The sequence below is a fragment of the Chiloscyllium punctatum genome, chromosome 8 (genome assembly GCF_047496795.1).
Source record: "Chiloscyllium punctatum isolate Juve2018m chromosome 8, sChiPun1.3, whole genome shotgun sequence".
In the NCBI taxonomy this organism is placed as follows: domain Eukaryota; kingdom Metazoa; phylum Chordata; class Chondrichthyes; order Orectolobiformes; family Hemiscylliidae; genus Chiloscyllium; species Chiloscyllium punctatum.
Window position 1 is genome coordinate 59236563 of NC_092746.1, and position 576716 is coordinate 59813278.

At 40.3% G+C, this 576716-nt stretch overlaps 3 protein-coding genes and 1 pseudogene across 5 annotated transcripts; 1 reads left to right on the forward strand and 3 right to left on the reverse strand.

Annotated features, from left to right (window-relative positions):
* The first annotated feature begins 2266 nt into the window (after nucleotides 1-2266).
* Nucleotides 2267-7354, forward strand: igfbp3 (insulin-like growth factor binding protein 3). The gene is made up of 4 exons (XM_072575639.1): nucleotides 2267-2852; nucleotides 3925-4145; nucleotides 4585-4704; nucleotides 6716-7354. Exons 1-4 carry the CDS (start codon nucleotides 2513-2515, stop codon nucleotides 6833-6835), a joined length of 801 nt encoding a protein of 266 aa, XP_072431740.1. The 5' UTR covers nucleotides 2267-2512; the 3' UTR covers nucleotides 6836-7354.
* A 62-nt stretch (nucleotides 7355-7416) lies between these two features.
* On the reverse strand, nucleotides 7417-100274 carry LOC140480586 (insulin-like growth factor-binding protein 4). The gene is made up of 4 exons (XM_072575638.1): nucleotides 99782-100274; nucleotides 31154-31362; nucleotides 15298-15426; nucleotides 7417-9630 (listed from the first exon to the last, which is right to left on the reverse strand). The coding sequence occupies exons 1-4, from the start codon at nucleotides 100128-100130 to the stop codon at nucleotides 9478-9480; spliced, it is 840 nt and encodes a 279-aa protein (XP_072431739.1). The 5' UTR covers nucleotides 100131-100274; the 3' UTR covers nucleotides 7417-9477.
* Nucleotides 100275-180964: 80690 nt separating this feature from the next.
* LOC140480588 (adenylate cyclase type 1-like) lies at nucleotides 180965-470879 on the reverse strand. 3 transcript variants are annotated; one of them, XM_072575640.1, is made up of 22 exons: nucleotides 470123-470879; nucleotides 468661-469361; nucleotides 466035-466184; nucleotides 464382-464500; nucleotides 437796-437907; nucleotides 387119-387246; nucleotides 319922-320020; nucleotides 286778-286936; nucleotides 278941-279082; nucleotides 272131-272286; nucleotides 265547-265741; nucleotides 255998-256095; nucleotides 255821-255905; nucleotides 251261-251350; nucleotides 247355-247611; nucleotides 246648-246774; nucleotides 216477-216593; nucleotides 213400-213546; nucleotides 213183-213281; nucleotides 191786-191900; nucleotides 189364-189488; nucleotides 180965-182659 (listed from the first exon to the last, which is right to left on the reverse strand). In XM_072575640.1, the coding sequence occupies exons 2-22, from the start codon at nucleotides 469252-469254 to the stop codon at nucleotides 182336-182338; spliced, it is 3438 nt and encodes a 1145-aa protein (XP_072431741.1). In that variant the 5' UTR covers nucleotides 469255-469361; nucleotides 470123-470879; the 3' UTR covers nucleotides 180965-182335. The 3 variants fall into 3 exon arrangements, with proteins under 3 accessions (XP_072431741.1, XP_072431743.1, XP_072431744.1); XM_072575642.1 differs by lacking the exon at nucleotides 319922-320020 and having other exon boundaries at nucleotides 470123-470878; XM_072575643.1 differs by lacking the exons at nucleotides 319922-320020; nucleotides 470123-470879 and adding an exon at nucleotides 469659-469757.
* LOC140480196 (high mobility group protein B3 pseudogene) lies at nucleotides 335572-336158 on the reverse strand (annotated as a pseudogene).
* Nucleotides 470880-576716: the final 105837 nt, after the last annotated feature.

The window sequence follows — 576716 nt, forward strand, 5'->3', positions numbered from 1 at the left end:
GTCAAAATCTAAACAAAAAAAGCCAAATCTCAGTAACTTTCGTTAATTAGAATGGAATCTTGGCTTCTAACCAGGGCACCGAAATATAAATGGGCAGAACTTCGTACAGGAATCTCCAAAGTACGAGTCAAACCTCCATGAACCGCACTTGAAAGACGGGTGTTTGAGTGATTAAAATCTTACCCACAGCAACGAGTAAGAATCAGTAATTCAATTCTAAAACAGTAACTGCTGGAAACAGTCAGTGCATCCGGCAGCATCCGTCGTGGATAAAGTTACGCGGGGAGGTGGACACGGTTCCACAGTAAGGCCCACAGTCAGTCAGTGGTCTCGCAGCGAGAAAAAGGGGCTGGAGACGAGCTGAGGGGGTGAGACTCCAAATACAGATCACAGATTCTGCGTCAACATTGAGAGGGGATTTGCATTTTGGAGGGAGGTTATTTAGCTCTACTCTTATCTACTTTGGTTTAAATGCAGAGGTGCCAGGAGATGAGTTCACCCAGCGAGTGTATAACGACTTCCATACCGAAGTCTGGGGGCGATTCGGGCGGATTGCTGACGGGGTAGTGTGGGATCAATAAGATCAATGAGGAGGGAAATACGTCCAGCCGCAGAATCGCCTCCACCTCCAAACCTTCAACCCCAAAACATCTCTTTCACACCCGTGTTTCACTCCCTTTCCACGCATCCTCCACTTAACACACAATCCAGGTTCAAACCAGTGGGTTCATTTTCGAGCATTAATGCATCCAGACCTGATTCCGCTCCTTTGAGTACGTCGCTCTAGCTGTTGGGGAACATGTGCAGAAAAGAAACAGCCGCTCAAAAGATTGGAGAATAGCTACTTATTTTTCATTGTACAACTATTATTCATGCACTTTAGAATCGACTGCGCTGTGGGCTCCTAAACCCAGGTGCTTTGCTTCATGGGCTGTAGGTTTTGGAGGTTTGGGGGGGAGGTGGGGTGGGATTGAGACAGAGACTGTGAGGGACTTACATACAGGCAGCGTGCAGCAGCTACCACTCGGAATGCCTTTGTATGACTTTCCCCATGTATTCAGGGTGTGCGCGGTTGCTAGGACACGGTTTAAACAATCCCAGGCTCGATGCCTGGCCTGTCCTGCTGGGGTGAAAGCGCATGCCAAGAGGCAGCGGGCAGCTCCAGTCCAGGAGTCCTCCCCAAACTGCAACAAGAACAGCTTTTCCGTCAACGCCTCACTGCCGCCAGCAAACCTCTCCGCCCCCCCCCCCAACCCCGTCTCAATCCACTCTCTTCTCCAGGGTAAAACAAAACAAATGTTTTTTGCGGGTGTGTGTGTGTGGGGGGGGGGGGGGGGGGTGGAACAGCTTTGCATACACCAATGTTGAATCAAACAATTTAAAACCCGAGCACAGTGCCAAATCTGCGAGGTGAAACATTTGCCCATTCATCAAACTCCTTTATAGGTAACCGGAGCACAGAAGGCAGTCAACTCCGTCCAAAAGGCGACATTTCTCACTAATCTCAAAATTCTCACTAAACTTGAATCGAACTTTGGACTTCTTTCTGAACTCTAAGCTGCCAATGGCGACTTTGCTTGTTCACAGAGTGAGAGGGGGAGAAAAAAAAACTAGGTTTGAGTTATCTCCTGAAGCAAAGGAGGCGAACGTGACAATGTCAGAGATTGCATTTCAGCAAGTTCGAATGGGCTGGTTTTGAGGGAGGGAGACGCATCGTGTGGGACTGTGTTCCGACCACTGAACACTGAACAATGGAAACCAGCGGGGTACAGTCATTTCATTCGGCTCAGGTGAACCAAAGTCTAAGTTACATGGAGCCTTTCCGCTTGACTGAGGCCAGTCTCCATCCATCATTTTGCAAAATGATCGACTTTAATCATCAATCTGTGCAGGTTACAGATTAGTCAGCTCGGTGAGACTGTTTTATGGAGAAAGCGAACTATTATTTGAAGAAATGATTTAATCTACGGCAAAGTGACGGTCTCTCGATGGCTAGAAGCTTATGTGGCTTCCTGCAGCTTGAAATCGCCCCAAAATGTTGCCCCAGCCCCGATAGGAGACTGGCATTGCTTCGCTCCGTTCCGGGGTGGCACTCACTTGGACAACTTGTGTCGCATGGGGAGGGAGGAGAGGGGAGACACCAGTTTGCCCCGCCCCGAGACCTGTATCAGCAAATAACCAACTAGGGAAACCCAATGGGAGCCGAGTGAATTATTCATATTCCGGGGGGCGGGATCTCGTCTTTCTTGATATAAGAGAACCTGCATTCGCTCCTGGTTTGTCGGAGTCGAAGAAAGTGCAAGCGGGTGAAGTTAATCTGAAAGAAAGTGAAATAATAATAAAAAAAGGAAACTTTTCTTTCGCTCTGAATTCCGTGGAGCAGCAAACTCGCTTTGTTCCCTTTGATTTTTATTTTGCTGTAATTTTTTTTTGTTGCTGTGTGAGGAGCTCTCTGCAAAGGGGTTGAACCCACTCCCCACCCCTCCGCTCGGCGAGCCTGTGTGAGGAGACCATGGTGTACGCGCTATGTGTGCTGGCCGTGGCGACGCTGAGTGTCAAGTTGGCCGCCTCTCTGGGACCTATCGTCCGCTGCGAGCCGTGCGACGCCCGGGCGCTGGCGCAGTGCAAGCCGCTGCAGGGAGACTGCCAGCCGGTCCGGGAGCCGGGCTGCGGCTGCTGCATGACCTGCGCCCTCCGCCAGGGGCAGCAGTGCGGCGTCTACACCGAGCGCTGCGCCTCCGACTTCACCTGTCTGCCCCGGGCAGGGGAGAGCAGACCCTTGCAGGCGCTGCTGGAGGGCAGGGGTATCTGCACTAACCAGACGGCCAGACTCCGCATCCTGAACGCTGCCGGTAAGGAACTGGGGTACTCTCCGTCCCCACCTGGCAAATCCACGCACTTGCAGAGGGAAAGCTAACTGTATAATTTATTTCAGGTTTGTAGCGGCTGCAGTCACTCACTTTTGTGAATAACTTCGTTTACAAAAGAAGAGGACTGCTTTGGCTTACGGTGCTTGTTGGTGTTAAGACGCGCTACTATCTTAGAAGATGAGCAACTGTACGTGCAGCTTTGACCTTACTTCTGTTCTCTAAACTATGTTAATTTAAGCCCAGGTCCAGGGATTGCATCATCACTGCGATAGAATGATTGCAGTTTACCTGATGCTAAGGTTATATTCTTCACCCGCCCGGAAGCGGCTGTTAACCCGAGGACTCTGTGTGAACAGTAGCCTCACTGTTGGACTTGAGAAAAATGGCAACATTGCCTCTTTATGTGTTTTAAACAAGGGAGCGTTGCCTGGCCTTTTCTCCAGTGAGGGCACGTTTGGCAGTATTTCTTTTTAAATAGTTTCTAACTCGAAAGATTTAAATTGTACTCTTGGTAACAGAGCAGAGCCTTGCAATGTGCACATTTTTTTTTCAGTTTAGATGCTTTTTAACGTCAGGATTGAGAGAAGTCGCTTGCTTATACACGTGGAATACCCCAACTGCACGTATCTCGTACTGGCACTGGGGTTGCTTTCAAGTCTTTAAAGCTTCCTGCCTCCTGGTTGCTGAAATAATATTATTCGTACGAAATGAACTTTTAAAAAAACTTTTAATACTGAAGAGTTAGTAACCAGCATGCTCACTAGGGTACAACTTTGAGGTACTGGTAACAATACTAGCAAGACATCAGTACTTTGGAGTGAGCATGAACATTGGCGATATTAGCTCACCACCGTCTGGTGAAATAGAATATTGCAAAGCTTGCTGCTGAGAGGCTTTCTACTTTAAAAAGCACCACAATAATTGCCTGTTGCCAGCTCTTCCCCGCCCCTCTTTCAGTAAAGTTATCATGCCTTTTATACACTAAATGAGACCTTTGTTCTACCGGAGTTTTGAACCATATTTTACTGGTGTGTCTCTTATTTTTACAATTTAGGAAATACCAACCGTTCAGAGGATGAAAGGAATGCCAGTAACTCTGGGAATGAATGGAGTCCCAACACACACCGAGTGCAAGAGAGTAAAAGTCACCAGCAGCATAATAAACTGCTGCGGAAAGAGGCATCAAGAAAATCTCAGCTGTACAAAATTAACAATGAAGCAGAGAACACAGAAACTACCAACTTTTCTTCAGAAATAAAACATGACACAGAATATGTGAGTGAGCAATGCATCTTCCTATTACATTTATATATGTTTTGAGTTTCTGTTCATCAGGAAGTTCCCTCCAATTGTGAAATGAAATTCTGCACTTGTACCCTCTACCACAGAGAATAAGAATCCCCCTGGTATCCATGGAGTAGTATTATAAATGCACCTAAGTTTTCCATTGCAACATTTTGACTTATTTTAATGTGTTTTCAGTGTGTTCACATTTGCACAGGAAATGTTCCACACAGGAACTCAGCAAAGTGTACTTGAAATGTCACTAAACATAAGGAACCATTGTAATTCTTATCCCAGTGCACCAAAAGTTTGAAAACAATTCAAACATTTTATTTATAGTTTGTTCTGAATAAATTGTTTTAATCTCATTAAAGGAAGCTGATCCTTTTCCATGTACCAAGATCGAGATTATTCTGTCTATATTTATCAGGGTCCTTGTCGTAGAGAAATGGAAGACATCCTAAATAATTTGAAAGCTGTATCCATTCTGAGCCCCAGAGGTGTATACATTCCAAATTGTGACAAGAAAGGCTTCTACAAGAAAAAACAGGTTTGTGTTTCTCTTCCCCATCACTGCTTGCTTTCCCTTTTTCTTTCCATTGGATAAATATTTATTTTCCTAATTATAAGTAGGATGCACCCACTGAAGTTGTCTAGAAACAAAACAACCTTGATCTGTTCTTAACACATGTCCGGCATATAGATCATGTACTAGCTAAAATGCAGAAACACCCTTGTGATTTCTTTGCTGCATTAATAAGGGATCAGTAGCCCATTCTGATGTTTTGTCTGTAACATAGAATTGAAGGTGAATGAAAAGATTTTACAATTAAATTCATTTTGGGGCATGATTCATACATTTTTTAAACACCTTTTTTGTTGTGCATCTGTTAATGTCCAACATTCACCTTTTTACCCAAGATTGGCCTCAAACTTCTGCATATTTTGGTAGTACTTGGAGTGAGGAATTAGAGATAGTGTGACCCTGTCACAACTATTCCATCCCTTCTGCATCTATAAAGTTTAGTGCATTGGCTGACTGAAGGGATGGAATGCAAATTGGCATCATTTCAAGTGACTAAACATCCTGTCACTTGCAATTGATCTGACTTCAATATCTGTGAGCATTGACCCAGTAGGATTTGTGTAAGTCTCATGATAATTTGTGACCAAATTTGAATTAGATGCAACCACACAGCTAATCTGTGTTAGAAAATCCTGACTGTTGCTGAAAACAACTCAGGAACATCAGAACAGGGGCAGGCTTTTCACTGTCTTGAGCCTTTTCTATCATTCTTTTGGGATTATGGTCTATTCCTGTCTGTGCCACTTAATACCCTTGCCCAAAAGAATTGTATCAACCTCAGTTTTGGGATTTTCTTTGCCTCAGTACCTTTCTGGTGGAGAGATTTTGCAGATTTCCAGGTGTAAGCACATTAAGAAGTGGCTAACTCACTGTGAAGCTCCCAATTTCTGAACTATTCTAGCAGGTAGTGGACACCTAACTTTTTTTTAAGATTAGATTACAGTGTGGAAACAAGCCCTTCGGCCCAACAAGTGCACACCAACCCATCGAAGCGCAACCCACCCATACCCCTACATTTACCCCTTACCTAACACTACGGGCAATTTAGCATGGTCAATTCACCTGACCTGCACATCTTTGGACTGTGGGAGGAAACCGGAGCACCCGGAGGAAACCCACGCAGACACGGGGAGAATGTGCAAACTCCACACAGTCAGTCGCCTGAGGCGGGTCTCTGGCGCTGTGAGGCAGCAGTGCCAACCACTGTACCACCATGCCGCCCACTATTTTGTGATAGATGAAATCTTCATTACTGAGAACAATCATCTGCAGACTGCAGCAGTGGGCACCTGCTTTGTTTATATTTCAGCTATGTAGAATTTAAAAACAAAATGCTGCGATGTGAAAAATCTGAATAAAGAATGCCAGAAATAGCTTGTAGGCCTGGAGAGAGAAATGGAGTTAGCATCTCAGATCTGTGATGGAACAACATTTCTGAAATCTGAAACATTAACTCTGTTTCTGTTGTGACACAGGCTGCCAGATCTGCTGGGTATTTCTATTTTAAATTTAGGAATGGATAGCCTTCATCTTAGCTAAGGTGTGAGATAATATTGTCTGTGAAATACACTGCAAATGTACTGAAGATGTAAGAGAAAAATCAAGCAGGGTCCTAACATTCGGTTGGAAGCTGCTAAGCGATTCAGTATGCTGCGATGCTTAACTAATTTTAAGTCCAAAGTCTACCATTACACCACCATGATACATCACCACACTTTAAGGATGTTTCAGTGCAGCACCTGTTGAAGCCATTCAAAATAAGGCTACAATGCTTCACAACCTGCTCCTGTAAGATTCATAATTCATAAATGTAACACAAATTTTGTTAACTGTGAGCATTCCTACCTCTCTCAATGATATGGATCCTTTAACGCTTTTAAGTAGTAATTTTCCTGTTCGTAACTATCATTTAGTTAAAGGGAAAATGACATTACCATTCATTTAAATTGTTGACACTCTCTTCTCTTTACCACAGTGTCGATCATCTAAAGGGAGGAGGCGAGGTTTATGCTGGTGTGTGGACAAATATGGCACTCGGCTGCCGAGCTACGAAAGAAATGGAGAATTGCGTTGTTATAGTTTTGAGAGTAAGTGAGGTATCCTGCTGCTCCCATGGACTCTGTATGTATGTGAGAGAGAGAGAGAAAGAAAGAAAATGAGCAAGAGACACTGATTGATCAGAGACCTCAGAGCAATTGGCAGTAGACATGGATTGCCTGTGTTCTAGAGCTGTGAGTTCTGCTGCCGGTTTAGGTTGAGAAAGGGGGCTTTCTTCAGCCCAGATGTTACAGCTCTATCCTGCCACATATTCTTCCAGCTCCCTGAAAAACTGGGAGTTTTTTTTTAATTCCCAAGAAATCTGCACTACAGTTCCCAAGGAAAAGGCACTTCAGAAAGGAATCAGGGAATCTCCACTTGACTATTTAAAAACTGCCTGTGACCAATTTGATCCTGACAGACTTTGTGCTCTTATGTAAAAAAAAATTAGTGTATGATACTACATATTTTGAAATGTCTTGTTCTGCAGGTCTGAAACAGGAAACTAGCCTTCACGGGTAAAACTTTCTATAAAATTTTAAAAAAGACTTTGTTCTTTTAAAAAAAGCTTTCATGTTACTAAAAAGTCATATGATTATTTTTCCTTAAATGAAATGAATATTCTGTTAGAATATGGTCTGTATTTAATATAATTATGTTTTTTAATAAACATTATTTAAACTGAATAAACATGAAGCATTTTTTTTCCTACAGCAGCAAGTTCATTAGCTAATTTTGTACCACATCATTACAGTAATCAAAAAAAAATTACTCGAGAATCGACTAATTGTGGATCTAAATCATATAAAGGAAGTTGGTGATACAGTTACATTAAAAGAAAATATGTTACCATATAACAATATTGATTCATTAGAAACAATTTGAAACTCGAGAAAATTTGAACAAACATATGAGTGCCATCTAGTGGTTATAGGCTATTAAGACATTGTCCAAAAACTCCACAGGTACAGGAAATCAAATTTACTCCCATATTCTCCAGTCTTTGCTGAGCCAATGTGTTACAAGCAATAATTGATAGGCAACTTCACATACAATCAGTAAAGTAATACTGTTGTTTAATAACTACCCCACTACAAACTTTCTTTACTTATGCATCATGTTTTGTGACTGATTTGAATTCACACATTTGGTACAGAATATCAACACTTAAGGAAAACCCAAACTAGCAATTGTTTTTTGTTTATAACTGCCCAATACATAAAATACATGAAATGATGCATACAGTAGAAAATTAGTTGCATTAGTTTCATTCATTCACAGTAAAATTGCAAAGACAAATTATAACCATTCAATAAGAATTGAGACCTGACAAAGATGACAGACTCTTGTAGCAGAAGGCTGTCCACAACTATAGCAGACATTTTTTTAGAAAAACAATATGCTAACAGAGGATTAAGCAAAGTGTTTGTTCCAGCTTTAGTCACTCCTAATGATAACCCAGGAATTGCTGACCACTTCAGACAGCTTTATGACTTTTCTCATTTAATCCTCTGAAGGTTGACGCTGGATTTTCTACTGCTATCTTACAAGTGCTGAGCACATCAATATTTCTACCTTTTTCTTGGCAGATGCATGACGATTAGACTGAAACAAAGCTGCTTTTGGAGGCAAAGGCTGAAATTCATATCAATCACTACTCATTGTTATAGCAAAAATAAAACCTCTTCATACTCTTTGGGAAAGTGGGCATATGATTTACCTTCAGCTAATGACTAAAAGCGCAACGAGCCAACACTAACCTTGCCATTATTACAAGCTCATGTACAAAGGAGCGGAAAATAGGCCATTCAAACTATCAAGTCTGCTGCACCATTCAACCCTAGACCTGATAATCCTGAACTCCACTTTCTTGTCTTTTTCCAAAAACCCTTGACTCCCTCATATTAAAAATCATCAGTGAAATATGTGATATGTGTACTTTCTCATAAGAATAAATTAATTGTCTTTTGTTTAAAATTAACAACTAAATTTCACAGGTATGAATGCATTTAAACAGACAGAAAACCAGCACCAATGAGTTCATTTTCTCTATGAATACTCTATTGTATATAGGAGTGTGTAAAAGGAAAGAGTACTGATGTCAGTAAGCATAAGGATGAAGTTTGGGCAGTTAACAAAAATTATTTTAACTTGAAGACATGTATCACCTTGAAACACACTACTATGCTTTTAGTTTACAAAATATTGGCCTCTAACATGAGGAATGGATCTATGCCTTGAAAATGTTATAATTCTAATAGAGGCAATGGTTAATTAGCAGTGGCAGCAATTTGTAAGATTTAAGCTTTCTATTATTTTAATGCCATGAGATCCTTTTGTAACATTAATGTGTTATTAACATTGTTTATATGTAGTGACTTGCAGTGTATTCAGTGACTGTTTAGATAATACTTTTCTCAACTCATGCATTTTTCACAATCTAAAATTATTTTCATGCGCATTAATAGTGAACCAAAAGTGCAACTAGCAACAGTAGATTATTTCACTGGACAATTTAGATAGATGCTATTTTAAATGTGATATTCAAAAAGAAATCTTTAAACTAAAAAAAAGCAGGAAATAAATAGCTTACATACATGAAAGATAACTGTAACCTATGGTTATCACCTTCAAATGCTCTGGTGTAACATGTGTGAGAAAAGCAAAGTTGTTATTGCCGCCTCAGTTTTTTAAGATGCTTCAGTTATTTTGTTCGGCTGATGCTGTAACATGTCTCTCATGCCGGTGGCATTGGGGATCACCTCTCACTTCTGGAGAGCCAGGAATTCTCTTTCCATTCCAGCGAAAAACACACCAACACCGTCCATGCTGTCCATCCAGAGCTGACTCACACTTTCAAAACAGAAGTGTAAAAACATTATTGTCCTCTTTGTAAAACAGAGATGAAAGATTGATGAATGAAATTATGTCAAGTGTAGAAATCAACTTTTCCCAATGTATTCATTTCAGACAATCATGCAGAGTGCATAGGCTTGTTCTAAGGGAAACAGAGTAGGCAATCAGGCTCTGAGCAATCACACATCTGATTCGTGACCTCTGTAATTTTCCAGCCGGAATAACCATTCATTGGGAATTGGATCTTGAGCCTGATCTGTATTTATAAGGCAAGCTGCAGATAGTGAATCATGTCTGATCAGCATTAACCTTTAAGTACTTTTTCTTTGCTGGGAGAGGGTGGAGATATCTCTTCTGCCATTGAAACAGCACCAACACTCATAGCTCAAAAGGGCACTGTGTTTTGGGTAAGAAAATACAATGAATTTACTTACATCAGGTGACTACTGGAGCTAACAAAGAATCGTGAGCAGAAGAGGCCCACAACTATCTTACTCATGAGGTGACCAGCTTATCAGTGGATCCCTTTTACATGTATCCCTATGCCTAATGGTTGTTTTCAGTATCTGTCCATGCATAAAAAATCCCCATTCCTATTCTTTTTCCTACGCTGACAATATAATTTTAGGGGATGACACCATGTGAGAAGAAATTGTAGGAGATAGTCTGTTGAAGTGGTAGATTCAGAAAAATGTGAGAAAATGGGGCTTGAGAAAATTGCAATGCAAGTATTCAATGTAACAGTAATGGACAAATGTTGTGATACAAATAAAGAACTTGTATCAGAAATTTGTGGAATCAGGATTCAATTAGAATTTAAGTAATAATATAGGCTGATTCTTAGATGCCATATATCCTCATTGAGAGAATAATACATGTTTGGAGGTTCTATCTTTTAACCTGAAACAATGCCTGCTTGTTTAAGTGGTTGTAAGGCGCTCTGACACCATTTGAAGGGAAAGATAGTTATTTTATCATCTTCATTAGCATCTGTCTTGCACCCAACACAGCCAAAAGCAGATTGACCAGTCACAGATCTCACATCCCAATAAAGTATTAACCCCTCCAGTAAAGCAGTACTCCCTCAATCTTGAAGTTAGATTAAGTACTGAAATCATCGGAGCTTTCTGATGTAGAATTAAGAGTACCACCACTGAGACAATCAAAAGAAAGCACCACTAATATTCCCTGTGCCTTATTCATTAGAGTGCATGGGATTGGTGGTAGTACACTAATATCGGTTTGAGAATTGGTTCACAGACAGAAGATAGTGAGAAGGAATAAATGGATCAGTTTCAGGATGGCAGGCTATCATTTACGGAAAGACCCCAGCTATCCGCAGTTTATACAAAATTTATATAACTGTAATATTTCCAAATTTTTTTGATGTCACAAAACTATTTGTGAAGGCTATGAGGAACATGCAAGGAGGCTTCACGCGGAGTTGGGTGGGTTAAGTGAATAGCCATGATGTGGAGATGCTGTTGTTTGACTGGGGTGGAAAAGGTCAGAAGTCACATGATACCAGATAAAGACACTTGATGAAGGAGCAGCACTCTGAAAACGTGTAATTTCAAATAAACCTGTCGGACTATAACCTGGTGTTGTGTGACTTCTGACCTTAAGTGAATATGTAAGAGCATGGCAGATTGAAAATAATGTGAATAAATGTGCATTTATCCACTTTGGTATGAAAACACAGAGTAAGAAAATTAAGTGAAGAAAATATGGGAAGTGTTGCTGTTCAAAGGCATCTGGGTGCCTTATCGTGAATCATCAAAAACTAGCATGCAGGTGCAACTCTCAGGAAAGGAAGGCAAATGGTATGTTGACTTTCCTCCCAGGCGATTTGATTACAGGAGGAAAGATGACTAGCTACAGTCACGTAGTCTTGGTTGGAGTGCACCTTGGATTACCATTTAGGTCTCTCGATGGATACATTTGTAATTGAGGGAGCACAACTGAGGATCATCCAATTAATCATTGAGATTGCAAGATTTTTTAAAAATCTGGGGCGATTGAGGAAACTGCCTGTGTTAACTAGGGTGATCTCTTTGAAACTTACAAAATTCTTACATGGTATGACAGGATGGCTGTTTCCACTGACTGGTGAATCTAGAACCAGGAAATGTAATCTCAGAATAAGGGGCGGACCATTTAAGGCTGATAGGAGATGGAATTTTTTCATGCAGAGTGAATCTTTGGAATCTTCCATGCCAGAGAGTGATGGGAGCTCAATCAATCATCGAACATGTTCAAATTAGAAATAAGTTTAATGGCATCCACGGATATGGAATGTGTGTAGGATATTAGCATGGATGATCAACCATGGTCTAATTGAATGCTGGAGCAAGCTTGACAGGCCGAATAATGTACTTCTGTTCCTTTGTTCTGGTCCAATTGTTCAGACTTGCTTTTATTTATTGAACTGCACTACATTATTCCACTAGGTGTCATGCTAATACACTGAAGAAGAACAAGCTCCTGAAGTGCTGCTGAAGAGTTGTCAAACAGGTTAAGTCTCTGGTTCTGCCCTGAGTGCAAGCCTCATCCAGCATGGAGGCAGACTGAAAAATCTTATAGATGAATCACCAGGGGCTGCACCTTAATGATTTACTGAAACATACTCGCAATGAACAAAACTCTGCGCTGGGTGAGTTGTAACACTGAGTCCCCTCATGGACGTCAATGTTATTGATTCAGCAGCAGATATTTTATACTGGTGATTTCAGCCAGTTGATAAATTAACTGTCACAACACACTTCATGTATGTTTCCAGTCAGTGGACGAAAGACAAACAAACAAATTACCAAATTCCAAATAGACTGCTTAGGATGTACAGGAAAACATTGCAAGTCATTTTCAGTTCATTGTATTGAAACATTATGGAATTCACCATTCTCAGAACTATAGCCCTTGTTTGTGTTTGGTGGAGGTGATAAAATGTGCTGTAGCATGAAATGTATGAAAACATTTTCTTAAAGTTACTTTTATGCTGCTTCTAAAAAAAATACTTCATATGTTCTCAAATGTTTCTTTGTGATAAACCAAAATATGGGCAACAAGACTTGAAAATAAATCAAGCTTGTAGGGAATGAGACTGGCAACATTCTGCAGAATGGAGGTCAAAGGGATGCTATAAAAGGCATTTGCCATATGGTGCTGATAATTTCTGCTTCTCTGCAACCTATTGATTTCCAGGCATGATGCAGCAATTGGAAAAATAATACCAGGTTTTCCAACTTTATAGCATTGCAAACATCTTAATAAAGCGTTCTGCCTTTCTACACTGTACTACTAGAATACCATAGAGCCTACCTCTGTGAAACAGCAACAAGTATTTACATCGTGGGTTACTCTTTCCTTTTTTTTCATATGAAACTCCCCACTTGCCCTTCTCAGTGGGGGACAGGGATGTGGGAGGATGGTTGGAGATGATCAAAGGTGTATATTGAGACCCTTATGTGTTTCAGGAAGCCAGCAGAATATTCTACCAATGTAAGTATTACTAGAGTTCAGCTCAGTGAAGACCCTGATTGTCTCATGATACAATCCACAGGATAAAGAGTGGAAAAATGAAGGTTTCCCTGAATAATGAAGATTAGTTCCTAGTGGTCATCAGTTGCACATTACACTCATGGGATGCAAGCATCACTGGCAAAGCAGCATCTCCTTGTCTATCCTTAATTGGATTTGAACCAAGTGGCTTGCCAGTCAATTGCAGAGGACAGTTAAGAGTCAGCTATATTACTTTGGGTCTGGAGTCACATGTAGACCAAACTGGATAAGGATGGCAAATTTCCTTCCCTAAAGGACATTAATGAACTGGATAGGTTTTATGACATTTGATGCTCGACTCATGGCATCCTTATTGAGTTTAACATTTCAAATTTATGAATTGAATTCAATTTCCATCCATCGCTGCAGTAGGATGTGAATCCATGCCCTAAACCTCCAGATGATTAGTCAAATAACATTACTACAATACCACCATCTTTCCAATCACTGAAATCTTTTGCTGTAGTCCAGAAACAGAGGAGGCAAAGAATTGTTGGACTGCTGAAGTCTCAGCTTGGACAGGACTGCTGCATTAATTTTGAAAAATTTATTACCATGTCTCTGTGCCTGCTTCCTTTAGAATCACAGCTTCCATCTGAGCTGTTCCTCAGATAATTTTAGATATAATGTCATGCATTCTATTTAAAAGAAAAGGGTCCCTCCACAATATGTGAAAGTGGGAAAACAATGATAGATGAAATGTATGCAGATTAAGGTAATATGCTGCACAAAATTTAGTTCCACACCAATTACTGTGGGAATTATTGTGGAACTGATGAATCTTGTGGAATTGGATTCCTTCCAAATTGCTAGATTTTTTCCCCCCAGAATACCCCAATCATATCTCAAAACAAAACAGGCATCTTAGACGAATATGTTTCCATCTTAGATAAGTATAACAGGGTATCACTAGAAACAACCAAAAATGGGTAGCTCATTAGTAAAGTTGAAACTAAAAGAAGATTTAGTATATCCCAGTTAGTATGCCAGAGGGATGACTGCAGACATTTCCTTTAGCATGTTGTAAGTTAAACAACGCTGCTGCAGAAACCCGTACCAAATCTGAGTGAATCATGCAGGGTCTAAATTAGGGATGAGCTTATGCAAATTGTTAAATAGATAGGCCTCATAATTCTGCAAACTCAGCCTAGTTAATGCTGCCAGGCAGGAGTCTATAGAGACAAATTATTTCCTCTCATGGAGGAGAGGCATTCATCAAACACAGCTTTGCAACTGGGGAAATTGGGAATCCTTTCTCTGAAAAAGCTTTTAGATTCATAGAGTCATAGATTCAAGCATCATAGAAATGGGCTCTTTGGCCTACCATATCTGTTCCGATCAACAAACACCAAACTACACTAATTCCATTTCAATGCACTTGGTCCATAGCCTAGTATGCCCTGACATTTTAAGTGCTCATTTTTGAGTCTATGCCAACTGAAACTTTCAACATTGAGTTTGATAGAGTTTATTACACAAGAAAGTTATGGAGTATGAGTCTAAGATGTTCAATTGGAGTTATGATGTAAATCAACCATCATCTAATTCAATGGGCAATCAATGGAGCTCTATGGCTGTCTATTGTTTTTAGGATTCTCTAGGGGGCTGGTTAACTCAATTAACTAAAAAACTAGCGAGTTGTTCAGAACTGTGTCAACAGCTAATGTCTAATTCCCATTCTGACTGAGGTAGACTTGGGAATGGCCACTTCATCCTGTGCCATGTTTGATGTTGAGTCATACCCCACTAGCGATATCGCCAATCTGCTCGTTCTTTCAGAGAGAGTTGCCAGAAGTCCCTCAAGGACTATGAAATACACAAATACAAAACATGCTGGAGAAACTCAGCAGGCCTGACTATATCTGTGGAGAGAAAACAGAATTAATGTTTTGGATCCAGGTCTGCAAAAGGGTCACTGGACTCAAAGAATTAACTGTGTTTTTTCTCCACAGATGCCATCACAACTTCTGAGTTTTTCCAGCAATTTCTGTTTTTGTGTATTTCAGATCTGCTGCATCAGCAATTCTTTGTTTTATTATCCCTCATAGACCATGGCTAATGGCCTTTTTATTCCTCATTTTCTTTAAACTACAAAAATCTACATACCTGTTTCAGGTTATAAAATCCTCCCTTATCACAGTTTGGAATGTGGAATCTATAAAGTTCTTCATTAGTATGCTGTTGAATCAGAATGATCCTGTCAATGGCTCGTTGCATTTCCTCCTGGCATGGACCCTGTGAAGAATGAATATAGTATGGACATTATACTTTTTTATTAGTTGCACTGTAAACTCCACAAAATTTATGGTAAACCAAACTGTAAACATTCTACATCAGTAGCTCTTAGCTAATTCAAATACAACAACTAAAACTATAATTTTTTACAGATGAAGGTGTCGCTTGCTTGACCAGCATGTAGTGGCCATGCTAATTGCCCACATTGGTTAAGAGTTAACCACATTGCTGCTAATCCAGAGTCACATGTAGACTAGACCAGATAAGGATGGTAGTTTCTTTCCCTAAAGGACATTAATGAACCAGGTGAGTTTTCCCAACAATTGACAATAGAATCATGGTCAGTATTAGCCTCTTAATTGCAGATATTTATTGCATTCAAATTCCCACCATCTCCCACGCTGGGTTTCAAATCCGGGTCCCCAGAACATTACCTGGGTATCTTGATTGACAGTCTAGTGATAATACCACTAGACCGTTGTCTTCCCATGGCATGAACTGATATAAACCATGATAAAAATCCATCATTATAAACTGACTTTATTTATTCTTCTTATGTATGTTACGTCAGATGTGGCTTGGATAGTAGCACTTCCTGTTGTGAATCAGATGTTGTGGGTTTAAATCAATTCCAGGATTTGAGCACAAACTCTAGGCTGACAATCCAATGCTGCATTGTTGGAATTGCTGTCTCTTGAGTGAATATTAAATTTTGGCCTTGCCTGCCTTTTCAGGTGCAAAAGAAATCTCATCATGCTCTATAGAAGAAGAATGAGCAGTTATCGCCAGTGTCTTGGCCAATATTTACCTTTAATTGACATAGCAAACAAATTATATTTTAATTCTTACATTGTTGCTTCTTGGACATAAGTTAGCTGTTATTGTTCTTGCATGACAACAAGGACTACATTTCAAAAGTACTTCATTGTTTGCAAAGCACTTTGGGATGTTCTGAGGTCATGAAAATTGCTGGATAAATGCAAGTTTGTTTTCTTATTTATAAGCATTTCATAAAGGAATAAACATTTAATGATTATATAACAACTATATCAAAATCATTCATCTTTTAGTAAGACAATTATAAGGGCCACTTGCTAAGATATTAGTATCATCAACAGCCATGAGTGTCGGAAGACTGGAAGTTGGCTAATGTGGTGCTATTATTTAAGAAAGGCTGTAAGGAAAAGCCAGGGGAGTATAAACCAGATGTGAACCTTATGTCAGTGGTGGTTAAGTTGTTGGAAGGGATTCTGAGGGTTTACGTGCATTGGACAGGCAAGGATAGATTAGCACAGCAGTTCAGGCAGCATCCAAGTAGCTTCGAAATCAACGTTTCGGGCAAAAGCCCTTCATCAGGAATAAAGGCAGAGAGCCTGAAGCGTGGAGAGATAAGCTAGAGGAGGGTGGGGGTGGGGAGAAAGTAGCATAGAGTACAATAGGCGAATGGGGGAGAGGATGAAGGTGATATGTCAAGGAGGAGAGGGTGGAGTGGATAGGTGGAAAGGATGATAGGCAGAAAGGATGATAGGCAGGTAGGACAAGTCCGGACAAGTTATGGGGACAGTTACTGAGCTGGAAGTTTAGAACTATGGTGAGGTGGGGGAAGGGGAAATGAGGAAACTGTTGAAGTCCACATTGATGCCCTGGGGTTGAAGTGTTCCGAGGCGGAAGATGAGGCGTTCTTCCTCCAGGCGTCTGGTGGTGAGGGAGCGGCGGTGAAGGAGGCCCAGGACCTCCATGTCCTCGGCAGAGTGGGAGGGGGAGTTGAAATGTTGGGCCACGGGGCGGTGTGGTTGATTGGTGCGGGTGTCCTGGAGATGTTCCCTAAAGCGCTCTGCTAGGAGGCGCCCAGTCTCCCCAATGTAGAGGAGACCACATCGGGAGCGACGGATACAATAAATGATATTAATGGATGTGCAAGTAAAACTTTGATAGATGTGGAAGGCTCCTTTAGGGCCTTGGATAGAGTCATACTCTCAACAAACAGTATTTCAATTCCATCTCAAACATCAAAAACTGTAAGTACAACAAACTTTTATCCACCCACCTCCATAACCAGTGCTCCTCAAACATTCCAGAAGATTCCCCCGGCTTCGGAACCTATTCCACTATGAGCCATGCAGCTGATGCAGCTACCACCCCCACGCTGATTGATGATGTCACTTCCACCCCCATCATGGCCACTCCCACAACCACTTCCATCCCTCACAATTCCTCATGCATCACACCTGACATCACTTCTGCCCTTCACATCATCGCTGATGCCACATGCTCAGTGACTTCCACTACCCCTACTGCCATGGTCACCACCACTTCCGCCCCCACCAGCGCCACTCACCTGCATTCTGCTGACATGCCCCCCACAGACCCCACTGTCACTATCCCCACCCCCCAGAACCCCAAGGGGATCACTACCCCTGCTCATGACTCCACCCCCATTCCCCCCACCATCACACCCACTCCAGTTACAGGTTCCACCCACACTCCTAGCTCTACACCCACACCAGATCCCAGCTCCCAGCCCTGCCGAGTTTTCACCATCCCCCCAGACCTCCCCCTCACTGAGGACGAACGATCAGTCCTCAACAAAGGACTCACCTTCATCCCCCTCCGTCTACGCATCAATGAATTTAATACACGCCGTGATGTCGAACAATTCTTCCGTCGCCTCCGCCTCCGAGCTTACTTTCACAATCAGGACTCCCGCCCACCTTCCGAGGACCCCTTCGCCCACCTCCAACACACTGCATCCACCTGGACACCCCGCGCTGGCCTATTACCTGCCCTCGACCGCTTCATTTCCAACTGCCGCCGGGACATTAACCGCCTCAACCTGTCTACCTCCCTCCCCCACTCCAACCTCTCACCCTCACAACGCACAGCCCTCCAATCCCTCTGCTCCAATCCCAACCTCACCATCAAGCCAGTGGATAAAGGGGGCGCAGTGGTAGTCTGGCGCACTGACCTCTACATTGTTGAAGCCAAACGTCAACTCGAGGACACCTCTTCCTACTGCCCCCTCGACCATGATCCCACCCCCCATCATCAAACCATCATCTCCCAGACTATACAGAACCTCATCACCTCAGGAGATCTCCCACCCACAGCTTCCAACCTCATAGTCTGGGAACCCCGCACTGCCCGGTTCTACCTCCTTCCCAAGATCCACAAGCCTGACCACCCTGGCCGACCCATTGTCTCAGCATGCTCCGGCCCCACTGAACTCATCTCTACCTACCTCGACACTGTCCTATCCCCCTAGTCCAGGAACTCCCCACATATGTTCGAGACACCATCCACGCCTCCACCTCCTCCAAGACTTCAGTTTCCCTGGCCCCCAACGCTTCATCTTCACCATGGATATCCAATCCCTCTACACCTCCATCCGCCATGACCAGGGTCTCCAAGCCCTCCGTTTTTTCCTCTCCAGACGTCCCCAACAGTACCCTTCCACCGACACTCTCATTCGTTTGGCCGAACTGGTCCTCACTCTTAACAATTTCTCCTTTGAATCCTCCCACTTCCTCCAGACCAAAGGGGTAGCCATGGGCACACGTATGGGCCCCAGCTATGCCTGTCTCTTTGTTGGCTACGTAGAGCAGTTGATCTTCCGTAATTACACCGGCACCACTCCCCACCTCTTCCTCTGCTACATTGATGACTGCATTGGCGCCACCTCGTGCTCCCGCAAGGAGGTTGAACTTCATCAACTTCACCAACACATTCCACCCTGACCATAAATTTACCTGGACCATCTCTGACACCTCCCTCCCCTTCCTGGACCTCTCCATCTCCATTAATGACGACCGACGTGACACTGACATTTTTTACAAACCCACTGACTCCCACAGCTACCTGGATTACACCTCTTCCCATCCTACCTCTTGCAAAAATGCCATCCCGTATTCCCAATTTCTCCGCCTCCGCCGTATCTGCTTCTAGGAGGACCAGTTCCACCACAGAACACACCAGATGGCCTCCTTCTTTAGAGACCGCAATTTCCCTTCCCATGTAGTTAAAGATGCCCTCCAACACATCTCGTCTACATCCCGCACCTCCACCCTCAGACCCCACCCTTCCAACCATAACAAGGACAGAACGCCCCTGGTGCTCACCTTCCACCCTACCAACCTTCGCATAAACCAAATCATCCGCCGACATTTCCGCCACCTCCATACAGACCCCACTACCAGGGATATATTTCCCTCCCCACCCCTTTCCGCCTTCCGCAAAGACCGTTCCCTCTGCGACTACCTGGTCAGGTCCATGCCCCCAAACAACCCACCCTCCAATCCTGGCACATTCCCCCGCCACCGCAGGAACTGTAAAACCTGCGCCCACACCTCCTCCCTCACCTCTATCCAAGGCCCTAAAGGAGCCTTCCACATCCATCAAAGTTTTACCTGCACATCCACTAATATCATTTATTGTATCCGTTGCTCCCGATGCTGTCTCCTCTACATTGGGGAGACTGGGCGCCACCTAGCAGAGCGCTTTAGGGAACATCTCCGGGACACGCGCACCAAACAACCACACCGCCACGTGGCCCAATATTTCAACTCCCCCTCCCACTCTGCCGAGGACATGGAGGTCCTGGGCCTCCTTCACCACCGCTCCCTCACCACCAGACACCTGGAGGAAGAACGCCTCATCTTCCGCCTCGGAACACTTCAACCCCAGGGCATCAATGTGGACTTCAACAGTTTCCTCATTTCCCCTTCCCTCACCTCACTCTAGTTCTAAACTTCCAGCTCAGTAACTGTCCCCATAACTTGTCTGGACTTGTCCTACCTGCCTATCATCTTTTCCACCTATCCACTCCACCCTCTCCTCCTTGACCTATCACCTTCATCCCCTCCCCCACTCACCCATTGTACTCTATGCTACTTTCTCCCCACCCCCACCCTCCTCTAGCTTATCTCTTCACACTTCAGGCTCACTGCCTTTATTCCTGATGAAGGGCTTTTGCCCGAAACGTCGATTTCGAAGCTCTTTGGATGCTGCCTGAACTGCTGTGCTGTTCCAGCACCACTAATCCAGAATCTGGTTTCCAGCATCTGCAGTCATTTTTTTTTACCTCAAGGATAGATTAGGGCTAGTTAACATGGCTTTATGTGTGGGAAATCATGTCTCACTAACTGGATCGAGTTGGATGTGAATACTGTTTAGGAGGTATAGTTAATAAGTTTGCAGATGACACCAAAGTAGGTGGTGTGGTAGATAGTGAAGAAGATGTACAGCCTTGATCAGGTAACCCAATGGGCTGAGGAGTGGCAGGTGGAGTTTAATTTAGATAAATTTAAGGTGTTGAATTTTGGTAAGGCAAATCAGAGCAGGACTTATGCACTTAATGATAGGGCCCTGGGAACAGTTGCCAACCAAAGACCTAGGGGTGAACGCGCATAGTTCCTTGAAAGCAGAGTCACAGGTAGATAGGGTGGTGAAAAAGGCATTTGGTATGCTTGCCTTCACTGGTCAGAACATTGAGCATAGGAGTTGGGATGTCATGTTGCAGCTGTACAGGACATTGATGGGGCCACGTTTAGAAGACCATGTAGAATTCAAGTTGCCCTTCTATAGGAAAGATGCTGTTAAACTTGAGAGGGTGCGGAAAAGATTTAAAAGGATATTGCCAGGACTGGAAAGTTTGAGCAACAGGGAAAGACTGAATAAGCTGGAGCTTTTATCCCTGTAGCATCAGAGGCTAAGGGTTGAACTTATTAAGCTTTATAAAATTATGAGGGGCATGGATAGGGTGAACAGTCAAGGTTTTTTCCCTCGGGTGGTGGAGTTTAATACTTGAGGTGATTGGTTTAAAGTGAGAGGGAAGACGTTTAAAAAAGGACCTTTGGGATCCTTTTTTCACGCAGAGGGTGGTGCATGTATGGAATGAGCTGTCAAAGAAAGTGGTGGAAGTGGGTACATTTCCAACATTTAAAAAGTATCTGAATGTGTATAACAGTTAGAAGGATTTGAAGTGATATGGGACAAATGAGATAAGGGCAGATTGGGATTTCTGGTTGGTGCGGACGAATTAGACCCAACAGTCTGTTTGTGCTATATGTCTCTGTGATTCTATGACATTAATAACTTGGACAACTTTGGCTACACAAAAACATAGGGTCTATTTAAAAGAAAAGAAAATTACAAGCATCAAGCTTATGAGAAGTAGAACAAATCGATTTCAAGGAAGGAATCTGCATTTTGGTTCAGATCACTATTATAGATCAGTTGAGCAATTTTTTAATGATTGATGATCAACTAATTGTCATAGAATAACAGAATGGTTATAGCATCAGAGAATGTCATTCAGTCAGTTATGTCTGTTTAGATTTTCTGATAGCACAATTTACCTTGTGCTACACAACCACTTTTCCTTCTAGTTTGCAAAATAGTTTGTTTTCATATAATAATTCAATTCTGTTTTGAATACCTTATTTAATTGAAACTGCCTCAATCATACTCTCAGACAGAACATTCCAAACCCGAATTGCTTCCTGTGCCACAAAATTTTCCTTGTGTTGCCATTGTTTCATTTATCAATCAATATAAGTCTGTACCAACTGGTTCCAATTCATTCACCAATGGAAACAGTTTCTCTCCCTCTACTCTATCTAGAACCCCATGATATTGAACACCTTTCCCAAATCCCCTCTCAACCTTCAAATCTCAAAAGAGAGCATCCCCAGCTTCTCCTACCTATCCATGTAATTGATGTCCTTATCACTCAAATCATAGACCATGATGGCCAAAAATGGACGTAGTACTCCAGTTAAGGTCAAATCAGTGTTCTAAGTGGCTTTATCATAACCTCCTTGTTTTTGTATTCCGTGCCAAGGTATGCTTTGCAAACTGCTCTCTCAACCTATCCTACCACCTTCAGTAATGTATATACATATAGTCTCAGGTGGCAGTTCTCTTGCACCACCTTTAGAATTGCACCCTTTAGGTTATGTACTTTTAGATGTTCTTCCTATTGAAATGAATCATTTAGTTTCATCTGCCATTTGTCCATTCACTCCACCTTTTGAAGTTTAACACTACTATGTGTCAATGTAAATTTGAAATTATGCCTTGGACACTGAAGTCTTGGACATCAATGCAGGTCATAATTAAGAAGGGTCCGAATACTGAACCCTCTGGAACTTCACCACAAATCCTCCTCCTGTCTGAAAAACAGCCTCTCACTATTACATTTTGTTGCTCTGTCACTCAGCCAATCTTGTATCCATGTTGCTATTGTCTGTTTTATTACGAAAGTCCTAACTTTGCTCACAATTCTATTGTGTGATAATTTATAAAATGCCTCACCCAAAAAAAACTCTAGCAAACTGTTGAACATGTTTTTCACAAATCCTTGCTGGCTTTCATTAATGATCATATGTTTGACTGAATGGATATTCATTTTGGCCTGACAGTCTCTCCAGCATCAAGATTAAATTGGTCTGGCCTATGGTTACTGGGCTGTCTTCTTGCACTATTTGTGGCAAGTTGTGGTGGTAGGTTTTCTGCCTGAAATCACTGTATTCCTTGATAATGTTAGATAGAATCTAGGATTCTGATCTAGCGATGAATGAAGATATAGTGACATCTCACATTCAGGGAAATTGGAGGTTACAATACTCCTACCACCTTGCTGCTTGAGCAAGACTGGAAACTCTTGTTGAATTAAGTTTGAGAAATTGATGCAGTTTATTCAATAGTTAGTTCATACAATAGGCAGGCAGATGATTTTCGTCTGTGCTGTTATTACTCTCGATCTATAACAGCTAGTGTGCTGGTGATGTCTGAGTTATAAATTGAGTTGGAAGAGGTGTCAATTATGAAAACTCTGTCCTGAATAGTGTCAAGCTTCATGAATGTTATTGCCTTACAGCTGTAATCATTTACTGAGTAGTAAGTAGTCCATCAATGTTCTGACCTGGACATTGTAAATGATGGGGAGACTTTACGAGGTCAGTAGGTGAACCATTTATTGCAGAATATCCAGTTTCTGTTCTTCTATTAATGTTGTTAAAATGACTAGTTCAGTTCAGCTGCTGGCCAATGTTGACCCCAAGACAATGGGATTCTTGGTGAAGGCAATGCCTGAAGGTCCCAGGAGTGATAGGGTCTTTTCTTGTTGCAGATGCCCATTGCCTAGCACTTATTAGTTACAAATGTTCACTTCAATTTGTCAGCCCAAACCTGGATCTGCTCCAGGGTCTGCTTTTATCCCCATTGATATCAAATTTACCGCATGTCTGGTTGAAAGCTGTGATGGGGTTCAGAAATGATTACTAATTAATTGAAAGCTACCAGCTTTATAATCTTTGCTTTCTATAGCTTTGACCAAAATGTAATATGTCTCAGGAAAAGTTTGCAAACGTGGTCTCAATTTAAAGATATCAAATGTTTATCTAAGCAATCAATAAGGGCAATGCTACTTGTGTACTGATGTGACTGATCTCCAGCCTTTAACCCTCAGTTTCTGAGAATAGTGAGGAAGGAAAGGGCATAGACAAACATCAATATTGTTGACATATTACCTACACATTCATGATAATCTATCATTAGAGCAAACGAATTAAAAGAAATAGATCTTCTGCGTAAGTAGCAACATGCTGTATCACATAATTAATATGAGAGGAAAGTGGCAGCACTAAATCCTTAACCCTGAGCTAATAGCTTCTGATCTGAATTTAGTTATTCAAAAGACAATGAGTGGCAGCCAGATACTCAATCAGAATGACTTATCTCAGACCACCATCCTGTATTGCACAGTAAGGAATTGAAGAATGCCCATGACAGAGCTCTCTGGGACCTGAGAGCATATGCTCCATTGGCTCTCTTAGCCATGGAATAATGCTTGTGGGAGGAGAAATTTTGTACAGCAGAAAAAATACTTCAAAAACATGTAAAATAGACAACATTAACAATGGATTGAAATTATCAATGAATATTACTAGTTACTATTGATATACTGAAGGAATTTGCTTATGAAGTACTGAAAACATTTTTCCACATATGAATTTGGTATCTATAAAAGTAAATGATGTTAATGCAAATTCATTTCCTTCTTGCAAGCCACAATGTAAGCTGCAACATTTTGGTTGCTGTGCAAAGATTTGAAATTGCTGTCTGTTTATAAAGCTGACATTGCAGTTCTGCTTTAAAAAGTTACAGCAGATTAACTGATTAACTCTCTGCTTTAAAAAATAATATCCTTTGTTCAGTAGTTCCAGTTATACACCAGGATGACAAGTTAAATGTCTATTCCTCATAGTCTGTGTAAGAGGAGAGAAGAAAATGGTGAACAATGAGTATCCATTTTACTATGATAGGGAGGATATTCTTGGGAATACATTCAGGGAAGTAATTTGGGTGGAACTGAGAAATAAGAAAGTGATGATCACCTTATTGGGATTGCATTATAAACCCCCTAATAGTCAGTGGAGAATTGAGAAACAAATTTGTAAAGAGATTTCACTTACCTGTAAGAATAATAGGGTGGTCAAGGTAGGGGATTTTAAATTTCCAAACATAGACTGGGACTGCCATAGTGTTAAGTGTTTAGGTGGAGAGGAGTTTGTTAAGTGTGTACAAGAAAATTTTCTGATTCAGTATGTGGGTGTACCTACTCGAGAAGATGCAAAACCTGACCTACTCCTGGGAAATAAGGCAGGGCAGGTGACTGAGGTGTCAGTGGGGGAGCACTTGGGGCCAGTGACCATAACTCTATTAGTTTTAAAGTAGTGATGGAAAAGGATAGACCAGATCTAAAAGTTGAAGTCATAAATTGGAGTAAGGCTAATTTTGATTATATTAGGCAGATATTCAGAGGTAAAGGGACGGCTGGAAAATGGGAAGCCATCAAAAATGAGATAACAAGAATCCAATGACAGTATATTCCTGTTCGGGTGAAAGGAAAGTCTGGTAGGTATAGGGATTGCTGGATGACTAGACAAATTGAGAGTTTGGTTAAGAAAAAGAAGGAAGCATATGCCAGGTATAGACAGGATAGATTGGGTGAATTCTTACAAGAGTATAAAGGCAGTAAGAGTATATTTAAGAGGGGGATCAGGAGGGCAAAAAGGGGACATCAGGTATCCAAAGGGAATTTATAAATACATTAAAGACAAAAGGGCAACTGGAGAGAGAATGGGCCCCTCAAAGATCAGCAAGGCAGCTCATGTGTGGAATCGCAGGAGATAGGGTAGCTATTAAATGAGTATTTTGCATCGGTGTTTACTCTGAGAAGGCCATGGAAGATATAGAATGTGGGGAGATAGATGGTGGTGACATCTTGAGGAATGCCTATATTACAGAGGAGGAGGTACTGGACATCTTAAAATGCCTAAAAGTGGATAAATCACTAGGACCTGATCAGGTGTACTCTTGAAGGAAAAGCCAGGGAACTATAGACCGGTGAGCCTGATATCATTGGTGGACAGGCTGTTGGAGGGAATCTTGAGGGACAGGATTTGCATGTATATGGAAAGGCAAGGACTGATTAGGGATAGTCAGCATGGTTTTCTGCATGGGAAAATATGTCTCACAAACTTGACTTGAGTTTTTTTGAAAAAGCAACAAAGAAGATTGATGAGGGCAGAGCTGTGGACATGATCTATATGCACTTCAGTAAGGCATTTGACAAGATTCCTCATGGGAGACTGATTAGCAAGGTTAGATCTCGTGGAATACAGGGAGAACTAGTCATTTGGATACAGTACTGGCTCAAAGGTAGAAGACAGAGGTCGTGGAGTAGGGTTGCTTTTCAGACTGGGGACCTGTGACCAGTGGAGTGTCATAAAGATCAGTGTTGGGTCCACTGTTTTTTGTCATTTATATAAATGAGTTGGATGTGAACATAGGAGGTATCATTAATAATTGGAGGTGAAGTGAAGAGCGAAGAAGGTTACCTCGGAGTACAAACGGATCTTGATCAGATGGGCCAATGGGCTGAGGAATGGCAGATGGAGTTTAATTTAGATAAATCTGAGGTGCTGCATTTTGGAAAGTCAAATCAGTGCAGGACAAATAACTTAATGGTAAGGTCCTCAGGAGTGTTGCTGAACAATGAGACCTTGGAGTGCAGATTCATAGTTCTTTGAAAGTTAAGTCACAGGTATATAGGATAGTGAAGAAGGCATTTGGTATGCTTTCCTTTATTGGTCAGTGTATTGAGTATAGGAACTGTTGTGAAACTTTTAAGGATTCAGAAAAGATTTACAAGGATGTTTGCCAGGGTTGGAGGATTTGAGCTATAGGGAGAGGCTGAATAGGCTGGGGCTGTTTTCCCTGGAGTGTTGAAGGCTGACGGGTGATCTTATAGTGATTTATAAAACCATGAGGGGCTTGGATATGATAAATAGACAAGGTCTTTTCCCTGGGGTGGGAGAGTCCAGAACTAGAGGGCATGGGTTTAGGGTGAGAGTGGAAAGATTTAAAAGGGACCTAAGGGGCAACTTTTTCACACAGAAGGTGGTGCGTGTATGGAATGAGCTGCCAGAGGAAATGATGGAGGCTGATACAACTGGAGCATTTAAAAGGTATCTGGACGGGTTTGTGAATAGGAAGGGTTTAGAGGGATGTGGGCAAAGTGCTGGCAAATGGGACTAGATTAGTTTAGGATATTTAGTCAGCTTGGATGAGTTGGACCGACAGGTCTGTTTCCATGCTGTACATCTCTATGATGTGAAAAAGGATTTCAGCGTTGGTGGAGACATGGTAAGAACTGAAGTATTTTTTATTTCAGGCACCGAGTGTCTGGATGAAGCACTTCAAACTCAACTAATTTGTGCTTCGATATTGAGTATAGACCTTTTGATTCTTCTAGTGAGATGTACCTGAACCTTTCTCAGAAAAACATACTGCTCGACATTTTCCATTTGCCTGACTGAGCAATTAAGTTGTTGCTGCTTTACAGACCATTTTTAGATTGTGTGTTAGTAGATAGAGGAATTTCTACCTATTAGACTGCACCAAATTGAAAATCACATCCCAGTGATGAAACAGTGTCTAATTTTTTAGACTACGAGGCTTGCTGTAGTGAAAGCTTTGACAGTCTGAATGACAACAATGGATCTAAACAGCTAGCTAGTGCATAGAGAGTTCTTTTGTCAAAAATCCCTCCTACAGATCCTGACAAATAACCACTTAATGAAGAAGAAAAAGAGCTTTCTCACTCCACTATATCAAATCACAGCGTGTGGATTAGTAAGTATTTAATTCAGTGATGTTTCTTTAAGAATGGATCAGAAGCTGCACATTTTTAATGTAACAGGATGCAAAAAGTTTAGCAGCGACTACTGATTAGAGAAGGTACTGTGTTTAAATATAGCTCTTTCTCCTGTCATTAATTGAACTAGGCTGTTTCACCCTCTTTTACTGAAATAGTTCTCTCCTGTTCTACAAATTGGAACTCCTCAACTACATAATTAGCTGGAAGGAAAAGAAAAATAACTGCTCAAAAATAAGAAAATATCAGAGTCCCTTCTCTTTTCAATACCACTGCATTTACTGAAAGAAAATAATTAAATATGATTGAGGCATCAAGACCTTTTCGTTCTTTAATTTACAAAACTTTGAGTCTAATAAAGAAAGCAATTCTGCCTCTGTGTGGTCATTTGAAGGCATTGCATGTATAGATTGGTGCATTAAATTAATTTTCTAAATTCAATACTTCCAAAGTTAATCTAACTGGATAACAGAAAACATTTTAAAGAATTAATTAATTTTGGATTTTTGCTTCTTTCTCTCTGTCTCAGTCTTTCTTTTTCTCAACCTGTTTTCTGCATTCTAGTTCACAATATTAAATGTCTGTGCAGCTTTTAGAGTCATTGAGATTTAAAGCACAGAAAGGGGACCTTTGGCCCATCATGTCCATGCCAGTCATCAAGCACTTGTCTACTCTAATTCTACGTTCCAGCACATGGCCATAGCCTTATATGTTGTGCTGTTTCAAGTGTTCACCTGAAAGCTTCTTAAATGTTGTGGGGGTTCCTGCTTTTCCCACCCTTTCAGGTAGTGAGTTACTAATATCCTCCCACTCCAGGGATAAACAAAAACTTCTCAGAGCCTCTCTAAGCTTCCAGCCCTTAAATCTATGTACCCTGCTTATTGAACCCTCCACTAAGAGGAATAGTTACTTCCTATCCACTCTAACTATGATCCTCATAATTTTGTACACTTCAGCCTTCTCTGTTCTAAGGAAAACAACTCGAATCCAGTGAAGTTGCTGGATGACCTTTTCCCTTCTGTCATTTTCCTCATCCTTCAGGTTTTCAAAGAGTGCAAGAGCCAAGGGAACAGAAATGTCCAAAAAATGATTTCAGCAAAGCCTCCTCTTCAAGGAGGTATCAAAGTACACAGAGAGGCAAGTTTGCAAAATATGAAGATGTATAGGTAAGGAAGAGAACAATTCAAATTGTCAATTATAACATGTATACATTTTTGTAGGTTGTATACTCCTTCCATTGTCTCAGAATATGAATAACGGTAGAAGCACAAATACATGCTAAAATTCCAATTATAACTTACAACCAAGTGTACAGGAACTTTATAAAGTTTGTGGTTAGTCAGATTCAGACTGAGTTCACCCATTAACTGCAGGCTAGGAATGACTTGAGGCATTATCAATATTATGAAGAGCTCATTTTAGTGATGGATGATATCTTCATATGAAAAACATCTGATGACACAATGGAATGAATCAAACTGTCAGTCTAGCAAATAAGAAGGGGCATGCCATTGAACAAACCAAAACATTGCAAATACTTCAGTTACTGTTATGAGGCTCATGTGAATCCAATCCTGCCCCACGTATCTGCTGAACTAGAAGCTGAGAGAACACGTGCACAGATTCAATTTTTGCTGATGTGGACAGCACACCATGACTGAGTATGTTGCATGGTAATGGTGTAAATACTGTGCTTTGAAAGTGGGCTTACGGCATTTTAGTTTAATTTTTCACATTTGTTTGCAGATTTTCTGTTGCTTTCTCACAATAATGCAATCAAACAGATATCTAATGCTTAATATTTGAGTCCTAGATTTTTCATTTATGGTACACTGATCCTTTGAGTTTCTGCAGGATCTAGCTAAGATGTAAGAGACAGTGTCTATATACTGTTATGTTATACAGGTAGCAAAAACATAATATGTGACTTACTTATGACATTTATGACACAAAACTAAACACAAGGGGACAACTGACAGCTAGCATTGCTCTCAGTAGCTGAAGCCCCACCTCAATTGAAACTGATCAAGAGAAGGCTGACCAATTAATTATAGAATGATTGCATTAATTTAGCTATTGACTTGATTTATCATTTTCAAAATCATTTATAAATATGACTACAGAGATTACCAGAATATTACACAGCTACAAGTCTGCAAGGCTGTCCACAATGCCAATTACCGTTCACCTGGGGATTGAATCTTAGAAATGTAAAAAGTCCCTCTAAAATTATTTTTTTAGTGTTTAGTACAGACAAAGAAGTATAGAAAGATTTACAGCACCAATGAATGGATGACTGAAAGGTCTAATGAGTCTAAGCTCACTTTCCAGCTCTTGATCCATATACCTCTAGAATACAGCATCTCCCATAGAAATCTGGGTTTTTATGAAATACGATGCACTTTTAGACTGTGAGGACCAGACATCACTAATCTCTCAATGAAAAGATTTCTGCTCAACTCCCCTCTAATCCTTTGATAAGTTTTATGCCCTTGGCTCTTGGTTTCTTTGATAATTGAAACGTTTTTTTTCCCATTTTCCCATTTCAGCTCCTTATACTTTTGTACCATTCAATTCAATCTTCTCTTAACCTTTTCTTTTCTTTGGATGTAAAAACCTCCAGGTAATCTTAGCTTTCCTCATGGGTAAAATTCTTCAGAAAATAAAATTCTCCACACTTGGCAACATCCCTATAAATAACCTTTGCACCTCCTTTAGTGTAATTGCATCCTTTCTATTTATGCAGTGACCCAAACAGGAAGCAATTCTTCAACTGTCATCCAGTGTTTCATATAGATTAAGCATAACCCTCCCTGATCCTCTACTCGTGGTCTTGACCAATAAAGACAAGTATCCTATCTGCTTTCTTAACCACATTTTCTTGTGTGTTGGAATTCTACAAAATTGTACTGACCAATGTGTTCAAATTTGCATCATGTCCTTGAATTCCGTTTACTTCAGAGGTAGCCCCACAATTACTTAGCAAGTTAAAGTAGTGAATGACTGAGCCTTACGGACCAGCAATTTCGAGAATTAATATTAGATTTGTTCTCACTTCCTAATCCAAGCCACAGCAGACTAGAGGACAATAATTGACCTCCCTGCCCTTGGTTTCAGTGTGGAAACATTCCTAGTGTTCTAAGTCATGACTTAACTATCTACTGGAAAATTTCAATAAGGGTAAATAACTGGTGAGGATATGATTGTGTTAGCTGTGTTGTGTGCTGCGACCAAATAGGTCACTGTTTCAGCAAAGTACCATTAGAATCATAACCCGTGTCATTGACAGAAAAGAGAAAATAGAGGGGAAAGTCATTTTTTTAAAGAAAGGAAAATTAGTGCAACCAGAGTCAACATCGTCTAGAAAATTGTTTTGCTTGAATGAGCTGGCGAAGTGTTAAGTTCACCATCATGCAAGGGAAAGAAAAACACATGCTTATTAATGTCCAATCATTAGTAATTTAATCAATAATTTAAATCAAATTCTAAGGAATTTTTGAGCTTTACCTGCTGCTCTCTTGGCTTTGGTTTGTAGTTAGTTCGTGCCCTCATGCCCATCTGTGCATCAGCTGAATTTCGTGTTTCAAACAGTCTGTCTTGTATGACATGCCCAGGAGCTGGTACAAATCTGAAGTTGGTGCCTCCTAACCGATCTTGGGTACCTTCTGTGCCACCTGGACTAGGATTCACAGTTTCCAAATCAGATGCTTGAGTTTCTGAAAATGGCAGTTTTCACAGGACAGTGACTTTTAAAAACAAAACAATAAGAACAAAACTGCAGGTTGAAGATACATTACAAAGATTAGCACTGCTTAAACGGTGAAATGATGGGTCTACCTGAACAGGCAGATAGACCCCCATATAATGCTTCATTCAAGAGGTGGTACATTTAACAATGCAATACTCCTCAGTAACTAAGGAGGAATGAATTGGAATTATACATAGAGTGTTACAAATATACAGAAGTCTTTTGCATATTGAACACAATTTACACTGCAGAAACAGGTTCTTCAGCCCAACTGGGCTGTGCTAAGGTTAGTGCTCCATATAATCCATTGACAATATATTGATTCGAAATACAATAGCTGTGATAGGAGCTTAATGCCTTCAGACCATTGTACCATACAAGATCACACATCACATAATACCTTCAATTAACAGAAACTGTTTTGGATTCATCAAACATCAAAATGCCACAAGATATCAGTCAGTTCATTGAGTTTTTGACGTATTCAGAATTGAAGTTTCTCCTCAGGATATGCATGACAATCCTGATTCAGGACCCAATCTCACAGCAGTCTGATTCAATGTACATGTGTAATCCATTGAGCCTATCGCTGTGCAATGGTCACCTTATAATTGAAATTCAACACCAACACTAAGAATCTGAAGGAAATTCCAGTGAGTGTTATACCTCATTCTTATAAATAGTGATTATCTCCAAAGTAGGGATGATGCATTACTAGAGTTCAAAAATAGTTAACCAAAGGTCTGCTGAAATAAATATAGCTTTATCAAAATTAAGTCCTTCTATTTCATTTTGTCTTAAGCAGTGAAATATGTTGAAAAACGATGAGCCAGTATCGTGTTTCCATTTAGTAACAAATGCAAACAGTATAGAAAATGTAAACAGTGTGGGCAGCACGGTGGCACAGCGGTTAGCACTGCTGCCTCACAGTGCCAGAGACCTGGGTTCAATTCCCATCTCAGGCTACTGACTGTGTGGAGTTTGCACATTCTCCCCGTGTCTGTGTGGGTTTCCTCCCACAGTCCAAAAATGTGTAGGTCATGTGAATTGGCCATGCTAAATTGCCTGTAGTGTTAGTTGCAGGGGTAAATATAGGGGAATGGGTCTGGGTGGGTGCACATTGGTGTGGACTTGTTGGGCCAAAGGGCCTGTTTCCACACTGGAAGTAATCTAATCTAAATGGTATTTGTCTTAGGAAGGTGTCATTTAAAACCACCAGGATTCACATCAAAATGTCTCTTTCAATAATTGTTTGCAATATTCTTCTGCAAAGTTAACCAGCAGTTCACTAATATATTACCATATGTCATGTATGCAATTTTCTTCAACGGCAATACATCAGAAGTTACAATTGTATTTTATTGTGTTGATGATCAGAGAACGAATGTGGAAATTTTGTCATTTCTATGGGGGTGGGGGTCAATTGAATCAAGCGCCCTTCAGGCGCTTACATGGCCATCAGTAGATCTTACACATGACTGAGATCCTCACGCTGTTAGTCCTAGTGACATTGGTGACTACTTGTGGCACAGCACCCAATTGAGGCCCAGGATCATCACAAACTCCAGTTAGGCCAACAATAATTGAGGGCAGGGCGGCATTATCATGGAGGGTAGAGGTATGGGGTTTATAGCCCTGGTGGGGAGCTGGGTCTCAGTGGACATTCCGTATCTGATGCTGGGTCCTTCAATCAGACCTAGAGTGTCCAATTATGAGTGATTCCACTCTTCCAGGGAAGCAGCTGACAAACTCAATGGAGCTTTCTGAGCAGGTCTCCAACGTGTTATGGGAGGAGGATGCATGGTGAAAATGAATTTTTGCTTGCTCCATCCAGCAACAATCCAGAACTCCAATTAAAGTATTTCCATTTCATCATCATCTTTCTAATGCAAATTTTGTGGATGGCTAAGATGCTATTTCCACTCATCAAACTTTGTATTATACAAGTTGTCCATGCAAATGATAAAATCAGCACTTTATTTTCCTCTTTGTCTTCCCCAAGGTTTCTTCCTGACCTTAAAATCATAAGACATTGGAGCAGAAGTAGACCATTTAGTTCATCAAATCCACTTCACCATTCAAAGAGATCATGGCTGATCTGATAATCTTCATCTCCATTTTCCTGCCTTTTTTCCCTGAACCTTTGATTCATTTACTGATTAAAAATCTGTGTTTCTAGCCTTGAATGTATCTTATGACCCAGCCACTACAGTCCTCTGTGGTAAAGAAATCCATAAATGTACTATCCTCTGAGAGAAGAAATTCCTCTTTATCTCTATCTCAAATGTACAACCTCTTATTTTGTGATTATTCCATCTGGTCCTAGACTCTCTCACAAGGGGAAACAACTTCTGCGCATTTAGTCTTGTCAAATCCTCTATGAATCTTTTATGGTTAATATTACTGCCTCTCATTTTTATAAATTCCAATGAGTACTCAACCCAGGATTAGCCTAGTGAACCTTCTTTGATAAAAGGATCTAAATTGTTTGCAGTATTCCAGCTGTACACTGGCTAGAATATTGCACACAACTTTGGTCTCCTTACTTACCAAAGGGGGTTGGTGAGATCAGTTGGCTTGATAGCTGATATTTTGGGTTTCCTTCTCAACCTCTCTCCTTGCCCAAAAATTGGAGACCTTCAGGTCAAACCAATCACCTCTCTTTAATGAATGAGCAGCCATATGGTCTGGTATGTCCACTTTCTTTTTACTTACAAAGGACATAATTGCATTCAAAGTAGCAGGAAAGGTTCATTCAACTGATTCCTGGGATTGTAAGGGTAAAGTGGTAGTGGTCATCTTATCAGGAAGGTTGGACATTTTGGGCCTGTATTAATTGGAGTTTAGAAAAATGAGAGGAGATCTTATTGAAACATAGAACATATAAAATCCTAATGGAACTTGGCAGAATTATAGATCCCAACAGTACAGAAAGAGGCTGGCTATACCATCCCTAATTGCCCAGAGGGCAGCTAAGAATTAAGCACATTGCTGTGGGTCTAGAGTCACATGTAGGCTAGACCAGGTAAGGATGGCTGTTTCCTTCCCTTTAGTGAATCTACTATAACTAATCCAACTGACCTACATATCTTTGGACACTCTGGGCAATTTAATGTGGCCAATCCACCTAACCTGCAGATCTTAGGACTGTGGGAGGAAACTCAAGCACCCAATGGAAACTGGAGCAGATAAGGGGAGAACTGGGAAACTCCACATAGTCTGGAGTTGAACCTAGGTCCCTGGCACTGCGAGGCAGAAGTGTTAACCATTGCTCCACCGTGCTACCCCAAGATAACAATAAACACTCGCTAGAGCTGGAGTTAACTATATGTGAATGCGTGACTAGGAGGATTTAAGGAATAAAATGAAGTTACTACTGAGCTAAAATCGGTGCCATATTTCTCACGATAGGATGGATGCTGAAAGATTGTCTTTCCTTATAGGAGAGACCAGAACAAGAAGGGACCTTTTTTAAAAATAAGTAGTATGCCATTTTAGGCTGAAATGAGGATAGTTTGTTTCTCTCATAGAGTCATGAGCCCTTGCAATTGTTTTCTCCAGAGAGTGGTAGAGTCAGTGTCATTGAATATTTATAAGGCAGAGGTACTCTTGACTAACAAAGAAATCAAAGGGTATTTGGAGTTGAGATCTAGCTGGATGGTGGAACAAGCTTGTGGGGCAGAATGCTCAATTGCTCTTAATTCATAGTTTGGCATGTGCATTTGTATGTTTGTAACAGAAAGATTTCAAAATCTTTACTGTGACAAATTTTTGCAACATTTCCCAGCCCTCTATTTTTGCTTGCATCCTCCACACTTTTGCCTCGATCGTGCAATCTTTCCTTTGCTCTTAATAAAGCTAATGATAAAAATCCCAGGCATCATAATGCTTCATTTTAACTCTTCATCCCATCTTATTCTGGCTCTGACCGCATCCAAATTCCAAATCAAAAATTACTTCTTTCACTCAAATTCCTTAACTAACTTTTTTTGACTGTTCCTTGTAATGTTCTTATCCCTTTGGTTCAAGTTGCTGTAATATCTTAATAATGATTCCCAAATCTTAGAAAGTGGATTTTGGAATACAGACAGTAGCATGGAGACATGCGAGTCAGTTATGGAAGTGGAGTCTAATCTGTGTAGGAACCAAAAAAAAACACTGGAAATATAATCTAATAACTGAAAATGCTGAAAATACCCATCAGTCCATCACCATTTGTGGATCAGATTACGCTTGAAGTGGGAACATGTCTGTTCTCTCCACAGATGCTGCTTTTGTTTAGAAATTTAAGCAAGATTCTTATCTGCTAGCATAAAGTATTATACTGAAGAGAAAATAATAGTCTAATCTCATATACTGGTAACCTTTTCAATATATTGGCAGAATTCTTTTTGTTTACACTAGTATCATCACAGATACTGATTGATAAGTCATTAATCAAGTATCAAATTTTGACTCCAAGACCTGGGTTCAATTCCTGCCTCAGGCAACTGTCTGTGTGGAGTTTGCACATTCTCCCCATGTCTGTGTGGGTTTCCTCCGGGTACTCCGATTTCCTCCCACAGTCCAAAAATGTGCAGATTAGGTGAATTGGCCATGCTAAATTGCCTGTAGTGTTAGATGATGGGGTAAATGTAGGGTTGCTCTTCGGAGGATCGGTGTGGACTTGTTTGACTTTTAACACCTGGTACCTTTCATAGATTAAACGGGCTTAAAAAATGGAAAAACTTAAGATGGCCATAGTAGTCACCTGACTAGATTAAGGAGAAAGTGAGGACTGCAGATGCTGGAGATCAGAGCTGAAAATGTGTTGCTGGAAAAGCGCAGCAGGTCAGGCAGCATCCAAGGAGCAGGAGAATTGACATTTCGGGCATGAGCCCTTCTTCAGGAATGGGGAGCCCTTCTTCCCCATTCCTGAAGAAGGGCTCATGCCCGAAACGTCGATTCTCCTGCTCCTTGGATGCTGCCTGACCTGCTGCGCTTTTCCATCAACACATTTTCAGACCTGACTAGATTTAGCCAAGTTCACAAAAATGTCAAACAACACCCAGTTTGAACTAAAATTAAAATGTTATCATAAAAACTGAAATCAGTCATTCAGCTCTGTAACACCTGTTTGATGTACACATTTCTGGAAGTAGGGTGTATTTTGTATAATAGTTATCTGCCAATTATTCAACTTGGGAAAACAATTAAACATGGGAATAAACAAAGGAATTATAAGGCAACAGATTTTAGGGCAGAAAGATAAGAAAATGGATTTATAACAGCAGAATTGAAAGGCTCACACTGTCTTTCTTCCTCCTTATAATTTGCTTAACCTTTTGTAAAATGGTGCCCAGGAATAAAACAAATTAGAGAAACATCCATTTATCAAGAACACAAGGATACCTACAAAATTTGTCACTGTTGCAAATGTTGAAAGATCAATTAAATATCTGTGGCCTCAGGTTTAAACCTAAAACCTCAAGGACCCTTCAAACTGCCTATTCTTGATTTTCACTCATGGACTATACATTTTCCCTTTTTAAGGTGCTATATCTGTGTTTCTCTAGTGCTTGATATCATATTTTATTATCCTTCCTTGATTGTAGTTAATAAGGTTCCTCTTTCTTTCACCAAAGAAAATCTTGTAATTGACTCCTTAATTTTGTCAGAGACTACATTTTATTTGAAATATGATATATCTGCCCGCTAAAAATAATTCAAAATCTTTGTGGCGGCCAACTAAGGGAGTTTAAAATAATGGAGCTGATTCAGCCTTCATCAGCTGGTTGTAACAACAATCATTGGCAGAACTTTCTTTGCTGTCAGGTTTTGAGTTCTGGCTCAAGAAACAGTAAAATTCTGGGAACACCACCTTCATTAAGTTAAAAGGGATGGGCACACTACTCCTTGTTTAACTGGAGATGTGCAACTGGAAGACACTAGGTGGATTATGTCTACTGTTTCGGGTCTTTGTGCAGCAACCTTCAGTACATCCTTCCTTTGTAAGCAGCTATTCTTCTTACTTGCTGTTTGAGCACCAGCTCCTGCTAATATTGCAATCAAAGGGGAACACCTACTGTCATACCCGTGACTGGTAACACATGGTGTATCCAGAGCCCTTGCAGTCACAATAATACCTGCTCTCATGTACAACACCTCTCCCTGCAGACATCTCCAACTATAACCAATTCCTTCAGGCACCCAGTGTTTTCAAAAACCTCAGTTAAAAATAATAAGCAGCTAACTTGCACATTGTTGAGAATCCCTTTAAATAGTGCTGGCAGGGAGGGCTTTTGCATTGCTGAATTGCGGCTGCTGAATGCATGTTCAGCTGTAAGTGTTTCAGTGAGGGCATTAATTTCAGTGGCAGGATCTAATACTGTAGTGGATCAGCTGAGGGTGTCATACTGTTTGATGCTGCAATTTTGCTGACATTGCATCCTTGCAGAATACACTCAGGATGTCCATACTGAAGCCTCTCCAAAAGCATCTTTGATAAACGTAATAAATGCTGGCCCTGCCAGTATCACCCACATCCCATGAAGATTTTTGGTTTAAAATGCAGTCCTGGTCCATTTTGGTACTAGACTGACATTACTCTCAGAGAGCTAATATGTCTGACTGACAGGAAAGAAATGATCACATATAATAAAGGAAGGCCATAAAACAATAATTGTGTCCGTATAAAAATGCCCAAGAATACTTTTCAAAAAGTTATATCACTTTGAGTCCAAGCAATATTTTAATACCACTCAAAACTATAATTTCATAACAAATATAAATTCAATCATTCAAGAGATGAAACGTTGAAGCTTTCTTTTTGCATTGCTAATTCCACGCAACTAGAATTAGCAAGAGAGATGTTCAGTAGGCAATGTTATAGCAACTGTTTAAACATAAGTGATTTTCTGAAGTACATTATGTAGCAATTAATAGGTACCAGTTATTTCTCACAAATTTTATACTCTGTCATCAAATAGTATCATAGTGTCATAGAGATATACAGCACAGAAACAGACTCTTAGGTCCAACTCGTCCATGCCGACCAGATATCCTAACCTAATCTCGTCCCATTTTCCAACACTTGACCCATAATCTTCTAAACTCTTCCCATTTAGATATCCATCCGATGTCTTTTGAATGCTATAATTTAACCAGCCTCTACCACATCCTCTGGCAGCTCATTCCATACATGCATCACCCTCTGCGTGAAAAAGTTGCCTCTTAGGTCCCTTTTAAATCTTTCGACTCTCACACTAAACCCATGCCCTCTAGTTCTGGACTCCCCCAACCCAAGAAAAATACCTTGTCTATTTATCCTATCCATGGCCCTCATGATTTTATAAACCTCTATAAGGTCATCCCTCAGCCTCCAACGCTCTAGTGAACCTATTCAGCCTCTCCCTGTAGCTCAAATCCTCCAACCCTGGCAACAACCTTGTAAATGTTTTCTGAACTCTTTAGAGTTTCACAACATCCTTCTGATAAGAGGGAGACCAGAATCAGATACAATATTCCAAAAGTGGCCTAACCAATGTCCTGTACAGCTGCAACCTGACCTAACAACTCCTGTACTCAATACTCTGACCAATAAAGGAAAGCATACCAAACGCCTTCTTCACTATCCTATCTACCTGCAACTCCACTTTCAAGGAGCTATGAACCTGCATTCCAGGGTCTCTTTGTTCAGTAACACTCTCCAGGATCTTACTATTAAGTGTATAAATCCTGTTCTGATTTGACTTTCCAAAATGCAGCACCTCTTATTTTTCTAAATTAAACTCCATTTACCATTCCTCATGCACATTGGCCAATCTGATCAAGACCCCATTGTACTCTGAGATAACCTTCTTCGCTGTCCACTACACCTCCTATTTTGGTGTAATCTACAAAATTACTAACTATACCTCCTAGGTTCATATACAACTTGTTTATACAAATGACGAAAAGCAGTGGATACAGTACTGATCCTTGTGGCACACCACTGTTCACAGATGTCCAGTCTGAAAAGTAACCCTCCACCACCACCCTATGTCTTCTACCTTCAAACCAGTTCTGTAGCCAAATGGCTAGTTCTCCCTGCATTCCACAAAATCTAACTTTACTAACTAGTCTATAATGAAGAACCTTGTAGAACACCTTACTGAAATCCATATAGATCACATCCACCACTCTGCCCTCATTAATCCTCTTTGTTACTTTTTCAAAAAATTCAATCAAGTTCGTGAGACATGATTTCCCATACACTACGCCATGTTGACTATCCCTAATCAGTCCTTGCCTTTCCAAATACAAGTAAATCCTGTCCCTCAGGATTCCCTCCAACAACTAATGTTAGGCTCACTGCTCTATAGTTCCCCAGTTTTTCCTTATCACCTTTCTTAAATGGCGGCACCATATTTGCCAACCTCCAGTCTTCCGGCACCTCGCCTGTGACTATTAGTGCAACAAATATCTCAGCAAGGGTCTCAGCAATCACTTCCTTAGTTTCCCACAGAATTTTAGGGTACAGCTGATCAGGTCTTGGGGAATTATCCAGCACCTCCCCCTCTGTAATATGGACATTTTTCAATCTAAGTACATGAATTCATACACATATGGTTTGAAAATGTAATATTTATGGATTGTTTTGTTCTCCATTCATAATCAGAAATTCAAAAATAATAAATTCCTGTTTAATAACATGGCGTGCATAATCTAAGCACATATTTGATATGCAACATTAAACAATACCTTTCAATACCAGTGAAATAAACAAAGCATAAAAAGGTTTAAAAATTAAAGAAATATTTCAAAATTATTGATAGAAAAGATCCAAAGCTTTTTAACAAAATTGTGTTTCCAATCTGTATCAGTTTGTTCCACTTTAAGTCAATGTTATAAGATACAGTTTACACTAATATTTTAATTTTAAAAATGATATTGTTAGAAAATAGCATAGTGTCCATGTTTTCTATCAATTAGACCTCACTGGAAAGAACAATATTTGGGTTTGTTAATACATAGTGTTTCCGATTAACTTATTTTCTCTCTCTTCTCCCTGAAAGGTGAACTGAATGGGATTGACTTTAAAATGAATTCAGACGAGCTTTACGCAGGAAGCTGTTACTGTGTGTAGGTAAAGAAAAACATTTTAGCTTAGTGAGTTGATGGACAAGTAGTTTTACTAGATCTTTATGGCTGTTTTGATCTCATCTTGACTATCTTGCTAACTGCTGTATGTAGTTTGACTTTTCCTTGTATCTATTTGTATGTTACTTTGGCTGAACCTTTTGACCTGAACATAACACTTCCTTTTCCACCTTTTCTTCCATTTCTTTACTTAATTGATTGCTTCTCCTCCTCAACATTTTTCTGCTGTTACCAAGCCTCCATGCATTCTTCCCTCTCAGATACTCCATCTTCCAAATTTCTCAGGTAATTTTTCAGCACTCTTTAAACTACCTATTCTCCTGCTTGACTTTCTCTTAGACATGGTTATAGTTTCCTGCTGAGCCTAACTGGTACTTTCCAAAAGGCACAAAATCGAATTTCATGTTACATCAATGCAAGCACAAATTAACCTGTGAAATTCTACTTTCTTTCTGACCTATCTGGCGCTTGCCATTTAATCTCTGCCATTTTCACTTCAACTCCTTCATGCTGTTGAAGTCAAAATGTTGCCTGATTTCAAGAAGGAATTGGACTTGTTGCTAAAGAGATTACAGAATATGGGGTAAAAACAGGATCAGACTATTGAGTTTGATGATCAGCTATGATCAGAATGAATGGCAGAGCAGGCCTGAAGATCCAAATGGCCTACCATTCCTCCTATCATTGATGCTTTTTATGTTTCTAAAAGGTAATCTTTTGTTTTTATGTTTCCAATCTAGAAAACTGTAATTCCATCTCCAACCTCCCTTTCCTTCCCAAAGTCTTTGAATATGTTGTTAACTCCCAAATCTATGCCCAATCTACCTGTAACTCAGTGTATAAATCGTTCCAATAAGGCTGCTGTTCCTAATATTGTACTGAAATGGTTCTAAGGAATGGCCCAAATCACATCTAGTATGGCTATAAAAAAGTTGAACTACCTCCAATCATCTTTCTTGTCATGTCTGCAACTTTTAACACAATTAATCATTCTATTGTCCAATGGTATTCCACAGCTATCTACTTGGGACCAGGATTTATGTTCCATTCTTATCTATCTAATCAGTTGAAATTACTTTTATTCTCATTCTCATACTCTGTTTTTGTTTCATTCTGGTTTTCTTCAAACATCTATTGTTGGTCACCCTCTATTCCTTGTTAATATTTCCCCCCTTAGAAACGTAATACAAAAAGACAATATCAGTGTCCACATACATGCTGGTGACTCTCAGCTCTCCCTTACTGTCACCTCTCAGAATACATCTATTACCTTGAAATTCAACATCTATTTCCCAAGCAGCAGATGTTTCTCCCAGTAAAATACTGAGAAGACTGAAATAATTTTACTCGATTAGGTTTAGAAGATTTTCTGGGCTAATGCCTAGAATGAGCACATTTCCTTATGGAGAAAGACTAGACAGGCAAGACCAATATTTTGGGAGTTTAGAAGAGTCAGAGGTGACTTAATTGATACATATATGGTCATGAGAGGTCACTTCAAAAGGATATTTTGTCTTTTGGGAGAATCTAGAATTAGGGGGCAGAGTTTAAGAGTAAGATTTTGCCATTTAAAAGAAAGATGTGGAAACATTGTTTTTCTCTCAGATGTTTGTAAGTCTTTGGAATTTCCTTTGTCAAAAGGGATTGGATGCAGAATCTTTAAGAATATTTAAGGCAGAGTGAGATGGGTTCATGATTACCAAGGGAATGAAAGATTATTAAGCATATGCAGGGTTGGAGTTAAAATCAGATCAATTATGCTGCCATTGAGAGGACCAAAATGTGTTGCTGGAAAAGCGCAGCAGGTCAGGCAGCATCCAAGGAGCAGGAGAATCGACGTTTCGGGCATGAGCCCTTCTTCAGGAATTTCCTGAAGAAGGGCTCATGCCCGAAACGTCGATTCTCCTGCTCCTTGGATGCTGCCTGACCTGCTGCGCTTTTCCAGCAACACATTTTCAGCTCTGATCTCCAGCATCTGCAGTCCTCACTTTCCCCCCATTGAGAGGACCAAGTGGACTACTTCGGTTCTTGGATCATATGTTTGCAATTCTCTTACTTGCTGGATAGGCCATTTCCTACTCATCAATTCCATCTGGCAATTGTTTGAAATTACAGGGCTATCCACAGGCTCGACACTCAAAAAGCACCATCACTAAGACTGCGTATTTCAAACAATGTAATATCGCTTGAGTTGACCCTGACTCAGATCATTTGCTCTTAACAATTTCACCCATGCCTTTAATGGATTATTCCAAATAACTCCATGCTTAGTCCCACATTTTATTTGTTGTAACCTCCAGGTCATCCTAAACTCAGCTGGCAGTGTTTTAATTTGCATTAAATCTCATTTCCACATTACCTTGTACTCACTGACCTGTATTGACTTCAGGTTAACAAACACCTACATTATAATATTTGCATTCCTGTAACCACCACTTTCAGCCCCCCCATCCCCCTTGATACCTTCACCCTCCTCTTATAATATTCTTTCGCCCCATAAATACTTGAGGTTCCTACACTTTTCTGATTCCAACTTCCTAAACATTCTTGACACCATTGATGATCATATCTTCAGCTCCCAAGATGCTAAAAACTTGAAATCTCTCCACTTCTCTTTCCTACTTTAACCCATTCTGTAAATGCTACCTCTTTGAACAAATATTTGGTCTTATCAGGTCTCATGTCTTTTTGACATGGCTCAATATCAACTTTTGCTCTTTAATCCTCTTATAAAGCACATTGAATCATTTTGTCATGTGGAGGAAATGTCTCAATTCGGCTTGCTGATGCTGCATGTTGGAAGGAGATTTAATACAGCTAATAAATAGGCAAAATTAAAGTAAAAACATAGCACATATACAGAGAAGAATGTGAAGCCTTTATGAAGTCAAACTTGCAAATCATAAAGGATCAAATAAAAAATAGGAAGGATGGAGTGCCATGTACCTATGGCAGGAAATCTGCCAATAAAGGTTTTGTGCCATGTGGAGAGATGTGACACTGGAGCTGATTGCCAACTCTTTTGTGATATTGTAAACCAGTACCACAAAATGTTCAATAATCTGAGCAGGACAATCAAGGTAACACAGTAAGCTGTATTTACATGTTGTTCTTGGACACCATTGCAGCTTCAACTTTAAAAGTTACAGATGCACAAATAAACCTTTTGAGAAGAGAGCACTGACTTGTAATATTACTATATGGTTACTAATCCCTTTGAGCAGTAATAACTTGTACTCGCAACCTGAAATATCTTCTCTACAATAATGTCACCATCACTCATTTCCAAACCACTTAGTACATTCTGCATAATTGCTAGACTTCATCTAGCATAACAGTTAAAAGAACTTCAGATTGCCCAAACACAAAGGCACTTGATAATAAAGTGAACTAATCACAACTGAGATTAGATCTTGTGTCGCATCATTACTTTCAAAATAAAGGCAATCTGATAACTTTTTAAAACGTCTTTGTACTCTTTTATTTTATCACTCTAGACATATTAATCACTGTTTGATGGCTGGGTAAAATAAACTCACTCCATGGGAAACCCTCTTTTGTCAATTGTCGTTTCAGTATCATAAAATTGAAAGGTGCTTAATGTGCAAATTTACTTTGTTTATAGCAGATACAGATTGTTTGCTGAAAAGGGGAAAAAAAAGTAAGCATGGCAGTAAAACAAGCTTTTGACCTTTCTAACATTTCAAACCTGGTGTTTAATTGCTACAGTTTTAATATACAAAGAGAAGCAGTATCCATAGTTAAAAAAAATATTTAATGTATGTAAGTTTTGAAGACAGGAGACCATACATGTTGTTCCAATGTTGTAGGGAAGGTTAGAAGCAAATTGCTTTGTTACTATGTGCTCATGCAGGTTAAGAAAAGGATGAATCTATAAAAATGAAAAGAAGTATATCTCGTGGTATTCTTGTCTGACATACTAATTGTTGAAATCATTTTCATTTATAATGTAGCTACTCATATTTTCTTTGATTGAAGTTAATGTTGATAGTCCTTACTAGAGACATTAGTCAAAAATATATTATTCTAAATGCTAAGGTTCTTGGAAATTAATCAATTGCATAAAAAGTTCTTGAATAAAGGCCAGGATTAGCCTTGAACTGATTTGTTCTCAAATACAGGGACTCGCTGTATCCTATTGCTGCCAATTTCTATATTTTTAGTTTCTTCATGGGATGTGAACATTGTAGACAAGGCCAACATTTGCTGCCTGTCCATTAATTGCCCTTGAGAATGTTTTGGTGAGACACATTCTTGAACTGTTAAATTCCACGTGATGGAGGAACAACTACATTGTTCTGCCAAGAAGAGAGTTCCAGAGTCATGATCCAGTGAAAGAACAATAATAGTGTTCCAAGACAAGATGGCATGTGGTATGAGGGGATTTGCAGATTGTGTTCCTATGCATCTGCTACACTTATCCTACAAGGTAGGAGAGGTCAAGATTTTGAAATGGTGATGCCAGTGTTGGACTGGGGTGTACAAAGTTAAAAATCACACAACACCAGGTTACAGTCCCTGATGAACCACCTGATGAAGGAGCGGCACTCCGAAATTAACCTGTTGGACTATAACCTGGTGTTGTGTGATTTTTAAGATTTTGAAAGATTCTGTGGAAGGATCTTTGGCTATCTTGCTGATAGTGTACACTGCGGTGTAAGGAAGTGAGTTATTCCCAACAGAATTCCATCCTCTGGCCTGCTCTTGCAACTACAATATTTACATGGTTGAGTTGAGAGTGTGCTGCTGGAAAAGCAAAACGAGTCAGGCAGCACCTGAGAAGCAGGAGAATTGATTTTTTGAGCATAAGCCATTCATCAGGAAGGGCTCCTTGGATGCTGCCTGACCTGCTGCGCTTTTCAAGCACCACACTCTCAACTCCGATCTCCAGCATCTGCAGGCCTCGCTTTCTCCTATTTACATGGTTGACCCAGGGTTCTGGACAATGGCAATCCCAGGATGCTGATTGTGAACATCATGTGCATCAGCATCAAACAACCCCATTTCTGACATTATGGATGGGGGGATGCTTTTAATGAAAAGGCTGAAGATATTGAGTCTGAGATAATATTGATTCAAATAGTACAGAGCAATATCACACCTAGATCATGGCACAATTCCTGTTTTCAAGTGCAAAACATTGGTCACTGTCAAATGTCAGCACATAACTCTGTATCCAACGTAACATCTAGTGTCATTCCTTTAGCTGAACATTGCATTGTCCAAGAACTGGCTAAGTCTGTCTCAATGGATACATAGTTGAAATAGAATCTTGGAAGTATACAGCATGGAAGGAGACCAGCTAGCCTTTTATGTCTAGCCTAGCTCTTTGAAATAACAATCATGCTTAACTTCATAATTCTGTCTTTTGTCTGTATAGAATTAGCTTTCACCACCTTTCCAAGTAGACTGTTCCATGTCTGAGAAATCTGAATGAAAATAACTCCTGACTAATTTTTTATTTCACCAAATCCTTTAATTTTATGGCCTTTGTTAATCTAGTAGAATTTTTTATCTATTTAGTTAGTTAAAACTTGAAAATCTTGATTTAGTGAGCTTTTAATCTCCTGTTCTAAATAGTTCTAAAGTTAACAATCTCTGCTCATAACTAAAAGCTCTAATCCCTAGTAACATTCTGGCAACCCCTCTCCCTGCTCTTTCTGATACATTCCAATGTCTTCTGAAGTGATTCATAAATCTAAATGACACTTATGCTTTTTAAACTACCAGATCAACTTATCCTCGCATTTGTGAGGGTTTGTGCATGTAGACATCAAGATCTCTATTATCTACATTTTCTAGCTATCTGCATAGCAGCCTGTTTTACTATGTCGAATCTCTGAGTGCATCATTTCATACTTCTCCACACTGTATTCCATCTGTAATGTTTCTACCAGACTGCCATGCTGTCAAAGTCACCCTGAATCCTAAGCTACCTTCTTCATGAATAGCTTCAACGCTATTTCGTTGCTACATTTTATTATATCTTCACACTTACTAAGGATGCTTCCAAACCTGATTCTATTCACATGTTACAGTTGCCAAGAGTAAAGACTTAAAACTGATCTTCCTAGAAAACCACAACAAGCCACTTTCCAGTCTAAAGATCAGCCATCCACAAATGTCCTTTTCTTCCTGTTTCTATACTGTTACATTCCATTAATACTTCCTAATACATAATACTTATGATGGGCTTACATCATAATTCTCCTATATGGTACATTGTTGAATTTCTTTCCTTTATACAAATCATTACATACACACACACACACACACATATATATTTATATATATAGAATCATAGAGTCATAGAGACATACAGCACTGAAATAAGTCCTTCAGCCTAACTCATGTGGGACATCTACCTTATTTCCTTGATCAACATTCTTTAGAACCTTATCAAATAATCAAATCAATTTAGTAAAGTATGATTTGTTGTACCATTCATGTTTGCTTTTTTTCCTCCCTGATACTGAATTCCAATATCTTCCCCATTATTTATGTTAGGATGACTGGCCTATAATTTCCTTGTCTGTTCTGTCTTCTTTCTTGCACAGTATTATAGATTAACAAGTCTTACTTTTCTGGGACTATACCTGTATCCAATAAAAATTGAAAGTTTATGATCAATGTCTTTGCAGGTTCTACCTTTGGCCCTTGCAGCAACCTGTGATCCATTCCCTTTGGATCAGTTGGCTTATGACCTGCCACAAATGCTTATTTTAGATTAGATTACATTAGATTAGATTACATTACAGTGTGGAAACAGGCCCTTTGGCCCAACAAGTCCACACCGACCCGCCGAAGCGCAACCCACCCATACCCCTACATTTACCCCTTACCTAACACTACGGGTAATTTAGCATGGCCAATTAAGCTGACCTGCACACCTTTGGACTGTGGGAGGAAACCGGAGCACCCAGAGGAAACCCACGCAGACACGGGGAGAACGTGCAAACACCACACAGTCAGTCACCTGAGGTGGGAATTGAACCCAGATCTCTGGTGCTGTGAGGCAGCAGTGCTAACCATTGTGCCACCGCGCCGCCCACCTGCCACTGTGCCGCCTGCTTATGTTTTTAGTATGTCTTCTTTGTCTATTACTATCCAATTGATAACTTTCCTCATGTTTTAGTATAACTTTCACATCAATTATCTCTTTGCGAAGATCAAGAACACATTTAATATTATAATCCTCCTCAGAACAACTTGAAAATTTATTTTTGTTATAGGTTTATAAAGTATTTCAGGAGATAATATAATAATCCCTGATAATCATTTTATCACAGTTTATAATCAAACATTTTTTCTCATCTGAATGTTTTCATTTCCATTACATTTTTTAATCTCCCTGATTATTAAATTAATCTTGCTTCTGATATAAGAGTGCTAAGTGAATATTTCTCATCTGTTTTCACTCAGGAAAAGGAGAATATTGTCGAGGAGAAGATTGAGATACCGGCTATTAGACTTGAAAGGATTGAGGTTAGTAAGGAGGTGGTGTTATCAATTCTAGAAGGTGTGAAAGTAGATAAGTCCGCTGGGCCAGATGGGATTTTTCTGAGAATTCTCTGGGCAGCTAGGAAGGAGATGACTGAGCTGTTAGCCTTGATCTTTGAGCCGTCATTGTCTACAGGTTTAGTACTACAGGACTGGAGGATTGCAAATGATGTCCCTTGTACCCTTGTTCAAGAAGGGCAGTAGAGATAACTCAGGTAATTATAGACCAGTGAGCCTTACGTCTGCTGTAGGAAAAGTTTTAGAAAGGATTGTAAGAGATAGGATTCATAATCATCTAGCAAGCAACAATTCAATTGGAAATAGCCAACATGGATTCGGCAAGTGCAGGTCGTGTCTCACAAATATCATTGAGAGATTTTTTGAGAAGGTGACCAAGCATGTGGATGAGGGTAGGGCAGTTAACATGGCACACATGGATTTCAGCAAAGCCTTTGATAAGGTTCCACATGGTTGGCTACTGGACAAAATGCAGAGGCATGGGACTGAAGGTAATTTAGCAGTTTGGATTAGAAACTGGCTTTCTATAAAAGGGCAACAAGTGGTGGTTGATGGAAAATATTCAGCCTAGAGTCCAATTACTAGTGGTGTGCCACAAGAATCTGTTTTGGAACCATTGCTGTTTGTCATTTTTATAAATGACTTGGACGTAGGATAGTGGATGGGTTAGTAAGTTTGCAGATGATACTAAAATCAGTTGAGTGATGGATAGTGTGGAAGCATGTTGCAGGTTGCAGGGAGATGGATAAACTGCAGAACTGGGCTGAAAAGGTGGCAAGTGGAATTTAATGCAGATAAATGTGAGGTGATTCACTTTGGGAAGAATAACAGTAAGGCAGAATACTGGGTCAATGGAAAGATTCTTGACAGTGTGGATGTGCAGAGAGTTCTTGGTGTTCATGTACATAGATCCCAGCAAGTTATCACCCAGGTTGACAGTGCTGTTAAGAAGGCATATAGTAAAGTTTTATTGGTAGAGGGATTGAGTTCAGTGGCGTCATGCTGCAAATGTACAAAATGCTTGTGCGGCCTCACTTGAAGAATTGTGTGCAGTTCTGGTTGCTCCATTACAGGAAAGATGTGGAAGCATTGGAAAAGGTGCAGAGGAAATTTACCAGGATGTTGCCTGGTCTGAAACTAAGGTCTTATGAGAAAAGGCTGAGCGATGTGGTTCTGTTCTCATTGGAGAGAAGAAGGCTAAGAAGTGATTTAATAGAGACATACAAGATGGTCAGAGGTTTAGATAGCGTGGACAGTAAGAGTCTTTTTCCTAGGATGATGACATCTCCTTGTACAAGGGGGCATAGCTGCAAATTGAGGGGTGATAAATTTAAGACAGATGTTAGAGGCAGGTTCTTCACTCAGAGAGTGGTAAGGGCATGGAATGGCCTGTCTGCCAACATAGTTAACTCAGCCACATTAGGGGCACTTAAACAGTCCTTGGATAAGCATATGGATGATGATGGGTGTAGGGTGATAGGCTCAGATTAGTTCACAGGTCGGTGCAACATCGGCGCAACAGGCCTGTTCTGTGCTGTATTGTTCTATGTCTATATTCTATTTGTTGAAAGTCTCCTTTTTCCTTTTTGTTTTACCCTTATCATCGACTGAACATTAACTCTGAACATTAACTCCTTCAATTTCCCTTGAAAGAAAATGCTTTATTTGTGTTTCAAACATATCTTCCTGAGGTGCCTTATTGCAATGCAATGCTGCAAATACTTATTTCAGTCTACCAGCTTTTTTCTAAAATCACTGGAATTTGCAGTTCCTCAGATGAATGCTTTTGCCTTGGATATGTTTTGGGATCAAAGTGCTACAAAATTAGAGACCTACAATCACTTGATCCATTTCTAGGACATCAGTGTCATTGGCAAAGCCAACAATTCCAGCTCCATCCTTTTATTCAGAAGATTGTGAATTACTTTCGTCAACTGCTTTATTTTCTGGTTAAGGTACTCTCATAGGGTTGTTGAGTAGTGATTTCTAGGACTTTGATACTGTAAAAATAAAAGCATAATGACCTACTTAAAGGGAGTCTGTGTCATAGTGATAATTTCAATTTACTAGTAACCTAGAGGCCCAGGCTAAGAGCTCATAGAATCTACATTCAATTAACTAATCTGGAGCTGAAAGCTTTTCTTTGTAGTGGTGATAATAAAACTAATATTGTTGTAAAATCCATCTGGTTCATTAATGACCATTAGGGGAGAAAATCTGGTTTCCTTGCCTGAATGGCTGAAATCTACATCCAGACTCAGTAATGCTTTTGACTCTCAACTGTCCTCTGAAATTGCCTTGAGAGCCACTCAGCTTCAGGGCAATGCAAAATGGGCAATAAATGCAGCATTTTTTCAGTGATGCCCACATCCTACATAAGAACAAAGAAAAGAAGTTCCAATTCAGGACTTGGGAGAGAACTTGCAGTTGATAAATTTCCATAAGTCTTCTATTCTCAGCCTCCAGCTGGTGGATGTTACATGTTAAGTAGGAATTATCGAGGTAGGATTGACAAGTTGCTGCAATGCATTTTGTAAGTAGACATTGTAGAACACAATGTTTAAACGTGTGGGGCATGCGTGTTTAAACTGATGGATGTGTTGTCATTTAAACATTTGATCCATTGTGAATGGCGATGAGGTTCTTGAGTTTTGTTGGAGATGCATTCCTGCGATAAGTCCTTCATCTTACTCCTGACTTGTAACTTGTAAGTGAGAGGAAGGCTTTGGGGAATCAAGAATTGAGCCTCTTTCTCCACAATTCACAGACTCTGACCTGGTTGTAACATCAGTATTAAAACAACTAGCCTAAGTATGGTTTTGAACAATAATGAGTCCCAGGTTATTGATGAGGAGCATATTTGGATTGGATTGTGCCAATAGGGACTGGGTAATGATAGTCTATTGGAAGGGGACTTGGCTAGTTTTTCCCTTTTTTGGGATGGTCATTGCCTGACACTTGTGTGGTATGGACTTTACTTGTTACTCATCACTTCAAGACCTTGTCCAATATTGTTGCATGTGGATGTGGACTGCTTCTGTTACTCATGAGTTCTGTAAGGTTTTTGCTTATTTTGCAATCATCACTGAACATCTCCAATTGTGACTTCATGATGGAAGGAAAGACATTGATGAAGCAGATAAAGATGATTGGGCTTATCACACTACCCTAAGAAACTCTAGCTGAGATGATTGATCTCCAACAATCACAATTAGCTTGTACACTCCAAATCAGTGAAGAGGTTTCCCTTGAAACTTCCATTTTCTTAAGTTTTCGTAGCACTCCTTGATGTCATACCTGTAAATCACAGCTTTGATAATAGTCACTTCCATCTCACCTCTGACATTCATCTCTTTCATCCATGTTTAGATAAAAGTTGTTATAAGGTATGAGGCCGAATGGCTCTGGCAGAATCCAATCTGATCATCAGCGAACATGTCATTCCTGTGTAAGGACTGCCATTGATGCTTTACAGTATTCTGCTGATGACTGAGGATTGAATGGTGAGGTGGTTATTAGCCCACATTTCTCTTGCACTTTGTGGACAGGACACACTCAGCCAGTTTTCCATGTTTTTGAATAGAAGTTAGTATTATTGCTGAACTGGATCTTGGCTAGAGGCACAGCTTTCATTGTGAAGCACACGTCTTCAGCAAAGTAGTCGAATGTGGGCATGACCTTTGCAATATCCAACGTGTGGACCTGTTTCATAACAGCATGAATTAAACCTGCTGAAGTGGAATTTGTTGTACAAGAAATTCAGGAGGAGATTCAGACGGATCATCCCGAAGTACATCTGGCTGAAGTTGGTTACAATAACATGCCGGGCTTTCCTATCATTAACAAAAGGAATTTGTGTGTTTCCTACTCTGGTTAGTTGTTTAATTTTTCACCGTCATTCACAACTAGTTGTGACAGTACTGTAGGCCATGGATCTGATCCATGAGTTGAGGGACAAAAACAAAAATTGCTAGAAAATCTCATTGGTCTGGCAGCATCTGTGGACAGAACACTGAGTTCATGTTTGGATCCAGCGGCACTTCTTCAGAACTGATTGTAGCTGGGAAAAGGTTGATGAAAATGGGGTGGAAAGAGGCGGGAGGAATAAACGATAGGTGGAGATGCAACCCAGAAAGAAAGAACAACAGATGGACAATCAAAGGAATGGGTAAAGGTCAGCCTGGGTGAATGAATAGCTGTTAATAAGAACCATTAGTATCTGACAATGAGTTGGTTGTGGTAGCAGCCCATATGAAACAAGGCCTGGTGTGTGGAGCTTAGGACATGGGAGAAGGAGTTCAGGACCTAAAATAATTGAACTCAGTATTGACACCTGAAACCTGTATGGTCCCCAAGAGGAACATGAGATGCTGTTCTTTCAACTTGCACTGAGCTTTGCTGGAGTCCTGCAGCAAGCCTGAGACAGAGATGTTGGCAAGGGAACAGGGCAGTGTGTTGAACTGGCAGGCAATCAAAAGTTCAGGATCACTCTTGCAGATGGAATGTAGGTGTTCTGCAAAGTATTATCAGCTATTGATTCTCCCAGTCTGACCATTACCCATTCCATTGTCTGTCCAACTGCAGCTCTCTCTCTCTCTCTCTCTCTCTCTCTCTCTCTCTCTCTATGGACTCCATCTCCACCTATCATTTACTCCACCATTCAGTATGAGCATGGCTGATCCCCATCTCAAAACCATACAGTGGCTTTCTCACTATATCTCCACCCTTTTTAATATCTGAAAGAAAATTCGTTTTTGTATGTACACAATGATCCAGCTGCCACATCCTTCTGTGAGAATGAATTCCACTAACTCACCACCTTTGGATGAAAGGATCCTATGACATTGTTTATAATTTATGATTGTCTGAGTATGACTGTGCCTGACTAGACTATAGGACAGGAGAAAGTGAGGACTGCAGATGCTGGAGATGAGAGTTGAAAAGTGTGGTGCTGGAAAAGCGCAGCAGGCCAGGCAGCATCTGAGGACCATGAGAATTGACGTTTCGGGCATTCCTGAAGAAGGGCTTATGCCCGAAACGTCGATTCTCCTGGTCCTCAGATGCTGCCTGGCCTGCTGTGCTTTTCCAGCACCACACTTTTCAACTCTAGACTATAGGACAGATCTCCCAATTATCACACAATCCTGCAGCTATTAGCAAGGAGAGCTTTGAAGAGTTGACCAGACAGGATGTACCTTTGTCATTGCTGGACCTTAGGTCAATGCAGTCTGTTTCATTTTATTTGTATTCGACCTTTTCCCCGTGACTTTGCAGGAATGGAATAGTCCACTCCGACTGCCAATTTGTCTATTTGTACTTGAGAACATGAACAAGAAAGTGCAGGAGAGCACAGTCAGATCAATCATGAACTTATCAAATAGTGGAGCAGTTTAGGAGGACTAAATTGCTTACTCCTGTACCTAATTCATATACATATAGGATTGCATACAGCTGAAGAGCTTGCCAGGACATTTCAGAGGATATTTAAGACTCAATACCGTTGCTGTCATTCTGGAGTTAGACATAGGACAGACCACATAAGGGCAGCAGGTTTCCTTTACTGAAAGATATTAGTGAACCACATAGATTTTTATGACAATTTGGCAGCTTTGTAGTAACCATTTTGTTTATTCAACCCAGTGTGCAGTGATTGTAATGAGTATGAGTTCCCTAATTGAGGCTGTTAATCTGGTCCAGTCAAGGAGCCCTGGCTGACAGATAGGAACAGCTATCCTACATCCTACAGCTGTCACCACTGCCCTGATGGAATTTCACATTGGCCCCAAGGTCCCATACATCCCATGGGAGCCTGTGCACCACAACCTAAGCTGCCTCCGGAATTTTAGTTTTGTTCCTTTTAAGGACATAAAAAGAAGGGCCCTGTATCTTCTGGCACCTCACCTGTGACTATCGATGATACAAATATCTCAGCAAGAGGCTCAGCAATCACTTCCCTAGCTTCCCACAGAGTTCTCGGGTACACCTGATCAGGTCCTGGGGACTTATCCACCTTTAACCATTTCAAGACATCCAGCACTGGACATGTCACCATCTATTTCCCTACAGTCTATATCTTCCATATCCTTTTCCACAGTAAATACCGATGCAAAATATTCATTTAGTATCTCCCCCATTTTCTGTGGATCCACACAAAGGCCACTTTGCTGATCTTTGAGGGGCCCTATTCTCTCCCGAGTTACCTTTTTGTCCTTAATATATTTGTAAAAACCGTTTGGATTCTCCTTAATTCTATTTGCCAAAGCTATCTCATGTCCCCTTTTTGCCCTCTTGATTTCCCTCTTAAGTATACTCCTACTGTTAGGCCACTGTTGGAATATTGCGTGCAATTCTGGTCTCCTTCCTATTGGAAAGCTGTTGTGAAACTTGAAAGGGTTCAGAAAAGATTTACAAGGATGTTGCCAGGGTTGGAGGATTTGAGCTATAGGGAGAGGCTGAACAGGCTGGGGCTGTTTTCCCTGGAGCATCAGAGGCTGATGGGTGACTTTATAGAGGTTTATAAAATTATGAGGGGTATGGATAGGGTGAATAGATAAAGTCTTTTCCCTGGGATTGGAGATCCAGAACTCGAGGGCATAGGTTTAGGGTGAGAAGGGAAAGATATAAAAGAGACCTAAGGGGCAGCTTTTTCACGCAGAGGATGGTACGTGTATGGAATGAGCTGCCAGAGGATGTGGTGGAGGCTGGTACAAGGGTTTGGAGGGATATGGGTTGGGTGCTGGCAGGTGGGACTAGATTGGGTTGGGACATCTGGTCAGCGTGGACAGGTTGGATCGAAGGGTCTGTTTCCATGCTGTACATCTCTATGACTCTATGACTGCTGCTGCACACCAACCACCTCTTCTCCGTCATCCACCGTCCGGACATGCCTTGGCGTGCCCGTTTGCCACCGGGTGGTGGAGATCCCCAGTGGAGGGGTCTCTATGTGGGAGTCCTCCCCCTTTCTCTCGGGGATCTGGGGTGGAGGGTGCTGAACGCAGCGATCCCCTGCAACCGCAGATTGTGGTGGTTCATGGACTCCCAGCCCAACTGCTTGTTCTGTGGCGCTGTGGAGTTTGTGTACCATGTATATGTTGGATGTGGGTGTTTGCACTCCCTTTTTGATTTTCTTAAAAACCTCCTTCTCTGCTTTTGGTTGCACTTCAGTCCACGCTCCTGATCTTCGGGCACCCGGTACGGAGGAGGGAGGGTAGGTCTGAAGACCTCCTCATGGGTCTGCTCCTGGGCCTGGCCAAACTGGCCATAAATAGGTCCAGGCCCATGGAGGGAGTCATTAAGGCTGACTGCCTGCCCCTCTTCCGCGGTTACGTTAGAGCCCAGGTGTCTCTGGAAAAGGAGCACGCGGTGTCCACCAACACCCTGGAGTTGTTCAGGGAGAGATGGGCGCCGCAGGGAGTGGAGTGCATTATTTCCTCCTCCAACTCTATTTTGATTTAATCCCTGCCCTCCCCTTCACTGTTTGATCACACAGCATTGCCCTTTGATGTGAAGGGCACTGCTTGTCACTGGCCACTCGGGTGTTTCCTTTCTTCCTGGTGGTGGAAATTTGAATAAAGATTCGTGCACCTTGTGTCTTTCACCGAAAAAAAGAAAAAAAAGTTTTAAAAAAGGAAGAGGAGTCTCAGACATCCTGTTCCGAGTTAGATCTGAGGGAGATGGATCATGCCTAAATAAAGGGATGGGGTACCAGCTTCTGTGGAGTTATTTCACATACTATGGCACCAAAATGATTTTAGGCCTACATTTGGTGTCTAAGTCAGCAACCCCAGTACCCCTGAAACCCTCCACCCACAACTTGCAACTCTTACGTGCATGTTTTAGGCTGTACACTCAACAGGAGTCAGCCCCAGATTTTCAGCTCAGAATGCAGATTAGGGATATACTTGCGGAACAAGTCAGTGCATAGTATCAAGGAAACATACTGACCGTGTTGCTCAAAATGATGACCACTTAAACTAGCACCATTAGTTCACGTGTTACAGCAGCATATAAACTGACCACCCCTCCAACTTTTTGGAAGGATTTTTAAAACTTCGAATATAAACTTAGGCACCAAGACCTACTTGATGTTTCCTGAAAGTTCATCCATGTGTTTGGTTACTAATCCAGCAACATCATCACTGCATTAGCACCACACCTATTTCTTTTCTCCTATTTTTTGGATCACCCATCCCCTGCAAAAGTACCACCAGTACTTGTTAAATCTCAATAGCTACTTTATTATTCAACTATACATGTACTAAATATTGAATTGAATTGAATTGGTTTTATTGAAAAATATGGTGACAGAAACTGGAAATGTTCATTAATGTTCATAAATTCTTCTACATTTGCAATACACAAGCATATCATTGGACAAATGGTCCCAATTTTAATAAGAATTACTGAGACTTAAAAGTATACAGGTATGAGAGGGCATTGAAGTCAATCTGGACAAAAGCAGTCAAAAAGTTAAATCCTGTGGAGGTGAGTTCTGAAATGTAAATTATATGGGGTTTTTTTTGCCAAAGGCACATTATTTAAAAAGAGTCAACAAATTTCAGATTTTATATTCAGTCTCTTCCCATGATACTGGTCACTCCTCTGCGTTTCTCATTTCTCTTACTGCAGTCTCTTGTAGATCTTCCCCTCATTTTGTCTCATTGCTGAAAGCTATGATGCAGTTGCTGGCATTCCCTGCTCTGAAATTTCCTCACTAAACTCTTCTACATTTGCAGCTTTCTCCCTTGAAACTCATCAGTTTGACAAGTATTTTTATCACACAGCCTTACATCAGACCATCCTTGAAAATCCACTGCAATAACATGATTGGATTTGTGCTGCATTTTTTCAAAGCTGTGAGGCAGAAAAGGAGTGGCTCTGAAGAATCTTCTGCCCCTAATCTCCCATTCTTCGGTTCAATGGTCATTTTCCTTACACATCTCTCATGCACTTTGAGAATTTTTTTCAATGTTAAATGTGATTTTTGAATGCAAGTAGAATTGAAAGAAACAAGCTTGTAGCTCAAGACATTCTAAGGTGTTTCACAGACCATGAATTCACTTTTAAAAAATGTAGTCACTAGCTAAAGGTAACAGATTCATATTACAAGTTTCTACAAATCACAGAAAGCAATTTAAAATAATTACTAGTTGATCTGCTTTGATGATGTTAATTCAGGTATAAATTATAGAATCATAAAATCAAAGTAATGTTCAAAACAGGAGGCCATTTAGATGATCAAGTCTGCACTGGTTCTATGAAAGAGCAATTCATTTAGCCCTTCTCATCTACTTTCCTCATATCCTTGGAATTTTTGTTTCTCTTTCAAGTATTAACTCTATTCCTATTTGAAATTGAATGCCAATGATTTATTGCATTTTAAATTTTGCATCTGCTCTTTTTTCTTTATTGTGAATCATGGACTAAAGTTGGATAAAAACTGTTTTAAAACCAAAGTCTGTGGAACGAATTGTTGCACTTTTACAAACAAGTATCCAGAACTCATTGTGAGTTGTGTTTACACTGTTGTGTTATAAACAGTTAAGATAAGATGCCACAACACAGGGGTACAAAGTTAAAAATCACATAACACCAGATTATAATCCAACAGGTTTAATTGGAAGCATTAGCTTTCGGAGTACCGCTCCTTTATCAGGTGGTTCTGGAAGACACAATTGTGTCTCCGAAAGCTAATGCTTCCAATTAAACTGGTTGGACTATAACCTGGTGTTGTGTGATTTTTAACTTTGTACACCCCAGTCCAACACTGGCATCTCCAAATCATGACAACACAGGGGTGTGTGTTTGCAGAGTGAGATTTACCCACCACCAGATTACTGAATTGTTTTTGCAATTTTGACTATTTGTGGATGCCAGGAGTTATCAGCCTGTTGACAATCCTCTTTTTGGTGCCTTTACAGGTTACCAATGAGAGTGTTTATGATAGAGATGAAGAAACATGCAGTTTGCTAAAGGAACATTTCTGTGGCTCTATCTCTGCAACAAAGTAGCTAAAGCTTGAAGAAAGCCCAATATTTTCTCCCACCAGTTGCTATAGGGTATTGCCTTTATTCAGTAACTCAAAGATTTTACAATTAGTGTACTAATTACCTTGTGGCTCCCCAGAATAAATGAAAGAACCAAGGAAAAACAATCAGAGAACAGAAAGTTTTAGAAAGCAGAGGGACAGCTCATCAAATCCCATGGACTGGTGCTATTGAATTATGTTTCTACATTGTTTCACTCTAAAAGACAACTTTGTTTCATTTCTGTCTGTATGTGATAATGTAAGAGTTTCAAAAAGGGATTAAAATGACAATTGGGGAAGTTATACACTAATTGTTCATGATTTAATTTGATTGTGGCTAGAACTTATTTGTTTGTAATAAACAACAGTTCTTGTTAAATACAAAACCTGGTCAGTGTTTTCTGATTCCATCAGATAGATGAATTGGGAGTATTATGTACTTGGATTAAATTATTAATATTTGTGGCAATTGCAGGAGTAGTGGAGGTCAAAAAATCAGCACCCATCCAATATGAGTATCAAAATGTTTTTCCTCCTGTCATCATTGGTTTTTTTTTGCCAATTACTTTAAAGTGGTTCTCTCTGCCAAACAATACATCTTCTGAAATATCTTTTCTCTATATATGTCCTTCATTGAAACAGCAGCACCAATGCTGCAAATTTGGTTTGAATAATTAAACAGACATTTATGATACAAAGCAAAATAAGATAAAATAAAATAAATCAAACTGTTTACATATAACATTTTTTTAAAATGTTGAAATACGTAGTTAAAAATAAACAATCCTACAATAAAACTCTCAATACAATCATATTACAGATCTCAAGCATCAGAGAAAGGTTGCTTCTCTCTCATATGTAGAAGTTTAACTTAACTGTTTCTTTTAATTTCTGGTCTTAAGATTTTGGTGGCCTCAGCCTTGATTACTCATGCAACAGAGATTAGATTCTCTCAATTTTGAATAACCCCTTTAGGGTTAAAACCATACATTTCTGGTGTGGAACTTTCAAATCCTGACACCTCACTTAGCTATTTCCTAACTATTGCATCCCATCGCAGTTGCAATTCAGCAAACATTCATATGACCTTTTTTTCTACTTTCACATTTCAATCCCAATTTTTAATCTATGCGCATGAATGTTGCATTAGTATTTCGTCTTGAGAATAAAATCACTCTTTTTGTTAAATCGAGAAAGCCTGATTATGCTAACTCCTTTTACAATGTAAGTTCACATGAATCTGAAGAAAGGGTAGGATTTTGAAAAAACAACTTTGTTCCAAACAACTCAAAGGGCAAAAGACTAAAGAAGGGGAGATGGTTCATCCCTTCCCATCCAGAAGCTTTACAATTTGGGATTTCCCAACAGAAATTGTGATGAATTGGTGAATCTTGCCCAGGGTTCAGGTCATAACATGGTTTGGGTACTTTCTTTTGTGCACTTTTACACTTTTTTTTAACCTTTGTTTGCAGTTATTATTTAGCTGAATAGAAAACAGCTAAATGTGTGGGTTAATCTAGATTAATTAATTTGCTTCCATTTAGCTTTATACACAGAGTTAAATGATGGCATAAAATTCCACTGATCTTTTTCCCAGAGCTGGAATTTATAGATTAAACTCAGGAGAAAATGACACAAAAGATTATGTCCAGATATTTACATTGAATTATCATTCAAGAGGGTAATACATTCAAAACCAGTTTTCAGTGCTGAACATCAGTGACAATGATCACACCTTAGGGAAATTAAATCTAAAGTAAATGTACAGCAGTGTGGAGCTAATGACTGCATGGGTGGCATAGTAAAATGTAGAAATGCTCTAATTTGACAGAGGGAGAGTCAGATGCTTCTGCGGCCACTGGCATGCATGATAAATGGTGTTCCATCTTTCTGTTGCTAAGGTAGGTGACATGACTGACAGGCTTGAGGTCAGTGGGCAGGCAAAAGAGGAACAGCCAGAATGTGGGAAAGTAAGAAAAGACAGGTAGAATTATGAAAGATAGAGAGGAATTTTCTTTAAAAAAACAGAACTTCCAAGGCATAATCACTGGCTTAATCCCAGTGCTACATATAGTGAGTAAAAGAATATTTGGATAATATGAGTTAATGTATGCTTGGAGAAATATTGCAAGAAGAAGATTTTCAGATTCCTGGGGCATAGAGACCATTTTCAGTAAAGGATGGACCTCTTCAAGTGAACAGATTATGCTTCAGGGGAACTAGAATTTAAACCATTGCTGGAAAGTAAACTAGTACTATATAGGAGCATTTAAGCAATTTGGCGAGGAGATTGGCACCAGAATCAAGGAGAAAAAAAGCATTCAGAGGAACAGGACAGATATGGAGCTGTTGTGTAAACTAACTGTTCTGAAGAAGGTCATACTTATGTTACAATGTACTCCAACCAATCTGACACTACTACGCATGCCTCTTGGGTAGAGACAGTGTGTTCTACACCAATCTTCATAAGAAGCAGATGTGTTCTGTAAAATTCCTAAGAGTTCTAGTAATTTTACCAAACGAGCAAAGTAATTGCATTCATTGCTGTGTCTGCCTCGAACAAAATTAGAGCATCTCTACATTTTGTTATGTCACCGCACAGTGACTTGCTGTAATTTTTATTTATTTTTCCCCAAGATGCACTTTGGTAAACTAAGGTAAGGTATTGTAAAATCTATATGTTGTTAAAAGCTCTACTGTGTATTATTAAATGGGACCCAGACAACATACAGACAAAAGAGGATTGGTGGAGTAGGCTACTTCAAACAACTGTCACTTCAAACTACACATTCACAGATGTGACCTCAAGATGTCAATACTAACAATCAGGGTAATATTAGATTACTTACAGTGTGGAAACAGGCCCTTCGGCCCAACAAGTCCACACCGACCCACAACCCACCCATTCCCCAACATTTACCCCCTTACCTAACACTATGGGCAATTTAGCATGAACAATTCACCTAACCTGCACATCTTTAGACTGTGGGAGGAAACCGGAGAACCCGGAGGAAACCCACGCAGACATGGGGAGAATGTGCAAACTCCACACAGTCAGTCGCCTGAGTCGGGAATTGAACCCAGGTCTCTGGCGCTGTGAAGCAGCAGTGCTAACCACTGTGCCACCATGCCTCCCTAAATATGACATGGTAAACATGAGCATGGGTGCAAATTTCATGCAATGCTGTCATTATGAAGAGAATATGGTCCAGAATAAAATAAAAACTGAAGACAAGTGAATCTATCACATGAACAGCATTACTGTTTTAAGTATACACAGACAGGCAGTCAGTAGCTGAAAAGCAACTACCAAGGGAATGAGAAAGACTGAAAGAGCCAATGCTTGCGAACTACAGGGCAAGCTGAACATTTTAACAACAAACTGTCAAGAAGTTGGCAAGAGTTGTAGGGTTAAGAGTGTTGACCAGAAAAACCCATCTTGACTGCAAAAGGCTGAAAACTTCCAGAAAGTCTAGTAAGCATTCCAGAGATACAGTGTTATAAAGAAACATAATTACGAATATTGAAAGCAGTAAATTACTGCATACAGCCTCTGGAACACTGGCCTTTTGAGAATTGAGAAAATAAGACTTAGCTTTTCAGATTCCCAGGTACATTCAATGAAAGTTGATTTTGCAGCAGTTTTGCATGAAAAGCATGGGATAGTAACACTTTAAGAGGCGAAGAGGAGGAGGACAACATCAAAAATGTACACAAACATGTTATTGATCAGTGTTTTTCTAGCACATAGTAATGAGAAATTAAATTATGACACTTAAACTAGAGCATGTAGTGTAAATTAAAACAAATGTTGAAAATATTCAGTTAGGTGGTATCTGTGTAAAGGGCAGCAGACTGGATGCATAAGGTTATGACCCTTTCTTCCGAACCTGTATAGTATATTTCAATGAGGAAGAATTGTGGAAACAGCAATCATAACATCATCAGGTACAAATATATCTCACTAAAAGGTGGCATGGTGCCTTAGTCATAAGCACTACTGCCTCACGGTGCCAGGGATCTTGGTTTGATTCCATCCTTGGGTGAGTGTCTGTGTGGAGTTTACACAGTCTCCCCATGTCTATGTGGGCTACCTCTGGGTCCTTTGGTTTCTTCCCACAGTCCAAAGATGTGCAGGTTAAGTGGATTGGCTGTGCTAAATTGCCCATGGTATGCAGGGTTGTGCAGGCCTGGTGAATTAGCCACAGGAAATGCAGGGTTACAGGGATAAAGAAGGCAGCTGAGTCTGTGTAGGTTGCTGTTCAGAGAATTGGTGGGGACTCAATGGGCAAACTGGTCTGCTTCCACACCATAGGGGTTCAAGCTGAAAGTAGATCTGGGACAGATTGACTACATTCAAATGTTGGTAGATAATTACAGATGAGAATTAGCAAAAGTATATGGTGGACCATAAGCACCTTTCCCTATTGGAAGCAGACAATTGACTACGTAGTTTGAGGGGCATCACTCTGCATCAAAGATGTGCAGGTCAGGTGAATTGGCCATGCTAAATTGCCCGTAGTGTTAGGTAAGGGGTAGATGTAGGGGTATGGGTGGGTTGCGCTTCGGCGGGGCGGTGTGGACTTGTTGGGCCGAAGGGCCTGTTTCCACACTGTAAGTAATCTAATCTAATCTAATCTAATCTAATCTAATCAAGTATTTAGCATGGTAAGGAGATAGCCCTCTGCAAATACCAAAGTTAAATGAGCAAGGGAATAGAGTATAGAATCATACAGCATAGAAACAGACCCTTTGGTTCGACAGGATCATGCCAACCAGTTTCCCAAACAAAACTAGCCCCACCTGACTGCACTTGGCCCATATCGCTCCAAACCTTTCCAATTCATGTACTTATCCAAATGTCTTTTAAACATTGTAATTGTACCTGCATCCATCACTTCCTTTGGCAATTTATTCCACACACACAAAACATTGCACCTCATGTCCTTTTTAAACCGTTCTCTTTTCATCTTAAAAATATACCTCCTAGTTTTAAAATCCCCCATTTTCAGGGAAAGACCTTTGCACAAAGGTCAATGTTGTTGTAGATAGTGTCGAGGGCTGTTGCAGGCTATAACAAGACATTGACAGGGTGCAGAGCTGGGCTGAGAAGTGGCAGATGGAGTTCAACCTGAATAAATGTGAAGTGATTCATTTTGGAAGGTCAAATTCAAATGATGAATGCAGGGCTAAAGACAGGTTCTTGGCAGTGTGGAGGAACAGCCGGATCACGGGGTCCACCTACATAGATCCCTCAAAGTTGCCACCCAAGTTGATAGGGTTGTTCAGATGACATATGGTGTTTTGGCTTTCATTAATAGAGGATTGAGTTTAAGAGCCGCGAGGTTTTGCTGCAGCTCTCTAAAACCCTGGTTAGACCACACTTGGAATATTATGTCTAGTTCTGGTCATCTCATCATAGGAAAGATGTAGATGCTTTAGAGAGGGTGTAAAGGAGATTTACCGGGATGCTGCCTGGATTGGAGAGCTTGTCTTATGAGGAGAGGTTGAGTGAGCTCGGGCTTTTCACATTGGAGAGAAGAAGGCAGAGAGATGACTTGATAGAGGTGTACAAGATAATGAGAGGCATAGATAGCCAGAAACTTGATCTCCCCTCATTCTCCCAAATTCCAGAGAGTATAGGCCAAAACTGTTCAATCTCTCTTCATATGACAAACCCCTCATCTCTGGGATCAACTAGTGCATCTCTTCTGAACTGCCTCCAATGCCACTACATCTTTCCTCAAATAAATTGACCAAAATTGTGCACAATACTCTAGGTATGGTCTCACTAATATCTTGTATAGTTGCAACAATACTTCCTTACTTTTATATTCTATTCCTTTAGCTAAAAAGCCAATATTCCATGCTAGTTTTCTCTGACTCGTGAGTGAGTACACCTAGATCCCTCTGCACCAGAGCACCCTGTAGTCTTTTCCCATGAAGACAATAGGTTGCCTTCCCATTTTCTCGACTCAAATGCATGACCTCACACTTATCCACATTCAACTCCATCTGCCACATTTTGGCTCACTCTCCTAACCTATTGTAAAGTTCTTAATTCCTCATTGCAATTTACTGTCCTGCCTATTTGTGTGTCATTGCAAATTTGGCTATAGAGCTTTCTATCTTGGCATCCAAGTCATTAGTGTAGAATGTAAATAGCTGTGGCCCTAGGACTGAACTCTGTGGCACCCCACTAGTTACATTTTGCCATCCAGAAAAAATAATTATCTCAACGTCTGTCTTCTGTCCATCAGCCATCTATCCAAGATAATAAATTATTTCTAATCCCATATCATTCAATCTTGTGAATTAACCTTTTATTTAGCACCTTATCAAATGCCTTTCGGAAGTCCAGATAAAGTACATCTACAGCATCCCCATTATCCACTTTGCTTGTTACATCTTTGAAAAAGTCTAGCAAATTAGTCAAACATGTTTTGTCCTTCATAAAGCCATTCTGACTCTAATGGATAGTGTTTTGACTTTCAAAATGTCCTGATATTGCTTCCTTGATAACTGATTCCAACACTTTTCCACCAACAAATGTTAAACTAACTTGTCAGTAGCATCCCACAATTTGGTAAACCCGAAACGTCGATTTCGCTGCTTGTTGGATGCTGCCTGAACTGCTGTGCTCTTCCAGCACCACTAATCCAGCATCCCACAATTTGCCTCCCTCCCTTTTTGAATGTAAGTGTGTTATCTTAGCCATTTTTCCAATCTACTGGAACTGTTCTCGTGTGCAGGGAATTTTGGAATATTGTAACCAATGGATCTACTATCTTTGCTACCACTTTTATTAATACTTTAGGATGTAGGCCATTAAGGCTGGCACAACTTGTCTGTCCTCAGTCCTAATGGTTTGCTTTATACCTTTTCCCTATGGATGTTGATTGTTCTAAATTCTACCTTATTTATTGCCTCTGATTTGCCCATTTCAACAGGAACGGTACTATTGTATATCCTACCTCAGAGTTCCATGGATGTCTGTAAATATAGCAAGAAAAATGAGACATTGAAGCAAAGCCTATCACAATAGTAAGATTCATACTGCACGTTGAACTTAGAAAAATATAGTAAGTACAGAAGAGATCAACAATAGGAAAGGAACAATAGGGTCAAAATAAGGATCATGAGAATAGGTTAGTGGTTAAAGGTTTTCAGAAGCTGGTTTTAATAAATGTATCAATTATAAATAGGTAGTAAAAGGAAGGTGAGAACAATTCACAATCAGAAGTGACTTCTTAAGAAGCAGACGGCATGGCTAAGGTGTTAACACCTGAAAAGAGGATGTCACTAATACAATAATAAAAGGCAAAGTAATGATGATATTTAATAAAGAAAAGGAGGTACTTAAAAGGTTATCTGTTCTCAGTGCAGGAAAGTCATTGGATTCAGAAGGAATTCATCCAAACTTGTTAACAGAAGTAAAGCTGGCAATTGAAGAAAATTTGTAACCACCTTTTATTTCTCTTTAAATAAGGGATGGTATCAGAGGGCTGAAGGACAACAAATGTTATACAATTATCCAAAATAAGAAGGGGGATCAACTCAATATCTACAAATCAAACAGTCTAATCTCAGTAGTGGAGAAGCTTTCAGGGACAATGATTTGGAACTAAAATAAGTGACATTTGGATATGTGTGACCTAATAGCATAAACGTTTTTTGTTTGAGTTCTGTTATGAAGTGATGGAAAGGGTTAAATAGGAACATGTAGTGATTTTTGGATTTGAACTTTCAAAAGCATTTGAAGTAATACATAGTAGACCTGCAAGCAAAATTAATGCCCACAGGATAAAAGCAATTCATAGAAAAATAAAGAACAGGAAAAAAAAGAATTGTTACTTTTCAAACTGAAGGAAAGTACGTAGTGGCATATCTCAGGTATTGATATTAGAATCACTGCCCCCTTTAATATTTTTATTAATATGAACTTTGGTGTACAAGATGTCATTTCACAGTTTGATATTGATAACAAATTGAAAAGTTGAGTAAGAGTAAGGGTACAGAAGAGTGAAATAGGTAAACATGGAACAGTTTAAATTGAATGCAGACAAATGTGGTGGGATACAGTTGGGAGGAAGGAAGAAGAGCAATAGTATGAATTAAATAATGCAATTTTAAAGAGTGTGCAGGAACAAAAATAATGAGGTGTGCCTGTATTTGAAAACAAATATTTGAAGGTGAAGTGAGATGGCCTTTAAAGCAGCAAGTGGGAGTCCTTGCATTATTATTGAATAAATAACATTTGATCACAAAAGGTTTGCTAAATATTTTGAAAACCTTGGTAAGGTTTCAGCGAGGGTATTACGTTCACTTTTGGTTGTCTCAGTTTAGGGAGGATGTCAAGATATTGAAATAAAAGCAGGTGAAGTATTTGCATCACTTACAAAAATGATAAAATTGAATTTAAAAATCTTTTAATTTGAAGGGTACCATCAGAAAAGATACAACAAAACCTATATTTAACAAAGCATTAGCTTATTAATGTTAGTTAGGGATGGAATTTGCTGTTCCAACTATTTCTTAATTGCCTTAGAGTTGAAAGTATATACAACAAAAACTGCACTACTTATTTTGTTTACATCTCACCTGGTCAGGACTAACTGAGTTTTAAAGATGAAAGAGCTAAGTTTTCATCTTATTTACCAAGACACCAAGGTCAATCCAAATTGGTGGAGTGCTTCATTTTTAACAAATAACACTTTACAGGTTTTGGAATTTTATTTACCAAGACACCAAGGTCAATCCAAATTGGTGGAGTGCTTCATTTTTAACAAATAACACTTTACAGGTTTTGGAATTTTATGACTTCCTAGCCTCTTAGATTCTGGAATTGAGCATTCCCAATGCCCTTTTGACTCTCTTTCTCCTTCTTCCTCATTAAAAGGCTTATTACAACTCACATCTTTGATCAAGTTATTGGTAACCATCTTAATATCACTTTCTCCAATTTGTCCAGCTTAGTTTTTACTTTGATACTTCTCTGTGAAGTGCTGTCAAACATAATTCTTAGTCAAAGTAGACACATTGGTTGCTTCTGTTCCTTCAGCTTTCCTCTGAACTGCATAACACAGAGTAACAAAAGGATGGACACTTAGGGTAGGATCGTATAGGGCCCTGAACAACATGCACTGTGGTGAGACATATGAGAAAATCATACAAGAAGGCAAGTGTGATCCATCTCAACTTTGGAAGCAACTGGATGCTTTTTCCAAAATGAAGTCCAAGAGTCACGATGAAATTCTCACCGGGTAGTGGCAAAATACCCATTTAGGAGGGTTATTTCCTGTTGTCGGCCTGATTAACTACTCATCCCATGTCATGAATATGCAGTCTTCTATCCAACACAGCACCGTGAAGGAACTAAACACTGGGAAATCTTGACAAGAAAGTCAGAGTGGTGTTTGGCAACCCCAGCTTGCCATTTGCTTCTCCTCCATCTTGGTCACCAGCAACAATATTTCAGGGCATGCTCCAAGGAATGCTGGCATCTGACACATGCCAGCTGCTCAGGACCCTCATGGTGCTTCTTTGATCCATTGAAAGAATACTTCAAAGTAACACTTAGAGCACACCAACAATCAGTATTTCAGTGGTGCTGCAAAGAGACTTTCTATACAGAGATAGGCATACACATCGTAGATTAGATGAAGACTCAACTTAAAGCTTTTTGCTTACAATCTAAACACTCACTCACTCTAAGCCTACTCAAACACTTATAGCATCACTGCCCTTTCTTGTCTTGACTTGCCTTTTTGTGTTTTGTTCCCACAGACAGAGCTACTAGGCTCTTCTGCCTTGCTTTGCTGTTTATAGCTGAGACAAAGCCAGGATGCTCGTCAAGATTATCACCAGTCCTTAATCAAGGAATGGAAGATAGTCTTCAGTTTCCAGACAACTGAGATTGCAGTGACTGGCAGAATCTGATGGCATGTCTTCCTCTGCCAGTTCTAGGGGAAGAGGATATTCCTGCTCTTCACCATCCCATCTATTAGAATCTCAAGGTTCCTGGCCACAAAGCAGCCCAAAAACCTGACCCTATCTGCCAGATCACAAACCATACTGCATACTGACATGACTTGTCGGGGTCAACAATGGTCTTTGTAAAATGGTGTGAATGCTAGGGATGCCAGTCTATTCTGGATTTTTTAGACAGTAGAAATTATTTTCTGGAGCAATCAGTACCAGACAAGACACGTGACATTGGGATGGGTAGGTAGTTAGTGAGATGAGATTGGGGCAAAAACTACAAGAAAATTGAATAGATGAAAAACCTTAGCCAAAACTACAAGATTTATAAGTAGCAAATTTCGATGAGTACCCTGGCATAGAATGAGTCACATCATGTTAAAACAGGAGGCAATTAGAAAAGATATGCTTGAAATAAAGCCAAATTTAAACATCAAAAACATTTGAATTAATTTTAAAGTCAAACAACCTTGATAAATTCAGAGACCCCATGTAGTTGTAGCTGTTTAGTGGAATTATTAGGCAAATTTTCTGGGAATAAAATAATTAAGTTGGCAGATTGAGTTCCTATTTCTATAACCAAAAAATATGAATATAATGTTTGTTTTCAAAGAAAATTAGACTTATTGAATTGAGAATGTGTGAGATGACTAATGTTAATTCATGTTAATTCATTTCAACCAAGAGAGTATAATCTGAAAATGTATGGTTCATTCAGTGAACTCTTGCTGTAACATAAAATACAGCCTGCCAGAATACTGGAAACTCAGCCAGGACCTGGTATGGACTGGCCATGAGCCCAAGTTTCCTGAATGACTTTGAATGGATGGGGGAAGGTGCAAAACTCTGCCTGCTCTTCAGATGTTATTGCTGTAAAGGACTGAAAGCAAAATGAATGTTTTAACTGAAGCTGCTGGAACATTGTTGCTAAGCAAGAAGAGCAAAACACAAAACAGATGTCTACGTGAAAACCGTGCAGGAACACCAGCAAGTTTTGTGGTTGTTCTATAGCACAAATGAAATATCAATCAAATGTCAACATGTTTGAAATTAATGTTCCTCCTAAATGAAAATATTCTCTTTCCAAGTTCACGGATGGGAAGAGCTATTAAAGCTTTGGGAATTTATGTTTTATATTAGAAGGAGTTGGTAGAAATGCATTTAGTCACACAAATGTGGTCATTTACTGATCAGTTGATAATAAAAAAAAGTTCTTAGATTATTCACCTGACAGTGACATGGGATTAAGTAACATGATACAATAATTTGATAGATCACTGGATCTTTCTCATCAAATTCAAAGGTGAGCACAAGCTGCAATATCACAAATATAATCAAAAATATAAGAGTAAGAAATCTTTTAAGGTTGAAAATAATTGTAATATATCTGTAACTGTTAGAGATGTCTACAAGGTCTGACCAATCACACATTTCAATTGTTTAAAGATATTCATTTGTGGGGCATCAGCATCACTCGCTCGGTCAACATTTATTGCCCATTCCTAATTGCCTGGGGGCAGATTAGAGTTAACCACACTGCTGTTTGTCTGGAGTCAATATACACTAGACCAGGTAGGATGCCAGGGTGACATGGTGGCTCAGTAGTTAGCATTGCTTCCTCACAGCACCAGGGATCTGACTTCAATTCCAATCTTGTGTGGAATTCGCATGTTCTCCCCATGTCTGCTTGGATTTCCTCCCGGTGCTCCAGTTACTTCCCACAGTCTAAAGACGTTGCAGGTTAGGTGGATTGGCCATGCTAAATTGCCCCATAGTGTCCAGGGATGTGTCAGCAAGGTGAATTAAACATTGTAAAAATGTGGAGCTATGGGGATAAGGTGGGGTTCTGGGTCTGTTATGGAGAGTTGATTGGCCTCATTCCACAGTGAAGACATTCTATGATTTCCCTCCCCAAAGGGGTTTGAAAGTCAAACCTATGTCCGCTACAGCATTAACTTGGGGTTCTGGATTATTAGTCCAATGATGTTACCACTCTGCTACAGTGAAAGATATCATAAATACTTGTATGAGGTAATGTCAAATTGGAAACTAAATTCAAGTCACATGAGACCATTATGAAAGTCATTATATTTATATTATTGCATGTATAGAATATGACCATAGAACCTCCAACCATCAATGATGTAAGAAAAACATTTTTAGATACCTACACCAATGTTGCCAACAAATGAATTTGAGACCTTAGAAGTCCCACAAGTGTAAAACTGACAGTGAAACTCAATATTCAACCAGTAATAACACTAGAAACAAAGCAAAGTTTAAAAAAAAGAGTTCTTTTGTTTGATAAATGTGAGTCAATGGATAAAAATAGAGAGCTCAGTATTTCGGTAAGATTCCTTTAGTGGTTCTGAGGTGGTGTTACAGGATAATGTTTTCAAACTGTCAACATGCATTCTAAACTCAGATGTTGTGATCAGTGGATATGGCCTGGATCTTAGAAAATTATGATTTACTGAGAGCCCTGATCATTGAAATGTGGTCAGGGAAGACAGTAAGTATACTGTGGATTTGAGATAAAAATATAATTTCCAATCAGTTTAAAAAAATTTGAAGCAAGCATTTTAAAAAGGAGGAGAGAATCATAGAATTACAGAATCAAAGCATTCCTCCAGAATCCCTTTCAGCCCACGGAGTCCATGCTGACCCTTTGAACAGCATCCCACCCCGACCCTACATTTCCCAAGACTAATCTACTGAACCTACACAAACCTGGACACTATGGAGCAATTTAGCATGACCAGTCCACCTAACCTGCACATCTTTGGACTGTGGGATGAAACTGGAGCACCCAGAGTAAACTCACACAGACAATATTAAAGTTATATCTCTAAATACTACAAATGACTGCATGATGTCAAGCAACAATATATCAGAATGAGACTGTCTTATATTACCAGCATGATAAATATTGATTGTAAGTAAGGGAAATACATTTCATGAGATTTTGAAGATTCAATCCCAAAATATTATTAACCAAATTAGGAATTTAAAAAATCACTATTTATATGTCCTCCATTATGAATAAAAACTAATAAATGCCAAAAGCCAAAGACAGCAGAACATTCTAAAATAACAATTGCTATAATATAGTCAGGATGCCCAAAACCCAGCTAGATGTGACTATTAATTTCAAAGAATATAAATACTTCTAAGATTAACTTGCTGTGAGAAATGATATTATGCATTAAACCATTGCATTGTTTATTATATTCTATGTTATAAGAGATTGTAGAAAACATGTATGCAAGACTTCTCAAAGAAATTCCCTTTATTTCAAGAAAAGGTAGACAATTAGTTTGAACCAAAAAGCAATTATGGATGCTGGAAGTTGGAGATTAAAACAGAAAATGCTGGAAATGTTTGGGAGGTGTGTCAGAATGTGTGAAGAAAGGAACAGTTATTGTTTCAGGTTCATGATCTAATAATGATCTAATAAGTAACAGTCTAGGCTGTTCATTAAGCGTCAGTGAATCCATTAAAATGTAAATTGAACATCAATGATGTAAGAAAAACATTTTTAGATAACTACACCAATGTTGCCAACAAATGAAATTGAGACCTTAGAAGTCCCACAAGTGTAAAACTGACAGTGAAACTCAATATTCAAACAGTAATAAGACTAGAAACAAAGCAAAGTTTTAAAAAAGTGTTCTTTTGTTTGATAAAATGTGAGTCAATGGATAAAAATAGGGAGCTCAGTGTTTCAGTAAGATTCCTTTAGTGGTTCTTGAGGTGATGTGACTGGATAATGTTTTCAAACTGTCAACATGCATTCTAAACTCAGATGTTGTGATCAGTGGATATGGCCTGGATCTTAGAAAATTATGGTTTACTGAAAGCCCTGATCATTGAAAATGTGGTCAGGGAATACAGAAATTATACTGTGGAATTGGGATAAAAATATAATTTCCAATCAGTTTAAAAAAAAACTTGAAGCAAGGATTTTAAAAAGGAGGAGAGAATTATATAATTATAGAATCACAGCATTTCTATAGAATCCCTTTCAGCCCACAGAGCCCATGCTGACCCTTTGAACAGCATCCCATCCCAGACCCTGCATTTCCCAAGACTAATCTACCGAACCTGCACAAACTTGGGCACTATGGAGCAATCTATCATGGCCAGTCCACCGAACCTGCACATCTTTGGACTGTGGGATGAAATTGGAGCACCCAGAGTAAACCCAGGCAGACAATATTAAATTTATATCTTTAAATACTGCAAATGACTGCATGAGGTCAAGCAAAAATATATCAGAATGAAACTGTCTTATATTATCAACATGAGAGTGGCAGATTCAGAATTAACATGATGTTAGATTTGCAGACAATTTACTATGAACCTGATACATGCTAAATGACATTGACCACCTTCATCTGTAGGTTGTTCATGAGACAATTTTGTGGTCCCAAAGAAATAGGTTTAGAACATTACCACCTGCAAGTTGTCATCCAAGCCACTCACTATCTTGACTTTGAAATATTCTGCTGTTGCTTCAGTGTTGTTGGTCAGTGTCCCAGAACTCCCTCCTGCACAGCATTGTGGGCCTACCCAAACAAAATGACCTGCAGCAGTTCAAGACAGCAGCTCACCACTTCTTGCTTGAGGGCAGTTAATGACAGGTAATGAATCTTGACCTAGCAAGCAGCACCCACAGCACATGAAAGAATAATAAAATAACATTGTCAAAAGTCAATAATAAGTCTGCGTACATTTTGCTATAAGACTTACCACACTCCAGTTTGCTACTTCCATCAAGATTAGATTAGATTACTTACAGTGTGGAAACAGGCCCTTCGGCCCAACAAGTCCACACCGCCCCGCCGAAGTGCAACCCACCCATACCCCTACATCTACCCCTTACCTAACACTACGGGCAATTTAGCATAGCCAATTCACCTGACCCTGCACATCTTTGGACTGTGGGAGGAAACCGGAGCACCCGGAGGAAACCCACGCAGACACTGGGAGAATGTGCAAACTCCACACAGTCAGTCGCCTGAGGCGGGAAATGAACCCGGGTCTCTGGCGCTGTGAGGCAGCAGTGCTAACCACCGTGCCACTGTGCCGCTGCCAATGTTGAAGTATTTTGTCTAGCAGAATCATCCACATGTGAATCTATGTTAACTCTTCACAATAAGGTTAGTGTTGTAACAAATAGCCTGTTTACTGCTAATTATCAATTAAATAGAATTTGCTTTTTAGTTACCAACGTCTTTTAAATGTTGCTCCATGTATTAATTCCTTTCTAATTTCCATGCACCTTTACAGCTTCCAGTAATTCTTTTATTAATGCGCATGAATGTTGCAAAATCTCTTCCCTAATCACTTCCAGCATTCTGGATGAAATGTGATCTATTCCTGGGTTTGATTATTTATATTCATTAAGCTATGTATAATCAGTGGAGTTGTGTAACGTGAAGGTTGAAATTCCAAAGATGTTCTTGTTAGCTATTTACACAAGATTTGAATAACTTAGTTCCACCTCTTAGTCAAATGTCTTTAAGGAACATTCAGTGCATGATTGACCTTGTTGAATGGCTGATAGGACCTTCAAACACCATACTAATTATAATGAATGGAAAAACTGAAGTTTATATATTGGTAATGCAACTTGTACATGCAACTCCAGAAAGCTCAAGCTCCAAGAGTTTTAAATCATAAGGTTTTCTCTGTCTCCACCTCTCGGATATGATCTGGACTTTAAATCTAGCAAACTGGTCTGCAGTTATTCTTTTTCAACCTATGCGTTGACAACTTCACTTGTAAACTGTATAGATTAGATTACTTACAGTGTGGAAACAGACCCTTCGGCCCAACAAGTCCACACTGACCCTCTGGAAAGTAACCCACCCAGACCCATTCCCCTACACCTAACACTATGGGCAATTTATCATGGCCAGTTCACCTAACCTGCACATCTTTGGACTGTGGGAGGAAACCAGAGCACCCAGAGCAAGCCCACGCAGACACGGGGAGAATGTGCAAACTCTGCACAGACAGTTGCCAGAGGTGCCCGAGTCCCTGGCGCTGTGAGGCAGCAGTACTAACTACTGTGCCACCATGCCTCCCCAAATTGAGGATGTTATTAGAACTCATCTACATCCAGAGTTATTCCAATTTCAAAGTACAAATCTGAGTATGTTTCTGATTTACTATTTGTAACGTATGACTGTTATTGTCAGAAGATTTAGCAGAAAATTATATGTTGAATTCAAAACCTTTGGGCTATTTGCTCACCAGGCTATTATTGAAATCATTAGAATGAGCTTTCTGTTTGGGTACAATCAACAATCCAAACATGAAGATTTAGTTTTCAAGTTGAATATTTTTAGTTTTACCAACTTTGAAAAGGCTTCAAATAGTGCTCCACCTTAATTTTGAGATTTATATCCAACAAGTGGATATAATTAATAAAATTCTGCAATGATGATTAATTGTGTATTCAGATTTTTGGGTCGAGCTATTTTCAGTCACGATGAATCTAAACTTTACCATATTTTGGCAAAAGAATCATTCTTCTTGAATTTCATGAAATGTTTCTCTCTGTGGAGTTTGTTTTTTCATGCCATCATTGCACCTTGCTTCATTAACTATTTACGAAATCCATAAAAATACACTTCTCGCCCAATGTTTGCTCAATTCTCCCACAGCCAGAAGTACTTGCCACTGTTGGATATCCCAGAATACACTGGCATCCCTAGTGCAAGGGTCTTGTAAACCCTGCCATGCACCTGGTCAAGTATTGACAGTTTGAATTAACCCTCCACTGTCAATGTAATGGCACATGAATGGACTTCAGCAATTCAAGAAGGCAGCTTATCATCACCTTCTCAAGGACAACTAAGAACGACCAACCAGTGATGCCCACATCCCACATGTGAATTAAAAGAAACAAACACCACAAACCTACAGCAATTAGTTGACACCTTCTTGCATATACAACTGCACACTCCTTCACCTATGGCTGTTTAAGTGCCAGGCCACATTGGTCACCCATCCTTAGCCATACCCCCATCACTTAAGTCTTGCAAAGTCACGACAACACTTTCCACATAACCATAGTCTAGCACCTCATCAATAATTAAATGGAGTAGAGGTGGGGGGGTGTGGGGGGGTGGGGGGGGGGGGTGTGGGGGGTGGGGGGAGCCGGGGGGGTGGCGGCGATGGGAGGAGAGAGAGGCATCACCTGCTGGAAAGCTTTCAAACTCTTCAAAAAAACTTTAGAATTTAGGATTAATGTGTTTTTATGTCCATCAGGAGGCTTTTATGACCAAACAAGATAAACAAGTTCCAGTTTAGAAAGTCAGAAGAGTTTCATTTTAAGTTTAAAGGAAATACCCGTGGGTTAGAGAGAGAAAGAGAAAAAGATTTTGTTTTTACTTATACTTTGGTCTTGAGCAGCTCTGTGAATTCCTTTGGTGAACATGTTTGTATCAATCACTGTTCCTGAGAAGGAAAAGAGATTGTAATCTAGAAACTAGATTAATTTAGAGTAAAGAGAGCCAGTGATGTTCCCAGAGCAGAGCGTTGGAATAAAAACCTGAAGAGATATGTAATGCACAGAATGTTTAAACTCAGGTATACAATGCCTCCAGGGAGAAAAAATCTTCAGTTCCAGTCTGTAAATTAAAGTCACAAGTGATTTAAACCTATTGACGCATCAGAGGCAGACACTCTGGTGTGAGTGCTGTATCATTCGTGCAACACTTGAGAATTGTACAAGGTGTGCGTTTGGGTTCTGTAGCCAGGATGCATTTTGGTACTATACAAAACTATTACTTTTCTATTCAATTTATAAAGGAGTGCTTTGAGATTAAGGAGATAATATTTTTAGTGTGTTTATACATCTTTGAATTTGTGTTACAAGTAGGTAGATGGCTGCTTCTATTTTATCTTAATTAAGTTTTAACTACCCTGGTAAGGAACCTGACGCTCAAATGTGGCAGGAACTCAAGACTTCTCAAGGATACAGGATACTGTGTGCAAATCTCAAAGAAGTGGTAGTGGTGGTCGCAGGTCACTTGTACATTGATAGAATAGAACCATTTGTGAGTGATGAACTTAGCTGCACTGTTATATAGCCCTCCTAGTGGGGCATAAGAGCAGTCAGTTGAGCCGTGCAGCTGGGGTTGGCCATCTTTGTATCTTACAGCTTGGGCTGCAGCATTGATCTCATCATGTGCAAGTAAGACAAAACAGTGCAAATAGCATGGTCATAGTCATGATACTACTGGTTCCCCACAACCTTATCTTTTGAATTTCCCACCTTTATCATACTTATACACTCCAGATCCCAGGCTGCTGCCTTCCATCCTCATTGCTGAGTCCTTCTATCTCACTAATACTGTGCAATTGTGTCGGCTGATACCCACCATAGTATTCATTCTGTTAACCTTCAGGGCTGACCATGTTCCATACCTCCTGAATGAATGATTGGACAGACAGACCTGAGTGACGATAGACTAGACTCCTGACTGCTATCTGTGAAGCACCTCGATTAACAATCCTTGAATCTCCAGACTGTTTGCAATGGACCTGTGGGACTGACTGTTGCCCACACCCTGGAGTGAGACTGACCCCCTGACAATGATGACTCCACGTGACCAACTGACCATGCCCAAGCCTCTGGACAGAGATTGCTGCCCTTGATTGCGTGCACTCGGACACTCTGACTGAAAGTTGTTTCCATGAGCTTGTCTGAAGACTACTCCCTTTGACTTGGAAACATGACCATTTGTTTGAGGTACATATAGTGTTCTTGCCATTTAGGTTGCTGGCACATACATGCGAGATTGACATAGCAATATGCCATACAGCAACATGTCCATCCCTTCTTGATTGATGATTGCTGACAGACATGATAAACTGCCGGGATTTGTGTCTACTCTAAACAATAAGGGAAGACATAGTACTGTGAGCCTTTAAAGTGCAGGTCAGAGGCCAAAGCAAGGCAGTGATACTATGAGCAGCCCAGTAAGCACCAAGTGAGTGAAGTGCCAAGAAAAAGGAAAGTAGCTTTGCGATACAATCTGGCCTGATCCATGAGCAGGGGCTTGTCTTGTACACAGATTGTTCTTGCAGCAACATTGGAATGAGTGGTACCAGTGCACACCAACGTGTCGTGCAGAGGTGTACTGAAATCCTCTCAGGGATTTTCCATGATGGTACAGAAAGACTGACACATGCCTGTGCCAGCATTCATGGACATGAGGTGCCTGCGGCTGCGGTCCAGATACCATACTAATGAATTATTGGGGCTGGGTGTCCAAGATAGCGGTCCAAAAGAGAAAGTGGTAAAGTGGAGTTGCTCCAGTTGCCTACTCTGACTTCCATGTCAGACATTCTTGACATCTCATTTCTATCTAGTGGGTGACAGGATGGGAAACTGCATACTAATCTGTTGAGTTTAGGTAGTAATAAGAGTGATCATGAGTGATAAATGCCGTTAACAGTCCTGTCACCTTTCACTAGCAAAACTTTTGACTCAATTTCCAGAGCTTAGTTGGAAAATGAGACTTATCCGCCTAATATCAAGAAATCACTCATCTGAATTATTTCAGGAGTCTCCCAAATTTCTCACCATAGCCCACACTGTTAGGAAATTTCTGGGAAAATTCTGCCCAATGTTTTTAAACTAGCACACTTGATTGAAAAAAAAAATTGTTGCATGGACATGACAAAGCTCACAGTACTCTGTCTTCCTTTATTGTTTAGCATAGTCACAAATCCAGACAATTTATCATATCTGTAGGGAGTCATCAATCAAGGGATGGACATGTTGCTGTATGGCACATTGTTATGTCAATCTCACATGTATGTGCCAGCAACCTAAATGGACATGACTTAATTCATTCTGACAGAAGGCTGTGGAGGTCAGGTCTTCGAGTATATTCAAGACTGAGATAGATAGTTTCTTGAGTATTAAGGGATTCAAGGGTTATGGGGAGTGGGACAATGGGGTTGAGAAACTTATTAGCCGTGATAATAATCAGTTGTTATATGAAGCACTTCACATTTATGGAGCTTCTCTACAGAGTAACATTTGAATGAAACTACAATGAAATGTGAAGTGCTAATGATAGGGATGCTACTAGCAGGAACATAGGTTATAATTAGGAAGGAAGATTGGCAAATTGGGGTTTGTTTTGGTGGTGGGGGCAGTGGAAGGGGCAGAGAGCTTTGTGGGATTATTTGGAGTGTTGGAAGTAACTGAAGTAGAAAGTTATAAAACTATAGTTGAGAACAACAATGCAATGAAAGGACCAGTCTGATATAGTGGTATTATTGTGATTGTTAAAAAAAATGTTGGACCACATCTATCATAAAAAATTACCATCATATTTCCTTCTTATTCTTATTTTTAGAGAAGTGAATGTACGGAAGGGAAATGTCCTAGGTAGAGGTTGCATGTGAGGTACATATGAGGATTTAAATCCCTTGAAAGTGATGTAAAGTCAGAATCTGGGGCATCATCTCATCCCCTTCCAAGTTTTACATGGGCAGGTTAGGTGGCAAATGCGGAACTACCGTTCAGATCATGATGTCATAAGATTATAAAATATAGCAGCAGGAGAAGACCATGTAGTCCATTGAGCTTTCTTTGCTGTTCAACAATACAATGGTAAATCTGTTGGTGGCCTTAAGTCAACTTTCTAGCCTACCGTCTTAGCTCCTTTGCTCGAACAAGAGTCTGTCAAGTGCAGTATTTAGGAGGTAGTACTGCAAAGGTATTATCATTTGACTAATAATCAAGATGCTAATGATCTGGAGACTTGCGTCCAAATCCCAGTAATTGCAGATGTTACATAGAACATCCAGAATTAAAAAGCTAATGTAATTGTGAAAATGTTACCATTGTTTATTGTTATTAAATTCAGTCTGGGCTCACTATTTCCTTTAGAGAAAGGATTGTGTAGTCCTTACTGGATCTGGCCTACACGTGACTACAGATAGGAATGCGTTCAATTCTTGACTGCCCTCTGAAATAGCCTACCAAACCAGTAAGTTGCAACAAAACCATTACAAAGTCTAAACAAGGAATGGAATCAATTGGACCACTGGCATCAAATTAGGCACCAGAAATAACAAAAGCAAACCTAGCCTGCAAAGTACACTTTGGGAACATGTGATGGCTTTAACAAAAATTCAGAGAACTGTCCCACAAACTAGATAGACAATGACCTAATATAGTTATGATTACAGAATCAATCTTTACAGACGTTGTCTGACACACCACTATCAGCATCCTGGATATGTCCTGACCCACTGGCAGGATAGAACTGATCCAGTTTGTGGTTTTCTATGTTTGTAGATCTTTTACATATAAGGGATTTGGAACAACACTGATTATTTATGTGATTACAACACCACATACTTCAACACATAGCCTGTATTCTGTGCTTACTGACGTTTCTCTACATACGCATAAGTGACTGACTGAATGCAGTGTATTGACTCCATCACACAGAGAATGTGAAGAGACTGAAGATGAGGCTCCCTGTACATTATTTGTGAGAAAGTCACAAATTATGATGGCATGCAATTGTCTTAAATATGAGGTCATTAATTATCCTGACTCATCACACAATACCATCTCTAATCTAACCTCTTGTCTAGTTGGTTCCACAACATAATGCTATAGAAAGTATCCCAAATACATACTCATTGTCCTGGCTACTATTTCCAATCTAAAATAAGTTGAAGTCACCAATGATTATTGCAGTTCAGTTTTTAAAAAAATTCTTGATGGAAACCTTTTGTACAGATTAACCACAGTTTGGAATTTCTTTTCAATCAGGGTTGCAGAGGATGGTGTATATCTGGGTGGGCAACCATTTGGAGGGTCAGTGTGAACCCAATGAACTGGATGGCCTGCTTCCATACTTCCAACTGTGACTCATTCTCCTTGATGTTTTCTATTTTCACACAAACAGGTATTCTGAACAAAGATCATTTTTTGCCTACTGTACTGATCCCATACTTCATTAGCAGAACTTGTCTTTCTACCTATCCTAAATTCATATTCAATAAATCTGAAGCTCCAGCTTGGTCACCTTGTAACTATGTCAATCCAATGGCTATCACTTCATATCCATCCACTTCATTCATTCCATTATAAATCCTGTATGCATTCTGAACAAGCATCTTTAATCCTTCCCCCTTTTTTAAAACAATTTTCCTTCCCATGAAACTATATAGTGGTACACTCTGATTAATATATTTTCTTTCTCTTCCCATCACACTTTGATTATCAGTATTACTGCTATCCTTTATTATTGTCTAGTTATATTGTTAAATCTCATATCACATGAACATTCCACACTATACTCCCTTTCCTTGAATACATTTCTCTCCATCCCTAGTTACATGATTCACCAGGAGACTATTCCTAGAATAGTTCAAGTTATACTTCCTTCAAGATAGAGCTCCCTCTTTTCCTTGTATCAATACTCGTGCCCATTGAATCAGAACTAATTTTTCCCACACCAGTCTTTGAACCATGCATTCGACTCTCTGATCTTATTCATCCTGTTAATACATAGGCCACCTCAATGGAGCAGTGATGGACATGGTATTGAACCCAGGAATTTGGTAAGTGAGAGAATTGAAAGTATTTTAAACATTGACTTCTTTTTAAAAATCAAGTCAACAGTTGCAGTTAGCATTTAATTTAAGTTTAGTATTACCTTGCAGTGTCTTCCGGTCTTAGTGGTAGACAGTTAACCTGTGTGCTAGGGGGAACTGTACAATTAGTTTATAGTGTGGTTGGTAGAACTGATTTCCTTAGCAGTTGTGGAACGGTATTACCATCTCTTTTGACACACCATTCAATTCTACATTCTCTTCCTTCTCATCTACTCAGCCTTGTGACATGGTGTCTGGAAGCCTATAAATTCCAGGCAAGTGGTCACTTCAGCAGATTGGTTATACCACATAAAGAGAAAATCATAGGGAATGGAAAGCCTCAGGTGAGAGAATAGGTCATGATGGGAAGAGAGTATACATCAAATATGCTAATCAAACTGTTCAGTTTATTCCTTGTGGTTATTTGGAATTAATTACAAAATCTTGGACTCAGAACAGAGGCACTTGATACTTCAAATGTTCATGTGTTTTGTGATATGTGTTCTTTAAAATAGACTAAGATCCATTAGGATTCTAATCTGAGTGATCATGTTACATATGATGGAACTATCACATCCACAAGACAATTGCCCAGACTGGGGACTTTGATGACGTATGTTTCACTGGTGTTTGCTGATTCCAGGGATGTGACAACTATAGTATTAACAACTGAAGTTAGTGGCAAGCTTAAGGGGTTTTTTTTGATGTTCTGCAAGATGCCAAGAAGCAAGGTCCGTGGACTGGCAGCATGGGGGGAACGATTGGAAAGTAATAAAGCAAATAGTTCCAGTGAATAAATTGGAACAGCTTGTGACTTACCCCATCAGCTGTAGAAAGTACTGCACACTGGTGGACAGTACTGGGACTGCAACCAATTGAAAGATATGGGCCAAATGGATCCCCAGAATGAAGTAAATCTGCAATATTGGTCAAGAAGGTTTGCTCAGCTTAACATGGATGCAAATGCTATGGAGGTGGGTTTTGCAGAGCAAAGTGATAAGAAGGAAGGGAGCGATACTCCAAAGTACAAGGGGCAGCTCATGAAGATACTATTTCCCTTCCATCCTGCCGTTTAATTATGAGTTTTTCATTCTCACTCACGCCTGTCCATGTCAACTGTATTATGATATGGCAGAGTATTATTGGGATCAACTGGTTTGTTAACATAATCAATTGACTGTAATATGGTGGATGGGTGGTTAACTTTAATGCCAGGCTACTCACTCCCTGTGTTATGAGAGTCATCTTGGAGATACATTAGAAATTATTTCCTTCCCTTTTTTGGAACATAAGTAGGATATTGGTGAGAACACTGGCTGCTGAGATGCTGATGTGAGGTGCTTAGAGAGGAATGGAAATAGTGCAGTTTGTGTTGGTTTGAGAAGCACTGGCTTGGAGAACACTGGGAAAATTAGAGTGTAAAATTTGTCAATTATGAAAATGCTGTGCCATTCATGTTTCCCTTCCTCCTGAGATGCACTGTCTCTAGATTGTTGAAATAATATGTCTTCTGTTGAAATTCTCAATCACATTCATGTTAGTTAGAACAGTTGTCCAATTCCTTACTTCCTTGGGAAAGATTTGCTTACTTCAGCTGCATAGATCCTGTATCACGAACTTCAAATACAAGTGACAGGCCCAGCAAGCAGCCTTCTCAGATCTCCTCCCAATGCTACCATTGGTGCAGCCTCAAAAATCCAGGTTCAGTTGAGTCACTGTAACTGATGCTAAGACAAGTTTTGTTAGAAATTCTTGCTTTGACTAATTCAATGCATTATTCTGCCCAGACCCTTGCTAGACCAAGGAACCCAGAAGTGGCATGCTAATTTTGTGACTCAGTTAAATGGCATCATGATAGGTTGGCTCCAGTTTTATCCTTCATAGCCTGGCTTTGGAATAGAACAAAAATGGTACTCAGATGAAGATGTGAAGAAGTGCCTGGAGAACAAGGCATGAGCACAGCTGCACATTAAGAAGGTTATACATGTCAAATGCCTGTACTAGAGTTTCTACTCGACGTGTGCCTGCTTCCATTATAACTACATGTTTTCACTCTGCCCTGGTATCCCTCTATGCATATCCCAATTTGCATATTAAATCACCTTTTAAATGTAGCAGTGTTATGTGTTTCAACAACTCTATTTGGCAGCAAAAACTCACATGCAATTACTTCTGGCTTCATCATCTGGCCTGTTAGTGAGTCTCTTAAATTACTGCCTCTTGATTATAGATTCACATACAATGAGAAGCAATAGCTCCTAACACACCCAATCAACCTCATTCATAACTTGCTAGAATCCAGTAGATCTCCTCTAAGTCTTCTCTTCCAGCTTAGACTTTCCTTCTTATGGCACCTTCTCAATTATAACTATCATTTTTGATAAACTTTCTTGTACTTTTTACAGTACCTCAATATTCTGTTTTGTCATATGGGAAATAGAAATGCAAACAGGTGAACTAAAATTCGACTGACATTTTCTTTTAACCATACTGCTTCTGTATTCTATGCTTCTTAGAAATAAACACCAATACTTTTTTTTAGCAATTATTAGTTCGAGTATTCTTAAAATTGCAGATGCACAATCGGAGGCAGGTAGTCATGGAAATTCTGAAATGGAAGTATTGGGCTGGCTCCTCAATTTGTTCTGACTCTGCAATTTTACTCAATGGAAACCTCTAGCAAGAACAGGACTGTCACATGGGTCCCACACAAACATCAGCTCTCAAAATGTAGAAAGAAAAATTGCAGCAGAATGTCATGGATGTCTCCAAATGACAGGAATTTATGTCAACAAATGAACAAAATGGCCTGGCTCACAGCCCAGTGGATATGAATTAACAATCAGAACCAAATAAGTAGCAAGTAGGAAATGTAAAACTAATTGGAAGAAAGGTGAAAAAAAATCACTGGAACAAATACAGATCACACAGAAACATATTTAGAGGATAAACAGAATCAAAGAAGGGCCTGTAAAATTATAATTGGAGATATAAAAGATAATTGTCAGCTAGTATTTTAAAAGTGCAATAATTAAAGAGGACATGAAGAAATATAAAGAAAGAAGAATCCACCAATGACTCTGACATAATGATATAATAAATTATCTTTTTCCTTATATCTGCAAAGAGAAAGGTTGAAAATAATGCTTTCCTTTGATAATGTTAATCCAAGTAGATCTAACATCAGCATAAATCTAAAGGGTCAAAACAACCAATGCTCCATTAATAGGTTGGTTCTCCAAAATTATTGAGATAGTCAAGGGATGTTAGCAGATGTTAATCCAACTGATCTGTAGCAGCCTCTGCAATTCTCCCTCTGGAAGCGGTGTAATGTATTTGCTGTTTTGCACTGTTCAAGCATTTCCCTTTGGTTTATTGAATCCTAATCATTATCGCTTGCACAGTATTTTTGATTATCCATGAGTACAATCTATGTGGATCTAGGATTATGTCCTGTTTATGTTGCCCAGTTTATCTAGCATCTCCTTTCTATATATCTTAATTACCCTTATATCTCTTCATACCTCTTGAATTCTCCTATTCAGTTTGGTAGCTATATCAATGAAAATTGAGGTGGAGACCTGAATTTTCTTCTCATGCTGAAATTGGCAGGTGAGCTTGAAATCACAAGTGCCATCTCTAGACATGCACTTGTTACCTTTGCGGATTTGGGAATATGTGCATGTGTTTCATGTATGCACAGTTTTTTTAGGCACCTGGCTATTTAAATCAATAGTTGCTTCTACTCATTCAGATTTATGTAGCCTTGGAGTGTAAAATCTTAAATATGCAGAGTAGATGTTTAAGAGCAGATCTGAACTTTGTGCATTTCTTTGAACAGCCAGGAAACTCTTTTGGAGAGGCAAGGTATCCCTTTCAAGACGGTGTCAGGACATCTGTAGGTGAGTTAAGGTGCCCTTTGGAAGTGTTGAAATGGCATAAACTCATTTACTGTCAAACTGATTGGAATTGTCAACAAAACCAACTTTCATAGCTGATAAACTCAACTCAAGAGGACATGTCAAACATATTGAGACAAACTTTTGAAATGGTCAAGAAGACATGTCCTAAAAATATCACAAAGATCTGTTAAAAGCAACTGTCAAAGGAAGATGTAAAGCTGTCAAAGCATTTAAACATTCTAACATTAAATCCTTTAAACGAGGTACCTAGATTGTTAAAAAAAAAAGTCATTGTTATCTGTTGACATGTACCCGACAGCTTCCATCAGTGGAATAGTGGTATGTGAATAATTTCATATTTCATCATTTCGAAATCATCCAGGATCAAATTTGAGAGCCTGTCATTTCATATTTTGATTGATGGCTTCAAGTAGTTGCAAACTCTTTTAAGTAAGATTTTGAATTCCAATTTTTTTAGTATATGGGTTGTGCACTTGAATGATAATGGTTATTGTTATGAGACATTATGTCATTGCTGGAATGCAAATGTAATAACTGGGTTTAAATGAAGGGGAATGCTTTCCTCATGCTGTAATGTCTGCAACAGACACTTAGAATTTTATTTTGTTTCATCACTGTGAGTGTTCTGAAACTGGCTCATGATAGATATTGGGTGGGTTGGCAAGATAGAGGTAAGGGTTAAGGCACTGGTTGAGGGCATGTAATAATATGATGTGGCACTTATTTGGCATTGTGGTAAAAAAGGCCAGAAGGCATGAGAACAGGGGCAAAGGTTAGCATTGAAGGTATGACATTTTATGAGGGTGGGTACAGTGCAGAGGTTAACACGGAGTGTATGAGGGGTCCTGGCATAGGTACAGCTTGTCATAGAGAGGCTGTCAAGTTATGGGTGGAGGAGTGTAATAACATTGAATGATTTGTCAAAGATGGGGTGTAGGCTGGAGGATGAGAGAGTGTGAGGAGTGAGAACTAGAGGCATATTTTATTGTTTATTTTAAAAGATTTGACTTTTCATGGACTGTAGCAGTTCAAGATGGCAGCTCACCTTCTCAAGGGAAACAAGGAAAGGACAATTAATGCTGACCAGACAATGACACCTGCATACTACGAGTGAAAAAAAATAAATTAGGACACAATGTTACAGCCCAGAGGCAGATAATTCACCCAGCCTGCCCTTGCCACAGAATGTTCCTTATAACTACTGGAGATGACCACCCTCACTCCAGATTTAGCTCAGCTACCCAATACTTGCAACCTCTTCCACACCACAACCATGAAAATTAGGAAGCAGTTTTTAAAAGTCAGGTTTGTGGAGGTGCACAATTCTTCTGATTCTGTGCACCAGGCTTCGAGATGAAAATCCAGGCCATAATTTTTATCCGAGGCATTACCATTTCAGTTTCTTCTGCTGAAAACTTTCTTGTTTTTCCTTCTTTGATGTTACCTTAATTTTAATTTTGAGACCATTTGTCTACAGCAAAATGCACTTTTCCTTTTCAAAATTTATTTTCATCTCCTTATTTATCTACAATCTTTTGTTCTTAGCCAGTTTGTCGTTATTTGTTAAGAATTTTTTTTTGTTGATGTCCTCTTTAAATACTTACCTTCTACTTTGTTTGTTAATATATAGCTTGGTTTTTTTTCTTAGCTTCATTCTTGTTCCCTCATCAGTTGCTTTTTTTCCAGTCAGTCAGTCAGTCAGTCTAAATACCTGTCTGTCTATCTATCTTTAGATCATGATTGTTATGTTAAAACTTAACATTTTGTGATTACTGCTCCTTAGACCTCCTCCCACGTTTGTTCCTGAGACGAGCTTCCATTCTGACTTTTCTTATCTACTACAAATCATTTCAAATTCCTAGATCAAGGAATTTTGTACAAACTGTGACAACTCACATGACACTTTTTTTCTTAATCCTACCTGTTTATTTGTGCATTGCCCATTCCATAGACCTTGCAATGATTTTCTTATTTACTTTCTTTTCAAATTTTGGTGGTAAACAGTCTGATGGATCCCTCATTATCACTCAATAAAGTCCATATCACTCCTGTCTCTTCATCATCATTTTGTTTTTTTTGGCATTCTCCTGTTTCTGATTGTGACAAGTACAGTTTACTACTTCTTTTCTGTTTTTTCTGCAAATATTTATAAAATATGGACTCACAATTTTTGACTTCCATCATCTGATTTCAATACCTAGGACCATCAGGCACTTAAAATTAGAACATAGAACATAGAACATACAGCACAGAACAGGCCCGTCAGCCCACGATGTTGTGCCGACCATTGATCCTCATGTAAGGTAAACCTAATATACGAACCCTCAAATTTCTGTGACCATATGCATGTCCAGCAGTCTCTTAAATATCCCCAATGACATCGCTTCCACAACCACTGCTGGCAACACATTCCATGCTCTCACAATTCTGTGTGTAAAGAACCTGCCTCTGATATCCCCTCTATACTTTCTGCCAAACAGCTTAAAACTATATCCCCTCGTGTTAACAATTTCTGCCCTGGGAAAAAGTCTCTGGCTATCAACTCTATCTATGCCTCTCATTATCTTGTACACCTCAATTAGGTCCCCGCTCTTCCTTCTCTTTTTCCAATGAAAAAAGTCCGAGCTCAGTCAACCTCTCTTCATAAGATAAGCCCTCCATTCCAGGCAGCATCCTGGTAAATCTCCTCTGAACCCTCCCCAAAGCATCCACATCTTTCCTATAATAGGGCGACCAGAACTGGACGCAGTATTCCAAGGGCGGTCTAACCAATGTTTTATAGAGCTGCAACAAGATCTCACGGCTCTTAAACTCAATCCTCCTGTTAATGAAAGCCAAAACACCATATGCTTTCTTAACAACCCTGTCCACTTGGGTGGCCATTTTAAGGGATCTATGTACCTGCACACCAAGATCCCTCTGTTCCTCCACACTGCCAAGATCCTGTCTTTAATCCTGTACTCAGCTTTCAAGTTCAACCTTCCAAAATGCATCACTTCATATTTATCCAGATTGAACTCCATCTGCCACCTCTCAGTCCATCTCTGCATCCTGTCAATGTCACGCGGCAGCCTACAACAATCTTCTATACTGTCAACGACACCTCCAACCTTTGTGTCGTCTGCAAATTTGCTAACCCATCCTTCAATCTCCTCATCCAAGTCATCAATAAAAATTACAAAGAGTAAAAGGCCCAAGAACAGAGCCCTGTGGAACACAACTCACTACTGACTTCCAGGCAGAATACTTTCCTTCCACTACCACTTGCTGTCTTCTGTCGACCAGCCAATTCTGTATCCAGACAGCTAAATTTCCTTGTATCCCATTCCTCCTGACCTTCTGAATGAGCCTACCATGGGGAACCTTATCAAATGTCTTGCTGATGTCCATATACACCACATCCACTGCTTGACCCTCATCCACTTGTCTAGTAACATCCTCAAAGAACTCGATAAGGTTTGTGAGGCATGACCTGTCCCTCACAAAGCCGTGTTGACTGCATTTAATCAAGCCATGCTCTTCCAGATGGTCATAAATCCTATCCCTCAGAATCCTTTCTAACACCTGGCAGATGACAGACGTGAGACTAACTAGCCTGTAATTGTCAGGGATTTCCCTATTTCCTTTCTTGAAGAGAGGAATTACATTTGCCTCCCTCCAGTCCTCAGGTACGACTTCTTGCCCCCTCCTGGCTCTTCTCAGACCATTTTTGAGCTCCTTCCTCACCTGCCTGTAATCCTCTAGAGCTGAGCAAGACTCTTGCTTCCTCCACCTTACAAAAGTTGCCTTCTTTCTTTTGATGAGACACTCCACCGCTCTCGTCATCCAAGGTTCCTTTATCTTACCCCTTTTTGCCTGTCTCAGAGGGACATATTTATCCATCACTCGCAACAACTGTTCCTTAAACAGCCTCCACATGTCTATAGTGCCCTTTCCATGGAACAATTGCTCCCAGTCCATGCTTCCCAACTCACGTCTGATAGCATCATAGTTTCCTTTTCCCCAATTAAATATCCTCCCATTGTGCCTGTTTCTCTCCTTCTCCATAACTATGTAGAATGTAAGGCAGTTGTGGTCACTATCACCAAAATGCTCTCCCACCGCAAGATCTGACACCTGCCCTGGCTCATTGCCGAGTACCAAATCCAAAATGGCCTCTCCCCTTGTCGGCCTATCAATGTACTGAGTTAGGAAACCCTCCTGGAAACACCTTATAAAAACATCTCCTTCCAAACCATCTGCTCGAAGGAGGTTCTAATCAATATTGGGAAAGTTAAAGTCACCCATTACAACAACCCTACTACATTCACACTTTTCCAAAATCTGCCGACCTATGCTTTCTTCAATCTCCCTGCTGCTCTTGGGGGGCCTTTAGTAAAGCCCTAATGAGGTGACTGCTCCCTTGCTGTTCCTAGTTTCCACCCACACCGACTCAGTAGGCAGACCCTCTTCGACAATAGTAACTTCTGTAGCTGTGATACCCTCTCTGATTAGTAATGCTACACCCCCTCCTCTTTTTCTCCCCTCCCTATTTTTAAATGTTCTAAACCCTGGAATATCCAGCAACCATTCCTGCCCCTGAGAAACCCACGTCTCTGTTACGGCCACAACATCATGCTACCAGGTACTGATCCATGCTCTAAGCTCATCACTTTTACTCCTGGTACTCCTTGCATTAAAGCAAACACACTTTAACTGATCCCTTGGTTCTTTCCCAGGAAATTCCTTCCCACTGGCTGCGCTACCTCTTGCTATTGCCTCATCTCCATCAACTCTCACCACCGATATATAGCTCAGGTTCCCACTCTCCTGCCATACTAGTTTAAATTGATTTTGAAAGGGAAAGAAAAAGACGCCTAAAATTGCCACAGCAACAACTGACCTCAGGTAGAACCAACTCATGAAGCCATCAATGAATAAGGACCAGTCTTTTCCAAAATGGATATTGTCATCAAAAGGCTTTGAAACTTAAAATCTTTATCTACTGTTTGAATTACACCTGAATTATGTAAGTTTCTTATGTTTGGATGAAAAAAAATCAGCTTCAGTTTCAAAAACAATTAAGCCACACATGGGAATATACAAATAAATATATTTCAAGTAATTGCTTTTGGGCTGGGCAGAGAGGAATAAAGTGGATTTGTAACAGTGATTTTGGGAGACATCCTTTTTCTCTGTTTTCTTTCAATGTCTTGAAAAACAATGTCTTGCAGTAAGGTAGATTGGAGAACCATGCATTTAGTGAGTACTCAAAAATGTCTACAAATATTGTTGATGCTGAGAACACAAGACCTCAGCTAAACATAACCTCAGGTTAAAACCAAACACCTCAAGGACTCTAAAGATTTGATTCTGCATTTTCTTTTACCTTACATTTCAGACTAGATCCTCTCCCCATCTTTCAAATTTTATATCGATGTTTAAGTGTTTGATGTCATGTTTTACTCTTTTTCTTGGATTAGTGGGTGGCACGGTGGCACAGTGGTTAGCACTGCTGCCTCACAGCGCCAGAGACCCGGGTTCAATTCCCGCCTCAGGCGACTCTCTGTGTGGAGTTTGCACATTCTCCCCGTGTCTGCGTGGGTTTCCTCCGGGTGCTCCGGTTTCCTCCCACACTCCAAAGATGTGCAGGTCAGGTGAATTGGCCATACTAAATTGCCCGTAGTGTTAGGTAAGGGGTAAATGTAGTGGTATGGGTGGGTTGCGCTTCGGCGGGGCGGTGTGGACTTGTTGGGCCGAAGGGCCTGTTTCCACACTGTAAGTAATCTAATCTAATCTAATCTAAGCAACAAAATTCCCCATTTTTCACTCACAATTTAGGTCCTCATTTTTAACTATTGAATTACATAACAATGCCTCTCTTTCCTCAGGAGGCTAAGGAAACTCAGCATGTCTACAAAGACTCTTACTGAATTTTATCCTTGCATCATAGAAAGCATCCTATCTAGATGCATCACAGCTTGGTATGGCCACTGTTCTGCCCAAGATAGCAAGAAATTACAGAGAGCAGTGAACACAGCCCAGTCCATCACACAAACTCATTCCATTCATTGACTCAATCTGTACTTCCTGTTGCCTTGGGAAATCAACCAACATAATCAAAGACCTGTCCACCCCAGTTATACTCTTTTCCACCCTCTTCTGTTGGGCAGATGTGAAATACAAATGCAAACAGCTTCAAGAATAGTTTGTCCCCAGCCCTGTTATCAGATATTTAAATTGACCTCTTAAATTTCTCTCTGCACCTTCTCTGCGGCTGTAACACTGTACTCTGTTCTACTGCCCTGATGCACTTTGTATGGAACGATCTGACTGTACAGCACACAAAACAACACTTATCACTGTATCTCAGTACATTTGACAGAAATATATCAGAATTTCTTTTTAATTAAAGGATGGTAATCCTAACTTAAAAAACCGCTATGCAGCTAATATAGCAATGTGTGGGGAGTGGCTTGATTCTTTCCTCATCACCTGGTCATAACAATATATTACAGCCTGAAATATTAAATGATCAATCTCATTCTGTCTGTACCATATCTATGATAGCCCTATTACTCAATTTTAATTTTTGCCTCTAATGCTGGCTATGCTTTGTTCCCTAACAGATAGATGATTTAATATGGTCCAATTTATCATTGCTTCTCTATTTTTGTCTAGTAGTGTATTATTTTTTTCCCAGAACTTTTTAAAATTCCCTATATATGAACAGTTCTATGCTGACCTTTGCTTTTAGCCCTTTTGTAAATTATCTTTAATGTCAATTGTATCCTGCCAAATACTTCACTACTTCTTGAATTTAAAACTCTCAGTACATTCCTTTATATGCTTTCTGCTATGGCCTTTGTCCAGCCAAGTTGCAGTTGCTAGTGGCATGGCTCATCACTCCACCAAAGATCTTCCCAATGAACTCTGAACTGCATCACCCATTGCTACCATCTTTCACTCCTTCATATTAACATTCCTGATCTTTTTGCCCAAGTCAAATTGCACTTGCTTTAGTCTATATCTGGAAAACATCATTATTGAGATCCTGCTTTAAATTTAGTTTTGCCATTCAGCAGAAAATCTTCCTTGTTTTTTTCTATACTTTTGGAAATTTGGACACCTACAACAGTTACCTCAAAGTATTGGACAAGTTCCGCCAGCATTGCCTTCACTAGTTCTTCCAAATCCAAAGCATGAAAGGTCCATACTTTGACTAGAGGTGTTCGTCAGTCAAAAACAGCACCACTGGATAGGACGTGCCACGGGTGAACCCAATACAAATCCCCCAAAGCAATTGTACTTCCCAGAACTCAGTCTGAGGCAGACATCAACAACATGATAGTGGAAGTACTTCTAAGATTACCCCTGAAAAAGTCAAACATCCCCAAATATTCATGAGGATCTCTGGCTTGTGACTAACCAAAGTGGAGTAGGTTCATTTGGCAAGGGATTAAATACTTGGAAATATTCCTCAACATGGCATTGTTTAGGGGGAAATGTGCCTTCAGATCTGCTCATGTATGATGGCAAAGGCTATACTGCATCCACCTAATTATTGTCTGGTACAAATACCACAATTCCCTTTCATGCCTCCATGGAATGTTTTGTTTCTCTGAAACCAGCAAATAGAAAGACATGTCCAAATGATGTACATTTCTTCACTTTGTTTGCAGCAACTCAATCTATAACTGTCAATGATCCAAATAAAAATTAAAAACTGGACCGCAATCTAAATAAACAATAATTGCATTGGAATACTAAAACTGCTATATGAACACGAACCACAAAAAAGAACAACGTTTTATTTCAGCTAATAGCACAGTTGTCTTCTTGATAAAAGGTAAATTTGAGAAAAGAATGAAACAATGCTCATTTTAAAACTTGAACATTTTCTGATATTAAATACAAAATTGAACATCCACATACATCTAACTCTAAGCATTTCAAATCGATACTCATGAAATGTTTAAAGTGTCCCTTGCCCTCCAAATGTGATTTGGTTGCAGAGTGACATTCTGTACTGTCAGACAAGTAGACATACAAGGGCCTGATGCCCTAATCATAATCAATTCATTTGATTTGGGCTTAATATGTATCTGACTGAATAATTAAAATTAACAACAGGTTAATCAAACTTGCTATATATTTTGCAAAGCGGATTGACATCAGAGAAGAAAAATCGAAAACTGAAATGCTTTCCTTTGACGCAGCAACACAGCTCATTGAACTATTGATTTTTGGAGCCAATAACAAGTGGGGGGAGGGTAGATTATAGATTTAACTTTCCACACTGTCAGAGAGAAGAAACATTGGGTCGGGTGTGTGTGTGTGTATTGTCTTTATGTGCCTCTGAATATCTAATGACATTTGGGGAGACCTTAGAGGAGACCTAATGTCTGCCAACTTGGGGTCAGAGGGGGAAATGAAACAACTATTTTGTGCATTGAGGGATATTTAAAATGAGAGAAGTTCAGGTAAATGACTAACTAAGGTAGACAGGATGAGGTGATGATTAACTTAGAGTTATGTTGATTTCAGGGTTTGAATAATCAGTTAACCCTTTATCAAATCTTCATGAACAGGAAACATTTCGTAAACATTTATGACAGCTATACTTCAAACCTCTAAGCAATAACACTTGTTGCTGAAAGAATTTATAGAAGAACACATTAAAGCAAACAATCGATTCAGCTAAGACCAATTGTCCAGCTACCTTCATTCAGGACAGAGTTCAGGCTCCACTGATTCGGATCACCCAATTCAATTGGAGCTATGTAACAATCAGCAGTTTGCACCTTTATCAAAATTAGCAACATTTTAGTATTAAGTGACTGTTCAAGGCTGACAGCACTAACCATGAAAATCATTTTTTTAAGAAAAATATTGATGCTAAACAAATAAATCTGGTTACCATAATTGTTACATTTCATTAGAGAAGCTCATAAGTGTAGTACTGAGACAGCTTGTGTTGAACCACACTTGTAGGGGGAAATTGATTTGGGGCTGTAGTGCAAGATAAGCAATTATCAACTGACATCTTCTTAACTTGCCAGATTTCCTTTTCTGCTGAGTTCAATTGTTTCAAATGAAGCTGAAGATTTCCAATACCCAGAATAATTCACCAATAATCTCAGCAAAGGCCACATGAAAAGATGCAATCTATGATATCATTAATCTCTACATCCAACAAAATCTGTTAAGATACCTTAAGCTATTTTGGTTATTTTCCTTTAACATCTTTAAGATTTTTAAAACAGGATCATGTTTTTTTTTACATAATTTAATATCTTCAGTATCATTTTATCATAATGTATGATTTTTTCTGTTTTTCTATCTTTGTAGCTCATTTAGATCCATTATTGCCATCAACAGTATTTTACCCTTAACCGACATCCATAGAAAGCAAATGCTCTGACCATTATTGGCTTGTTGCTCATGACAGTTTGCTTTGTCTAAACTGGTGGCCACGTTGTTCTGCATTACAACAGTGAATACCTTTCAAAAGTAATTGAATCCACTGGGGCCATCCAAATGTTATTTTCATTGTTTAGGATGGCAGGTGAAGAAAAAGATTTGAGTAATGAGGTGTAACATTTTGGAACAGATTGTGCAACTTACAGGGAAGCACGCAGCACTGGCGATGACATTGTTGCCATAAAACACATGTAGCTTATTTTGATAGCAACTGCAATGTGTACTTCAAACATTCAGTCTTCCAATGAAGCACAACAGAAATTAACATGGGTAGTTCTGGTCAGGGCCATTTCTGCACAATTAAAAATATTCTGTTGAAGACATGTGTTTATTCAAAAATTGTTGTGAATCGTTAAATAAATTGGAATCCTGTTTTCACTAACTGGAAACATTGTGAAAGTCACTTTGCAAAATGAAGATGAAGTGTCTCATGAATTCAAATGGTGAAAAATGACATGACTCTTAGGCAGTCCTTGCACTTTGTTGCAGATGGACTACAAAACCTGCTCACACAGCCTCTTCTACAAATACAATTGATTCCATTTATGTTAATAACTGATAAGAAATATATCTGCAGATGAATTCAAATGTTTAAGAAAAATTAGCTTTAAACATTCAAGGTGCTGACTCATACTCATGAAACCTCAACTGACTAAGTGGCACAGTGGCTCAGTGGTCAGCACTGCTGTCTCATCGTGCCAGGGACCCGGGTTTGATTCCAACCTCGGGCGACTGTCTTTGTGGAGTTTGCACTTTCTTCCAGTGTCTGCGTGGGTTTCCTACCACAATCCAAAGATGTGCAGGCTAGGTGAATTGGCTGTGCTAAATTGCTCATAGTGTTCAGGGATGTGCAGGTTAGGTGCATTAGTCAGGGGGAAACGCAGAGTAATAGGTGAATGGGTCTGGGTGTGTTACTCTTCAGAGGGCTGGTGTGGAGTTGCTGGGCTAAAGGGCCTGTTTCCACACATTAGGAATTCTAATTCTTAAGTAAGCAGTTCCACACATATTATACATTTTATTGCATTTGCTACTTCAATAGCTTCAATTACACTAGGTATTCATTCAAAAGCAAATTGGATTGTTACCTGAGACAGAAGAAGATGGAAGTCTCTGGAGAAATGACATAAGCTACATCACTCCTATCATGATCTGATGCAGACAGGAAGGACCAAATGGCCTTCTTCTGAACTGTAATAATTCTTCGATTCTGTGTTAGGTCATGAGTTTTATCAGATTCAAACCCATCAAATCCCAAAATTTAAAAGCATTGGCAACACAGAAAAAGAAAATGTTCAGTTTTAGTTTAAAAAGAATCTGACAACATCAAAATATTGCAAAGAGAATGTTTAACAAATGAACACTTTGATGTGAAGAACACTTAATTGTTAAAAAAAAGGTAGTGGCTTGATGAAAATTGACTGAAGGACAATAATTAAGCTTTACATATTGACCTATCTATACAACTGCTGCACAAAATTTGGTAATGCTGTAGATGGAAGTAAACAGGCATTCCAAAACATTATGCAAATACCAAAGAACATAATCAGTGCAACTGTCTTACAATTGAAAAGAAATTTAGCTTTGGAATCAACTGCAGAAGTGTTGATAACACAACCAATATTTGAGGAATGGTTTCGCATTCTGTGCTACATCAGTGGCTATATAGATATGGGTGAGCTTGGCAGTTCAATGTCCTCTTGGAACCCCTGTTGTATTATTGGGAGGCCACCTCCAAGCATTTGCAGTGGTGTCTTTCCATCTGGACCCAGCTTTCAATAAATGATACAATGGTGGTCTGCTGCCAGCAAACCAAAAACCCAAATGGGACATGAATTTATTCAGTCACACCAGTCCTTCATGAAAGTTCTGGGATCCATTTGGAGTGACTGTTTAATAATCACACATCACTCATATGTATCAAAAGGAGCCTGACCTAGAAGATTTGCCTGAGCTGAAAATGCGTTGCTGGAAAAGCGCAGCAGGTCAGGCAGCATCCAAGGAACAGGAGAATCGACGTTTCGGGCATCAGCCCTTCTTCAGGAAATGAAGGGCTGATGCCCGAAACGTCGATTCTCCTGTTCCTTGGATGCTGCCTGACCTGCTGCGCTTTTCCAGCAACATATTTTCAGCTCTGATCTCCAGCATCTGCAGTCCTCACTTTCTACTAGAAGATTTGCCAAATAGATCAGTGAAATGTAAGATCTCACACTGACATAACTGCACAGTTGCAGTATCCTGTCACAAATGAATCTGTGATTTAAGCATGGAGAGTGCAAAGGAGAAACAGTTTGACATTGGTCATAGGGAAGGTTCTTGGAACAATAATCAATAGTCACATGGGCAAATGCGAGGAGACAACATTGATTTCATAAGTTATGTTGTAATTAAATCAATTGCTGAAGTTTTTTTTTGAAGAATTAACAGAATGCTGATAAGGCAATACTGTTGATATGTTGGGTTTACAAAAGGGATGTGATACAGTATTGCACAATGGACTTGTGAACAAAGTTATAGCACATATTGCTCATGTAATATAAGGGATATTGGCAACACTGATACAGGATTGACTGAGTGACAAGAAACAGAGTGTGGTGGTTGATGGATGCTGTTCAAGCCAAAGAAATGTATGTAGTCAAGTCCCCTATGTGTCAGTGTTGGGAGCCTTGTTTTGTTCCTGATATATATTCATGACTTTGGCCTTTTTATTAGCATATACAGAACATCATTTCAAAACATATGAATGATACAAAACTTAGAATAATTGCAAACTGAGAAAGATGGGGTAGAACTTCAAATGTAGACAGATAAAGTATCGATAGATGGACAGGTGGCAGATTAAATTCATACAGAGAAAAATGAACACTAAACTGCTGTGGAATACTAGTTTGGCCTTAGTTGGAGTATTACACCCAGTTCTGAGTATTACACTTTAGGAAGGATGCGAATGCACTACAAAGAATGCAGAAGAGATGTATAACGATGTTTCCAGGGATGAAGAACTCCAATAACAGATTAGAAAAGTTAAGATTGTTTTTCTTGGGGAAGAGTCTGAAGAGATCTGGTACAGGTGTTTCAAATTATTAAGGATCAGAATGGAGTAGAGAGTGAGAAACTTTTCCTCCTTATGAACTGATCAACTGATCAACTGATTTAAAGTACTTGACAAAAAAAGCAAAATTGGCACAAGAGAAAGCTTTTTCATTCAGTGAGTAATTAAAATTTAGAATACATTCACTGCTGGACAGTATGATGTGGTGAAATGTTCATTCAGAAAGCTGGTGCAGACATATTATGCTGAGTGACTTCCTTCTGTGCTGCAATAATTCTCTGAAAAGAGTTCTGGGATTCTGTATCTGTTGCCCAAATCCATAAACCTGTTTCCTAGTCCTTACAGAATCAGTTAATGAAAATATCTGTTTTTTAAAATCTACCTTATCTAAACCTGTGATAATCTAATGCATCCCAACCATATCTTTCCTCAATCTCTTTTGGTACAAATAGAACAACTCCCAATTTCTCAAGCTGAACCTTGAAGTTAAATGCCCTCATTCTTGGAGCCATTCTGACAAACCTTCTCTGCAACCGTGCAGGGATCAGAGCTAGACATTTTGTCAGCAAAATTCTTTAGGAAATCCAATATCTCACATACATGGCCGACACACTCTCCAGTATGTCCTGCCACTATTAAAAGATAAACACCTGCAGCTCACCCTGTTCCTGACTCTGTTGAAAACAGTGCCCCTTGGTCATTATTATTATTCTATATAACTTGTGCTTAAATGCTGCACTCCACGCCTCTCTGCATTTGATTCCATCTGGCATTTGTATGCCTATTCTGTTGGCCTATATCTTGTTGCAGTCAGTTGGCATCACCAACTGACCCAGCACAAATTGGGATTCAAACTCAAACTTTTGCAACCAGAAGTTCAAAACCACAGTTAAGTGAGGAGTCCCAATTGGTTCCTTTATTCCCTGCTCATCTTAGATTGGCCATCCTTAGGTTGACGTGTTTAACCCTTGATACCCTTGATATGCAATACGTTTATTTTAATCCCTTTTGAAACAGCTCATTTCCAACATTATGTATTACTGTCATTGCAGACAGTTCAATTGAAATTTGACCAAATTTACATGAGTTGATATATTTAAACATGTCTTAATATTTTAAAATTATTTCAAATAATTTGCTGGCACTTGGTGTCCACTTTCCTGGCTGTCTCAACTTATTTTGCAACTTAGGCAGATCCCCAACTCTTAAATGAAATATATGCAAGTGAGTCTTGATCATTTTTTTTACCATAGTGGAAAGAGGCTTGGAAATCCTTGTCATTTGGGAGATCCTTATATCTTTGTATGGATCAGCACCTTTCATCTTAAAGTCTGAGATTGCATAAAATGCTGGTGAATGCCATGTTGTTCCAGCTGTGTGTGTATACATGGGGTGAGATGAGGAATGGATAATACCATAACAGGATTTAATATGAACAGAAACATTGTGCTAATCTTTTCTGACTATAAACAAACTTTTGAAAAGCATCTGGCTCTAATTTGGCTCCCCCAGAGATCATAATTTTAAAATATATTAAACAAAAATGTCTGCTTTTCTTTCTTTTATTTAGCGTGCAGCTTATGACTTTATGGCACTGTTCCATTAAACATTCCTCGTGCCATGGTTTGCACAGAGAAAGAGCTGTATGAGTGAACTCTGCAAGTGTATGTAAATGATAACAGTACGATACTGATTTCACTACCTGTGGGGAAAAAAAATCAAATAACTCAAATGTGAGAGACTCAAGTATATAGTTGGTGGGAATGATAAAGTAGATCATATCACATTTTATCTCCTTTTTATCAAATTAGTGATATTGTAAATAAACTGAAATGTTCCTTGATTGTGATTTTATTTTGTAGCTAATTATAGAATTATGCAGATTCTGTATTGCACGTAGAAGTATTGAGTATTCTACCCTCTATCATAGTTCTACTCGTTAAGTGTGTGTTTCTGATGTTTTTTCTGATATGCAGCAAATGAGGCTTGATTTAGAAGATGTATTGTCATCAGAAACATATAAATCTATAAGAAAAATACTTCTGAAGTTAAACATTAACAAGATCAAGGCTTCAAACACAAAAGGCTATTCATAACTCTTCATGCAGTTTTTTACAATATGTAATTGTTTCAAACTGGAAACACTTCACCAAATGCTTTATAAAAATAATGCAAGATTTGCACTCAAATAGCACCTCTCCTGATCACTGGACAACTCAATGTTTACAAGCAATGAGACACTTTCCAACTACAGTCACTGTTATTAATGTAAGAAATGCACTAGTCCATTTGTACACAGCAAGCTCCTACAATAGCAAGTTGTTGATGGTCAGATAATATCATTTTGAGGTGTCAGTTCAGGGATAATTATTGCCCAGATCATAAAGATACATTTACTTTCTACACAAACCCGTTTTGTTTTATCAGAACTTTGGGCTAACATATGAACAGTACGTCTTTAAATATTATGAAAATGCAATTTAACCAACAACTGTACGTTATGTAATTAATCATAATAAATCTTGCTGTTAATATCCTAATGAATAATTTACTGCGCAAATATTAGTAACAAAGAAATTATTTCATATTAGCTTCATCTTTCCCATCATTGCATTGCAAATGTAATTATCTTGGTTACCTGCTTGTATTGCTTGAATCCTTTCAACCTCAAGTAGTTCCATGCAAATGCCCCGTCCTTGCATGAGCGTCTCCAAAGGTTTGGATTCCTCGAGCTGGGGATAACAGCGAAGACCTGCACCACAGCGTGCTGTGTACACCCCACATGGCTGGCCATGAGATAGGGCACATATCCGACAGCAGCCACAGCCTGGCTCCCTCACCAACTCCTCTGTGCATGTAGTATCCACGGGTGGGCAGTGTGCCAACCTCTCTTCGGTGCAGGGCAAGCAGCGGATCGGCCCAGATGCCTCAAGCATCAATGGGGAAAACATCGCAAGCAGAACACTCCAATACTTTAAAGGACACATTGAAATACAGTAACTAAACCAGATGCAGAAAAGGAGTGTACTCACAATGCCTAGCCTCTGCGAGGGCAGTCAGGATTATTTATACAATGGTTAGACTAGTTAGTGATAAATTCCGGTCAGGACTCTGATTAGCTATTCCTTACATGTGGGTGTAATCGTACAGCATGAAGTGGAAAAATACTTTCGCTGGGTCTTAAATACATAGTTGTACCAGTAAGAACTTGAAGAATTGGGTTATAGCCAAAACAACATAGTCGTGACTTGACATTCTATTTATCCCAAGAAGCAGATGGATATACAGTGATAACTTCATTACTTTTCCAGCAATAAATCTGCTCTGTACTTCACAGTACAGAAACAATGACAGGGAATACTAATGCACTTTTGATCTCTATAGTTTCTTCATTTTGAAGAAGAAAAATAAAGCAAAAATGACTGAAGAGTTTGGAGTAGGTATAATCGAATTCAGACGCAAATGAGATATCTAATTTCTAGCAGCTGACTTCAGCTGCAGAGGAAATAAAAACCTTAGTAAGGAAAAGCTATTAGACAGTTCAGTGAGCTGGGTTAAATGCTGCACCAATGTTTGAGATTACATTAGCTTTAGAAACATTTTATTTGGAATCAAGGTCTTCAAGCATCAGCAGGGTTGTCTTTGTTTGTTGTTTTCAATTTTGATATTAAACAGAAAGCACAGCCTTTGTGATGAAATGGAGCAGTACCAAGAATTAACATGCTTGTGCTCGCATTTGGTGCTGCCATATATTTCATGTCAATGTACTTTTATTCAATTTAAACAAATGTCACTCCACTACTCATGCTTGGCAGTAAAAGTTTTACAATGTGCAGTCAATTTGGAGTGCTCAATTTCAGTGGTTTTATATAGAAATATTAAAAGTGCCAGAACATTCAGCTCCTCTAGCTGACTCCACTTCTCAATTCGCTCACAGCTTATCAGCTCCTTGATTTCATTTTCATGCTTTTGCCTTGATATCTTTACCAAACCAAAAACTATCTATCTTACCCCTGAAAGCTCCAATTTCCCTATCAGTCACAGCCTCATGGGGGACAGTGTTCGAAATTTCTAGTTAGCTTTGTGTGAAAAATGCATCTGGACATAAGACCGTCAAAGGTAGGAGAACAAGCAGGCCATTCAGACCATCAAATGGCTGTGCTATTTAATGAGATCATGGCTGCTTACATAATCTTCAATCCCATTCTCCTGCCTTTTCCCCTGATTTGCCCCTTTTCCACCACTAGTTGATAATCTGTTAACATCAGCCTTGAATATACTTAATGATCCAGCCTCTACAGCCCTCTATTGTAAAGAATTCTACAGATTCACAAACCTCAGAGAGAAGAAATTCCCCATCACTTCTGCTTTAAAAGCACAACCATTTATTATAAGACTTTGTCTTCTGGTCCTAAATGGGATATAACTGTTCCTCATATGATTTGTCGAGTTCCATAAAAAACTTCAATATTTCAATAAGTTTGTCTCTCATTCTACGATACAGGCCCAAACAACTCAACCTCTTTTCATAAAATGTCTCTCCATATCTGGTATCAATCTCTTGAACTTTCTCTGGGCTGCTTCCAATGCCAGTATATCTTTCCTTGGATAAGGGACCAAACTTTTTGCAGTGTTCCTGCTGTGGTATCACTAATGTCTCGTATATTTTGAGCAAGATGCCCTTATTTTTATTCTCTGTTACCTTTGACATAAGTAGCAACATTCAATTTGCCTTCCCTATATCCTGCAGAACTTGATAGACTGGAATTTTTTGATTTATGAACAAAGACTTCCAAACCCCTGTGTACTGTAGTTTTCTGCAGTCTTTCTCCATTTAAATAACGTTCTGCTCCTCTGTTCTCCTTTACCAAAGAGCATAACTTCACATTTTCCCATATCATATTCCTTCTCCTTATGTATTCTGCTTGTCTCCTCAATGAATTCTAATAAAGTTGTCACACATGATTTCCCTTTGTGAAGTCACGCTGACTGTGCTTGATCATATATATTTCTAAATTCTCTGCTATTGCATTCCTTTTAATAGATCCAACAACTTCCCAATAGTACTTTAAACTAACTGACTGATAGCTGTTTTCATCTCACTTCCTCTTTAAATGTAGTCGTTACATTGGCAACAAAAACAGAAATTGCCCTGTTCCCCCAAAACCCCAGTTCTGAGGAAGGGTCACTGGCCCCAGAACGGTAACTGACTTCTTGCCACAGATGTTGACAGACCTGTTGAGCTTTTCCAGCAATTTCTGTTTTTGTTTCTGATTAACAGCATTCACAGTTCTTTTGGTTTTTGTTATATTGGCAGTTTCCCAATTCTCTCAGACTTTCCTACTATCAAAGGATCCATAGAAGATTACTACCAGTGCACCTATTACATATGCAACTACTTCCTGTCAGATTCCAGAATGCATTCCTTGAAGTTGAGGATAATTTTCAGTCTTTAGTTTGCCAAGCACTTTTTCTACAGTGGTCAGTGTTGTGTTTATTTCCTTTCCTCCTATTGCCATTTGATTATTTAGTAATTTTGGAACACAGTGCCTTACCCAATAAAGACTGATGTAAAGTACTTATGCAATTTCTCTGTCACTTCCTGGTTCCCTGATTTCATTTCACCATCTTTGTTCTGTAAGGGGGCTGTGTTACCTTTGGTTTCACTCTTCCTTTTTACATATTTAAAGAAATCTTTGCTGACCATCCTGGTGTTATTTACAACTTTATTGTCAAAATTTATTCTCTCCCATTTTATTACTTTTCGGTGATGTTTTGTTGTTTATTAAATCTCTCTTAATCTTCCAGTTTACCAGTAATCTTTGCCACACTGTACGTTTATTTTTCTTTCAATCTGATGCAATCCTTAACTTCCCTGGTTAACCATGTTGGCTTATCATCTTCCTAGAAACCTTCTTTTCTCTGCAATGTTTCTTTTGTTAAGAGCCATGAATTGTTTTCTTAAATGTTTATCATTGGTCTTCAACTCACTTTGTTGATAAACTCTTTTTCAGTGCACTCCAGCTAAATCTGCTCTAATTCCTTGATTTTATTCCTCTGATTTGACTTGTGAATGGGTCCACCTATAATTTAAAGGTTATGCCCCCTTTTTTGTTTTCTCCTGAGTATATCTCCCTTAAAAGGCTCTTCTAACATTTGTGCACCTCAGTTGTAGAATCATAAGGGTCTGCATCACCAAAATGTTCCCCTAATTCATCAAGTCTGCACTCACCAAGAACAACCATCTATCTAATCCAGTCCCATTTTCCAGCACTTGTCTCATAGCCTTGTGTTGTTTGACATTGCAAGTGCACATCTAAATACTCCTGAAATGGAATGAGGATTTCTACCTCTACCACATTCACATGCAGTGAGTTCCATATTTCCACAAACCTCTGAATGAAAAGAAATTTCCTCACATCACCACAAAATCTCCTGCCCCTTACATTTAATCTCTGTGCCCTGGTCCCCCCTTCAGTGGGAAAAGTTCCTTTCTGAGCACCTCACCTATGCCCTCATATTTTTATATACCTCAATTGCATTCTCTTTCTGTTTCCCCTGCTCTGAGGAAAACAACTCCAGTCTGTCCAAACTTCCTTCATAACTAAAATGTTTCAGCCCAGGCAATGTTCTAGTAAATCTCATCTGCACCCTTTCTAATGCAAGCTTATCTCTCCTATAATATGGATTCCAGAAATGCACACGACACTCTAGCTTGGTTGAACTAAAGTTTTACACAGTTCCAGCATAACCTCCCAGCTCGTAACACTACGGCTTGGCTAATAAAGGCAAGTATCCCATATGCCTTTTTAACCACATGGTCGACCTGTCCTACGACCTTGATGAATCAACCTTAATTGTCTGTACTCAAGGGAATACAATCCAGTTAACACAATCTGATTTTATAACTTAACCTTCCAAGTCCCAAGAAGTATCAGTCTGTTGAATCTGTGCTGCATCCCCATTCACATTCAATAAATCCTACCTGAGGCAAATACCCCAAACTAAATAGAGAACTCCAAATGGGGGTTGGCCAAGGCTGTACTGCTCACAATTGAAGAACAGATCACTGTGTCTTGGATTATTTTCTTAAAGTTAGTTTTCTCCAGAAAAATGTGAGCCTTGATCCTGATAGAGATGGTCTAGCATAGGCAGGAGGTGGACCTTATATAATTTCAGGTTGTTGTGCTTTTCGGAGAGTTTTGACTTCATAGCAAGTGTTGTTTTTCTTTTCCAGGATGCAAATAATACAGATATGGGGATATTGAAGGTAGCAACAAAAGAGCCTCAATCCTTGAACCAACAGTTCAAGCCTCTCGCAACTCTGTGCATGACTGCAAAGACTGCTGGGAGGATTAACAAATGGATCACCGCATTAAGGTTCACGAGCCCATTAAGTTGGAGAAGTTAAAGGGAATAGTTGTCAGGGATAGTAAACTTCAGGGAAGATTTACTGCTTACCAGGAACTGAGAGGATGAGACCTGAAGGCTGCATTGTCCACGTGATATCAAGGAAAATGACATTTCCTCCTGGATAGTGTGGAATTTGGAGTAAGAGGGGAAGGATCCATTTGATGAGGTACATATAGGTTCGAATTACATAAGCATGACTCGAAAAAGAGTTTCAGCTAAGATAGTATCAGTTGTAGGGAGCCAAATTGGGCTTTTGCCCGAAACGTCGATTTTCCTGCTCCTCGGATGCTGCTTAAACTGCTGTGCTTTTCCAGCACCACTCTAATCCAGAATCTGGTTTCTAGCATCTGCAGTCATTGCTTTTACCTAGCTAAATTAAAAGGCAGAGCTACAAAACTAATCATCTCTGGATTACTATGTGAGACATGAACAAACTGGCAAAGAGTAAATAAGGTTAGCGATTTGAATAGTAACAAATGTAGAAATAGGGTTTGAATCATTGGAACTGCCAACAGTGCCAGAAAGAGGGAGTGCATCATTGGGATGATTTTTACCTAGATTGTGATTGAACTAGAGTCAAAGAGTCATAAAGTTATACAGCACTGAGACAGACCCTTTCGTCCAACTCATCTATGCCGACCAGGTAATCTCCTCCCATTTTCTAGCATTTAGCCTACATCTCTCTAAATCCTTGAAATTCATGTAATTATGTAGATGTTGTAATTTAACCCGCCTCCACTATTTCTTCCAGCAGCTTGTTCCACCCTTAGTGACATAATTAACTCACCTTGCCTTCCATTCTTCATTTCCCTCCAAAATTTCAAATGCTTTTCAATATTCAAGTGCCAGCCTTGATCATTTTATAACCACAACTCCATAATAATGATCATATCACACTCATTCATTTTTAGTTGCAGCCTCAATTAATCTATCTTCCGGTTCAGAGACCTTCATCCAACTATCTGCAGCTACTCCATCAATGCTCTTTCTTTCATCATATGGTCAGAAGTGGGGATGTTCGTCGATGATTGCAAAACGTTCATTGCGTTCATGACTCCTCAGATACTGAAGCAGCACATGTGCAAATGCACAAGGCTTGGACGATATCCAGGTATGGGTTGACAAGTAGCAAATAATATCCAACCACACAAGTGCCAGGCACTGTCCATCTCCAGCAAGTGAGATTCAAATCATCACCCTATGAATTTCATTGGTATTACCATCACTGAATCTTTCACTGTAAACATCCTGGATGCTACCACTGAGCAGAAACTAAACTAGACTAATGATGTAAAAGAGGTGGCAGTGAAAGTTGGTTAGAATCTAGGAATCCTGCAGTAACTCATGTCCTGTCTCTCTAAAGTTTGGCCACCATCTACAAGGCACAGGCCAGGAGTGTAATACAATACTCACCCAGATGCCTGGGTGGGTGTAGCTCCAATATTGCTCAAGAATCTTGACACCATTCAGGATAAATGAATCAGCTTCTTTGGCACTATATCCACAAATATTCAGCCCCTCTGGCATTGGCACTCAATAATAGCAGTGGTTGCAGTCTGCAAGATAGACTGTAGAAATTCAGCAACGCTACTTAGACAGCATCTTCCAAACTAATTACCACTGCTTTCTAGAAAGACAAGAGTAGCAGATACATGGAACCACCATCACCTGCAAATCCCCTTCCACGCCACTCACCATCCAGACTTATAAATATATTACTTTTCCTCTGGTGTCCCAATATCTACTCTATCTGGCCCACTCATGATTTTGAAAAGTTCTATCAAATCTTCCCTCAGCCTTCGTCTCTTCAAGGAGAATCGTCCCAATGTCTTCAACCTATCCTCATAACTGAAATTCCTCATTCCGGTAAATTGGTAAATAGCTTCTGCATTCACTCCAACGTGTTCACATCCTTCCTATAAGGTGGCATCCACAACTGTATAGACACTCCAGCGGAGGACTAAGCTTCTTGTACAATTCAACATCTTCTCTTTGCTCTTGCACCCTATGCCCAGATTGATAAAGCTAAGAACACTGTGTGCATTGTTTACTGTTCACCACCTCATGGAATCATGAGTACAGCAGAGACCCTTTGACTCATTAAGTCTGCTCCATCAATGGTTTATTTGGTGGATGACCTTTAAAAAATTTAAAGAATGTGGAAGAACAATCAGGAATGCATTCAAATAGTAAAGGCTGGAGGTAACAAAAGCATGGAAGGACGCTTTCATAAAGAGATGAGATAAGTTAATGAAGTTGGGCACTTTGATAGAAATGGAAATAGCTAGTCTTGTTGATGTTACATTTATTTTCAAAATCTTATCACATAATCAAATGTGACATAAAAATAGTGAAAAATTGGGCTGTCTGAACAGAAATATTTAGTGCTTTGCTAAATCTGTCAGGAAGCTTGTTGTCACTGACAAGGAGTGTGAAGGAGTTTAGGTCTAAACTGACACGAGGTTTTGAGCTGAGGTGGAAGCCAATCCTTTCTAACTTTCCAGTGGAGGGCTAAGCGTGTGAGAACCCTTGATACAGAACCTGAAAATCAATGGCTCAGCTTTCACTGCAGCAGAAGCAGAAGTCACCCAATGGCTGAATATTTGAGTGAGAGCTCAGATCCAAGTCATGAGATCACAGCTTGTTGCCAGGCACACAAACTAATGACACCCGTCTGTAGGTGCCAATATTCAAAGGGACTTCCCTGGTTTCAGAACAATCCAGCAATATGTGTTTCACCAGATTATTGGATTACAGAGATGTTATACCAGGGGAGTGACAGGAACCCTTCGGTGTGCAAACCTTCTGTTTCCTCTCCAGGTAATATCATTCATCCTCCCCTTGCTGTTGTTTTTCAGGCTGGCAGCTCAGACTGCTTCCTTGACAAGGTGATGCAGTTAAAGATGGCATTCACGGCCCAAAGTTGCTCAATGTTATCGTTCACGATCATCTACATTCTTCCACAGTAAATGTGAACAGCCTTCCACCGGTCTTGCCACACTCAACTACATTAACATTTCAAGTGCCACCATTTCACCATCTTGTCTATCGTTATCCTCTTCACAATTATCATCTGTAAATTTTGAAACTGTGGTCCATACACCAATGAGTTGGCTAGATAGAGTAGATTGGGGAAAGATGTTTTCGCTCGTAAAAAGAACACAACCAGGGAGGCACAGATTTAAAGTGATCTGCAATTGAAAAAAAGGTGAAGTGAGGAAAACCATTTTTGATCTACAGGTAGTTAGAACATGGAGTGCACTGCCTGAAAATGGTGGTGAAAGTAGGTTCAATTGAAGCATTCAAAAAGGCACTGGATGATTATTTTGATTTTAAAAATGATATGTAAGGGCATGTGTAAAAGGCAGGAAACTGCCACTAGGTAATAATACTCCTTCAACATTCGATGTAGGTATATGGGCCAAATGGCCTCCTTCTGCAACGTGACAACTCTGTGATTCTGTGAACTCTCTGATGACCATGTTCTGATTCACACCAAGTCACATAGCAACCCTGTGTTAGCTGATATACATTGGATCCTGGTCAATTGCCATTTTGATTTTAAAATTTGCACCTTTGTTTTCAAATCCCTCCATGTTCTGGCCTTTCCAAATCTCTGTAATCTTCATCAGACTCGCAAACCTCTGATACATGCATGTTCATTCAATTCCGGTCTCTTGAGCATCCCTGTTTTTAATTGCTCTCTACTGATGATTTTGGTTCAACTGCCTAGTCCTCGAGCTCTGGAATACCTCCCTTCCCTTTCCGTCTCCATTATGCTTTGGTCACTTAACACAATCCTTCAAACCTAACACTTTGACAAACTTTTCAGTCACCTCACCAAATTTCTCCTTATGTGGCTTGGTGTAGTATTTTGCTGTACGATCATCCTATGATGGTCCTTGTACACTTGTCTCCATTATCTGAGCCAGTAACTCTGAATGCAAGGTGAAGTGATGGTACTTCATAATGCTCCCTCCCATTTCATTTTTCCCGACTGCTGTCTGGCCAGGGGACTATTTGGGTAACTCAAAGAAGAAAGATAGAAACATGATGAGCAGAGAGTTTGGTGGGGGGTGGCATTGGGGGGGGAAGAGTGCTGGAATAAGACACACATTCTTGCATTATCTACAACCTGTACAATCCAATGTCAAAACAATGCACAATGAATTAACAGCCATTAGACCAAGCAAAATCACTCCCATTTATATTATTTAACCTTGCTGAAAATCTTTTGTAAATCATTACCTTGCTGAATGAATGTAACTTTTTTACAACCCACTAAATTAATAATTACAGCTGTGATTTGGAGGAGCCGGTGTTGGACTGAGGTGGACAAAGTTAAAAATCACACAACACCAGGTTATAGTCCAACAGATTTATTTGGAAGCACTAGCTTTCAAGGCACTGCCTCTTCAACCACTCACCTGATAAAAAGGCAGCGCCTCAAAAACTAGTGCTTCCAGATAAACCTGTTGGACAATAACCTGGTGTTGTGTGATATTTAACTAATTACGGCTGAACAGCCTCACTACCTCTGAAAGACTGGTTTATATATCTGAAATAGCAAGCTTCTCTATTATGTTAAAACTAATTCACAATTTGTTTTGTATGTTTGTTAATGATGTTTCAATCTCTATTCAATCCTTTGTACATCTGTCAACATCTTTTGCACTCTTAAAATTTTAGTTAGCTTTAAAAAATTCAGGGCATACGTCTTCCTGGTTTACTGTCTCTGACAATACTTCAATTTTACTGTCTTTTTAAGCTGTTTGAGACTTGATGTGTTTCAGAATGCATGCAGATCACTTTAACCAGGTGCCAAATGCAAACTGCCATCTAGGAAGTGGAAATACATTCATGGAGATTGCTACTTGCTTTGACATCAGCAGCAAAGTCTATCACTTTGATGTTGTGAGAACATTTGGTCCTGATTTTTTTATGACCATAGAATACAGGAGCAGAATTAGTCCATTTGTCCGATCAGATCTGCTCTATCATTCGATAATGGTTAGTATGTTTCTCTTAGAGCCACACAGCACAGAAACAGACCCTTTGGTTCAATTTGTCCATGCCGACCAGGTATCCCAAATTTAACCAGTCTCATTTGTCTGCATTTGGTCCATATCCCTCTGAACCTTTCCTATTCGTGTACCTGTCCAAAGGTCTTTTAAATGTTGTAATTATACTCGCTTCCATCACTTCGTCTGGCAGCTCATTCCACACATGCATCACCCTCAGTATGAAAAGGTTGCCCCTCAGGTCCCTTTTAGATCTTTCCCTTTTCACCTCAAAGCCATGTCCTCTAGTTTTGGACTCTCCCACCCTTGAAAAAAGACCTTAGCTATTCATCGTTTCTCTGTCCCTCATGATTTTATGAACCTTTATAAGGTTACCCCTCAGCCTCCGACACTCCAAGGAAAAAAAGTCCCAAGCTATCTGCCTCTCCCTGTAACTCAAACCTTTCAGTTCTGGCAATATCCTTGTAATTTTTTATGTGCGCCCTTTCTAGTTTAACAACATCCTTCTTGTAGCAGGGCAACAAGAATTGAACACAATATTATAAAAGCGGCCTTACCGATGTCTTGTATAGTTGCAACCTGAGATCCTAACTCCTTTACTCAATGCTCTGATCAACTTCATTCTCCTGCCTTCTGCTGGTAACCTTTGATCATCAATTCCCTAACTAATCAAGAACCTATGTATCTTGGTCTTAAATACACTCAATGACTTGACTTCCACAGCGCACTGTGGCAATGAGTTCCACAGATTAACTACCCTCCTAATCTCCTAATTCCTCCTAATCTCAGTTCTAAAGGGTCATGTCTTCACTCTGAGGCTGTGCCCATCCCAGTGCCTCCTACTCATGAAAACATTCTCTCCACATCCACTCTATCCATGCCTCTCCATATTCTATAAGTTTCAATCAGATCTATAATTATCTTTCTAAGCTCCATTGACGACAAAATCAGGGTCCTTAACTATTCTTCATATGATAAGCCCTTCATCCAGGATCATTTTTATCATCCCCTTCTAGATCCCCTCCAATGCCAACATATCCTTTCTTAGATACAAGATAAAATTATACACAAATGTGGTCTGACCACAGCATTATACTGCCTCTGCAATACACCTCTGTTGTTATATTCTAGCCCTCTTAAAATGATTGCTAACATTGCATTTGCCTTGCTAACTGCCAACTGATGTTAACTTTTAGAGAATCCTGAACCAGGACACTCAAGTCCCTTTGTGCTTCAGATTTCTGAAGACTTCCCCCAGTTATAAGATAGCCTATGTCTCCATTCTTCCCATCAAAGTGCATGATCTCACACTTTCCCACTTGCTGTTCTGCCAAGACAGTGAGCTTTTCTGCAATATTGAAAATGCTACAACAGAATCAAGAATTTCAGATCCCATCCCAGAACCTGGCACTCCTTATTTTCACAGAGATAGGATCTGGGGTAGGCTTTAGTTTATGACACTTTTTTTCTGAACACAGCAGGCCAGTTAAATGATTGGCTGCTTCCACTGAAATCAGAAGCCATGGGAGTCTGGAACCTAGAGTGTGAAGGTTAGACCAGGTAAGCACTAATGCATTTGGATATTCACAGCACTCCTTCGAAAACCTTAGAGAACACTGCAACTAAAGTCATAGGATACCTTGGGGTGAGGTGCAGGATATACTGAGATGTTGGCATGAGGTTTTGTTTGTGGGTTGGATCAGAAATTTTGGGGGTCAGGTGCTTTTTGGAGACTAAGAGTGGAGAAGACCGTGTATAAAAAGTGCATAAACATTGTGGTATTGTGCAACTTGTCAAGAGATCAAAAACTGCCCGGAACAGTTAAATTGTCCTTTTATGAATGTTTTCGGAATAGAATGTACTTTGCAATTTAGGAATTGAAGCAATATAACTATATTTTTCTCCTATATACATGGTTACTTGCAAGTACTTAATAAGTTGTCATGGTAGAGGTGAGAGGAAAGTGGGTAGAATTTCGCACTAATTTGAATAGGCACATGAGTGGCCATGGGGCTGAGTAGAGGAGCATAAGATGGCACAGACAATGAATGGAGGCCATTGTAGTTTGAAGGCTGACAAGAAACAAGGGAGCATGGAGAGGTGTGTGGGTGTGAGGGCAATTGAAGGTGTGGTAAGGGCTGGAGAAATGTTTTACATTTGTCCACTTTCCATAATTTCAGAATCAGAAGAAAGCACTTGATTTGATAAGGTGTCATGATAAAGGTCATTACAGAAAATAAAGCTCATGGTGTAGGGATAGCATACTGCCATGGATAGAAAACTGGCTGAGAAAGAGGAAACAGAGAGTAGTTATAAATGGGTTTCACTTTTGCAAGATGTAATGTGTGGTATGGTGCAGGGAGAAATGTTGAGCCCTCAATTACTTGCAATTTAAATACATTGGATAAAGAGTTGAAAGATTTGTCTATTCTGGCAGAAGAACTAACAAAGAAACACAGTATCTATCTAAATGATGAGAGAGTGTGCAGAGTTATGAGATGTAGATAGATCTGAGTATGTTAGTACATGAGTCATAAGCAGCTAAATGCAGGTAACAGGAAGGAAAGTTAGAATGTCCTCATGTATTGTCATGGAAATTGAAAGCAAGAGTGAGGAGGTTATGTTTCAGTAATTCTGGCCGCTGGTGAGACCACATCCAGAGTACAGTGTAATTTTAATGGAGGTAAGACACCCTTTAGATTGTGAAAAGACGATTCTGTGTATTAATGCATGCACTCCTTGAGAGTGCAAAAACTGTCAAGGAATTGTCCAAAATAAGTGCAGAGTTTAAGAAAAAGTGCTAGATATTGTGGAGTGTTTATTCTTATTAGTTAATACCAGTTATGTGCTGCAGTGCGTGAATTCCAAAACAGACATTTTTTTCACATTTAGGTTAACTGAACACTTTGCAGGGCAGCTCTGACTGCTTATTGAGTTTAAATGTTTGTTTAGATAAGAGGTTAACTACTTAAGTGATTAAACATTTAAAAATAAATATTTGTTTTCATAAGTGATTAGTTGAAGGAATTTCAAAGTGCAATGGGATAACCTCATCCTGGGAGAACCGGAATTCCAACCGGAACTCTATCAACAAACACATCGAGTTAGACCCCATCTACCACTCTCTGAGAAAAGGAACAGGAAGTGACTTCACCATAGGAAATAACATCACCACAGGAAATGACATCACTAATCCAAAGAAACCCAATCATATAAATAGAAAGCAGGAATTTTCAGCATTGCTTCACATGAGGTCCACTGAAGATGTTACCTAGTAAGGTAATGAAACATCTGGAAAAGAACCTTTCAGCTCAGTGAGCAAACCTACATCTGAGAACCACCTTACTGATCATGGTATCTCCCCCGCCAGGTAAGCAGACCATTCATTATTTTTAAAACAGTGAGAGTATTTTTCTCCAATCTTGATATTACTGGATGCTGTCAGCATGCCCCATAAGTTTTGTTCATAATGGATATTAGGCAGATTGGTATGAAGAGGGAAAGGGCATAGGAAAGGAGTTGGCATAGGAGTTATGAAGTGCCATAGGGATGATTATGTAGAAGGGTGGCACAAAAGATGGAGGGGTTATGGAGCAAGGGTGGATTCACAAAGGATGGCACAGAGGTCAGAGAGGCCTTGGAGATGGGGAAATTAGCATAGATTGGCATACAGGTTCTGAGTATTTATAGAAACGGGTAGAAGGGAAGCACGTGGTTTGGATGAGACATGGGGAGTGCATGAAGGTGAGGAGGAGGATAGAGCAGGAGGGATGCTTTGTGTCTTCATCTTTGTTTTTGAAATGTGATTGCCATGCCAGAGTCTTGAGGCAAGCTTTCCACCTAGATCATATCAAGAACTGTTCTTTCTGCTTCACCCAATCCAACTTGGGACCTTGGACCAAAGATTGGAAGTGTGTGCAGCCATTTTTTAAAGGCAGATTCATGGACCTGGAATTTCTCAGGTCTTTGTGCCCCAGGCCTGGAAATTAAGATCAAAATCTTCAGACCCCATCACAAAATTCTGTTCCCAGCCACTGATTCCATTTTCCAACATCATTCATTGTTTCACATTGAATTGACTATTCAGTGATTTTCCATCTTGTTATCCTCTCTGAAGTCACTTTAACAAAGTCAGCCAGGTGGACCTCATAGAATAGGAGTTCTGTGATTGCGGCTGTTAATATAGTCCAATCAGTGAGCCCTGTCTGACAAAAATAAACAGGAATGTCAGACATCCTGTTCACTTGGAGAGCTGGCTCTGAGGAAACTGGATCAGTGTCAAGGATTCTCTATACATAAATAAGGTGTGATGTGGTGATGGGATACCAACCTCTGTGGAGTTATCTCCCTCTCCATCACCTGACCTCTTCCACATTTGCATTTCACCTGCCTTTACCCTGTGTCATCTGTACAAAACTCTCAACCATGATTTTGTTATCTCCAGTAGTTATAAACTCTATCACACCATGGTCAATAGTCATATTAAAAGTTACAAGCAGGCTGATAGTCCTACAAAGAAGAGAACCCTGCTATGAATATATGTAGCGATGGAAACAGTCAGTCTTTGCTGCATCTCCATGGCAGTGCCCTGACTAAACTGTCAACTACGACACACTGTTCGGTAAAAACAATGATTTTAACCCTACTGTGAATCCTCTTGCAAGGATGCCTGCCTTGAAGAAGTTTTCCTCCTCTCTCTACAAGAATCTCAGGGAGTCCCTCTCCCACTGCAACTCCCAGGTCATTTCCTCTGCCCTGAAGCTCTTCAACCATGTCGTGAAACAAAGCTTTATTCCTGATGAAGGGCTTTTGCCCGAAACATCGATTTCGAAGCTACTTGGATGCTGCCTGAACTGCTGTGCTCTTCCAGCACCGCTAATCCAGAATATGATACACTGTTAACCACTTTTACACCATTTCCATGCCAACATAAAACAAGTAACTGGCACTCTTTTCTCCTATTGTATAAATTGCTATTTCATTTCTAAAATTAGATTCTTGTTTTAAATTCTTGATGATTGGCAAGTGAATTTCTCCCTTGAAATGTGGAGGCAGTTTCAATTGAAACATTGAGGACATTAAATTTTTTTTTCTGTATGTAATATGTGGCAAAGATATGCGAGGAGATTTGCACGAGATAATAGAGCCAGACTATATAATAGTGTTAGTGCAGGCAAGATGGGCAGAATGACCTTTTTTTCTGCACTGTAATAATTCTGTGATTACAAATACCTTCAACTTCATGTCTCTTTTTTAGAAATATTTAACTTCTGTGCTACCACCCAATTATCTATTGCACTATACCTTCTAATATTCTTTAAAATTTTATATTCCACATGAAACTTAAATGACCAGTCTTTGTCTAAGTAAGAATGTCACATGAGATTAACATACTGTTAGATATATCCAATAAAACTTAGGTGTCACACTTTATAACATATTGAATTAAACATATTGGCCAAACCTTTATATTGAGAGTGTTGTGACTATATCTTTTAAGTTTAGGGGCAAGTCAGGAAGTTAATAGAGCCTGCCAAGCCGCAGACCAAGATTCTAGCAACAGACAAATATCCTTTCATTGACTTCAGAATCTGTTGAAGAACAACTGGCTTGCAATGGAGCCGAGAATATATCCAAACAATAAATAGCTATTAAAAGAACCAATTATGCATTGTTCCACTCAAACAATGAGGTAATAGATTCATCTAATTGACAGTGAGCAGCACTGCAAAATTGTTACAATTTCATTAATTTTCTTACAAAATAATGGTAAATGATTCCATCTCAAAAGGCTTCATATTGCAACACTTGAACAATTTTGAGTGTTCCGACTTGAATAGTATAAATGAGGTTTGGAAAAGTATAAGGTAATGTGATTCTCAGATTAATTTTATTGATCTATGTTTTAAAATATGAATATGAAAAGAATATGATAGAACACTGATAGCTAAAGAACAGTTGAACAATATTATGCTGGACTCATCATTGGAAAATGGAAAACTCCCGAATTTCTTTCTGTTCAATTGTGTCATAATTTAATAAATGTTCCAGAGAAATCAAATCCTCCCAGTCTAGTTCATGTTTTAAACTTTAATCTACAGGCTAATTGTCCTCTTTCATCCAGGACCCATCTTACATTAAAGTATGACGTAACAGAACTCCAACAGCAAGTGATGATGGTGAGGAACAGCAGCTGGAGTCGTCAAGCAGACTTTCTCTGGAAAAATGTTTGTCTTTGCAGGAAGGTTGCTTATTGGCTAAAGGAACAGATTCCTCAAATCAGTGTAAACTGTAGGTTTCATCCATTGTAAATATTGTGAATACTTCCTTCTTTTACTTTCATTTCCATTCATATTTGTAATGACCTGATGCAAATGGAATAAATATTCCTTGTTTCGTGATCTTTGGGCCATCCATGTGTTCACTTCTCATGTTACAATGCCATCAAGGTTTATATATCCAGTTCTCTTCCCTCACTCCTTTTACCCACTCCAAATCTTCATATCACTAACTCTGTATGGCATCTGGCTACTTACTTTCTTGGAATATCTCACCATTCACTTCCTTATTGGTACTAATAACTATTTCACCTCTTTCATCTCATTGAATACCCAATTTGTCTCAGTCCATGATAAAATAGCTGTAATATGCCTGGAAGAAGGAACAGCCAAGCCAGGTAATGGGTATCCAACATTCAGTTCCTAGTGAAGCAAAGCATGTTGGGCTTATCAGACAACTGCTCAAACTTCCACTTCTGGAATTTACAGCATCTAGGTTCTCTGTGGAGGCCGGCAGAATGGGAAACTGCATATTAGCAAGGTGAGTTTGAATAATAAAAGGTTTTTAATGCTTGCAGATAGGTCTTTTGTTGCTTACCAGTGAGAATTTTGTCTCACATGTCTTCAACATTTAGATCCAGACTTACCTACCAGAGGGAACTGAGAGACTGTTGTATGCTCTGTTTCACAGAAACTTGGCTCACCCCTGCCATTCCTGACAGTGCCCTACAAGCTGATGGGTTATCCATACACAGCATGGACTGCACAGTGCTCTTGGGTAAGGCAAAGGGCAGTGGGGTATGCTTCCTGATCAACACTTCCTGGTGCTAAGACGTAGCAACTGGCAATACAATGCTCCCTGCATCTAGAAGATCTTGCGGTATTATGCCGTCCCTATTATCTACCACATGAGATCACCTCTAATATCCTGACAGCAGTCTACTTACCATCCTATGTGGATGCGAAGAATTCCCCTATATGTGATTTACACTCTGGAGATAAAGTTGCCTGAGGCCTTATTCATTATGGCTCGTGATGTCAACCAAATCAACCTCAAGAGGGTGCTGCCAAAGTACCACCAACATATCTCCTGCCCCACCAGAGGAGTGAACATCCTGGACCACTACTACACCATCAAAGAAGCCTCGGAAAATCAGATCACATGACTGTGTACCACCTTCCAGCTTACAAGCAGAAGCTGAAATGGGAGGACCCTTCACAGAAAGGATCATGCTGGTCCCAGCCAGCAGAAGAGCATCTCTGGGACTGTTTGGAATTGATGGGCTGGACCATATTCAAGTACACAGTGGAAAACCTCAACAAGTATGCCACTGCCACCACAAACTTCATTCGCAAACACATGGAGTATTGCATGCCAAAGTCATCAATCTGAGTGTTCCCCAAACATAAGCCTTGGATAAACCAGAAATCCATTCCTTACTGAAGGCCAGATGTGCAATATTCAAGTCGGATGATCGAGATTAATACAGAATCTCCAGCTATAACCACCCCCACAAAGCCATCCGAGATGTCAAGAGGCAGTACCGGTTAAGGTTAGAGACTCAAACCAACTTTACTGACTCGCGCTGCCTGTGGCAAGGCCTAACCAATGTAACAGGATAGAAAATGAAGCAGAGCAAGATGGTGGTCAAAGAAACATCCTTTCCTGATGCACTCAATGCTCTCTATGCTCGGTTCAAGCAGAATGCTAGTTGTGCTGTCACCTGTTCTCTCTGTCACCACTGCAGACATCCCTGGGAGTCAACCCAAGGAAAGTGATTGGCTTGGATGGCGTCCCCAGCCCAGCATTCAGATCCTGTGTGGATCAGCTGGCGGACGTATTCAACGACATCTTCAACCTCTCCCTACTATAAGCTGAAGTTTTCATCTGCTTCAAGAGGACCACCATTATCCCCATACAAAAGGAAGCAAATGCAATGTGCCTTAATGACTGTTACCCAGTGGCTCTGATTTCAATAATCGTGAAGTGCTTTGGGAGACTGGTCATGGCCCACATCAACTCCAGTCTCCCATCCTACCTTGATCCCCTGCAATTTGCCCGCTGATATAAGAGGTCCACAGTGGATGCCATATCCCTAGCCCTGCACTCATCCCTGGAACATCTGGACAACAAGGACACCTACAAAGAAACCTAAAAGGACACCAATCTGACTCCTGCTCATTCACCTTCAGCACCATTATCCCCTCCAGACTGATCTCAAAACTTGTGGCCTTGGTCTTGGCTCTGGCCTCTGCAACTGGAACCTCAGATTCCTGACCCACAGACAGTGTAGGTCTGCACCTCCTTAACAATAACACTCAACATTGGAGCCCCCCAAGGATATGTCCTCAGCCCCCTACTGTACTTCCTACGCACCTATGGTTGTGTTGCCAAATTCTGAGCAAACACCATCTACAGATTTTCTGACAGCACTGTAGGAGGACGGATATCTAACAATAACAAATCAGAATACAGCAAGGAAATAGAGGGCTCGGTGATGATGTGGAATGAGAACAACCTCTCTCAATGTCAGCAAAGCTAAAGAACTGATCATTGACCTTAGTAAGAAAGGAGGAGAACATGTCCCCTACATGAACTGAACTGAGGTTGGAAGTTTGGACAGCATCATGTTCCTTGGAGTGACAACAACTGACAATCTGTCCAGGTCTTCCCATGTAGTTGCAATGGTCAAGAAGGCACTAGAATGTCTCTTCTTTCTCAGGGGGCTCAAGAAATTTGCAATGTTCTTAAGAACCCTCACCAACTTCTACAAATACACAATTGAAAGCATACAGTTCGGGTGTATAACAACCTGGTATGGCAATTGCTTTGTCCAAAATCATCGGAAACTACAGAAGGTTGAGTGCACAGCCCAGACCGTCACGCGAGCCAACGTTCTGTCCATGGACTCCAGTTACACAGCTCACTGCCAACATCATTAAAGAACTTTCACATGCTAGTAATGTTCTCCTATAATCTCTTCCATCAGGCAGAAGATACGGAAGCCTGAACACACAGTAAGTTCAGGGACAGCTTCTTCCCAGCCTTTATCAGACTTTGAATGGACTCTCTAGACTCAAGTAATGCTGATCTTGCTAATGTTGATTTTCTCTTGCACACCCTGTGCATGTTACCTGTATGCATCCATGTAAATCTTTTGTTCTGTACACCCTTGCTTACTAGGATCTGCTTGTACTGATCGCCAACAAAGCTTTTTACTGTACTTTGGTATGAGTGACAATAAATAAATCAATGAACTATTTAGTTGGAAAATGGGACTTATTGCTCTCAGTGTTGAGGAGGTCCTCAGTGAATATCTTACCAAATTTTTCAAGCTTTTAACCATGACCCATATCATTCAAGGGCTGGCTTCAGCTACATATTATGTCTACAAATATGTCTGTTCTGCTGTAGGAATGTAAATAAGGCACAATAGAATTTAAATTTTCTTGGCCATTGTTAACATTGTTCATTTGATATTTGTGGGAGCACAAGGCTTAAGGGAATGGAAAATAGGAATGGACAACTTTATCATTGCAAACAAGCAATTAAAGCAGAAATGAAATATCTTAAAGAGAATGATCATTAAAATGATCAGGAAAACTATTATTATAAGCAGTCATTATGCAATAAATGTGACAGATACCTACAATTACTAAACTACTCATCAGAAGAATCTCGTTAAAGGAGCTTTGAAATTTCTTCTGATTTTATTACGTCAGGGATCAGGCACCTTGAAGCAGTGTAAAGGAACCACTTTGTGACATATGTCTATTTTTGGGAAGTCTTGTTACAGCCAAAAGAGGACATTTTGAAACAGTTTATGGGATTTTGTTCATGAAGAATGGTATCACTACTGGCCACTCACAAAGCTGACCATGTACGCAGTAACCAGTCCCTGACTGCTACACAGTTTAAGCTGTGAGAGAGGGTTTAGAATGGGATACCTTTCCTTTGTTTCTCAAATTAGAAACAAATGTTGAGCTTTATGTAGAATTTCTCTCCCTGAGGCACAATGAATTTTCTGACACTATCCTCCCAAACACATCGTACTAACCATGCATCCCACCCCATGACATTCCACTCATCTGATTCTCCCACCTGCCACAGGCAGAGTACTCACTGCAACATTCTGAGATCCTGGTACCATACTTAAAAACCCATTATGCACTAATTTAAACAGTTCGGAGCTGTTGTGCATGGTTTGTGACATTTGCCCTGGACATGTCAGATAAGAGAAAACTGGCATTCTGCTCTTGAAACAATGACTTGGAGGTCCTTGCAGATGGGCTAGTGCCAAAGAAGGCGATCCTTGTCCACCAGGATGGCAGAGGAGACCACAACACTAGAATCTGCCTCCAAACTCATTGTCCACGAACCCTGCACTGCCTGTTTCTACCTCCTACCAAAGATTCACAAACCTGACTTCCCAGTTGACCCATTGTCTCAGCCTGCTCCTATCCCATTGAACTCATCTCTCTTACCTTGACACCGCTCTGTCCCCCATGCTCCAGGAACTTCCCACCTACAGTCAGAACATCACCCAAACTCTTCACCTCCTCCAAGATTTTCATTTCACTGATACCCAACACCTCATCTTCACCATGGACATTCAGTCCCTGAACACATTGATCCTCCATGACGAAGCCCTCAAGCCCTCAGTTTCTTCCTGTCATGCCATCCCAACCAGTACCCTTCCACCGACACCCTCATCCACCTGGCTGAACTGGTCCTCACCCTTAAATTCTCCTTCCAATCCTCCCACTTCCTCCAAACCAAAGGGGTAGCCATGAGCACCCGTGTGGGACCCAGCTATGCCTGCCTCTTTGTTGGACATGTGGAACAGTCCATCTTCCACAGATACACCGGCACCACCACCCCACCTTTTCCTCCGCTGCATGGATGACTGTATCGGCACTAACGCATGCTCTCAGGAGGAGGTCAAACAGTTCATGAACTTCACCATCATCTTTCACCCCAACCTCAAATACACCTGGACCATCTCGGACACCTCCCTCCCCTACCTGGACCTCTCCAGCTCCATCTTCAGCAACCGACTAACCACGGACATTTAATATAAGCCCACTGACTCCCACAGCTACCTAAACTACACCTCCTCCCACCCTACCTCCTATAAATACTCCATCCCTTATTCCAAATTCCTCCTCCTCAGCCACACTTGTTCCTAGGATGACCAATTCTATCTTAGGAAATCCCAGATGGCCTCCTTCTTCCAAGATCGCAATTTCCCTTACCACTGGTCGATAATGCCCTTCAGTGCATCTTCTCTATTGCACCTGAACCCCAACCCTCCCAACGCAACAAGGACAAAATCCCTTGGTCTTCATCTTCCACCCACCAACATATATCACATCATCCTGCGCCACTTCCACCACCTACAAACGGACCCCACCACTAGAGATATATTTCCGTCCCCACCCCTATCAGTGTTCTGGAGAGACCATTCCCTCCGCGACTCCCTTGTCAGCTCCATGCCCTCCACCAGCCCAAACCTCACTTCCGGCACCTTAAACTGCCACTGCAAGAAGTGCAAAACCTGCACCCACACCTCCCCCCTCAACAATGTTCAAGGCCCCAAAGGATCCATCGACATCCAACAGAAATTTACCTGTACCTCTACCAATGTCATCTACTGTATCCGTTGCACCCGATGTGGTTTCCTCTACATCGGGGAGACAGGACGCCAACTTGTGAATTATTTCAGAGAACAGCTCTGCGATACCAGCACTAACCAACCCCACTGCCCTGTAGCTGAACACTTCAACTCGACCTCTCACTCCGTCAAGGTCATGCAGGTCCTGGGCTCCTCCATTGTCAAACCCTACTACCTGACGCCTGGAGGAAGAATGCCTCATGTTCCGCTTTGGGACCCTGCAACCACGCAGAATCAATGCGGATTTCAACAGTTTCCTCATTGCCCCTCCCCTTGCATTATGCCAGTCCCAAGTCTCCAACACAGCACCGCCCTCCTGACTTGTCCATCACCTTTTTCATCTATCCACCCTCCTCTCCAACCTATCACCTTCTCCCTCACCTTCATCTACCTATTGCACTCTCAGATCCCTTCCCTCAGCCACACCCCCTTCCCATTTATCTCTCAGCCCCACGGCCCACAAGCCTCATTCCTGTTGAAGGGCTTTTGCTAAAAATGTTGATTCTCCCGCTCCTTGAATGCTGCCTGACCTGCTGTGCTTTTCCAGCACCACATTCTCGACTCTTATCTCCAGCATCTGCAGTCCTCACTTTCTACTAGAATCTGCCACCCGGTCGGAGTTTGCTATTTGGGTCAATGCGGTATCAACTGTCAGGAAGAATACTTAGCAGTGTAGAAAGTAAATCAATGACTCTCTCTAGCCACCAGCATAGGATCCACTATCTCCTATCTGCTACTTTACACTCACTCTATCTCTCTACTGCACCACCTCCCACTAAGACTCCTGCTCTAACACTCATTAGAGAATCCTCCTGTCACTCACCTTCAATTTTCCATCATAGTCAAAACATTTAGGTGTAGCCATAAAAGCTGTCACTGTTGGCAATTTCTCTGGTGTCATCTCTGTTGGTACAAATGTTAGAGTAAATAAAGCAATGATAACCAACTGTAGCATTATTTGTGTGTTTCAATACTGAGTCCAAAGTCCCACCAGTAGCTGTCATTGTCAATGACCCATTTAAAAAAAAATTATCTTTCTATGCAAACATTTGTTGGAGAAATTCATAGGTCCAGCAGCATCTGCAGCAAGAAATCAAAGTTTCAAGTCCAGTGACCCTCCTTCAGAAGTAATCATAGCTCAGAAAAGGTGATATTTATAATAAGCAGACCTGCTGAAATTCTCCTGCAATTTCTGTTTCTGTGTCAGACCTTCAGAATCCACAGTTTTTTTTTGTTTCATCGTTCTTTGTTGAAAGGTCAAGAAGTGACAGTTGGGTGTGAAGATTCATAGAATCCCTACAATGTGGAAGCAGATTATTTGCCCCATTGAGTCCACAGCAATCCGCCGAAGAGCATCCCATTCAGACCCATCCCATCCTTGTAACCCTGCATTTCCATGGCTTATCCACCTAACCTGCACATCCCTGGACACTATGGGCAAATTTGATCGGCCAATCCACATCTTTGGACAGTGGGAGGAAACCGGAGCACGCAGAAGAACCTCATGCAGACATGGGTAGAATGTGCAAACTCCACACAGACAAAGGCCCAAGACTGGAATTGAACCCACAATGCTGCCCCACGTGAGATGTCATTTACGTTTCTGTAGATGTTTAGACACTGACTGAAATGTTATTTACAAATCTCCGTCTGGGTGTCCCTTCAATTGTATTTTACAATGACATATACCTGTTCATGAGCAGAAATGTTTAATAACACCTGAGTTTGCCGTCCAGGCAGAAACTTTGCTAAAATAAAATATCCCAGCATGAATGTAGCAGATCAATATGTTATGCTGGTGTTCCTGATGTGTTAATGATTTACCTGATTTTAAATGTTCAGAATATCAACTGCTATCAATTTAATTAATCAATTCCAATTAATTTGTGGCAGGCTTTGTGATATCAAAATATCTAATACACATTGATTAGTGTGTTTACATCAGATCTCCTGTTTTCAAACACCTTGCTTCAGGCAACAACGAATTATCTAAATGAATTAGGACCAGATTGTTTAAAAAGATAAAACCTGTAGCCTGTACAATGCAATGACATTCAATAGATAAATATATCAAATTTATTAAACCGCTGAATAAGCTATTGCAATTGCAATCATCTGTCAGCAAAAGATCCACTCTGCTTGGGGAGGGAAGGGATTAATTCATCTATATGTATTTAAGATTTTAGAAACTTAAAATTTCATATTTAAAAACTTTAATTGAGTAAATTCATTGTGTGGCGAAAAAGAGTAAACCTCTCTACTATCTTTAAAAAAGGGGAAAAATAAAGCTCTCACATGCAAGAGATAACATGATTACCTCCATGTTACTCTTTTTTCCCCCAAGTCTCCTTATTTTTAACTTAAAAATATCAGTAAATCAATTCAACTTGTTGGTTCTTTTTATTTTTAACTCAATTTCATAGCAGTAATGACAATTTTTTTCAAAAAATATTTTAGTACTCAAAAAAAGTTCCTAACCCAAAACAAATCTAGCCGAGGGTTAATCATAATCACCTCAAGTAACCCCAGTTCTAGTATTTGATCAGGCATTAAAAGTGTGTTATCTGTATGACTGCATTTTCAGATTAAAATTTTCACCTTTATCAAAATACCTTTCAATCATGATGCGGATCAAAACAATGACTCCAGTTTCATCACTTAGCATATTTATTTCATTAATTAGACTTCTGCCTTTATGCTCATAACTCCCTTTTTTTAAAAAAAGTGAAATTATGAGCACAAACTCATGATTTTGGAAGGAAAATATATTACAACTTGAAGCACACAAGTATCATTCATAACAAATCTGCTCATTCTGAACTCAAACATAGGAAAATATATTACATGCCATATAATAAATAAACTACTTGCCTCCATTCTTCAAGGCACCTTTACTTGTCAGTAATCAAAAACTTTAAAAAGTTTAATTCACAAGGAAAGCTTTAACATCGCTAGCTCAAAATGAGAAGCCTTCAAGCTTTCACAGAAAATTAAATACAATTGCACAGTTCTCTGCAGCTCATAAAATTCAAACGACAGTCTCAGAGCCTTACAGGTGTACTTAGAGAGATAGGACCTCATAATCCTCTAATCAGTTCACGTTTCACTGCAATTAAACTTATTTTAATTTCTGACATGACCTATTCCGTACTGATTCAAAACTTCAAGCTCATTTTCAAACATATTACGTCCAGCAATTTTTTTCTCTTTTGTCCAGCAGAAATGTCAATAACATAATTCAATTCCAATACTAATTAGACTAATTCTCATTTTCAGTTTTACATTACCTTTTATCCTCATAAAATATTAAAATTGCCATAGAAACACTCAACAATCACATTTACACTTTTATACTTCTGTAGTGGTGGCATGGTGGCACAGTGGTTAGCACTGTTACCTCACAGACACTCGGGTTCAATTCCCACCTCGGCAACTGGGTGGAGTTTGCACATTCTCCCCATGTCTGCGTGGGTTTCTTCTGGGTACGCCGGTTTCCTCCCACAGTCCAAAGATGTACAGGTTAGGTGAATTGGCCACGCTAACTTGCCCATAGTGTTAGGTGGAGGGATGAATGTAGGGGAATGGGTTGCTTTTCGGAGGGTCAGTGTGGACTTGTTGGGCCATAGGGCCTGTTTCCACACTGTAAGTAATCTAATCTATATACCATAGAACTATGAGCTATTTTAATGAATAACAGGAAGTTCTGCAGTGCATTGTGTAGTCTCCCTGCCTCTGATCGAGAGATTTCCAGATCAAGTTACACTGCAGGATGTGATGGCCATGGAAGGTATGTACATAACCATCACTATCCATAGTTCCAGGCTAAAGCATGCATGTAGATGCTTATGCTGCAGCAACAATTTTGACTTGGTGGGGTGCCAGCTGGCTCCGTGAGCTACATGGCTGACGTAGACCAGAGTAATGCCAACAGCAATCCCTGTCCCAGCTGGAGTGGATTGTTGGAGCCTTGTGCCTTGTGCCCTGTCTGTGATAGAGATGTTGTGCTGTGGGATAGAGTTGCCTTTAGGCTGAGAACGCAAGAAGAAGATAATTGGTTATCTATTATTTGGTACCTTCCACATATGAACTCCAAGGGAAACAAAATTTTAAATCAGTTTAAAACAGCAAAACATAATAAAAATGCATGCACACTTTAAGCCAACAATTTAAAACTAAACCAGACCATAGAGGGTTAAATAACTTATAATACGGTGACACAAAATTACACACAAAAAAATCAATTACTCTTTATTTTAATTTCTTTCAGAACTGGGCTAAGCTCGTGAGGGTTATTCTAACTTCTTTCTTCTCCAGATCCTGCCGAGACACTTTTTCACAACACTTAAACTTCTTTTCCCTTTCTAATAACTAATTCTATGTGTCTATGGACCTTCTTCTTTCCCCTTTTAATTCACACTCCTCATTCCTCTAAAGTACATTCCTCATCACACAATTTGTGACCAAACTGACTATATTTGGCTGCTATTATTTATCTTCCAAGTTCTTGTCAGGTGCCATTTTCTGTAACCCTTAGATTACATTACAGTGTGGAAACAGGCCCTTCGGCCCAACAAGTCCACACCGACCCGCCGAAGCGCAACCCACCCATACCCCTACATCTACCCCTTACCTAACACTTGAACTATTAAGATGGTTCAGACTCGAATGGAATAAATAAGGGTGCTGGCAAAGTATTGGGTTATAAAATTCTCAAACTAGTTTTCTTGAACAATATTTCAAAATTACAAAATATGAATAGCACACCAGTAGCTGACGAATAGTTAAGTAACATGATGCAGGACTTATCAATGAAAAACAAAATGTACAAACTGATTTAATTCAGTTCAATTATGTCCTCATTTTATAAATACCACACAGAAATATAACTTCCACAGTACTTGTGTGGCGCTTTTTTAAACTATAAGACAGTTGACCTTTCTCAACTCTGCCTTTCTTGAAATTTGAAGATCAAAGGTTGATACACCTGGCTGTCCAGATGATACTAATAAAGCTGAGTTACTCATCAAAATTGCATTTCAGTGATTTTTTCAGCATGGGATCACTGTTGGTTTCTTTCTTCAAAGTCTTCTATCTCTGCTGCCAAGGCCTTCTGTCTTTAACTCAACCAGAAGATGAAAAGGTTACATGTTCCCTGAACTATCTGCACAACACCCTAATCACTACTCATCTCTGGAGCATTGATTAGACACTTACAGGGAAAAAAAATGTAATGTCTAATGTATTTTCTTACATCCAGTGAGTAACTGAGGAAGGGTTTACATTTCTTATTCCTCTCTGTGCCAATCAGGTACTTGGTGCATCATCAACTCTCTGAGTGCTCAATGGCGATGTCACCTCTCATGGACAAAGTTCTTATGAACTGTTTCAAAACACCCTCTTTTGTCTGTTACAAGACTCCCCAAAATTCATTATTTGATAATAATCACACAAGTTGGCCCTTCACACTGTTTCAAACTCCTGCATCCCTAGAAATAATGAAATAATTCAATATTCCCTGCATGTGATTCTTCCTGAGAGTTTCTTAGTAATCATAGAAATTGGTATCATTGACATGTTTCCTGACACTTTTTAATTATAGGCTTCATGGTCATTTTATTGTCTTTCTTCTCTTCAAGGCATTTTGCTTTTATTTAAGTGCTTGCTTGCAAATGTAAATTGACTGTTACTAATTTCCACTGACTTAAGCCTTGTGTTCCTACAAAGATCAAACTAACAAAACAGTGGCCATTTCAAAAAATCTCATTGTAGTTTATCAACATTCTCACAGCAGAACAGGCAAAACTATAGACATTATCTGCAGCTAAAAATTAATTAGTTCTATCATCAAGTCAGGGCTTTCAGACCATGTTACAGTACCGCTTTCAAATTTCTGTAAATCTAATGGGTACATCCATTATTGCCAAGAAATACTGATTCCTATTTTTTTTGTTTTAGGTAGGAGTGCTGCACAATCAATTAAGACCCTTATAAAAGGTTCCTGAAATGCAGCAATGGGTATTAAAGGTGCTGATTTTATCATTGCCTGAGATTTTCTAATTGATAGAACACGTGGGAGATGTCTGCGAAACTCAACTACATCCTTATGCATGCCAGGCCAGCGAAATGTTTTTATACTTTGGCTTGAGTTTTCCTTACTCCTAAATGAACTCCCACTGGTAATTCATGTGCTACCTTCAACACCTCCTTTCTATAATCCACTGGTAATATAACTTGTTAAATGTATGCTCATTTTTCATCTGGCTGACTATGTGATGGTCTCTGTTTCCTCATTAAGGCATCATTTCTAAGATAGTAACATTCTGGGATAGGCTCAGATTCTTCTTCTGGATTAGTGGGGCTGGAAGAGCACAGCAGTTCAGGCAGCATCCAAGTAGCTTCGAAATCGACTTTTCGGGCAAAAGCCCTTCATCAGGAATAAAGGCAGTGAGCCTGAAGCATGGAGAGATAAGCTAGAGGAGGGTGGGGGTAGGGAGAAAGTAGTATAGAGTACAATGGGTGAGTGGGGGAGGGGATGAAGGTGATCGGTCAAGGAGGAGAGGGTGGATTGGATAGGTGGAAAAGAAGATAGGCAGATAGGACAAATCCGGACAAGTTATGGGGACAGTTACTGAGCTGGACGTTTAGAACTAGGGTGAGGTGGGGGAAGGGGAAATGAGGAAACTGTTGAAGTCCACATTGATGCCCTGGGGTTGAAGTGTTCCGAGGCGAAAGATGAAGCGCTCTCAGATTCTTCTTCTGTGAATGTGGTTTGATACAACTGCTTCAGTTTTTCATCTTTCTGTTATAAGACAGTTAATTTCCTTGAACTAAAAAATTCACTCTTTCCCTTCACCTGTTCTTGTTTTTTTCTCAACCATTTGATCAAATATGGTCTCTGATAATTGTACTTTAACTTCCTTTATCTTTATTCTTTGATTTCTCCTCCTGCTTCAACATGTGGTTTTGTGACTTTGTTATCACACAGTCAGGAAAAAATCCCAGGGTATACTTTCCATTATACCACAGTTGCCTGATTTTCCATTGGCTTTTAAACCACAGTAGGCAGCATTCCCACTTGTGATCCAGATAGATCATCATCAATGAAAAATTGTATTCTGGAGCAGAAAATTCCTCCCGTACTCCTACCACCACTTCTCTACTTTTCACCAGACGCTCCAACCTCACGTTACGCAATAGAGCACTTCTCGTCTCATAAATTCCACATATTGCCACTTTTTCTGGAATAGTCTTTCTGAGTTACGTGTCTCCTTAGCTTTCAGCATCAAGGATTGACATGCTCCCGTATCTCTGAAGATCTTAATTTCTTTACTTGCTCCTCATGGTATATACGAGTAAACCTTACCTTCGCAAGTAAATGGTTTAAGATGATCCAGCAACCAACTCCTCACCAGATTGTACATTCTGGTGCAGCTTTACAGCTTCCCTTTGCACTTCAACAAAATGCACTGGCTTAATCTATTTTCTTACATCCATCTTCCCAGGGCTTTTCTAAACTGCCAGCACTGTGACTTCATGTGGCCTACTGTATAGCGGTGAAATTATTGAGCTTTTTTACTTCTCCTTCCCCTTTACCCTGTGATAATCTATCTTCAGTGAGATCTCCTCTTCCCTTCCCACCTGAGGATTTCTCTTTTCTCCAATTTCTATCTCACTCAGATTGAAATGGATGTTAAAAGCCAAACTTTGATTTATGAACTAACCCAATCATCTGCTGTTTCTGCTACTAGTCTTGTAGTTTTAACTCTCTGCTCACCTACCTGATTTCTCACTACTTCAGGAAGTGAAGTTTTGAACTCCTCCAGAATAATCATCTCTTTAAGATAGTCATATGTTTGATTTATTTTCAATGCTCTTCTTCACCGACCAAACTTACTTTGTTTGATGCTCTGAAACTCAATATACATTTGATCAGGGCCCCTCCATAGATCCCTGAAACATTGCCTGTATGCTTCTGACACTAGCTCATATGAGCTTAAGGTGGCATGTTTCACCTCATATATGCCTCAGGTACCTCATTTGAGAGCTATGCAAATACCTCACTGGCTGTATTTACCAATCTTATTTGGATCAACAAAACCCATATAGTCAGCGGCCGCTTCATTTGTTCAGCTACTTTCTCAAATGAAATGAAAAAGGCTTCTATGTTCTTCTCATCGAATTTAGGCAATACTTGGACATATTTAAACAGATCCCCACCAGGCCTTTGACTATGATAATTTGGCTTATTATCACTATCCTCCTCACTAAGCCAGCCTTCTACCTTCATCTTCGCTGTTTTAATTGACTTTCCTCCCTAATTGCCAAACTCTCTCTCTTTCTGCTTTTCTTCTCTCTCTATCTCTATTTCTTCTACCAGGGTCATCATCTCTTTTTTCCCCTGCTTTTAATCATAATTCAAACCATTTCATTTCCTTCTCACTTTCTTTTTGTCTTCCCTGGGCTGTTCTAGTTCAAACGGCTTCATTTGCATTTGCTTTTTGCCATTTCCAAAGACTCTGATGGCATTTTCAGCAATTTTAAATGCTGTGCAATTGCCACAACAATCTTTCCTTTCCTCTCAGAGCCAGGCAGCCCTAACTCTAGCTTGTTTGCCAATTTCAAAAGCTTTGCCTCGCTCACTTGTTGCAAAACTCACGAATCTGGATTAGTGGTGCTGGAAGAGCACAGCAGTTCAGGCAGCATACAAGGAGCTTTTACCTCACAAAACTCATGAAGTCAATTCTTCCACCCCTAGTAAACTCGTAGTGACCGAAAGAGCCATTGTTACACAAGACACACCCTGTTTAAACCAACTGAATTTGACATCCAAAATAAAGGACACCAACAATTATCATTCGCAACCTTTGTGATCAACAGTCCTGAACCCAACTTGGAATTATAGATTTCAATCCTGACAAGGGACCTGAGTTTGTCATGGACCAGCTCAGACCTACTCAAATATTTTAAGAAGGTAGACTAGACACTAACCTTTTATTATTTTAAAGGCAAAAATAAAATGTCTCAGATGCAATACTACTGGTCAAATTACTCAATGTTAAGCAAAACAATTTATTTAAACACTTCAGTCAAAATGCAACCAAAGAATAAAGAACTTAGAATAACTTAACAGTTTGGAAACTTTACAGAATAATAGATGAAATAACTGTTACTAATTAGCTGTTCCAATGCAGTAATGTCTGACAAACACACCCTTTTGCAAAGTGGAAAATTTAGACACAGATTCTCACATGCAATTAAAGAGTCATAGAGATGTACCGCATGGAAACAGACCCTTCAGTCCAAGATGTCCATGCCAACCAGATATCCTAAATTAATCTAATCCCATTTGCCAGCATTTGACCCATAGCCCTCTAAATGCTTCCTATTTATATATCCATCCAGATGCCTTTTAAATGTTGTAACTGTCCCAGTCTCCACCACTTCCTCTGGCAGCTCATTCCATACATGCACCACCCTTTGCGTGAAAAAGTTGCCCCTTAGGTCCTTTTTAAATCTTTCTCTTCACACCCTGAATCTATACCGTCTAGTTCTGGATTCCCTTCCCCAGAACAAAGACCTTGTCTATTTATCCTATCCATGCCCCTCATGATTTTATAAACCTCACCTCTCAGCCTCCAACACTCCAGGGAAAACAGCCCCAGCCTATTCAGTCTCTCTCTATAGCTCAAAGCCTCCAATCATAGCAACATCCTTCTAAATCTTTTCTGAACCCTTTCAAGTTTCATAATATCCTTCTAATAGGAGGGAGATCAGAATTGCACGCAATATGCCAAAAGTGGCCTAATCAACGTCTTGTACAGCCACAGCATGACCTCCCAACCTCTGTACTCAATACTCTGATCAATAAAGGAAAACACACCAAATGCCTTCTTCACTATCCTATCTACCTGCGACTCCATTTTCAAGAAACTATGAACTTTCTCTCCAAGGTCTCTTTGTTCAGCAACACTCCCCAGGACTTACCATTAAGTTTACAAGTTCTGTCCTGACTTGCCTTTCCACTTATTTAATGTAAACTCCATTTGCCACTCCTCAGCTCATCAGCCCATCAGATCAGGATCCCAGTTCTCTAACCCAGAAGTGAAAAACAACAGGAGAAGATTCAGAGAGAGTAGCAGTCAAGAGACATTCACTGAAGCTTTCAACTCTTTTGATCCTCTAATATCTTCTGATGTTACTGAAAAAACCCAAACATGGAAATCTGGATCTAAGAGAGCTGTCTATACTGACTCAGGCTGTTAAAAAACTCAAAGCCTCCCAAACTTTTTACTCAAGTCATCATCCAGTTTGGTACCTCTGTCTTACAACCTCTCTTCAAAAAAAGAACAGGAAAAAATAACCTTTTAGAGTGACAGCATCATCACACTAGAAGTGTCATGTCCCCATGATGTCATTACAGTGGATGATGCTTACTGCACTCGCTCAAATATGAACCCATACAGACCTGTTCAGACCTAGACACAACACACGCTATCCACTGTGACATATCCACCGATTCCTGTTGAATTTCTGAGTAGACTTTAACCCCACCCATTGCAAACACAGGACCAGGTCCTGATGGGCCTTGACCTGAAAGTTTTCAAGAGCCAGTTTGCAAAGCAAGGGTAAACATTTTACCCTTCTAATTACATTTTGATTTATACCTATACCCCCTCTCCATAATTCTCCTCCATCTTTTACAGTTTACCTTGCCTTTAACATGCAATTATTCAATTGGAATACACAGATGTTTTACTGGTGGTAGTTAATGAATGAAAAATACCACGGGTGACTTGGTGATGGGGACAAACAAAAGGCATTCAATTGAGGCATTCAATCAGATTACTTCTGGATATAAAGAGAGAAAGAAGAAAAAAGTAAGGAAAAACACTTTCAGGTAAGAGCTCCTTTTTTTCTTGCAGTTGCCCAATAGGTTTGAAAGCCAGCTGCACTTCTCCATCTGAATTACATGTTGGAGGCTAGTCGAATTCACTGAACAAAACTTATATCAGTGAAATCAAATGAACAATAAACAGATCAATGAACATTCTATGATAGGAACAAGGGCCTCAAGGCATTTTCACGAAACATTTAAGGCAGTAAATAGCCTTTAAGGTGATCGTAGTCCATAAGATATAAGAGGCCATTCAGTCCATCGAATCTGCTCCACCATTCAATCTTGACAAATATGTTTCCCAGCATCATTCTCCTGCCTTCTCTCTATAACCTTTGATTTCCTTAATAATCAAGAACCTATCTATCTCTGAATTAAAGACACTCAATGATGTGATCGCCACAGCCATCTGCAGCAATGAATTCTATAGATTTGCCACACTCTGAATGAAGAAATTCCTCTTTATCTCAGTTCACAAGGGTCTTCTCTTCACTCTGAAGTTATGCCCTCAGGTCCTAGTCTCTCCTACAAGTGGAACCATCTTCTTCTAGTCTGCTCCATCCAGGCCTCTCAGTATTCTGTAGATTTCAGATTCCCCTTTATACTTTGAAACTCCACTGAGTACAGACCCAGAGTCTTCAATCGCTCCTCACATAAAAGCCCTTCATTCCTGGGATCATTCTTCCGAACCTCGTCTGGACTCCCTCCAAAGCTAACATATTATTTCATAGATAAGGGGCCTAAAACTGTCCACAATGTTCCAAATGTGGTCTGACTGGAGTCTTAAACAGCTTCAGCAGTATATCTCTGCTCTTGTATTCTAACCCTCTTGAAATGATTGCTAACATTGCATTTGCCTTCCTAACTACCAACTGAACCTACATGTTAACTGTTGGAGAATTCTGAACTATGGCTCTAAAGTCCCTTTGCGTTTAAGAATTCCAAAGCATTTCCCATTCAGAAAATAGTTTACTCCTCTATTCTCCCTACCAAAGTGCCTAACCTCATACTTCCCTCATTGTATTCCATCAGTCACTTCAATGCCCACTCTTCTAGCCTGTCCAAATCCTTCTATAGTTTCCTCATCTGTTCAATACTATCTGGCCCTTCACTTATGTTTGTGTCATCTGTAAACTTATCACCCAGGTCATCAATTCCTTTGACCAGATCATAAATGTATAAAAAGAATAGTTGTGTTCCCAACACTGACTCCTGCAGAATTCCACTAGTCACCAGCTGCCATCCTGAAAAAGACCCCTTTATCCCCACTCTCTGCCTTCTGCCAGGCAGCTAAACATGCCAGCCACCTTCTTCACCACCCTATCTATCTGCAACTCCACCTGGGTTTGTCCCCGGAGCATCAGAGGCTGAGAGGAGGTTTATAAAATCATTCAGTGCATGGATAGGGTGAATAGCCAAGGTCTTTATCCAAGTGTGGGTGAGTCCAAAACTAGCAGCATAAGTTTAAGGTGAGAGGGGAAAGATTTAAAAAGGAATTAAGGAGTAACTTTTTCATGCAGAGGGTGGTGCATATATGGAATGAGCTGCCAGATGATATGGTGGAAGTGATTACAATTACAACACATTAGGAAGCGTTTAGAAAGATATGGGCCAAATACTGGCAAATGGAGCTAAGTCAGATTGGGATGTCTGTTGCTGTGCTGTATGATTCTACGACTGTATCCATACCAGCACCTTTTATCTTATTTAGCAACCTCCTGTGTGACACCTTGTAAAAAGTCTTTTGGAAATTCAAATAGATCATGTCCAATCAAGATGGATTCTTAAATTGAATGAACATGTGTTTAGCATAAGGCATTACCTTGGCAAAGGAATTGAAGCTTGTTCTCAAAACAGTCAACCTCAGACTCATTAAACTGCTGATTGCTGCCTAAATTGCATGCTCGTGCTCATTAACAAGTTACATGGCATTTGGTGCTTAACATTTGACCTAATGTCCTCTCTGAGAAAAACAAACTGTTTTGGAGCAAAGCCAGTGCTGCTGTCAGCATCAAAATCTAGTTAAAGAAATATTTTATGATCAAGGCTGATCAAGTTGTGAAGAGAATCTCCAACCACTTGGGAAAACCATGAAGATTTTGTCAGAACTTCAGCAACATTTATTCTGCAAATTTCCTGAGGTATTTATCCAAAAAAAATGTAAGCACTGCAGTATTCCACTTTATTGTAAGTGTCACTGAAACAAAGGGAATGTTTGTCCATGAGCAATGTGTGAGGAGGTCTCTGCTGTGAATGGGAAGAGGACATGAAGCCAGTAAAAGCAGCATTAGCTACTGCAGGTGAGAGGAGCAAGAGGACAAAGCAACGTCCTTCCACCCTAAGGTTCCTCTGGCCCTCCTCCACCAGCATCTGCAATACAGAATCAGAGAACCTGTGCATCCTCTGTCAGTCCCTGAATGGTGTGATATTGCTGCTGTCTCCCTTCACAATTTCAGGGAAAGTGGGTGCAAGGAGCATGCATGTATTGTTTCACCAAAATGTGACAAACCATCCTCCCAAATCTAAAACTGTTGGGACTAATCATTAATTTGACCAATTTCTTAGAAGTGAGGTTGGTGCAGGGTTGTGGGCAAGGGGTGCGGGACATGATATCTAACCCATCTGACTTCCTCTGCAGGAAGGCAGGACCTAGAATTGGTGCCATCGCTTCATGAAGCTGATGGAAACATTGTCTGAACAACTTGTGTACTGTTGCTGTTGAACTTTGCTGACCAGGGGCTGAGCAGTTAGTATGTGGCACAGCCAGCTGGATGATCATTCTTAAAAGACAGATAGATTACAAGAGTCAACTGCATGTCTACACAAGAAGAATGAAGCATGAGGCCAGAGTAAGGGTTCTGAACTCACAAATTCAATGTTGGAGGTCTTAAAGTTAGAGTTGAACAGCACAGAGAGATACCATGGTTCCACCAGATATTCTCATGAATTATCCTTAGAGGGAGATTGTGCACAAGTGGCCAGAGAGATAAATCTCTGGTACCTGTACCTGAGGACTTTGGTATGAGACCCCACATACAACAGTCTCCAATGGTGACTTCTGCAACCGGATGGCAAGGTGGAATGCTAGTGCTTGCCTGGATGACGAATGACAGAAAGACAATGAAGGGTGTGCAGCAACAGCCTATACAAGAAACCCCTCAACACTGACCTGAGTGATACAGAGGCAAATTTCTCCCGATGGCTGTAATTGTTAGTTGGGTGTCTGGGGGGGCGGGGGGGGGGGGATTTGTCCCTCAGTCAGGTTTCATGTGTGGCAGACAGTGTTGAGTTCCACCCAATGGAGTTAGCTCAGACTGAAGTCCACTGTAAGCGAAAATGAGGACTGCTGGAGATCAGAATCAAGATTAGAGTGATGCTGGAAAAGCACAGCAGGTCAGGCAGCTTCCTGATGAAGGGCTTTTGCCCGAAACATCGACTTTCCTGCTCCTCAGATGCTGCCTGACTTGCTGTGCTTTTCCAGCACCACTCTAATCTTGACTCTGATCTCCAGCATCTGCAGTCCTCACTTTCACCTGAAGTCCATTGTAGGCTGGAACTATCTCAATACCATGACTACGACTCTTGGGTCTGAGTGCCACTGTTTACAGGCTGTGGGTGGCTTTGCTCGTAAAGCAGACCTTAACAGACACCCACCCAAGAGATTCCTGCAGAATCCCTCATCCCGTTCCATTAATTGATGTTTTTCCTGCATTGCCATATTTTCCACCTCCTCTTCTGCCCTTGCAAACTTTTCAGATTCATTTATTTTCTAAATTTGTTTTTAATTTCCAGGATCTGAAGTACCTGCTTTTATCATCCTCTTTTTTTTTAAGTACATATTTATTAAATGCTGATGTGGATTGATTGTACAGTTTTGGAGTTCAAGTGTCAAGCAGTTCACATGCAGCTGGGAAAGAAAGTGGTAATCATGATGCTAATACATTCATTAAATTGAAAGCACACCAGACAAGGCTGAATGAATCTAACAGCATGGTGACTCAGCGTTAACTTTGGTTGTAAACCTTATTAGAGGCTATTATAACCAGACAGAAGGTCAATTAAAATATCCTGGGAGATTTGCCCACAGATACCCCCTTGCTTTGTGCTGATTCTAAAATCACTACCAGCTTGAAGCTTTATAAATTCTACATTGAATATGAAGATTGGTGTCTCACTCTGCAATTTGAAACTGGCTTGGGCAGGGAACCTTCTTTGACTTTCTTTCATATAAAAACATAACATTATGGAACTGCAGGTGTCTTGAACTGCAGCTAATTATCTTAAAAAAAGTTGTCCTTTCTGTTCCATAGGTAGTCGGTGAGTAACTAAGAAGATGTATTGTCTCCCTTGGCATTGATCGCAGTCACACTCTTTCCATGCTTCCATAATCTGAAGAGAATGTTTCCCTATCTTTCTCACTCTTCCAGCATCCTAATGAGGGAAAAGGAATAAGCTGGTCATTCAACGTATCAGCTCAACCACTGTGATACATAATCCCTTATGCACAGAACCAGAGGAATGCGGCATGGGTAGGAATTTGCCATAAACTCCTGACATTGCTGCTCCACCATTTTCCCTGCTCAGTTCCTCTTCAAATCAACTCTGGCCAGTTCCTCCCTCATGTCTCTGTAATTACCTTTATTCAATTATAATGTTATCACATCTGATTCCAGTTCCTCCTTCTCAAACTGCAATGTGAGTTATATCATATTATGGTCTCTTGTCTCCTCAGGGTTCCTTCACCTTAAGCTCCCTAATCAATTCTGTCTCATTACACATCACTAAATCCAAAATTGCCTGTTCCCTAGTGGGCTCTACCAAAACCTGAAGTAGTTTCAGTTCTGAGGAAGGCTCATTCGACCCGAAACATTAACTCTCCAAATCTGCTGAGCTTTTCCATTAATTTCTGTTTTAGTTTCCAATAAACCATCTTGAAGACATTCTTCAAATTCCTTTTCTTAAGATCTGCTACCAATCCGATTTTTGCTGCATAGTTAAATACCTCACAATTATTGTATCAGAATGTTTCTTACATGCATTTTCCAACTCCTGAATTGTTTTCCTTCCCAAATCCTTACTACTGCTAGAAGACATGTACACAACTCTTATCAGAGTCTTTTTCCCTTTGTGGTTCCCCAATGTTACGCACACAGATTCTATGCCTTTCAGCTCTATATCACTTATTTCTATCACTTTAGTTTCATTTATTATTAACAAGGCAAACCCATCCCTCAGCCCAACTAAATGGTTTATTGATAGGACACATATCCTTGGATATTTAGTTCCCAGCCTTGAGCTCCTTGCAGTCTCTGTGATACCCACAACATCGCACCTGCCAATTTCAATCTGCACTACAAACTCAGTCACCTTGTTTCATGTACTGTGTGCACTTAAGCATAACACCCTCAGTCCTGCATTGACAGTCCTCCTTCTCATAATTGTCCTCTTTATCTGCTGTACATGAAATTAAATTCCTGACACTTTCCACACTCTCTGTCTTATTACTTGTTTGGAAACTTTAAAACCTCTGCTTAGTCCTCCTCATGTTTAACTTTACCACAATTTTCCATGCAATTGAACCACCCTCCCAGCTATTAAGCTTAAAGTCCTATCCATAACCCTAACTATGCGATTTGCTTGGACTCTGATCCCAGCCTGATTCAGGTGCAGCCCATGTTATCAGAACAGTTTGCTCCTTCCAGTACTGGTGCCAATATCCTATGAACCCAAGCCTGTTTCTTACATATCAATTTTCGAGCCACACATTTACCTCTTTAACCTTGTTGACACTGCGCAATTTGCTTGTGGCTCAGTTAATAATCCAGAGATTATTGCATTTTTGGCTCTGCTTTTTTTAAAAATTTAGCCTCCAGCTGCTTATATTTCCTCAGCAGAATCTCTTCCCACTTTCTACTCAGAAAATTGATATCTACATGGACCACAACAACTTGGTCTTTTCCATCCCATTCAAAATTTTTCTGCAGTCCAGATCAGATATTCTGAACCCTGGCACCAGGCAGGGAACACAGCTTTCAGACTCTCAATCTGATCACACAGAAAGCATCTATTCCCCTGACTATACTATCCGTGATTATAACTACATTTCTCCTTTCATCCCTCTGTTGATTACCTGTTCACCTGTACCACAGTGCAATGGCTAGATTGCTCATCTTGCCTGCATCCCTCACTCTCATCCACACAGGGAGCAAGATTCTCACACCTGTTAGACAAGCTCAAGGGCTGAGTCTCCTTCAACACTATCTCCTGGATCCCTCTGTTGACCTCATTGGTAGCCACACCCTCCGGTCCCTGACCACTGACCAAATTCGAGATAGTTAATCTAAGGGGCATGACTGCCTCCTTGAAGACAGCATGCAGGTAACTCTCCCCACTCCATGATGTGTCGCAGTGTTCAAAGCTCGGACTCCAGCTCATCAACTCTAAGCTGAAGTTCCTCAGGCAACTAACATTTGCTACAGATGTGGTCACTATGAGTCACAATGGGCTCCTACAACATCTAGGTTTTCACATTCAACTGGCCCTGCATCTCTATTTTAATTACTTAGTTCTTAATTTGATTTTTAAAAATGTTGTACTGGTCTTTTAGTTTAATTTCACACTGTGAAATTAACAGCTATCACAAGCCAACGAACTTGTGGTTTACCTATGATATCACACTTCTGTGCTGGGCCCATGATCCCGTGCTGCAATTGATCCCATTTAAAAGAAACCTTACAAAGGATGAGCCAAAAAATACAAACAAGTTCACCTCTTCCCTTCTGTATCAAATTTCCACGTTGCCTCCAAATTCCCTGTTGAAGAGATGCCACTCAAATGCCAGGCTATGACCATCAGCAATACGAGACAATCTAACCACCACCCCTTGACACTTAATGGTGTTAATATCACTGAATACCCCATTATCAACATCATGGGGGTTATCATTGACCAGAAACTCAACTGGACTTGCCACATAAACACAATGACTACAAGAGCAGATCAGAAACTAGGAATACGAGTAACTCGCCTCCTCACTCCCCAAAGCCTGCCCACCATCCTAAAAGGCATAAGTCAGGAGTGTGATGGAATACTACCCACTTGCCTGGATGAGTGCAGCCCCAATAATACTCAAAAGGCTTGGCACTAGCCAGGGCCAAGCTGCCACTTGATTGGTACTACATCTATAAGCATCCACTCCCTTTATCACCAACGGTCAGTAGCAGCAATGTGTACTATCTACGAGATGCACTGAAGATCCTCAGACAGCACCTTCCCAACCCACAACCACTTCCATCTAGACGGACAAAGGCAGCAGATATATGGGAACACCACTACCTTCAAGCTTCCCTCCAAGCCACTTACCAACCTGACTTGGAAAAATATTGTTGTTTCTTCATTGTTGTTGGGTCAAAATCTTGGAATTTCCTCCCTAATGGCATCATCAGTCAACTGCCAGCAGATAGACTGCAACAGTTCAAGAATGCAGCTCACCACTAATTTCTGAAGGTCAACTAGGGGACAAGCAATAAGTGCTGGCCAGCCAGTAGTGTCCATGTCCCTCAAAATGAATACATTTAAATAAGATATAATGACCTGAAATCTTCTGCCTAACAGTGTTGTGGGGGCTGAGATGATGCATAAATTTAATAGAAAATTGGAAAGACATTGGAGGGAAAAATAAACCTGCAAGGCTATTGTGATAAAGAAGGGGAACAGGACTGGTTATATTGCTGTAGAGAGACATAATGGGTCGAATGGCCTCCCATGGCTTTATAACCACCTGGGCTTGATTTACAACAGCAATGTGTCCCTGCTCTATAAAGGTCAGAGATGAGCTCAGCCCTGCTTTGCCTGCTTGCCCTACAGCCATTTAATGAAGAAGAGATGGTGGTGTACTGGGAATGTCAGGCGGAGAAAGTGAGGACTGCAGATGCTAGAGATCAGAGTCAAGAATGTGGTGCTGGAAAAGCACAGCAGGTCAGGCAGCATCTGAGGAGCAGGAGAATCGACGTTTTGGGCATAATCCTTTCATCAGGATTCCTGATGAAGGGTTTATGCCTGAAATGTCAATTCTCCTGCTCCTCGGATGCTGCCTGACCTGCTGTGCTTTTCCAGCTGCACACTCTTGATACTGGTAATGTCACTAAGCTAATAATCCAGAGGCCCACGCTAATGTCTTGACATGGGTTAAGATCTCACCATTGTTGTGGTAATGGTGGCCATAAGAACTTATTAATACTGTCTGGAGAAGGAAATTTGTTGTCCTTACTTGGTCTAGCTGACATGTAAATTCAGACTCACAGGAATGTGGTTAATTGTTCTCTGAATGGTTGAGCAAGCCTTTGGTTTAAGGGCATTTAATGGTAGGTAACAATTGACGGTGTTGCCAGCAGCCCCCATATCCCGTGAAAGCATAAAAGCAAGAAAATTGGCAATTTGGTGCATCTATGTATTTTTTTCCAAGGAGGCGCCCTGTTATCACACTTCCATGGTGATTCATGTTTGTTTGCAATGTTTATAACTATTTACTCTGAGAAAGTTTATTAAAGATATTACAGATTAACCAGAAGACCACCCGAAGACAAAGATTTTTAAGAAGGTGGAGACCTAAATATGGATCAAAGTAACAACAGACAAGATAATCAGAGTTCTATTTGACTGTCAAAACTCAGCAGTTTATAATAAAAAGTTAATATTTTAAAATGTGAAGCTTTCCTAAAATAAATCTTTGAACTTCAATCTCTCCAATCTCTTGAACAGTTTTTTTGATAAAAATAAAATTGCAACCTCGCAGATCCTCAAATGATAAGGGGAGACACCAGTTTACTTCAGTTCACAGAATACTGCAGATATATCCTGGGAACCTCTCCAAACTGCAAATGCTTAGAACACACAAATAGCCTTGACAAATTTCCAAGTATTCCTGGGAAAAATATGTTATCTAACCCAGGCTTTTGGAAGAGTTTGGAGCCTTGAAGTAAACAGTCTAATGAACATATTAAAGGTTGCAAAATACATTCAGGAATACAATTCATTAGATTATTATAAAATGTCAAAAGCTAAAAATGCAATGTCTGCATGCTGCCTATGCTTAATTCTATTGAGGTAGGCAGCATGCAAAACATTGTGCAGCCCTCATTTACCTGATAGTGAGAAGCTGGATATGACTTGGGCTGCTAACTGGCTTCATCCTCAGCAGCAGAACTCACGTTATGTGAGGCGAGTATGATTTCTAGCTAACCCAAGCTCTTAAAGACAGTCTTCCCCTCTTATATGGTAGGCTCACTAACAGAAGGCAAGCAGTTGAACTTAACAAGTCATCAAAGTCAGTGTGTTTCAAAATGCATCTCTGATTCTGTCACACTGTTGTAAAAGGCAATAGTTCTGAAGGGATTAAAGTTCATGTTACATTGGCTCTACCTATTCTACTGATGTCATATGTAGTCTGTAGATGGAGATAAGGAGTCAGCATTTGGAGGGAGCATGTGTGCCTGTACCAGCTCCCTGAGGTCCAAATAATTATGTAGTTGCACTTATTGCTATCATACAATAAGCCTTCTTATTATCTCAATATGGTGCTTCTTCTGTCGATATTCTATGACGGTTCTGGATGTAGGTTTGCTTGCTGAGCTCAAAAGTTCATTTGCAGACGTTTTGTCATTATACAAGGTACAAGGGCCCGCTTTCTATTCATGTGTTTAGGTTTCCGTGGGTTGGTAATGTCATTTCCAGTGGTGATGTCACTTCCTGTTCTTTTTCTCAGGGGGTGGCGAATGGGGTCCAAGTCAATGTGCTTGTTGATAGAGTTCCGGTTGGAATACCATGCTTCAGAGAATTCTCTTGCGTTTCTCTGTTTGGTTTGTCCTAAGATGGATGTGTTGCCCCAGTTGAAGTGGTGTCCTTCCTCATCCTTATGTAAGGATATAAGGATACTAGTGAGAATGGGTGCACCACACATTGCAGCACAGAAGAACTATGAAGAGCAGAGGAAAATCACCTATACAGTGTATTCAAAAAGAATGGGTATCCAATGAACACAGTCCACCGATTTCTCAGCAACAAAGCCCAACAAGCAGATAAACACGTCCAGAAATCCTAACCACTCTCCCCTACATGAAAGACATCTCAGAAATGACTGCCAGACTACTCACACCTCATGGTAGTCCCCAACCCACCAACACGTTAAAACAGCAGCTAATGAACTTGAAAGACACTATACAGATGACAAGCAAAACTAATGTCATCTCCAAAATACCTTGCAAGAACTGTAACAAACACTATCTTGGACAAACAGGCAGAAAACTAGCAACCAGGATACATGAACATCAAACTAGCTACAAAAAGTCATGACCCATCCTCACCAGTATCCCTATAAACAGATGAGGAAAGACATCACTTCAGCTGGAACAACATATCCATCCGAGGACCAAACCAAACAGAGATGAGAATTCCCAGAAGCAAGGCATTCCAACCAGAACTCTATCAACAAACACATTGACTTGGATCCCATTTACCACCCCCTGAGAGAAAGAACAGGAAATGACATCAAAACAAGAAATGACATCACCACCCCATGGAAAACTAAACACTGAATAGAAAGTGGGCCATGCCACCAGTGCTTCATCCGGAGGCTCACTGATGATATTCCCTAGCAAGGTGACGAAACGTCTGAAAACGAACCTTCCAGTTCAGCGAGCAAAACCTACATCCAGAACCTCAACTGGAGCTGCAAATCTTCTCAAAACTCACAATTCTGTGATGTTGTACCCTCAAACATTAATTAGTAGATAGACCCCAGACAGATCTAAGATAAGGAGGATAGGTGACAGTGAGCTACCTCAATCAACTCTTACCCAATATCACATATTAGTAAAGGCGGCACAAGGGGCAGTCAAGTAGAATATCACATACGTGATCGAATTCTCACACTGCTCAATGCATTACAATATGCCAATCTGCAGTAACTAACAATTTGGACACATTCAGAACTCCATCTCACCTTTATATACTCAACAATAATACAGTCATCTCCCTCTACTTCCATATAGTTCCAAATATTATTCATAATTGGTACTTTACCGAAAACAGTACAACACAATCTTGCAGAAAAAGGAACCAAGTAAAAGCAGCAGATGGGTATGTTGCATCCTTTGAGCCCTATCAAGGGGAGGATACTCTGCATTCTGGACTTGGCTAAAGTAATGCCTAATTCATCCAGCATCACTGAGAACATTAAGGAAGGCTAGCAGAGTACCATGGGAATAGTAATCCAAATGTCTAAGCTAATATGGGGTTAAAACAGCAACATGGCAGCTGGCAGAATTTAAATTGAATTAATCAAAAAATCTAGAATATAAAGTTAGACTCCGTGTTGGTGGCCATAATCTGTCAATTGATATAAAAACCCAACTGTTTCCCTAATATTTTTTAGGGAAGGGGAATCAGCTGTCCTTACTTGGACTGAACTTTATGTGACTCTAAACCCACAATGCAGTTGACTCTTCACTGCCCTCTAAAATGGCTTAGCACGCTACTTAGTTCAAGGGTACAAAGTTAAAAATCACACAACACCAGGTTATAGTCCAACAGGTTTAATTGGAAGCATACTAGCTTTCGGAGCGTTGCTCCGAAAGCTAGTGTGCTTCCAATTAAACCTGTTGGACTATAACTTGGTGTTGTGTGATTTTTAACTTTGTACACCCCAGTCCAACACCGGCATCTCCAAATCATAGTTCAAGGGTAATTAGAGCTGGGCCATAAATGGTGCCCTTGCTAGAGACACCCACAACCCATGAAAGAGTAAACAACAAATCCCATCCAAGCATCATCCTGCTTTTCTGACTGAATACTAGCTGCAGGTGGCGTAGCTACAGACATTTTGCTTTCCTCCCCTTTCCTCTTCTCTCAGCCCAAATGCTGCTGACAGATACACAACCACAGGGGCCTCAGGAGAGAATAGAGGTAGACCACTGATGACAAATGCATATCATTTGAGTCTACACTCATATCTTCCAGCTCAGCCTGAACTTTAGAGGCCAGTGTAGAATCAAAATCTGTACATTGTGAGTCACCAGACCTGTGTGGACTGTAACCAAACTCAGATAAGATGAAACAAGCATGCTAGACACTCTAGAGGAATATGACAGAGCATCAGTGGTGAAAGGATGTTCTCATAAAGGAAGCAGACTATGAGCAGGTAGCTATTCCAGAGCAAAGAGGGTAGTCATTTTGACTCCCCTCTCTTTTGTCCTCTTCCACATCTTCCTAAGGAGGCCTTCAGATGTCTGGTGATGATAACTGAGCTGGAAACCAAAGCAGAGCACTAAAATGTAGAGACCAAGTTGAGCATGTGCCACAGGATTGCCTGGAACAGTTCAAGCAGTGGAAGCATTACATTAGCAAGTTGAGAGACTACTCTGTGATGTTCACAATGTGCTATAGCCTTTACAGTGCACAAACCTCTCATGTCCTCGGAGTGCAGGTGAGGGCTCAGCAGTCAGATGTGGAAAAGGCAGTCTCTCTCTCATGGACATCATGGCTTCTTCTTGGGTCCACAGTTGGCAGCAACAGTAGACAGCCTCACACTACCAGGATGAAGAACATTGAACAGTATCATGATCTGTGTACTGTCACATACCAACTGCACACTGTTAGATTGGAAAACTACAGTTGTCCTTCTACCGCTGTTAGCATGTGCCTGCCATTGATTACTCTTGACACATATGGAAGTTCTGCTAGCAAATCCACATACCTTGACCTCTTGCTTTTCTCCTCCTGCAAGACAAATTTCCCTCCGGATATAGTGGCTTTATTTAACTATTGATGCAGGTATGTATGAAGTACTGGGAGATTTTCGATATGTCATCCTATTCCAGCTGGAATGAATCAGTTCCTCAGGAATTTGATGTGACTATAAACTTCATGGTCGCTGGCAGCACCATTCCGACTACAGGTCAGTGACCACCTCCTCGCTGAATTTAAGTCAGCTCAGCTGCTGCTCTTGGCTGAGGTGGAAGTAGCAGAAGTGCTCATTAAAAAACAGATGATGGATTATTATGTGGAGCGCCTTCTGCTCTTCCCTCTCCTATATGCACCATCTTCTCTATGCTTTTTAAAATTGGTATCCAATTTCACAATAATTTTCTTTTACCCTGCATTAAAACTTAATTTTGACTTTTAAATTTCTGAGAAAAACACTGCTAATTTAAAATGTTGTATTTGATTGGCTAGCTGATCTATGGAAAAGTAACATGATGGGGATTGTGGTTTTATTCTCTAACAAGAGATCAAAATAGTGCTCGGAAATCATTACCTGTAAAGCAATGCTGCCCGTATTGCTAAGTAATCATATGTCTGTTTGAAGGATTCGGTAATTTAGCATCAAACCTTTAGAGAGGGTTGGCACTGTAGCTTTAGGTCAGAGGAAATGTCTTCAGTGGTAAAAATGATTGCATGTAAGTCACACAGATTCTTTGTTAAACTTTTGGTTGACCTTGAGTTGAACCTGCTCTCCTTGTAGTGATAAAATCATCGAGACAATAGTTTCAAAAGCAGTGAAAAGAAATGACATGTAATATTCACAAGGGCCAAGCGATGACCATTTCTAAGCAGAGAGAATCTTATTCTTATCTCTTGACGTTCAATGGCACATCCATCATTGAAAGCTCCATTACCAATACCTGAGAGTTACCATTGACCAAAAACTGAACTGTACCAGACAGATAAATATTGTAGCTACCATATCAGGTCAGAATAAATCAAATCCTTATTTCTCAGTGTCAGTCATAACAGTGTGATGGAATGCTATCCTGGATTTGTACAGTCCCAACAACATGAAAGAAACTTGACACCATCTAGGATAAAGTAGTCCACATGATTGGTACTCCATCCAACACTCATTTGTCTCCCCCTACCCCACCTTAACATCTACAGCTACGTTGACACACACTGGCAGCAATGTGCACCTTCTGTGAGATGCATGCAGTAACTCACCAACACGCCAAATGCATTTTCCAAGACCACAACCTCTACCACCTAGATGGATAAGGGCAATAGATAAAAGGGAAAACCACAATTTGCAGGATTCCCTCCAAGTTAGTTACCATTGTGACTTGGAAATAAATTAATTTTGCTTCAGTGTCAGTTGGTCAAAATCCTGAAAAGTTCTCCCTAACATCATTGTGGGCGCGTCTTTACCACATGGACTGCAGCAGACCAAGAAAGCAGCTCATCTCTACTTTTACAACCTAGGGGTTGTTAGGGATGGGAAATAAATGATGGCCTAGTTCATAATGTCAACATGTCATGATTCTTTTTTTAAGAGTCTATAAGCCCTAGGATTGCAGAGAAACTTGAAATTCATGTCCTTTTGCTCTGTTTCTGCGAGTCCATTGGAAAAGAAAGGTAGATATCCTTTTAGAAGTAAAAGATTAGTTGCCTTCCTGCTGCTGCAGCAAAGAATAGTCTTGAACATATTATTAATGTAACTTTCTAGAGCCAGGAACAATCCTTTGCCATAAAATTAAGGGCCACTATGACACTAACGGATGCAGGTATTGGTTATGACCTGGCTTGACACAGTGATTATGGCTTCAGTAAGAGACAGCCCAGTTACAGCCTCCTTAATGAAGCCCGGCCTTTTGACATAACTGTTCCTGCCTTCTTTGCTTTTTCTGCTTCCTTTCCCACCATCTAGTTATGAGAGAATTAAATGCTTATTTGGCAAACAAGCAGATCAGAACGAGGTAAACATTGTTCACTGAACACAAGGGAATGTAGCTTCTCAGTTGTCATGAAGACAGGAGATCAGGGAGCTGGAGAAATAACAGCATCAGGACATATTGTCAATTCCTGGGGAATTGGTCTGCCTATTCTTAGGGGCCATTTGCAATGGTACCATTAGGTTGATGCCAAGTGCAGATCCTGGCAGCTGATGTAGGTCAGGCCAAGGAGAAGGCAGGGACAAAGTGCTGCTTTATTCATTTCAAAAACCTACTTTATTCATAAAAATATCTTCATATACAAACATAGTCACTAGAGCAGTTTGATTCTGCACGGTCTTAGCATATTAAGATCAAAAAACATTGAAGTTTAACTCTCTCTACTATTCTAACAAATCCATGGCATTTACTATTGATGCAACATATTACTTATATATGTTTGAGGCACCGGGAGGATTTGCTAGCCAAAAGACCTTAGACAGTGATCTTTCCCACTGTGCCTTGGCAGCAGCTGCCACAAGCTTTAGTGCATCCCTCAGCATGTGGTCCTGGGCTTTGGAATGTGCCAGTCTGCAACACCCAATCAAGGTCAACACCTTGCTCTGGAAAACCAATATGTTTTGGGTAGACCAAAGAGCATCTTTCACTGAGTTAATGGTCCTGCAGGCGCAGTCGATGTTTGTCTGGGTGAGGGAAACAAACAACCCATAGAGTACAGAGGGAGGAGAGGATGCAGCCAAAGCAGGAGGCACTGTTTTGATGAGTTCATTTTAACTATCATAAACCTCCAAGAAATTATCAGAGAGCTAGGAGGCCACATTTCAGCCTTTGTGAGAAATTTGAACAATCCTTCTGAGTCAATTTAAAATTATCCCTGACTGAATGCAAAGGTAGACTAAGGATTTAACCAGTGTCTGGGACTTAAGAGGGGCATGTGTTTAAATAGTTTGGTGGCATAGACATGTAAACTGGTCAAGAAACTTGCTAAATGAAAACAAAATACTGCAAATGCTGGAAATCATAAACAAAGAAGGAGAAACTCAAAAGGTCTGGCAGCATCTGTGAAGAGAAATAAAGTTAATGTTTCAAGCCTGGTTGATAGATAGATTGATTGATTTATTGCTGTCACATAGTGGGATACAGTGAAAAGTGCTGTTTTGTGTGCTATACAGGCAGATTGGACAATATAAAGCACATTAGGGTAGTAGAACAGAGTGCAGAATATAGGCTACAGCCAGAGAGAAAGTTGACATCAGACTGTTCATTCCAGGCAATCTCCTCTGCATCCTCTCCAGTGCAATCACTTCTGATAGTGTGGAAACCAGAACTGCACACAGTATTCCATTTGTGGCCTAATCAATGTTTCATAAAGTTGTAACAAGACTTCTTTGCTCCTATATTCTATGCCTCAGCTAATGAAGGCAAGCACCCAGTGTGCCTTCTTCTCCAACCTATCTGTGCTGACACCTTCAGGGAATCTACACCAAGATCCCTTTGCTACTCAGTACTGCCCAGGGTCTGACCATTCATCATGTAAATGCTTTCTTTATTAAATCTCCTAAAATAAATCACCTCACACTTATCAGAATTAAATACCATCTGCCACTGCTCTACCCAATTTATCGGTTAATCAATTTTAGATTGTAGCCTGAGACCATCCTCCTATCAATAACACTCTCAATTTTCATGTCATCTGCAAACTTACTAATTACACTTTCTACATGCACATCCAAGTTGTTCATGTACATAAGAAGTAGCAAGGGTTCCAGCACCGATACCTGTGGTACACGACTGGTTGTTAGACTTCCAATCACAAAAACAACCTTCACAATTACACTTTTCTAACCACCTTTGGATTCAGTTTGCCAACTTGCCTTGGTTGTATGGGCTCCAAACGTTTTGGACCAGTCTTCCACGAGGGACCTTATTGAAGTCCATGTAACTCCAGTCATCTGGAACTTCATCTGTAGCCACCAAAGTATAAATATGTTCTAGAACCTCACCACCCTAACTTAAATCCCTGGCAACCATTACTTTCTCCTTTGTCAATTCAGATGAGAAATATTCATTTAAGACGTCACCTAAAGCCTTTGGTTTCATGTAGCCAGACTCTCTCTGTGGTAATCCTTTTACTTTTAATATACTTATAAAATGCCTAGAGGTTTTCCTTAATCCTATCTGCCAAAGATATTTTGTGGCCCCTCTTTACCTTCCTAATTTACTTTTACGTAGACCTCTACACACTCTCTACTTTTGAAGGGCCTCTGTTGTTTTAAATGTTCTGTACTTAACATATATCTCCTTCATTTCCTTTTTTGAACTCTTCATATCCCTTGACATCTAGAGCTTCTTGCACTTGTTACCCTTGCCATTAATTGTTATGGGTAAACTCTGTCTCTGTCTCACTATACTACTTTTAAATGCTCTCACTTTCCAAATGTAGATTTACCTGCAAGTAGCTGCTCCCAGTCTGTGTTTGCCAGATCTTTTCCAATGATATTGAAATTGGCCTTCCCCCAATTCAAACACTTAACTTGACTGAAACTTTGAGTTACGGTCACCCTCCTTAAACTGCTCATGCAGTGAAACTTTATACATTTGATCAGCTTCGTTCCCTCAGACTAGTTGTTCTATGTTAGTGCCACATGTCATTGTCCTCCTGTGTATCACATCCTCAGCCACCACAGTCAACACCATTTCTGTGAACTCCAATTTCCTTAACATTTGCAGTAACCTCCTGCCAATTTTCCAACCACATTTCAGGCAGACAATTTTGCATGAGTTTTCAAAATGGCCAGTTCATTTCAACAAACAAACGTAAGCACTGGAGTTGTTGCCTGGCAGTCACTGAGACGGTTTCCTGATGACTGGATCTTCATTGTTGGCTCCATGGGTTTTTCAAATTAAAATTTATATTTCTAATTGAACCTGTTCAGACATATTACATCACATGTCCTGGGGAGGTAAGGTATAAATCAGGATTTTCCGATACAGAGGTGGTTATGTGACCAATGTGTCAGCACTTTCTGTAGGCCAGTAACAGTCAACAGCAAATAAAATCAAGCTTTTTATCTGAGTTTTACTTTATTTATTTTTGTTACACACATTCATGAAATGCGGGCATTAGTGGCCAAGACAGTATTAATTGCTCATTCCTAATTGCTCTTAAGATGATGATGATGGGCCAGTTTCATAGAAATATGGAAGCAGACCATTCAGCCCATCTAGACCAAAAAACGTTAGATCCAGACCCACTCTATCCCTGTAATCCTGCATTTTCCATAGCCAATCCACTTCACCTGTACATCTTTGGAATGTGGGAGGAAACCGGAGCACCCAGCAGAAACCCATGCAGACACAGGGAGAACGTGTAAACTCCACACAATCATCTGAGGCTGGAATCGAACCTAGGTCCCTAGCTCTGTGAGGCAACAGTGCTAACTACAGAGCCATTGTGCTGCCCTTTTCTTGAATTGTTGCAGTCTTTGTTATGCAGGTACATTCGCAACATTGTTAGGAAGGAACTTCCAGGATTCTGACCCAGCAATAGTGAAGCAATGGTGATATAGATCCACTTCAGGATGGCATATTGCTTGAAGAGGAACTGATAGGCGGTGGTGATGGCAGTGGTGTCTCACACATGCTGCCAATGTTGTGATTGGTAGAGGTCATGTGTTTGGAAGGTTCGCTCAGTGGATTCCTAATGAGTTACCACAGCGCATCTTGGAGATGGAATGAACTGCTGCCATGGGGCTGAGAGGTGGAGGAAACAAATGTTCCATTTTGGGCTAACCCTCAGCTGACCCATCAAGTTCTATAGATGTACCTTTTATAAACCTAATGGCCTGCTCACTTATGAAAGACTGCAATACTCTAGAGCTGCTGGGCATGTTCTACCCATATGTTGCTGGGTATGCTTATAAGACCCATTTGCACACTGACTTCAACAGGAAGTAAAAGTGGGCAGCATGCAAAACAATTGGGCAACCTCGTAACGCCAGTTTCTCCAACAAAGTAATAGGTTAAAATTATAGCACATATATCACGGATTTCTTATCCCACTTCATGCTTTAATGGCTGCAAATACCGTTTGTCCTTTCCTGTAATTTGGCAAATTCACATATTTTATTTGTGCTTCTGATGAAGCAAACCTACATAAGAGGCCTGTTCAAGGACTTGTTAAAAATAATGATTTGTTCCATTTCTGACACATTCCCTCAATATATTTTCCACGACTTTTAACCATCAGTGTGCAGTCTTAACCTAATTTCTTTGCGTGGGCAAATGTATAAATGTCAGTTAGCCTCTGGTCATGTTCCAATCCTTGTAGTGAACATTTCCTTTTGCCAGCATGTCAATAGCTTATTTTAAGAATTTGGAAGGTGCTTTTTGTAAGATGTAATTTGGCAAACTGATTCATGATCTTGTAAATTTCTTTGTATCACAGTGAAACCTATCAACTTCAAAGTGAAGTTGCCATATCCTGTCACCCATGAACATCATGGTACAGCCAATACATATTGAAAGGGTCTCTAGAAGTCTAGGTGTTATACTAATTACTTAACTACAGAAAAGCTTAGGTGTCAAAGATCCAAAATACAAAGGCTGACATAGGGTCACATTCCACTGAGTTTAATCAGGTTTTTTGCACATGTACAGGCTTTACAGAGAGAATATTGAGCATCAAGAGCAAGTGTTCTGATGCAGCCACAGAAAGCACAAGGATCGTGTGATTAAAGGGAGCATCTGTGGGGATAGTGACCCTCAAGGTCATGTGACAACCTCTGCTTCCCATGGATCTTGATTATCATGCAACAAAAACAAATATAACGATAATGTAAACATATGAAGTTTGCAGTTAAATGGGTGGCTATAAATACCTGTCAATTTATAACTAAACACTGCAATGGTGCCAGCTTCAATTGTGCATCTGGATTGAACTTGTTCTTTATTAGCTCAGGAGATTGCAGATAGTTTATGTTTAACATGTGAACTGATTACCCTGATGGACATTGATTATTTTAACTCTTGCTTTACCAGAATGTGAACAAGCCTTCCACTACAATTGTATGTTGAGTTGCTTGTTTTAATTTTGACTTCAATTGAAATTTGAGAGCCAGTGAACATATAATCCTTTCTTTTCTTTCAACCTGTAGTGATTATCAATAATTTATTATAAGTGGCTAACAAGCATTGAAGGCATTAATCGACAGAGAAGTATATGGCATAAGGACAGATTTGGCCTGAGCAGATTTAGCAGGTAGGCTAAATGGTAAGACAGTGGATGAGTAGGGGCAAATGTTTAAGGAGCTACTCAATTCCTCACAACTAAAATATAATCCCAGTGAGAAAGAAAGATGGTAAGGGATATAAAAATAAGCCACAGCTAAACAAGGAGGTCAAGGAGAATATAAAGTCAAAAGCTGAGGTATATCACATTGCAAAGGCCAGTGGCAGACTGGAAGACTGGGAAACTTTTAAATATAAACAAAGGGATACTAAAAAATTATGAAAAGAGCGAAGTTAATTTATGAAAGAAAACAAGTACTTAATCTCAAAAAAAAGCAAAAAACTTCTATAGGTATAGACAAGGGAAGAGAATCAGTAATGTGAATGTTGGTCCCTTGGAAGACCAAACTGGTGAACACGGAGTTGGCAGAGATGTTAAATCAGTAGTTTGCTTCAGTTTTCACGGTGAAGGACAATAGTACATTTCCTGTTGGAACGGGCAAGTCAAGGCAATAGATAAGGTAGAACTTAGAATAATCAACATTGATAGGGGAAAGATACAAAGCAATCTATTAGGATTAAGGACAAACAATTCGCCAGCCTTAATGGTCTACATCCTAGGATATTAAAGGAAGTGGCAGCTGAGACAGTAGATCCAATGGTTACAATATTCCAAAATTCCCTGTATATGAGAAAGGTTCCAGTGGATTGGAAAATGGCTAATACAACACCCTTATTCAAAAAGAGAAGGAGGCAAAATATGGGAAATTATAGATAGATGAGTAACTGATGGTCAGAAGACAGATAGTCGGGATAACTTTTTTTTCTGGATGGCAAGATGTAACTAGTGAAGGGCCCAGTGTTCACTCCTTGGACAAGAGGTCATAGGTCTTCGGATAAGGGGTAAGAAATTTAAAACAACGTTGAGAAGAAACTATTTCCTCTAAAGGGTTGTGATTCTGTGGAATTTTCCACCCCAAGTTGCAGTGGATGCTGGGAGAGTAAGTAAATTTAAGAAGGGGTTAGACAGATTTTCAATTGGTAATGGGTTAAGATGTTATGGAGAGAAGGTAGAAAAAAGGGGGTGAGAAGCATACTAGCCATGATCGAATGGCAGAGCAGACTTGATGGGCTGAATGGCCTAATCCTGTTCCTATATATTATGAACTAGTAGGAATATATGGATCTGAATATGGAGCCTCTGGGGAGAGGCTGGGAGGTGGGATCTTCCCTTTACTTGGGTATCCATCATCTTCAGGCTACTGTACCAACTTGGAAATAGTTGTGAAGTGGAATGCCAGCCATTTTGTGTAGAGGTCAAATATAGCTCTCAGGGGGGTGAGTTGAGAGCCTTTTCCTGTTTCCAGCAGCACTTTACTGCCTCATTGACAAAATCCAGTCCATGAAATCAGAAAAGAGTCATTCAAGTAAGCAACTGTGTTCTTTACAAAACATTTACTTTGCACTTTGACAGATAAATGGAAATGCTTAGATATCCCTCCAGTTTTCTGTCCTGCATGATTGATCTCTATCTAAACTGTATTTCACCTCTGAATTAGGAAAAGGAGCAGGACATTCAGGCCCTCATGCCTTGTCTGCCATCCATTAAGATTATTACTGACTTAATTTCAACCTCAAATCTGCATTCTTAACAAGAATGTATCTACCACTTCCTTAGAAATATTCAAGGACATTGATCCACCATGTCTTCAAGGAGAGTTCTATATACTCACAATCTTTAAAGAAAATGCTTGGCTAATCTCTGATTGAAATGAACAACTCCTGAGGTTTAAACAGTGACCACTAGTTCTTGAGTCTCTCAGAGAAGGAAATATACTCTCCACATCTGCCCTATCAAGACACTTCACAATTTTATATATCTCAACTACATTGCCTATTAATCTTCTAAACTGCAGCACACACATGCCTAACCTGTCAGATCTTACCTCAAAATATTTTTTTACTCCAGGTATCAGTCTGACAAAACTTCTCTGAACCGTCTACAGCACATTTATATCCTTCCCTACATAAGGTTAGTACTATGTACAGTATTTCAGATGTGGTCTCATTAATCACATGTATAAATGGAACATAACCTCTCTGCTTTTGTATTCAATTTCCCTCATTGATAGAGTCAAATGGAAACAGACCCTCTGTCCAACTCATCGAACCAAAGTTCCCAAACTAAACTAGTGCCATTTGCCTGTGTTTGGCCCATATCCTTCTAAGTCTTTCTTATTCATGTACCTGTTCAAATGTCTTTTAAATATTGTAATGAGATCTTCATCAACCACTTCCTCTGGCAGTTCATCCCATATATGAATGAAAAGGTTGCCCCTCAGTCCCTTTTAAATCTTTCTCCTGTTACCCGATAAAGATGTTCACTAATTTTGAAACCACCTACCCTCAGGAAAAGGCCTTTGCTATTCACCTTATCTCTGCCCCACATGATTTTAGAAACCTCTGTAAGGTCGCCCCTCAACTTCCTACACTCCAGTGAAAGAATTTCCAGCCTATCTAGTCTATAGTCTATCCTTTTAATTCACTCTATAACATCTGACCAGAACTGTACACAGTACTCCAAAAGTGGCCTCACCAACATTTTGTACAACCTCAATATGACATCCTAACTCCGACACTGAGCAGTCTAAGCAATGAAGGTAAGCATGCTAAACACCTTCTTAACCACCCTGTCTATGTGTGATGCAGCTTTTAAAGAACTATGCACCTGAGCCCCTCGGCCTCTATTCAACAACACTACCCAGGGCCCTACCATTAACTGTATAAGTCCTGCCCTTGCTTCTTTTACCAAAAATGCAGCACCTCACATTTATCCAGATTAAATTCAGTCTTCTACTCCTTAGCCCATTGGCCCAATTGACCAAAATCCCTTTGTCAGCTTAGGGAATTTTCTTCACTATCAACTCTCTCACCAACTTTGCGGTCATCCAAAAACTTACAACCATGCCTCCTAAATTCTTATCCAAATCATTTATATAAATTATAAACAAAAGTTGACCCAGCACCAATCCCAACAAAACACTGCTGGTCACAGACCTCCAACTTGAAAAACAACCCTCACCACCACCCTCCGTCTCCTTCTGTCAAGCCAGTTTTGTATTCAATGAGCAACTTCTCCCTGAATTCCATGTGATTTAACTTTACTAATTAGTCTAGCGTGCAGAGCCTTGTCAAAGCCTTTACTAAAATCCAAGTAAACTACATCTACCAATCTACTCTCATCAATCGTTTTGGTTAGTTCTCAAGAATATTCCATTGGCTTTTCAAATTATTTGTTGTTTTAACCCATTCAGCTGTGAATTAGAATCATGGCACAGCAGATTACTCTCAGAGACAAGATGATGATAAACTCTGGAAGAGGAACCATGATCTGAGAAGTCCAATTGGTGGATTCCATGCACAGACCTCATGGAAGCAATGGCAGATTCTGTCAATTATGGCCCTGGAGTGAGTGGTTCAAGATTTTCAAAGTGACACTGAGAACATTTAAGGTCGTGAGATGCTCAAATGTCAAAGCATAGATCACTTTTACTTAAGAGTGGAACCAAATGGAGGGAATGATCCAATCTTCATGGTAGTGGAAGCATTGTCAGTGAGGATGCCCAGGCTTTGCAAAGGTAAATGAAGGCTTATTACATTCTGTAGTACTACAGGGATAGTGAGGGTGTAAGGTACATAAGGAACAGTGTAAGGATGTGCGATAACTCAGTACTGTGCACCAGAGAGTGGACTTTCTAATATGAATCATATGTCATTTACATAACGGTCATTTTAGAGCAACCAGCTAGAAGTGCGTGATCATGGAAGTATGCAATCTGTCACAGCTACATACACACTAACAATGATCCAGGCAAGATTTGTAAACATGTTTTAACATTTTCAGAAGTGACAAAATCAAAATAGGCATTTAAAGCAGTGAAATATTCAATTGAATACTGAATCAATCCTTGAGGAATATGGCACACGAAAAGCAGAGGGGTAAAAGTCAACTGTGTAAATTAAATAATGGTCTCAATCCAGTTCTGTCACCCTGTAAATGAATTGCTAGAAGATTGTCTCTGGCCTCTCTAGATCAGCAGACCACTGAGTCTGCTTGTTGGTTAAACAATAAAAGAACTGCAGATGCTGGAGATCTGAAACAAAGACATAAACTCCAGCACAATGAGGTAGTGGCAGCATCCTCTCTGTATATGAAACTCAGGCCTTGCAGCATCTGTGGGAGGAAAGCAGAGTTACCATTCTGAGTCCAGTGATTCCTCATTAGAACTGTTAATGGGTCAGAACAAGTGGTAAATGGAGAAGAGAGGGCGAGAGCGAGGAGACAGAGGAGACAAAAGGGGTAAGTAAACAAGGAGTTTATGGATATCTGATTAGGACAGAAAAAAAGCTGGATACATGATAACAAGATCTAAGAGTGAGAAAACGGGTGAGCTGTGCGGAGGGCAATCCAAATAAGGTATTAATGGGCCTAGGATTGGTTGGGAATGGAGGATTGTGCTAGAAGCAACCCATGTCATAACAGGACTGGGTATGGGGTGGGTTAAAAAACCTGAAAGGATGGAATCAAGCTATAAATTTGACTCAATGTTGAGTCCTTGAGGGTCCACAAGCAGAAAATGAGCTGTTGTTCTTCAAGCTTACCTGACTGACATAAGACTCTTCACCCATTCAAGAAGCAAGGGGCACATGTTTACATTGATGGGCATATTGTGTATCTAAGGACTATCAAATGAAAACATCTCCAATCTACTCCTCTCAGTTACTCATCACCAACATCTCAAAAAAACCTTGAATTATGGGTAATTTGGTTAAGGTGCAGCTCATGACAATAACAAATCGATATGTTTTCTCTCCAAAATATAGATCCCACACCCACAGAAGGACAAAGAGGGCTGGAAAAGCCCAGCCCTCTGGTCCATCCATAGCAAATCTCTCAGTGCAACTCTGAGGAGGAAGTGTCAGAAATCTTAAAGAAAAAGTACTATCAAGGCCTTCAGCCTACCCTTTACTAATATAGAGTCTCTGAACTCACTGGGTAATTTATCCAGTATAGATCCTGGTGAGCGCATCACTGACACAGACCTACAGTTAAGGAAGGAAGAAATGCCTGAGGTCTCTCACAGTCAGACGACTGTTGGAGTCAAGACTCTGCAGAACCCAATACAGGTGATGAACCTATGGCCTCATCCATTTGTGAGCCAACAGAGATGCCAAGGTAGGCAAGCAGAGGCCTTGCAAAAACTGAAGAGAAGGGCAAGTTTTGTCTTTTGTCATTGCTGCAACATGTAAGTGCATACCTGTCTCTCCATACAAGGATATGCTTGCAAAGGAGAGCTAGGCCCACGAGAACAGAGACTATCAGCAGGATATTAACTTGATTATCCACTTTATACTCCATCTGACATGTTCTTTCCCATGCAGCTTGTGCAAATCCCTTGAAGGATATTAATTCTTAGTTTCGTATTCCATTGATATTCTTATTCATAGACTTCGTGAGAGGGTTCAAAGAACCCAAGCTTCTCTCTAGGAATGTCATCCCTTCAAAGGTGGAGGGAAGCACCCTTGCGCACTGTCAGAGAGGATGAGTGACAATCTGGTGATTGTCGTCTCAGGACATAATAGAGGTGGCCCCTGTCCTTGATTTAAATGCCTCCCTCAGGTCAGTTTGAGGAGGTACCATTTCGCCTGTGCAGGAAACCCTAAATGAGCCAGAGTCTTCTGGAGCTCGAATCACCAGAGAATAGCCAGCAAAATAATTCAATCTAGCAGGAAAATAGCTAGCAGGCTTCCTCAAGTTTACCTGCAGCAGTTGAGCTGTTACTAACAGGTTGTAATAAGAAAGGGAAGTAGAAATGGCACTGACGTCACTTTGGATGCATGGGTGTTAATCATCTATACAAAGTACACTTTAAAATAAATATAGCACTTTGTACTAAATTCATGTGGTCCATTTCAATTTGGAAAATTTTCTGACTGTACATGTCATCCTTGTAGACTACTTGAGAGGCAATAACTATCCTGGACATTCACTTATGCATCATGTGCAGCAGCATGACCAGCACTGAGGCTAGCATTCAGTGCTGTCCTCTGGAGGAACATAACCTCGAGAATGGAGGAATTTTAAGTGACATGATTCTATTTCCTCCGCACAAAATGCATAACTTTGTACTTTTCCGCATTATACTCCATCTGACATGGTCTTTCCATGCAGCCTGTGCAAATCCTCTGAAGGCTGTTTGTGTCCTCCTCACAATTTACATTCCCATCGAGACTTTTATCAACTGCAAACCTGGAAATATGAAATTTGCTGCTCCACCTGCTTGTTAACCAAATCTCAACCCATTCTAACACATTATCCCAATCTATGCAATTTAATTTTGTTTACTAACTCACAGTGTCAGGCTTTATCAATAGCCTTTTGAAAATCTGAATACTTCAAATACAATGGTTGCCCCATTATGACTCTGCTAATTATATCAAAAAAAACCTCCCTCGGGTATATCAAGCATGAGTTTCTCTCATAACTCCACCTTGACGTTATCCAGTTAGACAATTCTTTGGAATAGATCCTACTATTTTCCCAACTACTGACAAAAGTCTGTAGTTGTCTGTTTTCTCCCTTGTTGAACTAATCCATGGAATAGTCTTTGATTAATGGGTCTTTTAGTCCCATTAATATCAGTAAAATTGGAACTTTGAATAAATTAATGGAACTTTTAGTCAAATTTATTCAAAATTACTATTTTCCTGATATTAAGTTCTTCCAATTCCAATTTCCTACTACAGTCATACTTTTCAGCTTTTCAGATAAACACCATTGAGTGTGAGAGTGATGGGAAGGGGCAAGGGCAGAAGCATGGGTGATAGGTTGAATGTGGTTGAGGTCCCTGTCGACCACAGTGGGTGAGAAACCATGGTCATGGAAGAAGCAAGTCATGTTAGCAGCACTGTTTTGGAAGGTGGCATCATCCAAACAGATGTGATGTAGGTGAAGGATCTAGGAAAACTGGGTGAAATTTTTGCAGGACAAAGGGTGTGATGAGCTATAATGAAGATAGCCATGGGAGTCAGTGGCTTTGTAATGGATGGCAGTCTATTCCCCAAAATGGAGATAGAGAGGTCAAGGAAAGGAAGGGGAGTGCCAGAAATTGATGACGTGAAAGTTATAGAGGGGTGGAAATTGGAGGCACAATGCACAAAGTTTCCAAGGTCCAGGTGGGAGCATGAAACAGTCATTGATGTTCTGAAAAAGGAATTGTGGGAGGGGCCAGTATCAGATTGGAACATACCCCATAAATATCCATAGTTACTCTTTTGACTTGGCAGAAGTGAGATGAATTAAGGGAGAAATTTTTCAGGAAAAGAATGAGTTCAGCCAGGCGGAGTAGAGTGGTGGTGGTTGGGGATAGTTTAGGCCTCTGGTCGAGGAAGAAGCTGAGAACTGTCAGACTATTCTGGTGAGGGATGGAGATATAGAGGGATTGGACATCCCCGGTGAACAGGAGGCAGTTAGGGCCGCGGAACTGGAAATTGCTAATATGGTGGAGGGCATCAGAGGAATCACGGAGATAGGTGGGCAGGGTCTGGACAAACGGAGAGAGGATGGAGTCAAGCTATGAGGCAATGAGCTCAGTGGAGGAATAACAGGCTGATATGATGGGCCTAGAATGTCTGTTCTTTCCAGTCTGGCAGTTAGATATATCATTGTTCTGCCATTCACACATTCCGCTCATTTAATCTGCACCTTTCTCCCCTAGCACCCCACCTTCCCTACCCCCCTGCTGCTATTGCATAAATGCTGCCCACTCTCCACTTCACATCAGATCTGATGAAGAGTTATCTAGACTCGAAGCATGAGCTGTTTTTTCTCCATGGATGCTGCCTGACCCGCTCTGATCTGCACTATTTTTTTGTTTTCCGTTCAGATTCTCGTACCTGCAGCAACTTGCTCCTGTGAATTTTCCTGCCGCGGCTTGTAAGTGACCAATATTCGTCTTGGATAATCTTTCCCTTTTTACATGCTTTTATTATGCAATTTTATGCTTATTGCTATTTTATAATTGTAATTTGTTTTGCTTCCTTTATCATTTTTTATACTCCTTTGAATCCTAAAATTTTCCAAATTTCTTGGCAACCTTATATGCTTTATATTTCCTTTGATCTAATATTAACTTCCTTTATTAGACAGAGATTTCTCTCTTTTCCCTGTTAGGTACGTTTGTCTGAAAGGAATGTATGTTTTTGAAAGCCAGATATTAATTCTTCAAATATAAGCAATTATCTATCTACGACTGATGTTTTAATGTAATTTTCCAATTCACCCCAGCTGACTTCCTCCTTATACTTTTATAATTGCTCTCATTTTAATCTAAGACACTAGATTCAGATCAAACTAAATTTTCAAATTTATTGGAAAATTCTATCATACAATGAACCCTTTTCCTTAAAGGTTCTGACAGAACAAGATTATTCATAGGCACTTTCTCACTGCATACTACTAGATCTGAAACAGCCTATGCCCTAATTGGTTTCCAACATACTGATCGAGACAACTATTGTGAACACATTTCAGGAATTCTTCCTCTATAATATTGGTGGTTATTAGATTTACCCAGTCACCCGCGACTGAAATTACCCATGATTATTGCACTCTCCTTTCCTCAAGCACCTCTATTTTCTTTAATTATGCTGGACTCTGCATTACTATTACTGCTTGGTGGCCTCTCTACCACTCTTATCAATATTTCCTGCCCCTCAATGTTTCTTAGATCAACCCAAAACAGATTCTAAATCTTGTCTTCCAATTAGCGATGCTCAATTATGAATAAACGGATCCAGTCCTTTATTATCAGGACTACACTACTTCATTTACTTTTCAGTTTATTCCTCCGAAATAAGAAATATTATTTTAAAATATGCAACTGCCAATATTGGTCATCCTGCAGCATTACATCTCTATACTGACAATTAGATCACTTTGAGTGCATCATTAATTCACCTTATTGCATATGCTGTGTGCATTTAAATAGAGTGCTTTTAATTCTACCTTTTTAACACCATTCGGTAATTTAGTTCAATCCAGGATTTGTTTCTCCTGTCTTCCATTTTCATTTACAGCTTTTCAATTTCTTATAATCAGCTTTGTTTTTGCTCTATGTGAATTCTCTCTTTGTTTCCCATACACTCCCTGAGAAGTTAGTTTAAGTCTTCCCAAGTAGCAGTGGCAACTCTCCCCTTGAAGACATTAATCTCTGTCGAGATAATGCATAACTCATTTTCTTTGAAGAGGTCCCACCTTCTTTAGAACCAGTCCTAATGCCATAGAAATCACAAGCCCGCCCTACACCATTTTTACAGTCATGTGCTCATTTGCTCAAGTTTCCTGTTTTTGTGCCCACCAGCATGAAGAACTAGGAACATGTCTGAGATTATTGCCTTACAAGTCCTACTTTTAGTCTCTTACGTAGCTCCCAAAGTTCTATTTTCAAAGTTGTCTCAGTACTCTTTCTACTTATGTTTTTGGTGCTAATGTGGACCTCAACTTCTGACTTTTTACTCTCCCATAAAAGAAAGTCCTTGACAATAATATTCTTGACCCTGACACCAGGAAATCAACCTCTATGACCATAGAAACCATTGTCTCTTTCCCAAATTATTGAGCTCCTACCATATTCCCTTCCATCCTTCTTCCCTTCTTGCCTGCCCTCCATTCCTGTACAGTGAGGCTTTACGATACCATAAGCTTGGATCTTGCTACAGTCCTTTGGTGAATCATTGCTGTCATCAGAATCCAAAGTGGAATATCAATTACTGACTAAGATAGACTCAAGCAGCTCCAGCAGTCACTATCTGGTCTTTCAAGACACCTATTGCCTCTCTGCCTTCCTGGTCTTAAACTGCAGTGGGACAATTTTACTACACACGCTATCCATGGTTTGTGGATGCACCACAGTGACTCTAAACATTGCTCAATTCCACTATCTGGGGCTGACTTCTTTTTATTAAATACAGTTGGTGACTTTCTGTGCATCTTTGATCATGTTGGCTATTGAAGTGTCAGCAATTTCCCACATTGCACACAATGGGCATTCCATGTAGCTCAGCTGTTCTGCCATGCCTTAAGCTGACTTTTGGGCTATTTACTTTAAACTGGAGATGAGAAAGAAGAAAGGAAAATTACTCACCAATAAGCTCCAATGAATCTAACTGCGTCTCACAGCTTGTCTTGGTGACCTTCTCTCAGCAGCTCATAGAACATAGAAAAGTACAACACAGAACAGGCCCTTCTGTGTCCATGATGTTGTGCTGAGGATTATTCCAAAGCTAAAATAACCTCACCTACACACCCCTCAATTCACTGCTGTCGATGTGCATGTCCACCAGTCGCTTAAATGTCCCTAATGACTCTGCATCCACCACCACTGCTGGCAACGCATTCCATGCATTCACAATTTTCTGCATAAAGGACCCACCTCTGATGTCTCCTCTATACTTTCCTCCCAATATCTTAAAATTATGACTCCTCGTGTCAGCCAATCCTGCCCTGGGGAAAAGTCTCTGGCTATTGACTCTATCCATGCCTCTCATTACCTTGTATATCTCGATCAGGTCACCTCTCTTCCTCCTTCTCTCCAGAGAGAGAAGTCCAAGCATAGTCAACCTCTCTCAGTAAAACAAGCCCTCTGGTCCAGGCAGCATCTTGGTAAACCTTGTTTCCACCCTCTCCAAAGCCTCTGTATCTTTCCTATTGTAGGGCAACTGGACACAATATTCCAAGTGTGGTCTCACCAGGGACTTGTAGAACTGCAGCAAAACCCTCGCGGCTCTTAAACTCTATCCCCCTATTAATGAAAGCCAAAACATCATATCTTTTCTTAATAAGCCTATCAACTTAGGAGGCAACTTTGAGGGATCTATGCACTTGAACACCAAGATCTCGCTGTTCCTCCACACTGCCAAGAATTCTGCCTTTAATCCTGTATTCAGCATTCAAATTCAACCTTCCAAAATGCATCACTTCACATTTATCCAGGTTGAACTCCATCTGCCGTTTCTCAGCCCAGCTCTGCATCCTGTCTATGTCACGCTGCAGCCTGCAATAGCCCTTGAAACTATCAATGGCACCTCCAATCTTTGTGTCATTGGCAAATTTACTAATCTACCCCTCAACCTCCCTATCCAAGTCATTTATAAAAACTACAAAAAGCAGAGGCCCAAGAACAGAGCCCTGCGGGACACCACTCAACACTGACCTCCAGGCAGAATACTTTCCATCTACAACCATTCTCTTTGCCTTCTGTGAGCCAACCAATTCTGAGTCCAGACAACCAAATCTCCTTGTATCCTATACCTCCTGACTTTATGAATAAGCCTACCATGGGAAACCTTATCAAATGCCTTGCTGAAGTCCACATACACCACCTTCACTGCTCGACCTTCAACCGGTCTCATCATCTCCTCAAAGAACTCAATACGATTTGTAAGACGTGACCTGCCCCTCATAAAGCCATGCTGACTGCCTTTAATCACTCTATGCTTTTCCAAATAGTCATAATTCCTATCCCTCAGAATTCTTTCCAGAACCTTGCTGACCACAGACGTAAGGCTGACTGGTCTGTAATTGTCAGGGATTTTCCTATTCCCCTTCTTGAAAAGAGGAACAACATTCACCTCCCTTAATCCTCCAGTACGACTCCCATGGAGAGTGAGGAAGCAAAGATCTTTGCCAGTGGCTTAGCAACCTTCTTTCTCTCTTCCCGGAGCAACCTAGAATAAATCTGGTCTGGCCCTGGGGACTTATCAATCATAATGTTTGTCCAAAATTTCCAGCACATCAACTTCATCACTCTTGATCTGGTCAAGCCTGTTTCCCAGCTCCTCAAAGTTCTCATTTACAACAGGATCCCTTTCCTTCATGAAAACCGATGCAAAAAAAAACTCATTTAGGGCTTTCCCTAACTGATCAGACTCCAAGCACTGGCCCTATCTTCTCCCTGATCATTCTCTTATTCCTCACGTCTGTGTAAAATGCCTTTGGGTTCTCCCTAATCCTTCCTGCAAAGCCTTTTTCATGCCCCCTCCTGGCTCTCCTCAGTCCATTCCTGAGCAGCTTTTTGCAAGCCTGTAAATCCTCTAAAACTGTGCTAGATCCTTGCTTCCTCCGCCTTACATAAGCTGCCTTGTTCCTTTTGATGAGAAGCTCCTCTGTTCTCGTCATCCAAGGCTCCTTAATCTTACCTTTCTTATCTGTCTCAGAGGAACAAATTTGTGTACCACTCTCAACAACTGCTCCTTAAATAGTCTCCACATGTCTGCTGTGCCTTTCTGTGGAACAATGGATCCCAATCTGTACTTCCCAACTTCTGCCTGATAGTGTCATAATTTCCTTTTCCCCAATTAAATATCTTCCCTTGGTAACTGCTCCTTTCCTCCTCCAAGGCTATGGTAAATGTGAGACAGTTGTAGTCACTGTCACCAAAGTGTTCTCCCACCACAAGATCTGACACCTATCCTGGTTCATTGTCGAGCACCAAATACAAAATGGCCTCTCCCCTCGTCTGCCTGTCTACATACTGAGTAAGGAAACCCTCCTGAACACACCTGACAAAAATGGGTCCATCCAAACCATCTGCACTAAGGAGGTTCCAGTCAATATTGGGAAAGTTGAAGTTACCCATAACAACAACCCTGCTACATCTGCTTTTGTCCAAAATCTGTCAGCCTATGAGTTCTTCAATCTCCCTATTGCTATTAGGGGGTCTGTAGAAAACCCCCAATGAGGTGACTGCTCCCTTGCTGTTCCTAACTTCCACCCATACTGACTCAGTAGACAAATCTTTCTCAGCAACCTTGGTTTCTATAACTGTGATGCCTCTCTGATTAGCAATGCTACAACCCCTCCTCTTTTTCCACCCTCCCTGTACTTTTTAAATGTTCTAAGCCCTGGAACATCTAGTAAACATTCCTGCCCCTGTGAAACCCACGTCTCCGTTATGGCTACAACATCATATCTCCAAGTACTCATCCATGTTTGAAGTTTGTCACTCTTATTTCTGACACTCCTTGCATTAAAGCAGACATACTTTAACCATTTCCTTTGTTTCATCACCTGAAAAACCTTCTCGATAGATTCACTACATCCTGTCACTGCCCCAACCCTCTGGCCAAACTAGTTTAAACCCTCTTGAACCACACAAACAAATCTTCCTCCCAGGACGTTTGTGCCCCTCCAGTTCAGGTGCAACCCGTCCTTCATGTACAGGTCCCACCTTCCCCAGAAGGCATCCCAATGGTCTAGGTATCTAAGCCCTCCCTCCTGCACCAGCCTTGCAGCCATGTGTTAAGCTGCATTTGCTGACTGTTCCTCACCTTTTTGTCACACCGGTAGCAAACCTGAGATCACTACTCTACTCGTCCTTCTCTTCAGCTTCCAACCTAGCTCTCTGTAGTCACTTCTCAGATCTTCAATCCCTTTCCTGGATATGTCATTGGTGCCAATATGTACCATAATTTCTGGCTGGTCACCCTCCCTCCCTTCAGAATCCTGTAAACCCAATTGGTGACATCCAAATCCTGGCACCAGGGAGGCAACACCCCTTCCTGGAGTCCTGTTCCTGACCACCAAATCTCCTGTCAATCCGTCTAACAATTGAGTCCCCTACCACTAGCACTTTTCTATTCTTCCCCCCTTCCCTTCTCAGCCTCAAAAGCCAGAGGCCTGACAATTATGATTTTCCCCTGGTAGGCCGTCCCCACCAGCAGTATCCAAAACAGTATGCTTATTGCTAAGGGGAACAGCCGCAGGGGATCCCTGCTGAGTTGGTTGGTTCCCTTTCCTTCCCTGACTGTAACCCCGCTGTCCTTATCCTGTGTCTGGGGAGTAACCACCTCCCTGTACATCCTCTCAATTTCTCCCTCAGTCTTCCGAATGATCCGTAGTTCATCCAGCTCCAGTTCCTGAACTCTGTTTTCGAGGAGCTGGAGTTGGGTGCACTTTCCACAGTTGAAGCCAGTGGAGACATGTGTCGTGTCTCTCACCTGCCACATTCTGCATTAGGAACATGCAACTGCCCTATCAGCCATACCCTGCTAATCAGAAAGCCCACCCAGGACTAAACAAGGAAGGGAAGAAATGAAAATAAAAGAGTAAACCTGAAAATTTACCAAGTTTACAGACCCTTAGTAAGGTTAGAAGAGGTGAGTGGGAGGAAGATACTACGGTGTAGGGACTTGGGTTTAGATCTCACCCACTTAAAAACTTCCTGGCTGCCCTCGTTTCTCGCGGCGCCGGTTTGTTCAATACCAAGCTCCTCTCGGTATTGCTGACTACTTGTCACAGGGTCCTCTGCTCACCTACCCCTCAAAATGCTGCTGACTGCCTGTTTCAGTATCCTTATCCCTCCTACTTCTTTATAGAAATGTTAAGTCATTTAGCCTCAACACTAGTTGCGATCAGGTTCTTGCAGGCCTGTCCACCTCCTGCCACTGTTGTGCCTGGTTTTTTCAGCAATATCATTAGCAATGGCTCTCTCAGTTCTTCCATGAGATTCCCCATTTTCTTCATTTAGGGAAAGGCCTGGCCAGTCCATCTTGTTCTCTTCTCCATTCTCATTCTATTGTTGACCTAGGTTATGCAGGATACAATAGACAATCATTATTCAGAGACCTGGTCTGGTGAGTACTGCGGTGATTTTCTTGTGTGACCCAAGCAACAAAATTACATGTTGAGAAGGCCAATGATCTGTTCTATGATGACAAGAGTGGATGCGTGGACTGCATTGTAACTCAGTTTGGAATCAGTCTGAGGGTTAGGGAGAATCCCTTCTCATTCATGAGGCAGCCCTGGAGATGATGTCATGGAGCAAATAAAGGAATATGAGAGTTGTGAGCATCTACACATGCCATCCATAGTTTGTGGATGCACCACAGTGACTCCATAATCTGGGGTTCACGTTTTTTTAAAAAAACTGGTGACATTCTGTGCATCTATGATCATGTGGGCCATTGAAGTGTCTGCAATCCTCCTCTGAATGTGGGCATAAATGTAGAAGGATTGGTTCCTGTTGTTACAAATAAGCCGGACACTGAGGGAGTGAAATTCCTCCAGGATTCTGGTTGGATAATGCCGCGGAGCTTTGACTGCCATATGTGTGAAGTTTAAGGTATAATTCCTCTTTGCAACAGTTTGCCAGATGTTTTGCAAACTAGTTGTGGTAATGGTATTTCACTATTATTTTCCATTTCATTTGGTGTTGTTGGGATATACAAGTTCAGCTTTTATTAAATGCAGAAAAGGTGGGTTCAGAGTTTGCAAGAAGTTTCTGTCCTTTTCTTCCATAATGGATCATCACCTGAAATGACATTGCTATGGATTAGAGAATTAACTTCTGTGGAAACCGGTTCGCCTTTGTTAAATTCTCTGTTTTACCGTTAAAAACCAGCAAGTTCCTGGTCAATATAATTTCACCCCGTCCTGTCACTGGTTTTGCTTGAGGTGTTAGAATTGGACCAAACTCTGGCCTTCTCAACTTGCCTATTTTCTTGATTAGACACAGCACTAGAGCAGTGTTGAAATAGATTAGCTTAATCAACAATATTCTAGAAGTTAAAACTTTGTCAGTATTTAAGACGACTAATGATGCTTCTGTGAGTCGTTTCATATTGCTCTCACGTTTGAGTTCAAAGGTCTACCTAGAATAATTGACTAACTTGGTCTTTTTAATTCACCAGCACTAATCGTTTATCACTGTACAAAGAATGTTTTGGAACATTCAATCTGGTATTAACACCAGCCAAAGTTTCTCTAACTCCTATACAGATGCATTCTGCTTGCGAGTTAGTTGCTGTGAAGCAACATGCCAAATATTTATCCCTACATGGCCAGACCTTTCTTTTAGGAAAGGATGCACGAGAGCCAAAATCTCCCAGGATCCAAACCCAATAGTCACAATTTCTTCCCTGCTTTCCTGTGATGCTTCTTCTGGTGTTTGGGGTGTTACTGGTAGTGCACCTCATTTGCTTGCACAGGCAAGTGCAAGTTCATGATCTATACTCAGGTTCAATGCAGCCAGAAACTCAGCACTTAATCACCACAGGAGTCAGGTGTTTACCTCAGCATTATAGCAATGCACTGTTTTCATCAGACATTAGAGGTCCTGTTCCTTGGGTATTCTTTTTCGTAGTTGGCCAAAGGCTGAACTGGGTAAAAACAATGACTGCAGATGCTGGAAACCAGATTCTGGATTAGTGGTGCTGGAAGAGCACAGCAGTTCAGGCAGCATCCAAGTAGCTTCAAAATCGACGTTGCAGGCAAAAGCCCTTCATCAGGAATTATTCCTGATGAAGGGCTTTTGCCCGAAATGTCGATTTCGAAGCTACTTGGATGCTGCCTGAACTGCTGTGCTCTTCCAGCACCACTGATCCAGAACAAAGGCTGAACTGGCATATTGGAGGTGATGATAATCATGGCAGACATAGATGACAAAAGTTAAGAGACTGAAACATGGAAAATGGTCCATATTGTCAAGGATCTCACTATTAATCAGAATTAATTGTGGGAAGATATTTTGCTGTGGGAGTTAGTGGGTGGAGAACTTTAGTTTTCCAGGCTTTTGGTGAAAGGTGCATTTTAAAAAAAAATGTTTCAGAGATGAATTCAGCAAAGACTTAGAGTTCAAGTACTAGAAATGTAATTGAAATAATTGCACAGAGGCCAGCATCCTGACACCAAGGCACTTTATTTACTACTGCATAATTCAGTGGATGTGATGAGCCAGCTCAGAGTCAGCCCTCATGGAGGAGATTCTAATATTCTAGTTATAATTTTTTTTTAAAGTACAGTTGATTAACATGGGCTCAGTCCAAACACAAAAAATAGAAAACATATGCAAAAGGAAAGACTAAGCTAAGCTAAGCCCTGCCACAAAATCAGCATCATCCTTGCTCAAAAGAAAATAAAAAGACGAACACATAGATTGCAACCAGCCAGTGGAATAACAGTTCCCCAGTGAGATATGAAATACAACTATGTGGTCAGCCAGCTAAGAAATTAGTCCTCAAAAAAGAAGAACAGCAACATACTGACTGTGTGATCAGCCAGTTCAAAAAGAGGTCTCAAAACATACAACAGTAACACACTGGCTGTGGCCAACCAGTTTGGAATTAGTCCTCAACTAAGGAGAGTCAAAGAGTGTCATGCTGGAAAAGCACAGCCAGTCAAGCAATATCCGAGGAGCAGGAGAATCGGCGTTTTGGGCCTTCATCAGGAATGAGGCTTGTGGCCCAAGGAGGCTGAGGGATAAATGAGAGGGTGACCACTCTGACACACCTTCTGACCATGTGTAACACAGCTTGTCCTGATTATCTCTACGTGGGATGACAGCACTCAGAACAACCTATCCACCTTCTGGCTCCAGGGCAACCGGCGTCAGGGTGGCCTATCCACCTTCTAGTGCACAGGACAGCCTACCCACCCTCCGGCTCTTGGGGTGACAGCTTTCAGGATGGTCTATGACCCTCCCAGCTCACATTGAGGCCTGCCAGACCCAGGGACACACAAGACAGTGCAGGTCAGAGTGTCATAGCGATGTACAGCATGGAAACAGACTCTTCGGTCCAACCCATCCATGCCGACCAGATTTCCCAACCCAATCTAGTCCCATCTACCAGCACCCGGCCCATGTCCCTCCAAACCCTTCCTATTCATATACCCATCCAAATGCCTCTTAAATGTTGCAATTGTACCAGCCTCCACCACTTCCTCTGGCAGCTCATTCCATACGCATATCACCCTCTGCATGAAAAAGTTGCCCCTTAGATCTCTTTTATATCTTTTCCCTCTCACCCTAAACCTATGCCCTCTAGTTATGGACTCCCCGACCCCAGGGAAAAGACTTTGTCTATTTACCCTATCCTTGCCCCTCATAATTTTGTAAACCTCTATAAGGTCACCCCTCAGCCTTCGATGCTCCAGGGAAAACAGTCCCAGCCTATTCAGCCTCTCCCTATAGTTCAAATCCTCCAACCCTGGCAACATCCTTGTAAATCTTTTCTGAACCCTTTCAAGTTTCACAACATCTTTCCGATAGGAAGAAGGCCAAAATTGCACACAATATTCCAACAGTGGCCTAAACAATGTCTTGTACAGCTGCAACATGACCTCCCAACTCCTGTACTCAATACTCTGACCGATAAACGAAAGCATACCAAATGCCTTCTTCACTATCCTATCTACTTGCGACTCCACTTTCAAGGAGCTATGCACCTGCACTCCAAGGTCTCTTAGTTTAGCAACACTCCCTAGGACCTTACCATTAAGTGTATAAGTCCTGCTAAGATTTGCTTTCCCAACAAACAAGACAGAGTCAGAGTCAATTACCAATAAACAGAGTCCCTTCTGTATAGAGTCCATAACCATAAACCATTTGTTTCAAAATGTAGAGTCTGTTCCCAGGAACAGAGTCCGCTCTAGGCAACAAATTGTATTGTCTTGTATTGTCAGAAATAGATTCCACTCCAATCTGCAGGGTCCATTGCCAAAAAGAGAATCTACAACCAAGGGCAGAGTCCACTCCTGAAGGCAGCAAATGCACACCCCCACAACACACTGGTGTTCAGTGTCCATTGAGGCTTGGCCCATCCATAAAGAACCAGGCCCACTCACAGGAACAAAGTACATTGTAAAGATGCAGTTAACTCACAGGGGTTTGGTCCACTCCTGAACTCCAGAATGCATCAAATGCCCACCTCCCAGCACACCCACCCACTCACAGGTGTTCAGTTTGTACAGAGGCCTAATCCACTGACAAAGTACCAGGCCTACCCACAGGAACAGCTCATCTGGAAAGGTGCATTTCCTCACAGGGCTCAGCCCAAACACCAAAAAAAGTAAAAACACATACAAAAAAAGAAACTAGAGTCCAAGGGCTAAGTCCTGCCACAAAATCAGCAATTCGCTTTTACTTTGAGAAAATGTCAAAGAGAAACATACAGGCTATAACAAGCCAGTGAAACAACAGTTCCTAATGAGGGCTAAATTACATCTGAAACACACTGACTATGTAAATTAGGCAGTTTCAAAATCAGTCCTCAATAAAGATGGAATACCAGTTAACAAAACTGGTTTTGTAAACCAGCCAGTTCTGGAATCAGGTTCCCCAAAATGCAGAAACCAACAGCAGCAGTAACACACTGATTGTGGCCCATAAGTCAGTCCCCATAAGTGAGGAGATTCTAAATCTCCTGGTTATATATTTTTTAATTTTATTAAACAGAACAAAATAGAGTTAACAATGAACAGAAAACATCATTCAGAAAAAAAAACACTACAGAGGAACCTTGATTATCCGAATATTGGATTATCCAAAGGGGATCTCAAAGTCCCATTGGAAACATTACGTCAAAGAGCTGTTTCAACCCTGATTGTACCTGCAAAGATGCAATGATTAAAAACAAACTCGGCTCACTGAATGCTGCCAAGAACAGTCCTGGACAGTCCAGGCACCGTGTCTAAATGACTGACCTCCCAGCTTCGCTCTCTTCCCTCCACACTTTCCCTGGAGTCCTACATAGGGGTGTACCCTAAACCACCTCCCCTTTCCCCAGATAATCTCTCCAACATTGTCCTGTACAGGGCAGAGGTGGAACCTGTCAAAACGTTGTGTTTGTGTGTAAGCGCGCTTGCACACGCACAATTTGGAGACTTACTCTACAAAGAGAGTAGCAGTCTAACTGTTGGGTTACAGTCTGGGGTGGAGTGGGGAGGCAGTGTTGGGTGGTTTTGGGGGTGGGGTGGAAGCCAACAGGGTTGGTGGTGGGCAGGTGGCAAGGTGAGAGTGGACGGGGTACGGGGCATGGGTGGGTGCCGACGAGGTTGGGGGCAGGCAGGTTGCAGGATGAGAGTGGATGGAGTTGGGGCAGGTGGGAGCCGACGGGGTTAGGAGAGGGCATGGGTGGGTGCCGATGGGATTGGGGACATGGTGGGAGCAGACATGTTTGGGGGCGGGCAGGGCAGTGGGAGTGGATGGGGGGTGGGGGGGGGGGGTGGCGGCAGGTGGGAATGGACGGGGTTGGGGGCAGGCAGGTGGGGTCTTGTGCACAGTGTGCTGCCTACTCTCCCGACAGGGAACGGACATCACAGAAAACTCTGAGCCCCTGAGGAAATCAATTAACTGAATAATCAATTATCCGAACAAAATAGTGCCCGATCATCTCATTTGGATAACTAAGATTCCTCTGTACATACAGGGGAAAGGGCAGTAAAGCCAAACCTCAATCCCACCATTGAAGCAGTTTTCAGGAAAATAAGGACAATCCTCAAATTCCAGTCATCATTAAAAGTAGCAGTCACAAATACATACAAGACAGTCCAAATTAGATAAGAATACAGACACGCCCAGTAGCTTGGGGTGACAGCTTTCAGGATGACCTATGACCCTCCCAGCTCACAGTGAGGACTGCCAGACCCTGGGACATACAAGACAGTGCAAGTGATAAACCCCACAAGCAAGAAGACAGAGTCAATTACCACAAACATCGTCCCTTCTGGTATAGAGTCTGTTACCATAAACAGTTCTCTTCAAATGTAGAGTCCATTCCCAGGAAGAGGGTCCACTCCAGTATACAAACTGTATTGTCAGAAATAGAATCCACTCCAATATGCAGAGTCCATTGCCAAAAACAGAGTCTACAACTGAGGGCAGAGTCCACTCCTGAAGGTAGCAAACACTCATCCTGCTGCACACACACAGGTGTTCAGTCTCCATGGAGGCCTGGTCAATCCACTGAGAACCAGGCCCATTCTCAGGAACACCATGCATTGTAGGTGCAGTTAACTCACAGAGGTTTGGTTACCTCCCGAAGGCAGAGTCCACTCCAGGATACAGCAATTGCTCATCTCCCAGCACACACACAGGTGTTCAATCTTTACAGAGGCCTAGTCACCCACAAAGAGCCAGGCTACCCAAACAGGAACAGCTCATCTGGAAAGATGTATTTTCTCACAATCCAAACACCAACAAAGTGAAAACACATTCAAAAGAAAGAAAACCAGAATGCAAGGGCTAAGCCCTGCCACAAAATCAACATAGTCCTTCTCTCCAAGTAAAAGAGAAAAAAAACTGCCCTAACTCTTGGCTAATTATAAAAATGATGCCCCAATCATTTATATTGATCTCCCTCATGGATCCTTGAACTCACCAATGTCACAGATCACATGAATATGAATCTAATGAAACCTCTTCCTGTTGATAAATTCTATACTGTTGTGATACAGCTTTCTCAGTGCCACATGTGTACAGTTGATGGCAACCTCTATGTGTGGAATCCCAATTATGATCTTGAATCTTACTGCCCAGACACAGCACTGACCTCAGCATTGAAGAACAAAATGAACCAGTATGATCTTACTCAGATGGCATCACTATTCCGATGTATTCATGGGTGCATGACAGAGATCCCACACAGGACACACACTGATTTCTGGAAGGTTCCAGTAGCATAGGAGTTCAAAGTAGCTGTCACCTTCCACAACCAAGGGGAAATGATTGATCCCAATGCAAGCCCTCAGACCCCACTCCAGCAGCACAATTCCATCACAGTGTCCCATGGCATACAGAACCTGTGTCAACACTGTTCCTTGCTCAATCCAGGAAATGGAGCCAGGGCTGAACAATTCTTCCAGAGGATTCCCCCCTCCCCCCATACATCCTGAGGGCCCTTTTCTGTGACTTCTCAGAGTTGGATGCTCTTCATGGAGCATCCTCCATAGATGCTTGTTGCTGTTCCTGAGCTTTCCATCAGCATTGTTTCTCTTGCAGCCACCTTCACCTCCTTCAGAAGGCAGCTAAATTGAAGAGCATCCCACTAGTGGTTGGGTGCAGGACTCTCAATAGAAATGACCTACTTTGGGAACACAAGGAGTGAAAGAGGTTTTCAGATCACAGAACAGTAATTTCTTGCACCAAAGAAATGATAATAAGTTTCAGAATTAAACAATTTTCATTTCTCCAGGAGTATTGGAAAGATGGCAGCAAACTTTGAAGATTATGATCAGAGCTTATTGCCATTAATGTCCTAATGATTAGATAATGGAATATCTTTGTTATTATTTACCACTGGGGATGCACCCAATGAGTCCACAGGATTTGTCCTTTTGAATTAATGTATGGACCTGTGGTAAGAGGAGCACTTAAATTAATTCAGAAAATGTTAATGAACTAAAGGTCAGAAAGAATACATCAAATCAATGCCTCAAGTTTCTGAGAGAAACTAACCAATGCATGAGAGGTGGCTATGAAACATTTGAAAGATGTTGAACAAACATTGAAACACAGAGCTGACAAAAAGGCCAAATTTCAACTTTTTGCTGCAGTAGACAAGGTACTCCTGTTGTTTCCGGTCTCTGGGAAACTGATAAAAGCAAAGTTTGCTTGACCTTACCAAATCAAGAAGGAACTCAATTATATGAATTCTGTGGTGAATACTCCATACAGGACAAAATCAGCAAGTGTATCATGTTAACCTGTTGAAAATATATTACATTAGTGATTATTGTCAAAAAAAAAGTGCTTACGATAGTGAAGGAAGCAGGAAGTGAAATAGAAACATCAGAGCAATGTGAGAATGAATCTAAAATGGAAAATTCAAATATTAACTTTCTAATCAACTGAAAAACACAGAGTTACTTTAAAAAATTGATTAGCATTGCATCTTATCTTCAGGAAATCATTAAGGTGACCTATGAAGGGAATTTCAGAATTATATGTCAATTTGTAGGAATAGGCCAGGAAAAATTGTTTAGGGTTTGCAGTGTTGTTGTCGGAGGTGTTTTACCTATAAAGCAATACCCTTGCAAACTCAATCCAGTGAGGTTAACTCAGGTTAGGGAAGGAACTAATTTCATGGCCAATGACATTATTAAAGCAAGTCAAAATGGCTCGAGCTCACCTATGTGATGGTAAATAAAAACTGGCAAGTTTCTATATTGATCATCATAAAATCAATGCGGCAATGAAGGTAGACTCATATCTTAGACCAAGACTGGACAAATGTATCAAACAAATTGGACATGCTTGGTTTGTCATAAAAATGTACTTGCTGAAGAGGTATTGTCAAGTTCCTTTAACTGAGGCTGCTGGGAAATATTGGCTTTGGTAACATTGGATAGACTTTATCAGTGAAAAATCTTACTGTTTGGCATGAAAAATGCACAAATTGATCAATAAGTCATCAATTAAATAATCAATGGGTTGTATCATTGTAAATAGCACAATGATGATTTGGATGTTTTAATCAAAAACCTGGAAAGAATGTTTACACCATTAGACTAAACTGTTTGATTGATTGCAAAAAAAACAATTTGATTTTCAATTTAACCATGAGTAAATCTGGGGAGAGTGAGATAACTTATTCAGGCCTTACTGTGGGATAGGTTCAAGTATTACCTAGAGAAACAAAACTATACATTATTTTTCATATGCTGATTTTTCATATGCAAAATTTTATGCCATATTGGCATGAGTGAGTTATTTGCAAGTTCAGTCTGAACTTCAGCACTGTTGTTGCAAGTTGAACAAACTTGTTGAAAGAATTGTAGAAAACTGAGATGGAGCTAAGGGTATAAAGTTATCTTTGAAAACGTAAAGGTTGTGCAGGCAACTGAGCTGGTTTTAGCCACGTCAAATTATACAAAACTATTGAACTGGCTGCTGATGTCAGTGACATTCACATGGGGCTGTTTTACTATAAGAGGGTGAGATGGATGGAACACTCTGTCAGTTATTTTCCAAAGTAATTGAAAGCAAGAAGCTGAGATGTGGGTGTACAATTGTTACAGAAATAATCTATCTGCAATTCCATTCTATATGATAAGTAATGAGTGACTTGAACTTACTGAGTTATTAGAAACAGATACGCTGTCATGTTTTGAATGGTCATTGGACTCAAAACGTTAATGCTACTTTCTCTCCACGGATGCTATCAGACCTATTGAGTTCCTTCAGCATTTTCTGTTTTTATTTCAGATCTTCAAAAGCTACCTTCCTTTGTTCTGTATTACTCTGGTGTGAGTACTGTACAAGAAGAGTTTGGGGATTATACAAGATGTAATTTTGGATACTGTCCCAGTGATGTATTTTGCATACTATTGAAAATGTTCTTTTTCTTTTCAATTTGTAAAGGATTGTTTTGAGGATCAATAGGATTATACTTTCACGGTGTTTAAAAATCAATGCAATTGTGTCACAAGTAAATAGTTTCATCTGTTCTATCTTCATTTCTTCTTTAAAACAATAAACTTCTGTTTGAAGACTATTACACCATGTGGCATGGGAACAGAAGGAGGTCATTCAGCTCATCAAGTCTGTTCTGCCATTCAATGGTAACATGGCTAATCTGATAATCCTCAACACCACTTTCCTGCTTTCCTCCCACAATCCTTGATTCCCTTACGTTTAAAGATCTGTCTACCACAGACTTAAATATTCTTCATCGCCCAGCATCAACAGCATTCTGTGTTAAATAATTTCACAGATTCACTATCCTCAGAGAATAAATTCCTCCTCATCTCTGTTTTAAATATGCGACCTCTTATTCTGAGATTACGTCTTCTTGTCCTAGACTCTCCCACAAATGGAAACAACAAAGGAAACAAGGGTAAATGTCGGGTTACAGAGATAGGGTGGAGTGTTGGAACTGGATGAGATGCTCTTCAGAGGGGCTTTGTGGACTCAATGGGCCAAATGACCTCCATCCACACCAGTGGGGATTCTATGGTATTGATGAAATACTCAAATACTGATTTGATGTGAGTCAGAATACCCTATATTTTAAAACAAATACCAAGAATGAAAAGAATTAGCCTGAAAATCAAAACTAGGCCTTGAGAAAGTCTCACGAAGAGCACTGAAAAGAAAATATTTTGAGCCCTGAAGCAGAGTCAGGGAAAATTCCTAGATCTGCAAACTTTATTCAGTCAAAGGTGACTGAACAATTGAATTTCTTCCAGATGAGGGGGTGAGGGGGTGACAGGGTGAGGGGTGGATAATAGGCATGCTAAAGGCCACCTGAAAATCTGCAGCAGATGAAATAGCACTTCATTGAAGCACCCTGGGACAGCTAAAGGCACAAATAGGGCAGATGTTAAAAGAACCATGGGGATTATTGATTTAAGTTTTCACAAAATATATATGAGTTAGGTTATATTTAATCTGTGTATGATTAAAGTTAATTTGACGTACTTCTATATTGTGACTAAAAGTGGGTGGGATGATCAGTGATGGAAGAAGTGCAGGACTGTTTTTAAGCATAGAATTGAGTTGTGGACACTGGTCTTTCACTTTAGTTATTTACATAAAGGTTGGGCAGATGGTGGTGGTCGAAACTCTAGCCTCCCTTCTCCTTCCTCCTCTTGTCTTGCCCTCTCCCTAACCTCCATAACCCTCTCCAGCACCTAACCTTCTCACTTAAATTTGTGGTAAAAGTTGTTGCCTCATGACAGCAAGGCTGTGTAACTGCAGCAGATCAGCACAAACCTTAAGATACGCTCAGTTGACCATTACACGGCCTGTCCAGAGTGGTCCAGGCATTGGAATTGCTGTGATTTAAGAAGGTGTCTCACCATGACCTTCTCAAGGACAATGAGGGATTGGCAGCAAATGCTATCCTTGCCAGTGATGCTCTCATTGCATCAAATAATAACAAAAAAAAACTCCTTGTGACAGCATAGCTGCTTGCATGCATATTGCCCTCTTGTGCATGAACTATAGAGTGGAGCCGTCTGTTGGCGGATTCCCTTTGGCAGTCTGTAACTACCCTTTCATTTGTTGCAGTGTCAGAAAGAAATTTGGCATAGCAGAGTGACAGAAAGGGTTACTGCAGAACGAATGTATCAGGACTTTTCCTAGGACAGTGAGCATTGATTTGCTGCCTATAGTCATGCACACCAGCTAAAATTTGAGATAAAACAAAGCACTGCAGATGATGGATTCTGAAACAAAAACAAAAATTGCTGGTGAAACTCAACAGGTCTGGCAGCATCTACGTGGAAAGAGTGGAGTTAATGTTTTGAGTTTGGGGACTCTTCATCAGAATCAATGTTCTGATGAAGAGTCATCAGACTTGAAAAATTAATTTTGCTTTCTGCTCATAGGTATTGCCAGATCTGCAAAGTTTTGCCAGTTAATATTGATGTAGTTAAGTTCCTTTTGATTCAGTATTATGCATACAATCACGCTGTGCTTCATGGGAAATCCTACTACTTTGCAAAACTCTTGTACCCCCTCTGCATGCCAACTTTTGGCAAGAGGGAACAAAATGTGTTTATCTTTCTTTGTATGGAGAATCTCAGGGGTCTCCTTTATGCAGCAGTACACTGTAAGTAATAATATGCCATTGATAGCTCCAGCAGCAATGTGGGAAGAAACAGATGGATGAAAATTCAAAGTCATATTTATCTTCATAGTCACTGGCAATACAACTGTTGCTCTCATATGAGGTTGGAATTGTGGTTGTGGGAATTAATATATTTCAGTGATGACCCCTTCCGTAAAACATACATTTCAAACATTGAAAATTGTTGAAATTCACAAGGGAAAACTCCTCTCAGAAAATCATGGCAGACAGGAAGGACAGGGTGATTATAGCCATCTGTTGACAGCACTTCTCACTTCCTCCTCATCCCTCTTCTAGCACTTTACTACTTTTTGTTGTTCCTGAAAATTCTCTTTGCTGTATGCGATTGAAAACAGAATACTCACCCTCTCTATCCATACCTGAGCAGAACAGATTTCCGCAGAATACTTGGAGTCAGCAAATTAAAAATGCTTCAGCAGCCTTCACATCACTCCCTGTAAATTATTAAAACTTGAAACAATTATGCGAGCACAAAAAAACATGTAAAATTATAGCCACAGACAGAATAAATAAACCATCAACTAGCTTGTAGGCTGATGATACCTTTAAGTAGCACTTATGTAGCATCTTTCAAGCTGTTTAATGTCATGTTTAACTGTATGAGCTTGTGTGTGTCACATGTGTGTTTCACGAGCTTAGGAGTTACAAAATGGCAGTGCAGATTGATATTATGATCAATCTGCATATTTCTTGTAGAGGGTGAGTGAGTGCATGGTAACCCCTTTAACATGAAAGTCCATTAAAATATTTGCTGGTGTTTTGCGTTGACTCGTACATTGTTGTGTTTTGTGCATATGATCCAGAATTCTCTTTGGATTGCTTCCATTGCTCTTAGCATTTTATCATTTCGACAATACTGGGATATTAATCATTTTTTGGTTCACCAGGGATGACCTGATAACTACAAGTACTCCATCTGCCACAATTTCTTGCTCATGTATTTAATGTATCAATGTCTTCTTGTAAAATACCAGGATGGAGACCTTAGTTCAATAGGACGACCTGGTAGAAATCAGTTCTGTCCAAAGTCCACACCTGAAAATGCCATAACATTAAATAAATATTCCGGGCTCATGGTAAATAATGAATAATTTTGAGCCCATACTTTCATGTTTGATATCTTTGTAAAATGTATATTATAATTTTTATTTGACTTGAGTGACTTCTAATAACAGAAATAATGCCTCTCTTAAAACAACTGCTGACATGTTGTAAAATACAGTTTTTGGTGATTTCTTTATAATTTGTCACACAATAACAAATGCACATTTTGCAGATCAGCAAATATCCACAGCCTGGGGATCACCATTGGAAACTGAATGGGATTCACTCGATATATCTATAGTTAATCCAATTCACTTGGCATATACAGTGGCTACAAAACAGATCAAAGTTTAGGAATATTGTAGTGACCAACTCACCTCCTGACTTCCCCAAGCCTGTCTACCATGTACAAAGCAGATATTAGTAGCATGATAAAATACTCCAACACTCAAGAAGCTTAGCACCTTCCTGACCTAAGCAACTCACTTGATTGGCATCATATCCACTGTCTCCCCCACCGACACTCAGTAGCAGCACTGCTGAAATTCACTAGAGAACCTTAGACAGCACCTTCCAAACCACTAACAATACTAAATACAGGTCAAGGGAAGCAAATACATGGCAAAAACCATGACCTGCAAGTTCTCCTTCAAGCCATTCAGCATCCTGATTTGGAAATATATTGCCATTCCTTCAGTGTTGTTGGGTCAAAATTCTGGACAGCATTGTAGATGTACTTACATCAAATGGACTGCAGCAGTACAAGAAGGCAGTTCATCACCACCTTCTCAAATACAACTCGGGATGGGCAATAATTGCTGACCGAGCCAATGAAATACACATCCCATGAACAAATATTCAGTGAAGAGTATTTTTTAAAGTTTCTTGGTAGCAATGTCTAAGATAACAATATAAGAGACACACAATAGAAGACGACTTGAAGTTGTCTCACTCAAATTCATAATTGAAACATTCTGCACTTGAAGTAATGTTGAAAGTGATACATTAATAAAATAACATTAATAAAAGTTACTATTGCAAATACTTAAAATGCACAGAAACAAAAATATTTTTTCTTCAAATCATTTTTCTTTACTTTTTTATGACTCAGAAGAAATTATAATAGTGCAAACACTCAGTATAAAATTTATAATTAGAAATTTACGTTCACATTAAACATTTCCATGAATATTATCCACTTTTAACATAAAAGGTAGAACAAGTATTTGATTTTTTTAGGTCATTCTTACAGTTCCAAAAGAGACTGAAAGATATTCTACAATATTCAAGATGCACATAAAAATAGACCCGTATTTAAATATGGAAAATTAGCAAGCTAATTACAGTTTAAAAAAACACATAGCAGTGTTTTTATTTGTGTGATAAAGCATAAAATAAATAGTCTATAAAACATCTGACATACTACATAGGCCACAATGTTTGAAAAAAATGTTATTCCCCAACCTGCTTCTCTCACATTTAGAGCTGCAATCTTCATTATATAATGCCTCTACTGACTATGTTGTGAAAGTATCAGAACAGTGCAGGTTGAACCCTCTAGCATCCTTTAATCTCTACAGTGTTCAATATATATTGTCATAGCTGAGTTTTATTGCTACAGAGTAATAGTATTGGCGCTTGAGGACAAAATGGTAAGGGCAGGTTTTCATTATTCAGCGAGTGCTCTTTTACTGTAAACTGCCAGTAAACTTCTTGCAAAGGTTACCTAAAATTAGAGGGAGTTCTATAGCTTTGATATTTGATACATGTGGATATGTGTTAGGCAGAACAATAGAATGAATACTACAGCTTTTACAGCATGTCAGTAGTCATGCTTACATAAGGAAAACTTTGTTATAAAAATTAATGAAATATTCATCTGGCATGTGCTTTCTCATAGGTCATACACAATCCATTACATACAATAAATTCGTACAGAGTATGATATGAAAAAGGCAGACTTTGAAAATGCTATATAAGAACACAAGTAAGGCAATATTATATGGATATTTTCATAATGTCAGAACCATCCATTGGCCACTGAAGTAAAAGTGAGTACTAATTTTAGAACTCAAAATGATGTGGGAAAATGTGTTCTGTACATTTAGAAAACATGCAGAAACTGTAAAATATACAAACTAGTTATGATTGATTCAGACTTCCAAGATTCATTTTATTTAGAAAGATAATTCTCTATTCCCGAAATGTAGTTCTTTGCTTCTTCTAACAGATAGTTAGCCCTTAATTTTCACTCCAAGAATTGCACTCGTAACAATACCCAAAGTTTAATCTTTGGTTCGATCATAGCGATTCTTGGCGCTGATGACCCACATGCTCCTGGGGATTGCTCTCGGCAAATATTCCTCTTTTCAGTGTCTGACTTCCAAATGCCGACTTGGAGAGATCAGTGCATCCTGTCATCATTAACTGATTTCCACCCAAGTAACAGCTCAAAGTTAAGCTTTAATTTTTTTAATGCCAAAATTCATTATGCTTGCTCAACAACTGGTATGGGTGGAAGATAGTGTACAGATTGATTTGTTTGCATTGTAGATGCCTGGAGTGCTCCAAGTCCAGCCTTTATTGTGAAGCTGGCTACTGATGACACTGAGGGACAGCTTGCTGCCAGTTTCGCTCTTCCATCTGGATATAATTTTCTTACTAAATTTGTTGAACTTATTTGTGGATTTGCATTAACTTTTCCTTCAAGGAAATATGTCAGCATTTCTCCTTTTCCTTTAACACTGACTTTGCCTCGACAGACAAGCTCATAATTATTTTTATTGAGCATCCGATAGACATCTTCTGTTACCTGGAAATTAGAAGTCAGGCACGTATTATGCATCACACATATTTCAAAAACTCCAGTCACTCACGCCTCAGCAAATAATCAGGAAACCCCGAAAACATTCACAAGACCCATGCAAAAGTGGACGTTTATTAGACAGCATAAACAGAACGTCCATAAACAAATGAGTTGAATTCATTCAGCTAAGGTCTGGATAGAGTGGATGTGGAGATATTTCCATTAGTAGGAGAGACTAGGAGCTGAGGGCATAACCTCAGAGTGAAGGGTGACTTTTTAGAACTGAGATGAGGGGGAATTTCTTCAGCCAGAAGGTGGTGAATCTGTGGAATTCACTGTTGCAGAATACTGTGGATACCAAGTCAGTGTGTGTAGAGACAGCGTAGGTTCTTGATTAATAAAACAATCAAGGGTTATGGAGCAGGGAGAAGGCAGAAGAATGGGGTTGAGAAATGTATCAGCGCATGATCAAATGGCAGAGCAGACTCTAATGGCCTAATTCTCCTCCTGTATGTTATGGTCTATGCAATTCGGTGCAAAATATCCTTCATGCTGGTCTGTTTTCCTGAAGGCCCTTGTAGTCACAGAGTCATACAGCACAGAAACAGACCCTTGGGTCCAACCAGTCCATGCTGAACATAATCACAAGCTGAACATAATCACAAACTAAACTAATCCCACCTACCTGCTTCTGGCCCATATCCTTCCAAATCTTTCTTATTTACATACCTGTCCAAATGTTTTAAACATCGTAATTGTGCTCACATCCACCACTTCCTCAGGAAGTTCATTCTATATGTGAGTCACTCTCTGTGTAAAAGAAAGCCCCAAATATCATATTAAATCTCTCTCCTCTCACCTAAAAAATGTTATCCCTGGTCTTGAAATCCCCCATCCTAGGGAAAAGACACCGACCATTAATCCTATCTATACCCGTCATGATTTTATAAACTTCTATAAGTACACCGCTCAACCTTCCACATTCCAGTTTAAAAAGTGCCAGCCTATCCAGCCTTTCTTTATAACTCAAACCTTCCATATCTGGCAATATCCTGGTAAGTCTCTTCTGAATCCTCTCCAGCTAAGTGATATCTTTTCTATAACTAGGCAACCAGAACTGACTTAGCACTCCAGATGAGGCCTCACCAATATCCTCCTAGGCAAAAGTGAGGACCACAGATGCTGGAAATCAGAGTCTAGATTAGAGTGGCACTGGAAAAGCACAGCAGGTCAGGCAGCATCCGAGGAGCAGGAAAATTGACGTTTCGGGCAAATCCTGATGAAGGGCTTTTGCCGAAACGTCAATTTTCCTGCCCCTTGGGTGCTGCCTGACCTGCTGTGCTTTTCCAGTGTCACTCTAATGTTGACTCACCAGTGTTCTTATATCCTCAACATGACTTCCCAACACCTATCCCTGTACTCAAAGGAATGAGCAAGGAAGGCAAGCGTGCTAAATGCCCTTTTAACCATTGTCTATATGTGAAGCAAACTTCAATAAATTATACACCTGAACCTATATGTTCCTCTGTTTTACAACACTACCCAAGGTCCCACCATTAATTGGCTAAGTCCTATCCTGAAATAAGTACATTAAGCCTGAGAGACAAATGATTTTGGGGACCACTTGGCCAAAAATAATATTTAGAAAGCCTCTCTTAGCAGTCCTTACTTTCTGTCCTTAAATGAAAACAAGATGTACATTCTTTAGTTTAGTAGCAATTGCTGCCTACATCAGAGGTGTTGGGTGCACGGTTTAGACTCCACACCTTCACAGCAATCCTCAAAATTGGGTGCCTTTCTAATATTCAACAAGGGAATAAAACAAGAAGTTGGTCAGGAAAAAAGGGTCAGCAACAATTCAAGGCACGAGCTTTAGACCCCCAAATAGTGGGACCGACTTGTAAGAGTTTAAAAACAGCAAAACAGTTATACTTGGGGACTTCAATTACCCAAAGTTTGCTTGGGATATAAATAGTGTGAAAAATAGAAAACTCTTGAACTTCATTCAAAAGAACTTTTTTTTCACAAACACATAACAAGCCCAATGAGACACAGTGCAATTTTAGACTTTGTCTTCAAAAGTGAAGCTGTGCTGGTGAATGAAATAGCACTCCATGACTTTTTTGCAATAGTCACCATAATACAATTGACTTAGCATCATTACTGGAAGGGACAAAGATAGAATCGGAGTAAAAGTTTTAAATTAGGGGAACACAACTTTTACAAAGTTGAGGGATGATCTTGCAAAAGTGCACTAGCTACAGCTATTTGAAGGAATGTCAATGACAAATCAATGGGAGGTATTCAAAAACATGATTCTAATGACATAGGGTATATATGTCCTCAGGAAGACAAACAAAAAAGTGGTATTGTCAAACCAAAAGCCACCTACCTCTATAGAAGCATCCAGGGTAAGACAAAGCAGAACAATTGAGCTAATGTCAATTTCGAAATAGCAAAACCTCCTTCCATTAAGAAGGTTAGAGGGATATAGAAAATACAGGGTGAAGTGAAATGGGAAATTAGGACAGCAAAGTCAGGAAATGTAAAAGTAAGAAAAATTCAAACATAACTGATCAGTACATTATAAGCATAAGGATGACTAAGGGAATGGCAGGGGCTATCAGAAGTCTGTATGGTAATTTGTGTCTCACTTCAAAATATTTGGGCCGGGCTTTTAATGATTTTTTGTCTTTACAAAACATTGTGTTACTGCAGACATTGTAGTTAATGGATTGTGAAATATTAGATGATTAAACATAAAGAGAAGGAAAGTACCGGAGGGACTGAAACCTTAAAGGTGAATAAATTACCATGGCTGGACCCGAAGCTTTTAAAAAAATCTTAGGATGAAAAAGTGGATGCACTGAGCATCATTTTGCCATCTTCACTGAGCACAGATGAAATATTATAGGACTGGTGGTCTGCAAATGTTGCACGTTTATTTTTAAAAAGGAGGTAAGCCATGTATTTTTTGGCCAGTTTTTCTGGCAGTGGGCAAATTACTAGAAACAATAGCAAGAGGATTCACGCTTACTGAGACAGGCATGGAATAATCTGGGGTAATTAGCATGATTTTAAGGGAAGGTCATGTCTTAAAAGCTTATTCTTTTTGAGCAAGTAGAAAACAAAATTTTTGAGAATTGTGTCGTGGACATGATCTACATGGATTTTAGGAAGGCATTTCAAAAGGTTCCACGTGGCAGAATAACAGAAGAATTAAAGTAAAAATTAAGGGCAATGTAGACAGTTTGATCCAAAATTGACTAAGTTACAGGAAATAAAGGTAAGTTTCTAGTTGCACTCCATGGGATTTTTGTTGAGTGTCTTACTGTTTTTTAGATTAGATTAGATTAGATTACTTACAGTGTGGAAACAGGCCCTTCGGCCCAATAAGTCCACACCGCCCCGCTGAAGCGCAACCCACCCACACCCCTACATCGACCCCTTACCTAACACTACGGGCAATTTAGCATGGCCAATTCACCTGACCTGCACATCGTTGGACTGTGGGAGGAAACCGGAGCACCCGGAGGAAACCCACGCAGACACGGGGAGAATGTGCAAACTCCACACAGAGAGTCGCCTGAGGCAGGAATTCAACTCGGGTCTCTGGCGCAGTGAGGCAGCATATTGCAAACTATTAATTGTGGCACATATTAATGGTATAGACTTGAAAGTGGAAGGAAATTTGATTAGGAAGTTTGATACACAAACATTGACCATGTAGTTGACAGTGAAGGAGTTAGGTGTTGACTGAGGTTTGATTTGGTTGATTTTTGGTGGAAATGTGACAAATAGAATTTAGTTTGGAGAAGTGTGAAGTTATGCATTTGGGCAGAACAAGCAAAGCAAGAGAATGTGCAATAACTGGGAGGATATTGGGAACAGTGGAGCAAGTGAGAGACCTTGAAGTGCCTATTCACAGGATCCTGAAGTTGGCAGGACAGGTAAATAAGGCAATAAAGAAAGCATATGGGAAGCTTTCCTTCACTCGGCATGGTACTAAATACTGAAGCAGGGATTTGTGGGCGGCACGGTGGCACAGTGGTTAGCACTGCTGCCTCACAGCGCCAGAGACCCGGGTTCAATTCCCCCCTCAGGCGACTCTGTGTGGAGTTTGCACATTCTCCCCGTGTCTGCGTGGGTTTCCTGCGGGTGCTCCGGTTTCCTCCCACAGTCCAAAGATGTGCAGGCCAGGTGAATTGGCCATGCTAAATTGCCCGTAGTGTTAGGTAAGGGGTAGATTTAGGGGTATGGGTGGGTTGCGCTTCGGCGGGGCGGTGTGGACCTGTTGGCCCGAAGGGCCTGTTTCCACACTGTAAGTAATCTAATTTAATCTTAATGCTCGACCTATAAAAGATGCTGGTTAGACCACAGCTGGTATTTAGTGTATCGTTTGACAGAGAGTATAGAGGAAACTTACACAAGAAAGTTGGCAGAATATTTACAAAAATATTGTAGCCATGAGGAAAAATAAATAGTCTAGGGTTGTTTACCTCATTTGAGGTGTACGAAATAATGAGTGGCTTGGATACAGTGGACAGGCAAGATCTACTTTGCCTGGTGGAGAGGCCAGTCACCAAGGGCACAGATTTAAGGTGATTGACAGAAGAATTAGAGGGGACATTCAAAAAATAAGTTTTCTTTCGAGGGAGGTGGGTTTCTGTAACTCACTTGGTGGTTGAAGAGCAAGCCATCAACTGTTTTAAAAGTAGCTGATCTGCACCTGAAGCACTGTTAACAGCACGGTAATGGATTGGAATGGACAGCTAGATTAGTGGGTTGACAATGGGCAACTAGTTTATACAACTAGTGCAAACAAAATGGACTGAATGATCTCTTTCGTAATTTTGCATGATTCTGTAAAAATAAATCACAATAGTTTAAAACTGGAACAAAAAAGAAAATTTCACCCTTTTGTATTAGTATTAATATGATCTGAAAGATGTGAAAGAAATTCAAAGCCACTTATTTTAATGTTACACGCAAACCAACGCAAGGTAATATCACCAGACTATATGTACAAATAAGATGATGTAGCAGTGGAAGAGGGAATTCATGATGTGCATGGCACCCAGGGTGTGAGCAAACTGAAAGCATATATGTTCTTGGATATGTATATGTGAGGCTTGCAGTTTGTGCAGAGAAATAACTAGTTGCAGCCCCTATAGCTACACACCAAAACATGAGAGAAACATGATTTCTGTTAAACATGTTTCAGAAGATGGTCACTTCACAGTTCAAAGAATTAACCATGAAAAATATTGACAAGAATACCAATGGAAGAATTTCTGAAATGGTAATATAAAAACTGTGGCTCATTTACAAATCAACCGTACAACAAAAAACTAAGATAGTATCACTCAGATCAACCTTTAGAAAGTGAAGTCACATTAAAGATCAAGAGTTCAGTGGTATCAATTTTACAATTTCTCTTGCTGCCAAATAAAGTATAATGGAAATATAGCAACTAAGTGATGGTATAAAAATAAAGTTTATTTGATTTTTAGGACACTATATAATTCCTGAGACAGAAAGACGTTAATCAGCTGAAAAGAGTTCCACTAAAGGTAAGGTAAAACTTACTGGTATTAGTCCTTCCAAACAGGGTGTATTCATTGGAACATTTAAAGTGGTAAGGCAATGGGAACAGGTAAACAAATCAAAAAGTAAAAGGGCTCCTTCTTAAAATGTTAGTCGAATTTTAATGTGAGTCAAGTAAATAGTAAGAGTAATAGAAATAACATATAAAGAATTGATAGGCATGTTGAGGAATCTGAAAGGGGCCAGGACATTGATTTCAAAGGTATAATGCATTAGGGGATTTGAGGACAATGGACATATTTATGTTTAGTACCAAAAAGTTCTATATGAGGTGATTGAAGAGTGTGAGTAAGAAATATATTCTTGGAATCAGCATAATGTTCCGTTTTCCAGAAACAGTTTTCACTCTGCAAGGTGCCGACACTTAAGTTCAGCATTCATTGTCAAACACCAACTATTCCACGTGTGGAACTTTAGACTGTTATGCAATTTTATAAATTATTGGTACTAAGAGTAGCAAATTGGTAATTGACAGTACAGGTCGCTCTGCTAGAATGCACGTTTTGCCAATGCAAATTCACTGTAACATGATTGACGAATTGGGGATGCTGTTTCTAAAGAGCAAACTCTTAAAACGTGTGTTGGCTGTAATGTGATTACATCGCCAACACTTTAAGCACTGTTTCTAAAGTGCAACTTTTCTATAATGCAGGGTTGCACAAGAATGCAACTATCCCGTTATAGAAGAACTGACTGCAAGATGTAAACCCTGACCAGGAAGTTAAAGGAGCCTATAGTTCCACATCAGCTTTTCATGGCAACGCCCAGCCAATTAAAATTGACTTATCGACCAATCAATACCTTTTCTCTTGTTGCGTTGATTGTTGAAATTGTTTAAAGTTTGGCATCCTTGCGTTTGTCCTGACATACACAAGACATAAAGTTTTGGCAACATGTTTATCTTTTCAGTGATATTTAAAATATGGAGATTTTATTATTTATAGTACTGAGGTGAATTAGACAAAATAACAAAAAGTTGAGGGTTAAAAAACATACCTCATTGAGGAAACATTCTCCCTAGATTTCAAAAAAGTATGAATCAAAAGAAATTATGTATTCAATTCTGAATTTCCTATAGTGCTTTGTAAGAGCAAATTACTAACTTGAATTTTGCCTTGAACCCCCGTACTATCCATTCTGCTGGCAACGTTTACAGTGTTTCCCCAGATGTCGTATTGTGGCCGCCTTGCTCCAATCACACCTGCCACTACAGGTCCGACATTTATACCTGCAGTGGTGGAAAGACAAGAATGTTGTGTTGAAAATCTGAATGTTCAACTTTAATTTTACAAGCTTGAAGAAAGTAAATGCTACCAAAAACAGGCAGGAAGTGACAGTAGATCCTTCAAATGCAAATGAAATAAAGCTAATTTCATGTAGCATATTATTTTTGGCCAAATGTGGTTTCCAACAAAAACAATATAAAGACATAAAAAAAAACTGAACAGGGATACAAATACCTTCTGGACCTCACACTCTATAAAACAAGTACAATCTGCAATATTACATTCTTCTCAGCTGCATTTAAGCATAGAACCCCTACAGTGCAGAAGGTGGTCATTCGGCCCATTGAATCAGCAGTGTCCCTCTGAAGAGCATCCCATTCAGACCCATACAATGCTCCCATAACCCCAAATTTCCCATGGCCAATACACCTAGCTACACATCCCTGAACACTATGGACAATTACAGTTGGTCAATCCACCTAATCTACACATCTTTAGATTGCAGGAAGAAACTGGAGCACCCAGAGGAAAACCATGCAGACATGGGGAGAATGTGCAAACAGTCATCCGAGGCTGGAAGCAAACCCAGGTCCTGGTACACTGAAGCAGCAGTGTCAAATATTGAGCCACCGTGCCCCACTCCTAACTTTTCCAGATAATTGTTGCAAGAAAAGTGCAAGATGTTCACTATCTTCTCAGTGTGGCACAGTGGTTATCATTGCTGCCTCACAGTGCCAGAGACTCAGGTTCAATTCCCGCCTCAGGCAACTGTCTGTATGGAGTTTTGCACATTCTCCCAGTGTCTGCGTTTCCTCCCACACTCCAAACATGTACAGGTTAGGTGAATTGGCAATGCTAAATTACCCCTTCACCTAACACTATGGGCAAATGTAGGGGAATGGGTCTGGGTGGGTTGCGCTTTGGTGGGAATTGTTGGGCCAAAGGGCCTGTTTCCACACTGTAGTATCTATCTATCAGTCAATCAAGAAAATAAAATTTGGATTCTTTGACCAGCAACTGTCTAAATTAGTCGGGAGGAATTTTACGGTGTTAAGCATTAATAGTCGTATTAACTTGCATGGCCAAATCAACAATGTAGACAAACCAGGCAGTCGTCTAGAAGATTGAGCTTTAAGGAGTGCCAAATTTGTGATTTCAAAACCAAATAAAGGTAATATTTAAGTTTAGACTTCTCTCAGTTCTCTGTATTGAACGTGGTTGGTTTGGGCAGGGAGTGGGGCGGATTAGAATTTCCTACTTACATGTAAACTTCTTCCTTCTACCTTCAATTAATTCAACAATGAATAGCAAACAGGACATTAACTTCTACCTGATTAAGTTCTAGTCAGGCTGCATCTTTAGTACTTCATTCAGTTTTGGACACTATACCCCAGGAAGGATGTATTGATCTTGGAGTTAGCACAAGACTGGTTTCACTAGAATGTTATCAAGCTGAAGAAATTAAATCCTGCTGACTGGTATAACTAGTCTAGGCTTATTTTTGCCTGTAGTAAGTGATGCTGCTAAAGTGTCCTCTTTGGTAGTTAGTGCAAAGTGTTGCTGAGAAATTGGCTAGTCCGTAGATAGGCGCTCCAATGTTGCAAAAAAACCCTTTAACAAGCATGTTACCCATTATTTAACATATTTCTGGATCTCTTTCTGGATATTTAACAAGCAAATTAATTCAATAAGACGGGACTTGCTCCTTTCAATACAGTGTGAAGGAGTGTGTGCTGTCAGTCATATTAGATGCTTGGTGCTCACTTTCTTCATGATAAATTAGGGATAATGCAAAGAAATTTCATTGACAATGATTGCTGGCATGCAATTTGACAATGTAGGGCTCAGCATTGTATTGAGCTTCACACAACAGGGAAATGCACATTCAGTTAAACACCCGTGCTTTCCAGAAGGAATCATTGGCTAGCAAATTGAAATGGCAATCCAGTTGGAACTTCTCCCTTTCATATCTCAAGGGAAATTTCTAAATTTACTCAACAGAAGATTAATAGTTTGCAATTGCTTTTCATTTGTTACATTTCAGGAGAAATTGGATGGATGTCTTTCATCTTTTTCGATGACACTTCATAATGTTTCTTTTTAAACTGCCAAGCAGATGGTTCTTTTAAATTCATGCTGCACATAGCATTTATGACTAATCCATAAAAAAAAGAATCTGTTTGAGCATTTCTATATACAAATTCATAAAAATAGACAATGTTAGTAATGTGTATTACAGACATTTATTCACTTAATTACAAAGTAAATTATTATTATTGACTCTAAGACAACTACTTACCAACTCTTAAGACAAAGTCATTGTATGATTGATAGTTGATTTCATCTAGAACATCAAACATTTCAATTGCAAAATCTGCCAGGGTACTCAGGTGGGAATAAATCGATCGTTTTGCCTATAGTTTTAAAAAAGATGAAATATTTTCAAAATGGTCAGTGCTAATATCTCTATTAAAGTTACAGTTAACAGCACCAGATATACAACTATATACCAATAAGAAAATCACATGCAAATCTTTTGAGACACTGCACTTGATAAAACTGCTAATTTACTAAATATATTCAATTTCTTCTTTAGTTGAGATTGGATAAAAAGGGTTCATGCATGGGATGAAGATTAATGTTGTTGATTTCTTTGATTGTGAGCAGACAGATTTGTTGACTTAACTCACAGATGGTTCCATCAATTCAAATGAGTAGATTGTCCTCTGACCAAAATCTGGAAGGTGCCAGGGAGAAGATTCTGATCAATTTAAATATTTAAACACTTGTGATTTTATTTTTGCAGCTCAACAGCTATGTAGTATCAAAAAAAAGAATTTGCTGGAAAAGCTCAGCAGGTCTGGCAGCATCTGGGAAGAGAGATCAGAGTTAACATTTTGGGTCTGGTGACCCTTCCTCAGAACTGATGGGATCCAGGAAAATGTTAGTTTATATGCAGAAGATAGGGTGGGGGGAGGGGATAAGGAGTAAACAATAGGTAGGGAATGAGCCCAAAGAGAGAAAGGAGCAGTTGGACAAAGGAATAGATAATGATCTGGCTGGAAAGGGGGAATAGGTGTTAACAAAAACTGTTAGTGGCTAACAATAGGTAGTGTGTAATGGCAGACCATGTGATAACAAGGTCTGGTGTGTAGAGTTGGGGCATAGGACATGAGAGAGTTCAAGCCTTTAAGTTATTGAAATCAATATTGAGTCCACAAGGCTGCAGGGTTTCCAAGTGGAAAATGAAGTGTTGATGGTGCTTCACCAGGAAGGTATGTCTGGGCTCTTGGATACTAAGGAGGGAGGAGATAAATGGGCCAGTGTTACACCTTCAGCGGTTGCAGGTGAAGGTGCCATGTGGGGTGTGGGCAGGGAGTGAAGGAAGAGTGGACCAGGACGCCCCAAAGGGAGTGGCTGCTGCAGAAGACAGACACGGGAGGGGAAGGGAACATGTGTGTGGTGGTGACATCTTGCTGGAGGTGGCAGAAATGGCAGCTGATCATCTTCTGGATGTGGATGTGTGTGGATGATAGGGGAGGACAAAAGGAACCCTATTGCTTTTTTTTGGGGGGGGGGGGGGAGACAGGGGGTGACGGTGGAAGTGTGGGAGATGGGTAAGACCCAGTTGAGGGCCCTCTTGATAGCGGTGCTGGGGAATCCTTAGTTTTGGAAGGAGGTGGGGATTTCCGAGGCTCCCTTGTTGAAGTTGGCCTTGTCGGAACACATGCGATGGAGATGGAGGAACTGGGAGAATGGAACAGAGTCTTTACAGGAAGTACGGTGCGAGCATGTATAGGCCAGGTAACTGTGCGAGTCAGTGGGTTTATAGTGGATATTAGTGGCTAGTCCATCCCTAGAAATGGAAACAGAGATGTCAAGGAAGGGAAGAGAGGAGTCAGAGATAGACCAGGTGAAAGTGAGGATAGGGTGTAAACTGGAAGCAAAATTGATGAATTTTTCCAATTCCAGATGAGAAAGAGAAGAACTAATGATATCATCAATATATCAGAGAAAGAGTTACAGGTGGGGGCCGGAATAGGACTGGAACAAACCCCACGAACAGACAGGCAACACCAGGGCCCTCCGACCTGAGAGGAGTTAAAAGAAGGTGAGGACTAACTTGGTGAAGTGGAGGAGTGCGGTGGTGGGTGGGAATGATTCAGGCTTTTGCTCCAGGAAGAAGTGGAGAGCCATGAGACCGTCCTGGTGGGGGGTGGATGTGTAGAGGGATTGGACATCCATTGTGAAGAGGAGGCAGCTGGAGCCTGTGAACTGGAAATTCCAAAACTGGTGTAAAGCAGCAGAGGAACCACGGATATATATGGGCAGGGACTAGACCGGGGAGAAAAGACTGAGTCGGGATAGGAAGAGATGAGTTCTGTGGGGGCAGGAGCAGACTGAAATAATGATCTGCCTGTGGATTTTTAAAAGGAGGTGGAAGCAAGCTGTGCAGGGCTGGGAGATTATCACTGGAGGCAGTGAGGGGGAGATCACCAGATAAAATGAGGACAGTGACTGTCGTTGATGCAATGGCCTGATGTACCATGGGGTGGGGGGGTCATGGTCCGAGGGAAGATAGGAGGAGGTATCTGAGAACTGGCACTCAGCTTCTGCAATGTAGAGGTCAGTGTGCCAGACAACTGCACCACCCTTATCGGAAGGCTTAATGACAAAGTCAGGAATGGATTTAAGTAAACAGATTGGAGGGAGATAGGTTGGATTGGGTGGGGAGAGGTGGACAGAGAAATTGAGATGACCAATATCATGTTGACTGTTCTCAAAGGAACAGATCGAGGGAGATTGGAGGGTTGGAGTGTGGGGTCCAGGTGGAGGGAGAGTATTGGAGCTGGGTGAAGGGGTGGGACAGGGAGAGGTCACATATCCAAAGAAATAGGCACAGAGGTGAAGATCATGGAAGAAGAATTTGATGTCAAGTCTAACCCGAAATTCATGAAGGGGTGACGTATTTACAGCATTCGCAGTTCTTTTGGGATTTTTTAAAGCTAATATAGAACATTGGCTTTCTAATAGTCCCCAAAATTTAACATCATCATAACATTTAACAATCAGAATGCTGCACAAGATATTGGCACTGATGTTCCTTTACTTTGACCTTGAAGCATGCCTATTTACTGGCTGAAAAATAAAGAAAAAGAGACATATCAGATTTCTATTTCCTTTGTACTTTGTGCATTTTCACATCTCCCTGAGGAGCCAGAATATTTTTGCCTGAAACTGGAGGATGCATTCAATATAATTCAAGTGAAAGCAGAGGGATGTCAACATGTCTCATCTGTTCCCAGCTCTCTTCTTCGATTTAGAGGTTGAACTGAACCCTCTTGCACTTTCAAAAGCCTCCCGAACACTAAACAGGTAGGTACTTTTTTTCACAGCAATTAGGATTATTTGAACACATCAGCAAAATTGTATATATGACTTTCTATTATCCATTTCATTAGTAATGAATATGAATGATTGAGGCTCTAAAGCAGATCCTTGTGGGACACCACTGGTCACAACCTCTTAATTTGAGTACGTATCCATTATCACTACTTTTTGTCATCTGCTATTCAACCAATTTCCCAGCCATATCAGTAATTTGCCTTCAATTCTGTGGGCAATTATGCTGAATTTTATCAAATGTCTTCTGGAAGGCCATGTAAACAACATCCACAGACATTCCCTAGTCCACGACCTTAGCCACCTCTTGAAAAATTCAATGAGGTTTGTCAGGAATGAACTACCCGTCAAGAATATGCGCTGGCTCTCCCTGATTACTTCGCTGAAACTTTTCATGGCGTTCAGTTATCCACACCCATAATAACGGACTCCAACAACTTCCACACCACAGATATTAGGCTAACTGCTCCATAATTCCCTGATTTTCCTCTTGCATCCTTCTTACAAAAATGGAGTGACTTGTGCAATTTTCCAATTCAGAGGAACAACTCCTGTATCTAGAGAATTCTGAAAGATTATAGTTAGAGTGTTGACAATATGTTCCATTATTTCCTTGAACATCCTCAGATGGAAATAGTCATGTCCTGGGGATTTGTCACTGTTTAATTTCATTAAATTTCTCATTATCAATGTTTTACTTACCTTAATTCTGGTTAGTCCCTGCCCCTGATCCAGTATTAATTTCCTCAGAAGCCTCAACAAGCTATCCTCATTTCTAACTGCAAATACTGAGGCAAATTACTCAATATACCCGCCACTTCCCTGTTGTCATTGACAATATCTTCACTTTCAGTCTGGGTCTGACCGCCCGTTTTCCCCTTGTGTAACTATAAAACTTCTGATCAATTTTAATGTCTCTGACAAGTTTCCTTTCATAAACACTTTAGTAGCTCTTTTTAAGATACTTTATGGCCCTTCGCTGTTTTTTTATATTTCCCATTCAGCAAGATATGTACTCTTTATTGCCTTTTTGTAAGCCTTTTCTTTTCGTTTTATGCTGTCTCTTATCTCTTCAGTTACCAAGGTTGTTTTTTTCTGTGAAGTGGAGCTTTTCTCTCTCAGGGGTATAAATTGTTTTTTGTGTCAAATGTTTCTTTAAACATCCTCCAATGTTCTTCAGCTGTTTTCTCCATTAGCAGATTTTCCCAGTTTACTGTGAATAGTCTCTGCTTCATATCATTAAAGCTCATCTTATCTAAATCCAGAACTTCAGTTGTTGATTAATGCTTTTCACTTTCAAACACTGCAATGAACTCAAAAATGTTATGATCACTATTGATAAATGTTGACCCATAATTAGGTTACTAATTAAATTAGTGGGCAGCACAGTGGCTCAGTGGTTAGCACTGCTGCCTCACAGCACCAGGGTCCCAGTTTTGATTCCAGCCTCGGTTGACTGTCTGTGTGGAGTTTGCACATTCTCCCCGTGTCTGCGTGGGTGCGCTCCAGGTTCCTTCCACAGTCCAAAGATGTGCAGGTCAGCTGAATTGGCCATGCTAAATTGCCCATAGTGTTAGGTGTATTAGTCAGAGGGAAATGGGTCTGAGTGGGTTACTCTAAGGGTCAGTGTGGACTGGTTGGGCCGAAGGGTCTGTTTCCACACCGTAAGGAAACTAATCTAATCTAAACCCAGTACATTTCTCATTACTAAATCTAATACTGCATATCTCCTTGTTGAAACTAGGATATAGTGCTGTTAGAAACTATCCCAGACACACTCCAGAAATGTACTACCTTTCTGAAAGGTGCTTATCTATTTCTCCAAATCTATGTTAAAGTTAAAATCCCTCGTTACTTCTGTTCTACACTTATTTCTGCATTTACGCAAACCAGCATTTTGGGGCTGCTTCCTGGGGGTTTGTTCACAACACTATTACCTTTTAGATCTTTTACTGTTCCTCGGTCCTACCAATAGGGTCTCAGATGCTTTACCTCATTATATCCTCCTTCACCATTGAAGTAACTTTGTTTCTAGTTGGTAAGGCTACTCCACCCCATCTGTCATTTTCTCTCTAAGCTGTGAACCTGTAACATGGTATATTCAGTTCCTAATCCCAACCATCCTGCAGCTGTGTCTCAGTATTGGCTACTGTATCATAATCTCTCATTTGAATTTGTGCCTGCAACTCTTTTAATCCGTGCATTTGTATACAGAGGAATCTCGAATGTCTAAATATCAATTATCCGAATATCAATTATCTGAATTTTGGATTATCTGAAGAACATCTCAAGGTCCCGTTAGAAACATTACATCAAAGAGGTGTTTCAACACTGATTGTGTCTTTTGTTTACAATGATTAAAAATGAACTCGGCTTACTGAAATGCTGCTGAGAACAATCCTGGACATCAATGGGAGCCCAGGTACACGCCCTCTCTCTCTCTCCCCACACTTCCCCTGGAGTTCTACACAGGTGTGTACCCTGAATGCCCCTCCTTCCCCAGATAATCCCTCCAACATTGTCCTGTACAGGGTAGAGGTGGAACCTGTCAAAGTGTGTGTGTGTGTACGCTATTTGGAGACTCAGCCCCCCCAAAGGCAGCAGAAGTTTACTTTTGGTGTGCAGTCTGGCTGGGCACGGACACCAGGTGGGTGGCTAATGGGGTTGGGTGGTGCACAGGGGGATGGGGGCGGGGCAGACAGGGGTGCAGGGGTTCATGCGTAGTGTTATGCTGCCTCATCTTCTGAAATGTGGCAGGTCCCTTACACACAAGTGTGTGTCTGCTCAGAAACAAACTGTGAGACAGAGAGAGGGAGCAAGGCAGGCAGAGTGAGGAAAAAAGAAATCAGAAAACTCCGAGCCCCAGAGGAGAGACATTGAATCAATTAAGCAAATAATCAATTTTCTGAACAAAATAGTGCCCACCCATCTCATTTGGATAATCGAGTTCCTTCTGTATAGAACTTTCATTTCGGTTATACACTTAACCTGATGCCTTATTCACCTGTTTATTATTTCTCTCTTTCAGTTTAATCAATAAACTTCTTATAATGTTCCCATTCCTTGCCGTATGTGAAGTAAGATTCCTGACTGTTTCTTTAGTATGCAATGATATTTGATTTTGAAACAGTGTGGACTACCCTGAAGTTCTCCCCAGCATTTACTGGGTTTACACCTTTGTGATCATCCTGCCCAGCCTTTCCACTGGGACATTGATGCCACATTGGTTCATGTGAATATAAAATTTTCTTTCACATGATTTGAAGAGAGAAATGACATTCTTCTGATGTTCTGACTCATACTTATCCATTGCCAACGGCACATAAATAGATTATCTCATCAGTTAACTATAAAGTACGTTGATATGAAAGATGTTTTCTGAATGCAAATTTATTTTTTCTATATCATACCCACTGAGGAAAATTACTTACAGGATGAAGTATAGGTGGTCCCTGGGTTGTAAATGGATTCCATTGATTGAAAGTTGATTTATGCAGAAATTGGAACACAATGCAGATGTTTCTAAATATGGGAAATGGTTGTATGTTGCATCTTTAACGTTATATTCAAGTAGTAGATTGCATCCATAACTATTAGTATTTGTAAGTTGGACATTCATAAATCAGGGACCCAATGTATAGCCAGGTACCAGACCACTGAAAAAAAAGTTTTACTTCTTCTGTCTATTTATTACCTCAGGATATCCCAAAATATTTCAAAGTAAATGAATTACTCCTGAAGTTTAATTATTGTCCTTTTGCAGATAACAATAGTGAACAATTTACTCCCAGCAAGGATCCAAACAGCAATGAAATAAATTATCAGTTAATTTGCAAACAACAAAACAAATGTGGATGCTGGAAATCAGAAACAAAAATTAGAAAGTACTGGAAAAAGTCAGCAGGTCTGGCAGCATCTGTAGAGAGAAAGCAGAGTTTACAATTCAGGTCCAGTGACCATTCTTCAGAATTGCTCTGTTCTTTACACTTAGAATCATATTTAATGTTCATGTTAAGGTAGATATTTAAATTACATAAAATTTCCTGAACAGAATCAGACTATTTTTCCCAATTGGGGCACACCAGTCTAGGTAAAATTGGTTAGTTGGTCTTGTGGTATGTTTTGTGAACTGTATCTTTGAAATCAAAACCAATCCATTTGAATACAGAGATCCCAATTTATGGATATTCCATCTGTGAATATTTATACTTACGAATGAGATCCCATACAGGGGTGTAACTGTAAAGGTGCAACATACAAACAATGCTTCACAGTACATTGTCCTGTATTGTGTTTTAACTTGTGTACAACTCAATTTGCAAATGGATTCCAAACCAGAACCCATTCATAACCAGGGACTGCCTGATTTTGAGACAGTTCCTGGTTACTAATTTGTAGGACTCCGACCTGCTTAATGATGGTGTTGTTTTGTATTTAATCAAAAGGATATCGGAGGTTTTAGCTTGTTTAACATCATTTGAGCTAATTAAGACTTGTTTTGTTTACATTTTGTACATTGGAATTTTTGAGGCATGACAACATTAGTTGCATGACCTTTAATTAGGAAGATTCATCAGTAAGCATCATCAATGCTTGCATGGAATAGCAATTGTGTATTCCAAAAAAAATTACAGGAATCCTTTTATAAGGGAGCTGGATTAGATACAATTTTAAAAGAGGGGGGGTTAGGTTAAAATAAAAAGAAACATCTGTGGAACTATAACACAAGAGAGTAAATGACTGAAATATTATATGTAAGATATTTTTGTTCAGGCAAGTTTGGTGAATTTAGTAATTGGAGTTCCTTTGATAACCTCTGTAGCGCAGAAGAAACTGATTATTTGCCCTGAAGATGTTATACAAATTAGAGAGAAAATTACCAATAATATCTGCTCTGACAGAAAGACTGCGTTAATTGAAAGTTTAAGTGGCTGTTCTTGGTGCATGATTTCTTTCGCTCTGGTATTCTTTTTGTTATCAACCACATTGAGCTGTTTAGCTGAAGGAGATTCCATGAACAGTAAAGTAAGGTCAATGTGGTTTATGATGAAGTAATCTATTATCACTTGCTGTCTCCTTTGTTATGTGAAAGCAATGTATAGAATTCTTCTGTATACTTCTTTGAACTTGGATGAATAATATTAGAAAATTTGTATTTAAATATCTAGGCTATATTTAAAATGCTATCAGTGAAATTACCTTCCATGTCCAAGTATCTCCATGTCTGAAGGAGATAGGTTTCATATCAACAACTTGACTAGCTAATTTTTGATCTTCAGAAATTTCAAGTTGCAGTGACTGAAAAGTTAACCTTCATGCTTTTAAAAATAAACATGGAAAATAATAATGCCTATTTCTAAACTGAATGCTGGGAGTAGGAAAGCAGGATGTGAGGTACAGGTTGAATGCTTCGAAAAATATAGATTTAAAAAATATAAAATGAAATTGGATGGGAGGATGGAATTAAGACTGAAGTTAAAAATAAACACGATGGAGCCCAGGAGGAAATCAGGCAAGCAACATATATATTTCATTGTCTCCAGTTCTTTAAACTTCAGTGATGCACTTGTTCCAGAGCAGTTTTATTACTCTTACATCACAAAAGTAAATTGCACAATATATGATCATAAAACCAAAAGAAGATTTGTTTCAACAGGTTAAGAGGGAATACTTGGGACATGATGTTACATTCCTTGTCAAGCTTTTTGATCAAATCAGGGTCCTGACCAGCTTTGTTTCGTCAAAAATCCCATGACTTGGATCTTTGGATAAGTTGACTGAAGAGACAAACATATGTCAGATGCAGTATAATGTGGATAAGTGTGAGGTTATCTACGTTGGTAGAAAAATAGGAAGGCAAATTATTATCTGAATGGTGATAAATTGGGAAAGAGATGAGATCTGGGTGTCCTTGTACACCAGTCACTGAAAATTAGCACGAAGGTGCAGCAATGAAGAAATCAGATGGTAAGTTGGCCTTCACAGCGAGAAGATTTAAGTAAGGGAGCAGGGATGTCTTGCTGCAATTGTCCAGGACCTCAGTGAGACCATAACTTGAGTAATGTGTGCAGTTTCTGTCCCCTTATCGGAGGAAGGATGTTCTGGTTTTGAGGGAATGCAACAAAGGTTTAGCTGACTTAATCTTGGAACAGCAGTACTGATGTATGAAGAGATACTGGATCAGTTAGGACCACAACCACTGAAGTTTAGAAAAATAAGGTGGATCTCACAGAAACCTATAAAATTCAAACAGGACAATAGAGGGTACATACAGGAAAAATGTTTCCATTGAACAAGGTGCTCAGAACCAGGGGTCACAGTTTAAGGATATGGACTAGGCAATATAAGACTGCAGTGAGGAGAAATATTTTTACCTAGGGAGTGGTGAGCCTGTGGAATTCATTGCCAGAAGGTGGTTCAAGTCAAAACACTGAATGCTTTCAAGGATCAATGAGTATAGAGAAAAGCGAGAACAGAGTTGGAAGATGATCCATGATCACATTGATTGACAGATCAGGCTCAAATACCAAATGACCTATTCTTGCTCCTTTTTTTTTATGGCTCGCTGTTTCGGAGTTGGCTAATTGACTGCGATGGCAGCTTCCCAAAGCTGAAAGGCAAATTGGAGTTAATTGGATGTAATAGAGGTAATCATCTTAAGACTGTGCACCTTTCAGAAAGGATTGACTATGGTCACCAGTGTGGAAGAGTTCTGACTTCACAGGACAGCTAGAGCCTATGACTATGACCAGGGAGCTGAAACAATCAGCATCTTAGATTCATTCTGCAGCTAAACAACACCAGCAGCTAAACTGCTCACAAAGCTATACATAGGGTATATAAGTAGAGTAGAAGATTGTTTTAATTAGCTTTAAACTGCTCTATCCCCCTAACCTCCCCCAAGCCACCCAACGAACCTTTAAACAAAATTGTTTGGGGTGCTACCAGAAAACTAGCACTGCAGATGATAATGTTAAATTTTTCAATTTTCCATTTATCTTGCTTTCATTGGAAAGAGAATTGCATTCTTGATATATAGCATTTTCTAGTTATAGCTGGAATTCTATCCAGAATAATGGAGTTTTGGAAAGCTGATATACAACACAGATAAGATAAAAACACAAATTTGAATGTATTTCTAATGTAATAATCACAATGAAATATGCAGTCACACAAATGAGAAACATTACCATTACACGAATAATCTAGAGGCCCAGGCTAGTGTTCAAATTCCACCAGAGCATCTGGTGGAATTTAAAATATGCAAAATATTAATAAATCTGCAATATAAAGCTAGTATCAGTAAATTATGATAAAAATATTATCAGTTATTATTAAAAACTCATCTGCTTCACTCATATCCTTTATGTCAAGAAATCTGCCAACCTTCTTCAATCTAGGGACCAACGAGTTTTGACAGAGAGGAGGAAGAATCCTTCTTTAAGAGGGTACAAATTCTTGGAATGCTTTACCTCAGAAGTTGTAGTAGCTGGGTCAGTAAATATATTCAAGGCTGAGATTTTTAATCAGTAACGAGATTCCGGGTTATGGATATAAGGCAGTTGAAAATGAGGTTGAGGGTTATCGAATCAGCCATGATCTCATTGATGGTACAGCAGACAGGACGGACTGAATAGTTTACATTTCCTCCTGTGCCTAATGGACTGCAGAACACAGCAATGTGACTAAGTTGTAAATGCCATATGAAAATGTGCAATTCAGGGTGGGCAACAAATACTGGCTTTGTCAATGGTATTCACCCCCCTGAAAGGGTGAAGAGAAAAAAAACTTACAAATGACAATTAATATGTGAAGAAAATGTTGAAGCTGGGTAATTCTCATACACAAATGAACTGGATCATTGCTCTCACAGTGCTAACAAATCACTTCAATTGAGAGTGGTATGGTGGCTCAGTGGTTAGCTCTGCTGCCTCACAGCATCAGGAACCTGGGCTCGATTCCACTTTTGGGGTGACTGTCTGTGAGGAGTTTGCATATTTCTGCTGGGTGCTCAGGTTTTCTTCCACAGTGCAGGTTAGGTGGATTGGCCACGCTAAATTACCCAATGTCTGGGGATGTGCAGGCTTGGTGGATTAGCCATGGCAAATGTGGGGTTTATGGTGGGGAACTGGGTCTTCGGTGGGATGCTCTTTGGAGGATCAGTGCAGACTCAATGGACCAAATGGCTTCTTCTGCACCATAGGGAATCCATGATTGGCAGAATCTTACTGTATCAGAGGCATCAGGCCTGGAGGCAGTGGGAAACTTAATTAGTTGGAATAGAGAGGCATGAGAGTCCTACCATCTTCCTGCTCTCACTGAAATAAAATTTGGTGAAAAAGCCCAAGCTTGACATTCCTACCCTGCAGCCAGTTGAGGCTCTTATGTGATCTCTTACTGGCCACTTAAGAGCCATTTAAGCCCCTATTCCCAAGTTGGCTGGTATGGGGGTGAGGGAGGAATGTTCTTCTTGATGTGTAGTAATTTGTGCACAACTGACGTCATGGGGCAGGGATGGCTGTTCTGATCCACCCCTTTGTCCTTACTTCTGACCTCATGACCCTCCCTTCACTGCCACCCCAAGCCCGCCTGACAATCCTCCCATGAAACTCTTATATTCTGTATTTGTTTTTCCACCCTGGGGCATCATATAGTCAGCAGCAGCCTCCTCCATTGTACTGCTATGTGCCAGCGCTGATGGCCACTTATTAGTTGGCAGCACACGATGACCATGACTTCATCCATTGAGATCCTCATACAAGTAGAAGGCCCATCAATCACCAGCTCAGCGCCTGATTGCTCTGACAGATCTGACAGAGTTCATATCCTAACAGGTCTCAGTTTCTTTCTGTTAAATTCCTCCGCTTACAGACATAGTTTGATGATGGGAAGATACTAATCACTGTTTGCATTTTGATACATGTACATGAATAATTGATACTCCTATTACGATAAAATTTCCATACAGTTTATACTGAAACTCTGTGAACTTATGTCACATTGTTCAGCTTGTCACAAACAGTTTGTTGTATCCAAGGAAGCACTGGAAATTAAAGGTTGGATTTAAATAAGCATTAAAAGCTGGGCAATAACCAGATCAGATTTTTAAGAACCTGTTCTTCTCAGCTGAATCATGACAACAGTTGCACTTACATCAAATATGCTTCAGGTCTTTGGTTGGGTTTACAAGCTCAAGAACAAAAGAAATGCATCACATTCTTTGGATTATGGAGTCTTCAGATCACCCTTTGAACCAGCAGCAAGAATGCAGACATTTCAAGCTGAATTGGCTGTTTATTGGAACTGAGTTTCAACTTGTCAAAATGAAAAGCATTCATTCTCAATCAGTTGGGCATGGATGTAATGACATTTTGTTTAATGTAAAACACGATGCCACTGCTAATGATGAAAAAAACTGAGGGCAATATTTTTTTTAGTAGATACAACATGCTTTCTACAGATTGTAGCCCCCATATCACATGGTGAAATTTAATACATTTAGACTTACATAGAAGTGCTTATACTTATACAATTTAAATGATGGAGGTGTTGATTTAACACCATACTTAAGACATTGTTATTCCTAAAATCAGTCTTCAGTAATCTAAGGAAAGACTGTAAGGCGATAACCATAATGTAAATCAAAGCACCACTGCTCAAAACACTGGATTGAGGAGGAAGGAGTCCTGAAATATTAACAGGGGACTTTATAATTAGGAACAAACTTGATCTCCTCTGCATCCAATAAGGCGACTTCTGACGAGTCTGTTACCTACCCTGTGCCACAGTAAGAATATCTCACAGAAGCTGGAGAGGAATTGGAATTGAAGGGAGTAATCCTAGTTGTTGTAGTCCACAATGGAACAACGGGAAGGAGAGGGAACTGCATAATGGTAATGCCACTGTACTAAATTGAAAACCCCAAGTTAATGTTCTGGGGACACGGGTTTGAAACCCATTGTAGATGGCAACCAATATTGACTGTCATAAAAACCCATCTAGTTCACTCATATCCATTTGGGAAGGAAATCTGTTATCCTTATCTGATCTGGTCATGTGTGACTCTGGATCCACAGCAATGTGGTTGACTCTTAACTGTTAGGATAGGCAATATCACAGAAGCCCACATTCCATGAATGAATAATGAAAAAAAAATGACAAATGTACAACAGGTTAGACATCCTGTTGAAAGAGTATCTAAATTTAGGTTCTGAATGGAAAAAACATGACCTTAAAAGCATGACAGATACAGTCTGCTTAGAGGCAAGAGGCATTTAAAATAGAAAGGTTTCATGTGTCGTTGCAAGTTTGTTGGGCCAAAAGGTCTGTTTCTGTGCTGTACTGTTCTTTGTAAAACAGGACAGGACAGCCTAGCAAAGAATACTGTCAATCAGGATTTAACTCACAGAGAACTTGTCGAGTTTGAGGACAGGAATCAAAGAAAACGGTTAGGCAAAATGTGAAAGAACTTATCATGGACAGAATGGCAGTCAGTGCTCTTTGGAAGGAGTACTTGGAGGATTTTCTCAGCTGTGACTCAATGCTCAAAAGAATGTGCCATTGAACACATTCCACAACAGGCTACCTACCACTATCCTAGCTAACATGTGGCTGACCAAGCCATCTAAGGCTAGAAACCAACAAGGGGACTAGAGCAGACTGCTTCCTTGCTGAAATACCGAAATAAGGAGAAATATGCTCTTGGCATGAATATTTGACCCCACTTCCCATATCTGGGAAGAGTTCAGCAGGCTAGGAGATTTTGGAGAAGCTTTAATTCTTACCATCTTCAAAGAAAATTAGATTGAATGTGGTATAAAGGGGTCTCCCTGCTCTCTGACACATGAAGGCCATCACACAAATTCTCCTCAATCACCTTCTCACAGCAGCTCATCCTGGAGTCACAATGTGAGTTCAATTCATCTGAAGGCACAGTGGCCATAATGTTCACAGCAAGACAAGTCCAAGAAAAATGTAAATACAACAATGGTCTTTATACACAGCTACCTTAAACTTCATAAAGTCCTCAAACTCACAAAGACACTTGTGCATTGGGAGAGATATGGAACAACCGCCTCATATTATTCCCTCTGCTGCATGGCAATATGCATGCTCTGTTCCTCAAAAATGGGTCCATCACAAACCAATATATGTGTCCAAATTGGGGTCAAACAATATTGTGCCATCACACAGGCATTCTTCTCCAAATTTCTTGCTGTAACACTCCATCTCCATGATGTTTCCTACTTTAGTGGTGTTCCTCTACAGGATGAATGTGAAACTGTTCAACCTGTGTTGTTGCCAGTCCAAAACCAAGATCAGCCCAAGTGTAAGCTGAAAGGTCAAACTCCAAAACACTTATGTGTTTGTAAAGGTGTATGAGAAAGGCCCTGGGTTAACCACTCACAATTCAAAAGGTTCTCTACCAGCCTGCTCCCATTGTACAACACTATCCCTGACCTAATACGATTCAACACTGTCCCTGATCTAATAACACAGCCAATGGACAATTTGTTAAACCCTCATATCTTTTGGGGCCTCCTTTTAGTGAGGGCACATATTGATCAAATTCAACATTGCCTCTGAGATGCCAGCACAGCCTTTCATCATCTGAAGCACACAGGGCAAAACCTGAAGGGTCTGAGTGACATGGATCATGGCTAGATGGGTGATAGAATAGGTAGAGAAGTCTAGTGAGGTGCATCTTACATTGAGATAAACTGACCTCATCTTTTAAACTTCTTACAAGCAATGAAGTGATATTATCCTCGGTTGCTGCACATTGCCAACTGATGACAATTCATGCTTAAGGTCTTTGTTAAGACCCCAATCAAACTCGATATTCAGACTATGATCTTTGAAATATGCTGAAAAATTAGTCATTGGGAAAAGCTGTCATGGAAATAAAAGCAGATTTTGCAGTCTAACTTGCCCCGTACTCCAAATGATTTCCATTTTGCCCACAACCAAACTCCAGAGCAGGTCGTGATGCACAAGCAGTGGTTCCACACAGCTTTGCACCATGGACATTGGCATCTGAGTTGCAGGTAGCCATCACCACCATGCTGCCATCTGTTCAATGCACTGGCATTGTGGCTCCAAGCCCCGAATGGTCTATCGAGGCACAGAGTACAGCAGTGTACTGCAGTATCGGGCACAGACACTGCAGAGGGACGTTTGCATAATTCAGGCTGTCTACCAAAGCTGCTCCACTGCTCTCTAAGCATGCATTCATTTGGTACCTTCTGCATGCCCATAGCATGCATACCTTACCTTGCCCTATTGTGCCCTGCACTGACAATTGGCACAGTCAAAAATCAGAAAGGTAAGACAAGGACATGTACATCTTGCCACATTACCCAGCACCCATATCGGAAGGCAGCAATGTGTGTGCCAAACACTATCTGTGTGAGGCAGCAGACAGCTTATGGTATTTAAGCCTCATGGAGCTGGGAAGGTCATTGACCTTCCTTCTGCACTTCTGCCCTAGTGCTCGTTATCCTGGAAATAATACTGGTGGCCATCTCTAACCAGGCTGGCATCATCTGTTGGCATGGGCTCCTCTGGTGATCTTCCCTGGAAGAACATCTCTTCACTGCACCACATTCACCAGGACCCCCACTGGTTCTCTCTAAGTGGTGTGTTGCCAGCCTCCCCTTCCCTACCATCCATCCTCATTGCTTGCACAACTTAACAAGGCAGATGCCAAATGACAGCAATACTCCTGGTGAGCAGCAGGGCCTCAAAAACAGCATGGCTACAATAGGTGCTGATGTTACAGAAGCTGAGTGATGAGTTATTTTGGGAATGGCATGTGATAAGAGAAGACAGAAACAGGACTTGATACGTATCATAGGGGCAAGAATGGCAATAAGTGTGACAAGTTTGATAAGATTTGGTGGAAAATCTCACTCTGTCTCACAGCAAGAATCACTCCATCAAACCCAATGAGACTTGGATTTAGCCAAAACCCCATAAGATTCACCCCATATTTTTAATAATTAAGACCTCCAATCCTGAACTGGGCTCATTGTCCAAAGTGCTGCTCATCCTTATGAATGTGTTGGAGAGATTACAGCATGTTGCTCAAGGTCCTAAAGAAATATTATCAGTGAAGCCTCCACAAAATCCTATAAATTAAATGGCAGGATAGATATTAAAATAAGTCCTGATTTTGGCAAGAGGTCTGAGAAACTAGTCAGACTTTGGGTAGATGGTAATATAACTGCTCTGAGAATTCTTTCTGACCTTCACTGATGGGAGGAGAGTGTTTCATGTTTTAGCAACGGAACCTAAAAAGACAACATGCAACTGCACAAATCGATACCTCACTGCAATAATCTTGAACAGGATGCATTTCGAGAAAAGAGAGGATTTGCATATATGTAGCACTTTTAATTCCTAATGATGTGCTGAAATGATTTTTAACTAATAAAACATTTTTGAAATCTAGCCACTATTGCTTTGTAACAAAAAGTAGTACACAGGAGGATCTCTGAATCACAGTGCGATTACAATCAAGGGAAGTCACTGGTTGTGATGCCTGGGAAAGCCATTTCTTTCTACTTCAAATAGTGCCATAGGGACCTTTTGACCATCATCTAAATGGACAGGTGGGGCCTCAATTATTACACATCAGAAGGGCAGCACACCCTTAACACTGCAGCGATGTGTCAGCTGGGGCTTGGGCCTACTTTCTAATCTGAGATGTATATTAAAAAAATTGCTTGGCTACTGAATCTAACAATGGAAAGTGAACCAGAACAGATAAAGGAAGTAAAAGGGACCTGTAGGCAATAGAACCATAGATTTGATATTGATCACCTTAAATAATGTGCTTTATGGTAATAATAGAGAATTACATAATTATGACACAAATATTAGAGGAAAGCTCTTTTTTTTCGAGAAGCTCAAAATAGAACTTGGAAAACAGATATGGACAGCAACATTAGCAATCAACCATGCAGAACATGGACTGGAAACATTTTAAAAATGTCCTCAACAACGTGCAGGGAAAAATATATCACGCGGAGCATGAGTTAGATTCTGTGGACGAGTAAACAATTATGGGAACAATTTGAGCGTTGGGAATGGAACACATTCTAAGTGTACAGACAGCAGAAAAGTTCATATAAGAAAGAATATCATGAGATGATGAAAGAAATAAATAAGACAAAGGGTTCTATGAAATTAAATTATTGATTACACAAAATAAAAGAGTGTGGTACTATACAGGTAAAACCACAAAAAAAGGAAGGTGCGCAAGAATATGACCATTTTAAGATAGAATAATATCAGAATGATATAGAGAGATGGCAGATGGCCCATGAAATCAGTTGTTGGTGTTTGTATTTATTTGGGAGATTGAGCAGGTAATTATTGCATTGAATGATGAGAGGAGCAATAAGTACATTTAGAACAATAACATTTGTATCGAATAAAGTAGGCATTCTCAAAACAGGATGCAACCTTGGTCCATTCATCTGGGAAGAGATCATAGGAACATTACTACTCATACTTAATAGTTCATTTGAAGAAAGTGCAAGAAAACTACCAGACAGCTCATATAAATTCTTAAGAGGCCAAGAACAATCCCAGGCAGTTATAAAGCAGTCAGTTTAACATCAATAGTAGAAAAACTGATGGAATCCTGACAAAAGGAAAGAAAATAACATTGGCTCACAAAAATTGTAATAAATAATCAGCATAGATTTGAAAGTAAAAACGTATTTAAGCAATACTATTGAATGTATAAGGAGAAAACAGAGTTACAAATATAATGTAATAGATCTATTTAACTGGACTTATAAACTGTTTTCAAAAGGTACACATAGAACATAGAACAATACAGCGCAGAACAGGCCCCTCGGCCCTTGATGTTGCACCGACCTGTGAACTAATCAAAGCCAATCTCCCTACACTATCCCAAAATCATCTATATGCTTATATATGGATTGTTTAAATGCTCCTAATGTGGCAGGATTAACTACATTGGCAGGCAGGGCATTCCATGCCCTTACCACTCTCTGAGTAAAGAACCTGCCTCTGACATCTGTCTCAAATCTATTACCCCTCAATTTGCAGCTATGCCCCCTCACACAAGCCAACGTCATCATCCTAGGAAAAAGACTCTCATTGTCCATCCTACCTAATCCTCTGATCATCTTGTATGTCTCTATTACATCTCCTCTTAGCCTTCTTCTCTCCAATGAGAATGAATAGATCAAATAAAGTTGATTCTGGGAAAATTGCAAAAGTTGTGGAATTTTATGCATAAATGAATATCAACGTAAACACATCTCTATAATCTTTTAGAAGTGGCTCAAAACATCAATATGTACCCTGATTTACATATTCCAGAGACTCAGCACTTGTGTCAGGTAGGCATCATATACAGAGTGACGCCAACTCTGAGTTCAATTCCCTCACTGGCTGAAGTTACGCTGAAGGACTCTTCTTCTCAATCTCTCCCATAGTCTGAGGCATGGTGATCCTCAAGTCCTCAAAAACAATCCCTCATCATTCATATTTCATCCAAATAGCAAGAACACATTCTATTCTTTTCCATGTCCACTGTAGCAATCAGCCTAGAAAGTTAATTTACCTCCTGTATATCTTATCTGCAAACACCAATAGATGACACACTACATTTGTTGCCAACCTGAAGACTGATTACATCCAAATAAATAAATCCAAATCCCACTTTGTTGTTAAAATGGATAAATCACAAATAAAAACATCAAATTCAATGTAGTGATTTGGAAGTTGTAATCAAACGTTGGAGGTCCAGATGACGATTGTTATTGGATTTCATGATTAAAAAATTAAATCACTAATGGCTTTTGACATCTCCACTCTTTGGTTAAATCACTGTCTGGTAATCATTTCCAGACGCTCAATATTCTAAACACGGGGGAAAACGCAACTTGAAGCAATTTGGTACACATAAGAAACTTAGTAATTTGCTTGAAATATCAATGTAGGTATCTCCACTATTTCGGGTATCTGTCATTTAATTCAAAAGGACCAATCCACAAAATTGGCATTTGCACTCAGTACTAATTTAACATTGATGGAAGACATTTACTATTTTCTCAAAATTGTAAAACTACAATCAGGTGGAAATCCTTTATGTACAGTTTCCAATTGGGGAAAAAATTGCAAATTGTGTTTAAAAAATGGGCACTGATTTTCCAAAGATTTTCCCCCCAAATGTCCATTCAATCTCATTCACATGTCACCAAAATGTACCATTTGCCAAGGACCAAGGCATTTAAGATGATGTTAAAAGGCATTGCTTCAAAATAAACTTTTAAAATATTAGTAAATATGTAATTTGGTGCAGTTTAATTAGTAACCAAAAAATGGACTAATCACAAAAATTAGCATTTCTAATCAGAGTCCACCACCCAATTTAAAACTAAGTAGTCAATGATTTTACAGATTTTTTTTTTAAAGATTCACTCCATGACAACATCTGTCAAATACTCAAGTCAGATCACATGGAACAAAATATATTTGGGGTATAATAAAATGTGTGACACTTGTACAATATAAACTACTGAATATTATTTCAACTGGCCATTTATTGTTGCTACCTAAGGAAGCAGAATTGCACTCATCTGACTCATAGGTTTTTCTTTAGTAAGACTCAATTCTTACAAATTCATATCTTGCTGGAACTGGTCATTGAAGAATAAAGGGAACTGCCCGGTTACTAACATGAGATACCCAGAGAAAAAGAAATTGCATTCAATTTTAATAAATTGTTGTATCTGCTTCTGGCATTATTTTTCAAGACTTTAAAATTTCTTTTTCATCGCAACATGCATGTGTGTTGCCATGAAGGAAAATTCTTCCTACATAACATGAGCATGAACTCTGAAGAAAAACCAGTAAAACCAGCAAATGACACATACTGATCTGACTTCTCCTGTGGACTTCATTTCCTGGTTTTACTGGTTTTCACCATTGGGAAGTAACTTACTGAAGATGATGGCCAAATGAAACAAAAACAGAAAATGGCAGAAATGCTCAGGATGTGGAATCCTTCCTCAGGAATAGAATGTAACACAGATTAATTTTGCCAATGGCAAAAAAAACAGAAAATGACCACAAATAAGGTATAGTGGGAAAAATAGAATGAACTGCAGAGAATCTGCTAGGTAGAGAATCCATGGTGTCTAAAGGAGCTCCAAGCATAAATCAGTTGGGTTACTTAACGAATGCTGGTAACTCAGCGTTTCATTAGTTATTTCATTTAATCTCTCCAATGTCTTGTCACTGTATTTCCTTCTTCAACCCAACCATCGTCCACCTCCCCCCACGCCCCACTGTTTCTTCTACTTTACAAAAGCAGTTCATTTGTTAAATTGTCTTGTTCTGAAAAAAAATTACACTAGTAAGAGGTCAGCCTGTATCTTCTTCGTGGATGTTGTCAGAATCACTTTGTGTTTCCAGCATTTTGGTTTCTGTCTTCCTTTGCATAATAGTTCTAGAATAGATGACCAAGGCCTTTCATATCTATGCAGTGTTGCATTCTGAATTATACTTTTGTTGATGTATGTTATCTATACTCATACAAATGATGCTTTCCAACATAGCAATAACAACAGTTCCACCATACAAGACAACTCCTTAGTAGAAACTATTAGCAGAATATAACAGTACCCAAACCTGGAAGGACAGTCTCCACTCAAAACAACTTGCATTTCGAAAGCTCAAACTTAAATCAAAATGAAGTGCAATGATAAACCATTCATTAACAGGATGCACATACAGAATCCTTTGCTTTACTCATAATTACTAAGTTAATTTTGCCTATGAACCTGAGGGGATTTACATGGCATAGCTGCAAGCACCAGGAAGTGGAGAAGTCAACATTTTGGTATAACCCTTCTTCAGAAATTGCTGAAGAAGAATGAGATCTGAAACATCAACTACTCTGCCTCCTGATGCTGCCTGGCTTGCTGTGTTCTTCAGCCTCCTGCTTGTCTACTTTGCATTCCAGCATCTATGGTTTTTTGTTGTCTATAACTGCAAGCACAGCAATGAGAGAATCAAAGTCTAACAGGAAAGCCAAATCCAATTTGCTATGTAATTGCATTGAAAAACTCATTCGGGATCGGTTTGTATCTGTGCATTACTTCTCTCCATCGCTCCTGGGTATTTTTGGTTGATCTTTAAATTTTCAGGATAAAGACATGTAACTATTTGACTGTTTTTTTGTGATGTGTGCTTGAAGATAATTATTGATCATTAACTAATAAACCAAAAATACCATGATTACTCACCTTTGTTCCAGTTGTGGGTACAAGTCCAACTGCTCCCATGTAAGTGCTGCCAATTGTTTTGATTTTCTCTATATCCTTATAGCATTCCTTGTCCATTAACTTTTACACAAAAAAATGGAAATACATTTTGAGAGTTACTAATTAAGAGTTCTGTTCATATATGTTATAAATTTATACTTTTATCAAATAGAAAAGGTTAATATAGAACTAAATGTACCTCATCGAAGTCAGCTATTATTTCATTCAAGAGGCGCAAGCATTCAACTCCCATGTTATTACCATCAAGCTCAATATAAAAGTCATTAAAATTGGGAATTGAGGCAAACATCACACCCACTTGTGAATATGACTGGTAGTAGAGATCCTGCAATGAAAAACACACAGATATTAAGTTTAACATTAGATCAAATGTATTTTTGAAAAAGAGATAACATATGTGTCCTCTTGAGAATATGCCAAGGATAAAACAGTTTGCTCTTGCTGACATCTCAGTGCATGCACAAAAGCAGAGCTATCTCTCAAATATATTTAATCCAATTTTGTGAAATATCTAAAAGTTAAAAAAGAACTATCAGATGTACACTGTGAAAGAAAAATAAAGTTTCAAACTTAGTAAATTGTTTTTAAAAACTGGCTTAATATTAGGTATGCCAAAATAATTCAGCATGCACAATAATTAGTCAATTTTAATGGTGGATCATCTGGATCATTGGTATGTGCAAATATATTTACAAAAATAAAATAGGATTGTCAGAGAGAGGAATTATATCTAACAATCAAGAACTCTGCTACATGCAGTTCAAGGCCTTGGACTTTTTTTCTGTATTGCTGTAGACAGTTGAATGTAATACGACTGTGCTGTTTCATATGTGGTTAATTCAAAGTATATCGATGTAACTGGAAGAGGGATAATAGCATTGTAGTTACTGCACTGCTCCATTAGAGGTACTCACAGTTACAGTAGTACTTCAATATCAATGCAGAATCTTAAATGGTTTAATATTTCTTGATCTAGGATGAACTAAATCTGAAATCATATCATTTCTTCAATTATAATAACTGTCAACCCTCACCAAGTATTGATCATTCCTTCTGTACTGTACAGATGTTATATCCCCATTCAAAAGAAAAATGGAAGAAATATAAACCCACTAGCTACAGGCCAGTCAGACTATGAGGAGATAATTTGCAACAAAATTGATAGCCACTTTAAGAACTGGATTTAACAGATGACAGCCAGAATGTATTTGGTGGGGGAGTCCAGAAATAGAGGGCATAGGTTTAGGGTGAGGGGGGAAAAATATAAAAGGGACCTAAGGGACAACTTGTTCACGAGGAGGATGATATGTGTATGGAATGAGCTGCCAGAGGAAATGATGGAGGCTGGTAAAATTATAACATCTAAAAGGCATCTGGATGGGTATATGAATTGGAAGGGTTGAGAGAGATGTGGGCCAAGTGCTGGAAAATAGGACTAGATGAGGTTAGGATATCTGGTTGGCATGGATGAGTTGAACTGAAGGGTCTGTTTCCATGCTGTACATCTCCATGACTCTGTGTTAAAAGTGAATACATTATAACATGTGCAGGAGATCATATGGTGCATCAAACTTGCACAGCCATTCAGGACAATCATGGCTGATCTTTGGCATCAACTTCACTTTCTTGCATGCTCCCACATCACGTGATTTCCAAAAAGGCCAAAACAAAAATGGCTTTCAAACCTTAAACACGTTCAATGTTGAGTTATTCATAACCCTCTGGGATAGAGAATTTGAAAGATTCACAAGTCTTTGAGAGAACACCTTCCTTCTCATTTCATTCCTCAGTTATTGGGCCTTTATCTTGGAACTGTGACCTTTTGTTTTACATTCTCCATCCAGGAGAAACACCGTCCCATTATTTACCATATCAAGATCCTTCAAAATTTTGTATATTTCAATGAGATCAACTCTCATTCTTCTAAACTTTGAGGAATATGGACCTGATTTAATCAGATTCTTATTTAAGAATAACCTTCTCATCCCAGGAAGTAAACTTGTGAACCTTTGTTTCACCAATACCAGTGGGTCTTCCTTAAATAGGGAGACCAAACAGACACTTTCACCCAAGCTCTGTGCAATTGTAGCAATTCTTTGTTTTTGCACTCCAATCATCTTAATAAATACCACCATATCATTTGCCATTCGAATTGCTTATTTTACCTGTATGCCACGTTATCTTCCTTTATTCAGTACAAACAGGTACCCTCAGAACATTGGCATTGAAAAGTTTCATATCACCGAAAAAATATTCTGTTTTTCTATTCTTGCAACCAAAGTGGAAAGCCTCACTCTCTCATGTTGCACTCTGTCCGCCGTCTTGTTACCGACTTGCTTAACCCATCTCTATGTCTCTAAAACTCTGTGTCCACTTCACAGTCTGCATTCCCAACTAGCTTTGCATCATCAGCAAACATTACTTTTTCTCTTCATTTCTGTCTCGAACTAATTTCAGGGTTTACTTGCTCTTGAAGACTTCAGGTCCATTTGTGACCATTAAATGTTAATACAAAAGGTTATATATTTTAAATCAAAATTTTATATTTTATTGCATTCCAGACATAAATATATGTCCACAAAAATAATTATTGTGTTATTTAATTTTTTGAAACTCTAAACAAAGTGACAGCAGTAAAATGACAGACATGGCTGCATATTCAAGAGGTGGATAAAAAAACTCACTCATGAGAGGGTTAACAACTGTATCAAAGCTGATATTGAAACTTGGCCCTCTAGCTGGTACTCTGGGGATTACATTGCTAAAAATAGCAAATCGTCAGAAAGCACAAAGATTCTATGTAAGAAATAGGCAAAGCTAATGACTAATCCCTGCATAGGTCTTAATTTAAGTTACAAATTCTTAGAATCAGTCTTCTTGGAAATGATTCATGTTTAATAAAGTAATTTGGTATTTTATTTCGATAAGCTCTCTCTCTCCTTGAATCTAATATATTCAATGGGTTTTAGATAAGGCAGAACAAAATAAACTGAATATTTCCTGTTCATAGCTCAACATGCTGCGACAAAAGTAATTTCATTGCCATGTGCATTTTTCTTGATTTTTATTTAAAAATCAATTCAAAATAAGAAATAAATCCTTAATCAAATAGGGAATTACCACTGTTCAGTTAAACAAAACTCAGTCAATATTGTGGATCTGTTATGTACAGTGCGATCAAAACCTTGCTGACATTTCAAAGAACAATCATTTGTTGAAGTAGCAAGATGATTTTAATACTCAGGTTTCTCTCACCATATTTCGTGGATTGGACAACAAAAAATGTTGTGCAACATGTGCTGGAAGTAAATTGAAGAGAATCCGCTTGTTGTCAAGTTTTACCCGTTCCATATCGTCTCTCTCTTCCTCAGCCTGAAAGGGGAAATACATGTGTTGGTGGCTCCACTAACTTATAATGAAGAGTTCATGATGACCAGTGAGACAAACATTACAAACTGTATCTGAGAATGCATGAACAAACAAGGTTATGTCATTGTTAAACATACAAGATTCTTAAGGGGCTTGACATGGTAAATGCAGAGAGGTTGTTTCCCCCTTGTGGGAGAATCTAGGGTCAAAGGACATAAGCTCAGAATAAAGGGTTGACTCAGTTAAGATATTGATGAGGGGTAATTAAGAGTATTCAAGGCTGAGAAAGAAAATTTTTTAATCACCAAGATAATTAAGAATTATGGGGAAAAGTGGACTTGAGGATTATTGGATTGACCATGATGAATGAACCCTTTGATATGCCTTTGATTTTTATCCTCATATGAAAAACTAGGCCTTCGATATCGATGTGTTTTAATGAATGTTAAGCTCAAATTTAACTTTGATTCAATGTAAAATGTATTCAAATTTGCTCCAAAAGATGGCCTTATAGCACTGGACAGAGCTATTGGTGGTCATATTGTAAAGTCATCACGAACTACCACTGCATAGGGCTCAAAGGAAAAGCTTACCAAAACTTCAAAATCACTCATTGAACTGGCAAGGGAGCTAGCTGAATTAACCTTCAGTGTCATCAAATAGTTCATGAAAAACAACCAGGGACTCTATCCAAATGTACAAGGTGGTAAATAAATAGCAAACAGGTATTTAGGAAGCAATGGCTCAAAAACACAATCATTTCAGGATCTGTTAGATACACACACAGACATGTACTCCATTTCCCCAGACATTGATCCTCAGGACTGATAGCATGGCAAGAGGGAGAGAAGAAGCCTGGCATATACTCCATGTGCACCTTCTTCACAAGGAGACAGGCAGTACCAACAGAGTGAAGAACCACACATAGGCCCCTCACGAGTCTCCTCTCAGGGTACTCCAGCGGTGGTTGGACCCCCACATTCACATTGCTTGCCCCTCCCTTTGACCCTATCAGCACTATCAGTCCATCAAGGCTGCCTAGATACAAATGACCCTGGAGTTACCACAGCAAGCCTCCAGCGCCAACGGGCTTAATGCTGAGTGGGGTCCCTTCACCCCTGCTGCATAACCTACAACTACACCAAGATGTATGAGTAGTGAAAGAGATTAGAGAAAAGATGGCCTGTTGAAGGCATATTAGTGTGGTTGCATCCATTTTCTTTTCAGCTATATGAGCTTCCAAGGCTGTGCATGACACTGCCTGCCAGAACCTGAAACCAATGACACAGCCAGCATGCTCATCCCCATGTGCACAACCTTGGAGAGGCTGTGTGCACACAGCAGGAACATAAGTAGGGAGTCTGTTGGGATCACTTGGCTGGACAGCTGGTTTGTGATGCAAAGTGACAGCAACAGCCTGGGTTCAATTCCTGCATGATCTGAGGTTACCACAAAGGACTCTCCTTCTCAACCTTCCCTTCTACCGAGGCGTGGCGATCCTCAGGTTAAACTCCACTAGTCATCTCTCTCTAATGAGAGAGCAGCCTGAGGGTCTGGTAAGACTACGGCGACTTTACCTTTCCTCCTCTTGCCCAGGTTACAGTTCTTTCGAACTGGGAAGCTGATACTGTTCTAGCTCACTTAGGCTTCAGCTGTGATTTTTAAATTAAGATTTCACTTTCTTGTTAATTTCCTGGTAATTTGTTCATAGGAACAGATTAGTTTGAGAAAATACATGACAAAAATGGGATCCCAGGGATAAGTGACTATTGTGATTTTTACTGGCACCCTTCTTGACTCAAGTGGAGGGCTATTGCATATCATCTCTGAAATGTGTAACACATGAACTAATGGTCATTGAAGCTCAGGACTAGTCTGCAGTTCCTCAATTCCATTAAAGGAGCAGCGAGACTTTGAAAATATTACTGCTCTCAAGGATAATTTATTCTAGTCATAACTTACAAACTTACTTTATTCTAAAGCATTCTATCCCTCGGGGTGTCATGGTAGCTCATTGCTGGTAACAATGCTAGGGACCCAGGTTAAATTCCAGCCTTGGGTGACTGTCTGTGCGGAGTTTGTACATTCTTCCTGTGTCTACATGGGTTTCTTCCGGTGCTCCGGTTTCCTTCCAGAGTTTAAAGGGTTAGGTGCATTGGCCATGCTAAATTGTCCTATTGTGTCCAGGGATATTTAGGTTAGGCGGATTAGCCATTGGGAATACAGAGCTAGGAGGGCTGACTTGAGTGAAATGCTCTTTGAAGGGTCAGTGTGGACTTGATGAACTGAATGGCCTGCTTCCACACTGCAGGGATTTAGTGATTCTCCTTGTATGTAGCATGACACCAGGCCACAGCAAAGGGGCAGTTAGAAATCCTGCTTTCTGTATTTTTTAGTTTATTTATACAAAGAAAACATACTTGAAACTCCATTCCTTATATTGGCAGATGCTGTGAGCATTTAATGTACTAAATGGTGAATTTGTAAAGTGAGACAATGTAGAAAGATACATAATGTGGAATTCACATTAAAGGGGGAGTCAAGATTTTGCATTGCTGTCGTTGTGGGTATGTTTGAGAGAATGCATTTGAGAAGCTGCATTAGGACCCTGTTCAAAATGACTACAACTCACTGCAGCACTCCCGACCTGCGAAGGGAAGAACACCTCTACAGAGTCTTCACCAAGAACGGACATCCCTGCAACTTCATCCGCAGATGCCTACCAGGCAAACAATGTGACGAGGACATGCCACGACCCAACACAGTAACTTGTATGAAAATGATCTCAGAACTGACAGCCAGGCTTCTCTGACCACTGGGATTCATGATAGCCCTTAAAGTGACAGCCACGCTCAGACAACAACTCACCAGGACAAAAGACCCAATACCCATCATGTGCAAGACAAACATAGTTTACAAGATTCCATGCAAAGACTGCATGAAATACAGGACAAACAGGCAGACAACTAGCAATCCGCATCCACGAACACCAACTAGCTATTAAACGCTATGAGCAGCTGTCCCCAGTAGCCATACACACAGACAACAAGGATGACAAATCTGACTGGGACAACACAACAATCATAGGACAAGGAGAAAGTGGAAAATCAGAGTCAAAATGTGTGTAGCTGGAAAAGCACAGCAGGTCAGGCAGCATCCGAGGAGCAGGAGAGGCAAGAGGATTCTGCCTTGAAGAAGTTTTCCTCCTCTCTCTACAAGAATCTCAGGGAGTCCCTCTCCCACTGCAACTCCCAGGTCATTTCCTCTGCCCTCTATGCTACTTTCTCCCCACCCCCACCCTCCTCTAGCTTATCTCTCCATGCTTCAGACTCACTGCCTTTATTCCTGATGAAGGGCTTTTGCCCGAAACGTCGATTTCGAAGCTACTTGGATGCTGCCTGAACTGCTGTGCTCTTCCAGCACCACTAATCCAGATAGGTAGATGTAGGTTGGGGCGTGATTATGATAGGTCAGTGGGGAGGGCAGATCATAGGACAAGATAAACAGAGGACAACCAGAGAATTTCTAAAAGCATGACACTCATCCACAGACTCCATCAACAAACACATGGACCCGAGACCCAATATACTGGGCACTCGAATGAACAACCAGAACTGGCAAATGGAAGCAGCAGGAACAGAACCAAAAATATTCCAGAAGGCACAGTACAGCAGCATTTCACAGGAGGCTCCAAAGCACTGAGGATGTCACTTAGACAGGGGACGAACTGTCTGCAAATCAACTTGCCAGCTTAGCAAATATACCCACAGGGGGATTTGATTGCACTGGAGAAGGCATTACCAGGATATTGCCTAGGCTGGAGAGTTTTAGTTGTGCAGAGGTTGTATATACTGGATTTGCTTTCATCGGAGCAGAGGAAATTGAGAGGGTGCATGATGTACATCTATGAAATTATGTGGGATGTAGATAGGACAGACAGGAAGGAACATTTCCCCTTGGTGGAGGGATCAATGACCAGGAGGCATAGATTTAATGTAAAGGGCAGGAGGTTTAAAGGAGTTGTGAGAAAACTTATTTCACCCAGAGAGTGGGGGAATCTGAACTCACTGACTGTTAAGGGCGGTAGAGGAAGAGATCTGCATAACACTTAAGTAGTATTTCAATGTGCACTACTAATTCCAAGGCATACACAAGGTCATGTACTGGAAAATGGAATGAGAATGATTCAGTGCTTGTTTTTGATTGGCATAGACTTGATGGGCTGAAAGATGCTTTTCTATGCTGTCGGACTCTATGATTATGTAACTGTATATGTAAAGACACAAAATCAACCTGAAAAGCTTTTACACAATGGAAGGTTGAAAAAATGTTTACTTGCTTGAACCTCTCAGTTATGAAATGATATGCTATGATCTAATTTCTGAAAAAAATCCAAATGAATTCCAGTTGAAGGGATCTGGTAAAGTAAATGAAAGAGAGAGGTGATAGCATTCTAAAACATTAGATTCTTTGAAGTTCACTGACTTTTATTTCAAACCTAAACTGAGCAGTTGAAGTTGCAATGCTTTTATATAAAATATCACAACCAATTAGGGATGACAATTTAAGTTATTTCAAGTTTTTGAAAGTGACCTAATTTAGCTTTATTGGAATTGCTTTATGATATGAATCACTTCAATTGAAAAATACATTTGTCATCACAAAGACAAAGCTGTCCTTTTCATTTATGTGTTCTTTCTTCTTTGAGTGCTTACTGTCGAAACATGAGTGTCGAGGTTCACTGTTCTTCTTATTCAATGAAAGGGTTTTCGTGTGGGGACATATACAGGCATCAATCAAGGCCTGTCTGGTTAGATCACTCAAGCGTCATCTGTGAGGTCAGTTCACAGAAATCAGGAAATAAGGCAATTGGGAGGACAAGGGGGTCTGCTACCTTGAGGACTTATTTGTGGGGAGTGGAGTCTGCAGATTGGGAGGAAAGGTGGATGGCAATTGTGTGGTGGGAAGGGGGTTCAACTATATTTGTTGGGAGGAACATGGTAAAGCATGTATGCAAACAGGTATATGAAGGAGTTGGGGTGGGGGTGGGGGATTGTCAATGGTCAGGAGCATCTCGGTTTTTGGGGTGGTGGGGGTGGGCAGTATACAGCAGGGAATAGGCTGGAATGGTGGACATATGCACACAGACAGGTTGCTGGGCACCTGGAGTGGTGCTGGGCCTATGGAATTCACAAGATGGTTTATCAGAAAGTGGATCGGAATGTTTGGGTCCTCACTGACCCATTGAGCCACAGGCTGGAAGCCATTGGCCAAAAATCGCTCACTGTTGCCTTCCTTTGGATTGGCAAAAATCAAAAGTACGGAACAGGAAAGAAAATAGCTACAGCCACACCAAGCAGGAAATTGTCTGTGAGAGAGGGGATGCAAGGCCCACCAACACAAGGCCCTTCAGATGGCACAAAATTACATAGAGACTCATGCACTGAACAGGATGCAGGTCTGCAGGGGCCCTAATCTCGGACAATTCTCATACATTGGCTTCTTGTGAATTGTACATTTCCCTGTTCCAGACACTGCTGACCTCTTCATTCACAGTAGCACTTTTGGACACAGCTTAGGAAAGGATAGGAATATTTGAGGATGAGGAACAACAGTGCAAGCAGAGGCCATTGCACCATATACACCTGGTTCCACTTGCTTGCACACACTGCAACTAGCTCTCAACATAGATAGGAGAAAGTGAGGACTGCAGATGTTGGAGTTCAGAGTCAAAAAAATGTGGCGCTGAAAAAGCACAGCAGGTCAGGCAGCATCCGAGGAGCAGGAAAATCGACATTTTGGGCATAAGCCCCTCGTCAGGAATATGCTGAAAATGGAATGAGAATGATTGTTTTTGATTGGCATAGACTTGATGGGCTGAAAGGTGCTTTTCTGTGCTGTTGGCCTCTATGATTATGTAACTGTATATGTAAAGACACAAAATCAACCTGCAAAGCTTTTACACAATGAAAGGTTGAAAAGCTGTTTACTTGCTTGAACCTCTCAGTTATGAAATTATGATATGACCTAATTCCTACAAACAAAATCCAAATTAATTGCAGTTGAAGGGACCGGGTGAAGTAAGTGGAAAAGAGATGGTAGCATTCTAGAACATTCAATTATTTTTAGTTCACTGACTTTCATTTTAAATTGCTCTCCTGCTCCTTAGATGCTGCCTGACCTACTGTGCTTTTCCAGTGTCACATTTTTCAACTCTCAACATCAATACCAAACTATATAAAGATATAATATTAGGCATCATGTTGATATTGTTACATCTGAGACTAAACAGAAAGAGTCAAACAAACAGATGTTTTTCCAAATCATTAATATAGATGGAAGCATGAGTATCGATATACAGTACAATATCACTCCATGCCACCAAAGTGCTCTTGAAAGGTTATCTTTTCTCTTTCTCTCCCAATACCACTCAGTGTATTCCCAGGTTCTGCAGCTCTAGTGGAGGGAGCTTGCCCAGCATCAAGCCCTTTGACCCAGGAGGCTTGGTCAGGTGACTGATGTGTTTGGACAGTCCTCACATGTTGAAGGACTCCTTGATAAAGTCAAGTGGACTCTCCCTGGCCTGAACTTCCAAGTGATCTTGGAGATTGGAAGGAGTTGTCACATAGGATCTGGCTGGAGGTGGAGGGTCAGACAACCTCTGCAGTGTCCTGAGAAGAGACTCAGTCACAATAGAATTTGGCTGAAGACTGCAAAATGACCATTATCTGGTACTGTCAGGACAGTCCTGTAAAGCTGGCATTTGGAGGGAAATGGACCAAACACAGGCAAGTGGGACTAGTTTAGTTTGGGTTTGTGGTCAGCCATGGACCAGTTTGACCAAAGTATCTGTTTCCATGCTGCATGACTATGACTCTAAAGAAGCATTGACAGAGGGACAATATAGCATATCATCCTGTGAAGAACCATAATGTACTTCGCCTTTTCTCTGCCAATTCATAGGACTCAAAACTGGGGATAGTGAGCAAGCAATGAGTGGAACACAGGTGACACTTTGGTATCCTGTCTTCATATCTCCCAGATGCTTAGCAAGCTGGAAGTGACGTCAAAACCCAGAGCTGAAACAGAAGCAGGCTGAGGTAGCTACCAGCAATGATGACACCAAAGGTCCACAGATGAAGGACTGAGTGCCCAGTGATTACCACTCCTTGGTGACTGCTGTGATTTAATGTCACTATGAGAATCCAATACAGTGGTGCTACACCATGTGATAGAACATTGCATGCAAGCAATCCTGGCAGACACTTCAATGCACTGGCATGTACTGGTGCAGCTGTTGTTCACGTACAGGCAGACCCACCAGCAAGCTGGATCAAGGGTCATCATTGCTTATGTATTCAGTGAATCTCCTGGTATTAACCTTCCAACAGCCTGAATACCGTGATTTGGTCAATGGCAGAGACTTTCAGCAGGTAAATCCTGACACATAAAATTGCAGATTTTTTTTACCTTTGGTGATAGTTGTCATGCCCATTTAATCTGAGTTTTCAATCTTTAATAATTCAGAATGGATGGCTTCCCTTGTTACCATGGCTATAAACTGCACTTTTGTAATACACAGAAGAGTCAAACATTTCATAGGTCCATATGATCCTCAGCAGACTCGTTCATCTACTAGCAGCTTACTTATGCAGAATAATTTCTGTCAACAGATGCACTTAATGACCACATTTGTTCCCTAGGTGCTCAACTTAATTCTTATGGAAACCACTAACAATTGTTGCAGATGAGCGCTCCAGCCAAGTGTTGCTTTTAAGATTACCATCAGCTCCTGAGTACCTATAATATTGCTTAAAATACCCTGGATAAACATGTTTAGCTGGAAAACTAAAGTAAATTAATCAAAGAACTGTGTTTTATCGAGCAATTCTTCTGCCATTAAACCCTCTCTAAATGAAACACTGATTCTTTGGGGAGTGTCCTGAACTAAAAAACATTCAACCACATCTATGAACTGTGAGATGTCTAAAATGGTGATTGTATCCAGGGTGGAAACATGTACAACACAAAAGAGTTTGTCAGAAAACTAAAAGATAACCACACTACAAATATTAATGGTGCAGCCCAGCTAGAAGCATAACAGAATTTTCAGAACGGGCTATTTTTGGGCCGGGGCCTTTCTGAAAATAACCTAAATCAGAAACTTCACTAATTTAAGTGGACTTCTGCTTTGTGGACTCAAATCAACTGGAAAATGCACCCAGACTAGTTCAGGACATTTTTAGAAGTTTAACCTTCCTTGAGAGACAAGCTTTATTACAATGCCTTCACCAGATTCAGTTAGAATGCAGGAATGCAAGGACACTGTTCGAATGCATTACTGTATCTCTGTTTCCTTGAAAAGTGAGTTAACATAATATAGGCATTATAACTAAATTGCTTTTAGACAAAGTGTATTTATTTGGTGTGCTTTCCAGGTTCCTAGCCAAAACAATTGGAGCCCAATTTATTGAAGATTGCAAACGTTTATCTTTCACTTTGTTTCTGAAGCCGAAATTTTTACAGTCAAGACGGAGTTCCCAGTGTAGAAACTGGGTTCTAATCTGAAGGAAAATGTATTATTAGGCCTGATCGGTTAGTAATTCTACCTGCTTGCCCTTCTCAATTGGAGGTATCTATCTCATTTTTGAAATGATCTTTGAGACTGACTGGAGAATAACTGTCTGTGTGAAACCATTAAGCAAGTCTAAAGGAAATACACGGAAATGTGACAATCTGAGAAGGGGGAGTGAGATGAGCAGAATTTGGAGGAAGGAATCATCCAAGAACAAAAAGAAATATTGCTGTCACTTGAGAGGATTGACTTCCAGGAGAAAGCGAGGACCGCAGATGCTGGAGATCAGAGCTTAAAAATGTGTTGCTGGAAAAGCGCAGCAGGTCAGGCAGCATCAAAGGAACAGGAGAAGGGCTTATGCCCGAAACGTCGATTCTCCTGTTCCTTTGATGCTGCCTGACCTGCTGCGCTTTTCCAGCAACACATTTTTAAGGATTGACTTCCAGGCCAGAATGAAAATTGCATCTGGGGTGGCACAGTGGTTAGCACTGCTGCCTCACAGCACCAGGGTCCCAGGTTCAATTCCAGCCACGAGCGACTGTCTGTGTGGAGTTTGCACATTCTTTCTGTGTCTGTGTGGGTTTCCTCCGGGTGCTCCGGTTTCCTTCCACAGTCCAAAGATGTGTAGGTCAGGTGAATTGATCATGCTAAATTGCTCATAGTGTTAGGTGCATTAGTCAGAGGGAAATGGGTCTGGGTGGGTTACTCTGCGGAGGGTCGGTGTGGACTTGTTGGGCTGAAGGGCCTGTTTCCACACTGTAGGGAATCTAATATGATCTAAAAAGCCTTCTCAATGTTAATGAGGGATGAATTACCTTTGCTGGCATAGCCAGTATCATTCAAACTACATGAAAGAACATTTTGGAAACCTGCTGTCATCTTAGAAGGTTCTTCAGGAACTTTCAGAGATTTGGGGATCCCAGGGTAGCCCTGGAACATCCTCAGTTGTATGCCTATCTGTTGTTGGGATACAAGGGATTGGGAAATGGAACCATTCAAATTCTGCTACCAGCAGCAAGCCATCACTCAAATATTATCCCAATTAAAGCCTTAAAGCTTCTCACCTCTATAGCTCAACTGTGCTGGGAATAGAGGGGAGGGTAGAGATGGGGGGGTGGGGCAGGCGGGTGAGAGGGGGTACGCATGCACCACTTCAGTGGGGTAATCATACTCTTTCATAACACATGTTCTCAAAGTTCCAAAGCAGAGGTCAGGATGATATTTGCATTTGTGTTGACCTGCAGTTTCACCTCCAGTGGGCCAACCTGGATTTGACAGCATGAGGAGGCTAGTTTGTTCACCATGTTTTTCCCAACTCTATTTACACCACCTTGCAATGCCTCCAGCTTCTCTCTACTTTTCATCTGCTTCTTTTTCCTTCATAATCTCATTGAATCATAAAATGATCAAAAAGTTGCTCCTAAACTTTTTGTTTGGTTAGATTAGCCTTTAGGGTGCAATTCACTCAAAATTAACTAAACCAGCACGATTGATCATGGAATTTTGATACAAAATTACGTCCAGTACAAATGGAGTATCAATAAAGAACAAAGAATAATGCAGCACAGAAACAGGTTCTTCAGGCCTCCAAGCCTGTGCTGACGCATTTTGCCCTTCCATACTAAAACTGTCTTCATTTACAGGATCTGTATCCATCTATTCCCTTCCTATTCACGTATTCGTCCAAGTGTCTCTTGAATGCCGCTATTGTGTCTATTTCCACCACTTCCTCTGGCAGTATGTTCCAGGCACTCATCACCCTTTGTGTGAAAAACTTTGCCTCGCACATTTCTTTTAAACTGTCCTCCCCCCACCCCGCAACACCTTGAACCTGTGTCCTCTAGTAATGGATCCCTTCACCCGAGGAAAAAGCCCCATTCTATCATGCTATTCACAATCTTCTGAATTTCCATCAGTTCGTCCCTCAACATCACCCCTGCATTCCAGTGAAAACAAACCCATCTATCCAACCTTTCTTCATTGCTAAAATCCCCCAAACCAGGCAACATCCTGGTAAACCTTTTCTGGACCACTTCCAGAGCACCCACATCCTTCTGGTAGTGTGGTGACCAGAAATGTACATAATATTCAAAGTGTGACCAAACTGAAGTTCCACAAAGTTGCAGCAAAACTTGCCTATCCCGATACTCAATGCCGCTTCCAATAAAGGCAAGCATGCCATAAGCTTTTTTCACTCCTTTAGCTAATCTGCACATTCACCTTGTGTAATCTGTGGACCTGCATAGCCAGATACCTTTGCATATCAAAATTACTAAGGGTTCTGCCTTTCACTGTGTAATTTCCATCTGTACTTGACCTTTCAAAATACATCATCTAATACTTGTCTGGATTAAACTCCATCTACCATTTTTCTGTCCATGCTTCAACTGATCTATATGCTACTGAATCCTCCGACAATCCTCCTCAATATCCACAACTCCACCAATCTTTGTATCATCTGCAAACTTACTAATTAGACAGCTACATTTTTCTCCAAATCATTTACGTACACCATGAACAGAGATCCCAGCACTGATTCCTGAGGAACACCGATAGTCACAACTCTCCATTCCAAAAAGCATCCTTCCACTGCTAAATTAGTATGCGTTTTTTAAAAATTGCATTAGCTAGAGAAAGTCCTGTCTTAAGCTGGCCATATCTCCAGGTTGTATTAATCACTGTGGCATTGGTTTTCCATATTGCTCTTGATTGCAGGCTTTCCTGCAAACTCTTAAAGCAAATTTGATTTTGTGGAACAGAAGGACATGGAACAGCATTATGGTGAAGGTTCATAATGCATCATTACATTTTCCTCACTGTATTATTATTCAGTGCTTGAGTTCAAAAGTGGTGGAAAGATGTTTAATGTTAAGTTTGATACGTAATTCTCTGTTGTGTGTATTAAGGTGGAGGAAAACATGGGATTGAATCTGATCAGAATTCGATGAAGTATAATTTTTGGTGAATATTATGAAGAGTTTCTCTTTACAAGTCGTACTGGGTCTTCTTGCACGATTGGTTCCAAACGTGCCTCCTTATCTTTGCAGCAAATTCTCATCAAATTCTCCTATTTGCTGTAAATGGAAGTACTTGCCACTGCCAGGATCTCCCAGCACCATGTTTAATGCCCAGCCAGGTGCCCCAGTCAAGGTCTGGGACAGTCCAGAGATACCTTTCGTCATGCACGTAGAGGGAGAGCAAGCACAAACCCTTGCTTCTCAGGCACATAGATGGCACCACTAACACCTGCCTGCACAATCTCACATTGTTTAGGATCAAAGCTTACCTGTCCTTAGCTAAATCCCATCTCTCAAAGTCAGTGCTACTCTGTCCATTGTGTCCATTGCTGTCTAGCGACTTAACATTGTTCAATGTGGGTTCAATACATAAAGGGAAGCTTTTAAAAAAAAACTTTCACCTTAATTCTGCGACAGTAGAAGTGAACAATAAACAGATATACAGAAGCTACAAATATTTCTTGGAACAGAAACAAAGGACTGTTTGCTTTTGGAGCAGCAACAATTTTACATATGCTGAATAATCAATGCACCCAACTCTCACCTACTGAAAGAAAGTGAGGACTGCAGATGCTCAAGAGTCAGAGTTGAAAAGGGTGTGCTGGAAAAGCACAGCAGCTCAGGTAGCATCCGAGGAGGAGAGTCAACGTTTCGGGCATAAGCCTGCCTTCATCATCTATTAAAATCAAGTGTCAAAGAAGTTCTGTCTGGCTTGTAGTGTCTGATGCTGTAATGTTCCATCAGGCTCAAGGTTATATTCCTCCTGCTCAAAGTTCTCATTTCCTCCTCCTACCTCTTTCCCCCAGCTCTTCAACCTCCATCACACCCTCTCTTTGCCTGCACCAGTTATGAAGAGCACAAGATGCAGGGATTAGACTGCATTATCTGTCCAGAAGGTATTGTAAGGTCACACCTCCAGGCCAATTCAAATATCAGATTCTTCTTTCTTCAGAGGTCTTTGCTCTGCTCCACCATGGCCTTAGTTGAAGAATAGATTGCACCAACCCAGTCAGGGTTTCTGTAATACTGTCATTAGCCATGGTCACAGAGAGTAGCCCTTGATTCACAGTCCCCATCCTTATGATGTATCCAACCCTTGTAATGAAGCAGGGAATCCTTCCCTAAGAGATAGGCATCACGTCAGCTCCCAAGGGTACCTGCTGCAGATGTGAAACTAATGATCACAGATGACATGCACACTGATGGAATATAAAGATTTTCTATTGATAAAATCTGCTGAGATATGATCTGGACAATGTAACATGACTGAGAGATCCCACAATGCTGTTTCCTTGGAAGGAGCCTGTTGCTTAAAGCTTTAGTGTCATCTTAATGGCTACTGAGTTGGGATGGTCACACATACATTCAGGTCACAGCAGAGCATCCCAGGGCATCCTCAGTCTGTGCCAACATAATACCTTGTTCAACTGGAGGTAAGGACCTAAAGGACAATAGACTCTGTCCCTGCTGTACCTCCTGCACATTTGAGGGAACCTTCAGCTGCAATCTCTTCATGGTGAGGTTGCCTGACAGATGCTGTAAGTTGTTGCTGGTCCTGGAGCATCTGATGCTCCATTATCTCTCTTCGTCTCTGTCACACCATAATCCCTGCTGTGGCTGGATCCATCAGTCACACTTGTAATGAACCTCAGAGGTACAAAAGAAACACAATAGGTCCTTAGGACCATGAACAGGTGACATTTGTGTCATGCTCACAGGACAGTTTGGCATACGGCTCCATGCAGCACTCTGATACGGAGGGCCATAGAATGACATCTATAGGAAACGTTGATGTGGGTCTTTATTCTGAGGAATACAGCACAGTCATGTCACAGAGACACAGGACACACAATTGTTAATATTGTATGAGTACTAACATCTTCTCCTCCCAGGCCTGCATCCCCCAAAAACAGCATCCTTGCATAAAACAGCATTTGATGAATTCTTATAATTCAGGGTGAGAAGGAATCAATTCCATACCCCCAGTCAAGTTGCACTTTTAAAGTTATTTGTGATTACCTCTGCTTCTATCTTGAAAAACACTGATCCCATTCAATTTGGGTGTGTTTGCAGTCGTTTTCCATTTCCAGAGTGCATTAATGAATCATTGGAATCTGGAAAGCAACACAAATTGTCCTTGGCACAGTAAGTTTCAGGCTCAGCCTGGTCGTCAAGGCTGGCTCTCCCTGCACCTCCAGGTCGCTTCCTTTCTGACACTCCCTGACCAAACCATCAGTACTGATCCTCCACATGTTCTCACACACCACCTGGAATTACATTTTAAACTATCAACACGACCCCCTGCAGCTTGGTCCATCAGTTTAGTCTGCTCCCCGTTGTGCTGCAAGGTCCTCCAATGAGGTCCTGATGGTAGTGTTCATTCATAATTCTCCTTCCCAAAGAATCCCAGGCCCTCAAATGCACTATTGTCTCCCCAACTTACATATCTAATTTCTTCCCTTCTCAATTTTTGTCAATTCTGCATTCTAACTTGCCTCATACCCTCCAAAGTAAGTTCTCCATGTTTTCCTAATACATCTGTGTCCCCTGATACCTTGTCTTGACTTTCACTGGCCGTGGCCCACTGCACTGACCAAAATGAATGGACAGCCCCAATCAATGAATGATCAGACCCCTGTCTGACCTGTGTGCAGCTTCTGGACTTATTTACCACCAGCCTCCAAACTGAACACATTGGACATACAGACTGACCATGGTGAACTCCCTAGACTGTAGTCATATGGACATCTGACCATTAATGTCCAAGCTCCCAAATGACTGTGACGAAGAGGCCCTGCTGAGATTAGGCAATCCCCTGTTAGGGAATCTGAAAGGTGTTAATGTTGAGGAGTGCATTAAGCACTGCCAAATATGGTGTTCTCCAATGGACTCAGTTTGCTGGAGGACAGGGGCAAGATAGCTTTGTATCTCAAAGGAATAAAACCTAACATTGAGATCTCCCTCGTCCTCTCAGTGACAATATCTATTATACCACTGTAACTTGCATCTAGTTGCTATCATGCAGTAAACTACATCATGTTTAAGGCAAAAGTTTCTTCTTAACAGACTACCTGGTGTTTTTTTCCCTCTATGATACTAGGTTAAACAGGCTGTGTAGAACCCTATCAGGAAAAATAATGTTCACAGCAAATCTACCAGATGGATCTTACATCATGATAAGCTGTGGTGAATATTCATTTTGCAATATGATGGCAAGCAATACAGACTCTATTTAGCTGCAGCATGCAAAATGCTAGCAGTCATGAAGATCAGAAAATTATTCAGTTATATCCTTCAGAAGGTTGCCTGAGCAGAAAGTTAGCAGCTGAAGGAGCTGAGCATTTAGGGACCTACATTCTAGGGCATGAACGAACAAGGAAGATTCAACAATTGATGCCAAAAAAAGCCTCCCATTTCAGATCTGGTGAGAGATGTCTAACAGGGTGTGAGAGCTAGGAACTCTATTCAGCTTGATCACATCAACTTACATTGGGTGTTGATGATGTGTGCGAGAGATAACGGAAATTGAAAGCTCCTTACGTGAGAGGGGAAAGCATTTTAAAAATAAAGCATAACTTAGTTGGGAAAACTAGAAGTAAGCGGAGTACTTACAGCTGAGAAAATTATTTCATCCCGCCAGCAAAATGGAAACCTATAACTATATGGGATTGGCAGAAAGGTTTGCCACTTCGTAGAAGAAGAATCCATAGAAGAATCCCTACAGTGTGGAAACAGGCCCTTCAGCCCAACAAGTCCACACTGAGCCTCCAAAGCGTAATCCACCCAGACCTATTCCCCTATCATATTACTCAACATTTACCCCCCACGACTAATGCACCTAACCTACACATCCCCAAAACATGATGGACAATTTGGCATGGCTCATTCACCTAACCTGCACATCTTTGGACTGCACTCCTATCAACACTGAGAAGAGTTCAGACTGAAAGAATCAGCAAAGTTTACAAGGGAACAAAGTATGACATAGCAAATGTACAGTATTTCCCAAATGAGCTCATTGATGAATCCTTAAGAAACATAATTCAGACTGAAATATAAAGTTGCAAACAGGTAGTGTTGCCATACTGAAACCCTGATATCAGATGCTGAAAAGATGCAAGTTCACACAGAATATTTCATTTTTGTATCATCACATGAAGTAGAACCAGTGATTGTGAGTATGCCAAGCATGAAGCAATCCTTAAGTAGAACAATGACGAAGTGAACTTGTCAGTTTCAACATAAATACAAGCATTAAGAGTAAATGAAAGTGTCCAACCTAATGAACAAGTTTAAGTACTGAGTCCATGCACTTCTGCACAGATTTACTAGCAGATTGAGAGTAAAACTCTGCTCACATAAACTAAGGATGTGGTGCATGCAGGTCAATGGAAACTACCATGGAGACGGAATAACCACTTTCGGCAGATTTGGGAAATGGTGAAAAAGGAAAAATAAATGCCTGGTTCAGAGATCCAGGATATGGAAAAATTAAAGTACCTGTTTCAGCAGGACAGCTACATAGATGTATGATGTTAATATTGGGGGAACAAAAAGCTTGGGGTAGATGCTATATCAGGGTTTAAATGTGTAAAGATTATATTAAGCACCATCTATTATGATATTGTCACATGTCCTATGTTTCCCCCTTGGATGGGGGAATAGATTTGGATCTTGAAGGACTAAGAACCTAACATTGAAGTCTCCTTATATTGTCAGTAACAATGTCTATAACACTAATGAAACTAATAACTTATTGCATGACAGCAACAAGCTGCAACTTATTTGTACAGAGCTTCTTTTCATTTGATTACCTAATGGTTTTCCTCTACCACACTAGACCAACCTGGCCTTATAGCTCCCGACACAGAAACTATATGATGACAACAAATCTACCAAGTTGACCATATGTGCATCCCAAGAATTAGTTCAGTGAACCTTCCCTAAATTGTTTTTAATTTATTTATTTTTATGTTTTGTTTCAAAAGATTTGTCTTACAACAGTGCATAGAACTGTCCATGGTTTGAGGCAAAGTCCAAGTAGGTTCTGTTTAACTAAAACATGACTTTTACCCTCTTGTGTCACGAGTCTTTTTGATAAGTTTCTTTACCTGGTCATAACAATCTTAGACCCTGATAACTCTTTGGGTCTCAAATATTACTGGATTTTCACAGTTTAGAAGGTATTATTTTCTACCCTTTTTAGCTCCATAATGTGTGAACTCACATTGTTGACATCGACACCTACGTGTTGTAAACAATCAGGCAAGGTGGGGGGACGAATACCGATGCTGGAAAGTAGAGTCGAGATTGTGGTGCTGGAAAAACACAGTAGGTCAGGCAGCATCCGAGGAGCAGGAAAATCCCCATTTTGGGCAAAAGCCCTTCATCAGGAAGGGCTTCACCTATTGTTGCAGTCTTGTTTATTCATTTATGCTCACAAATCTCTTTGTTATCTTACCATTGCTTACAATGTGGCCTAACTTTCTAATAAAAGCACAAGAGTATCAGAAATAGGAGCAGAAGTCAACCATTTAGCCCCTAGAGTTTGCCCCATCATTCAGGAAGATCTTGGCTGATCAAACTGTGAAAGGACAACATAAAATTTAGGAGCACTAGCAGGCCATTCAAATCTGCATAACCATTCAATAAGATCACTGCTGTTCTGGTTGTGGTCTCAGTTATAGCACTTGATTCCCTTGCTAACTGAAAAAAGAAATCTAACTAAGGCTTAAATAAACTCCATGGCACAGCCTCTACTTTTGGGGAAGTGAGTTCCACAGACTGAAAACTTTATGAGAATATCTCCTTATTTCTCATAAAGGGGAGACCTCTAGTTTCTTAAAGTCCCCTGGTTCTAATCACACTTAGAAAGGAAAACATCCTCTCGGAAGCCACCCTATTCAATCTCCTTGGGATCTTGTATGTTTAAGTAAGATTACTTCACATTCTTCAAAACTCCAGTGGGTAACAGCCTAACCAGTTCAGCCATTCTTCATCCCAAGAATGAGTTGAGTTGACCTTCCCTAAATTGCTTTTAATTTATTTGTATGCTTTTGTTTCCAAATAAATAGACCAAAGTTATACACAATCCACCAGATATGGTCACACCAAGGTTCTGTTCAGCTGCAGTAAACATTTATCATTTATACATTCCATTCCCCTTGCATAAACATCAACATTCCATGTGCCTTCCTAATCACATGCTGTATCGTAAATTAAACTTCTGGTGATTAATGTTTTTGAATACCCAGGTCCCTCTGTACCTCAGGGTTTTGCAATCTTTCTCTAGTCAGTTAATGTACTACCAAGCACAGTGGACAAGTTCACATTTTTCCAAAATACAGCCTGGCAATTTTCAGCCTACTCATTTAACCCATGTTTATCACTTGGTAAAGCCTTTAACACTCTCTTGATAACTTGCTTTCACACCTACTTTAATACAATCAACACATTTAGCTACCATACTTTCAGTCCTCAAATCCAAGTCATTGATATTTATTGTAATTTGTTGAGACTTTAGCACTGAACCCTGTGCCATTTCACTATTTACAGCTTGCCACCTTAAGAGACTGACTAAAAATGATAGAGGGAGAAAATAAGAGTCTGAGAGAAATATATCCAGTGATATAAACCATATAGTAAGAGTTTCTATAAGTATTTGAACATAAAAGGAGTGATAATGTTGATCCTCTAGAGACAGAGTGTCTTGAGACTTCATAATGAAAATTAGGGATTTGTGGAGACATTGAAATAGATATGTTTTGTCTGTCTTCACTGTAGAAGACTTAGAAACTTTTCAAAGACACTTAAAAAGAAAGGGAGGAAATTGAAACAATTACCATCACCAAACTTATGCTTTCAACTCAGTTCTTGACTACCTTTGTTAATCAGGTTCATCTACTCTACATACTGATTAAAATTACTCATGATTATTAAAATACCTTGCTTACAGGCCCTAGTTACTGCATCCTATAATTTTTGTCTAATAGTGTAACTATCGTTTATGACTCTATACTCTACACAAGTGAATTCCTACTTTTCTTATTTTCACCTAAATTGATTCTACACCTTGTTGTTTTGAACTAGAACGTAACTCCACTTTCCTATTTGTCCTCGGAGACAAAGCTCTATCGAAACTAGACGACCTCATTTCCATTGCTGTCTGCAGTAGAGAGTTTTCAAGATTGATAACACTCAGACAGCAGAAATTCATCCTCACTACCACAGAAGGGAGATTTCTTATTTTGAAGTTGTGCTGCTTAGTTCTAGATTTCTCCACAAGGGGGAGCATCCTTTCAGCATCGTCAAGCCCTCTCAGAATATTGTGTGTTTCAAAATGATCATTTCTTATTCTTCTAACTCCAATGTATATAGACCTAAACTGCTTAATCTTTCATTGTAAGACAAGATCTTCTTTCAAGAAACTGAACTCTCCTTCTCCAGATTGCTTCCAGTGCAAGTATATCCCTACTCAGGAAGGGGAACAAAACCCTGTACGGCATTCCAGGTGTGGCCTCAATAATGCTCCAAGCAGTTGCAGCTAGACTTCCTTACTTTTATAATCTATCTCCCAGTGATAAAAGTTAACATTCAATTTATCTTTCTAATTACTTGCTGCACAGCACATCACCTTTTTTTTTGCAATTCATAGATGAGAACATCAAGATCCCTTTGTAATGCAGGATATTTAAATTTAAATATTTTACTTTTCATTTTTCTGCTAATGTGGTTAATTTCACATGTTTCTGCATTATACATTTTCCACGTTCCTTTATCACTTTGCAGATATTTTGTATCTTCACAATTTGCATGCTTGCCAATATTTGCAGTGTCAGAGAATATGGCACTCTGGACACAGCCCCTTCATCAAAGTCAATAGCTCAGCTAATAGTTAAGGACCCAGGAATGATCTCTGTGGCACACCATTAATTACTTTGCCCGACTGAGAATGTGCATTTATATTGATTATTTTGTTTCTTGTTTATTAGCTAATCCACTAACCATTCCAATAATACCCTAACACCATGAGTTCTGACCTTGCACAGTAATGTTTTATATGTCACCTTGTGAAATGATTAATGAAAATTTATACATGATACACTTACTTATACCTCTTCATCCACCCATGTTACATCTTCAAGGAACTTTAATAAATTTGGTAAAATTGGAAATATGGCTAAGTCATAACCTAAACTATTAATAAAAAGGGTGCATATAAGCCTCAAAAGAGGTCCTAAAGGAATATTTCTCATCACATTCTGCCAATTCACATACCTGTTCATTACCCTTTCTCTCAATTTCCTGCTGGCCTATCAAGTTCCTAACCAGATCAATAATTTATCTTCACTTCCATAAAAATCTATATAAATAATCCATAGACATTGCACTTCTCTCTACAGTTGTCAGATCTTCAAACAATTTAATCATGGTTTGTCAGAACAACCTCTGATTTATAATTTGGAAATGTGAGGCAAAAAAAGCCTTCTAGAACTAACAACAGTAACAAAACTACAACAATATTCACTAGAACTGATGCCTACACTGAAAGCAGAAAATTGAGGTGCATAATGAAACAAAAGCAGAAGTTGCTGATGCAGGAGATAGAAACAACCAAAAACCGAAAGTGCTGGAGAAGTTCAGGTCACTTTGTTTGAAATGTTAACTCTGCTTTTTTTCTCCACAGTCACTGCCAGACCTGCTGAGTTTCTCCAGCAATTTCTGCTTTTGTTTCCAACCCGAGTCTATGACAGTTTGCTAATAACAGTTTTTAAAATGTTTTTATTCTTGTTGCAAGTTTTATTTGGATATTTTAGTTCATTATAAACATCACCACCTAAATAACACAAGACCGTTCATTTTCAATGAGAGGACACCCTACTTGGACTTTGAAAATGATGAACAGCGCTGATGATAGTGTGCTTTAGAAATGTAGATGTTTTGAATACGTTGCGTATACAATGTGGCCACAAATGAAACTCTGGGATAACGTGTTGCCTCCCAAATGCGAGGAAAAAAAGATGAAGCAGCAATCAATGGTCCCTCTTGGCTGCATGACTCTACATCCCATGCACAACCAAAAGGATCAGCAAAATGATCATGGGATTGACTTCCAAATCTGGAAATGGTTACCATGTGCAGAACTTGAAAGACCATACAGCCAGTAAGAAAATTAGAGGGAACGCTGGTGGTTACAGGACATTCTGGAATGGGAAAGTGAACAACCAGTGGGCCATGGTAGACATTGGTAGCAACAACTTTGGTTTAAATAAAAAGGATATGAGGTCCCAAAAGCTGAATATGAGGAGTTAGGAAGCAACTAGAACATCAAATGGATTACTACCAGTGCCATAAGCTCAAAGTAGAAATAGGAGGATATATCAGATTAATACATGGCTGAAGAGATGGTGCAAGAGCCAGGGTTTCAGATTTCTGAGGCATTAGAACTAGTTCTGGTGGAAGTGGGATCATGTACACACTGGACAGATTGCATCTAGGCAGGAAGAGAACTGGTGTCCAAGGGGAGTATTTGTGAGTATGGTTAGGGAGGGTTTAAACTAAAATGGCAGGGGCATGGGAATCTAAACAGCGAGGCAGTAGACAAGGAAATAAGGGCAATAACAAAAGGAGACATTGGAAAAAGAAAAGTGATGTCAAGGGAGAAGTCAAGCTTCAGTGCAAAATAATGTGAACAGGATGAAACATCTTAAAACAACAAGACAATGGCATACATAATAAAGTGGATGAATTTGTCACACAAATAGATATAAGTGGGTATGACATAGTGGGATCACGGAGACACGGCTGGAGGGTGACCAGGGATGGGAACTGAATATCCAAGGGAATTCAGCTTTTAAGGAGGAGAGAGGAAAAGGAGATGGGTAGCATTGCTGATTAAAGAGGACATTAGCATAATAGCGAGGAAGGATATGTGCTCTGGTGAAGTGGATTGTGTAGGGGTTAAAGTTAGAAACACCAAGGGGCAGATAACAATACTGGAGGTTATATACAGACCTCCAAATTGTAGTGGGAATGTTGGGAAAGGTATGAAGTGGAAAATTAGAGATGCAACCAATAAAGGCACAGCTATATTTATGGTTACCTTTCATCCATATATAGATTGGGCAAATTAAATCAGTAACAATACTGTAGAGGAGGAATGCTGTATCAATATGTTGAAGACAGGCCATTCTTCACTGGATATTGTGTAATGAGAGAGGAATGGTTCTAATCTAGTGGTTGGGGTAGAGTGACCAGAATATGAAAGAATTCTTTATTAAGGTGGAGAGTGACATTGTTGATTCTGAGACTGGGATCCTGAACCAGAATAGAGATAACCGTGATGGTAGGTGGTGTCAGCTGGCTAAGATAAATGAGGAAGTAATGCTAACAGGAATGAGAGTGGGCAGACAATGACAAACATTTAAAATAATGCATAGATGAACTGTAAAAATTGTGCATTCCTGTCTGGCAACAAAAAACAAAATGGGAAAGGTGGCCTGGTCATGGAAAACAAGGGAAATTCGGGACAGTTTTAGATCCTAGGAAGGCGCGTGCAAATTGGGCAAAAACAGCAACAGACCTGAGGACTAGAACAGTTTAGATTTCAGCAAAGGAAGCCAAACTGATTAAGAGGGGAAGATTAGAATATGAGAGTAGCTTATAGGAAATATATAAACTGGTTATTAAATCTTCAATAGGTGTATGAAAAGATAGTGAGGACAGATGTAGTTCCCTTACAATCAGAAATAGGGCAAGCTGCAATGAGGAACAAACAGATGGCAGATCAATTAGATAACTACTTCTGTCTTCACAAAAGGAGGACAGAAATAATGTAGTGAAAGAGGGGAACTGAAGGAAATCAGTGTTAATGAAGAAATGGCACTTGGGACAATGATCAGATTAAAGACCAACAAATCCCTACAGCCTGATAATCTACATCCCGGAATACTTTAGAAAGTGTCTCTATAAGAGTAGAGTATTGGTGGTCACCTTTAAAAATTCTATAGAATCTGGACCAGTTCCTGTGGATTGGGGGCAGCTTGTCCATTATTAAGGACGTGATAGCAAAGCATTTGGAAAACAGTGATAGATTGGACTGAATCAGCATGGATTTACAAAAGGGAAATCATGCTTGACAAAGCAACTGGAAATTTGTGAGGATACATATCATAGAATTGATAAAGACTGGATGTGGTTGGACGTTCGGAAGGCATTTGATATGGATTCATATAAGAGATGTACAAATAAAATGAAATGTGCAAGTGATTGTGTGATAGTGTATTGACATGGATAGAGAACTGGTTGGCAGACAGGAACCTAACAGTAGGAATAAACAGGTCATTTTCTGAGTGACAAGCAGTGACTAGTAGGGTACTGCAGGGATCAGTTTTGGACCCCAGTGATTCATAACCTATATTAATAATTTAAATGAGAGAATTAAATGAAATAGTTTCAAGTTTGTAGATGACACAATGCTCAGAGAGAGGGTGAACTGTGAGAATGATCCAGAGATGCTTCAATATGGTTTGGACAAGAGTGAATGGACAAATGCATGGCAGCTGAAAAAAAACAATAGGGAGAAATGCAAAGTTTTCTATTTTGATAGCAAAAACAGGAAGGAAGATTATTAACTGAATGGTGATAGATTGGGAAAATAGGAGGTGAAACGAGGCCTGGGTGAAGGTGCAGCAGGTGGTGAAGAATGCAAATGGTATGTTGACCTTCATAGTGGGAGGATCTGAGTATAGGAGCAGGGATTTTCTTGCTGCAAATTTACAGGTTATTGGTGAGCCCACATCTAGAGCAATGCAAGTGGTTTTCGTCTCCTTACCTGAGGAAGGATGTTCTGGATATGGAGAGAATGCAATGAAGGTTTATCCAATTCCTCAGATTCAGGACTGACATATGAAGAAAGACTGGGTCAATTAGGACTGTGTTCACTGGAGTTTAAAAGAATTAGGAGTGATCTTTTAGAAACCTATGAAATTCTAACATGAATAGACCTGGTAAGTCAGGACTGATGTCCCCAGTGACCAGGTAGTCCACAACTAGAGGTCACAGTTTAAGAATACAGCATAGACCATTTAGGACTGAAGAGAAATTTCTTTATTCAGACAGTAGTAACTCTGTGGAATTCTCTGCCACAGAAAAGGTTTGAGGTCAAGAAGACAATATATTTCTTAAGGCTAAAGGGATCAAAAGATATGGGGCAAAAGTGGGAACATGATAACGAGTAGGATGATCAAACATGATCATCTCGGATAGCAGAGCACACTCAAAGCACCGACTGACCTATGCCTGTTCTTATTTTCAATATTTCTATGTATAGTATTGTGGTTTATAGTCTGTTTATTAAATGTGTAAAAACACTATATTATAAAATGATATAAATGTAAGTATACACTCCACTGTGAAAGCTGTTGAATAATAAAATGATATAGCATGCTGAGCATCAAGTAAGTTGTTTTTGAAATACAACCCTCCCCCAAAACCCAGTGTATGCATGCCCTGCTTTATATATTTACGTTCATTTTAAGACCTTTATCTAAGTGGATCCTTCCTTATTGTGCCTAATATATAGAAATTCTTGACAGTGATTACTGTCTTTAATCAAACCTCCTGTCTGGTTTGCCATGTTTGCACTATCAATAAGCATTTTTCTCCCACTGCTTCCGTCTGCCAACACATTATTAACTTCACTTCACTTAATGCGTAGAAAGTAGTATGAAGACAAAAAGAAAGTACTTGATAAAGATGGTACTCAAACACTTGCTTTTTGTGCAGAATAACGTTTCATCAAAACTAAAGTACATGCAGTTCCTTTACATTCTGTCAAGTAACTCAATTTCAATTTGCAATGTCTTCTCATTTGTCTTCGAGTACTTCATCTCAAGCCGAGCCTTTTTTACTTTTCTCGCAGATTAGAAACCCATTTGCGTTAAACTACAGGAACATATCATAGACCTTTTAAAATGAAAATTAATCTGAATAGACACTGTACAGCAGTTATAAATTCGAAGGGAACCATTGACATACATGATTATTTCATTAGCCACCCACCAAATTCAGAGATGGGCAGGGGAGTGGCAAAGTAAATTAATAAACTAACAGACAATTCAAACTTTTTCATAATTAAAAAAAGATGAGTTATAATGGGATTTTTTTCCCTGTATTTTGTAAAAACTCTTGGAGTTTTGAAACTTTTCTCTGGTGAACAATAGTGTTAATACATTGACTGTGCTCTTTTTCCTTAGAAAATCAACATTTGTGGTTTGCCTGAATAAATCTCTGTTTTCTATTTAATAAACAATATAATAAATGTCATTGTATATTTTTTGCTCCTTTTGTTTTTGCAATATCACACATGCAGTAGTGCAACACTGACTTTAAATTACCCTCATGGAGCACTAATACAATTCCTGCTGGCCATCCAATCAATAAGATTCCTGAGTGAAGCATTCAAATAATAATTGATGGAGGCACAATATTCTAAAGAAATAAGCATTCTAGAAGCTTTGAGACCTTTAATATTTGTTCATTTACACCTGCAGGTAATGAGACATTGTGCTATCTATAAAGGTTAGATTTGCAAACAAATCCCAGATATGTTTGAAACCCACTATTCATTTTTTCCTGTTATCAAACAATATAAAAGCTACAGTTTATGTACAGGTTAATCAATTATTCACTCATATAATGTGACCTTGAAATTCCACAGTTTATATCTACATTTCTCAACTGAGGGTGAATGCTCATCCACTGATCACCTGCAATCATGAGTTCACCATGCAGTCAGCTAATTAAGTTACCCACAACTGTTTCATAGAACATAGAAAAATACAGCGCAGTACAGGCCCTTTGGCCCTCAAAGCTGCACCGATCCAAGCCCACCTAACCTACACTAGCCCACTATCCTCCATATGCCTATCCAATGCCCGTTTAAATGCCCATAAAGAGGGAGAGTCCACCACTGCTACTGGCAGGGCATTGGCTCGCTGAGTAAAGAATCTACCCCTAACATCTGTCCTATACCTACCACCCCTTAATTTAAAGCTATGCCCCCTCGTAATAGCTGACTCCATATGTGGAAAAAGGTTCTCATGGTCAACCCTATCTAAACCCCTAATCATCTTGTACACCTCTATCAAGTCACCCCTAAACCTTCTTTTCTCCAATGAAAACAGCCCCAAGTGCCTCAGCCTTTCCTCATACGATCTTCCTCCCATATCAGGCAACATCCTGGTAAACCTCCTCTGCACCCGTTCCAGTGCCTCCACATTCTTCCTATAGTATGGCGACCAAAACTGCACACAATACTCCAGATGCGGCTGCACCAGAGTCTTATACAACTGCAACATGACCTCAGGACTCCGGAACTCAATTCCTCTACCAATAAAAGCCAGTACGCCATATGCCTTCTTCACAGCACTATTTACCTGGGTGGTAACTTTCAGAGATCTGTGTACATGGACACCAAGATCCTTCTGCTCATCCACACTACCAAGTATCCGACCATTAGCCCAGTACCCCATCTTCTTGTTACTCTTACCAAAGTGAATCACTTCACACTTAGCTACATTGAACTCCATTTGCCACCTTTCTGCCCAGCTCTGCAGCTTATCTCTATCCTGCTGTATCCTGCCACATCCTTCCTCACTGTCAACAACTCCATCGACTTTCCTATTATCCGCAAACTTGCTCACCCAACCTTCTAGCCCCTCTTCCAGGTCATTTATAAAAATGACAAACAGCAATGGTCCCAAAACAGATCTTTGCGGAACACCACTAGTAACGGCACTCCAAGATGAGCCTTTACCATCAACTACTACCCTCTGTCTTCTTCCAGCCAGCCAGTTCCTAATCCAAACCTCCAGCTCACCCTCAATGCCATACCTCCATATTTTCTGCAGTAGCCTACCATGACCTTATCAAATGCCTTACTAAAATCTATATACACCACATCTACCGCTTTACCCTTGTCCACCTCCTTAGTCACCTTCTCAAAGAATTCACTAAGGTTTGTGAGGCACAACCTGCCCTTCACAAAACCATGCTGACTATCCTTGATCACATTATTCCTATCCAGATGTTCATAAATCCTGTCCCTTACAATTCTCTCTAAGACTTTGCCCATAACAGAAGTGAGACTCACCAGCCTATAGTTACTAGGGTTATCCCTACTCCCCTTCTTGAACAAGGGAACCACATTTGCTATCCTCCAGTCTTCTGGCACTATTCCTGTAGACAACGAGGACATAAAAATCAAGGCCAATGGCTCTGCAATCTTCTCCCTTGCTTCCCAGAGAATCCTAGGATAAGTGCCATCAGGCCCAGGGGACTTATCTATTTTCACCCTTTCCAGATTTTCCAACACCTCTTCCCTGCATACTTCAAAGCCATCCATTCTAATTAAGTTTCAGTTCTACAACACTACTGTATCATCAGACAACTTTGCTGAGTAAGGCGATTAGGGCCTGGGATGTATTTGACAAGTTGGGAATGGAATATAGCAAACAGACTGGCAGAGTAGCAGTACTGAGTGCTGACATATGGAAAGACTGATCTAACTGTCAGGCAGATGGCATAACCCAGTAAAGCGCAGACCTCCCTTCAATAACAATCAACAAAATGGAGCAGAGGACTGGATAGAAACAGGTAATACCTTCAAATATTATTGAGGTTAACCTGCAGACAATTGGGTAAAAAGCCACAAAGGAGAGAGTGAGAGAGAGCGAGTCATTGTTCCAAAGCTGAAAGCTTCAGAAAAGTCTCTCATGTATCATGTAAAGAGAAGAGAATTAGTGCACCTTGTCACCTCTCTCTGTGGAACAGTTTTATGTCACTATAGCTGAATTGGATACATTCCTCAGATCTACTGAGAAGTGAATGGGTTATCTGACATGTACCTTGCTGGTAGACACCCTAATAGTTACTGTACACATCTTTAGTTCATCACTGCTTGAACGGAGGCTGTGGTGGGCTGAGTGCAGTCATCACCTTTACAGCTACAGTCAATGCTGCCTAGCACATTGTACTACAATACCTGACATAGATACCTTACTGTGATAAACGCAAAATACCATGGGTGCCAAAATCTGAAATAAAAACTGAAAATGCAGGAACACCTCTGTGTTAACAATTCAAGTCCAGAATGACTCTTCTTTGGAACTCATTTCACCTTAAAATGTTAACTATGTCTTGCTCTCCGTCTCTCTCCACAAATGCTGCCTCTCATGTTGTCTTTTCTCAGTACTTTGCTTTTATTTCAGATGCCTTACTGCTTCTTTGGCAAAGCACATGCTTGCTATGTGAGTTTCTTCAAATGACACCATGATAGAATCTGTGCCATTTAAAAATTCATTATTTTTACAAATGGGCAGGTGGAGATGGTATCTGTAATGTTTTGCTTCTTCAAAAAATGTATCAATCTTGTTTACTTCATCCTGAAACTGTTCTTATTCCTATGGAAATTAAGTTCAACAGTATCCATAAAAATACCAAAGCGCTAAAATTCTTTGTTAGATTCAATAGTCAGTGCTCAATTGGTGTAAATAGAGCTAATTAGTCATGTGGATGCTAATGTCAATGCTGGGCAGGTTGAGCAGAAAAATCGGCTCTGTGTGGTACTTTTCATGCATTTTCATTGCTTTTAAAATAGCAAGAAATGAAAGCCCAATACGTTTACTGTCGGCAGAGGCAGAAACATCCCTGTGCACACAGAGGTCCTCAAATTCACAGAGACAAGTTCAACAAAATCTAAGAAAACATCTAGTGCCAAAACTCTGTTGTATCCCATAATCAGTGGTCAAATTTTATTCACTCTTCAGATCTCCAAGGTAATCACTTCTGTTGGTATCAGGCACCATTGACGATACATCTCAGTAAATTATCCACTGGTAGAAAGCTTATGAGGCCAGCAATCACCTACAGATTGCTGCTCTTACATTTACTTCCTTTCCCTGTATCTGGCTTCACATTTTTGAGCCCTGGGTTCTTGTAGCTGGAAGCTTCAGAAAAATGCAGTGTATCTTCAATCCAGCCATCTCCTTGATGTCTACAATCTTTTTGCAGCAGTTACCATTGCATTCCAGTAAATGAAGAGCATAAATTCCTTAAAGTCTCTTAGAAAAGCTATTGAGATCAGTGATAAGTGTGTAAGCTAAGTCGCAGGCTGCCAGATGAGTGTTGGGATAGGATGGCAGGTCGGTGGTGGAGTAGAACAGGAAAGAGACAGTCAGGTCAGGTCGAGAGGAGTTGGGTAGTGAAGGTGAAGGAGGTTTTGGGAGTAGGCCAACTCATGTGGGGGTTGAGCCAGATCAGCCTTGGGGGAATGGGGTTTAGGTTATCAGAGTAGGTGTTGGGGAGGTGATGGTCAGATTGGAGTTGTGTCAGTCAAGGCAGATACAGGAGAGTTAGTGGTGAGTCTGGGGTGTTTGTTTTAAGTTAGCCAGGAATCAAGCAAGGTTATCACTCTAACAATTCCTTGATAGCTATTCAAGGAAGAAAGTCAGAACCCTCTGAAGTCTCTGGTTTGACTTCAGGGTTTTACATTTTTTTTTGAAGGTTCCAGATGCTGGGTAATTGGCCATTTGAAGTTGTGAGTGTGGCAGGACTTCTGTGGGGTCCTAAAACAATTCTGTCAGGATACATTACTGCTTCAATTGGATATTCTGAATCAAAGTTGCCTTATGCACCAAAGCAAACAAAAAAAAGGTGTAAAAGATTTGAAAACAATACCGAAACCCTTATTTTAAAACTGCATCTTAAGAACCTAAATGTAGTGTATATAAATTGGGGAATTTGCATAAATATAGAAACTTCTTCTTTAAATTGAAATATCAGACATTTCAGAATTGGTTTGGTTAATATCTCACTCCTTCCTCTTCCAGAAAATTTGAAATCAATGGATTATCCAAAAATATAAATGATAATTCAAATTGCACACCCTACTTCTAACTTTCGCAAATCCCAATTAACTTTATGTCAATCCCAATACAAGACTCATCATGTATTCTCTCATTTATCAATTTCATTTCTTTACAAACATCTCAGATGATAAAAGCTGTGCACACTTCATTGCAACGTGTGTAATTTCAGTCCTATTCATTTACTGTTATCAACAAGGCATCGCTCTCTCTAGGGATGCTGCACCTTTGACTGACTGCATTGTTCCCGTAAAATTGATGTAATGAAATCAATATAAAGCCACTCCTGCATGACATACTTCAAAGAAAGAAGTAAAATTGTTGATTTCAGGATAGTAGAAGATGCGTCAAAGCAAGATTAAACAAAATATTCTGAAAACTATTAAGCAAGATGTTTTGTTTTTAAACTGACAATTTTATTTCTTATTTTACATTTCCAACATTTAACATCTACACATTGTAAATAAGTTTAACATTTATGTCCCATGTTGTGTTTGGTTGAATTCAAAAACACACAGCAGTTTTAGTAAAAGCTTACCTGCACAGCCCAGAGGTAGTCTAAACGCAACTTCAGGTCCAATTGTCTGGAGTGAAGTGCAAGTGCACAAGAGAAAAGTAGAATTGCCAAAATAGATTCATATCCTCTTATATAAAATGAGTCACGTCTTTAGAAAAGAAATAAAAACAAGAATACATTCATTAAAACTTTGCAGTAATACCTATTCATTACGAGAGATACGTTGTTATGGACATAAGAAATTAATATATTATCAGGTTAGAAAGGTAATTAAGTATCCATGGTTAGAACAAACAAAGTGTCTTAATTTGTTAAATACATAACTCAAAATAATATGAAAAATAAACAATTTCTCGCACTTGCTTTATGAAATATTCTGGAAACTAAACTCAGGGACATTTACAAGCCTATTTTTAAACAAAGCTGATTGACTACGTAGAAGAGTGGAGGTGTTTAGTGAAAAACAAACAAACTGTTAGTGAACAATATGAGTTTTGTTTTCTCTTAAAGCTTAACAGTGTAATACTTTTACTTATACCAATGCAAGTTAGTATGGACCACCATACAAAAATAAAACTTTTGCCTACATTATTCATAACATAAACCCGTTACTGCAACAAGCTTAACTTAGCCTCACTGATTTTTAATTTATTGACAAATAAATCAGGAAAAACTTAAAAATCATATGCATCTGAATTGATAGCACTGTGAAGTAATTAAATACTTACCCCATTGCTCTTCTGTATCCACTAATCTCAAAAACTACTATATACAAAATTGTGACAATGAGGAGTAGGATCATTTTTGGTAATGAAGATATGCGCAGGAATATTGCAAGACTTAGTGTTCCAACAACACAAGCAAGAAAAGCATAATGGGCTGCATCACAAGGCAATTCAGTCATTGTTTTATTGAGTCCGTCAGGGGTAACAATAACAATGGAGCTGCTAGAGTTGGTAGTCCATAGCCAAGGCATGCAGCCAACCTGTGTAAACACAAAGTCATAAGGATTTATATTCTTTTCATCAAAAGAAACATTCTTAGATAATTATTCTACAAGTTTACGATACTTTGAAGCAAACCAATTGAACAATTCTGTACTTCAGAAGACAGTTGCTTCTTAATTACTTTGCTGAATTTGGCACTCTTACATTCCATTACTCATACAGGAGGGTTGGTTAGCTCAGCTAGCTGGAAAGCTGGTTTGCCATGCAGAACAATGCCAACAGCATGGTCAATAAAGACCCCCACCTTCCCACCTCACCCCTTGTCTGAGGTGTGTTGACTCTCACATTAAACCATCACCAGTCATCTCTCTCTAATGAAAGAGCAACTCAACCCCTAATTATTGATATGATGAAAGAATTTTTAAAATGCTGAAATTTTCCTATTTATATCATAAAGGAGTAAGGCATAAAGGTGAACAGTTGAAAATTCAACTATCAGTGGATCTGAATGACCTTACAAGAAGTTATTGCAACTGAACATAAATAAAGGCAGGAGAACAGCAATGGCAAGTGTTTCTGGGAGTGATTCAGGAGACACAGCAAAGATTCATCCCAAGTAAAAAAAAAAGCATGGTACAGGGAGGATGAGGCAACCATGGCTGACTAGGGAAGTCAGGGATAGCATAAAAGCAAAAGAGAAAGCATATAATGTGGCAAAGGGCAGTGGAATACCAGAGAATTGGAAAGCTTCCAAAGACCAATAGAAGGCAACAAAAAAAAGATAAGGAGGGAGAGATTAAATATGAAGTTAAGCTAGTCAGTAATACAAAAGACTAAGAGTTTCTTTAGATATATAAAGGGCAAAAGAAAGGCAAAAGTGGACATCAAACTGTTGGAAAATGACACTGGAGAGATAGTGGTGGAGAACAAGCAAATGGCTGAGGAACTGAATAATTACTTTGCATCAATCTTCACAGTGGAAAACACAAGTAATATCCCAAAAATTCAAGAGAGTGAGGGGACAGAGCTGAGTAGGGGGGGGGCCATCATCAAGGAGAAAGTGCTAGAAAAACTGAATGGCCTGAAGGTGGATAAATGGACTGCACCCCAGAGTTCCAAGGAGATAGCTGAAGAGATAGTGGAGGTACTAGTGGTGATCTTTCAGTCATCGCTAGAATCAGGGAGGGTCCCAGAGGACTGGAAAATCGCTAATGTGACATCCCTGTTTAAAAATGGAGTAAGGCAAAAGATTGAAAATTACAGACCTTAGCTTAACCTTAATTGTGGGTAAGATCCTGGTATCTATTGTGAAGAATGAGATTTCAGAATTCATGGACGTATATGGTAAAATAGGGAAAAGTCAGCATGGTTTCATCAAGGTGAGACCATGTCTGACAAATCTCTACAATTCTTTGAGGAAGTAGTGAACAGTCTAGGCCAAGGAGAGCCAATGGATGTTATCTACCTGGGCTTCAAGAAGGCCTTTGACAAGGTGCCACACAAGAGGCTACTGAGTAAAATAAGGGCACATGGAGTTAGAGGCAAGGTGCTAGCATGGATAGAGGCCTGGCTGTCTGGCAGAAAGCAGTGGGTGGGATAAAAGGGTCCTTCTCAGGATGGGGCAGCCGGTGACAAATGGTGTTCTGCAAGGCTCTGTTGGAACCACAACTTTTCACTTTATTCATTAATGATCTAGGTGAAGGAACTGAGGGTATTCCGGCTAAGTCTGCAGATGATACAAAGTTAGGTAGACGGATAGGTAGCATTGAAGAAGCGGGGAGGTACAGCACTAGAAGTACTGTGTACAGATATTTAAGAATGGATTTAAAAGTGTTTGAAAGAGTTCCAAGAAAGATTGTTAGACTATGCATGGAATGGATGGGTTATTTTAAAAAAGGCTGGACAAGCTTGGCTTATAGCTGATGGAGCTTAGAACGGTAAAAGGTGACTTGTTTGAAAGATATAAAATCCAGAGGAGACTTGGCATGATGGATTAGAAACAATGTTTCCCCTTGTGGAAGAATCAAGAATCAGAAGTCCTTGTTTAAAAACAAAGGGGTATCCATTTAAAATAGAGATTAGGAGATTTTTATTCTAAGAGGATGATGAGTCTTTGGAATGTTCTTCTTTGAGATACAATAAAGCAAATTCTTTGAATACATTTATGGCTAATGTAGATAGATTTTTGATCAGCAAGGGGGTGAAAGGACATCAATAGTAGCTGGCAATGTGGGGTAATAAAGTCAGCCACGTATTTATTGAATAGTGGAGCAGGCTTAAGTGCCTAACTGGCCTATTCCTGCTTATAATTCCTATGTTTGTATGTTTGAGCAAAATCTCCAGAGTAATAAACATCAACACCTTTTAAAAAATCCTTTATCTTATTGTTTCAAAGTGCTTCACAAAATGAACTAGTATTTGAAATTTAGCAATGTCCCTCAATGTTCCCCAAATGTGTTTGATAAAGAAGACAAACACATCTGATTGTTTTTTTTTCTGGGTAAGAAATATTAGTCAGGACACTTCCGTTTCTCAAATATTGTGCATCTTCAAATATTACCTTGACATTTGAAAGGGAGCAGTGCCTTAATATATTGTCTTATCCAAAGGACACTGCTCCTCTATTGCTATAGCAATTCTTATCCCACAATCTGATGCCCCTTCTTATGTGTCCTATAAAGCTGAAACATTGAGAAATCTTCAAATGGAAGCTCTCCAATAAAGAATAAACATAGCAATCACATGTAAACATCAAAAAGGACAATTGTCGAACATAAAAGTTAATGATACATTTGCACAGTTTTAACTTAAAGTCTGATTAATTATAAAGTTCAGGGTGCTGTATATCACTCCAACTTATCTCGATTTTGTTGGTCATTTGTTAACCTTGACCAGTGATGGCTGAAGTAATTTCTGAGGTGCTGATTTACAAGTTCTTCTGGATGATATCATCCTGGAGTTTCAAAGGGAAGATCACAAATACAATTACCAGAGTCTGTAAACCTCTTGGTGCATCACTACAATTCTGCCAGTGAGTGATGGGACCCCAATATTCTGCAGTTACTGACTCACCATTGTATCTTCATTCTTCTTGCATTACTTACCTGGGGAATTTCATGTCATTGGCCAATCTCCTAGGACGAACCCTAGGTGTCAGTACATTTTACAAATAATTAAACATTTGCGAGGTTATGACACCGGAACCTGATTTTGTTATCAGATGACATAGATATGGGGGCAGTTCCTCTATCTTCCTGATGTCCTGACTAATGTTCTTCTCTCATCCTCAGCATTCCCACTAAGAATACTAAGTGGCACAAAGGGCAGGAATTCTGCAAAATATTCATTTTTGATCTAGTATATGTACCATTCCCCCAGTCTCAGATCCACAAACGTAATTCTGACTAGGAATTAACATTAGGTCCTTTTTGGTTATTAGATCCTTTTGAGCAAGGATGAGGGAGACCTATCTGTGGACGCTGAAATTGCATCCTAAACACAGTTAATTTTATAAATCTAAGTATATCCATACTGGAAATTACCAAGCCAAAGACCTCAAAAGTAAAGTGGCTTAGATTTCAGAACAGGATTTGCATTAATTGCCAAATGACAATCCCTAATCTGTTTGTGCTGTTTTCACTGCAGAAATGCACTTGATATAATTAAAATAATCTGACATTTGCTTACCACACATCCTTGGGCCACTGAATAGGTTAAGACTACTATGAATACGCAGATAATAGTTCGAATTTGTATTGTCAGGCACCCTGGAAAACACTAAAAAGGTAATTATATTTCAGCAAGTTATACTTGTAATAGAATTCAAATATAATGTTTCTACTTCAGTGATGTGGTTATCATACTTCAGGTGTCATAAATGCAATTTTTCCTGCATATTTTAGGGACAAAGTATAGAAAAGCTGTAATCATGATCACTCAGTCCCAGAACAGTCCAGGGAGTACCAGGGTGGTACAAAAAATAAGGCCTCAAACATAACAGTTATTATTCCATACCCACATTCTTTGCAAATGTAATTGATTCCCTTTTGAGAACACAATATCACAAAATCACTCATAAAGTCAAAATAAACATATTTAATCTTAGAGAGGAAATCCAAGACTTCTTCCCCACTGTTATCTAATTTATGAATGGACCTCTCATATTAGAGTTGATCTTTCTCTACACCTTCTCTGTAGCTGTAACATTATATTTGCATTCTGTTCTATTACTCTTGATGTACTTATATAAGGTATGATTTATCTGGTCAGTGGCTGAAGGACCTGAACTTAAGGGAATTTCTATTTGCCAGGATTTGGTGTTGGAGAGACTGTTAGGTCTGAAGGTTGATAAGTCTCCGGGACCTGATGGCCTGCATCCCAGGGTACTGAAGGAGGTGGCTCGGGAAATCGTGGATGCGCTGGTGATTATTTTCCAGAGTTCAATAGAATCGGGGTTGGTTCCTGAGGATTGGAGGGCGGCTAATGTTGTGCCACTTTTTAAGAAGGGTGGGCGGGAGAAAGCAGGAAATTATAGACCAGTTAGTCTGACCTCAGTGGTGGGAAAGATGCTGGAGTCTATTATAAAGGATGAAATTACGGCACATCTGGATAATAGTAACAGGATAGGACAGAGTCAGCATGGATTTATGAAGGGGAAATCATGCTTGACTAATCTTCTTGAATTTTTTGAGGATGTAACTCGGAAGATGGACGAGGGAGATCCAGTGGATGTAGTGTACCTGGACTTTCAGAAAGCTTTTGATAAAGTCCCACACAAGAGGTTAGTGAGTAAAATTAGGGCGCACGGGATTGGGGGCAAAGTACTAGATTGGATAGAGAATTGGTTGGCTAATAGGAAACAAAGGGTAGTGATTAACGGCTCCATTTCGAAATGGCAGGCAGTGACCAGTGGGGTACCGCAGGGATCCGTGCTGGGACCGCAGCTTTTTACAATATATGTAAATGATATAGAAGATGGTATCAGCAATAACATTAGCAAATTTGCTGATGACACAAAGCTAGGTGGTAGGGTGAAATGTGATGAGGATGTTAGGGGATTACAGGGTGACCTGGACAAGTTAGGTGAGTGGGCAGATGCATGGCAGATGCAGTTTAATGTGGATAAATGTCTGGTTATCCACTTTGGTGGCAAGAACAGGAAGGCAGATTACTACCTCAATGGTATCAAATTAGGTAAAGGGGCTGTTCAGAGAGATCTGGGTGTTCTTGTACACCAGTCAATGAAGGCAAGCATGCAGGTACAGCAGGTCGTGAAGAAGGCTAATAGCATGCTGGCCTTCGTAACAAGAGGGATTGAGTATAGAAGCAAAGAGGTGCTTCTGCAGCTGTACAGGGCCCTGGTGAGACCACACCTGGAGTACTGTGTACAGTTCTGGTCTCCAAATTTGAGGAAAGACATTCTGGCTATTGAGGGAGTGCAGCGTAGGTTCACGAGGTCAATTCCTGGAATGGCAGGATTGCCTTACACGGAAAGACTGAAGCGACTGGGCTTGTATACCCTTGAGTTTAGAAGACTGAGAGGGGATCTGATTGAAACGTATAGGCTTATGAAAGGATTGGACACTCTGGCAGGAGGGAACATATTTCCGTTGATGGGGGAGTGCCGAACCAGAGGACACAACTTAAAAATACGGGGTAGACCATTTAGGACAGAGATGAGGAGAAACTACTTCACACAGAGAGTGGTGGCTGTGTGGAATGCTCTGCCCCAGAGGGCAGTGGAGGCCCAGTCTCTGGATTCTTTTAAGAAAGAATTGGATAGAGCTCTTAAAGATAGTGGAGTCAAGGGGTATGGAGATAAGGCTGGAACAGGATACTAATTAGGAATGATCAGCCATGATCATATTGAATGGCGGTGCAGGCTCGAAGGGCAGAATGGCCTACTCCTGCATCTATTGTCTATTGTCTATTGTCTATTGTCTATTTTAATGTACCTCAGTACATGTGACAATAATATATCAAATCAAATCAAGCCTCCACACTAAAAATGTTACCACTGAAATCAAACGTTATCATTAAGAAATCAGCCTCCAGTTAATCTTGGGATGTTATGGACATGAGGAACAAGTCATTTACACATACTGTTATCACTTCACAGCAGAATAGTACATTGTACAATATTACATTGCACAGTATCTCGTATAACACTTCATTTTAACAAACACAGTATATGCTCAGTCTCACTATGATCAATATACAACAGCTCCATTAGTGTATATTAATAGGGTACATTTCTAACATAAAGCCAATAAATGTATTGCCCTGACAGGTATAGCTGTGCTGAAATAATTCACTGAATTCAATACAGCAAGTAGACATAAGTATCTTAGCCCTACCCGCACAAATAAATCTTGACCAACTAAACTTGTGGTGGAGGATTGGAAACATTGGCACAGCTGCTGCTAAAGGATTCTTTCACTTAAACAGGAAGTATACAGTTTTTGGTGGAGATTGATTTATACATAAAAGAATATTGGTTGGTAATTGCAGGAACAGTTATTTACATAGGCTACATTTGGAAAGTGATTGAGGCATTGGGATCCTTCCTAGTAGAATATCTTTGAAGCAGGCATGACTTAGAAACAGGAATGACAGCAATGTGTATGCACACAGTATTGCTAGTGTGATAAAATATCCCAAGGTGCTTTAGAGATGTTTATAAAACAAAATCTGACATTGACTTATGCAAAGAGATATTATGATGGATAACCAAAAATGTGGTCAAAGAGGTGTGTTTTAAGGAACAGGAGAAAGTGAGGACTGCAGGTGCTGGAGATCAGAGTCGAGAGTGTGGTGCTGGAAAGACATAGCAGTTCAGGCAGCATCCGAGGAGCAGGAGAATCAATGTTTTGGGCATAGGCCCTTCATCAGGAATGAGGCTTGTGGGTTGGGGGCCTGAGAGATAAATGGGAGGGGAGGTTAGGTTGGCAGGAAGGTAGCTGACAACACAATAGGTAGATGAAAGTGGAGGAAAAGGTGATATGATGGAGAGGAGGGCAAAGTGGACAGATGGGAAAGATGATGGACAGGTCAAGAGGGCAGTGCCGAGTTGGAGGCTTGGGACAGTGATAGTGTGGGTGGAGGGAAAATGAGGAAACAGGTAAAATGCATATTAATCTGGTGTGGTTGCAGGGTCCCAAGGTGCAAGATGAGGCATTCTTCCTCCAGGCGTTGGGGGTTTAGGGTTTGGTGATGGAGAAGGTCCAGGACCTGCATGTCCTTGGTGGAGTGGGAGGGAGAGTTGAAGTGATTAGGTCATGGGGTGGTGGGGTTGGTTGGTGCGGTGTCCCAGAGATGTTATCTGAAATGATCCACAAGTTGGCATCCTGTCACCCTGATGTTGAGGAGACCACATCAGGTGCAACAGATACAGTAGATGACATTGGTGGAGGTAGAGATAGGTTTCTGTTGGATGTGGAAGGATCCTTTGGGGCTTTGGATAGAGGTGGGGGAGGAGGGTGTGGAGGGGAGGGGGGGAGGAGGGTGTGGAGGGGAGGGGGGGAAGAGGGTGTGACCACAGGTTTCGCACTTCTTGCAGAGGCAGGGGAACGTGCCAGGAGTGGGGTAAGGGCTGGTGGGGGTGCATGAGTCTGTCAAGGGAGTCGCGGAGGGAATGGTCTCTCCGGGATGGGGAGGGAAATATATCTCTAGTGGTGGGACTTGTTTGTGGGTCGTGGAAGTGGCAGAGGACAATGTATGCATTGTCACAAAGAATCATAGAATCCCTACAGTGTGAAAACAGGCCCTTCAGTCCAACAAGCCCACATCGGGCCTTCGAAGAGTAATCCAACCAGACGCATTCCCTACCCTATATTTATCCCTGACTAATGCACCTAACCCACATACCCCTGAAAACTACGGGCAATTTAGCATGGTCAATTCACCTAACCTGCACATCTTTGGACTGTGGGAGGAAACCGGAGCACCCAGAGGAAACCCACGTAGACATGGGGAGAATGTGCAAACACCACACAGTCACCCAAGGCTGGAATTGAACCCAGGTCTCTGGCACTGTGAGGCAACAGTGAGGCAACCTAGCCACCGTGTCTTACTGGACAGAAAGGATTCTTAATTCAATTGCAAGAGTATCCCAAGTTCTTTTGAATTTGAAGCACTCTCTTCATAAGCTATGAAGAAACATTGTGGATCAATTTGGGAACTGATACCAGAAAACATGTTACATGGATCATTTAATACTCAAAGTTTGTAAAGTAAAACCTAGTTTACCTGCACTCGAGTGACATGGAGATACATAATACAAGCAACCAGGAAACAAATGCAGAATACTAAGAGGACAAGGACCACCGTGCTCCTAAATGAAAAATAGGAAACAAGTTTGTACTTGTGAATAAATAGTAGGTTCAAAAGGGCAGTTATATTAAAGAAAATATAAATATTACTTACTGTGGTATTATGAGAAGATACAGAAGACCAAATAAGGCAGCAAGTATCAATGAGAGGATGACTGCACTGGTAAAATATTCATCATGAAGTTGATGATACTGTGAGTGGAAGAGTGAAAGAAAATCTTAATTGTGACTAGAAAGAAATCACTATCCATCCACCTTAGTGTATTTAGGGGTTAGACAAATAAAAGCAGCAAAATGTTTATTTAGAAACTGAATGCACTTAATCAAAAAATTATTTCTAAATAAGACACAAGTATAGTTTTTCTTTTGATTGAGATTAAGATTATTGTTTACATATTGGCTTAGATTTTGGTGTCAACGACAAGTGAATGTTTGCCATCCCTATTGTATTTTCATTTGCTCAATGATTTCCTTATATTCTGTAATTTCTAGGCATGAAAGAACTGAAACAGCAAGGATCATTGGAATCTGCACGAGAAGAGCAAGCAACAATGTATCTCATTTGAAGACTCCTCAGTGAATTACAAATGCATACCATTAAATGTGCACTTATATTCCCAATGCCATGGGAACTAGGAGTGCCATTATGGTGCCAAAATGAAAATTGTGCGATGTGTACACACTTTCAATGCAGTCAGCACATTTGGGAAGAGTAGTAATGTATTAATGGTTTTTGGAGTATATGCTGAAAACATACAAAGATGTTCGATCAAGATATCATGATTTAATACCAGTTTTGCCATTTCAAACCCACTGTTTCATTTTCAGATCTAATCGCATATCCATAAACATGTGTCCTGCAGTAAGATGAACCACAAAAAACCACTTGCATCAGACTCTGACTCAGAGTGAGGAGAAGAACTCTTTGCAGGAAGCCTTATCCACCTCTTCTTTGAGCATTTATCTCCCAGAGGTCAGCAGCAGTGCGTTTCATCTGCTCTCTGTGGAGAAGATGCTTACAGAACACTATCAATTTTGGCAACCAGACCTTCAACTGCAGAACAGGGCGAGGTTGGCAATGCTAGTGACAGGGTCAGAAACATTGTAATGTCTCCCAGATCCATTGCTGATCAAAGAGATGACAGACACTCCTTACGTGAGGTGAGAGGACATTGTTTTCGCGCTGAACAGTGTGCACATAACTTTTCCAGGATTACTTCCAGGATTCCAGGTTCAATTCCCGCCTCAGGTAACTGACTGTGTGGAGTTTGCACGTTCTCCCCGTGTCTGCGTGGGTTTCCTCCGGGTGCTCCGGTTTCCTCCCACAGTCCAAAGATGTGCAGGTCAGGGTGAATTGGCCATGCTAAATTGCCCGTAGTGTTAGGTAAGGGGTAGATGTAGGGGTATGGGTGGGTTGCGCTTCGGCGGGGCGGTGTGGACTTGTTGGGCCGAAGGGCCTGTTTCCACACTGTAATGTAATCTAATCTAATCTAATCTTTTCTCCTGTACTTCCCAGGTAACTGCAAGCTACGACATCAGGCTGGGAAATGCCTGCTATCCTGGTAGCAATCCTGTTATTTGAATTCTGTGTCAGTTTGCCGTTCCCTCAAACTTTCAGCTCCCACTTTAAATAAGAGAATGACTGCTGCACAACAAGGGTGATCAGTTTTGTACCTGCCTCAAGACTCAGGATCCCATGACCAAACCTTAAATATCTAGCATGTATACAGTGAGAGCCCTAAGGCCAGGAGTCAGATCATCGAGCAGATCCTCAAGGTGGTGACGCAACACCCAGTTCACTGCTATGGAGGAGTTGCATTTCTTGTGTTATTTGTAAGTAACACAGATTAAGTAGCATGGATTCAATTCACTTGAAAATATCATGCAAGTTAATTGAACAGTTCAGATGACAATTTGCAGTTACTCTTGCTAGCATACTGTTGCTGGACTGGTGTGTCTGCTGAGTGAGTGCCACAATGTCATGTGTATTTAAATGCTCAGTCTCCCATTGGGTTTACAGGATAGTGAAGCTTGTACTAGAATAAAAGGAACTCAAATAGCAACATCTTCATTTCCATGTTTCAGCTATACATGTGTGGACAGTGGAATTTTCTGTCCAATTTACTCAATAATATTGGCCTTATCATTATTTTTGCCTCAAAATCTGGGCCACAGATGCAGAATAGTGAATAGTTTGTACAAATTAAAACATTAGATCACACTATTTGAACTAGCCACCGTTAATGAGACATTTATGATCTTAAATGCTGTATTTTATCATTAAAGAGGAAAAAGATAAAATGTTAAACTTTTGGCAAAATTCAAGGCACTTAGTACAGAATGAAGAGCTGAAAAGAAAACACAAACTCCCACAAAATATTGGACAGTTCACAGTAATCATTTTGTTTCAAGAAAGCAAACAACTTAGGCTATTGCTTCCGTGCTATATGTCATATCTGGATAGGCACTGGTCTATTCAGAATGTGGACAGAGCGAAACTTATGTATGCTGATAATGGGTTGAGCTAAAGCAATGCTATAATATGTGCATGTTAAAATCAATGAGTTCAGATTTCCTGGACTTGAACTAGCTGTGCCATTAATTATTGAAGGGAATATTAAATGATCCATCGAAATGCAAACTTTGACAAACCAGTGAATTCTAGTAATGAACCAGTATCTACTTTATCAAAAAAAAATCATCTTAGACTGGAAGTGCAAAATAATTTAGGAACATTATGATCTTTAAAAATGCTATCTTTATCACCTTTGATTGAGTTACTGCCTTACAATATATTAATAACCTTCCATGATTCTTTATGGCTACAGATTTTGCAACATAAGTATTTGGTTTTGTTAGTTTCTGGCATTATCATATAGTTATTCTACTGCAGTAAAAGTGCTTTGGTGTTCAGTAAACATTATTTTTCTCTAAACAGACAAAAAAAAAACACACACAAGAGGAACCTCAATTATTCAAATTTCGGATTATCCGAAGAAGATCTCAAGATCCCGATAGAAACATTACATCAAAGAGGTATTTTGTTTACAATGATTAAAAGTGAACTCAGCTTATCGAAATGCTGCCAAGAACAGTCCTGGACATCGATGGGTGCCCAGGCACCATGTCCGAATGACTGACCACCCACCCCCTCTCTCTCTCCCCACACACTTTCCCTGGAGTTCTACATGGGGGGCAGGGGCGTTTACCCTGAACCACCCCCTTTCCCCAGATAATCTTTCCAACATTGTCCTGTACACTTTTGAGACTGACCCCCCAAAGGCAACAGCAGTCTTCGTGTAGGTGTCCAGCCCACTGCGCCCCCCCCTCCCAGCAGTGCACTGGGGCAGGGCGGCCTGGTCAGACTGGGGACAAGGGTGTGGACAGCAGTCAGACAACGGGTGGGGGCGGTGTTGAACAGGGTTTGGGCATAGCAGTGTTGGATAGAGGGTGGGGGTGAGTGTTCGCATGTGGTATGCTGCTGCCTAATTTCCTGAGCGGGGAGCAGACGTAACAGAAAACTCCGAGCCCCAGAGGAAAGGTATTGAACCAATTAACTGAATAATCAATTATCTGAATGAAATAGTGCCCGCCCATCTCATTTGGATAATTGAGGTTCCTCTGTATTCCATTATCTGATAATATCTTATTGTATTGTATTGTACAATCCCATAAAAGCCTGTCCTTATGTCAAATTGAAGCAGCAGACAGAAAATAAATGGTGTGAAGACTTTGCAGTGGAAATCAGTGGAAAACCATTTTGATTTTCATTCCATTAACAAAATAAGCAGTAATACATACTCCATGAATGGTAATGAAATTCTGAAGAATTAAGTTTACAAAATTCTCATGAATCAGCACTGAACATGTCCAAACTGTGCCAAAAAGCAATTAAAAAAGCCAATCAAATGTTGGACAGCATAACCAAACACAGAACAAGTTAACAGAACAGGTTATCTAACGGTGCAATTCACTGTTCAAACCAGATGTACAGTACTATTCAAGTCACTAAGCCACAAGCAATATATATATAGGCTTTGACGGTGGTGCAGAAATGTAGCATAAAACAGATCCATCATGTCATATGTCCACATTATCAAGAAAACTCACATAACATGGGCTTTTCATAATGAGACATCTAAGAGATGAACTTACAGAAGTATATGATAGTTCAAAGTCTGGGAAAGGCAACTCAGGAACACTGAATTAAAATGTGGCAGGAACAAGATGGCCTCAGTTCAAATTACTAAAAGGCAAGTTTCGAGCTTTTATCAGAAAAATATCCCTTTCAAACAAACAGTGGAGAGATTGATTAGTGGGACCAGTACACATTAGCGTTTATAATAATGCGAGGTGGCCTTATTGAAACAGACAAGATTCTTAGAGATGTTGGCAAGGTAGGTGTGGAGATGTTGTTTCTCCTCATGAAAGAATCTTGGACCAGCCCAGACCTTCTCAGAATAAAAGGTCATCCACTTAAGAAAGGGATGAGAAATTTCTTCTATCTGAAGGTAGCACATCTGTGGAATTGTCTCCTGGAGAGGGCTGTAGAGGTGGGGTCATTACGGATACTCAAGGATGAAAGAGACAAATTTTTAACCAGTAAAATAATTGAGGATTAACTGGAAAAAAAGGGAAAATGATTGTATGGGTTATCAGTTAAGCCAAGATCCCTTTGTATGAGCAGACTAATGGGCTACTTCTGCTCTTACATTTTATAGTCATATAGACCAACAGATATGTCGCTGAATCATTTAGCAAGCATCTAGATTATGCAATGGGAAACCTCAGGGCCAAATGATCTTCACCTTCTTTAACTAACCTGCAGACATATTTAAGCTAAGTGTCCAGGCAGTAAATGTACTGATGAGCTAGGTTGTAGAGCACTGATAAGTCGATCATCAAAATCAGCCTCACTAGTAGATTTACTTCCTCTCTGTTTGCTATGTAAAGGAAAGTCTGGTTTCTGGTTTGAGAAGGAGCTTGCCTGTTCAGAATTTGTAGAAATCACAAACCACATCTCTATACTTAGAATTTTGTACAAATAGTAAATGGGAGAAATAACCACTGCGTTTCTTAACCAATTGAGCAGCAATATATCAGCCAAAGTTCCCATAGCTTATTAGATTAGATTATATTCCCTACAGTGTGGAAACAGGCTCTTCGGCCCAACCAGTCCACACCAACCCTGTAAAGAATAACCCACCCAGACCCATTTCACTCTGACTAATGCACCTAACACTATGGGCAATTTAGCATGACCAATTCACCTAGCCTGCACATCTTTGGACTATTATTACTATGCAATGAATCCTGCTTGAATGTTCATGTGTGGATTTTACAAAATTGAAAAATATGAACAAAGTTGCCAGGCAGAGAAAGACTCAATGCTCCACTTCCCAACCACCATTCCTCGTGATTTCACCTCAACTTTTCATCACCATGTATTTTCCTTAAAGGAGCAAAAAAGAAAATCCAGAGCCAATAAGGGGAAGGAATACTTTGGAATATTCGGTTGCAACATTTGCATGAAACCCTTTGTGATCACAGTTGTGGTTTATTTGCAAACAAAAAACTAATTTATTTAGTCTTTATTTTAACCACAAGACATTTTCCACACAGAAATCAATCTGTTCAAGCAATTAAATTACCCAATTAAGCAAAATTGTTTGAAACAACAAATGTGTTTTTAATTAAAATGTCACATGGTATTATTACATGTTACTGCAGAGAATCAGAAATTTAGTCAGACAACCCTCTGGATAACTTGTGAGCAGAAAAGCAATGCCAATATAGTTGTGATTTCCATATCGCCTTTAACGTACTTTGACGGGATTTCTACATTCTGCTTCACCAAAGATTCCGCAACTTGGGAACTAATTATAGAGTTTTTTCGTTCTTGTCTTGCAGGCACGGACGTAACTGAGTTATAGTATCTCACCATTTTCCTACACGAATCTAGACAGCTAGTTTTACCAGAAGATGTTTTACAATCAAGTAATGGGTTCAACAGCAACTCATGTGCACTTTCAATTTAAGCAAAAGGATAGCAATCAGTACTGACAGATGTTTCCTCCACCCTCACTAAGAGATTTTGAGAAATGATATCAGGTAGGGGGTTGGCGTGAGTGGGGGAATGTTACACAGATGACTATATAAGTAGAGGGTTAGTTCAGGAAATGTTTCATTTGGGAAGCAGTTACAACCCACTCACATCTTCACTTTTGCTGCAAGTTGTGCACCCCTTCGGGATGGGTGGGTTGTCAATCGAGGGGATGTTAATCCTTCAATAACAGCAATTGTGATGTGAGTTTATGGTGTAATATTTGGTTCATGGCTGTTCTGGAACTCATCAGTGAAAGTCAAGTGAGAGCATTGCAATAAATGAGGGGGCTGAAGTCTTACCATTGAGCATTCAACTGCCTTCTTACCTGCTTTACTAAAACAGCTTTTCACAATATCTGTGATGACAAGGTACACAGTTTGGCGATTCAGATCCCTAGGCAGGAGTGGGTACTGCAGATGCTGGAGATTAGAGTGGTGCTGGAAAAGCACAGCAGGTCAGGCTGCATCCGAGGAGCAGGAAAATCGACATTTCAGGCAAAAGCTCTTTCCGGATGAAGGGCTTTTGCCTGAAACATTGATTTTCTGTTTCTCAGATACTCAGACCCTTACCCTAGTGCTGAGATTCTCTTGGCTGAAGTCTTCTTCACATTTGGATTCATGAGGACCATGGCCAAAGACTTAAGTGTACAGATCATAGATAAAATTGACCCTTCAGGTGACAAGGTAATATTTGGAATACTTATTGGGGTGCAGTGCAGGGAAATGGATGAATGTATGTGAAATGGAAGTGCTTTGAATGAAGTCCCAATTATCATGTCCACATTTACCATTATTTTCTCTCAGTCACATCCATAATTTCCTGTCAACAATGTCTGCAGAACATCTTTGCAGATTATTAGTGAAACAAGTCCATAGAGGGCCATATTCTGCCACCAAGTCACCCTTTATTTACACGTGGAGGGTCCTTGATATTGATCCAGCTCCCTCAGAGTCGGTTGTCAAGAGTGAACAGAACCTCTGACACTTCTGTTTATCTCTGTCAGCCAGGGCTCCTTGATTGGAACAGATTAACAGCCCCAATTAGGGTACTTCTATTCTAAGAGGTCCACCTGGCTTACATTGTTTCAACCACTCCAATTTGGTCCATGAAATATCAAACTTTGGATATTACTCATTCTACTTAAGGTGACATTAATTGTCTATGGGTCAATGGAAGACATCTACATGCATACACGATTGCTTTCTTTTATTCTCAATACAAGCCTTTGGAGATGACTTCATCACAAAGTCTATGATCCCATGTCATCCATGCTTAAGACAGACTCATCCAATCTCTCAACGAGCAAGTAATTCAGACTCACTTTAAAACTGTGCCATCAATGGGGGTTAGATATAGCTTAGCAGAACATGGATAAGGCTGTAGCCTCCAATGTAAACTGTGTCCCTGACTTCGCAATTAGTCTTGCTCAGATATGAATTGAGAGTCACCAGGTGAAAATCCAATAAATTGCCAATATTCACCCAAGAAATTACAAAGCGCACCGTCACAAAACCTAAACAAGTCATTTGATGGTGCACCTTCAGAAGAGAGTCAGCTCATTGGAATTGTTATTTTCATCATGGAAAACTTGATTCACCTCTTGCATGATGCCCCCAGTGGGACAAAATACATGTGAATGCATTAACACAGAAGGAGAGCAACAAAACCTATTTATGGGCCTGCGGTGTAACGGCAGCAGGTCTGACTCCAGCCGAGTAGGTTGCGTGTTCAAATCGCATCAGGTTCCCTCAAGCTCAAGTTCTTCTCCTTGAAAGTGGAGTCGCAGGTGGATAGGATAGTGAAGAAGGCGTTTGGTATGCTTTCCATTATTGGTCAGACTATTGAGTACAGTAGTTGGGAGGTCTTGTTGCGGCTGTATAGGACATCAGTTAGGCCACTGTTGGAATATTGTGTGCAATTCTGGTCTCCTTCCTATCAGAAAGATGTTGTGAAACTTGAAAGGGTTCAGAAAAGATTTACAAAGATGTTGCCAGGGTTGGAGGATCTGAGCTACAGGGAGAGGTTGAATAGGCTGGGGCTGTTTCCCCTGGACCGTCGGAGGCTGAGGGGTAACCTTATAGAGGTTTACAAAATTATGAGGGGCATGGATAGGATAAATAGGCAAAGTCTTTTCCCTGGGGTCGTGGAGTCCAGAACGAGAGGGCATAGGTTTAGGGTGAGAGGGGAAAGATAAAAGAGAGACCCAAGGGGCAACTTTTTCATGCAGAGTGTGGTACGTGTATGGAATGAGCTGCCAGAGGATGTGGTGGAGGCTGGTACAATTGCAACATTTAAGAGGCATTTGGATGGGTATATTAATAGGAAGGGTTTGGAGGGATATGGGCCGGGTGCTGACAGGTGGGACTAGTTTGGGTTGGGATATCTGGTCGGCATGGAAGGGTTGGACCGAAGGGTCTGTGTCCAGGCTGTACATCTCTATGACTGGATTGGTTGGAACTATTTTCATAGGTTGCATAGAAACCTATAAATGTTTAACAGGATCAGACAGGGATAATGCGAGAAGGATGTTCCTAATGACCACCAAGTCCAGACCTGGGGTCACAGTCTAATGATAAGCGGTTAGACCATTTAGGAAAGAAAGTGAAGAAATTTCTTCACCCAGAGAGTGGAGAGCTTGTGAATCCTCTGCCACAGAAAGTAGTTGAGGTCAAATCATTGTACATTAGGGTGTTCATCCAAGGACAGCTGACATTTTTTGATCGTGACTAGAAGGGACAGGTATGACCATACACAAAGGTAAGTGGGACTAACAGTGGTGGATGAATGGATGGGGAGACAAAAATTACACTGACAACGTACAATAAATTGGCACGAAGAAGAAAACAGCATGAGGAAATGGGGAGATACAAGTGTGTAGCTGAATACGGCAAAGTATTACCTTTCCTGCCTTGTTTATGTTAATAAATTGCTTCTTGTACTGAATCAAGGAAGGTGGTGCCGTGCTCCTGCTGCTGATCTCTGGACTAACTCAAGCAAGGCTGCCTTTGAGCTAACTGCAAGATTCTCCCTCATGTCATTCGGGAAGATCATCTCTCTTCAGGCATCCTTCAGTTTCCAGGAATCTGGGAGTGCATCCAGCTCAGGGTAAATGAAGCAGAGTGCAGCCATTGCCTGTGTTGACTTCATAGCAGCAGGCTGGTGTCTCCTCATCCTAACTCTATCAACCTGGATGCTTTTGCTGTTTCTTTAACCTGAGATGAAATACATATCTTGATCATGCCTACTGATGTTAATTAGGTACAAAGCTGAAAGTAAAATCATAATTAGGTGGGTCAGTTAAAAAGCCGCTGTACTTATGCGTGGCTTTTCACTGTCCCATTTGTTGATATTGACACCAATCCCTTGGAGCCAGAATGATTGACTGTAGAGCAATCTGTGCAATTTACTCATGGATGCTACAGGCAATGTAGAGGATGCAGTTAGATAAAAACTGAGAAAATTATTTGGTTAACATAGACTTCTATGCACTATAAAACACATTGTAAGTTTACTTGGTTTTATTTAAAAAACACTTACTTTCTGTTCCCTTTCAGTTTGTTTGTACTTTAAGGTAACAAAATGTAAATCTGCCATTTCAGACTCTGTTTGCCGAGCCTCAATTAACCGGCTGATGTATCGATTCACCCGTGTTCCTGGAGCATTGTGCATAACATTTGCAGAGAAAGATGATCGGTTTCTGACTTTTTCAGATGCTGTCCTCAAGGCTCTTCTCTTTGTAAATAAAAGAAAATATTTTAATTTGTGATAGGTGGAAGAAAGAGCAGTTTTCAAACCACACCATTTTTTATTGCTCCAGTGCAAAACCCTCTCATCCAGAGAACAGGATGGGAGAGAGGACTTCTTCTTGCTTCATCTGTTTAGTCAGTCTTGATAATTACTTCATTTACTTTAGCAACCAAGTAATCGCCAGATAATAGCTTCAGCTGTATTGGATGAAATGGTGCAGCCTTCCTACCTTTACCTGAACTTAGTCAGCAGAATGTTACACATTGCACTAAAGCTCTCAATGGAAAGAAGTACATCAATTTTAAAGGGTGAAGAACACACAGATGCAGATTTGTTCCTGCATATTTTCTGTGTCGGTTATGTTCAGTGAAGAACAACAATTAAAAAGACAAATAGAAATAAGTGTGATTTATATGATCAGTACTTTCTATACTATGCAGAATCTGTGAAATCTTCATTGACACCATCTCAAATCAAAGCCATTAAGGTTACGTTAACGTTAAATGCTAGATAATCATGCATATTATCCTCAAGGAGAAAGTGAGGACTGCAAATGCTGGAGATCAGAGCTGAAAATGTGTTCCTGGAAAAGCGCAGCAGGTCAGGCAGCATCCAAGGAAGAGGAGAATCGACGTTTCGGGCATAAGCCCTTCTTCAGAAATGAGGAAAGTGTGTCCAGCAGGCTAAGATAAAAGGTCGGGAGGAGGGACGTGGGGGACGGGCGTTGGAAATGCGATAGGTGGAAGGAGATCAAGGTGAGGGTGATAGGCCGGAGTGGGGTGGGGGTGGAGAGGCCAGGAAGAAGATTGCAGGTTAGGAAGGCGGTGCTGAGTTCGAGGGATTTGACTGAGACAAGGTGGGGGAGGGGAAATGAGGAAACTGGAGAAATCTGAGTTCATCCTTTGTGGTTGGAGGGTTCCGAGGCAGAAGATGAGGCGCTCTTCCACCAACCGTCGTGTTGCTATGGTCTGGCGATGGACGAGTCCAAGGACCTGCATGTCCTTGGTGGAGTGGGAGGGAGAGTTGAAGTGTTGAGTTACGGGGTGGTTGGGTTGGTTTCCTCCCTCCCCTTCCTAGACCTGGACCATCTCAGACTCCTCCCTCCCTTTCCTAGACCTCTCCATTTCTATCTCAGGCGACCGAATCAACACGGACATTTACTATAAACCGACCAACTCCCCCAGCTACCTAGACTACATCTCCTCCCACCCTGCCCCCTGTAAAAACGCCATCCCATATTCCCAATTCCTTCATCTCCGCTGCATCTGCTCCCAGGAAGACCAGTTCCAAAACCGTACAACCCAGATGGCCTCCTTCTTCAAGGACCGCAATATCCCCCCCAGACGTGGTCGACGATGCCCTCCACCGCATCTCTTCCACTTCCCGCTCCTCCGCCCTTGAGCCCCGCCCCTCCAACTGCCACCAGGACAGAACCCCACTGGTCCTCACCTACCACCCCACCAACCTCCAAACGGCGTATCATCTGCCGTCATTTCCGCCACCTCCAAACGGACCCCACTACCAGGGATATATTTCCCTTCCCTCCCCTATCAGCGTTCCAAAAAGACCACTCCCTCTGTGACTCCCTCGTCAGGTCCACACCCCCCACCAACCCAACCTCCACTCCCGGCACCTTCCCCTGCAACCGCAAGAAATGCAAAACTTGCGCCCACACCTTCCCCCTTACTTCCCTCCAAGGCCCCAAGGGATACTTCCATATCCGCCACAAATTCACCTGCATCGCCACACACATCATCTATTGCATCTGCTGCACCCGATGTGGCCTCCTCTATATTGGGGAGTCAGGCCTCCTACTTGCGGAACGTTTCAGAGAACACCTCTGGGACACCCGGACCAACCAACCCAACCACCCCGTAGCTCAACACTTCAACTCCCCCTCCCACTCCACCAAGGACATGCAGGTCCTTGGACTCCTCCATCGCCAGACCATAGCAACACGACGGTTGGAGGAAGAGCGCCTCATCTTCCGCCTAGGAACCCTCCAACCACAAGGATAAACTCAGATTTCTCCAGTTTCCTCATTTCCCCTCCCCCCACCTTGTCTCAGTCAAATCCCTTGAACTCAGCACCGCCTTCCTAACCTGCAATCTTCTACCTGACCTCTCCGCCCCCACCCCACTCCGGCCTATCACCCTCACCTTGATTTCCTACCACCTATCGCATTTCCAACGCCCCTCCCCCAAGTCCCTCCTCCCTACCTTTTATCTTAGCCTGCTGGACACACTTTCCTCATTCCTGAAGAAGGGCTTATGCCCGAAACATCGATTCTCCTGTTCCTTGGATGCTATCTGACCTGCTGTGCTTTTCTAGCAACACATTTTCAGCTCATGCATATTATCCACCTACTTAGCGACATAGAATTGATAAGAGGCAGCAGACTGTCTGCACATGCCTCCTCCTCACCAAAGGAGAGTCAGTGGTCAGCTCATAGCTAAATAAGAAACCCAGCCTACAGCTCTAACGTGCTGTGAGTGGGCTGGATTGGTGCATGCATACTCAGGCTGAACATCCCAATGGATTAAAAACCCAGCCAGATAAGTCAACATCATTGGATGAACTCAGAGTGGGTGGGGGGGGGGGGGGTAGGGTGGGGTGGGGCGTTGCAGTGAGTTTTAAAATCTAGGCATGCAATTGTCTCCTTGGGCTTGGAGGGGCAAGACAATTACTTTCTGATGCACAGAGAGCACCCTCCATGTTTAGTATCCCCTTTTCTTTCGAATTAAAAACTACAAAAAAAAACAAGCTGCCCTCCAATCTGCTTGCCTGCCCACACTGACTGTTCTCTGTGATCGCTACATCTGATCAGTAATTGTGTTTTCTGTAACAATTCCTTCATTTAGAAGAGTCAGCCAACATCTACACCTTTTGTGATGGGGGAGAAAGGAAACGGCAGAAGTCATTCATACCAGATTGTCTTTGTCACTGTGGAATCTGTTGTGTCTTGCCTTAATAAATTTATTTCACCATCTTTGAATTGGTTGAAAGGTATTGCAGCATTTTGCTCATATTAAAGTCATGTCAGATAGACTGAAGGTGAAGTTGCACCACTGAAGAAATTGTTTCCTTCAACAAGGAAATGTGATCACATTCACCATCCATGACAAAGCTATTTGCTTTTGTTGATTTGCTCATTTTAATGCATTGTGTCCTCAAATTAAAACTTAAAGGATCTTAAAGAGGATAATTTGTGAGCATTTTGCGGGTACCTTCAGTATTGCTGTGTATGCACTTTGCACAGAATATTGGGCATGGTTCCCAGACATTGAACAGAGAAAAGGCCATGTCAGAGCATTGCATCAATGGTCCATTTATGTAACGGACGGGGCATATATTGGGAGTTCTGAAGTTATCTATATACATATGGTAATGAGATCTCTGTTAAATCAAATTTTTAAGCAAACATATAATAGAAAATATTTAATGTGGCCTTTTAAAACATATCAAATGGGACAAAGCCCAAAATTACAAAATTAATTTTTGATTCCCAATTAGGCAATGAAGTGGAGGCAGACAGAGCTGAAAGGTTCTGGATTAGTGGTGCTGGAAGAGCACAGCAGTTCAGGCAGCATCCAAGAGCTGAAAGGTACTAGCACTTTCTGGTGTGCAGGCTTACCAACATCATTCCCAATGTTAGTTACTTTCGGGGAAGCAGATTTAGGGCCCAGAAGCATCCATAAGATGGACAACCAATGAGGCTCACTAACAGCCAGTCAGTCTACATCTCATTTATGTGACAGGGTAGCAGTTCAACTATCTGGTGATGGGCCCCCAATGGCAGGCTGGAGTGCCAGCTATACAGACAGGCCTACAGCCATTCCCTATCTTCCATCATATGAGTCCAGACAAAGGCTTCTCTGTAAAGAGATTCTCATCTCTCTTACCCTGCGACTCCTAACTTCAAGAGCCTGCCTGTTGCCTTAATTAGCCAAGGAATATGTCACTATGTAGGAGAAGGATAGAACAGACATCTTAGAGTATGTTAATAAGCAATCCAACAGTCCTGATAATAAAATTCTGTAGCCGTATCTTCCACTGGATCATTTTATAAAAATAAAAGCAGGAAATAATTTTGAATGTAGAAAATAACCTGTTAAAGATGAGGGCTTAATTTTCATGCACACATACTGCAAAAAGAACAATACCACCCACTGTCCTTCAACAAATTAAATCATTAGTTTGTTGTATTTATACCTATTATAAATTTGAAGGTGTAAACTGTCTTGATGGTCCTCATTATGTTGTGCAAATTGCTTTTCTCTCTTCTGACAGACCAATTCTTCAAAAATCTTTGAAATAATGATTCAGTAAGCTCATAAGAGCTGCACAACTCTGGGACTATTATTTTCACATCTACATTATTGCATTCAGCAATGTAGTCTAAACACAAAACAGAAAAGTTTTCACATGTGTTGTCAGCCATGTCACCCAGATTCAATGCTACACAGCAGGCTATAAACACTCATGGTATTGTACAGATGAAGATAATGGCAAAGAACTGAATCAGCCTCAAAAGCTGATTCAGGCAAAGGGATTGTAATCCAAGATTAACTGCATCTATTCATTCTGATTAAACAGCATATAAAACTTATTGCTGTCCGCTGATTTAAATAATACTTGTGTGCTGCCAGGCATACCATCTATGTATTGGCCCTTTATGGACCAGTGTCAAACAAGTAAACCAAGATGTATTTAATTGCTTCTCTACAGGTGATCAGGATAGGCTCTACATTACAACAAAGACTATTAGGAGTGTTGTACAATTGCACAACCAAGCACAGGCAGCTTGCCTTCAGGCTCAATGCTGCCACAAATTCTCCTTATGATACTGAGTCTAAAGGCCTGTTTAGTTAACAGTGGTAGAAGATGAAATACTAATACGTCTGAACAAGAAAAGGTAGTTCATTGCTTGATAGCAAGAGATATAAATTACAGAGTTTTAGTAATTATGTATAATTAGTCAATCACAAGCAAGGATGACAGATCTGACCCCCTTCTGGAGCTGAAGCAAGAGGCCTTGACTTTTAAGGTTCTTGTGGAGCAATGATAGGGTCCCTATCTTTGAACCTGTTCCAGGGGTTTCTTGAAACAAAGGGACAAAAAAAACTTGATGCTCAGAATTCTTGTGCCTTTGCACAATTTGGTTTGCATAGCAAAATGTTATAAACAGAATAAACTATCCCCTGATCCACAGAGATATCAGTGAATTGACAGGTTTTATTTGTTGTGTACTGCAAAACATGCAATGGAATTATATATTAGTTTCAAAAGATAAAATCTATTCTGTGCTGGAGTTCAATTCTTCACAGAAATGAAATAGGATGGTCTTATTGCAATTCTCCTTAACCCTACATTTCAGGCAAAAGAAACATTATATTCCTGCTTTAGTCATGGTTTCATTTCATTATTTCCTCTTCCATGTTCTTTCATCTGTTGCCTTTCAGCAATGATGTTTTAAAAATCAGCAAGCTATGCAGATAGATGAAGGTAATTAGAATCAAGAGTTCTCCACTACCACTGTCACTGCATTGGCTTCACATGGGCTCTACCAGGTTTGATTTCCACTGAAATACAACATTTATGCCGAGTACTGCAATTTACATTCTGACCAAAAAGTGTCAAACTTCAACTGCTGAAGGCAAAATTTATGGAATGCCAGTCAGTTTGGCCTTAGACCTATCTAGCTGGATGAGCAACATTCTACAATAACTATATTAAGCTACATTTAACTAGCAATATAGGAGAAGCAAATAATTTACTTAGAAATAACTTTTGTAAATGTTCCACTGTACCTTCATTGAAAATAAACAATTTGGGAAACTGAAGTGTGTTCATCTACGATGTCTGTGTGTCATAAATTCTATCACTTCAATAAGTTATTTAAAGTATTGTATTCAGTCACCTACAAACTAACAAGTCCTTTTTACCCTCTTCAATTGCCGTGATTTAAATATATGAAACTCTTCTGATAATGTGATTATAGATTTAAATATCCTAATTTGTAGCAGGACCCTATATTTAGATTTGAATTAGTATCTTCCTTTTGCTGATGTTAATCCACATCTGTGCAGTGGTCTTTCAGGAAATTAATAACAAAAGCTTCAGTCACTTCATGCCAGCTGGGTAGGATGATGAGTGGAGAAATAAATAGCAGCTTTCAATCAACACAATGAGCATGCTGAGCGATTCTATTACAGAAGAATATATAGAAGGCAATGACTTTCAAAAGAAATAGGCTGGAAAAGAGGAAAACAACACTTCCTCATTGACACATTTCCTTGTCAAACATGGATCTCATGAGAAAAAAAAAGTCAGATACATCAACAAAATTTGAATAAAATTGTTCCAATGCTTACCTTGTCATCATCCTCACACGTCATCACATTGGAAAAGGGTATTTCAGCTTTGAACATCTTACGACAGTGCATCAGTTGAACAAGTAGATAACAGACAGTTTTAAATTTCATCCTTTTTGCTGGTTTTATGTCTGATAGAATCAACCCAGGAAAAATCTGCCGAAAAAGAGAAAATAATTAATGCTAAACATATGTGTAACGAGCAACATAATGCAGTTTTAAGACAATGTATTATTTACTTTTAAAGGCCTTCCTTTCACCTTTAAGAGCTGAATTCCAATCTAATTCAAACTTTCTAACTCTCTACACTATATACTGGCTGAAAAGGTTTATGGTTAATTCTCTAGAAGACCAAAGAAAAATGCAAAAGAGATATGCAAAAGATTAACACGATGGGGAATGGACTGTTAACTAGCAGGTGGAATGTCAGTAAGTCTATGGTGATAGCTTTGATAAAAAAGAAATAACAGCAATAGTTATACGCTGAATGGAAGCAAGTTTGATGTTTTGGAAGAGCAGAGGGTTTGACAGCACAAATGCACACAACATTAAAATTAACACTTCAGGTTCTTACGGCTCTGAAAAGAATACAAATTAAATTCTATTACAAGCGGCCGACAATTAAAAAAAACAAGTGTTAATGATCAACTAGATTAGTTCTTACTAATAACGCAGCTAGAGCCATGTGCAAATTACTGAACATACTTCCACAGGCAATGATATTTAAACTTGATAAGGGAACATACTGATTTATTATGATGCTACATGCTATCAAGATCACACAAAAAACTTAAGGGGGTTTTAACTGTGACAAAATAGATTACTGGTCAATATAGTACAATTATTTAAAATTATGTAAAGAAGGCATCAGTAGATAAAATACCTTTTATTTGTTGAGTCAAATATATGGAGCTATAGAATGAACACGACTAAATATAAGATTTATAAGACTTACAAGGGATCAGAAAAAAACTCTTCACACAAAGAATTGTGAGACTGTCGCATTTGCACCCAGGGTTAATACTTAGACACAAACTATCAGCCTCTAGTATTAAATTGCATAGGTGGATATAGGAGAAGGGATTAAAGGATTATGAGACCAGGGTTAGTGAATGTGATTAGATCTATTTGCTAAGCATGAGCAATGACTAATTGAATCAAATGGCTTGGTTCTATGTGGTAACTCTATGCATTTTGTTGTATAACTTGAGCTGTCTCAACCCTTTTGTAAAAGCCCAAAGCACATAACTATCCACAAGCCAATACTAATTGACATCAAATTGGCAGACCCACTAAAAGAGGTTAAAAACAATGACTGCAGATGCTGGAAACCAGATTCTGGGTTAGTGGTGCTGGAAGAGCACAGCAGTTCAGGCAGCATCCAAATAGCTTCGAAATGATTTCGAAGCTATTTTGGATGCTGCCTGAACTGCTGTGCTCTTCCAGCACCACTAATCCAGACCCACTAAAAGAGCCCATTAAGTTAGTCAGTATTTGAAATGAGAAGGGAAACGTCAAATTGGTGCTGGAGGGATTGCTGTTCACATGCATGTTGAAAATACATTGTTGATATATATTACAAGGAGTTCTGCCACATGACTAACCAATACCATTTTTGACTTGAGTGTTCAATGATAAAATGGATGATCTGAAAATATTCCATTTCCAGCCTTCTTTGTAATCTAAATATCCTTTCCTAAATAACTCCTGCTGCTACTTCTCAGTGAACATTGAAATGTTTTTTTTCTGTGATGTTGCAGCACATGGGTCAACAGATGAAAATCTGAGTCTTTTCTTATTGAATTCCCCATCTCATTTCCACTAAAAGGTTTGGTGCACTGTGACATCTCCCATTGGGATAAAAAGCAATATCTAGGTGTGATTTACTCCCTGTGTAATGTAGGCACAAATATCTTTTATACAAAATTACTTGTATCATGTTACACAATTTCTATAAATATTTTATGTGATGGGGAGGGTCGGGGGCATTTCAAACATAAAATGATTAAGAACACTGGCTTTACACATTAAAGTATAAACCAAACAGATCTGCTCACTAGGAGGTAGAACAGCAGAGAAAAGATAACAATCATTCATAGACTAAATTACACATTGCATCTTCTGTTTATGTGACATAATTTCACATACTTCAAAACTTCTGAAAATCTTAAAATTATTACTAAGATTAATCTGAGGTATCTTTATCCATTGACATTTCCAAGGGAAAGTTCACTTGCTCGGTTAATATAATGATAATTTTATACATGTACAATTCAATTGGTCCGACGTTGTAATGTTTATTGTGCCCTAACAATAAGTATGATTGAATGCAGGCACATGAAAACCTCCCCATAAAGAAAGTGATTCATAACTGATCAAGAAAACTGACTCTAGTTTTGATGCAGAGCAAAGAAGGGTTCAACTTCAACCCCTTCATCATCAAATACAAATAAACTCCAACACGGCACATTAATAGTAAAATAGTGAACCCTTGACCTCTGTGTGATTAACGGGTGCTTTTGCAAATACAAAATTTATAAGATTGTGTTTTGGGACTTTCTGTAGTTGAGGGTAAAAGAGAAGGTTGAATGGGTCACATGAATTTCTTTGAATACTAGCTAACAAAATACATTGGTAGCTTGTTTGTTGAAAGTTAAAGGTGAGGCCCAGGCTGTTTTAGTGTGAAGAAAGTGCAAGACGTTCACATATCGGAACAATGATAAAACATCTGTACTGACTATGAGCAGATGATAGAAACCAAGTCCAAGGGGAGCTATTAGGAATAGTTAGACTATAATATGATAATATTATAGTTTTAAAATAACAGAATTTAAGAAGGAATGGATGAATTTCTCTTGGGGAAATTTTTGGAGAGCAATGCAACTAATTCCAGAAACATTAAATTCACAGAACATTTGGAAGATTACAATACATTGACCAATGTTTTTACCTATCCAAAGAAACTACTGTGACTGCATGCCTGGACTCCAAGAGGAACAAAATGGATTGTTGATAAGTAATCCTACATATTCCAAAATTCTATCACCTTCTTACAGGAAAACAAAAACATTTTCCATATTTTCTAAATACTTTTGCAACTATTACCGCTGACTTTCTTTTAAGTATGAGAATCCTGCACACAGCAAATCATTTCTGCATCCAAATTCTTCTGAACTATAATAAATATCTTTAGTCAGTTCCCAATGATCATCCTCTTCTTTACAAATATAGATAATCTTATAAACACTGTTCCTAAATAATTCATCTCAAATATACAGAATTCGTTCTTGTATCTGTCTAACAACACTCCTCCAAAGTGCCTCTCTTGTATTCCAGAAAACAATACTCCCGATGTGACATCATCAAAACAGGATACAACGTCAACATGGTAAAGGGGAATAGCTTTGAATAGTCTTTATGAAATTCTTTAGAACAAATTAACTATTATCATCTGCCTGTGGGTTTATGAAGGATAACATAGCAACATTTAACAACAATAACAAAGAACCACATGGCTTCAACTAATTTAGTTTGATATCTACTCCTCTGTTACATTTAATAAGAGGACATGCACATGATAGTTAATAATTTTGTATATCTGTTGCCAAAGATCATAAGAAGTAGGGATATTTGCTCATGATTGTACTGTATTTAGCTCCATTCACAACTCCTCATAAAGTGAAGAGCATAAGTCTGCATGCAACAGACGTGGACAGCATTCAGGCCTCAGCTGATAACTGGTGAGTAACTTTTGCCATCACTGAATCCACATTTTCAACATCCTGAGGATTACCACTGACCAGAAACTTAAATAAACAAGCCATAAAAATATTTTGACAATAAGAACAGGTAAACGTTTAGAAGCTCTGTTATAAATCACTCAACCTTTACTTCTTCAAACCTGTCCACCATCCAGAAGGCAGAAGTCAGGACTCTGATTCAATGACCTCCACTGTCCTCAATTAATGCAACCACAACTACATTCAAGAAGCTCAAGTCCATTCAGGACAGGTAAGCCATTTGATTGGTATCTCATGTATCATCTTAACCATTCACTCCCTCCATCACTAGTAAACCACGACTACAGTATTCCAGTTGCAAGAGGCACTTCAGCAAAGTATTTTGTTCTTAGTTTATATAGTAGGGGGTGCTATATGACTAGTAAATTTGGATCAATACCTTTTATGGAAATAGTTCAACATCCCTAGACATTTCACATCACAGTTATGAAGAAACATTTACACAGAGCCACATAGGGCATTAAGGACTGGTGATGAAAATCTTGGTCAAAAAGATATGCTTTAAAATTAGTTTCTGAAAGGAGGATATAAGTGACAAGATCTAGGAAGGAAACTCCAGAGCATTGTGCTTAGGCAGTTGATTGTAAGCACTCCAACTCATGCAGCATGATAATACTATTAGAACATAAGAACACCAAAACATCAGGACTAGTGGGAATAGGCAATTCAGTCCCTCAGGCCTGCTCCACTATTCAATGGCTGATCTAATCTCGGCCACAATTCTACTTTCTTGCCTGCTCTGTTTGATCCTTTAAACTGTCACTTATGAAAGGTCTGCCTATCATGTCCTTAAATTTCTTGATATCCCAACATCTACTGTACTCAGGATAGTGAATTCCACCGTTTCACTACCCTTTAACAAAATTAATTCCTCCTGTTTTAAATTTTCGATTTTCCTTCACCCAAAACTATGACTGCTCATTCTCAATAGCCCCATGACTTGAAACCTCCAATCTACTTCTTTGTCAATCCTATTTACCATCTGGTAAGGCTCAATTAGATCTTCTCTCCACCTTCTGAACTCTAGTGAGGATAGGCCTAAACTATTCAATCAGTTCTCATCAGACACAATAATACTTTATGTCGCATTATAGTACAGGTAGGAATCTTGTAAGCTTAGTGGTGGTGTGGTGAATTGAACTCTGGGTGTTGTGTGGCTGGATGCACGTGACTTCTCCTGAAATTACTATTCAAATTGTTCAGTGGCTGCATGTTTTATTTCAGAATCAGGATAAATCTGAGCTTTAATCCTTGTCAGTGAGAAATCCTCCAGGTGTCATTCCCTTCTGAAGCCAAGTGTTCAGAAGGGAATGACACCTGGAGGATTTCATGTTTTCTTGCCCCAAACCTCCCAGGTTTTGGTTGTCAGCTAATTCTGTTGCTGTGCCTCTTCCTATAGGTTATCCATCAGAAACAAACTCATACTGCCGAGGTCAGCAAAGAGGATCCTTCAAGCAACAGTTTTACTCTGCTCACTGGTGAATATTTTTTCAGTTTACTTTGTATTTAAGTGTGAAATTTTAATGGGAGAAATTAGCCCAATATTGAGACAAATTACATCCGAAAGAAAGTTATTTTGTCCATGCTAATTATAAGTTAACAAGCAGGTAGCAAACAAAAATATACTTTCAGAAATGGTCTCATGACATTAATTAATACTAGGCAGGAAATTAAGATTGATGATTAATTAATCGTGTGCGCAGTGGACTTAATGCATACATTAATTTATGCTCTCTTGAGAAAAACGTTATGACCAGCTTTTATTTCTGAGTATATGTAAAAAACATTCCGAGGGGAATTGACAGGGTAGGGGAGGAGAAGTTGTTCTCCTGTGGGAGAGCCTAGTTTTAGAGTAAGTGTTCACACATTTAAGACCAAGATGAGGAGGAATTTCTTCTCTCAAGAGTAAAGTAAATTTGTGGAAATTTTTACCACAGGAGGGTTGTCGAGGTTGGGTCATTAAGTGTATTCAAGGCTGTGATGGATTGATTTTAATCAGTAAGAGAGTCAAGTATTATGGAAAAAATGCAGGAAAATGAAATGGAAGCTGATCAGATCACCCATGGTCTCACTGAATGGCAGGATAGACCTGACAGGCTGGATGGCCTACCCCTACTCCAATGTCTTATGTTTTTATGGTCGTAAGAAATGATAAACACAACTGGCAATAAATCTCATCAAACTATTTCAAATCATATGTGGAATTTACAGCCAAACCCCATGGAAGATATGTTTTTGCAGTTAGTATAGTCAACCCTTGTATTCTGAATTAATTTAAGTTCTAGCACTTGCTATCACTGAGCAGACTTCTATGTCCTTTCCTAGTCTGAAGTAAATCTAATTTTTCAAAGTGATACACAATAATTGCACAAGTGGAATTTAAAGTTTCCAGTTATATTCATCTTAACCAGGTTGAATAGAATGAAGTTTCATGTTTTAAAGAATCTATCCAATATGACTTTAAAGTGAAAACCAGTGGTTACGCAAAAATCAGTCCAAGAAACTGTTTTATTTGGATGGTTCTGACAGGAGTAGGTTTGCTGCTTCTGAGGATGTACAAGAATTTAGAGTGCTGACATCCTGTTCAACATGACATCCATGTAACACATACACACACACATGCACAGAGTTTATCCTCCACTATCCACAATCCCACATCCATCCAGCTTTCCTGCTCTTTCACCATTGGTAAATAGCCACAGGCCACCAACTTGGTGATTGCAGTTTGTTCACATCATAGCGATGGGAACAAGTCTCAATGCAGTTTAAGCCTCGTGCTCACACCAACAGGAAAAGGACAAAGGTCACTTCCCTGGCCTCGTGACCATTTTGGGAAGAAATTGAATATTATCTTCTGTGGTTTGAAAACATGACTAAAATGCTAATTTATTAATTCTTGTTATTCAACACAATTCTACGACTGGAATCTCAGTCGCATATTGACATTTCAATGTTATATTTTGCAGGCTTAAATCTTAACTGTGGATCCATAGATCATTTTTTGACTCACTTTCCTTCGATGAGAGGGCACGATGAAGAAGGTTTCAATGTTATGCTTTTTAAGGAAACTGTTTCTCTCGTACCCATATCCCGCTTCAACTTCATAATCTCCATTCAGGCACTCCAAGGTGGTCTTTGTTATATGAACCTTTCTAAAACCAAAGTGAAGACATTAAACAAAGGTAAAATTGCAGCCAATCACTGTATTATTAGTATATACAAGCAAGGTGTCTTCACCTGGGAGTTATGAAGGCCCCTAATTATTGCTGTCAAGTAATTAGAGATTTACAGAGCCTATTGGTGTTTAACCTGAACAATTACAAAATAATGGCAACAATGCCATTTAAAAATGCTGAATCCTGTTTAGGTTTTGCTTCTTTTCCTGAAAGCTATGAGTAACTGGATGTCAAAACTAGCAAAGTATTGTAGAAAGCATCATCAGCATTGTAGACACACAAGACATGAAGCAAAGATGGATTTTTAAAATATAGCATGGGACACCCGTTTATCAGAATGGTGAATAACAGAGCTTGTGAGTACAATTTATTAATTTGTCAAAAAATTGTTACACTATTTTGGGATCATACATTCAAATTTTTAAAAACATTCCAAACGTATATTCATTTTGAGAATTATATTGTCACAAGTGAAAAGGGAATGGCTGACTCTTGTTATCCTTGACCAATCACTCATTGACATGGTCTTCCTTCCTTGACATTTACTGTCATCAGCCATCTTATCTCGTACCCATTAACTGATAGCTGACACCTCACCTGGCTTGGCACTACGAGTGACAGTAGCATTTTATTCTTGAACGATTGATAATTTAATGAAGGAGGTCATAAGCAAAATGGAAATTAAGTCTGTAGCACAGGTGAAAATATGTAGCTGAGCCAGTTATAGGAAGTTACAATATTGTTTCCTTCCATTACATTCTCTTTTATGTCACTCTCTATTTGGTCTGTCCTCAATAGATACAAATGTATTTGGAAGTGAGCAATTAGAACTGGCGCAATATTCCATGAGTACCAACTATTACTAATTCACTGAACCTCTTATCCTCATGCAGGTTAATTTTAGATTTACAGTCTGTTCTGATATAACGCAATAGTTCTGTTCCCGTGAGATCCCGCTTTATAAGAAAAGCGTATAATAGTAGCATCATTTAAACCAATTAGACAGGAATCACATTATAGCCAATACAGGTGTGAAAAGTTCACATTCTACAAATAATGGTCTGAAATATTCAATTGAGCTGTAGTCAATTCGCATTGAAGAAGTGCGCATTATAGCAGAACTAACTGTATCTGTCAGCTATGTCATTAAGGGAGCTCGATAGAATGAGGGACATCTGAAGTTGTGACTCTTAAAAAGTAGTTCAATCATTCTTGGTATTTACCTTATTCTTTGTTTAGCAGATGTTGCTAAGATACTACACATAAAATTCTTCCCCATCTCTCCAACACACATGCTTGTACTCACAACATGCACACGTGAACACATCCATGCACACGCAACACTGTAAAAGGTGGCAGTCGAGGTGGGCAAATAGAGAATTGCAGGTGGGAGTGAACAGATGATCAAAGGTCAGATTTTAAAACAACAAATAATGTGGCACACTCAACTACAATATATTCCATGACATTTTGTTTTGCCAGAAAATGGTAATGTAGAGAAATTGTGTCACTCCTTTTTCTTGTAGTTACATCTATCACGAATTAAACAAAAATGTTATACAATGGTAATACATATGATTCTTAGGGAGCTTGACAAGGTGGATGCTGAGAGATTGTTTTCACGTGCGGGAGACTAGAGGAGAAGACAGCATCATTGCAAAGTAACGAGTTGCCTAGTTAAGAAAGAGATGAGGAAGAATTTCCTTTCTCAGAGGGTAGTGAATCTGTGGAATTCTTTACCCCAGATAGCTGTTGAAGCTAGGCATTTAAGTGTATTCAAGGCTGAAATAGACAGTTTTTTTTAAATCAGTAAATGAACCTAGTGCTGTGGGAAAAGGCAGGAAAGTAGAGCTCAGAATTAAAAAACTCAGCCAAGATCTCATGGATGGTGGACCAGACTTGATGGGGGCAAATGGTTTTCTTCTGATCTTATGTCTTATTACAGTTTTATATTGCATCATTTTACTTTATCATATCCTATATACACAGTACCTTAGAAAATAAAATATTGCACCATCCACAACACATTCAAATGCAAACCATCCAAACTTATGGGTTTTCTTTTTATTCACTTGTGGAAGACAGGTACCATTGCCTGGGTGATTTATCACTTTTCCCTAGTTGTCTTTGAGCAGGTGGTGGTGATCTGTCTTCAACTGCCGCAGTCCATGTGCTGTAATTAAACCCACAATACCATTCAGCAGGTAATTCCAGGATTTTGACCCAACAACACTGAAGGAATGGCAGAATATTTCCATGCTAGACTGGCAAGTGGCTTAGAGGAGACCTTGCAGCTGGTGGTGTTCCCATGGATCTGCTGCCCTTGTCTTTCTAGATGGTACGCATCATGAGTTTGGAAGGTGCTGTCTGTGAAGCCTTGGTGAATTTCTTCAATATATTTTGTACATGGTACACATCACTGCTCTTGAACATCAGGATGAGAGCGAGTGCTTGTGGATATGGAAGCAATCAAGCAGGCGGTTTTGTCTTGGATGGCGTTGAAAGTGCTGAGTGTTGGCGTTACACTCATCCACGCAAGTGGTGAGTATTTCATCACACTCTTGACTAGCACCTTTGTGATGCTGGACAAGTTTTAGTATACAGAAGGTGAGCTTCGACCTGCTCTGTAATCATCGTATTTACATGGCCAGTCCAATTCAGTTTCAGTCAATGGTAATTCCCAGGATATCAATAATGGTGTATGGAGTGATGATATGCCATTGAATGTTAAGGAACCATGGTTAGATTATCTTTTGTTGGAGATGGTCATTGCCTGTGCAAAATTGTCAGCCCAAGCCTGGATATTGTCCAGATCTTGTTGTCTTTGAAGTATCTGAGGAGTCGTGAATGCTTTATTAAAACCGCTGAAGCAGTGAGTTAACAAATTAGGAGTCATATGGAGTATGAAAGTTTGTCCAAACCAGTGCACTCACTAATGCAGTAAGAGGTCAATATTTTGAAAATATTGCAAGGTGGTAGGCTTTTGCTTTGCCTTGATTGGATAAACATTAGACAAGGTCCAGAACATCTCTGCAGGAGCTCTTTACCACTGTAGTGTCCTAAGTCCAACCATTTTCAGCTGCTTCATCAATAACCTTCCCTCTATCATAAGGTCAGAAGTGGGGATGCTCACTGATGTTTACACAATGTTCAGCACCATTCATGACACCTTCAGATACCAAAACACCATGTCCAAATGCAGCAAAAACTGGATGATATCCAGGCTTGGGTTGAAAAGGGGCAAATAAGATTCACAACACACGAGTTCTTGGCAATGACTAAAAAATCGAATCTAACCATCAGCCCTTGACTTCAATGGTATTACCATCCCTGAATCCCCCTAATATCAACTTCCAAGGGGTTAACATCGACTGAAAACTGAACTAAATTAGCCATATAAAAGCTGTGGTTACAAGAGCAGGTCAGAGGTTAGGAATCTACTCGTGTCGCACAAGCCTGTCCACCATCTGCATAAGCACAAGTCAAGAGTGAGATGGAATACTCGCCATTTGCCTGGATGGGTGCAGCCCCATTCAAGAAGTTTGACACCATCTAGGACAGACTAGTCTGCTTGATTGGCACCATTTCCAGCCATAACCATCCATTCCTACCTTCAATGATCCCCAGTATCTGCCATGTGTACCACATAAAACATACTGATGAAATTCATCAAGGTTGTTCAGTCTGCACCTTCCAATCCCATGACCACTTCCATCTAGAACGACAAGGGGAACAAATAGATGGGAAAAACGTCACCTGCAAGTCAACATTTTGGTTTGGAAATATATCACTACTCCTTCAGTGTCATTGGGTCAAAATCCTGGAATTCCCTTCCTAACAGCACAGTCTACCTACTCACATATAGTTCAATCTAATATAGTTTAAGGCAGCAGCTCTCTAGCACCCTCTCAAGGAAAATGACAGATGGCAATAAATGCTGGTCCAGACTGCAAAGCCATATTTCCTGAATCAATAAAACAAAATTCTGAGAAGCACTGGATCCAGCAATGGGTTGAGAGTTCACTGATGTCTTTTCATATTAAACTAATTCTTACAGAAGTAACAAATTATAGCATTAATCGTAGATACTCATAGGTCAAAGTTCAGCCATGTGTTGTGATTTTGTGATGACCTAATTCAATTAGGATCTTATTCCTAGACTGGCTGCACCAAAATGGCACAGGTGGTGGGTCTATCATTGGTCCTGAGATAGGATGAATCAGCCTCCGTGCTGAAAACTTTGTCACCCATGATTGTGCTTCAGTGCTACTTCTAGGTGCAGCACCCCATTGCAGACTGTACCAAACAAAACAGCATGATTGGGCATGATCAGTCAGAAATCAGAATCTCAGCTTGTGGAAAATGCCAACACCTGCTTAATTTTGTCATGGTACAAAACTAGCCAGTACACCACCACCACACCCCCTCACCTCCATCCAGGTCCCAAACAGTCCTTCCAGATGCGACAGAGATTCACCTGCCTCTCTTCCAACCTAGTTTGCTACATTTGGTGCTCCTGATGTGGTCTTCTCTACATCAGGGAGACCAAACGTGAACTGAGGGAACAGCTCACTAAGCATCTCAGCCAGGCCCGTAAAGGCTGACCTGACCTCCCAGTCACCACTCATTTTATTTCCACTGCCCACTCCCTCTCAGACATGCTCACCCTTGGCCTCCTCCATCGCCACCATGAAGCAAACTGCAAATTGGAGGAACAATGCCTCATCTTCTGGATTGCCTACAGCCTGGACAACTCAATATTGAGTTTTCCAATTTCAAAATAATCTTTCTTCCCACCCCCGACTCCCTTCCCAGCCCCTCCCCTCCCTTCCATTCCTCCCAGCCACCTACCAGATTCATGCCTTCCACTGACCAACCAAAACATACCCTCTACCTGTTTTCACCTATCCCCACTTCACACCCTGCCCCCACCAACCCTTTTATCTACAGCTAGCCATACATCCACCCCGAGTGCTAAAGAAGGGTTACACCTGAAACGTCAACTTCTCCACCTCCTAATGCAGCCTGGCTTGTTGTGTTTTTCCAGACTCCTACCTGCCTACTATGGTACATATAAAATCTGCAAATGACAATAAATTAGTGACCTTATCTAAACAGGGACTGAGCAGAGCATTTTGAGTTTAGAAGCTCACGAGTTTGTAATTGTTTCTAACAGCGTAGGACCTTGTAGAGTGAAGATTGATATCTTTGGTCTCCTCATGGTGTTTGTAGCAGTGTTTATGTTACTAAAGCTATTGTACCTGATTGCTATCACACAATAAACTCCACCTTGTTTAAAACAAGAACTTTTTACTCATTAAAACTCACTTGTGGCTTTCCTCTATCAGTATAAATCAATTAGCCCCTTAGACTCAGGCAAGGAGAGGGCACAGTGGCACTAAGCAGAAGCTATTGCAACAAATGCATTAATAACAATAGCTTCATCAGATTATTATTAACTTCAATGATATTTTTAGAATCTATGACAAGGAACAGAGTTACTGGGTTCTTGGTCAAGAATGAGCTGTTGAAAAAGTCAGCATGGATTTGTGAACGTTCAGACATGCCTTCCTGGATTTTTGAGGCTGTCATTTAACATAGTAGATAGCATCTATGGATGTTGTTTCCATAATCTTGGATAAGATTCTGCACAACAGGTTATTGGCAAACAATAAAAGCCAACATAATAGGTAGCAGTCTTCCGACATGAATCTGAAATTGAGTGGGAGATTGGTCTAAGAGGAAACTTCTTTGACTGATCATATTGGACTTGAAAAGTTAACTCCGTTTCTCTCTCCAAAGGTGCTGTCTGCCCTGCTGGATTCTACAGGAATTAGAAGGATTTTTTTTAAACCCAATTGCTTACTAGATTAGAATGAATGAAAAGGGGTGTTAGGTAATTCAGTGGGTGCACCACAGGAGAAACCTCCCAACCTATGGATGATAGCCTCTGGATGATAGCCTCTCTTTGGCACTTCGCCTGGCCACCAACGTTCCCCCTCCCACCTAACCCATTTTGCAATCCACCAATCATTCCCCCATATTCCAGCACTCAAAAAAACTTGGGATTTACAATTCTTGTAGTAGTGCCCCTACCTCTGAGCCAGGAGCACTGGGTTTGAGTCCCACTTCCACCCATCCTCTCAGCCTCGCCACCACTCATCCCACTCCCATGCACACATCTGGCTTGCAATCCCTTGCATTCAGAAAGTTGAGGCGAAGTCTAACTTTAAAACAACAATGGAATTTGATATAGAGAAATTTCCTCTGTTCAGCCAATTCAGAAAAAATGATACAAGTGTGAAACTAGAGGTAGGATATTTTAAGATGAGAAAATATTTCTTCATACAAAAGAATATTGGGAATCTAGAACTCTCTGTTAAAACATATTGCATGGATAAAATGAAATTTCTGACATCAATCAGTTTTTATTAGTAAAGGCTATCAAGTAATATTAAACCAAGGCGGTTAAATGGAACTGACTCATGATTAAACATAATCAAATTGAATTCCTTCATTCTTGAAAAACATCAAAGGTAGGATTTCGTGAGTGGTGAGTTTTATTGCCCTTGCATGGCAAAAAATGCCCATGAGAGGTATTGCCTGCAGCCAATTGCTAGTGGATCAAATTGAGCCTTCTACCCCCATCTGGTAAGGAACTTCCAACCCCAAAAACCGCCATGACGTCTGTCTGGGTGGCAGCTTCCTCATCCCGGAGTGATGGCCAATGCTGAGACTTCTGAAATAACCAGGAAGTAAAGGACAGGTGGAATCTGAGGATGGCCAGGAGAAAAGGCCGATGAGGAGCTGGTATGAGAGGCAGAGATTAGGATACACTCATTAAAGTGGGGAGATAGCGTCTGAGGCAGATCTTAAAAGACAGAAGGGCTTTTTTTGGAATCAGGGCCTACAGTCCAAACAGATTAACCTTCTGGGCATTCCATCTGAAACTTACTTTCCCCTATACTACGAAAAAAAATCAGCTGGCAGGGAAATGGGCCTTAAATAGTAAATAACACATTACATTCCTTCTGGTTTTGTGGTTCCACAAGGCAGCTTGAGAAAGACTTCTGGAATACTTATGCTACATTTTAAGCAAGGTAGTACTAAAAATCAAACCACAAAGTATGTTTCAGAGGTCTGTTGAAACCTAATCATTGCTTGGTTCAAACCTGATGAGTATTTATCAACCACAGAGACTTGCACCAAACACCCAGAAAAGTGGAGTGGAAAAATGTGTTCATTACATAACATTTTCAGAAGTCCTGATTGAGCCTTTCAGAAGCATGTTTATAATTTCAAGCTGAGAGGAAAGCCTTCCCCAGAGTAGTCCATGCATTCTCATTTCAATTTTCTACTAAGACAATCAGAAGGAAATGGGAGCAAATAATAATATAGGGAGAAAAAAAAAGAAAAACAAAAAGAATGAAAACATGTGAATGGGATGGCAGGAAAGGCGCAATTGAAATTTCACAGCCGTTAATTTGAAACTGAATGTAAATCCTGACATTAATTGCAAACTATATTTATTAAGCAATACAAAAGTGTTTAGGAGCTTGAATCAAATTGAATATTTACTTAAATTGTCTTGCCATTCATCTGCCAGCTAGTACTTACCTAGAAGTGATTTATAATCTTTCTACATAAAGCTGAAGTAAAAATGTCACTTACCCGGGTAGACCACCAGCTTCCATTACATTTGCCAATGTAACATCATTGGACCACACATCATATTGCCACTTGCGGAGACCCAAGACCCCACACAGTACTCTCCCTGTATGCAGACCCACACGCATGTTGAGATCAACTTCAGTGGCTTCAGCTACAGACCTGTAATAGTACAATTACATCTAAAGATTATTAATAATTTGGTACATTACATGACTTACAGCCTGTGAGTAACTTCATTGATGGGCAGAAAAAGACAACTCATGAGGTGAATAAGCCTGCTGGGACAGTAACTCAGCGTTTTCACTGGGTTCCCCATGAGATGAATGAGAGTATGAAACACAGGCCTTGTGTTTGCAAAATGTTTAGATAAGATGGATGAGCTTCCTGTCAATTTTGTACCAACTGAGTGGGTGGGCTTCTGAGGGGAAAACCACTGTACCTTTCGACAAAAAGTTGTCGTCAGGCAGGTTTTAAAAAATGTATTTATAATTCACTCCGTCTCTCTACTGCTCCACAGTAATTCTAACACTTGAAATTCCTATTGTGTTTCTATGTTTGTAGGACCAAAACTTACAATGACATATGAACAAGAAATAACTAAAAGAGAATGAAAATAAAATGACTTGGAAGCAGACTCATGCAGATTTATTTGATGCTACATTCTGTTTTCTTTTGTTGTGGTTTAGCACATCTCACCAACTTTCCTGAAAGCAGGTAAGTGTAACTATTCCCTTTGATTCAGCTTTGCTGTTAGAATGTTTGGTAAATGCTGAGGTTTATATGTAAACTGTTGAATTTGGATTATATCATTGAGAAGACAGACACTGGATTTTCCCAGCTCCCTCTCAGGACGGGAACTACGTTGGGATCAAAAACAAAAACTGGCTGTGGCATTGCACGACTGGAGCTCTCTGCTTTCAGCTGAATCTGTTTCCAAGGACAGGGGAGGGACCAGGCTTTGGTAAAGACCTCCTCCAATTAATGAGCCAAAGTCAATTATTCTGGGCTCATTATTCCTGGCAGGTTGTTTTTTTTTTGACAGGTGGTTGGAGTTCAGCAATTCCTGGATTTCAGACCAGTTACATAGAGAGGAGGAAGGTTATGAGAGGTGGGCAGAAGTTTAAAGGAGAGATACATGGCCTTGGACATTTAAAAGGCTTCCCCCCTTTGCAGTTAAAACTCCATCATAAGTCAAGGGCAGTGCCAGGATTAATAACCTTACCACTTCAAGGGCTCCTCATCCTCTTAGCATCTCCTAGCATTTTATGGGCATCAGAACAATATGTTCCACTGCTTGGACTCCATCTGGGAGTAAGGATGCCCGCAATAGGTATTGGTTGCTGCACCTGCAGAGACTGAAGCCACTGGAGGTGTGGAACTATATTCTATACAGAAGAAGCAGAATATTGGGTGTCAAGAAGATTGTTGAGAGGGACAAGAGGCATAAAGGAGAAGGAGGCACAGGATCTTAAGGTAGACACAGCGAGATCTGGGAAGGGTGGTGATCAAGGAGACTGTATGGTCTCCATAGACAGATGGTCACAGAGCTCTGTGGCAATTCCCAGACACTGCAGACAGGTATATGATATAGATGACAGAGGTCCTCTTCACCAATATTGAACTGTACTTCAGGATCACTATGAATTGGGACATCATTGGCTCAGAATGGTAGGTATGCTACCCGCTAATAGTCAGCTATACCTTCACTCATTGAGAGATGATGCTGAACAAAGAGGCAGCTGGCAATAGACTTAGTGTTAGAGGACTTTCCTCTTTTCCATCATGATAGCACTCGGCTCCCCAGAGCATATCAGAACTCCGTCATGCAGTTCCAGGCACAGGCACAATTTCTCTTCTTTAGGACAAGCAGCATCCTCAATGATAGCTGCCAGGAATGTTTGAAACCTGTCTTCATTCCATCTATGGTTTCACCCAAAGTAAAATGCAAAACTCTGTTCAGCTCCCAGTGGGAGCAACTTTCTAACACAAAAAAAGGCCAATCCATCCCTTAGATCCAATGGAAAAAAAAACAGCCCAGCTCATGTTGATCTCAATGGATTATACCATACTGTAGTGATGATTTTTGAGGCATACTCTGCTGGCTTGTCTTTCCCCTTCATTTCAAACAATTTGTAACATATCAGCTGATGATGCTAGCATGTTAATGAAGTGGTGAGAGCAACCGAGCAGCTGGCAATTCAGTAAAGGGTGGAACCCACCATCTCTTTTCTTAACTGAGGAGATTAAGGATTGACAAAGAAACCAAAGAAATGACAGAGGAATACTAATTAGAATGGATGAATTTAATCTGAAATAAGGTAAAAAAAAAAGAGTAATCAAGATAAGAAAAGTTCCAAAAATGAGAAATGAGATATTAGTAAATTCTCTAACAATAATCACAGTATTATCTGCCAAAGCATTGGCAGAGGGGGTCAGCATCAACAATGGCATCGATGTGCATCTTGAGTTTGAAGCCACTGTCAACTCATTGATATGCGCATGTGTGGACCCATTGATGCACAAGACTCATGCTACATTTTTCTGCCTACAACTTTACCCAGCATCCTTTGTGCCCCGCACTCTCACTTACACTGAATTCCCCCCATTACTATACTCATTGTTACAATCAGTGGTCCCCGTTCTTCCGTCTGGTATGCTGTTCATCAGCGCCCTTGTTATCTTGCTGGCTGTTCCTTTCCTGGCATTCACCTCCCCATCTTACACATTCCCCTCGCAGCTCCCCCCCCAATCCCCCATCTCCCCACTATTAACCTTCCACAAGCCAGCTTGCTTGCTCACTCTTGAGGACAGTGAGGCAAAAGTGAGTGACAGGAAAGCAGTGATGGATCAAGAATGGTGTGGATAAGTATATGAAGTCAAGTAGTAAACATATCATGATACTATGACTTGAATTCTTTTAAAACAGTAGAACAACATTCATATTCTTGCTCCGATTCCTTGATGCACATAGCTCACTGTAACATCACTGGCAGTAATGTCCCAAAGTTAAAAATCACATAACACCAGATTATAGTCCAACAGGTTTATCTGGAAACACTAGCTTTCGGAGCACTGCTCCTTCATCAGGTGATTGTGGAGAATAAGACCATAAGACACAGAATTTATAACAAAAGATTACAGTGTCACACAACTGAAATGATATATTGAACAAACCTGGATTGTTGTTAAGTCTTTCATCTTTTAGAATGTTTCGGTGCATTAATATGTAAATCCCAGATCTTCTTTTAAGTCACCTTCTTGAGATAATGTAAGATTTTATACCAAAAGGTGACATCTCAGCCCAGACAATGCATTAAAGGTGTGAGGTCAGAGTCTGGCTGTAACCCAATCAGATTGGTTTCTATTTACAAAATATTACATGTATCGACTGCGTGCATTAGAACGTATCTGCAAAGATAATTATGCAAAGAGAGTGTGCATGTGAATGTGAGTGCATGTGAGTGTATGTATTTGCATGTGTGAATGCTTGGTAAAGCATGTATGTGGGTGTAATGGAGTGTAAGCCTGTGAAATGGTGGGAGTATGAGGGAGTGAATGTGTGTGTGTGTGTGTGTGTGTGTGTGTGTGTGAGGGAGAACATGTGCATGAGAGAGGGTCTGCGAGAATGTGCGAGTATGTAAGAGTGTCTGTGTATGTGTGCGTGAGTGCGTCTGTGTATGAGAGAATGAAAGAGTATATAATGTAATGAGGTCACCAGTAGTGTGACATGAACCCAAGGTCCCGGTTGAGGCCATCCACATGGGTGAAAGTGAGGACTGCAGATGCTGGAGATCAGAGTCGAGAATGTCGTGCTGGAAAAGAGTAGCAGGTCAGGCAGCATCTAAGGAGCAAGAGAATCAACATTTCAGGCAAGAACCCTTCATCAGGAATCCTGGTTTCCTGATGAAGGGCTCTTGCCCAAAACATCAACTCTACTGCTCCTCAGATGCTGCCTAACCTGCCGTGCTTTTCCAGCACCACACTCTTGACCGCCATCCTTGTGGGTACCAAACTTGGCTATCAGCCTCTGCTCGGCCACTTTGCATTGTTGCATATCCTGAAGTCCGCCCCACTTGATGAAGGAGCAGTGTTCCAAAAGCCAGTGCTTCCAAGTAAACCTGTTGGACTATAACCTGGTGTCGTGTGATTTATAAACTTTGCCCACCTTAGTCCAACACTGGCTTCTCCACAGTGATGTCCTAGGCATTGCTAATGCATGGTGGGTTAGTGTGGCCCTACAGTTGCAGGAGCAATAGACACAAGTAGCAACAATTTACTGCATACAGAACTGAAATTAGACACTTTAAATTAGTTTTTTATCCCCCTAGATTTGCCTGCAATGCATTAAAAATTATCACATAATTGAAAGTAACATTGTAAAGTTACTTTCTGTTCCAACCTTAATGCACAATTAATGTGCAAAATCATTAAATAATGAAGAGGCTAAGACCAAGATGCAAACAGTGAAGCAATGTAAATTCCTCAACAAGTTCTGGAAATTAGCAAAACAGGAGCGCCTCTTAATTCCCCAAATTCACTGGACAATCCTCTGAACCAATTACTTTGCTAATATGCTATTAATTGTATAGTAAGATGCAGCCATTATTTCTTTCTTTGCATGTTATAGTGTTTGGTAGTTTTGTTCATTTTCTTTTGAAATTTGAAGGAAAGCAATATTAGTAATACGAAAGCTAGCTGTGTATTTAATGCTCTGTTTGAAACTAAATTGTTTTATCAAAAGTCATCAAAACTTTTCCAGATTCACGAAATATATTTAATTACACAATCTTAGATGATATAGCTGACAACATGCAAATCAGATCCACCAAAATAGTGAGATCGTATTAATGTGAGCACAGTGTCCTAATACCTAAGGGTATTCTATATTGAGGAATATTATTTTAATAGAAACTTAAAATTGCATTCACTGTATGCAAAACTTCCTTGTCCTGCAAAGTTCCTCGAGTCCCTTAAAATAAATAGGGCCAAGGTAAAACGTTAGCAGAAATAAAATGTCAAGCAAAAAATAACCTAAGTCTACAAGAAGACTCCTTCATGAACCTAACAATCAATGTACAAAATAAACTTTGGATGCTCCATGTAAAATACAATGGCCTTTTTGTGTAATAAAAAAATCATTTTGTTTAAAGAACAGATGAAATTTAAAATAGTCTGAATCAAACCAAATATGGCTCAAATTCAATAAAACCTAGTGTTTCTGACTCATTTCAACTCATTTAAGTAGCCAGACAGGTGCACTACAGATCCTCTCTGAATCTCTGCAGTCTGTGGATCACACAGAACACTGCCTCTCATATTACTCTAAGAACAATATGTTCACAAGCATAGACCATTGGGAGAACACATCAGAAAGATAATACAATTACTTTCCTTCCCCACATGGATTGCTGAGCTCTAGATAAAATGTTATTTCTAGAAGGATCTCGGTGTATACCTCTACCTGATAAGTATGTCCATATTTAATGGAAAAACATTCAACTGAAAAATGTGAGAATAAACAGGGATGTCCATTAATAAAAATTGCCGTGTATCATGTATATTCCAAAGAATACCCAGAGTTTGCAACTCAACCCCTATTTCATTGATGAGAAAGCAAAATACTATGGATGCTGTGACCCTGAAATAAAAACAAAAATATGCAGCAGATCAGGCAGTAACTATGGAGAGAGAAACTGAATTAATGTCTCAGGTCAGAGACCTTTCTGCAGGATCAGGGTCTTGACTCAGACTGTTACAGTCAGGATATTAAGACCAAATGTCAGAATTTGGATTAGAAACTGCTATTAATTCCATAATTCTTAGCAGAAAACATCCATACTTTGAAGAACTTAACTCATTACGGGAATAAATATCTGAAAATATTTTTCATTCTGACAGGCAATCATGAACATCGCTCTCATGAAATTTCATAGATGTCAACTTGTGGCATTTGTTTGGCAGTTTAAAACTTTACGCCATTAGGCATATTTCAGACGGTAATATCAACTTGATGAGAACAACCTACAGACAAATAAAGCAATGATGTTGTTGAACTTTCTTAATTTTTGATGGATACAAAGAATATCAATTCTATTGGCATTAAAAATATGCAAATTCTATATAAATCTATACCATAATACAAAAGCATATACTACATACAACTAATCAAAAATATTGATGGACAATCTTTCTACTTTACACCATGCAGCTTTTAGTAAATCAGTAATAAAGAGTACTTTAAAGACAGTCGAGTAACATTTTGTTTTTCTCAGCTGGATACCTAATTCGCTTAAAAAGTCACTGTTGTGCTAATCAGCAATAAACAAACTTCTGAGAAATCCACTGAAATAGAATTTCTGTGTGTCAGTCTTCCAAGAAATCCATTTGAGTTTCTGCCGAACAGTGTGTAGATTTTCTCTTCGTAGAGAGAGACAACATTTCCTTAAACTCAAAAACCTCAAATTCAGAATGGAAAGAAATAAGGCACAGGAATTACTAAAAATAAAACCTTAAGTTTAATAGGACAATTCAGCAGAAAGGCTTCCATTGCCTGTTGAATTTAGATACCTCCATCATAAGGACATTGTCATGCAGGAAGGCAAAACAGCATTGGAATTATATCATTTTAGTAAAGTTCTGAACTTTTGATAAAAAAAAGGCCAAAGTATAAACAACAAGCATAACATAAAAAAAATTAATTATTTTTCTGTGTTGATAGTATGATGCATTCTTTAATGTAAGTATTTTTCTCTATTAATTCATACCTTTCACCATTTATTTATTCAGCAGAACCGACTTTAGCTTTACAAATTGCCTGTCATGTGTATTCATGTGGATTTTTTTTAATGCTTGCTGTGGTTAGTCATCAACAAGACTCACACTAGCAAATTGATGCAAATACGAAAACTAGTAGCTTTCAAGCAATGTTTTGAATTAACTGTGGCCTTGACTATAGTGTGTCACATACTGAGAAACAAATGCATTGGTTAATGGGAAGCCTGTGGGGAAAACCACTAATTTTTTTTATCTTGAGATCATTAAAGATATTTTCTGTATTTAATACCCAAATAGTTTACCTAATGTGTTTCAACATCTATTTACGAAACAAAACCTGAACTATAGCTATACTGCTGTTAATATATCCACAGTCCAACAAGATGTTTCTTTACACATTGGTTAGATTGCAGTATTCTGCCACTGCACATTATACATTGCAGAGCTTGCTTTAGTACATCATTTGCTTTTAGGTCATCACTTAAGCCAAGATACGTTTGGGATAATTGATCAAAATTTTGTCCATTATGCACTTGGAATTATAGAAATTAAAGCCCAATATCAGACCTACCATGCAGGCACTAATTCCATTTCCCTGCTCTCCCCCATCTTTTTTTTACTGTATCATACAATTTTGGAGGGGGCCATTTGGTCTCATTGCTGGCTTTTTAAAAGGATGTGGAGGTGTCGGTGTGGGTCTGGGTTCAACAAGTTCAAAAATCACATGGCACCAGGTTATAGGCCAATGGCTTTATTTGAAAACACTAGCTTTCAGAGCGCTGCTAGTGCCTGGTGAAGGAGTACTGCTCCAAAATCTAGTATTTTCAAATAAATCCATTGGCCTATAACCTAGTGTCATGTGATTTTTGACCTTCTTTAAAAGGACAGGAAACCTGGTTCAACTTCTCTTTCCCCATAGTTCAATAATTGTATTCCCTTTCAAAACTTGATTCAATAAGATATAGGAACAGAATTAGGCATTTGGCCCATCAAGTCTACTCTGCCATTTGATCAAGGCTGATATATTCCTGAACCTCATTTTCCTGTCTTATCCTCATAACCTTTGATTCTCTGAATAATCAAGCAGCTCTCTACCTCTGTCTCAAAGACACTCAATGACTTGCCTTGCACAACTTTCAGTAGCAATGAGTTCCACATGTTCACTCTCTGGCTGAAGAGATTCCTTCTCATCTCAGTTCTAAAGGATTGTCCCTTCACATTGAGGCTGTGTCCTCAGGTGCTAGTCTCTCCTACTTGTGGAATAATCGTCTCCACATCTACCCTATCCAGGCCTCTCAGTATTCTGTAATTTTCAATGAGATCTTCCCTCATTCTTCTGAACTCAATCATGTACAGACCCAGTCTTCAACCGCTCCTCATATAACAACCCCTTTATTCCCAGGATTATTCTTCTGAATCTCCTGTGGATCTCCTCCAAGGCCAGAACATCTTTCCTTAGATATGGGGCCAAAACTGTGCAGAATATTGCAAATGTGGTGTGACCACAGCGTAATACACCCTCAGTAATATATCCCTGCTCTTGTATTCTAGCCCTCTCAAAATTATTGCTAACATTGCATTTGCCTTTCTAACTACCAACTGATTTTGCATGTTAACCTGAAGAGAATGCTGAAGTCCCTTTGTGCTTCAGATTTCCAAAGTCTTTTCCGATTCAGAAAATAGTCTCCACCTCTGTTCTTCCAACCAAAGTGCATACCCTCACACTTTGGCAAACGATGCACCATCTGCCACTTCTTTGCTCACTCTTCTAGCCTTTCCAAGTCTATTGAAACTGTATCCAGCCCCATTTCAAGGGAGGCATTTAAGATACTAACAGCATACTGTTTCCTTATCAGTCTCCTGATTATTTTATCATTTACCTGAAATGCTACTAACTATTGCAGTGAAAATAGCTTCTCTGTATTTATTCTATCAAACTCATCATAAAACTCTCCCCTAAATCTTCCTTGTTCTAGGGAGAACTTCTCTGGTCTCTCTACATAATTAAAGTCACTCATCTCTGTACATTGCTAAAATGTGAGGCATATCATAAGACTTTTATATCATATCTAAAGAGCTTTGTGCTGACGAGAACAAAACACTTAAACTAATGATTAATACCTCTATGTAAAAATTCATACTACCTGTTCGTTTTTCAACAGCCTTAATCTTGGCACCTTGAAGCATTTGTGGCTGTACACTCAGTATCTGTTGCTGCATACTCTTTATGTTTGTACCAAGTATTGCTTTTCCTCACGATCCCTTTCAAAATGCTTTATATTAAATTTCAACTACAACATGTCTAGCATTTTTTTTCTTGACCAGTACCTTCTGAAACTTTTACTTCCATGAAGAATAAGAGCAACAGGCACCTGGAAATGCTGAATGTTTCACTCAAATTCACATATCATTCTGACTTGGAACTATATCAATACTCCTTCATTGCCACCCATCAAAACACTAGAACTCCCTCCATGGCAATATCTTGTAAGGATCTATACCACAAGGACTTTTAGAAGACAGATCACCACCACATTTCAAGCAAAGTGATGGATAAGCAAGTATCCATAGCAGATGGTCAACTCACTTGGTCAATAAAATAGCTCTGGAGAATTATTTTTATTTTCTTAAATTAATTGATGGGATGTGGGTGTAGCTGACTAGGCTCAGAATGCATTGCTTATCCCAAACTGTCCTGCAGAAATTGAGCTGCCTTCTTGAAATGCTGTGGTGCATATGTAAACCCACACCCAATGAAGGATACAGGTCTAGAATCTTAACCAATAACAAAGAATGAATGATGGTGGTTCTCCAATAGGATAGGGCATAGTTTTGAGGGTCATTTGCCATTGGTGGTGTACCCATTCATATGCTGTTGAACATCTAGATAGTAAAGATCACACATTTGCGAGTTACTGTCAAAGAAACCTTGGGGAATTGTCACAATGCATCTTATAGATGATTCCACAGCTATGACATTGCATTGTGCTGAAGGTTGCAAATATTAAAGGCATTTAGGAGGTGTCAATGAAGCAGGTTTCTTTGTCTTGAATGGTAATAAGCTTCTTGACTGACATTGGAACTGCACTCATCCTGAAAAGTGAAGTGTTTTCAATTTTACTTCTGATTTGTGCCTAGTTGAAGATAGACAAACTTGGAGAATCAGGAGGTGAGTTATTAACCACAGAATTCTCAGCCTCTGACCTGCACGTGCAGCCACAGTATTTAGGTGGTTGGTACAGTTCAGTTTTTGGTCTTTTGGAAACCCCAGTATGTTGACAGTGATGTCAATGTCATTGAATTTCAAGATTTGGGGAGGTACTGGTGTTGGACTGGGGTGTACAAAGTTAAAAATCATCCAACACCAGTTTATTGCCCAACAGGTTTATTTGGAACACTAGCTTTCAGAGCACTGCTCCTTTATCAGGATGTTGTGGAGTATAAGATCATAAGACACAGAATTTATAGCAAACTGATTCAATTTTTAAAAAAGGCATTTAAAAAGGGGTGTGTGTGTGTGTGTGTGTGTGTGTATATATGGTGGGGATATGAGTGTCTGTGAGAGCACACACTCCTTCTCTCACAACCCCCTCAGACATACACCCACGTGCACAGACACACACACACGATTATCGGGTGGATTTGTACTTGCAGAACTACATGTTATTTTGCTAAAAACCTGCATGAATCCACGTAAGTTTCTGTAAGTCCCTTTTTTAGGAATAGAATCAGTCTGAACACTGGGGCCAGACAGGCTCACACAGGGCAGCTTACACCTTCAATGCATTATCTGGGCTGACATGGCACCTATTGTTTTAAGTTCACTTGAGAATGTAACTTTTTAAAAAAAGTTCTGGGATTTACATGTGAAAGACCTGAAACCAACATGGTCATTCAAAAAGATGAGAGACTAAACAAACAATCCAGGTCTTTTTCAATATATAATTTGCATCACACTGTAAACTTTTGCGATAAATTCTGTGTCGTACAATCTTTTACTCCATAACCACCTGATGAAGGAGCAGTGCTCTAAAAGCTAGTGCTTCCAAATAAACCTGTTGGAGTATAACCGAGTGCTGTGTGATTTTACTTGACTCCTCCATTATTGATACTGTGTACATTTGTGGAGGCTCCTCTTCCATTGACTTGAGGAATTGTCCACCACCATGTATGATTGGATGCAGCAATACTGCAGAGCTTAGATCCAATCCATTGGTTGTGGTATCCTTTAGCTCTGTCTATTGCATGCTGCCTATGCTGTTTTTTCTGCAAGTAATCCCTTATAATAGATTTACCAGGTTGACAGCACAATTTTTTGGGTATGCTTGCTTCTTCTCTTGGCGTTCTCTCCTTCACTCCTCATTTAGCTAGGTTTGATCTCCTGTTTGGTGGTAATGGTAGAGAGGGATGTGCCAGGCAGTGAGTTTACAGGTTTTGGTCAAATCCAATTATGTTATTGATGGCTCATAGTACCTCATGGATGCTCAGTCTTGAGTTGCTGCATCTGTTCAAAGTCTTTCCAAACCATTCATGGTGATGAACATTGAAGATCCTCATCTAGTGCATCCTCAGCATTAGTGCATTCTCCAAGTTCAACATAGAGGAGCAATGATTCATCAACAAAATGGGGCAGAGAGTCAGTGGGAGGAAATCAGCAGATTTCCTTGCCCATGTTTGATTTGATGCCAAGTGATTTCACAGGGTCAGGACTCAATGGCTATCAAAGGTTGATAGGTCAGGGATTCTCAGGGATGATGTTTGGGACTTTGTCAATAAGTTGTGATTCCCGGAAAATGATTATACTAATCTACTGCATGATTAACCTGGGGGACAGCTCTCCCAATTTCAGCACAAAACCCCTAGATATGAAGGAAGAGGATTCAGATAAATCCCATAGAGCTGTACCTGCGTTGTCATTTCTGGTGCCTTGGTCAATTCTGGGCAGTGGTTAGATACATCTGAGTGACTTGTTTGGCCATTTGAGGGGACAGTTGAGAGTCAGTCACTACATAAATCATATGTAGGCCAGATCAGGTGAGGGTAACAGATTTTTCTTCCTTAAAAGGACATTTGTGAACCAGCAAAGTTTTTAGGAAAGTTGACAATGGCTTCATGGTCACCATTAGAATAGCTTTCTTCAAAATTTCAGATTTATTCATTGAATTTAAATTTCAATATTTGCTGTAGTGCAACTCGAACCCATATCCCTACATCATTAACTTGAGTCTCTGGATTAAGACATTATTGTCATCCTTTACTTTCACAGTAAGGACCAAATTAGTTCAAGTTCATGAAGCTTCTGCCTGAGTCAATGGGATATTTCAGCTGTCTTGCTTTCAACTCGATGTGTAATGGAAAAAGAATGGCAAGTGGACAGCTGGTTTTTAACTTCCATTCTGCCCAATTTTTACAAGGTATGTGGATTTAGAAATGCTGCCTTTACTTAATGCGTTGGTTTCATTAAATGTTAGTCCCATGCTTGAAAAGCCTATCAATTAATGGAGAAATCAGCTTTTATTAACACTAAAGCTTCAAGTTTATTTAAAACGTAGAAGCAATTTCAGTTTCTTTAACCTGCAATTGCTTATATAACCACTGGTTAATGTTGGATAAAACAAAAGGATAGTGCAAAGAGCAACAGAACATGCTAACTGTAACAGTAATGGAGGAGAAGCAAAGGTGAAAGACTGCATCAAAAATAGAACATTACAACTGTTTCACCATGCTTTCAGGGTGCAACTCTTCCAAAAAAGATTACACGATGTCAACAAAAGTTCCAAGAATGAAATATTTAATCAAGTTTACTTAAAAGGTCCTTGCATTTAAGCCAGTCACAAAATATAAGTTGTTTTTCATGATTCAGGAGGATCACTGAAAAATAAATATTTTACTCCAGGTATCTGGTATGATTGCACCTATTGAAAGTTTTGAAAGATTAGTATAACTGTGGCAGAAGTGGACAGAAGTGTCCACGGCATAAAGGACAGCGTAGCAGCTGAAACTGGGTATTTAATACTAAGAATTAGAGAATAGCCCAGGAGTGCTGAAATTCACAGCAGGTACAATGTCAGGCAGCATGATCAATAAAGTGCACTCAGTTATCTTGGATAATAAGGATTGCTTCAGTATGGAGATGCTACCATTTGATTAAAAAAGAACAGCTGGCCCTATTGCATTGCTGTATCGACAGGAGTGAAGAACACCACTGCCCTTTCCATTTTAATAGTGCAGGTGTTCAGAACATACCCACTGGTGCCAAGAAAAGCTCTGTAATAAAAATATAAGCAATAGGAACAGGAGGACGACACTTGGCCCGTGGAGTTCATGGCATGGCAGCTCTTGATACTTCCAGATGGTGTGATGAAAGAGCCAACATTGTGAGATAGTATTCATTGGAGATACAAATCAGTTTAATTTACTAAGAGATTTATGTTGTGAAGCAGCGTCCATTGTTAATTTTTTTTTTAGGAATTGCATCAAAAAGGCTGCTACATTATTTCATTAGAAAGACTTCAGAGAAACTTGCACTTGATTTTATTTTGAAAGGTTCCTGGAAGGTCACTTTGGATGTTTTCCAAAAACACTTCCTGGAAGAGACAATTAAGCTAAGTAAACAATGGCGCACCATTGGCTATTGTACTGTATGGACTTGTTCACAGATGGGTCACATGGCCTTTTTTTCATTAATTGGATGGGGGTCAGCATTTGTTGCCCAGAGGACAAAGAAGAGTCAACCACATTGCAGTGGGTCTGGAATCACATGTAGGACAGACCAGATAAAGATGGCAGTTTCCTTACCTAACGGACATTAGTGAACCAGATTGGTTTTTCCTACAATCATAGATTCTTTTCTTTAAATTGAATTCAAATTCTACCATCTGCTATGGTAGGAGTCAAATCCAGAACATTACATGGGTCTCTCATTAACAGTCCAGCGATAATACCACTGAGCCATTGCCTCCCTGATTTTATGGCTGTCAGTTGATTTGGGTTGCTTGGATATTGTTTGAAATAGTTAGTTGGGTGTAGGCTCCTTAGAGAGAAGCCACCCAAATTATTCTTTCCCACCTTTTTCCAGAAAGCTCTTTTAGATCCAGTTAGAAAACTGATGAGGCAGTTCTCTTGAAAGGTTTCTAGAAGACTTCATCTTGGGATCTTCTGAATGAAGTGCTTCTGAAAAGATGTCAGTGACAACAGCATGTGTATAAGGGATGCCACATTGAAAGCTGTCTGGAACATTTCATAACTTATCATCTTTTCTTCAAGCATTATAAAAGCAAATGGTCTGGTTTTAAGCTGTATGACTCTGAATTATTAACAATTTACTTTGCCAAAGTACTTTTTTGAAAGTTAAAGAGAAACTTTGTTTTTTTCTTATTTAACTTTTGTATGTATGTCTTTGTTAAGTTTATTTTGAAGGATTAATATTTATTTTTTATATATCAAATGGTGTTAATTGTGTTTGCATCTTTGTTGAGTAAGTCTTGTTCTTATAATAAATCAATAATTTTATTGTTACTAAAGAGACCTTGTTGGTACATTTTTTGTATTTTGAGTTGAATATATAGATAATTTATCTAATTGGCCACTTCAATAACTAAGTGAAACATTTAAGTATATCTTATGGCAAGTGGAATTGTTGATTTTGAGAAAGTCAATGTCCTCCTCCAACTTTGGTCATAAGATTTAGCAAATGCCATTGTTATTGTGAGGACTTTTCCATATTGACTTATTTCTGTCTTTTCAATAGGTAATTATGTCATGTGTGTTGGCGGTGTGTAAGATGTGAAGGGGGGTGATAAACCGCCCTGTGTTTACCGTGGAGCAAGGCCCACATTGGGAGAACCAGCAGTGTCCAGTTTAAAGCAAACAGTATTCATTTTAAGACAGCAGCTGCCAGCCCGACCACATGATCGGGAGAAGGGGGGCCCAAAGACAGATCCGAATACACACCGGACCAGACACTAGTCATGACTCCAGATAATGGTCATGACTCACAGATCGAAACCCACCTTATAATCTCGTCAAGGTTCCAACTGACACACACCCATAACCTGATCATGCAAAACAGTCCTACACAAAAGGCAAATACCAAACAAACAGGATGAACCTAACAGACACTTTGGGAGTAACAAAGGGGGGTGCTAGCCTCCAGCCCTCACGGAGAGACAAGCAGAGAGCACCCGGGCCCATTTACATAAAGATAAACAGGCACACCTTTTGTGTATGCTGCCAACTCTCCGAGGATGGCAGGAAGCTTGACATTCACACATACTCCAGCCATGATTGCCACCAATCACACTCGTTCATACCCAATCTCCTACATCCTGACTCATGAAGTATATAACTTGCAACATCGCGCGGGAAAGGGAAGAGCGATCGAGATTCGGACCTCGGTTGGTCTCCGCCGGCGTTAAACACTTCAATAAAATTACCGATTGTCGAACCACACTCTGGGCTCAGACTGAGATCATTTCATCCACGCTAACAGATGGTATAATGAAGACAAGTCCTTCTGTGTTATGAAAGGGTGCTTAGGACAAGGCGTTATGGGGTGAGGGGAGGGGCCAATAATGCCACACTTGTTAGTTGGCAAATAGCATTGAAAAGTATGTGCTGCTACCAAAATATAACAGCCATATGTTTGAAGCCCACATCATAGAACAGCATCATATTAATTAATTTTCTCTTTAATTGTAGGAAAAGAACTTGCACAATGCTTGACAGAGGAACAGAACTGGAGATAATGTTCCAAACCTCACCATTCTGACATGTCAAGGACGAAGTCTTGCAATTCAGCAAATATTGGAGCTGGGCCACGGAGATAAGAAGGCGGCCCTTGGAAGATCAGATTCCATGGGAATATTATCATAACTACAGCAAACATTCCCGATGCAGATGGGGTGATGGGATGCACAAATCTGAAGAAGCAGAAAGGCAGTATTCATGGTTTGTGACTTTGAAAGCTTACATAGATCATAAAAAAAGTACGTCTAGATGATGAATGCGGTTAGGTTAAAAAAATTAATCACATCTCTGAACGGTTGTCGTGCTTGCAGTGAAAAAACATGTCTCAGCACACTTGCCATATTCGTCTCAAAGTTGGGAGATGCTCCTAACTCTCTTATTGCTCATCACATGTGCAACATCAATAACAAATATAGCCTTAGAGGACTGATGCTAACTTCTGAGGAGGAAAAGGATGCCTCCAAATGTGCAGTGTAACTGACTTGCTTTGCACCTAACACAGGTAGATGGGCTTTAGCGGGTATGCACCATTCTGCTGCAAGACATACACCCAATGGTGAGAATACATTGTGTTACATGAATGCGTGTCCAAGGATTGCAGGACGTGGCCTAGCTACTCAGTTTCAGGATGATGATGAGCCACTTGAGTAAAACAGAAAGCTTGCCAAGATGTGACAGGGCTTTCAATAGGGTAGCATGCAATGGCATGGATATTAGAGGAGCCTTGTAGGACATGAGCACTTGGATGACATGCTGTTGAAAACACATGGTTTCCTCTGCCGAGAGGCTAGTGATTGTCATTGGCGGGTCAGGCACAGCAGCAGACTGATGGAGCACTGGATATGTATTCTGACTTGGTTCTTCTGAGCTCAGCAGCCTAATCCCAGGGTGAGATAGGGTTTGGGAAGCCTGAAATCACAGCCATCCTTGCCCACCTTAGGAAAGGAGGGAGAAGGCTAAATGGTCCTTAAGACAGCAAGTGAACAGCTGCATCATTCAGGAAATTTTGATGAGCAAAATGACCCTTTCTGCCCATATAATACCCATCCTCCTCATCAGTTACTGGCATCAGGTGCCATGGTATCAGTATGCAGGAGATTCCCACCATGCCAAGGCCCTCAGAGCTAAAATCATCCCTGGTATAAAGGAATAAAGGTCAGCAGCATTTGTCTCCAACATTGCTACAGTGATAGGGGATAGCACTAAGCAACAACACCAGGAAACTAATCTGGAAAACTCTACATTTGCTATTCATCTTTTTTGTGAAAATTGATAATTGCTCAGAACAATTGTTTGCATACATGACTGTTTTGATCAAATAATTGTCTGGCTACATTTGATGGTTATCTCTAATGTTTGGATCTAATGTTTACTCGGGTGCTAATGTGGAGATTTGTTATTATTTGGATTCCTTTGATACTACTGAACTATATCAGATTATCGGTACATGGTCTGAGTGTTCATGTCAGGGAGCTGCGAAGAGAAATCACTCAGAGCTAGGATGCAATGCAGCTGGACAGACTCAGCTGCCGAGGTTTTCAGAGTGTCAGAGCGTCACTGGTCACATGCACAGACCAGCTTGTACAGCTGTCTGCTGAGACTCATTCTCCTCTTCATCAGACTCCTCTTCATCACTCTCCTCCTCAGAGGATGGGGTTGTTGCGATCAATTCCTCCTTGGCTTTCACAATGCACAGCAAACAAGTACTAAAAGAAAACATTGGCTGCTGCATTTTGAAAAATGAAACCTGATCTATTCAGACTTCTTAAGCAGACCAATGGTATATCTCAAGGGGAACTCCTTGTGTCCAAGCTGCCCACCATCCAAAGCTTCTGGGCTGATAAATATCTTTGGGACCCAGAAGTATCTTTGAATGTGAGTGCACATAGATTGCTTAATAATTGAGTGGAATTCTTTTCTATTTATGAATGGGTGCAATTGACCTCTGGAAATCCAACCAAGGATGCAAAACCTCTGGACCATTCCACTTGACTGATGTTGTCAGAAGTCAAGATGAAATATTGATGTACACACCTAAACATTGCATCAACGGTCTTCACTGATGCTATTATATGCAACAGGGTGGGAAATCTCACTGCAATCTCTACCTATTGCCTGGAATGGGCCAAAAAGTGAAAAAAACTTAATGCCACTGTTAAGACCAAAGGTATTAGGTGGCCACCATCACAATTTGGCTATCTCAGCCAAAAGCATGTACAGTGGGATATGACAGTCTCCTTTGAAAGGCAATCTTTGGAGGTATTCCATTCACTCACTCAATTAGTAGGTTCGAGGTTTCATATGCCACTATGTGTGCCTAACAATGCCTCCTCTAGCTGTGTAACCTCTGGCTGGTTTCCCATCTTTCTTTGCAACTCACAGCCCATGTGCCTTATCCAGCAGCTTTCTTCCTCTTCCTTCTCATAGGAGCTGCCTCTAGCAGAATGTACAATCCCCATAGGAGACACAGTAACACTGCACAAATGGTGCAGTGCTCAATGATGATGGGAGCATTTTTATTTTCAGCTCCTTTCCTGAGGAATTAACCTGAATCAAACAAAATAGTGATATGTAAAGCACAATTTCCAGTCTCAGCAGAGTCACCTGCTAAGGTTAGGCATAGTCACAAATCAAAGCTATACAGCAGTCTCTGAAAAAAATCTAACTGCAGCCCAATTGTGTGTTTCATGCATCGACCACATTATGGCACAGGCAAGCTTTTTTTCCCAGAAAATTGGGTTCTAACGAAGTCAATTTCTTAAAAATTAGGCTTATCAAAAATTAGAGGAGGACTGACAATTTCTTAATGCTTGCTTAATGTATTAAAGCAGACCAATGTGATGACTCCAGGTTCATAATCCAATGTCATCATGCCAAATATAGCACATCAGCCAGATTACACCAGTGCCACTTTTACAATTTAAACATCCCCCTACATTCAAGAGAATTCTCAGCATAACATTACCAAGCTGCTAAAAGAAAAGTTAATCTGTGCACTGATAGACAAGGGTGAACTATTCTTAAACTTTACCCAATGATGTGGGAAATGCTTAACCCATCAAACAAAGCCCTTATTAACTTAATCCTCAAACATTCGCTTACATCAGAGGGGCAATAACATTTATGCAGGACAATGACATCAATGAACCAAAGTAACTGGAGCACTCCAGTCATGCCAGCTCCAAAAGTAGACGGATCACTAGGTATTTGCATTGATGATAGGTTAATGCCATATTAAATAAATTTTAGTCTAATTTTCTGACATCAGTGGAGTTGAAAATTTAGACTATTAGCAAGATCAATTTGACAAAATTGTATTTCCAAGTTCTAACAATAAATCGAACCAAAAGCATCCCAACTTTTTAACCCTTAACTGACTGCCTAAATGTAAGTTAATGTCAATTGAAATAATTGCGCCCATTACCTTTTAAATATTGGCAAACCAGTAATTGTCAGATTACCCAACTTCACTCGGTATATCAGTCTACTGGTCTACATTAATACTTGGGAAAAACACGTGGAACACATGTGTGCGCTATTTGGTAGACTACAAAAGCTGATTAGAGTCATAGAGTCAAAGAGATGTACAGCATGGAAACAGACCCTTTGGTCCAACCCAATCTAGTACCACCTGCCAGCACATGGCCCATACCCCTCCAAACCCTTTCTATTCATATACCCATCCAAATCCCTTTTAAATGTTGCAGTTCTACTAGCCTCCACCACTTCCTGTACCATTAAGCGTATAAGTTTAGTGTATAAGTGTATTGGGGTGGCACGGTGGTACAGTGGTTAGCACTACTGCCTCACAGCGCCAGAGACCCAGGTTCAATTCCCGCCTCAGGCAACTATGTATGGAGTGTGCGCATTCTCCCAGTGTCTGCGTTGGCTTCCTCCGGGTGCACAATCCAAAAATGTGCAGGTTAGGTGAATTGGCCATGCTAAATTGCCCATAGTGTTAGGTGCAGGGGTATATGTAGGGGAATGGGTCTGGGCGGGTTGCGCTTCAGCGGGTCGGTGTGGACTTGTTGGGCCGAAGGGCCAATTTCCACACTGTAAGCAATCTAATCAAGTCCTGCTAAGATTTGTTTTCCCAAAATGCAGCACCTCACATTTATCTGAATTAAACTCCATCTGCCACTTCTCAGCTCATTGGTCCATCTGATCAAGATCCTGTTGTAATCTATGATGACCTTCTACACTGTCCACTACACCTCCAATTTTGGTGTCATCTGCAAATTTACTAACTATACCTCTTATTTATATAAATGATTTGAATGTGAGCATGATGAAAGGTAGTGGACTCGGCACCGATCCTTGTGGCAATCCACTGGTCACAGGCCTCCAGTCCACCATCCTCTGTTTTCAACCGTTGAGCCAAATGGCTAGCTCTCCCTGTATTCCGTGAGATCTAACCCTACTAACCAGTTTGATTAGTTACTAAGTTTGGTGAAAATTGAGTTCGCCATGACCAAACCTACCGACTTGGGAACAGCTCATGGAGCAAGGTCAAACATTGTTCAGAAATGCTAAAGTTTAAATAATCATGGATTTTGTTGTGCCTTTTGCCTGTGTTATTCCTTAAAAAGGTAAGAGATGGGAAAGCTTTTAGAAATGATAGGCTGAGACAAAATTAATAGTCTCTTAGACATATGTGGATAAAGTTTGAAAAGTCAACATGGATTAGTTAAATACAAAGGTGATAGCCTAGTGGTATTAACACTGTACTACTAATCTGGAGACACCCAGGTAATATTCTGGGGACCTGGGTTAAAATTCTGATATGGCAAATGGTGGAATTTGAATTTATTTTTTTTTAGAAACTGGAATTAGGAGTCCATTGTTGACTATTAAACCATTATTGAATGTCAGGAAAAGATCAAAACTATCTATCTGTTTCACTCATGTCCTTTAGGGACACCTTGTTCTGCCATATTTACCTGGTCTGGCCTATAAGTGACCCCAGAACAACAGCAATGTAGTTGCCTCTTAACTCCCTCTGGACAGTTAGGGAATGACCATATTCTGAAAATAAATTTTTAGAAATGCAAATCATTTAAATAATTTGATTGAGTTTTTTTTGAGAAGGTGCCAGAGTGGGTTGATGAGGGTAATGTAATTGAGGTGTTATACATGAACTTACGAATGGTAGATGAAGAAAGGCTACAAATTAAGTTAGCCAATTTAGTTAAAGGTATGGAATAGAAGAAAAAAAGACCCATTGATACAATGCTGGCCAAATAATAGAGCACTTGTGGTGAACTTTACTTCAGACTGGGTTAATCATTACAACAGAACTTCCCAGGAGTTGACATTCAGGGCATTGTTTTACTTGATGTGTACATCTCATTGTCAAAGCTGGGTCACCATCAGTCAGAAATGCCAAGTGGATGATTCATCTCAGCCTCCTCTGAGATCTCTAATGTTGTGGACACCAGTCTTCAACCATTTCAAATCATTCAACGTGATAAGACAAAATGGCTGACGGCACTGGAAACTGCAAAGGCTATGGGCCTTACAAACTTCTGTTAGTAGTGCTGAAGAACTATGCCATAGAACTAGCTGTGCCCACATTGATATCTAATTGGCAACGTGAATAATTGTCCACGTCTGTCTTGTCCATGAAACGCAGGACAAATCAAACCCATTTTATTGGCACTCCATTCAACGCCTTCACCATCAATGTCCAGTGGCTATAGTGTCTAAATCTGCAAGACACATTGTAGCAAATCACCAAGCCTTCTTCACCAGCACCATCATACCTGTAAACTCTACCATTCAGATGGACAAGGGCAGTAGATGCATGGGATTAGCATCGCAGATAAATTCCCCTCCAAGTCATGCACTACCCTGACTTGGAAAGATATCAATGCTCAGCCTGCTTCCTGATATTTTATTTGAAACTTCAGACAAAGCAGTCAAAAGATTTCTTACAGATTTAAAAATAAAATCGATGGTTAAAAAGCTTCTTACAGGCTTATAACTAACATTGAAAAATACTGACTAAATGTCAAATATTTGAATGAGGCACTTGAAATGTCGTACCACTCAAGGCTATAGGTAAAGTGCTGGTAAGCAGAACTCAAATGTAGAGAAGTCTAATCAGCACACACTTGATAGACCAATATGATTCTATGATTGTTAGTTCAAAGGCTGCTGTCAAGAGTGTGGTGCTGGAAAAGCATAGCAGGTCAGGCAGCATCCGAGGAGCAGGAGAATCAATGTTTCGGACATAAGCCCTTCATCAGCCCTAGAACACATCTGAATTCTCATTCCTGATGAATGGCTTATGCCCAAAACATTGATTCTCCTGCTCCTTGGATGCTGCCTGACCTGCTGTGCTTTTCCAGCAACACACTCTAGACTCTGATTTCCAGCACCTGCAGTCCTCACTTTGTCCGACTTCAAAAGTTGCTGCCTGTTAAATGAGAATGCATTCCTGTATATGATGTATATCTGCTGGAATTTTCTTTCCTTTGGGAAAAGGAGCAAGCTGTGTTCTGTCTCACAGCAGATCTGTAATATACCTCAAATCTTCCCTCAGTTACCTTTGATCCAAAGAGAACAAGCCACTTTCTCTCAACTAACTTTGTAGCTCAACCTTGAAACCATAGTGACAAATGTCCTTTGTTGCCTCTCTAAGATTCTGCCATCCTTCCTGAAGTCTGGTGAACAGCACTAGACACAATTTTCTGCTGGTGACAGTAGTTACCCCGCAAGGAAATCTGCAGTCGTGGTATGCCACACTTGTCTGCATTTCACCATACTCACACACCCATTGTAATTGATTTGAAACCACATCATGACACCCCTTATGCACTGGACTCAGGTTGACCCCTCTTTGTGTTGCCCATGAGAGTCCTTCCCAGAAGTGATCCCTGCAATGTTTTGCTCTGGTCAAATGGCCAAAATACTGACACGTTTTTTTGGATGTTGCTTTTAGGATTGGTTTCTGATTTTGCAATTCAAAATACTTCTACATTTGTGTTTTGGTCTGTATGTGGATTTTATCTAAGCATCCAATTTCAAAAACTTTGATTTTCTTCCACAGGTCTTTACTAATTGTCCAGGTTTCTGAGACTTAGAGCAGATGGATTGTAGAATGGTACAACTATTTTCTTGTGACATTTTGGGTTTTCATGTTGTTAACACATCCTTTACAAATTTCAATCCAGTTATCTCTATCCCTCTTCTAACCTCTACAACCCATCTGAATTCTCATTTGTCTGCAATGGACACATTTACTCAGTTCCAGTATGACACTATCCACTTCAATCTTCACTCTAATTTCCCCTACAGTATTCATTTTAACAACTATGTTTTATCTTTATGGTGTTCATTCTCAAACCATATTCTAAAATGCTTGATTTTATTTAACCTGTGATATTTTATAGAGTCTCTTCTCATTCTGTAAGCAACGCCACGTCATAAGCATTCTACAAGTTTATGTTTTTACTTCAACTATTACCCTTGGACTTTCATCTATTTCTCTGAATATTTGTTCTGTATAAAGATTGATTTTCTTTTCTGACAGTTCACAACCTATGATTATCCCTCTCCTTACATGAAGCGCATTGTTTCATCTCAACATAGGTTCTGGGTAAATCTCACATCTTTACTACTAATGTCACAACTTAGTAACACATCTATTAACATCTGATGATATACAATCAAATGTTTGATTTAAGCATATGTATATACTCTTATTTACTTCCAGTTACAGCCAAACCAGAGCTTTATTAAGGTTCAGCACATTTCTCTGTTTTCATTCCCAATGCCAACATAATGAAATTCAAGATCCCTTTTTAAATACTCTTATGTCCTATAATCTTCTACCATACTTCAAACTTTGTGAATACCATATCATTTTATTTTTCTGTATTTTTGATTGTCGACTGAAATGGAAAATAATTGTTTTGAAAATACAAGGATAGCTAAGGGATTACTGTATATTTCTTTGAAAGCAGGTAAGCTGATCCTTATAGTAAATACTGTTAACACAGCTACTTGTTCAAGCAGAGCTGGAAGTTTTAGTTGCAGATAAGCTGGACACAAGGGTATGATGTATAAATGAAGATTCAGTTGGCACAAGTGGTCTGTGTACTAACGATCAGTTATTGATGACAGAGGTTTGCAGCTTACCAACAAATAAGGTGATTGGTTTTCAGGTAGCTGAACAACTTGGGGTTGTAAACAAGATGGCGAAGTCTTCAGGCCTCCACCAGCTTAGGGACTTTTTCTGTTCACTGCCATAAAAAGCACAAATTCCCAAAAAAATCTGTTTATTTTCCCTTCAGCAATTCACTCTCCACTATTGTGTACTTTGGCTACAGTATGTACTATCATTCTGTAGGATGCACTGCAGTAACTAAGCAAACCTTCTTTTCTCTCCATGTTCCAAACCAATTACCCCATTACACATGAGGACATCACCACCTCCAAGTTCTGTATCAATTACACTCCTGACATGTGAGGGATTACAATTATATTGCTGTTCCCTCATTTCCACTGGCTGAAAATGCTGGAATTTCTTACTCTGCAACATTATTCATTATCTACACCCCATAAACACACCACCAACTTCTCAAAGACAATTATGGAAGAGTAATAAATGCTAGCCTTGTCAGCAAACACTACCTTGTGATTTTAAAAAGTCATAAAATAATGAAGAGTCTGAGATGACACATAAGCTTGAAGGTGGAGATGGTTTTACAAAACTGTCAAACAGTAGGCAAAAAGGTATAAAACTGGAGAAAGTAGACTATAAGCGTAACCTAGTGTGGTATGCAAAAGCAGATTGCATGTGTTTCTCCAGCATGCAGACGAGATTTAGCAAGTGATACAGAAACAGGTTACCATTGAAGTTAAATTGGGGATGACATATTAGCAGAGACTTTAAACAACTCATTCTCTCTTCACAGTGGAAAACAAAAACTATGCTAGGAACCAATGGACTAAAGAGGGGAAGGAACATAAAGTCATTAATTTTATTAAGTTTAAGAAAATAGCATCTCTGTCAATTTTTAGTCTATCAAATTCCCCAGCTGTAGAATTTGAGGTTAGTAATGAGGTTTCCCACACTATCACCAGAAGAAATATCAGCTACCTGTCAGCCAATTGCCTGGATCTAAGGTTTCTGCCCTTCACCCAGTGAAGGTCCTGCCTCAGACAGCTGCTGGCCAACTTGCATGACTGGCAGCTCAGTGGTCTCTGCAGCACCATTGTGACAAAAGAATTCTGCACGCTGCACCAAAATGTCAGTGAAGAAAGCTTAAAAAAAATTAATTGAAATAACAGCAACACTATTACTGGTTTGACCTGTACATCTTTATTAAATGTTAATTTGCATACTTATTTTAGAATTTCCTGCAAACATCTAGAAGTAAATTTCTGTTACTATTGTTTCTCTCCATGGTTTCTGATGATTTGTTAACAAAACCATGATTGGAAATTGGAAAAGATTCAAGGAAATGGCCACCCTTGATGCTTTGTTTATTACATAACAAAGAAAGATTGATGGCAATATTTTAAATATAAATTAACTTTACTTTGGTACCGCCCTTACAGGGTAAGTGTTTTCATTCTTGTATTTTACCACTGTACTGAATGGTTAACAATGTGAGATTTATGGTTGCTGCATTACAATTAGCCAATCTTAAGTGAATGCATGAGGTCTTTGAGATTTGTTTTTTAGAGCATTCGATATTGGACACTTTGGTTGTTGACAATTTCCTGCTGTGTAGAGGACATGATCAGTAGGACTGGCTACTTGTCCCAGCTAAAAGGCTCCAGTACAGCTACAACACTGGCATCAAACCAATATGAAAATGTGCTCCAATCTACGCAGTCCATAAAAAAATAAAAGGGGTAATCTTGGTTAGCCAGTTACCCCAACCACCCAAATCAGCTTCCTCCCAACCATAAACAAAAAGGGTGAAGGATTCATATTACAGTAATGCAGGGAAACTGGCTTACCAACAATCTGCTCATTGATACTCAGTTTAAATTCTGACCAAAAAACTCGCATGTAAGCATTTAGCAGATTGAATTGTCCCTCCAAAATTAATGTGTGGTGTCAGTTTATCTGCCAAAAAAAAAACGTTTATCTATTTTTAACCCCATCATCACAACAACAGCATATCCAAAACTGGAGCACTCCATCAGTACTTTGGTGAATTATCTTAAATATAACTGAGACCAATTCTACATCAATAAATATACTGATCCACACTGCATTTCTGTCATGTGTTTAGTAATGTGCATTGCATGGACATGTTAATCTTACATATTATGCAAATCATAGACTATCTTGACAGTACTATGCCACTAGTTCTAAACTTGATAACATTCACAGACTCCATGGCTTCTTAGCCAACCCTCCCAAGCTGATTCACAATAGAATCAAAATGAATGTTCAAGACCATGTTGGTATGGTCTGATGTTGTGGCCTCTTTTGCCAAACCTAGGGGACTAGGACTGCCTTCCTCAGCAAAACCCAATCTTCTACGTTCCTGCCTGCAAATTAGGGCACTAATTTCCCTGTATTTGCCAAGTCCAGGGCAAATATCATGAACAGTGCAGAACAACTCTGGATTGACAGTGCTTGGCTGGGTACACAATGACCCTTTAAAAATGGCACCAACTCTAGGAATCAGGAGTGGCCATTACCTCTGCCTATGGTGAGTGGGAGAATCGGGTTGACATCAGACAAGCCATTGGTCATGGTACACTGTTCATGAAGCATGTTTGGGGTCAGACTATAGGCCTCGCCGAGGGAGCATTTCACAAAACTTGACAGAAATGACACTTAATTTCAGTCCAAGAGGTGTCTGTGAAGAGTATTAGAGGTAATAGTAACACTTGGTGTGCTTAAAGGTAGTACTCCTCTGGTTCTGGTTGAATGCAACTAGGTTCTTTTTCCTTTGTGAGGGAAATAAATGGGGCATCATGAGTGAATAAGCGTTCTCATCCATTTGGGTCCTGATTTGCTTGTAAACTCTCATTTGAGCCAGGGCTCAATGTTAGGCACTCTTCGCAATTCCTCAGATTCTGAGACAGTCTCTGTCCATTTGCAGCAAGATGTGGACACTATTCAGGGCTTAAGCACATCAGTGGCAGGTCACATTTAGACCACACAAGTACCAGGCAATGACTAATTTCTAAAAGAGAATATAACCCCTGACATTCACTCGGGATACCATCACTGCATTTCATACCATCAACATCCCAGAGTTGACCATAGACTAGAAGCTGAAAAAACCCTGCAATATAGACACAGTAGTTAAAAGAAAGTCAGAAGTTAGGAATTCTACAGTGAATAATTCACTTCTTTTCTCTCCAAAACCTGTCCACCATGTACAAGGCAGAAGTCTGAAGTGTTATGAAATATTCACCATGAGCCTGGCTGAGGGCAGCTCCAACAGCACTCAAGAATCTTGACACAATCAAAGACAAAGCAGCCTGTATGATGGGCACCCCATCTGCCACCTTTAACATTCACTTTCTTCACTACTAACACAGAACAGCGTGTACTAACTACTAGAACCTTGCAGCAACTCACAAGACATCTCTGACAGCAGCTTCCAAACTCAGAACCCATACTACCTAGACAGAGCAGGTGAGGCTGATGCATGGCGAAACCATGCATCCCTTCCAGGTCTTATGCTAACTTTGAACTTTATTGCTGTTACTTCACTGTCACGGGGTCAAAGTTCTGGAACTTTTCTGAACAGTAGTCTGGGTGTCTTTAAGCCTCAAGAATGGCAGTGGTACTAGAACGCAGTTCACAACCACTTTCTGCAGAGCTATTAGGGATCATCAAAAACCTCCCACAGTCTCATCAGTGACACCCACATCCCATGAACAAATGAAAAGAGAAAGGATGACTGAAAAAAGCCAATTTGAGCCAGAGAAATTCATTCCTGAAATCCATTCATAATTCCACATTCACTGTGTAAACATGAATAATTCATCATTTTTACTTCTACAATTTTATCTGTTACATTTTTTTTCTGCTGTCATCTCTTTATGTTCCCATATGAAAGTGAAGCCATATCTTTGAAATCTGCTTATGTCGCAAGCTAGTAGTTTGCTAAAATATTTGCATCTTATCTTTGCATTTTTGAAATACTCTGAAGTATCGCAGCTTCTTTTATTATTTCCTGTTAGGTCCTTTTCTGTGATTGCTCCAATATTTGTCACCTCAATCATGGATTTTCATTCATGATATTTCTTTTGCATATTTAATATGATTCACTGTACTTTGGAGGTATCACTTTACAGCTCCACCCAGGTAATGTGCCAGCCAATATTTATCCCACTAACAATACCTCATAAAGCTGATTACCATGTCACTATTGCATTGTTGTTGTGAGAGATTGTTGTGTACAAATTGACCTGTTCTCATCTTTAGATTTACAGGCTGTATAGCACTCTCGAAAACATTAAAATCATGAAATGTAAGTGAGTTGACACTCATTCTTCACTATAAAGTATTAATTCAAATTATCCCATCACTCTTCAGTGCTCGTTGCTGTTTGAAAATTGGTTGCCATTTTTTTTAATTGCCTTTAGCTAAAGTCGCCATAGCCTTACCAGACCACTGGGCTGCTCTCTCATTTGAGAAAGATGACTGATGGTGATTTAATCTGAGGTCACCATGCCTCAGGTGAGGGGAGAGATTGAGAAGGAGAGTTGCTCATGGTAACCTCAGCTGGTGCAGGGATTAAAACCATGCTGTTGGAGTCATTGTGTCAAAAACTAGACAGATATTCAGTCAACTGAGCAGATTAGCCCCCTTTATTGTGCTACAACAGGTATTATTAAAAAAAAATCTCCATTAGCTATGTAGTGCTTTGTCCCTTAGTCACACAAGACAACATCTAAATAAAGCTATTTCCTTTCTTTCTATTTTGGTTTCTGTTTTCCTCACTGCTTTAGAGAGGTCACCAGCAATTGCACTGCCTGATCTATAAAACCTGTTTTTCTCTGCTAGTATTTTTTTTTCCATTTACTGCTGAAATTGTATACAGTTTACTGAATGTACTTGCTTACAATTATATCAGCTAAGTGATAAATGATGTCTTGAGAGCAGCAAAAGTATATTTGTGATTTTATATTCAGTTTTTTTTAAAAACAAATTACTGCTAACAGAATCTTTTCTCAAGAACTGGATATTTTGAGAATAGGCAGCACTGTAATTATACTTGTGGTTTCTAAATTATGGTAACAAAAATCAATTCATTAAATGTTCAGTAGATGTGTCAACATTCTAGTACCATAAGGTGTGCTGACTTTTGATATCAGTTTTGCAAGTTCTTACCTAAAATGAACTCTTGGCCAGATTGGAACGTTTGTTTTTCAAGATGCTGATACAAAATTTGCAATAAGTAGACACTTCTGTTTATTTAACGGCCAAAATTATTGAATGGGAGCTAACTAACCTGAATAAGTTTTCAAGCAAATAGAAACAGAAGATTCTGAGAAGCAGAAGATTCTTTGTAAACAGCATGAGTTGTAAATGATCAATGATTAATGAAAGAAAGTCACTTATTGGGTGGGATGGGGTTGCATAGGTTCCCTACCTGCATTTTCAATACGCATTGGGAGGACCAAAGGAATGATTGCCTCATAATTGATGATCTGGAAAATTAGGAAGCAAACTATTTATGAGAGTTTTCCTCTTAATATTTCTTTTCAATACCTCATTCAGCAAATTAAAAGTTTGAAAAACTTATGTATTTTGTCACTTAATAATTAAATAAAAGTTCATCCATGATTTAGTTGGTAGTGTCAGGCTGATGCAGTTACTAAACTTGACGTGAAAGAGTTGAATCAATGTTAGGTACAGCCAATACAATTAGCAGCTTCAGGTGCTTTAGCTACAGTGATGGAAGTGGTATTTATGATGTATTTATTAGGAATAATTAGTCCAACTCTTCTAATTAGTTCTAACACTATGGGACTCAGTAATATGAAGAATATTAGAGTAAACTATCAGGAGTAAAGAAATGAAAAAGCCTTGTAATGATCTCTTTTTCTTAATAGCAAAGACCTTTCACAAAGGAAATGGCACTGAACCCAATTAAGGAAATCTGTTTTGAATGGATCAGAAGGAAAAGATTAAGGATACAGTAGTTGAAAAGTGTGGCGCTGGAAAAGCACAGCAGGTCAGGCAGCATTCAAGGAGCAGGAAGGTTGACATTTTGGGAACAAGCTCTTCATCAGGACATTCCTGATGAAGGCCACACTTTTTGAATCTGATCTCCAGCATCTGCAATCCTCACTTTCTCTTCAGGATAAAGTAGTCAATAAGAAAATCACATGGTCAAACTGATGTAATGCAAGTTACGTTAATATGTCCTTTACTAGCTACCAGATTAAAGAACGTTTCAAATAGTCATAGAGTCATAGACATTGTCATACAGATGTACAGCACAGAAATAGACCCATCAGTCCAACTCGTCCATGCCAACCAGATATCCCAATCTAATCTAGCCTCACCTGCCAGCACCCGGCCCATATCCCTCCACACCCTTCCTATTCATGTACCCATCTAGATGCCTTTTAAATATTGCGATTGTACTTGCCTCTACCATTTCCTCTGGCAGCTCATTCCATATACGTACCACCCTCTGCATGAAAACGTTGCCCCTCAAGTTTCTTTTACATCTTTCCCCTCTCACCCTAAACCTATGCCCTCTAGTTCTGGACTCCCCCACACACGGAAAAAGACCTTGTCTATTTATCCTATCAATGCCCCTCATGATTTTATAAACCTCTATAAGGTCACCCCTCAGCCTCCGACACTGCAGGGAAAACAGCCCCAGCCTGTTCAGCCTCTCCCTATAGCTCAAATCCTCCAACCCTGGCAACACCCTTATAAATCTTTTCTGAACCCTTTCAAGTTTCACAATGTCTTTCCAATAGGAAGGAGACCACAATTGCATGCAATATTCCAACAGTGACCTAACCAATGTCCTGTACAGCCACAACTCCTGTACTTAATACTCTGACCAATAAAGGAAAGCATATCACACGCCTTCCTCACTATCCTATCTGCGACTCTACTTTCAAGGAGCTTTGAACCTGCACTCCAAAATCTCTTTGTTCTGCAACACACCCGAGGAGCTTACCATTAGTGTATAAGTCCAGCTAAGATTTTCTTTCCCAAAATGTAGCACCTCATATTTATCTAAATTAAACTCCTTCTGCCATTTCTCAGTTCATTGGCCCATCTGATCAAGATCCCGTTGTAATCTGAGGTAACCTTCTTCTCTGTTCACTACGTCTCCAATTTTGGTGTCATCTGCAAACTTACTAACTATACCTCCTATGTTCACATCCAAATCATTTATATAAATTACGAAAAACAATAGATGCAGATCCTTGTGGCACACCACTGTTCAGAGGTGTCCAGTCTAAAAAGCAACCCTCTACCACCACCATCTTCTATCTTTCAGCTAGTTCTGTATCCAAGTGACTTTTTCTCCCTATATTCCATGAGATCAATTCTTGCTAATCAGTTTCCCATGGGAAACCTTGTTGAATGCCTTACTGAAGTCCATATAAATCGCATGTACCACTCTGCCCTCAATCCTCTTTGTTAATTCTTCAAAAACTCAATCAAGTTTGTGAGACACGATTTCCCACGCACAAAGCCATGTTGACTATCCCAAATCAGTCCTTGCCTTTCCAAATACATGTACATCTGTCTAGGCTGAAACAGGTGACTTTACATTCTTTTATGTAATCACATTTGTTGAAAGGAAGTAGCTGTTGGATCTGAAAAAAATGATATTTCCTTCATTACATTCAACTATCAAAACTATTCTAAGGATAAGAGAAGTTGTATCCAAAAGCAGAACAGCCATACAGCAGGATTTCACTGTGGGGGAAGGTACTGAACCTTAATAAGGTGTTAAAGATCTCCTACCTTGATAGGCTATCAGAATTTAATATGCTTCAATGATCTAACTACTCATACAGATATAATAATTCTCTGTTGGAAAAATACATGTACCTCTGAAAGATTATAAAATGTAGAGCATTAAGAAGAGGAGAAACTAGGACATTAGTGAACATAACGTTTCTTCTATTTCCTTTTGAGAATGTCTAATGGAGAATGTTGTGAAATCTTAGAAGATTCAAAGAAATCCTCTTAATTGGTATGGAGGTATGAGTGATGTTAATGCTTTAAAAATCTAATGAGGTACTTACCTTAACTGGAATGGTTATGGATGTCACAATTCCTAAATAGCATCATACCTGCCAACTCCTTCTACAATCATTCACTCATGTCACACCGCCACCATTTCAAATCTGGTCAGCTTTGTAACATTTATTCCCACCTAGAATACATTGTGTCAACTCAATGTTACAATCTTCAGATATATGGTGTACAGCATTTTTCATCAGCTGTAATCCTCGATTGAAAATGCCACATCACTGCAGTCAAGTGGTTGAAATATTATTCTGTTGTTTCCTTTTTTACCCAAAATTCTCCTTACACGCTGCAATCCAAAAATTTACTTTACTGCCTTCATCAAGGTCTAGTTTTGAATGTGTACCTTTTATAAGTCTTGTGTATGTGGACTATCTGAAATGCAACAGATCTTCAGGTTCAGACAAGGGGAAAGGGATTACTTTAATGACAACTAATATGAATTGTACAGTTTTTTTATGACTTATACAGTAACCAATTCCAATCCACACAAAAGATTCCCATACTGGTATAAGTTTTGACTGGTTTAGCAAGGCTTGTGCAGTACATCTAAGCGATATGATGCCATTAAAAAGTATGGTGGGGCACCATCTTTGAAGCGAAGGTCTTAAAATTGGTCATTCACAGGAAAACCAGAAGTGAGTCCTAATAGGTGAACAGGAGTGCAAATGGACAAGTGAGAAAGAGAGAATGGAATGACAAGATACAAAGATATCAAACTAAGAGGGAAGGCAGTATCTCTACATCAAGTCTCCAGTGCATTTAAAGTAGATTTTGAAGTAGATATAGATATGATGCTGAAATTGGTCAACATTTAACTCAAAAAGAAATGGACAAGCCAACATAAATGGCAGAAAATTTGCTGGACATATCGAGAGTGAAATTAAAACGGCTTTCCACTGGAATAGCTATACTCAGAAAAGAAAGAAACATCTGATATGAGAGTTCCATTACTGGATATATGAGTTTGCTTGGAATTTGCTTTTTCACATGCTGTTTAGTTTTTGTACAACCCTTTGACAGTAATGTTTCTTATCAATGAATAACCTCTCAAACTCTGGATGAAACTGATGCAGAAGTACATTCAAGAGTCCAGGATACTGGACAGTATAGAATGGGCATTTAAGGTTGTCTGGTGGCAATTTACAGCAAGTGAAAATGAAAAGCAATGTGCATGAAATCTAAAGACTGAAGAGAAAATTGGATTTGCGAGATCTCCATTGTACATTGGTCTCCTAAATATGCAGTGCAAAAGCTTTCCCAGGACAGATAATTAAGGATCTGGTTAGGATATAATCAAGGGACCGCTAACAATGAGGAGTGGATTTCAATATAATTGACAATTGGGAATAGAATCAATGTTGCTAATTGATTGAGTGGGACAACAGAAAATGACTTACCGTTGTTCCATGAGACAACTGGAAGTGGATGCAGAGAATCGCTGCTTCTGAGGACTCTTCTTAGGACACACAAACTGCTTAAACGAATGCTCCCTGGATCTGGAGGAGGAGGAGTAAGGAGCTGCTAGAAAGACCAGAGATTGACCTGATTCGACATTCTTCTGCTCTACTCCCATATACTACGGAACTAAAAGGTCTATTTTATCCAACTTGTGGGAATGATAATAATTCTAGAATTCCTTAAACAGATTAGTTTGTTAGAATTAAGCCAAGTGTGTTTGTGTCCAGTTTTGAATATCACCATCATTAAGTTGTCATTAATGTTTCCCAGTGAGACAATAGCTGTTCCTGTGATTAAACCAGAGTAGATCTGCCAAAGAATCTTCAGGCAAATAAGAGTCATCCCATTGGATTGATTACTATGCATTGTTATCTAACATTTGGTTTTAATACCAAAGTTTGATGCCTGATTATTTACTGGATTAAGTATCACAGTAGAAAATTAAAAGTTGGAAAAATAATGTTGACAAATTTGGTATGTTTAAATATTAATATCTTCTGCAGGAAGTTCAACTTTTGATAAACAATCACGAGGATGTTAAAACTATTGACTGAAAGAATCCAGAGATATAGATATGCTACCTGGTCTGAGGTATCCCATATTGACAGATGACCACCAAAATGCACTGACTGCCTGACAACAAATTTCATCAACTGTTGCAGGAGTATGAATTGTCAGGTCAGACCAATTCCCAGGACCAAAGCAAAACGTGGCTGCAGGTATTGTATAGTTTGCAATGAACAGGAAACCATTCGTTGTACCTTGGAATAGGCATCTAATTCATCCAACTCAGTTTTCATAATGTATTAGCCAACTAGGATCTGGCACTGAAAATTTCTCAACTACCTGAACATTTGCAATGAAATTAGTAAATGAAGAACTTCTCTAGGTTGAGAAATTTCATAATGATTCATGGCTGCCATCCATTTTTTAGACCAATTTAAGTTAGTATTATTATTATACTGAGCATATAGTGAAGATACATTAATATCAGGTAGATAGGAATTGAAGCTTACCACTATTTCCTCACAGCTAGAATAACGGATTCAATAGATCTCCTTGCATAGTCTTAAAACATATATGTTACACATATATATAAATATAATTTAAATTTATATGTTTTATAAAGGTTGTTAGCTTTTTTTGCAAGGAAATAAAAACAAAAAGCACTAAGTTACAAAACACAGTAGATAAACTAGTCAATTCAACAGAAGAAACATAACCTGGCCATCACAGTGCCAGTACTCCTTCAGGCTATTTTAACTACCTCTTTTGACTTGGCTGACAAGAGTATGATTCAATGGAAACTTTGAATCAAAGAAAATTCAGTGTCCTAGATAATTAATCATAACAATGCCTAAGCTTGAAGTTTATCACCTACAAGCAGAATGAAAATGTAGATTTCATTTTATCATATTCTCAAATTGTCGGCTGCTGATTCAACAGAAAATATCTTTATATCAATTCATTCTCATTTAATTACAGAATTTTTCTGCTTTGTTTGTTGTGTCCTTTCTGTCCTCAAAAAAACGTCTTAATACATTTTATATTATGTGAAACAGAAAACACAGAAACAAATAAGTAGAGATGAAAGCTTTCAATTCTTTGTTGCAAATCAGTCAAAATTTTGAATTTAACTTGCACTACAGTTTCTTCCATATTATACCACATTCATTCTGCTGCCTGGTTCATTGGGTAAATAATGCAACAGCAAAATTCTCAGTCCAAGAAATGACATATTTTCAGCTGAGCTATTGTCTTTCCTATTAAAATGTTTGGATCATTATATTGAAATCTTGTATATATGGGTCCAGATTTTCTGGAGGACTGGTAATCTCAAACAGATTACCACTCAATCCCTTTTTCATGAAATGAAAGAGCTTCATATTTCTGACTGGAGATTCTAATTAGGGTTCCTTCAGAAATGTCGACCCATACTTCCATATCACTCATAGTACAGAACAGTCCATGGAAGTCAGACCATGACCTCTCTTTCACAACATTCTGGATTAGTGGTGCTGGAAGAGCACAGCAGTTCTGCTGCCTGAACTGCTGTGCTCTTCCAGCACCACTAATCCAGAAACTGGTTTCCAGCATCTGCAGTCATTGTTTTTACCTCTCTTTCACAACAGTCAGCTGTTGTATTCTGTAATTTCAAGGTCTAGCATCATACACAGGCACTTTGACACCTCCTGTGAAAGGTCAAGTACATAAAGTGACTGTAAGGGTTGGGTGCCCGAAGAATAGAGTGCCAGGCAGGTGAAATGCTACGTAAGTAGGGATAGGATACACATGATGCAAAAAAAAGTAGGGTGTCAAGCAGGTAGGGGTTGGGTTGTTAGAGGTAGTGGTACCAGTTAAATGGTAGAATGTTTAAGGTAGGTTAAGGAGGGCCCATTAGGGGTAAGTGACTGGAATTGAGCCCCAGGGTAAGCTAGTGTTGAGTCCAGCAGTGTGTGTCGAAGATGTGAAGTCCCAGGGGTAGGGTCGGAAGAGCAGCTTAAATCATCTAAGCCCAGTTGTACAAAATCTCAAGGACGATGCTATCAGATTTCCAAGAATAGGAACTGAAGCCACAGTTGAATTAAGATGTGCTAGAAAAGAAATTCTTGTGATGAAAAATAATGTCTTGAGGATTGATGCAATTGTAATTTGCTATGTGTTTTGAAGTCTTTAAACTTATGTATATAGGAATAAAAGTACAATACTGAATATGCCTGAAATCTGAAATAAACAGAATGCAGGAAAAATTCAGCAGGTCTGACAGCATCTGAGAAGAGAAAAATTGAGTTAAATTTTCAAGTCCAGCAGGACTCTACTTCAGAATATTTATATAGTTTTATTTCTTTCTTTCTTTCTTTTTAGGTATTAAACATTTGTTTTACTGTTAAAACCAAATCTGCAGCATTGCAGAATTGCTTTTTAGTGAAAGACCACCTCATTAAGGCAAAAAAAACCTATCAAGACATACTTTAGCCTGGGTTGACTTGTCCTGTAATAACCTCAGCTGGCATCATAACAGCGAACAGTTCCTTTGGAGTCTGCAGCCTTGAAGATTTCACAGGATCCACAGATATAACTCCCAGCTATGCTTCAGAAATGATTACCTGACCATCAGAATATTCCAGGTCATTTTTAAGAAAAATCAAGTGTTGCAATTTAGTGATCTGAAAATTAATCTAAAAATATGCTACTTATTTTCATAACAAAACATTAAGGGACAGCAAACTTTGATGTACATAATTCCAGCTTCTGTGTATTTGTTCAATGTTCTTGTAGAATAAATATTACTGATGCATCAATATTACGCACTGAAATGAAGATTTATTGAGTTATTTTTGAATTTAGTCACTCTTTACAGAATCTAGAACCTGCATGTTGATCTTAAGAGAATTTGAATTTGGCCACTTTAGTGCCTTTGGACTTCATATTTTCTAAGCCATTTTCCATTTAGAAAATAATGTACACCTCTATTTTTCCTCCCTGCTTCCTCAAGACTAAAATCATGAGAGGCATGGATAGGATAAATAGACAAGGTCTTTTCCCTGGGGTTGAGAGGCCCAGAACTAGAAGGCATAGGTTTATGGTGAGAGGGGAAAGATTTAAAAGGGACCTAAGGGGCAGCTTTTTCACGCAGAGGGTATGGAATGAACTACTGGAGGAAATGGTTGAGGCTGGTACAATTACAATATTTATGAATGGGCATATGAATAGGAAGGGTTTAGAGGGATATGGGTCAAGTGCTGGCAAATGGGATGAGATTAGGTTAGGATTTCTGGTTGGTATGAACAAGTTGGACGGAAGGATTTGTTTCCATGCTGTACATCTATGACTATGACTACCTGCCCCTCTACCTATCTTTGTCTATTCTGCAAAGTTAGTAACAATACCCTCAGTTTCTTGTCCAGATCATTAATGTATAACATGGATAGTTGTGGCCCCAATACTGGTCCCTGTGGAATTCCACTAGTCAGTGATTGCCATTCTGCAAAAGACCCCTTTATCCTCAATATCTGCCTTTTTCCAGTCAGCCAATCCTCCACCCACGCCAGGACCTTGCCCTGAACATTATGGGCTCATCTTATTTAGCAGCCTCCTGTGCACGACCTGCTCTTAACAAAGCTATATTGACTCAACCTTATTTTATTCCACACTTGTAACTGTTTTATTGGAGATTTGTGGCAAATCTGGTGAGGTCTATCTTATGTTCAGGAACATCTTGCTCAATTTTTTATGCTTTTGACAAGCAGACCACTGAGTTTCTCACTAAACAGTGGCCAATTAAGGGCAATTATTACTTGTTAACTCCTTGTTAATGGTACAACCTGTCTCAATGATATTCAACTTCCTATCTTACCAAAAATGCCAAACAAGCTAGGTGTGGAGAAAACCTGGTGTGGAAGTTTGAGCGAGTTCCTGGTGATTTCTCGCCAATTGCTCTGAAGGATCTCGATGGTGCCTCAGGACCAACCAGAATCTCAGGGCACAATCCACAGGCAGCTGCTGTGGCAACCTTCTTTCTTGGACATTGGCATCCAACATTTGCTAACCCTTCAGGATCCTCAAAGTATCTCTCTGATACACCTGCATGCCACTCATGAAGCACAGACTTGCACTGCAGGGCATACCATCAGCTGACATTAAGATGCTGCAGCAAAGACTCTTTGCACTCAGGAACAGGCACCCAGCTCAAGGACTGGATCCAGGCTGTATCGCGTGACTGCTCAAGAATGGGGTACTCTTTACTGCATATGCACAAACAGGCCTCTTGTCATGCCTGTCAGTGGGATCCTAAGGGATATGGAGATGGCTTGCGGGCAGAAGGACATATTGTTGTACAGTGCACTGCAATGTCAATCTAACACCTACAGCATTTGCTAGCAGCATGACTGGTAAACGGGTAAACATACTGCACAATGGCCATGTCAAAAATTAATGGTGGCCAGTCCTGAGTCCAGTTAAAAGGGAGGCTGTTGTCAGTCAAGGGGTCCCAGGACCATTAGCCACAGGCACATTCTGCACAGAGTTTCGGGGTCTGGCCACAGTCAGTTGTCTGCTTGGATTGCTCGTGGTCAGGGGAGCTGTCTGACCACAGTGTGGGCAGTTGGCAATGGTCAATGGTGTCGGGCAATCACAAGCAGGCTGGAGAAATCATGTACTGTCAGTCCGCAAGCTGCATAACTCAGCAGTTAGGAACATGGTCAGTCAGGTCTAGGGGCTGCCCATTTATGTCTGTCAGAAGTCCGTGGTAAATAAAATCCTGAGACTGGATCTGTCAGTCAGTCATTCAGAAGGGTCAAGGAAGGGGGAACATCACTGTCAAAAGATACGGGTGAGTCAACGCTGGAGAGAAACCAGAGGTGTGTGTCAATGTGGGGGCAAGGACAGTGATGGAGGGGAGCTCAAGGTATATAGGGATAGAAGGAACATCAGCAAAAAACATGGTAGACTCCAGGAGAGTGGCAGTGACAGTGATAGCATAGAGAAATAGGTTGGACATCATTATTGTGCAGGGAGACAGTGAGGTTTGCAGATGCTGGAGATCAGAGTTGAGAGTGTGTTGCTGGAAAAGCACAACATGTCAGGCAGCATTCAAGGAGCAGGAGAATAGATGTTTCAGGCTGGAGCCCTTCATCAGGAATATTCCTGATGGAGGGCTCCGGCCCGAAGCATCGATTTTCCTGCTCCTCAGATGCTGCCTGACCTGCTATGCTTTTCCAGCAACACACACTTATCATTAAGGTGCAAACAGGGTCATGGAGCAGGTGAAGTTGTAGGTGAAGTTTGATATGGCAGGTCTGCACATGCAGGACATGGTGGAAATAGGCTGTCATGGCACAGTGCAGTAAAAGGAGACATGAAGGCTCTGGGGAACCTAGTGACAAATGGTATCTCTGCTGATGGTGCTCAACCTGAACTGGGTTCCCTGCCATCACCTTGTCATTGTCTAAATGTGGCGTTACTGTAAAATGGCTGGAAAAGAGCCCAAGAGTCAGTGTCAGTTTGATGGATGTAATCATGCAATCCACGTTTTCTGAGTGCAAATACATGAAGCAGCCATTTGAAAACTCCAGCCATTGGCTATTACTTCTTTAGCCCAGAACTGGGCACAATATTGCAAGTGTCACCTAACCAGCTAACCAGAACTGCAGCAAAACCTCATGGCTCTAAAACTCAATCCACATGTTAACGAAAGCCAAAACACCATATGCCTTCTGAACAACCCTATCAACTTGGGTAGAAACTTTGAGGGATCTGTGTACATGGACCCAAAAATTCCTGCTGTCCCTCCACACTGCCAAGAATCCTGTCTTTGGTGCTGTGTTCAGCATTCAAATTCAACCTACCAAACTCATCATTTCACATTTATCCAGATTGAACTCCATCTGCATCTTCTCAGCCCAGCTCTGCATCCTGTCAGTCTTGTCATAGCCTGCACAGCTCACAACATTATCTACAACAATACCGACCTTTGTGGCATCACCTCCTAACTTTCTGAATGTGCCTACCATGGAGAACCTTATGAAATACCTTACTGAAATCCATATATACACATGCACCACTCGACCTTTGTAAACCTGTCTCATCACATCCTCAAAGAACTCAATAAGGCTTGTGAGGCATGACCTGCCCTTGGCAAAGCCATGTCAAACTCTGTTTTTCCAAATAGTCATAAATCCTACTTCTCAGATTCCTTTCCAGTACCTTGCTTACCACAGACATAAGACTGACTGGTCTGTAATTCCCAGGGATTTCCCTATTCCCTTTTCTTGAACAGAGGAATGACATTCGCCTCCCTCCAAATCATCAGGTACTACTCCTGTGAAGAGTGAAGATGCAAAAATCGATCGCCAGAGGTGCAGCAATCTCATTCCTTGCTTCCAATGGTAACCTTGGGTATATCTGGTCCATCCCTAGGGATTTATCGATCTTGATGCTTCCCAGAATTTCCAGCACATACACTTTCTTAGCATGAACCTGTTCAAGCCTATTAACCTGATCCATAGTGTTCTCACTATCAACAAGGTCCCTCTCTCTAATGAATACTGAAGCAAAAAACTCATTTAAGGCCTCCCCTACCTCTTCACATTCCAGGTACAAGTTTCCTCCATTATCTATGATCAGCCCTACCCTCTCTTTGATCATTCTCTTATTCCTCACGCATGTGTAGAAAGCCTTTGGGTTTTTCCTAATCCTTCCCACCAAGGCTTTTTCATTCCCCCTCAGTCCATTTTTGAGTTTGCTCCAAGCTCCCCTGGAATCCTCTAAAGCTGTGCCAGATCCTTGCTCTCTCAAACTTAAGTAAGCATTTTTCTTCATTTCGACAAGGAGCTTCTCTGCTCATCATCCAAGGCTCCTTCACCTTACCCGTCCTTGCCTGTCTCAGTGGGACAAAGTTATCCAACACTTGCAACAAGCACTCCTTAAACAGCCTCCACATTTCTGTTGTGTCTTTCCTGCAGAACAATTGTTCCTGATTGATACTCCGTAGCCTATCTAATAGCAGTGTAATTTTCCCTCCCCCAATTAAACGCCTTCCCATACTGTCTGTTCCTACCACTCCCCATGGCTATTGTATTCTAAAGGTGAGGTAGTTGTAGGCACTGTCACCAAAATGCTCTCCCACTGAGAGATCTGACACCAAGCCTGGCTCATTGCATAGCACCAAATCCAATATGGCCTCCCCCTTCATCAACCTTTCTACATATTGAGTCAGGATTCTGTCCTGGACATGCCTGACAAAATCTACTCCATCCAGGACAATCTAAGGAGTTTCAATCAACATTGGGGAAATTGAAGTCACCCATAACAAACAACTCTATTATATCTGCATCCTTCCAAGACTTGCTGTCCAATCAGGTCTTCTATCACTCTGCTGCTCTTGGGGGATCTATATAGAAACCACCCAAAAAAGTGACTGCTCCTTTCCTGTTACTGACTTCGTAGACAAACCGTCCTCAACAACCTTCTTTTCTGCAGCTGTGATACACTCTCTAACTAACAATGCTAGTCCCCCTCCTCTTTTACCTCCCCCCTGCCCCATTCTTTTACAAAAAAGACCTAAACCCTGGAACATTCAGCAACCACTCCTGCCCCTGTGAAACCCATGTCTCTGTTATGGCTACAAAAGTGTAGATCCAAGTACTGATCCACGCTCTAAGTTCATCACTCTTATTTCTGACACTCCTTGCATTGAAACAGACACACTTTAACCCATCCCTTTGCCCTATTAACTGTGTATCCTTCTTGACAGACTCTCTGCATTCCATTCCATTCCACAACAACCCTCTCCTCTGATCTGTAGCTCTTGGGTGTAGGTTTGCTCGCTGAGCTGGAAGGTTCATTTTCAGTCATTTCGTCAACATACTCGGTAACATCTTCAGTGAGCCTCTGCACGAAGGACTGCTCGTGTTTCCTGCTTTTTATTTATATGTTTGGGTTTCCTTGGGTTGGTGATGTCATTTCTTATGGTAATGTCATTTCTTGTTCTTTTTCTCAGGGGGTGGTAAATGGGGTCCAAGTCATGGTGTTTGTTGATAGTTTTTGATAGCATCATGGTAGCTCACAAACCCACTTACACACTAAAACAGCAGCTAATGAAGTTGAAAGACCCCATGCAGACAACAAGCAAAAACAATGTAATTTACAAAATACCGTGCAAGGACTGTAACAAACACTACATTGGACAAACAGGCAGAACAATAGCCACCAGAACACATGAACATCAACTAGCCACAAAACGACATGACCCTCTCTCACTCATATCCTTACATATAGATAAGGAAGGGCACCATTTCGACTGACATGGCTCAGGGAGGGGCAGGAGTGGCGGCTTAATGTTCCAGGATACAAATGCTACAGGAAGGATAGAAAGGGAGGCAAGAGAGGAGGGGGAGTGGCATTTTTGATGAGGGTTAGCATTATAGCTGTGCTGAGGGAGGATATTCCTGGAAATACATCCAGGGAAGTTATTTGGGTGGAACTGAGAAATAAGAAAGGGATGATCACCTTATTGGGATTGTATTATATACCCCCTAATAGTCAGAGGGAAATTGAGAAACAAACTTGTAAGGAGATCTCAGCTATTTGTAAGAATAATAGGGTAGCTATGGTAAGGGATTTTAACTTTCCAAACATCGACTGGGAATGCCATAATGTTAAAGGTTTAGGTGGAGAGGAGTTTCACAAGACAATTTTCTGATTCAGTATGTGGATGTACCTACTAGAGAAGGTGCAAAACTTGACCTACTCTTGGGAAATAAGGCAGGGCAGGTGACTGAGGTGTCAGTGGGGGAAGCACTTTGGGGCCAGCAACCATAATTCTATTTGTTTTAAAATAGTGATGGAAAAGGATAGACCAGATCTAAAAGTTGAAGTTCTAAATTGGAGAAAGGCCAATTTTGACAGTATTAGGCAAGAACTTTCCAACGATGTTCGCAGGTAAAGGGACGGCTGGAAAATGGGAAGCCTTCAGAAATGAGATAACAAGAATCCAGAGAAAGTATATTCCTATCTGGGTGAAAGGGAAGACTGGTATAGGGAATGCTGGATGACTAAAGAAATTGAGGGTTTGGTTAAGAAAACGAAGGAAGCATATGTCAGGTATAGACAGGAAAGATCGAGTGAATCCTTAGAAGAGTATGAAGGCAGTAGGAGTATACTTAAGAGGGAAATCAGGAAGGCAAAAAGGAGACATGAGATAGCTTTGGCAAATAGAATTAAGGAGAATCCAAAGGGTTTTTACAAATATATTAAGAACAAAAGGGTTACTAGGGAGAGAATAGGGCCCCTCAAAGATCAGCAAGGCAGCCTTTGTGTGGAGCCACAGAAAATGGGGGAAACACTAAATGAATATTTTGCATCAGTATTTACTGTGGAAAAGAATATGGAAGATATAGACTGTAGGGAAATAGATGGTGACATCTTGCAAAATGTCCAGATTACAGAGGAGGAAGTACTGGATATTTAGAAATGCAATAAAGTGGATAAATCCCCAGGACCTGATCAGGTGTACCCAAGAACTCTGTGGGAAGCTAGAGGAGTGATTGCTGGGCCTCTTGCTGAGATATGTGTATCATTGATAGTCACAGGTGAGGTGCCGGAAGACTGGAGGTTGGCAAACGTGGTGCCACTGTTTAAGAAGGGTGGTAAAGACAAGCCAGCGAACTATAGACCGGTAAGCCTGAGCTCAGTGGTGGGCAAGTTGTTGGAGTGCCACAAGGATCGGCGCTGTCATTTACATAAATGATTTGGATGCGAGCATAAGAGGTACAGTTAGTAAGTTGCAGATGACACCAAAATTGGAGGTGTAGTGGACAGAAGAAGAAGGTTATCTCAGATTACAACAGGGTCTCGACCAGATGGGCCAATGGGCTGAGAAGTGGCAGATGGAGTTTAATTCAGATAAATGCAAGGTGCTGCATTTTGGGAAAACAAATCTTAGCAGGACTTATACACTTAATGGTAAGGGCTAAAGGAGTGTTGCTGAACTAAGAGACCTTGGAGTGCAGGTTCATTACTCCTTGAAAGTGGAGTCACAGGTAGATAGGATAGTGAAGGCGGCGTTTGGTATGCATTCCTTTATTGGTCAGAGTATTGAGTACAGGAGTTGGGAGGTCATGTTGTGGATGTACAGGAGATTGGTTAGGCCACTGTTGGAATATTGCATACAATTCTGGACTCCTTCCTATCAGAAAGATGTTGTGAAACTTGAAAGGGTTCAGAAAGATTTACAAGGATGTTGTCAGGTTTGGAGGATTTGACCTATAGGGGAGAGGCTGAACAGGCTGGGGCGGTTTTCCCTGGAGCGTCAGAGGCTGAGGGGTGACCTTATAAAGGTTTACAAAATTATGAGGGGCATGGAGAGTATAAATAGAGAAAGTCTTTTCCCTGGGGTCGGGGAGTCCAGAACGAGAGGGAATAGGTTTAGGGTGAGAAGGGAAAGATATGAGAGACCTAAGGGGCAACCTTTTCACACAGAGAGTGGTACGTGTATGGATGAGCTGCCAGAGGAAGTGGTGGAGGCTGGTACAATTGCAACATTTAAGAGACATTTGGATGGGTATATGAATAGGAAGGGTTTGGAGGGATATGGGCCGGGTGCTGGCAGGTGGGACTAGATTGAGTTGGGATATCTGGTCGGCATGGATAGGTTGGACCGAAGAGTCTGTTTCCATGCTGTACACCTCTATGACTGGGACAACATATCTATCCTAGGACAAGCCAAACATAGACAGGCACAACAATTTCTAGAAGCATGGCATTCCAACCGGAACACTATCAACAAACACATTGACTTGGACTCCATTTACCACCCCCTGAGAAAAAGAACAGGAAATGACATCACCAACTCAAAGAAACCCAAACATATAAATAGAAAGCAGGAAACATGAGCAGTGCTGCGTCCGGAGGCTCACTGAAGATGTTACCTATTATGGTGTCAAAATGTCTAAAAATTAACCTTCCAGCTCAGCGAGCAAACCTACACCGAGAACCTCAACCTGAGCTACAAATTTTCTCAAAATTCACTAATCTGCAGCTCTAGTTCACATCTCCCTGCCAAACTAGTTTAAACTCTTCCGAAGTACACTAGCAAATCTCCCACCCTGGAAACTGGTGCACCTCCAGTTTAAGTGCAACCCATCCTTCATGCACAGGTCCCACCTTTGCCAGAAGGTAAACCAATAATCCACATCTCTGAAGCCCTCCCTACTGCACCAGCCCTGTAGCCACATGTTTAGCTGCACTCTCTCCCATTTCCTTGCTTCAACTGGCACATGGCACCAGGAGTAATCCTAAGATTACTACTCTGCTCATTCTGTGTTTTAGCTTCCAACCTAACTCTCTGAAATCACTTTTTAAATCCTCATCCCTTTTCCTGGCTATGTCACTGGTGTCAATGTGCACCACGACTTCTGGCTGCTCACCCTCTCCCTTCAGAATCTTGTAGACTCAGAAATCCTGGACCATGGCACCTAGCAGTCCTGTTCGTGACCACAGAATCTCCTGTCTGTTCCTCTAACTATTGAATCACATACCAATAGTGTTTTTTTGTTCACCCCCTTCCATTCTGAGCCACAGAGCCAGGCTCAGTTCTAGAGACCTGACCACTATGGCTTTCCCTGATAGGTCACTAGCCCCCCCCCCCCCCTCCCCCCTCCCCCCTCCCCCCCGCCATCAGTATCCTCAATAGTATATTCATTAGCAATGTTTGAGAAGATTTGTGGCTCAGTTAGCTCGTTGAGCTGGAAGGCTTGTTTTTCAGATGTTTTGTCACCATACTAGGTAACATCATCAGTGAGAGTCTCCGATGAAGCACTGGTGGTACGTCCCGCCTCTCTATTTATAGGTCTTTGTTTCTTAAGGTGGGTGATGTCATTTCCAGTTTTTTTTCCCCAAGGGAAGTATTGTGGGGAACGACCACAGGGGATCTCTGCACTGACTATGTGTTCCCTTTCCATCCCCTGACTGTAACCCATCAACCTTTTTCCTGTACCTGAGGTGTGACTACCTCCCTGTAACTCTTCTCAATTCCCCCCCTCAGCCTTCTGAATGATCCGAAGTTCATCCAGTTCCAGCTCCAGTTCCCTAACATGGTTTCTGAGGAGCTGGATGGTGTGAATCGGGGCAACAATGAATTGGGAGTGCAACAGGCACTCTATTTTGATGTAATGTGCTGATCATTCTGCCAGCACAGCACCTCGGAAAACAGGAACAGGATCAGTCATTCAGTCCCTCAAACATGCCCCACTATTCAATATGATCAGGGCTGATCAAACATTTCAATGGCTTTTCACAATTCCATTCCATAACCCTGCACATGACTGATAATTAGAGATCCATCAATCTCCACCTTAGACATATTCAAAGACTGGGATTTTATAGTTATTTCAGGTAGAAAATACCAAAAATTCAAAATATTCACTGTGCCCATGCTGAATCTGAAGCTGAATGGGTCATGTCCCTCATTATCAGGATTCTGCATGGCTCACTGTATGGACCTGAATGCTCAGGGAATGCCAATGATTAATACCAAGAACACACAGGTTTAGTACATTGCTCCATGATGAGCTCAGTGCTGCAGCCCAGGCAGTAGGATTCAGGAACGTAACCAGCATTCCCTCACCTGCAGAGAGTCCTTAACAGCACACATGTGGTACTGTCAGGGTCACATCACAATGTTGCAGAATGCATCAACAGGAAGGCATTTCGTTTGGTTTATATGTAGTGTTCCGTGATTGACATCACCATTTCCTGGAGGTATATACCCACTACCTTGGCAGTTGCCATAACTCCTACATCCTGGAGCACTTTCATGTACCTGGTGTACTCGAGGAGCCAATTCCACCTCCTGCCACGTGGCTCATGGCACCATGGTTCAACCCCCTTACTGATGAGTATAGATACAAAGCTGTCAATATTTCAACCAGGGCCACAGTGGAGCAGACAAAGGGCTGCTGAAGGTCTGGTTCCAATGCTAGGACTGATCTGGGGTGAAGGGGGGGAAGCTGTCTCCCAGTATAATCGAGACAGAGTGTGCCACATCACCCTGGCATGTTGTGCTTCACATATTGTGCTAGATGCTAGGGAAACAAGGGGAATGGGACCATTCTCCCAAAAAGGGGATGAGGACATTAGGGAAGAGAAAGCACTCCTTCGATATGGCACAGCTCAGCTGCATTGGGCACCACAAGCCAGAAAGGACCTGACTGACACCGGTTCCAGTCGATGCAGGTGCAGTAGGAAAATTGACATGTCAGGCAAAAGCCCTTTATCATTCCTGATGAAGGGCTTTTGCCTGAAATGTTGATTTTCCTGCTCCTTGGATGCTGCCTGACCTGTTGTGCTTTTCCAGCACCACTCTAATGTAGACTCTGATCTCCAGCATCTGCAGTCCTTACTTTTGACTAGGTGCAGCAGACCGTCACGGAATGTAAAATAATTGTTAATCATAATGCCAGCATTTGGTTTGCATTGTAGCAGTGAACAGAAGCCTCTTTTGGTTTTGTTTGTGTTCCCTTTGGTTTCTTTAACCAAAAGCTCATGTTTGGAACTGTATGATTGCTGTATGTATGCTGGACAATGACGAGCTGCAGGAGTCAAGTGGGCATTCAGGTGATGCAGAGGTGGTGTTTAGATAGGTTATAGCTAAGACAGATAAACTCTGTGGCTGGTAATTAAACAGCACCTAGGGTGAATGAATGGGGTTGTAAGTGAGACGGAGCGTCTACCATGTGCAATGGGCAATGAGGCTTTGTGGTTGCTCCGCGGTTGCACTGCAAATGTTGGATTGCCAAAGCTTGTCAGGATGTCTGCAGTCTTTCAAAAATGTCATGGATGTCAAGGATGCTGATCTTTCAGTGGATATCTGGTGAGCAGGAATGGCACAAATTATTATGGGATGAGAACTGGGTGTGAAGGATCCCATGGGATGGGTAGACATTTAAAAAGTTGCACTTGGTAAGACACAGCAAGGAAATCCCATTAGGTTTCACGGCAGGAATCCCACCAAAAAAAAAACTAATGCAACTTGAACATCAGCAATAATAAAAAAAATCAGCTTAAAAGTTCATGCTTCTTGTTCAAACCACTCCTAAAGTGGCTAAAACGAAAATAACAGGATTAACTCTATGGAGTCACACTCTGAGCAAGAAAACTATTGCTAGAAACATGGGTCAGAGAATTGCCTTGCAATGTTTTACATCTAACTCCAGTATCTGCCTCTTTTAAAAAAAACAGTCTCACAGCCAAGAGTACAGAATACTGGAATTAACCAAAGGCTTTTGTTATATTGGACCAGATATTGCTCACTGCTGCCTTTCAAGAAGGATAGGAGGCAGATGTGTTTAACAACAACAGGAACTTTATTAGGAGATGTTCATTCTGCAGGGAGCAAAGTTAGACTGAACTGTTTCCCTCCAAAATGGCCAATAATACCATCATGACATCACATGACCTAACTTTTAAAGTAGCAGTCCAATATTCTTTCATAAATAGACAATGTCCCTCCCTCTTCACATCAGAAGTTCCTGCAATGAAACATTCACAATCAGATTTTCAACAGTTCACAAATAGAAAAAAAAATCATTGACCATTTTACAGCTCTTTGGATTTGGCTTCTCTTGACCAACATTAAAAAGAGTGCCTTAGCATATGTATACAGTCACAGGACGTCATTGTTGAATGATATTTAACTCTTTTCAATTCAATACAACAAAGCTTTTCACTGTACCTCAGTACATGAGACAATAAATTCAATTCAATTCAATTCAATGTCTAGATTAACTAATTGCTACTAAGAGTGGCTGCCATCTTGTGATTCCGCTTCAATAAACCATAGTTTATTCATTTTGTATGAAGTCAAAAACATATTGCACGAACAATGTAATATGTGCGACAGAGACCAAACAATGTGGTCTACAAATATGGTAGGCTTAAAATGCTTGCTATAGTATGAACTTTACAATAAAGGCCTGTGGAGATTCAAACTCAAACTACTTGTTGCCTTAGACCTCACACAACTACAAAATTAAGAAGTTGCAACAGTGTCGTTAAAAAGGGTTTTTAAATGTTTTCAGTTACATAGCAATTAATTGAGCTGAGGCAAAGGTATGACTTCTTCACCACCACCACCACCAGTGTCACAACAGGCCTTCTTCTTGGCAGGGAGCTTCTTTGCTCTATCGACCTCGCCTTGGGCACATTCATCACCAAAATCCTAGTAATTTTCCTTCTGTTACTAAGCTTTACTAATGAATGCCTTCTTTGCTTCTTCACTGCATGCATTTCACAGCTCGCCAAGCCTCTTTGCTGCATCAGCAATAGATAAGCCAGGATTCCCAGCTTTGAGTTTTGGACACTAGTCCATGCAAAACAAGCAGAAACTTGAGGGAGCCCTTTTTGAGTGCACTGTGGTCCTCCTTCTTGATACCTTTAGCTGGCACATAATTTTTCAATTCTTGGTCATAACATGCCTGATCTATTTTAGTCAGTTCTTCAGATTTGGCATTCTATTTGCTAAACATTGTTTTCCATTGTTCAGAGCATTTTTTGTGAATTCTGAGAGTTAACAGAAATATTGGGGCTTTACTTCTTGTGATCTTCATGATCAGTCTGATCAAAATAAGCATTAGAGGACATTGTGCATCTTGATTTCACAGGGTCATGTTTTGCCATTTTGATGTTTTCCCAGTGGCTGATGGGTGGCTTTGTTGGTGGTGCCTCAGTTATGGCTTTTATTTTTGCAAGCGACCTGAGTACACCTTTATCAACAGTGGCATGGCCTAAATATTCAATATTTTTAAAAATTTCACATTTATCTTTCCTCATTCTTAGGCCATAATCTTCAAGTCTTTGCAGAATAGCATCTTAATTTTTGTGATGCTCCTTTTTATTTCTCCCCATGACTGAAATGTCAGCTAGGTAATACTGGATTCCTTCCAATTAATTTAAAATCTAAACTGTGGTATGGTGGAATAATGCAGGTGCAACTTCAAATGGAATTCTCTTGTATTTGAATAGTCCTTTAAGTGTCACAATTGTCAAGTACTTCAGTAGCTCAGATTTACATTCATCTGGAGATAAAATTGACCTTAGGCAAACCTACCGAAAAGCTGACATCAAGACAGTCCAGCAAATAGGTCATCGATTAACAACAAAGAATCTTGCTCAGCGCACAGTGTCAGATTAACAGTGACCTTAAAATCACTGCAGATGCATACCAATCCAACTTCCTTTATCATTAGTCTGATAACCATGGCCCAATCCCTCATAATTATAGGTTCAAGGATTCCCTTTCTAATTCTGCCTCAACCTTTGGCCTGATTGCATAAGGCACCGACCTAGCCGTGCAACATTTGGCTCAATTCTCATCCTTGATTTTCAATGTGACAGCAATCTTTTCCATGCTTCCCAGATCCCTATTTAAAAACAATGACATGCTTCTTTAGAATTTGTAATAGGTCACTCTTAGAATCTGACAAGGCAGTTACTTTAGCACAGTGTATTTTCAGTTTCAAGGATCAAGGTACTCCTTACCCTGAACCCTGATCCATCTCCCTTTCTATATGTTTCACTGTACATTGCTTGCAGATACTGTTGCTCCCCCTTCATAATTAGCATACTCCAACCTCCCCAGCCTCCAGCCTTCAGTCCCACACAACTTTCTGTGTCTGCTTCCCACAACATGAGACCACCTTTTGCCCCCTTTCATCCTCCCTAACTTTTAGTTTACGTGGATAGAGGTCATGGACTGATTGTGACCAATCACCCTGAGCGACTGAACTGGACTGTCCTGGAAGAAAAGTACCCAGACCCCTAACTGGTGGCTGTAACTCCCCTCAATCACATAAGTCTTTCGCCTGGACTGGCTACTATGGAGACATGGGACTGCCCTTGACTCACTCTCTGGATTGCAGAGATACAGGCTCCCTGACAAAGAACAGATGCCAACCCCCAGGACTGGATTCAGGGACTGCCTTTGAATTACTGTATCAGAAGCCCCTGATTGACAGGTAGGGAATACTTCCCTGAGACTATGAGGCACGACTGCATGCTTGCTGTACATAGTGTGTTTGTTGCGTAAGCTGCATTTAGAGAAGTTGTGAGATTGATGTAGCACACGGACACACAACATGATGTCCTCCCTCTTGACTCAGCACTGCTGACTAGCAAGGCAGGCTGCCTGGTTATTTAACTGTATTAATTGACAAGGCAAGGCAAGATGAATGCTGCAAGCATGCAGCTAGGTGCCAACTGAGTGACAGCAAGTGAGCAGCCCTGAGATACAGCCCGGCCTAATCTGTGAACTAGGTGCCTGTCTCTGTGCACAAAGTATTCTTACACCAGCATTTCAAAGCTAGTTTCTAGGGCACCTTGCAATGCAGATCTGTGGTTTGTAAGAGCCCTGCCAGTGGATCAGAGCAGTGCCATGAGGAAAAGGGGTCAGCAACTATTGCTTGCCAAAGTCTGTGAATGAGGCCTGAAAGTGGCTAGTGCCCTTGGATCATGTCTTGAGTAACATGGAGGCTGCTTGCATCCAGTGGCAAATTTAAATCACCAGGTATCCACTGAGACTTCCACGTTGATAAATCTTAATGTCTAGCTTGTTCAATGTATTTGGTAAGATTGAAAGCTGAATATTAATTAAGTGTGGAATTAAGAAGGTCATTAATAAGCAATAATTTTCTTTAACTGAAACTCACCACTGCCTATTGTAAAACTTGCCCCTCTGCTCAGCTGGTGTATAAAAGATGCAGTGAGTTGCTTCTGACAGTGAGGTAGGCATCACTGGACTTTTTGCACAACTTCGACACAAATCTCATCATTCAAGCCCCTATAAGATTCTGTTCTACATGTTTAATTATATCTGACATTATGTGTTTGTTTTTAAAAATCCCTCAGTCATATAAATCCATTCACGACATTATCATTCCGTCAAATACAACATCTCTTTTAAAACAAATATTTCATTCAAGTTGTTAATCCCTTATAAAGCAACCATTTAAGACAAGTGCTTAATAATTTTTAAACAAATATTTAATATTCATAACCTAATGTCAAAGACATTAAAATAAAATCCAGAACTGTCATTCAAACTGTGAACTAATAGGTTTCCCACCTAGCTGACAATTGTGAACTAAGATACGTAGCACAAATCCAATGATATAAACCCCATTGCAGTATTCAGTGCCTTCAGCCTTTTAAAAGAAAAATACCACAAGGTGTAAATCAAACCAACTGAAGACTGGTATCTGTGAGGGAATCCTCAATGTGAAGCTGGAAATTTGTCTCCACAGGGACTGTGCGGAGATCTCTCTTAGCAAGGCTATCATGGAAAGGTGCATCTGTATCAGACAAATTGATGAAAATGAGGTCAAAGGGTTTCTCACTCTGTTGGTTCCCTCACCAGCCTTGCAGCTATGGATTTTAGGACTTGGCTAAGTCAGTAGCTCAGTCGGCACATATGTTACAAAGTCACACTTAGTGATGGACTTTGAAGTCTCCAGTGTACATTTTATCTCTTTGTCACCACCTTCAATTCTTCTTCCAATAGGCATGTAACATGGAGATGTACTAATTCATCAGGGAGTTTGATTGGACAGACTCGGGGATGTTGATGATGGTGTATGTGACATTGTAAGTTAAGATTTTGAGTATGACTATGTCTGTGTATCATTCGACTATTCCATTAAACAGGTCTCCCAACTTTGGCACAAGTCCCCATATGTCAGTGAGGAAAATCCTGCAGAGTCAACATGGGTGAAATTGTGTTGGCATTTCTGATGTCCAGCTGATACTCGACGGTCTGTCCTGAAAAGGGTGTTCCTTTCTTTTAGGCTTTATAGTGGTTGTTTCAACTGAGTGGCATGCTAAGCCATTGCAGAAGGAATTGAAGAGCTGGGGTTTTATAACAATCACCAATGATTTCATGGTCGCCATTAGAATATTTTCCAATCTGCATTTTTAAATTTAATTCAAATTTCATTATCTGTTGCTCCAACATGCACTTGGACAGCTCTTGTACAACGTGAATCTCATTGGTTCCAGGGACATCAGCATTCTCAAACAATAGTCCTGTTGCCTAAATATCTCAAGGGGATCCCTATCGTACTTATCAGATTGTGCCTTTAAATCTCTGTTGGTGTGCTGTGTTCTACACAAACTGGCAATCACGAAGGAACGGAATCCACTTTCAGTCCTTTGGACAACCCCTGGAAGAGGAAGAGGATGAGGAAGAGATGGGGCAGGAGGAAAACAATTGAGAAGGCATTGGGATTTCACTCGGAATTAACTGCCAGTGAGCAGCATATTGGATACCCAATTCGAAGAAAACGTGCCCATGTGATCTTTGCACCATCAATATCATTTTGTTATTTACCATCACAGCATCCTCTTGACTAAATGCCAAAGATTAAAGACACCACAAAAAAAATTCTAAAACAACTTTATCCACCAACGCTTCCAATAATACACACAAAACTGAATTAATGCCCTTGTGCATTCCCATTGTTTGGCCCAGTTCTCCTTTGCAGTTCTTTCTCAGCAGTTATCGAACAATTCATGACGATCTTTGAGAAAGAGACTGGAGATGTCCTGACAGGATGATATTAAGCAACTTTGAGATTTAAGGGCCTGATTTCAGCCTGCACTCCCTCATCATGGGAGCTAGTTAGGGAGAGCTATCAGCTCAGGCACTTGTGGAACACTAATGATGGAAGTATGACTTCTGTCATCCTGAGACAGAACAACAGTTTCACTCAGTACAAAGGCACAGCTACTGCCCTTGGGTGGTGCCTCAGCAATTTGCTGGTGCACACATGATTGGTCTGTTGTGAAAATATGTAAGCATCTTCCAGCGCATGCACAGCATAATGAAGGTAAATGGTACTGAGCTGGGCTAGCATAGCAGCAAACATCAATCTCAACACCTCTGTTCTAAGCATCCACAACAACACACAGAGGTCAAGTGATTTCTGCCTGTCCCGCAATAGAAGTTGAGAAATTGGCTAACACAGCACTGCCTCAGGGTATCATCACATTGTTGGCCATTTTCACACTGGAAAGGATGGGTTCCAAGCTCTGTGATTAGTGGCAGAGTGATTCCTCCATGCTCCTTGGCCGTGATCTCAGGCTTTGTGGCAGATCTGCCAAAGCATGAAGCATTTCACTGTGCCATCAATGTCTTCCTGTCAGATACCTCCATGAGCAAGATAATTACTATCATAAAGGCCATTCAGTTATGAAAAATACAAATTTTCATGTTTTGTTTCTATTATATTTAAGTTACATAACACCTTATGCTCAGTCTTCATATTGAACTGAGCACATATGTTTAAAGTCTGCAGAAGATCGGCATTAGTTTACAGGTGTAACTTCTGCAATGTTCAAGGGGTTGCCTGGCCCTTCTCAGTAACCTTGAAAGTACAGGTGGGGTGAAAATATGCTGCAGTCAGGAAGCAACAGCATAAAATGTTCACACAAAATGTGAGTGTCCATTAATCCTAGCTGTGGAGAAGGGTGTATAAGGCAGCACATTTTTCATCACTGACAGAACAATGTTAGAAAGTGTGGGGTGCTTTTGTTTTGTCCTAGACTGAACAATTGATAAATGACTACCGGGTGCAGTTGCAATGGCTAGATTGCAAACAACTGGTATGATTGCCCTCCGAGGATCAATGTTCAGCCTAGTTGATTATAAAGATATTTTTTAAAAGCAGTAAGAAATATGTCTTGAAATATCAATAGATCATTGCCAATAATAATCCCATAATCAAAATTCATGATTTTATAGAAACAAATAAAGCACTTAGATTGTAGCTTTGAATTATTGATACCGAGGTGTTCTGATATGGATTATGAGAACATATTATCGATGCTGTTTGTTGGGGATGAACTGATGGAATAGACCTTGACATTGTGCAAGTGTGAATTTACAGTGAATCAACAGACTCTTCACATGTTTTATGTATGTTCTCTTGAAGTGGATGGAAATAAATTTGTGAGAAATGGAAAAAAACAATTGATATCATCAGCGTCACATTATCACAAAGTCAAGAAGTTAAAATTAGATGATGCCAGTGTTTTGGGTTCAAGTATCAGATACAATTTATTCAGTTCCTGGTCAACAAGATACAGACTGCATCCAAACCATTGCAGTGTTTAGTCCCATGTTAGACGTTGCTGCCTGGGTAGGTAGTCTCAAGTGCATGTGAGGCGACCAAATGTTACAGATAATCTTTTTAAAGGAATCTCCCTCTTGGAAGGAAAGTGAATTCAAGCTGCAACAACTGGGTGGAATTGCCCTAAGAAATGTTTCAGTGAAGGTACCAATGATGCAGCAGACCAACTAAGGGACCTCGGAGTCTCTGATGTGATGATGCAAAGATTGAAACAAAAAGTAAGGCCATTTTCTTTCTGCAGGGGCCTAGAGTCCAATAAGGCATATATTGCAAAAGGAAAGTGAGGACTGCAGAGTCTGAGACAAAAAAAAAGTGTGGCACTGGAAAAGCACAGCAGGTCAGGCAGCATCCGAGGAACAGGTGAGTCAACATTTCAGGGATAAGCCCTTCATCAGGAATATAGAGGGGAAAGGCGGATGAGAGATAAATATGGGGTGGGGCTGGGGCAGCTGGGAAGGTGATAGGCGAATGCAGGTCAGAGGTGATAGTGATAGGTTGGTGGAGAGGGTGAAGCAGACAGGTGGAAAGGAAGATGGACAGGTAGGACAGGTCAAGAGGGTGGTGCTGAATTGGAGAATTGGATCTGGGTTGAGCTGGGAGGGGAAATTTGGAAATGGTGAAGTCAACGTTGATGCCGTGTGGTTGGAGGGTCCCAAGGGGGAGGATGAGGCATTCTTCCTCCAGTTGGTGGTTGGTTTCAATTTGGCGGTGGAGGAGGCCCAGGATTTGCATGTCTTTGGGGGAGTGGGAGGGGAACTAAAGTGGTTAGCCACTGGGTGGTGGCATTGTTCCCCTTATACTCCGGGTGACTCAGTATTCCATTATACGCTGTATCACGTATATCTTCTAGGAGTCAGAAGATATATGACTTAGCATAGATCTACAAGCCGATTACTTGCTCTTTGTAACTGTACAGTATGTGTATGGTTGATTCAGTCAAGTTTTCGGTCAATGGCTACCCCTGAGATCTTGATGACTAGAGCTTCAATGATAAAAGTTATTGGAGATGGCCAATACTTGGCGCTTGTGTGGCATGAAGTTTACTTGTCACCTATTAGCTTAAACCTAACATTGCCTAAGTCTTGCTGCATGTGGGTGTGGACTGGTCATATCTGAGGAGTCATGAATGGTAGTGAACATTGTTCTGTGAAGATTGCAGAATCTCACTTCTGACCTTATGATAAAAGCAACTAAAGATGGTTGGGCCTAAGATGTTACTCTGAGGAAGACCTGCAATAATATCCTTCACATACATACCACTGATACTAACTTCACACAAATCTTGTTATTTTCACTGCTATTCAGCTATGATATATACTATTCACTAATCAGGACACTCGCCAATATAGTTTTTGTATGTAAGTTTGCTCGCTGAGCTGGAAGGTTCGTTTCCAGACCTTCCATCACCCTGCTTAAGTCCTGCTTTCTATTTATATGTTTGGGTTTCTTTGGGTTGGTGATGTCATTTCCTTTGCTGATGCAATTTCCTGTGGTGAAATCACTTCCTGTTCTTTTTCTCAGGGTGTGGTAGATGGGGGCTAATTTAATGTATTTGTTGATACAGTTCCGGTTGGAATGCCATGCTTCTGGGTATTCTTGTGCATGTCTTTGTCTACTCCTTGGATGGATGTGTTGTCCCAGTCGAAGTGGTGTCCTTCTTCATCCATATGTGAGGACACTAGTGAGAGAGGGCTATGTCTTTTTGTGGCTAGTTGGTGTTCATGCATGCTGGTGGCTAGTTTTCTGGCTGGATGTCCAATGTAGTGTTTGTTACAGTCCTTGCACAGTATTCTGTAAATTACATTAGTTTTGTTTGTTGTCTGTATAGGGTCTTTCAACTTCATTAGCTGCTGCTTTAGTGTGTTGGTGGGTTTGTGGGCTACCATGGTGCCAAGGGGTCTGAGTAGTCTGGCAGTCATTTCCGAGATGACTTTGATGTAGGGGAAAGTGGCTAGGGTTTCTGGATGTGGTTTGTCTGCTTGTTTGGTTTGTTGGTGAGAAATGGGCAGACAGTGTTCATTGAGTACCCATTCTTTGAATACACGATATAGGTGATTTTCCACTGCTCTGTATAGTTCTTCTGTGCTGTGCTGCAGTGTGAGTTGGCTCATTGAAATAGTAACTCTTACTAGTATCTTTATGTACGGATGAGGAAGGACACCACTTCAACTGGGACAACACATCCATCCTAGGACAAGCCAAACAAAGACATGCACGAGAATTTCTAGAAGCATGGCATTCCAACTGGAACTCTATCAACAGACACGTCGAGTTAGACCTCATCTACCCCCCCCGAGAAAAACAAGAAGTGACTTCACCACAGAAAATGGTGTCACCAATCCAAAGAAACCCAAACGTACAAATAAAAAGCGGGACTTATAAGCAGTGCTTCGCCTGAGGCCCACTGAAGATGTTACCTAGTTAGGGTGATGATACGTCTGGAAATTAACCTTCCAGCTCAGGGAGCAAATCTACATCCAGAACATCAATCTGAGCTGCAAATCTTCTCAAACCTTGCTCATATGTTTTTTTTCTCTAGAGGACAAGATCACAAATATCAGGAGGCAGAAACAGAGGACCATGGGGACATGTGAATTTCCAGAGCCTCTTGGAGAAGACAGTGTTGCAAATTGTTAGGCAGATTGTAAATAAGGCCATTGAAACTGCCTTCATCAATATTATCCGGCAGGCAGTATAATCCTGCATCATGAAAATCTCGCTCACCTCAATTCCCATTCATTCCACTATTTTATAGTAAGCATAAGCTGCTGGTGGTGTGACAAACGGGTTTTGCTTTTCACCCACCTGCCTTCCTCACCGCAACCTCCCCTTTTTCACCTTCCCTTGCAAATATCCAAGATATGTTGCCTGATCAGAAAGTGGAGCCTTGCACTGTAGGGTATGATTTAGATCACAATTCTGATGAATAAGAACGAGCACATGATCTAACTAGCTTAGACACTGGCACTGCAAGTACTTTAGGAGATAGTCTTGAGATGGGATCAAAACATGGTGATGAGGAGCCCTCCTGATCAAGGGCTTTTGCCCGAAACATCAATTCTCCTGCTCCTAGGATGCCACCTGACCTGCTGTGCTTTTCCAGCCCCACACTCTTGACTCTAATCTCCAGCATTTGCAGTGCTCACATTTGCCTAGTTTATTGTCAACACATGGTGAGTCAACATGTAAGAATGGGCTGCAACCAGAGTTAGGGATATGATAGTATACTCACTAGTTTGCCAAAAGATAAGTTCTGTGATGAGACTCAGGTGTTTGGTGGGGCAGCATACAAAAGATAGTTAAAAGGGTATACACACAAAGATACTTGGTGCATTGGCAGCCTGCCAGAGAGCCTGCGGTTGCTGTCAAGTCATTGAGTTATAGAGTTATTTGAGCATGGATACAGGCTCTTCAGCCCATCATGTCTACTGCAGTCATCAAAAATTCATTCATTCTAATCCCATTTCTTAGAACTTGGCCCATAGCCTTGTGGGGTATGGCATTATGTTAAGGAAAGCTGCCAAGCTGTCACATCTCTACATGACCAGGACAATATCCTTTAATGAATAATACATATAAGCAACTTGAAGAAATGGCAGTAACAGACTGGACACCACTTCCCTGCTGAACAAATGAATTGGGTGGTGCTCAGGGATGGTTACTGTAATACAAATGCAAGCAGTAGCTAAGGAAGTCTCTATACAGGTTGTTCTACTGTAACATGCATTTCGTCAGCACGAATTGGTTATAATGTGACTGATGAATTGTGGATGCTGTTTGGATAACGTAAATTTTCTACTGAATGGGTGTAGCGATTTTCTATAAGTGATTTCTACAGCATAATTTTCTACAGCGCAAGGTTACAGAGGAACACAACTGTTGCATTATAGCAGAACTACTTGTAGATGATAGTTTAGTCAAATTATCTGAAAAGTAGAATATTTACCAAACTTGATGCAAAAGAGGATTCTGGCAGGTACCATTAGACAAGCATACAAGACTGCTCAGTATGCATCACTTGGGAGATTTCATTTTAATAAACTCCCACATGGGAACAGCTTGGCGTCAGAGAACTTTCAAAGAACTGGGTCCAATAGATTACAAAGTTTAGAAAGTGCTATGCTCTGTGGATGACATGAGATAGTGGTCAAGGAAGATGATTACAGGGTCTTTGCAGTTTTAAAACATATACAGGCTGAAGGATTTACTTTCATGAGAAGTGTGAATTTTTTGAAGGAAACTATTTGCTTCTTAGGATATATTATTGAAAAACATGCAACATGGTCAGAATAAGGCCGTTAAGGAGTTGCCCACTCCAAAAGGTGTCCGTGACCTATCATTTCTAGGCAAAGTAAACAAACTGAGTTTTTCTTGCCTCACTTAACAATAACTAAACCCCTGAGGCACTGACTCAAGACTATGTAAGCACAGTGCTGGAATTCACATCATAGGATGTTTTTCAAAAGATCCAGGATGTTTGACATCCATAGATGTCTTGGCTCACTGCAATTCACCCTTTCTACAGGGTGGAGATACTTTAGATACCTTAGCTATGGTTAGAAGACCAGTGATCCTCAGAAACAACCAGATGGGTGGTGGATAGCAGCATAGTCTGCCTCCAGGACATTATCAGACAAAGAACCACACTCTGCAATTAAAGAGAAGGGGGACGTTTAGGTGACATGGGCTTGCAAAAGATTCTTAGACTGCATCTTTGGCTAGAAGTTGCTCATAGAAATGGATTATAAACCATTGATCTTCCTATCAGATGAGGAAATAGTTGGCAACGATGCCTCTATAGATCTTGAAATACTATTTCCACCTTGGGATTTTCCCATGTATTTGAAAAGCTAATAAAGATGGAGAAAATTGATCAGAAAAATTAAAAAAGAGAGCAACAGTTTATGGTATATAAAAAGGAAAAAAAAAAAAGAGTAGTTAAAGTATTGAGAGACCCATGGGGTGGAAACTGGAAAAATAATACTGGGGGCCAGGAAATGGCTTATACTTAAACTAATATTTTATATCTATCATGATAGAGGACATTACAAACATCACAATGGTAACAGATGGGCAAGGTGCTAATGTGATGAAAGATTTTGTAACATTCTTTATCATGGGAAAAAATATTTGAATAGCTAATGGGGCAAAAGGGTAGCACGGTGGCTCAGTGGTTAGCACTGCTGCCTCACAGCACCAGAGACCCGGGTTCGATTCTAGCCTTGGGCGACTGTGTGGAGTTTGCACATTCTCCCCATCAGAGAGTTTCCTCTGGGTGCTCCAGTTTCCTCCCACAGTCTAAAGATGTACAGGTCAGGTGAATTAGCCATGCCAATTGTCCATAGTGTTAGGTGCATTACGCAGGGGTAAAATGGGTCTGGGTGGATTACTCTTGGGAGGGTCAGTGTGGACTTGTTGGGTCGAAAGGCCTGCTTCCATACTTTAGGGAATCTAATCTAAAAGGCAGATATAGCGCCAGCATCAGTTGGCTTTCATCCAAGGCTTTTAAAGAAATAGGTGCAGAGAAATTTAAAGAATTGTTTGAAAGATGCAAGAACTGTCTGGATTCTGGGACAGTTCCAGCATATTTTTTCAACTAATATGATGCTCCTGTTCAAAAAGAGAGGAAAACAGAAATCAGGAAACTGTAGGCCAATTAGGTCTGTTTTCTACCTCCTCTCTTTTTTTTGTTTCTTTTTTCTTCCTCTTCTTTTTGGGGACATGTTAGAGTTCATTCTTAAGGATGAATTAGCAGGATGTTTCAAAAATCTTAGGTGAGTTCTTTGAGGAGACAACAAGCAAAGTCGATAAAGGAGAACCGATAGATATGGTGCATTGGATTTTCTGTATGCACTTCACAAGATAAGAACTCATGATACCGCTAAAAATGCAAAAGCATGGATCAAGGGTTGGTTAGCAGCAAAAGTACAGAGTTATATACATGGATCTTCTTCAGATTAGAAAGACACAATCAGTGGAGTGTCACAAGAATCAGTCCTAATGCCTATGTATTTATGATCAAAATTAATGACATCGAAGAAGGGCAGAGCATAATGCATCCAAGTTTGTGAGAATACAAAAGGTAGGTAAGAGTGCTTCTTGTGCTGAGGATATAAGGAATCTGCAAGTGATACAGGTAGGTTGAGTGAGTGAAAAGCTTGGCACATTGAGTTTACCACACGTCATTCTACTAGAATGTGCATTTCATCAATGCAAATTTGCTGTGACGAAAGTGACAATTGGGTATGCTGTTTCTAAAGCGCAACCTTTTAAAACAGGTTGACTATAGCATAATTACATCAACTCTTAAAGTGCTGCTTCTAAAGCGTCATTTTTCTATAATACAGGGTTGCACAAGAATTACAACTATTGCATTATCGAAGAACTGACTGTATAGGAAAGTGTGAAGTTATGCATTTCAGAGGAAGAATCAAAAGACAGCTATTATTTAAATAGAAAAAGACTCAAAAATGTGTAATACAGAGGGATATGGATGTTCTTGTACATAAAATACAAGAAGATAGCATACAGGTGCAAAAGTTAATTAAGAAGGAAAATGAATTGTGGGCCTTTATTGCCAGCAGGTTAGAGTTTAAAAATAGTGAAACCTGTACAGGTGCTGGTAATGTTGCACCTAGGGTGCTGAGTACAATTTTGGTTTCCATATTTAAGAAACATTACAAAAACAGAAATTGCTGGAAAAACACAGCACCCGTGGAGAGAAATCAGAGTTACCGTTTCCGGTTCAATTTTAGTTTTTTGTTTAAAAAGCTTATACAGGCATTGGAGATTGTTCAATAGAGATGCACTAGGCTGATTCCTGGGATGAAAGGTTGAAATCAAAATAAAACTCAGCTTATCAAAACTTGAGTGTTGAGAAGGATAAGGTGTCATCTTTTTGGATGATACAAGATTCTGAAGGAGCTTCACAGTGTAGATATTGAGAAAATGTTATTATTATTGAGGAAATGTTGAATTAATGGCATTGTTACAGAATAAGGGTGCACTCAGTTAAAACTGTGATGGAAAGCAATTCCTTCTCCTCGAAGATCATGAATGCCTGGAATTCTTTTATAAGAATTTATTGATTCATAAGAATTGTTCCAGGATGAGTAATTTTTAATATGATGTTGCAAAACATGAAAGGGGTCAAAAAAGATTTACAAGGATGCTTCCAGGGTTGGAGGATTTGAGCTATAGGGAAAGGCTGAATAGGGTGGGGCTGCTTTCCCTGGAGCATCAGAGGCTGAAGGTTGACCTAAGAGAGGTTTATAAAATCATGTGGGGCATGGCTAAGGTGAAAAAGTAGGAAATTGCCACTAGGTAATGATGCCGATTTGAAGACCTGATACAGGCATGATGGGCTGAATAATCTCCTTCTGTACCATAACAGAGACACTTTGCGGAGAGCAGTGGGTGTTAGGTTTTCATTCAGGAGCTTTCCTAATGAACAAAGTAAACCGTATAGCACATTCGGCTTATTTTGGTTAAGAGAAACACATACAGCTTGAACAAATCCTTTTTGTTTCAGTTTTGTTGAAATCTTCGCTGAAACTAAGCTTTTTAGATGGTTTCTCCCAAAGAAGTGAAATAGTTTACAACTGTTAAGGAATACGTTACTGCAGCAGAAGGAGTTTACTTTGAAAATGAGAGACTATAAGTATTTGGTTAAAAAAACCCTTAAAAGGGTTATGTGAATTTGAGAAAGTTTAAATTCAGTTATGGGAAGACTCAAGGAAGGGATTATCAAATTCTCAAGTCTGGAAATTAGAGCCATGGTGAATTTAAGCTCAAGAGATATAATAACGAAAGGCATTCTTTCTGATGAGGCATGCTTTTAAGATTGCATTTCACCATGTAATTTAGAATCTTTAAACTTGTGTTATGTGTAAATTGTTTTGTTTATGCTATTTAGCATTAAAAAAAAACTTCTATTTTGTTGTTAACAAATACTGCAGCATTGTATGTATATGTTTCAATGAAAGGCCACCACTTTAAAAACAATGAAACTGTCTTGCATCTGACTTGCCCAGAAATAGCATTAACTGTGATAAGAACAGTTTCAGTAGACACTCCTCTTGTTAAGTGAGCAACACAAATAGCTAAACAATCTTACAGAATACAAATGACCTTTCACTTATGTTTGTATTTAATTCTGATGGACATACAGCAGGAACAAGGATCTTTCCTATAGTAGTCAGTATCTAATATCTGTCACCTCTGCATAGGTTGAAGCTCTACTTCAGGGATTGACAACACGATCCAGGCTGACATGAAAACACAGTAGAGAGAGACTGTCAAATGTAAGTGTCATATTTCAGATGAAATATTAAACCAAAGTCTTGTTGGTTTTTTCAGGTTGTCAGGGGCAGAATGTCACTATTTGCTGAAAAGAAGTGATATTCTTCCCACCTTCCTAGTCAATATTTATCCCTCAATCAGTATCCATAAAACATGTATTCAGGTGGTTACCGTCTTGCTGTTCTTGCAACCATGCTGTATGTTATTTGTATATTAGTCTCCTACATTTCCATCACAAACTACAGCTCAAATGTGCATGACTAGCTGTAAAGTACTTTGGGAATCCAGAAAATGCATGTTTTTACTTCAAGGAACATTTGTCATTAACTAAGTGAATGGGTTTAAAAAAAATGAGTAAATGCAAATGGGATTTAAGAGTAATTAGAGCGGTACTGAACCTTAAATTATGTGCAATATAATGACTGTAAAATATGGTGATTGGTTGTATCCGAGATACTGTGGCCAGTTTTGAGCTCCTTGTGATGGGAAGGTCTAATAACTCCAGTCAAAGAATAATACAGATCACCAGGAACAAGAGGTTTGATTTATCAGCCAAGGCAGCCGTATAGCCATGACTATATCTTCTGAGGCGGGAAGATTGATCAGTAGGTTTCAGATAAAAACAACACAGTTGTTAAACCTATACTGGTTGCACAGGACATTGGTGAGGCCTCTTCTGGAACACTGTGTCCAGTTCTGGTAGCCCAGTTAAAGGAAGAATGTTTTAAGCTAGAGAAGGCTCCAAAGAGATTTACTCGGATATTATCAGGTATTTAAGGTTTGTGTAATAAAGAAAGGCTGGATAGGCTAGGACTTTTCTCATTGGAGCGTAGGAGGTTGAGAGGTGATCTTATAGAAGTATATAAAATAATGAGGGGCACAGATGGATTAATGGCCGTTGTGTTTCCCCTAGGATGTGGGACATTTTTAAGGTGAGAGGAGAAAGATTTATAAAAGACATGAGGGGCAAAGTTTGTACTTAGAGGGTAGTTCATATGTGGAGTGAAGTGATGGATAATGGTACAATTACAATGTTTAAAAGACATTTGGATAAGGACAAGAACAGGAAAGATTTGGAGGGATATGGGTTGGGAGCAGGCAGGTGGAATTAGTTTAGTTTGGGATTATGTTTGGTATCAATTAGTTGTACAGGATTTGTTTCCATGCTGTATGACTCTATGACTTCACTTTAACAGCATACAAGAATTAGAATTAGAAGTTAGAATTAGTATCCACACAGTATGAAAACAGGCCCTTCAGCACAACAAGTCCACACCAACCCTCTGAAGAGTGACCCACCTGGACCTATTCCCTACATTATATTTACCCCGGAGTAATGCACCTCGTCTACACATCCCTGAACACAATGGGCAATTTACAATGTACATCTCTGGATCGTGGGAGGAAACTGGAGTATCCGGAGGAAACTCATGCAGACATTGGGAAAATGTGCAAACTCCACACAGACAGTCAACTGAGGCTGGCGTTGAGGCAACAGTGCTAACCACTGAGCCATTGCGCTGACCAGTGGAATCTCAGAGATCCACGCTAAGAAATTCTTCAGCAATCAGCCTCAACATGGATTTATAATTCTAGAAGGATTAGAGGGCTAGATGAACTCCTCTTGTTCTAAAGGCTTTGGAGAAAAAAATAGTTATTCCCATTCATGTTCATGTTTCTTCCTCAATTGAACAACTTCATTGTGTCCCACAGTATCAAGCATGCTATGTCAACTGACATTCAACAGGAAGTTAAGCAGCAAATCTTTTAGCTTTCCTGTACTTCCCAAGATCATAGGATGTTGGAGCAGAAGTAGGCCATTCAGCCCATCAAGTCTGATCTGCTATTCAATGGCTAGATTGATCATCCTCAACTCCACCTTCTTGCTTTATCCCCATAACCCTTGATTACCTTACTGATTAAAAATCTGTCTATCTCAGCTGTGGATATATTTAATGACCCAAATTCTCCAGTCTTCTCTGGTAAAGAATTCCACAGATTCACTACCCTCAGAGAAAGCAGATGCTCCTCATCTCTGTATTAAGAGGGTGACTGCTTATCTGAGATTATGTCTTCTGATCCTAGATTTTCCCACAAGGGGTATCCTCCTCTCTGCATCTACCCTGTCAAGTACCCAAGGAGTTTTATGTTTCAAGAAGGTCTCCTCTCTGTCGTGATTGTAATGATGACAGCCAGCTGGACCTCAAAATAGGAGTTCCATGAATGGGGCTTTAATAATGGTCCAATTAGGGAGCCCTGGCTGACACAAAAGGATGAATGTCAGGGATATTGAGCCCTGCAATGCTCGACTGCAAGAGACTGTGATATTGTCAAAATGTATGCATTTGTGAATAAAGGGAGATTGGTGATAGGATGCCAGCCTCTGAGGAGTCATTTCAATCTCATTCTTCTGATCTTCAATGAGTACAAGTCCAATTTACTCAACTTCTCCATACTCAGGATCAACCTACGGAATCCCTCTAGACTGCTTCCATTGCCAATATATCGTTCTTTAGGTAAGGGGCCCAGGTCTGACCAGGTCCTTGTATAATTTTATCAAGACTTCCCTATTTTGATACTACCTTCCTTTTGAAAGGAAGGCCAACATTCCATTTGCCTTCTTTGTTACTCAAAAGCCTGAATGTTAGCTTCATGATTATTGATGAAGACTTCCTAATGGCTCTGTGCTGCAACTTTCTGTAGTCTTTGTCCTCTTAATACAAGCTCATGTATTTTTCCTGCCAAAGTGCACATTTTCCTCATTATATTTCATCTGTAAATTTTTGCTCAATGACTTAACTTGTCTCTATGACTCTGTAGACTCCTTGTCCCATCCTTACCCCTTACATTCTCACCTATTTTCACATCATTCACAAACTTGGTGATTCACTTCCATCATCCAATTCATTAAATACATATTGTAAATGATGGAGGCTCCAGTACAGATCCCTATGGTACGTCACTAGTTACAGGCTGTAAGCGTGAGAATACCCCCCTTTTCACAAACTATTTCTTTTCTATTAGTTACCTGCTCCTCTATCTATATTAATATACTACATCCAAAACCAAGAGCCTTTATCTTACTAAATAGTGTGGAACCTGATAAGCTAACTGGCCTATTATTGCCTATTTTTGTTCCTTTCCTTTTAAGTAAGGGTGTCATTCAAATGAAAAGCAGCTATGTCCTTTACAATCCTAAGATGCATTCAATCAGGTCCAGGCAATAGTCTCACAACCTTTAGCCCCATTGATTCCCCTAGAACATTTTTGACTAAAGCTAGCTATTATGTTTATTTCCATCTCTACATTTAGCCCTTGATAACCAAGTAGTTTGGAGTGCTATTGATACCTTTACTATGAAAGAAGACGTAAAGTATGTGCTCAGCTCCTCCACTACTTTCCCATTATTATTTCCCAACATTTTTCCTCTAACGGCCTGTAAACATTGTTGCTTTTCTCATCCTGTTTTAATATTTAAAGATATTCTTATTGTCTTCTTTGTTACTTAGTGGTTTGCTCAGCTTATTTTCTCCCTGGTTTTGTTTTGGTCATATGTTGTTGGTTTTTAAAATTTTCCCAACCCTCCGATTTACCATTAATCTTTGTCACCTAGTATGTTGTTGTTTTCTTTCAATGGTCAATTCATTCCCTTCATTGAATTTTCTTCCCCAGCGGAAGAAATCTTTACTGTTAGTGATGAATTATTCTGTAAAATGTTTGTAAGATATAGGTTAGACCTTAGCTGGAGTGCTGTGTATAATCATTTCAATACACAAGAATAACAAGCTGTAATCAGTGCATGAGCCTCTGCTGACTGTGAAGGAATTGATGAGGATGTGCACAGAGAATGCAGCACCAAACAAGTGAGACAGCACACAGGTTTTCCAAGGTAGTGCAGTCCAAAGCTGGGTCTCAGGGCTCACAGCAACTCCAGGTTCTCAGCAGTCTTGTGTGGCAGCTGTTCTCAATTGGTAGCACTCTTACTTCTGAGTCACAATGGTTCTGAGATTAAAATCCTACTTCAGTACTTGAGCACAAAGAGAAAAGCAATAAAATCAAGGCTGATACTTTACTACGGCAGAGGTAATGCTACACTTTGGGAAAAAGTCTCTCTCTTGGGACATTACACACTGAGGGGGAATTCCACAGTCTCTGGAGGTGTTATTTATCCTCCATCAATACAAAAAGAAACATTATCTGGTCATCATCCCATTGTTGTTATGAGAGTTTTTGTCATGCAAAATTAGCTCCAGAATTTCCTGACTTACACCAATGACGACCATTCAAAAGTACTACATTGGTTACGAGCACTTTGAAATGCCCGGAGAATGTAAAAAAATATATAAAAATGTAAATGTTTTGATTTTTAATTTTGTCTACCAACTTTTGGGATAGTACTGTGTCAGAACACATGAACAGTTAAAAATGCCAGTAAGACACCAAGGTAATATACAAGATGATAAACTCAGTTTTAAAAGAATTTTCTGGATACACCATTGAATACTACTATTATAGAATAGTTTATTTGTTGTATTTATTTCGAGATTTTACCTGAGTAGATGCTGCATATTGTTTGAATGATGGGTGTTGGGGAGCAATATTGATGATTGGAGGCAGTTTTGAGGAATGAAAGATTCAGTAGCTGCCTAGCGACAGATCACCCAGACCTCAGGGGCCAGATGCCTCCTCCTGATCTCCACTTTCACCTCTTTAAGAGGTGGCCTGAATTAAGGTGGGCAAAAGTGAGGACTGCAGATGCTGGAAACCAGAGTTTAGATTAGAGTGGTACTGGAAAAGCACAGCAGGTCAGGCAGCATCCGAGGAGCAGGAAAATCAACGTTTCAGGCAAAAGCCCTTCATCGGGAATAGAATTAAGGTGGCAGAGGTTGCAGCCTGATGAGGATGAACTTGAATAGTGACATCTTTATTAAGTACTGAATGACTCCACGTGCAGTCCAGTAAATGGAATTTGCTGCTTTGGGAAGCCTTGTGGCTCCAAAACTAATACCCATGAATTGACACTTGAACAAAATGGCATGAGCCAGGGTTACAATGGCAAAACAACCTTTGTTGCAAAACAAAAAGCTATTGTATAATTGTAGTGGGTAAAGGAATTGTGCAGGATAAAGGCCTCATGATTGCTACCTCGTTAGCTGGCATTCCCAACATGCTATTTTCTACACTGGATGTTGATTGGATTATATCCCTGCAGTTCTGCTGTATCTCCCCATTTGTATATGTGACCTGCAGACCCATGTATGTACAGTCAATACCTCCCTGCACCCTTGGGAATCCCATTAACCTGGCAAAATCACATGCCCACTTTTCTTAATTATCTTTGGTAAGAGAGAGGCAATAAACCACTCCCTCCTAGAATGGATAACCACTGTCAATTTCCTGTTGTGCAACTACATGGTAAACCAGTGTCAACTTCTCCTGCCTGGAAGGATCCAAATGTAAGAAATAGTGAGGGGTGATGATCATCTGGAAGGCCACTCAATATGTCATCTGTATCCTGTCGTACAGCTACCAGTCCTGTTGATGGAGATCACACTATCCAGTAACTACTTTGTTACTGTGTCATCAACATTTTAGATACTGTCCTTGGTTGAAGTGCTCCTAAAAACGCCTTGGTCCACAAGGCCTTCTGTTGAGAGCCTTCTTATTCTCCCTCTGTGTACCTCTCTCTCTCTCTCTCTCCTGGCTGTGCTCTACACCTCTTATGTTGAAATCCAACAGGGTTTGAAGCTCTAGTTTCTATAACTGTAGCAGGTTTTCGGTTGATAGGTCAAAAAGCTTAGTATCAGGATTCAGGAGTACTCCCTTCAGGGCCCTGAAGCCATTAAAATGTACTTTAAGAACATTTGATTGAGTTTTTTGAAGTAGTAACAAAGAGGATTGATGAGGGTAGAGCAGATGTGATCTACATGGACTTCAGTAAGGCGTTCGACAAGGTTCCCCATGGGACACTGGTTAGCAAGGTTAGATCTCATGGAATACAGGGAGAACTAGCCATTTGGATACAGAACTGGCTCAAAAGGTAGAAGACAGAGGATGGTGGTGGAGGGTTGTTTTTCAGACTGGAGGCCTGTGACCAGTGGAGTGCCACAAGGATCGGTGCTGGATCCTCTACTTCTTGTCATTTACATAAATGATTTGGATGCAAGTATAAGAGGTACAGTTAGTAACTTTGCAGATGACACCAAAATTGGAGGTGTAGTGGACAGCGAAGAAAGTTACCTCACATTACAACAGGATCTTGATCAGATGGGCCAATGGGCTGAGAAGTGGCAGATGGAGTTTAATTCAGATAAATGAGAGGTGCTGCATTTCAGGAAAGCAAATCTTAGCAGGACGTATACACTTAATGATAAGGTCGTAGGGTGTGTTGCAGAACAAAGAGACCTTGGAGTGCAGGTTCATAGCTCCTTGGAAGTGGAGCCGCAGGTAGATAGGATAGTGAAGGCGGCGTTTGGTGTGCTTTCTTTTATTGGTCAGAGTATTGATTACTGGAGTTGGGAGGTCATGTTGCAGCTGTACAGGACATTGGTTAGGCTACTGTTGGAATATTGCGTGCAATTCTGGTCTCCTTCCTATCGGAAAAGATGCTGTGAAACTTGAAAGGGTTCAGAAAAGATTTACAAGAGAATGTTGCCAGGGTTGGAGGATTTGAGCTATAGGGAGAGCCTGAACAGGCTGGGGCTGTTTTCCCTGGAGCGTCAGAGGCTGAGGAGTGGCCTTATAGGAGGTTTACAAAATTATGAGGGGCGTGGATAGGATAAATAGACAAAGTCTTTTCATTGGGGTTGGGGAATCCAGAACTAGAGGGCATAGGTTTAGGATGAGAGGGGAAGATATAAAAGAGACAAAAAGACAACGTTTTCACACAGAGTGTGGTACATGTATGGAATGAGCTGCCAAAATTTAAAAGGCATTTGGATGGGTATATGAATAGGAAGGGTTTGGAGGTGCTGGCAGGTGGGACTAGATTGGGTTGGGATATCTGGTCACCATGGATGGGCTGGACCGAAGGGTCTCTTCCCATGCTGTACATCTCTTTGACTCTACGACTCTTTGACACATCACTGCAACTTTAAAAATATTACAGAAGTGAAAGTAAATCAAAAGCACTTCCCTGTGAGTGAGCAAGCTGCCAATTTAAACAGCAATGGGCGACAGACTCTTGCCACTTAATGATTGTTCAGCTGCAAGTGATAATGAAAGGGTATTAATGGGACCCACATACTGGCAAAATATTTGCTCATTCACGCTGTCTGATACAATCTGCCAAATTTGCATATTTCTGGTGCACACATGAACACACGTTCATGTGAGCATGCCAAGTATAGGGTATCGTGTGCGCTAGAAAATTCGGAGCAGGAATGGGCCATTTATTCCCATGATACTACTCCGCCATTCAACTTGATCATGAGAAATCATACATCTCATTAGTATCCCCATTTTCCTTGATCTAATTAGTTTCTAGAAGTCTATCCATCTCTGCCTTAAATATACTCAGCAGTTGAGATTCCACTATCCTCGAATTGAGATTCACCGCCATTGAATGGAGAAGTTTCTCACAGTCTAAAATGGTTTTTCCCTTATTCTAAGACAGTGTCCCCTGCTCTGGACTCCTCAGATAAAGCCTGTCTCTATAGTGTCATGCCAATTAATAATTTTCGCCTTTCTAACCTTGAGAAAATATAGGCCCAGTCTCCTCCACTGTACCAAAGATCCATCTGGTGAACCTCTGCTGCTCTCTCTCTCTGGTAATTATAGTCTTCTTTCGGAAAGCAAACCAAAACTGCACATTATACTCTAGGTGTGGTTATCCAAGATTCTATACAAGTGACGAAAGATACCTTTAGTTCTGTAGTCAACTCCCCTTGTGATGAAGGCAGAAATAGCATTTGCCTCCCAATTGTTTGCAGGATCTGAATGTTACTTTTCAGTAACTCATGGACAATGCAGATCATTTTGGAAATCAACGGTTCTCAGCCTTTTAAAAGTTAAGAAATACTCTGTGCCTCTTTTCCTCTTACCAAAATGGATAATGTTACAATTGTCCATATTATATTTCATCTTCCATACTCCTCCTCTCTCACTCAACCTGTCCTATTCAACTTGAAGCCTCTTTGCATCATGCTCACAACACATTAACTAGATCCCTCTTACCTAACCTGTAAGTTAACTCATCAAGAAAACTAAAAGGGGTGTGTAAAACGTAATTTCCCTTTCACAACTCTATGTTGCATCTTTACCAGGAAGATCTAGAAATGATGCTCCCATCGCTTTCAACTGTTCTAGCTAGTAGTAGTGTGAAAATGCCAAATATTGTACCTTGTTTCCAGTACATCACTTGTTACAGTTAGGGCATGAACATCCACCCTGCCCCCACCTCCCTGCAGTTTATGCTTCCACCTTGACATGCATATTGTAATTCGTATTCAGCTTCACTACATTACTGGATATGTTCAGACAAATCTTTAGCAAATACTTTCCTTCAACACCAAATATGTCATGTTGACACTTTGTTACAAGACGGTTTTCCTTTCCATTTTTCTTCAAATTATACAACATCATTCTGAGTTGCTCAGACTGAGTTCACTATGACAATGACAGACTGCCAAGCTCCATTATGAATATAAGCCATATGTATTTATGGTGAAGGAGGAAAGCATTTCTTTGAGAGTGCTGCCCTCCCTCTCTCAACTCTCTTTGCATTGCTCTATATCAAAGGTTAAATGTACGTAGAGGTTCATTCTCACATTTTACATTTAAATATTTTGACCATAATTTATAATCCAACCGAGTGCATTATTAAAACCACTGTTTCAACAAATGTCTTGCATTAAACTATTAGATAGAAATTTATTGTTACTTGTATTTGTGAAAATACTGTAAAATATATATAAATCACCACAAAAACAGTACCATTTAATTCCATACTAAAAAGAATTACAGCCATATCAAGCTTTGGAAAAATAAACATCTCAGTATGTGCTCTATTTCTGAAGGGTATGTTCAAAGTTACGGTCATTCCTAGCTCTTAGCAACTGCTAGCAAATACTTTTAATAAGATCCGACAAACAAAAAATCTGTCTATTTCAATGAATTTCATAAGAAAACACAATTTAAGGACTGAAACAAGGAAGATAAAATCAAGAGATACAAAAACATAAACCATTGGATACTGAAATTTAATCTCATTATTTAAAATCCAAAACTGCCATATGCTATAAGCCTTTTGAGCAAAGCTAAATAAAGCACAGTCTGACAGATTTAAATAAATCAGTGTAGTAGTTTTTCGGTTAGTGGCATAGCTTACCTCCTTTTGGCAGCAATTAGTGGCATTTACAAGGATATATTCATCTGTCAAGAGCACACAACATCATAAATCTAGTGTACTATTAGCTGCTAATATTCACCATGACTTAGATATAGAAGCACAAGCTTTGTTTTTTCCACACTTGTCAAAAAAAAAATTATTTTTCCTGTCAATTATCCATTCTGAAAAAAATTAGTTAAGCTGCTTGGTTGACAAAGGCCTACCATTGCTGTTGCAATAGAACTAGTGAATATGTTGTACAAATTTCTACAGATACATGGAGAGCTCTCTGGGCCCATTGACCTCCAACTTTCTGATTAGTTCACCCAGCCACTGAACTCTATTGTTTGGTCAATAAATTAATAAATAACTCATTTGAATTTCTTGCAAAAAGTAGAACTTCCTTAACTATTCCCTGAACAGCTTGAGCTGAAGACTCGTGATAGTCTGTTATTTCACAAATGTGAGCATGGTTATCAGAATATGCCACTTCTTGACTTTTTCCCCCAATTCTCCTCATTTTCTTCCTTCACACCAATTGTTTGTATTGAAGTTATATCCCCTTGAATTTCACTAGCAGAAGGAATGATAGTGCCTGAGAGGTAGTACAGTCTTTGACCTACATTTGAGTTCTTTCGCTCCAGCCTGGTTCCATATTTTCCATGCATTATAGTCAATGGGCAGAAAATTTATCTCATGGCTACAAATATTGAAGAGACAAAGTTTTGTAAGCAATAGTCACAATTTATGATCTAGAAAATCTACCAGGGTGCAATGCTGACATGTACAAAACAGAAGACTCAGGGGAAAAGAAACTGTAGTTAGGTGCCTTTTTGATTTTCTGTATTTATAGGCAACTGCAGGTGGGAACAGTGAATAGAACGATCTGCTAAAAGGTTGAAATGCAGTAGATAGAATGGGAGGGGACACTGAGCATAAACATCAGCAAAGGATTTAAGATCAATTGCCCTTTTTTTATTCATTCACAGGATTTGGGCATCACTTTTTTTTGACTAATTCATGGATGTGGGCCAACACTTTTTGCCCATTTTATCTTGTAATATGTATGTAATTGTAAGTTTGTAAGATAGTGTAATTATGATTGTGCCATTTTATCATGTTCCCAAGGTATTTACTCCAATAGTTTTTCCTCCAATAGTGAATTTGGTCACTTTATCTAAGGAAGGTATAATTGCCTGAGAGACAGTGCAACAAGAATGCACCAGATCGATTTTTGCAATATCAGATTACCCAGTGATGAAAGATTGACCAGAGTGGTATTATATCCCAGAGAAATTTTATGAAAGCAAGACAATTTCCTTTATACATTTGAACAGTTTGGCGAGGAGGAATTCCTGACCTCAATGTTTACAAACCTGCAGCATTCAGAGAATGCTCAGTCAGTAAGCATATGCAAGATTAATATTGCTAGATATTTGGTTTTTAAGAGAAAAGAAAGATAGAGAGAAAAGTGGAGTTAAGATGGAAAGTCAGCCTTGATCTGATTAAATACAGGTGGCCAGCAAATGTCCCAGTCCAGCTCTAATTTCTTACATTCTGATGAACTGGGAGAGTTTGTGAATAGAGTGCCTACATGAAAGTTTTGGGAGTTGGTTGATACACAGCATATCTGTGAAAAAAGTTAAAGAAAATAATTATTGTGCCTTTATGTTTCTTTTTCTTAATATTAATTATCTATTAACTATTTGATAGTAATACAAATGCATTTTCAAGTAAAAGCATTTTATTTTCCAAAACAGCAAGCTCCAAGACATTGATCAATGTTGTCTCTTCAACATTTAGACTTTCCTTTTGCCTTTCCTTATCTTCCTCTAATACAGTGAGAGGAATATGATGCATACTTATTTCCAAAGATGCAATGTTGGTACTTTTAGACAAGTCAAGAATCAGAAAGTAATCAAAAGATTTCTGACAGAATCCAGTTTAGGATTTGATCCAAGAAACATGTTAAACATTGCATCTGTTTTCATGAATGCCAGAAATGCAGCAAGTGTTGACAATAGGTATTGCTACTATTGCTATATTATTGCAATTAATGAAGGCCAATGCATTAAAACTTGGAGGCAATAAGCTCTTAAGGCAGAAGATGTACTGATTATAGGTTATAGATACCATAGAATGCTAAAGGTCCATACTGCATAAGCAGCTGACTGATTTATTTAACACTGGTTGAGATTTGGATTTGTTCCAGTGAAAGAAACCCACAGTGCCTATATGAAAACAGAACATGACAATTACAAACCACTCAATTTGCCTTCACTTGCCAGTAAATGTTGACTGGAAAATGCTCAAGATATGGGCTGTAAAAAAAGAATCTGCAAAGAACAGAGTTAGAGGAAAATCCCAACTTGACTTTTGGAAACAAAAGTTTTCTCTCACAAACTCGATTGTTGTTGACGAGGTTAGAAAGTTGTTAGATGATGATCGATATGAATAAATTGGCATGAATATTGCTCAGGGTAAGACCTGTTAGCATCACTGCAACAATAATGTTCTGTTCCCTTATCCAAGGCGAGAGACTTTCCAATACAGAGAGCAAAACTCTGGCAGGCACCCTGTGCCTTTATGTTTTATCAACAGCAACCATCTTAGGTCAAGCTCAGTTATCTGAACCTCTTGGAACTCCAATAAATTGAAAATGAAATACTATTTTTTGAAAAGTGTTCATTTGATCCCAAAATGAAACAACTCTGACTAGTAAGGGGAGTGGGATTCCTCCAGTGTTCGGTCTAGTGAAGGCTCATGAACTTCAAAAAGGATTTCTGAATCTAATCAGAGACAGAATTTTGAACCCTACTGAGCAAAGGAATAGGGGTGGATGGAAGTTAACATTAATCAGTGCTGGTTAGCATACTTCTTGCCTGGCTCCATTCTGTATTCAGGCAAATATTCCAACAGCCAGGATATTGGGGCAGCAGGGTTAATTACCCACACATGACTGGCAGCTGACATGGCTAATTAAGAGTCTAGGGAGATTAATTAAAGGAAGCCAACTGGGACTTTTCACAACAACAGCAAGTTGCAGCTCATTGCAAAATAGCAATTGATACAAGTTACATTGACTAGTTAGAATCAACTATACAGCTAAGTGGGAAGCAGAGATTTTTGTTTCTATCAGGTCCTCGTGTTAAACCCAAAGAGGCGTTGTCAGATTGGATGCACTTTAATGCAGCTTCCAAATTTTAACACAGCTTAAAACAAATTATTTCCAAGCTATTACCTTCTACAACTGAGACCAGTCTCGGTGCCGAGACAAAGTATCCTAGTGGGAAGTACCAAGTAAGCATTTGAGACAAGCTAATAAGTCTTCTGTACATGTGTAGATCTAGGAACAGTAGCTAGTCATTTACTGCTACCACCCCAGGTTGAGTTCCTTGTAGATTTCAATTTAAGTTTAAAGCTTCTCTCTCACTCACCCTGTATTGCAGCTTAATTTTCATTTCAAGATGGAAGGTCACTGATTGCCACTCTGGTTTCAACTGTCCATCTACTACACTTACTTGATCCGCAAGCCCACATTCTGCTGATGAAATAGCCATCCCGGGAGGATATTAATGATAGACTGCTTGCCATCAGAAACACTTTCCCTCCTCTACCAAAAGGAAAATCCTACCACAACTTTCAACTGATGAGAGTTATAGTTATGGTTTAAAGAATATAAAGGAATAAGTTTCATTAAGAAACCCAGAGACATCACACACTTGACTGAGAATCAGAGCACAGACAAATCACTCACCCAAACACATCCACCTAAACCATAATGTAATGGCCTGTTGGGAATGTGGACCCATATTCCAGGTTTCATCTTCCTCAGAGAGATGTGGATCAGGAAGTTTGGAGGCAATACATCCAAATTTCCAAATATTTAATAAAATGTTGGACAGAAGGTTATCAAGCACAATTCAATACAATGCTTCAATACAAAGCACAATCCAGATATAATATGCTGGATGAAGAATTAAACAATTCACTAAAGCAAAGCAGTTATTTATAGGGGCAGCACTGCATAGAATTTAATCAGTCGTGGAGTCCTGCAGGGACTCATGGTTGGGGTTTTTACTCTTCACCATCTTTATCAATTATTTAGATGAAGGCATCAGCAGATAATTCTTAAATTAGCTAATTAGACAAAAATGAGAGGAACTATGTCCATAAATGAAATGAATACACTGCAACCTAATCGAGTTACACTGGGGAAATGTGGATGAATGAATTAAATGCCTCAGAGATGGGATAATTCCAGACATGTATATCTAATGCAGTATTATCCAATTAAGACTGCAGGAGCAAAATGGAGGACTGTTAATTGTAGTTCATGAAACTCTGGAGGTACATAAACAGTTTGACAAGGCTACATGATTAGGACAATTGAATGCTAAACTGGAAATGTGACATTGTTGCATAGAGGGCATTATACTGACAGAATCTAGGATAGTATGCTCAATTCACTTCTGAATGATTGCAGAGCCCTGGGGGAGGTTCAAAAGTGAACCACCAGAATGACATGAAATGTTGTTGCAGAGTGCACTCAGTAAATTCACGGAAGGAATGTAACCTTTAAAGAAAAAAAGGTTATAGGACCAGTCATACAGATATTATTTGCAATTTAAAAACACTTAATTTTAACAATCCATTCATGGCAGAAATTATTCAAGAATATAGTTATAGAACACCCATTCTTTCCTGACTTGATTGTCAGCCGCAATTTATATTTTATTCAGCAAGGATATGTTCCAAGTCAGCGGGACTGTACATATTATGGAGATTTGGGCCTAAGGACATTGCAGTTGGTCAAACTACTGTTTTAGTGCATGCCCCTGAGCCAGGTGCAGTGGTAGCTTCCCTGTTCATGCCAAATTTGGACAAGTGTGCCAGGAGAAGACCATCAGGAAAGGTGTTTAATATATTCCCTACCATTTATCTGAAAACCAGTGAACACTCCCACAGATTTTGAGGATGATCTTTTTTTACACAATGCCCAGACATCGATTCTTATCTGGATTGGGTAGGACTCAGACTCTGAATACTGAATGGGGCTCACATGTTAAAAGCTCTCCTGGCCTCAATATGTAAGTTTATTATTGACCTCAGCCATAGATTTCTGTCAGAGGGTGGAGAAGGTGATTATTTTTCATTGTTATCTTAGAATGCAAGAAAACATCGGCAGCAATGCACTTAAGGGCTGGAATTTTATGCAGTCTTGGATTGGCTTAACAGTGCCTATCTCCATAAGGCCCAAAAACCTGAAGCCAATTTTACAGCCTGAGGGTGATTAACTGGTTCATGGTCCTATGTCTTCTGCTTCACCTGATAGACAGCTGTTGACCAATCAAATGTCCAGGTCCCAGTACTGCATCCTCAAGCTATGACAACCGTTGGGACTGCAAACAAAAACAGTGGTCTCTGCAGCCAGATTAGGAGAGTAGGATAGTTCTGCTGGGGACACATTGACAGTCCCTGGCAAAGAGGATGGGGAGGAACCAGGATAGGAAAGGCCAGAGTGTGGTGAACATGCAACACTATGTAAGGAGGGAGCAAGACAGAAACCTAGGAACTACACACCTGTTAGCCTTTTATCAGAAGTAGAGAGAATGCCAAGATTTACTATAAAAGATGTAATAAATAGTCACCTGGTTGATCTTGATCTGACTGAGCATCATTAGCACAGATGTTTGAATGGAAAATAGTGTTTGATGAACTTGGAGATTTTTGAAGACTTTACTAACAAAATTGATAAAGGCCAGCAAATGGATGTAGTACACTTAGATTTTCAGAAGGTTATTGATAATGTCCCCTGCAGGAGAATGATTCGGAAAATTAAAGCACCTGGGATAGGAGGTAATGTACTGACATGGATTAATGATTAGTTAACAGACTGAAAACAGAAAGTAAGAATAAATGGGCTATGACTAGTAGGTACCACAAGGACTAGTATTTGGTTTCTAGCTGTTCACAATATATATCAATGATTTAGAGACCGGGACTAATGTATTTTCAAATTTATCGATAACACAAGATAAAGTGGTGATGTGTGTTGCAAGGAGAACATAAAGTGGCTTTGGGTGGATTAGAACATGCATACTGAACAGCAAGAACATGTCAGATGGTATATAAAATGGAAAAATGTGAGGGTATCCAATTTGATGGATCGAGTAGATGTGCAAAGTATTTGTTAAAAGCTGGCCCACTTGTGGTGATGTGCTAGTGTCTACCCCTGGACTGAGGAGCCTGGGTTCAAGTCTCATCCAGTTCATAGATGTGCAATAACATCTCTGAATAGGTTGATTAGAAAAATGGGTCATTTTTTTAAAAAGTTGTGAAATGTGAATACTCAAAAGTGAAAGAAGTGTTCTTTTTAATAAGTCAGTGGAGGCTAAAATACAGATGCAGCAAGCTGTTGTTATGCGAGTTAATGGAATGTTAGCATTTATTTCAAAAGCATTTGGGCAGAAGTCACAGTACACCAGTTATAGTCCAACAGGTTGATTTGAAATCACAATCTTTCGGAGCACTGCTCCTTTGTCAGGTGAAGGTTGACCTGCTGAAGGAGCAATGCTCCAAAAGCTGGTGATTTCAAATAAATCTGTTGGACTATAACCTGGTATCATGTGACATCTAACCTTGTTTATCCCAGTCCAACACTGGCACCTCTACATTAAAGGGATTTGAGTACAGAAGTAGTGATGCCTTGCTTCATTAATATAAGAGCTTGGTTAGACCACACCTGGACGATTGTGTGCAATGTTGATCCCATTATCTGAGGAAAGATATTGTTGCTGTGGATGTCATACATTGAAAATTTAGAAGCTTGTTTCTGGGGTTAAAGGTATTAGATAGGATAGCTGTAGGGAAGATGGTTTACTGGATTAGAAAGTCTAAATTGAGAAGGTAGAGTTTATAATTAAGGGGATTGCCGCTTAGGTCAGAGATGAGGTGAAATTATTTTACTCAGAGGATTGTGAAATTTGGAATTCTCTAATACAGAGGCCTGTGGAGGTTCAGTCTTTTGGTATACTTAAATAGAAATCAATAGATTCTGATTGTGAGTGATGTGTTGGAATGGAGTGAGTAAAAATGCATGATTGTCTTGTATGGTAGGGCAAGCTCAATGGCCTATTCCTGTTTGCGTTCTTATTCAAGGTCAGTTAGTATGAGGGTATCCTTCTTGGGCACAAGGACCCTACCGTCAAAGAGGCCCTTAAAACATCCTCAGGTGCCCGAACAGGCAAGTTTTTTTAGCACTGGTAAAATAGTAGCAATACTCGGCAGGAAATGCGCACAATCCCACCTAGCGACCCCATGCCCTGCCTCCCTGCATCATAACCCATTCAGTGGTACGAAGTGCATGTAATTAAACTAGAATGTAGAATAATAGAACTCATTGCATACATGTCCAGAAATGGCAAGGCATGTATTGGTACAGTTTGTAGAATTAGAAGGTATACGTTTGTAATGATTCACTTTGTAAATAAATCCAAAACTAACTAAAAATTGACTTCTGTTTCACCAAGTAAGAAGAGCTCGTTTGCCAACAGTTGAAAGTCAAAAACTATAGAAAATGCTTTAAGACAGGGGCAGCACAGTGGCTGAGTGGTTAGCACTGCTGCCTCACAGCACCAGGGTCTCAGGTTTGATTCCAGCCTTGGGTGACTGTCTATGTGGAGCTTGCACATTCTCCCAGTGTCTGTGTGGGTTTCCTCTGGGTGCTCCGGTTTCCTCCCACAGTCCAAAGATGTGCAGATCAGGTGAATTGGCCATGCTAAATTATCTCATAGTGTTAGGTGCACTAGTCAGAGGGAAATGGGTCTGGGTGGGTTGCTCTGCGGAGGGTCGGTGTAGACTGGTTAAGCCGAAGAGCCTGCTTCCATAGTGTAGGGAAACTAAAAAAAACTAAAACAGTAGATTTATAGTTCACATCGTTTTTTCGCAATTTGGCTGAAAGCAGATGTAACCTGTCAGCACGTGATTACCTGTGGTTCTTCTCCAGAGACTGCATTTAACAAACAATGGAAGAATGACTAGATATATATGTGGTTGCATTATTATCAGACAGAAAGCATTGTCTGACCTTAGCACTTCCATTTTCTAATAAAACGTCACATCTTAAGGCAAGTATCGTGCATACTTGAGCAATAGTCAATTTTTAAAACTACTTTTTAAAGGTTAAATATAAACGTAGCATCTATGTAATATCTATTACATAGATGCTACGTTTGAGGGGCTGAAATTCATTGCCGTCAAAATTCATCTTGTATCATTAGCTGAAGTTCAAGTGATCGCTAAATGAATAAAGAAAACAAAAAAATTGTGGTTATTCTGAAAACCCAGAGTGGGACAGCCGGCAACTGACTCTCAAATGTTGATCTGTTATCTGTGAAACACAAGGTTCAACTTTTACATGAGATATGGAAAATTCTAGATTTTTGGCCAAAAATAAAAGGGTCGACTTCCGCATGAGATCGATGATTACCCGAATATATACAGTAACTCAACTCCTGACATCCAAAATCTATCCCTATTTACAAGGCATAGGGCCTGGATAACTGAAGCTCCATCATTCAAGACACTCAACACCATCCCAGATAAAATATCTCACTTGATTGGTACTGCATCCACCTTCACCATTCATTGCCTCTGCTACTGATACATAGTAACAGCCATGCATATTCTGTAATGGTTGCAATACAGCCACTGGCCAAGGCTCCTCTAACCTTTTAAACCTATGATCTACACCACTTAGAGGGACAGGTATAGGACATAGTTGGGAACTTCAACTAGAAGCTTACCCTCAAAACACACACCATCCTGACTTAGAAACATGTCACTGTTCCTTCACCATTGTTGGGTCAAAATCCAAGAACTTCCTTCCTAACAGTTCTGAATGTACCTCCACAAAAGTGATTGTAGTGGTTTAAGAGGTGGATCACCTTCACCTTCTCAAGGGCAATTATAAATGGGTGATAAATGCTGGCTTAGCAAGTGATATCAACATTCTGGGAAATAATTATGATATAATAAATAAGAAAAGAGTCATAAGCAAAGTATTTTATGAACGGTAAATGCATCAGTTGGATACTTGCGGAAGATTTAGCTCTTCAATGATGCTTCCTGGATGTAATGTACAAAATGATCTGTTGGAAGCCTACAAAGTATGGTTAGATTTGATAGATTTTGACAGATGGACCATCAATCTATGGAGGAAAGCATCATGGACTTTAGCAGACTGTATGGCAGATTGCAGAAGTTCAATTTGGAAATTGTTCAGTGCTTGCACAAAATTACTGGATTCAGCTCAGGTGTCACATATGGACAGGCTCCTGGTCTTAACTGGAATTGGTTCTATTTTGGAACCGATCTCTGCTGTTTTAAAATTGTTCCTATGAAAGCAGTCATTACCAGCTGTCTAAATGTGACATTCCACAACATTAGAAAGGATGTTGGACTTGACCACTATAGCATTTCAGATGATCCAGATACTAGACACAAGTAAATACAAAGGAAACAGAAATACAGACAGAAGGTGCTAGATTCTTGGTGGAGAGCCTCTTTGTGTGGAAATCAGTGGATTAGCCTGTAAAATTCAATCCTGCTGAGAACATGGTACTTCCTATTGATGGGAACAGTCAGGTTTCACACATACACAACTCACAGAAGTAGCCAGCCATTTCAATTGTCATTCAAGCCGCTTTTTTATAACCAAAAAGAGTGCAAAACCTTAGTAGAGCGCGTACCGGTAAGATCGGGTCTAAACTTGGTACTATTTGGACCTGTTCAAATAGGCATTGGAATTGTCAATAGGCAAGAATTAATATTTAAAAATACATAATCTCATTAGCGGTCATCAACTGTAATAGATAAAGTACTGTTTATAATGTTGTGAGGTGGACCCATTTGGGAGATGAGAGTCGAGTGTGGTGTTGGAAAAGCACACAGTTCAGTCAGCCTGATCTGCTGTGCTTTTCCAGTACCACATTCTCGACTCTAATCTCCAGCATTGGCTGTCCTCACTTTCGCCCATCTGAGAGGTGGTCAGGTACTATTTGGAACTGTTCAAAGTAATCTTTGGAAATGTCAATAGGTAAGAATTAATGTAAAAAGCACAATCTCATTAGTTGTCATCAGCAATTATAGATGAAATGTTGTATATAAAGTTAGCAGCCCAACCACATTGCAAGTTGATGACTGCACTGGTATAGGTGGTTCACGCAAAGAATTAGCTTCAGATAGCTAGGAGGAGAGTCACTGGTAACAGATCTGTGGAAGGAACACTAAATTGCCCTCTCTGCTGGGTGATAATCATGTTGAGAGGATTACAAGTTGTTTTTTTTTTGGACATGTGCATACTTTACGCAGAGGGGTGTCATTGGTGAAAATTCAGAAAGCTACAAGGCATCATAGAAGAACAGCCAAGTTTTATATACATATATAGTGCCATAAGTAATGGAAAAGTACTGGTAAGATAAAAGGGCGTAGGGGTAAGACAGACATTATCCAGATGATGCCCAGAAGTGAGGTCCACAAACTGACAGAATGGCTGCCTTCTTCAACCTCTGCAGTCCACGCTCTGGAGGTAGACCCACAATGCCATTCAGAAGGAAATTGCAGAATTTTGACTGAGCACAGTGAAGGAACAGTGATGTATTTCCAAGTCAGGAAAGTGAGTTACTTGGAAGGAAACTTGCAAGTGAGGATGTTCCCACGTATCTTTGGATGCTTATGTCCTTCAAGAGGGAGGTGTTTGGGTTTTGAAAGGTGCTGTCTATGGCTCTTTGGTGAATTTCTGCAGTACATCTTTTAGATAGTACACACTGCTGCTACTGAGTGTCGGTGGTGGAGGGAGTGGTTTATTGTGCATGTCATACTAAGCAAGCAGGCTGCTCTGTCCAGGATGGTGTCACTTTTATTGAGTATTGGAGCTGCACACATCCGGACAAGTAGAGAGCATTCCATCACACACCTGACCTGTGCCTTGTGGATGGTGGACAGACTTTCAGGAGTCAGGAGGTGAATTACTTGCCATAATATTCCTAGCATCTGATCTGCTCTTATTGAAGAGTCCACTTGAGTTTCTGGTCAATGGTAACCCCAAAGATGTTTATAGTGGGGGATAAAGTGATGGTAATACCATTGAATGTCAAGGAGTGATGGTTGTCTCTTATTGGAGATGGACATTGAACGGCATGTGTGGAACAAATCTTACTTGGCACATCTTAACCCAAGCCTGGATGCTGTCCAGATCTTTTTGCACTTTAACATGGACAACTCCAGTAGCTGAGGAGTTGCAAATACTGCTGAACATTGCACAGTCATTAACAAACATCACCATTTCTGACATTATGATGGAGGGAAGGTCATTGGTGAAGCAGCTGATGATTGGGCTGAGGAACTCCTGCAGCCTTGTCCTGGAATTGACATGCCTGATCTCTAACAGCTATGACAATCTCCTGAAGTGCCAGGTATGACTCCAAACAGCAGAGTTTGTTCCAGATTCCCATTGGTTCCAATTTTGCTTGGCCTCCTTGATGCCACATTCTGTCAAATGTGGCCTTGATATCATGGACTGTCACTCTCACCTCACCTCTGGAATTCAGCTGTTTTGTCCGTGCTTGATCCAAGGCTGAACTAAGGTCAGGAGTTGAGTGGCCCTGGTGGAACCCAAACTGGGCGCCACTAAGCAGGTTATTGCTGAACTGGAGCTGCTTGACAGCACAGTGGATGACACCTTTCATCACTTTATTAATGACCAAGGGTAGACTGATGGGACTGTAATTGGCCGGATTGGATTTGTCCTACTTTTGATGTACAGATATACCTGGGCAATTTTCCACATTGTCAGGAAGATGCCAATGTTGTAACTGTACTGGAAGAGCTGGGTAATCTGAAACACAAATCTTCAGTACTATTGCCAGAAGGTTGTCAGGGCCCAGAGGACTTTGCAGGGTCCACAGGATTATTTCTGGAGTTGTCTTTTCTAGTGACTAGGTCAATGCTAGATAGCATTGACATATCAGAGTGGTTTGCTACTCAATTTCAGAGACAACCAAATTGCTGTGGGTGTGGAGTCATATATAGTCAAGATCAGGTTAGGATGCCAGATTGCCTTCACTGAAGGACATTCATGAACCAGATGGGTTTTTCCAAGAAATCAACAGTTAGATTATTTGTAGGAATATGGATTTTATTCTTAAGTATCAGATATGATACAGACAGCAAAAATGCATAAATGAAAAATATGCAATTATAACACTGAACCAATCAAGCTGGTCAGGGTTTGAAGATTAACTGGATGACTCTTCAACAGCATGCAAAGTAATCCCAAGTAACTTTTCTATCTGTGACTACCCAATGAGGGAAACAATGCAGAAAGGAATCTATTGAAACTAAAAAGCGTGTTTATATCCTGAATGATACCTTGAGGACGTGGTATCATGAGATCAGTATTGCTGAATGAAGTTGTATGCAGCTAATTGTAGATTCCACAATTTTTTATTGGAATTAAAAGATTAACTTTTAGGCATGTTCCTGCTGCATGTTGACAGTTTGTACATGAATGGTTTTATGGAATTTGGGTACTCTGTTTGAAGTGGAAGTCTCAGACAGACTTCAGCACACTTAAATATATTGGCTTAGACATGAAACAGAGAATAGGTCCAGAGCAACTTTGAATCAGTAATCCTCTTTAGAGTGTCATTCCTCTCCCAGGTAATCATGCTTGGTCATCTTAGAAAGTTAATGCACATCTAAAGAAACAGCAGCAAGCTACAAAGTTTAGTTGTTCACTTGAATTGGTTTTACACAAAGACTAATCCAATACCAGTTTGATGCATTGGAACTGTGCACAATGCTGAAGCTCCCTAAAGCTGAGGCTGTTTTCAGGGTAAATAATATATTTTCAAACAAAATGGACAAAAATGTACTCAAGTTTTCATCCTCATGTGACTGAAAGAACTTAATGCTTCTCATGCCTTTGTTAATGTCAACTAGCTTTGTATTTTTAATGGCTTATACATTGCCATTAAACATGGGAAACTAAGAAAATAAAAACAGTTGTTGATTGGACTTTATCTGTAGAGAGGGTCCATGTAAGGGAATAGATGTGGGCTTCTAGTTATCAGATATTTTAAGGAATATTCTATATAAGATCGATACGGAAAACAGATTGTCCATTGAAAGTGGCAGACAATTGTTCTTCATGGGATAAAAAGCATTCAATAAAAAGTGCAAGTGGGAAAAGAACAAGGATTGCTTTGCTCGTGTGGATTGATGAAAATCATTAATCAACAAATCATTACAAACGGGAATGCTGGATCAAAAGATCACTGGAGCTCCTGAAAGGAGTGAAATTTAGTTTGTAATGTTTTATCAAGAATCTGGACAATATTCTTTTCTTAGATTTGTTTTGCAATGTTTGAGCATAATATTTATAGAGACAAAAGTGAGGATACTTACCTGCGACAGTGTCATTTTAAATGAATGCGAAAGGGATTTTGCTCAAACAGAATGGAATAAGGACTGTCAGGTGAAAAAAAAAGTGAATGAGTCATGGGAGATAAGTATTTCCAGTACAGAGTAAGCTCATTTCTATGAAACAAAAAGGAAGAGTATCTGAAATTAGAGAAAAAAAACATTGTGAATACTGGAAATCTGAAACAAAAACACATCCTTTTTGGAGAAATTCAGCAGGTCTGGCAGCATCTGTGAAGACAAAGCAGACTTAACATTGAGTCCAGTGCCTCTTCTTCAGAACCAATAGTTCAGAAAATTAAAGATCCTTGATTAACTAGATATACAAGTTTGAAGAGAAAAAAAATTGGAAGCTTATGCTAAATGCTAGACTCAATACTGTAGAGAATCAAATTGAGGTCAGAAAGTGCTGAAGAGAAATGAAAAAAGGCAGTAAGATGGCCAGATATAGTCTTTAAGAAAGTATATGCAGGTTACATAAAAAGATCATAAGATATAGAAGTAGAATTCGGCATTTCAGCCAACTGAGTCTTCTCCGCTATTAGATCATGGCTGATGTGTTTCTCAACCCCATTCTCCTAAGGTGTCTCCGTGACCTTTGAAGCCCGAACTAATGAAGAATCTCAGTCTTAAATATACGCAATGACTTGGCCTCCACTGTCTTCTGTGGCAATAAGTTCCACAGCTTCACCACCTTCTGGCTGAAGAAATTTCTCAACTTAGTTCTATAAGGTCACCTCTTCACTCTGAGGCTGCGTCCTTAGGTCCTAGTCTCTCCAATGAGTGGAAACATCTTCTCCATATCCAATCCATCCTAGGCCTCTCAGTATTCCATAAATTTCAAGGAGATCCCCCTCTCATCCTTTTCAACTCCATCAAGTACAGACCCAGACTCCTCAACCACTCCTTAAATAACAAGACCTTCAGCCCCATGATCATTCTTACGAACCTCCTCCAGACTCCCTCCAATGCTAGTACATCCTTCATTAGATACAGGGCCCAAAACTCTTCACAATATTCCAAATGAAGTCCAAATACAGCCTTCTGCAGCCTGAGCAGTACATCCCTGTTCTTCTAATCTAGCCCTCTCAAAATGAATGCATTGTATTTGCCTTCCTAACAGCCAACTGAAACTGCATGCTAACATTAAGAGAATTCTGAATGAGAACTCTTAAATATCTTTGTGCTTCACATTTCTGAAGCCTTTCCCCACTTAGAAAATAATCTACACTTTTATTCTTCCTACCAAAGTGCATAATTTCACACTTTCCCATACTGCATTCCATCAGTCATATCTTTGCCCACTCTCCTAGCTTCTCCTCTTTCTTTTGCAGCCTTCCCACATTCTCACCATTACTTGTTCCTCCACCTAACTTTGCACCACCAATGCCTTCAGTTCCTTTGTCCAAATCATTAATGTAAAATGTGAATAGTTCTTGTCCCAACACTGACCCCTATGAAAATCCACAAGTTCATGACTGCTGTACTGAAAAAGACAGTTTAACCCAATCGTCCTTCTGCCAGTCAGCCAATCCTCTGTCCATGCCAGTACCGTGCCTCTAACACCATAAGCTCCAATCTTGTTTCGCTACATCCAGTGTGGTACCTTGTCAAAAGACTTCTGAAAATCCGATTAGGTCCAAAACCTCTCCTTTATTTAACTTGCTGTTAGAATTCTCAAAGAATTCAAAACAGGTATATCAGGCATAATCTCCCATTGACAAAGCTGTGCTGACTCAGCCCTGTTTTACCATGAACTTCCAAGTCCTCTGCAATCTCATTCTTAATAATGGACTCTTAAAATCTTACCAACGACCAGGTCAGGCTACTGACCTATAATTTCCCATCTCCAGCCTCCCTCCCTTCATAAACATGTGTTACATCGGCCATTTTCCAGACCTCTGCACACTCCCTGACTCCAGTGATTCCTGAAAGATCACCACCAATCTCCTCAGCCATCTCCTTCAGAACTCTGGGATATAGTCCATCTGATCCATGTGATTTATCCACCTTTAAACATTTCAGCTTCTCCAACATCATCTCCTTAGTGATGGTCACTACAGTTACCTTCCCCCCGACCTCCTTGAAGTTCTGGTATGTTGTTCTTCCACTCTGATGACTGATGCAATGTACCTATTCAGTTCTTCTATTGTTTCTTCCTTCCCCATTACATCTTCTCTAGCCTTATTTCCCCAGCAGTCCAATGTCCACTTTGTCTCTCTTTTACATTTATAATATCTAAAAAGAGTCTTGTAATCTTCTTTAAGATTACTAGCTGGGTTCCTAGTGTTTAATATTTCCCCCCTTATTGCCTTTTAGTTGTCCTCTCCTGGTTTTCAAAGGATTCCCAAACCTCTAGATTCCCATTAATCTTCACCACACTGATGTTTTCTTTTGCTTTTATGCTGTCCCTGGTTTCCTTGTCAGTTATGGTTGCCTCATCCTCCCTTCTATCTTGAGATAAATTGCTACTGTGCCTCCTGAATCACCCTCAAGAAATCCCCTTCCTATCAACTCTGGCCAGCTCCTCCCTCATGTCTTTGCTGTTACCTTTACTCAGCTACAATACCGTTACATCTGATTCCAGTTTTTCACTCTCAAACTGCAGGGTGACAGGGAGATATCAATAATATTATGGCCACTGCCCCCAGTGGTTCCTTCACCTTAAACTCCCTAAGCAAGTCTGCATTACTATACTACATCACATCCGTGGACTGTTACTTAATGGCTCTACCACAAGCTGCTCCAAAACAAAAAAAAACACTTCATAGACATTCCATGAATTCCTTTACTTGGCATACACTGCTAGCCTGATTTTCCCAGTCCACCTGCACATTGAAATCCCCATGATCATCATAATTATGCCTTTTGTATCTCCTGATTTATTTTTGGTCCCACATTCTGACTACTGCTAGGAGGCCTGAACATAATTCCCATCAGGGTCTGTTTTCCTTTGTAGAGCCTCATTTCTTTCTTCACAGATTCTATACCTTTTATACCTACATTGCTGCTCCCTGTTTATGTAATTTCAGTTCTAACAAACGGGGGAACCACATTCCCTCTAGAAAAGGATACAGATGTCAGTTATAAACGATAAAAAGTAAAATTATCAAAGAAAAGGTGGAGTTATTTAGGGACTGAACTGAAAATGTCTTTCACAGGCAAACATCTTAGCTGAAGGACAATATGAGAAGTTTGCATTTGTCTTCATATACAAAGAGAATTCCAATATTCCAGGAACAGAGAGAGTAGAAAATTGGGTGGCACTAAAATCAGTAGAGCATGCACTGAAACAATTGGCAATACTCAGATTTGGAAAGTCACAACATCCAGTTTCGATGCAACTGATGCAGAATCATGTTATAATCTTTCAATTCTCCTTACAAACCTTAGTGATACCAGAGGATTGCAAATGTTGCAGACATGTTAAAAAAGAGAATGATGAACTTGGCAGTTGCAGGTCAGTCAGCTGAACACTGCTGCTGGAGAACATATATGATGCAATTAATTATCACTTGAAAAAATATTGGTTAACAACTGAGAACCTGCGTAATTTGATTAAAGCAAATTTTGTCCGAGGAACTTGAATTTGAATTTATTTGATGAAGGTCAGGGTTGAAAGTTCGGGTTAAACCAATATTTAATAAAATGCCACGTTATAGATTTGTAAGCAAAGCTGAACCACCATTATCCAGTAACACTGTTGCTGTGACATTGGTTAAGAAACAGAAAACTGTAAATAGTAGGGAAAGGTTGCTTTTTTTAGACTAGGATAAACTATATAGCAGTTTTCCCCAGCAGTTGGTAATGGAACCATTGCTCATTTTATTATTTTTTAATGACTTGGACTTGGATATTCACAGATGAGATGAAACTCAGTAATGCAGTAAACCGGATGATAGAAGCAGAATTGAAGAGGACAAAGACTCATGAAAATCGTCAGATATATGACAAATTACAGTTAATATAGAGAAGTCTGAACTGTATATTTTTAAAGAAGTTGGAGAAGCAATATAACTGGTAAACTTTTCATGAGATTACCAAAAAGAAAGCTCAAAGTACATATACAGAGGAACATTGATTATCCGAATATCGGATTATCTGAAGATTTCAAGATCCCACAAAAACGTTACATCAAAGGAGGTAAGTGTATTCAATTTACCTTTACTGAAGATGTGAAAATGCTGGCAAAAACAAAGAAACACAAGCACCTGAAGCATCAGCAACTGGATATTTTTAGGTAAGAATTGTTACACAGCCCTTTGCAAAACTAAGTGTTTTACAGTATTCCTGGCACTTTACCAGGCCGTTCATTTAAAAAAAAGGCCAAGAATGTAAATGTATGGGTAAGGCGGGGCTTCTGGCTTTCTATTGCGAGACGGAGTTCCTGGAAACTGATACTGTCAACGGTCTTGCGATCGTAGAAGCTGTTCGGGACCTTGTTTAATGCTGGGATTTCATGGTAAGGGTTTAGTGCTTCTCATTTTAAACATGCAAACACTTAAGATTAGTTTGTTAAAATGGCAGACTCATGAAAAGTATATATTTAAACAAATTCTCTGATAGAGCACAGCATTAGATCAGTAGGTCTTCCCCATTTAAGCTAAAATCAATTATCCAAATGAAATAGTACCCGCCCATCTCAGTCAGATAATCGAGGTTCCTCTGAAATTGTATTAATTGTTCTGAATAACTGAATGACTGATAAAATAGCTGGCGATCTCTCCTAGTGTTCAGATGGGGCTGATGACTTCACGTGGCCATGTCTGGCTTCAGAATTACATGTGCTGCCAACGTCACCACATTTCATGTGCAGTGATGTCAGTGCTTTCCCGTAGGCAAGCTATCCTCACCTTTATTTCATGATCATTTATTTGTAAAAGCAACCATGAAAGTTTGTACAGACTTGGCCATCTCCTGTCGCACTCCCTCCTGGCTCCTCATGTTGATTCAGTCTGGCATAGGTCTCCAGTGACAGTGCCAGTTGGTCCTTCACAACACCTATCTTTATTCCCTTTATATACTTGTTCTTGTCCTTGCTGGATAGTTAAAATATTTATCTAAGTCACTCTAGAGCCTCAGTAAATCACACCTGCTCTGTTGCTTTCTATTCCTTTGGAGTTAATCTTCCAAATGTTAGCAGAAATTAATCTCCAGAACACTACCCAATTAACTTGGCAAAAAAAAATCTTATGGGCAGTAAAACTGCCATTATCCTATTTCATTTCACAAATCTTTTTCTTATTGCAATCACTATAAAAACTTTTGCGGTTTCCAAAATTGGTGTTCCTTTGTGCATGCATGAATTCTGCCATGTGCAAATGGTGTCTGAGCTATTCATAGCTAGATTTTGAAGTATTTAAAAGAAGGCAGGACAAACTGATAAGACTGTTAAAAATAAACATAAGACTCCTGGCTTTAGAAATAGAGACTGAGGTGTTGATGTCAACCTCCTGACTGTCTCCCCCATCCCCCTGCAAAACAGCCATCCTTCCAATCCTCTAGCTGGAGTATTACATCCAGTTCTGAGCACTATTTTAGCTGTGATGCCAACGGCTTAATGATGAGGTGATTTACCATGTCCCTGGAATGGGAGAACTTCCATTGTGTCTAGTGACAAGAGAAGATTTGATTTACAAATTCAAAATTATGAAGGAGTTTGGTTGAACAAAAGGAAGAATTTGTTCCTATTGGCAGAAGCACTGGAAAGAATATGAATTTAAGGTAAGTGACAAAAAGAACCAGAGAGGAGAGCAGTAGAACCTGTTTTTACATTATGATTTATGTTCTGGAATCTACTGCCTGAAAGGGAATCAGAAGTAACAACATTTCTTTGAGAAAAAACATTACTGATGTAATAGTCGAGGGAATAAAATTGCTATTAGAGCAAGAAAGTTATATTAATTACACAGCTCTTTCAAAGAGGTCAGCACACACATTTTGGACCTTATATTGATGTTTTTTCCATATCAGAATTGAGGCAAGTAGGTTTTAAGATGGTACCTGTTTCTACAATTCTCGCCCTCTTCCCCATTTCTAGCAATTTTTAACAATGCTAGACTGGGGCCTATGATCCTGCACGTAGCATTTCCAACCTTGCCACATCCATTGTTTAAATAGGCAACTGGGAGCAGGGAAAAAACCTTACTCAGAAAGCAATTAGCTAAGGTCGGGAACACACTGTTTGGGAGGGTGGTGGAGGCATGTTCAATTGAGGCAGTCAAGAGGGCAATTGATGATTATTTTAGTCATAACATGTATAGGATTATAGGTGAAAATGTGTTGCTGGAAAAGCGCAGCAGGTCAGGCAGCATCCAAGGAACAGGAGAATCGATGTTTCGGGCATAAGCCCTTCTTCAGGAATGAGGAAATTGTCTCCAGCAGGCTAAGATAAAAGGTAGGAAGGAGGGACTTGGGGGAGGGGCGTTGGAAATGCGATAGGTGGAAGGAGGTCAAGGTGAGGGTGATAGGCCGGTTTGGGGTGGGGGCAGAGAGGCCAGGAAGAAGATTGCAGGTTAGGAAGGCAGTGCTGAGTTCGAGGGATTTGACTGAGACAAGGTAGGGGGGAGGGGAAATGAGGAAACTGGAGAAATCTGAGTTCATCCCTTGTGGTTGGAGGGTTCCAAGGCGGAAGATGAGGCGCTTTTCCTCCAACCGTCGTGTTGCTATGGTCTGGCGATGGAGGAGTCCAAGGACCTGCATGTCCTTGGTGGAGTGGGAGGGAGAGTTGAAGTGTTGAGCTACGGGGTGGTTGGGTTGGTTGGTCTGGGTGTCCCAGAGGTGTTCTCTGAAACATTCCGCAAGTAGGCGGCTTGTCGCCCCAATATAGAGGAGGCCACATCGGGTGCAGCGGATTCAATAGATGTGTGTGGATGTGCAGGTGAATTTGTGGCGGATATTGAAGTATCCCTTGGGGCCTTGGAGGGAAATAAGGGGGGAGGTGTGGGCGCAAGTTTTGCATTTCTTGCAGTTGCAGGGCAAGGTGCCGGGAGTGGAGGTTGGGTTGGTGGGGGGTGTGCACCTGACAAGGGAGTCACAGAGGGAGTGGTCTTTTCGGAACGCTGATAGGGGAGGGAAGGGAAATATATCTCTGGTGGTGGGGTCCGTTTGGAGGTGGCAGAAATGACGGCGGATGATACTGTACATGGAGGTTGGTGGGGTGGTAGGTGACGACCAGTGGGGTTCTGTCCTGGTGGCGGATGGAGGGGCGGGGCGGGGCTCAAGGGCGGAGGAGCAGAAAGTGGAAGAGATGCGGTGGAGGGCATCGTCGACCACGTCTGGGGGGAAATTGCGGTCCTTGAAGAAGGAGGCCATCTGGGTTGTACGGTTTTGGAACTGGTCCTCCTGGGAGCAGATGCGGCGGAGACGAAGGAATTGGGAATATGGGATGGCGTTTTTACAGGGGGCAGGGTGGGAGGAGGTGTCGTCTCGGTAGCTGTGGGAGTCAGTCGGTTTATAGTAAATGTCCGTGTTGATTCGGTCGCCCGAGATAGAAATGGAAAGATCTAGGAAGGGGAGGGAGGAGTCTGAGACGGTCCAGGTAAATTTGAGGTTGGGGTGGAAGGTGTTGGGTAAAGTGGATGAACTGTTCAACCTCCTCGTGGGAGCACGAGGCAGCGCCGATACAGTCATCGATGTAGCAGAGGAAAAGGTGGGGAGTGGTGCCAGCGTAGCTGCGGAAGATGGACTGTTCCACATATCCTACGAAGAGGCAGGCATAGCTGGGGCCCATGCGGATGCCCAAGGCTACCCCTTTGGTTTGGAGGAAGTGGGAGGATTGGAAAGAGAAGTTATTCAGGGTGAGGACCAGTTCAGTCAGTCGAAGGAGGGTGTCAGTGGAAGGGTACTGGTTGGTACGTCAAGAAAGGGAGAAGTGGAGGGCTTTGAGTCCTTCGTGATGGAGGTGTACAGGGACTGATGTCCATGGTGAAGATAAGGCGTTGGGGACCGGGGAAGCGAAAATCATGGAGGAGGTGGAGGGCGTGGGTGGTGTCCCGAATGTAGGTTTGGAGTTGTTGGACTAATGGGGACAGGACCGTGTCGAGGTATGCAGAGATGAGTTTGGTGGGGCAGGACCAGGCTGAGACAATGGGTCGGCTGGGGCAGTCAGGTTTGTGGATTTTGGGCAGGAGGTAGAAACGGGCGGTGTGGGGTTGTGGGACTATGAGGTTGGAGGCGGTGGATGGGAGATCCCCTGAGGTGATGAGGTTATGGATGGTCTGGGAGATGATGGTTTGGTGGTAGGGTCATGGTCAAGGGGGCAGTAGGAGGAAGTGTCCGTGAGCTGGCGTTTAGCCTCAGCGATGTAAAGGTTGGTGCGCCAAACTTCTACCGCGCCTCCCTTCTCTGCTGGTTTGATAGTGAGGTTGGGGTTGGAACGGAGGAAGTGGAGGGCTGCACGTTCTGAGGGTGAGAGGTTGGAGTGGGTGAGAGGGGTGGAGAAGTTGAGGCGGTTAATGTCGCGGCGGCAGTTGGCTATGAAGAGATCGAGGGCGGGTAAGAGGCTAGCATGGGGTGTCCAGATGGATGGGGTGTTTTGGAGGCTGGAGAAGGGGTCGTCAGAGGGTGGGCAAGAGTCTTGGTTGAAGAAGTAGGCACCGAGGCGAAGGCGGCGGAAGAATTCTTCGATGTCACGCCGCGTGTTGAACTCATTAATCCGACAGCGTAGGGGAATGAAGGGGAGGCCTCTGCTGAGGATTGATCTTTCATCGTCAGAGAGGAGTAGTTCTGGAGGGATGGTGAAAACACGGCAGGGCTGGGAGCTAGGACCTGGTGTGGGGCTGGAGCTGGGAGTTGGGCAGGGTTGGGAGTGGGGGCGGGGTTAGGTGTGGTGACGGAGATCGGCGTGGGGGCAGGGTTAGACATGGTGACAGAGATCAGCATAAGGGTGGAGTTAAGCGTGGTGACAGAGATCAGCGTGGGGGCGGAGACACATGCGGCGTTGTGGTCGTGCAGGTTAGTGATGTCACTGGGGGCGGAAGTGGCAGCGGCGACAGCAACCCACGGGGCGGAAGTGGCTATGGCAACGACATAGACATTGTTATTCCTGATAGCCGCGGAGGCCGTGAATCTGTCAGCGATGGTCTTCCTGGCGATAGTGGAGGCGGTTGTCTGGGCGGCGATCGCGGAGGCTGCGAGGTCGGTGGGGGCGGAAGTGATGTCATGGTCCGTGGCAGCGGTTGTTGCCGCGGGCGCTGGAGCGGCCACGTGGTTAATGGCGCTGGACTGATTTCGGAGGCCGACGGAAGATTCTGGAACAGTTGAGGAACCTAGAGTGTGGGGGTAAGTACATGAAAGTTTTTGGTACTTACTGTTTTTAATTTCCAATATGGCTAGGAAGAACTGTTTGTTTAGTGTCTGGATTCTTCTGTGGATGAAGAAAGTAGAGGTCCTTTACAGGTCTGAGAATGTGTTGTCCTAGGCTGGGGTAGGGCTGACTGCAGGGAATGTAGGTAGTGGCGTATGGCTGCAAGCGTGGAGCGGAGGATCTGGAGGGAGGACTGTGGCTGGAGGCTTTGGATTTGTTGTAGGTACTGGTTGTCCTGGTTGGGTCCAAATTTTGTTGGTCGGAACGTAGTCCGGAGTCCGTGCGGGATCAGTCAGTTCCGTAGATAGGTGCTGAGGAAGGAGATGTGGCTGTGGTAGTGAGTCTGTTTGAGAACATGGCTGAAGAGCTTCTGTGCAGAGGAGATGACCTGGGGTGTGCAGTGAGACAGGGACTCACTGAAATCCTTGTAGAGGGAGGAAGAGAGCTTCTTCAAGGAAGGCATCCTTGTAAGAGGATTCGCAGTCGGTTAAAATCTTCAAGAAGAAAGTGAGGACTACAGATGCTGGAGATCAGAGCTGAAAATGCGCAGCAGGTCAGGCAGCATCCAAGGCACAGGAGAATCGACGTTTTGGGCATAAGCCCTTCAGGAATGAGGAAAGTGTGTCCAGCAGGCTAATATAAAAGGTAGGGGGAGGGACTTGGGGGAGGGGCGTTGGAACTGCGATAGGTGGAAGGAGGTCAAGGTGAGGGTGATAGGCCAGAGTGGGGTGTGGGCGGAGGGGTCAGGAAGAAGATTGCAGGTTAGGAAGGCGGTGCTGAGTTCGAGGGATTTGACGGAGACAAGGTGGGGGGAGGGGAAATGAGGAAACTGGAGAAATCTGAGTCCAACACTTCAACTCCCCCTCCCACTCCACAAAGGACATGCAGGTCCTTGGACTCCTCCATCGCCAGACCATAGCAACACGACGGTTGGAGGAAGAGCGCCTCATCTTCTGTGTAGGAACCCTCCAACCACAAGGGATGAACTCAGATTTCTCCAGTTTCCTTATTTCCCCTCCCCCCACCTTGTCTCAGTCAAATTCCTCAAACTCAGCACCGCCTTCCTAACCTGCAATCTTCTTCCTGACCTCTCCGTCTCCACTCCACTCCAGCCTATCACCCTCACCTGAACCTCCTTCCACCTATTGCATTTCTAACGCCCCTCCCCCAAGTCCCTCCCCCCTACCTTTTATATTAGCCTGCTGGACACACTTTCCTCATTCCTGAAGGGCTTATGCCAGAAACCTCTATTCTCCTGCTCCTTGGATGCTGCCTGACCTGCTGCGCTTTTCCAGCAACACATTTTCAGCTCTGATCTCCAGCATCTGCAGTCCTCACTTTCTCCTATAGGATTATAGGGAAAAGGTACATTATTGGCACTCAGTCAAAATGCCCAGAGAAATGGTGCAGGCACTAAATTGCCAAAGGCCTCCTTTTACACCATAACCAATCCATGATTCTGTGATATTAAAACTCCAACAATTTTGATGGGGGTAAGCCAGTTTGTGATTGAGATAAGGTTATTTGCAGCTCAGAGGAGCTATGAACCATGGATGAGCCAGAGTTCAGACTTGAGAACCTGTAGACTTTCAGGTTGATATGTCATATTAACTTGATATGGAGTAAATTCAATAGGATTTTAATGCAGCAATTGATAATAAGATCTTCTATTTAAAGGGTAAGAAACCATTACAATGATCAGCATTGTGAAATAAAGTGTTCAGATGTATTAGAGCAGATTATCAAATGGATTAAGTATATAGTGAAATCCAGATTTGACTGTGACAATGGTTCATTCTGATTTAATTCTTTCTTTTAGATTAGGAGCTAAGATATCTGTTTTGCTGATTTTAAACTTGAATAGATGCCTTAGAACTTTGAGGTACTGCTTCTAATGTTGAACAAATAGCTGAGCTCCTTTTATTTATTCAAACGTTTCAACGTTTTCAACTTTGAAGGTTTTGTTGACATAAAAGTGCAAAGAAATCGTAAAATGCTTAAGCTAAGCTCCGCACCAATGGACTTAAGCAGGGCTTCTTGAAACTGTTGTCAAGAGAATAACAATTTTTTTTTACCGTGATCACTTTTTAACCATTTAATTTGTTCTAAAATGGCTTTGAATGGCTTTCCATTTATCTGAACAATTTTATGACCATTTATAGGACTATGGAATTTTGAAGTTTTTTTTTAATGACAGTTTAATCAAAATCTCAATTTTATTTCAATGTTGTCATGCCACTCGAGTTCTGTATCATGTGGATATGTGGTGAGTGAGTATGGGGAGTACTGAAGGATGTGAGGGGCTATGGAGGGAGCATGTAGGTACAGGATTGGTGAGTGGCTATGAGATCATGGTGATATGCAAAAGAAATGGAAAGGTGAAGATTTTGCTGCCTCATACTTCATCTCCTAAACATAGCTCATGTCCCAGGGAACCCTTTTAACCAGGACACATCAGAATCTGCCCATCTCTGGTTCTGCCTTGGATGCGCTTCCAAAAGTGGTAGCTCCAATTCCAACCTGACCACACTACGTTATGACAAAAATAAGTGTGGCGGTCACTGAAAGTAGGAGGTAGAATCACAACATTCAGAAATAACCTGACTTGTGATTCAACCTTGAAGATTAAGCTCTGGGTTTTTGATTAAATAGCCTCTTTTCAAGCTTATACCATTTACGATTCTAACTGGTGAGGAATGAGCGATACAGATCAGAACAGGAGCAGTATGAGGTAGGACTAAGAAAGGTCAGAATTGACCCTAATGGTAATTGAGCAACAAGGAAACACACACACATGTTACAGCACAGGGAAAGGTCCTTTGGTACAAGAGGTCATATTAGCAAATAGTCTATTCATATTTATCCCTCCCAGCGTTTCCTAAATCCCTTGCCCCTTTCCCCTCATCCACCTGCCCAATCTATGTTTGAATGTTGACATGGCTTCGACCTCAATCATTAAATCTGGGAAGTAAATTTGATAGGTTTTTGCATGAAATAAGTTATTCAGTCTTTTAAATCTCTTAGAGTCATACACTCAGCTGTACAGTATGGGACCGTCCCTTCGGTCCGACTCATCTAGTCCAGGCCCATTTGTCAGCATTTGGCCATATCCCTCGAAACCCTTCCTATTCATATACACATTCAGATGTTTTTTAAATGTTACAATTGTACTAGTCTCCACCACTTCCTCTGGCAGCTCATTCCATGCATGCACCACCCTCTGCATGAAAATTTTGCCCCTTAGGTCCCTTTCAAATCTTATTCCACTCACCCTAAATCCATGCCCTCTAATTCTGGACTCCCCAACCCAGGGAAAAGACATTGTCTATTGACACTATCCATGCTCATGATTTTATAAACCTCTATAAAGGTCACCCCTCAGCTTCTGATGTTCCAGGGAAAACTGCCCCAGCCTGTTCAGCCTCTTCCTAAAGCTCAAACTCTCCAAACCCAGCAACATCCTTGTAAATCTTTTCTGAACCCTTCCAAGTTTCACAACATCCTTCCTAAAGCAGGGAGACCAGAATTGCACTTAATCTTACTTTCAATCTTCTAACCTTCAGGCCCGTAATTGCTGATCCTTAGTGGATCTAAAGTAGTCTGCTTCATTCTACCTTGTCTCACCCTTTCATAATTACAAATGTTTCTATTTTGTTATATCATGATCTATGATGACTGGATGAAAAAGAAATTCAAATTCTTGGGAAACAGTAAGTTAACGTGAATGGGATGATTACTACTGCATTTCAGCTTCTTCGGCATGATACCATGCACTCCCACATCAAAATGGTTAACACCAAGTTAGATGAAGGTTCACTTCAGCAGCAGACTAAGATACAGATGGTAAAATGCTCCTTTCTATGTAAATCTATCAATATCAATAGGAGGTTTTGTGGTTATAGTGGTATCTTTAGACCAAAAGCTCCAGGTTTGTGTCCAGGTTTCTCCAGGACTTGTTGGCTGTAGAAGGTATAGCATGGTCAAACAGCTTGATTGTCAGGCTGTAACGTGATATGTAAATCATTCAAATATGACTCTTGGCAGGAAGGCAGAAAAGGAGAGTCTTTAGGTCAGCCATTTTGTAGAACACAATGGCAAACCTCTACAGTACTTCAACCATAAGTATGAGCCAATCTGATAGACATCCATGGCCTAATCCTCACAAATGAGGACAGAGGAAAAGACAGGCAAACCATGGGACTAATAAACTATGACAGTTCTGTACCATTATAACAACATCTCATAACATAAGTTTTATCAGCTTCAGTATGAGTATTTCCAAGGGTTTAGGTCATCGTAACAATCTACTTCATCACTTTGTCATTAACGTGGTTATTTAATTAATCTTCTAATATGACCTTAGTGAGTCTTATTTCCCTATTGGCAAATGTTTCAACCGGACCAGGCCGAGACCTTATTCAAAGCTGAAAATGTGTTGCTGGAAAAGCGCAGCAGGTCAGGCAGCATCCAAGGAGCAGGAGAATCGATGTTTCGGGCATGAGCCCTTCTTCAGGAAGCATCTCATTCCTGAAGAAGGGCTCATGCCCGAAATGTCGATTCTCCTGCTCCTTGGATGCTGCCTGACCTGCTGCGCTTTTCCAGCAACACATTTTCAGCTCTGACTCCAGCATCTGCAGTCCTCACTTTCTCTGAGACCTTATTCAAGGTCATTTTGTCATTGATAATGCAATTTGACTGCTAAACCAGACTAATCACCTGCAAAAAGAATCTGAATCACTCGGCTCATGTCAAGAAGAGCATAATCATTTTTGTCAAACGCAACTTTGGCATGAAAGCTATATATTCTTCTTATACTATAGATCTGATATTGTACTAACAAAATAACAAATTGTATTACTTTAGAAGTTTTGTTATTCATTCATATCTATGAAGCCATTATCAACCTTTGAGAACTTCTAATAAACATGATTAGTTAGGAGTCTAGATATAAGTACTTGTATATTTTAGCTACCTTCAAAAATTATGACTGAGGTTGAAACAAGATAATATTCTTTTTTGAAGTTGAATTACTTACGTGATTGTGTCAATCATATCTAATCCCATTTCAACACAGCAATGAGCATGGTCAGTTTTTGGCTGAGTAAGACCTGATACACAATAATAGCAATCCCCAAGTATTTTAATCCTTCGACAGTGGTTCTCCTGTCACAGAAAGAAAGAAAGAAAAAGACATGTGGAACATTTAATATTTAAGAAATCAAACCATAACCCTCTTAAATTCTATAATGCACATTCTTCTAACAGTATTTACTGAATTTCCAAATGAAGGCGTACTAATCAAATTGATTGAATTAAATCTAATTGCAATTCAAATTACAAAAGTTGTGGAAATATTCCACTTTAGAGTAAACTGTTTAATATTGTTGTATTACAAATAAATGTTTTAAAATAATGACTGACTGACTTACAGGAAATTTCTAATTGCTATGATAATGAGGGGAACCAATAACTTTTAAAGAAATTCAAGCTCCCATTTATGAACTGAATTAACTTACACCATGCAGGATTTCACATATTTTATTTAACTTTTGCGAATAAAGTACAGCTAACTTAACAATACAACATTTTAAAATAAGCGTTAAACCCAAAAATCATAAACATAACATTTCCCATTTGAGTTTTGCTTCCAACCAAGAGTTCTCCTGTATCAGGACCTTGAGGGTTACAAAATCTTGAGGGTTCTTGGGACAATACCAAAATATGCCAACATCATTTTGATTCATCTCATTAGTTCTACTATACTGAGATTTCTTGGGGTCCTTCCACAAGTATTCATCTTGACAACTCTCCAACTCTTCATCAGCACTACACAATTGTGGACTCCTCAGTTCAAAGAGACTCAATACAAAAATATCCTTGATAGCTCTTTGCTTCTGGTCCAAAGCTCCCTACAGTTTTTGGCAAATTCTTTCATTGTTCCTGTTTCCTGTTTTTCCAGCTTCAGATATAAATTGGTTGCGAAGAAGTTGCTCCCAAACCAGCTCATGGTTTCTGTGAGAAAAAGACACTGACAAACCCTAAATAGAATTTTACATCTCTCTAACCTATTTTCATAGCAATTTGTCATACCTCGCATGTAAAAATATGAAACAATTGCTTCCAACTCTAAACCGGTTTCTGGATATGAAAACTAATGAGATTATCCTTTGTTTCCCATTGTTTTTAAGCTTTCCTTTTGATGCGAGATCCATTAAAATAATTTAAACCTTTTATGAAGGCAACTGTTGTTTCTACTATGAAGCACAGAAAAATACCATCAATTGTTTGTGGTTTACCCACTTCCAATTTTGACCATATTAAATAAACATTAAATAAACTCCCTTTGATTGTCATTACTCAAGTCTTTGTGGGGTTTTTTTTGGCCAGCTTCACTTCATGAGTTTTCATTTATCTTGCACAATAAAAAGTTCCCAAACCAAAAGCTAGACTCCAAAAAAAATTTGAATTGTGAAATTATACATTTTCAAAGCACCATAAGAATCATTTGGAAATCAAAGTCAGAATTTTCACCTTGGCAGAAACTGACAGCTATTCTACAAACAATGTTTAACAAAATTTGTCCTGGCTCTCCTGTTTTCATTGTGGAATCCACATTGGAATGGCCAGAAATGCTATGCTCCAATAACATAGCAAACCTGAATCTCATGGACACAGTCATATTTTAAACTCCCACAGTTGTTAAGGTGCAAATCGAGAGAAAGGCATTTTGGGTAATACACGCTTGGTCATAATTGTACTCTTAACGCCACTTCTACTGAAATATGGCAAGGGACAGTGTAAACCCCCAGAAACATTTCCTGATTCAATCTTCCACAGTTACAGCAGGGTGACAACGTAATTGCAACATATGAAAATCTAGTTATACATTTCAGGGAAATAGGAGCCTTGGGCATAGCCCAGATATGTTGCACCAAGTTTTCTCATGTCAAATTAGATTCAATAATATCCCAGTAACACTAACATGTAGTTAAACTTTAAAAGGGCAGAAATCAGCAGTAACAAGTGAATCCTTAAACCCATGACCTTGGCCAATTTTCCAATGGCCGTGCAAACAAATTCTGACAGAGAACAGCAGGCAACTGGCAGAAAGATATTTAATTGGGAAAGCGATCTGAGTGGTTTCTGTGATCTTCCCACTCCTGTCAGAAGTGCAAACATGACTTGCTCACAAGGAGTGAGTAGCCAACTTGTTTTAATTCTTTCACAGGATGTTGGCCTCACTGACAAGAACACAAATTTATTGCACATCCCGGTTTGCTTTGAGAAAATGGAGGTGAGCTGCCTCCTTGAATTGTTGTAGTCCTCGTGCTCTGGGTACATCCATGTTGTTAAGGAGAGACTTGTAAGTTTCTGACCCGGTAACAATGAAGGAACAGTGATATATTTCCAAGTCAGGATATTGAGTGGCTCGAAAAGGAACTTGCAGGTGGTAGTGTTCCTTTGTATTTGCTGCCTTTGTCCATTTAGACAGAAGTGCTCATGGATTCAGAAGATGCTGTGTCAGGATCTTTGGCAAATTTCTGCAGTGTATCTTGTAGATAGTACACACGGTTATTCTTGAACGTTGGTAGTGGAATGAGTGGATATTTGCCAATCAAACAAATTACTTTGTCCTGGATGATGTCAAGCTTAGAGTGTTATCAGAACTGCACTCATCCAAGCAAGTGGGAATTATTCCACCACATTCCTAACTGAGGCCTTGAGGATTGTGGACAGATTTTGATGTACCCATACATCTGCTGCCTTTGTTCTTCTCTCTAAAAGGTTGTGGTTTTCAAAAAGTGCTGTCAGAGGAAGCTTGATCTTTTAAGGACCCTCCCCCATATCAACTGGCAAGACCCACTGTCATACCCGAAACATAGCCAGTTCAAAGAAAAAGCTTTGCGGTTCAAAAGATGAGGGAACAATAATTACAGCTCCTCTCCCCACCATACACCCCCACCTCACCTAATCCCATTTGACTGCCTTTGCAAAAGGATATCCATAACTCTGGCTGCTGCTGACACATCAGAAGGTGTCTTCCATTCTACAATGTTGATCTGGCAGCTGCAGTCTTTTGTTTTTGAAACCTTTCCAAATTCCACATTGAGGGTCCTGAATTGCCCACACTTGCTTCAGCATGCTGCCTTCTCTTGTAATCGGAACGATTTTTTTTTTATAGTGCATCGAGCACCAGCAGTCCACCTGCCAACCAAACTTAGACAGTGAACATGCCCATTGGCTGCTAATTGCCTTGGAAAATCATATTGCGTGACCATTACTGACAGGTAGTATGGGATCTAAATTTAATCCTGGCACTGAGGTCCTGATTCTATAACATAACTCCTGTGCCAAATATTTCTCAAAAATTAAAGTGGCAACTAATTTAACTGATAATGGATTATTTAAGAAGCTGCATTCAAGGAAATGTTTCCATTTTTCATAAAACTTGCATTTATTCCTTAAAAATGTATGAAAATAGTTAAATAAAATATGAAGCAGATCTCAAAGAAAACAACCTTCCTAAAAAGTGTCAAAATGACTGTATCCTGCGACATCTGAAAATTTCTCTGCAATATGCAGACCAAGTGTGACTGACGAGTACACTCAAGTGAGAGTTTGGGTTCCTGCCAATTCAGTCGTAGAGATTTGCTCAAATAAATAACTGTAGACAAACATGGAGACACTCCGAATGCTTGCCCGCAAGTGTTCAACCTCCCACTGTGATAGCATTTGGTTCTGATATTGTATCAGCATTTATCAGTGAAACATCCAAATGGAAATTTAGTCCTGACTATGAGAGTCCTATCCACAAGAGTATTATTATAGTCTCAGGCTGGTACGTGAAAATGTATAGTCAAGGTCTGGATTCTTTCTTTCAATTCTGTGTCCACCATGTTTTTTTCATAGAATCCCTCCAGTGCAGATTGAGGCCATATGTGCTCCATCCAGTCTGCACCAACCCTCTGAACATCATCCCCATCCATATGACTAATCCATCTCATCTGTACATCCCTGGACAGAAAATGGCAACTTATCATGGCGAATCCACAAACTGGCACATCTTTGCAATGTGGCAGGAAAGCAGAACATGCAGCAGAAACCCATGTAGACGTGAGGAAATCATGTAAACTCCACACACACACACACACACACACACACACACACACACACACACAGTCACCCAAGGCTGGGATCATACATTGGTCCCTGACACGGAGGCAGCAGCACTAACCACTCTGCTATTGTGTCACCCAATGCAATGCTTGTAGCTAAATAATTCAGAGAGTCATAGAGATGGACAGCTTGGTAACAGACACTTCGGTCCAACATGTCCATGCTGACCAGATAGCCCAACCTAATCTGCTCCCATTTGCCAGCACTTGGCCCACAACCTTCTAAACCCTTCCTATTCATATACTCATCCAGATGCCTTTTCAATATTGCAATTCTACCAGCCTCTACCACTTCCTCATTCCATACATGCACCATCCTCTGAAAAAGTTGCCCCTTAGTTCCCTTTTACATCTTTCCCCTCTCACCCTAAATCTGTGCCCTCTAGTTCTGGACTCACCCACCCGACGGAAAAGACGTTCTCTATTTATCCTATCCATGCTCCTCATGATTTTATAAACCTCGATAAGGTCACGCCTTAGCCTCCGACACTCCAGGGAAAACAGCCCCAGCCAATTCCCTACACCTTTCCCTATACCACAAACTCTCCAACCCTGGCGACATCCTTGTAAATGTTTTCTGAATCATTTCAAATTTCATAAAATTCTTCTGATAGGAAGGAGACCAGAGTTGCACACAATATTCCAAAAGTGGCCTAACCAATATCCGGTACAGCTGCAACATGACCTCCCAACTCCTGTACTCAATACTCTGACCAATAAAAGAAAGCATACCAAACACCTTCTTCACTATCCTATCTACCTGTGACTCTACTTTGAACTATGAACCTGCACTCAAAAGTCTGTTTGTTCAGCAACACTCCCAAGGACCTTACCATTATTTTATAGATCCTGATCTGATTTGTTTTTCCAAAATGCAGCACCTCACATTTACCTAAATTAAATTCCATCTGCTACTCCTCAGCTCATTGACCCATCTGATCAAGATCCCATTGTAATCTGAGGTAACCTTCTTCGCTGTCCACTGCACCTCCAATTTTGGTGCAAACTTACCAAATATACCTCACATGTTCATATCCAAATCATTTATATAAAATGACCAAATGTAGTGGACCTAGTAATGATCCTTGTGGTACTCCACTGGTCACAGGCTTCCAGTTTGAAAAGCAACACTTCACCACCAACCTCTATCGTCTACTTTCAACCCAGTTCTGTATCCAAATGGCTAGTTCTCCCTGTATTCCATGAGATCTAACCTTGCTAACTCGTGTCCCGTGGGGAACCTTGTTGAACGCCTTACTGAAGTCCAGAAAGATCACATCCACCGCTCTGCCCTTATCAATCCTCTTTGTTACTTCTTCAAAAACTTCAGTCAAGTTTGTGAGGCATGATATCTCAAGCACAAAGCCATGTTGACTATCCCTAATCAGGCCTTGCCTTTTCAAATACAGGTAAATCTTGTCCCTCAGGATTCCCTCCAATAACTTGCCCACCACTGACATCAGGCTCACCAGTCTATAGTTCCCTGGTTTGTCCTTACCACCTTTTCTTAAATAGTTGCACCATGTTAGCCAGTCATCCTGCATCTCATCTGTGACTATTGATGATCCAAACATCTCAGCCACGGACCCAGCAAGTACTTCCCTAGCTTCCCACAGAGTTCTAGGGTACACCTGATCAGGTCCTGGGGATTTATCCACCTTTATGTATTTCAGGACATCCAGCATCCCCTCCTCTGTGATATGGATATTTTTCAAGGTGTCACCATCTATTTCCCTAAATTCTACATCTTCCATATCCTTCTCCACAATAAAAACTGATGCAAAATATTTGTTCAGTATTTCCCCCATCTCCTGCGGCTCCGCACAAAGGCTGCCTTGCTAATCTTTGAGGGGCCCTATTCTATCCCTATTTACTCTTCGTCCTTTATGTATTTGTGAAACCCCTTTGCATTCCCCTTAACCCTATTGGCCAAAGCTATCTCATGTCTCCCTTTTACCCTCTTGATCTCCCTCTTAAGTGTACTCCTACTGCCTCTATACGCGCAGGGATTCACTCAATCTATCCTGTCTATACCTGATATATGCTTCTTTTTCTTAACCAAACTCTCAGTTTCTCTTGTCATCCAGCATTCCCTATACCTACCAGCCTTTCCTTTCAACCTAACAGGAATATACTGTTTCTGGACTCTCGTTCTCTCACTTCTGAAGGCTTCCTATTTCCTAACCGTCCCTTTACCTGCAAACATTTGCCCCCAATCACCTTTCGAAAATTCTTGCCTAATATCTTCAAAATTGATCTTTCTCCAATTTAGAACTTCAACTTTAAGATCTGGTCTATCCTTTTCCATCACTATTTTAAAACTAATAGAATTATGGTCGCTGGCCCCGAAGTGCTCCCCCACTGACACCTCAGTCATCTGCCCTGCCTTATTTCCCAAGAGTAGGTCTAAGCTTTGCACCTTCTCTGATTTTACTGAATTAGAAAATTTTCTTGTACATATTTAAGTTCCTCTCTAGTTAACCTTTAACACTATGGCTGTCCCAGCCTATGTTTGGAAAGTGAAAATCACCTACTATAACCACTCTATTCTTACAGATAGCTGAGATCTCCTTACAAATTATTTCTCAATTTCCCTCTGACTATTAGGGGATCTATAATACAATCCCAATAAGGCAATTATCCCTTTCTTATTTCTCAGTTCTAACCAAACATTGTCGCTGGATATATTTCCTGACTATTCTCCCTAAGTACAGCTGTAATGCCATTCCTTATCAAAACCACCACTCTCCCTCCTCTCTTGCTTCCCTTTCTGTACTTCCTATAGCATTTGTATTCTGTAACATTAAGCTGCCAGTCCTATCCATCCCGAGCCATGTTTCTGTAATTTCTATGATATCCCAGTCCTTTGCCTTTACCATGCCCAGAGTTCCACTGCCTTCAGTTAGGCTTCTTGCAGTGAAGTAAATGCAGTTCACTTTATCAGTCCTACCTTGTTCTTTGTTTTTTTTCCTGCCTGCCCTGACTGTTTGACTCACTTGCTTTCCCAACTGTACCAGCCTCAGATTGATCTCTTACCGCGCTATTTCTCTAGATCTTCCCCACCACTTACCAATCTTCCACCCCCCACCCCACCCCACCCCACATCTCCCCACCTTACTAGTTTAAATACTCCCAAGCAGCTCTAGCAAATGTCCCTGTCAGTATATTAGTTCCCTTCCAATTCAGGTGCAATCCATCCTACTTGTACAGGTCACTTCTCTCCCAGAAGAGATTCCAATGATCCAAAAATGTGAACCCTTCTCGCATGCACCAGCTCCTCAACCACACATTCATCTACTCTATCCTTCTATTCCTCCCCTCACTCGCTCATAACACCAGGAGTAATCCAGACCTTCTTTATAAATTCCCACCTAACTTTCTATATTCTCCGTTCAGAATCTCATCCTTTTCCCTTCCTGTGTCATTGGTTCCAATGTGTACAATGACCTCCTGCTGGTTCCTGTCCCCTTTGAAAACATTTTGCACCCTCTCTGAAACATGCTTGATCAGGGCGCCAACACACCATTCTGATTTTTTGCTGCTGGCTGCAAAACATTTGTCCATGCCTCTGACTAGAGAGTCCTCTATCGCAATCGATCACTTGGAACACAATGTACCCTTCATTACATTAGCGCCTGTCTCGATATCAGAAACTTGGCTGTTCGTGCTACATTCCCCTGAGAGTTTATCACCCCCTACGTTTTCCAAAACAACGTACTTGTTTGAAATGGGAGTAGCCACAGAAGACTCCTGCACTACATGCCTACTTCTCATACCTTTCCTGGAGTTAACCCATCTGTGTTTATGTCTCTGCAGCTTTTCTCCCTTCCTATAACTGTCATCCATCATACGCCCTTGCTCTTGTAAATTTATCATTGCTTCTAAATGTCACTCTAACCGATCCATGCGATCTGATAGGATTTGCGACCAAAGATATTTATTGCAAATAAAATCCTCAGTTACACAAACTCTCTCTAAACTCCCACATCTGACAAGAGCATATCACTCTACTGAAGGCCATTTTGTTTCTTCACAATCTTCAGACCCAGAAAATAGCATTGTCTCATTGCTCTAAAAAGCACTGTTCTAGGCTAACTTAATACTTATAGCTTATATTTTAAAAATTTAATTGAGAGACAGATCCCAAGAAAACATATAATCAAGAAAGAACCCATTCTACTCACTGTTGTAGATTTACAACAAGGTTACACTTAAAAGTATGCACTTATCTGTTTGTGTGTAACCTCTTCCAACCAGGTTCCTCCAACATCAGTTGTGAATTTTGCTGTTTGTTAAGTTTTCCTAAATGCACTCCTATGTCCAGAGATACATGAATTTGAACAGCAAAGGCAGTAACTGCACAGATTCACTGCTGTGTCAGTTTTCCCTTCTCTCTCTCTCTCCTTCACTGACCATGTGCTACCTATTATCTGTCCTTCTCCCTTTTATAAGTGCTGTTGTTTTGACTTTTTTTCTCCAAAGTTCCAAAACAATACAACAGCATATAAAACTGGGGTGGCATAGATGGCTCAGTGATTAGCACTGCTACCTCACAACACTAGGGGCACAGGTTTGATTCCTGCTTTGGGCAACTGTGTGGAGTTTGCACATTCTCCCAGTATCTGCATGGGTATCCTCCCACAATTCAAAGATGTGCAGGTCAGGTGAATTGGCCATGCTAAATTTCTATAATGTGAGGTGTATTAGTCAGGGGTAAATTTGGGTAGCGGTCTGGGTGGGTTATTGTTGGAGAGTCGGTGTGGACTTATTGGGCTGAAAGGCCTGTTTCCATACTGTCGGGAATCTAATCTAATCTAAATCTAAAATAGTATTTGCTGCTCCTGGAATTCAAGGAAACACCTAAAATACATTTTAATTTCAACTGCCTGGACACAAGCTCTCCTAACAGATTCCTTACCCTGAATCGCCCGCTTGCTTATTTTATTGTCATTCTACCTTCCTCCCACGTCGCCAGTCCTAATCCTGGCTATCCCAACATTCCAAAAAGTTTTTTCACGTCAACCCTTCTATATGGCCTCAGACCGGAGACTGGGCTTCCCTTCTGACCGAGCTGCAGCACATGGTCTTTCAATGAAAGACCAAGTTTTGCTGCATTTCAGAATGTCTTTTAGAGCTACACACCAGGCTTGAAATAGCCACGCTCACCAAAGTTTTAATCCGCAGTTGGTGTCATTGAACAGTGATTATATTTATTTAGAGACATTACCAATTTACAGAGCTTGTCTGTAACTTCTTAAATTCTATTTTATTATTAATAAAGAGTCAGGAAGAGTAATTCATTGATTACTGTCTTTGTAAAGAATTAAACATTAAGAGTTTTTTTCCACATGATTACTTTAGATTTTACATTTGAATACCATAGCAATAATCGCAGCCACCAAATTACTTAATGAGGCTTGAAGATTCTTATTTTCAAGGATTTCACATTGAAACTAAAGGCATTAATAGGTGGCTCAAGTTGGTTTCTTTGCATGCCTGCTTTTCTATTCCATTTTCATTCTGTTACCAGGATCTTGAATTAGTTCTTTAGCATTGCCTAGGGATACCAGTTACTCAATGAGCATCCTCAATCCTGCATTGTTAGTGCCAATTTAAACATAATAATTACTGCTCTTGTCGATGTGACCACCAAATAGTTGCTGTCTTAAAGAAAGTGCTGAAATAGTTACCTCCTTGACGTCACAGGTTTTATTGTTCACACTCTTGCCTCTTTCTGATTTTTAATTTGGTGCAATTTAATTTTGTTACATAAACAGTTCAAAGATTAGATTAGATTACTTACAGCGTGGAAACAGGCCCTTCGGCCCAACAAGTCCACACCGACCCGCTGAAGCGCACCCACCCACACCCATTCCCCTACGTTTACCCTGCACCTAACACTATGGGCAATTTAGCATAGCCAATTCACCTAACCTGCACATTTTCTTTGGACTGTGGGAGGAAACCGGAGCACCCGGAGGAAACCCACGCAGACACGGGGAGAATGTGCAAACTCCACACAGTCAGTCGCCTGAGGCGGGAATTGAACCCGGGTCTCTGGCGCTGTGAGGCAGCAGTGCTAACCACCGCCCACAATTTTATGGTTCCATTTCTTTCAAGTATTACACAGAATATTATTTGATTCTTCTCTCTGTTTGAATGAATTACTTTACCCTAAAAATAAATCCAAGCAACATACATAATAACCAGGGACTTTTATACCTTCTGAGATGATGGGAAAACAGTATATTCCATGATCTTCCATTGAGTATCTTATTGCTGTTAAGGGGAAATTCTGTTATACTAATCTATACAGGGATGAAAGACAGGTTTTGGCTCATAAATCTGCTTGTGAGAACTATAAAGCATAAAAAAGCATTAGGCTAGGCTGAGACATAAAAATGTTTGAACCATTTTATTGAAGTTTTTACAAATATTAAAACTGTCAAAGGGAAATTCAAAATATATACTTCAGATTGTTGCTGTTGTTGAGGCAATATTTATCTGTTCTTCTACTTCCTAAATAGAGCTTTCTGATATCCTAAGTTCAATCTAAAACCCATGTAACCATCATGTACAACTCCCCCTATTATCAAACTCAGATGTGCATCAGACACTATTTTACCAGTTTCACTACTTTAACTGGGAGTCTGTTCTACACATTCCATATTCAAGAATGGTAGGTAGAGAAGGAAGGAGCAACATGGAGAATATGGTTCTTTGAACGTCACCTCCCACATTTGTGTTCTGATAAAGAGGCACTGCTTTCTTCTCACAGATGCTATCACACATGCTGAATGTCACCAATAATTTCTGATTTATCTTACATCGGTTGTGTAATTTGAGTCTTTATGCTTATGTGTCACTATATGTTTTATTTGCATTACCAAAAGCAACATCTTGGATTGTTTTTCGCCCCTTCTCAACACCCCCCCATCTCTCCTTAACAGTGTAAAGAAAGAGTTATTCCATGCTATGGGGTTAGTTAAATTCTCAGTATTATCCAAATAGATAAGTAGACTAGAATGATAGATCCTGATCCATCACTTACATTTGCTTTCTCTTTTAAAATATATAAGTTGCTCAGTTCCAATATTGCAATTTTGTTTTTTTGGATGGGTGCGTACAAGAGAAAACGAACTCTTGTACATGTAGGCTATTTCGAGCAGTTTTCAAACAAAAAAAAACTTGTTTTTCTGAACTAAAATTTACCATGTGAATGACAAATTAGTAACTATGTAAAAATCATGATTTTGCCATTGTGAATCAAAAAACAGGGACTTCAGGCTCCTTATGTCATCATTCCTTAAAGCCTTATATAATCTGTTCCCCATCATGTTTCATATTTTGCAATTTAAATATTTGTTTTGTTTTCTGCGTCCGTGCAGCTTTTTGAATACCATAGTAGCTGTTAAGTTTCAACTATAGCTGAATATTGGATAGGAAGGAGAATGTCAAAAGAAAAATAAACAGTAGTACTTGCAAACGGTGCATACTGATCTGACTTGTATGCCATAGAATCTACAGAATCCTTACAGCGTGGAAACAGGTCATTTGGCCCAACAAGTCCATACCAACCCTCCAAACAGCATCCCACTCAGACTGACAACCCCCCAACCTGTCCCTATAACTCTGCATTTCCCATGGCTAATCCACCTAACCTACACATCACTGGACACTATAGGCAAGGATAGCATGCCTCAGAACAATGCTCCAATATGACTGCTAGTATACTTATTTTGAATAATTATTGTTTTTTTTTAAAAACAGTTCTTTCCCCTCAAGTAGATCATTACTTCACCTACAGAACTTTGGTACAATTAATGCTGATTGGTAGGATGCTTCACATCAGCTAACTGCAAAACTATTTTAACCAAAGAACTTCTAGGCAGCTTTAAATCAGTGCTCTGAACCTACAGTAAAATGCAACACTTAGTACTGAACTGAAAGCAACATTATTCAGAGGCATAATGCTGCTGTTGTTGATTGTGATGAATGGGAGGAGGAGGAGATGAGTAAAGAGGAAAAGGTCAAAGATCTGCACTGTGCATTTAAAATGGAAAGTCAGCAGTAAATCGGAGTCAAAACAGAACAAAAAGCTTTTTTCATCATCATACAATTCCAGGTCAGGGTTGAGAGATCCTAAATATAGAAAAAAAAGGTGATCTATTCCCGAACATTAATAATATTTTTCCTGTGGGAAGAAATCATTTTCTCCTTTCCCGAAAGTAAAACAAAAGAACTCCTGCAATGTCAAGCAGGACTGGACATGAAAATATAGAATGCTAATTATCTGCACTGATGCTCAAGCACCTCTCATTTCCCATGATGAAAAGTATTATCCATTTCTTCCTTGTATCCTCCCTTACAGTTGATTTCCATTTACATTCTTCCTGGTTATCTACTGACCACTTTATGACTTATCATTTCTTATCCTTCCAGTACAAAGTCCTTCCCAGTGTTATTTAACATTCAGAACTAACACAAGCTAGATGAAAAGAATGATGAAAAGAAATCCTGAAGTATTAGCAATATCCAAAGCTTATTGCTTTGCCCAAGCACACTACAAGTAGCTTTTCAAACGAGAGACAAGATGATCTTTTATAGAATTAATGCACCAAATTTTGTAATACCTTCTGTGCATCGTGCAAATATCATTTTCTGTTGCTTATTTATTTAATATATTTGTTTTCCTTGGCACCATTGGGCAACATGCTAGTATTCCATATACAGTTTAAAACCATCTCATATCCAGATTTCATATGAAAGTTTACTAATAACCTGTAATCCTAATTTGAAATGCCCTTTATGATGTAAAGAACATAAATATAGTCATAGAGAAATAAGTAAGTTTAAGTAAGTATCTTTTGACAGGTCTATTTCTAACAATCTTTCATGCAATTAGGTATTTCAAAACATTTTTAAAAGCATTGGACCTGAACATAAACTGGGTCACTAAAGCATTAAATATTCGTTGTTCAGTATAGCACAGCTGTGTTTCTGCATTGAAGGAAAAATATTTTATACAAGTTAGGGAATGTTTATACATCATAAAGTTAATGTCACAGTTCAATAGCAATGATAGATGAATTTAAGCCTACTTGCAAACCATTCACACCCTCAACTATGTTCAGTACCAGTGGTGGATCATCAGATACTGATGAAAACCATGGCCAAATGCAACAAGACTTGGACAATATCCAGGGTTGGGCTGAAAAGTGACAAACAATATTTGTGTCACCCTATTGCCAAGCAATGATCATCTACAACTAAAAAGAATCGAACTATTGCCCCTTAACATTCAAAGAAATTATCATCATTAAGTCATCCACCATCAAAATCCTGATGTTACGACTGTCTAGAAAATGACATAGACCAGCCATATACATAATGTGTAATCCTGCAGTGAGTAACTCAGCTCCAGGTTCCCAAAGCCTGTCCACCATCAATACAGTGCAAGTCAGGTGACTGTAGTGTGGGGTTTGCACATTCTGCCTGTGTCTGTGTGGGTTTCCTCCCATAGTTAAAGGTGTGCAGGTTAGGTGGATTAACCATGCAGGGTAAAAGGGATGGGGTAATGGGGTGGGTCTGGGTAGGATGCCTTTTGGAGGGTTGGTGTGGACTTGATGGGCCAAATGACCTGCTTCCATATTGTAAGGACTCCATGATTTAATATTAGATGAGACTGCTAATATGTCATTTTCCAAATTATGTAATTTTCTGTACAAGACCACAACAAATGAAGTTGCAGTGGAGAGAACCACAAAATATGGAATGTAATCTTCTCAATAAAATAAATAATAATTATATTGTTTAGTTTTCAGTAAAGAAAAAGTAATCTCAAACAAGACACATGAATGGCTTAATTTGCTCTGACCATTAAAAGAAATTAGTGTTTACTGGAGAGAGCAGGTTCTACTGTTATCCATTCAGCAGACATTATCACCAGTGTAGAATTCTCCAGATAAAAGTTTCTTAATTTTTGTTGTTAGTCTGAATGGATGGAAGAACACTTACCAGAGGATTCTTCTTCAAATATGCATATCAGGCACTGACCCAACATCATCAAGCTTAGCTATTTTATTTGAACCATACTTCTGTACATTTCAGCCACTTTGGCTTTTTCATCAGCATTAAATTATCTCAAAGACCTTAGATTGGGCTTTAAGAGAGCTCCCCCAGGTCCCATGATGATACATTACTACTCCCCTCATCTAAGCATTCCCTTTCCCTGATCACAAGCCCTTTCTTAACCTCTTATTGCAACTTTTCTGAATTCCAATGGTCCTCAGTGGCACTGCCACATATTCCACTGCCACTTCCTGCAGATTCTGGGGAGAAACTGATTATCCTATGCAGATGAAGTACAGAACCTCAGACTGACTGAATGGGGAGACGTCCTCCACCATACGATCCTGAATGAAAATCAACTTACTCACACTCCTATAATTCTACATGAGAAAACTAGCTGCAATGGTCCATTGATTTGTTCATTTTCTTTCCTGCATGTTTCCAAATTTACTCATGAGTCACATGTCATATTTTTATCACACACGTAAAGCATGTATAAGACCACTGGAGATGCACATGAGCCTTAGAAATGACAAGTGTATGGCTGTCACCTGCTTTGTTGAGGTGAAACAGTGCAGTGTGCACACATGTTCTTTCTGCCTGCAAAGAACAGGGTCCTGTTTATTAATAAATGTATTGTCCAGTATGTGCAAGCGCACCACATTGACTGACAATCCTAAAGTGATTGTCAGTCTAAATCTGTGGACAGCAGGATTATTTTGCAAATATTGTCTAAATACAGAATTACATCTAATAAATGAACATTGCATTTTGAGCTTTGAAAACAAAGGCTCAGTTAACCTGCTTGTTGTGAACTGATGAGGGGATAAGCTAGTTGACATGATCTGTCAGGCTTCGAGATGTACAGTCTAAATACCTAGCGTCAGCCTGTCACTGCAGCTTATAGACCACATTACTTATTGGTGTGATAAACAGAGCAACTTTTTGACTTGACAGAAGCATCCTGTTTGTGGTAAAAAAAAAACCATTTGTGCCACAACAGCTGACTTCAACTTTACCTTCCCTCTCCAAGGAAATCTCAGGTAAACAGGGATTTTAGAACCAAAAATGGAACCCTTAGTTTGCTCATAAATATCATGTAAAACGGAGTGAGGAGTGATTTGTTCAGAGTAACCATTACCCCGCAGAAATTCTGTGAACAAATAAACAAAACACTCAGACAGAGTGAATGAGAGAGAGACTAAACTGAGGTTAGCTGCTAAGAATGAGAGGAGACAGAAAATAAAGTTCATGCACACAGAAACTTGTCCTATAATCTCTACATAGCTCTAAGGCACAAAACAAAACAGTTAGTTATGTTGTTATTCTCTTGTGCCTTCTGATATTGACCATCAGACTCATCTGTGAAGCAAGAGGTTTTAAAATCTGCTTGACCCTATGTGATTAATTACGTATTTTACTGGATTGGAACATTGAACTCTTTTAGTGTTTTGTGCTAATTAAAGGAGTTCGTCAGTAAATTCAACAGTGACAATACCTGCACATTTTTACTGACAGTTCAACTGTGTTAAAATGGAATTGCATAATTTTATTCTATTGCATAATGAAAAGAATACACTTAGAATACTTGCATATTCCTGTTGGTGCACTAATAAAGGAAGAAAAAAAACACTCATCCAATCCCTTAGTGAACTGAAAGTTCATTAAGTCCCCAATGTATTTTAAACTAAATGTACTCAAGTAAAATCTATGAGCAGAATTAATTGACCCCTGAGGAGGAGTTTGGTGGTCAGAGACTGGCTACATTCTGATTTGCTTTTCAAGATTTAAATGTGGGAGGTTCCATATTGTAAGGAAATTAGCATATGAATGAGGGACTTGACTTCAAAGGGATTGGAGGTTCAGGTGAGCCCAGGGGTTTTCATGCCCTTCCTTCAACCAATTGCCTGCTTTCCTCCAACCAGTGATCCACTTAGTCTGCCATCCCCACTTACCTGTGGTCTGGCATTCCTTTTAAACCCTGGACCTCTGGTAGGCACACTATTGGTAGTTGCCATGGTTTCCAGGGGCACTCAAGAGTAATGGACAGCTGCTGACCTCTGATCCGAAATGCTAGGGAAGTTCCAGTGCTGACCTGATGGGACTTGCTTTCGGTGTCCCTTCCCTAACAGATGTAATGGGAAACCTTTGTCAGGTCTCCAGCTAGCAAATTATACATCTATCACCTGGATTAAATTCTGCCCTCTGTATTTAAATATAGCATATTTAAAAATGTTCCATTTCTGGTTCATTCATGATTTCCAGGAATCAATTTCTGACAAAGATTGGACAGGCACTGGAAGGAAGCTAATTTGAAAAGTTGCACGCAAGAGTGAGGAATGGGACTGACATATTTGTTCTAGACATCCAGGATGGACTCATTGAACCAAATGGCCTCCTACTATATCGTAAAGATAGGATTATTAAAAGCAAAATGCACACAACTTGCTTCAATTTCTGTGAACACTATAATCATCTTTTCCATATTACAATACAGTTTGTCACTTCACAATTCCATTCATTTTTATGTCTAATATGTGCTAACCTTACACTGTGGAAAATATATTACCTACAATATAAATATTATTTAAAATAGGCGAGACAGCAGTGCAGTGGTAATTTTACCACTGCCCAGGCTATTGTTCTGAGGAGATGGGCTCAAATCACACCATGGCAGTTGGCGAAATTTGAATTTAATAAAATCTTAATTTAAACACTAGTCTAACGATGACAATGTAGCCACTGTTATAAAAACCAATCTGGTTTACTAATTTTGTTTTGGAACCACTGGAGTCAGGGAAGGGGTTCAAAACTAGAGGGCATAGGTTTACGGTGAGAGGGGAAAGACTTAAAAAAGATCCAAGGGCTAACGTTTTCACACAAAAGGGTGGTGAGTGTATAAAATGAGTTGCTAGAGGAAGTGGTGGAGGCAGGTACAATTGCAACATTTAAAAGGCATCTGGATGGGTACATGAATAGGAAGGATTTAGAGCGATATGGGTAAAATACTGGCAAACAGTACTAGAAGAGTTGGGAGGTCATGATGAGACTGTACCGGACATTGGTTAAGCCACTGTTGGAATATTGTGTGTAATTCTGGTCTCCTTCCTATCAGAAAGATGTTGTGAAACTTGAAGGGATTCAGAAAAGATTTACAAGGATGTTGCCAGGGTTGGAGGATTTGAGCTGCAGGGACAGGTTAAATAGGCTGGGGCTGTTTTCCCTGAAGCGTCTGAGGCTGAGGGGTGACCTTCTAGAGGTTTATAAAATCATGAGGGGCATGGATAGGGTAAATAGACAAGGTCTTTTCCCTGGGGTTAGGGAGTTCAGAACAAGTGGGCATAGGTTTAGTGTGAGAGGGGAAAGATATAAAAGGGACCTAAGAGGCAATGTTTTCACTCAGAAGGTGGTACACGTATGGAATGAGCTCCAGAGGAAGTGGTGGAGGCTGGTACAATTGCAACATTTAAAAGGCATGTGGATGGCTATATGAATAGGAAGGGTTTGGAGGGATATGGGCCAGGTGTAGGCAGATGGGATTAGGTTTGGTTGGGATATCTGGTTGGCATGGACGGGTTGAACCAAAAGGGTCTGTTTCCATGCTTTACATCTCTATGAGTCTACGATTTTAAATCCGCTGTCTTTACCTGGTCTGGAGGTGGAGAAACCAACATTTCAGTTGCAACACTTGAGCAGTTGCATTTCAAGTTGGGGGGGGGGGGGGGGGGGGGGAAGAGCTGCTGGTGAAGTAGGAAAGGTGAACACAGGTCCATGTCGACACGTTGCTGCCTGCTTTGCTGTGTTCTTCCAGCCTCCTGCTTGCCTACCTTGGATTCCGGCATCTGCACTTTCTTTTGTCTTTACCTGGCTTGGCCTATATTTGACTCCAGGTCCACAGCAATGTCGTTCATTTTTTATCTGCACTCTGAAATGACCTTGAAAGCCAATTAGTTCAAGGGTAAACTAGGGATACAACACATGCTGGCCTTGCCAGTAATACCCAGATCCCATACAGGAATAAATAAAAGTGTTCCAGTTTATAAATATGCTAAATGCCAAATTGTCATGCTTGAGCTCAGTAAATTATTCACGCATCAGGCATAAACAACAAATATTTAATAAAACTGAGTAACATGCTATCTCCAAAGGCAGTAAACTCAATCAGCTAAAACAGTAGAAGGAGCTGAATCATTGCAGTTGTCCATTTCTGCACTAATACAATAGGTTTTTTAAAAAAAAGTTTGAACTACCTCTTCAAACCTTCCACATGGTATGGTACATAATATATGCCATACTTCAATCATTTGGCTGTTATTAGTGGTAGTTTTATTTTCCCTTCAGAGATAAATGTTGACAATCAGCTGAGTAACCAAGCAAAAATAAATAATAAGACAAGGGCCTACCAGCAATGTGCCAATAGATATCTGAACCAAGGTGCATTTGAACCTGAAGGGAAAACTAAACAAACATGCAAAACAAAGGGAACTGATGTCATTCACAACCTCAGAGTACTCTAAAGTGTTCATAGCTGATGAAACACTATTGAAGTATAGTCACTGTTCTATTTTTATTGCTATGCAGCAGCCAATTTACATAAGTAGCAATGACCAGAAAATCAATCTTTAATTATTTTGATTGAAGAATAAATATTGGCCAAAGCACTGATGGTGACTACATACTTGAATAGTGCCTTGGGATTTTTACAGCCACCTGAGTGAGCAGATAAAACTTGACTTTACCATCTCAGCTGAAAAATAGCATGAATTGCACTGTAACACTCCCTCAGTTCTGTTCTGGAGTGTCAGCCAAAACTGTCGACTAAAGTACCTGAAGTGGAATGTAGCGCCTACAAATTTCTGACTCCAAGGCATAAGTGTTATCACTGAGACAATACTAGCACCTCGCAGGGAATAATCAAAATCAATGTCACATTGTGGTATGGAGTATCTTAAAGTAACATTCATAGATCAATGGAATATAGTCTTAAGCTTGATGTGGTTTTGCAATTTTAGACTTTAGATATTTATCTGATTCAGCAATCATAGGTGCTCACATTAATCAATATTTTGCTCTCTACACCTGGATAACTTCAATTGCCCAATATGGAAAATATTCACGTGAGCCCAGGGATTAAATAAAAAATCTTCCTTATAGAGTCATAGAATTGTGGAGTCATACAGCATGGAAACAGACCCTTCGGTCCAATTGGTCCATGCTGACCATGTTCCCAAACTAAACTGGTCCCACTTGTCTTCATTTGGCTCATATCCTTCCAAACCTTTCATATTCATGTACTTATTCAAATGTGTTTTAAATGTTGTAACTGTACCTGCAACCACCACTTCCTCTGGCAGTTCATTCCAAATTATAAACCACTCTGTGTAAAGAGTTGCCCCTCATGTCCTTTAAGACAGGTTAAAAATATGCCCCCTTGTTTTGAACTCTCTTGCTGTAGGGAAAAGACTCTTGTTATTCACCTGATCTACGGGCCTCATGATTTTATAAATCTTTAAACAGTCACCTCTCACCATCCTACCCTCCAGTGAAAAAGGACCCAGCATACCCAGCCTATTTTTCTAACTCAAATCTTCCATTCCCAGCAACATCCTGGTCAGTCTTTCCTGAACCATCTCCAATTTAATAAGATTCTTCCTATAGCAGGGTGACCTGAACTAGTCACAGTACTCCAGAAGAGGCCTCACCAACATCCTGTACAACGTCATTATGATGCACCAACTCCAATACTCAAGTCTGAGCAATGAGGCAACTGTGTTAAGCATCTTCTTAACCACCCTGTCTACCTGTGGCACACATTTGAAGGAATGATGTACATGAACCCCTAGGTCTCTGTTCTACAACATTATCCAGGGTCCAGTATAAGTACTGTCCTTGTTTGTTTACAGAAATGCATTACCTTGCATTTATCCAAATTAAACTCCATCTGCCACTCCTCCGCCCATTGGCCCAATTGATCAAGATCTCTGTAGTCTTAGAAAACCTTGTTCACTGTCACTATACCACCAATATTGGTGTCATCTACAAATGATCAAATCACGTCTCTTATATTTTCATCCAAATTGTTTATAGAAATGAGAAACAAAAATGGACCCAGTAGCAATCCCTGTGGAACAATGCAGGTTACAGAATTCCAGTCCAAAAAAACAACCCTCCACCACCACCTTCTATCTTGCATCATCAAGCCAATTTTGTATCCAAATGGCAAGCTCACCCTGAATTCCATGTGATCTAACTTTACCAATTAGTCTACCATATCGAACTTTATCAAAGGCTTTACTAAAGTCCATGTCAACAATGTTTACCACTCTGTCCTCAATCTTTTTGGTTACTTCCTTAAAAAAAGGACTCCAAGCTTTAGAATCAATTTCCCTCACAGAAAGCCATGCTGACTGTCCCTAATCAGTCCTTGACTCTCCAAATGCATGTAATTGGGAAAGTTATATATCTGCCTGACTGTTAACACGACTGACCCTGATTAACTAATCTTACAGTCAGATTAAATTAAAATCACAGAGGAGAATGCTGAACAATGCTGTGGTTGCAGAACTCTTATACAAGCAGCAACTTAAAACAATTATTGCATCAAAGCAAAAAATCATATTCCCTTAGAATTCAAATAGAACATGCCAAAAGACATACTGGTCCCATGTTTAACTGGACTCACTCAGATGGATCATTTAATTTTTAAGTGAGCTCAGCTGAGTTCAAGCAGCAATTCATGTCTTGGTATGTAGGTCTCATTCATCTCCACTACTGTGAATGACAAAAATGGAAAGAAATGCAGCATTCGATACCCCTTCTTAATTATCTCTTTTGTTTCAGGACTTTTTGACCATTTTTTCATAAAAGGGCTTTTGAAAATGTTACTTTCATTCTTGATCTTTCTTTGCCAAAAGATACTTGCACATTTTGAACAGAGGCAGTTAACATGCTGTTTACATGGTTTTCTTCAAAGTCCATAAGTAAATTATTAGTTTGACCTGCTAATCAATAAGCTTCCTTCACTTATTACATAAGGAAGCCTGTAGTGAACACCTTCCAAGTGAGTGTAGAGGACAACAAAACAAGAGATAAGGCATTTTATTTTAGTGCAAGTGAATATTGTACCAGGATAGGCGAATGCAGCAATGTAATTCAAAATAATTTTATTTAATTCTAGTAAAGATTACCTAACGTGAGGAGACTCAAAAAGTTAATCTTGTGTTGTTATTTTATATTCTCACTCAAAGGCAAGTTGCTCTGATTTAGCTCAGTGCATCTGGTCATAACACTTGCTACGTGTATTTATTCACAGTGAAATAAAGCAGCTTATTGATTCATTACAAGCTTCATTGTAGCTTCATTACAAGCCCAGTGTTTTTCAGTACAAGTTCAGAAAGAATACAGAGGCATTTATGCATGTGCAAATGATGTGACTATCTAGTTCAGGTCACAAAGGAACAATATTGCCGCTCCCTTGGGTCCATTATTGTACGAATAAATATCGGGCAATCTTAGTCAATTCCCATTAAAGCAAGATGTCGAAACTACTTACAGAAGCAATTGATGTCATTGAATCCAAGCATGCATGAACTGTATTTGACTCAGTCCATCCAGAATTCAGTAGGCACTTGGGAGAATACTATCATTTCTGGCAGAAATTTGATAAAGGTAGAACTAGATTGTCCTTAATTGTCCACATCACTTGACTTATTACTGCCATTATTGTCCTTATTAAGATAAGGAATATCCTGCCTAGCATCTCGTTCTGTCAAGCCGTATAAGCACAGCTAGGCAATTTTTTGAGTTTTAACAGCCTTTTTTTAACCCTATAATTACTGCGATGAAGGAAAAAAAAACATATTAGATCATTGTACTTCATTAGGAGTTATGTCTGTCATTTCCTGGACCTAATTGTTCACATCCGCTATATAAAAGACAGAAAGTAGCCAACAATTATTTACAATTTACATAGCATCTTTAATGCCATAAAACATCAATATTTTTTCACAAAGGAACATCTTTCAACAAATTTTTTGACACTGAAACACAAAGAGAGATGTTAAGATAGATGACTTAAAGCTAGGTTGAAAGGTCAGATCTCAGTGTTTTAAATGAAGCAAGAAAAACAGAAAGGTGAAGAGATTAACAGAGCAAATTCCAAATTTTTGTGCCTTAGCACAGCCACCAAATGGTGGAGTGGTTAATGTTGGGGATGCTGAAAAGACAGAATTGGAGGAGTCAGGTATCTTGGAGGGTTGCTATTCTGAACAGAAGGGGAGTAAAACAGCAGTCAAATCAATCTGCAAATTCAACGAGGCATTTTAAAGACAACAATGCTGGAAGTCAGAATACTGAGTTGTTTTTAAAATGTTGGGTTTTATTGGGGTAAAATAGTTCACAAGAATTCAACAGGGATTTATGTAAATTGCCTTTCTTTGTCAAAATATTGAAATGTTGGTAAGCTGTACTTGAATCATATGACGTAATACACCACAATTTCCTAGTTTCAGCAATGTACCTGTTTGACTTAATGTTTTCTTTTGTTGATATATCAACCTAAATTAAAATGTCCTGGTTATATTAATTGATTGCTATAATTTTCCAATTACCAGTTAAAAAATAAACACAGTGAACAAATTCATGATTCGTTAATTCAAACGATCATCCTTCAAAATGTCTGATAAGTAAAATATGGCTTCAGCCTTAACTTTTGTCTGAAAGACAGTAGCTCCAACTGGGGTGGAATATTGTGCTGTCTCTCATGGGGGTTTGGTAGTGGGGTATCTAATTAAGCAAGAGGAAAACTCACCTAATTTTATTTCAAAAAGTTTCTAACTCCATCAACCATAAATGATTGTATCATATTCACTTCAAAACTGACAGGTCTCACACATCTGTCATCATCCTCCTATCCTCTGGTTACATTCAATGTGTGAACTTTATCAATTAAACCAGCATAGTCCCTGTGTCAATGAAGACTGTGACATTTGTGTACCCACCACTAGATTCCTGAAGAAATTGCTCTACTCAAAATTCATTTCCATCAGGAAATCCATGGAGGACACAGAAATGATTTAAGCAAGTCCTCAAAGCAAGTCAGCACAGTGGTTTAGTGTTTAGCATTGCTGCCTCACAGTGACAGGGATCCAGGCTTGGTTCCAGCCTTGGGTGACTGTCTGTGGAGTTTGTACATGCTCCCAGTGTCTGCATGGGCCTCTGCCATTTCCTACTGATTCCTTGCTTTGTGACTGACCAAAATGGAAAAGACTCATTCAGAGAGTTCCTGACTACATCACGAGACTCAATTGGAAACTTGCACAGGCAGAGATGCGACAATAAGGAAGACACAAACCTGCAATATATTGGACTTGACAGCCATCTCAGAATTCCATCAAACTGGAATTAAAACAGGCCATCTGTGATCCTGTGTCTCAAAGAAGAATGAGAATGATGCAGTTGCATAACGTTGTGCCATTCCACCTCATTTTAGATGGGAGAATTTGCTGTGACAAACTAAATACCTCTGCACCTATCCATCGAATCATTAACCTATCTCCTTCTCTTGAACTCAAAATCCCATCTGATTTCCAATATACAATTGGTGTCAAGATAAGGAGCCCAAGCAGCATTAGGCTACAATTATACATTAAAATAGACTTCTTAGATTGTACGTGAATAATTCAACAATAAAAGATTCCACGTCTGCATGCAGCTTGCTTGTAACCAGCAGCATCATGTCTGCAAGTCAATGCTTCCTTTTCTGACAAAACACAGTTTAGATTTCAAAGCAATCCAGCTACCAGCACATTTTGGTCCACTTAGGTAAATTTCTGGATGACTCCATGAATTTGAAAGCTAGAATCTTCTGGGTTTGCACAACTCTCAGGTACCGGGAACCTTCTGGGTCATAAAGATATTTTCTAATCAACCTAATACATTACACCTCTGGAGTAGGTGGAACTTGAACCCAGGTCTCCTGGCTGAGGGGTAGGGATACCATCACAAGAACCTTCTAGGTCATAAATCTTATTGTGTCTGAGGTTTTGATTGCAATCTTACAGGAAGTGGTAAATTAATAAGCTGCAATCAAAAATGCCAACCAATTAGGAATGGTGGGTTGGACTCTGCTTTGCTTATAGTTTATTGTTTATGGATATGCCACCAGCTACTTCCACATGAGTATATTGAAGGACAGTAATAGAGACAAAACCACAATGGAGCAATACTTTTCACGGAGGATGCCATTGAAAAGTCTTATTATTTAATGCAAAACCTGTAAAACGTACATGAAGTGTTTTTCGTACCTTTACTCTAAGGACAGCTAGTGAACATATGTGAAAGGATCTTTGTTGTGGTGATATCAGATCACATAGTACAGGATTCCAACCCCGTATGGCTTCAGCAGTACATCCTCTCCTACCTTGCCTTACAAACAATTCAATTTAATACAGCCTGTTAAAGTTCATTCAAAATTGGAGGCATCACATTTCCATAATATGGATTCTAGTATAAACACTGAGCCTACAAACCCAGTGGACTAATTGGACGTCAATGCTGAACAATGTCTGTTTTTATCCAACAAAGTTTCATTTAGAAATCTAAATATTTTGAGATATTAAAATATTCTTCACAAAATGCCAACGTCATTGACTCACTTGTTCCCTTTTGTATTGCAATCATAATAAGACCTGGCACTGCAGCTGCAAAATATGATAATTTGTAGGTGCTCAAAAGAACCAGCAGCACTTTTTCTGCTGCTTTCTCCAAAAATATAAAAGAGTAGTGTCCACACTCGCTCATTCCTGATTTGGCAGCACGCAAATCCCCAACTGTCTGCATTGCCTCTGGATTAATTCCATCCATCTTCAAACACCATCTAATTTGTGTTTGGATCTTGTAAAGTTACAGGAGAAAACATGTTTATTTTAAAAAGAAAACCTGCAAAATGTTGAGAGCAATGAATAATACTATTTCTTCAGCTAAACTCAGCTCGCAATATAAAATTCGTGCAAGTAACAACATGGCTGTCTAAAATATACAAGATGATAAAATAGGTTGCTCTATTTTTGTAAGCCTGACCTATGCTCTTGTAAATCCTGGAATATCATAGAAAATGCAAATAATGATAATGCAAAATCACAATTCTTTGTGCTCAATACACATGATTGAGAGTGCGTCTGCTTCCACGAACCACATGATAAGTTCCGGCTGTACATGTTCACCCCACTTTATTTTTAAAAAATGCACACAAGCATTGCTGAATTAGAATCCCTACTGTGTGAAAAGAGGCCCTTCAGCCGAACAAGTCCACACCAACTCTTGGAAGAGTTTCCTACCCAGATCCATTCCATTATATTTACCCCTGACTCATGCACCGAAACTATAAATTCCTGAACACTACAGGCAATTTAGCGTGGCCAATTCACCTAACTTCCACAACTGTGGATTGTGGGAGGAAACTCCACACAGAAAAAGTTACCCAAGGCTGGGATTGAACCTGGGTCCCTGGTGCTGTGAGGCAGCAGTACTAACCACTGAGCTACCATGCCTCCCATTGTAATTTTTAGAAATTAAAAAAAGGATTTTAACAGTTTTGTTTACACTTAGCAAAACATTTGTTTCTTTATTTTTAATGGTTAGTTAGATTCATATCATTCTTTATTTCAGTTTATTTCAGAGAATTTACTCTGAAGTATGCCCTTGGTATCAGCAAATACAACCTGGGATATAAATTGTGGCATGATTTCTCCAGACAGATCAGTAACGTATGCTAATGATCTACTCAATAGGAGTAATTAAATGGCCTCTCTCATGATCAGTCTGGGATCAGAGATCTTTCAATCAAGGGAAGTGGGGAGCCCATCCCGTATTCCCAATTCCTCCACCTCAGCCGTATCTGCTCCCAGGAGGACCAGTTCCACCAGAGAACACACCAGATGGCCTCCTTCTTTAGAGACCGCAATTGCCCTTCCCACGTGGTTAAAGATGCCCTCCAATGCATCTCGTCCACATCCCGCACCTCCGCCCTCAGACCCCACCCCTCCAACCGTAACAAGGACAGAACGCCCCTGGTGCTCACCTTCCATCCTACCAACCTTCGCATAAACCAAATCATCCGCCGGCATTTCCGCCACCCCCAAAAAGACCCCACCACCAGGGATATATTTCCCTCCCCACCTTCCGCAAAGACCGTTCCATCCGTGACTACCTGGTCAGGTCCATGCCCCCAACCAACCCACCCTCCCATCCTGGCTCCTTCCCCTGCCATCGCAGGAACTGTAAAACCTTCGCCCACACCTCCTCCCTCACCTCTATCCAAGGCCCTAAAATGAGCCTTCCACATCCAAAGTTTTACTTGCACATCCACTAATATCATTTTATTGTATCCATTGCTCCCGATGCGGTCTCCTCCACATTGGGGAGACTGGGCGCCTCCTAGCAGAGCGCTTTAGGGAACATCTCCGGGACACCTGCACCAATCAACCACACCACCCCATGGCCCAACTCCCCCTCCCAATTTGCCAAGGACATGGAGGTCCTGGGCCTCCTTCACTGTCGCTCCCTCACCACCAGACGGCTGGAGGAAGAACGCCTCATCTTCCGCCTCGGAACACTTCAACCCCAGGGCATCAATGTGGACTTCAACAGCTTCCTCATTTCCCCTTCCCCCACCTCACCCTAGTTCCAAACTTCCAGCTCAGCACTGTCCCCATGACTTGTCCAGACTTGTCCTACCTGCCTATCTCCTTTTCCACCAATCCACTCCACCCTCTCCTCCTTGACCTATCACCTTCATCCCCTCCCCCACTCACCTATTTGTACTCTATGCTACTTTCTCCCCACCCACACCCCCCTCTAGCTTATCTCTCCATGCTTCAGGCTCTCTGCCTTTATTCCTGATGAAGGGCTTTTGCCCACAACATTGATTTCATTGCTCCTTGGATGCTGCCTGAACTGTTGTGCTCTTCCAGCACCACTAATCCAGAATCTGGTTTCCAGCATCTGCAGTCATTGTTTTTACCTCGTTTATAGGAGGTAACCAATACTGAAAAGGGGAAAAGCCACCTGGAGACACTGCCCTATCCTTGCTTCGGTCACCCAGCGAGCCCAACCCCACAACCATCTTCCTGTCATCATTCCCCTGTGCTTGGGTCCATCCACTCCTCAGGCTCAAGTGAGTGTAGTACCAGCAGCCACCATCAACTCCCTGGGGGCTCTGCCATTCTGTGAAGAGCTGCCCCCGTCTGATCAGCAAGAAGAGAATTCTACTCCCAGGGTCCCTGATCTACGTACAAGCAGTGACAAACATCAACTGCCTCTAGAATGCAATCACGGTGAAAGATGCTCTTTGGTCTGCCCAAAATATGCTCCCCTTCCAGTACAAATCATTGTCTTAGAATGAGTTTTGCAGACTAGCATATTCCAAGGTCTCGGACAAAGTGCTGAGTTATGTACTATTGCTGCAGAGATTGGCCAGAGTAGAATCCCTTGAATGGTGAAGGGATTTATATTTGGACATCAAGAGTACTGAAATTAGATTGAACCATCTCATAGTAGAACAGAGTGTATAACCATTTATTTCTACTGTCCACATGAAATTTTCATTGGGCTGTATGCTTGACCTGGAATGTATATTTCAATGTATATTACAACTGTATTCTGATACCAAAGAATGGAACATGATTTATGGAAATAAGACAGACCATGGAGAAACTAAAGTCAAGGATAAGTTCATTCTAGAATAGAAAATTCATGAAGATCAAAACTATTTATTTTAAACTCCTCCAGGCCCTGACAAAATGCTTGATTAAGGCGAACATTTTTTTTGATATTACTTCTTGACTAATAGTAATATCCTTAAATTCCTCAATTTTACCACACCTTTGTTTCCCACTATTTATGGAATTTGTTTTTGTTTTTATGCCTCCTACGGTGCATTGGAGGAGCTGGTGTTGGACTGGGGCGGACAAAATTAAAACTCGCACAACACCCCAGGTTATAGTCCAACAGGTTTATTTGGAAGCACTGGCTTCTGATGAAGGAGCAGAGCTCCAAAAGCTAGTGCTTCCAAATAAACCTGCTGGACTATAACCTGGTGTTGAGATTTTTAACTCCTACCATGAAGACAGGTATAAATTATTATTTAATTTATTCCCACAGTCTGCAGTCTAACACCTCCTTTCTTTGCCTATAAGGAATCCATATGTACTCATGCTAATCTCAACCTGTTTACAGACGTGTAGATGAGAGCATAATTTGTTTTTATTTCTTTTGGTTGTTGTCTCATATCTTACCTTCTCTTTCTTTATTAGTGTGATAATCCTCTTAATCTGAATTTTGATGCCCAATCTTTAGACTTACTATTCTTTATTTATCAACATTTTAATCTTTTTCTTTAATCCAATACTATTTAAATTTATCTCTCAGGTAATGTTAGATCAATTTTCCCAACAAGTTTTTATTCTAAAGGGGTGCATAAACATTGTGGATTATAATTATCTACCAGGGTATTTTTTCTTTCCATGAAATTTCCCAAACAGCCCATCCCTCACACCCACATTATTTTGCTCAAATTTATGATCCTGTTTTTGAGCATAATTACACCACTCTCAATCTCAGGATGAAAGGATCGTTCAAGAACTTCTTCCCCAGAATCTCCTTTGCTTTTGGTTGTTAATGAACCCTGCCCCATTGCATAACTCCAGATCCCAATAGCATATTCTGTTCTGATTATCTGTTCCAGATACAATTTAATACTTTAACACTATTCCTTCATAATTTATTTTTCCCCTTTTGTCCTCATTGGATCATATCATTTTCTTTGACAACATGTAAGGTAATTCAACATGTACTGTAGCTGTTACTACTTTAACAAAGAACTAGTATCCATGAAAGCAGCAACAACTATTTTTCTTGCATTGCGACAATTACCACAATGTGTGCACATTCAAGATATCAAATAGAAAATAGCTTACACTTCAAATTCACTGTTTATTCCCACACTAAAACACTTGGCTTGGAAATCTGTTCATGTTCAGTAATTGGTCTTGGATAGTACTGAAAACATGCAATAATAAATCCTGTTTTACATCCAATCTGAATTGCTTTAACACTGGCATTTCAATAGACAGTTAAATTCACATTACCATATAAGATTAACTCTTCCTTTGGCCCTTGCTTATTTTTGCACAATTTTTCTTCTCTATCTGTAGATAAAACTGTTGAGATTCTCTTCCAGAAAATGGACCAACCATGGAAAAAGGAAAAGCAACTAAATTCTCTAACACAAAAGGTAGCAATCAGAAATCTGAAAAATACTGGATAGACAATGTTACCAAATTGTTGAAGATTTGGATCATCACTGAAAGGTTCATTTGAGTGACCTGCAGCAAGAGATCCTTTCTTATGGCCTGAAAAGACCTATCCTTAAAGAACCTGGCTCACTATTCGGTGAATAGTTTGTGATGACAGCATTGGTTGACTCGCGTTCCGAAGACTCCCTAGGCACAGCCCTTTCTTGGAATATCAGAAACTCTTCAGATCATCAGTCATATCCTACAGCCAGACCTCCCACAGGGGAAATCAACCTGAAGGAACAGGAAGCTTGGTGGAGGATCAATTTACCGCAGATTTCTTTTATTTCAAAGTACTAGCATCTAAGCACAGCATCATTGCAAAATAATAATTCAATCTCTTTATTCAATCTTCAGTCAGTAATCCTGGTATTGTACCCACTATATTAGTATAGTGTAGTAACAGCATAGTAAAACACCACTGACTGCCATCTCTAGAAGCCTTTTTCCCTTTCATTTCTCTATTTAAAAAAAAATTGTAATTTATTTGAAAAGCACCAAAGATTATGGCCAGTGCTTAATTTGGTTTGTCCTCAAAGAATGTTGATCAAAATTTTGCCAATTTTTGGGGGGTCATTCAAGAAGAAGGAAATAGGGTTTGTGGAGCAGTGGTAGTTTAAACCTCTGGATCAGAAGGTTCGATTTCAAGTCTCACCTCAGGACCATATAGACATAGAATTGTGATGTGATATGTTCAAACAGGTTGATTTTTTTTTCAGGAAGTAGAAGATCCCTCTGGAGAGAAGCAATTCAGATAAAGCACTCCAACTGGCACACAGCAGAATCTAAGTACTGAATAATTCTCAAAGCTGTTCCAACAAATTAACTGAATACAATCCTACACTTTGAAATCGAGAGGAAGTGGTGTCTGCAGGTGGCTCATTTACTGAATTGTGCAGGCCAAAAATAGATTGCTTCAAATTATGAATGTTTAAAAATAAAAAGTACAGTTCTATTTGAACCTAGTATTTCATATATTGTTATGCTTAACATATAACAAGAAAAATGCAGCTTTGAACAGAAGAAAATTTCCATGACTCTGAAGCTTCTATTCAGTAGTTCAAAGTGTTTCCTTATCACCTCGTAGGTTAATTATCATTCTCAATACAAATATAGGCTGTATTTTCTCCCCTGCATACTGTACAATCTGAGAGATCTTTGCAAATGTATTATTCAGACACTCCTGAGATTATTTGTATACATAAGTATGAGAGAAATTTATAGGAATTGAAAGCACCATTAAGTCCAAACAAAACATACTTTTTGGATTGATCTCAAAACATCAGGTGGTGATTCGGTGAACTGATCTCTGAAAATGGGTAGCCTTGCTGGGTATAATGATTATTTTATTCATTTAAATAATGTTGGGGGTTTAACGAATAAAATAACTTAAAAACAGACAGTGATTGCAATGTAAGATTAATCTGTTCCTGTTGTTTGCCCACTTCATGCTATCTGCTAATTTACATGATTACAATGTACAGCAGTGCTAATCACACTGTAGAGTGACAATAAACCACAACCAGGTATTCAAGATCAAGTTAGGCTAGCATCAATTAAAATATGCCTGTTCTGCTTAAAGCTAGCCTGCACTTCTTAAATTATGACAAGAATACCAGAAGTCGTTCTACAACTGAATCTGATCTGAGAAACACACTTGAAACGCACATTATGGAAGAGTGTGGGTTTCAAGATTTTGTATTGGAAATCTTGACAGAATTTTAAGACAATAACAGATAGGCTCAGGAGCCAGGATCTCACAATTGAATTGAACTAAATTAGCTGTATTGTCACATGTATTCAAATGAGAACAGTGAAAAGTTTACCTACAAATGTAGGTAAGTTCAATCTTTAGTTACAGAATAGAAAAATTAGGAAAAAAAATGTTACATTACAGTTATACACAGTATAACCTTAGGTCAGAAAAGCAAGAAGTTAGAGACAAACATCACAGTCTCTCTCCAAAATCTCCCCACAGCAAACCAACACAGAGGGCCACTATGTGGTCTGATGACTGGCTGTCGCCACGCACCATCACATCCGCCACACTATTGTATAACTCCTGAAAAAAAGGCATAGAGCATACAACAGGGAATTATCCATTCAGCGTGAGAAAAATCAGCATGCCAACTGCATGGTGCTTGCTCATTGAAGTGTGCAATGCTGTTAACCTGGTCACACACCATCCTGACATGGAACTCTTTCAGCATTCCTTCACCATTGCCTGTGCAGCCTGGAATATTTTCCCTACGAACATTGTGAGTGTACCTGAATTAAAATGCTCATCACCACCACCTTCTCAAGGTCAACTAGGGCTATCCTTATCAATGAAGTTCACGCTTGAGCAAATAAAAAGAAAACATGCTATTGAGTGGCTGTACACTTCAGCTGTGGTCCAAATTCATAAAAACTAGCAATGATTAAAGTTAGGCTGCACTACTTAAAATCAGTCTGCACCTCAAGGGAAGACATATTGTGAGTTCAGCAAGTAGTCAAACTCCTTCAGTGTATCAATCCAGCTCAGAAAGTTATGACACAAATTTGAGATTGCTTCTTCCTTCCTCTTCTTTGATCTGCTTCTCTTCTTCCTACAAGCACCCCAAGAGTCAATAGAAAGAAATGTCGAGTCAACATGACAAAGTTGGGCAGCACCTGCATACTATCAGGAACCCTGACACCCATTCTGTCAAGTACAATAAGTTTCCATCACAGTGATCCAGGTTATGGAAACAGTCTTTGAGCATGCTAATGATCTATTTTGCTCTAGTGTGTCCCAGCAAGGCTTTCACTTTTTGCATGCTGTCAACATGTGTATGGATTACACACAGAATCATGAACAATATGGAAAGTCCTTGTCACCGCATAGTTACTTTTATGATGTACTCAAATGCAGTAGACAGATTACAGAACAAAAGTCATCATACCTACTGACTGTTGGTGATTGATTTCTTGTGGTCTCACACCAATTGGCCATTGAGGAAGTGCAATGTCTTTCATTTGATTGCATCTCACGGTTGGCATGTGGCACCAATATTCAGAGTCAATAACACTGGCATTACAGGGTCCTTGCAACCTTTGCAAAGCTGCTTTGCACTGCCTGCTTCAGTCAGTTCTCTTTGAATAGATTCAGTGACTTCCCCTGTTTAACAGTAGATGGCAAACTACTCAAATTTGTCAACAGGTCGACCAGTTGGTTAGAAATAAAATCCCACACAAAATGCAATTGCCATGGTCACATTCACCGTAACTGGCAAAATGTCCTTGCCCTACATTGAGACTGCAGCAAATGGCAGATTTCAGTGTGAGGTCTGTCCTTCCAGAAACACAGACACCTTCACCACATTTCCTCATCAGTTGTGCAGAAAATGTTAAATCAGTGAAAGCTCTTTCAAAATCTTCCAGAACATTCACTCCTTATATAACAGCAAGAACCAGTTTTAAAAAGTCAATCAGCAAGTAACCTGAAGGCAGTTGATTATTCATTTAGAAGGGCAATTTAGTGTGGGGGGGGGGTGGGGGGTGGGGGGAGGCAAGGTTGGGGATAGTGTGGTAGTGTTATTCCAGCAGCCAAGCTTGTTTGAAAGATGAAGCTCAAGAAAACATTGAATTCTAAAAATGGCTGCATTGGTATCATGCACTCACTAATTTCAACACATGCTTTCTGTAAGTGTAACAGTATGCTTAGCATGGCTTCCACTATGACTCTCACCAGAAGTGCTTCATGCAAACAGTATCAACTTCTAAGATGACTTAGAGTCCAGAAAATGGATACTAGTCATCAAATTTCACACTAACCATGTTTATACCTATCTTCCTCTTCACCCTACTGCCCAATGCCTTCCAATTTTGGGAATATTCTTGAATTTCCCTGACAATATATTCTTCAAGTCTACGTATAATTATGCACCAAAATGTAATCGCTTCGGACATTACTTTTTAACCTTATTTATCCTTGGAATCCAAATTGTTAGCCAAACTGAACAACTTGCCTAACTAAGAATTGTCAATGATTTTTCTCATTCTGCAAAATAAAACAATACCCAAGTCACATCTTTCTAAAAAGAACAAAATTGGTGGTGTGTTCTCACTAATGAGGTAGCAAAATAAAATGGATATTTTCTTTTGGTTGAATGAGTTTTCTGACCAGTAATAATCTTTTATTGTTTTGAGATAACTTACAACTTTTTATGAAAGGAGTTAACATATCTAAAGCAGAGTGAGATTCAGCAGGGGGAAGAGAACTTCTGTGTTCCCTAGAACAGAAGGTGGTAATCAAGGGAAGAGGCTTTTACGAAAGCTATTGTGGAAATATTTCAGCCTTGTTTAATACGTCTACATTGAATCAAATTTATGTGCACAAAAAACATTCAGCCTGTACAAAAACAAATTTTAGCAATAAAAACAAATTCCTGGAAAAACTCTATCGGTCCAGCAGTACGTGTGGAGATAAAGTAGAGCAAATGTTTTGAGTCCAGTAACCACCTTCTTCTGTTTTAGTTTTTGACCCTGTTTTTGTTTCTGATTTTCAGCATTATTCACTCTTTCAGTTTTCTTTTTAAGGTTTGTTAATGTTGTGAGCAAGAAGGACTTGTCTTCTTCAATATAACAATTCTGTGATAACTACCTAAATATACTAAGTAATTTACTGTACCAGCATTGATCGGTTAACTGGTCTTTGCCAGAATAGTATGCGAAAGAGGTCAGTATAACCTTGTACAAATTGGTCATCAAAATTTTACCCATAGTTTAAATGCGTATTTTATAAAACTGAAGAAGCAACTGTTCTTTTCATGGCCTGATCCACTTGGTGTCATATGTCACATAACAATGGTTATAATTGGGTTAACGCTAGAGACTACATTAAGTTCTCTTCTATTGGACTTCATACATCCAGGTTAAGGAAAGAATTTAATAGGCATCTCTCTTTTTCCCTTTCACTCTTTCTGGGCCAGTTTATTGGGGATCAAAGAAAGTGTGATATTTAATTTGAAACATTAACCCTGTTTCCCTCCCCAGCAGATGCTGCCAAGCCTGCTGAGTTATTCCAGCTTTCAGTTTGTGTTTTTACATTGGGTTACCTGGTTGGCAGTTGAATTAAGCCATTTTCTTTTTTTAAAATTTTATTTCACTTTTCATGTCCTCAAGTTCATGTTTTCCTTTTCACTTCCACTCCGCTATATAGTAACCTGTAGCATATCTGTAATAACTTGGCTGATTGCATCCTATCAATAATTTCAAGTCATATTGAGATAGAATCTTATAGGGCCTGAATGATACAAGCTATGGTGAGAATGCACAAGAAATCTAGCAAGGCCTATCTCAACATCAGGAGCAACGTGCTGCATTTTATATGCATCTGTTGGACAATGAGCCAAGCTTCTCAATAGATCGCAGCAACTTGCCCATAAAGGGGAATTGAAACGTGTTAAACACCTTATAAACTGCACAAGCTGGCTCATTGATATTCAGCTTCTTGTCTTTCCAAGTGTACCAAACAAACTAGATATTGAGAGATTAAGAGAGGGAGGGTATCTAGTGACTTCAGCTTCCACAACTTTCAATAGCCTCTATGTTGCTCAACACCAAGCAGCATCTCAGGGCACAGGCTGAACACACAGATCATCCACAAACAATGGCATATGATTTTTGCCAATCAATCATTCACAATCATCATGGCCCCTCTCCCATCCACTTGCAAGACCCTTAGGAAGCACAGACCTCACTACTTTCCTGTATGGTTTCTAGCCACTGAGCTGAAAAAGGTAAGATTCAGCCCATGGACTCTGTTTCTGCCTCAACCACTATTATATCGGTTAGTCTTATGGCCAGATATCCAGTACAGCAGTGTAGACCGGAGTTGTGCCTTAGGACCATGCATAAATCCCAACATAACTGACTCTGAAGGAAATTACCCAGGAAATTAAAATTTCCAACTATCAATTCCTTGTGTCTTCAATCCTCTGAGAAAACCCCTTAGAAATTTTTTGAGTGTACCAATTCACTGAAGCTTAATAGATATCCAGGAAAGGCTGGAGGATTATACACTCATGGGTGATCATTAAAGTGAAACCCTGACATACCACTGACCACTCAGAACATAACTCAGGGAGATTACGAATCCACTAACATACTGACATTAAAACAAAATAATATTAAATGGACAAAACTGTATGATTACTGCAGTGCATAAAAGAGTTTGTTAGGAAAAGGAATATTGCCCGATAACTGGTGGACTGCTAATTTCCATATTGAAAAAAGGGAAATAAATCAAGTGTAAGGAACCATCTGTTTAACCTTTACTCAAACATAAAACACTAAAAAAACATCCGGCAACAACAAATAAAACAGAGCATGGATTCCAAAAGGAAAGATCATGCTGAGTCAACTCTACTGAAAGCTTTGTAGAAATCGCAAAAACAGTGGGCAAGGATATTATCATGAATGCAGCATATTTGGATATATAAAAGCTTTGCCTTCGAAATGTTCCTGCATTGAAAACTCATGATTAGGGTCAGAAGTGTAAAGTCACAGGAGATGTAGCAGAATGAATAACAAACTGGATACTCAACTTAAAACAGAAAGTGGGGGTTAAGGGTAGCAACAAATTAAGGAAATATGTGGAAACTGGCACCAAGACCACTTTCACTCGTAATTTACATGAACAGTTGGACTCTGGAATCAAAAGTACAGATGTCACCAAATTGGAACATGCAGTTAAATAAAAGAAAGTAAGTATCAGAAAGACATTAATAAATTTGCATAATGGGCATGCAAGAGTGTTACAAATGTATCATGATTATAATTAGAAATTTCCAGAAAAAAAAAATCACAAGTATAGTTCCAGCAGAAATGAGGAGCTTCGGTTTTATAATTAGAGTGGAAGATTGGGATTGTTCTCTTCAGTGATGTAAATATTTGGACATTTTAGAGACATTCGAAATCAAGGGAAGTCTGGACAGAGTAGCTAGGGAGAAACCATTCCCGTAGGTGGAAGGATTGAGAATAAGAGAATATGAATTTGAGGTACTTAATAAAAGAAGCAATGCTAATGTAATTAAAGTGTTTCCTAACAAGTCATTAGAATCTGGAATGCACCGTCTTGTGGAGTAGTGGATTTAGGTTCAATTAAGAGTAGACAGGCAGGAGGCTGGAAGAATACAGCAAGCCAGGTAGCATCAGGAGCTGCAGAAGTCGACATTTCGGGTATAACCCTTCTTCAGGGCTGGGGGGTGGGTGAGAGGGGAAATGCAGATAAAGGGGGAGATGGGTGCAGGGTGGTGAAGTGGGGATAGGTGAAGACAGGTAGAGGGTACGACCTGGTTGGTCAATGGGGGAAATGACCGGTTAGTGGCAGGGAGCCATAGAAGGGAGGGGGAGGGGCTGAGCAGGGAGTTGGGGGTTGGGGAGGGAGGTTATTTGAAAGTGGAGAACTTAAATATGGAGTCCTCCGGGCTGTAGGCTGCCTAGGTGGAAGATAAAGTGTTGTTCCTCCAATAGGAGCTGCGGTTTGTTTTGGCAATGGAGGAGGCCAAGAATGGTCATATCAGAAAGGGAGTGGTTGGGGTATTTGAAATTGGCAGTGACTTAGAGACATTTAAGGCATTCAAGAAGGAATTGAAAAGGAAGATTGCGGAAAACAACGGGGGAAGGTGACATTGGTGAATTGCGCCTTCAGGAGCCAGCATGGACACAATGGGTTAAATAATATTCTTCAGTACTGTAACCATTCTATAATGCCATGATTTTGTAATTGAAAAATGAATTCCCACTCTGGTAAGCGTGAGGTGATGCATTTCAGGAACAAGAATAATGAGATAATAGGCCCCTTGAATCATAAGACTTTATAAAATTGAGAAGCTAAGGGATTCCGAGGTAAAGATACAATATACACTATAAGCTGCATCAGGAGTCAGTCATATAGAAGTGAACATTAGCATTTTTTAAGTGTAGAACTGAATGGTTGAGTCATGTTAAATATTGTAATTTTTACTGTAAATTATGATGTAATTTACTTCCGACCCACTAGCCTAGAACTACAGAATTCCACCCAATGATGATACCAGAATGGAGAGGAAGGAATGAACATGCTGGGTCGCTCTTCTCTAGAAAATAAAAGCTGAAGAGTAACTCTGATAAGAATACAAAAGGCGAGACTGATAGGGTAGATGAAAGGAAATGTTTTCATTTGTGGAGATGTAGAAAACTAGATGCCATAAATCTAAGGGATAAACTGATAAATCCAAAAGAGAATGTGAGAGAAACTTCTTCACCTAAATGGTCACAGATTAATTGCACAGATGCATTTAAGGGAAACCTAAATGTACACATGAGGGGAAAGGATGAGAAAGATACGCTGATTGGGTAAGGAGAAAGCTCATGTGGCACATAAAATGATCAACCAAGCCAAATGGACTGTCTGTTTCCGGTACTAATGTAATATAAGCTTTGGTCACACTCTTCGGATCTCCTTCTTCCATTAAGGGCCAATATCTATCTTCAAGCACCTTTAGCTGTTTTCCTATGATAAAAGTGCTATATATTTGCAAATTGAAAACAACAAATGCTGGAGATCAGAGCAGGTCAGGCAGCATCCATGGAGAGACAGCACGCTCCGATCTCCAGCATTTGTTGTTTTCAGTACAGATTTTTTAAAAACTTTGCTCCTATATTTGCAAATTGATGTTTTGATCTCGTCTTCAGGGCAGGCCACAATTTTGCTGCAAAGTTCAAACATTGTTGAAAAGACGGCGAGGTGCTGCAGATTCTCCTGCAAAAACACTCAAAATAATTGAATTTTTGCTAACTTCATGCACAGAGTTGAAAGTGGCATTGCAATGGCTAATCATACATGTGTTCTATGGATAAGGCGGATCACTATTATCTTCAAGGTCAATTAGGGAGAGGAAATAAATACTGGGCTTGGAAGTGACACTCACACTCCTGAAACAATATTTTTTAAAATTCACCATGTGACTTCCTCACAAGGATTGAGAACACCTCATCTTACTACTCCTTTCCTTGAAATGGAAGATCACCAAACACAGGAACGTAATGCATAGCTACATTATATTGAGGTAGAAATAGCTAAGATCATCATATGTGGAAATCTAAATTAAATATGAGAAACTAATTTCAAATTCAATAGTACAGTCTATACTGGATTGTTATAATAGTCCAGGTTCAAATAAGCAGCACAAGAATTTATCTTGTTTCTTCATCTTTTGCAATGGAGACAATTCCTGATACTTATATTAAATCTAATGCTGCACATAACATGTCTGGCAAGGTCTCTATAACAGATCTACCAAGCAGCTGAATGGATAATGACTTAATGTCACATCCCTATTTGATAATTCAAACCAGGATCACATAATTCATTTTTCGTAGGAAGCTATATATTATTTGTTTCGAATCACTGGTTTGGTATAATTATCAAGCAATCAGCTTTTATAAAATGAAAACAAAAGCTGAAAGACTCCTTTGATTTACAATGGAATGACAGTGTTCTACGATAATAGTTTTTATTTACTTGATTGGGGAAAGGCATTAGTAAGATTTCCAATAGCCAAGAGTTAATGTAACATGTGAACTTGTAGTTTCCATTCAACAGCATCATAACTTTCAGGGCAAATAGCCCAATATCAACCAAATCAAACAGTAAGGAACTTCAACTATAAGTTATATTCAATGTAAATTTAGTATTCATAAACTTTTGTATGAGTTTAAAAGATTAGAATCCAGTTCTGCACATAATAATGGCTATGTTCAGGTTGAGTTTATCACCTTTGCAAATTTCTGGTATAATTTATTTTAGGTACTTTCTAAATGGTTTTAACTTCCTAAGATACTGACTGCTGTATACCAATGTGACTAGTAAACGGCATTATACAGATTTTTGAAAATCTGTTTCAATTATTTAAACTAATGCTAATCATAAGTGACGAAGTAGACTGATTATTATATTATGATGAGCCCAATTTCAGTTGCATTAATAAAACTCTATCATTCTCAATTACATTGGTCAAGGAAGATTTTTCATTGAGATGCAAAATCATTCAGTGTGACAATTACATACAAAGCAAAACATATTGGCTTAACTATTTAAGTGGAACATGCAGATTAAAATCTTTGCAATTCAAATGATATTTAAAATTGGGAAATTTATTCTCTTGGTTCAGAACTAGTGCGCCATTGGCCGTAATTTTAAGAGCACTGGCAAAATAAATGAACTGGAGATCAGAGAATTGATTTATGATGCAGTGAATTGTTGAAGCTGAAATATTTGCATTGGTAATCATTTCTGAAGCACAGAAGGAAGTTGCTAAAGAAATATAATGTGAAAAATTGTGAGATTATGAGTTAACCTATATTTTGGAATGCACTGACATATTTCATTGTTATGCTGCTGCCAGAACACTTGATATGTAAGGGACAGGCACCCATCTCCTGTGTACGAGTGGGTGCATCTCAGAGCTTTTCACATGCTTTCTTAGTGTTCACTCACTTCTAATTTACTTGGATGTTCACAACATCTTTGCCTTGCCTTATCTTGCCTTGTTGTGTGTTGCTGCCCGAGTCAGAATTTACAGTCACATTACTTCTCCCTTGCCTTCCATTTTAGCACAGACACAAAGCTAGGCAGCTTGTCAGTATTGCCAGTTGTGATCAGTCAAGGGGCTGGACATGTTGCTGTACAGCATCATGCTATGTCAATGTTAAACCTGTACCATATGCCAGCAGCTTACACAAACACACTAAGTGAACATGGATCATCAAGGGTCACTGTTGTGGTAAGGAATTCAATTGGAGGAATTGGAGGCAGCATGATGGAATATGGAGGGGACTGTTGTTGGCAGGTGTTGGAATGGTATCATTGATCCTACCACAAAAAATCTCCTACTATATTTGCACTGCCTGTGTGTCCTGCATACATTGGAATAAGGTCCACCACAGCAAACGTCCATGTACAGATCCTCCTTATCAGCGTTCTCCACATCCTAATATCTCGAAGACTGTACAAACTGTCTTTCAGAGTGATGTGCATGCTGATGTCTCACATTACTAATAACTTGTTCTGTTTCTGATATTCTCCACACAGGTTCATTGGAACAATGTCCAATGGAACCAGCCACAGCTGAGGTCATCTCCACCGTAGCCAGAATGCTGCAACAAAAGGTTCAGGTAAATTGTGTAAGAATAAATGTGTCAGCAACCTCAGGACCTGCAGCAACCTCCAGCAGATGCTCAGCAGCCATCATATTCAGAAGCCACAGCTGAAGCACCCTCAAAATGTTCAGGTGGTATAGCAAGCCCAGAGTCTATGGTCCCCAAAACCCTTATTCCGATGAACCGGGTGCACTGCCTGTGCAGACTGAGAATGTCCCAAATGTCTCAGAACTAACATCCCTTCCTGGTGGCTGTCCAGGTGATAGGTGTGCTAAACTTTTATGGAACCGGCTGTACCCAAAAGATCTAATGTGGGATCTCTCAATCCTGAGCCAACAAATGTTTCAAAGCTGTTATCAATATAATTTGTGACAGATCACACCACTTAATCTATTTTTTTTCTGACAAAGTCATGGCTTGCACCCCCAGAATGCAAGATGCTGTTGACTGTACACATGTTGGACAGAGAGTATCATTTCAAACCGCACTGAGTTCATCAAAATAAAAGGGTTCCAGTCAATGTGCAAGCCATGTGTGACAATCAATAGCAAATTCCACAGGTTCACCACTCCTGGGCGAAAAAATTTCTCATCTGAGCCCTGAAAGGTTTACCTCTTACCCTCAATCTATGACGACTAATTCTGGACTCCCCACCATTGTGAACATTGCTCCTGCATTGAACCTGTCCAGTCCTGTTAGAATTTTATGGGTTTCTAGGAGATTCTCATTGTCTTGCCAGACAAAAATGACAAACATGTTAAACCCATGTTGACTTAGTGTGTTTGATGTATAAGCTGCTGGCATATGGTACAGGTTTAACATGTTTAACAAACTGAGCTCCAGGATGAACATTTCCCATCAACCACCACCCTCAGTCTTCTTTCAGCCAACTAATTTCTGATCCAAACTGTTAAATCACCTTCAATCCAGAAACTCCTTATTTTGTGCAATAGCCTACTGTGTGGAATCTTACCAAATGCCTTACTAAAATCCATATACACATCAACCGCCTTACCTTCATCCATCTGTTTTGTCACCTTCTCAAAGAACTCAATAAATTTAGAGAGACAAGATTTATCCTTCACAATACTGTGTTGACTATCCCTAATCAAATTATTCCTTTCCAGATGATTATAAATCCTATCTCTTATAACCTTTTCCAACACCTTACACACAACCAAAGTAAAACTCACTAGCCTATAATTAACAGGGTTGTCCCAACTCCTCCTCTTAAACAGGGAACAACATTTGCTATCCTCCAATATTCTGGCAGCAATCCTGTCGACAATGATGACAAAGATCAAAGCCAAAGGCTCTGCAATCTTCTCCCTGGTGTCCCAGAGAATCAGAGGGTAAATCCCATCCGGCCCGGGGGTCTTATCTATTTTCATATCTTCCAAAATTGCTAAAACCTCCTCTTTGTCAACCTCAATCCCATCTAATCTTGTAGCCTGTATCTCCATATTCTCACTAGTATTGTCTTTTTACAATGTGAATACTGACAAAAAGTATTCATAAAAGCACTTCCCCCACATCCTCAGATTCCACCCACATCCTTTGCTAATGCTCTTCCACTACTATCTTTGATTGACCCTAATCTTACTCTAGTCATTATTTTATTCCTGATATACCTATAGAAGGTTAGGGTTTTCCTTAATCCTATCTGCCAATATTTCCCCTCCTGGCTCTTCTTAGCCCTCTCTTTCGATCTTTTCTGGATAACTTCTAACTCTCAAGCCCCCTACGTGAGCCTTCATGCCTCATCCTCATGTAAGCCTTCTTCTTCCTCTTGACAAGAGCTTCAACTTCTTTAGTAAACCATGGCTCACTCTCTCAACAACTACCTCCCTGCCTGATGGTATATACTTATCAAGGATCTGCAGTAGCTCTTCCTTGAATAAGTCCACATTTCAAGAGTGTCCATTTCCGGCAGTTTCCTTCCCCATCCTAAGCATCCTAAATCTTGCCTAATTGCAACATAATTGCCTTTACCAGTTTTACCTCTCTCCCTGCAGTATATGCCTGCCCATTGCTCTTGTAAACATAACCGAATTATGGGCACCAATGCCAAAGTGCTCACCTAACTCCAAATCTAACATCTGGCAGAGTTCATTCCCTAGTTAATCCAATATGGCATCACCCCTTGTTGGCCTGTCTACATACTGTGTCAGTAAACCCTCCTGCACACACTGAACAAAAACTGACATCTAAACAAATTGAACTATAGTATTCCCAGCTGAAAATGTGTTGCTGGAAAAGCGCAGCAGGTAAGGCAGCATCCATGAAGCAGTAGAATCGACATTTCGGGAATGAGCCCTTCTTCAGGAACCCTAAAGAATTCTGATTCCTGAAGAAGAGCTCATGCCCAAAATGTTGATTCTCCTGCTCTTTGGATGCTGCCTGACCTGCTGCGCTTTTCCAGCAACACATTTTCAGCTGCAGTTGTATAAGACTCTGGTGCGGCGGCATCTGGAGTATTGTGTGCAGTTTTGGTCGCCATACTATAGGAAGGATGTGGAGGCACTGGAACGGGTGCAGAAGAGGTTTACCAGGATGTTGCCTGGTATGGTAGGAAGTTCGTATGAGGAAAGGCCGAGGCACTTGGGGCTGTTTTCATTGGAGAAAAGAAGGTTTGGGGTGACTTGATAGAGGTGTACAAGATGATTAGGGGTTTAGATAGGGTTGACCATGAGAACCTTTTTCCACATATGGAGTCAGCTATTACGAGGGGGCATAGCTTTAATTTAAGGGGTGGTAGGTATAGGACAGATGTTAGGAGTAGATTCTTTACTCAGCGAGTCGTGAGTTCATGGAATGCCCTGCCAGTAGCAGTGGTGGACTCTCCCTCTTTATGGGCATTTAAGCGAGTATTGGATAGGCATACGGAGGATAGTGGGCAATGTAGGTTAGGTGGGCTTGGATCGGCGCAACATCGAGGGCCAAAGGGCCTGTCCTGTGCTGTATTTTTCTATGTTCTATGTTCTATGTTCTAGCTCTGATCTCCAGCATCTGCAGTCCTCACTTTCTCCTATAGTATTCCCAGTCAATATTGGGTAAGTTAAAGGCCCCCATAACAACTATCCTGTTATTCTCGCTCCTATCGAGAATCATCTTTGCTATCCTTTCCTCAACATCCCTGGAACAATTCAGAGGCCTGTAGCAAACTCCCAACATTTTGATTTGTAGTTCAAAAGACAAGCAACCTCTATCTACGCCCAGAATGGACATGCAAATTTTTTCTGTTTTCCACTTTTCCTACTGTTCAACAAAAGTTAATGTTTTCATCTATTGAACGTGTTCCAATAGGGAATGCTTGCACATTGAAGAATGACAAGATGCAATGCAGAGAGAAAAAGTAGAACTCTCTTGGACAGGATTCTAACATGGTAGGGTGCAAAGAATGACTACCCTGTGCAGCGAGGAAATCAAACAGATGAAGATGTAGAGTCATAATTCACTTACCAATGTGATGTGGTTAGGTGGCCAGCAGCAGAAATAGCTACTAGACTATTTAAGAGCTACAATCAAACATGCTTGGAATTTTGGTCAAGCTAGTTTAAACTCAGTTAAAACTGCAGTGAAGACATGTTGTGACCTTAAGTTTCCAAATCAGGCAAGTATAACGGTTGTGCTTGGATAGGCTGGCATCGCTATTACCTTATATTTGGCATGGAGTATCACTGTTTATGGCTCAGTGTAAACCTCTGGGAGTCATTTACCAGCAAACTCCATTGGCTGGGATTGAAGAATGTGATCAGGCTTTGATCAATTTATTGGCTCCGTTCCAGAGATCTTTCTGGAAATAAGACATTTTACAGATCAAAGGAATTTTCCCAGAGGCGAAGTCTCCTAGACATGAGAAAAAATGCCATCAAGTAATTTTCAGTGAGGCAAAGTACCATGATGCAAGACCTACATGAAGAACAAAGTTGGCCACTTCACTCGAATCAAGGTAGTATTTGATTCAAGAAAAACTTATTGAGTTAGAGTTAGGATTAAATGTATTAAGTTAAAGTAATATGAAATGAAGTTAAATTTGAAGTGAAGTTCAACCAAAGTAGTAGTAAATGAGGCAATGAATGTATGTTTTATATTAGGCATTGGTATTTAAAGAGTTAGAATAAAGAAGGAGGGGATCTAAGATGGCGGCGATCTGAGAAGATCACACTGCAGAGCTTCGCATCGCAGCAGGAGCAGGACAGTCCTTTAACCCACCCAACCCAGGTCATCAGGTTTTCTTGGGGTGTTGGAAAGATTGTGGAGCCCCAAGAAACATTTAAAAATGGACTTACCTGTATTTTCAGCTGTCCAGAAATGCCTAAAAAGGGAGGAGCAGCATCTGAGGCCGGGCCTGCAGCTCAGCCTGCAGCAGCCTCAGAGCAGATTAATCTCCAGGACCTGGTGAACCAGCTCTCAAAAGCTCGCGAGATGTTGGGGAAACAGATTGAAGATAAGCTGGCTCTAGTCTCTCTCATGCTGCAGAAGCATGAGCAGCAGCTGGGAGACCTGGAGAAGAGGACGGATGAGGTGGAGCACAGGGTCACAGCAGTGGAAGCTGATGCCAGTTCATTCAAGGAAGAGATCCAAGCCCTGAGGACGCAGGTTCGTAATTTGTGTGACCAAGTGGATGATCGTGAAAACAGGGGCAGGAGAAAAAACATTCGGATCATCAGTCTGCCTGAGGGTAAGGAGGGTGAGTGGCCTGTGGAATTTGTTGAAGATTGGCTTCCAAAATTCCTTGACTTGGAGACTGGCATGAGAGGATTGAAGATAGAGTGGGCTCACCGGGTCGCAGCACGGAGGTCAGGTCTGGGTCAATGCCCTCGTCCTTTCCTGGTGCGGTTCCATCATTACCGGGATAAGGAGTGAGTCATGGAGGCTTCCAGACTCCAGGAGAAGGATCCAAAGCCCCTAACTTACGAGGGGTCTAAGATCATGTTTTTTCAGGACTTTTCAGCAGCGGTGATCCAGAAACGAAAATCGTATGATGGTGTCAAGAGATGATTGAAGGAGCTTGGGATTCAGTACTCCGAGATATCCGGCAGTGCTTCGGATCACCTTAGATGGATCCATGCATCTCTTTGACACATCGGAGAAGGCAAGAGACTTTGTGGACAAACTAACCTAAGTTAAACAATTGTAGTTTGTATAAATATCGTTGCTTGGGTATGCGTTTATCATTCTGTAAAAGAAATGGACGAAATCCGGTTGGAGCTTTGTTTTTCCCCCTTTTTTTCCCCTCTATTGATAATAATTTGGTTCAAATTATGGCTGGCGGTGGTTAAGATGTACATTTTAAATTTCTAAGTTAGGACATATCAAAGGATGGGTGGGGTATTTATTCCTTTTTTTTAAATAAAAGAATTTTTTTTAAAATTCATATTGATATTCTATGGGGTGTTTATTCTTTTTAGCTTGTATTTGCGATGCGGCTGTAGCTGGGAGAAGTGAAGGTTGTTATTATTTGGGTTTAGTTTTGTACTATTTTTGTACTGTTTTGAATTGCATTGATTTGTATTTGTTGTAATGTTTAAAAATCTATTTTTTCTTAATAAAAATATATTATATTAAAAAAAGAAGGGTTTGTTTAACTAAGTTCTGAGGCTGTTCCCCACCTTTGGTATTTCTCATAAGGGAACACACAGGTAACAGATTGGAGTACTCCTTTTCAGGCAATAGTGAGATTTTATCTTCCTTGAAAGGTCACCCATGCTATGTCTCATCAGAAGCTTCTAATTTTTGATTTCCTCCCACTTCATGGGGTGTGAAAAGCTCCTCATATCTGGGAGAAAGCAGGGCTTTGAGTATGGCACCAGCAGCAGAAATCCCAGACGTTCCGGAACACTGGTATGTACTTCTACCACTGGTTGAGCACACAATAGCGAAGGTGCAGCACCATAGAGACCTGGTCCATGGATGGAGGCTTGCTCGTTGAGCCGGAAGGTTCATTTTCAGACGTTTCATCACCATACTAGGTCACATCCTCACTAAGCCTCCGAAGCCTCACTGGAGAGGTTACCTAATACGGTGACAAAACGTCTAAAAATGAACCTTGCAGCTCAATGAGCAAACCTACATCCAGATCCTCAACCTGAGCTATAAATCTTCTCAAAACTCACTAACATGGTCCATACATAAAGAGGTGAGCAGCAGAGAATTGAATGAGATAACTTGCTCACTGAGAGAAACCCTCCATGAAACTCCCTAATCTGACATATGCCATGTTTGATACAAATCCAACTTACATTCCAAGGAACATATTGGTCTCCTGATTCTTCCAAATGACAATTTACCAACTCTCACTTCTTTGTGTTGAAGTTCATGTCCCAACTGTGGTCCTGTTCTACAAAATTATAAATACCTTCTTACATTTTAACACAGACCTTCTCTGTGTTAATGAGGTTTAATTTTATATCATTTAAAAATTTTGAAATAGTACTCAAACTCTTAAGCCCAAACATCGATATAAGTGGTGAACGCCAGTGGTCCTTGTTTAACCGCCTAATCAATACCTATTTTCCAAAAGTTGGCCTGTCTAACTAACTTTAATCTCTACTATTGTGGGCAGCACGGTGGCACAGTGGTTAGCTCTGCTGCCTCACAGTGCCAGAGACCGGCGTTCAATTCCCGCCTCAGGCGTGGGTTTCCTCCGGGTGCTCCGGTTTCCTCCCACAGTCCAAAGATGTGCAGGTCAGGTGAATTGGCCATGCTAAATTGCCCGTAGTGTTAGGTAAGGGGTAAATGTAGGGGTATGGGTGGGTTGCGCTTCGGCGGGTCGGTGTGGACTTGTTGGGCCAAAGGGCCTGTTTCCACACTGTAAAGTAATCTAATCTATTGACTTTGTTTTATAACCAACTTGCTATCCAGTCTTCTACATGCCCCTTGACTTCATGTGTTTAGATCAGAGTTATCAATATATTATATTAAAGTTTATCAAAAACCAACATATTATTTCAGTATCCTTATCAAAGCTTTCAGTTATTGCTTCAAAGGCTTCAATAAGAATGAGGAAACATGCCTTGTCTTTTAAAACCCATGCTACATTTTAATTTATTTTCAGTTTTACATGTTCAATGTTTTTTTCTATTATATTTTTGAGTAAGAATATTATTAACTTTCCCACAACCAAGGCTAAGCTAATTGGTCTATCATTCATAGGACTTGTTCCATTTCACATTTAAATAAGGGAATCACTAACTCTCCACAGTGCTGTTCTCTCATCCAGAACCATTTAACACAGCTGATGTGTTCTCAAAATGATGGTCAACAGTAGTCACACAAAGTGCAATGACAATTGTACAAAAACATTGGAAAACAAAAAAAAGAGATGTAGATGTAGTCAGTCAAATTCACACTTCTAAGCAAATTAAGTCAATCTTCTAAAGAGATAAAAGTCATTTTAAAAATCCTTATTTGAGTTGTGACACCACTGAGTACTGCAGAACAAATACAGTTCATTGTTTTGAAATGCCTTGACAGATATTTAAGGTGAATCAAAACAAAACAGAAAGGCCTAACTTCAACATTGTGCATTTATCTTAAGGTGTAAAGTAGACAAAACAACTAACTAATATACAAAGGTGCTAATACAGAATCTTGATAAACACAGAATTGCGCCAAATCGATCTTTTTATTGGTGACCCTGACAGAGTAGGTTTAATATTATGTCCCTTCAGTTTCTAATTTTACATTTGTTTAGACTAATTGAGGTTTGTGATTTGTGAGTTTACAAAGGGATGGTCCCAAGAACAAATTTTAATTTAAATTTATAATATTCATTGAGGTTTTATTTTGTTATAGGACATCTTTATAGGGCTGTGTCTTGTTAATTTTGTTTTTTGTGGTTTAGCTGATTTCAAAACAGTAGATTGGGGTGACAAAAGACTGCTTCGAAAGAGGCTCCAAATATCATTTGAATATGGAGCAGCCGTGAATTTGAATTAGAATCCCTACGGTGTGGAAACAAACCCTTCGGGCCAACAAGTCCACACCAACCGCCAAAGAGTAACCCAGACCCATTCCCATTCCTCTCCCCTATCTTACCCCTGACTAATGCACCTAATCTACACATCTCTGAACACTATGGGCAATTTAGCACGAACAATTCACCTAACCTGCATATGTTTGGATTGTGGGAGGAAACTGGAGCACCTAGAGGAAACCCACAGAGACACAGGGAAAATGTGCAAACTCCACACAGACTGCCACCTAAGGCTGGGTCCCTGGCACGGTGAGGCAGCAGTGCTAACCACTGAGCCACCGTGCTGACCCTAAACACTTGCAAACCCCAACGCTATACCTGGTCAGTGTGGGGATTGAACCTACAACCTTGATGTTATTAGCTCAGATGGCTAGAGCCTGGTGCTAATAAGTTTTCATTGGACTTAAACATAGCACATCCTTAAAAAGCTGCAGCAACATATCAAGCTATCCGCACAAGTGACAGTGGTGGGATTCAAACCTATGTCTCCTTCAAGGACTGGAACCTTAATCCAGTTCCTTAGACTATTCGGCCATGCTATCAGCAGCCAATAACTTCTACTAGCTCCACAATGCAATCTATGATCATTGCCAGTCTGTACAATGATAGATCCTTCCCATCCAACCGTTTCTTCCACTTGACATCTCACAATGCCATTCCACCCAGTGAAATTTACCCTTGGGCAACAACTCCATTCAGTGCAATATTGGTTTCACAGTACACCTGAATAGTTAGAAGGCTGTTTGGAATTATAATTTTGTGATGAATTCAGTTCAGTCCTCTGCACTTATCTGTACATGCAAAAAAGCAACCATGTATTGTTAGAGTTGTGCCTCAGAGTGGTATCAGAGTATATGGAACAAATAGAGTTGAGATGCCAATCAGCCATGATGTCATTGAAAGGGCAAGCAAACTCAAGTGACTGAACAGGCTACTCCAGTTCCTGTGTTCTATAAATATGAGATTTTGTAATGTGTCAGGAATGTTATCATAGCTCTTCCAAATTTAATATGTTTGAATAGGTGTAATTAAAAACATGCTCTGCATTATTATTACACAGCTTGAAGGATTTTGCCAAAGGAAGATGCATTCAATTTCTGAGATGCAGGGCAATTAGAGCACAGGATTTCAGCAAGAAATAAATGTAACCTTCCACTCCGGTGAGCCCCTGAGCAGAGACAGCACACTGCAAGGGAGAGTAAAGATCAGATATGACAATGAAGTCTGCTACTGTCATGTCACGTTATCCGCTTCTGAATAGCAGAATAAGAAGGGCTTTAGAAGTAGATTACAAAGACCTGCCATCTTAACAGGGATGAGACTTAAAATTAACTTCAATAGAGGGTACCAATTCTAGGAAATCCTGATATCCAAAAGTGTAAGTAACAATGTGATGCAGATTATTAATTATTTTGTGGCTAACCCCTCCAAAAGAAATCTCAAGTTTTTGCAATAACATTTAAGGAAAATTTCACATTTTTTTGGCTAATGAGGCATTAAATGTGTTGCAATAAAGATACTTGTTAACAAAATGGAGAAAGAAAATTGCATTCACAACCTATGTATATTCAAAGCATTGCTGAATAAGAAGTAAGTAACAACTACACTGCAAGGTGCAATAGATCAATTTGCTGTAACTTAGTAAGCATTTTTATTATTATTATTATCATTATTATCATCATCATCTCCAGTTTTCTTTCAAAATCAGATTGACTATCTGATATGGCTGATTGAAGTCCAAATGATTAATATGCAGTGTAATGTGTTTATTGAATGTTTCTTTGGAGAAAATGACCCAACAGACTAAATTCTACTTCCGTTAGGGATCATTAAACAGTGTACATCATTGGCAATGAAGAGAAATAAAATCTAAGGCAATCTATTCATCCTCTTTATTGCCAACCAATTAAGAGAAAATCCAACAAAACTTAATGAAAAAGGAAAATCATTCAAAAATATACTCACTGTGGCGAGCTCATCAAACTTGCCAAAGAGTTCATTTAAAAGCTTGACTAGTTCCTGTGCAGTGCACTGTGAAGCCAAACTGGTGAAGCCCACAATATCCGCAAATAAGATGCTGAGGGAGGAGAAATAAATTAAATGTAAGTCCTATTTTGCCAAATAGCTGCAAAAAAATGTCTAGGTACAACAATGAAGATTTAATATAATGCCAAGAGGACTGTTCAACCTCCACCCTGGATTTTTGTAATATTGAGATTAGATTAGGGGGTTAAATCTTGTCTTGTGTGCTAGATTATCAATGTTGTAGCATTGAGAAAGGGGGCAGACACATACACCTGCTTGCTACCCATTTGCTCGTCACATATTTTCTGATGCACCAGCTGGAAGCAGCTTCATCCAACTGTATCTTCCACTGCCCTGTAACTGAGCTCATGCGAATCCAAATTGCAATCATATAATGGACAGTGAGGATTGCAGGATGCTGCAGTTTAAAAAGAATCTTACAGTAACGAAGAGAAGATTCAGACAAAACTCTTAGACCACATTTTCCCTTAATCTTCTGCGTTTTCTTTCTGCTAGCTCTCAATGGTTCACAGTGAGGCTTTGTGCAAAATGTTTAAATTTACTTTTCCCACCTTGTTATTTTTGGTGTCTATATGCTTCACATTGCAAATCCCTTGTCTGAGTATTCTTTGTATGATTCCATTGTGCTTCAATGGGTACCTGTTCTTTACAACTTCAAATTGAGTTACTCAAGTTGAGAGAAATCAGGTCCCACATTTACTTTGATACAAATCATAAAATCAATGTTAATTCTTTTAAATCAAAAGTCAAAAACAATGAGACACAAATAGATATTGTGTGTAATAGAATTGGTATTCATGAATAGCTCAGACTAGAAAAGTTCATTATTTGCTCATTATCACTTAAATTTATGGAGTACATAGAAAATCTATTTAACTTGTGAGATAAAATGTTATATGAACAAATTCTCTTCATAAAAGCAAAATAATGCAGATGCTGGGAATTTGAACCAAGCATAGTAAAAGCTAGAAAAATTCAGCAGGTCTGGCAGCATTTTGGGAGAAAGGGACAGATCATGTTACACTTGAAATATTAACTCTGTTTCCACAGATGTTGACAAACCTGCTGGAGTTTCTCCAACGTTCTCCAAGCTTGAAAAATTTCACTTATTTCATTAAAAATTGTGTTTTTTGCTTTACAAACAGGAATGTTGTTGTGCACATTGCTGACATCTCAAAAAAGCAAAAGTATAGCCTGATATGTCATCACCAGTTAAATGCTTGTTAATTGTAAACTTAAAGAGCTATAAAATATACATTTAAAAATTAGTCCTCCTTTCAATGTAGTTATCTTTTCTACAACTGTAACTTTTGTTTTCCAGCTTAAGTTCACAGTTTTGCCATTAAACATGTGTTCAGTGCCCATGTAAAACAAGGCAAGTGATCAAGTCACATCAACATCAGAATGAGTATATGCGGCCGCCTTTCATTTTGTAAGACAATGGTTAATGCCTTGGTCTCAGTGAACTCGCAGAAGGTCTTCATCCAGTGTCCCAAACATAAAGGCTTTGGGTATACAGCCATTATTCATCCCATGCACATAACTGAGCCAGTGCAGAATCAGTGGCTTTATATTATTGGAGCAGGCCAGACTCCCTAAAAACATTTCAAGTAAGTAGCTTTGCGAGTTGTTTTGAACAGGTGCAAAGTGGCTATTCCAGGAGTGATGCGGCTGGCCCAATCACTTGGTTTGGAACAAAACAGAATTTATTCACAAGGTTACCAAATGGAACACAAACAAAATAGAACAGAATACTGAATAACTTAACCTCTCCGAAAACCCAACAGGTTATACTAACTTAATGATGCTGTTCCCAATACTTGCAACAATCCCCAGAAACACCCCTAGGGCACAAAATGTAAAATCAAACACAGGCTCTTATCGGAGAGATGTCAGAGAGAAAGGACTAGCATGGACCTGCATATTTGAGCCCAGCAGCTTCAAAACTGCCCGCCTACTTGCTTTCAGTGAATAGCCAGACTGTCCAAAACCAGATCAAACCAGAGGAAAGAGGAGCTGGGAGAACTGGCCACTCCCCTTTCATTGCATAAGCATTTTTTTAAAACTTGAAAACCTTTTGCATGAGGCAGTATCTATTAGCTATAATCAAACTGGTCCCAAAACCCATCCAAACCCAGACCTTATGTAACCTGTATTTTTACAACTTCTTGAAAGAAAAACCAAGGACAACATAACCTTGTTAAACGAGCAGCATCATCACAATTATAATAATTGTATGCTGCTGCAGTTCGCATATTTCAGAAGCTCTGAAATGATTACCTTGTCCTACCAAGAGAAATGGAAGACTGAGACAGCAAAGGTGAAAACATTTCAGTCCTTTCTCCTTTACGTGTTATCCAACTCTTACTACATTAGAGGAATACACTAAGGCAGTTGGTTTGTTTAATTCACAAACTGGTGCTCTCAATCCGGTTTTGATGTTCCATACTCCATAACTCAGCTTCAACATAATAACCATGCCTTTTTAAAGTATTGGATGATTTGGGTTAAAATGAAAATATTGCTGGTGATTGTGAAGTCTAGATACGTGAGGTTATGAGCAACATCCAACATCCCATGGCTACTGTTGATAAATCACAATATGGCAAAATCCTGGATCATGGCATGTATATTCCTGATGGACAAATCTAATTCTTAAAGGCATGACACAGTCTGTTCATTTACCACTGAAGGTATTCCTCAGCATGATGATAGCGTGGAAGAGTCAGTTATAGTAAATATCTGATAAAGACTGGGTACATCTTTGTCTTGAATTTCAGGTGAACATGGCAAGCATATCAACAGCTTTGCTCAGGTCATCCATTAAATGTTCAATAACCAGACTTTGCTATGACAATCAGCTTTCCAACGTATCTGAAACCTCCTCAGTGACAGTGTTCACCCTAGAGTACAATTCAAAGTCATCTTCCATTATCTCTCCATTTATCACCATTAATGATAATGTCCCCTAACTGTAGTTTTCAACACAACAGTTTATTTTTTTAAAAACTTGCTAGAATACTGAAAGATACCAATCTATGCAGCAAAATTGTAACCAATAGGTTTTGGTGAATTACCTAGCATCTGTTAGATTTTATTTTGAGTGCTGTTAAAACATTTAGAGTCCTTCCACTCAGATCACTTTTGTAATTAATACCAGCAGAGCACATGACTTCAAGGACAAGTTCAACAACTTTATATTGGACTTGTACCATTCAACATTTGTTTGTTCTAGGTTGCCATATGTTAGGAAAACAGAATTGTAAATGATGTCTCAGACTGTGTTCCATTTCCTTCGAAGTTGTGTGCACAAAATGCCAGAAAGTACTAGTTCAATAATCAAGCGGAGGAATTTTTGTTTTGTTTATCTGGTACTCCGTATAGCTGGTATTGATATAAAAGAAGATAGGATTGCTGCTTTAAATTAAAACAATTCAAATGCTGTAAATCAAGTTGCACACAAGGAAGAAAATTAGATCACAGTCAGTGCTCTGGTAGCTGCATTTGTTAAGAGAATGTTCAGAGAGTCACTTTTGGTAACAATCACTTCGAGCTGGGGTCAATGCCCTGATCATCGATGTTGCCAGAGACTTCATTGAATTTTGTTTTAAAATCCCATACAATTCATCGTAGCAGGAAATATTCTGTCTTTTCTCATTTACCTTTCTCAGGCTAGAATGTTTGAGATGGGAGGGTCCTACTTCATGCTCAAACTTCCCAATACGTATTTTGACTTAGGGATTCTGGTACGAGTGATGTCAAGTTACTCATAGGACTTTCACTTTTGTAGTAGAATACAATACTGAAGCATAGATGCACATAAGATTCATTGGTTCAGTTTGAATTAAGAAGCAGATAGAGAGAACACATTTTGTACCATTCTATTTTAAACAGTAGAGAATTCTAAATACTTACTATAATATCTCAAGAATTGCAAAGATGACAAGTTTCTATCTGTTCAAAGTTTGAGAGAAGATTTGTAGCTCGGGTGCTCATTGTTGTGGTTCTGTTCGCTGAGCTGGGAATTTGTGTTGCAGACGTTATGTCCCCTGTGTATCTATTTCGATGTTTTACTCATAATGCTTTAAAATGTCCACTCAATGGGCAGTTCTAGCTTCCAGCACTTTCTACAGTTGTGTTTACATTTCTCAATCCACAGTTAGGTTGAACCAATCATGCACAACGAGCACCAAAAGTGAAAAAAAACACAATCAAAACAGGAAAGCATTGAACACTGCAGGGTCCTTACAGTGGAGCCCACATCTTACTCACATCTTCTGAATTCTTATCCTGCCAGATGAAAGTATAGCTTCTTAATGAGGCTGATCTCTTCAAGGAAAATCAGGTCAATGTTCAGCCTCACACATTGCATACCTATAACAGCTGTACTCAGCCGATCTACCATCAGCAAGGCACAAGGTTGACATGCCAGTTGGTAACTTGAAGAGTTGGCATCTTACTTCTTATCATGTGTTTTTTTGATGGATTCCCTCGGTGTGTTGTTTCCATGGTGTAAGCACCTATTGAAACAGATGGACCATGGCAGATCTGCAACTTACCAAGTCATAGGTTGTTCAACCGGAGATGGGCAATGGCTGTCCAGTGGGATGTGATGGTCTATTTCACCATTGGAGCCAGTTCATAGTAGCCGGACATATTAGCCAGACATTAAAAACATATTCGAAATGAACTTTTTTTTTTTGCAGAGAATGGGCTGAGTGGCCTGTTTCTACATTGAAGGGATACTCTTCTAGCTATTTTCTTTGCCAATCAGGTTAGACTTATTTTATATCTCTTATGTTGTTAACACTTCAGTGAAAATAGAGTATTCTCTTCAGGGAAAGCTTGGGAAATATTTACAGATATCCTGGGATTATAAAATGTTATACTTTCCAGCAGCTTGGTTGCAGGAGGTGTGGGGGAAGTTAACATGTTTGGACAGTCAGTCTGTCTTTGGGCTCCAACTATATTATTTTTGTGAGCCCTTGACCTTCCACTCTTCTGAGGTATCCACATGGTCTCCAAGCCATTTAGCCACAAATTTATTTCACAGGTACCACTGTTACACATATTAATATAAATGTTGTCAAAGCAAATCTCCCCCACAGAAGTGATTTCAATTTTTGAATTGGTCTAATTCCTAGCTGTTGATTTTCCAGCAATCACTTGCAGAATTGTGTAACATTCGCAGTATTCCTGGTGTAGATAAGAGTTTTCACTTGGAAAGTTTATGTCAACCCCTCCTCCACAATGCTATATCCAGCACTGACAGAAATGAACTATCAAGGCCAAAATTCCACCAAAATTAAATTACTTGAGAGAAATTTCATTCTCCTACAGAAAAGTGGCTGAATTCGAAGTGAAAAGTTTGTCAGGTTTCATAACGTACTTGGAATAAACCTTTTTTGTTGCAGAGAATGGTTTCACACAGAAAATTATACAAATGTATCCTGTAGTTTGCTTTCCCACATGCAAGTATGTAATCTTGTGGACACACAGCAAATCTGTTCCAAAGCCTAATAGTCTCTGCAAAAATTTTCAACTCTTGAATGCCAGCAAATTTACCAGTGACAAAGATTGGGATGGAAAACAAATACAATATTTTTTTGAACTTTGGAACTCTGCCAGTAATGAGAACCTACACAGAGTTACTGCAATTAATATGCATCCTCTGTTTGTGTGAATGGATTCAATTAATTAACTTAAACTGTGTGAAAGAAGTCTTAATTCTATAAATCCTTTGCAACTTTTGGGACCTGATGCTTATCATGTTGTGACTAACTTAAACAGATGCATCTTATTTGCACAACTGTAATTCACGATGTTTACAGAAACGATTCTAATGATGACACACTTCAGTTATGCAAAACTGAATGTCTTAATCACAGGATAATGGAAAGAGACATCATAGTCAAATATTGACTTAACCTACTTAATATATGTAAGTCCAACTGTTATTGTGCCCATAATAGCACATTCTAGAAATAGAAATATGTCAATTTTATTTCAGTAACAGTGAAAATATCCCACACAATTCTCACTTGGAATCAGGCACTTACATTAATTCTGGGAGGTTAACCGGTCATCTTTATAAATTAGCTGGTAGAGTTATGACTAAAAGATGTGGAAAGGTGAAAGTTATTAATATCCAACAATTTAGCATTGAGAGCTTCTGTTCACTCTAGGTTAGGGAGTGGTAACACATCATTTTCTACCATGTTCTCTTTCGAAAAGCCAGAGACAATAAAAAGCATGGTTTGAATATTGCATTCCATAACAATGTTTGCTGAACTGAATCAAAACTTGTTCAACTTTGTTTGTTGATGACTCAGATTTTGTAGTTGAAACTGGCAATTTTTGGCAAATATGATGATAGCAACAATTTCCGGCAACCAGACATACGCAGCTTAATGTGGAAATTGAGCAGCTGTTGTCAGCCATTCCCTCCTCCTCCATTGAGTATGTACATGGAATGTCACAATCTCCATCATAAATCAACCTTTCACTGATTTTATCTATTATGGGTGTATGTTTTAGCAATGTAATGATATTTTAAATCTGCCTTAATCCCATGTGTCAGCAAATCTCATGAGTGTTTCTCACAAGGGCAACATCTCACTTTACTTAGTCTTCAAAAAGGAAAACAATAGATAAAGTGGTTCTTTCGAGGCTGCGAATGGACAGTTAATAGTAGACAATAAGGAAATGACAAATCAAAAGAAACAAAATATTTGTTTATATCTTCACGATAACAGACACAAAATGTTTTAATGAAAGCTGCATCAGGAGGTGGAAGGGAGAGTGGAACTTTGATCAAAATACAATCAGAAGGAAGTTGATATTGTGCATGCTGGATTGACGAATCCCTAAGTGCCAAGTGACTTCATCCGACGGTCTTAAAAGAAGTAACTACATAGATAGATATGTTGCTATTAAATTTTCCAAAACTTAATGCATTCTGGAAAGGTTCCATCAGACTTGAAAGTAGCAAATATAAAACCTGTTTAAGAAGTTAGAATGGCAGAAAACAGGAAACAAAAGGTCAATTAGTTTGACATCTGTCACAGGAAAGTGTTAAAATCAAATTATTATGAGGTTAGAGCTAGGGACTTGGAAAACTCAATAAGTACAAGATTCAGCATGATTTTCTGAAAGAAAGGTCATGCTTAACTAATTTATTGGAGTTTTTTGAAGGTTTTCCATGCTATATGGAAAAACAAAAGAGAGCCTATAGACATATGGCACTTTGATTTCCTGAAGGCAGTTGACAAGGTTCCACAAGGTACAGAGAAGGTTTATGAGGACGTTGCATGGTATGGAAGGTGCTAGCTATGAAGAGAGGTTGAGTAGCTTAGGATTAGATTAGATTCTCTACAGTGTGGAAACAGGTCCTTCGGCCCAACAAGTCCACACCGCCCCTCCAAAGAGAAACCCACCCAAACCCATTCCCCTACCCTATATTTACCCCTGACTAATGCACCTAACACTGTGGGCAATTTAGCATGGCCCATTCATCTGACCTGCACAGCTTTGGATTGTGGGAGGAAACCCCACGCAGACACAAGGAGAATGTGCAAACTCCATACAGACAGGCAGGAGTCGAACCCAGGACCCTGGTGTTGTGAGGCAGCAGTGCTAACCACTGAGCCACCGTGCCACCCCAATTGCTTTCATTAGAAAAAAGGAGATTGAGGGGGGACCTGATTGAGGTCTATAAAATCATAAAGGATATAGACAGGGTGAATAGATATAAGCTTTTTCCCCCAGTGTGAGGGACTCAATAATGAGAGGTTACGTGTTCAAAGTGAGAGGAGAAAAGTTTAAGGGAGATACAGGTGGAAAGTACTTTACATAGAGGGTGGCAGGTGCCTGGAACACATTGCCAGCAGAGGTAGTAGAGGCAGGCATGGTCGATTCATTTAAAGTAAGTCAGGACAGATGCAGGAGTAGGTGGGGAGGAGAGGGATACAGATCCTTAGGAATTGGGTGATAGGTTTAAAAAGTGAATTTGGATTGGCACAGGCTTGGAGGGCCAGAGGAACTGTTCCTGGGCTGTAAAATTTCATTGTTCTTTGTTCACAAGGAAGGATACTGGACAAATTAGAAGCATAAGGTGAAGAGAGTAACAGATTAACAGGAATAGAAAACTGACTGGGTGGCTGGCAGCAAACAAACGGCATATAATTGGGTCTTTTTCTAATTATTACAACGTGACCATTAGAGTCCACCATGGTTCTATGTGGGAACTTCAGTTCTTTACAATTCATATTAATGACTTAGGCAGGAGCAGCAAAAAAAAAAAAGTGGCAGCCAAATTTGCAGATGACAAGAATATTTTACAGAGGGTATAAAGAGGATGCAGACATATCTGTTTATATAGGTTGAGTGAATGGGCAGAAAATCCAAGTTAAAAATAATATGGGAAAATGCAATGATGCTCATTTTGTGAAGAATTTAAGAAGTAGAGTCTTACTTAAAAATGAATGACTGCAGCATTCTGAGGTGCAGAAAGATCTCTGTTTCAGTACATAAGTCACAAAAACTAAACATGCAGGTCCAGCAAGTAATTAAGGCGGCTAATGGATTCTTATCTTTTATAATAATTATAAAATCATAGAATAATATAGTACACCCATTGTGTCTGTATTGGCTCCCAAGAGTTACCCAGGTAGTCCCACTCTCCAGTCCTTTCTCCATAGCCCTCCAACTTCATCATATCCAGTTCTCTAGTGAAACCTATGGAATCCACTTCCACCACTTCTTCAGGCAGCACATTCCAAATCCTAACAAGTCTTTGAGTGAAGATGTTTATCTTAATCTCCTTCCTAGCTTTCTTGCTGACAATATTTAAGGAAGTTTGCAAATGATTTTCAGGCAGTTCAGAAGAGGTTTACGAGATAGATACTCAGAATGAAGAGGTTTTTTCTTATGAGGAAAGATTGGACAGACCAAGTCTGTTTTTCTCTTATTACCGAATACAGAAGTAAGGGCACGATTTTAAAATTAGGGATCCCCCCTTTCAGGGCAGATATGATTTTATTTCGGAGGATTGTGAAACTTTGGAACTCTCTGCCTTATAACATGGTTGAAGCAGGGTCATTAAGTATATTTAAGGCGATTGATTCCCTTGTATAACAAGAGATAAAGGTGGACAGGAATGTGGAATTCAAAGAGGTCAGCCATGCTCCTAACTCATTTGCTTGCATGCTCACAATGCCCAACTTTACTTCACTTTTTTTAATCATTTTGCCAAAAGTCAAGGGTAAGCAATGTCTTTTAGATCATAAAAACAGAAAGAACTGCAGATGCTATAAAACAGAAACAAAAACAAATTGCTGGCAAAGCCCAGCAGATTTGGCAGCATCTGCAGAGAGAAATCAGAATTAATGTTTCAGATCGAGTGACCCTCCCTCAGAACTGATAGTAGCTAGCAAAGTTTTGTACTTTGTTCTATATGAGAATTTTTCAACGTGATTGACTGCTTTGACCTGTTTGATGACATTGGTGTTACTGCACACTAGAAATTGCATCAGCGTTAAAATAAAGTGAAGGAAAGTAAAATCCATGTTATAAAAGTCATTACAATTTGTAGACATCTTTCTTTGAAGTTAGAGGCAAGCACTGACACTTTGATACTGACATCTGAACTATATTAAATGAAACCTAAAATGAAACTCATTGGAGTCTAGTTTTGATCTCATAAGTCACTTGAAATAGTCCGAGAGTTTAAAATGAAATAAGAAAGCAATAAACAGAGCAAATTGTTTTGGACTGTGGATAGATTGAGTATGCAAGATATCACGTCTCGTCTTTATGGGTCTAATTCATTAGTGTATGAAACCATGCATGATTCTGCTGACACACAGCAATAAAAAAAAAAGGATTGGGGACCACACTTGACCTCAATTACTACAATTCTGCTGCATTATGGACCAATCCATCATCCTGAAATATTTTACTTCATAAGATCTTACTACGGTAGCTCAAATGGTAAGGCTCACAAGATTGGAATTGGGAAAAGAATTGGAGAGACGTCGGAGAACAACTGCCAAATCGTTATATGAATTCAGGAAAAGCTGGTCTGCTTCTTCCAGCCCCATTAAAAAAAAACATAGTTCAATACATTTTCAGCCATCAGTATACATAACATAATGCTTATGTTTCTGAATTAGTAATCCAGAGACCTAGTCTAATAATTCAGAGACATGAATTTAAATCCTACCAGGATATTTGAATTCAATTAAGTAAAATAAATGTAAAGTAAGCTAGTATCAGTAAAAGTAGTGAAAGAGTGTCCTACAAATATCTAACTTGTTTATTAATGTGCATTTGGAAAGAACTCTTCTGGTCTGGATGTATCACAGCTATATGTTTGACACGTTAAGTATCCTGTGAAATGGCCCAGCAAACCAATCAGCTGCATTGAACCATGACAAGAAACCATAATCCACATAAACTCAGTGTTCAACTGGTAGCTCAACAACACCAGCTCAAGATACTTAGGGACAAATAATAAATTTTGCTCTGGCCAGCAACATGTTGATGAAAAGTGATGCTCACACTCATTAGATAAACAAAGTGAGTCATTAAAAAGTTAGAAATAGTGGAAGTTCAGTTCTCATTTCAAGAGGCTACCACTACAAAAGGCACCGATCAATTTAATGACTGATCAAAACGTGCAGAACATGAAAATTGAACAAATCTGCTGAATTTAGATTTCAATATTCAACATTCAGGTTATTGATTTAATTCATAGACTATAGTTCTTGATTTACATCTTTACAAAGCAACCTTAGATCTGCAGTGATGCAAAGCTAACACTACAACTCAATAAAATTTTAAGTGAAACATTAACTTTGACTGATGTAGCAGTAATTGTGCACTATTATATACACATCAACATTCGCTAAATTTAATGTGCAATCAAGGAAACTAAGAACATTTCTAATCATACCCACTGGCCTATATTATAATGTAAGCTTGCTAACAAAAGGAAGGTTTGGTAACAATATTTTATTCATTCAAGGTGATGTGAAAATGAAATCACAGTTGCTTCTATTTGTTTAATTGGATCGGACTTCAAAACTAATTTGATGAAACAGTTATATTAACAAGGGAATTAGCAGCAGGAAATGCCGTGTGACACTTCAAGGAGAGTTCTAATAGTCCCTAGCAAATACCCATGCTGCTTGCACATCTGGATGAATCTGTAAAATACAGGACAGATTATTCCAATCCTTTAGATGCACGTTAACAAATTTACCACAACTTTACAGTAGGTTAGAAATTTCACTCAGATAAGATGTTCATCATTTTAATACATTTTCAGCATTACTTCATTTGATAGTAATTGGCAAATGCCTTTGTTTTAATATAAATAGCTTGCTGTAAAGTATATTTTCAGAACCTTGCAACTTTTAAAGCAAATCAACCAAACTTTTAATTAGAAAAATATCCGAAACATGCTTCCAGAAATGTGAAATTCAACTTGATGATAGAGTAGGTTTTCCATTTTGCATCCACTTGATGATCCAGACACAAGCAGCAGCCATAATGTGTTAATTATAGAAAGATTTCTCCCATTCCCACCAAATTCCCACGCTCACACTCTTTTTCACATTGCTACACGTAAAATCTACCATGAGCAGGTGTAATAGAGTTGAATTTTGAGACTAATTCTTAAAACATTACTTTAAAAAGCATTATTTGATATAATTTTGAGTGGTAACTTGTTCAGATTAAATTAGTAATCTGAGAATGAGTTAATCACAAAAATAAAGATTATTAATCACTGTCTGTTCCACTACCTGTGAAAAGTCCAATTTGAATATATTGGTTAAATTCAGCTTGCCCTGAACCCAGGAGCTATTAACTGAACTGTGATGAAATTTGTCTTAATTTGACTTTATGTATGACTTCTGTAATAAGTGTAGGTGCTGTCATGGGGTGACTTATCAATATTTTCATGCAAAAAAATATACAAGACAATAAATTTCTATTCTACTCACAATGGAAATTATTTTTAAAATAATTATACAGAACTACTTATTGCACAGAATTGTACATTTAAATTGGTGCTTCATAGTAAATTAAAATGATACTGATTAGTGATTTTTGAGAAGATTTGTAGCTCAGGTTGATTAAGTAAGTTAGCTTGGAGGTTTGTTTTCAGACGTTTTGTCATCAAAGTAGGCAACATCAAGAAAAAAACCTTCAAGCTCAGTGAGCTAACTTACATACTGATACCTATTCAAATGCTTTTAGAAAATGCTTCTATGAATCCCTTCACCGAAAGAGTTGATAAAGACTAAACGTGTACGATTAGTAGGAACCTATCATGTGATGAAATCAATCGTGTTTTTGGTTGATATCGTTAGAACTAATGCAAAAGGATAATAGAACCTGTAGCTGCACAGCTTTGAATTGGTATTTGAATTCTTTGAATTTTTGGATTTGTGTTTGGTTAGAAACAGTTGATTGCACAAAACAGAATTACATGAGAGAAACACCAGAATTTAAATTTGTGACGTTAAAGTAACTGAGACTGTTTGTGAAGAATGCTTGCATCACTGACAAGGATATTTATTTTGTATATGAAATTTGAAACATTCACAGTAAGCTTATTGAACACGTCAAAAGCAGTTATCAGACACCCACTCGCCACTGAATATTTATCAACTGCTCATTAATTCTCGTCTGTTAAGAAATTACATGTATCAAATTGTTAATCATTTCATTATCTCCCTAATTTATAAGAGACTGTATCATCTATACCAAGGCACTGATTGAAGAGATCAAATGATGAAAATTCTAAAATAGGATTTTGAAATTGCATTGTTATGGTGATTGGTCAATAATGATCTAAATCTGTCATCTTGTAAAAAGGAAAACCTTATTCTTAACATTACATAAAACACAGTCTAGAATTCTCCATTATCTTTGAGATTGTTTTTGAAAACAACAAAAGCACAATGGTTAACAAGATTTACACAATCAAAACATTCAGATTTTAAGTCTGATTCTATCATAAATTTTGTTATTGTTATTTCATAACAGTACAGGTTTCTAATTTTAAAAAAGCCATCCATCTTGAATTTGCTAAACAGCCTTTTAACTTAGTTTAGAATTGCACAGGATATATTCTAACCTGCTAGAATAACAAAATCCTATTTGCCAACTATCCTTTTGTACATTTACCAACAACTTTGAAATAATGTATAAGTGGCAGAACACATTTAAATATTAATTAAATACCACATTCGTTTTTTCCTATAACTCCATGACTGGATGCCTCAAAACAGCAGCAGTGATTAGTATGGCTGCCTCAAGGAACCAGGGACCCAAGTTCGATTCCAGCCTCGAGTGACTGTGTGGAGTTCTGCATGTTCTCAATGCATCTGTGTGGGTTTCCTCCAGGTGTTCTGGTTTCCTCCCAGAGCACGGGTGTCCCAATTTCCTCACAGAGTCTAGGTTAGGTGGATTGGCCAAGCTCATTTGTTTTTTTATTCATTCATGGGACAAAGATGTCACTGGTGAGGCCACCCATTTCTATATATCCAGAGAGCAGTTAAGAGTCAATCACATTTCTATGGGTCTGGAGTCACAGACCACACCAGGTAAGGATAGTGGTTTCCTTCCTTAATAGGCATAAGTGAACCAGATGGGTTTTTCTGACAATTGACAATGTATTCATGGTCATCATTAGACTCTTCATTCCAGATTTTTATTGAATTCAAATTCTATCACCACCATGGAAAGATTGGAACCCAGTCCCCAGAACATTAATAGTCCAGCTATACCATCACTAATCTGTTACCTCCCCATGTACTGACCCATATAGTGTCCAGGGATGTGCAGGCTATATGGATTAGCCATGGTTAATGCATGGTGGAAGGGGTGGGTGCCAGGGTCTGGATGGGATGCTCTTCAGAGAGGTGGTGCAGATTTGATGGGACAAATGGCCTCTATTTCTATTGAAGGGATGCTATTTCTATGTTAAGGCAGCACAGCATTACATCACTGATCAAAATTACAAATTATATCAAGCACTATCCATCCTTCTTCTAAGCCTTTTAGTAGTTTTTCCATTAGGTCATTTACAATATCATCATGCAAAGCATGTCCTCTATTGTTAAACCGTGAGAGATTACATTTGCCACCCTTCACTATCACTCAGTCAAAGAATTCCAACCATAGTTTCTCTTCCTGCTGCCACATTGTTCCCTGGAAACTATGAAGGGAACAATCTCTAATCTTTTCCTGCTTCTCTTCCAAATGTTTTACTTCTGCAACAAAGCTGGACTTTCCAATGGGTTTCCATATGGTGTCCAGCAATTTCATTTGTCCTTGTTCAGCTCCTGAACCTGCAGGGAGAACACAGCTGGAACTGACAACCGCAAGCAGCAGAGACAGGCCACTATAAATGCCGGAGGAAACATCACAGAAGCGCTTCACAGGAGGCTCCCACGCACTGAGGATGTCACCTAGACAGGGGACGAAACGTTTGCAAGACAAATTCCCAGCTTGGCGAACAGAACCACAACAAACACTGGAGCAGATAAATAGGCCAAAGTTCAAAGAGTTACCTGTCTCGGGGGAAACACAAAGCAAAATTCATTGGATGTTATCAAATCAAAAGCTTAATACTCTAGCCAGAAGGGGGAAAAAAAAAGAAAAAAAAAGAAAAACAAAATTGGTGAATACCTCATACTAATAATGTTAAAAAACTAAATGATAGGAAGATTGTCTGCAGTGGTTTTATGGTTCAGACAAGGAGTCAACAGACTCAAAAATGTTAAATCTACTTTCTTCCTACAGATACAGGACCTGCTGAGTTTCTCCAGTAATTTCTATTTTTGGTTCAGATCTCCAGCATCTGTACTTCTATGTTTTATTTTTGTGTTTTCATGATAGCAAATGAAATAGGGATTGAAGTGAAAATACCAGAACAATGGAGAATAAATCAGAAATTGGAAGTTTACAAGTTTATCCAGATGTCAGTTTGGATAACTGAAGTGCTGCAAAGCTTAGATAGCAAACCAAAGTGACATTCAAAGGCTGATATAGTATCAATTTGACTTCTCAGAGATGCTGAGGAAAAGCACCTTTAAGCTGTTCTTGATATTAACTAATCCTCAATGTAACCTATAAAACAACATCCTTTTAGACTTAATCCAGAGAAATTAGCTCAGATGAGGGAAGGGACTAAGTTGATGGTGGACAATTGCAATATTGAGCTGGACCTTATATGCTGGGATTGTGCTGAAGTCAACATAGAAACAAAAGCAGACTCCTATCCTATTTGAAGAGGGGAGCACTGCACTGAAATAATTGGACACACAACTTCTTATAAAAAATAGCTTGCTAAAAAGATTGGGTTCAATTGACTGATGGGCCATAAAAAAAGAAATCAGCTTTAGTAACACCAGATTGATTTTATCAATGCAAACTCACATCGCAAATGAAAGTTGCACCAGGAAAGCTGCAATAGTTAACCATTGAAATCATTGTGGGTCTACATAATCGCATGATTTAGACTGAAGATAGGTTTCAGTCAAATCTGGAAAGAACATTCACACCACTTCATCAAGTTGCTTGATCAGTTACAGAGTGTTGTTTTAGTTATAAACCTGGCTAAAAGTGGATTTGCCAAAGCAAAACTTACTGAAGAAAACAGCAAGATACTGTGGATGCTGGACATCTGAAATAAAAACAAGGCACTGGACAAATGGTACAATTTTGACAACATTTGTGTAGAGAGAAAAGAGGACTTAACATTTCAAGTCAAATGATTCCTCTTTGGAAGTCATTGGACTCGAAATGTTAAATCTATTTCTCTCTCCAGAGGTTACCAGACCTCCTGGGTTTCTCCAGCACTTTATTTTTATTCTAAAAGTGACTTATTTGGGTCAAATTGTGGGATAAAGCCACGTTGCACCTCGAGGAGTAAAAATAATGGCTATTTTGGACTTTAAGGCAGGACAAAAACATATAGGCTGGAGTGGATTTTAAATGAAGTTTTTTTTCCTACATCTCAGCATTGCAGTAGCTGCTTTGACAAATTAACGAACGGTGGAATATTTTAAGTGTGTTTGATAACTTAAAATCGGTGCTGACACCAGGTTTAGTATCCATAAATTACAAGGAGCCATTCAAACTGGCTGCTGACAGCAGTGGCATTAGTGTGGATGCCATGAATACAAAAGGGAAAATAAATAGTTTTTCAGCTTTTTTGGAAGAAACCGAATGGCTATTAACAGAAATTTCCAATGGTGGTGAAGGAAACAGTGTGTGTAATGTTGGCTCAATATCAGTTTGAAATCTTATATCTAACAAAGCTGATGACACTTATTGAAACAAATCACAATCCTTTGATTTATTTGGAGAAATTTCAGGAAAAGAATTTACAACTGTGTTAGTAGAGGCTAATCTTCCAACCATACACTACTAAAATTATTTCTATTATCAATATTGTTGACATTATTTCTTTAAATAAAAGTATTACATTTACAACATTTTATATTTAATGTCAACATATTAATGTAAATATTACTGTAATGTAAATACAGAAATAATGTTAAAAGATCTGATAGAAAATAAAAAATGCCTCTTATGACCATATTTTCATTTTTCTTTGGCAGAAAGTGATTGAAGGTATACAGAATGTATATAATTTTAAGAGTTTAGGTGTCAAAATAATGGTATATGGATTGGTTACTTTTGCAAAGGGTTTTAATTTTAAAATAAGACAGATTCTTTTAGAACAGTAATTTAATCCAATGTCTGTCTATCAGCAAGTGATTGAGAATGCCTGGAGTATTAAGGCTAATTTGAAGTAGTTTAAAAAAAGGTAGAGAAAACATTGAAGATGTTTCAGTTAAGATTAATGAAGAATTGATCAAGGACTCGAGTTTAGAAAACCCCAGGGTTTGAAAAGTGTTTAGGGTATTTCAGAGGAGATCTGACTGGAGTTAGAAGCAAGTAGTTATAGTTTCCTATTTAGAATGGTTTCTTTTTAAAAGCAATTCAGGGAAAACAGTTACCTTCATAGAAAGAAAGTGTGAAACTTCTAAAGCAAGACTGCTTGGTTAGAAATCTGTGTTAAGTGGTAAAAGTTTAAGCTCTCAACTTTGTATTCATCTAAGACGACTCCATGGTTCACAGGACAGAAACTGGGATGGATAAGTAAAGAAACATTTAAAGGTTTAACATAGAGCAGTAATATAGCTATATTTGAGTCTCTAGAACAGAATGTTGGGAAGGATTTTCCGAGGACTGGCATTCTCATACAGCCGGCCAATCCTATGTTTTTTTAATGAAAGGAAAGAACTCCACATTTCTAACAGAGCTCCTTCAGATAGATCCCTCTTGGTGTAGAACAAACCATTCTCCCGGTCTCACAGTAGTCAATTTCAGTTTTCTGTTCATTAAAGATCCAGCATCACAACCAGTCTTACTGAAGTTAGGGCCATGGAATAGTCAGATGCCAGATGGGTACAGGTCAGTGGGTACCAGTAATTTGGGTGCCAAATGGGTAGAGTATCAAATGGGTATGGCATAAGGTGCCAGGTACATAGTGCCAGACCAAAATGGCAAAGGAGCAAGGTATATAATGGTAGATTAGAATGGCAAGGCAATGTTGGATCTGGTCGGGGGGGCGGGGAAGAGAGAGAAGAGGGGGCGGGGGAGGTGCAGAGTGTGTGAAGGGTGGACAAGGGGAGTTGGATTCTGGTCTCATGGGAGCACTGTTAGCGGGTCTCCAAGTAGGTGTAGGCTGACACTAGGAGTTCTGAAATGGGAGCTCTGTTGGGTTATGAGGAGTGAGGAGTGCTGTCAGGGTACCAGGTCAGATCGTGGGGGCTTGTCAAAATACTGTGGTGAGATGCAATGGTCAAATCCAATGTCAGTTAATGAGGGTCAGTGAGCTGAGAAGTGGCAGGGGTCAGTATCATGTTAGATTAGGGGGTGGGGATGCAAGGGGTCTGGTTGCATGGTGATCGAGTGGCTGTGACTATGTTGTGGATTCAATTAAATTGTTGGATGAGGCATTTAATAGTCTAACTTTTCCTCAACAACATTTGCTTAACTTCAATTGGAACCTCCAATGTTCCCAATTTAAATGGATATTTTTGAATGGTTCCAGGCAACATTCTCTTTAAGCTGCAAGTTGTGGTAAAGAAAATTAAAGATCACTGGTGCAAGTATAGGGTAATAGCCCTGAAGAATCTTCAACTTCCTGAGCAACTCCTTCAGCATCTAATTCAATGGAAATTCTGCAGGATCCTGATGTGCACAATAGTGCAATAGACAATTAGTGGCCATCAAAAATTCTGAATTTATTTTACCGTGAGTCTTAAGTTCTTTTTAACCATGTTTCATACCCATTTGGCACCCAAATTACTGGTACCCACTGACCTGTACCCATCTGGCTTGTTATTTTATCAGCTTTTGTATGATAAGCTTCTGTTTTGTTAAAGAAAATCTAGAGTTTCGTATAATTGTATTTCAATAGTTGACCACCATGTTAACTAAACCCAAAGAAAATCTACGATGCCAGGTTTCATTCCAGGATCTGGCTTGTCCAATTGTACCATCGGCTTGATCGTAACAACGGCAAGATATTGAATGGATTGGAAATCTTTATACAAATCGGTAATAAATCACTTGACTGCTTGCTGCACAAAGTCTGTCCTTATGCCACAAAATTTCAACTTAAAAAAAAAATTGAGGGGGTAGTAACCCAAGTGATCTCACAAACAGTAAATGATTAATATTCCCCAGGTATTGTGACTTTGCAACTTGCAACTGGTTAGATCTCGGATTCACTCTGTTTACTGAGAGAGTTTGTGGGTTATATTTTAACATGTGAAATTGTGATCTGAAATGGTCTTAGAAGTACAGAAACAAGAGCAATCCAGGTTATGGTCAGCCAGTGTCCTTTTCACAGTCAGAATGCATTACAAATTTCAGCTTTCAAATTTTAGGTCTGTGGAACTTGTGTCAAGAATATACTAAAACGATCAGATATCATCATAGCCAATAATGTAAAATATCCCAAATCAGTTGGAACACTACCATAAAATTGATCATCTCCCCTTAATCTCCTCTAACTGTGTTAGAGCTGCTGGTAAAATGTTAGTCGGTGGGGAGCCACCCAAACATCACCCAATTTTACAACTGTGTTATGAAGATGTGGGTGTACTGTACTTTTATGAGAGTTAAAGGCTAGCAGTAACAGCACCAAGTATTCTCAATAAGATACAGTGTAACATGTCATCCAGCTACTGGGATAGCTGGTTGTCTGGAAACAAAACAAATTTGAATTAGGCCAATCAGTTTAAAATTATACCCCAAAGAATACCAAATACCAATCAAGTTTGAATTGAGTGTATTGACAATCTTAAAAGCCAATGACACAATCCAATGCTTTGGGGTATAAGTCAAGGGAAAATTGAACAATTGGGAGGAGAACTGCCATAAGACCAACAGCTGTAAACTGCTAGTCAGAACTCTGAGGGGTATCTGTCTAGAGAAGGAGTTTGCACAAGAGAAAAATATCACTGACCTGGAAAGCCAATCTGGCTGGTTTTAAAATTTGGATGTTTCTGTAAATCTTATTTGGGAGTTTTATCGGACTAGTATTATAGAAGGGCGGGTAAAAGATAGGTTAGAGGAAGGAATTGTAAAGACTTGTTAGTTAATTATTCTAATATATTAAGAAATATATAATTGTTAATTTTTATTTTAAGTAGTTCTTGGCCACTCAAATTTTTACAGATTACTGCATGGGATAAATCTTTTCTGTGTTGCTGGTTTTAAAATAAGTAGGAGGATTTACCCTGTATTATAACTATCATCCATCTGCAAAACAACTCAGAGGGTAGGAAGAATCATTAAAATAAATTGGTACACTGGGTTGCACATTAAAATGTTAATTTCAAACAACGGTGTTTCAGAATGAAATTCGCTACAGGCAATGGAGAACTACAGTAAGAGAAAGAAAATAAATATCCAAAAACGCACCAAAATTAATGAGTAGATGATTAATTCAATATTGGTATTCAGGCTTGTATACATGAATACAATGTTATGACTTGGAATTTGCTGTGTCAGAATGATCAACCATTCCAAAAATGCAATGTTATTGATGTTACAAAGCATCCCATGTAAGGACACACACAGTTATATATATCACCCAATTCTGTACAAAGAAAGCTAGTTTATTGCAGTGGTATTACTGGTGATGCTTGCTATTAATAACATTTTTGCCTGCTAACTTTCCAGCACTGAAACAAACCCAAAGGTTGTTGAAACTTCATTTGGAACACCATAGCAATGTTGAAAATCTAAAGAGCTGGAAGTAATGTTGTCATTCAGAAATATATCAGCTATATATAAAAGGTCAGTCTAATGTGAACAAATGAGTGCTATTGTTAAACCGAGATTTAGTTATTGTTTACAAAATGGAGGATAACAGCAAATTTTCACATTTATAATGATCAAACTGTCTTGTACACTCTTGAAAAGTACGTCAATGATTAATTTCAGGATGTGTTAATTTCTCCCAGATCAATGATCGTAATATAATAAGACATTGGAACAGAGGTAGAACATTCGGCCCATCAAAACTGCTCCATGATTCTAGTAGATCACAGCTGATCTATGAGATCATAGGAAATAGGAACAGAAGAAGTAGGCCATTCAGCCTCTGCTCCACCATTCAATAGGATCATGACTAATTCGACATTCCTCATATCCACATCCCCGCTGTTTGCCCAGAACCTTTGATTTCCTTACTGATCAAGAGTCTACCTAGCTCAGTCTTAAATATACATAAAGACTCTACCCTCAGAGCTCTATGTGGCAAGGAGTTTCAAAGACTCAACTCCATAAGAAATTTCTCATCTCACTCAAATTGGTATCTCTTTATTCTGAGACAATGTCCCTTGGTTCTAGAATCTCCCAGCAGGGAAAAAAACCCCTCTGCCCTTTCTGCAGCTTTTCTCAAATCAAATAATATTCTCTTCTTTTGTTCTCCCTTCCAAAATGAACAACTGCATATTTTCCCACATTATACTCCATTTGCCAACTTTATGCCACTCACTTAATCTACTGATCTTTCTATAAACTATTTGTATTCTTCTCACAATTTACCTGGTCACCTATTTTATGTTGTCTGTCAATTTGATGACAGTGCATTCAATTTGCTCTCCAAAGTCATGAATAAATATTGTAAACAGTTGCAGACCAGTACTGATGCCTGTGGAACCCCACTGGTTACAGTTCACCAAAACTGAAAAAGAACCCTTCGTCCCCATTCACTGTTTCTTGCCCATTAGCTAGTTCCCTATCCATGACAATATAACAGAATAGTACAGCACAGTACAGGCCCTTTGGCCGACTATGTTATGTCAAGCATTTATCTTAATTTAAGATCAACCTAACCTATGCACCTCTCAATTTACTGCCAACCATGTGCTTGTCCAGCATGTGGACGCAGTACAATATACTACTTCAACGTTGTGGGCTCTTCTGACTTAAATTTTTTGTGAGGTAGCTTGTTGAACACCTTCTGGAAGTTCAAATACAACATATTTACTGGTGTCCCTCTATACAACAGACCTCCCTCTATCCACTCTGGTTGAGACTTCCTTGAAAAACTCTAATAAATTAGTCAGACAGGATGTCCCTTTCATGAAGCCATGCTGACTCCGTTTGATTAGATTATGATTTTCCAAACTTTCTGCGATTATTTCCTTATTAGCGGATTGCAATATTTTTCAGTAATGGAGGTTAGGTTAATTAGCCCACAGTTACCTACCTTTTGCTTCCCTCCAATTTTAACATAACTGTGGACTAATTAAATGGGAGTGCCACATTAGCTTTTTTTCCCCCCCAATTCTCTGGGACCTCTCTGGAGTCGAGTGTTCTTTTTGGAAAATCACAACCAATTTATATACTACCTCCGTAGCTACTTTTTTTGAGAATCCCAGGATGCAAACCATCAGGGCCAGAAGAGATATTCACTTTTAAGCCCAATTAGTTTGTTTGATATTACTTCTTTAGTGATGGTGCTGATACTTAATTCCTTCCCCTGTATTCTTTCATTTTAACAGGGTTTCATTGTACCTTTCACTGCAAGGACTGATGCAAAGTATCTATTTAATTCCTTTGCTGTTCCCTCATTCCCCAAAACCATCTCCCCACATTGATTTTCTAAGTGGCCTATATTCAATTTGACCTGTCTCTTCCTGTTTATATATTTAATGAAGCTCTCATTGTCAGTTTTAAATATTCCTCACCAGTTTGCCCTTGTAGTTTGTTTTGTTGGTCTTCATTATCTTTTTATAGTCTCTGTTCTGGATTCTGCATTCATCCAGTCTACGAGGCTATCGCAGACTTTGGTTTCCTTACATGCCTTTTCTTTCAACTTAATACTTTCCTCCACTTCCTTGGTTAGCCACGGTTGTCTTATCCCTCTCAGAATTTTTCTTCCTTACCGGGATGTATTTTTGCCGAGAGTCATGAATTACCTTTTTAATGTTTGCCACTGCTTACTTTTAGTCATTCTTGCTAATCTATCCATCCAGTTCACTTTAATTGTATTTCATTGTAATCCCCTTTATTTACATTAAACAGTTGTTTCTGACACAGGTTTCTCACTCTCAAAATGAATATTTTTTTTCATGTTTTGGTCACTATTTCCTATGGGATCTTTTACTCAGATCATTTATTAAACTTCTCATTACCCATTACCGAATTCAAGATAGCCTGCTCCCTAGTTTGTCCATGATATATTGTTCTTGGAAACTATCCCTCATACACTATGAGGTAATTATCATAGCTACCCTTTCCAATTTCATTAAGCCAATAAACAAGATTAAAAGTTACCCATAATTACTCTACTCTTTACAGTGTCCTATTAGGTATTGAATCTTAGACTTTCCCACAAAGAGGCTACTGTTTGGGCATTGATACCCTACTCCTACCAAAGTCTTATTTCCCTTGCTGTTTCCTTACTTTTGACAAAAATCAGACTCTCACAATTGTCTTCATTTTATGTCATACCAGCAATGTTACCCCACCACTTTTTCCATCCCTTTTCTCTTTGCAAAAGGTCAAACTTCCAAGTGTTAATTTCCCAGTTTTGATCTCTTTGTAACCATGTCTTCATAACAGCTGTGAGATCACATTCATTTACCTTGACTTGCACCGTCAGTTCACCTACTTTATTTTGAATGTATTGTGCATTAAGATCCAAAGCTTTTAAGTTTGTTCAATTATCAGTTTCCCAACACTTATGATTCCTTGGTATAAAAATTACATTTACAATTCTGTTCCTTCCTTATTTTTATATTTTGGTAATAAACAATCCCCTCACAAACCTGAAATCCTACCTTCACCTTCAGTTTGATTTTATACTTGTCATACAAATTAACACCACCGCCCTCACACCCAAATGTTTAGTTTAAAACCCTATTCCCAGCCTGAGTTATGCCAGGATTCTGTTCCCAGCATGACTCAGGTGGAGCAGCTCCCTCCTTCCACAGTCATGGTCCCATAAATTTAAACCCATTTCTCCCACACCAATTTTTGAGCCACACGTTTTTATCTACAATCTTGTTGACTCTGTGCCAATTAGCTCGTGGCTCAGGTAAAGTTTCAGAGTTATTACCTTTTTCGTTCTGCAATTAATTTAGCCGCAAGCTGCTTCTATTCCCTCAGAACAACCTCTTCCACCTTTTAACTATATTGTTAGTACATATGTAATAGTGACAACTGAATCTTTCCCTCCCATACCACATTCTCCATTCGGAAACCAGGTACAAGGCAAGCTACACAGCCTTTGTAACTTTCAATTCTGGCCACAGAGAACATAGTCTATTCCCTTGACTTTACATTCCCTGATTACAATTAATTAAATTTCTCTTTTCTCCCGTCTTGAATAACTCCTTGAATCAGGGTACTATGGTCAGTTTGCTCATCCTCCCTGCAGGCCCCACTCTCATCCAAACAGAGAGTGAGAATCTCACATGCATTAGACAGGCTCAAGGGCAGAGATTCCTTCAGCACTGCCTCCTGGATCTGACTACTTGCCCCGCTCATAGTCACATCCTCCTATCCCTGACCATTGACTTAATTCAAGGTACTTAATTTAAGGGTGTAATATCTAGGTAACGCTCCTCCTCCATAACATGTCACAGCATCTGAAGCTCAGACTCCAACTCATCAACTCTGAGCTAGAGTTCCGCAGGTAACCAATACTTGCTATAGATGTTGTTATGAACCACTATGGGGTACACTGACTCCCACACATCTCCTGGCCAAGCATCTCGATTTTATTTACTTGGTTCTTAAATTTGTTTTGTATAAATTTTCCTCTTGTTCTTTTAGTTTATAACCTGTAAATATTTCTCCTATTTGCCTTCAATGTGAAAGTAACTTCTAATAGATCACCAAATTGGCAGGTATTACCAATTTACAGATTTTCCTGTGATGTCACTTTTTGGTTGTGTGCCAGGCTCATATCCTCAGTTTCTATTTATTCTGTTAAAAAGAATTGACAAACTACAAACCAACAAATAGTCAAGCACTTCTTCCCCTCTGCACTGAATTCCCACACTGCTCCAAAACCCGCAAAATAACTCTCTCTGGACGTGACCTCTCCTCCTGACCATGTGAAGCTTATTGATCAGAATTCCACTTTCCTGTCTTTTACCCCATAATCCTGGATTCCTTTACTGGTTAAAATGTCTGTCTGTATGTCTCGGTCTTGAATACACCTAAAAGAACCAACCTCTACATTAAAGACCTCCACAGATTCACTCCCTTGAGAGAAATAAAATCCTTCTCATTTCTGTCTTAAATTGGTGACCCATTTTACTGAGATTGGGTCTTCTGGTCCTATATTCTCCCACAAGGGAAACAACCTCTTAGCATTTAGCCTGTCATGTCCCCTCAGCATCTAGAATGTTTCAACCAGGTTACTTCTCATTATTCTAAACTTAACTGAGTACAGGCCCAACCTAGTCAATGTCTTCTCTAAAAATTCCTTCCATGAATCTTCTAAAATCACTGGCAAATTTCAAATGTAATTAAAATTTAATTATCCCTTTGTTATCAATTATTACTAACATTAAATTTTGAGATTAATTCCAGAAACTGAATAGTGATTAGTATTTAAATTCAATGCTTCTATTAATTGATGAGCTATTGTCATGTCAAAATTTATCACTAGTTAAAACAGCCTTTGGAGAATGAAAAGTTTTTATACATTAAACTATATTCGCATGAAGTCATCCTTGAAAAAGCTGTAGTGTCTATGGTATTATTTGATGCACTGTTGAACTTAAGCAATTGTCTGCCTCATAACTATTCCAATAGTATAAATCTATCAAGGCCAAGTCTCCAGCACCTCCCTGAAACTATATTACCACATGCAATGTTCAAACTGAGACAGTTTGAGCAACAATGCGCTGACAACAGTAAAATGTCCTGCTCTCCCTTGAGAACTGTCATGATGTCCTTAACATCTAACTGACCCATCAGGATAGACAGATGGGAATTCAATGTAAACCTTACAATGCAATTAATGTAGCAAAACACTTTAGCTTAAACAAAATAAGTTTAAAATGCCTTTATGATGTTCCAAGAATGGCATCACAAACATATCTATATTAAAATGTAATTTTACCTCAATGCAGTGAGAGGGGAAAAATTTAAAAGGGACCTAAGGAGCAACTTTTTCATGCTGAGGGTGGTACATGTATGGAATGAGTTGCCAGAGGAAGTGGTGGAGGCTGGTACAATTACAACATTTAAAAAGCATCTGGATGGGTATGTGAACAGAAAGGGTTTAGAGGGATATGGGCCAAGTGCTGGCAAATGGGACTAGATTAGGTTAGGATATCTGGTTGGCATGGACGGATTGGACTGAAGGGTCTGGTGCCATGCTTTACATCTCTATGACTCTAAATGACAATGTCAAAATCACACTGAAGTAGTGAGATTGAGCCTAATCTGGTCCAGGTACTACACATACCAGAAGACTTTGAGGCCCTAAACAAAAGAAAACATTATCGTACCTGTAAATAATTTTGGTGAGTTCTTAATTATCAAAACCAGATGATTTGGGAATGCTAAAACAGATATTTGAATCTGAAATAAAAACAGAAAGCTTTGGAACTGTTAAGTTCTGAGAAGAGTCACATGGGACTCAAAATGTTCACTGTTTTTTTGCTCCACAGTTGCTGCTAGACCTGATATTTTTCCAGTACTTTGACTTTATTGTAGTATTTGTCTGATTCATTCTTAACTTCTTTGCATAAGTTTACAATGTTCTGTTATTAAAGTTACATGTGATGTCCAATGGACTTCTATGCTGCATGAAGGCAAGAACATTCAACATTGATTACCATGAGATACAATCAATCATGAATATCAATTATAGATAAATAACAGTTGCAATAGCACTAAAAGGCAAACTATAAAAGATGACTTATTTACCTGACATTGTCATGCCTTTGGATGTATATTTTGTGAAATATCCTTTCTGGAGGCTTCAGAAAATCTTCTTTCATTTCCATTGCCACATTTCTGGGCAATAAGCTCATTAAAAGTCTTTCCTGTGATAAATTACATTTTAAGATTATTGGTGATATGTAGCTATAAATTATTAGAACATTTTAAAGTACTTATTAAATATTCAGATATCAGATTTAAGAAATTGCTTGACATATCTATTTTGTGATTATAATTTATTCATTACATATAAATTAATGTGTTTAGCGCACTTTTATTCCATTGATTTCATAAATGTATTGTATAATTTAAGTGTATACAGTTTGTGCAATTATAAAAGAGGGAGGTGAGGATTGCATTTGTAATGTCCCCACTGGACATTAATCGTGCAATCCAGAGCCCAAAGGTAATATTTTGGCGAGTGGGTTAAAACCCGACCATTGCAGGTAATGAAATATGAATGGAGTTAAAATTTGAAATTAAAGTGAGCCTAATGAGGAGTGAGTAGGACACCTACTAATGTCCTCTAAGAATGAAAATCTGCTATCCTTACCTCAGTTTGGACCATGTGACTTTCTTTTAGAAGTACAATGACCTCAAACAAAGCTATCGCCTTTGAAAAGCAGTTGCTTTCCGAGTAAACATTCTAAGTTTTGAAACCTCATCACTAACTTTCAAACCAGATGAATAGATTTTTCTCTTTACAGTTTGGAAGACATTCATAATTTTGAACACCAAATAAATCTCATTTAACCTTGTTTACCCTAATGGAAATAGTTCCAGAAATCTGAAGTCTTCCCTTAATGCTGAATAACTAAATAATTGGTTGTAACAATAATAATAATGACAAGCAAAATATTAAACATATTGCAAAACCAGAAAATGCTGGAAACACTTAGCATGTCTGTTATCATTTGTATTGAGAACAGACAAATCATATAATGTAATGACCTGCAAAAACAGATTCCCTTCAGCTAAAATTGTGATAGAAAGGCCAGGAAATTCGAGGCTTTAACCCATGTCTTCTCTGCACAGATGCTGACAGGCTGACCCATTTTGAGTGTTCAAACATTTTTGATTAATTTCAATTTTCCAGTTTCAGAGACGTGTTTGCTTTTATTATTCATTTTGGCCATTTAAGGATTAAACCCTTGGATTAATCAAAATATCCCTCAGAAAAACAAACAATAAGATGTGGAAATGTGAATTTGAAAAATGGCATGTTGTCTGTTTCAATAGTCTTTTCAGATTAAGCTAAACTCTCACCGTTAAAAAAAATCAAATATAAACTCTGGTGCAGTAATGAACGTTGCGAGTTGCTGGCAACTTCTGAAGTCTAATTGGTTCGGAATTCTAAAAATCCCACAAAACATCACAAATATTTCACAATTTCTCAATTTCATACCAGTTTGTTTTCTTGTCTTTCAATATATAATCTCATCAGCATATTATCCTGATTTGCATTTTTAGATAATTTCCGTATAAACGTAGCATTAGATTTTCATTAAACCTACAGAACGAGAGAAGAACCATCGACTTTTCGTCATATGGTGATACGGTTCACAGCCGTATCCCATCCTTCGACCATATCTCCCATTTCAGTCCCTCCGAGTTCTCCTACGTGCCTCCTCCACTGACCTGTTTCTCGTTTTCATCTTCCAGACGAAGTCGCTCCTCGATGCAGTTCCTCGCCTGCAGAAAGGCTTTTCTCTGGGCTCTCTCCGTGAGGATTCTGACAAACACCCCGGACACATTCACACTGGCAAACAGAACAGCGTTGGCCACAAGCTGCCGACAGAAACACAAACCACATGTTGCGATCAATCCGCGCGTTTGATAGAGACTCCAGCAATCCATGAACACCGGTCAAAAAAGGTCGGACAATCTCCGTGTTCAAACTGGGCTCGGTCAGTTTTGGAGTCGTGGCGGGCTCTTCGGAGACTTTTAGAAAGTTTTGAGTTCACTTGTTCTCATAACTGGGAAATTCATTGGTGAAGTAACAAACATTAAGACAAATAATTCAGTGGTCAACATAGATAAATTGAATACACAAGCGAGCCGAATGAGAACAACAGTATATTGGGAAGTTAATGGGAGTAATGGGAGCACAATCTCTCCCGGAAGACATCGCTGATTGCACTACTGGACCGAAAATTCCCTGACCACACACTCTCTCCATTGAGTGAATGTTTCGCTGGGAGACTCAGCAGTTGAACAGGAGTGCTACAGTAAGAAACAACGTTCCTTACTCAACTACCCGCAAGATGATTCAGGAATGGGTCCCATCGCAAGCCGGTGGCAAGTGAACAAACATCGGACTGCCCTTTACTGTAAATTATACAAGTTCATTTTGTCTTTGTATGGACAGCTCGCACCAATAAAATTATAATCTGCACAAAAAAAAATCCAAGCTGAGTATTTTGTCAGATGCTGTAACATTGTGGAGCAAAACTGGCACCTCCTCCAAAGTTTCATTTTTGTTGTCGAAGTAACTATAATTGGTCATATTAATCACAGCTAAATCATTTTCCACACACTGATTCACCAACCTCAAACTACGTACTGTTCAGATCAAACACTCCCTTGCTCTCACTGTACTCAGTTTTCTGGTGACCGCGAATTTTGTTATCGATCTGAACGGATCTGGAGTCCAAAATGACCCTTATTTACTGGTATTTGTCCCAAAACAAGAGTTTTCCCAATCAGTGATCGCTGAGATATCCAACCCCTAAAACGTAGTGATTTATCCGTGAGTTATCACAGAATTGTACAGTACAGAAGTTGGCCATTTAACCCATGGTGACTGCAACAGCTCCCGAAAGAACACGCTAGTCCCATCTTCCAGCCTTATTTCCCTAGCTCTCTAAATTCATCTATTTCAAATAGACTTCCAGTTCTTTTCTGAAACCTATGGAATCTGCCTCCCAGGCATCTCATTTCAAATTCTCACAACTCTTCATCTCACTCCTAGCTTTCTTTCTGACAATCTTGAAATTATGCCCCCGTAGTTACTGACGTGCCAAATAGAATATCCTTCTTCACCCTGTCGGACTTCAAAGGTCATTCCTTAATTTTCTCCACTCCAGGGAGAGTAAGTCCAATATCTTTAATTTCCCCTTGTCATTCCTGGTATCATTCTGGCAAGTGCGCTTTGAACTCTCTTTAGGACTTTAACATCTTCTTTAAACACGGTATCCAGAACTGAACACAATATTCCAAATTGTGGTCTGACCAATGACTAGGCTTTCAACTCGCCTGGCCACCTTCAGGAGAATCGTGCACGTGATCCCTGAGGTCCCTTTACTCCCCTTTGAAATTGCACCATTGAGTATTTCTGCTACCAAAATGCATTATCCCACATCGCTCTGCATTGAAATTCATCTGCCAGGTGACTGCTCATTTGGTCAAATTGTCAATATCCTGAACAAAATCGAGGGCTGGGGGTGGGGGAACGGGCTGTTTTAAAGTTTATCTAAAAGCATGGAAGTGGGAGCCGACATCAGTGACTTCCCAATTGGAACGACCGCGATCATTTTCAGCGTAAACTTCGAAGCGAATGCTAGGTTTTTGACCCTGGTCAGTAGGCGGCTGAACAAAAGCATTCTGAAGGCCAGGCGGTTGGGCCTGGAATTCGTCAATCCTGAGCTGAGCGGTTTTGCCGACCTGGTTTTTAATTTTGCCCGGACCGGTTCCAGCTCTCCCGGCTGCTCAGTGTGAAGCGAGCTGCCTAGAGTTATCGCCACGGTCCGCACAGAATGAACAGTGAGCCGATATTTACTGAGACCTACTCAGACCCTTTGTTTTCCAAATTCAGGGGTAGGCGAGGTCGGCGGGGGTGGGAAGAGAGTTAGAGATGGAGAAAAATGGTCATCTTCACTCGACCCAGCGTGTTCATGAGAGCCAGTGAGTGGGTTTGGTGAAGCGAGCTTTCTACAGTAGCCTCCCTAACCAGCGGGATTGAACTCACGGTCAGTGTCCTGGCTTTGCGATCGGATGGAGGTGCATAAACAGTGCAACTCCAGCGGAACACTCCCTCTAAAATCCCAGCAAAAACGAAGGGAAAAGCAGAAGTTTGAAAGTTGCTTCTGCAGGGAAATTGAAGATAGCTTTCCAGGAGGGGGGGGAAAAATAAATTGGGAAATGGTTCAGATGATCTTGAGAATTAAAAATGTTTGAAGGGTTCTGATAAAAATCGGATTTTGATTTTGAAATTTAACGTAAACACCCCAGCCGCTGTCCTTGCCCGAGGAGCTGAGGGACTTACCGTGCGCCAGAGTCGCTGCTTGCTGGATGTGACGGAGGTGGCGGTCACTATGATGTGACACACTGACACGGTCAGGCCGAACAGGATGGCCAGCAAGGTCCGCACCGGCAACAGGGAGTGAGTCACAAAAGTCACCAGCATCAGCTGCCACATGCCGCTCTCCGGGGAGGCCGGCTGCTCCCAGCCGTACGCTCCGAGCGAGAACGGGCAGCACAGGAAGGAGAAGGTGAAGCTGAACAACAAGCTGAGCTTGACGATCTGCTGTAGCTGGGTCACCTGCAGGTACTTCACGTTAGTGACTATGAACAGTGACACGAAGATGATGCAGTGCACCGGGTGCGAGCCCTTGGAGATGGTCAGCCGCGGGCCGGACAGTAACTCCACGATGGCCAGAGTGGCCGTCATGATGATGAGGATGCCCAGAGTCTTGAGGGTGGCGGTCTGCTCCAGCTTCAGGTTGTAATTCTGGAACAAGGACTCCAGCTCCTTACAGTCAAACTCGTCCTCACAGCTGACGGTGTCGAGGGGCGAGCCCGGGGCGCACGGACAGTTCCTCCTTCGCGTCCTGACTTTGCGAAATGGTATTTCCTCCATGTCATTGCCATCCAAAAGCCACGCTGAGCTGGCGTCCCCCGGCGCTTTAAGGTTCGCTGACAGCTCCGGCCAAGTCTGCGGGCCGGAGGTGGGAGTTTCGGAGGCAACTGTGGAAACGGGTGGGATGGAAGGAGGGAAAGAGGGGTGGGTGGGAGCAGGAGCAGAGATCGGGGTGGGGAGAGGAAACGATAGAAGGAAACAACTAGAAGTTAGCGACTCGAAAGCTCAGGCAGCGAGAGCAGCAGCGCGCTGTGAGGGCTCCCCTGCACTGGCTGGTCCAGACACACACACACAGAGCTGAGATTGATCCCATCCTAACCCAGAGTCTTGGACTAGGCTCAGATTAATGACGCCTGCGCACTGCCGACCCCAACCCCAAAACCCCTCAAAAAGAAACAACTCACGTCTCACACCCCAAAACAGCTCACAAGACAGAAAGCCAGAGCTCCTTCTGCATGGCTCTCCCGGTTCCAGTCCCGCTCGCTTCCAAGGTACCACGGCAAAGCCACTCACTTAGCAAGCCACTTCCAACATGATCAGCAGGAACAAGGTGGCGCCAAGTAAATGTCAGCAAGCCTGCTGCTGATTGGCACAATTAAACGCAAGGGAACTTTTTAAAAGAGCAACAAAGATGAAGTGGAAACGTGCTAGAAATCGGCGTCCGTTCAAATCCAAGCGGCTCACCTCTCTCCTCCAAGCCGGTGGCCAGAGTATTAGTGGAGAGGGATAATATCCCCAACCCCCACCCACATCAAATCCCGCCCCACTCTGTTATCGTGTCTTTCAAACAGCATCCTGAGAGTTCACTGACCGTCCGGTGGACCTGGTGAGTTTTCCAGCAGGAGCATTATCAGGATCGGAATCCTACCTTTAACTCAAAGCCGCAGGATGGAGCTATGTTCTCAAACACTGTCGGCTTCTCGGCTCGCCACTCAGCCCAAGACTGCTTGAAGATGTTGAACGTGTGCTTGTCTGCGTATTTTTTTTAAACGTTGCATGAGTACTTGCGTCCCTCACATTGCTCGGAAAATTCAATCCAGTTCTAGGGGAGGGGATCTTCACTCGATTTGCATAAACCGCTATTTAATTCGATTTTGCCGTGTGACCAGCGGCGACTAAAAATAAACACCGAACTGGTTCAGCTTAGTGATGCAACCCGATTTCAGCCCCAGTTCAAAATCCCGTCCGCTTACTACAGCGAAGCGGAATTAATCGGAGCCTGAGGTGTTTGCAATGTATTCTCAATAATTAGGCAGCAAGAGCCTGACTCAGCGAGTTCAACCTGTTTGTCCCCAACATTTAAATAGAAACGGTGAGGAACCAATTAAGAACAGCGGGGGTGGGATAAGGTGTTGGGGGTCCAGGCTGAGGGGATCCTGGTATTTGCCCGGTAGCGGGTTCGGATTTCCGGGCAGATTTATGTGGGGGAGGTGGAGGATGATACGCCAATGACCAATTGAAGTGAAAACAAACCAAGCTGTTGCTCTTAATCTCCCCCTGCAAACTCTAATCTGGGCCTGCTCGACAAATCCGGTCCATGTGCGGTGAATGCCTGTCGATTGCTCAGTAAACAGCATGAGCAGATGGTATCTGTCAAACTAGTTTCGAACACCGTGTTGATTATACACTTAAAAAGAAATCTTTCAATACTTGCTTAGTGTTAACGTCTTGTTCCTATCTGCGAATGTGAGGGAGCTATCACTGACCGACGGGTTTACTTTATTATATATATCTCTGGAGCAGGCGGGGCTTGAACACATACCTCCCGGCTCAGAGGTAAGGACGCTGCCACTACACTCGAGACAGAAAGACTGTCGAAGACAAGAAACAAGGAACGAGATTACATTACCTCATATGTCCAATTAAACACTTTGTATTTAAAGTAGTAAACCTCACCAGCAACACTTCAAAAAGGAACAGGAATAAAGACACTATTCGGCAACTTTCTACTAATAATCTATTTTAGATGGGCTTTAAATCGTCAAAGTGGATGCATGAAAGCTCCTCCCACTATATCAAGCCCAAAAAGTTCTTGCTCTGTACCAGCCAACATTCGTGTATAATTGCCACCCACTACTAACCGTCAATATTTACCGTGTGCACACAGTAGCTTCCTTTTCCCACAAAACCACCCAAAATTCTTTGGGATAGTTTGAAGATATGACTCTAAAAAGCGTGCCGTGAAATACAGCGGTTGGCAATTTCTCAAGACACGATGAGTTGAACTTTTATAGAGGTCACCTGTTGGAGAGCCAACGAGAACCGCGCATCGACTCTCTCCCAGGGTGGTTTATGCCACTTTACAGACGATGGGGCAGATCTCATTTCCCCTCCGGTAACGTCAAGTACTGGGCTGGGGGTGAAAGTCCCTGAGCAAGCAGTCAGTCCCACGCTGCAATTCTTCTCAACAGAGAGAAGGGAAGAAATTCCACGTCTTTACTGGTTTGAATGGGAGAGCCCTTATTTTGAAACCTTGCCTCGAGTTTTAGATTCTCTAGTGATATAATATTGTCTCAGCACTTACCCTACCAAGCCCCTTCAGAGTCCAATATGTTAAAATGACATCAGCTGTCATTCTTTTAACCTTTAAAGAATATAGGTCCAACCTCGTCAACCTTACCTCATGATAAATCTCATCCCAGGAGTCAGCCTGGTGAACTTTCTCTGAACTGCTTTCAATACATGTACTGTATATCCTTCCTTCAGTATGATGGCTAAAGTTATACACAGCATGCCAGTGGTGGTCTCATCAATGCTCTTGTAAGATTTTGTTAATACAGTAAATGTCATCTTATCCAGATCTCAAGCATCCAGAAATCTCATACAACCAGCATCTGAGATTAAAAAGGGGAATTCTAGATTAAATCAATTAAGTTAATTGATTCAGTAACTCAATCAATTAACTGAACCTACAGAGCAAAACAACTATATTTTAAAAGGACATTTAGATATTCCATTAGAAACATTTGTTCTTAATTCCTGAGAATGTTAGGCAAATAGCTTTACAATTGTTGGTATAATTGGTTTTTAAAAAACAGTGCAGTTTCTCTGTACCTGAAGGATGTGATATTTGTTTGTACAAAGAAATGTTCCAGAAAGCAGGAACTGTATTGGCAATGAGATGGGAATAATGGATCAGATGCTTTATGAAAAGTAATTTTAGACTTACCTTATACATATAGCAAAAGGATTTCCAATCATAGCCAGGTATACTTATGTTTATGAGCAATTCTGTCTGATCATTTTTCAAACTTGCATTCATCTTATGGCAGTGACAAGTCGAGTTCTCCCAGGCACCATTAGTATTCCTAAATCCAGATTAGAGTGTTGCTGGAAAAGCACAGAAGGTCAGGCAGCATCGGAGTAGCAGGAAAATCCTCAGTTGCTGCCTGACCTGCTGTGCGTTTCCAACAACACTTTAATCTAGACTCTGATTTCTAGCATAAGCAGTCCTCACTTTTGACTAGTATTTCTGATGCAACCTCCGGTTTTTGTAACCAGCACCACCCTTCCCTGTACATGGTGGATACTGAGCAATATACTGCCAATTTTTGGGGTGCAAAATTGGTTTGAAATAGCATATTGGGATTTGGATGTAGCTATCTTTGTCAATAATTTTATTTAATACTCTATTTAAATAATTAAAAGTACAGCAATTTGCAAGGTGTGGCTTAAATGACCTAATGGTGTTGTTGGGTATCAGTTAAGCAACCAAGTTTAAAAAAAAAATTGACTGCACCTGTTGTAATTATATTTCTTGCAATTTAAGGTTTGTTTGCCAGCTTTAGCAGTAGGTCAAATGGTTGAATTTAGCAGCTTGAAATGAGTATGGCACTTATCTTTAAGAAGAATTTTGACATTTTGAAAAGGTTTTCATTTGCTCAGTAACTCAATCAATTAACTGAACCTACAGAGCAAAGCAACTATATTTTAAAAGGACATTCAGATATTCCATCAGAAACATTTGTTCTTAATTCCTGAGAATGTTAGGCAAATAGCTTTACAATTGTTGGTATAATTGGTTTAAAAAAAAGTGCAGTTTCTCTGTACCTGAAGGATGTGATATTTGTTTGCACAAATAAATGTTAGCTTCTCAGCTCTAGGGCTATGTGACTCTAGTTATACAGGTGGAGTAGCACCTGATCCCCTCATTAAGTCAGTGGAAAGGGTTACTTTATACCATTTCCAAATAAGGGATAAGAATCCCTTGGAAGTAGGAATAACAGTTGGAAACGCAGTGTTTTTTATGGCACTGTTAAATCCCAGCTTCTGTGATGTAATTCTTCCAATACATAGTTCAACATAAAGTCACTTCAGAAACAGGAGAGGAAAGGCATTGCCTATATTGGCAACATTCCAAGAAAACCTGGTCCTTGCAGCAAAAAAATCTTTCATTTGGTTTCACTGCTTATTTATCAAGTATTTCTAAAATAATCCTTATAAAGTTGGACTCGATTCATGAGTCACTTGTGGCTTCTAAGATCAGGCACAACCAAGGACCCCAATATCTTGTTTTATATGACCCCTTCTGAACTGTTTCCAAAAGGTCTACTCCCTCCCAACCTCATAGGTAAGTTAACAGGTTAATCAAGAAGCAATAAAGTACAATGGAATAGTATTTCCCAATTCTGATGAAACGGTAAAACAAAGACTTCAACTACAGAAGGAGATGAGTGAGATACTGAACGTGTATTTTGCACCAGTGTTTACTGTGGAGAAAGGTATGGAAGCAAGAGAACTTGGGGTAATAAATAGTGATATCTCGAAAAGTGACTATATTATAAAGGAGGAGGCGCTGGATGTCTTGAAACACACAAAGGTGGATAAGTCCTTGGGACCTGATCGGGTGTAACCTAGAACTTTGTGGGAAGCTGGGGAAGTGATTGCTGGGCCCCTTGCTGAGATAAGTTGTATTATCAATAGCCACAGATGAGGCGCCAGAAGAATTGAGATTGGCTAACATGGTGCTGTTATTTAAGAAAGGTGGTAAGGAAAAGCAAGGGAACTATAGACCAGTGAACCTGACACCAGTGGTAGCCAAGTTGTTGAAGGGATTCTGAGGGACAGGATTTACATGTATTTGGAAAGGCGAAGACTGATTAGGAATAGTCAACTTGTCTTTTTGCGTGGGAAATCATGTCTCAGTAACTTGATTGATTTTTTGAAGAAGGCAGAGTGGATATGATCTATATGGGCTTCAGTAAGGCATTCAACAAGGTTACGCATGGTAGACTGGTTAACAAGGTTAGTTCACATGGAATACAGGGAAAACTAGCCATCTGGATAAATAGCTGACTTGAAAGTAGGAAACAGAGGGTAGTTATCGAGGATTGTTTTTTGGATTGAAAGCATTGCGGTGTGCTGCAAGGATTGGTGCTGGGTCTGCTGATTTTTGTCATTTATATAAATGATTTGCATGTGAATAGAGGAGGAATGGTTAGTAAGTTTGCAGATGACACCAAAATTGGTGGTGTAGTGGACAGACAAAAAGGTTACCTCAGAGTACAATGAGACTTTGATCAGATGGGTCAATGGGCTGAGGAGTGACAGATGGATAAAATGAAGGGCTTTTGCTTGAAACGTCGATTTTCTGGCTCCTCGGATGCTGCCTGACATGCTGTGCTTTTCCAGCACCACTCTAATCTAGACTAGAGTGACAGACGGAGTTTAATTTAGATAGTTTGTAGTTTGCAAAGGCAAATCAGGGCAGGACTTATACACCTAATGGGAAGGTTCTGGGGAGTATCGCCAAGCAAAGAGACCTTAGAGTGCAGATTCATAGTTCCTTGCAAGTGGAGTCACAGGTAGACAGGATAGTGAAGAAAGAATTTGGTACATTTCCCTTTATTGGTCAGAGGCCATGTTGTGCCTGTACAAGACATTGGTTTGACCACTTTTGGAATGCTGCATTCAACTCTGGCCTCTCTACTATAGGAAAGATGTTGTGAAACTTGAAAGGGTTCAGAAAAGATCTGTAAGAATTTTGGAGGATTTGAGCTATAGGGAGAGGCTGAAAAGGCTGGGGCTTTTTTCCCTGGACCATCAGAGGCTAAGCGGTGACTTTATAGAAGTTTAAAAAATCATGAGGGGCATGGATAGTCAAGGTCTTTTCCCTGAGGTAGGGAATAGGTTTAAGATGAGAGGGGAAAGATTTAAAGGAATCAAAGGGACAACTTTTTCATACAGAGGGTGGTGTGTGTAGGGAATGAGCTGTTAGATGAAGTGGTGTAGGCTGGTACAACTACAACATTTAAAAGGTATCTGGATGGGTATATGAATAGGAAAGGTTTAGAGGGAAATGGTCCAAATGCTGGCAAATGGGAATAGATTAATTTAGGATATCTGGTCTGCATGGAAGAGTTGGACTGAAGAATTTGTTTCCATACTATACGTGGCTCTATGCCTCTCAGATAGACATGTAAAAATCAGTCAGTGTGTCGCACCATCGTCTTGCCATCTGCTGTTGCATACACACTGTCCGCTCCCTCACGAACTTTGCCTCCCCTTTCCTTGCCATCAGAGAAGACATCTAGCTCATCCAAACCCACACAAATTCCTGCTTCTTTGCTGAGAGAGGGTGTTCAGACACAGCAGGTTACAATATTTGTGGACATTCTTTCTGGCAAATAATGCAGCACTTCACTCAGTAGCCCGAGCATTGGTCCCTCACCTCTCTCAGTCTGATGCACTCTTTATCTGTTGCACATTTTGAAGTATAATAACTCTCCTCTGCTGTACATTGTGGGTTCCCCTCTGCTTGAAGTATTGCATACAGTTCTGGTCACCGCATTATGGGAAGGTTGTGGAAACATTGGAAAGGGTGCAGAGGAAATTTACCCGGATGTTGCTTGGTATTGAAGGAAGGCCTTATGAGGAAAAGTTGAGGGACTTGAGGCTCTTTTTGTTAGAGAGAAGAGTGTTGAGAGGTGACTTCAGAGAGACATGCAAGATGATCGGTGGATCAGATAGTGTGGACAGTGAGAGCTTTTTCCTCTGATGGTGATGGCTAGCATGAGGGGACATAGCTTTAAATTGAGGGGTGATAGATAGAAGACAGATGTCAGAGATAGTTTCTTTGCTCAGAGAGTAGTAGGGGCATAGAATGCCCTGCCTACAACAGCAGTAGACTCACCAACTTTAAGGGCATTTAAATAGTCATTGGATAAACATATGGATGATAATTGAATAGTGTAGGTTAGATGGGCTTCAGATTGGTTTGGGAGAAAGTGAGGACTGCAGATGCTGGAGATCAGAGCTTAAAAATGTGTTGCTGGAAAAGCGCAGCAGGTCAGGCAGCATCAAAGGAGCAGGAGAATCGATGTTTCGGGCATAAGCCCTTTTTCAGGAATCAGATTGGTTTCACAGGTAGGCGCAACATCAAAGGCCAAAGGGCCTGTTTTGCCCCATGTTCTATGTTCTATGCTGTTATGAGCCATGCTGATTGTGGATAGCTCCTGTCATCCAGGAGTCAGGTGCTGAGTGGGAGCAAACGTTGGTGGCACCCTGTGAGTCAGTGAGCTTTCGTGAGACCTCCCTGAACAAAGCATTCTAAGTGATCCATGAGCAGTTGCACATTAAGAGTGTTAAAACTTTTTCACTTGATTAATATTGCTGACTAATCCCAGGGTCCTCTTAGCATCACATGTATGCAATCTATTGTCCCTTTCATCTGTGGAAAATCAGTGATGGCAGCAATTCACACAGCTCTGGCTGGCTGGCTCTGAAGCTCTGTGTTGAACCAAAGCTATTCACTTGCTGTTCTGAACAGGGCATTGGTGACTTCCCCAATGCATTTATGAGTGTCTGACTGTGTTATTCCACACAGGGACCAAGCACAGCCCTGAAAGAGCCACTACCGAAGGCTGCAATGATTTGTAGTGTGACCAGTAATAGATTGTCTCAAATTCACATGGGTGCAGATCTTCCTGGAGGAGCTGGCATATGAGAGTGATGGCAGCTTGTGGCAACCTCAGCTATTCCTCCCTGTCATGTGCAGGTAGCTGCATTGCTTTGGCGTATTCAATTGGACATCAATGACCCAACTACCAGTCTCCTGAACTGCTTGACATAGGAACATAAGACTCCGGAGCAGGAATGGACTACTTGGGCCTTCAGCTCTGCTTTACCTTTCAATACGATCATGCCGATCTAGTTGTGGTCTCAAAACCAATTATCTGTCAGCTCCCACTACTCATGACTCCCTTATCTAAGATCTATCTAACTCAGTCTTGAACAAATTTGACGACCAAGCTTCCACTGCTTTGTGGGGAAGAGAATTCAATAGACTAATGATCCTCAGAGTGGGAAAAACATTCCTTACCTCCATTCCTTAAAAGTTAGAGTTCTTATTCTTAAACTGTGTCACCTTGTCCTCATCATTTCTACAAGGGAAAAATCCTCTCAGAATGCAAGTCCCCTCAGGATTTTATACATTTCAATAAGACCACCTCACAAGAGAATCAAAGGTTTACCAGGGTTAGATGGGTATGTGGAATTCAAAACACAAGCATATCAACCATTACCTCGTTGAATGGCAGAGCAGGATTGAAGGACTGAATGGTCTACTTGTGCTCCTATTTTACATGTTTATGTGATTTTGATTCTTGAACTGCTGTTCACTGATCCTTGAACTGATCCGGTTGACCTATTGAAAGTATTGCAACAAGTCCCAACCACATTAGTAGGCAAAATCAAACATAACATGCCTTGAACATTGTTTTCCCTGAATGTTACGATTCTCTATCTAACTTCCTCTCCACAACTGTCTGCTCCAGAACACACAGGGATGCAGAAACATTGATTTTCTCACATCATGTATCCAATATCTGCAGCATGATCTCATCAGATATATCATGATGGTGCCTGACCAGGATATAACCTGGGCCTGAGTGTATCAGGTGTGAGTGAAATCCTCTCCTAGGCTCTCCAGTGTAACTACTGTTGTGTTTACTAAAGCCTGAGAATGTTCATTTACCTAAGTACAGACATGATTTACGTGTTTCACTTCATCCACCTTGCTTGTTACTTCCTTGAAAAGCTCTTATAAATTAATAAGACTTGATTTTTCTTTCACAGAATTGTGTTGACTCTGCCTGATCACATTATTGTTTCTGAATTATCCTACTATAACCTCCTTGATAATAGATTCCAGTCGATGTTAGACTCATTAGCCTGTGGTTTCCTGCCTTCTGTTTCTTCCTTTCTTGAAAAATGGTGATAAGTTAGCTACTTTCCTATTTGTTGGGACTCTTCCAGAATTGGAGGAATTTTGGAAAATTCCAATCAATGGACGGAATCTTACATTTTTTTGATAAGTGCAAGTTGTATTGAGTTTGGTGGGCTGTTCTTGCAATGAGGTTGGGTAAAATTACTCATTATAACTTAGCAAGCTTGCTATTTTAATTGCCATTACTAATCCAATGGGGAATATCTTGTGCATCTCAGTCCCATCATATTATGTACCATTCCCAGAAGATCTCCCCATTCATTGGACATACACCATGAGACCTGCTTCTCTTGCCATCTTTAAGAGTGTACCTGGAGGAAGACCTGCCCTGCTCAAGACTGGTGATAGGATGGGGATAAATGACAAGGGCAAATTGGCACCGATGTTCCCCAATAGGTCTCAGTTGAGGGGTGGTGCCGAGAAATGCCATTCTCTTCACAGAGGACAGCGAGAGGAGGCTGCACCATCACCCATTGTGTTTTTGGTCAGTAATTGCCACCTGGGTCAGTGTTCTGTCCATGGTACTGAGGACAGGGTGGCATTGCTGAAAGTAGGTCAATTACTTCTCTGTGCCACAAGGGTAAGTGCCATAGTCTGCTCCCTGCTACCTCACACTCACTCTATCTTTGCTATTGCACCCACCACCCACCAAGGCTCATGCTCTGATACCACCTCCATTGCACGCAACTTGTTCTCTCACTTATTTCTCTTACTCCCCATCCTGCTAGTCCACTGACCCTGCTCCCATCTCGCCTCACTCTCTCAGAACATCTCAACATCTTTTTCCCCACATGTAACATTTTTGTCCAACTCATTCGCCCCATTTATATCATTGTAGGAAAAGACACCAACACAGTGGTGTGAAGATAATCTGTTTGGGGGGGAGGGGAGGTCCATCTTACCCCCACCCCCACACCACAAGGAAAGGATATTCACCATGGTTAGAGAGGACAGGGGACTGATCATGCATGGCCCAGCAGCAAAGTCAATCTTACTGGTGACAGCACTCAAACAATGAGATCTGCCTGGTGTTCACTGCTGCATTGGGCATCATGTTTAACCACTGGCTGCAACGCCTTCTACCTTTTCTGCCTTAAAGCTGCGGCTAATGTGCTGAGCACATCGGCTGAGAGACAAACATCTTCTCTGGAAAACACCTCCTCAACCTGAGAGAGAGAGAGAGAGAGATGGTACAGGGAGAGCAGGAAACATTGGCAAGGCTGCTGACTGCATCCTCACCAGTGGTGATACTGAAACATCAGATTCAATATGAGAAGGAAGTGTGGATCCAGGGTGGGGCAGCTAGGGTAATGCCCATTGTTACACAGATATGAGGGAGGAACAACCCAGGCCACTGCTTAGTTTGCTCAGGAGAAGAGCCTGTGGTCCCAGCAATGAGAAACCTCATGGACATGTTTCGAGATGATCAAGCCCAGCAGGCAAGCAGGTATTCAAGACACTGTGGCTTTCCTCAGTGAGAAGCTGGAGTATGCAGCCAGTTCTGTGACTGTCTGGCTGTTTTCATCAACGGGCTAATGGCTGTGATGGAGACAGGTCCAACACCCTTAGAATATGCTGGAGTTTTGTGAGCACTTGCATTCCTTCACCCCGGCCACTGGTCCTCAAGACCAAAGCTGAGGTGAGAGGGGGCATGTCGACCACTGCCCAGATGCTCTGCCCTCATACTCAGATAGGGCAGTACCATGAGGCACCATGCCAAAGGAGAAGCTACACAAAACTCCCCACACTCTCGAGGCTACAGAGGCAGTCAGACCTTCTACCTCTACTCTGTCTGTCCCCTTCCATCCTTGGAAGTTCAGGATGGTAAGGGTCACCGTGGGTCAGGCAAGAAGATTCTCTGCTTGTCTAGCCCCCATGATCATCCTGCCAACTCTTCATGGCCAAGACGCTCCTTCCACCCCCAGCTGCACAGTGAGAATGCTCAGTGAAGCCCAGCTGGATGGAGAGGAAAGGAAATGGTTTTGTGAGGTCATGTGGGGACAATGGATGGCACTTATGTCCATGGTTGAATACATGACAAAGTGTTGTTCATGTCTCTGTGGAGGGCCTAGAATCTTCATTGCATCTTGTAGCATCATTCCTTCGTCACTAAGAGTGTGAACTGATGGGGGGGTGCTTCAGTAAAATCAGGTGGGAGCAGACACACAATACATGTAAATTGTACCAGTTCACTCAACATATTAGGGCCCCGACCCTTCAAACTACCAATTGTTCAGCTGGCAATGGGCATGAGGATTCGAGATCATTCCCCAGCAATGATATTGCTGTGCAACACACAGTGAGGGTCAATGCTACACAATATCCAGAAAGTATACAGTTTGTATGGTCAACATCCTGTACATGCAATGCCAATAATGTTCCTCTGTGAAAGCCCAGTGACTTATAGATGCAGCCCCTCCCTCACACATCAGCTCACTTACTCCTCCCACTGTCAATGCATTTATGCCGTCTTCCTGGACATTGTGTAATGTCCCTATGCTTCATGATGGACACCACCACGAGTGTTCCTCTGTCACTGGCTTTCAGTCTCAGTGTTCATGTGTCACTAATAGTGCCACCATCAACGTATTCTCTTTAGGCCCATTCCATCTACCTCAGAGTCTTCACACTTTCACCAGGTTATCACCCAAGCTAGTTGCACCTACATCCTCCTCATTGCCAGGGCATTACATATTTGCCAGGATGGTGGTGATGGTTCCCTGAAAGTTGGGTGCCAGTGACTGTGATGAAAGGGTGCATGTGGCTGGTGCTTATGGGTCATGCCCTGCTCTGCAGTTTGGCCGTGGGCAACATGGACATCATGAGGAGCCATTGGATGAGCCAATCCCATCAAGTAGCCCCTTCTGATTTCCGAGGTTTGCTGATGCCTGGTTTATGTGATATATTTTGTAAAATCTTAACCCATGGAGAGTTGTGTTATTAACAAGCCATTTAACAAGTAATGACAAGCATTACCTGGGAATGTGCCACTCTACAGTGAGAATATCGCCATACTGCTTGAGCAAAAGGGAAAGATTAAAACTACCATCTCGCTCGATTTTGCCACTCATCACATCATAAGCCAAGTCATTCAGCTGCTTGAAGGATTCTTCCCAATATCTCTGCAACCATTTCTTTAAAACCAGAAGGTGCATGCAATCCAGTTCTGAGAGTTTTTCACACACCAAGTACAACTGTTTTTCTGGCACTGAGAGTCTTTGAATGAGGTACCCTCCAAGGTCACAATCAAACACATTAAGGTACCCTTGTCAAGCTCCTCAAATATTGTGCCCACTGCCTGGGTTAACACCAGAGGCAACAGGATGAACCACTTTAATAGATGTTAATTGTAATTTGGTTGGCAGTGAGGCAGGATGAAAGCAATGGATTGTTCCTGTGTTTGTCCCCAGCAGTGCTCACATTGAAAGTGGAGGTGGAATTGGTGGGTGATAATACCAGTTGCATCTCTTTTATGTTCAATGGAAATTTCAGCTGCCAAACACAAGTGGATTCTGTTCACCAGAATGAGATTCAGAAAATAAGGGAGTTCATTTTGTCAGATTTTGTACATCAGTTAATAAAGTGATAAATGTCAATTAACTGCACTTTTAACAAAAAGAAATCTTCATTTTAACCAGATTTCCTGCCTCCTATGACACCCATCACTGAGTGGCAAGATGTCTCACTGAAAAGCCTTGGTTCACCCTGTCCAGAAGATGATGTAAGTGGAATGGGTACTCATAAGCTCTTTGTTGCTATTGACTTGTCCCAGAACTTGAGATAGCATGAACCCTAAATCAGATGAAAAAGCAGAAATCCTTCACTTGTGGTCATATAGCAGGCTGTTAGGAATTTCAAGGCCTAGTGTATCTGTATTAACTGCCAGTGAGTCACAGGATTTATTGTTTTATAATAGTATGTTTCCTTCACATAGGTGATAACACCAGGGTCAATATTATGCTGTGATTGAATAAGCTAAAATTTGTTTTGATTCAATGATGTTCTAGGATCTTCTCCAATGATACAATGATTAAAATACACATTTGAGTCCACTATTCTGTGCAAGTGGGTGCCTTTATTTTATGTGTATTTATTTAATTTCTATCCTTGCATGGTTTCTGTGCTGAAACTGCAAACACATCGGGATGGTGACAGGAGCCTGTTAATTTCCGCCTTTAATTCAGCAGCCTTCGTTAGTGCGTAGGAAAGCTCCTTAGGGCATTCAGAACTTGGTTTTAAATATGTCAATTTCTAAATGACTGCAGATTTAAACTAGGCTGAGGAGTCTCATTCAGAATGTACAGGTTCCCCTGCCTTCCTGCAACTCACCAGGCTTAACAAAGTGAGAGACAATGGAAGCTGATGGGGCTTGCAAGGAAGTCTCTAAATATTAGATAAGTTCCCTCCCGAAATGAAGGTATTTTTACTTAAAAGGACTTATATTGAGATATTGCAGTTTCACTGCTTTGGAGATCGTCCTGCTACTTTGGAGTTCTTGTCTTTGACCTGTACATTTCAACTGTTAGCTTTCTGAGCTGTGAAAGCAGTTTATGCCACTCTATATGCGACTCCTAATCTTTCCTGATGAAGGGCTAATGCCCAAAACATTGAGTTTCCTGCTCCTTAGATGTGGCCTGACTTGCTGCACTTTTCCAGCACCATGCCTTTCAACCCTAATCTGGACTAGAGTGAGCAGCATCAGCAGCAGGATCAGTGACAGCATGGAGGAGCAACAGCGACCAAATTCCCAGCTATTTGCCACTCCACAGAACAAGGGCAATGAGCACAGTGTTGCTCATCACAGAATGCAATATCTCCAGTACAGGATAGACAGGCGGAGAATTCATTTACCAGACGTGACTGAGCACTAATGGCAGACGAGACTGAAATTCCACAAATGTTGATTATAGATGTTTTACACCGCGAGAAAGAAAACCTCCTGATGCCAACTTTCCTCCTTTATAAGGTCAGAGTGGGGATGTTCACTGAGGATTGTGTAATGTTCAGTTCCATTTGTATCTCCTCTGATAGCCAAGCTGTCTGTATTAATATGTAACAAGACCTGACAATATTTAAGTTTTATCAAATAAATAGCAAGAAGTGTTTGTGCAACACAATGCCAGTAAATAACCATCTAAAGAAATTAAAATCTAACCATCTTTCCTTGCAATTTAAGACCGTTACTCTAACATCACTAAACCCCCATTCTGAGGAAGTGCTGCTGGACCCAAAATATTAACTTTGATTTCTCTCCACTGTTGTTGAGTTTTTTCTAGCAATCTCCACATTGTTGCCTCCTTTATCCATAGCCGGGAGAATTGCCATAAACCAGAAACGGAATTGGACTGCATGGTTGCAAGATAAGGAAGGTGGAACTTGAGTATTCAAAGCAATTGATGTCTCTGAAGGATGAGAAGGATGTTACAGACTTGGCCAGTCCACTCAAAGCATTCTTAAACAGGCAGCCCAGACCATAACTTTGCAATTTGTTTCAGTAAGTGGACAGTGAAAATTACCTGGATTAAGTTAGCGAAGTTGACTACCAGGTTTAAAACAGACAAAAAAATTATTCACAAAATTACACAATGAAACATGAAGAACAGAATAAAGATCCTCTCCAGAACTCAGTCTATCCAAATTAGACTTAAGTATGCTGTTCCAAATATACACAACGGTCCTAATAAGCAAACCCCCTTTAAAATACAGTACAAAAACAAGGTCAGATGCTTACAGTTTGAAGTTAGAAGAGAGAGTTTCCACACAGCTCTCTGTTGAACTCCCAACCAGTGCTGGACTGAACTAACCTGCTCAGCTAGAGAGCTTACCACTCCAATTTCCTTCTACAGGTCACTTCTGAAACATGACCACTTTGACCTGAAGGCTCATTTGTTTACATATAAAAATCCTTTTCATCTCAGTACCAAACCAGTCCGATTAGAGCCTGGCCTGGTTTATTACCCCTCTGAAAAGCATCAAAGACAGAGTATCCTTGAGTCAAGGAACAGCTTTTAGATATATAAAAAAGGACTAGCTTTGTGACACCTCACCCCTTAAAAAAATGGACCATTAATACCACAAATGGCTTCATTTTTGACCCTTCAAACACCTGGTTAGTAGTCCAAACACACATATGCACTATACTAACTAGAACCATGCAAATATGCACAATCACAGGCAAATTCAGGCCATGGCACACCCCCACCGAATGCCTCCATATCTCATGTGAGTCTCGATAATGCATCGGCAATCACATTTTCGCAACCTGCCACATGCACAATTGTCAAATTGAATGGCTGCAACAATAAGCTCCATCTAAACAGTCTGGCATTTCTGTTGGTAAATTTTTACACAAATGTCAATGGGTTATGATCAGTGTGTATGATCGTCTCAGATGCATTGCTGGTAATATAAACACTGAAATGTTGTAATGCCAACACCAAGTTTAAAGTCTCTTTCTCCACAATTGGATATTTCTGTTGATGAGCATTCAACTATCATCCTCCTGCAGGAACATCGCACCAACATCCACATCGCTAGCATCAATAGCTACCTTGAAAGGTTTCGTGTAATCCAGTGTGGGTAATACTGGGGCAGTGGTTAACACAGTTTTTAGACTGTCAAATGCCTTTTGACAGTCTGCTGTCCACTGAAACTTCTTGCCCTTTTTTTAACAATTCAGTGAGTGGAGCAGCCACACTGCTAAAGTTCGGCATGTGTTTCAGTAAAATCCACTCAATCCCAGAAACTGTAGTACTGCCGTTTTTCATCAGCAGTGTGGGAAATTCCCCAATTACTTTTATTTTTGCATCCAGTGGAGCCATTTGTCCATGTCCAATAGCACCTCACCCCATGAAGGTGACTTGGACTTTGGCAAATTCACTTTTAGCTAAGTTTACCACCAAGCCTGCCTTCCTAAATCGATCAGAAAAGTGTGATAAATGCTGTAAATGTTCCTTCCGTGAGTGACTAAAAATCACCAGGTCATCAATATACAACACACAGTTGGGTAATCCAGCAATGACCCTATTAGTCAGTCTCTGAAATGCAGCTGGAGTGTTTTTTAATTACCAAATGGCATGACTTGAACTGATATAGTCCATTTGGCATTATGAAAGTTGAAATTGCCTTTGCTCTCTCTGACAGAGGTACTTGCCAGAAGCCTCTGAGCAATTTCACCTTAGAAACGTAAGTTGCTTGTCTCACTTTTCTGACACAGTCCTCCAACCATGGAATTGGATATGCACCAGTCTTTGTAACGGCGTTGACTTTGTGATAGTCCACACATAACCATTGGGTACCATCTGGCTTTGGCACCATGACTATGGGTGAGCTCCAATCACTGTAACTCACTTCAATTATGCCATCTTGGAGCATGCACTCTATCTTCTTCTGAACCTGTGCAAACTTTAGAGGGTTATGCCTATAAGGATGTTGCTTAATCAGAACAGCATCTCCTATATCTACATCATGCACAATTAGGTCAGTAATTCCCAGTTTATTTCCCCATGTGATAGTAATAACGCTTTCAGGTCATTTTGATTTTCTTGTGGAAGGTAACTCAATAATTTATCCCAATTTTTGACAAGTTCCTCATTGTCCAATTTGATTTGAGGAATGTCCAATTCAGAATCCTCTGAACTTGGTTCTTCATTCTGTGATGTAATTATGAAAACCTTCCTCTCTTGCTTTCATTCCCTATCAAAATACCTTTTCAGCACATTCACATAACACACTGTGAGATTTTCTTCCTGTCTGGAGTCCTTATTAAGTAGTTCACCTCACTCAATTTCCTCTTGATTTGATAAGGTCCCACTAAACCTGGCTTTTAAAGGTTCATCTGTCACTGGAAGTAACACCAATACCTTATTTGCAATTGCGAATTTGTAATTTCTTATCCATTTCCTGTTTCATTGTATGCTGTAGTACGTTTAAATGCTGTCTAGCCAACTCTCCAGCTCTATTTAATCATTCTCTAAAATTTGACACATAATCCAAATAGTTGGTGTCTGAATTCTGACTTATTAATTTCTTCTTCATCAATTTTAATAGTCCTCTTGCTTCATGCCCAAAAATTATATCAAATGGACTGAATTCAGTGTATCTCTGATAGCAAAAAATACAAATAGAACTCCGTTATCCCAATCACCTAGATAATCTCACCATAAGCCTTCAACATGGTCTTTAATGTTTGATGCCATCTCTCTGGCGCTCCCTGCGATTCCAGATGATACACAATAGATTTGAATTGCTATTCTCAAGTTATCCATAGCCTCCTTGAATAGTTTGGATGAGAAGTTTGATCATTGATCTGACTGGATCTCTATTGGCAGTCCATATCTAGTAAAAAAATTAAGTAATTCTTTTTCTGTGCTGTTGCGTAATGGGATTGCCTCTGGAAATCTCATCCACACATCCATTATTGTTAATATATACTTATTCCCACTTTTTGTTTGAGGTAGGGAATCCACACAACCAACCAAGACTCTTGTGAAAGGTTCCTCAAAAGCAGGAATATGATAAAGATGCAGATTTTATTACTGCCTGTCGTTTTCTGATTAGCTGACATGTGTGACACATCTGGCAAAATTCCACTGCATCTTTGTGTGGTCCAGGCCAGTAAAAATGTCTTTGTATTTTAGCCTGTGTATTCGTCACCCTTAAATGACCTCCAAATGGTAGCTCATGCGCCCCTCGCTGCACCTCTTTTCTATACCCTACTGGCAAAACAATTTGATGAATCTCTGCCCATTTCTCATCTGCGTGAATGTGTGATGGCCTCCATTTCTTCATTAAGACATTGTTTGTTAAGTAATAACACACACAGATGTATTCACTCTTCTCTGCAAATGCCCTTTGATATAAGTGTTTTAAGTTCTCATCTTTCTGTTGTAATTCAATCAGCTTAGCAGGGCTAAACATATTGCACATTTACCTATTTGCTCCTCTGTGCCACAATGTCAGCTTCCTTATTTGTGCCTTTTGATCTCTCCTTCTTCAACTTGTGCCTCTCTGATCTTATACTCACAGAAGCAGGGAAAACTCCTGGATAAACATTCTCCATGTCTTCAGTTGCCTGTGTCTCCACTGGCTTTTCAACTAGAGTAGGCAGCACACTTACCAGTGAATCAGCTATATCATTTGCAAGGACAAATTGTATTCCTGGAGCTGAGAGTTTGCCCAGTACTCCTACCACAAATTCTCCACTCTTCGCTGAACTATCTAGTCTCACTTTACATTATTGACTACTTTTTGTCTCACCATGAATTCCTGTTACCAGTATCTGTTCTGGCAATAGTCCCTCAGGAGTACATATTTCCTCATCCTTCAGCATTACCGACTGAGAATATCCTGTGTCCCTTCATATTGTAGCCTCCTTACCTACTGCTCCTGGCCTATGTGAATAAACTTTACCCTTGCATGTTTTTTTTTAAGCAGATTTGGCACTTCCTCTTTAATCAATCTCTGATCATCTTATACATTCTGAGGCAGTTGTCCAACTTCCCTTGTGCCCTTTTGCTACTAGTTGAACAAAACTCCCAGGCTTGTCTGGTTTTCCTACATCTGGCTTTCTCCTAGCCCACCAACACTGTGATTTTGTGTGGCCCATTTTATTACAATGAAAACAGTGGAGTGCTTTAACTTTTTTTGTCCTCCTCAAGGGTTTCTTTTTTACCCTGTGATAAATTATACTTATGATCTTTACTGAGATCTACCTTTCCTTTTCCATGTGAGGATTTCTCTTTGCCCCAATTTCTATACCTCATGAACTGAAGTTAATTCTGGAAGCCAAACCAAATTTTATGGACCATGCCATATCCATCAGCCACTTCAGCTGCTAACCTTGCTGTTTTAACTCTCTGCTCTTTCACAGGAGGTTGCATTACTTCAGGCAGTGAATTTTTGAATTCCTCAAAATAACTGCCTCTCTAAGGGAATCATGACTTTGCTCAATTTTTAAAGCTGTTATTCATTTATCAAAATTACTCTGTTTGATCCTTTCAAACTCAATATAGGTTTGACCATAGTCCCTCCTTACATTCCTGAAACATTGTCTATAGGCTTCTGGGTCAAGCTCAAATGCACTTAAAATGTTGTTTTTTTTCACCTCCTCATACTCCCCAGATACCTCCTCTGATAGTGATGTGAATACCTCACTAGCCCTACCTACAAGTTTCATTTGGATCAACAAAACCCACATTGCCACAGGCCACTGCATTTGTATTGTCAACTTTTCAAATGAGATGAAAAAGGCTTCCACATGCTTCTCATCAAATTTCATCAATGTTTGAATATATTTAAACAGCTTCTCACAGGCTTCTGACTACGGGGTTTGCTTATCATCAATTTTTTCCTCACTGAGCCTACCCTCAGCCTTTATCTCTGCCCTTTTCAGCTGACTTTCCTTTTGTAAGTAGGCAAGAATGAGGACGGCAGATGCTGGAGATCAGAGTCTAGATTAGAGTAGTGCTAGAAAATCACTTTCTTTTTTAAGTGTCAGTTTTTGAAGTTCAAGAGCTCTCTCCTTTTCTTTTTCTGCTCTCTCTTTTTCCCTCTCTTCTGCTTTTAATTATAACTCAAACTGTTTCATTTCTGCTGCCTTTTCCTTATCTCTCACCTCTAACTCAAGCTGCTTCATTTGAAATTGAATTCTTGCTATCTCTACAGATTCTGATGGTTTCTCCAGCAAGTTTAAATGCTGAGCAACTGGTGTAATTATCTCTCCTTTCCTCACAGAAGTAGGCAGCTCCAATTCCAGCTTCTCTGTTAATTCCTGCAACCTGATCTTATTCACTTGTTGCAAAACTTCCAAAGTTCCAAAACTTCCAAATTCACACCCAGAAAACTTTTGGTGACTGAAAGAGCCATTACTATCCCAAGCTTCGTCTACCCAACCAAACCAACATCTGAAATAAAGACACTAGCATCTACCACTTGCTGTTTAAAATCCTACAAAGATCCCCTAATTTGTTATGGACTAAGACAGACCACTCAAAGCATTCTTAAGCAGGCAACCCCGACCATAACTTTGCCATTTGTTTTAGTAAGTGTACAGTAAAAATTACCCGGATTAAGTTAGTGAGGTTGACTACCAGGTTTAAAACAGACAAAAAATTTATTCACAAAATTAGACAATGAAACATGAAGCACAGAATAAAGACCCCCTTCGGAACTCAGTCTATCCAAACTAGGTTAAAAATCACACAACTGAAAAATGTATTGCTGGAAAAGCACAGCAGATCAGGCAGCATCCAAGGAGCATCCTGCTCCTTGGATGCTGCCTGACCTGCTGTGCTTTTCCAGCACCACATTTTTCAGCTCTGATCTCCAGCATCTGCAGTCCTCACTTTCTCCTAAAAATCAGACAACACCAGGTTATAGTCCAACAGGTTTAAAAGGAAGCACACTAGCTTTCGGAGCAACGCTCCATCAGGTGACAGTGGTACACCCCAGTCCAATACTGGCATCTCCAAATCATGGCCCTCCACTATCATCTGACGAAAGAGTGTCGCTCCGAAAGCTAGTGTGCTTCCAATTAAACCTGTTGGACTATAACCTGGTGTTGTGTGATGTTTAACTTTGTACATTCCAGTCCAACACCGGCATCTCCAAATCATATCCAAACTAGATTTAAGTATGCTATTCCAAATATACACAACAGTCCCGATGAGCAAACCCCCTTTAAAACACTGTACAAAACAGGGTCAGATGTTTACAGGTTGAAGTTAGAAGAGAGAGTTTCCACGCAGCTCACTGTTGAACTCCCAACCAGTGCTGGACTGAACTAACCTACTCAGCTAGAGAGCTGACCATCTCCTGTCATTCTACAGGTCACTTCGAAAACATGACCACTTTGACCTGAAGTCTCATTTGTTTATATATAAATAAAAGACCTCTCAAAATCCTTTTCATCTCTGTACCAAACCAGTCTGATCGGAGCCTGGCCTGGTTTATTACTCCTCTGAAAAGCATCAAAGACAGAGTATCCTTGAGTCAAAGAACAGCTTTTAGATTAAAAAAGGATTAGCTTTTTGCCAGATCAGTTGCTCTGTTAATTAAGTGACCTCAGTACCATTGAGAGAGATAACCTAGCTCAAATGATCAATGGTTTGCATGGAGATAAGAAATAGCAAAGGCAAGAAGTCACTTGTCGGAGTATTTACAAACCTTCTAATAATAACTTAAGTATAGGGCAGGGTACAAAGGAAAAAAAATCATGGCAATAATCATGGATAATTTTAATATGCATATAAATTTGACAAATCAGTTTGGTAAAGATAGCCTGGAAAATGGGTCTATAGTGTGTATTTGAGACAGTTTCTTAAAGCAGTACACTCTGGAACCAATCAGAGAGCAGGCTATGGCAGATCTATAATTTGTAACTAGGCAGGATTAATTAATGCCACCATTGTTAAGACAGTCCTACATTGGGATCATAATGTGATTGAATGTTGCTTTTACTGTGAGCAAGAGAAGAATGTATGTAACACTTAATTTCAAAAATGACCTTAAATTTCAATAAGGGGAATTGTGAGTGTACAAATACAGAGCTGCCTAAACTGGACTGGGAAATTGGGTTCAGGGATAGGTCATTGCAGATGCAAGAGCAGATATTTGTGTATCTGGAAATTCTAGATTAGTGGTCAAACAGAAGAGTGGATAGTTTTTTTTTGTAAAAAAGCAAAGAATAGCTAAAAAAAAGGAAAAACTAAAGTTTGAAAGAAAGCTAGCTAGAAAGATAAAATAATCAGGTAGTAAGAGTTTTTATAGTAACATGGAAAATACAAAGTAAAGGGATTCTTTATTGTTGAGAAAATTAATCTGGGTATTATATTTTAAGAAATTAGAAATGGAAATAGGAACAGTAGATGAATTGAACAGAAATTTTTCATCAGTCTTGACTTGAGAGGATGCAAATAACACCCAAACATAATTATAAATCAAGGGGTAAAAGGGAGGGGAAGCATTTATAAAAATGCATTCATTTATGAGATGTGGGTAGCACTGGTTGGCAGCACAACAATCACTTGCTCATGAGTATGAATGCCTATCTGTGCCATTTCACTGACCAGGGCAGCACTTCTTATCCATTTCTAATTATCCTTTGTGAAGGTAGTCATGAGCAATCCATGCGTTGTGGACATACCCACAGTGCTGTTAGGAAAGGAGCTTTCATTCCTTTTAGATATTGCAACTGATCGATACTAAATGGCTTACTCAGTGATTTTGAGGGGCAATTAATAGGTAGTCCAGACCAGGTAAAGGTAGTAAAAATATCCTTTCTTCAAGAATATTTTCGTGAATTAGATGAGTTTTTTTTAACTACAACTGATTAGCATTTAATTCTGTGTGTATTAATTGAAGTCAAATTCCATCAACTTCCTTGGGGAGATTTAAAACTGTCTCCTCAAAAACATCAGTTAACCCTCCAAATTGTCCTCTTGACCTGTCCCACCTGTTCATCCTCCTTCTGATGTATCGACTCCACACTCCCCACTGGACATCACAATTAACCCTCACCTGCATTCACTTATCACCTTCCCAGCTAACTCCCACCCCCCCCCAAACAGCCCCATCCCCACCCCCCCTATTTTTTTGCTCAGGTTCCCCCACCCCCTCCACACCCCCACCACATTCCTGATGAAGGGCTTATGCCTGAAATGTCAATTCTCCTCCTTGGATACTGCCTGACCTGCTGTGCTATTCCAGCACCACACTTTTCAACTCTGACTCTCCAGCATCTGCAGTCCTCACTTCCTCCTCTGGATTACTAATGCAGTGACATTATCAACGTTGCATAAACCCCCCTCAAAGAAAGATCTCAACAGATTGGAAAATAACAAATATTACTCTCCTATACAAGAAAGAAGGAAGCTTATTTTTGACAATTAAAAATTAGGATTTTTTTCAGAAGGATCATAAAGTCAGAGGTTCCGATTGCTCTAGGTTTATTTACTTGAGAATGCTTTTGTTACAACACTGTGGTGAACTCTTCTGTTAATTAAACCAACCACTCAGAAAAGCTCACTTTGCCCTGTAATCTGTTAAAATATGAGTGACAGAGAACTCCCAAATTCCACTATTAAAAGAAAATAACATCATTTTATTTTTTAACACTAAACGCAATCATGAAGCAACAACTGTTCACAACTCTAAGCCCCCTTTTCTCTTAACTGCTTATTATCTGCCTCCAACTCTATAACAATATGCAGTTACAATAAAACACTTATCAAAATTACATCAACTTAATTTCAAAACCATAGAGCAGCTGTCATCTCTAGTGGCTTTCTTTTTTCAGCTGAAGATCTCCCTGGGTCATCTTCTTTCTTTTTTCTGCAAGTATGTTTCATATGAAAAGATACCTTTGATGGAGAGTGTTCCTAATTTCTTGGGTCTTTCTTGATGGCAGTTGTTTTCTCTGCAATTTTCAAAACATCAGCATTTTTATATCCCCAATATCAGATCGTCTCATTGATTCAATATTGGCAAAACAATAAATTCAAACTTGATTGGGTTTTAGTATCCAGGGGCATAATTTGAACTAATTGGTTAAATTCAAAATTGTTGTCAAAACAGCAACCAACTCAGGTATCCACTTTACAGCCAAATGTTACATATTTTCAATTTTCCAGTATACTCGGGGACTGCCATCTAGTCATATACACAGGTGCTTCAAATCTCTCAGTTCAGAACAGCATTCACTCTCTATTAAAGCTACAATCACACCTTCAACTTTATAACACTTTTAAGTCTTCCTTTTAAAACAATGAAAGGGGAAAGTAAAGACTGCAAATGCTGGAGATCAGAGTCAAAAAGTGTGTTGCTGGAAAAGCACAGCCGGTCAGGCAGCATCCGAGGACCAGGAAATTTGACGCTTCAAGTATAAGGTGATGGAGAGCTTGTGGTCAAAACGTTGACTCTCCTGCTCCTTCGATGCTGTCACTCGGAGTGGCCAGTTCTCCTAGTTCAGGGCTTAGTTTGGTTTTGCTTTAGCAAGCAGTCAGTTTTTAAGGCTGCTGGTCAAAGAAACAGTTCCATGCTGATTCTCTCTCACACACATCTCTCTTGTAAGAACCTGTGTTTGATTTTGATTTTTTTTGCCAAGAGGGTGTTTATGGGGATGTTGCATGGATTTAGAACAGCATCATTAAATTGCAATAGAGTTGACTGGGTTTTCAAATAGTTATGTTACTCTAAATTTGATTTTCTTTTGTTAAATTCTATCTTGTTTAAAACTGAGTGGTTGGACCAGCTGCATCACTCCTGGAATATCCACTCTACACCTGCTCAAAACAATTAGAAAAGTTAGGGACTGGGCTATCTTCTTGAAATGTTTTGAAGGGGTCTGGCCTGGTCCATGATAAATGAGAGCTGAGGTTGAAAATAATGGATGAACAGTAAGATATTATTGTTAACTAATATGATTGTATGATTTAACATTAATTCCTTTGGAAACATCTACTAGTATGTAGATTAATGTCCAGTTAAAATTACATGCAAGTATATACATTTTCACTGAAAATTTCACATTCAACATGTTTACATAGTATTTATAGTAGAGTATAAAGCTGTGACAAAAGAACTAAGTATCATATTGAAAATGTGTAAGCCTCACTCATGTGGGAAGACTTCCTGACAATGGTCTCTCAGTTATCTCCATTATTGCTGGAAATTAAGCCGGTTGTAAGTTATGATAGCCCGTCTCAGTTTTACAATCCAAAGCTGCTTTACATTGCCACAAACATAATAGATTCACTGTATTACAATTATAATAAGATGCAATCTTAAACTTTGACAAGACCTCATGATGAACAAAACCAAGTTTTTGAAATTCAAATGTAGCAAAAATGCTTGGTAGAAAATCACATCTAGAATATAAAATTATATTATGTGCAGTAAACTGCATCTTGAATTTTGGCATTTAAAAGTTGCATGGTACGTTTTGTGTTAACTCTTCCTACCTCTATGTAGTATTACTAAGATTATTATGACTTGGAGGTGCCTGTGTTGGACTGGGGTGGCCAAAGTTAATAATCACACATCACCAGATTACCGTCCGAGAGGTTTATTTGGAAGCACTAGCTTTCAGAGTGCCACTCCTTCATGCAGCAAAATAAAGAGTAATTCTGGAGTGATTGTGGAGGTTAAGATCATGCTCACAGAATTTATAGCCAAAGGAGTCCAGTGACATGGAGATGTGATAGTAAACAATATGAGAATAAAACTTTCATCTTTTATCATGGGATGTGCTGATATGTAAATCCCAGAACATCTTTTGAATTACATTCTCAAGGTAGCTCAGCTTTTTAAACAATAGGTGTGAAGTCTGTATGTGTCCCAATGCTGTGTCAGTCTGACAAACCCTCTGTATCATTCTACAGAGCTTTCCATGGATTCATGCAGCAAAACAAAGAGTAATTCTGCAAAAACAAATTCACCCCATAAGCTTACATGTGTGTGCATGTAGGGGTGAGTGTGTGTATGTGGATGTGAGTGCACATGATAGAGTATGTGTGTTAAGCTTGGCTAAGTGTGTGTCTAAGTGTGATAGGGTATGTGTGAGAGGGTACGTGTGTTGTTGTGAGTACGGGAGTGTATGTGTGTGCATATGAGAAAGAGCTGAGGGTGTGTGTGTGTGTGTGTGTGTGTGTGTGTGTGTGTGTGTGTGTGTGTAAAAGAGTGTATTGTACAGTGGGGTCATCTGCAGCGTGACATGAACCCAAGGACCCAGTTGAGACCATTCCCATGGATACCGAACCTGGCTATCAGCGTCTGCTCAGACAATCTGCGTTGTTGCTTGTCCTAAAATCCGCCTTGGAGGATGTCACCTGAAGGTCTGAGGCTGAATGTCCTGGACCGATGAAGTAGTGGACTTTGGGACAAGCAACAATGAAGACTGTCTGAGCAGAAGCTGATCATCAAGTTTGGTATGCATGGGAATGACCCCAACCAGGACCTTGGGTTTATGTCACACTACAGATGACCCCACTGTGTAATACAGTCTCTCTCTCTCTCTCTCTCTCTCTCTCTCTCTCACACACACTCTCTCACATACACACACAAACCTACTTACTCACCCACCCTCATACACAAGCTCTTTTTTATATGTGCACACATACACTCCTTGCACTCACACCGACACATGCACCCTCTCACACATACACACACACACACACACACACACATATATATAAACTCTAACATGTGCACTCATATCCACACACACTCAATCTGTCACCCCTACATGCACACACATGTAAACTTATGGGGTGAATTTGTTTTTGCAGAATTACTCTTTATTTTGCTGCATGAATCCATGGAAAGCTCTCTAGAATGATACAGAGGGTTTGTCAGACTGACACAGCATTGGGACACAGGCAGACTTCACACCAATTGTTGAAAAAGCTGAGCTATCTTGAGAAGGCAATTTAAAAGATGTTCTGGGATTTACATATCAGCACATCCCGTGATAAAAGATGAAAGTTTTAATCTAAGATTGTTTACTATATCACATCTCCATGATACTGGACTCCTTTGGGTACAAATTCTGTGAGCATGATCTTAACCTCCACAACCACCTGAGGAAGGAGCGTCGCTCCGAAAGCTAGTGCTTCCAAATAAACCTGTTGGGCTATAACCTGGTGTTGTGTGATTTTTAACTAAGATTATTATGTTAGTATTACCTAAGAGGGTAGAAGAAGCAGACTCTGTTACAGCAACCTAAGTGATTAAACTGGTCAGTAGACATGAATCCTTGAATTGCCTTCCTTGTATTAGAGAGAAAAAATAAAGTTTCAAATAAAATTTGTTCAGGTAGGCCAGTGCATTGGTACATTTAGTTATTATCACTGGGTTGGAATGCAGTCCAGCCTAATGAAATGAGAATCCCTAATTAGCTGACGGCAGATTGGGAAATGTTAATGAAGATTTTCTCCAACATTAAAGTAATTGCAGTTTGATGCCAATAAATGCTGTATTGGCAGCCTTAGGAGAGTCATGAAGATGGTGTGTGGGATGTGAAAAGATACCACATTGCAGTAGAGTAGGAGGTGTCTCTGAAGTTGAGGATAAGACATAGCGTTGTGGTAGAATAGAAGAAGAATTATCTCCACCTGACCTGAGAATAGTTCATGTCGATCCTAGATCACAGCATTCATTCCTTTACTAATTTTACTTCCTCCATTTTGAGAGTAAGATGTAATGTAATATCAGCAGAAAGTGCCAATGGACTGCTGCCCTGAAAGTACTTTCCATCACAAGGGATTTGAAGAATATTGTCAGAAAAAGACAGATTTAGTCAAAGCTTTTCATTTTGTACTCTTCAGGACAATTTGCAAGTAAACAAAGATAAAGAGGAACAATATATGTTTATACTGTCTGAGAAAGTGCACTGATTGGCTGATGAGTTTCTTTTTCTTGACCATGTGCTACATGTGCAGTCACTGTGTGGACGTTGGTTTGAAACGTAAAGGGTCAAATGCCGCTTAACTCCCTCAAGTTGTTGATCAAGATCAAATCCTTGCCCATTGTAGTTATTGGACTGGTGAAATAAACCTTTTTTCAGACCCTTAGACATGTTACTGAAAAGTTACTTTTCACCCATCACTATCTCTGACACTGACATTGTCTGCTCTTTAGTCCGAAGATTATAAATGAAAGATTCCTGAATTTGTTCAAGTGGATTATATTGTTCATTCTTCCATCAGTATTCACTTTTACTCACAGGCTTCACTGTATTCAAGCTTCTGATCTGCCTTCATTGATGATGACATGTTTTCCATAAAGCTGGTCCTGTTATAATGCAGTAGTTTTTGTTCTCATGCAACCCTGTGCTATAAGAAAATCACATGATAGCAGCACTATTAAACTAGTGGAGCTGGATTCACTTTATAACCAACTCATGCTTTAGAAAGCGTGATCCCAATTTATCAAACGTCTTATAACAAATTCACATTAACAAAATGTGCTTTATAGCCTGACAAACCTGTATAAGGCAGATTTCACAATAAATATGAGATATTCTGAAACCATATGAAACATTTCTTTTGCCCCCTCATTGGTAATCTCAATGAATTCTTTCTGAACATGAGTCTAGGAAGCTTATTAAAATATGACAAGAGTTACCCCTTGATGGTTGGTTGACAGTTATTTCTTTCTGGATGAGTTGTTTTCTTGGAACTAATGAGACTCCTTCTGATTTCTGAAGCAAATTGATGTTTAAACTTGTGTGCTGGCTCAAAAGTGAAGAGTTTTGATCGTGAACCACGTTCATATTTTCAACTATGAACTGTAGTGGTACTTAACGCATTTCTATTCTTCTGACAGTTATGCCACATAAATTCTTCTCTGCAACCTGGAGTTTCTGCTTCTTCAGCTATGTGAGCTGGTTTGATGTGGTAATGACCTCAGCATTGGTATCCAGTTTCAATTCAATAGGATGTCCACTGACATAAAATGATTCAGTGAAACCCAGATCACTGAGATCACCAATGTCCCCTATAAATGCTTCAGTTTTGATTTCCAAAGGAAATCACTCTCCTGAGTTAAGGTTGTTGTATGTTTAATTTCATCTTTTTCATCTCTGTGACAGTGTGATACATCTGCTCTTAAGTGTTCAATTTTGAGGTAATGCTGCATCTTAAGAAGTGTCACAACCATAATGTCCATTTTTAGGTTCTGCACGGTCCATCTCCGATCGTGAATCTGTGGTAAGTATTTTTTTTTCCATTTCTTCTCAATGTGCCAATTAATCTTCTTCCTGTAAAGCTTTATTAAATCTCTATCAGTGAAAAATTGCTTTTAATCTGCTGCTCCTGAAGCTTGTATTCTTTTATTCATGAATGCCATTTTAAATTGAAATACTCCGACCTTGCCAGACTCTCTGTAGCATTCCCTTTACTTGCTAAGTTATCTTTAAAACTCTGCATTACTGTATAATTGTTTTAAAGTCTTTAATAAATTAATAAAAAATATAAGAATTTTTAAATAATTACAGGCTATTTTGTTGTAATTTGCTGCTTTTAGCTTTGTAAATTTGTTCTTTGTAATTCTGTGTCCTTATATTGACTGCTAGATTTTCCTGTCTATTTTAATTAACAAAATATTGGCTACCCTCTTTTCGCTTTACCTGCCATCTGTGGCATGATGGAGCTTTTCTGCTACTTCCTGGGGCTAATTGGACAGTTTCTTGCTTTTTTATGGACTAAGACAGCAAATCTTCTGCACAATTTGTTGAATAAATATCTCGGGTTGCAGCCAGTATAAATCTTACCGATTAAATTGCACTTTAATTACTGAGTCTCAATCATTTTAAATCATTAGTTCTCCTGACTTTTCAATTTCTGCAACCTTTTCATGAGATTGTTTTAGAAATGCTCTTTTTGAGCCTAAACAATTTCAGATGCCTTTACGATTCTGCAGTGCTAGTATAAAGGAATTTAATTTAGATAAATATAAAGTGCTGCATTTTCGTAGGGCAAATCTTGAAAGGATTTATACACTAAATGGTAATGTCCTAGGGTGTGTTGCTGAACAAAGAGTCCTTGGGGTGCAGGTTCATAGTTCCTTGAAAGTGGAGTCAGGTAGGCAGAGTGTTGAAGAAGGCGTTTCATACACTTGCCCTTATTGGTCAGTACATTGAATAAATGAATTGGGAGGTCATGTTAGATTAGATTAGATTAGATTCCCTAAAATGTGGAAGCAGGCCCTTTGGCCCAACCAGTTCACACCGACCCTCCAAAGAGTAACTCACTCAGACCCTTTTCCCTCTGACTAATGCACCTAACACTATGGGCAATTTAGAATGGCCAATCCACCTGGCCTGCACATCTTTGGACTGTGGAAGGAAACTGGAGCATCCAGAGGAAACCCACACAGACACAGGGAGAATGTGCAAACTCTACATAGACAGTCACCCGAGGCTGTAATCGAACCTGGGACCCTAGTGCTGTGGAGCAGCAGTGCTAACCACTGAGCCACTGTACCACCCTTTTTTTTTTGCTGTGGCTGTACAGGACATTGGTGAAGCAACTTTTGGAATACTGTGTTCAATTCTGGTCTCTTTGCTATAGGAAGGAATTTGTGAAATTTGAAAGGGTTCAGAAAAGAGTTAGAAGGATGTTGACAGGGTTGGAGGGTTTGACCAATAGGGAGAGGCTGAATAGCCTGGGGCTGTTTTCCCTGGAGCATAAGAGGCTGCAGGTGACCTTACAGAAGTTTACAAAGTCATGAAGGCATGGAAAGGACAAATGGGCAAGGTCTTTTCCCCGGGTAGGGGTGTCCAAAACTAGAGGGCATAGGTTAGATTGAGAGGGGACAGATATAAAAGGGATCAAAGGGTCAACCTTTTCACGCAGAGGGTGGTGCATGTATGGAATGAGCTATCAGAGAAGGTGGTGAAGGCTAGTAGAATTACAACATTTAAATGGCACCTGGATGGATATATGAATAGGAAGGGTTTAGAGGGATATGGGCCAAGTTCTGATAAGTAGGACAAGATTAATTTAGGATATCTGGTTGGCATGGACAGGTTGGACCAAAGTGTCTGTTTCTGTGCTGTATATCTCTATGACTCTAAATTTGTTTCCGAAACCTTTCACTGCCTCTTGCATCTCTGTCTCATGTGGCCTAATTTTGATGGTTACAATGTTTTTGCCAGCACTCTCTGATTTTGTTTTGCTGTTGTTCATGAAGTTAATCCATTTTCCTTTAGGTATCTCTAATTTTACCTTCAGAAGCCTTCTGTTGCTCCATTCAGTGCTTCTTCCCGAGACCTTTTGTGCTTCTTAGGTGTGGCTGCTGTGTCTCTCTTGTCTAAGCCCAGACTCTTGCCCCAGCACTTGCTACTATTTTCTGAAAGATGTTTGATCTTTGGAATGCTGAGTTTTCCTTTCTGCTGCTTCCACTGCTGCTGCTGTTTCTCTCTGTCAGGAATTGTGTTTCAGCTGTTGAATGACTTTCTGCGCAATCTTAAAATGAATGTATTCTTCAAGTATTCAACTCACTTCTTTGAATATTTTTTTCTGTTCTTCTGGGTCTTCCAGGTTCCTTGGCTTGTCTGGGCATGCAGGTCAGATCCACACCATCGCAACCAAGTGGTATTTTCCAAAATTACCACTACTAGCACCCTGTGGTAGATATTGCCGCTACCAGTATGAGTTACGCTGTAAGGGCATTTGTGGCCATCAATCCTCCTTTTGTCTTTTGCTGATTAATGATAAAATCGAGTAGAGTGTCTGTAGAAGAGACGAGGAGATAGTAAGGACTGCAGATGCTGGAGAGGTCAGAGTCAATCAAGTCCTGATGAAGGGTTAAGCCTGAAACATTGACTCTTTTGCTCCTCAGATACTGCTTGACCTGTTGTGCCTTTTCCAGCGCTACACTTTATCAACTCTGTTTGTAGAAGAGACACTGTTCTTTGATGACTAGAAGGCTTAGTGCACATAGCAATAAGTACAATTGCATTTGGTCAGGCATAATTACTGGACCATAGGGAGCTGCTGCAGGTACATCTGCTCCCTCCAAAAGCTTGAATTGAACCCCACAAGCTATGTGTCACATAACTAGAATGTAACATGGCCATTAACCCTTTCCGAGTGATGACCTTATACCATACTAAACATGCTGGAAAAAACAATGTACAACAACACAGAAATGCAAACGTAAGAAATAATTTTTTTTGCTATTGATTGCGATGTTCAACTCATTCATTACTGACTGCAAACATCAGTTGACCATCTTCTGATTGCTTGGAGACCTCCAGTGAAAGTATATAAATACTTTTACTTTGTTTGTGTTGATAATGTAAAACATTTCCGATGATTTGTCACTCTTGAACATTCTAAATTGCTGCACGGTGGCGGCATGCAATACTTTTCTTATGGACAGTATTTTCTTCTTTTCTTGAGAGAGTGAAGATATACTTTCCCTTTTAAGATTCTATTGAAGTAAATCTTTCATGACCCTTTTACAGAACAGTGGCTTTCTGTTGCTTTTCAACAAGCAGCCATTTTTTCAAGAAAACTATACAGGCAATTCAGGGAAAAAAAAACAACTCACTGGTGACAGCAGTTCAATTGAATATTTGTACCCTTCAAGATAATTTAGTGGAGACACTCAGGGAGAGAATTTCATATCAGATGCAATCTTGTTGCAGTATTTGGTTGAAAGTGGGAAAATTAAGGAAGCGGGATTTTACAATACAAAATCTTTACTTGAAACATTGAAAACCTGCCTTAAATGCACAGAAAAGTTTGAGTGGGCCTTGTGGAAAAGCATCTCACTGTCAGATAACATACAAAGCAGCCTGGCCACTACCCACGCAAGAACTCTCACCGTTACTCTCAAATTGTCTATCTGAGAAATGGGAAAATGCAAAGCCTATCATCTCCCCTCAATCATCTGACCAGAGCACTCAGAAAGCATCTGTTTCTGAATAATGCTGGAATGCTTTGCAAGAGATGGACACTAAAAAGAGCAGAATACTCCAATCTGGTGAAAACAGCTCAGTTTGCTTTCAATTTACCAGGCACCATTTCCCCTGTTGAAGGTATCTTTTCAACAATGAAGGAGCAAATTACTCCAGATATTGGAATCTGTACTGAAAACAAAAAATGTTGGAAATCACAGTGGGTCAGGCAGCATTCATGGAGGGACAGCAAGCTAGTATTTCAAGTCTAGATGTGTCTTCATCAGAGCTGACATGAAGTGTGAAGGGGACAGCATTTACAACCTTCTGGACTTAATATTAAGTTCAGCACCTTCATATTGTGAACCCACTCCCATTCCTTCCCATTTCTCTGTCACCATGTCCTCTCTCCCCTCCCTCCACTCCAGTGGGACTATTTGTGCTCATTCCTGATGAAGGGCTTATGCCCAACATATTGATTCTCCTGCTCCTTGGATACTGCCTGACCTGCTGTGCTTTTCCAGCACCACCCTCTCGACCGTGATCTCCAGCATCTGCAGTCCTCACTTTCTCCTATCTGTTCTTTACTGTCTGGCAGTTAGACACACCATTGTTCTGCCATTCTCACATTCCTATCCCTTAGCCTGAACTATCACACCCTTTCTCCCCAACACTCCCCATCACCCCTTTACCCCTACAGTTGCATAAATGCTGTCCCCTCCACACCTCATGGCAGCTCTGATAAAGAGCCATTTCAACTCAAAATGGTAGCTTGCTCTGTCTCCATGGATGCTGCCTAACTGGCTGTGATCTCCAGCACTTTTTGTTTTCAACAATGAACTCAGTTTGGTGATCTGAAAAATAATGGACCTTATTTTCTTTTTAACAAGGTATGAATTTCATAGAATTTCATGGAAGGTTTCTCTCTGAAAGTCTTTGTGAGAATTTTCCCCAGGTTGTCTCAGACTCACTTCATTAACTGCCTATCCCACCTTTATGGTGCCCCTCATGCCTGATGCTAACCTGGTTCTACCACTAGCGACACCTAGACTGGATTCCTTAGGTAGATCGGTATGGTAACATTGTTCAATCTGCGACCATCACATACAGGGATCAATTCAGGAAATTCCAGAGGTCAGCTTTTATTTTCAATCATCAAAAGTAAACTGAAAAAAAAGAACAGAGGCTGCAATTTTCCCCCACAATGCAAAAAAAAAGCTTGTCCGACGATCAGCAATTATTTTGCAGTCTATTATTGGCTATTGCATCTAATTCTCATTTACTGGAACTGAGTGTCAATCAAGTCCTAACTGGCTTATAACACTCAATGCATCTGAGCTTTCCCTCCTCAGTGTCCTCAGCTTACTCCTTGGAAGAGTTCCTGTCTCCATGATTCCTCAACATCCAACACATCCCCCTTTTACTTGCTTCAGTTGTGAACAGTTCAGCATGCTAGGATGAAATAACACACTCTGTCTGGACTATATTGGAGGGAAACCGAAGACATGGTAGAACTGTATCTTTGGTAAACATGTTGTCTGCTCCACAATAGCCCTGTTTGAAGCATGGTGACATTCTGTCTGTGCTTTGCATCAATTAGGGGATGTGCAATCAGTCATTGTTGCAATGGGTAGCCCCTGTTCCCCAGCAATCAATGTTGCAAGGCATCTATACCTCACACTCAACAGGAACATGAGAGTGCTCCAGCTACAGGATTCGTGGAAGGTTACCTGAATATTAACAGCTTGGAAGATCATTGATGATCTCCATTACATTGTTATATGGACCACTCAGTGAGACATGTGTGCAGTCAATGGCACCTTGGATCTGTGGGAACTCAGCTGTGTTTCCAATTGCTACTGCCAGAGCTGCAGCACCCACCTCATCACAAGGAAATGAAATGAACTGATATGATCTTGCACAGGCAGCATCATGCATCTGAGGGAGGATGACCCACATAGATCACTCTTGTCTCCCCAGACGGTGTCAGTTACATATGTTCACAGTCACTGGGAGACAATGGATCCACACAGCTGGCACAGTTCTGTCACAGCAACATTGCACCTTGCTCATCCCAAGTAAATGGGCTTGAGGGTGAAAGGCTGTGACTCTCTTGTGCCTCCAACATAACCCTGCCTGAACTACATGTCCATCTGCCTCTATGGTGGCTTACTGTTGTTCCTGACCTTGCTGCTGCTTCTCTTCCATTTGCCTTCTCCTTCTTAGCCAGGCATCCACTATGACACACATTCCATCTACGACTGACTGGATCCATCGTTCCTGCTGGAAATAAACTGTATTGGGGATTTGATCAGGATGCTAAACTGGCTGAGTGAACAACAGCTAACAGAATATTGGGATTATTCCATGTGCTCTGAACCCTTCCTATCTCAGCCTCACATCAAGTGTAAAAATTCTCATTGTGTACAATAGTATATACCATCATACACAAAAGTTCAGGTGGAGACAGAATCTTTAGTGTCCCCCACAGCATCCTGGGGTGGGGGCACAAAAACTGTGTTGGTTCTGGTCAGTATATGCCTTTTTTAAACTTGGTGATGTTAACTTCTGTTTCATTGAATTGTCAATGTGCAACTTACAAGAAACAATGACATGGTGAACAGTACTACTGATCAGGTTTTGAACCTCAAGTACACCACATGCCTTTCACATGCGCATTGATATAATTGCAAATGAAAACTATTGGGAGAGGTTGAATAGACTGGACTGTATTCCCTAGAGCATCCGAGGCTGAGGGTTGACCTTATAAAGGTTTATAAAATCATGAGGAGCATGGATAGGATAAATAGACAGTCTTTTCCCTGGGGTCGGGGAGTCCAGAACTAGAGGGCATAGGTTTAGGGTGAGAGGGGAAAAATATAAAACAGACCTAAGGGGCAACTTTTTCACGCAGAGGGTGGTACGTGTATGGAATGAGCTGCCAGAGGAAGTGGTGGAGGCTGGTACAATTGCAACATTTAAAAGGCACCTGGATGGGTATATGAATAGGAAGGGTTTGGAGGGATATGGGCTGGGTGCTGGCAGGTGGGATTAGATTGGGTTAGGATATTTGGTTGGCATGGACATGTTGGACCAAAGGGTCTGTTTCTATTCTGTACATCTCTATGACTATGACTCTAAGTATAACACATTTTACTAGTGCATAATTGATGGCTTTATCCCTTTAATGTCCTCCTGTCTGGCCCAAAAACTGATGCTGACTCTGCCCATCCTGGCCATTATCCCTGCCATTTTCTAGTTGCTGGTCACTTGTTATAACCAACTGATGATAGGAATGCAGCTAATGTGGGTGTGGATACCTTTGTAATTGGACTCAGCCTCATCACCAAGAATCCACAAGAGCCCCCAATAATCTATTACATTGCTATACCCATTTCCAACCCTATATTCATCCCTCTTCCCAATGTGGCACCCATTGTACAGATATCCAGCTCCCACTTTCCCCGTTACCCCTGAGCTCCAGTACTATAGTTTGATGATGTCCAGCTTGATCCTTGGTGGAGACCATTGTGGTGGCCACTGCCAATCACCTCTCCTCCCCTGTAACATTCCAACCTGCCCATTCTGTAATGTCTGCTCTCCTTAAACCTTAAATCCCATCCCATCGACCAGCTTGTCCCACCTCAACCCATAAAATCCAGGGGACTGCGATGAAATGTTTATCCTGCACTCGTCAGTTCTCTGAGATATTCACATCATGAAGTAGGGTAAGCAGATAGCACATTAGAAGCATTAGAGTTTATCTCAAGTGTAATTCGATACATCTGCATAGAGTAGCCAATTGCTGATGGTCAGGAATGGTACAACAGAAACCATGTGAGAACTACGGTTGTAATTGAGTAACAAATCTGAATGCAGATGAAATTATTCAGAAGCTTGGACTGATGTGAGGTCTCTTTCAATATGCACCAGCAGTGGTTTTTAGAACACAATGGTTTGTGCTTTTTTTATAGCAGTTGGGACTGGAGCTCCATGAGGGGAAAGTAAGAAATGCTTTGCACCTTCAGAAGAAGATGAGGGACACCAGGATGAGAAGTGTGATATGGCTAGTGTACCTGTTGTCTTTTGACTCAAGGGAAACCTCAGTATCTCGGCCTCTGTCTGACATGTGTTCTCTTTTCATACAATGACAGAGAGATGCGTGTGAGAGCTATACAATGTATTGTGAAAATGAAGCATAACATTTTTGGAGAACCACTGTAAGGCATACCGTAACATTCTGAATAAACAAGGTTCAGCATTTATAGTGGCTTAATAGGTTTAATGATAAAATTAACAATGAAGGTTTATAATAGTATGCTATTATTATAGACATTGGGGTTTAAAATAGAAACAAATATATTTTAACTATTTTAAGTGTAGAGTGTAATTTTTCAACAGTGAATTCAAAACAGCATTTCCAAGAAAGCATATACCTTAAAGTTTTTATAATTAATAATTAATTATAATTAATATTTAAGCTTTTATAAATGACAGGAAGAATGCTACAGTGACTCAGCATTGCTGCCTCATAGCATCAGCGACCCAGGTTTGATTCCAGCCTTGGATGACTGTCTATGTGGAGTTTGCACATTCTCCCCGTGCCTGTGTGGGTTTCCATTGGGTGCTCTGGTATCTTCCCACAACCCAAAGATGTGCAGGTTAAGTGGAATGGCCATGCTAATTTAGCCATAGCATTCAGGAATGTGTAGGTTCAGTGCAATAGCAATGGGAAATGCAGCGTTATAGGGATAGGGTAGAGGGTTGGATCTGGGTGAGACGCTCTTCGAAGGTCAGTTGGGCCAAATGACCTGTTTCAACACTGTATGGATTCTGTGGAACCACCAGGGGCTTCAATCAGGTTTAGTTCAGAAGAAGAAAAGATTCATAGTAACAGTAGGGCAATTTAGTTTTTGTGATCATTAGGACATCAGAGTTAGAAAGAAGTCTTATGCTGCTTTAACAGTCAAGTAGACAGAGTTGGAAAAAGTCTTGAGTTTTCCTTAGAATACAGAAAGGAAAGTCATGACTTAGCTTCCGTCTCTGGGAGAGATTTAGAGAAATATGTTTATTGAATGGAATATAAAATGAAAGAAAAAACTTGCAATCTCATCAGTTGAAGAAGAAACTTTTGGGTGAAGATAGAAGTGATAATCCATTGGGATTGTCTGTAAAGAATGTTACTGGAAAACAGAGTTGAAGCTTTATTTATATTGCAGATAATAAGACCTTGCAAAATTGTCATATTGGTTTCCTTTCTTTTGTGTCATAGCCTTAAATATTCACATGAGCATGTCAATGACAGACCACAACGGTAACAAAATTGCACAAAATATGATTTATGATCAATCAGAACTGGTTTCACTTTGGAAGTTGATATATCTATTATTGCTATGAGCTGGGATCGTACCAATTTTGAGGAATAGGCTTGATAGAGAGACACAGAATACTGCAAGGTGTGCTGGCCTGAGGAATGATGTTTAGGAGAAGGATGTTGAAGGCAGAGTAAGAAAGTATTGCACTTTAATGTAGCATGTTGCTCACTTCTCTTTCCTTGATCAGATCTTTGTATCTCTTGTAGCACCATTAATAAAAGCAATAAAAGCAATGTTAACTGCCTCAGCTTCTTACTCTGGTTTTCCTCTCATCCTTGGGAACATCACTTTTGTTTAGAATTCCTACATTGTGAAACCATACCATTTGGCCTAACAAGACCAGCACACCGACTCTCCAAAGTGTATCCCACCCTGACTCACCCTCCTTCCCTATCCCTGCATTTCCCATGCCTAACCCACACATCCCTGTGACAATTTAGCATGGCTAATCCACCTAACTGGACTGTGAGAGGGAACCAGAGCACCCAACAGAAACCCATACAGACACAGGGGGAATGTCCGAACTCCACACAATCAGTCACCTGAGGCTGAAACTGAACCAAGGTCCCTGATACTGTGAGGCAGCAGTACTAACCACCGAGCCACTGTGCCACCCCGTATTCTTGTGAGCCCTTACAGACTGCAATAGCATTATTGTATCTATAGACACATTGTTAAAATCTAGAGCTGCTTTGCTACATTGAAACTCCATCTGCATAATTCCTGGCTCTGTCCAAACACTTGTACAATTCTTTACTGCTGACTCCTGTGATGCTGCATTTGCTGATTTAGTGGAGAAAGACTGATATTATGCACCTTCACTCTCACAGAGGCCAGATGTAAAGCCAAATAAAAGCAGTGCCAAAACAAGTGTTCTTCCATTTCCCAATGTGTTGTTGACCTCCTTTGCCAAGAATGGGTCTGAATGTTAGAATTTAGCCTCTGGGGCCATGTCCACAGAAAAAAATCCTCTTTCCCTTATGCAAAGATTGTCTTGACACAAAATGTATTGTCAGTCTTTAATGGACTACACACAGGCAATGCTGTAATCTTGTCAGACAGCATACAACAGTCTATTGTTTCCATAACTTTATAATCTAAAATAATAAGGAAATGACTAATAAAAGAGGATGATCTCTGTCTGTCCCGTGGCAAGTTTCTTTTACAATTCATTGAACAGGGTTTGTTCAAGCTGAAATCTTCCTCTCCAATTTTGCTGACAATAAAACATAGTGACTAGGTTCTAAGCATGAATAACTGATCGGTAACAGGTTGAGACATAATTCACAAAGAAACTTGATGCAAAAACACTGCAATGATTCAAACAAAATTCTGGGTCTTTGAAAACCAAAAACATAACACGTCTGCCTACCAGTGTAGCTGTCCAAGTACTCGTGGTAAGTGCTGAACAATATGACAAATGTTCTCTCTCCAGCCCCATTAATGAAATCCTTCATTTTACATGTTTTATCAGGAAAAGAAGACCTGTACAAATTGAAGTCATGAACAAAACAATGAGCAGTTTCTCTGCTTGGCAATGTACTGGTACTGATTGTTCATAGCGGATTAATAACTGTTTTGCCTGAATAATGAGTGAACTGAAATGTATTAGGACTGATATAAAAGAAATTGCATGAAATAATTAACCAACACAGAAGGTCTCCCGTGACATTGTTTATGTTTATATGAAGGTCATGCTGTTAGAAGAGGTGGTAAGGCATGAGAGCAGGAAATGAATGTACACAGAAACTATTTGAATGTTGAAAATATCTAGACTGCATTTGGTAGATTAGGGTAGAAATTGGTGCTGGTTGATAATGAGAAATGAATGATTGAAGATCAGCAGTCAAATTCTCTTTTCCATTGAAATCAAATGAATGGAAGCACATTTATTGGAAACAGCTGGTAGAAGAACTGAAGGTGTGAACAGATTCGTGACCAGGATTGCTGACTGTAATTTCAACTTCAATAGCTTTTCAAAGCAGTGACATTTATTAGTATTTCACAGCCCTTTCATTAGTAGATTGACTTGTTCAAGTTCTGTATCGTTAGATTTTGTCCCCATAGCCTGTAAATTATCTAGATGGTTATCTGAATAGGACTGGTTTAGAGGGATATGGGCCAAGTCCGGCAAATGGGACTAGATTAGGTTAAGATATCTGGTCGGCATGCATGTGTTGGATTCAAGGGTCTGTTTCTGTGCTGTACATCTCAATGACTCTAAGTTTGTTAGTAACACCAAGCTGCTGGTGAACACTTTTTCTATTGGTATCAGCAGACCCCAACTGGGGCTAAATTTATCCCTCACGATATACATCAAAGGGATTTCTTCCAGCTCATTCAATGCTTACTGAATTCCCTCATTGGCAAATATTTTCTTCCAAAATGATTGACTCTAAAAATGAAATCTGAAAGATCTTGAGATTCTAACTGTTCCAGCGCATGTGACTCTAAATTTAACTGATTCCTCAGACAGATTTTTACCAACAATGTATGGGCCATGAATATGACCAAATGGTTGCCCAAAACCTGAAAAATACTTAATGGGACAGGCTCAGCAAGATTCCCAAGGACTGCCTCAAGGATTGATGACTGGTGGGATGCAAGCGCTAAATTGAATGTATTGTAGACAGTGGGGAAGGTTATCAAAAATTACAAAGGGAACTCGATCAGTTGGGCCAATGGGTCAAGGAGTGGCAGATGGAGTTTAATTTTGATAAATGCAAGGTATTGCATTTTTGCATCTTGGAGATAGTGAGGACTGCAGATGCTGGAAAATGAGAGTTGTGGAGCTGGAGAAAACACAGCAGGTCAAGCAGCATCAGAGGAGCAGGGGTACAGGCCTGGACTGATGAAAGGTTCAGACATGAATAGTCCACTCCCCTGCTCCTCTGATGCTGCTTGATCTGCTGTGCTTTTTCCAGCTCCACACTTTTTCAACAATGCATTTTTGCCAGAAGAACGATGGGAGGACTTATACCATTAATTGTAGGGAGTGTTGTATAACAGAGAGACCTAGAGGTTCAGGAACATAGTTCACTGAAAGTTGCATCACAGGTAGACAGAGTGATAAAGAAAGCATTTGGCACAATTGCCTTCATTGATCAGCCCATTGAGTTTAGGACTTGGGATGTCATGTTGCGGTGGTACAGGATGTTGGTTAGGCCATTTTGGAGTACTGACCACAGCTCTGTTTGCCCTGCTATTAGAAAGATATTATTAAATTGGAGAGGGTGCAGAAAGGATTTACAATGATGTTACTGGGACTGGAGGGTTTAAGTTATAAGGAGAGGTTGGATAAGCTGGGACTTTTTTCAATGGAGTGTAGGAGGTTGAGGGATGAAATTGTAGAGGTATATAAAATTTTGAAGGGCATGGATAAGATGAATAGCAAAGGTTTTTTTCCCGAGGATGGAAAATTCAAAACTACAGGGATACAATTTTAAGATAAGATGAGAAAGTTTTAAAAGGGACCCAAGGGACATCTTTTTAACACAGCGGTTGGTCATACATAGAACAAACTGAGTGAGGAAGTGGTAGATACAGTTACAACATTTAAACGACATTTGGACAGTACATGAATGGGAAAGATTTAGAGGGATATGGGCCAAATGCATGCAGTAAGGGTACAGCAGTTATGATGGGTGGCTTCAATCTACTTTCTGATTGAATTAACCAACCTGGTAACAATGCGATAGAGGAGGATTTCCTAGAATGTATGAGGGATGGTTTCCTTGATCAATATGTCGAAGAACCAACTAGAGAGCAAGTCAGTCTAGACTGGGTATTGTGTAATGACAGAAAAATAATTAATAACATTGGAGTGCGAGATCCTTTTGGGAAGAGTGACCATAATATGGTAGAATTGTTTATTAAGATGGAAGGAGACACAATTAAATCTGAAACTAGGGTCCTGAACTTAAAGAATGCTGACTGATGGTATGAGGCATGCTTTGGCTAGAATAAACTGGCCAGGGATATTTAAAGGGTTGATAGAGGATTGACAATGGCAGATATTTAAGTAACACATGGATGAATGTTAACAGTTGAACATCACTATCTGGCGTAAGAGTAAAACAGGGAAAGTGACGCAACCGTGGCTAACACACGAAATTAGGAGCAGTGTCAAAGCAAAAGAGAAGCCAGAAAATTGGCCAGAAAAAGCAACAAAGCTGAGAACAGAGAAGATTTGAAATTCAGCAGAGAAGGACAAAAAACTGACTACAAAATCTTCTGCAGATATGTAAAGAGGAAAAGATTGGTGAAGACCAATGTAGGTCCCTTGCAGTTACAGTCAGGTGAATTCATGACAGACAACAAAGTGATGGCAGACCAGTTGAACAAATACTTTAGATTTGCCTTCACTAAAGAGGGCAAAATTAATTTTCAGGAAATGTTAGGAGGCAGATGGTCAAGCATGAAGGAGGAACTGAAGAAAATACTTATTTATCAGTGTTATGAAGGTGTAGGTGTTTACTGTACTTTTAAGAAAGACTTAAAGCTGGAACGGACTTAAAGAGGCACAGAGTGTGCTGAAAGAATTCAAAATGTATCATTTGACTGTGAAACCACTAGTGCAGATGAGTTGCCATGATAGAAAAACAAATTCATGTTTGGTCAGTCAGTTTAAATTATGCTCCAGATACCAAAATCCAATCAAATTTGAATTTAGTATTTTGACAACATCAAACCAATGAAATGATCCAATGTTTTAGGGTATAAAACCAGACATCTTGAATAGTTAGGGGAGAATTGCCAAAAACATCTACAAGTATCGACTGCTAGTCAAAGAGCTCTCTGTAAGGTGCCTGTCCATAAGAAATTTGTGCAGCAGAACATTGAAGCTGACCTAGAGTAAAATCTACAGAAGAAAATCTACAAAGGAGAATTGACAAAGCTTGACAAAGTTTTGAAACGTGATTTAAAAAAAATCTCAATCAGAGTTTTTAAAAAATCAGACCAGTATTGTAGAGTGGGAGGTAAAAGATAGGTTTAAGAGAAGGGAGTTGTAAATAGTTGTCTGATGTTCTCTTTTGGATTGAAAGAATAAAATTGTTAATTTTTACTTTAAATGGGATAGTTCCTTGCCGCTCGAAATTTTACAGGTTACAGTATAAGGTGAGCTTTTCTGTGTGTTGGATTTAAATTAGCAGAGGGGTTTACTCCGTGTCATAACAGTTTGGGGGCTTGGCGTTGGAATTTGAACAGTTTAGCGGCTTTTGTCTGTGATTTGAACAAGTTCAGACAGATCCAGTCTGAGATTTGGACAGATTTGAATAGATGTGAGGTACTAAAAAACCCCAGCAGATTTAAACACTTGGCAGTTCGTGTCCTAGATCTTTAAATAAAATGTAGGTGAGACAATTTATTTAATTTTGGTGACTTGTGGTTGATTAAATTAATAGTGAGAAAAATGGCTCTTAAAATTGCTAAAGAGGTTCTGAGGTTTGAAGATGATTGCCAAATTTGCGAAGAAAGTTTAGAAGGAAAGAAAAAGGCCATACTTTTAGAATTAGCAAAGAAATTAGATTTGGGTTTAACTAAGGACAAAAGTAAAGCTGAAGATGTAAGGGAATTACTCAAACATCTAGATGTGTCAGAAAAACAGACAAGTGCAGTAGACTTAGAAAAACTTAAATTGCAATTGATGAAAATGGAGTTCCAAGATAAACAGAGAGAGAAGAAAGAGAGAGAGAGCAAAAGAGAGAGAAGAGAGAAAGGATAACGAAAGAGAGAAGGTTCTTTGCTGAGCAAAAAGAAAGAGAATTTGAACATGAGCGACTTAGTCAGCAAAGTCAAGTTAACAGGATGGAGATTAAAAGAGAAGGTAGTGACATATATAAATATGTCAAAACTCTGCCACATTTTGATGAGAAGATTTTGAAGCCTTCTTTATTTCATCTGAAAAATTGGCAAGGCAAAGGAGTGGTTTGAGGATTTATGGGTAATGCTAGTTCCGCCTAAACTGGTCGGCAGAGCTAGTGAGGTATTTGCTGCGCTGTCAGATGAGGGGGTCAAGAGATTATGAGGAGGTTAAACAGGCTGCAGGAGAGTGCACAACCTAGGCAGTGGTTGGGTATCGAGTTAGTACCTGATCTTTACAAAGAATTTACCTCTGTGATAAAGTTTACTCCGAAAGAACAGGGAAAGAAGGACAATAAGTTATAATTTTGAGAGATACGGGACCTAACCAGTCTCTAATAGTAAGAGATGAGCAAATTTGCATTCTTTCTGATCTGTTACCCAAGAATGTGGTAATTTGTGGGATAGATTGACAGAAATTTAGCATTCTCTTATGTAAGATCAGGTTGGAGGGACAACTACTTCTACAATGAACCAACGTATAACACAAATAAGAGGAGACTTTCCCCCTTGCCCATAGTGGGTGCTCATATTACCCACTAACCCCTCCATGGTTCCTTCGAGCCGTGCCCCAAACCCAGGCAAAACAAGTAAAAAAACGTTACACGCATCTTACAACAAGAACATTAAAAGTGGGCATTCAACAAGTCCCATCCATACTTCGACCCTAAGCAATCCTGGTAAAACAAAAAGTTATGCAACCCCGCCACCCTGAACCATCTCCCACGGCCCCACTTCCCTCCCCCCCTGTAATAAGAGAGAAAAACAAAAAGGAAATGATAGGAAAACAAAAGGTAATGAGAGGGAAGAGAGAGAGAAAGAGAAAAAAAAGGAACCCCAACATATTAAAAAAGCCTCCAAAACCAGGCAAACTGAGAAAACAAAATGAACACCATTGTCCATATTATTTGAGCCAACCAGTCTATTTTAAGATGTCCAGGAAGTCCTTTGCCTTTTCCAGTGAGTCCGATCCTGGCCTGAGTTCCGCGATCCGGTGGGCACAGTTTTGGGGGAGGTGGGGGTGTCTGTTGCTGCAGGGGAGTGTCCTGCTGGTTGCAATCCTCGTGGTCCTATTCCCTTAGTCATTTTCCTTACTCACTTAAACTGACATACAGCAATTCTGGAGATCAAAAACTACCGATTTTTACCACAATGTGTAAGAAAGGGAGGGTGAATGCATCACTTTTTCTGGGTTCAGGTGCAGAGCTCAGCAGGGCACACCTACTAGATTGCCATCATCTTGGATCTCCCAAATGTTAAGTTTTAAATTCTTTCAGTACACTCTGTGCCTCGCTACATCTGTGCCAGCTTATAGTCTCTCTTAAAGGTACAGAACACATCTACACCTTCATAACATCTCCCCCCTTACGAAAAAAATGAACCATCATAATGAAAAGATGACTTCATTTTCTTCCTCCATTTCTTAACCGCATTATCATGACATACATATGACTTTAATCTAAGTTCATATTAACTTCTTCCTACATATATATAACATTGAAAAGATAACGATCTTATGTATACTAAATAAATTAAGTAGGTGATCATGCAACTGCAATTACATTCTTATGACCCACACATGTATGATTTGTAAATTAAAAGTTTGTAACATAGGACTCCAAAGAAATAGCCTCATATTCTTGTCATTAAAGTGTTCCAAGACTGTAAATGGATTCTGATTCGTGTACATAACCGTTTCTGACACATTGTTCGTGACTTATTCACTAAAATGTTGTAAGGCCAGTACCAAACTCAATAGTTCTTTTTCGATTGTGGATTATTTTCTCTGGTGGATGTTGATCTCCTTCAAAAAGTAACCAACTGGCAGTTCAATCCCATCATCACCTTCCTGTATCAGTACTGCTCCAACTCCAATGTCACTAGTATCAACTACGATTTTAAAAGGTTTCGAAAGGTTTGGTGTAGCTAAAACTGGTGCGGTGGTTAATATTGCTTTCAAATGGTCAAATGCCTCCTGGCATTGTTCTGTCCACTGAAACCTTGTGTTCTTCTTCAGCAAATCAGCTAACAGTACCACTACACTGCTGAAGTTTGGAACAAACTTCCGATAGAATCCGCTTAGTCCCAAAAATCGAAGCACCCCTTTCTTCAAGGTTGGTCATAGAAATTTGTTGATAGCCTTTGTCTTTACTTTCCGTGGGGTCAACCTTCCATGACCAATGTTATGTCCCAAGAACATCATCTCTGCTTTTGTAAGTTCAGTTTTGTTTAAGTTTATCACCAGTTTTGCTTCTCGTAGTCATTCAAAGAGCTCTGCCAACTGTACCAAGTGATCTTTCCAGGGCTTATTAAAGATCATTAGATCGTCCAATTAGACTGCACAGTTTGTTAACCCAGCCACAACTCTGTTCATGAGTCTTTGGAATGTTCAGGTGTGTTCTTCATTCCAAAGGGCATTACTTTGAATTGATATAGTCCATTTTATAACTGCCTGCAGCTTACCTATCATTTGGCACGTATGACACATATAGCAAAAGATAACCACATCCTTGTGAATTCCAAGCCAACAAAAATGTTTTTGTACCTTAGCCTGAGTCTTTCATACCCCTAGGTGACCTCCTACAGGCAGTTCATGTGATACCCATAACACTTCCTGTCTGTATGCTACCGGCAACAAAATCTGGTGCACTTTGGCCCATTTCTTCTCTGCACTAACCTGCCATGGTCTCCATTTCTGACTTAGGATTCTATCTTTCAGGTGATAACCGTCCTGAATACTCTCTGCCTCCTTTTCAGAGTACGCATCCACATATATATCTTTCATCATCTTGTCTTTGTGTTGCAAAGTCCATAAGCCCTTCAAGACTCATCATTTCTGCCTGGCCCCTTGCAGGTTTTTCCTGCACCATAACATCCGCTAACTAAACCTCAACTCCTTCATCTTTCTCTTTAGTTTTTGCTTCATGCTGTGACTTATGATAGTGGGAACTGGTTACTACACAGTCTGGGAAAATACAAGGATAATTTTTTTTCACTTCTCATTTTCTTGATCTTCCTTGGGCTTCTCCACAACAAGGTATGTCACGCCCACCTTGCACCCTGCTAAATCATTCCCAAGAAAAAAAACTGGATTCCAGGAACTGATGCTCTGTCAATCACTCCCACTGTTTTGCCTGGATCTGGGGCACAGCTTCATGGAAGTGTTAGTGGGTAGTATGAGAGTTTACTATGGACAAGAGAGAAAGTCCCCTCTTATTTGTGTTACATATTGGTTCATTATTGAAGTTTTGATTTGGTAGTTTGGTAGTTGTATTTTCAAGTTTATACAAGCTGTTTACTGTTTTCACTCAGCATGCTATGAGTGGGCTTCTTCCTCCCGGGGAGTCGTGGACTGTTTTGGATGGTTATGGCTAACCGTTTGTTTAAATGGTGCACCTGGTTGTTAAGGGAAGACATTCACTGATTATGAGAAAAAAAGATACTTTCAAGTCTTAGAAAAGAAAAGGTCAATGTAGCCTTTCTGCAAGAAACACATCTAACTAATAAGGAGCACTTAATGTTACAGCAGGGAGGGTTCAGCTGAGTGTTTTTCTCATCCTTTAATTCTAAAAGCAGAGGGGTTGCTATACTCATCCAGAAGTATCTCCCATTTCAGCTGTTAGACCAAAATAAGACAAATATGGGCAGTTTATGATTCTTAAAACTTTAATGCATGGAGAGGAGTATAGGATCTTGAATGCATATTGCTCCCCCCCCAGCACACCCCCTCAAATCTTTAACAGATGTACTTTCCACATGGATGGCCCTTGGGGCACATCATATAACTATAGGGGGAGATTTTAACCAACTTATGGACCCTGAAGTGGACAGGATCCCTAGGGTTCTTGGGGGTATATCCCTGCAATCCAGGCAGCTGGTGGACCTGAACAGTGAGCTGGGGCTGGTGGATTTGTGGTGATGTCTTCACCCTGAGGGTAGGCATTTCTCCATTTTTTTTAACCCACAAATGTGCTTTACTAGGATTGACATATTTTTTGCCCCATTGGCCTTTTTGAATTCAGTGCTGTCCTGTAGAGTTGGGAACATAGCCATTTCTGATCATGCTGCAGTGTACATGGAGGTTAAAGCCGATGGTGAAGGGTTAGGCTCGCAGCATTGGTGCATGAATTCTTTTCTCCTGAAGGATAGCAAGTTTATTGAGTATTTTCTGCTGGAATTTAAAATTCTTTGGGACATTAATTTGGGTACGGCCAGTAATCCATTTGTTCTCTGGGAGACTGCCAAGGCCTGTGCAAGGAGTTTGATTATTTCTTACTCAGAGACCTGGAAGCGACAAAGGGGAGAGCAGCAGCATATGCTTGAGGCCCGGCTGAATACAGCTGAGACAGCCTTCTTTGACAGACTGTCTGCAACCAAGTTGCGGCGGATTACTGCCCTCAGGGCTACTCTGAATGCTGCGCTCACCCAGACAGCAAACAGGCAAATTTCCTTTGCATAACAGAGGTTATTCGAGTGTGGTGATAAACTTGGTAGATATCTAGTGTACCTGGCCAGAAAGAAGAGTGCCCGCCCAATCTATCACATCCATTAGAGACTGTGCTGGTACTCTCACTGCGATCCCAAAAAGATTAATGCAGCATTCAGGAAGTTCTACTCTGAGTTGTACCAGTCAGAGGGCTGTGAGGACAGATTGGTGAAGATGGATTCCTTTTTTAAGACCGTGGACCTCCCAGGTTAACTTCAGAGCAGGCATCTCTTTTGAATGCCTCTCTGACAATTCAAGAGATACAAGTGGCAGTGAGGCAGCTCCAGAGAGGTAAAGCACCTGGCCCAGATGGTTTCACTGTGAGTTTTATAAAGAGCTTATAAACATGCTGGCTGGGCCACTGTTGGATATGTACAATTATTCGTACAGTCAGGATTGCCTCCCATTCTCTCTGAGAGAAGCAAATATTTCTCGTATTCTCAAGAGATGGAAAGCCCCAGAGGATTGTACTTAGTACAGGCCCATATCGTTATTAATCGTGGATTTTAAAATTTTGTCAAAAATGCTGGTGTTGAGGTTGGAAAGGGTTTTGCCCTTCATCGTAAAGGAGGCTCAGACAGGTTTTATTAGGGGTCACAGGTCCTCTAATAATATCAGAAGAGTGTTAAACATGATTCAGGTGTGCCAGCAAGGGTCAATTCTGGGCTTGGTAGTCTCCCTGGATGCAGAGAAAGCTTTTGACTGGGTGGAATGGCCATACCTCTTTTATGTCCTGGCATGATCTTGGAGAGTCTTTGCCAAGTGGGTGGCAGTGTTATATAGTGACCCTAAAGTGGCGGTTCTCACTAATGGTATATGGTCTGACAATTTTAGTATTGGTAGAGGCAGTCGACAAAGGTGACCCCTTTCACCGTTACTATCTATATTGGTGATTGAGTTACTGGCAGAGGCCATCTGGAGGGACACCAATATAATTGCCCTAGATCTAGGATCAGGAGGGCATAAGATCACCCTTTATGCAGGTGATGTTCTTCTCTTTCTAACTGACCTGATTATATCTGTGCCCATTCAATACAAGTGATTAATCTATTTGGTTCGTTCTTGGGGTATAAGATCAATTTTATGAAGTCAGAAGCCATGCCTGTGGGGGGGTCTTATTAGAGTACCCGATCTTGGGGGTGGAATCTGATTCCCTTTCAGGTGGTCATAGGGAGGATCTTCCTGTATTTAGGCATTTTTATCACCCCAGCCTTCGATCTAATATATAAAGCTAACTTTGTGCACTTGCTCACGAAGATAAGGCAAGACCTTGGCGCTGGGAGGATCTTCTGATATCCTGGTTGGCTAGAATAGCTCTGGTCAAAATAAATGTTCTTCTTTGTGTATTATATCCCATGTGACTGCCCCCTTTGATGCTGCCTGGGCAAGTGCTACAGAGGCTTAACAGTTGGCTTGGTTCTTCCATCTAGCGTCAGAGGCACCCTCTTATTAAGTTTGCCAAATTGCAGCTTCCTGAGGGAATGGGATGTGTGGATTTCTCAGATTTTAAGAAATATCAATTAAGTTCCCTATTATCCTATGTAGCTGATTGAGCTTGCCAGGACCTGCGGTCAATCTGGCTAGACATTGAGACCTCCCAAGCAAAATGCCCCGTCATTAATTTGGGGTTTATGGACAAGATGAGGACAGTTATGGACCATTGTAGAAATCTGATTGTCCTTAACACGGCTAAAGCATGGAGAGTGATGCGACAAGGTGGGGACAATTTACAAAAACATTTTTCCCTTTACTCCCATGGAAGGAATGTTAGGATTCCGAAGAGATTGATGGATTCTGGCTTTAGGCTCTGGGAGTCTAGAGGAGTCTCCTGTTTGGGAGGTTTATTTGACGGGGAGGTCATGATGTCTTTTAAGTAACTGAGCCAGAAGCATGAACTATCTAGGAGGGCCCTCTTTTGCTACTTTCAGGTTAAGGACTTTACATAGAAAAAGACTACATTAATGGGTAGTCACTATAAGTCGGATGCGGAGAGGGGAGTGCTTCAGTCCACCAGTACTTTCTCAGTCAGCACCCTCTATCATTTATTAGGAGGTCGTGTCTTGAAGGACATTGAGCAGCTGTGCGGAATCTGGAGTGAGGAATTGGGAGTGGAAATCTCATCAGATGCATGGGAGGGTATTTTGGAGAACGTAAGGAAAGTTTTGATTTGCAATAGGACACAGGCTCTGCAACTGAAGGTACTCCACAGGCTTTATTTGGCACCGGAGCAGCTAGCGAAATTTAAGACAGGAGCATCCCCAATGTGCCCCAAATGTAAAACAGATATTGGTTCTCTTACTCGTTATGCCACAAGCTGCATCGGTATTGGGGCGCTATAGCAAGTGTTTTGGAAGGAATCTTGGGAACTGAGATTAAGGTAGATCCAATGTCCCTGCTTTTGGGTTTGCCGAATCTCCCCTCTTTCATGGGAAGAAACTGTTTAATATTCTTTCATTTTATGGGAGGAAGAACATTCTGATGAGCTAGGTGTTGGAAAATCCCCTAGGACTCTCAGGATGGTATAAATTAGTTATGGAGCACATCCTCCTGAACTTCCTCATGAGTATGGTGCACCAGAAAACTAAACTTTTTTATAGGACATGGCAGCCCTTTTTGAACTATATAGACGCAGACTTGTCAGCTATATTGGTCAGGGCCTTTGTGTAGTCATGAGGGATGTGTCTGGCAGGCCGGGCCCCTGAGAGAAAGAATTCTGAACAAATACGGGTATGCTAACTGATGTTACTGGTGATGGGGAGCTTTGATGGGATTATGCTGAGTGTTGTAACTTAATCTAATTTAATTTGCCTTGGTTCAAGTTGGTATAATTTAGTGTCGTTTTTTGATTAAGTTATTTATTGAATTGTAACTTGCTTAGGTTTTCTTTTTTCTTTATTATTTTCTTTCTTCTCAATTGTTTGTGGAGTAGGGTAGTAGTTTGTTTACTGTTATTGTTGTTACATTATAATATTGTTATACTATTTTGTAGTAATTTTATAATTTTGTAAAAAAATTCAAAATCGTTTTCTCAATAAAAATATTTACAAAAAAAAAGTAACATTTGATTGTGAAACCATTAGTGCAGATGAGTTGTCATGATACAAAAACAAATTTAAATTTGGCCAATCAGTTTAAATTATGCCCCAGATACCAAAATTCATCAAATTTGAATTTAGTAGTTTGACAATATCAAAACCAATTAAATGATCCGATGTTTTGGGGTATAAAACTGAACATTTTGAATAGTTAGGGGGAGAATTGCCAAGAACACCAAGTATAGACTGCCAGCCAAAGAACTCTCTGAAAGGTACATGTCCATAAGAAATTTGTGCAGCAGAACATTAAAGCCAAGTTAGAGAAAAATCCACAGAGGAAAATCTGCAAAGGAGAATTGACAAAGCTGACTTGTTTTGAAACATGATTTTTTTTTGTAAATCTTAATCAGGGTTTTTAATTGGATCAGTATTGTAGAGTGGGAGGTAAAGGATATGTTTAAGAGAAAGGAGTTGTAAATAGTTGTCTTTGTTTTCTTCTGGAATCAAAGAATAAAATCATTTATTTTTACTTCAAATAGTGACCTCTGGGATAATGCTTTGTCTCTCGAAATTTAACAGGTTACAGTGTAAGGTGAGCTTTTCTGTGGTGTCGGGTTTAAATTAGCAGAGGGGTTTATCCTATGTCGTAACATTAGGAAATGATAATGGGGAAATTGATGGGATTCAAACCCAGTAAGTCCCCAGGGCTTGATGTCCTGCATCACAGAGTACTTAAGGAAGTGGCCCTACAAATAGCATTGGTGATCATTTTCCAACATTCATTAGACTCTGGAAGAGTTCCAATGGACTGGAGAGTAACTAATGTAACTCCACACTTTAAAAAAGAGGGAGAGAGAAAGTGGGGAATTATAGGCCAGTTAGCCTGACATTGGTGCTGGGGAAAATGCTGAAGGCAATCATAAAGGATATAATAACTGAGCACTTGGAAAGTGGTGACAGAATCGATCCTAGTCAACATGGATTCACGAAAGGGAAATCATACTTGACAAATCTGAAGGAATTTTTTGAGGAAGTGACCAGTAGAGTAGACAATGGTGAATCAGTAGATGTTGTATATCTGGACTTTCAAAAGGCTTTTGACAAGGTTCCACACAAGAGATTAGGAAGGAAAATTAAAGCTCATGGTATAGCAGGTAATGTATTGACATGGATAGATAACTAGGTAAAAACAATGACTGCAGATGCTGGAAACCAGATTCTGGATTAGTGGTGCTGGAAGAGCACAGCAGTTCAGGCAGCATCCAGGGAGCAGCGAAATCGACGTTTCAGGCAAAAGCCCTTCATCAGGAATAAAAGATAACTGATTGGCAGACAGGAATTAGAGAGTTGGAATAAATGGGTCCTTGTCAGGTGGCAGGCAGTGATGAGTTGGGTGCTGCAGGGTTCAATGTTGGGACCTCAGCTGTTCACAATATACATTAACAATTTGGACAAAGGAATTGAATATAACATCTCCAAATTTGCAGATGACACTAAGCTGGGTGGCAGGGTGTGCTTTGAGGAGGATGCTAAGAGGCTGCAGGGTGACTTGGACAGACTGGCTAAGTGGGCAACTACTTGGAAAATGCAATACAATGTGGATAAATGCGAGGTTATCAACTTTGGTGGCAAAAACAGGAAAACAGAATATTATTTGAATGGTGGCAGTTCAGGAAAAGGTGAGGTGCAACGAGACCGGGGTGGAATAGTCACTGAAGGTTGGCATGCAGGTTCTGCAGGTGATGAGGAAAGCTAATGACATGCTGGCCTTCATAGCGAGAGGATTTGAGTATCAGAGTAAGGATGGCTTGTTGCAGTTATACTATTGTGTGCAGTTTCCTAGTCTGAAGAAGGACATTCTTGTTATTGATGGAGTCCAGCGAGGGTTCACCAGACTGATTACCAGGCTTACAGGACAGACAGATGAGGAAAAATTGGATCGAATGGGCTTGCATTCTCTGGAATTTAGAAAAATTGGGTTGGGGTTGGCGGGGGGAGCGGAAGAATCGCATAGAAACACACAAAATCCTGATGGGACTGGACAGGTTAGATATGGGAAGAATATTTCCGATGTTGGGAAGTCCAGAACTAGGGATCACAGTTTAAGAATAAGGAAGAGGTAAGTCATTCAGGACTGAGATGATGAAGGAGTTCTTCACTCAGAGAGTTGTAAACCTGTGGAATTCTCTCCCACAGGAAGCTATTAGGTGCAGTTCTCAGATAAATTCAAGAGAGAGCTGGACGTGACCCTTGTGACTAAAGGGATCAAGAGGTATGGGAGAGGGTGGTAATGGGATACTGAGATTGCATGATCAGCCATGATCATTTTGAAATGCAGTACAGGTTTTGAAGACCCGAATAACCTACTCCTGCCCTATTTTCTATGTTTCTATAGGGGACTAGTTTAGTTTGGGAAACCTGGTCGGCATACACAAGTTGGACCAAAGGATCTGTTTTTGTGCTGTATGGCTCTATGACTCTATGAATGGCAGTCAGCAGCACTGTAATCTGGATAAGGTGGGAGTTGCTGTAGCAGCTCAGGAAATATGAGTGTATTTCAAATGGGGAGAGGGTATTTTAATTCAATATTTCAGAATGTCATACCAAATGGACACCCACTTTTTTGCACCCTCCCCCCTTTCTCCTTTCAGCCTGCCAATCCAAACTTGATAAGATACTCTTCTTTAATTTAGACCTGAGCCATTCCAGTAATATGGATAATATTGGATCAGCTGCCTGTTGTGCATCTCTCCAAATGTTAAATTGTGAGGTGGCTGGTGGCTGTATAGGTGTCACTCCTTTTACATTATCATCAAAATCAAAATATGGTGTGAAAGTACACTTGTGGCACTTTGTATGCGATGGCTAGCTAGAATTAGTTCATTATTTACAATGCTTAATTGAATTTTCCCAGAGAACAATGTATACAGGAGAACTAAAAACATGCCCATCACTCTGTGTCCAATAATTCGGTTTTTAATATCTTAGGAGTAATGGTAGGAGTACAAATGATTATTCAATATTACTTTGAGCTGTCATCAGTATATTCACAGTTTTCTTGTTTCATTTATCCAGTAATAAATGAAAACACATCACTTGACCTCAATGTCGTGCTCCATTTCAGTTCGTTTCAAGCAAGTCAATGCATTTTCCACTCTTGCTTTCGATTTGAGATGTGGTATTGTAGATGGTGTCACAAAGTATGTTCCAATTTGCTTCTGCAATCTGTATTGGGAATGCCAGAGACAGTTTGAAGTTAATTGCAGAAGTAGTTGCCTGCGTATACGATATGGCTAATGTTGATACAAAGAGGCCACTTCTTCTTTGAGTGACAAAACTGCAAGAGTTCTATCTTGACGACAGTGCACATCAGAGCATCACAGTTAGCAATGATCAGAGTCACATCGGGCGATGGTCAGATCCAGCTAGCGTCAGTGCTCTGCTCTTGGTTGTCTCAGGAGGTCTTGTGGGATGGTTTGTTCTGGAAGAAGTTGGATACACAAAGCTCATGGTTGCAGCAAACTTGAAGGAGTCCCCGTCCATTCTCATTGATCTTTCCCACGTGATCATGTCTGAGGCAAGACATCCTCCCTCATGGGACAAGTCCACTCTTCATTGAAATCTACTAACATGTAACAATATTCTAAATTGCCTGCTTCTCTGTTGTAAAAGAAAATGTAATATAGTTTGTCTCTTTTTAAATAGAGAGTCTTAATGACCTTTCATAATACAAAAATGAATGCAAACAACTAGATGTTGCAAAAATCTCAAATGACAAACTGATATAATGTAGACTTGTGAAAGATCAGTGCAACAATCATCTTCACAGCCACTGGCAACATTGTTCTTCCTCTGCACTGGAGTTGCAGTTTAGCTTCTGAAGTGAATATTCAATCACAAGACCTCACTAAAATTTCAAAAGGAGCTGTATCAAATTCAAAACGTTAACTTTCTCACTACACTGGTGACCATGATGTGGAGGTGCCAGTTTTGGTCTGGGGTGGACAAAGTCAAAAATCACACAACACCAGGTTATAATCCAACAGGTTTATTTGAAAGCAGTAGCTTTCAGAGTGCTGCTCCTTCATCGGGTAGCTACGAAACAACACTGCTCTGAAAGCTTGTACTTCCAACTAAATCTGTTGGACTATAACCTGATATTGTGTGATTTTTAATTTTGTCCGCTGGTGATGCCAGACCTGCCGGGTTTCCCAGCACTTTCTATTTTTCAAGTTTACTTATGCACAACCATAGATCATTTGTCACTGAAGTTCAGATAGGAACACTATCCTTTAGGCCTCAGGCTGTGAGTGGTCCTCACATCCTCCTCCTCCCTTTCCTTGCTACTTACCCTGCTTTGTGTGATCTCTGTGTATTCCCCAGTTTGAACGGGAACAGCCATTACAGTATAATGAAAACGGACAAGATCACAACATGGTGATATATAGCAAGGTGTAACAGTGATACTATTAAATAGATGTACGACAGAGATCAGTGTTGTGTACAGTGGTGAAAATAAAAGAGTTTGCAGAAACTTACTAGAGACAGATAGCAATTAATTCATAGGTAAGGGAGAAATCCTTAGGGTTTCATGCTGCCAGAAAAGACTGTAAGAGCCTAAGGTGTTGTATTCTTTGGCTGTAAGTGACTGACGGGTTCTTTAAGGTGTGATCAAAATGAATAAAAGAAGACACATGTGCTTTGATATGAAGGACATTTATTGTCTTAATGTAATTTAGATACATGCAAATGAATGAGTGAACCAATTAGTTTAAACTATTTTAGACATGTTCAACAGGCGAATCTCACTGCCTTCTGCCCATCAGGATCTCCTTGGTGATAGCTGGCACTTGGAGCTCTTCGCTGAAAATGTGTTGCTGGAAAAGCGCAACAGGTCAGGCAGCATCCAAGGAACAGGAGAATTGACGTTTCGGGCATGAGCCCTTCTTCAGCCCTGAAGAAGGGCTCATGCCCGAAATGCCGATTCTCCTGCTCCTTGGATGCTGCCTGACCTGTTGCGCTTTTCCAGCAACACATTTTCAGCTCTGATCGCCAGCATCTGCAGTCCTCACTTTCTCCTACTTGGAGCTCTTTCTCAGTTTCCAGTCCCACAATGCTCCAGTCCGATAGTGAAAGTCCATGGCCTTGGTCTCCCTAACCTCAATCCAATGGTGAAAGTTCCCCTCAGTGAAAACTCTCAAGAGCTTGTAAAAGGCCCCAGTATGAGTCGTATTTTAAATATGAGATTACATGCTGTTTTGCTATTTTGAGTAATTTCCCAAGCATTTCTTGTGCTTGGTAGTCACAAACAAATCCAAGTGGTGCTGCAAGACAGCCTGTTTCCAAATCAATGCAAGGTCATTGCCAGCAAAAAGAGACTGCCTTCTTACTATGTCCATTTTTCATGTATCTTCCTTCAAATGTTTATTACAATGTGCAATTAACTGTGAACCCTTACCAATCTGGTTTGTAGACAACATTATTCAGCCTAACACTACAGGTTGACGTTTCAGGTCGGAGCCCTTCATCAGGATGAAGGGCTTTCCTGATGAAGGGCTCCAGCCCGATACATCAATTTTTCTGCTCCTTGGATGTTGCTTGACCTGTTGTGCTTTTCCAGCAACATACTCTCAACTCTGACATCCAGCATCTGCAGGTCACACTGTCTCCTAACACTACAGATGTCAACTTCTCCATAGTACAGCCTGAGTGCTAAACCATGAAGAGAGATCGAACCAGTTGTTACTGCACCATATCTGGTTATAACTGGCTTATATGGAAGCTTTGAAATCAATTTGAAAAATCCTTTATCTTCTACTGCACCACTCTGTACATTTTTTCAGCTTGAAGATAAGATGCGCTGAACACTTGTCAAATCATTGCAACATCCAGAAATATGAATTTCCGACAATGGTTAAGCTGCAAATGGTCTCTAAGTAGACTCCTTTATATACCATAAGTGAGAGGAATCTTTCCAGGCACTAAGAGAAGGTATGATCTGGAAGATTCAATTCAAAAGTAACAGAGCTGGTGACAAATTAGTGTTGCATGGTGATTGATGCTAGAAATCAGGACAAAGGAATTTCAGTCAAGATTAGATTGGTGTTGGAAAAGCAGAGCAGGTCAGGCAGCATCCGAGGAGCAGGAAAATCGAAGTTTCAGACAAAAGTCCTTCATCAGGAATGAGACTGGGAACCTCGGGGGTGGAGAGATAAATGGGAGGGGGGTGGGGCTGGAGAGAAGGTAGCTGAGAGTGCAATAGGTGGATGCAGGTGGGAGTAAAGGTGATGGGTTGGAGAGGAGGGTGGAGCGGATAGGTGGGAAGGAAGCTTGACAGATTGGACAAGTAATGAGGACGATGCTGAGCTGGAAGTTTGGAACTGAGGTAAGGTGGGGGGAGGAGAAATGAGGAAACTGGTGAAGTTCACATTGATGCCATGGGGTTGGAGGGTCCCGAAGCGGAACATGAGGCACTCTTCCTCCAGGCGTTGGGTAGTTAGGGAGTAGCGATGGAGGAGGCCCAGGACCTGATTGTCTTTGGCGGAGTGGAATGGGGAGTTGAAGTGTTCGGCCATGGGCATTGAGGTTGGTTGGTGCGGGTGCCACAGAGATGTTCTCTGGAGTGTTCTGCGAGAAGGCATCCTGTATCCCCAATGTAGAGAAGTCCGCATAAGGAGCAACGGATATAGTAAATGACATGTGGATGTGCAGATGAAACTTTGATGGATGTGGAAGGCTCCTTTGGGGCCTTGGATGGAGGTGACGGGAGGAGGTGTGGATGCAGGTTTTTCAATTCCCTTGATGGCAGGGCATGTGCCAGGAGGGGAGGGTGGGTTGTTAGGGGATGTGGACCTGACCAGGTAGTCACAGGGGGAACGGTCTTTGTGGAACCAGAAAGGGGTGGGGAGGGAAATATATCCCTAGTGGTAAGGTCAGTTTTTTAGGTGGTGGAAATGTCGGCGGATAGTGCGATTTATGCATTGGAAGACTATTCCCACCACGACTTCCTGGTCAAGTCCACACCTACTAACAACTCACCCTCCCATCCTGGCATCTTCCCCTGCCACTGCAGGATGTGCAAAGCCTGTGCCCATACCTCCCCCCCACCTCCATCCAAGGCCCCAAAAGAGCCTTCCACACCCATCAAAGTTTCACTTGCACATCCACCAATGTCATTTACTGTATCCGTTGCTCCTGATGCGGTCTCCTCTTCATTAGGGAGATCGGATGCCTTTTAACAGAGCACTTCAGAGAACATCTCCACGACACCCGCACCAATTAACCTCACCGTCCCATGGCCAAACATTTCAACTCCCCCTCCCACTTTGCCGAGGACATGCAGGTCCTGGGCCTCCTCCACTGCCACTCCCTCACCACCAACGCATGGAGGAAGAACGCCTCATCTTCTGCCTCAGGATCCTTCAACCCCAGGGCATCAATGTGGACTTCACCAGTTTCCTCATTTCCCCTCCCCCCACCTTATCCCAGTTCCAACCTGCCAGCTCAGCACCACCGTCATGACCTGCCCCAGCTGTCAATCTCCTTTCCTACCTATCCGCTTCACCCTCCACTCCGACCTATCACCTTTACACCCACCTCCATCCATCGGGGGCGGCACAGTGGCTCGTTGGTTAGCATTGCTTCCTCATAGCACCAGGGACCCAGGTTCGATTCCAGGCTCGGGCGACTGTCTCTGTGGAGTTTGCACATTCTCCCCGTGTCTGCGTGGGTTTCCTCTGGCTGCTCTGGTTTCCTCCCACAGTCCAAAGATGTGCAGGTCAGGTGAATTGGTCATGCTAAATTGCCCATAGTGTTAGGTGCATTTGTCAGAGGGAAATGAGTCTAGGTGGGTTACTCTTCGAAGGGTCAGTGTGGACTTGTTGGGCCGAAGGGCCTGTTTCCACACAATAGGGAATCGAATCTAATCTAATCAATTGCACTCTCAGTTACCTTCTCCCCAGCCCCACCCCCCTTCAATTTATCTCTCTACCCCAAGGCTCCTAGCCTCATTCTTGATGAAGGGCTTTTGCACGAAACAATGATTTTCCTGCTCCTTGGATGCTGCCTGACTTGCTGTGCTTTTCCAACACCACTCTAATCTTGACTCTGATCTCCAGCATCTGCAGTAGCCACTTCCGCCAAAGGAATTTCAATCAGCTGGAAAACCAAAAATCTCAAAAGAACAACTGTTCAACTATCAGTGTCGTTGGTAACCTTTACTGCAACAGTCACAGTGTTCAACAATCCATTCTTTAGGAATAAATCAGAGACTGATGTGGGTATCTTTTCTTTACTTTTTGAGTCATAGAGTCATAGAGATGTACAGCATGGAAATAGACATTTCAGTCCAATCCTTCCATGCCGACCAGATATCATAACCCAATCTAGTCCAACCTGCCAGCACCCAGCCCATATCCTTCCAAATCCTTCTTATCCATATATCCATCCAAATGCCTCTTAAATGTTGCAATTGTACCAACCTCCACCACTTCCTCTGGCAGCTCATTCCATACACATATCACCCTCCATGTGAAAAAGTTGCCCCTTATGTCCCTTTTATATCTTTCACCTCACACCCTAATCTATGCCCTCTAATTCTGGACTCCCCCACCCCAGAGAAAAGACTTTGTCGATCTACCCTATCCATGCCCCTCATAATTTTGTAAACCTCTATAAGGTCACTCCTCAGCCTCCGATGCTCCAGGGAAAACAGCCCCAGCCAGTTCAGCCTCTCCCTATAGCTCAAATCCTCCAACCCATGCAACATCTTGGGAAATCTTTTCTGGACCCTTTCAAGTTTCACAACATCTTTCCGATAGGAAGGAGACCAGAGTTGCAATATTCCAACAGTGCCTAACCAATGTCCTGTACAGCCAACATGACCTCCCAACTCCTGTACTCAATACTCTGACCAATAAAGGAAAGAATACATAACACCTTCTTCACTATCCTATCTATCTGCGACTCCACTTTCAAGGAGCTATGAACCTGCACTCCAAGGTCTCTTTGTTCAGCAACACTCCCTAGGACCTAATCTTAGCAGGACTAAGTGTATAAGTCCTGCTAAAATTTGCTTTCCTAAAATGCAGCACCTCACACTTATCTGAATTAAACTCTGTCTGCCACTTCTCAGCCCATTGGCCCATCTGATCAAGGTCCTGTTGTAATCTGAGGTAACCTTCTTCGCTGTTCACTACACCTCCAATTTTGGAATCATCTGCAAATGTACTAACTCTACCTCTTATGCTCACATCCAATCTGTGAGTATATGTGTTACATTCCTGATTCTTCTCATGCTTGGTAATTAACAAATTCCTGAAAGGGCTGGTTAATTTAACTCCTTTTAAAGGATATGGCAGAATCTCAGTAAGCCCTGAACAATGGTGGGCAATAAGGAGATGATCGATAGAATTAGGCAACATGGTTGGCAAGGCTAATCTTCATGCAACGATCATCTTGCTACATTTTGTTTATATTTCTCAAATGGCATGGCAAGGTTCCTGCACTCAATGACTTCCTTGCTACTTATTATTGTATCTCAGATAGCTTGCTAAAAGTCATGGTTTGCAATCTTCCTGAACTCACCATGCAAACTAGCCATTGGAAAAAGTTGACATGGAAATTAAACTGGATTCTTGATAGGTTCAAATTGTTGCTTGCACCAAAAGATCTGGAGGTCTTCCTGGTCAAGATGGGGCATAGACAGGATATTGCCTTCTCCCAGGACCTGCAGTCTGAGCCAGGGCTGAGTTTGCCAGTGGGTTCAGTGAAGTCTCAGCCATCTAGAGCAATGTTTGGAACAATTTTGAAGAAGTTCAATGACCTTCTCCACTCTATCAGAGTAAGTGCCACTATCTGTTCTCTGATACCTGGCACTGACTCTATCTCCACCCCTCTACCCACCTTCCATACTCTACCACTCTCACTATTACCTGCAACAATTTCCTTCACTCACTGTCACCCATCCCAACACCACTAACCCTGCATGCCTTCCTCACAGTCTACTCACTCACATGGGACACTTCTTCACCTTCAAGGGTAACAGTTGTGACATCCATTGTTATTTTCCTTAATATTTCTATCTCACATTCCAGGAGCAAACTGAACTTTAAGGACAGAAACAGTCAAGATGGTTAGTGAGCTGCTTGATGTTCCACAGCTCACTCCTTAAACTGAGACCTTTCTGATTTTGACTGCCCTGAGTGGCTGGCTGATCATGTCCAAGCCCCTGGAATGGTATCAGAGGTTGCCCTTATCTTAAAGTGTACAATCCTCTGAGCAAAGGCTATCTCCCTTGACTTGACAGAGACCACAACAATCACAACAAGCTTGCTGGATTTGTGTCTGCACTAAACAGTAAGGTAAGATCAGCACTGGCTGAGGGGGCAAAGAAAAAAAAAAGACATGCAAGGCCAGGATGCTGTGCACATTCAGGTATGTTCAGAGTGGGGCTGAATGCTATGAGAACAAGTAAACAGCCAGAGGTGCAGCCTGGTCCAGTCCATGAGCTGGGTGCGTGATCCTGAGTACAGTGTCCTTGCGGCAACATTACAATGAGAGTTGCCTGAGAAGCATTGTTGAGGTACAGGAAGCACCTTCTAAGTGGATCAGACAGTGCCAAGAGAGATCGTAGAGGCTGGCACTTATTGGATGCCAATGTTGGTGAATGTGGGGTACATGCGTCATTGCTGAAAATGTGTTGCTGGAAAAGTGCAGCAGGTCAGGCAGCATCCAAGGAGCAGGAGAATTGATGTATAGGATTCTCCGGCTCCTTGGATGCTGCCTGACCTGCTGCGCTTTTCCAGCAACACATTTTCAGCTCTGATCTCCAGCATCTGCAGTCCTCACTTTCCCCCTTACATGTGTCATTGCTCAGGGAGTTTTACCTGAAATACTGCTGGCTGGTGTCCAACATGGAGGTCATTTGGAGCAAGCAGTGAGCTGAAATCACCAACTATTGACTCTGTTTTCATTTGGAAATTTCTCAGTGTCTAGTTTGTTTGACATGTTTGGTAAGATAGGAAGCTGAATATTAATGAGGCATTAAACGAGCAATAATCCTTATTAGTTGATAGCTAACTGCTGATTAGCAAGAAATTCATTTCACAGCAAATGCATAAAAGATGTAACGGGACACTCTTGATGTTGAGCTAGGCCTGGTCAGACTTCCTGCACGATTCTGCCATAACCTTCCCATTGGTCACACTACTCAGGTCCCTATGAGATACCACCCCATGGTTTAAATTCTATGCGTTTTGCTTACTGCACCAAAAGCTGACCATTAATGCTCAGTAGTTTGTTCTTTTAATATTTCTCCAGTCTACTGACATTGTTCTTGACACATTTTAAAATCAACTCTTTAAATTCTCCTACATAAACTTGATTATTCTTTCTTCCCGGCCATGCCAAAGTATAGAATTTAATCAAACGGAGAAAAATGTTCTTTTTAACTGATCCCAATCTTCATTTTCACATGATCTTAAGCTTACTGTAAGAAACAAAGTAACAAGTGGTCTTTTCCCTCCTTCAGTAAGAATTCTTGATTTATTTTTCTCATTGAAAATTGCCTAACCTCATTTCACTTTAATGTAGGGTAATTAACATTTCCCATTATGTTCACATGCTCTCTTCTGACACTGCACTCTCATAGCTCAAATAATTATGTTTCACTTGCAGTTATTTCCATTTTGCTATATTTCTTTTCCTCGGGGTGAATGGCCTGCCTACATTTGAAAAAATGTTTTGGTTATTTTTAGGATATGCAAAGCTAGAAAATATCATTTATAATGGCATGATTGCTGTAATATCCATGTTCCAGAAACATTTGCTTGACTGATGACCAAATCAGAACTCAATAATTATGCTGGGCTACTGTTAATCTTGAGATGTCAATATGGAATGCTCTTAATTTGTGAAAATAGCTGCAGAGGGTGTAATGCTGCATACTAAAGGTGGCTAGAAGACATTTGGTAATGAAGCAGAGGAGGTATCAGAGAAAAACACAGTCTCGTGAAGGGGCCCAGTATGTTTTTGCGGGCAATGGTTGGCAAAATGTCCTCTTTAGGACAGAATAGCACCCTCTAGTGGATATATTGGTTGTGAAGGCAAAAAACAGTGAGAGTGCCCACACACATTCACCAGGTACTGTAGAAAGTGTACAGTCTGACATTAGACCTCGATAAATGTCACATGATCATTAAGAATAGAAAGAAACTATACAAAAGATGTGAAGTAAGCCATAGCAATTAATAGATACTTGTATTGTGACACACCAGATGCAAAAATATCTCCATTCATAAATCATCTCTGATTACAAAGGAACCTTGATTATCCGAACAAGCTGGGCGGGCACTATTTTGTTTGTTTAATTGATTCAACGCCTTTCCTCTGGGGCTCGGAGTTTTCTGTTAAGTCCACTTCCCGTTCAGGAGTCAAGGCAGCAGCACATCACGTGTGAACCCCCGCCCCCTGTGTGCCCCCAAACCTGCCCACCTGCCCGCCCCCATGTGCCCCCATCCCACACCACCCACAGCCACACCCGCCCCTCCCTTCCCCCAATCCCATCTAACACTGTCCCCCACCCACCTCCCAACCCTGTCCAACACTGCCCTCTTCCCTCTTGACCCAACCCCGTCCAACACTGCCCCCACATGCCCCCAACCTGTGCCCCCACTAGCCCACCCGCCCGCCCCTCAACCCCATCCAACACCGACCCTGTGAGCCCCCATCCCCTCTCGAGGGCAGCCAGACTGGACACCAACAACAAGACTGCTGCTGCTGCTGCCGCCTTTTGGGGGGGTGAGTCTCCAAATAACACACAGACACACACACAGACACACACACAGACACACATACACACACAAACAAACACAGACACACATTTTTTACTGCAACTTTTTGACAGGTTCCACCTTTGCCCTGTACGGAACAATGCTGGAGAGATTATCTGGGGAAGGGCGTTTAGGGTACATGCCTGTGTAGAACTGCAATGAAAGTGTGGGGGGAGAGAAAGAGGGTGTGTGGTCAGTCATTTGGAGATGGGCTCCCATCAATGTCTAGGACTGTTCTCGGCAGCATTTCAGTAAGCCGAGTTCACTTTTAATCATTGTAAACAAAAGACGCGATCAATGTTGGAAACACCTCTTTGATGTAATGTTTCTTATCGGAACCTCGAGATCTTCTTTGGATAATCCGATATTCAGATAATTGATATTCGGATAATTGAGGTTCCTCTTTGAAATGGGAGAATTACAAAAATAAAGTGACCTGCTTCTTTGGCTAGTGCAGCAGTCAGTCCATGTGCTCTCCATTGTGAAGTGGGACTGATAGCCTAATTAAACTGGGGTTGCATGGCAAGTTGACCTACCCCACAGACATCTCCTGCATGTTATTAGCAGAACTGTGGTTTGAGGTCTGAGTGCTGTGGTGGTTTTCATTACCACTGCCGGAGCAGTATTGATGGTGGACGTTGTTCTATTAGATGGTGAAAACAGTGACAACATCCTCACTGAAGATGAATCCTTGACAGTGATATTATCTCTGGAGCTCACTCTGATACACTAGTCCTTGTTCATCCAGTATATTTGTGCTATTGTTGTGTTCTTATTTCTAACTTTTGATAATGTCCTTATTAAGAGGTTAGTAGGAAAGGGTTAAACATTGAACAGAGGTTAATATATTAACATGGATCAGGGTGTCTGGAACCACCAGGACATGGTTGCATGATAGGTCATTTCACACTGAGCTATGGAAAGGTTTCTTCATTCAAAAGGTAGTGAAACTGTGGAATTCTCTACCAAAGAAGTTTGTGGAGGTTAAGTTGCTGTATATATTCAAGAAAGAAATAGTTACATTTTAAACTTAGTAATCAAGTGAGCTTCCCACTTCAAGTACATTCCCACTCTAAGAATATCGAGTCATCAGCAGCAAGTGCTTCAAGTCTGAAGCAAGCTGGCTACAGAAATTGTAGTGGGAATGCCAGGGCAAAAGCAGTACTCTAATATTTCAATTTAGAGCTGCAGAAAAAAGTCTGTGTGATAATAAAAGAGTTAAATGACTATCACACTCAGAAGTTATGGAGCGTTAGAGAAGAAGCATCAGTCGGGCAGTCCTGTTTGGAGGTTTGACTGGGAAGAAACCATTTTCGGAACTCTTAAAAATAAAGTTAAAGATGTCTGTAGGCAGGGGAAAATATCATTAAACTAATGGTGTAAAGGACCAAGAAGGTTATGGGTAATAAGGAACATTTACCATGCACAGTGAGTGTTGCTGTCATAGTGAATGCACACCATGAAGTATGACTCTAGTCGCAAAGACAAGAGCCATTAAATTAATCTGTACTCAGGTCACAGCATTGTGAAACAGATTTATATTTTAAAAAAAGACAATTAAAAAGATTTAGAAGACAAGAGCCAGACAGAAAGTAATACAAGAATGTTAAGGCTGTGATAACATTGGGAGATAATTAAAGAGAAGCTTTGGCAGGAAGATTTATCAATGCCTCAAACCTAGATATTTATTTGGAAAATTGAGGACTGAGATGTAGATTGAGTATTAAGCTGTGAAAAGCAGGAGAGTGTCATTTCTCTCATAGAAGGTGGGAAACCACTACTATGATTGCAAAAAAATGATGGTAAAATCTCCAGCAATTAATAGAGCGATACAGTATTGCTATTTAACAGACTTGCTAAAGTTGTTAGAAGAACACAGTACAGCAGTGCTATAAAATAGGGTTTAAAGGCTTGAAGAGATATTAAAAAAGAGAACTAAAAGAGAGTTAAGATATGCCAAGATTAAAAACCAGAAGATTACCAAAAAAGCATTGAACTGTTAGAAAGTTAAAACAGCTTTAAGGAAATAAGAATAACATTAAAAGGAAAGACAGGAGAATTAAAGGCACAGATGTTCTGATGGATTGATTATCATTTCTGCAGGGTAGGTGGGATTTGCACATTGAGTCATAGAGTCATAGAGTCAAAGAGATGTACAGCATGGAAACAGACCCTTCGGTCCAACCTGTCCATGCCGACAAGATATCCCAACCCAATCTAGTCCCACCTGCCAGCACCCAGCCCATATCCCTCCAAACCCTTCCTATTCATATGTACCCATCCAAAGGCCTCTTAAATGTTGCAATTGTACCAGCCTCCACCACTTCCTCTGGCAGCTCATTCCATACACGTACCACCCCCTCTGCGTGAAAAAGTTGCCCCTTAGGTCTCTTTTATATCTTTCCCCTCTCACCCTAAATCTATGTCCTCTAGTCATGGACTCCCCAACCCCAGGTAAAAGACTTTGCCTATTTACCCTATCCATGCCTCTCATAATTTTATAAACCTCTATAAGGTCACCCCTCAGCCTCCGACGCTCCAGGGAAAACAACCATAGCCTGTTCAGCCTCTCCCTACAGCTCAAATCCTCCAACCCTGGCAACATCCTTGTAAATCTATTTGAACCCTTTCAAGTAGAATCCCAGACACAGCAGAGTTCAAATGAATTGCCCAGGAAAGTGGTACCCTACCTACTTGGCATCATTTTATCCTGGCATCCTGTTCTCCCTGCATGCTGGCATTCTACTCACCAGCCACCTAGCACCCTAGCCACTTGGCATCCTACCCTTCTGGTACCATCACTTCATCTTTACTTGACATACTTCACAGGAACTGATAAAGCGGCTGTCTAAACATTGAAATCACAGAATAGGCCAACTGATGTCTGTGAAAAATTTGGCTTAGTTTACTTTCCAACTATTCTGTCTTACAAAGGATCTGTCAGATATAAAGTGAACTTTAAATTTCTAAGTAGTCCTAATTAAAATATCCTGTCAGAAATGCAGAGCTCCTTCTTAATGTAATACAAGGGAGCAGAAAGAGAATTTACATGTGATGGCCATTCCTTTGAAAATCCAAACACAGCCTGATTTAATGTCACAGGTAGACTACAAAAGAAAAACAGGATTGGGCATCCTGGAAGAAGCAGATTTTGAGATACAGAATTAGTTCAAAATGACATATTTCAATTAAATGTTAGCATTAAATCTCAAGCTGAACAATTAATTATACTAGCGTATTCAACAGGGCCTACAATTGGTGATGTAATACATTACCAATATATAAAAGAAGGTATGAATACTTTCAAAGAAGTTTAAACAGCTTTTGATAATTATTTCAGTCTGAGAAAATAATAAAATCTTTAAAAGTGCAACTTTTCACGGAAAACTTTGGTGTTCAATGAATTCATAGATCATATAATTAATAACCTATGTAACTGAATTGAAGGTCAGAGTTATTACAGTCCGAAGAAGATATGACTTTGTACAAAGCTTACCAAAGTTTTGCTCAAAGCAGAAGCCAGGAAGGCTCACAGACAAATCCTAAGATGAGAAGGACAAAGGGGAGCAACAGAACCTATTCACTTTATAAAGGACCACATGCTCTATACATACAAGTGAAAGGCCTGTATAAAAAGTGAAGCAAACAGAAGATATTAAGTCAGTATCAACACTGTTAAACAAAAATTTCTCACAAGTTGTGCCCTGTTAAATGCTACATCTGTAAAGCTATAGGCATTTACCAGAAAATGCTCAGAAGTAAGGCACGTTTTTAGACCAGCAAAAAGCTAAATGCTTACTCATACAAAGATGTTAACTACTATAACCCCCATCACTGGAAAATACACCAAAGGCATTCTTAGAGGAAAATAATAAAGCAACCAACTCATGTTTGGCAAGCTTTCCTTCTAATATATTTTCAAAAAGAAAGTTCCAGAGACTCACGTCAGTCAGAGAGAGAAAAAACAGTTAACGTCATCTCTATTTTAAATTGGTGACCAATTGGTTTGGAATGACAATGTCTAGATCTAGAATCCACCTGAATGTATAAATATTAAGAATAGAGGAAAATGCTTAGAGGAGCTTTGAATTAATGAAAGAGTTAATGTTAGACAGAATATATATATATAAAGCAGAGAATGATGAAATAAAACTCATGAGGAAACAAGTAGAGAATGAGAGGAAGGTAGCTAGAAATTTATAATTAGATAACAAGAGTTTCTAAAGTATGATTATTGGGAAAGAGCAAGTTCGGTCAGATTTGGTCCTGTGGGGGTAAGAATGGAGAGTTAATTGTAGAAAAATAGAGAAAGAACAGATAAAATGAAGTAACCTTGTGTTTTTGTCTTTTTGTAGAGGACCCAAAAAGCATTTCAATGACAGCTATAAATCTAGAAGTTGAAGTAAGAGATGAACTTGATGAAATTACGATCACCAGGGCAGCAGCACTAAACAAGCAGGGAGGCCTAGTGGGATGATGAGAATTTTGCACGATGTCTTAATTCCATATGTCCACAAAATTCCTGTCTCTTTTCTTCCCTTTTTTAAAAAGTTTATATGCAGCATATTCATTAATACTGGCATGACTTTGCTTCAGTCACCAACTCCATTTCACAGCCTCACCAACAAAAAGAAAATCTTCCTGTTCCTGCTAAATCTATTATAATTGATCTTCTAGACAACTGTGATTTAGAGCAGCCTGGTTCCATCCAGTGTGTTGCATTACTTCATAATTTTAATTTTACCAATCAATTCATCCCTTAACCTCCCCTGCTCAAATAAAGAGTCCAGTTTCTGCCCTTTGGTGCCTTCTAAATTGACTTTAATCTTCTACATTCTGAGCTAAGTAAGGTCCTGTTATGATGGTTAGGTCAATTTTAGCAGTACAACCTATTGGGTTTCTGGTATATATTTCTGGTAAAAAGCTCAGATTAAGTTGCATGGACTGAGTTTACTTGAAAAATACGTGCAGGTTTATTTAACAGCTCAGGTACAACATGCAGTTACAGAAAACGATGCATGCATTCTCCTTCTTCCTGCTTTTGCTGGAATGCTCACAGCAGCTGGTTTACTTGGGGTTTTTATCCTCGCTTGTTAGCACATCAAGTTATTAAATTAATACAACTCTTAAATCAATCACAAAACATGCTATTTTTCTCCCAGTACACAATTAGACACATTATGTGGGAAAATACCGATAAAGTTGGTAACTGCATTGGAACAATAACTGAGACATTTGAGTCTTAGGGCAGAATCTTATAGGAATCTAAGGGGCATGGGCTGCTGCAAGATTTATCAAGAAAGATATGTGGTGTTAGGACACAGATCAACCATGATCTCATTGAATGGTGGAACAAGCTCAAGGGGCTGAATGGCCTACTCCTGTTCCTTTGTGTGGCATAATTAGGTGAGAAGTCTGACAAGGGCCATTGCACTGTTGAAATGATCTTACTCCACTATTTACGCTTTTCACAAGCGACATAGTGACATTCTCACTTGGCGCCAGTGAAATGCCAATTGATGGGGATTAACACTTTTGAAAGGTCTTGTTGATCCCAAAACTTGCATCATTAATATTCAGCCTCCCACCTTACCAAATTCACTTAGACATTTAGAAAACTCCACAAAGAAACCAGCTGAGTGCAAGGCAGATTCAACTCACCACTTGTGTTTAATGACCTCCCCCATGTCTACGACCAACTTGCAGCCCCGGGCATGAACAATGAGCACCAGGCACACACACATCCCTCCACCAAAGACATTAATATCTAACATCTACCAAAACATCATAACCATCCTGGCATCGTTAGTACATTCTGGTAATAGAGACCAACAACTAATATTAAAAGACTGCAGTGGGGACATAATTGGTATGGAGGGCCAGGCACCCTATTTACAGATGAGGGTGTATTTCAGGGACTCTCAGTTGCTCTGTTAGTGGTTGCAACTTAGTATCTGCCAGCATTGTCACACATCCCTGTGTTTCCTTTCGTTGCCTCACATTGCCATGCCATCTGAATTACTATAGTCACAAACAGGTTCTGGGAGTAGTCCTAACATGGTCAGACACCAATTAGGGATCTGGGCCTGTTGTGCTTGCAGCTGTTGGATCAAGTCAGTCAAGACTGTGGGTCTCAGTCAGTCCGTTGAGTTCACCCACAGAAGCTAAGGGGTGATAGGCGGGTGAATGGGTTGTGGACTGAACCTTGGCAGGTTAGTCTTCAGGATCAGAGACTATAGATGCTGGAAAAAGGGCATGTTACAAACGTAAAGGGGATAGCAGGGCTTGCAAAGGAGGATGTGGTAAAGCAAGGCAGGAACAAATATAGTGCTAGTGCGGAGGTCTTTCTGTATCAAGAGCACCCTGGCTTTAAGGGGAAGAAGGTAGTGAATGACCATACAAGGCATAGTGCCCTCATATGCCAAGTGAAATAAGTCCACATAGGCAGGTATTCTGTCACCAAGTTATCTTTTATTTACATGCGAGAGAGTTCTTGACACTGATCCAGCTTCCTGAAAGTCAGCTCTCAAGGTGAATAGGATGTCTGCCATTCCTGTTTGAATCTGTCAGGCAGGGCTCCCTGACTGGACCAGATTAACAGCCCCACTCAGGGAACTCATATTACCAAGTCCACCCAGCCGACATTGTTATCATTACATCTCTCTCGCTCTGAGTCTGAGGATATAAGCCAGTTAATTTCTTTTGGATCCTCCTGGGGTGTTTTAGCACCAGGTCAAATTCCTCCCACTCTGCCTCTGATATGGATGGCGTGTAACGCACAGTTTTTCACCTCTTGTTCCCAAAGTGTCTCAGAAGAAATTTATTCTCGTCTTTAGGAGGCAATGGCATTGAGGCAGCAACCTCCACTATGTCCATGTCAGACTCTGAGGTATCTTAGAAACTTGATGCAAAGGGAGAACCCATGGGCTTGGGACCAGTCAGGAAAGCAGGCAAAGAGCAGGTCATGTTCTGCTGTTGCACCATTTGAGAGTTTGAAGCTTTCATATGGTCCACGTGCTTGATCAGGACCACTGCATCCAACAAAGCTTTACACGTCACCGGACATGATCTCACATCCATCATGTCTCTTACCCACGTAGGACCATTCCTGTGGTTTCTACATCAAACTTCATCCCCTGAAGTAAACTGTCTCCCTCGCTCAGGGAGAACTGTGTCCAGCACTGCCATTTTTGATCCTGTTTCACCTCCCCACCCAGATCCAGGAAGGTCCATGTTAACCTGTTGTGGAGTCTTTTCTCCTTTAGCAACACCCCATGAGCTGGAGCTATCCCTGTAGTTGCATGATGGGTGATCCTATAATCAAATAGGAACTGGGACAGTTGGCATCGTGTGAAGCTGTAGACTGATTCTTTAAGCCCACCTACAAAGTTTGGACTGTTTTTTTCTGTCAGAACACTGGGTGATATGGTATGGAACTGTCCTCATGTGTTGAATACCATTTGACTTTAGGAAATAATCAAATTGCCTGCTGGTAAACAATGGCCCAATATCTGTGACTAACACTTCTGGAAGATGTATGCAGATTTTTCTACTGTCATCCCTGTGTTTGATGGAAGAATTTTATACAGGTCCAGCCATAATAAATAAGAACATTAAGTCCATGAAAGGACCAGCATAGTCGATGCATAAATGAGTACAGGGTTTACCCAGCCATTTCCACAAATGTGGAGGAGCTGCTATTGGTAATTTCTGGTCTTGTTGGCACTCTGGGCACTGTCTCATCAATGTGGCCATCTCTGCACCCAAACCTGGCCGCCAGACATACCTTCTTGCCAACATCTTCATTCTAGAAACCCCTGGATGAGGTGCATAGAAAGCCTCAATAGTCAAGGTCTTTTTCTCAGGGTGAGGATGTCCAAAACTAGAGGGCATATGTTAAAGTTGAGAGGGGAAAGATTTAAAAGGGATCTAAGAGGCAACTTTTCATGCAGAGCGTGGTGCGTGTATGGAATAAACTGCCAGAGGAAGTTTACAACATTGAAAAGGCATCTGGATGGGTATATGAATTGGAAGGATTGAGAGGGATGTGGGCCAAATGCTGGCAAATGGAACAAGATTAGGTTAGGATATCTGGTCAGCATAGACGAGTTGGACCGAAGTCTCTGTTTCTGTGCTGTACATCTCTATGCCTGGCCGAACTGGTTCTCACCCTCAACAACTTCTCCTTCCAATCCTCCCACTTCCTCCAAACCTAAGGGGTAGCCTATGGGCACCCAAATGGGACCCAGCTAAGCCTGCCTCTTTGTCGGGTACATAGAACAGTCCATCTTCCACAGCTACACTGTCATCACACCCCACCTGTTCGTCCGCTACATCGATGACTTTATCAGCACTACCTTGTGTTCACATGAGGAGGTTGAACAGTTCATCAACTTCAGTAACAACTTTCACCCCAATCTCAAAATCACCTGGACCATCTCGGACACCTCTCTCCCATTTCTGTCCATCTCCATCTCCAGTGACCGACAAACCGCGGGCATCTACTACAAACCCACCGACTCCCACAGTCACCCAGACTACACCTCCTCCCACCCTACCTCCTGTAAAAAAGCCATCTCTTATTCCCAATTCCTCCGCCTCCACCGCATCTGTTCCCAGGCTGACCAATTTCACTTTAGAAAATCCCAGATGGCCTCCTTCTTCCAAGATCGCAATTTCCCCTCCCACAAGGTCTACCTCCCCTCCAGCATATCTCGTCCACTTTCCACACCTCTGCACTTGAACACTACCCCTCCCAACGCAACAAGGATGCAACACCCCTGGTCCTCACCATCCACCCTCCAACCTTCATTGACATTGCATCATCCTCCGCCACTTCTGCCATCTACAAACTGACCCCACCACCAGAGACTGTTTCTCTCCTCACCGCTATTAGTGTTCCGGAGACACCATTCCCTCTGTGACTCCCTCTGTGACTCCCTCGTCAGATCCACATTGGCACCAACCAACTCCACTGCCCCATGGCTGAACACTTCAACTCCCCCTCCCACTCCACCAAAGACCTGCAGGTCCTGGGCTCCTCCATTGCCAAACACTTACCACCCAACGCCTGGAGGAAGAACACCTCCTATTCCATCTTGGGACCCTGCAACCATGCCGGATAAATGTAGATTTCAACAGTTTCCTCATTTCCTCTCCCCCATTATCCCAATCCCAAGCCTCCAACTCAGCACCACCCTCTTGACCTGTTCATCACCTTTCCCATCTACCTGCCCACCCTCCTCTCCGACCTATCACCTTCTCCTCCACCTTCATCTACCTTAGAGTCTTGGATAAGTAGATCATATTGCTCAAAGCTAGAGTGGGACAGAGGCAAAGTGCAACTGAATCGTTGCTTAGAGTCATAGAGATGTACAGCATGGAAACAAACCCTTCTGTCCAAATCATCCATGCCGACTAGATATCCCAACCCAATCTAGTCCCACCTGCCAGCACCTGACCCATATCCCTCCAAACCCTTCCTATTCATATACCCATCCAAATGCCGCTTAAATGTTGCAATTGTACTAGCCTCCACCACTTCCTCTGGCAGCTCATTCCATACACCCACCACCCTCTGCATGAAAATGTTGCCCCTTAGGTCTCTTTTATATCTTTCCCCACTCACCCCAAACCATGCCTTCTAGTTCTGGACTCCTCCACCCCAGGGAAAAGACTTTGTTTATTTATCCTATCCATGCCCCTCATGAGTGAATGTAGTGCAGGTACATCGGTGCTTCACCTGCAAGGTGATTCTGAGCCTTCATGGAGGGGAGTAACTGGACAGGTTTTACACATTCTGCGATGGCATGGGAAGGTGCTATGGTAGTGTGAGGAGATGTTGGGAATGGAGGTGAAATGACCAGAGTGCTCCAGAGGAAACAGTCCCTATGGAATGCTGACAAGGGAAGGAAGTTGAATATGTGTCTGGTCATGGCATCCTATGGAAGGTGACTGAAATTCTTTGGATGCGGAGGCTGTTGGGGTGGTAAATGTCAACTAGAGGGACCCTACCATTCTTGTGGGAGGGAGGGGAAGGTGTGAGGCTGCAAGTACAGGAAATATGTCAGAGTTGGCTAAGGGCCCTCTCGAACTTAGTGGCAGGGAATCCTTGTTGAGGAAAAGGTAGACATTTCTGAGGCAGCATCAGAACAGATGCAACAGAGATGGAGAGGCTAGGAGAATGGTCATGGAGCATCTGTTTATTGATTTTGTGCTTGTTAAATGTCGTAAAACATTTTGTTGTAATATAAGTATGGTATAAATGCAAGCACTCGTTAATAACTGGGCATCATCCAACTTATGCTTGAGGTGGTTTTCAAAGAACATTTAAAACAAATAAGCTGGTAAAAACAGCAGCACAGTTAGTCTCTAAAGAGAAACTGAAAGAACTGCAAATGCTGTAAATGAGAAACAAAACCATAAATTGCTGGAAAAGCTCAGCAGGTGTGAGAGCAACTGTGGAGAGAAATCTGAGTTAATGTTTCGGGTCCAGTCACCCTCCCTCTTAACTCTGAGAACTCAGAATTTAGTTCTGGGGAAGGGTGCAACTTCTGGTTTTGTTTCTAATCTCGAAAGGTTCTGAGGTAAATTTCTCATGGGAGTTTCTGAGCAATCTTCTGTATTCTTGTCAAATAAGTTGCAGAAACCAAGGTTTCTATGGGTCTTCTGACAAAGTTTGGCAAATGAGTCAGTAAATCACATTACTTGCTACTCCAAAGTAAGAAGCTAGGTTTAATTCCCAATATGTAATGAGTTAGCTGATGTTGCAGTCACAATAACAAGTAGGTGTTGTACAAGTGAGGTCAGTATATTTGCATTATGGTCAGGAAAATCTTTCTAGACTCCAAATACTGAGGCTGGAACTTCTGGTCATAAGTTTATAGTAGTATGGTGAGTGTAACATAAGCTCAAAAAAAGCTTGCAGGCATTAATACTTCCGCACAGCTGACGGAGTGGGGCTCGGAAAGCACATGAGTAGTATTGACTTCATACAACTGAGCTAGATTAGAGCCTAGGGAAAATTCAGATCTGTCCCTGAGAGAGGCTTGCTGTTGAAATAAAAACTGAAATTGTGTCAATGAATAAGTCATACAGTCATAGAGATGTACAGCACGAAAACACACCCTTGGTCTAACACGTCCATTCCGACCAAATATCCCAACCTAATTTAGTCCCATTTGCCAGCACTTGGTCCATATCCCTCCAGGCCCCTCCTATTCATAAACCCATTCAGATGCCTTTTAAATGTTACAATTGTACCAGCCTCGACCACTTCTTCTGGCAGCTCATTCCATGCACGCACCACACTCCATGTTAAAAAGTTGCCCATTAAGTCCCTTTTATATCTTTCCCCTCTCACCCTAAACCTATGCCCTCTAGTACTGGACCCACCCACCCCAGGGAAAAGACTTTGTCTATTTATCCTATCCATGCCCCTCACAATTTTATAAACCTCTACAAGGTCACCCCTCAGCCTCCGACGCTCCAGGGAAAACAGCCCCATCCTATTCAGCCTCTCCGTATAGCTCAAATCCTCCAACCCTGGCAACATCCTTGTAAATCTTTTCTGTTCCCTTTCAAGTTTCACAACATCCTTCTGATAGGAAGGAGACCAGAATTGCATACAATATTCCAACAGCGGCCTAACCAATGTCCTGCGTAGCCGCAACATGACCTCCCAACTTCTATACTCAGTGCTCTGACCAATAAAGGAAAGCATACCAAATGCCTTCTTCACTATCCTATCTACCTGTGACTCCAGTTTCAAGGAGCGATGAACCTGCACTCCAAGGTCTCTTTGTTCAGCAACACTCCCCAGGACCTTACTATTAAGTGCATACATCCTGCCAAAATTTGCTTTTCCAAATGCAGCACGTCACATCTGCCAATCCTCAGTCCATTGGCTCATCTGATCAAGATCCCATTGTACTCTGTGGTAACCTTCTTTGTTGTCCACGACACCTCCAATTTTGGTATCATCTGCAAATTTACTAACTATACCTCCTAAGTTCACATCCAAATCATTTACATAAATAAAGAAAAGTAGTGGACCCAGCACCGATCCTTGTGGCACTCCATTGGTCACAGGCCTTCAGTCTGAAAAGCAATCCTGCACCACCACCCTCTGTCTTCTACTCTCAAACCAGTTCTACATCCAAATGGCTAGTTCTCCCTATATCCCATGAGATCTAATCTTGCTAACCAGTCTCCCATGAGGAACCTTGTCGAACGACTTACTGAAGTCCATAATGATCACACCCACTGCTCTTCCCTTATCAATCTTCTTTGTTACTTCTTCAAAAAATTCAATCAAGTTCATGAGACATGATTTCCCACGCACATAGCCATGCTGACTATCTCTAATCAGTCCTTGCCTTTCCAAATATTTATAAATCCTGTCCCTCAGGATTCCCTCCAACAACTTGCCCACCATGCACATCAGGCCCACCGATTAATAATTATTGAATCAAGTGCAGCATGAAGTCAGGACAAGAAAGTTATCACTTTGAACAGAAACAAACAATAAGTCAGCCCATCATGCAACAGCTCTTGAGAGGAAGTTGTTATGAACATGGATTAGAACCCCAACTTATTTTGGACTTTTTTAACTTTTAATTCCATAATCTGTGTTTCTTTTTAAAAGAGGACCCTAAAATGTCTGCATATGTAAATTTAAAGGCGATCTGGAGAGTGTCCTGCAGAATGTTACCCCTAAAGTTGCGAAAGGAATTTCCAACAACTAGCCTTCAAATGGAAAAGAGTCAAGTCAAAACAGACTGGACTATGATCTCTTGTGACTACAAAGATGATGAGAGGTTGACAACCTCCTGCTCAATGGCAAGTTACTCCTCTACATTCCTGAAGAAGGGCTGATGCCCGAAACGTCGATTCTCCTGTTCCTTGGATGCTGCCTGACCTGCTGCGCTTTTCCAGCAACACATTTTCACCTCTGCATTATGTCCCAAATTGTTTTTCCCTTTGAAGACTACAAGAGGTGGTTTATTATTTGAATGGTGATAGATTGGAAATGGGGCAGTTACAATGAGACCTGGGTGTCCTTTTACACCAGTTACTGAAAATAACCATGCAGGTGCAGCAGGCAGTGAAAAGGGCAAATGGTATATTGGCCTTCATAGCAATAGGTTTTGAGTGCAGGAGCAGTGGTGTCTTGCTGAAATTGTATAGGGACTTGGTGAGACCACACCTGAATATTGTGTGCAGTTTTGGTCTCAATATTTGAGGAAGGATGTTGTGGCTATGGAAGAAGTGCAACAAAGGAACACCAGACTACTTCCTGCCAGGCAAGAAGAGAGATGTTTGAAGAGAGATTGAACCGATTAGGAGTATTTTTATAGAATTTACAAAAATGATGGCAGGATCCCATAGAAATCAATAAAATCCTGACAGGTCGAGAGTAAATGCTGGATCTAATTGATGGCATAGTTGATTAAAGAAGTTCATCTCTCCTCACCTGGGAGTTTAACAATTTGGGGTATACTGTCCAGAACTGTAACAAATTGGCAAACTTCACCGAGGCATGGGTGAAAGAAAGTTCAAGGCCCGATCACCAATTGTGAAGAATTGTATTCTTAAATTAAATGAGATTTGATTATCATGCCAGTAGAGTTTGTGGGAGGTATTGAGAAATACTGAGCTCCATCCTGATTACATTTGCTCTGTAATGTGAGCTGCATGATGCTCGATTATTGTACGTTATGCAAGTTCACTACATGTGAGCTTCAGGAATGAGTGGCAGACAATGTTGTAGATTGTATTACTGTCTTACCACGTACAATGCAGTATTCCTGTTTGTCCAAAACCATTGAGTCTTTGGCTTTAGACTCTTCCTGGAACTCACTTTTGTCTACTTTAAAAATAAAGGCTGCTAGTCTCTTACCAATTGGTATTCTGGTCCAGGATTATAACATAAGTTGGTAGTCTGGACCAGGATCAATAATTAAAGTTTATGCTCTGTACCAGGATCATGACAATCAGATGGGGAGGAACGACCTTCCTAGCAAAACAAAAGAAGGAGGCTGATTAAAGAAACCTGGGAATAATGGATAATGCAGTCATTGCTGTCAGACTCATTTCTGCAATGTCATACATAGCAAGCCAATAGCACAAAGCATTTTATGATCTTAACAGGTCATGAATGTATGTGATGTTCATGAGAAATTCTAAGGTGTGCATTACATATCCAAAGTACTTGTAGTCACCTGCTCACTGAGATTGCAATCTTCAAGATTTTCCCACTAATGGGTGCAAATATTATTGCTGTTCTTTTCAGAAGGAATCTGCATTGTGAATGATCTGCAACTATGGCTTATTCCATTACTCCTTGCCTGATTTACAACCCCAGCAGGAGGACTGGTGGATAGCTAATGTAATTCCTGTATTCGAAAAGAGTAATAATTCTGTCCAAGAAATTATAGACCAGTCAATTTAACGTCAATGAGAGAAAAAATATAATGGCAACCTTAAAATGAGAGAATAGAAGGACATCTGGAAGTGAGAAACACAACAATAAATAGTCAGCATGAATTTCAAATAGGAAAATCTTGCTTGACCAGCTTCATTGATTTTTTTTTCAGGAGGTTAGCAGCAAGAGTAGATATTGGTCATACTACGAATGTGTTTTATTAAGATTTTCAAATGATCTTTGTTCAGATACTTCATTTTAGACTAATCAATAAGGGAAGAAAATGTAGAATTGGGAGATATAGCAGAAGGACTTACTAGTTGTCTTCAGACAGAATGTGGAGACTGGAAATAAAGGATAGTTATTCAGAGTTAACGAAAGCTGGGAAATGTTTTTCCACAAGGATCAATACTGAGATAAATGTCATTCACAATTGACAATGATAAACTGGACTTTGGAACCAAAAAGACAACATTTAAATTGTCACATTATACTAACTTAGTTTGCTAGGATCGGGTGGGGTTGGGGGTGGATTGTCAAGAGTAAGAAAGACTAAAACAAATCAAAGGAGGAAACTAATGATCTTTCCAAATGAATTACAACAAAGATAAATGTTGGGTAGTACATTTTGGTAGAAGAATAGGGGTCTGATGTATTACTATGCAGGTGCAATTCTAGGTCAGGTAGAGGGACAAAGTAATTTTGCAAAGCAAATGCACCAATTATCAAAAGTTTATGGTGCCAGTTATGAAACTAAGACAGCCTCAAAATTAATTGGAATTGACTGCAAGATCTCAGGCTCTGATAAATGTAAGTGAGGAGACTTGTACCTCAAATTGTCCAGTGTTTTGTGCTAAAAGTCCTGGGGAATGGAATATGGCAGATCAAGGGCTGGATAGTGGTGATGGATCATGACAATATGACAGAGCTGTGATACCCAAAACCCAAATGTCAGACAGGATACTCAGATACCCTGATTTTCATGCAGGTTGACTGAATGGAGGCTGGAAAAAACTATGGGGCATGCAGGAAATGATATGAACAATTTACATATTGGCTGAATGTTCAGAATAATGGTTAAGAAATCAGGCGCCTGGACTATCAAAATTGAGTCAAAGAATGGAGAGTAACCAAGCACAGTATAGGTAGTGACTGTGTGAAGTATTACAGTTTCCAGAAAACAAATTTGAAGGAGAGAAATCACCTCCAGTTGTGCAAAATAAAAATCTTACCGCCAGGATTTGATATGCATAAAAGTAGAATTCTTAGCTGCAGCTTGAATAAAGTAGATGAATGTACAGTCTTTCAGCAGAAATATAAACAGAATTCTTCATAGAGTCATACAGTCATAGAGATGTACAGCAGGGAAACAGACGCTTCGGTCCAACTTATCCATGCTGACCAGATATCCTAAATAAATCTAATCCCATTTCCCAGCACTTGGACCATATCCCTCTAAACTCTTCCTATTCATATACCCACCAAGATGCCATTTAAATGTTGTAATTGTACCAGCCTCACCACTTCCACTGACAGCTTGTTCCATACACGCACCATCCTCTGAGTGAAAAGTTGCCCCTTAGGTCCCTTTGAAAACCTTTCCCCTCTCACCCTAAACCTATGCCCTCTAGTTTTGGACTCTGACGCTCCAGAGAAAATAGCCCCAGCCTAATTAGCCTCTCCTCATAGTTCAAATCCTCTAACCCTGGCAGCATCCTTCTAAGTGTTTTCTGAATCCTTTCAAGTTTCACAACAGGTTGCAGTGTTCTAGTGGTGAAAATTAAACCTGAAATAAATTAATAAGAGGTGTAAAACCAGGATAATTACATTGAAGAGAGCTTGGAATTTATCATGAAGTTTCAGGTATAGAACTGCCAGCCTTGTCACATCTTTGGATTTGTATTAGAAAGGACTTACATAGTTAAAATGATGCTTGAATGTGATGCAAATATTAGAAAAGTAATCTTAAAATATAATTTTTTCAATCTTCCTGACTTTGTGATGATATTATGACTTTCAGAGGTGCTGTTTATCCTTTATTTTCTGAAGGGACATTAAGATAGAAGTGATGAGCAGTCTGCTTCAAGCCAATAAAGTGAACAATTTGTGAGGCCTTGGATGTTTTTTTCCCCATCTCCCCACAGTACCGCCTAACTGCGATAGTGCTTATATTTTCCCCAGCATCCATGTTGTGGGCATGCAGGTGTGAGACACCGTGAAAGACAACAGGTGTACAAATCTTTATTCAGTTTCCATCACCAGGAAGAAAGAAAACATCAAGTGGCCAGTAAGAAGCAATGCTCTACCCATCAAAGGGCAATGCTGTGTGATCAAACAGTGTAGAGGAGGGCAGGGATTAAATCAAAATAGAGTTGGAGGAGGAAATAAATCACTCCACTCCCTGCAGTGCATACCTCTCCCCAAATGGCTCAACGATGTTGGTAGACATTGTCAGGCCTTGGATTTTTTTTAAAAAGTTGTGTGGTGATTGGAAACAGGTGGACCTCATTGACTACGATTTCTGAACTGGCTTAATTTATATAGCCAGTTTGTTAACTACTATTCCTTTTTTGAGGACTGATTTCTAAACTGCCTGATCAGCACAGTTGATGTGTTTCAGGTGTAATTCAGTTCCCATTAGGGAACTGTTGTTTTACTGGCTGGTTACAACCTATGTGCGACTCTTCTTTTACTTTGGGAAAAAGACTGTTGATTTTGTGGCAGGGCTTAGCCCCTGTACTCTGGTTTTCTTTGTTTATTTTTAAATGTGGCTTCACTTTTTTGGTGGTTGGACTGAGTCCTTTTCAGATGAGCTGTTCCTGTATGGGTAGGCCTTTGTAAAGACTGAACACCAGTTTGTGTGTGCTGGGAGATGAACAATTGTTGCATCCTGGAGTGGACTAAACCCATCTGTTAACTGTACCTCTACAATGTACTGTGTTCCTGTGAGTGAGCCAGGTCCTTTGGATGGACCAGACTTCTGTGGAGACCAAACACCTGCATGAGTGCTGTGGACTCTGCCTTCTGGAGTTGATTCTGCCTTTGGGAGTGGACCAAATTCCTAAGTGGGATTTGAGGTGTGTCCTCATCTCCCTGAAAACTGCTTGAATGGTGGGGTTTAGCTTTGCTGCCCTTTCCCCTGTATATAGTGCTCTTTCTTTGCTTGTGAACTGCTGCTTTCTGTTTACTGTTAACTGTTTAATGGAATTTTTAAAAAAACGTAAGATGGGGTTGGGGTCTGGCTTGCCACCCCTTTCCCCTGTAAATTGCTGTAGCTGAGCACTGATTCTGAGCTGGCTGGCCACAGCCAGTGGATTGTGTACTAGTAAATAAAGGGTGTCTCGGTGCCAGGGCCCAGCCTCTGTGCAGTTATTCCAAGTTGGAACAACAGAAATGCCCTGAAGGGTTGCAACCAAGCTCCCATGGAACCAAGATTTTGATTTTAGCTTTCAGTAGATGTTGGAGTTGTGAAAGCTGGTACATCTCTTTGTCTTTGCTACAGCTGGAAACTTGGGTTCTCTTCCTGCTACTAGAATTGCATGTGAGACAATCTGTTACTGATTTTTGCCCTTGCCAAGCTTCTCCCTCACAATGGTGACAAGGTTGTTGAGACCATTGAACGTTCTTGCCTGAACTCCAGGTTTCATATCCTTCTGAATTAGAGGGCATCCTACTAGTCTTCCAGTTGAGTGTTCAGCCATCTGCTGCCATTACGTGGATGATGTGCTTTCTCCCTGGCCACTAATTGACCATCTCAGTAAAAATCTTGTTTCTTGCACTGTGGATTTGCGATCTGTATTTGACCTTGTGGTCAGAGTCCTGACCCAGATTCCTAAATTGACATACTTTTCTTCAACATAATTTTGAAGTACCATTGCAAAAGAACAGAACTTTGTCAAATTTAATGCTTATAAGCAAATCTGATAACTATTCATGAGAAAACATTTCACTAGATTATACCTTGAAATTAAAATCTTGAAATATTAGCATATTAATGCTTAACACATTGATGTATAATTCCAGTGCTCATTATTATCTTAATGGAAGTACAGACTACAGTGCACTGTTTTGAAAGGTTGGAAAAAGCATGTTGAATGGAAACATTATAATTTGAATTGGATGTATACCTCAAAATGAGAAATTGCAGGGTAATGGAGAAATAGCAATCGGCCTAATTGGATAGTTCTTTCAGAGTACTAGATAACTAGTGTTCTACATTCTAAGATTTGATGATTTCATGAATTTGTTGTATCCAATTTAAAATCAACCCTTTAACGACTGGGTTATAAGACAAAGATATTTTAAACCAATACAAAAATATATCAAACAGTAATATTAAAAACTCATTTCAAGATTTTTGATTGGCCAATTAAATCAAAAGATCAGCAATGAAATGCAAATGTTAGGTAAATGAACATTATTCCACTTTGTGTAATGGTCAAGATTAATGAACATTATTGAATATATCATGTAAAAGCTGATTTCTATTAAAGTAACGTAGATAGACTTTAAATATATTGAATTGACTTTTATCAATGAAAGATTTGTATGCATGACATTTGTTTGTGATGGATATCGCTCAAGTTGAGAAGGAGGATGTATCCTAACGGGTGTTATCTTGGGAATAGATGGCAAAAGTTACCATAAATTGGCACTCGGGTAACATAAGTTCTAGGTTCACTGATATCCATTAGGGAAGGAAAACTGCACTCTTTACTTCACCTGTTTTCTATATGTAATCAGGTCAATGTAATGCTGCCTCTTAACTATCCTTAAAAATGGCTTAGAAAACTAATTATTAGTTCAAGGACAACTAATATGGGATGGGCACCGAATTCCAGATTCCCCAATGATGGTTACATTGCATACAAAAGCAAAGAAAAATAAAGGAGCTACCATGGGGACAAGTGGGAGGTAGTACATTAGCATATGTATTATAAAGAGTGTGTGGTATGGATGGAAGAAGTTATTAAGTACCATATTAAGAACCATGGGGCTGGTGGTTGGGGTCATGGGTTGATGTAAATGGGATAAGAGTGCACTAGGGTGTGATTGGAAAGGGCTAGAAGGCCTAAATGTTTCTTTCACAATTGAAACAAAGTCCTGGAGGACTGATGAAGACCTTCTCAGCAATCCATGGAGCCTGACAATGCTTTGTACTGTCCATGAACTCTCACCGACCAGGAATGAAAATCCAGCAATTTGAGACTGTTCCTCCTGAGGTGGGTGTACCAACCTGGGCATATTTCCAACAAAGGTCCAGACCATTGAGTCATTGCAGCATTGGTGAAATCCTTTGGCAGATCAGGTCTATATTGGCTGCCTTGACAGCAATCCAATGAGTAATATTCCCTCTAAACATTGTTATTGCTCTGCAAATTCCCTCACACTAAATGTATACAAAACTTCCTTTTGAAATCATTCATTGGATTCACACTTGTGTTGTGCTCTAGCTCATTATTATTCATTGCCTTGCACTCTCAGGATGAGTTCTCTACTAGCTTTCCTGCTGTTGGAGCTGGGGAAGATGCATCCATTTGAAGATTACCTCAATCCATAGAAGGATGTAGGAACATACAAGCTCTCTATTATATACATTTTCATGGCAGTTTCCAGGATATCAGACCCCAAAATTTAGCACTGATGATTACAGATCAGTTTAACATTTTGCACAAAAGCTATGAACTTCTGTTTCTACACTGTCTCAAGTATCATGTTATGTCAGCCATGGAGACAACCTGCATTGCCTCCAAATTTTTTATTCACTTGTGGGACATGGTTGTTGACTTTTTATTACCTGTCTCTAGTCGCCCTTGGTAAGGTAGTGGTGAGCTGCTGCCTTGAACTGCTACAGTCTGTGTGTTGGACCCACCCCATGGTCTTTAAAGGAGCTGGCAGCTCCTTTAAAAATTACCTGACCCTCTTCAGTCCTGTTAACTTTTCTTGCTGTGCAAGTTGTATTCACATATCAGAGTAGCATATGGTAAACTAATGTTGTAATGACAATGATGTGTCTTTAGATATGGCTACATCTATAGAACCTGAAGTAGACTCTGCTTATAGCGTGGTGTAGTTGCTAGGACTTATGTTACCAATGTTAATATTGTTGTAACTGGAAGTACACTGAACTTTTAAGACTTTAACCTCTCACATTATCCTTACCTGACCATCACAGAGTAATGGTGGATGGAGTGGAAGGATGAGGTTTAAAATTCAAATCATTGCTTCCTCTGCTATAAGGTCACAGATCCTGCTGTTTGTAGATGTGAAGTTGGAATTGGGTTATTTGAGAATAGATTAATATTTTTCAGTTTGGTTTTATAAGAGATACTGGCCTAAATTTCCAAATAGCAGTACCAAAGATAACCCAGTTAAATTAAATAGGTTACAGCTAATATTAAAATTTGGAAATCTAGGCCATTGCACACAATGTATAGAAGTTAGTTTGATGAACCCAAGGACTTTTTCTCATTCTATGCTCTCTTTTTACTCCTTTTAAAAGGAAAATAGAGTACTTGGTTGATTCACTTAAAATAATATTCAAGCATCCCAAAGGGGTCATAGCAATCATACAATTCAGGTCAGGAGCAATTCTTATCTTCAACCATATTGACCTCCTCGCAGAACAATAATGGAATCTGTGGTAAAGAAAGTAAGAAAGGAACTATTCGAATTTTATGAACTCATGTCTCCAGTCTTCCATTGCAAATAAAATACAGCATTAATGTGGTGCCTTTTAAAGCTTCAGGGTATCTCAAAGTGCTTTATTATCAATGAATTATTTTTGAAATATAGACTTTGTTGCAATTTAGAAAGCACAGCAGTCAATTTGTGTCCAATAAAGTTCCACTAAAGACAAAATGAAAATGAGTGGATAATCTTTCTTAAGTATCATTGGGAGTGAAAGATTGGCAGGGACATTGTTCTTCCAAATAGTTCCATGAATCATTTATGTTCACCTGATAGAACTTGAGGACATCTCAGTTTAGCATCTCATCCAAAAGGCAATACCCCTTCAAAACTGCACTGCAGTGTTAGAATAGTTTGTGTCTTTTGGAGTAGAGTTTGTTCTTAATTCAGAAATTAACTGAGCTATGGATGCCATCCAAGTGAAAATGCTTGGAATATAAGAAATGTGGCAGTGAATTTGCACATAAACTCCCGGAAGTAGCAAAATGATATAATCATTTGATTTTTAGTGAAGTTGATGGAAAACTAAACACTCGGAGAACTTCCCTGCTCTTCTTTTGTGGAACCTTTTATTTTTAAATCCACCTGAGAAGAGAAAGGCTTTGCATCTCATATGAAAGACAGCATCCACAACAATACAGAAACACCTCTAGTTCTGTACTGACATGGCAGCATAGATGCTGTGCTTAAACTTCGAGAGAAACACTTGAATTCATACTGTCTGATGTGCAGGATAGTGTTCTGCCAATTAATGACAAATAACACAAGGCTTCCAATATTTGTGAAGAGCCCAGAAGCAGGGAAGGAGTCTTTATACATGGAGAGATTCTGAAATCCCAGGTTAATGGATAACCTGACAAATGTAACATGTTACTGTTTTATTCTACTTGCTCCCCAGCAGACAGCTGGATTGAAGATTGAAGACTGGCCAGCTGTTGAATGGGAAATAGAGGCTCCATAGGCAGGAATGTTTGGGGTTGGCAAAAATCATAAGACATAAACAATTTATTGAAAAAACAAGTTTATATACCTTTTGTCTTCAGACAGCCTTGGGTCAGTACCTTGAACTTCCCTACAGTCACAATTTTCTAGGCAGTGTATACCATCTTTTATCATGTAGTCTGATGTCACATGGTGAGTTTGGGTTCAAGACAGACTGGTGGAAGACAAGTCAAGAACTGTCTTCAAACTTAGACTTCAAAGGGACACTATTTATTAATACTGAAAGCTACTATACATATATCAGGCTCTGACATATCATTATATTATTATGGATCAAACTATCTTTGTATGTTCATTTCCATATTCTTATATTATTCTGCTGGGATGTAGCACAGTCTCATCTAAATTGGGGTAATGTGTTGTAATTCTGACAAGTCAGTGACGTGCAGCTTCGTGACATTATTTCCAGGTTGCTCAAGGGTCCTGAAACGCTTACACAACAGCCATGAAATTACTGATACTGAAGGAGGGACAGGTGATGAAGCAGCAGACAAAAATGAATTTGAGGCAACACTCTAGTACCAGAAAGAGATAATAATAGATCTGAAATGTAGCAATACACCAAGTCTGGCTGACATGTGTTTTGGACTCACAAAAGGGAGAGAGATCACTCCAAAATCCTCTGTCTTCATGGAGGACATCACTTCATGAGATCTAACAATACATTGCACTTGTTAGCCATGTGAAGCAGTTGGAAATGGAATATACAGGAGGGAAATCCTCCAGGGACTTGCGCACTTGGTGGTGAAGAAGAGGTAACAAATCACCTGAGAGAATCAAGGCTGGAAAAATGTCAATCGTCCATATTTTCCCTCATTCTGTCAATGAACAGGATTTTCTTTTTTAAAAAAACTTGTTCATGGAATGTGGGCACCACTAACTAGGGCAACATTTATTACGAATATTTTGAAGATGAGATTACACTACTCAAGAAGACTCACAGCGAGGCAGAAGGAAGGTAGTTTAATCCTGAACAATGATTGCTAATGAGTCTCACATTACGTGGGATTGGAGTCACAAATAGGCAAGAACAAATAAAGACAGTAGATTTCCTTCTCTCAAGAACAACAATGAACATGCTTTTTCCAAAAAAATACAAAATATATTAAATTCAAATTTCAGCATCTGCCATGAAAGTATTCAAATCCATACTCCCAAACTTTAGCCAGGAGCTCTATAATACGAGTCCAGTTACATTACCACTACACCATCAAACCAATACCATCACACTTATTAAAACTACAGCGGAGGAACAATGACCTCTGAACTTATACAATAACATGACTTCATATAATCACCTTACATTACATTGTACATCTAAAATCCCAAAGAAGCAAGGCCTGACTAATCAACTGATCTAGCCTTGGACTCTCTTTTAGATGCACATACAACACAAAATAGTTTGACAATTAATGCCCAGTGCAGGCATATGTTCTCTATGTTGTGGACAAGCCCAACAATAGTCAATACACATATGGAACCTGCTGCCCAGGAAATGCCAAAGAGGATCCATCACCATGGTAACAAGAACTGTTAAGCAACAGCTAGCACTGATGAGCCAGTATGGATTCTAAGTCTCTAATGATGCACAGTAGTCCATAATGTGACTTAGTTGTTTATGAATTTCTACAAAGTAGGAACTACGTGTCATAATTTGCTTCCAATTTTTGTTCAAACAACATTCAAGGTGTTTGCTTCTTTACATGCTAAATCTTTTGGACTGAGTCTATTTGTGACAGAAACACATTGAAAGATATTTACATACTCTTCCTCAGTATTCAAGATGAAGTTCAAGGCACAGTTCCCCAGCTTGACATTTCAGAGCAGCTGAGTGACATTTACCTATCAGAGAAAACAAGATTGTTACAGTTAACGGGAAGATTGACATTTTACTGCATCCTTTCCTTTTTGTTGACTTCTAACTAAGCAATTTTATCAGCATTTAATTAAGATCTAGCTTTGATTTCTACACATATGGTAGCAAGTTCACAGACACACTTAATGTGTATCATGGATTCAGAATAATTGAATGATGACCGGTCCTGGTCTAGTTTCGGAAGTGAAAATGTATCATTTGTTTGCTACCACCCACACTCCTACCATATTAATATTAATTTGATTAGCAACTGACAACTTCTACCTCAATACTGCTGTTATTAAATAGCTGATGGTTCATGATATATACAACTGGCTCTGATCGACCATTCCAGCATTGATTCTTAATCTGTTAGGAAAGATTATTAGGGGGTTTCAATAAAGATCAGACATGATCTAATTAAGTGACCTATTCCATTTCCAAAGTTTATTCAATCCCAGAGGCACATAATTTTAGCACTATTTATTATCTCTACAAGATGAAGCAATTAGTATTGGGAATTGACTGCAGCATTTTGCTTTGTTGCAAATGACAAAGCTATCAGAATTTACCATAGTTGCATCAATGAGAGGGCCCAGCAATTTCTGAGGTGCATGTCCATCATGTCTATATGGCTATACTCTATTGTAAAAATCTGGAAGTTACATTGAGTCATTCCTGAATTGCACTCTCTAACCTCAAAAGCAAAGTGAAAGAAATGAGATGATTGCCAATAATAACAAATCATTTTACCACATTTTAGGGCTGCTATTTCCAAACAGCAAGAGTCTCCATAAGCAGCTTTACAATATTATTGAAAATCATAAGGCATAATTTAAGCAAAACTTTCGCTACACTGCACCTATGTCAACAAAGTTAACCCTCATGCTTGGCTGAGAGCTTAGGCTACCATGGTGTTGAAACATTTTTTTTCTATCAACTGAATGTTTCAATATTTATTTTGGAGTCTAGAGCTAATAGGTGCCATAGGTCTGGTTGCTATACATTTTTTGGGGGGGGGGGGCTGCAGTAACAGTTGCTTTTTAAGAATGGGTGTTTTTCAGTAATTCCCAACATGCTATTTTTGCTACAGGTTCAATGGTTCAGCACTGCAGACATACTGGAACAATAGACATGGAAGTATTATGAGTAGGGGTATGAAAGATATGAGGGACACAGAGGTTGCAGTGTAAGTGGGAGGAGTGTAATGGGTGTAAAATGTGAGGTTGAAGGAATGTAAAACAGAAGTAGCAACTGACAGCTCAGAGAACTGAAGTTAGCCTTTAGACCATCCCATCTTAACACTCCGCTGCCCCTCTGGTTACCGGATGAACTTTCTGACTTTATTTTGCTCCCAATTCTCTGGATTAACAATTGAGCCTCCTGAGACACTCTCTAAGTACACAGGTTTGCCAAGGCAGGAAACATTTGATTGAAGTTACCTACCTCAGGTTTTTAAGAATGTTTCTGATTTCCTTCTGCAAACTTATTGATATTCTCTTTCATAATGACATGTAGTGCCTGGCAAATGTAGAGATTTGAATGCAACATGTTTATAACCATCTCAATTTGTTTTGGAAAATAACAAAAACCAGGGGACTGAAGCAGACTTGCACATGGCTAATAATTTAACTTTTACTAGAAATCACTTTAAAATCTGATGTATTATGAAAACTAACACATAACTAAATAATAGCTGATTTGATAATAGTGCATTCCTGATCTTATTCCAAACGTGTGAAATTAGAATCCGGCCCCTCCTGTCCTCTCCTTCCTCCTGCTGCTGGCAGAAGCTAGTCTCCCAAAGATGAAAGAGCGCCTGGAGTGAGGTAAAAATCCCTCATCCCATTTTAACCTTGTCATTGATGCTGAGTATCTCTGTACCTTCATCGTTGTTTGGCCAAAGGCATCAAGGTATATCTGGCCCATCCTGTGTTCTACCAGACCAGAGTTCTGGAATAACATTCCATCATGCCTTCAGTTGTGGGTCATTTCCTCTATCTACCTGAAGGTGCTTTCCTTTGTGTTGATCAAAACTCAGGGCTCAACATTTGATTATATCTTCTACTTTGGAGCCTCGGCCGTCTACTTGAAGATCGAACAAAATATCCACAATTCAGTTGGATTTGGTAACTTGACCTGCATTTCTGTGGTAAACATTTTGCTACAAGGTTTGTAACAGACATTGAAGTCAAATCCCTATTCTGTCACCAAAAATTGTTGAAGTCTTGGAAGTGCTTTCTTCAGCTGTGTGGAACTATAATTAAGCTATGTTTGGAATATCATGTATATTTTTGATCCCCACACTACCAGAAGGATATGGAGGCTTTGAAGAAGGTACTGAAATGGTTTACCAGGATGTTGCCTGTTTTGGAGGGTATCAGCTATAAGCACAGATTGAACAAGCTTGGTTTGTTTTCACATGAATGTCAAAGGGTAAGTGGTGATCTGATGGAAGTTTATAAAACTATTAGAGGCATGAATAGAATGGAGTCTTTTTTTCCCAGGGTAGAAATACCAAATACTAGGGGATGCAGGTTTAAGGTTAAAAGAGGTAAGTTTGAAGCAGATGTGGGAGGCAAGCTTTTTTTACACAGTGGCTGGTAAATGACTGGGATGCATTGTGAGAGGCTGTGGTAGAAGCGAATACAATAGTAATGTTAAGAAGTATCTTGATAGATATATGAATAGGTAGGGAATAGAGAGATACAGACCACCTAGAAGTAAATGGCATTGAGTTGAGAAAGACATCATGTGTCAGCACAATCTTGGTGGGCTGAAGGGCCTGTTCCTGTGTTCTTCAGTTTTTTTTGACATTGCTTTGCATCAAGTTATTTCCAATAGTTGTGGTAAGGTTCCACAACAAATAACTTATTGAAAAGTTATGTGAGGAATCTCATGATGCTGAATACCAGAGCAAGGATTTTATGTTGAATGCTGAATAATCATATTGTGCTTGTTAACTGACCTGTGGATTCAAATACAATGGGTTTTCCAGCTTGCATGATGCCAGCCATGTTTTTGTGATATGTTGACGTTGAAGGCTGTCTCTTTCCTTGGTTTATAGCAGCAGATAACTCTTTTGACAGTGACTGTAAATACAGTCATACAGAGAGATGTACAGCATAGAAACAGACCCTTTGCTACAACTCGTCGATGCCGACCAGATATTCCAACCCAATCTGGTCCCACCTGCCAGCACTTGGCCAATATCCCTCTACACCCTTCCTATTCATAAACCCATCCAGATGCCTCTTAAATGCTATAACTGTACCAGCTTCCACCACTTCCGCTGGCAGCTCATTCCATACACACACCACCCTTTATATGAAAAGGTTGCCCCATAAGTCGCTTTCATATCTTTCCCCTCTCACCCTAAACCTATTCCCCCTAATTCTCGACTCCCCCATCCCAGGGAAAAGACTTTGTCCATTTACCCTATCCATGCCCCTCACGATTTTATAAACCTCTATAAGGTCACCCCTCAGCCTCTGGACTCCAAGGAAAACAGCCCCAGCCTGTTCAGCCTCTCCCTGTAGCTCAAATCCTCCATCCCTTGCAACATCCTTGTAAGTATTTTCTGAGCAGTTTCAAGTACTTCCAACAGAAAGGAGACCAGAATTGCATGCACTATTCCAAAAGTGGCCTAACCAATGTCTTGTACAGCCGCAACATGACCTCCCAGCTCTTGTACTCAACACTCTGACCAATAAAGGAAAGCATACCAAACGCCTTCTTCACTATCCTATCTATCTGCAACTCCACTTTCAAGGAATGATGAACCTGCATTCCAGAGTGGCTTTGTTCAGCAATACTCCCCAGTATCTTACCATTAAGTGCATAAGTCCTTTTCGGACTTGCTTTTCCAAAATACAGTACCCTGAATTTATCTAAATTAAACTCCATCTTCCACTCCTCAGCCCATTGTCCCTTCTTTGCTGTCCACTACACCTCCAATTTTTGTATCATCTGCAAACGTACTAACTATACCTCCTACGTTCACATCCAAATCATTTATGTAAATGATGAAAAGTAGTGAACCCAGCACCAATACTTGTGGCACTCACTGGTCACAGGCTTCCAGTCTGAAAAACAACCCTCCACCACCACCCTCTGTCCTCTAGCTTTGAGCCAGTTCCGTGTCCAAATGGCTAGTTCTCCCTCTATTCCATGAGACCTAAGCTTGCTAAAGATTCTACCATGAGGAACCTTGTCGAATGCCTTACTGAAGTCTATATAGATCACGTCCCCTGCTCTGCCCTCATCAATCCTCTTTGTTACTTCTTCAGAAAAACTCAATCAAGTTCATGAAACATGATTTCCCACACACAAAGCCATGTTGAATATCCTTAATTAATCCTTGCCTTTCCAAATACATGTAAATCCTGTCCCTTAGGATTCCCTCCAACAACTTGCCCACCGCCAATGTCAGGCTCACTGGTCTATAGTTCCTTGGCTTTACCTTACCACCTTTCTTAAATTGTAGCACAACATTCGCCAACCTCCAATCTTTCTGGACCTCACTTGTGACTATCAATGATACAAATACCTCAGTAAATTGCCCAGCAACCACTTCCCTAGCTTCCCACAGAGTTCAAGGGTACACCTGCTCCACCTCCTCTGTAAAATGGACATTTTTCAATAAATTACTATCTATTTTCTCCACATTCTATATCTTTCATGTCTTTCTCCACAGTAAATACTGATGCAAATTACTCATTTAGTATTTCCCCCATCTCCTGCAGCTTCACACATAGGCTGCCTTACTAATCTTTGAGGGGCCTTATTCTCTCCCTAGTCACCCTTTTGTTCATAATGTATTTGTAAAATCTGTTTGGATTCTCCTTAACTCTAATTGCCAAAGCTACCTCATGTCCCTCCTTTTGCCCTCCTGATTTCTCTCTCAAGTACACTCCTACTGCCTTTATGCTCTTCTAAAGATTCATTCGATCTATCCTGTCTATACTTGATCCTTTTTCTTAACCAAAACCTCAACTTCTCTAGTCATCCAGCATTCCCTACACCTACCAGCCTTGCCCTTCACCCCAACAGGAATATACTGTCTCTAGATTCTCATTATCTTATTTTTGAAGGCTTCCCATTTTCCAACTGTCCCTTTACCTGCGAACATCTACCCCAATCACCATTTGAAAGTTCTTGCCTAATACCATCAAAATTAGCCTTCCTCCAATTTAGAACTTCACCTTTTAGATCTGGTCTATCACTATTTTAAAACTAATAGAATTATGGTCACTGGCCCCAAAGTGCTTCCCCACTGACACCTCAGTCACCTGCCCTGACTTACTTCCCAAAAGTAGGTCAAGTTTCGCACCTTCTATAGTCGGTACATCCACATACTGACTCAGAAAATTTTCTTGTACGCTTAACAAATTCCCCTCCATCTAAACTCTTAACACTATGGCAGTCCCAGTCTTTGTTTGGAAAATTAAAATCCCCTGCCATAACCACTCTATTATTCTTATAAATAACTGAAATCTCCTTACAAATTTGTTTCACAAATTCCTGTTGACTATTAGCATGTCTATAATATAATCCCAATAAGGTGATCATCTCTTTTTTTATTTCTCAGTTCCACCCAAATAACCTCCCTGAATGTATTCCCAGGAATATCCTCCCTAAGTACAGCTGTAAGCTATCCCTTATCAAAAACGCTCGTCCCCCCGTCCCCCCCCAACCACCACCACCCTGTCTTGCAAGCCTCTCTATCCTTCCTATAGCATTTGTATTTTGGAACATTAAGCTGCCAGTCCTGTCCACCGGAGAGCCACGTTTCTGTAATTGCTATGATATTCCAGTCCCATGTTCCTAACCATACCTTGAGTTCATCTGCCTTCCCTGTTAGGCCTCTTGTATTGAAGTAAATGCAGTTTAATTTATCAGTCCTACCTTGTTCTCTGCTTTGTCCCTGCCTGCTCTGACTGTTTGACTCACTTCTTTTCTCAACTGTACTGTCTCCGATTGATCTCTTTCCTCACTATCTCCCTGGGTCTCCCACCCCCCCCTCCAACCTTCCTATTTTAAATCCTCCCGAGCAGCTTGAGCAAATCTCCCTGCCAGTCTGTCAGTCCCCTTCCAAATCAGGTGCAATCATCCTTCTTGTACAGGTCACTTCTGCCCCAGAAGAAATTCCAATGATCCAAAAATGTGAACCTTTCTCCTCTGCACCAGCTCCTCAGCCACGCATTCATCTGCTCTATCCTTCTATTCCTACCCTCACTAGCTCATAGTGCCAGAAGTAAACCAGATATTACTACTCTTGAGGACCTCCTTTTTCAATTCCTACCTAACTTTCTATACTATCTTCAGAATCTTATCCTTTTCCCTTCGAGTATCATTAGTTCCAATGTATGCAATGATATCCCGTTGATCACTCTCCCCTTTGAGAACATTCTGCACCCTCTCTGAGACATCCTTGTTCCTGGCATCAGGGAGGCAACACACCATTCTGATTTTTCTCTGCTGGCTGCAGAAACATCTGTCTGTGCTTCTGACTAGAGAGTCCCCTAACACAATTGATCGCTTGGAACCCGATGTACTCCTCATTACATTAGAGTCAGTCTTGGTACCAGAATCCTGGCTGTTCATACTACATTCCCACGAGAGTCTATCACCCCCTACATTTTCCAAAACAGCAAACTTGTTTGAAATGGGAATAGCCACAGAAGGCTCCTGCTCTACCTGCCTTCCCCTCCTAGTTAACCCAGCTACCTGACTGTATCTGTGGCTTTTCTCCTTTCCTGTAACTGCTATCCATCACACCCTCTGACTCTTGTAAATGCCTATTTTCTCTAACTGCATCTCCAACTGATCTGTGTGATCTGATAGAATTCACAATCAAAGACACTTATGTAGACATAATCATCAGTAATATGAAAACTCTCTAAACTCTCACATCTGACAGGAACAGCATATCACTCTACTAAAGGCTATCTTTGCTCCTTCACAATCTACAGACCCAGCAAATAGCACCATCTTTTTACTCTAAAAAACAGTCCTCCAGGCTAACTTCGTACTTATGACTTATATTTTTAAAAATTTAATCAAGAGATGGATCTCAACAAAACATATAATCAAGAAAGAACCCCTTCTACTCACTAATATAGATTTACAGCAAGGTTACATGTTAAAAACTATGCACCTATCTGTTCTTGTGCTATGAGTTCTTTCACAAAGGTTCCTTCAAGCTCAGCTGTGAATTTCACTGTTTGTGAATTTTTCCTAGGCACACTCCGATGTCCAAAGATACATGAATTCAAACAACAAAGGCAGTAACTGTGCAGATTCACTGCTGTGTCAGTTAACCATGGAGGATTCTTTCTCTCTCTTGCTGCTTTTTGTCTGTTTTCCTTCTCTTAAAAGTGCCGCTGTTCTGATATTTTTTTCCCCAAAGTTCCAAAACAGTACAAAAGCATATAAAACTGTAATTGCTGCTCCTGGAATTTGAGGAAAACACCTCCAACACCTAAAACAACACAAAAAAGGAACAGGCCTTCCAGCCACAATTTTTCCCATCCTTCATCTTGGATTACCCAGAATCCTTTTCCAATGTGTTGATGGTCCTTCTGCCCAACATATAGGATAGCTTTCCTGTCACGTTTTCTTAATGATGATGCTTTATCAACAAAGCTTAGCATGCACAGTGCTAGGAATTTTATAACCTCAAGGGCAACTGTACAAGTCACCTCGGTTTTGAAAAGTAAGCATGCATCTGTGAGTTGCCCATACCAAGATAGATCCTGGAATTTTAAGAATACTGTCAATAAAGTTAATCTAATTAACATTAACCTGACACTTCTGATTTAGAAAGTGAGCCATTTATGTTGGTTTCGCCTCCATCAGTGAGGACAGATTTGGTTATGCTTTTTTTTTATTAGCCTCTATCCACAGCCAGAAATTTGTTTTGCAATTTTATCCATATACCACTGAGCTAATTCTCACCATTGGATAAATTGAAGGGTAATTTCTTTCAAATGGTGTCCTAAAGACAGTTGTTCTTGATATCCAGATGCCAAATGAAATGAGCAGATTCCAAGTTCATTCTCTAACTTGGAGAAGAACATACCTCCTGAAAACTCAAGATTTGATTCCTCTAGTGTTGGAAACCTGTATGGATGTCTTGTTAAAACATAACTTGGATACCTTGCATCCAAACGTACATGGATTGATCCACTTATTTTCATTACTTAGGTGATAGAACAGCCCTAGTTGGATGTGTTGAAGCGTGATTCATGCCATTACACTCCATGTCATTCAACTTGCTCTTAAGCTTCACTTGCCAAGAGGTTGAATTGTTGATTTGCATCTTCTTCAATCCTGAAGTACAGCATCACCTATGAAGTTTCTTATGTTATCAGATAGGTCCTGGACTGACATTTATAATTCTTAATCTTCCTGCCAATCTCGGTGGAATGGTCATTTCATTTCACCAATAGTTACAATGTTGAGCTCTATATACATATGTAACTCTGCTACTGCTAATCCACTCACATACACCAGGTGAAATACCTGTTGGTTCCACACAGATCTGCTGTAGTTCCATTTCGTTATGAATCTACCCATATGCTTTTAATTTGGTTGTCGTAGGTTATATCATTGATTACAAACAATCCATATACATAGCCTTCAGGATTGAAACTAGTAAGATTTTCATTCTTGTTCCCATGTCGACTTTTGATGCAAGTGTATGTTAACCATTTTTCTTGGGGCTTAGAATGCTGATTGTGGCAAAGGCTTCTAACTGACTTTGTACACTAATTGCTTAGTATTCACAATGTTGCAAGACTGTTTGCTTTCCAATTGAAGATTTTTCTACTCTGAGTTTTCACTCTGGTTTGTCCAGCTGTTAACCTGTGTAGGAAGCTGTAGGAATCCCTACAATATGGAAACAGGCCATTTGGCCCAACAAGTCCACACTGACTCTCTGAGGAACATCTCACCCAGACACACACTGCGACCCTATCCCCATAACTCTGCATTTCTCATGGCCAATCCACAAAACCTCCACATTCCTAGACACTATGTTGGCAATTTAGCATGGCCAATCCACTTAATCTGCACATCTTTGGACTGTGGGAGAAAACTGGAGCACTCGGAGGAAGCCTGCACACACGTGGGAAGAACAGACAGTTGCCCAAGGTTGGAATCAAACCAAGATCCTTAGCACTGTGAGGCAGCAGTGCTAACCACTCAACCACTGTGCCACCCTTCTGTATGCACATTCACTCATTTAGATCCTCTGGTACACTCTCTGATGCTGCCTGTATGCTGCACATATGTTTTGTTTGTTTGCATGTTGTTGTCCCCTCCGGTTCCATCTTCAGAATCAGCTTTCCTTTGGAGGAAGGTCCAATATCCTTTTACAGCTCAAAACTAGCAATAGTTTTGGAAAGCAGGCAGTTTCATGGTGCTGCAGCTGACTGCACTTCCCATATGGCTTGCTTGCTTGCTTTCTATATCCTGGCTACCACACCACTACTGATAACTGCACCTAATAATTGCATATGTTTCTGCCATCTTTTAGCAGGGTATTTTTCTATATTGACTCATGCGATGTGGGCGTTGCTGGCTGGCCAGCATTTATTTCCCACCCTAGTTGTCCATGAGAAGGTGTTGCTGAGCTACCTTCTTGACCGCTGCAGTACGTAATGCAGTCAGCCAGGTGGAACTCATAGACTGAGTTCCCTAATTGGGGCTATCACGCTGGTCCAATCAGGGACTGACAGAAATGACCAGGAGTTTTGGACATCCTGTTCACTCTGAGAGCTGGCTCTGAGGGAGCTGGATCAGTGTCAAAGACTCTCCACGTTAAATAAAGAGTGACATGGTGATGCATACTGGCCTCTATGGAGTTATTTCACAGTCTAAATGCTATAGGTTGACCGACAATGCCCTTATTGTGTTAATATCACAAAAAACTTGGATGTGTGTTGAAGCTATGATTAGCTGCATTGACTCCAAGAACAGCTCAACTTTCAAGAAATTGGAATCCTTGCCCAAGTCATGGCACCTGCTGGTTAATTGATTGATTCTTGTGGCTGTGTATATTAGACATCAGATGGAAATGATGAGTTCTAAAGTTTCCTTTTACATACAGCTGGTCCCTCTTATGTTCCATAGTTCAAGTATGCTTCTGATCCTCCTCAGACAGGCCTGACCAGTTGACTCTGTACAACACCTCATTTCCAATTGCTATCTTTTTTCACCACTTGTTTATCCATTTCTGTGACAGACAAATCAAACCAAGTGTACCTCCATTTTTATGTTCACAACGCATAAACCTAGATGGATCATCTGTTTCTTTCAAATTCATAGTGACAAATTTAATGGTTACCTTTCTGGTCTGTCTTTCACAAATTTGCTGCCAGTGAGTATGGGATTTTTAGCTATGTTATTCTTTGTGGAGATTCAGCAATACAGTTGTGTGTACATTTCAATTCTTTCTGGTTCTGTTTTTTACCCATGGTTCAATTTTCTTTCCCCTATTCTGCCCACTATAATTTTTTTTTGTGCAGGAACAGGCCACTGAGGATATTTGTATGGCTCGGCCACTTTTACAACCCAATTCAAAACTAGCTTGTTTCTCCCAATGTAGATAGTCTCCATGTCTTGTACTCACTGTTCAGCCAGTGCTCTTTGTCAAGGAAGGGTCTGAGGAAACATCACCGGACCCGAAATGTTACTGATGATTTCTCTTTACAGATGCTATCAGACCTGCTGAGCTTTTCCAGCATCTTCTGTTTTTGTTTCTGCTTGTCAATGGATTCTGCTTCTTAGAATTCCCATTTAGATCAGACTCTGTATTGTTTCAAGTCTTGAATATGGTTCTGTCTATGGTCTTCAAAATCACACTGTATTGCTGTGTTTTATTAGCACAAACTTAACAGTCTCACAACAGGAGTGATAAACCAAACATAGGCTCTCTTTATCTGAGGATATATTGCAGAATTGCTCAGTTGACAGATCCATAATAAGTATTCAGCAGCTGTTGGTTGGAAAGCATGTCTCACCCAGTTTTTGTTCGCAGTCAATCATTTAAACCTCCAGGACATCTCTGCGGGTGTCCCTCGGGTTAGTGTCCTAAGTCCAACCATATTCAGCTGCTTCATCAGTGACCTTCCATCCATCATAAGGTCAGAGGTGGGGATGTTCACAGATGATTGCACAATGTTCAGTGCCATTTGTGACTCCTCAGTCCATGCTCAAATGCAACATGATCTGGACAATATTCAGACTTAGACTGAGGTGTAGCAAGTAAAAATGCCAGGCAAATACCATCTCCAATAAGAGACAATCAAACCATCGTCCCTTGACATTCAATACTGTTGCCATCACTGAATCCCCCACTATCAACATGCTGGGGATTATGGTTGACCAGAAACCTAACTGGATGCACCACATAAACACAATGGCTACAAGAACAGATTGCCTCCTGATTCACCAAATCCTGTCCGTCATCTAGAAAGCACAAGTCAGGAGAACGATGGAATACTTGCCTGAATGGGTGCAGCTCCAATTACACTCAAGAAGCTTGACATCATTCAGGACAAAGCAGTTTGCTTGATTGGCACTACATCCAAAAACATCCACTCCCTCCACCACTGACCCTCAGTAGAAGCTGTGTGTCTGATCTATAAGGTGCACGGCTGAAATTCACCAAAGATAAGACCATAAGACCATAAGACATAGAAGTGGAAGTAAGGCCATTCGGCCTATCGAGTCCACTCCGCCATTCAATCATGGCTGATGCGCATTTCAGCTCCACTTACCAGCGTTCTCCCCGTAGCCCTTAATTCCTCTAGACAACAAGAATCTATCAATCTCTTCGACAGCAACTTCCGCACCCATGACTTTCTATTTCCACTCCTCAACTGAAAAGTTAATGTCAATCACTTTACAACAACCTCAAATATTTTCATGCTGTTGATGTTTTTTTCAAAATCACGTGTTCTTGTTTGCTATTATTGAAGCTCTGAACCAAGATTTAATGATATAATTCAGGCAGGCTTTTGAATATAATTTTGAAAGCTGAATGCTTTGCAAGAACATGCTACATGAAGAACCATCTGCTGTTTGAGATGGCATATTATTGAAGAAATAAAGACTGCAAAGTAATATAAATAGACTAGTCAGAGGGGCAGAGAAATGGCAAATTGAATTCAATCAATGCATTTGAGGAGAAACACAGAGAAGGGTCAGACAATACCTGGAAGTTTTTTCCTCAAAAGCAGCAAACATTGAGAACTTTATGGCATTTAAAGACACAATGACATTGCCTATCTGGCAAGCTCATTTATGTTGAAGTCCAGATGTTGCAGTCTATTTGAATGGGCTCTAAAAATGTTCATGCTGATGGTGCCACTGTTCTCCTATTCTAAAAATGGCAGGGAACACATAAGCAGGCAGCTCTTCTACAATCACCAGCCTCACCATAGAGGCAATGGCTGCTGCCAATACTACGCCCAAATAAAGACTCTATCAATGAAGGACCCAGGCACATTTGAGTGCTGATGGAAGACAAGTCATGGAGTGGATACTTTATGGGAGAGTGGGGAGGGCAGTTGGTGGCAAGAACAGGGGGTTGATTTTCAATGGCTATTCCCTCCCCATCTTCTCAATGTCAGGTCCCTTGATCAGCCACTGATTGCCTTTGAATGAGGACTCTGGCCTGGGAGCCTCCAAAACAACATTCCAGAGTTTGTATTGCATTTTATGCTCTATGTCTCTCTCCCTCTCGAAGTGATGGTAAAATAGCTTAAAATGTCAGCTGTACATAAACCTGTGACACACTTGAACTCAAAGTGAAACTGATTAAGACAGTCTGACCATTTGTTGATGCATTGAGATCATAAACCATATTCTGACATGGCTAGCAATGCAGCTAGCACTTAATGTTTGTTGCAGAGTGAACTTTCTACTTAGAGATACATGTGACAATCTTCGCCAGCACAGATGCAGTGTAATGCTTCATGCTCTCCAGTTGGGCATTTGCATTTGGTTTCTGACAATGGGAGAGTTACATGAATGCTTGGTCATTCATCTCCTTCAATGTACTGAGAAAGATCAGCTTCTGTGACATTTCCTGGCGCATCTGCTGTGATGGGTGTTTCCCTGTGTGAATTGCAATATGCAGGGATATGCTCGCTTCACATTTACTATCAAATGATGTTTGCTCTGCATCTTCTTGCAGAAGATTCCAAAGAGACCTCACCATCTTTGCATATAAGGGACAAATTAAAAATAAAAATGCATAGTATCAAGGACTGACTCCAAACTTTTTACTTTTGATGGAGTCAGAAACGCATGAAGCGTTTTAACAATTTTGTGTGTATGCTTTCTTCAACTGCTGTCACTCAGTAGCTAGTAAATTATTGATGTTGCAAATGGGTATTTGTCCTTGTTGAGTATCAATATGTGCTGTGTGAATCGAGTGATAATACTAATAGCAAATGAACCGTTTCTGCTAAGTCCTGTCCAATGGAAACAGGTAGGGTTAAGATTTGATTGAATGGCTGCTCAACATCTCACAAGACTGAGAAAAGGATTTGCTGAAGTACACAAACAGCACGCATTCTGTTGCATTTAAACCCACCTTCATTTGAAAGGAAAGCTGTAGAAATATCATTACTTCATTCATATATCTGAAGTTAGCTTCATTACATGTCGAGCTTTGCAAAGGTTATGAAGGTATGAATTGATGTTGATAGTTCTTGAATCTTAGAAGGGCGATACACATTGGGAATCATAGCTTTATTGACAACCTTATAATCAATGCAGAACCCATGTTCACCAACTTTGTGCTGTGCAATGACTTGATTTGATATCAATAAATGAGTTAATTCACTCAATGATACCATCAGCTTCTATTGATTTTATCTCCTATGGAACTTCAGCACAGACAAAAAAATGGCAATCCTCTCAAATTTTGCAAAACCGGAGGAATTGATCTGTCAAAGTGAGGAACATGACAGTACATAACAGTTAATCTCTCCAAGTCTAGTAACTACAGAATTATACAACTATGCCATTGATCATGTTAATATGTGCTCCAGTTGGCTGTTCAAGTTGGAAAAGTGTGACGCTGGAAAAGCACAGCAGGTCAAGTGGCGTCAAAGGAGAAGGAGAGTTGACATTTCGGGCAAGGGGGCTGAGAGATAAGTAAGGGATGGGGGTAAGGTAGCTGGGAAGGTGATAGGTAGATGGAGGTGGGGGTGATGGTGATAAGTCAGAGGAGTGGGTGGAGCAGATAGGTGGGAAGAAAGGTGAACAGGTAGGACAGATCAAGAGGGCGATGCTGAGTTGGAGGGTTGGATCTGGGATGAGGTGCAGAGAGGAAAGATTTGGAAACTAGTGAAGTCAATGTTGATGCCATGTGATTAAAGAGTCCCAAGGCAGAAAGTGAGGTGCTCTTCCTCCAGTCGCCAGGTAGTTTGGATTTGGCAGTGAAGGACCCCAGGACATGGAGGAGTGGGAGGGGGAGATGAAGTCGTCGACCAAAGGGCAGTGAAGTTGTTTGATGCGTGTATCCCAGAGATGTTCCCTGAAATGTTCCATGATTTGGCGTCCTAGCTCCCCAGTGTATAGGAGACCACATCAAGAGCAACGGACACAGTAGATGAGGTGTTTGGATCTGCAGGAAAATCTATACTGGATGTGAAAGGATCCTTTGGGGTCTTGGATGGAAGTGAAGGAGAAGGTGTGCATGCAGATTTTATACCACTTGTGGTGGCAAGGGAAGATGCTGGGAGTGGAGAGCAGATTGGTGGGGGGAGGTGTGGACCTAACGAGGGAGTCACAGAGGGAATGTTTTCTGTGGAATGCAGTTAAGGGTGGGGAGGGAAATATATCTCTGGTGGTAGGGTCTTGTTGTAGATGGTGGAAATGGCGGAGGATAATGTGCTGTATCTGGAGATTAATCAGGTAGAAAGTGAGGAGCGGGGATTCTATCCTTGCTGCAGTTGGAGGGGTGGGCTTCAAGGGCGGAGGCATGGGAAGAAGAGGAGAAGTACTGGAGAGTGTTGTTGATCACGTGGGAGGGCAAATTGTGATCCTTGAAATATGAGGCCATCTGGGATGTCCTGAAGTGGAATTACTCCTCCTGGGAGCAGATAAGGAGGAGACAGAGGGATTGGGAGTAGGGGATAGCATTTTTACAGGAAGGGGATGAGAGGAGATGTAGGTCAGATAGCTGTGGGAGTTGGTGGGTTTGAAATAGATGACCGTGTAGAGTTGATTGCAGGAGACAGGTCTAGGAAGGGGACAGAGGTCTCTGAGATGGTCAGGTGAACTTAAGGACATGATGGAAGGTGTTAGTGAAGTTGATGAATTGTTCAACCCCCTCGGGGGAGCATGATGTGGCACCAATACAATCACTAATTTAACGGATCCACAGAGATTTTCCTGCATATCAAATCACCTTATCTACTGTGTCCTTACTCTCAATATGGTGTCCTCTACATTGGAGAGTCATGATGCCAACTCAAGGAACATTTCAGGGACATCTCTGGGATGAATGCATCCAATAACCCCACTGCCCTGTGGCCAACCACTTCAACTCCACCTCCCACTCTGCCAAGGGCAAGCAAGTCCTGGGCCTCCTCCACTGCCAAATTCAAGTCATCCAACAGCTGGAGGAAGAACGCCTCATCTTCCGCCTTGGGACCCTTCGACCACATGACATCAACATCAACTACATTAATTTCCTGATTTCCCCTCCACGCACCTCATCCAAAATCCAACCCTCCAACTCGGCACCGTCCTCTTGAACTGTCCTACCTGTCCATCTTCCTTCCCACCTGTCTGCTCAACTCTCCCCTCTGACCTATCACTATCACCCCTACCTGCAACTGCCTTCCCAGGTACCTACCCCCCCCCCCCAGCCCCACCCTCCTACTTATCTCTCAACCCCCTTCCCCACCACATTCCTGATGAAGGGCTTACGCCAAAATGTTGATTCACCTGCTCCTCAAATACTGCCTGACCGGCTGTGTTTTTCTAGTGCCACACCTTTTGACTGGGATCTCCAGCATCTGCACTCCTCATGTTCTCCTGTTCAGGTTTGAAGCCAAGTCTTTCAAAACATTTTCCTCCATAAAACATTTGCCTTTGGCTTTGCAGAACACAAATGTTTCTAGGAAGATATTTCTGTTGTGAACTTGAACTGTGATTAATCCAAAAACTAGAATAAAGAGGTAGTCACAAGATTGAAGGATGTCTGTTGCAGAAGTGACAGAAAACTGAAAAATAACAATTGGAGTTTGTCACTTATAACAGATACTTTGATGAGAAGCAGCATTGAGATGTGGATCTAACATTCATTAGCCTAACCCTCTTGCGGTCATGATGGTAGATATTGTCCCAATCAGCCTGCTCGGAGGTGATATTGTACACCTCTGGAGCAGGTTGGTCTTGAACCTAGGCCAAATGTAAGGACACTAACATTTCTCCACAAGGGCCCTTACACAGAGATTGGCATACAGGTGTCACCCTCAATATCATGAAGAGACTCCATCTTGTGTCAAACTGATGAAGTCTCCTTTGAGTTGCACAAAAATTCCAAATAAGGAGATCAAAGCTGGGAACTAAATGTTCTGGGGATTTGTTGAAATGATAGAAATGAAAAGATAGGTGGAGGGATAACTATTTTAGTACAAAACAGGCAATGACATTGGATCAAAAATTATAGAATTCATTTGGGTGACAGTAAGAAATGACCAGGGGAAAAAGACATGGTGGGTGTAGTCTATAGGCCTCTAATAGTAGCAATATACTAAGACACAGCAAAAAAAATCATTAGGAGATAATGAGGATGTATATACAAGGTATCACGTTAACATGGGGTGACTTTAATCGTCATATAGATTGAAGAAAACAAATGATCAGTGGTGGACATAAGGAAAAATTTGTCAAGTGCCTTTGGAACAGATTCCTAGAACAATATGTTGTGAATTTGGCAGGAATCAAGCTATTTTGGATCTACTAATTTTTATTGAGGCAGGTTTAATATTTGATTTCAGAGCAAACAATCTCCTTGGAAACACTACGCATGATATGATACATTTAGGAATTCAGTTTGAAAGTGAGAAGATTTGGTTGGAAACATTTGTGCTAAACTTAAACTAAAGGTAGTTACAAAGGCATGAGGGTAGAGTTAGCTGGAGTGGACTGGGAAAGGAGTCTAACAGAAAAGGTGGTTGAGTGTACACTTTTAAGAAAATGGTTTGTGACTCACAAGAAAGATAAATCCCAATGAGGATAAAGGTTTCCAGGAAAGAGATAAGTGACCCATTGTTAACTAAGGGCGATAAGTATAGTATCAAATTGAAAGAGAAAACCATGCAATCTGGCAAAGATTAGTAGTAAACCAGAGGATTGGGAAAGATTTAAAAACCAACAAAAGATGGCCAAATAAACAACAAAGAGGGAGTAGGTAAACTATCATTAATACCAAGTCAGACAACAAAACCTTCTTTAAATATGTAAAAATGAAGAGAGAGATCCAAATAAAGACAGGGCCCTTAGAGAATGCAGCTGGGAAAATGAAAATGAACTAGGATAAAACAGAGGAGTTGATTACATATTTTGCATCAGTCTTCATAGTAGAAGACACTGATAGCATATTGAAATGATTAAGTATTCAAGGGGCAAAAGTGGGGGTAAATAAATACAATAAGTATCACTGGAGAAAATGTATCAGGGAAACTGAAGAGGCTAAAGACTGATACATCCCCTGGATCTTATGGAATGCATGCTGGGATATGAAAGTAAGTTGCTGCAGAGCTAATGGATGCACTGGTAATAATCTTCCAGAAATGCTTAGGTTCTGGAAAGCCCAAGAGAATTGGAAAACTGTCAATGGAACAACCTTATTCAAAAAAGGAAGCAGTCATTTAGGCCATATACATATTTATTTAATCTTGGAAGCGTCCCCATTGCATTTCATTCCACTTTTGTCGGACAAAGAAATAACTTCTTCTCCCTGCAGAAATATTGCTTTAATATCAAATAACTTACACCCACTGCTGCTAATGAAACTAAAATAACTTTCAAAATTGCTCCTCCTCCTACCAGATAATCAATTCTTATATTTGGTTCCCCCAATTTCTCTTCAAAACCTTTTGAAACCTTTGCCCTAGCTTTATATGTCCTACCTGTAGACACTTTTTCTGTTAATGTGAGGGTTGGATGTATCTTGTCTGGCAATTATGTATATACGGCAAATTCAATCCAAATTTGTAGTTCATGTTGCTTGGCATTTTTTATTAACTTTTTTTCTTGTTTGGTTGTGATCACTAAGACCTCCCAACATGTGGGCATCTGCTCCTGGTTTGTACTATATTCTTGTCCTTGTTAAACTATATCCTCTTTCTTACCTTCTATCGCTTTCTGAACTGCCAATATTTGGCCACACCCTTTTATAAATAGGATTTCTTTGAATGGTCCATAATCTCTTTGAAGAATCATGTTTTCTTCTAAACCTATCATTTGAGCTTACACCACATTTTATGGTCTTCAACATGTTCCCTGTCCAGGGGCCTAATTTCCTGCCTGACATCCAGTACATACATCCAACTTTTATATTTTCCAATGGCCTTCCCTCCTCTGCTTATTATAGTAGCATTTCTCCATTGACTAACCCCTTCTGGTAAATATTAACTTTTGTACTTACATTTGCCAGTTGTCCTTTGGGACCAATAGCTTGATATTGACCATCAGAACTGATCTGTCAGTTATCAGAAAAACAGTTAATTGCAGCAGTTTGATCCTCATAGCTGTGTTAAATTTAATTTTAGGAGGTATCTGGCTCCTCATTATTTTTTACAACCTCTTCAGGCCAGAAAATTTGTAACCCAATTCAACAAACTTGATTCCCAGTTTGTAAAATTAGTATTTTTCCATTTCTATGAGTAGCCTTTCCTAGGACTTTCCAATCTGTAAGTCCGTCTCTCATATAATAAGCCATTTCTCTCTGAATGATTCTTGTTTCTGATGGCAATAATTTGTAGTGAACAGATAACAGACACATATAATGAAGTACAAAGCAACTGGAGACTACAGTTTGGTTTGTTGTACTGCTCATATCGTGAACCAATGGGTTAATACCTGCTGCAGCAAGATAAGTCACTTAAGTCAGCATTAATTGACCACTCAATGCCCCTTTATCCTGTCACTGTGAGGTGTCTTATTACATGGCCCACTTTGCCTTACTGACCCACAGATAGCAGTTAGGATTAATTCCCCATTCTGTATTAGCCT

Coding starts and splice junctions, on each gene's coding strand:
- igfbp3 (XM_072575639.1), top strand. CDS start 2,513: ATGGTGTACGCGCTATGTGTGCTGGCCGTGGCGACGCTGAGTGTCAAG. Junction 4,146..4,584: donor TAAAACATGACACAGAATAT/GTGAGTGAGCAA, acceptor TATATTTATCAG/GGTCCTTGTCGTAGAGAAAT. Junction 4,705..6,715: donor GCTTCTACAAGAAAAAACAG/GTTTGTGTTTCT, acceptor TCTTTACCACAG/TGTCGATCATCTAAAGGGAG.
- LOC140480586 (XM_072575638.1), bottom strand. CDS start 100,130: ATGTGTCCTTTAAAGTATTGGAGTGTTCTGCTTGCGATGTTTTCCCCA. Junction 31,363..99,781: donor GATTCAAGCAATACAAGCAG/GTAACCAAGATA, acceptor TGCCATTTTCAG/AAACTCAAGCATCTGATTTG. Junction 9,631..15,297: donor GATTTTATAACCTGAAACAG/GTATGTAGATTT, acceptor CTGTTTTGAAAG/TGTGAGTCAGCTCTGGATGG.
- LOC140480588 (XM_072575640.1), bottom strand. CDS start 469,254: ATGGAGGAAATACCATTTCGCAAAGTCAGGACGCGAAGGAGGAACTGT. Junction 265,742..272,130: donor CGTGTGAGGATGATGACAAG/GTAAGCATTGGA, acceptor TTATTTACAAAG/AGAAGAGCCTTGAGGACAGC. Junction 246,775..247,354: donor GGATACAGAAGAGCAATGGG/GTAAGTATTTAA, acceptor TCTTTTCTAAAG/ACGTGACTCATTTTATATAA.